This window comes from Falco punctatus, assembly GCF_963210335.1.
Source record: "Falco punctatus genome assembly, chromosome: Z".
NCBI classification, from domain to species: Eukaryota; Metazoa; Chordata; class Aves; order Falconiformes; family Falconidae; genus Falco; species Falco punctatus.
Genome location: NC_137586.1, coordinates 47,855,033 through 48,431,748, shown reverse-complemented (window position 1 = coordinate 48,431,748; position 576,716 = coordinate 47,855,033). Strand labels below are relative to the sequence as shown.

At 41.5% G+C, this 576,716-nt stretch overlaps 8 protein-coding genes across 39 annotated transcripts; 2 read left to right on the top strand and 6 right to left on the bottom strand.

Moving 5' to 3' along the window:
- Positions 1-116,804: 116,804 nt before the first annotated feature.
- Positions 116,805-118,633, bottom strand: GADD45G (growth arrest and DNA damage inducible gamma). The gene is made up of 4 exons (XM_080373074.1): positions 118,350-118,633; positions 118,137-118,238; positions 117,845-118,058; positions 116,805-117,480 (listed from the first exon to the last, which is right to left on the bottom strand). The coding sequence occupies exons 1-4, from the start codon at positions 118,400-118,402 to the stop codon at positions 117,370-117,372; spliced, it is 480 nt and encodes a 159-aa protein (XP_080229200.1). The 5' UTR covers positions 118,403-118,633; the 3' UTR covers positions 116,805-117,369.
- A 31,350-nt stretch (positions 118,634-149,983) lies between these two features.
- SEMA4D (semaphorin 4D) lies at positions 149,984-262,269 on the top strand. 7 transcript variants are annotated; one of them, XM_080373034.1, is made up of 19 exons: positions 189,638-195,916; positions 217,724-217,788; positions 224,115-224,511; positions 226,219-226,364; positions 227,580-227,642; positions 230,070-230,168; positions 231,377-231,470; positions 232,411-232,524; positions 233,403-233,554; positions 235,271-235,446; positions 235,558-235,714; positions 236,514-236,736; positions 237,166-237,281; positions 241,535-241,707; positions 241,914-241,957; positions 243,105-243,431; positions 245,918-246,124; positions 257,256-257,465; positions 258,899-262,269. In XM_080373034.1, the coding sequence occupies exons 3-19, from the start codon at positions 224,415-224,417 to the stop codon at positions 259,315-259,317; spliced, it is 2,817 nt and encodes a 938-aa protein (XP_080229160.1). In that variant the 5' UTR covers positions 189,638-195,916; positions 217,724-217,788; positions 224,115-224,414; the 3' UTR covers positions 259,318-262,269. The 7 variants fall into 7 exon arrangements, with proteins under 7 accessions (XP_080229159.1, XP_080229154.1, XP_080229157.1 ...); XM_080373033.1 differs by lacking the exons at positions 189,638-195,916; positions 245,918-246,124; positions 257,256-257,465; positions 258,899-262,269 and adding an exon at positions 149,984-163,071 and having other exon boundaries at positions 224,115-224,225; positions 224,361-224,511; positions 243,105-245,566; XM_080373028.1 differs by lacking the exons at positions 189,638-195,916; positions 245,918-246,124; positions 257,256-257,465; positions 258,899-262,269 and adding an exon at positions 149,984-163,071 and having other exon boundaries at positions 243,105-245,566.
- SECISBP2 (SECIS binding protein 2) lies at positions 262,168-290,180 on the bottom strand. Of its 19 annotated transcripts, none has more exons than XM_080373023.1 (18): positions 290,042-290,178; positions 288,052-288,197; positions 286,015-286,276; positions 283,957-284,086; positions 283,325-283,548; positions 282,153-282,240; positions 278,558-278,706; positions 277,840-277,998; positions 274,904-274,999; positions 273,035-273,154; positions 271,739-271,871; positions 269,340-269,509; positions 267,673-267,811; positions 267,086-267,212; positions 265,124-265,344; positions 264,227-264,381; positions 263,590-263,791; positions 262,168-262,780 (listed from the first exon to the last, which is right to left on the bottom strand). In XM_080373023.1, the coding sequence occupies exons 1-18, from the start codon at positions 290,081-290,083 to the stop codon at positions 262,674-262,676; spliced, it is 2,670 nt and encodes an 889-aa protein (XP_080229149.1). In that variant the 5' UTR covers positions 290,084-290,178; the 3' UTR covers positions 262,168-262,673. The 19 variants fall into 19 exon arrangements, with proteins under 19 accessions (XP_080229149.1, XP_080229150.1, XP_080229151.1 ...); XM_080373024.1 differs by having other exon boundaries at positions 267,086-267,215; positions 267,730-267,811; XM_080373025.1 differs by having other exon boundaries at positions 267,730-267,811.
- Positions 290,181-290,268: 88 nt separating this feature from the next.
- On the top strand, positions 290,269-402,453 carry SHC3 (SHC adaptor protein 3). 5 transcript variants are annotated; one of them, XM_080373039.1, is made up of 14 exons: positions 290,269-290,361; positions 334,524-334,611; positions 335,508-335,669; positions 356,330-356,400; positions 368,296-368,359; positions 371,699-371,818; positions 375,554-375,607; positions 379,855-379,906; positions 383,994-384,120; positions 385,238-385,391; positions 386,364-386,457; positions 387,376-387,570; positions 389,774-390,069; positions 394,956-402,453. In XM_080373039.1, exons 3-14 carry the CDS (start codon positions 335,520-335,522, stop codon positions 395,082-395,084), a joined length of 1,506 nt encoding a protein of 501 aa, XP_080229165.1. In that variant the 5' UTR covers positions 290,269-290,361; positions 334,524-334,611; positions 335,508-335,519; the 3' UTR covers positions 395,085-402,453. The 5 variants fall into 5 exon arrangements, with proteins under 5 accessions (XP_080229165.1, XP_080229164.1, XP_080229162.1 ...); XM_080373038.1 differs by lacking the exon at positions 290,269-290,361 and adding an exon at positions 293,884-297,674; XM_080373036.1 differs by lacking the exon at positions 290,269-290,361 and adding an exon at positions 293,884-297,801.
- On the bottom strand, positions 291,026-293,796 carry CKS2 (CDC28 protein kinase regulatory subunit 2). The gene is made up of 3 exons (XM_080373050.1): positions 293,634-293,796; positions 292,486-292,613; positions 291,026-291,349 (listed from the first exon to the last, which is right to left on the bottom strand). The coding sequence occupies exons 1-3, from the start codon at positions 293,690-293,692 to the stop codon at positions 291,297-291,299; spliced, it is 240 nt and encodes a 79-aa protein (XP_080229176.1). The 5' UTR covers positions 293,693-293,796; the 3' UTR covers positions 291,026-291,296.
- Positions 297,788-304,924, bottom strand: LOC308056799 (peroxiredoxin-4-like; the record flags this gene model as incomplete). Its single annotated transcript, XM_080372639.1, is given in 3 exon segments — positions 297,788-304,254; positions 304,257-304,313; positions 304,874-304,924. Coding segments are annotated over 3 exon segments (564 nt in total). The 3' UTR covers positions 297,788-303,798.
- An 89-nt stretch (positions 402,454-402,542) lies between the features above and the next one.
- Positions 402,543-419,048, bottom strand: S1PR3 (sphingosine-1-phosphate receptor 3). 3 transcript variants are annotated; one of them, XM_080373041.1, is made up of 3 exons: positions 412,722-419,048; positions 405,735-407,039; positions 402,543-404,696 (listed from the first exon to the last, which is right to left on the bottom strand). In XM_080373041.1, exons 2-3 carry the CDS (start codon positions 406,870-406,872, stop codon positions 404,311-404,313), a joined length of 1,524 nt encoding a protein of 507 aa, XP_080229167.1. In that variant the 5' UTR covers positions 406,873-407,039; positions 412,722-419,048; the 3' UTR covers positions 402,543-404,310. The 3 variants fall into 3 exon arrangements, with proteins under 3 accessions (XP_080229167.1, XP_080229166.1, XP_080229168.1); XM_080373040.1 differs by lacking the exon at positions 412,722-419,048 and adding an exon at positions 412,337-412,656; XM_080373042.1 differs by lacking the exon at positions 412,722-419,048 and adding an exon at positions 412,096-412,325.
- Positions 419,049-555,791: 136,743 nt separating this feature from the next.
- NXNL2 (nucleoredoxin like 2) lies at positions 555,792-568,417 on the bottom strand. 2 transcript variants are annotated; one of them, XR_013924836.1, is made up of 3 exons: positions 567,590-568,017; positions 560,110-560,365; positions 555,792-560,005 (listed from the first exon to the last, which is right to left on the bottom strand). XR_013924836.1 is itself a non-coding variant. In XM_080371839.1 (2 exons), exons 1-2 carry the CDS (start codon positions 567,889-567,891, stop codon positions 560,197-560,199), a joined length of 471 nt encoding a protein of 156 aa, XP_080227965.1. In that variant the 5' UTR covers positions 567,892-568,417; the 3' UTR covers positions 555,793-560,196. The 2 variants fall into 2 exon arrangements, 1 of the variants encoding a protein (XP_080227965.1); XM_080371839.1 differs by having other exon boundaries at positions 555,793-560,365; positions 567,590-568,417.
- Positions 568,418-576,716: the final 8,299 nt, after the last annotated feature.

Sequence of the window (576,716 nt, the reverse complement as noted above, 5' to 3'; positions counted from 1 at the left end):
GCACCTGGTCTTGGGTGTGAAGTGGAAAGAGCATTTAGGATAGATAGGTATCCACACATCTTTTAGGGCTGTAGATACAGCAGAGGAGATTTTGCCAGAGGAAGGTGAATAAGGACACGCAAACAGGCACACACACATTTGTTATGTTGAGAGGGGAAAACAACATACGTGTTCCTAATCGTGGGTTTACCACTATTTAATGCAAGCTCACAAACAATGGTAATTCCCCTATTGTTACTTCAAAGGCTGGCCTAAAAATAGGCTGCCTGACCTGAATATAGCATGAGGAAGTCCTGTGACTCCCTGCACAAAGTCAGTGCCAGCAGCTGTATGTACCAGTCTGACACTGAAATGTCTGGCCCTGAAACAGAGCTTCGTGGGAAAGCTTCTGCATATTGTATACAACCCAACTCTTCAAATTTAGTTATGCAACTTACTATTTCCATGTATATAACGTATTTGAGAAGATCCACAAACCCAAGTAACTGAAAATGTCGAGCTACAAAGTACCCTTTCAAAGAAAGGTACGCAACCCTAGCACTCCTGGGGCTACACATCACAAACCACCCAGCACAACACTAATTTAGCCTTTGGCAAGCTTCAGATTCCCTTCCCCAGCTGGATAAGTGTACCCCAAAACAGAACTTGCCAGGAAGAACACTGAAATTAGCTTTCATCAGTATTTATATAAAGTACCTGGGTGACTGATACTGCACACTTCAAGTAACGGTATCTCACGTGATATCTTCTTCAGTAATCGCTCAGGTTAATTTCTATGTCCTGTCTTTCACTTGACCTCCAGAATGAGCAAGTCACACAGCTTCTGCTACCTTTTTTTTCTACTGGAACAAGCATCCATCCATAACAGTGCTAAGGTAGGGATATGAAGAAGAAAACATCACAGAACAGTGCGTTTCTGCTGCAAGAAAATAGCATGGCTTCTAACACAACCAGTTTCGTTCTGTACAAAAAAAACCACAAAGCTGGAAGCACTCATTATTAGGCTACCTGGAGAAAGCCAGTGAGCAAGCAAGAATGAAAGACAGCTGGGAACTCAAGGTGGTAGAAAGCGCACCAGGTAAGACAGAATACTTAGACACTTAAAGAGTGTTTTCACCAACAGAAATGTCACAAGTATTGTAATTAACTCATTCTTGAGCTTTTAGATGCCCAGTCTTAAGAACTGTCCCTGGGACAAATACAGGCACTGAAGTTCTGTAAGCAGGTCTCCTGATGTTTTTTGGTAAGACATGGGAAGGCAGCATTAGTCCCAGTGATACTAATCTCTCAATGCTACAGGGCAAAGCAGCTCCCTGCTTCAGGCTGGCTGTGACTACACAATTGCCCAGTCGCTCCAATGTCATCACCTCCCCACATCTTACAGCTTTGTCATCACAAAGTCTAGGTCTTTGTTCTCTGCCAACCAACACATCTGCACTAAAGAAAACTTAAAAAAAAAAAAGCAAACAAAACCAAACCCAATAACAAAACCCAAACAAAAATAAAAACAGAAAAGCAGTATTTCTACTATAATATACTGCCATTCAGAAACATGCATTTCCTTTTTAACTTTCAGCATATGCCAGCATAATTACACCAGGCTGCATCAGCTGTATAACTTGACATGAAATTGCATAAGACAAAATGCCTCATGCAGTTTGCTGCATCATCCAGGAAATCTGAAAACAAAAAAATTTAAGAGGCTGTACCGTTGGGTTTTTTTGCATTGTGTTAAAGCTACTTTTCAGATCTTTAGTCAGAAAATCAAATAACTCTCAAGCAGACCTTTTAATTCTATGCATCATCATCACTAAATCTGTCACTGCCTCTTCACGTGGTCCATTCCAGCGAAACAGCTACCTTCTGTAACAAGTAGCATTTTTCACCAGTCATGATTTGAACCGCACTCTGGGGCTGATTCTGTCACTCTTATTCACAGTGAGTAATATTGCTGACTCAAGGGGCAAGATACCTGAATCTGACTATAAAATTACATTATTATATTCAATGAGTGGATTGCAACAGTAGAGTAGTAATATGTGTTACTGGCTGTGCCACATCCACATCTATCCCAAATGCTCTTTCCACTTTACATCCAGGACCATGTAAAGCCATGGAATGGACAAGCCAGCCTCCCAGCTTCTCTTAGAACCCAGGAGCTCATGCCCTTCCTATTATTTAAGGCAGGGTCAGGATTTCATTTTATATTGCTGCTGTGAAAAATAATTAATTTCATGCTAAACATTTTGCCAGAACCCAACAAAGTGTATTTCCCAAACCAGCAGGAAAAGGATGCAGGCACATTTTCACATGAAAAACTGTTTTCCAGATCCACAGCTGTTTTCCAGATCCACAGCTATTTTTTTTTTCCTTGAGAACTAGATATACAAAACAATTTCCAGAACTAAAATGATCATGACCATCTTTGGATTCATTGATTATTTTCCTTCTCTAAATCTAACAAGTTCCAGCAAGACAATATAAATGATTAACATTTCATCATGTTTTCTATTCAACAGCAGCAGAGAAATTTCCATTCTTTTTCACATAGCAAAGACCATAGCAGGCACACCCAGCCCAGGCTGACTTCTTTTTCCAAGGAGAATGCAATTCTTTTGCACATAGATTTGGTTTTCCATTTCCCAGAGGGAATGGCCATACCAGTTTGTCTTCAAGACAGGTTATTCTGCTTATGGTAAAAAAACCCCATGCCTGCCAATATGGTGACAAAGAAGCTGACATGTAGCCTGTGTGAACTGGTTTAGAGCCTTCCATTCAGGTCCAGCAGAAAACTACCTATCTCAAAAAGTTTGCTCACTTTTCAGCAGCAGTGGCAACAGTGCCCAAGGCAATATGGATGGAGGTTATTCTTCTGGGAACAAACTTTTTGAAATACTTCAGAAGGTTCTGTGGGGCAAGTGCCTGCCTATATTCTATCTAATGAGAAAAAAAGCAAGAAATATGGCTTTTCTGGATCACAGTTCACTATCTTCTGTTTTGTGCTAGCACCTGTGCTGGGTGACTTTCTCAAGCTGCAGTCACTCCTTTGAGCAACATTTGAACCATGACTTCTTTTTTTAAATTTGGAGTTCAGGTTTCCTCATCAGTCTTTCCCTCCTCCAAGGTCAAGCCAGTCCTTCCATTCTGGCCATGTCCTTTTGGTGGACATCACTTATCAGAGTATGTGGAGCTCTGCTTATTCGTGTATCTGATGCTTTCAGGAGTCTTGATTTCTTTGACTTGTCTTCCTTTCTGGTATCTCCACTTCAGGTGAATGCATGGCCATTGCTAACTCAGGGTTCAAGTTTCTCTGCAGGCATATCTCTGCTTCCCAGCCCTAAGCTAGCAACTGCTAACCTTCACTAGGCTACAGAATGTCAAGATATTAAAACATACATGAAAGCCAGAGATAGCAAGCTGTTGTCTAAGCAGGGGAACAATGAAAGCCTGCTTTCCAGTGGGTTTTGTTATGACACTGGGGTCTAAAGGGTCTAACTGGTGACAGGTCAGACTCAAGCTTTTCCCATGGCTGCAGTGTCCCTGTCCTTGCTGCCATCCGCCATTGCCTGCTAAAGGTTAAGCTCAGTGCTGCTGCTTTTCTCTCAGTAAAAGTAATAATACGATCTTCTCTCCTTTGACCACTGCCTACTTTCACCAAAAATTTGTACTTTCTAATGTCTTCAGTAGCACTGCCAGTCTTTCACGTTAGCTGACTTACATACAGGTACCCAAGTGATTAGTGGGGGATGGATGACACACGCAGGTTGCAACCACAAAAGCCTCATTTCCTTAAGAGAACAGGATAAAAAGCACCAGAGACACTCATGGTAGAATCACATGGAATGGGTACAAAAGAATAAGCCCACTTCACCAGTGTCATAAAATGGTAATAATAATGTTATGCGGCTCCTGCCAAGATCATATGCAAAGTGTGCCTTCCCTCCCAGAACAAGGACAAGGTTCACCAGTGGAAGATAAGTTCATTCTTCAGTGAATTCTTCTATCAGGTTCATTCTACAGTGCCCCTCTTCACTGAACAATTAAATTCATAAACGGGTTTATGCAGCCATTTATAAAACCTCAGCACAGACACAAGTTCAGTGAACGTGTTCTTAAAATGAAATTATCATTGTGAAGGCTAAGAAAACATTTTTATTTTTACACATCAGAAGCAGCATTTTCAGACAATTAAAAAATATGCATTTTGTCTGTGAAATAATGCGAGTTTGGTGACATATTCAGGCACTTCAGCTCTCCAGGCACTTCAGAACAGCACTCTACTTACTGAGTATGCAATTGTGTGGAAACCATTTTTCAAGCACAAAATTTCATACTGTGCTCTCCTCATAGCTTGTTTTATCAATTTGTTGCCTTTTTTCTAGTTAAAATTCAAGCTCTTTCAGTCTATGAGAATTGTTTTGCTCAGTGTCCACACATTGCTTAACACAAAAAGGCTCAAGTTGCAGCAATCTGTATGGCACAAGCGTGCAAGTAGCAATTGATTATAATGAGAAATAATAACTGTAGTAGCACTGGCATTGCATAGGAAAACAACACAGCTGAAAGTTCAAACTATTCATCTCATCATCGGATAGGAGGACAGGTCAGCTACAGTGGCTGGTCCTACATCTTGTCCTTTGCAAGTCATTAACAACTTGCATGACACACTCCTACTTAGTGTTTGTCAGAGTTGCCAAACACATGAGCATGGGAGAAATCGCGAGCTCTCTCAAGGACAGAATCAGAGCTCAAAATTATTCCAAGAAAAACAGGGGAGATCATTTGAAATCAACATGAATTCAACAAAGACAACTGCAAAAGTGTACAATTAAAGAAGGAAAATTGAATGCACAAGTTTGAAGGAGGGAGTATCTGCCTGGTCAGCGGTACACTGACAAAGAATCTGGAGTTACAAGAGGTTTGAACCTAAACATGTGAAGCTGGTCATCAACACACGTGTGTCCACTGTGAGAACTCCCAGGACAAAAAATAGGCTTAAGTTAGAGCAAGGAAGAGGAGAAAAAGAGCCTTTTAATCTGCAAGTGTAGTGAAACACAGTGACAAAGACAGCTTCAGTGAAGTGTTTTCCTTGAGCTGGTTAGCCATCTGTCAGGTTAGATGTCAATCTAGGTGACCCCCAGAGGTTTTTTTTTCTAGCCCTGTGCTTTTATGGTTCAACAGATTTCCTCCAGCTAGGGAAATTTACTGCTGCCTGAGCTGCAATGTGGAGGGCACACACTGGCAAAACCATTGTTTTATATTCCCTGTTCTGCAGGTGTGCCTGAGACAGAGTGAGGAGACCACAGAAGAGATCCCTATGGCTTATCTCTATACTTGGCATGATGCCTACTTCCACTTTCCCCTGTCTGGAAACCAAACTCTTCCCAGTTGTTACAGGGTGAGCCTTCTTATGGAGGAAACACTGAAGTGCCAGTCTAAGCACCAGTCTATGCTGAAGTCTTTCATTTTATCCTGTCACACACCGACCAATTGTTTTCCTTCCCCTACTGAAAACTAGCACTTCTCAGAGCAGAATACTTTTGCCAGAAATAAGCGTCATAGTCTAGCTGTAGTGTAGGTCTACATGGCGCAGTCCCAGGCAGTTACTGGTGCATCCCAGTCTTCTACCAGAGAGTTGGACACTGATTTTGCTTTCAGAGAAGGTTTGTAAGAGAGCCCTTGGCAGCACTGCCTGGACACAGGAAGGTCCCCAGGTACCTCCCAGAGATGCACACCACAGTGATCAGAGACAGAGCTGCCTCTTTCCACCACCTGCTACTCGTCATGGGATGTGCACTCTCTCTGCCTTGTAAGAACTTCCACAGCTTAAGAAGTGACTGCAGTGCTTCACAGGGAGGAGAAATGATGTATCCCTGAAGCACCCCTGTGCCACCAAGAATAAAAGTGCTATCTGCATCTAAGTCACAGCCACACAACACAGCCACTCACAGCTGTGAACGACTTCACCTGTACCCTTTTATGCAGCCTCCTTTCATTGTTCAAGGTCCAAGTAAAGGAGTCATAACATTTTTTGCAAATAACACACTCTTATCTGTTTCAGAAATTCTCAGATAAATCCAGAGGGACGTGATTATTAATAAAGCAAACACTGGAAATCCTCCTGCACATCCCTCCTCTGAGTAATACAGTGTGGTTACACAGCACAGCATCATGCTGGACAGACAAGGTTTGAGCTTACTCATTTGAATCCCAGTATCCTACAGAAGAAGGAGAAAAAAAAATGTAAAGTGAAATTAGCTCCAACAAGTAGAAGCTACAAAACAAGATAGTTCATTATTTATGGAAAAGTCATGACTGTTACTTTACACAACATTGGTGTGACAGAGGACAACATTTCCTGGAATTATCTTCTCTGCAGACTCCTCTGAAAATGTATCACTGTTCATGATGGCTGGAATAAAGAAACTAAAAATAGATCATTGGGCGTAATGGACCATTTGCAAATCTAAAGGTGTGCACATGTTCGTAGCATTCAATAAGATGCAGGATAATACAGACGAGAGAATTTGGGTCAGATAATGATCTCTGCAAGAATACGGAAAACAAGCATTTCTTCTCATTGCCTCTGTGAAGTGGAGGGAGCTTTGCTTTCTGTTGTCTGTACCATCCATCGCCTAGGAAACGTGGCTCCCTAAGACCCTCAGGGGCCGCAAAGGCCATGAAGCAGTGCTGTGGCTTTCAAAAGGCCGAAGTAAAATCTTCATATAGCTATATGTAGGCACAACTCAGTGTTCTGGCTCCATCCTTCTGCCTGCTAGCCATATGACTATCCTGGGAATCATTTTCTTTGCATCTTCTTCTGCATCAAAACTGGGTTGTTTATGAAAAGATCCACAGCCTTTTCTGTGAGCACCTTCACAAAAGACAGAACAGTTTAACGTGATGAACACCAAAACATTTAGCATGAGCCTTTCCCAAGAATCTCATCTCCTGAAACTGCCAAGAAAAGCTGGGGGGAAAAAGCCCAACCATTTTTTTTTTCTGAACCATAAAAATACTTGCATAATCCCACCACGTGAACCCAGCAGTACGACTGGTAATGCAGAGAACCCAGCACTCCCCTAAAAGTCCCAAATGTAAACTCTGGCTGTGCCACAGATGGGCCATGCAACTGTGGGTGCCTCATCTTCCTTATCTGTGAGATGAAGTGCTCACAGCTTTTTAATGTGAGGGTTAGATAAAACTTTGCTCATGATGATGCCTGTAATTTGCTAATTGTCACTGTCAATTCCTGGTTTGTTATTCTTATTATAGAAAATCTTCCTAATAATTTAAGTAACCAAATTTGTTAAGGAATTAATTAATTTTCTTCATTCAAGAAGGCAAAGAGGTCTCTGATCAACTGTATTAGTAGATGACTTTGCCCTATTAATTTTGAATTATTTCAAAAGTAATAGATATTACAGTAAAACAAAGCTGGGTATTTTACATGGCCACCATCATATACAAATTTATGAGGAGATTCTTAGAAAACCCTGGTTTCTTTCTGCAATGGACTATTTATTTTATTTTCCTCTTTTCACTAGATGGTTTCAGGCTTATTACATGGCAGTCATAACACGTAAGAAAGCAACAGCCATACCAGCTAAGGCAGGAAAGGGTCATTACCCTCAGAATGGGCAGAATGTCAGGACAGAAGAGGAAGCAGTTTCCCCATGTAGTTCTTTTTACACATTTAAGGTGAAATAGCAGAAAGCAAATTAAAATTTTGTCAACTTCAGTTTACTCCTTTGCCTTGAAAATGACCAGGAGAAACCAAATAAAAACTTTTAAGCCATCTTCATCCCCATCCCACCATTATCTTTCTAGAAAAACAGAAAAAAAATTAAATCAGTCTTGATGTAATTTGAATGATACAATCCAGATTACTAGGTTTACCTTGTAGATCTAACTGAGGCTCTATGACCATGAAAGCCGCGTAGTTCAGTTAACTGTAATTCAGAAACTTGAACCTGGTTATCCTCACAATACTTGAAGGAGGTAATGGCAATGTTATGTTATTACTCCTGCTTAACACATGAGAAATAAACCTCATAAAACTAAGGGGCCTACTTACTGCAACCCTTAACTTTGTAAGGCTGAACTGCAAACCAGAAGCCATAAAGCCAGTTAATTCGGCACTGACTAAGCTAGTAAATCCTACTGGAAAGCAAAATGCTGTGTCTAGGGCTCAGCACAGGACCAAGAGCGCTGCTTGTTTCTGGCTGTCTTGGGGGATGCAGAGGCTGGGGAAGAGGAAGGGTGACCTCACACTTCGAGAACAGCCACCTAGACATCTGTGGTTTTGCAAACCTCTTGCACTAGATGAAGTCAGCAGAGAATACGTAGTTTGTGGAACGCTGCAAGACTTGGGCATGATCAAGGGTGCCAAGTTACTCATCTATGCCAAGATTTTGTTCCACTTACACCTGTCAGAGGAAATTCAAGCAGCTACAGAGTTTGGCAGCAGCTGAGCAGGGTCTGGCAGAGATTTTGGAGGCATCCAAAAGATGTAGCCATCTTTTTGTGAATCGGGGCAGCAGAGAGTTGTCCAAGGTTATCTAGAGTATCTGTGAGAGAGACGGGGTATGACAACAGACCTCTGAAGCTCCAGGTCAGTGCCTACTCATGCAGTATCCACACTTTTACAAGTCTATCTGTAATTTCTTCCACCCCCCTGAACTGCTTTTTCCCAAACCTCTAATTTGTGTATTGTATGTTCCTGGCACACAGAAACTTCTTTTATATTCATAAACTTGCTATTACCTAATAAGTTTGCCACCACACAGTGCCTTGTAGTTACAACACTTATTAAGGAAGAAAAGAAAGTCATGGTTTGGGAGGTGAATTTTCCTATAGTTTTTGTTCGTGCCTTGGTCCTTGGCATAAGAAACTGTATAGCTGATCCTCAGATGGTCTAAGTCCACTTTCAGGTTCATGGCCAGCTTTAAATCAAAAAACCTCCTTCTCTTGGCCAGATATAAATTGCCTACTGTGGCCTTTGTAACTGGTTTACAGATGTGCGTGCAGACTTGCACCACGCTTCCACATCTCACCAAAATATATCCAAGTATTGTACAAACCCACTGACTTGACACAACTCCCATCATAACAAAAAATGTGGTTTTCTTTAAAAAAGTTGCAGATAATGCATAACCACCAACTTCTTGCACCTGAGCAAATAGTCTTAGTTCTTAAATTCAGTGTTATACTTTTCGTTGATTACACTGGAGTAAGCTATTACAGCACTTTGATTTTCTGCCACGTAACAGTAAAACTGGCTCAACACCAAGTAGAACCACCAGTGAAAATAAAATATCTTAATCAATGTGTCAATATGTTTTAACTTTTTTTTAATGTTTCTTCTGAGTCAGAGTTGGAGAGAACACTTTTGAAAGCTTTACCTAGAACTTTTACAGCATAGCAGATAGGCAGGAGGGTTCAGAGAGGGACAGAGAGGGTAAGCAAGCATGCTTGAGCATGGGGGTATCAAAGAACGTATGTAGACAAGAGAACAAAGAAGTTGGAAAACTCTAAAGGGTAAGTTCAAGGAGACGTAACAGGACAAGCTGCATAGATAATAGAATTGGATTTGTAAGGACAAATATAAATCATGAAGAGCAAATAGATAATGGGAACACTTTGCCTTAGACTTCCAAGCCACCTTGAAATTAATGTTTCTATGAAACTTACAGTCCTACCGTGTTTGTTTTCAGTAGATCTAAGAGGTTTCTAGGAAAGTCAAGTAAAAATGACAGTAATAAATACCGAGTATAGATGTAGAGAACCCCATTTTAGATTTCTGAACATGAAGGCAGTCTAGGAGCATTTCTGAAAGCACAGCATGGTGTGACAACCATCTCATCTGGTGCTGCTGATGCATCATCTCTTGAATTTCCAAGAAGTTAGCAATATTTTCTGGAAACTGTAATTAGACAGAGAAGGAGGAAAGAGGCTCAAAAGAGCAATCTAACTGAACACTAGAATCCTCTGTTATCCATTCATCACTACAGGTAACATGTTCTGACTTCTCTCTGAACTTCTTAATGTGACCTGGGCACTTTAGCACACAAACCTATGCTGTATTCAGTTTGGACATCTTCTAAAAAACCTGTTGGAAGCTGCATTATATTTTAATAGTGTGAAGTCCTTACCTTCTGGGAAAGGCAGGTAACCAAGTGATTGCTTTTCCTTTCTGAAGTGATGGCACAGGAGCATTTTCAAAGAAAACAGAATCCACAGGTGTTCCAGGCAGTGCTTTTACCATCCCCAGCACCATGTGTGAGGCGTTCATAAGGACAGAAACAGGGAGCCCACTTCTCCCTCACCGCACACACACACAGACACACACAGACACGCACACACACGCATCACACGCATGCACAGCTGGAACCACACAGGCTGCGCAGAGTCATACTGTTTTGAGAAGAATCCCCATTCACTTTTTGATGAGCCTCCAGGCTGTATTCAGACAGGACCTTTCTTCCTACCTTTTGCAAAATACTCAGGAGTACAATTGTTTTCTTTAGTGATACCAGTAGTTAAGAACATTTGCAGACCCTTTTCTCTTTCCACTAAAAACTGGGTAAAAAATTGCATTAACATTTTGGAACACGTAATTCAGTATTTTTTAAAAGTATTAGATAAATCTTTTCTCTGGTTTCTCTTCCACCCCCTAATAAAGTTCCAGTAAATGAACTGGGATGATCCCCTTGTGGTAAATGGAAGTGTTCCAGGCCAGGCTGGATGGACTTTTGAGCAACCTGGTCCAGTGGAAGGTGTCCCTGCCCATGGCAGGGAGGGCTGAAACTAGATGATCCTTAAGGTCCCTTCCAACCCCAACCATTCTATGAGTTTGTAATTCTAAATAACATCATATTAGAGCTACAATCTCACCACAGGAGTTCTACTTGCTCAAAAATCAAAGATGTCAGTGTGAAACTAATAGCCCAGCATTTGAACTATCATTTTTCTTACAATTAGAGAGAATCGCATTTTGCATTACGGAGGGCATTTGCATGTCTCTCTGATGAGCTCCACACACCAAACAACCCATGTGCTACTGCTGCATCTGTTAATTTGGCTGCCAAAATGAACATTCATGTATACACTCATGACATACACAGCTCTGAAGAGAGGTTGTTGTGGTAGGTTGTAACCTATAGATTCCCAGCCACCCAGTTTCTGAGCCAAGCCTGTGCGTGCAGACTGCAATACATGACAGGTGAGTAAACTTTCAACTACATTTCTCATGAGTGTGTAGAAGTGGTAGAAAGCATCAGATTAATAAACCTGTTAATAACAAAATGTCTTGTAAGATAGCTTTATTTATAAATACTGTTGTGATATAAAAATGCTTTGGAAAAGTCCAAGAATATTTTTTTTCTAAACTGAAGAAAAATGCTGGTGTCACTAGACCTGGAAGCAATGAAAGCCATTCATTTTCTTCTGAGTTCACAGAACCAGCTTGGCTGTAGGTGTATGTGAAATACAAAGTGATTTTAAGGCCTCGGCTAATCACCGCTCATAAGAAACCAGCAGGCTGGAAACTCAGGCAAGGATGCTAGTGTCTTAAGGAGAGAGAGGGACAACGGCGTGATGTAGAAACACAGGCACTTCAACATTAGGTTAAAGTCATCACCAGGGCAGGATGGAAAAACACAAAGTGCAGCTGCTTTTACTGCACCTGGTAAAGAGATTAAAGGAAAGAACCCTTTACTTTCCAGTGCTGCATGCAGCACTGGCTGTTTTTAAAAAAATCTGCAATTGAATGCTGTAGGTAATGTCGAAGTTACATGCTTCCTGTACCAATATTAAATATGACATAAAGGATGCATTGAAGGCTATAAGGAAGGCAGTGGATGGACACATCAAGTATTTTTAAACTCATCACTCAATGTAGTTTGAATATACTAACATAAGAACTTTTTTTTTTTAAATGCAGACAAAGAAATACATATGATCCCTAAACATCCATAAGTTTAACTGTCATTGGCTTCATTTGTTCACTGAACTTGTCAGAGCACTATAAGTGAGTTAAATACACATTTCAGGTGCATCATTTTCCTGTAAAACAGCATGTGTCAGAGATGTTGAAACTCAGAAAATGGGCAGTCACCTGCTACTGTGGAGATGCATAAGGCATGTTTGCACGCCTTTTCCTGCGTTGTGTAGGGAAAACTGCACAACGTCATTTGTTCTGGAGTTCATGTGTTTGCAAGTTAGCTTAACTCCTGAATTCAATCTTATCCTAGCTACAGTATGACATTATTTCTGTTCATCCTGTGCTAATACAATGCATCCCTCCTGAAATGTCTCTATTTCTTCTTGGTAATGAAGTATAAGGCATTGAAGAGCTTCTTGCTGCAAAGATGCACTTATATTGAAATATTCTTTCCATGGAAATCCAATTATACTGCTTTCAACAGAAAGCCTAGTATGACATTTGGTTAGAGAAATGAGCCTTTTTAACTCACTGAGTCTCACAGAATTTCAACTGAAAAATATATTGCCAGGTAATGATTAATTTTCCCTTTCCATTATTTATTTAATTCTAAATCTCAGGCTGCAAAAGAGAAGCTGAAAAACAGTAAAATGGCAGGAGATGATCAAATCAATGAAGGAATGATTGAAAAACAACTTGATTGTACCATCTGAAAGCTCCTTACTTAAGTGTAGAGGAAAGAAAACATGCCAGGGAAAATATCAAATCATTGTTAAAATACCCCAAAAAAAGGAGATCTTACTGACTTGTGCAAAAGGAGAGAAATCCCACTGATGGCTACCACTGGGCAGTTTTCTCAGCATGGCACCAAGCAGCAGGAAAGATGCCAGAGGTTCACCAAATGGGAAACCCAGCATCAAGGCGGCACTCCTGATGCCCACTGCAGATTTGGGGAAGGCCACGGCCCCACTGCAGACAGCACGCGGACACCAGCACCCGCAGATATCAGCACCAGCCATCACCCTTCCCTGCCACCAAGTCCTGGTTGCAATTACCATCTGCATGCAGACTGGGAGGTGGGAAGCAAAGCTCCCTGGAGGGTCAGTAGCCCCACATAACAGAGCCAGAGCTGCATTCTTCTCTCACTGCTGTTTAGTGTTATTTCTAATAACAGATAATTAAACCAATTAAAAAATGGTATAGCCAGCAATACCTATATTTGATCAACAAGACCTATACTTTGCCAGTAACGTGCTGCTACTCAGCACTATCATAGAAATGCGTAAAGATATTAACAAAGCAAAAATAGCAAGCAAAGCAGACTATAAAATTAATTAGGACAAGAAAAACAGAGGTGAAGCCCTTGACGTCCAGCTGCAATACCACTGGGGCAGGCAAAAATCACAGGAAGGTGTGAGCCAATGCAGAAGGAAATGACATTAAGTATTAGACAAGTTTCCACCACATTCACCAAACGTAATGACAAGCAGAAATCAAAGCAAGTACAGCACCAGAATAAGAGTGAGAATTTTCTTTCCAAACACATCTCCGAGATACAATTGCAGGAGCTGGAGGTCTGCCAATGTGTTGGAAAGGAAACCAGGTGTCTCATAAAACAGCCACCTCCAAAGCCCTGGGCAGTGGCCAGAAAGCCTCTGTTACTAGTAAGGAGAGAAAGAAAGCTTGCCCATGCACACCAGAGTCTGAAAAAAAGGTTGTGTTTAGACTGTGCATGTGTGATAAATACCCAGGTACTGCTGTGGGCATATACCTAGCCAGCAGAGACCATCCTGCACTAGGAAACAAGAGGAGGTGGGAGCAGTTCCTTTCCCCTATTCTTATTTGTCTTTGTGCTCTAAGGGGGTACTTTAAAACTCAAGAAGCCATAGACCTTGTTGTTGGTTTAAGGACTCAGTCATCATCTCTTGGAGTGCAAAGCTTGCTACTCCTAAGGAGCATTAACACTTTTTAAAAAAAAAAAGAAAACTATTGTTAATGATAGCCTGTATTACAGGCAAAGGCCCTGGGATAGAAGGCAATAGATCTATTTAGTTTTCCTTTACCCTTTTCACCAAGTTTAGGGTACGTTATTTGTACAAAAGTTGAACAGGTCTAATACCAAAAAAAGAAATCAAACCCAGTATAAGGCAACCAAAAGCAGGATAATTTCTGTAAACTCCAATGCAGGAAGCTGTCCTGAAGCAAGGTAGGTCCCGTATTTGTCCTGGGAAATGTAAACAGTAAAATGCTCCAGTCACTCCACACTGTGAAACAGAAAGAAAATTGGGGGGGGAGGGGAAGGGAGGATAGCAGCTAAGTAATCATCTGTATATGGAAGGAGTCTTGCACAAGTTTGGCTTATCAAATACCATTTCCAGCAGCAGCCAAAACAGCCAGAGTAGTTATGAAACTGCTAAATTACTGGGTTTTACCCAGTGGAAAAAAAAACGTGTCTTTGAAGTTGTTACAGGAAAACAACAAGAAACAGTGTGCATTTAAATAGGTGCACTAGCACATCCTCCTCTTAGTTCCTTTGTTTAACTGACAGAGTAATTTTTCACTACAAAAACTCAGTGCCTTAGAGCTACTTCAAACACTCTTTTCCTTTCCCAGCAGGATGCTGCAATACCTAAATCATGAAAGGTCTGCGTAGGTCCAGCAAAACTGACACGGCACATAGCGATGTGGCTGCACACTTAACGTTCTGGCTTAAGAATTCTGTATCTTCAGATACACTTCAGAACAGGCTGGATGAGAGCAAGGATCACTCGTCACCCGTTTTGTGGAGAAATGAGGGAAAAGTGAGGTAAAAGAGACCTACACAGGAATCTATGGGGAAGCCAGTTAGGAAGGTTTTAGTTTCCCACAGAAGGGAGTGTGTTCTAAAGGTCTGGAGGTGACATTGTGTTTTTAAATGCAAAGAGGATTTGCATTAAGTACAAAAGAAAACAAATGCACCTGCAGATGGACGAAACAGCTACTGGATCTGTGGCTTTCTAGAGGAAAGGACAAAAACAGTTCATCCAAAAAAGCCTGAGACCTCCTACCAATTCATAAAACAAGAGAAAGTTTTCAGAGATTAGCTTTTACACAAAACTGTAATGGTGAAAGGACTGCATATCAGCTGAAATGCCTCAGTGGAGCTCCCTGGCTTGCTGGAGGACGGTGTGTTTTCATGCATGTTAGCTGAAGAGAGGCCAGGACCCAGGGCTCTGTACAAGGTTGGATTCATTTCCACCTCTGAAACTTTAGATTTTGGAGATACCTCAAAACAACTTCTTCCACAGCTATAGCTCTTTGATCTTATTTTTTGTTAGCTCATATATTACAGATCGTTTTCCTCTAACTACGTGTGTTTTCTCACTTCCTAGAAGAACTTTTGGCCTGAGAGGTGATTTGGATGAATGAGCTGTTTAAAAATCCTGCTGTCTGCCCAAGAGAGAAGCTTCCAAGCAGCATACAGGCAGATTTAGGTAGACTGTTCTGGAGCTGTGCAAAATTATGCATCTCAGTTAGTGTAGACGTTACCTTTAGGTTACCTGGATGCATTTATTAAATGAGGACAAAAAGTCCCTCAGACGACACTTTCGTTGATCGCTTGCACGCTGACTTTCGATTCACCAAGCCAATCCTCCTTATGGTCTCTGCACAACGGTCTCCGCATCCCAGTGCAAAGCATTCAGCAAAGCCATCAGCCTTTTCCAGTTCCATTAGCTCCTAAGAAAAGGCTTAATAAAATTAACATTGGAGCCTCTGGCTTTCTCAGCGCTCTTACAAAAGGTATTAGAGCCAAAAGAGATCGAGATGAGAGGCAATTACACACGTTGCTCTCACAAACCCGTACAAAGGGATCATAACGCAAGCTTTTCTGCACTTGTTTCACTGCTGCCTGCCAGCCCTGCAGGCATGCTCCCACTGCTCCACTCCAGCACACCGCACCGCCAGAAATGCCGTCTCTCCAGCAGGACAAGAACACCTCTATAACACCGCGTACACTTCAATGAAAAAAAGGTAAACCTTTGTCATGGGTGGCACAGTATTTCAAAGTATACATAGCCACAAGGGTGTTGGGAGAGCTCGGCCATCTGCACGATGAATTGAAGCAATCCCAGAGACAGCAAGACCCCTTGCCCAGGCTGCCCATGGGTGAGTTTTTCTGGGTGGGAAGGGCTCAGGAGATTGCTTCAGGTAAGAAAATACCCTTAGACATTCAGAGAAGAGACAGCAGAGTTTTTATATATTGCAGATTCATCTTTTGGTTGCAGTCATAAGTTAATGTCATGTATTGCATCCCGCAGAAAGTAACGCAGGGTCAGATGGGTGAAAATTGCTGTGCCCCCTGTGCTCCCAGGGTGCTCCCAGGGCTAAAGCCATGGGCAGGGGTACATGAGGAATAAGCATCTTCCCACAGCAATGTTCTTCACTGGAACTCAGGCAGCACCTACAAAGGTTAAAGTTGCTTCCCTATCCAGTCACTTCAACAAGAAAAAAATCTGAAGCCCTGCATTTCTACCATATTTCACTGTCTTTTCAGACAGCTGTTATGTAAACTAATAGGACTCTGACTACCATACAGTAGTCACTGATGTACAGCAAAGATTGGCAGTATAGAAAAGGTCTAATACACAACCCCTTCTCTTAAATTCCAGTTGAAATAAGAATCAGAGCCAGCAATATCACAATCTAGTATAAAGAGTTTAGAGAAAAAACGGGTTTAAAGATAAGCTGCTCAGACACAGGAAGTGATGAAAATAATTCCCGTGTGTTATGTGTCCATCTGTCTTAGGAGGGAAGTTTCAGAGTGTGTATATCAGCAGACTCTTCTCTTTCTTTTCTTCATTTGTTGTACTTCACACCTCTGTATTGACTCTTTCAATGCACCATCGGCCTTTTCTGAATCTCTCTATCTTAACAATAGGACATTTATAGTAGTAAATACTTTAGAATTTTTTATTATTATTTATATTATATTAAGTACTTATTCTAAAATCTCTGCTTTCATTAAGAGAACTGTTCTCTTTGAAGTAAATGGCAAAATTATAGAACAAGTAGAATCATGCCCAAATCAATCATCCAATGCTAATTTCTGGTTTTATATGTTAATAATGGGAAGTTTTTGTACACCTCAAATTAAAAAGCAATAACCTCATTATCTAAGTTTAGCTCAATTTAACCGTGAAACTGCTAAAAATAAAACACCATCTCTTTTTGTGTTAGGTCCTTTTCAGCAATGTCTATCAAAAATTAATGCAATTACTTCTTCCCCCTCTCCCTCCATTCAGTATAACTTGGTGTCATTATTTCAGCCTACACAAATAATATTTATAAACAGTGTCTAAGGTACAACTTTGGTAACCGCTCAGGCAGCTCCTGCTTTGCTAAAATTGATATCCCGCTGTGGTCTGCTTTTCATTTCTGTGAGCCATCAGGAGCGTGGCCAAGGATTTTAGCTCTGGGCTGCAGACTGCCAGAGCTCACCCCAGCACACAGAAGCCTGACCCCAGCAGTGCGGCGCCCGGGATGCTGTGCTTTCAGGAGGGGTGCTCTACCCAGGTGCACAGCGTGGGCTCACCTGCAGGCTGTGAACTGTGACCTGCATAGCCAGAGCATGCAAGAAACGGCATCACCAAGGCAGACCTGGGTGGGCTAAATACCTCCTCAGATCTTGCCACTCGTTCTCCTCCAACAAGGCAGGCCTGTTTCCTCTCATTTTGCACAATTCCTTTGTTAGCTTTCCAGCGTCTTTGGGAAAGAGGAAGTGCAGGCTGGGAGTATTTCTTCAACTACACAGTTCATGGTTTCATTCAGGCCAATTAAGTTTGGATTTCTTAAATGCCCAACATGCTCAGCTCCAAGGCTCTTAACTCAGACCTGTCTGCAGATGAAGAGGTCACAAAGAAGCATCAGGCAAAAATATCATGGCCATAATGCAGGGTACCTTTTAGGGAGGTATGCAGGAGCAAAGCTCCTGTTTAGATGTTTTCTAGCAGACAGCCAGAGTATTTTTATCTCCTTCCTCTCTTATAAGGTAATAAAACATTATAACTTCTCCAGACATTGTGTGGGCAATTACCTTCAAACAATACTTTTGAAATAGAGTGGGAAGGGGAAGCCTTAGAAAAGATGTAAATCCCAACTCATGTTTTATTAAGGAAAGAGAAATACTGCTCATATCGGAGTGCTGAGCCACCTGAACTACCACCAGCTACCAAAGATCACGTTTTCCCTAACTGGGTCACAGCATACTTGGCAATACAGTCACTTGCAAAGCCTAAAGATGCTGCAAATTATTACCTGCTTGCGCTGCTTGACAGGAATAGATAATTCTCCTTTGCACAACATACCACTTACAATCTTAATAGAAATCACCCCTCTGAAAAGCCTAATATGTTCAGTTTGCTCTTATTTCTTCCAGTCACTGACCCAGCTTTGGAGTAGAACAGCACTTCTTTGAACTCAAGTGAGTTTTGGAACCAGGACTGTGAGTCCTTCTGAAGACACCAACAGAGACTGCAAGACAGCATCTGAGAAGGGTTGTGCTTGCGACAGAGTGGGAGGCAGCATCTCACCTGGCACGCCCAGTTCCAACACCAGCCCACCCAGCAGCCACATCTCACCTGCTGTGGTGGCCGCCCCACAGGCTCACCTCAAGGAGAGCAATCCTGCTTTCCAAAGCTTGCAGAGCTCAACCTTCCCACCCCCAGAAAACACCAGCACAGGCAAGGGCTGTGCTGGAAAGGAGTGTCAGATCCGGCAGTCACGACTGTTGCACCAGGAATGTCTTTGGGAAAAGAGTGCTGGAGGTGCTAAACATCAGCTAAGGGAGACCCATATTTTAACAGCACACACACACTGACCACAAAACCCTTCTGAGAGCAGGAGTAGCTCTTCACTGTGTGGCAGACCTTCATTTCATGCAAAGCAGTGGCTCGCCACTGGTTTGAGACATGGTTCACCACTTACACAAGGTGAGGGTCTGGCCTCACCCATCTGCAGCATTCCCCCGGTGCCGCCCCCAATGTCAGTCACAACAGGAGCTTTTATATGGGGCATATGCACAAGGGATTGAAATTGAAAACAAGAAGCAAGTGTTCCTCTGGAAAAAAAAATCATGGTTACCAGAACACAGCGATTGTTTCCTAGTTTTCTGAGCAATTTGACAAATCACTCTACACCATTTTTCATCAAAGGTATTTACTAATTGTCCACACATTTTCAAATTGGTAACCTTATCCATTACCCATATGCCAAGCATCAGACTGTGGCAGCTGGTTGGAAAACAATTTAATCTGTTTCAGACAACTTAAAATCCATGGCTTACAATTGTATAAAGGTACAGCCAGGCAAAATGTCACCAAAATGTTAACATCAAGGCAAATGGGTTGTCAGATGCCATCAATAACTCCTCAAGTTTCCAGGACACACTCCAAGGAAATCCCTTGTTTGTGTGATGTCATTCCATACCAGAGCATATTGGCACCAGGGCACCTCACGTGAAATGTGAGCCCCCTCCAAAGCATCTCCTGGAAAAACCTGTGCTTCTTTTCAAGCTGATGTGAATATTGTACAGCATATGTGGTGGTTAATGGATTGATCATAAGAAGTCAATGCAGTCAGGCAGCAAACAGCTAGAGACCACCCAAAGACAGAGGGAGGACAGCTGCTTTTGCAGGAGGCCCAGACTGAAGGGCTGAATTACCACCATAACACTTGTTTTTCGTGCTGCTAAAGTAATTACTCCATTTCAAAGTCAGTGCCCAGGGTGGCACTGGCTTTACTTTATCTGTTTTCTCTAACCTATATATGCAACACTTGCCCTGCTAGAGATGAGCCCATTCCAGCTTCTCCTTTGGGTGGCAGCTATTAGCAAGAGCTTCAGAAGGATGTACAAGAATTCCCACAGCCTGTAGTCTGATAGCAGCTTGCTTGTAGAAAAACCCATTCTTCATTACCAAGCATCTAGAATTTGGTTTATTACAGGATTTATTTTTTGACAGCTCTGCTAAAATTGTTATTGTCCATCTTATTGTCTAACTCCCCACACACACTTTGTACTCTTCACACTCAAACTTTCCAGTGCACCCAAAACTAAACAGTGAATTATTTTATTTTTTCCTTCATCTTTGAATCTCCAGACTCCCCCTTTCGGTTCCCTTTACCTAGTGGAAATCTAAAATGTTGCACTGTGTAACTCTCTTGTTCCCTTTTACAGAATTTCATGCTCTATGTGATATTAAAGTCATGAACAACTGAATTTTCCAGTAGCACTACTACATGCCAATAGCATGAAGATCTTGAAAGCTCAATAAGTGCTCTGACCAGGAACACAGGCAGAAGTTAAAATCTTGAAAAGTTCACTAATCAATGGTGTGGAAAATACACCAAAATAGGGCAATTAAAAATTATCATATATGTTTATTCACAAAACATATTTTGTTTTGAAGTTTCTCACTTTTCATTTATATCTTAAGTGTCAAAATATGTAATTTATAAAGTGTAAAAACCATATGCTTTAAAAAGTTCTTAGCTTTAAAAAAAAACTAAAATAAACATTTTAAACACACAGATCATTGGAACAAGCCTGTCCTTGAAAGCAATTTCATTTTCCTAAAAGAGTCCTCTCTAGTGAAAAAAGTCAGCATTTGTCTTTTTCAAGTTTACAAGATTTGGCTCTCCCTCCACTAGCTTGGCAGGATATTAATGTCTTCAAAAATACCTAGTCTTTTCATATTTACAAATGTTATCTATCATTTTATCTAGAGTTTTTGGGCTTTCCAAACCACTATGGCTTAACCTTGCCCAGGTGAATGATTTCTATGAATATTCTGCTGAAACTTGCATCCTACATCCCTGCCTTGCGATTTTTCTCCAGTTGCTATGGCTGAAATTTAGGTTGGAAACTCTTTGCAGGATCTGAGCTTCCCTGTCCGGCCCCAGCCCAGCCTCAGTGAGGGAGCTGCACAACTCCCCATGGCCACCACCTCCTCATGCACCCACCGCTGTTAATGGGGATATGACTCACCTCTTCAACAGCCTTGATAAATGTGTATCTGGTGGTGTGTGTAAAGTGTTGAGGTTTCCCCTCAGCAGTATAAAATAGCAAAATATTGTTCTTATAGCAAATAACAAAGATAAAACATTTCAGGTTATTCTTTGAACCTTATTGTTATACTCCACTGAATAACTTCCAAAATAATTGTGGAGTTGTGATTTTCTATTCATCTGAAGATTTCACACTTTCTTTTTTCTCCTTTAAAAATCTCTTTCAGGGCACATGTTTGCTATTGCTCCTTTCAGCCTGCAGCTAGCCTATTCTTTCCATAGCTTGAAGTCCTTCAAGTTCTCAATTCTCTTCCTGGACTTCCCCAAACTCCTACAAGAACTATGATGCCAACTAACATTAAGAAGAAAACAGGACATTAACCGTGGTAGACTGGAGTTCCCACCATGCCATCTGTTCTTTCAAGTCCCACAGCTCTCAGCCGGGAATCAGCTTTTGAGTGGATTGAGCACCGATGATTCATGAGACACTTTGGGTTTCCCAGCCCTGACAGCCCAGCTGCTGGGAAGGGTATGTGTGAACTTGGAGATGTTTAGGGAGGATGACTCGGAGCTGCAGGAGGGCCAGACCTGAGGCTGATGCTCAGCCCTGCCAGTCCCCACACAGAAGACATTGCACAGCATGATTCAGCACAGTCCTGCTCTCCTTCAGTGTGTGCTGCTGTTACATCTCCAGGCTCATGTGATCCTGATGCAATTCCAATTATATCACCCACATCATGTAACAGCTCAGCAAAATGACCTAAGATAATGGTAAACAGAGCTCAAGAAAAAAGCAGTTTTCCAGTTTTAGTCACCCATAAGGAACTTTTGAGGTTAACTTAGAGCTTACCAGGACAACTCCCTTGTGCAAGCCAGGTTATGCAATTGCTTTGTGATAGTAAGGGTATGCAACTATTGACCTCCACTCTTACTTACACGTTCTTTGCATTGTATTCTTTGTTTTTGAGTTTAAACTTATCTGAGGGGAGGCTGGGGAGATAAAAGAGGTTTAGGGTTAACCCCGCTGCTGCAGCCCTCACACTGCGGTGGGACTGTCTCCCTCCACGGTCTGTTCAGAACTGAACTTCAATGTTATGACCTGGAAAGTGAAGCAGATTGGGTTAGGTCTCTCCTTAGATCATGAAAAGTCCTTGCAGTATAGATTAATTTCAATAATTTGCATATTCTTGTCTGCATATTCCTTTTTTTTTTTTTTTTCGTTTTTGGTTGTAAGCCACAAGCCTATACCATAAATGAACCTCTTTTCATCACTGGGCTTTGGACCATGCTTGATAACAAGTTAAGATCAGGAAGTGCAAAGTTGCTGCATGTTTTAAAGTCACCTCAAAAACAAAACATCTTGGCGTCCTAGATCAATTATTGCTCATTTTACTCACAAGAGCAAGGTCATACATTTCAAAGCAATTAATTGTACCAATAAGATTTACAGGCTTTGACAAGAGTTTGTTTAATGAATGAGAACTTAGACAAAACTCTCCCTCGGTTTGCTGCATCTCATGCTGCAATCACACCTAAGATAAATTATCTCGCTTAGCTAATATACATCTCTTATTACTATGCCTGAGATGAAAACAGAAGCTTTACACATGCACTAGGCCACACCTACCCCAAGCACCCCTATGACTGCATGACTGCAACAGCTTGTAAACAAAACCATAACCATCTTCAAGACATTAAATGTGTTCATTGAGTTGACAGGAAATGTATCTTCAGAACAACTTCACTTGACAGTAGCCTTCATGGGGCTAATTAGCTATCCTTTCCACTAGATGTAACAATTCCCTTGCAGATTTTCCAATTAAATCTGCAGCTCTTTGGAAGAGTATTAGCAGAGCAAAGATTTCCTCAAAGCAAGCCTACTGGAAGCTTGCCAGTGACCTTATCCTAGCTGTCAGCCGAACCAAGGACTATGTAACACATCATGCAATCCAGGCAAAATCACCCTCGCGGCTGCTCACAAAGAAGGAGAAGCCCTGATAAGGGTAAAAGTCAGGAAGAAAACACCTGCAGTTCCTTACTGGTTAATAGATCCTTTTTTATCTTTTTTCCTAAGAGCAGACAGAGATGCAGGAAAAGTGTCAGACTTGGAACAGACAGGAACTTGCTGGTTTTACACACAGAAGCTAGCTGAGATTTAAATTCAGCATAAATAAATGTGGCCCTGCCCACTCTGTTCTCCTGGCCAGAGCCGGAGGTGGGGGGAGCTATCGCAGGTGTAGCACATCTTGGAAAACTGACTGAGTCAGTCTCAACATTTTGTCCACTAATAAAGAAAAAAGAAATAAATATATCCAGCTGTCTCAGCCTAGTGCAAGTGTTCATGAGTAACAGCCAAAACCATACAACTCAGATAGGATAAGCAACCAGGCTAGTTTCAGAAGTAATTCTCTGATAGTCTATGAAAGATTGACCCCTGCTTTTATCTAGGGCTTTTAATCACTAGACCTGCAAACTCCACAGTGTTTTGATGACCTAGGGAAAAAGCAGCCTAACTTTTCAGAACATCTTAGCCAACATTTGGCACCTTTTCTATGTCTGCTTTTTGCTGAAACTTAGGAATAATGTAGCAACGTAAGTATTAAATGCTCTCTCTGTACATACAGTGAAATTTCTAGTTTATCTTGAACATAGTAATGAGAAAATTTACTATTCATACCTCTGAGCACACATTATGGTATACATATTTTCTTATCCATGTCTTTCTATAGGTATACATAAAGCAGTAGACTGTTCTTGCTGTACCATGTAGTCAATAGGGAACCTCAAGCAAACGACCAATTGCAGAGTGCAAATTGTCATAGTTGTGTGGTGTACATGTAGTCCTCAAACAGGGAAAGAGGACCATTAAGTAGATAAACAAAAGATTTCTGAACAAGCGTCTATCTCTTTCACTTTTCTTAGGAGTCATAGCGTAGGACAATTCTTAGCATAGGAAAAAGGACCATGAGGCATGTCAAAACAAGTTGACAGTGATGGAGGCTATCCATAATGCAGAAAGTGTGTATATTGATCTGTGAATCCACAGCTGTCATCTCCAGTATAGATTTTTGGTTCATTTGTTTTAATTCTATTCCAGGGGATCCTTCTGAACATCTCTCTTCTTCCAGGGGTAAAGGTATTTGTAACATTCTTAAATACACTGAGTGATGGCTCATCCCTCTCAGGATGTTAGTACACTCAGCTAATTGTCTCATGCTGGTAGTAAGACTTCTCTAGTAGTAAAGCTTATTTAGTACTTGCTACTTTCAAGTACCTACTGCCATGGTAGCTCATTTTCTAGCAAAAGTAGGCCTGAAGAACAGATTAATTCCTTCTTTTCTGAAGCTACCTTCTACACACTTGAGGGTCATTATCAGATTTCATTTCAGTCTTCTTTTCCCACTCAATATGACTTTCCAGTTCTTTGAATTTGATCTCACAGGTGATATTTTCTAGACTTTTGATCCTTCTCATTGGTTTACTTCGGATTTTATATAGATACTTACCTATTTCTGAGAGTCCAGTGTCCAAATCAGGACATGGCACCTGTTCACCTCTTCAACACTGGTTGAAACAGCTGTCATGCATCTTGCAGATGTCAGATCTGGTCAGATATCTCTTGTGTCATGTTTATCTTTTACACAACAGAATAACATTGCGGCCTCACCTTCAGTGTGTGATCTGCTATAATTTCTAGGACCCATTCCCACAGAATTACTATTAACTTTGTTTTTTTCCATCCTAGATTTATTCCACCTGACTACTTCCACATCTTCTCTGACCCTGGTGCCCTTACTGAATTGCATCTTATTTTTCAAATCTGTACCCAGTGTGCCATGATCTTCTCAAGCTCTAATCCTGTGATTTAGTGCAACTCTGGCTCTTCTCAGTGGAGTGCTACGTGAACATATCCAGTATGCTCTCTACTCCACTTTACAAGTAATTCAGAGAAATATTGAATAGACCGTAAAGTAGGACAGGCTGCGGCAAAATCACATCCTCCTGGCTCAACACAAAGCAGCTAATTAGTATGTCTTGAACCTGGCTTTTCATCATCTGAGCACTCACTTTGGAGTAGTTTTGGCAGATTCTAACCCCTCAGCTTGTCTATCTGGATGTCAGCTGGGTGTCAAGCAGCCCTACCAAGATCAAGAGCCGACAGCTGTGCACAAGGCCTGTCACCCTGTCAGGGCAGGACATTAGGCAGATTTGGCATCATTTGTCCTGAGCAAATTCATTTTGGCTGCTACTTATCCCCATATTTATCTTAGTGTTTTCAAACAGTTTGAGTGTTTGTTCCAGTATTTTTCTGGGAATTGGAATTATAATCCAAGCCAATAATTCCAGTCTCCTCCTCTTTCTCTGCTTTAAACCTATGTGCCATCATTACCTGTTACAGTTCCGTGCCTTCCTGCAGTGAATACAGACATTCCCAAAGGTGATGTCTCTGCACTGGCCTCAGTCATTTCTCCAAGTTCAGGTCAGATCCAGACAAACTGGAAATCTCTGCCTCAGCTAAATATTCTCTATTTCAGTCTGTCCTCGACTCTTACTTCTCTACTGCTGAGTCAGCTGGCCTTTCTCGTAAAGAGTGACTGCTAACAAGCATCAAAGAGCTTTCTCAGCACCATCTAACTTTTCCTTCCCATCCAGCCAGAGATAACAGCTTCTCTCACTTTGCCTCTGACTAGCGCTGCCTTTACAGAAGGCTGCTCAGTACTCTCTCTTATCTCAGTCCATGTCTTGACCATCTTTAATTCATGCCTACCTTTTCATGCTTTTTGCTCATATCCATTCTTACTATCCTGAACAAGTTTGCATCTCTTATATATCCCCTTTTATTATAAAGATTTAGATGATCTGCTTGCTACTTTCTAACCTCCCACTCAGGCATATAGGTTGAACCCACGCCTTCAACATACTTCCCTTACAGGACTACCAGCTCTCCTGAATATTTCCTTTTTCCCCTTTAAACACATTTCCTATGGGAACTTTTCTGTATATATTCCATGTTCACTATTGTCTGGTTTTCTAAAAGTCTGTTGATTTTGCCGCCTTCTTCTGCCTCTCCCATAAGTTAGTCTTATGCTGATCATTCTCACCCAAAATGCTGCCATGTTCATGTCCTCCAATAGTTCCTCTCTCTTGATTGTAATCACATCTAAAAAAGCCATCCCTTTGGGTGCTTTTTCTGTCTTTCACATCAAGAAGTCCTCAGACACAGAATGTAGTTAATGGTGCTATAATCTATACCCCACTATATTTCAGTGAATTGGTTCTTATCCCTTCCACATCAGCGCCCACTCACCCCACAATGCACACCACACAAAAGGCATTTCAGCATCTCACCATGCAAAAATTTTCCCATTAACTTCAGGATATTTCCAAACACATATTAGTCTGAAATAGTCAAATTAGCCTCACTACATTTCTGTTCTTTATACTTACCTACTGACCCAAATTTGGCTGTTTTTTAGGCCAACATTGAGACAAATAGCTTTGCCTTCAAAAGCATTGAGCTGTGAGTATCAACAACATGAGCAGAGATTGGAGAGTTATTTGCACACCTGTACCCTTTGGCATGGCCATGACTGTTACTCACTAAAAGCTGCAAAAATGAGGTGTCTATGAGACTACAGTTCTCAAAGTTACTTTTTCCATGTACTTGTGGGATACACTAGTGAACCAGAGTGTAAAAATCAAGCTAAGTGACACGATCACAAGTCTGTGCATCTCACAGGAGTGCTTAAGCCTGTGTACATGTATTTCCTCTCCTTCTGATGTGGTTAGGGGCTTTAAAGCTGTGCCTTCTGACTGACTGTCTCGTTAAAGCATTAATCAATTGGAAACAGACCTGATGCTGCAAAGTGAGTTCTCATTTGCAAACCTCAGTCTACTTGAAATGCATCGTGCTTTCTTAGGAGAGTGCTGGATAAACAGACTTCATACACAGCCTGAAAACAGCTCTAGTGCACTTCTGAAAACAAGGAGATTGAGATCTCCTCCCTCCCTGCAAATGGGGAATTGAAAGTTGCAGCATCAGAAACAGCAAATTCATGTGCTGTGGTAAGACTTTAAGGAATATATTCATAGGGTGTCATGGTTTAACCAGAAAGTCCTTGACTTAAGGTAAGCACTACTTACCAACAACTAAAACATCAGTGTGTTATCAACATTATTCTCATACTAAATGCAAAACACAGCACTGTACCTACTAAGAAAATATCTCAGAAAGAAAATAACTCTACCCTGGCCAAAACTGGGGCATATGGTAATTTTTCTTCAACATAAAAAGTGGTGAGGTTTTGGCTAACAATAAGCAAACATCAAATTATTCCAGTTTGCATATTTTCATTCTTCAAAAAAACCACTAGCCTGCCATTTCTATTTTTTGTTAGTACTGGTCTGCACATGTGCTAAAATTTACCATCTACCTCAAACATCACGGTGGATCTCATGAGAAAAATAAGTCTAGTTGCCAAGAGTGGGTGATATTTGTGAGATTATTTTAAACTCAAAAACAAGTAAATTGCTTTTTTTTTGTCACCTTCAGATTTACAAGAGGACCTATTTATAATGAATCACTCACGCACCACAGGTTGGGTTTTGCTAGATAGCTTTCATGTTCTTTTGCTATTTATATTTAGCTGTCATGCATTTATTTCCAGAATAATCTTAAACAAACGTCACTTGGTTTGTAGCCATCCCCCTTTGGACTATAGAAAAACTGACAGGCTAAGCAAAATATCAAGGCTTTACAATATTTCAGTTGTCTAAATAGCTGCCCCTTTTCTCTGAATACTGAAGCAATGGCTGGCCAGTACCCCCTCAGAAGGGTAGAAAATTAAAAGTGCCAGGTACAATAGCTGGCCATTCCCAGCAGGGGGATAGTCCAGCATCCCTGGCAACTGAATGGAAACTGCATGTCCAGGCCTCAGAAACTCCACCAGTGAGCTGAAGCATTCCACAGAATTCTGAGGTGCCTCAGAAATGGAGCGAAAGAGGCAGCTTCTCCATGGAAGGCACCGGCCAGGCTGGCCATGGCGTACAGGTAACACTTGGCAGGCTTGTCCTTAGCACTACCATCTGGCATCATGCAGCAGCAAGGGAATTTAGACAATTAATGAATGAAAACTTCCTTTAAAGGTTCCTGTAGCACTTTTTTCTTCTCCAGCAAAAGTAAGTTTATTAACTCCAGTGACCTGGCCAGAGGCCAGTTTCAAAACTACCCTGTCATCTGACTACTGTTCTCCCTGCAGAGTCAACCACATGCAGAAAACTTCTTCATTTCATGCTCTAGACCCTGACCCTGGAAAGATATCTGCCTGAGCAGATGCTGGTGTTGCACTGGGAACTAATGAGGTACACAGAGCGTGGCACAGATGTGAGGACCCACAAGGGATAGTTTTCTTTCAGAGGTAAAGTACGCAGCTGCTGCATGAGGCACCTATGTCGTGTTCCCTTAAGTATTCACGGTGGTCATCTTTTGTCCTCAAAAGGACTGCATTTCATTGCTGGATAAGTTGATTCCTTTGCAATAATTCTGATAAACATCCCTGCAAATCAGGGGCATCACCTTTCTCTTTGGCAATGGCAGTACTAAAAGCACTCTGCTGTGCTTACACTGACTACACATTCTTCAAGACAAAAGATTTTACATGCAAAAATTGATGTATTCACTTCTTTTACTACAACAACTTTAACTCCTGCACATTAGGATTCATGTGAGTTTAGAGAGCTGTACCAAGAGCAATGTTTGATCTCAGGGCTCTCCCCTGTCCCACTGCAGCACCAGGTACAGCGCACCCCCAGGGACCGGGGCAGGCATCCCAAAGCTTGCAGCAGAATGATCCAGGAGCCAGTACAGGGAGTACTGGTTTAGAGGCATGTATCTAGGATGTTCCTGGGGGGGGGTTCTGATCATTAACCATCAGATTAAGGGACTCACCAGTGAAATCAATGTCATGGAACACAGGTGTCTTATAGGCAAAAGGGAATGCGTACACAGGCATTTTTTTACAAATGCTGTAAGCTAATAAAATGTTCCTACTACTCAGACTTAGGCTTCACAGTGAAACACCCAAGCTTTTGAGAGAAAATCCAGTATTATTCTTTTTCCCCAAGTTGAGACTCCACAAGAAAGAAAGATTTTAACAGCTGCAGATTTCACACTTGTCAAAGGCACAAGCTCTGCTCTTACAGATGGATTGCACAGAAATATGCCTGTTGTTAAAAGACAGAAAATTGAAGGAGCATTTAATCATGCAAAAACTCTGACAAGCTTCTTAGCCTAAGGCTAATACCTTGAGTCCATGTCCTGTAATAATTCCTGGACTCATACACTGGCTTACAGCCAAGGGCATTAGTATAGAGGGGCCAACTCTCAGGTTTAATAATAGGAAACATGTTAATATTCTCACTTGATGTAGAGCACTTACAGTAGCAATGCAAGCACATAGTCATAACTAACTTCAATTACTACATAAATAATCCTTTTGCAGCTCTATCTGAAATAGTATTTTGAAAGATTTCTTTTCATTTTCAGTGCTAAACCATCAGATATTTTTCATGTTTACAAAATAAATCAGCTCTAGAAATCTTCTTAAGATGAACGTGTATTGGCAGCAACTTCCAACTACAAAGATCAGTCACCTAGATGTGATCAAAGATTTTTGTATAATTTTGTAAAAGCCGCCCTTCCCAAATTGGTAGATTGGTTAAATGTTTGAACACTTTCAAAAATGTTCAGACATCATGAGCAGGAGTAAATATAACTTTGTCTCCTCCTTGCAACTCATACATTATCTTTTATTCTCAGAGGTTGTTTTGGAAATTTAGTACGTAATTGCAAGAACAATGAAATCCCTGTTGAAAAGAAAAGAAAAAAAAAACCCAACAACCAAAACTGGAAAGAAACCTTCTGCATGGGTTAAGCAAGTACTCACAAATATCAAAAATAACAAAAAGGAAATAATTAGCCCTCACTTGTTTTTATCTAAAAACTAAAAATACCACTGCTTCCGTTTGCAAAGAGTTAAGAAATATTTGTGTGACCCTAAATTATCTGCAGTTACTAATGTGAAGCAGGCAGCCGCATATACCACATCATATAATCTCATGCAAGTGCCTGTCTCTTCTTACAAACATAATAAAAGTGAGTGTACACCTGCAGAATCAGAGCCTTCGGGTTCAGTTCATACCCCTCTGCACAGTACATCAGCAGTGCTTTTAGGCATGGCATTAGGAAAAGAAACCCTATACCCTAAATTTCATGACCTAGAGTGAAATCAATCACAAGTATGTAGTCAGAGCTTTGATTTCAAATCAGTACATACACGCACTTCGAACACAACCCCTGTTTCCTACAGCAGGTGTCAGCTAGTAGCTTGTGTTGCCTTTACATTTCAGAGGGGCCTTTTCTATCACCTGTTTGGCAGTAGTCCCTGCAGATATCAGCGTGACAGGTTAGTTTGGGGTTTGCCTTCCCTAGACGCACAGGCAGCCAGGGACGGTGTCTGTCAGGTCAGAGATTTCCCCAAGCAGCCCTTTCTTTCCTTGAGCCCTACCCAGATATTTTTTTCAGCACCCTGTGGTGCTTTGGATCAGAAATAAAAGCTCTCTGGGTTTCTTTCCCCCAAGCCATAAATTCCTGACCAGCCTTTTATGCGAGGCTTCTGGGGCAACTTCTGACCAGACAGGAAGGCAGGATGGGGCTCAGCAGGCAGCTGCTGGCCCCTGCCAGTCATGTCACGCTCGTCTCCGCTTCCTGCCACTTCAAACGGGACCATCGTGTGTCTGAAAAGCCACATCAAACCTGTCAGGTGGGCTCCCCCCGCCACTCGCTTTGATAACGTCCTCCAAATGCTTTCTGGCTCTGTATCCCCAATGAACACTCCTTTTCACCAGTGTCCAAAACAGTTTTGACTTCACCTTTGGAGTCTAAATATTCCTGCTACTTCCTCCCTCTGCTCCTGCTGCCCCCTTTTTTTAAGGTTCAAAAGGTCAAGGCCAGAAGGACATTAAGGTAACAGTAGTTTCCTGTGCTCCTCAGGGAGTGAGACCTAAGGGTCCGAGTGCTCGCATGGAAATCAGTGCATGCACCAGGCCTGGGAACCTCAGTGGGAACGACTCCAAGCTTGTTGCTAACGGGCTGGTCTATGACCTCTCGCTTTCCTCACTTCACATAACTGACTATTAGAGGAAAAGGCTGGGCATGAAGAGACTGGAGAAAGGTGCCAGATGATTTCAAAGCAATTGCAACAGCCTGAGTGCTTAATTCAGGTGCTTTCCTGGAGTTACACAACTGCTCGTAGCAATCTGACACTCTGCATCCTGCAGGAAGCCAGAAAGCTTCATTCGGGAGGCCAGACAGGAATGGCAGCATGCCCAGATGGCCATGTTTATAGAAGCTCTGGAGAGCTGTTGACGTAGTGCACAGGACTCCAAAAGCTGCCCTGCTGATCACCCTGCCTCCTTTATGGAGGAAACTGTGCTCAGTAGAACAGCCTCATAAAAATGGAGATGGGTGCCTGCATTCCATATGCAGAACATGATTGCAACTGCCTTTTCCCATGCCTATCTTGTAATTTGCTGGGGTACCCATGCAGCTAACAAGTCGAGAGTCTCATCTTCATCCAGGGCCATTCAATTCCACCACCCCATCAGGTCTGTATTGCCCATGACTTGGCACAACTAAAATCAACAAGCACTGTCACCATGGCTCAAGGAACGTTTGAAGTTACTCAGCCACCAAACCATTGCTGTTCCCACCATGCCATGAGCAGGGAAACAGCTGGCAGCACCTGAGCTGGTACAACAGCGTATAGGGCTGGAAGAGAACATGACACTCACCACTGTTCTCGTCCAGGCTCGGCAAAGCTCTGTATCCACCTCACCCATACCCATGTTTCTGGCTGATGTGAACCGCTCCCATCTTGCTAGAGTAAATGGTCTAAGATGAGGTATCACTCATCATACAGGTGATACCCAGTGAAATACTTTCAGAAATACCTGCTGTCACTTTGGCAACAGAGTCCAAGCGCATCAGAAGGAAGAAATGCATTTTCATCTTCATCAAAATTATTAAAATCAAGTGCTCATTTAGGTACCTGCATAGACAAGTGTAATCTAGCCTTGATAGTTCATTACAGACAAATCCTACAGGCAGCAAACACTCCTTAAAGGAAAATCAGGGCAAGGGCTGAAAGTAGCAGGATGTGACCCCTAGAAGCTATTATTTTTATGTTTCCTAATGCTTCTTTAAAAGCCTCAGGAGTCTGATGCTGATCCCACATTTCAGCGAGAGCACTGCATATGTGCATCCCATTTCATACAGGAGAAAGGCACTAAACAAGCATGAAGTGGCAGGTGAAACATACCTAATTCATTTGAACAAAAGTAATGCATTCTGTAATGTAACAAGAGTAGAAGAGCCCCAACACACCTTGCAAATCCCCAGGCCGGAGGAGAGTACCCCACTGGCTCCTGCACAGCCCCCAGGCTTTGCAATGGGGCATATGTGCTGGCCATTGCAGACAGGGCTGCCCTCCTGCCACAGATGCCCTGGCAGGATGAAAATGTTAATTTTGGATGTGTGCTAAGGAGATCATTTCCCAGTTGCATCTCTGCAACATGGCTCAGCGTTTACTTGCACAGTAGCTGATAAAGCAGAAATGCATCCCTTTTGTAACAATGGGGCCATTGATAGTGGTTGCACCAAAGGGCAATGCTATGGATATTCCTGGCCCTTCTGACAGGTGGCTAAGAAGCAATGCCATCAGCATGGTAGAATATTAGCAGCATTTGAAACTGGAACAAATGGTTTGATTTGCAAAGGGTAATCACTTCTTACTTCTTTGTGTTCTTCACTGAAATTAAAGATTTTGATCCTTTGGAAAGCCAAGCACACTGCTGGAAATTATATGGTCATTATAATTCTATACCCAAGCCTTACACACCAACTTACTCCTGCTGTTAACAAATTGTTTTGCCACAAGGTAAGAGAGAACAGGTATGGTAGAGGATGGGTCATAAACTTCTTCCGCAGAGCTTATGTCCCTGCCTTCTCATAACCTTGAAATGAGAAGTTTGGCAGGTTAAATCAGCTGAACCTATCCACTTACCCCACAATAAAGGGGTGAAATACTTCATACACTGTATGTATTGTATATGAAGGCATGAGAGATGACATTGGCTAACGCTAGTAAATTATGTAATACAATGCAACTAATAGAGAAAAGTATCCCTTTCTCTCTGTTATACCGATAGCGTTCTGTTTATCTCCTCCTTCAAAAGTGTAATGAATCCCCACCCTGCAGTGCTGATCACCCTTACTTATATAAAAACAATGTACTTTTGTACTGTTTTTCATGTTCATAATTAGCACCAAGTTCCATAGGGCAGGATGGCCTCTTATGTCAGGAGTTTCTTAGCTGTAAATTGATAACAACAGCCCCATTTCCAGCTACTAGAAGACAAATTCAAACTAAAGAAGGACTGATTTTCGGCTCTTTCCATCTGTGTACTCCCTCAGGAATGAAGGGAACAGAGATTTGTGTATGATAGAGTGACAGAAAGGTCTGGAGGAAGGTAAAGGTTGCCACAAGCATGCACACTGAATGCAACAAAACATGCTGCACCAGCACTTCAGCTAGGACATGTAATTGAAGCGTTATCTATGGTATTTGCTGAAGAACACAGGACCTCTATGGTGTGGCAGTGAGGCTTATTTTTATTGACGCTACCCTGCTGATGTACATTTAACAGTTATCCATCTTTATGTATATATTATATATATATAATCTTAATATATCTTTTATATATATATGTTATATATATGTAACAGAATCAATCTTAAATGGATACAGATCTGCATTCTGTAGTTATGTTCTCCCTGTACACACACACATGAATAAGCTGCTGTTTTACATTGCGTCACTGGCCCAGCACTTTCTAATGCGTTTTCATCCTGGCAATCCCATCCATGGGCTCTACTACCCCAACCAGGTATGTCATGTACTGGGAGGAAATTTAACTGTGAGTCTTACACTACATTTACCAAGTTTGCATTCTGTCAGCTTTTCTTTTGCCATAATTAAAAGGTAAGATGAAAAGTGTTGGTAAGGAGTGATGCAGAATGTAGAAGAAAAACCCACCTAAAATTTCACAGAGAAAGTTTCTCATCTCTGCTTCAAAGGAAACCATTCATTTGACATTTATTGTTCATGCACAGTACCTGGGTATGTTTGATAACTGGGCAAGGTACCTGGCAGATTTTTAAATTATAATCCCTTTAAAATTAATAATGGTTTGTTTATCCTCATGAAGTTTCTCATAATTTTGCTTATTCACTAACTTAACAGCAGGAAACACTGATGCCAGCTGTTTTCTCCCATTGTTCCTCCCAAGATGACAGTGTTGGATTTTGTGACATTCAGGTTTGATAGAACTGGTCTGAGGAGAACAAGTGATTTTAGAGGTAATTATGGGTTGTAAGGACTTTCATAACTCTATTCCTACCACCAAGACACAAGCATTCTGCAAAGGAGTCTCATTCGCTTCTGCTGACCCCAGAAAGGTACATCACTTTTTAAACTGCTAAGAAACACACATAGCATATTTGCATTATCATAGAAGGAAAAAAAAAGAGAAAAAAAGGTCAAAATTTTCTCAGCTGGGGGGGTAGAGTGGTATATTCATCTGTATTTGCAAGTATTTCATTATTATGAAGTATTTTGTTGGTTTTGAAAGTATTCTATTGTTGCAAATAGTTTTAAAAGTGTCAAAATTAACTTCACCTGTGGCAATTCCACATTAATTATGTGTTTGCCTTAACAAGGCCTGTAAACATGTGCATGTGGAGTGAGTTTGCATTTGGGAATAAAAAAATACAGCACAGACATCATTGAAGTTCAAGTGCATACACCGTAAATTGTTCATTTCTCATGGCTCTGTGTACACAAGTACATGTGAACTCACTTTCAGACTCAAGAAAGCACCTTGCACACTCTGGGTGGTTTACTGTTGCAGACACATAGTCACCTAATACTTTTTTAGATTTTGGGGGGTGTCTGAGATGGCTGAATAGAGCTGACAGATGGTGCAAGACCTCTATGCCCTTCTGCTGAAGCAACTGTGGGGCCCCCAGGCAAGGCTTATTAGCACCTCAGATAGCACAGAATGCCTGCATGAAGGGAATGAAATCCCAACACACACCCTCCACTCCAGCCCACCACCCCCCTACCCGTGCCCACCCATCAAACTCCAGTTCACTTGCAACTGGGCTTCTCCTTTTTGACTTCTAATGCTCTGGGAGCATTGAGCCAGAGCTGAAGGACAGAGTACTGGCACTCCACATTGTGGCCCATGGGCTTGGAAAGTAGCTATTTCTGAGCTGCAGAGTGTTTTGATCACACTGTGTTTACAGGGAAGTTAGTCCAGGAAGCCTAAATTGTGTAAACAAGCCTTTCTAATGAGCCCTCTCTCTCTTCCAGAGCAAAACCTCTAGGAAAGCCCTTAACCTTAATATTGCCTGTTACACAAATCAGAGTAAAACTCAAATCCATTACATTTGTCCACAAATTTGTCCATGAACATTTCCTATTAAACTCTGAAGATAAGCACTCTTAAACCCCTGAGAATGACCAAAGAATCAGGGAACCTGCTCCCTCTGAAACCTCCGGACTGACAGCTAGCAAGATAATACACCCCTCCTCTCTGTACAGCAACACAACGGACAAGACTATAAAATGCCATTTGTTGCATGCAGGTATCAAGGAATAAAAGGAAAGGGGAACTTTATGTAATCATATGTATTTATGTAATCATAAAGAAAGATGCAAGACATAATTGCTTAAATCGGTTAGGAAAGCTGATGCAGTTCAAGAGCCACCTTTTTTCTTCTCCAGGTGTGTCTGTATTGTATGGCATGGAAGTGTATTTAGCACTCTTTAAGAGAGTCTGTGAACCGTATGTCATATTGTAGAGATGGTTGAATGTCTCCCATTGAAAATTTTAACTGCCAATAAATTACTGAGTGTTTCCAGAGAAACCCTGTTACTACTGTTATTGTTTTAGGATTTAGGGACTAGATTCCCTAAAACTGGACCAGAATATCACTGTATCACAGACTTAAAAATAGACATCTGTTCATCTGTGTATTTTTTATTTTTATCCATTATCCATAATGAACATCTATGATCAGATCCAGCCTGTTGGGGAGCTGACATCTGCATGAACAGAGCCATAGTCCAGCCTGATGCACCCTGAATTCCCAGCAGCCTTTAGCACAATATACAGAGCAAGCAACAGCAGGCACTGAGGTTCCCATTTCAGTGCTACAGGCAGCTAGCCTTCTATGATTCCCATAAACACCTTTGTACAGTTCATAGGGGTGAACCTTGCCACCATAAATAATCAGTAATACCATGTACAGTAAGTTTAGTGAAACAACCTCTGACCCAGCAGGACTGTATACTGCATTAAGGCCAGTGTACTTGCATAAACATGTTAGTCAGCCTTAGGAAGAGTTAAAATAGACAAACCAAGTTTACAAACCTTAAGGCAAAATTAAAATGGCTCAGCAGTGAAGTCCGATCTGCTGTGATACCAGTTTCTGACTTTCCCCTCAGCAGGGCTTTTGGTGAAATTAGGGTTCTGATGGCATATAACACCAACAGCAGATCTCCACCTTGGAGGACCAAACAAAATGTACATTCATGGTTCAACCACACCATGCAACACTGAACATGTGCCATGTCACGAGGAGAAGGTAACCGTCAACCATTGCTGCTCCCTGGAGCACTCTGTCTCCGGGAAGAGTTACCCCCATTTTGCCCTTAGGTGTCTGAACATTTCTAGCTTTGCCCAGGCCAGGCACACTGAACTCCTTAGAGCATAAATGAGCCACATGCACGTCAGTTAACTCATCAGTTAACAGGGCTGGAAAGGCTTCTAGTAAGTCTGTAAAGTAACAGGACGGGAGTGTGGTGTTCAGCACAGCATGGCACACTAGTCCATGAACTGCAAAACATGTTTTATCTTACTATCACTTGTCTCATGCATGTACACATGCAGAAGGACACAGAAGAAAGGAAAACAGGCAGGTATTTGTTAGGTATCATTATAACAAACCCATCTTCATAATTCCCCTTCTCAGATTTTCAGCTATTAGATTTCCCACTGCCAGGTTCTGACTGCCACTCCAACTGCAATTCCATGCAAATCTTGCATCAGTGTTTGGCAGGGTCTATCTTTGTTGGTGTGCTCTGCTGTGGTTAATCACTGCATCTGAAATTCAGTTCTTACCCTTCTGTCTCCCGTAGGGAGGTGTTACAGAAAACCATCTTTTATGTACACAGTTCTCATCAGAAATCTGATGAAATGCTAGCAGAGAAAATGTTGCTGTCTGATTGAGTCATTTGAATTGGATGTAATAGTTATTTATTCACATGTTTTATTAAAACAAATAAGTCATTAAATCCATGACAGTGCTATAGGAGCTAAAATAAAAGATGACTAACACTGCTTCTTAGATTCAGAACATCTTTGTGTGAGGGCACAATGGATTCAGCTGTGCTATATTATCAGGAGTTGGCAAAGGGGCATGTGAAAATTTTACTCTTCTGCTCCTCCAGGACCTCACTACTTATTTGATGGGGAACTCACCCGAAGAGGAGGCAACCCGTATTTCCAGTGCCACCTTCGCTCAAATTCACAGCCAAAGGATTGAGGGACTTGAACAGATCATATCTAGCTGATACACATACCTGACCACATCCACTCTGGAGCCATACTGGCTTTCTAGCGCAGGTGAGAGAGCAGTAGCACTGCTTCATTGTAACCCTACCTATAGCTGAACCTACAGCCTGGGGTGCTCTGGCGAAAAATAAGATCTAATATCCTTTCCTGGAAGCCCTTTTCAGTTAGAAAGATAGAACCTAGACTATCATTTCCTATGGCTCAATCATATTTCATCAGGAGTATACCTTTAAGAAATAAGTATCTTGTTTAATAGTACTTGTTTCCCCAAAAAATTTTGCTCAGAAACAGAAAATAGGTACAGCTCAGCTAGCTGTTTTGAAAGTACTTTGACATCATCACAAAGCAGTAATGTGCAGAGTCTTGGCAAAAGCCAAGTCTCTAATTTGCTCTTTGTTTTCTTAAGTCTCAAAGAGCCTTTTAATCATATGAAGCTTCCCAATTAATGCTAATCAAACCCAAAAGAATACAGAAGGGACACTATCATAAAATAACTTCTTTTTTTCCCCAGCAACATTTTAATCTTTCTCACAGTGATGTTTCATGTACAGTATCTCATTTCTGTGGTGCTTTCTAGAGGCAGAAAACATACAGGATATTGTAACATATTAAATGGTCAGTAAGATGTTTCCTGTTATACCTTCCTAAACACTGAACTCATGTGCCAAAGCACAGCAGCTGAGTAGAACAGCAGCCATAACACATGTAATGCTTCCCACAAACAATGTGACAAGTGAAAAATACCTTCCATGACCTCACTGTCTCACAGAAGTTTGAAATTAATATGCCAGAACACAGATTCAATGAATGACACCCCAGTCTCCCCCAGTCTAATGCCAGCTACATTAAGTCCTTAATCTATGGATGGGGAGAGAAGCCACGTCTCAGACCATGCCACAGGTGAGACTCAGGTACCTGACAAAATGAGCAGCGCTCCTGGAGACACGCTGGTCCAGCACTGCGGACTGGGGAGGCACCACAGTCACTTTTGGGATGCTGGGTTCGACACAGACAGCAGCACCCATACACAGGCTGGACTCTTCCACCAGCCACATCTTGTGGACATGGTTTTGTTGCAGTTGCATTAGTGTAAGCAGGGAACCATTCTACCAGATGCTGCATATTTAGCGTCACTCACCCTTCTCCTTTTCTTACATTAATATTACCTGGGGGGATAGAGGAGATCTCGCAGTGGGAGAGACTTGTGCTAACTGCACTGATACATTACACCAGGCTAAGGTGATTTTGCTACTGTTGCCATAGGAAGGTTAGAAAATCAGTGGTTTTGAGCGTATTTTAGCCCCTCCAGTTTGCAGCATAGTATGTGAGTCTAAGCTGTTGATACAGGGGGGTTGTGCAGTTGCATTACCCTAGAAGCTTGCAACAGCCACACACCCTACCTGACACCACTGCAGAGGAGGTGGTGAACACTACTGGAAGGATGTGGTGAGCAGCTAGGAGCAGTGATGCTTTAAACGATCTTGGCTAGACCTACTCAGGCTTCTCTGCCTCAGATACTGTTGAGACACCTCAGAACTAGTCCACTGCATATAAAGGTGCAATTTGAGGCCACCTGATTTGAAAACTTGTATGTAAAATAAAAATTTTGTTTAAGTAGCCTTGATTAATTTAACAGTTACACAGCCGCAGCAAAGAAAATATGTTTGCAAATGTCTATTCAAAACCGTTAACTACAGTCAGTCAGAGGCAGGCAAGATCAATCTGTTATGTAAATAGACTAAATAGCTTGTGATCTCATTAGCGAGAATCAAGAAATATATGGCATTAAATATAGTGCATAATATTTCCCCAATTAAGCAGCTGAGCTGCATATCAGGATGTCAGTTAAGGTGATCCATCTTCTCTATGCATGTGCTCACATATTCATCAGACTCCATGCTGGAAACTACATTTGATATCCCAGATGAAATAAATAGATAAGTCATAGTGGAAAGGTGGAATGTAAAGTAAATTCCAGCTGTACCATGGATTTTGAGAAATTTGGTGAAAATTCTTTTAGAGGACTGATGAATTTTTGCCTTTCTTTTCGTGGCTTTTTGCCATCCTCCTATCTTCAGGTTTGCGCTGGTTTAAAAAACTCTCTCTGCCAGGCAGCTCCCATAACTATGTCACTACTAAATCATCCTGCCACATGAACTCCTGGGGCTGCTATTTAGTGACTCACTGTAGTATTATGCCTCAAAGTAAATTAGCTTCCTGCTCTCAAACCTGCTAAGGATTTTTGGAAAGTGAATCAGAAGACATTCTCCATTAATTAAGCTTCACAATATTTATTTCCCTCATAGGAAAATTTTTATTGTCATTCTAATGGGTGAAATAAATGTAGAGTATCAAAGATCAGTATCAGTCATTTGTATGGCAGCAAGTAGCAACTGCTGAAATAGAATCCAAAAACCTACTTCTTGACTGTTTGTTGTCATTATTTTTAAAGGCCTATGCAACAATCTCGCAGCACCTCTGAAAAGCCTTTGTGCCACACAACACTGCAAAGATTGTCCTTAGCCCTGCAGGCTTCTGCTAAACCTTCATGGGTATTAGATATCCAATTCTGCATGATTTCAGTGAAAGCTGCGAGCTTCAAGAGGACATAGATTTTTAAAGGTCTTTAAAGATTTGACCCTCCTGAAGTAACTAAAAGAGAGACAGAGACATCTGGAGTAAAAGAAAGTAAATATTGCAATTATGTTTTCAAATAAAGAAGTCATACACCGACACTAAAGATTGGATGTTCAAAAGTGGTCAGCAGTGATTTAAACATCCAACAATATGATGTCAGAAGTACCATTTTATTTCAACAGTCCTTGAATTAGGTTAGTATGGGGAATTTTCAAAATTGTCAGTTATATTCGTGTGAAATAGTTTGTGACAGAAATATGTACTGAACCTAGAGCTCAGAGGAGTGGAAAGATCAGTAGACTGGTAAAGGCCTTTCACAAAGGTTCATCATGGTATTTTTTCATCTGGTCGTTTTCAGTTTCGCTTTTTAATTTCTCAACTTAAAGTGTACTAACTCCAGTGGTTAAAGGAAAAGGATCATTAAACAGCTTATGCTATAATTACAGATTTTCTTGGAACCCTTGGAATTTCCTGGGACTCTTGAAAGTTTGCAATCAGTTTTTGGTTTTGTTTCCATCAGGCAGTTTTTCTTGTTTGACCAATATATTCCCCTTTTACTTGAAACAAACTTTCATGGTGTTGAATGACTCCACAACACTGTACATTTTAAACGGAAATATTTTTTTGAAGGGATGCACTTTGCAGATCTTCGCATGAAAAAGCCTCAAGTGTGAATCACAAGTGATCAATGGATAAGAGAGGTGCTGTCAGTCATCACAGTGGGCTGAACAGAGAATGCAGAGTTATTAGCATCTGACTTTTTTGGCCTTTTATTAATAAGTTCTGCAATTCTCCTTGTGTTGGAGACACAGTAAAGTCCATTAACCATATTCCACTACAGATACCTTGGGGTTTTATCAAGTTGGAAACCATTTTTTACATAAATAAAGCTTCTGCAGGAAAATTTATGACTGCTATTCAGCTTCTTCATGTCTTGTGTTACTGACAGAAAAACAGTGTATCCATTGCAGCTGTTGTGTGTCTTCTATAAGCAATGGCTTATTCAATGAGAATGTCATTGCAATATTAATGTTTGTGGCTCTGCAGGGATAGTTTGTTTCATTATGTAATTTACTTCACATGCAGCATCTGTTTTAAACATGGCTAGAATTTGCCACTGTTATGTAATTGTACATGATTTAATTCCGATGCACTGGCACCACCAACCAGCAGTGGAGATGATGCTTTCATTTCCAAAGATGCTTTTGTTGCATCATAGTAGCTTATGGTATTCCTTCATCTCTTTCATCATTCAAGTTAAAATTCTTAGTGTTATTCACCCTCACGTTTTTCTGTATCATCACTAATAGTATGCCAGAAAACAAAACAAACTTGCTACAGTGTCCTCCCTTGGACTTCTGGACCTAATTTTCCTCCAGTTAGATAAAATGTAGAATCTCTTAAAACCTATCAATAAAAGACATCCAGGAGTTAAAGACTCCAGAAACCAAAAAAGTCAAATGGGGGGATGGGGGGGGGGGGGGGGGGGGGGGGGGAAGTGTACTTTCATCACAGATAGATTCATCTCACTTTGAAAATCCAGCATAATAATGAACTGGTCTTCAAACATTGTGTGAATCAGCAATATCACCAAAAAACACTGGAACTGTATTTTGAAAATGCATCCATGATAAGATTTGGAAGGTAAGAGGAGAGTGGATACAAAATTAACCTCACCTCTGGAATGAAAGGCCCTGAAGAAATGTGAAGCACTCACTAAAGACTGGGGTATTAGGTCAGCTGTTGGCACCTTTCCCGTAGCTAAACACCACCACCACCACCACCCCCTTTCTGACCAGCTACATTCCCACCTCACTCCATAGCACAGCCCTAACCTTTTTGTGGGTGAGCTGCACTCCATCTGTACAATGACATAGCTGACCACAGAAGAACAACCTTGCCTTTGAGAACAGCTTACAGCCCTCCCTTCCTGCAAAGTCTGACACTGTCATTGTGCCAAAGCAGCAAATGATGGCTCACCACCCTGCTCTACACCAGGCTCATCATGAGCCACATCTCTACTGTCATTGGGGGCCATACTGGGCAGAGCACTCAAGTCTGCAGGCTGAAGAGTATAGAATGACTTAAATCAGCTGCTCTTGGCTTGGACCTTCTAGGGCACTTCTGCCTACCCAGGCCTCCCTGGGATCTTGTGTAGAGCCTGTAATCTCAAGAACAGTTTTTCTGTAGCTCTCTGTTCAAAATGTTCAAAATAATGAGCAATTACATCACAGTCCAGTAGGACACTTTTTACACCATGAATGCTGGGACTTTCCATAAGTCCGTACTTTCCACCTGGAGGGATTGCACAGCAAACTGTCCCACCAGAAAAAATTAAGAGCAGAACCAGAAACTTTGAATCAAACAAAGAGCAAGTCAAACTGATATTGCAGACACCTGGGACCAGCCAAGTCGATTCCTTGGCACAAAAACACAGGCTTAGCTACCAAAGTCTCCACAGAAAAGCAGTGTGGTTGGTAGCATATGGGCATGAGCCAGTCTGCACTATTCAACCCAAGGGACAGAAGGAACTCTCTAATGCAAAGAACAATAGCACTCACACAGCCAGACAGGTCATTCTTTCTTCCTATGGCATCACATCTCACTTAATATGGCACTCAGAGCTTCATAGAATCTTTTGTTATCAACTAATATAAAACCACACATTTGTATGTATGCATGTTCCTATACAGTAGCCTAAAATTACTCCACCTGAATGCCGAAGGGTGTGATACGCACTGACATCAGGAACCTGCAGAGGGAGTGTACCTTCATCTCAAGTGTGGATACATCTGGGGGTACATACCACGGATGAAGGGATAGCTGCACCACTTATCCTAACAAAGCATTTACACAGTGATTCAAGGAGCCTTTTATAGAGCCATGAGCATTCACCGTTCAACTCTATGGCACTGAACATTCAAAAGTTTACATTGAGAAGTTTCCTGGAAGTTTATAACCTCTGTCCTTTAGACATCTAATTTAGACACCTATGTTAGCAGCTAAAACTCCCTAGAGAGGCAATGGGCAATGGAGAAGAACTGCCTCTTAACCTGACATAGCAGAAGTAGCAGTACTAAGTCAGGTCAGAATTTTACGTGGCAGAATATGCTCTTCCCACTTATTTTATTTATAATGACCACAAGTACCACTGAAGATGAACATCCCAGATCCCAGCACAGACCCTCATGGAGCTCTGTTGCTGTTCTGCTCCAACGTGAAAGATGAGCATACACGCACACACACTTTCTACCTTTCAGCTTATTATTTATCTGTGCTTTCCCTTTATTGTTTATCTAGTGTACGTAAAAAACTTTGGTGGAGGAATCTTGACAAAAACATTCCAGAAATCCAGGTAGTCCATATCAAATGGTCTCTCATAACTAACATGTTCTGGCAAACCACTTCAAAGAACAAATAGGTTAGTGAGGTAGGACTTCCCCTTACACAAGCTACTATTACTTCTTTCCAAATGCATCAGATTTATCTGTGTGTTCACTATTTTCCATATTTTCGTACTATTTCTACCGGTTTTCCCACTATGGACAATATTCTCATGTGCTCATAGCTCCCCAGGACTTCAGCTGGAATGCATTTTGAAGTCTGATGTCACACTTACCAGCTATCAAAGCAGTGTAAAGCAAGGAGTTACACACCAGTGTTAATCATTCAGACATTTCACCCCTGAATTCCTCTAAACCTCTTAAATTAATACCATCTGTTTCTAGCACTGTGTTACTGTTCATTTACAGCTTTAAAATTTTTTAATCCAGTCCAATTTTGGGCCAGTCATGTGATGAGCCCCTCAAAAGAAAATCTCCAAGGTGGGAAACTCCCTGGCTCCTTCTACTCTGAAAAGACTTTATTTACTTGTCCTACAACAATGTTTTCTTACCTAAGTGATCCTTTGATATCTGTATCACCTATTTCCCCTGCAAACTCTCTGGCAGGCTTCCTGTTCTTGATGGATTTGGAGAAAGATTTATTACTTTCGTTAGCTGTTCCTCAAACTCTTTTTTGGACTTAAGTTATATTTATATATTTAATCTGACAGGCTTTATGATTCTTTTCATTTTCTTCATTTGGATAGCACTTCAGCCTTTTGAAGGATTACCTTTAACATGGGGTAATTTTTCCCTTCCTGCTCTACAAAACCTGGCTTCCTTTTGCCCTCAATCCTTTCTGAGTAGGTGGTAACCTTGGCTCTGTGGATTCAATCTGGGTCTGCAGGAAGCCTCCCTGCAGCCTGAAAAAAATTGAATTTAAAAAGCTCAGATGCTTTGAAAGCCCCACTAACATATGGATTTAACCTAACTTCTAACTTCCAGTGCCTAAAGTTTGGTGGCACCGAATTTCCCTTAAAGCATAAGGAAGAACTAACCAAATCCTTTAAGAGGAAGGCTATAACAAACTGTGACAGGATTCACAATTGAAAGACTTGGATGATCTGAACCACATGTATGACTTAATTAGTGAATGAATCAGTATTACTGTGGTATGGTGCACCTGTAAGATTGAACACTTTAGGACCAGATCTCAAAAATGCTAGGCACACCTCGATCAACTTTACTGTCTTGTTCTGAAGGCACAAAGCAGACAAGGTCCCTTTTCCTCCACTACAGTTTTTCTCTTATGTGGACAAGCCAAGGATCCAGCAACTTAAATGCACTTCTTGAAAGACTAAGATTTGATTCCCTGTGATTAAAGGTAGTGAGTTAGCCCCTGGAGTGAAGTATTACAATATTTTAGCTAGGACTGCATTATGCTTCAGACTTTCAACAGCAGATTCATTCAAGAACAGAGCCAGTCATAACCTTTGAATTTTTTGTCTTTGAAGATGCTGATCAATGGAACTTTTTTTTCTAACAAAGAGCTCTGAGATTTTATTAACCCAGATCATTGAAATGTTTACTATCCTACTAGCTACAGAGAAGGGAAATTCCTCCTAGCTGTATATCTGCAAATATACAGCACCCCCAGGGCAGCTCCCAAAAGACCAGGCCTCCTTTTATTTTTCAAAACAAAGTACCTTTTTCTTCCAGTGATCTATGAAACCAAGAAATCCTACTTTCTTGTTTGTCCTTGGACACTGAATTAAGAATGGCAAGCCAAGTTTCATGACCATGGCAAAATACCAACTAACATCTCAGGCTGCTACAGACTACGAAGCAAAGGGCTGCAACAAGAATCTTGCCAGAAAACATGTTTTCAGCTAATTTGTAAGAAAGACAAGTGCTTCTTCATCTCTTTGACACTCTTCTAATACTTGAAAGAGCAGCATGCACTTCTTGATGTGGCTGCTTTCTTTTATAGGCATCTCTTGTTTTTTCCTGGAGGCATGTTAATCTGACAGAGCAACAAGCTGCCAGTGGTCATCTGCCATCACCGAGCACAGCTAATGTAATCCCGGAGCAAGGTGCCCATACTCCAGTTCTTCTGAATGGCACCTGGGGAAATGATGAGGGGCACAAGGAGAAGTGCTATATTTTAGCATAGTTCAGCAGAAAAAAAACTACATGGCTGAGCCCAGTGTTTGCAAAACCAGGGGATTCACTGCTTGGAGTCATCCAGGCTCTGCAGATGTCACCCACGCTTAATGCAGCATGTACCACTGCAACATCTTCCACTGTTTCAGTTGAAGTTACTGGCTCACGGTCCTGCAAATGCCTGTGGTGATGGGACCAGAGCAAACCTCATCTCCTAATAGACAAAAGTCACAAAAGTGTAACAGTTCTGGGCAAGCTGCGGATGTCCACAGACCTAATCTGCTCCAACTGCACTCCGAGTGGTACTTGGTAGGTAAGGAAAAGTTGACTTTAGATAAAACTTCAGAGGAAGATAGGCTAGGAAGACCAGCCAAGCAGGACATGATACTTGCACAGATCAGCATGTGCAGAAATCCCCTAAACTCGCTTCCCCTGCTCCTTTATATGGGAGGCACCAAAGCAGTGTCACTCTGAAACCTGGGCCCCTTCTGAGTGCTGGGGTGGGGGACAGAGGTCCTGGGAAAGCCAAGGACTGTACCAACAACTTTGTTACATTATCTATCTTGCCTTGGAGACCGTAGCTCAGAGGAGGTCAATTTAATGGGCCTCAGGGATGAGGCTCCAGCGAAGGCACCCAAGGACTCGGGAGAGCTGAGGTGTAACAGGCGCCTTGTTGCTCTCATACTCCTCAGCTTTGTAACTTCTGAAAGGGGGAAAGTACCAGGGACACAGGTTGCAGGGATGACTCTTCTACCTGGAACCATCATTTCACAAATGAAACCTATTCACTCCATTTAAAAAATGTAAAAGATCTCCGAATTACCTGAAGCCAACCACTTCAAAGAAACAGGGAATGTACAAACCCATGTAACCCATATAGTGTTAAAGAAAGAACATAGAGAAATCCTTACCAGTCTGCAGACACTATTTTTAAGAAATGTTTGCAAGGAATAACTCAGCTCCTAACAGCACACAGCAACTTATGTTTTAGGAGTGGGAATGACATCCTAGCTCGATCAACGTTTGTGTGCTTTTGCCACGACTCTTCCTTTGAAAAAACAAAAACAAAACAAAACAAAAAAAACCCACAAACAACGTACATAAATAATTTTGTGTGCCAAGAAGCATACTTAAGTGTTAAGGAAAGTCAGATAAATCTCCACAGTGCACAAAAATGCAAGTGCACATAAGCAGACACTGAGCAGCACAGTAAACAAATCAACATGGCACCACAGCAGTTTCTGTGGAGCTTTAAAAGGTTTTGCATACTTGCTCCAGCTTTCTTCCCAAAATATGCACATTTACTGTAGGACAATTAACTAAATAAAACCCAGAATCTGCAGCCCACTTGAGCCCTATGCCCAAATGAACTTATTCAGACTGCAATTTTAAGGTCAGTTTAACATCACGACAACACTTTCCAGAGCTTAAGTAGTTTCATTTTATTTACTTTAAGGAAAATAAGGGGAAAATGAAACAGTATTTTCAACAGGTAGCATAGCCTGGAATTTCCACATTTAAAACAATCTGCCAATGATGCACCTGAGTTAACTTCCTCTTGTCTTTGATGTTCTTTATTTCTCACACAAGCCTCTTCTTAGTTACAAGTTAGAAAAGATTCTAGAGTCTCTTTTATCATAGACCAGAAAAAGAAAGTTAAAAGCAGAGCATTATGTTTTCTACACCACCTGCAAGCTCATGAAAAAGCCTCAGACTTAAAAGAAAAAACTTACGGAGATGCCTAACCAAAACAGGCTGAGTATCTAGTGAAAAAAACCACAAGAAAAATTCCCCTCTTATGTGGGAGGATTATTCAGAAGGGCTAAATACTACTAGAGTTTTGTGGGTTTTATTACAAATATCAAAGAGGAGCTTGCTACATAAAAATAAAAAATGAAGGTGACTCAATGAGCAGCAAAAGTTTGCAGGATGTTATTCATTTGTGAAGCTTGATCACATTTTGGATTTTTAACTAGTATTTTACTACGCATGCAAACATTTCACAAGAAAAAAATAGCAGAATAACTTCATATCAGAAGCATCTTTGACATCAAAGGTCTTCCAGCGCATGTATTAATTTGCCCAAAAAGTACACCCCACACACACTTTATTCAAAACCTTAAATTGCAGTGGATAAGTTCTAATCACAGATGTATCCACAAATTATGTGCCCCGTCAAAAATGTTTTTGCTTGACCCACTTGAAAAGACTGCATTTCAAAAACAGAAGCAGTATTCCCAGAAATAATGCAACTGACCCTTGCAGTCAAAGCTGTTGCATGTTTTCTCAGATCCTGGATAAACACAGCAAATTGGAAAGTGCAACCCAGCTTGCTAAGCACTGTTTTACCTGTTCAGGCATGTAACAGAATCAATAGGTAGAGCAAGGAGAATGCAGCGTTTCATCCTGCAATATTGTTAAACAAAAGCACATCTGAAATAAAGGTTACTCTGTACACAGGGCATGAAAGCAGTCTATTATATTGGCAACGCTTGGATAACCTGTGTGGACACCACTAAGCTTTCATGCTGTCTGATGCACCCCGCTCCCCTAAAAACAATGCCATTTTCTCTGGATTGAAAGTTCAGCCTTCTATAGGTTTTGGATCAGTCCCACAACAAAGGAAATTAGTTCTGTATTTCCCACTGGTGCTAACACCAACGCCACTCTTCTGACATTGACCAAGACACGAGCCATTGTTCAGGCAGGCATTCAGCTTCTTGCAATGCCACATCAATTAGATCTGCCACTTGCATCCTCCAAGATCCAGCTATCCAGCTGGTTCTCTTTTGTCTCATATAAGCAGCAAGCTCCTTCTTTGATATTTGCAGTAACCCCCTCCTCATCTTTGTAAACTTGCCAGCTCTCGGAGCGATTTTCCTGGCTGAGAGGGATATAGATGTATTGTGGTGTTTTTTCAACACACATTGCCCAATAGATTGGCTTTAAGCAAGGCACTCCTCCCCTCCCCTCTGAATGCGGGAACTCTGTGTACAGAGCAGTCCCTGAAATTAACACTTAGATGCAATTAAACTGACTACCAAGGGGCAACCTTGGGAAATTCTTAGCTTACTTCATATGCTTTCTGGACAGTTTGATTCTGATCTTGTCTGGTTTTTGACACCTCAGGAATAACTTTTACTTATTTATCTGTTTAGAAGTGTCATATCAGAAGATTGTCACACAAAAGATGATAATAAATAAGGGGAGGGGGAAATTACAAGGAGGTAAAGAGAAAAAAAAATCAAGGAAGTAAAAAAAAGCTAAGTGGAAACTACAAGGCTTTTTTTTTTTTTTCTTCCTAAAAGATGCTCTAAGATGTGAAGTTCCCATACAGTTTTATGAACAAAAATGTCATCTAATTTTGTCACCCTTGAGACAATTTGTCTGATTGCATTACTACATATTTGTGCAACATCAGTGAAAAGTTAGCTGCAGTGGGGTAGCTAATTCGGTTCTCAGCAAAGGACAGGAGAATTTTAGGAAATCCAGCTGCAAAACAGCATCACCTGCTGAAGACTCACAGACTGCAAGGTGGCAAAATTACACTGGCTTCTTCTGTTGCCTGCCACCAGTCTTGGAGCAAGCTGCAGCTTCAACAGAGTGAAGCTGTTGCTACTGCAAGTGTGCTGGGTCCTGTCCTTCTTGCGGAATATTTTGTGCAAAGTCTACAGCTGCTGTCTCACATACCTGGGATAAAAACTCCGACAGCCCCAAAAATACAAACCCCAGCATTTGCATTCCTGCTCCCAGGGAGGATGCTAGGGTGCCAGGGTGAGCCAAGGGATGCTGCCTCTGGCAGGTTCTCCCTTCCTAAGGGCAGACCCTAATCCTTGAAGTATTTGCTATGACCCAAGGCCACCTGTACTTAGGGCCGACTGTAGTCCCAGCTCCTTTCCACCACCCAACCACTTCTAGGGGAGCAAAAGGGATGTTGTAGCATACTGCCTTTAAACAATGTTGGCAATGAGAAAGCTTCTTATATGTATTTACTCTACCAGTCAAGGCCAGCACATAACACAGCTCTAAGAGCTGGTTTTCTTCATCTTAACCCCAAAACCATGTAATGGTGTGTGGGTGGAAGGGGAGGGCAATGTTCAGTGCCCTGGTTGCTTGCAGTGTTATACATCACTTTGTATTTGGTCTGCCAAATTTAAGACATAGCAGGGCTGGAAGATGGCACACAGACCCCAACCCAGCAGCTGAACAAACTTTGCAGCCGTAAATTATGAAAACACACAAAGAGAAAGGTCAGGAGGAAGTGCTTCCTCATCATGGCCAAGTGACAGATTCTCACTCCCAATGTGAGTGCTGCCCATATGAGCTGCACTGGCTGGGCTGTTAAAGAGAAGCAGCTGGAGAGAGAGGATGTGGTTACTGTTCAAGGGAACTTAGAATTCAAACAAGACCTTTTTCCCCTTTTTTTCATTTCTTTTCTTTTTTTTTTTTCTTTTTTTTTTTTAATGTTTCCTTCAAAGTCTTTTCCAATCCATAAAATTTGTCCTCTCAGTGAGCCCTGTGCACTGCCATCTCTCCTGGCGCAGGAACTACTACCTCCTAAACTTACCTTTTTGTCTTCCGTTTTTCTCCCAGCTGATGCCTTTTTTCCCATTTCCTGTATTTGCCACATAAGCTGTTTGGGGTTTTATTATCACAGCACCTGAACAGAGGTTTTCAGAGCCTTGTCATGCTTTCTCACTTAAACACTCCTGGGGTGGTTGCAAACAGCTTGAAATCTGCATGCTGACAGAAAATGAGATGGCATGAAGGGAATTTGCGTGAATAACCTTGTGCACTGGGGAGAGAGCAGAAAAGATGGGAAAATATTACCAAGAAAATGCCACAAGAGAATTCTGAAAAGTCATTAGTAGCTTATTACCGTTTCATCCAAAAAGCTTTTAGTGAGCTATGAATAAATACCCTCTGATATAGCAGTCTAATATAGTTATCCAATATTTCAAAAGCCTTCAAACAGTTTTACTTAGAATGTACCTGTCAACAAGCAAATCGTCATGTTTTCTAAAAAAAAAAAATACAGCCCCAAAAAACATATTGTTTTCCAGTTATTTAGTAACAAGACACCCTCAGTGATCTTTCTGCTTGCATTTGTCCTTGACTATATTATTTTGATGGCTTGTGAAGGTGTATCGTACTGTATCTGGATTCCCAGAACAGGCCGACAGGTTAACTCTCTATCTGCGCTAGATGAACTCAAAGGTTCAGTACAATAAAGACTAAATGGTAAGTGGGTACATCCTGAGTCAGTGTTTGATGATTTGTTTGTTAGTGCTTCGGCAGCACGTAAGCTAAACGATGAAGTGATGCCCACATTGAGAAGGCCACTGCTCAATAGGAGATGATCAGGTCTATGAAAATGAAGCAAGGGGAAATCAAAAACACCACTGTTGACTGCAGTCCCTATCATAGAGTCATAGAATGGTTTGTATTGGAAGGGATCATTAAAAGTTGTCTAGTCCAAGCCCCCTGCAACGAGCAGGACCATCTTCAACTACATCAGGTTGCTCAGAGCCCCATCAAGCCCGACCTTGAACGTTGCAAGGGATGGGGCATCTACCACCTCTCTGGGCAACCTGTTCCAGTGTTTCACTACCCTCACTGTAAAATATTCCTTCTTTATACTACCCTCACTGTAAAATATTCCTTCCTTATACCTGGTCTGAATCTACCCTTTCTTAGCTTAAAACCATTACCCCTTGCCATGTCACAAAAAGCCCTATGAAAAAAGCCTGTCCCCGTCTTTCTTATGAGCCTCCTTTCACAGAACCACAGAACAGTCAGGGTCGGAAGGGACCTCTGGAGGTCATCTAGTGCAACCCCCTGCTAAAGCAGATTCACCTAGGGCAGGCTGCACAGGATCACATCCAGACAGGTTTTGAATATCTCCAGAGGAGACTCCACAGCTTCCCTGGGCAGCCTGTTCCAGTGCTCTGCCACCCTCAAAGCAAAGAAGTTCTTCCTCATATTCAGATGGGATCGCCTGTGTTGCAGTGTGTGGCTGTCGCTCCCTGTGCTGTTGCTGGGCACTGCTGAAAAAAGCCTGGCCCCATCCACTTGACACTCATCCTTAAGATACCCGTGACATCTGCAAGACAACTGTCAAAGACCAATATTTCATTTTGGGGCTGGCGATAACACACAGGAAAGAAGAATTCTGTCCTCTAAAATTGTCAGAAGAATGAAAAAGAGAAAACAAAGGGAGAAAAAAAAGACACAAATAATAGGTTAGGTCCAATATATCCCTTTATGAAGAATCAGACTGTAATAAACCAGTGAGCTAGAAGATACCCTCTTTCAGTCTATATGGGAGAAGATCATCCACACTCCCTTCCTAAGAAGGAATCTCTTCACATGCTGTTATTTCTAGCAGAGTTCTTTTGCAATGTTCTCTAACTTGCAGAAGATTGAGTATTTCTATAAGTAGGAAAATGCAGATAACTGTGACAAACCAGAAAAAACAATCACCCATTGTGAAAAGTCTAGTAAATTGTTCTAACAGGTGTGGGATTTTTTAATAAATCAAGTTATGTCAAAATTTACTGATGCTTTAACCCATTTCTAAGCACACTGAAACACTATCACAAACAGTAACTAACCAATTAATTATGATGAAGGCATTCTTCTATGAAGAATATGCTCCTGGAACAAAGTATCACACAAAACCAAGAATTTACACTTATGTTGAAGTTTACATGAGATAAAAAAATCATGATGTGTTAAATATACATCTCTATAGTAAGATTTATGCATGGGGAATGAACAGCTGACAACTGCAAGAGTTTTGCAACTCAAACTATTACTTGTGTTTACAAGCTTTATAAATGTAAATTCAACTCCGGATATTTGTTTTTCCTGTCATTTAGGTACATAGCTATGATACTGCCCAAAGCAATTTGACTTAAATAGCTTAACCTCCAAAGAGTTAGACTGGCACAAATGTGCATCCCACAGAAAACCCCTTCATTTTTTGCAGGTATTTTGTTTGTTTGTTTTGGGTATGAAGCCTGTTTACTTTTCAGGTTGTAGTGGAATACCCAAAGCAGTCTTCCACTCCTTTTTTCACAGCCTTTCAAACAAAATGCAAATATTGCAAATTGAATACTAACCATGAGGCATAGCATTCCTTGCTGCATTACTTTACTTTACTCTTGATGTCACTCCTTTCATTATTACACCAGTTATACACTCTATAATGAAAAGGACACAAATAAAAACCATCAAAACCAAAGGAATGTACCATTTAGTTTTTCAGCACTTTCATGTATTCATCCCTGTACAATGAACTTCTGCAAGGCAGATGGTTTTCACCAGCGCTCACATTTCATTGAGAAACTGATGGGAATATGATGCCTGCCTAGATCCTCCCTCCTCTGCTAAGCACGAGAAAACCCAGAAGAAAGCCATTTCACCCATGAGAAACAACGTGTCCAGAAGAGGACAAAGGAAGATGGTCTGTAGCAACCTTAATTAAAGCATATAGACTGACTATGACTGCATTGTGTAATGCACACATCAGACACTACTCTCAACATCAATCAGCAGTGGAAGGCCACAAGGAGGGAAGACAGTCAGTCCATCCTCAGCCAGGGGGCCAGGTAGCACATTCATGGGAAATGCTAATGATGCAATTAATACTCTCTGACATTCCCATTCCCCCTGCTGGATGTCCGTCATGGCAATAGTCCACTTTAATGCAATTATCCTGCCTGCCTTATTCCTGTGCCTGTGCACTGCCACTGTGCTCTGACAGCCCAGCATGGTGAGCCCGGCAGCAAGGTCCCCGCCACACCACTGCACTGCACGTAGGGCCCATGGGGCTGCCACTCCGTGGGGCAGCTCCTGTATTTGCCAAAGGTCAGCTGTGCCCCACCAGGCCTGGTGGCAATGGCTGTGCTGACAAACACTCTCCTACTCCCAGCTGCTGTTTATGTGCAAAGTTTATTTTGCATTTTATGTGGAAGTGATGCTGCTTTCCCCTTATCTCACTGACTAGAGAGCTGTGGTGTATGCATTCCTGCTAAGGAATATGCTATGGGAGGAGGCATCAGACCTCCTGCCCAACTCTGCCAGCTTACCTAGCTACCCCCTCTGTCAGGAAAGGGCAAAAGAAAGTAACCGCAGCTACTCGAGTACATCAAGCATGTGAAGGACCCTTCTTTGGCCTGAGGTAGCTTGGACACATAGTATTAAACCTCCCTTCTTTCCAGAAGATGGCTGGACGCAGACTGCCTGCTGGATGTGAGCTCTGGCACATGCTAACTTCCAATTAAGCACCTGGCAATTGCCTAGGAGAGCACTGGCTGGCAGAGGCTGAAACTGCAAGTGGGACTGGTTTAACAATTTAAGAGTATAGGTAGTCAGGTTCCAGCACCTGAGAACATCCCTTACACTACATAGCTTACAAATATAGATGCAGCCAGTGTGCATAGCTATGCACTGCCGTCACCCCCATGTGAGCATGGTTTGGAAGCCAGGGAAAGGACTTGCTAGAGCACTGGGTGACACTGCAAGGCACAGGGCATCACAGCTGAATCATGGGCTTCAAGGCTGATTCATTGCTGACCTTAATTACAGACATTTTATTTTAACCTGCCTCCCCTGAAGGCTAAAAACTACTTTTTCTTCCCCTAATATAGGAACAAGGAGGACAATATGACCATATGTCTCCTTCTATTCTGCTTGGGTGGGAAGTAGCAACAAACTAGTTTTTACTTCAGTGACACCAGGACATATCCTAGCCTATGGTGTTCAAGAGCATGCAGGTATTTCTGGAAGAGACCTGAAATATAATACACAATAGTATATACCCAGTACAGGTAGCTTCATGAATCAGTGTAAAAAGAACTAAAACTGAAAATGTGATCATTATATGATTTATTATGTACCATAAAGAACACTAGAAACCATACAGTAACAGTGCCAAGAGCCATAAGCATCAAAACATCAGTTATCCCCAAAAAAGCAGGAAAGAAACTAAAACCATGAAACTTTTAATATTAAAAGAGAAAGATTAGGGAGTTTTGAGGCTATAATAATAATAATAATAGTAGTAGTAGTAGTAGTGGTATTGGTATTATTGTTATCATTGTTATTGTTACTATTTCTGAAGCATCCGTTCTCCTTCCCTTCCCCCATATGAAGATCTTACAGCCACAAAAATGTACTAGGAAGCCCCCTACCATCTTCAGAAGGCTGCATGCATGAGGAGAAGAGTCATCCCCTGCCCTGTTTGAAATGCCCCAGCAAGAAGCACAGTCTCCCTCAACTCCTTCTGCAGGCAAGGGTGGAGAAGGTCCCTCAGAGCCCAAGCTGGGTCACAGCTATCTTCCTCCAAAGCAGCAGAGCTTCCAGGGAATGAAGCCTATTAAACACTGACAGGTCAGAACAGAAATGGTCCACAGGAAGAGATCTTTTTTCACTCTGTTCCCGTAGAGAGTGAGACTGAACCAGCCTCCGATAAGAGAAAATATCATCTGTTGAACTCCATGTCAGGGTTCAGAAAACAGAGGCAGCAGGAAGCTACTTGGAATTGGTATTTCAAAAAAAAAAGGACAAGAGCACATACTGTCTTGCACCACTACAACCACACATTTCGTACGGTAAGGTTCGTTAGCATGTTTGTTACATCTGCCTAGTGGGCAGCAGGATTCAGCTGATGGCTAAAAAGCAAATGGATCACGTTTCAGGTGTTAGAAAAAAACTTTGAGCTCTAACCTCCCCAGGGCAAAAGCCCCTTCTTAAACACAGATAGCTGTTTTACAGGGAAGGAAAACAAATGTCTACATGTACCTTCAAGGAGAAGAAGCAGGCAGAGAATCTCAAATGCAATGTTAAGTCCAAGGGGAAAATTCTAGACAATCCTCAAGTATTCAGCTAGCTGCAATGCATGACAGAAAACCTCTGTCTATCATTTTCACCTTTAAGGAAAGTCCCCTTACAATGCGCTTGCATCATATTAGACTTCCTGTCCCTGATACAGCAGCAATGGACTGGGCATCTGGCCCCTCACATATTTTTGGGAAAGACTACAATTTTCGTATTTAGGGCAGATTTCAGACGTACTTTTCTATGCTTATGTTAGAACATAACAGATTACAGAATCATAGAATTGTAGATTAGTTTGGCTTGGAAGGGATCTTTAAAAGCCATCTGGTCCAACCCCCCTGCAACAAACAGGAACACCTTCAACTACATCAGGTTGCTCAGAACCCCATCAAGCCTGACTATGAACATTGCCAGGGATGGGGCATCTACCACCTCTCTGGGCAACCTGTATCCAATGTTTCACCCCCCCTACTGTAAAATATTTCTTCCTTATATCTACTCTGAAGCTACCCTCTCTTAGTTTAAAACTGTTACCCCTTGTCCTACCACTGCACGTCCTTGCTACTAAAACATTTGTCCCTATCTTTCTTATAAGCCCCCTTTGAGTACTGAAAGGCCACATAAGGTCTCCCCAGAGATTTCTCTTCTCCAGGCTGAACAAGCCCAACTGTCTCAGCCTTTTCTCAGGACACCACCTAAAAGAGGTCTTCTGATCATCCCTCTGATCATTTCTGTCATGCTCCTATGGACCTGCTCCAACAGGTCCGTGTCTTTCTAGTACTTTATTGTTACTCTGATAATTTCTCAGAGTGCACTATGACTTCATTTCACCTAAGTGCTGCAACATGCAACACGTTCCTTGTGCTCTCCCAGCCTTCATCTCCCTAGCACCAGGGCAGGGTTGTCTTTAGCTGTGTCCTCTGGGAATCTGTTTTTGAGGGCTTAGTGGTCCGTAAGTACTGGCCAATTTTGAAAAGCCACCTTTTAAAAGAACAGGAGCAGGTGGTGCCATCATGTGCAAGTCAAGCAAGGGGCAGAAGACCAGCTTGGCTCAACAAGGAACTCTTCTTGGAAGAAAAGTAATGGAGAGAGGTCCCATGATGACATCAGCCAGCTCATTCAGTACCCAGGGATGAAGTCCATCAGGCTTATGTGCATCCAGCTGGAGCAGCAAGTCCCAAGTTCAGGGTTGGCTGGGTGTTTTCCAGCACAGGCCTCCGAGTGTCCCAGTGCCCAACATCAGTGTTAATGACAGAGGCAAAGGCAGCATTAAACATCTCTGCTTTGTCCTCTTTTCGTTCTATTTTTCCCTATTTGTGAGGTGACTAACTTAATCAAATAACAGATCAATGTAATCTCTGATCTTCCTTTTGCAGTTAACCTATTTTAAAAAGCCCTCTTGTCCTTCACAATGCTGGCCAGCTTGAGCCCTACTCAAGCTCTGGCCACATGGATTTTCTGCCTACAAGGTGAACAGCTTGGCTGAAATCCTCCCATGTCACCTGTCCTTTCTTCCAATGTCCATACACTTTCCTTTTCCACCTAAGTTCTTGAAGAAGATCCTTGTTCAGCCAACCTGGCCTAAGACAACTCCAGGTGCTGCACTCTGATGTCACCTGGTGATGGACTGTGATGTCCCTGAGCAATGGATTGTGACCTGGCATCCCTGGCAGCTTATAAGCAGGTGCCAGGTGTCACCCAGCTGGTTCTTGCCCAGACTCCAGCTGAGCAGTCTGCGAGGTTGGGAGGGCAGAGCAAGACCTTGGTGCTGGTGTCGTGCTCAGGGAGCTGTTCCGTGCAGCTCTCGGTGCCCGACCCAGAGCCGTCGGAGGGTTTCCCCCGGCCCTGCCAGGTTCAGGCAGCCGGGGCACCCAGGAGGGGCGCTCGCAGCAGCAGAGGTGAGCTGGCGGGGGACACCTTGCCCTGGGGAGCGGGGAGGCTTTCCTTCTGGGGAGGCCTGGGCATGTCTTCCACCCCTCCTCGGGCCAGCCAGTGACCGTGGCCTCTCTTCCCTTTCTAGCATGACACCCGCTGCTGCAGCGCCAGTGAGAGGGAGCTGCTCACCATCCCCGGCTCCCCCCAGCCCACCGCAGCACGTGGAGAGCATGGCCGCGGAGCTGGAGGAGCGCTGTCCCATCTGCCTGGACAGCTGCAAGGAACCCAGCTTCGTGATGACATGCCTCCACCGCTTCTGCTACCCGTGCATCCTGCGGTGGGCTCAGAGCAAGCCTGAGTGCCCCCTCTGCAAGAGGAGGGTCCATTCCATCGTGCACTCGGTGCGGGCGGACGATGACTTCAGGGAGCATGTCATCACACCATCAGTGACAACATCAATCATCGACTACCAGGTGGGAAGAGATTCCGGACACCCAGCCACCCATGACTTCCATCACCCTCAAGCGCCCCAACCACAGGCTGCAGAAGGGGTGCCCAGGTGTCCTGTGGGTGGCCTCCAGCCCGAGGAATGGGTCATCCTTTTCTGCGAGTACCCAGCCTTCCTCACAACCCTGCTGCACTGGGTCTGACCAAGGTTGAGGCAGATTTTTAGGAACAGGATGCAGGCAGCCATGGTGAAGGACACCATCATGACCATCCTGACCAACCACGGGATGGATGAAGACCTGCTGGTCCAAGTGCTGAGGGTCTCCCTCCAAAACCACACGATGACATTTATGCAACAGCTTATCCATGCTGCTGTGCAACGGTGCAGCTGGGAGGCCTGCTATCTGCTCAACCAGCAGGAGGGTCTCCCAGCCCTGGCCCAGCCCTCTCCAGAAGCCCTGCGAGATTCAGCACAAACGAGCTCCCCAGCAACTAATCCAATGCCCTTGGTAGGGGTCCCAGCAGCCATACCTCTGTCCCCATTGCCATTGCCACCAGAGCACGAAGGAGGAGCCAGGGGAGGCTGTGCCCAGGCCACCCACCTCCAGCCAGGGCAGTGAACACTCCCCTGGGGGGCCACGGCGACCCCCAAAGAGGAGGGCTGGCAGCTCCAAGGCCTCACCAGCCAACAAGAGGGCAGCACCACATCAGTGACTCTGGAAGGATGGCCAAAGCAGGACCATGCCATCAGCTGGAGCACCTGTTGGCCCTCAAGGGCTCCCAGCCCCCAGATCCATCTATCCAAATAAAACAAATACAATCTCCCCAGACCTTCTCTTCTCCGGGCTGAACAACCCCAACTCTCTCAGCCTTTCTTCATAGGAGAGGTGTTCCATCCGTCTGCTCATTTTCCTGGCCCTCCTCTGCAGCCACTCCAACAGGTCCATGTCTTTCCTGTGCTGAGAGCTCCAGAGCTGGGCACAGTACTCCAGGTGGGGTCTGACCGGACCAGAGTAGAGGGACAGACTCGCCTCCCTTTACCTGCTGGCCACACTTCTTTTGATGCAGCCCAGGATACGATTGACTTTCTGGACTGCGTATGCACATTGCCAGCTCATGTCCAGATTTTCATCCACCAGTACGCCCAAATCCATCTCAGCAGAGCTGCTGCCAATCCCTTCACCTCCCAGCCTGTACTGATACCAGGGGTTTCCACAGTCCAGGTGCAGGACCTCATAAGGTTCACACGGGCCCACTTCTCAAGCTTGTCCAGGTCCCTCTAGATGGCATCCCATCCCTCAGGTGTGTGAACTCCACCACTCAGCTTGGTGTCATCTGCAGACTTGCTGAGGGTGCACTTGATCCTGCTGTCTAGGTCACTGATTAAGATATTAAACAGTACTGGTACCAGTATGGACTCCTGAGAGACACCATTTGTCGTGGTCTCTATCTGGACATTGAGCCATTGACTACTACACTCTGGATGTGACCATCCAACCAATTCCTCATCCACCGAACAATCCACCCATAAAATCCGTATGTCTCCAATTTAGACAGAAGGATGTTTTGGGGGATTATGTCAAAAGCCTTACAGAAGTCCTTACAAATAGATGACATCTGCAGCTCTTCCCTTGTCCACTGATGTAGTCACACCATCACAGCAGGCCACTAGGTTAGTCAGGCAAGACTTGCCCTCGGTGGGGCCACATTGGCTGTGTCAAATCACCTCCCTGTCCTCCACATGTCTTGACATAGCTTCTAGGAGAATCTGTTCTGTGATCTTACCAGGCACAGAGGTGAGGCATCCCCACCTAAATTCTTCTTTCTTCCATGACATGATCTCGCCATTAAGGATTCCCTAAGACCATTGCATCACCAGTACTGCGGTAAATACACAGCACAGCAGTACTTCCTAGCCCAGATTTATGTACACTGCACAGAAATTTTTTTTTTTTTTTCTGAAATATAAAACTTGATACAGCAGATGGGACAAATGACTACAGTTGTCATTTAACCACTTAAGTATAATTAATTGCCTTTATCTGACAGCTGTATCCAGTAATACTAGCAGAAATCTGACAGCTGCCAGAGCCAGGGTCTGACTGACTTCATGGGGATGTGAGCTGATCCACTGTTTCACACAGATAACAGGTGAGGGAAACAATGGCCAGGTCTACACTGTGCACCAAAACTTTTGCCAGTGCCATTGTGTCAATAAGGGGACTGATCTGTCGTGGCAACGATATAATAGGAGAAGACCTGGTTTGTTACAGTTAGATGCTGCCAGAAAACTGCTTGTCCACTGTAGGTTTTCTTCCCCATTTAAGCTATACAAATAATGTACCTTTAAACATATACTCACTAAAGGCAATCTGCAAATATAGGTATCAAGGCAAATCTTACCAACATAGATGACAACCAAACAAGCCACACTTTCAGCGACTCTACAAATTTCAGTCCAGGTACTTTTCAATAAATGTAAGTCAACATCTCTCCTGTGATTTTCACACAACTGCAGTTTATACCACTGAGAAATTAGTTTACAGATCAAAAGGCAAAAGGTAGAATAGTCAAAGAGGACTGCTACGTTCCAAGTGAAACACCATGCTTAAGTATGCGTTTATTCCCAGAAAAGGTTTGCTCTAATCTCCTGATAGAGCTGCGAAAGTAGGTATCTTTGGAGTTACAGGCGCAAGGCATTTTCTGCCAAGATTTAAAACTTGCTTCTTTGTGTTGTGGGAAGAACATCATTCTTCTTTTCTCTTTTGATTTAAAAGAAATTTCAGTCAGAACAGAATTGGTCATGTTAGCAAAGAAACTCAGCGCCTGTCAAAATGGGCCTGAGACACAGTGTGTCACTGGGATGTACTCAGCCCAGATGGCAGCCCTGCTGCTGGAAAAGTGACGTTGTCCCTCATGCAGACATGCTACCTCTGCTTGGCCACCCTCACCCAGAGAGGTGGTTTGCAGAGGCCACATTCACACAGAGCCAGATCTGACACTGGCATTGTCACCTTGGGCGAGTCACTTCACCACAACAGTTTCTTCTGCTGCAGTATTGCTGCCTGCCAGGATGAAAGGATTTACAAATCATGGTTTATAAAACCAAAACTTCAAGACAGTTAAGGGAAATCAATTAAAATTGAGACAAACCCCTAGAAAAGCAGCCAGAAAAGAAACAATCATAGAAAACAACACTCTTCAAGTTGTGTCAAAGCAGCAGGTCTAGCTTCTCAGTCCAAGGACTTGGTACCACTGCTCTGCTCTGGCTTTTCCCACTGCATAGGAAGCACAAAAGGACAGAATGGGCACCTGAAGCTCTGGGAATGGCATGAACTGTGCACCACTTCCCAAGGGCAGGGCAGGCAGGATGGGATGCCAAACTGCCTGCTGAGCAGGACAGCAGCCTGGCAAGCACCCGGAGGGGGAGGACCCACAGGTGGTGTGTGCTCCCAGTGGTGTGTGCTCCCAGCACTCTGGTCCTCTTGCTCTTAAGTGGGCACAGTACCCACCCACACCGAAGGGCATCACCTCAGCATGCTCCCCTGCAGACTCTTAAAACCTTGTTGCTGAGTAGCCTAAACCATCTGCATGGTTTATGTCAATCAAATGTCACCATGATCAGGGAGAGAGAAAGTGTGTTAAAATACAGAATGGGAAGGTATTTGAAAATACTCTCAGCCCAATGTAACAGCAGTATTTTAACTGATAAGAGAAGCACTATCAAGATATTTTTTAAATGCAAATATCCATAACTCATTTACACGCAAAATATGCATCCACAAACCCTAGTCTAAAGATAGGCAGGATATACCATCAAGCATTTAAACATTTCATGTGCAAGTGTAAATGTATTAATGAATGCCAAAGGCACTACATGTCCTGAAAGATCATTTTCATAGTATATAGGGTTTGTGCCAGTTACGTTTTGAAAATGTTATTAGAGTAACCACTACACCCTAGTGGGAGAGCCAACCAAAGTATTACTTGAACTTCATTCTACCAGGGATTATAAGTGACTTTGCTCCCCAGAATCATAGTTATGTAAATTTTTCCAGATTTGAATTTCTCAAAACAGAAGAAAATGCATAGGTGGGAATCTGAAGAACAAACGTTACCTTGCTGATTTACACAGTGCAGCAGGTTATATTGAAAAGAAACTTATCTGAGAAAAACAAAGGCAGATACTCACTAATTATGCAAAGTCAAACATGTGCATAATAAAGAAAGTTTAAAAATAACATGATCTCTGAATTTTACTTGGGAGTTTAGTCTTGTTTTGCTCATTTGTACAAAAAAATCTGCTTTTTCTGCCCTTCAGACCAGATCTCTGGGTCTCTACCATTTTTATTTGGATATGCAAGTGAAAGTACTGTTTGATTTGTTTAGCTGATGAACACCTCTGCCTAGCTATTCCACCATGATAAGATTGTTTGTTTGGTATGTCCTGAGTGATTCTGTAACCTTTAGTCCAGTGTTTGTGCCTGGAATAGCAAAAACTACAAGAAAACAATAGAATAGATAAGTTGTTTACTTTAACATGTGTTTACTTTAACAAGTGTTCGTCTTAAATTTTGGGGGTTGCTTGAAAACAATTTAGCTGGCCTCAAATTCACATGTCAAACAGAAAATATCAATCTATACTAAATCCTTCAGAGTCTGCAGAAATTTTGTATAGAAAATTATGCCTGGTTTGGATTTTCTGTCTCTGTGTCCCAAACATTTCTGAAGGTTTTGTTTCTGTATCTGAGCTCAGATACTTCTCCAGCTTTGAACAGGACTGTGGCATGTCCCTGAGTTTTACAGAGCAAGTCTGGTGAACAGCAGTGTTAGTAAGAAAAAAACATAAAATCTGTTCCCAGTGAGTCATATTCAGAAACTGTGCAATATCCCACACTAGTTTTTAAAACTACCTGTTAGCAAAGCAAAACCTGTACCGCAAGACTGCCAGTCTGAAACTATAGACCCATGTGGTCCTGCTCTCTGGGTACGGTAGATCTATGCAAGAAGGCATCTTCTGGAAACCTTGCATCTTCTCTCCCCATCCACAGCATTCACAGCCAGTAAAGCACTACTCTGAATGCCTGTGTCCTGCCCCACTGGTTTATTCACACAAACCACTAAATCCATGGCAAAGAGTGCCTTCCTAACAGCTGCAGGCACACAAGCCAGAGGAATTGATTTTTACAGAACAGAGAAATCCGAGGAAGTTTACACAGCCCTAATATAGCCACAGCTATTTTCAGCTTGGGGGGAGGGGGCGGAATCCCGTGGCCAAATGCATTTCACGAGTCAGTGATTGACAGAAAACATAATTTTCTACCTCATCTGCATAAACTGTGCCCAGCATGGAAATAGCTGCAGAGTACAGCACAGTTCATCACAGTAGTACTACTGAGTTAACACCAGCCCCCAGACCAGGCAAGTAACCCTGGAAAGATTTAACGTGCTTCTTCCCCTTTACATTCAGTCAATGCTAATAAAAATAGCACAACTCTCCTTTTCAGAGGGGGACTCTCCCAAGCCCACAGCAGGAGAAAAGAGAAGCAGGCAGACACTACCGAGATGAGCACGGTGTGAGAAGTGCCCCAGCAAGATCCCACTGTGCTCAGCAAAACGGTAAAACCAGCGTATCACCAAATACGCTTATCTCAAGTTCTCTACTCTTCTGCTGTCATCTCTCACCAGGTTTCCAGCAACGCCACTCCCTGCTCTTCCCCAGCCATCAGATCAGAGGTTTCGTCACTGTGTGTATTTCCTTTTGTGTGGGAAACCCGTGCTTACGCAAGGGCAAAGTTTACAGGTGGGGAGACTTAAGTCCTTCTTCCTTAGAAGAGTTACCCTAGAGAGAGCTCCCACTTCAGATACAGGCGATGTGCTTCATTCCCTCCTGGTAAAATTCAGCTCCAGCACTGCTTTTACCCTCAGTCTCTCTGTCAGTAGCACTTGTCCATTACTTGGCAGGAACAAGAAGTATAGAGAGAGCAACTTGGTTGAGGAGAAAATGCCAAGCAACCTCTTCAGTTAGCACTGAATGAACAAAGTCCACTTGAACGAAGCAAACTGTGCTGATTCACTCCAGCTGAAGGTCAGCTTCTCTCTGTGTTTGTGCTACAAGAAATCCTGAGGCGCCTATAGCTATTTTTTCAGGCAGATCACAAAGGCTGGTTACAGAAGAAGTTGGAAGTCTGACTGGCTGGTGAAAGAACTGAGAAAAGTCTCAGCAGCAAAGCTTAATCAAGGAAGGCACAGAAGAAAAGTGATTTTCAGGGTTGAGCAAGCAGGGACCTCAGCAAAGGAAGAAGAAGAAATTGCTCGGCGCTGTGTCTGCTAGGGGGTACATACACTAGCTGCTGAAGTGAATCTCACCCAGGTCTCCTGTGGCAAGAGGCTGACAAAATCTGCAAAATGCTGTTGCTGTAGCAGCTGCTGCTGGAAGACCTTTCCAGCAGCCAAGTCCTGGGACAAGCACACTCACACCGATCGCACCACAAAGGGACAGGCTGTCATCTGCAGCCTTTCTCTGCTGTCACCTGTCCTTGCAGCGGGTTCAGATGCCTCTGGCCCCTACCCCAGAACAATCTCCCAGACAAACCTTTACAACCTCTTTTAACAGCAAAGCAAAGGAAAAGAACATATGGATCCCCTTCATCACAGGCTTTAATGAGGAGGTGGGGTACAGTGTTGTTTCATTGATGGTAGTTCTTTGGCTCTCGTTCTTGGACACAAAATCAAACATAGCACATCTCAAGCACACCTAGAAGAGGAACTAAGCACATTTGCTTCCGCAAGGTATTTCTCTTCTGCTGCTTAGATTCGCTCACTAGCAGGTAAACTATTCCCAGACAGACCAATTGGGCAGAGGGAACAGGCATGACCAAGCTACCTGTTGGCAGGAGTTATATGATGTACTTACTGTATGGTGCACCTCTTATTTTCTCATTAGTGTTACTTATAATTTCTAACAAGTACATCAAGTTAAGAGCTGACATTTTCCTCTACCCTTACAGGAGACATTATTTTTAAATTGTTCCCTTCCTTCTATCCTTTAATGATTGGAAAGCTTTGCCCTTCACATAAGGGTTTGTAATACTTCTCTCTAGTGACATCTCAGTTAAAGCTGCCACACTCTTGGTCTCTGAAAATATTATACTTTTTAACTGAAGATGTCACCAGGTTTTCTCACAGCATGGCTGGTAGGCATAAATTAACAGGAACCCACAACAAACAATCACAGGTACTTCTTTTCTGCAGAATGTGAAAGAAGCAATTAATATATTAAGCAAGGCACCATGTCCCAAGCCCTGTAGATCTTATCCAAGGTCAAACACTTCCACCCTTATACACCACAAGCTGGTTTTGCAAGCAGGCAGGGACTGTTTTGCAACAAGCAAGCAACAAAAAAAAATCTGTCTGGTGGAGATACTTCATTGAAAGCTCTTCTTATTTGCAGACACTCTTGACAGTGTACTGCTGCTTTTCACATCAGCTTCTCCACTACCTACCCCGCTAACTGGGGGTCATGGCAAAGCATCCCAGCACCTGAGCACCCCAAGGATGACAGATCTACCACCAAAAAAACTCCTAGGGAGTCCCTGTAACCTTCAACTGCAGCCAGGAAGGCTGCACCAGGGACACACACACGCTTTGCACACAAGCATGCTTCTGGCATTCCGGGGAGCCAGGTCCCCTCCCTGAAAAAAAAAAAAAAATCAGATATTTTGGGCTTAATATGTATTAAAATTAAGCTATTCAGCAGTATATTGCATGCTCTTTAAATTAGCTCAGACGAAGAAAAATCACAAGGGATCTTCTATCTGGTGATTTCTGGTGATTGTTGAGCATCACTTCCCTATAGCTTGAAATACAAGTAGAAATGGGCTACAGATAAATAAGAAAGACCAACCTGTACACTTTCAACCCCAATAGAAAAACTTAATGCAAAGGAAGTGGAAACTCCCAGGGAACCAGCAAGTGCTTGAACACAGCGGTGCTTCTACTGCTCATACTCGCTCTGGAGCAACACAGGTGATCCAACAGAAAAGAGCAGACACTTGCTCAAAGATAAAATGGCATTTAAAGAAAACTGAGATTTTTACAGGGATGCTAGGTGGCTAACAAATATCATCCCCATGCTTCTCTACAGCTGTGTGAAATGTCAAGCACAGAAAAATGGTATTTATATAACTATATGTGAGAGACTCACATGCATGAATGATAGGGGATGTCAGAATTTCAGCTGGGCATTGAGAAGAGCAGGAAAGTGGGACTAAAATATTGCTCCCGCACTACTCCAGAAGCAGACACTGATAACAGGCAGAGAGATCCCCTTGAGGTCTGCCAGCAAAAAATACCACCTCTGACCCAGCACCACAACACTGTGGGGGGGAAACTATCCCCCAGTCTGCACTTAGAAGTGGGACCACGAGCCCTATATTGATAGAACAGCAGTTTAACTCTGGAACACAAATTAATTAGGTCTTCATTTGTACCATTATGCAGCAGGTCACATTTCAGCAAGTCTCTGGGCATTTAACTATCACAGTCAAAATCTGAATTCAAAGGTGCAGTGTAAGCATAAAGCCAAGCAGATTTTCTTTATAAACTAACACCTCATTGACAATCAACGATTATAATCTAACGATTGTATTAGAACCGTGATTGCATGTTTACTTGAAATCAGTTATGTAATGATTTGGGGTATCTGGGACATACTTGTGAATAAGTCTAGAATAGAGTCATGGAACAGCTTCCCAGACACCCCTAGCAATTTCTTCACATCATGTTATCAAGGCATTTGAACAAAGCAGCTCAAGGCCAATCATGGCACAGCCCACCTCAGATGGCGAGTAGGACAGGTACTGCCCTATAAAACAAGTGAGGAGTTGCATGGAAAAATGTCAGTGGAGAAGACAATAAAACTTTAATGCAGCAAGCCACTTCAAGCCTGACCTAGATCAAGGATTTTTGCAGGGGTTTTAGTAACAGTATACACTTGCAACACAGATCCTCACACTGCAAGCGGTTTAAAAAAAAAATATTGGGTTAATACCTCTGCCATTTAATTCACTGTTATGGATTTTGGAATATTTTTGCATAAGGCAGGTTGCTTATGATGCATTTGTTGATCAAAAAAACAAAGGCACACATGAATTTTGCTTCCATGTATCTTCACATTCCTAAGGCCTGCAGTAAGCTATTTCACTGGAAAAACAGTGGTGATGTTTTTTTTAATAGACAATTTATTTTACTCTGGAAGCTAATCTCTCACCTAAATAAAGCTGCTTCCCCAGCCTCTGGATTGTGTAGACAGGTGTAAGGGAAGAAGAAAGTGCAAATCAATGCTGCAGTTATGGCCAGGTCTGTAAACAACCTGTAACTACAGCTTGAGAAATGTGCGCTCCTACGGTTCATGTTAAGTGAACTCTTATCTCAAACCATTAGCAGGTGTTCAAAGAAAGGAAATGAAAGCCCTATAATTCATATTTTTCAATTTTCTCTGAAATGCAGAATTTAAAACCTCATACAAGAATACACCTTGCATGACACCAAGGATACACTGGTAGCTTTTGAGATCCCTTCAAATTGACATATAGATTATTTATTACAAATTCAATCTCAGTACTACCACACAGCACCTTTCTTTTTTTATGGGTGATGACTGGAATTTCCACAGAATAATGAAGTCCATGAATCTACACTGAATATAGAATCATATCATAGAATGGGTTGGGTTGGGTGGGACCTTAAAGATCACCTAGTTCCAAACCCCCGCCACGGGCAGCGACACCTTCCACCAGACCAGGTTGCTCAAAGCCCCATCCAACCTGCCCTTGAACACTTCCAGGGATGGGGCATCCACAGTTTCTCTGGGCCACCTGTTCCAGTGCCTCAGCATTTTCATAGTGAAGTATTTCTTCCTTACATGTAATCTAAATCTACCCTGCTACTCTACAACTGTATGCTGCTACTCTACTAGTGCAGGGAAAAAAATGTCCTTTTAAAGAAATATGAATTAACTTCTAATCATCATTCAGCTGGACTCCTAGGAATTCTTATTGAATTTGCTCTGAGTTATAGTTAAGCCTCCCATGTAAATACATTTTAAGGTAAGCTTGAATCTTGAACAAAGCAGCTTGAAATGACCTTTAGCACATCTGGAATATTTTGCATCACTGAACTAAGTGCCCTTTAATACTGAAGACAATACTCCAGTGTTTATCCAGACAAGATAAAAGCCTAGTCTTCAGCTGGAACCCATAGTTTCTTCTTATTAAAATAATTACATAAGAAATAATGTCTTAAAATCAGTTCTTTGACATTTCCTAGTACTGAACATTCAGTTCACTCTTAAATGTTTCATCAGCAATTGTTTGCATAACAGTAGAGTTTATTTGTGTTATTCTAAGTCTATAGCGATCGTAAAAACTTTACTACAGTCAAGCATACCTATGTATGCAGCATTTGCTTATTTTTACAGCTTTATTATATGGAAACAAGGAAGACGAAGACAGTAACTTTGAAAAAGACAGGAACCTGTTGATGGAAAATAGTATTTTACCCAAGTATTCTGGAGAAAATTACAGTGCTTTTTAGAATTTAATCACAAGGACCTTTATTCATTATTAAATCACTAGTGTTCCCAGCTATAATTAATAGTACCACAGGGTAAACCTAGATGATGATTGCCTGTCTGCTGGAGGTCTGACTCAAACTAGCATTTTGCTTAAAAAACGTTCTTGATGTACTAACATTTTGGGACACAAAGCAGAGGAGGCAGCCTGTCTTATTAATGTCCTCCTCAGCTTATACCATTGCTGGTGAATTGGTAAAATAAGGATGTGATCAAACTGGGGCCATTCCTTGCCAACCACGCTCTCTTTCTTGAGGCTAATTTATGATTAATGTACCAGCTAACAGAGAGCTGTGCCCAACACGCAAGTCACTCCACTGCCTTGGAGCATGACAGCTGGCAAAGCAATCTGTACACTGGAGATTAAACAAGTTTGTCCTCATCTGCTTTAAAAAAAAAGGTACTACTGCATTAACTCATGAACAGCCATAAACCGTACAGAGAACTTTACAAAGTTTCTGCTGCCAGTGAAGCTGCTTTCAGCAACTCTGAACATAGCCCCTGTGTACAACCTTACCCTAGTTTTATTTTCACAGGAATTTGCAGAGCCTGAGGCTTGTGTGGAGGATGCCTTGAGATTATCAAACAGCCTTGCTGGTGCAAGGCAGATGTCACTCTGAAGGATGAACTGGAGACTATACCACCCCACCATTCAAATGAATTGCTTCATAGAATTATTAAAAAAAAAAGAGAGAGAGAGAAAAAGAAAGGGGGAAAAAAACCCAAAAATACCTGTACTCTCATACAGAGGCCAGGGCTGAGGCTGGGAGGGGCTGGGGCTCCCTGCCTGGCCATGGTCCTGGCCATGGTCCTGGCCCTGGCCTCTCCCTCCCCAGCACACCACATCTACACAGCAATTCAACCTCCTCATGCCACGGACACACGTATGGGGCGCTTTGGGATGGACAGACAGATGGCCAGGGATTTCCCCCCTCCACTCGGCCCCAGGTGCGCAGCCACCGTCCAGGAGGGGAAAGTCCCCTGGGCACCGATTCCACAGCAGTGGGGCAGCCCAGGAGGGGAAATGCCAAGGTCATGGCAAATGCTGTCTGTGGGTTTAGGAAAGCTTTGCTGTCAACTATCATCACCGCGGTGATGACTCATTAACCTGCCTCACCCTTCCTTTCCAGACTTCTCTCTAATGTCTTCCCTGAGGGGTCTGGCCACTGCTCTAACCTGAAAAGGTAAATGCAAGAACCTCTCCATCACTCTGCTGCTAAGCCTGTCATCCAGACCTTCCTTCTTTCCCATCTCCAACATGGGCCCCTCTGGCCACTCTGATGTCCGCATCCCTATGCTTCCCTCTATGGAATAAGACAGGTGCTGTAGTCATTTTCTTTATGCAGCACCTAACAGCATGACACCCTTCAATCTTACGCAACTCCTTTTATCCACCCATGGTCTCCACCTTTCTACTGTAAAAGCTCAAAGCTTGTGTTTTTTCCTGGAGGCTGGTGGATAGCTTTCCCTTTTCCATCTCCCACTGTGTTCCCCCTTGTGGGGACAGTACTGCCCACCACCCTCACACTGGTTTTGAGTTTGCTGCAGAAATGGGAAGGCTCAGGAGTAGTGAATGGAGCAATGAGAAGAGGGAAAATTCTACATTTCCAAATTAGACATGGAAAAGTCTCCTAGTTTGTGCAGGCCTATAGCTGCCCCACTGGTACTCCATGCATTCGCTTTTTGACCAACATCCCCACCTCCACCCTTGTCCTGTTAAAGTAAACCCACCATCTCTCACTACTCATTACTCTTGCAGTCCCTCTCCTCAAATCTCTCTTCAGTTTACTAGTCAGTTAACCACGGCTAAATGCAAAGTGTTTGGCAAAAGTTTCATTACACATGGTCTGCTTTAAAATCCAGACCAGTCTTGTGGTTCTTCTTAACTCACAGCTCTGAGCATCTTTCCAGAAGCAAATGCAACCCAGACCAAACCACCGCTTTTTGGGTCCTGCTGCTCTCACTCGTGGCACCTGCAAAAAGGAGGCACAAGGCAGATGTGCTCCTCACTGTCTGTAGCCCCTGTCCAGGGGCTCAGCCCTTGGACAGCAGAAGCTCCTTGTCATGCCCAGTTTTCCCTGCAACTGGTGCTCCTCTTCAGGGCACCAGCAGGGTGGCTAAAAACTCCTCTCTTTTCTGCCTGGGGCAGGATTCAGATCCATCTGTCAGTAAATCTGAGCGCAACCAAGATTCCACCCAATACCCTGATGGCAGGCAGTGCACCGCTGCAGGGGTGACTCACCTGCATTGACAACACAAAGAGCTTCAGCCACAGGACTTTGGTCCAAGCATGAACCTTCACCTAGTTTTGATCCTGTCTCCCAAAGGTGACTAAGAGAAACTCTGCACTAACAGATCTTCCCCCACCCACCCTGGAAAACAGCACCCGTACTAAAAGCATTAATGCTAATTTAGAAATCATAGCAGAACCTGGTGAGAATTGGCATTACTCATATTTTAAAAGGGCTACAACTGAATTAAAAAGCAGCAGATCTTGCAATTGTAGAAAATAACTGGGAACAGAAATATCAACATGCTGATCCCCAGCAATGGGACGGGTTTGCACCCACTGCCCAGTGAGAACCCAAGCTGCAGTTTCTGATGGGCACAAATTAATGTGATGTTGTTTGTGTTCTGAGTAACACAGAAAGTGCTGCAGTGTTGGAAGCTGCTGTTCAAGGCCCACAGCTTTGACCATTCCCACTGCATTAGGCAGAGCACAGCATGCTACAGAAGCAGCTAATGCAACCTGCCACAGAAAGTGCCACCCAGCAAACTGCAAACCTACCACTGCAAGACCTGAGGCTCTGCAGAGCTGCCTTGCTCAACCAGACAGAGCTATCACCAAGCAGGACATTCAAGTTCATGGAAAAGTACGTGAAGCAACTGAAGGAGGAACATGTTGAGCTGCTGAAGGAAATGTCAGTACACCTCTGGAGAAAAGAGGGAATTCCTAGATATGTACAGTCATTCATTCGTAACAAAGATTGCTAACATTGAAGTGAAGTTGGCTAAGTGATTTGTAATGGTAATTAATCATAAACCATTGCTCACGTTGTTTTACAGCATAATGTATTTATGTGGTTGTATTCAGATAATGTTGCTGTTTCTGTGCCTGACATTCCCGAAGCACTTTACCAAGTGTACACATGCAATCTTCCTTCCCACCTCCACTGTTTTTCCAGAGTTTCTGTTCTTCCCCTCCTCCAGGGTATGTACAGCCATCATGACAGCACCTCTGGGGATGCACACCCCATCCTCACAACAGCCAGCGTTAGCCTTCCTTCCTCCTGTGCTGTAGCTGGGACAGCTACCACAGCCCTGGGCAGCAAGGCAGCTTCCCCAGCAGGTGCTCCAACCTCCTTAACTGTAATTGTCACTGGGCTAAACACATTTCTGCAGAGCGGAGGTATAAGCCAGCACACGCTGTAGGCATTTCTAAGAGCTCTGCTGAATCGGAGCCAGGGAGGCAGCATGGAGCGTAAGGTCCAGCAGCAGTGAAGCAGGACTCTTGCGAGCATCAGGGGAGTGCTATAAGTACAATGCCCTCTTCCCTCCTTCCTCACTAAGTACACATACGGTCTACCTGCACGCATACGTACACATTAAGAAGAAAAAAGCTAACATTTAGAGTCCAGCTGCACCAGGGTGACATGTGAGAATAGGGAAGGGACAAAACTGCTTGTTGACTTATAAAACGTGAAGTGCAGTTGCTGTGCCTGGTCACTGGGCACACTGCAATTGACAGGGTGATCAGTGGTGGGCCCGGACAGCCCAGGCTGTGTCTTCACTTCTGCGCTTTACCTGTCTTCTCTTTTCCCGTTCTTCACTTACCCGTCAATTCATGCAGTAATGTACACTCTCTCCCAGTTGTGCTTAAGGTTCTGCAAGACAAGAGGCAAAACCAACATTGCAGAGGGGTTAGGACAATGCAGACAAAATTTCTTGCTTCTGACAAAAGCAGCAAAAATAGACATTTCATTCCAAGCATTGCACAGGTTGGGAGAGCTCTGTGCTCACTTCTTCTTTTTTTTTTTTTTTTTTTTTTTTTAATACCCTGTTTTCTAGAGAAATTAGAGCAAGCTTGCAGGAAGAAAATCCTTAATTTTGATGCTTACAAAGACATTGTCAATATTTCCCTCTAAAAAGTGTTGAAATTGACCCAGGACAGGAAGTGAAGGAGGAGATCAGGGCATGCACGTGTGCATGTACTTATTAGGACACGCACTCACAGAAAAGAAAGTTAGAAAATCCTGGGCAAGCCCCCAGCCTGGCAGCACCCAGGCAGGGGTTTGTCCCTTCCTATGGGAAGTCCCTTGAGCCCATGCCAAGCACTGAGGCTCACCCAGGGCTGCATTTAATTCAGGATAGAAATCACGATTTTCCAGCAGCAGTGTGTGGAGCTAAATCAGTCACCAGCCACAGCACACAGTTTGCCCGTGGCCTCACGTTGTTCAGATTTACAAGAGAAAGGATCCAGACGCATTGTAGAGGATGCATGCCACACCAGCTCCCTTTCTCCAGAATAAGGGAGCAATGAAAACCAGTTTAGTGTTCCCCAGTATGTTTGGTACACATTTTAGAGCTGTGGATTACAGTTTTCTTTATCACAACAGTAAAATGTTTTTTTCCTACCTCCTCTTAAACTCCCTTATTCAAAACCCTAGCGGTGGAGCACAGTGGTGTGGCTCACATAGATCTTTTTTATTTATGTAAATGTCACGGTAAATTTTGGACACATTAATTTCCTCAAGGTTCTGGTAAATACACCTGAGGGAAAACATGTTATCTGAGTCAGAATTAAAATTCTATCACCAAAGACTATTAATTTTTCAAATAATTTTCACTGAGCCACCACATTAGCTTGCTGTAACACGGTAAGCCCAGTGTACAATACTGCTATCACTAAATACAATAGGGACAGGAGGTTAGAAAAATATATATATTCTTACAAGAAATCAAAACACAGATCAGTTCAGGCTGAAATGAAATACAAACTCACAGCTCAAAATGGATGCATATGGACCATCACATGTATTAGTGCTGGTTTTTAAGATGAGGTATTGCATTTTTCAATATTAAGATTCAATATTACAGATTAACTGTAACCATCTTTTATTAAACAATAAGCATCTTATGTACAAGGATTGCCATGCATAAGACTTTTTGCAGGGTGGTGTTCTCCCACGCATCCTTCTATCTGCTTTTGTGTTTCTATAGCTCCCCTTAAATGCTTTTGCTTTCTCTTTCTCCAGGGTCAGCCTTGTGGGTTGATCATTTCCCGTTACTGCCTGGGAGCTCCTCTTCACACTGACAAAATTAAGGTGTCTTTCAGTTCATCATGCTGTCAGGGGCATCCCCAAAGTGTCTTTTAAGTTCACACTGTGAGCCATGCTACCTATCAGAGACATTCCCGGTCAGTGGCTCAGCCTAAGTATTTGGTGGGAGGTCTGAGACTAGGTTAACTGCCAAGAAACCTATTTTCTTACTCCAGTGGTGTTTCTTCCAGCTCAAAAGCATGGTTTTCCTCCCATTTAGAGTGTCTCTAGAGCTCAGAAATCATTCATGCCTGCAACTACTCAAAGCAGTTACCTCTCCTCATTGAAAATGTGAGGAATTTCAAGACAGTATTCGCACACTTCCAGTTCTTCGACGAAAGCGTGTCACAAATGTCACCTGGCAAATAGCTGCCAACACAAAGCCAGAGCCCACAAGCAACATGTGTTTGCTATATTTGGGAACAAAGAAATAAGGCAATCCAGTGCCTGCTTTTTTTCCTGTACTGAAAGGCAGAATTCCCAGAGATTATTCTCACATTGCCATAAGACATATAAACCTATGCTATATGATCCAGAAGTAGAAAACTTAGTTCTTTAGACCTTGGTATTGAACACAGGCTTTTTTTTTTTTTTTTTTTTCCATGATGATATAGTAACTGTAAGTTTTTTGTGGGGAAGCTTGCACACAGCTTAATGCATGCTTCAGCCAAAATGATTTACCACTTCCATGTCCATTAGATGCACATATGTTATAACCAGCATTTGGTTTTTAGTTCACTGTGTTTTCCCTCCGAGGGTTGGGTTTTTTTCCTTATCCATGATTGAACAGAGGTGGGTAGTTCTGCTTGTGGCAAGTTCAAGCAGATATTACACATATAATGACGCTTATCATAGTTACAACAGTTAGTTAGCTGGTTTCCACTGAAACTGAGTCACCAGAGTTCCTCTGGAGTCACTGACAAAGTATTATACTGACAGTGGGTGTTCAAAGCACAGGATACCATACTGCAGAGTCAGAAGGGCTTGACTAAGTTTTTAGTTTACAAGCATGCACTGCAACAGCCTGGCAGCGGGCAGGCAGGTGGCTGCATGGCTGGGGCTGTCCTGTGCCAGCCCACGCGCTGTGCCCTCCGCTGCCGTGGGGGTACCAGGCTCTAGTAGGCAGCATCGTGCCCTCAGGGCTGGTTTGCCTTGGCCGCAGACCAAACTCTGGCTTCCAGACATTTAAAGAAAGAAGCTACCAGTGTTAAAATGCACAGTAATATTTGATGTCAAGTAAGATACATCTTCTCGGCACCTAGTAGACTTAGCATGGGGGTAATGTGCTCATCTGCTCCCAAGGTCCCCACTCACCATCTGTTCCCTCCCTGTGGAAGAATGGGGGAGTAGGGAGGGAACCGTACTCTTTCCTGTTGCCTACACTGGGCAATGTAGCACCAGGCTAGATTTGCTGCCAGGTTGGGACTTCCTATTTTGCACAGATTGTTTTGAACATTTGCTGCTCTTTTGTCATGAGGACAACTGCTGCTGTACAACACGCCATCCCAAACATATACAAATCCATCTGGAGAACTGAATAATTTTCACTGTCAATAACACACAAGTTGCAACTTACGTTCCTACCATGGTCTTCCTTTCTGACTTTCCATGTTACCCTCAAGCTGGAAAGAATAAAAGCAGCATGCAAAGATCTTGGTAGATCAGAACTACCCACACAGTACCAAAGGAAGTCCACATAATGATGCACACTGTCACATTATGTGATATCTATTAAGACACAAAAGTCAGGGAAGACCACCCATTAAGTAATTTTCACTGCCTTGGCAGCCACCATTGAAGGTTGCAGTGTTTATAGCTCTAGCCCTAATGAACAATCAGCCCAGGGCTGCAAACATTTGAATAATGTGAATCAATGGGACTCCCCTGAAAGTTCTGTACATGTGTGTGCAATTATTTTCCCACAGCTCTTCAGAGACTGGAGCTAAAATGATGTAGGTGAGGAGCAATACCCTTTGGGCTGTGCTTGCCCAAATCAGCAAGGCAAACAAGTGCATTGCTGCTCAGCAGCATGAACTGTGTCTCCCAGAAGACCAGCCCTGAAGGCCGAGCAGATTGAGCCAGCTGATATTCACCTGCTCCCCAAATGAGACAGCAAGAGGCAGAGAGAAAACAAATGGGACTCCATCGCTGCTGAACTGATGTTATCTGCAGGCAGCTGTGCCTTTTGTGCAAGAAGCACACAGTGCCACAATTTGCAAATGTCACTGATGAATTGCTGCTGTCTCTGCAGTGCATTGTAAAGAACTGTCTGCTCTTAATTACCAGGACTTTGGCTTTTTGTAGCAGTAATGCAGTAATGTCATCTAGTAATGAGTAAACCCAGACCACAGGAAAATGAACTTTACATTAAACAAAGCTTTCCCTACCTTTTTGACATAATAGCATATGGAGGAAAAACTGTATAATTATTGCAGTTTTCACCTCAGACTCCTTAAATCTGAAGCTGTTATGCATGGAGTGTACGAGTATCATCAGACATGGGAAAATAAAAGTCAAGTATTCAGCATACTAGAACAGAGGTCCTGTTGCAGATCATTATAGGATAATGGTCAGCCCTGGGAACAAAGCAAAGTCTAGGCACTAAGACTTGTATTTCAAGGAGTGTTGGGTAGTTCAACAGACTTCTGAAGATGAGCCACAAAACCTAGCTGCACAATATGTATATTAGTTCTAGTCCCCAGCTTGAAAACTCTCCTCCTGGACACTGTTCTTCTTCTAAAAGGAACACTTAATAGTCACTCATTCTAAAACATTAATGAATTAGTCTCCATTTTTCACTTCTCACCTTCTTTCCCTGCTGAATACAGGATACCGGTACTGAGGGTGTAACTTGCTCTGCAGCACAGCAATCCCCTTCGTTCCCATTTAAAAAAGAAATCGGTCCAAAGGTTTTGGCTTTGGGTTTGCATTTCATGCCCCTCCACATTGTACAAAGGGAACAGTCTCAAGTTGTGCAATATGAATGATAGCGTGTCATAAAACCCAGTAAGTGAGCAGTGAAAAGATACTGCTTGTGAACTAGTATCACCATTTTCTTTTAGAAACAATTGTATTACCACTCTTACCCTCTAAATGGCAAGAGAGAGATCTCAGAGATGCCAGGAATGGTTGTTATTCTCCATGTTATTCTCAGCTAATTCTTCACTTAAGTGGTTGGGGAGTTTTTTGCTGTGACCAAATAGAGCTGATGTGGCTGGGACCCAAGGAGCCAGACAGGAATCCTTCTTCAGATCAGAACAAGCCCCCAGGTGAACTACATTTTTTGACATTCACCACCAGAACATATGTTTTCACAGGTCATCATATCCTCAGTCCCTTGCCCTTTCTGCAGCTTGCAGTGTTTATGTAGGTCTTTTTGCTCTGCCTAATGTTTTGCAGAAGACCGACGGCACCTTCAAGCTTTGGAGAAGTTGGCTGTCCATACTTTGAACTGGCTAGCACACAAATGTTGTGTAAACACCGGGGAGAGCACAGTACAGCCTCAGGCCTTGCTGGCTAGACAGGGTACTGAGACAACTAGTAAGCTCAGTATTTTCCTAGGTTGACATCATGAAGATTAACCTCCTAATTTCTTGAACTATTGCAACTTATTTAACTACTTTTTTGTTTACTTTTTGTTTGAATCCATAGGTTATGCTCCCTTTTTCCCTATGAACAATCTGACATACTTGTGACTTTTGCAAACTATCAAGGATTAATTTGACATCTTTGTTACATGCCCAAGAGTGATTCAAGTTTTACTGCACAGTGACTATGGCCCAGACTATTATTTAACACCTGGTTTACATTGGATTGTTTCTACTGCCGTCACAAGTGTCTCCCCAGCTGTAATTTTTCTGGCCAAAGAGAAGCCTATACTATATAATTATCAAAGGACATTCTTGCATCTCTAGTTCAAACAAGATCAAAATGTCTAGATCAAAACAAGATCAAAACAAGGTCAAAAAATCCTTACATTAACAGTGTTCCCTCGTGCATGATTTTTTCATCCTTAGCACATTCTGTCTCTGCTCTATATTACATTTTTCAGACATGATGCCATGTTGTGTTATCATCCAAACCTCTGTCCTTGTTTTCTGAGGAAGAAGAACATAATGCTTAGGCAGAATATGGTTTCTCTGATATTTTAGCACACATCCAACTTTTTACCTTTGGACAAGTTCAAAATCATTAGAAAAAATGGCATAATCCTAGTGAAAACACATGTACATGTTTTTCTTGAGTTAACCAATGTTGACTTTTTTCACAGAAAACTGGAAAAAAATCTAAAATGCAACTACAGTAGCTTGAATATGTGCTGTAAATAAAACTAATGTTTCTATTTAAGAAAAAAAAAGGTGCCACTAAACCCATAAAACAAAATAAAAAGACATTTTTATCTTTAATCATAGGTTTTTTTCGATGTGAGATACAGAATTCTTACCCCTATGACAGTAATTTCTATGCATTCCAGGCAGGGCTGGAATCCTGTTCTAAATGGTAACTACAAAAAAGTGTGCGTTGGAGGTGTCACACTACATTGCACTGATGATAAGCCAATATCCACTACTACGCGAAGCATTTTATATCAGTGTGATCTAACCAACTCAAACCAGTCTGCATCTTGCTCCGTGTCCTCCTCCCCAAAGAGGGCAGAAAATGACGGCTGGGGCAGGTGGGCTGTCCAGGGAGCCAAACCTTCCTCCGTGCATGGCACAACCCCGAGCCAAGGAGCTGCCCCTGTCAGCATCCAGGCCGTGGACACAGGCCATGAACTGGGATTCTGCCCCAGTTCAGCCACTTTTTCATACTCAAAGTGCTACAGTCTTCAAATAAATTGCCTCAGCTACCTGAAGCTGTGTCAATGACTAGAGGCCATCGTCACCACTTCTACACTGTCTTCTTTCCTACTGCTTTTGTCAATTTGAAAAGTTATCTTAAGGGTACAAAGCACTTAAAAGTTCCCTGCCATTTTTGTCTTTTGCTGTTTGGCCTACATTCTTCAAATTCCCCTCTATCGCATGCAATATAACTTACTTCAGTTACTTCCTTCTTTGACCATAACACAATCCACCACAACGTCAACCACATAACAGTTTTGCCACTGAACTGTGCAAACCCTGCTGACTCTGTTGCAGAAAGCTTTGGTGTCACTGCAGAGATTGACCTTAAAAGAAGATCTGCACCACAGTCCCCAAAAATTCAGTGAACATATACTCACAAATTTCAGAGCAGCATTCAAGTGCACTGTCCTGCCCAAAAGCAGCACGAGGTAGGAGGGTGACAGTAAACCTCATTGTATGGGTAACCGCCAGTTTTTACTGACAAGCTGGGACCTTCTGGAAAAGGGCTACACTCATATTTGTTTATAATTTATTAATGTTAATATCTAACACAGAGTATCTATACCTTGACCTTGGGAAGTAATAGGGGTGATGCTCCAAGATGCCTTTCCTACGTGAACTCACCTCTACTCCTTGTGTGAATTCCCTCCCACCCCCACCCCCACCCCCCCAAGACAGAAGCATTAATAAAATCTTTGAGTAGCCCTCTCTGGTGAGGATTTTTACAAGCAGTATCTGGGGCAGTGATTTCACAGGGAGGCAGATCACTGGCATGCTTAGCACAGCTCTGCTGACTTCTGATGTGAGCAGTCTTGTCATTTCTCAGGCAGGTGTGACTCATCATGATTTCAAACAAACCGCTCCAACTGTACCAACTAACTAGATTCCAGCTCGAGGCCAGCAGCCTGGTAACACTCCACAGCTGATATATACATACACACATACATACACAGATGCTTTCTTCTGTGTTGCTTATTGTGGAGAATAGCTGTGGCATAAACTTTTAATAGCAGCACCGGGACTTGCTTCCCCCTCTGATCTGCGGCACACTTCTCTCCTGTTCTCTGATGTACTTTGACTAATCATTTCTTAGTCCTCTAGGTGCAGACCTTTAAACACACTAGGAGCTCTCAGTCCCCCTTTTCAATCCAAAGCGATTCATTTTTGGTGAAGTGTGGCCTCCCTATTCTTCTGCCAGCCGTTGTGTTTGTGAAAGGACCGTCTCAAATTTCTTGTGCGGGAGCAGCTGTTGCTGGACTGAGGTGGCCTTTTCAGAGCCCTGCTGCAGCCGCTTTTCACTTCTCATCCTCCTCTCCTTCCTCCCTCCTTTTGTCTCCCCCAAAGCAAAAGCCCCTCTGACCCTTCGCCTGCCTCCAGCCTACCGCCTTTGTTGGCTGCGGCAGACAAGTTCCACCCTAAATCAAGCATTGTCTCCAGCTCCAGAAGCCAGCACGTGCCCACATCCCCCTAATCTTTTAATTTCCCCCCAGGAAAAGGCAGCTGTTAGCGATACACGCAATGCACAGCTGTCAGCTGGGGCCTGCCGCCTGCCCGCACCAAACAATGAGGAAGGCAGTGCCGGGGCTGAGGAGAAGTAATATCTACATATATGTGCCTTTGGCAACAGTTGGCAGCACGTGCTCTGAAATGTGGCATTGTCAGAAATCCCACCCCTGCCTTCCCCCACCACGGCTCCGCACACGTATGAGCTTGAACTCTGGCTGATTTCAGAACAAAACGCCTGGCTCCAAAGGGCAGGACTCCCTGGCTGGCTGCATTATACCTTCGCTGCTGAAACAATCCCCTGCAAAATTAGAGGGTATGAAAGGGACAGGCCTCCAGTAGTCCGGCGCGTGGATCATGCATTCTCCTCTTTTACACACCAGTCATTTGGAAGTTTTGTCCTGGAGGGAGAGCAGTGTAAATGATCTGGAGTGTGAGAAAAGGCCTATACATCACGATTTTACCTTTTTCCCTCGGTGGTGAGGGGGGCCAGCATTTTAAAGCAGGGCAGGGATGGACGTGAGTACGTGCAGATTGGCTGATGATCTCCCTACATTAATGTGCAAAGGACAGAAACCATTTCACATCAAAATGAAGAAAAAGGTGGTTATTTAGGACTAGAAAAATGCAAGGTGTAATTGCATCTGTGCAAACACATGCACATTTGCATGCAAAATTTCTACCCACAACAATGGCAAGTGTGCACACATATCGTAAATTGCACAACATTGCAGTCTTTTGCCAGTGCACAGTTGCTGCAAGCAAACTCTAAAAGATAGTAGCCACAGACCCTGTTAGCTCGCCTCTTCTCATGGCGTATGCAACTTTATAAAATTTGTACCTTTCTGCTCCACATTAGTGCCCTAGAAACAAAGGAGTTTCTTAAGGAAATGCACTTCACAAACTCACATCTTGGAGCGAGGATCTGTAAAAACCTCAAACATTTAAAACTGTTTCCATTCCTTTTCCCATGTAGATTGTTTTAAAGTATGCATTTACTCCTCTCACCAGCCTTCTGTCTAATCATTAAATGCAAATTGGATTGATTTCTGCACGCAGTGGTTCCCGAAGACTAAGCATTTAAAAAGTGACAGTCTTGCCTGTTGCTTTTGCAGAGGTCTGTTGCATAGTTTCCTCTCTAAGCAATGGAACAAACAAGCCTCCTCCCCAGACCTTTCATTACCATACCCTTTTTGCAGTTAAGTGGACAATTCTGGGTTCACTTCACTCTCACTCATTTTACGTGATAAGGAACAACTTCTGTGTTATCAGTGTACGCTCCCTAGCTTGCTCTGTACACGTGTTTTTACTTGCTTTATCTCACCTGGCCTGTAATTTAAAGGACTTAAAAGATACACTACTCTAAGTGGACCATATGGCATACGGTACACCTGCCCCGTGCTTAACACCTGCTGAGTGCACTGTGGGTGTCAGGCTGCTTGATGCAGGCCTCCTGGCCAGAGGACAAAAACATTTCCATGCATTTGCATGCTGGACAGAAGCCACGTGCCTCAGCTGTGAGTGGATCTGACACAGCAGCCTGTCAGTGCTTTCAAGATTAGCAAATCTGCAGAAAGCAATGGATTTAACCACCAAAGGAGATGCCACATCGCAGAGACCTACACACTTACAGATGTCACAGAGATCCTAATAACCCTGCACTGATGAACCACAATCTTCAACAAATGGTAGCTTGCTTTGAGTGGGGAACACCAGCATTAATCGTTCAGATGTAGTCAGTTTTCCTAAATTATCCAGGGAATTCACAAAGGGGTGTGTTTTGCTATTAGTTAGGCAAATACAAATGCCATCCTGACCTACCCCCACGCAGAGCCACCAAGGCACAGGCAGAAAACAGCATGCAGTCAAAAGCAGGCATCTCAAACTAAAAACAGTAGGCATCAAGTAGAAAGAAAATGGATAAAACTAACAGTCATAAGGGTTTAGCAAGCATGTGCCTCCAGAGTGTCCTGCAAGACCTGCCCTTTCATTGCTGGTTCTGCTGGCCTGTGACTCAGTTTCCCCACATGCAAATTGACCAGGAAGCCTGTGTTTTATCGTGCAAAGTTCTGTGAGATTTATGGAGCAGGAATAGCATGCAGAAGCATAAAGAAATGCTATCATTAGGGGATTTGTTATTCCTACTGGCAGCAGCAGCACCCTTTGCCAAAGCAGTCCAAGTATCCAGCAAAGGCAAGAGAGAGCACCCATGTGGGAACTGTGGCCTGTAACACTGGGAAGCTGGACAGAGACAAGAAGTGGGACAGCCAAAAGGATTTGTCTCTCCCACACTGCTTAAGGAGGAAAATTTATCATGCATGTGATCTGCAAAGGGCCGCCTGGGACAGACAGGACAGACAGGCCTGGTGGTGTCCCAAGCAGTGACTGGCAGGCTGCAGAGGAGCTCAGCTTTGCACCAAGGACAGAATTGGACTTTGTTCAGGGTGAGCACTAGCTGCAGTGGCAATGCCACCACCATGGGAGGGGACATCACAGGGTTTCTCTTCTCCAGGCATTCTCCAACACAGACTTTGAAATTGCCCGCTGTAGAAGATTTCCATTTTCTGATGTTCTGCCTGTCAATCGTTTGCCTTGATTAACCTATCTGAAATAAATTTGGCAGTGGTGTTTCTGCCCTCATGTTGGAATGTTACCAAGAAGACCACAGAGCTATTCTCTTCTTTCATTTGTAGCTGTCTCCTCAGTTACTGGAAAGAAAAAGTCTCTGGCTGGAAGGAGGCTGTCAAGCTGGCACTGCTTTTATCTTCACTGCTAGAAGATTGCTTAGGCCTGGGGACACCCGTGACCCTGTTACAAGGACAAGTTTTTCCAGGCATATCTACCAAACCTACCAAGCGCACCAGGGCAAAAGTGCAGCCCTACCAGACAGGCTGCTCTTTGTAGCACCACTAAGGCTTTGTGCTCAAGGGTTTTTCTTTAGTCCACGGAACAGACCCCCTTCCTACAGCTTTTAGCCAGCCTGTCAGGCTGGGGGTAAAGCATCTCCAACTGCAAAGCCATGGGCATGCCTCGGTGCATGGGGCTGGGACGCAGGTGGGCTGGTGGGGCTGGGACACGGGTGGGCTGGTGGGGCTGGGACACGGGTGGGCTCCCCAGCCCGGTGCAGGGGCAGCTCCTGCAGGGCCCAGCTGGGAGGTCGTTCTCCCGCCTGGCTCCTCCGTATGGTAATCTGTGGCGAATGGAGCTCTCAGCGAGTGCTCCAGGCCCCAGCCTAGCCTCAAACTACCCCGGCCCCATCTGTCACCCTATCTGGGGCATCTTTGCCGCATGATTGGCACAGGGCTTGAAAAGGCAGCAGAAGACGGGCCATGTGGCAACCCTGCCGACGGGGAGGGGGCGGCGGGGGAGCGGGATGAAATATTGTGACAGGGCACTTCAAGCCCCAGCTAATCACAGCTGCTGAGGGCTGAAGAGTGCTATACATCCCCTCGTATCAGGCAGCGCATTCCTGGCAACATTATTAATTCAGAGGAGTCCCTTTAATTTGAAGCAGAGATTAAGACTTTCCCCGGTTGGCCTCACTGCGGCTATAAAGGCAACAGGCAGGGCTATTGTAAGGCCATTAGGGAAGAACAATAGGACGCTGAAAGGGGGATGCGGTGAATAGGGGACGAGAGCTGGCTTGTGCCAGAGGCCGGCTCGGCTCATTACGGGAGCGGCAGATGGAGCGTGGCTGGGTTGCCGGGCAGAGTCGGGGCTGGCAGCTGGCGGCGGCTCCCCCGCACCCGCACCGCTTCTGCACCGCGCCCCGGCGCACCCGCACCGCAGCCTGCCCTCCGCCCGGGAGACAACAGGTGGATGGAGACTGCCTGCCCCACCAGCAAAGGCAGAAACAGAAGGGCTTCCCTCTTCCCCTCTCCCGCCTCGTCCTCCTCGCGGCACCTCCTCAGGCACTGCTGAGCTCTGCCCAGCAGAGATGCCGAGGGTGTCAGGATGGTGTGGGAAGCTCGCTCACCTTCCCTGTTCGTGGTCACACCAGTCTGCGCAGGCATCACATCTTCTCAACGGGGACAAATGGCTGCAGAGGCCTGGTGGCTCTGCAGGAGGTGGTGTTTTGGAGTCATATCATTAGACACGGTTAGGCATCTAACTGATTCACCTAACTCCTCACTGGATTTCTAGAAGTGCTTGGCTTTACCGGCTTCAATGGAAATCCCCCTATCTTATGCTAACCAAGGTTTTTCTTTTCCTTTATATGCTTGAACTCATGTCATGCCTGAGAGGAGTAGCTACGGCACAGGCAAAAGTCCAGCCTTGCAGTGTACCAACTGCTGTGACATATGCCCTGACAAACCGACCTCCATGGCTCCACCACCCGTCACCCTCAGCTCCCTCCCCTGCTGGGGAGCAGGAGGACAAGCATGGATGAGGGTTCTGCCTAAGAAACAGCCTTGGAAAGCATCACAGAGCAGTATTTTTTTTCTCAACTGAGTTGGTGAAAAAGTCATTTTCTCTTTCCAGTTTTGCCATTACTTCAACTCCTGGAACTCATGAAGCAATGGTTCTGGCTGCTGGCTGGGGCACTGACAGCTGACAGCAGAGGTACTCACTGTTCCCTCTCCCCAGATGTGGCACAGGGGCAGCTGGATGCAGAAACCTGTTTGAATCTGACAGTCATTCCCCTGACACTCTGGGGAAGGTCAGCCAGAAGATGTTGCTGAACATCCCAACAGAAGTCATTATTTTTTTAAGCAGGTGTTGTTTTATGGTTGAATTTGTCAAAGTTGTTTACAATACTTTTGTGCAGTTCTAAGTTGTTGCCTCGTTAGAAGAGAAACTCCCACGACCTGAAGTGAGCTTGTGGCTGAGCAACTTGGCATGGTCCCAGGTGAGTGCAGGACACTTGGCCTTTAACAAGCTGACGTCTCCTTGCTTTTATGGTCTGTGTTCGCTTCCAGCTCGTGGCCATGCATGTAATTGCTGATCAAACAGCAAGTGCAATTTCTTCCATGGAAAAATAATTTTAGGAAACTATGGAGAGTAATTTTAGTTACAGAGGTGAAAACAAGGAGAAGAAGCCAGCACCCTGTGATCAGGTCACTTTGTGCAGACCATCATCAGGCACTCATCGGACCATTCATTCTCTACAAAATGCTCTTTGGGACCAGCAGGAGCTGCAACCCAGCACGCAGAAAAATGTCTCCATATTCAAAGCCACACTGTTTAAGCCTCCTTTAAACATCTTTTCTTTCTTTGCATCGTAGTGCTTGCACCATATTTTCTTTCCTCTTACATGAGTTATTTATTCATACCCTGTTTAAAATTATGACAATATATGACCTTAAGTTTATTCAGAGTGCAACTCTACTTTCCATGCAAAGAATGCATTGGAAGTGATTATGGAAATAAATCAGATTCCTTTTATATTTGCCCCTGCTAAGCTATTGTTTTTATGTTAATTTCTTGTGGGTCCAATAAGGATCATTCCAGTCCTCCAGCACTGAGTGGTCACTCCCAGGTTGCTGCAGCTGCACAACTGGTAGCGAGCTGAGCTGTTGGAGTGTGGCACAAGATGTCTAGTGGCAAAAACAATGAGGGTAAGGACTGATGTCTGCTTACATTAGTTTTGCCATTGAAGATAACACAGCTGAAGGAGGCTCACTGACACAGTAAGTCATGATCACCGTCTGGAGCCTGAACTCAGACACCAGCCATGAAGCACATCTCTGAGTCAAATACATTTGTACAGATACAGAGATGGTCAGCTCTAACCTTCCACTTGCAAACACAAATTATTCTTACCTATAGAAGCGGATAATGGAGAGACTTAATGCTCAAATATAAGCTTCTGAGAGCTGAGAGATCTGATCATGTATGAAGTTGGTGACAGCCATGGTATCTCTTCCAAGGAAAGACAAAACTTCCTTTCTAGTTATCTAGGCAGAAGCAGCCAATCATTCAGCTCATCCTCCAGTACCACAGCAACTTAGAAAGTGTAAGTACCTGTGCAAAAAAGCAGATTTAATTCCCGAATCAGGTGCAGTGTGGGAAAGTATAGCAAAGCTTTCATACCCGGATCAGCAAAAGGCACTCACCTGTCCTAGCCATTTTGAAACATGCTGTTTACCAATTGCAAAGGCTGTCAAAATTAAGATGGGAAAAAAAATGTAAAAGCAGGAAGAAGTCTTGCTCTACAGCTAGCTGACATTCATGAAACACAAATTTTGTTCAAGGAAGGATCTAGCCGTCAAAGGGAGTTAAACCTGGTTCAGAAAGCCAGCTAATCTAACAAGTAGAGAAACAGAAACTATCACAGTCTTTTCACAGGAGACTTTTTGACTGCATGTTTGCAACAATTCACTTGGTTAGTTTCAAGCACTTTTGAGATGGGTCCCTGAAGGTTTTTCCATCTTTCTGTTGGGAAATCAGGATGTTTATTGCTATAACTTGGGGATTCAAATCATCATTGCCAGGACCCGCAGGCTCCTTAAACTGGCCATTTAGTAACAGCCTTGTACCCACATTCCCCCATCTTATCATCACATGTCAACATTAATTCCCTGAATCACACGATTGGAAGGCCCGAAGGGCAAACATTCCGATTGCCAGTGGAAACTCAGGAGGCATGGGGGATAGTGAAAAAATAACCGTCTGGTTCTGACACTGTGTTCCCAGCACGGGGCTCACTGTCCTCCGCTGCGGGTGAGTTCATGACTCTGATGACAGTAGCTTTGCTCTCTGACCCCACAGCAGATTCCCAAATGCCAGCAAACACAAGAGGCAGGGCAAAGTCAAAGCACACACAGGTGGTGTCAATACACAGCCTCTCTCCAAGGAGGAGATGTGGGCCATAGGGTTATGCTGCAATTTCACTGAGCGAGTTTTAACCTGTGAGCTCTGACAGAGATGCTGGCTGCCAGGGGTGCAATACTATGGCTGTACAGATATACTGTGCCTTACCTCTATGGAGAGCCAAGGGCAAAAATACTAATGATGTAGGAGAGGAACTACACCTCAGAACTCTGCAATTTCCCTTTAAAAACATGGAATAAGGTCAAGGGCTGCATGCACATGTGTTTGTGCACAGATCACAGAGCACACCTTAAAAACCCAAAGAAGTGTTTGAGGTCATAATGTTGCCTCACCCTGAAAAGCTTCTGTCAAGCTTTTATGATCTGATTCACAGAAAGAAAGTTCTACAGAGAACTGCCCACCAAAGTAGCCATGGTTCTATGTGTTAATTAACTGTTCCTACAGATAAATCCCTGTTTGCAGCCTTCATTTCTGCCTTTCAATTATTTGCACTTGTAACTCTGGAAGCAGTGGCTGCAAATGAAGGCATACCTTTCACACATGCTCTTGTTCATGGGACTCAGTGTTCATTTTTGAAAATATAGTCCTAGGTCACTGCACTGAAGGAGTTCAGCCACTGCACACAGCTTTAAATTTTTTTTTTTTTCAAAAAGGTTACCTTGACCCACTGTGGTGGCTAATAAGGCAGCAAGATCAACATAGGCATCAATCCTGTAGTGCTTTTCCATGAGGCTCTCCACAGGGGAAATAAGGCCTACTTCATTTCTATCTGTGGTAATTAGACCATAAAGCCAGAAATACAACCTTACTATGCAAAACATAATTTGGGTCAGTTGTTGCCATGTTCTTGATTTTCAGTCGATTTAAGTGAGATAAAAGGAAAAGGCGCATATATATTCTGACCCTGTTTTCTAAATGACAAATCATCCTCTTACCATCTTCTTGGAGCAAAAGTCACATGTACCCTCAACCCATTTCCAGGATGAGTAATTACCCATTTCATTAAGTTCCTATAAAATTACAGAGTTTGCAGAAATCAAGCCATTTTCTAAAGGATATGTACTCAAGCAGGACAATCTGTGGATCTGAACTGGAAGTACCATGCTTTTATTCCTCCATAGTTGAGAACAGAATCTGGCCCACAATCCTAGTGCAATTTGCATGTAGCAGTACATTTTCAGAAAGGTTTCCGCATGTGCATTTGAAAAGAATCACTGTACACACACTTGTGCCTTTTTACAGCATATGCAAATACCTGTAGGTGATCTTCAAATAATCTCACATCTGTAAATACACATGTGTGTGCAGCCATAAAGACAGCTTATGCACCTACACACTAGTGAACATCACAGTACAGTTAACAAAGATTCTTGCAAAACACATTTTGTGCAGGGGAAAATTTTATGCTGGTAAGTCCCTGAGAAGTCAGCTGACTACCAGCTGATGCAGATTTGTTAAAGAACACTGGCTAAACTAAATGTCAGTTATAATGCCTTCTTTTTTTTCTATTATTGTATATTTGGCAAATTCAAGGACTATGTCAGTATACTGAAACGCAAGAGATCTTTGTCTGCACAAAGCTCCATGAAAACAGTTCTGTTTTCCTCCCTGCTGCTGTTCCCAACTGCTTTCCCTCAGCAGAAGTGAGCCAGGAGGACAAGCGGCAGTTCAACGCAGGTTAAATGGATCTTCACAATGAGCAAAATGGCAGCTTTATGGTTAATACTGCAGAAATGCAACAGGCTGCTGCTGTAGCCATTGAGGGATTAACTGCCAAATTCCCATTTACAAACAGCTCCCCAGCACATGGTAATCATGCAACTTACCCAGTGGGTTCAGCTTCTACCATACAACGCCAGGGTGCTAAACTGAGAAGGCTATGGAAAACAAATACTCAGAGACAATCCTTTGTATGCTGGATCCTGGCTCTTGCAATGCGTTTTGTGCCTGATAAGTCAGCACTGGCAACAATGGTTGGGAAGTGAATAATGATGGCCCTACTGCCACAGCACCCCAAGCTGCACAGTTTCCGTGGCCGGTGCCTTCTGTGATTGAAGAGGGTTGTTTTGCAGAAAGCATGTTACAAAACAAGCACCAGCTTTCTTAGGTGCCTGCAGAAAGGGAAACCAAGATTTATTTTCTTCCTCTCATGATCATCAGCAGGCACTGTTTTCACAGGCATCTTGAGTAAAAGAACAAACAACAGCGCAAATTGTGCAATTTTCACAGTATTCCTCTGTCGTTCCCCTCAGCTGCCCGAAACCCCTTTTGCTCTAAAGGGAAAGCAACAACACAGGACAGTATGTACATAAACAGGGCTGTGCAGTGTTAGATGAGCAAAAGCCGAGCTGAATTTCATAACTAGTTGCCATCGTAGTCATTAGCTAGTGTGGGAGGTGGGAAGCTGTTTTCTCACTGCAAGCATTGTTGCTGTTGAGAGTTTATTTATAAGCACTTTGTACCAAGCAATAAGAAGTTGCTCTTGGAAAGGACTGCTACTGTCCTCTAAATATCAGGATACTGTCCTAATTTAGCTTCCCTAACCCTGGCCCCAGTCCCTGCCACCAACACACCACCCTCCTCCCTTGGCCACAGCATTTTGCCTGGAGCAGGTTTTGGCCTTGACCCAGAGACTATTTAAGACTTCACCAAAGTAAGAGAGTAAAAGCGAATGGTGTAACTTCTACATGCCAGGAGGTAAACTCAGCTCCAAACCTTTTCCAAATTAGTGGAGACTAATGTATAAATGTGATTTCTCGGGGCCTGTCACAAATGCTGAATGCACTCAATATGATTAAGTGATAAACAACAATGTTGTAGCATTTGCGTTTGGTCTGCTGTAGCAATAACATGATGTCCTGCCAGCAGCAGCACAGAATGCAATGCTGGGAGAGCAGAAAGCTAGTGGGAGAGAGAAAAAAAATGCAAGCCTTGTCCTTTACGCTTTGCTGATGGGGAAAAATAAATAAAAAGCATAACCTTTCACAAAGGGCTGACTCTGGAACCATTCTGAAGGGCTGGGCCACGCACCAGGCAGTAAGGCAAGAAGAGAAAGCACAAGAGGTGTCTTTCTCAAGTGCTTCACAGAAAATAGCCCCCCAGCAAAACAGGCACTGGTGCCTCATCTTTTCCTTTCTAATCCTGCCACACAGATCTGATATCATAATCCTTTCCCTTCTTTTCTGTCATAATCCCTTTCCCACTCTCCAACCTACAATAAAAGTACATTGGCCAAAAGGAAGGGAAACTAGATTTGGCCTAAAGAGCCCACTAGAATTATGATCAGGCTCTGATTTCCAAGAAGATGTAGCATCCTTCCCCTCTGTAAAGTCTGCTTTGTCAGTGGAAGCAAGCATGACAAGTCAGTGCTGAGTCTGGGCTTTTCTATTTTTAAACAATTGCACCTGAGCGACCAACTGGTTTGTGACTAACTCCCTGCACCCAGAGTTCAAAGGCAAGTGAAAAAAGTCACTACATGGCTTATGTGAGGTTGTGCGACTATAGGAAAAGGAGGGTGGAGAGGGAGAGGAGGTGTGCAGTGCATGGTAGCAGAGGAGCAGGACCACTGGGCTGCAGTTGTGCAAAGCGCTTCTCAGCAGCACTCCCCCAGGCAGCCTCACAGGGCACGCAAGGATCTTGGAGGGGAGAGATGCCAGCATCAGTTCCACACTTCCCTGCAGGCCAACAGTACAATGACTGAATCAGTAATTTTTTACGCTGTGGCAGCAGGAAAGATTCTCCCTGGGGTCACACCAAAGCAGCGGTGCTGTTTCTCAGCACTGCTATCAAGGCATTGGGAAATTTGCCCTGTGAATCTGCATAGCCGTGCATTCACTGCATTTAAGTAAACATTGTTCTTTTCTTGGATTACCTCCGCTCACTGAAACCACATCCACTTTTTCTGCTGGCTGCTTATACTGTAAACTAATCCAGGGATGTTTAAAAAAAGCCTTTGAGGCCCTTTATTCAGTAGCCCCACTACTTACTTTCTCCTTCCCCGTTCCTATATGAATAGATGATAATGTCATGTACAGAACTCACAGAGAACTTCCATTTTCCTTTTTGTCTTTCTTCTGTGGCCCTCTTTAGCTCATGGCATGTCTTCTTATGTTTCCTAACGTGTATGTCACTGTAGCATTCAGCTACCTCCCCCTACCAAAATGCCTATAATAGCTCTCCCTCTCTTTTCTACCAGCAACTCCATTTATTCGTCACTCTAGCAGTACTGGCGTAGCATGTACTTCTCTTTGTGTGCAGTGAAACCACTTAACTATGCATATGCTATCACCTCTCCTGCTTGCAGGGTGGTTGGGAATGGACAGTCAAGGCTTGCCGTGGTGACAAGGGTGTACAGGAACAGTCATGCTTTCGTACAACCTGGCAGCCAGATGCTCTGTTGCCAAACTGTGTGGGTTGCCATTCATGCTCATTCGAAGTGAATCAAACATCAGGGACACCTTCACCTTTTGATACATTCCCAGATTTGCACACCATAAGTGGTCATGCAAGCTGAGAGACATCCAGCACTCAGAGGTGGCAGCCAAGTGGGAACAGTCAGTGAGATTATGGCACTAGAAGTGCCATAAAGTTTGTGCTCTTCTGTGTGAGGAAATATCACTGATTTTGCCACCCAAGAGCATTTTCATGACCCATAAGAAGATGCATGTTTAAGTGGCAAATGTCCTTGTGTCTGTTCAGGTGGGCATGGCTAAGTGAGTCTTTCTTGGCCCAGAGAGTAGGTGAACTGGCTTGCTTTTCTGTCACTTAAAAACAAGCCTTAAGTGTACAAAGTGTAAGTTACAATGATGATCTGTTCCCCAGTGACAACTAAAAATGCCTTAAGAGAAATGGAATTTTTTTATTTTTTTCACTGGACTTTTTCTGGCAGCAAAAGTCAGCACATTGCTATTTACCAGACTTATTGAAGGAGAAGTCGCACACAAAACAAATGCTACACTGCTCCCATAAAGAGTCAGGTAACAGCCGTGGAGACCGCAGCAATGGTTGCATGAAGGAAAGATCAGCCTTTGTCCCAAGCCTTGAGAAAGGGAGCTTGTTAATGCTTTTTCACAGGTAGCTGTGGAGTTCATGTATGGACAAGACGGGTACAGCTTCTGTGTAGCCAGGTATGCAGCAAAAAGCACGTCAGCAATCTTTGCACTAAGTCATTTGTAAAGGCAGATCTCTGGGGTAATACACTGCAAGTAGGTGACAGGGTGTACATCAGTATTTTGCCCTTAGTCTAATTAATGAGGTTATACATACAGGTCAAAGGAAGAATTGCATCTGCAAAGAACTGAATATGAAGTAGGGGTCAACACAAATAAGCCAGCAGTGTGCCTTGTTACTTACACTGCAAGTATCGTGACTCAGTCTACACCAGGAAAAGGCGCACCAGACTCCAGCACCTTGACATTCTCCTTGCCCCAGCTGTTTCTTGGTTCCTGTGCAGTAATGGGATTGCAGAAGAATCACTACCTTCCACAGTGGTTGAAAAATCCCTTTTCAAAGGCCCTTTGCTTTCTCCTCCAAGTACTTTTACATGCTTTCACATTGCTGAAAGCTTGCCAGGGTCAGTTCATTAAAGGCACCAAATCAAAGGAGTTCAGTGCTCCTCCTGTGACACTGTGCAAGACAACCAGAAATCCTGAAAATGAAATCCAGGAAGCAGGTGTTGTTTCCACATATAACACTGCTTCCCTCAAATGTGTACAGAAATTTTTCAGCTTCAACTTCTACCAGGTTTTGCCTTTCCATGATTTCTAGGAAGCATCAGCAGCTGCCTCAACACACAGTAAAATGAACTTAAGGGCAACATGGTCCTTGCACTGCCATCGCCTCTTCAGGGCTGACAGACTCCTGCAGAAACAGAACTTCTGTCCTCATCCCAGACAGACCTATCACATCTCACATACACACCACCTTCTGTCAGGTAGGCATTTAACTAAAACCCTAATGAAACTACATGTCATCCACAAAATTATGGTACCTATGCAGGCAGCAGACTGCATGGTAGCTACAGGCTCCACAGAGTAAAAGTATGGGTAAGGAAAGAAGAAATGTATAGTTATCACTCATGTCAAAAAAAAGGGATATATTCTGTGTCTGTTGTGTTTGTTTAAAAAATAAACATTATGTAAAGCATATGATACTTGTAATCGAACTACAGGCATAAACATTCCTTATTCACATAAGTGGACATCACTTGGGTCCAGACAACTTGGAGCATTTAAAATAAGTGACAAAGAAAAGCTTTGTGATCAATGACACCATGAATCTCTGGTGATATTAGATATTAAAATAGTTGCAAAGGTGCCTTCTTTAGAACTCACAACTATTTCGGTTAACCTTTACCGCTCTCCACTTTGGAATATAAATCACAAAAGCAACAATATAGTATCAGGAGGAAGGAAGAGAAACAAAGCTAATAAATTTTTACCCAGTCTGAATAACCAAAAGATTGCCAGAGACATGCAGCTGAAACCTCTCCACTTCAGACTTGTACAAGCATCGTCACTACAGAAAAAATGACAGCTACCGCTGGACTCTGTTTACATTGGTTCACAAAAGTGTGTTTATAGCAGAGCACTGGTTCCATGTATTTGGGTATCCTTCTCAGTGAAATACATTTTGACAAATCTCCTTGTAAGCAGTGAAATTTATCAAATGGGTTGTGCACTGTTCTGTGAGTATCTCAGACTAAATCAGCCTGAGTTCCATCTATGTTAGGTAAAGGCTGTACAATAATTGAAGGCGTTGCCTGGTGCTGGTAATTGAGATGTGGGAGGAAAGAAGGATCTATTAGTTTCGACCAAAGTCTGATATGAGGAAATGAGTGAATGCTGTTGTACATTATCTCACTGGCCTGCAAAGAGCTTGTTTTGCCTGGAGCTAAGTATAACAAAAAATTTAAAATATCTTAGTCAGTGACTAAAATGAAGTAAATGTCCAGTCTTACCCCATGGATGACTGCCTCAACATAGCTACCAACCTCTAAACTGAACAGAGAAAGTTACGCAACTTGTGACAGGTGTTCAACTAAAAGCTGAATCACACTGCAGAAGCATGTTCCTCTTTTGCCAAGCAGCTAAAGAAGCCTAGAGTAGCTCAGATAAGGCACTGTCTCAAGGCGGAGGACGTCAGGGTCTGGCGGCACACTATGTGGCAAACAGACTTGCAGCAAGGCCAGACTGCAAAATGTTTAACAATTCAGCCCTTGTTTTGGCACCAAAGAGATCAGAAAATCTGAATGGGGCTGCTGATAAGAAAAGTGAAGCTGGTAATACCAGTTTGTGGCAGAACCCGGGAAGCGACTCCCAGCAGTACCTGTATCACCCACTAGAGCAAGAGAGTGAATTCCCTCTTCTTTGCACCGTGTTTCTCTAGACCATGCCAGCAGACTAATTTGGCTGAAAGGGGCATTTTCAGAATGTGTAAATTTTTGAGGTGCATATTAGCAAAACATGCATTCAGAGTCTGTAAAGCCAAACATTTGCAGTGGAAACCAAGCGGTAAATTATGCCAGCTCTCTTGATAGCAAGTAGTGGCAGCATTATCCCAATCAAAACCAGACAACACTACCTAAACTCCAAAAGAGATGAGCATAGTAAGTACCACTCTTTATGAAATGCAGAATCTGACACAACTCTCGCCTCAAGCAGTTTACAAAGAAAGGCTTTGACCTGTCAAATGAGTGAGCACACCTTTAACCACTCTCACTTTGAGCAAGGGGAGCTGGTGGGGTTTGTGAACATGCTGGATGTAGACACGTACTGTAAAAAAGATGGGGGCTTAAAGTCCTCATCCTACAAATACTTCCCTGTGCGTGAAGACATGGTGAAACCAGTGACACTTCTCATACTGCCAGAGCTGAAGAGCTGAACAAAAAATACACTTTTGCTGCATGCCAATGAGGGATAAAGTGCTGTGTAGGTTAACTGCGTGTAGCTGCTGATGGACTTTTGGCTGTGCTGACTGAGCTCACTTAATGAAAATTCGAGTATCTTAACACGTTTCTGGACTTCATGAACTGACTTGTTGATCTGCATTTTCTGCCAGCAAGTCACTGTAATAATGTCAGTCTTTCACTACACTGTCTTTCTAAATCCTTTTAATAATCATTGGATCAAATGGATAACCAAAAGTGTAGTGTGTAGAGACAGTTGATTTCTAATCAGCGCTACACTGTGGTCCTGAAACACTTGTGTACCTTAGTGACTAAGGCTTTGAATGTGTAGCAAACAGAGCATGCATGTAAGAGCTGTATGCAAAAGAAACTGGGGTTTGACAGAAGAGACTGAGACAGCCTCCTGAAGAAAACCCATAATACACTGAATAGACTATACACTGGGGACATGGGACATCCAAGTCCATGCTGCTTTTGTGAATAATTTCTAGATGTTCATTTATGTGCTCTTATTAGAAATTCCCCAAGTGGGGATGATACGTATGTTTTGGGTCAGAATTCGTTTTTTGCTTGACCTAGAAGAGACATGTCTTGGGGTTTCATTTCTGCAAGAAAAGTAAAATGCAATTTCATTTTCAGTCAAATTTCTCTGGCAGTTTGCTAACCAAATGAACAAATCATTTATTCAAACACACCTTCTACTAGAAAACTATTGGTTTCCATCAGACAGAAAATAAGTGCTAAAAATAACTGCTTGAGGAAGTTTACTGACTATCTACTTAGATGCCATTATGTTCCCATAAAATATGTGATTCATTTCTTGTTTATGCTCCTGTGGAATATGTGAAATTGGGATGCTTACTGTTCCCACCAGCACTAAGTCTCAAGTCCAGAAAGTAAACTGTTAAGCTTCTGCAAAATAAAAGTCTGTGGAGCCACATATGTACCATATTGATCTATGAAGTGCCTCACCTAGTCATTGTGCTCATTCTTCACACTATAACGAAAATAAGGCCCATTGTCTCCACCCCTTTATTTTTTCCCCTTTGTTGTCCTCACTTTTATCTACACCTGAATTCTAAAGATCACTTTCACCTCCTCTGGGCCAAGCTGACCTTCTGCAAATGGGCCAACCGATAGGGACCGATCAGCACACTGCTGGAGTGGTTTCCACTCCCTGCTACACCCATAAACAAAACGCAGGAGAGGAAGCCTGGCCAATTAACCTGCTACTAGCTGCAGTGGTAGGCCAGGGTCCTGTCCCTGGGACTTGTTTCTGTGGGTCACTCAAACGGATGCTGAAGACTCCCAGTCCATGTTCCCTTCAGCAGGGGCAGGATGCCTTGAAGAGGAGGTGACTGCAGGTATGACTCAGTGCTTGCTAGAGTCACTGGGAGCTTTTCCAAGTTGACTTTAATGAGGATTATGCTTGAAGACACTTGCCCAGACAGTATATCCCTAGTAAGCCACCATGAGTGAATCCAGATAGGTACATAGGCTCCAAAACTAGCTGGTGGGCCAGTTTCCATCAACACTGAAGGGTAAAACCCATGGACCGCTGGCACACACCACCAGGCTCTCCCCAGCACCTGACTGGACCTCCTCAAGGCAAGGGTCTCACAGGGGGGTTTCATCCATGCCACCTGCAACTGCTGCTGTGCTGAGGATGACGGGGCTGTGTGCTCCGTGCAGGCACACATGAGGGTGTAGCAGCCAGGCAGGTGGGTAGCAAGGCCAGACTTCACCGCCTCCTCCAGCGGTATGCCCCAGTCCCTCTGCTGGAGTGATGAAGAACTCTAAAGAGGTCAGTTGCATCATGCTCTTTGGGTTACAAGTAAAGGTACTAATTAGTGCTTGGGCTATGGATAAGACACCGAATTAAGCAGAAGGCACACTTACAATGGAGCTACTCCCACTGCAAGCAGGCTGTAAAGAGAAGAAATAGGGTGTCTGTTGGTGAAGTTCTTGGTGGACATCCAGCTGGCCTCATCCTCAAGCTACTTTAGTAGCACCATGCCAACCCTTTGCACAAAGCAGAAGCCCTGCCCTTGCACGTGCTGAAAAGGGCAGCACTGAGCATTCATGTGGGATACTGAGAGGCTTCCTAAACTACCAGTAGGACCAGGGCAGCATGAGGACCTGAAGGAGGAGCAAGTGGCTCTGAACCTTTCCTGGCATCCCCTTGCACACAGCTGCGGTGCCTTGACAGCCTCAGGCTGGCCCAGCAGTGGCTCAGGGATGGAGATGGCACAGGGGGGCTGCCCCAACACCAGCTGCCACACAGGGAACTGGGACCTTCTGCAAATAGAGCTCTGTCCCCATTGCACTGGGCCCTTACTCGCCTTGTACTGTGTCCTCACTTAACATAAACCCTTTACAGCCACTTTCCAAAATTTGCTGTAAAGATATTGTTGTGGTTAGACTCAATGATCTTAAAGGTGCTTTCCAACCTAATAATTCTATGATTCCATTCCAAGCAAGTAGACTTGGAGCTCTTTAAGAAGTGTGCAAAGCCAGGCTGGCAAAGCCTGAGAGTCCTGGGGTGGTTGGCACCGGCCAGGTACCCTGGGCAGGACTCAGTGCAAGGGTCGGTAGAGGGCCGATGGTGTGGGGCACCCAGCCCTCTTGATGGGGCTGACATTGGCCCCACATCACTGATCCCAGCTTGGCTCCGTGCCTCCCACAGCCTCTGAGCCAGCAAGCACACCTGTGTGCCCATGTCCTGGGGCCAGCCCGTTCACAGCACTGGCAGCTGCTGCAGGCTACATCCAAGAACTGTTTGCACTGGTGTCCTACTGAACAACATTTCACAGCCTTGAGTCTGGCTGCAGTGCACACACAGTGACGCATTCCTCTGAATACATGTCAAAGCGGGCAGTGGATTTGGGACTTTTGCTTAAAAAAAATAATAATATTACTATCTGTCTGCAAAGATGATCTCAGTGAAATCTATGCACCAAATGTATCTGTCCTGGAAATATCAGGTTACGTTCTGGGTTCTGGTGAGTGCTTTTTGAAATGTTTTTGAAATACAAGCTATGGGAGGTGTTCACAATGAAGGCCAAGGAAACCACAAAGCAAGATACAACTGATAGGAGATACAGTTACCTTCACAAAAGCAAATTTGTCAAGGAGAGGAGGAAAGATTGTGTCCTGACACTTCAAGCAGAAAATGGTTGGAAAATATTTACTACACATCTCTGTCCCAAACACCCTCCGGACACCGATGAGTGCTAACCTCTATGGGCTTTACTGTTGAGACATTCGGCCATCACGTCTCAGACACACATTTGAAGGGAAAGTTCCTCAGGAAAAGCAGCCAGGGCTGAAATAACATCAAGGAGGAGAAACTGGCAGCCCTCCATAAAGCTTGCTTCAGCTTACCACTTGTTCCAAGACGCCAGCCTGGTGATGGATTGCGGGAATGCTGAGGACACATGGTCCAAATGGAGCTGCCACTGACTCCCTGGCCAAAGGGATGGCAAAAATAACTAGGCTACCCTAGTCCAGCTTTGCTCTAATATGTATTTATGCTCCAGCTTTGAGGATGGGAGTTAGCTAAATAATTGTAGACCTTGTTTACAAACTGTTCTGTTTATGTGACTGCCAGGATCTAGACCTTTTATTCCTGAAAATAAAGAAACCACTCCACTCCCACTGTGGTGTCTGCTGCTGAGGTGCATGCCTGCCTGTGCAAGAGGCTGCACCACTGCTGCTGCTGTGTGGGAGAGGGGGGCCTCGGCAGGGCTGGCTTTGGGGAAGCTCCCTGGGGCGATGGAGCCCGCGTGCTGGGGAGAAGTCAGCCTGCATGTGGAAACATGCTCCTCCTTGTCCTGCAGAAAATCCCAGCAGGAAGCAGGAAGAAGGAGGGAACCTCCTCCAGGGCATTGCTTTCCACATCCCACACTTTTTCACCTCTGACCCAAAGATGGGTCAGTGCTGACACACCAGCGAGACATAAAAGTCAGTGCAACATTACGCCCGAAATCCTTCCTTTGGCCCCTCCTGCATGCTTACAACTTGCAGAGGATCAGCTTTATGTCTGTGCATCACTTTAATGACAAATAAACAATTGTTTTGAAGAATTTGAGCAGAATGCAAATCATGAATAGACTTCTACTGGCCACCTAAACTGAGTAAATGTCACTTTTAAGACACAACCCTCTATTTTGTTATAAGCCTTACAGCCTCAGCATTACAATTTTACTCGTGTTCCTACATAGGCTCAAGCTGTATAAAGTAGAATGCAGAGACCAAAGAAATCTGTTTTCTGACACTCTTGCCAGCCAGGATTTTCTTATGTGCCTGCCAGCATGCAAGTGCTGTCACGTCATACTTCTGTATGTGGCATTCCCGCTCTTAGGATCATAAGCATGGAGAGAAAAAAAAATCCTAAACAGCGATGAGGAACTGGAAATCAAATCTGCAGAGTTTTCAGCATGACGTGCTGCTCTAGAAACCTGAAAGACTTTTTGGTAACAAGGAAATGGGGGCATATTTGGAAATATGGGAGCGATGGATCATGAGGATATAGCTTGAACTCCTATAGCTTAGGCTAAACCAAACAGCAGACAAGCAGCAGCAGTAAGCAAAATGCAGTAACCTGTCATGGAAGAAAAAATTAAATCTGTGATTTTGCTTTTATTCTCCTGTACAGATATGTTCTTCACTGAGCTGGGCAGATTGCATTTTACTGTCACTAAAGCATGTTGTAAGTTTATCAGTTTGCCCTGTTCATGAATTGGACTTACTTTCTTGCACCATCTTTGTAATTCAGAAGTATTTGTTAAAGGGTTCATTTTACTAAGTCGTGGCTTTTCATTGGCTCACAGATTAGTTACATCAGCTATTTATTATAGCAAACAGTTGCCTCAAACATGTGGGCTGTTGTTCCACGACTACATGATTGTTAATTTTTAAGGAAGAGGAACACAGCCATAGACAATAACGCAGCACCTGACAGAGAAATCATGGACTCAGGGAGAGTGCTGCAAGACATGTATCCATCTGGCTGACATTTGAGAACTACAGGTATTTTTGTGAAATATATCAAAATACTTATGGATAAATAATACGTCTGTGAGTTTATTCACAAAAATATTTATAAATCACTTTCAGTGATTTGGCCAGTTCTGTTACAGATGGGTATGTCTTGCTGCTGAAAAACTGAATAATCTGAGCTCATTTGTCACCAGTTGCCTATAAGTGCAGGTCAGTACAGTTGAGACTAATGTTGTAACCAGCCAAAGAAAAACTGCTGTAATGGACCAGTGTGGTTCAAGAAGGCAACGTGTGCTTTCCCACAGAAGGCAATAGAGAGAGAAGCTTTTTGAGCACATCTTGGGAACACCCAGTCTACAGCATGAAACATGAATATCACTGCACTGTCCTGGACTAACAGCATCCATGAAAATTTAGAAGTGTGTAGGAGTAAGGCATGCTTTCTTCATTATGCAAGAGGGGAAAGAGAAAGAAAGATGGAGTCAGGGGACTGCCAAAGCTCTGTGTCTGGATTTGCAGGGGCTCTGCCAAATCAAGTAGGTCCTGGAACCGGGTGAGTGCTGGCAGAGGCCAGCATCAGGGACAGCAGTGAGGCAGGGAGGAGAAAGCCCTGACCAAAACAGTGTCTAGTGAATACGGGTTTCATGTAAGGCCAAGATGTCTTTAATCACACAGGAATGCTGAGGGCACAAACGGCTTCTCCCAGCTTTTGCACACACAGCCCCACGCAGTGACTGCAGGAGGAGGCAGGACAGCGGTGGAGTGGTCCCCGCACACCTGCAGACCAGGCACTGCAGGCTCCTTACCAGAAACACGATGCGATCACCCAGTAGGTGAGAGTGGTCTGTGCCAGGAGAAGCATGTCCTTCACAGGTACACATCTGAAATAATTTTTCAAATGCTTGATGGCCAGCTACTCCTATCAGCAGGCTCACGTTAACATACTTAGGTACACTGAGCGCTGATTTGTATTTCTCTGGCCTTAAATCTGTTCTTACAAGCCAGCTGGGAACTAAGATGTGAAAGAGTGAAATAACTCATGGCAGCCCCAGGAGATCAGTAAAGGAGGATGTGATCTAACAACGTTTTTCTCCTCCATCCCTTCTAAGTGGCAATCAGGCAGCTTAGTCTTCTTTGAAGACCAAGGCCCAGAAATAAGCATGGTCTGAGACCACCTGCAGTATAGGAAGGAATCACAGGGTAATTTAGGTTTGAAAAGACGTCTAGAAGCTATCCAGTCCACCCTGTTTTCAAAACAGGGCTAACTAACTCCAAAGTGAGACCTGGACTGTTTTCTGTCAAGTTTTGAGTATCTTCAGGGATGGGGACACCCAGCCTACCCCGGTGTTTGATCCCCTCAGGGAAAAAATGTTTTTCTTTATATCTTGTTCCTATTTCACTTGCTAAAATGTGCGACAGTTTACTTCTCATCCTCTTGCTGTGCAGCAGACTTTGGCTTCCATCTTTACTACAGACACCCATTCGGGACTTGACGGCAGCAATAGATCAAGTGCTCCAGCCCACTCAGTGCCTGGACTTGCTCCAAATTATTGGTGTCTTTCATACAGCAGATGCAGGACTCCAGCTGCAGCCTCACAACGGCTGAGGAGAGAAAAAAAATCATGTCCCTTGACACAGACCAGGGCACATTTGGCTGGCTGGCTGGCACACTCAACATGCTAGCCACCAGGACCCTCGCTGCCTTTTCTGCACAGACACAGCTTTGGCCAGGCAGCCCCCAGCCCATACTGTTGCTTGGGGGTATCCCACCCAAAATGACAGATTTTACACTTATTGCCATCAGAGGGTGCCTGTTAGCTCCATCTTGTCGAGGGGACCCTGAGTGGAAGTGCTGCCCTCCTACATAAAGATCGCTCCTCAACAGTCCATCTCCAAATTCAGTCAGAATGCTCTCATCCCAGCATCCCACGCATTGTCAAGACTGAGACAAATGGCCAGATCCTTGGATAGTGGAAAAAAGACCAGCTACACTTAGCCCATTGGCTTTGTATGCATGTGTGTATATGTATATATATCAATATGTAGTGAGTGTGGACCAGCCCGTCTTTTGAAAGCAAAGGAGAGGGGAATTTTTGAGTAATAAAGTTACATTTCTCACTTACAAGAAAAGATTTATGGAGTCTTTTCCTAAACGTGGGGTGGGGGGTTTCCAAGTGAACATTTTACAATCCATTTCTGGTAAGCTCACAATGCTTTCAACTTTTATTGTTAGTGGTTTTATTATTTATGCATTTTTCAATAGTAAACAATTCCTAGAAAATACTTGTTGTCAGCTTTATAAATTGGCTTCATACTCTCTGAGGATTTTTGCTACACACAGAATTAAAATCTTCCTTTAAAAGTTCTCACTAGTAAAATGTAAATTAATTGTTCATCACTCTTTTATCCTTCAAGGCACAGCATCCCAAGACCAGAAGTGGTTTTCTGTTGGCTGATTTCCTTCAGTTTTACACAGTTAGTTTTGTCTATTCTCATTTTTTAGCAATTAGTTTCTCTTTAGCTATGCCCTCATGATTTCTATTTATTTTTACAATAAAATTTTAAAGAAATCTTGTAGATACTGTAGGCCTGCAACATTAGGGACAGGCATTCTGGATCTAAACTTGGCTTTCTTTCTAAGGTGAAGTGAACTCATAAACAAAATTAATTTCTGACTACAGAAAATAGCTTTCCCCACACACACAAACTAGTTTAAAACTTTAAGATGCCTTGCACCTCAGCATGTGAAAAGACAGAATATGAAAAAGTTATTTTTCACTTTTCTCCTTCCTTAAGGAGAATTAAATATTGAATCAGGCCCATCCTTATAACAACTGCAGGCCCACCACTCTTTTTTAAGGCAAAAAACTTACATCTTTTTCACAGAGTGTAGTTACTGAAGAGTATCAAGCTGCAAGAGTGCTTTTTCCCTGAAATGCTGTCTCCAGTTTAGCTGGTACAAGGCTTCAAACCCAGGGATGAAAAAATTACAGTGACCTCCAGACCCTGACCTACAGGCAGTGTCCACTAAACAGCCAGTTTTGTAAGAAAGGTCACCTTGCCTTTGGCTTCAGCTTAGCCTAAAGAGAATAAGGCCAGTGGGTTTGGCCCACAGAACTCCATTTCTGCAGAAAAGTTTGTGGTGACCCAGGCATTAGCCAGGAATGTTCAGGAAGCCAAAATCAACATGGACACAGAAGCTGTCTTCAGTGCCCACGCTTTAGGCAAGCCAGACACAAGTGTCGTTCACTACAGTTCTCTTCCAAGGCACTACAGAAAGATACCATATCCAGTCTTTCACAGGAAAAAATAATAATTACAGGTATATCCTTAGGAGCATGCAATGGTGGAATTAAAATAATCTACATTTTAGTAAGACTTGCCAGGATATTTTCCCCTTGCTAAAAAGGGTCCCTCCTGTAAAAACTTTGGAAAACAAAGTCCTTTCTATGTAGATAAAATATCCTTCTGTACACAGCTAATAAGTAACACAAGGGCCAGATTCTGGGTAGGGCACAAATAATAATAATAATAAACTCCTTGAGCCTTTCCAGTATGCCCCAATTTAAAGAGATCTAAACAAAGGAGCATCACCTCACAGCCAAGGGGCTGTCAGGCTCCACTGGCCGTCCTTGGCATCCATCATAGCTTGTGCTCATCCTCAGACCTCAGACCTCATGCTGCATGCAGCACATGTGGCAGGTCTGCACGAGATTCTTCTTTTGTGAAGAGTAAACAGTCCCTACGTTTATAGGTAAATAGCTTCCCAAACTCAGTGCTTGTTTTATCTTGCAAGGTCACATCTATTCAAGAGCTTGCAAACTCTTTGAAGAAAACTGTGAGCTGGAATCGCATACACAATGGTTAGGTTTCATTTTTTGTCTCTTCCCTGATTCATTTTTAATTTTGGCTGCATTACTGCCATGCCAGCAAAACACGCCTTTGTCTTTTTCAGCCTGCATGACTATGCATGTGGGTGAGTGTGCATAGTTGGAGCAACATCCACAGGCTTACAAGACAGATACACTTGTTGGCTAATCATCCTTGCTGAGGAGAGAGAGAGAGGACAGTGGCTGAGGTAACTGTGCAGGAATGCAGAGTACCCACCGGTGCCATGCTGAGTTTCAGTTCCCCACGCATGCTCAAAAAAACCCTGTAAGATAGCACAGTGCAATCCTTATTAAGGTAGAGAGGACAGACCACCCATCTTGGGAGAGCAGTATACTTTTTCCTACAAAAAGATGCATACGGGTCCAGCTGTAGAATCAGAAACCTACTTCCCTATCTCCTCTTTCACACATTATGTAGGAAAACCAGCAGGTGCCAATGAAAGTGTGTTTTCATGTTCTGCTTTGTTTTTTGAAGGGGGCTGCACACACTGCATCCATAAGGGAATCTAATATTTCAACATTAAGACCTAGGTGTTGCCTCTAATTAAAAGTACAGAGCAAAAGTAAACACTGAAACAGTTTCCAGGAGAAGCAGAAGCTAAGTAAAGCTGAACACAACTAAACCGTAAAGTAATATATAAATACATTTTTTTATATATATAAAACCCATGAATAAAGTAATAAGGACATATCTTCGCTATACCAGGCCCCCACCTTTGAAAAGGGTATCTAGCTAAGCATAGGCACTGGGTGTTTCAGATCCTTCTGCAAAATGGACTGCACTGGCATGATGCTTATAAAGTGGTCTGGAGGTCACCATTCTCACTATCACACAAATAGCAGCAAAAGCCAAGGATGGGATAAATCTCGCAGGACTTCGAGGCATGTGTGCAGCCTCCCAAGGGAGACAGTTGCAAGATGCCAGATTTAGCTCTTATCTCAACCCATTGAATTGGACAAGGCTATCACCATGGTAGTTTGGCCCAGTGTTTACAGCTTCCTATTAATGTTAAGCACAGCATCACTCCTTTTTCTGCAGCAGCAGCACACTCTATTAATTATGTAAGTGTGGCAGTTTGCAAAACTGTTTTCAGTGGCTGGTCTTTCTGAGTTTTCGTTCTGGAACAATATCCTGCTATGATAAATACATCCATAAACAGAGGCCCCATGATTCCTTCAGCTTCTGCAGAAATATTTATTATTTCTGCAGTGTTATTACATGTCCCTTATAATAAGCAGCACCATATGCAGAGGAAACGTTCTTTAATCTGTGCTGGATTTTCTGCTCCTCTCAGGGGGATGCAAAAGTCAGTGGTTCTAATGTCCAGACCTGTTCTGCTTATGCCTGGAAAAAAATAATGGTCAAGCAATTAAATCTTCCTGGAGAAGGGGCATGAATGTTTCCATTTGGGAGAATTTGCAACAACAAAAGACTGACACTCCTCACAGAAAGGGCCAAATTAGAGTTAACTGGTGTGCAGTTTTATCCACATTTTTTCAAGATACACAGCAATGACTAATATGACTTGTGTTCATGTACATGTAAAGTGATAGGGCCCAAAATAACACTGCCTTTGTTGTACGATTTGGGTGGGATGAAGTAACCCTTCAGGTTTACTCAGCTTTATTTGATGTAATTTTGTCAGCCATTGGCTTCTCACCTTGGGTTTCCTGAATACTATGGGCTCCCTGCTTACTTACCAACACCTAGGGTGTATAAAATAACACTGTTTTAGCAAAACTCCTAAAGATGAAAGCATTTCTTGAGAAGTAATACAGATGGCACCTTTGTTGCAGGTAACCCTTAATTTTGGTTTCAGACAATGGCTGCCTTCCTGCATCTTTGCCCAGATCCACAGGTTCAACTCAGAATTCAGGAGACAAGTTGTGGTCTTTGCCTTTAAAGTCTCCCCTGACTTCTGTCCTATCACTATCAGAGGTCCTAATGCTCACCTGGATACACCCATGCTGAGACAGTTCACTGGGCAAAGTGGGCTGAGAGCCAGCCCTGTTGGCCACCTCATCACAGTGACTTTTAGGTAGCGCAAACCCTGAATACTTGGGGGTTCTTAAGCCCATATAAGTTAGAACAAGCCTCCAGCCAATGAAACTGGATGGCACCAGAAAGTTCTTGGACTGGCACCTGGACCTCAAGAACTGACTCTCTTATTTTTGTTCAATTTCCAAATTGCAAGGAATTTATACCTCTTCTTTGAACACACTCACATCCAGGTCATGGTATGCAGCTTTTCACAGAAATTTGTCCCTGCCCAATCATACAAGAAAACCTTTCTGACCCACCAGTAGAACTTCACTTCCAGAGTCTCTGAAGAGTTACTGGTTAAAATTTCTACTTTCATCAAAGATGTTCCTCCAAATAAATTTTATTTGTCCCTCTCCCTGTATTTTAAGTTACAATAAACTGTGCCTACATTAATCAGGTACCACTGAACCTTATTACTCATCTTTAGCAGTGATGAGGCTGTTACAGTTGCCTTTTTTTACTTCAGTGGCAATAACAGGCATTAGATAATTGTCAAAGTACTACTATCAAATGCATACATTGAACTGCAGTCATTTGTCCTTAGTAAGCAGTACAGCCTTCCCCGAGTTCTAAAACACCACTTAATCAGAATAAAAGTCCTTCCTTCCAGCCAAATTTAACAGGGAAGGCTTGTGGTCCCCTCATGGAAAAGCCATACTTACAGGCATGGTCACTGGACCCTTGCAACAATACATCTCTCTGTAAAAGGAAGCAGAGTATGTAGCTTCCCCTTCCACTTTTCTAATGAGGAGAGGATCTATGGGAGCAGGCTGCAGGGAAGTGAACAACCCCCTTCCCAAACATCTTTACACACTCCACCTCTAAACTTGTGTGAACTCTCTTTTTCTGTATTTAGGGGGGTACAGTCCTTCTTCAGTGACCTTTTTGATATGCTTTTGACTTCCCTGTGCACTTACCATGTACCTGTTGCCGGCACCTGAATTTCAAGGATTCAGATTCTAAGCAGAGTATGTTGAAAATATATATTGGTGCCACAGTGCTAGGAACAGAAAGTCCCACAACTGCAAGTTTCTTAACATTATCACATAGAGGAAGGATCCCTATGTGTTTGTCCTTTTCTCGTACCCTTCTCTAGACACCTGCTCTTGGCTACAGACAGAAAAAAGTATAAGGCTGGATGGACATTTGTTCTGAACCTGTATGGTTATGTATTTTGCTGAACTTTGTCCAAAAATCAAGCTACATTGCTCACTGTTCACATATGTGAATGCTGTAAAACATATTTTTGAATGGCTATGTATTGCTACATTATCTGCTAGGGAGAAAACACTGATAACATCTAAATGAAACCACAAAACTCAGTAGTGACAAAGATGTCTTATATTATCTAATCCATCCTGCCACTGTATATCCTGTGACTTTTTTGTGGGTTTTGCCATTTACTTTTAAAAATTGTTGCAATGCAGCACAGCAGAGTCTAGCATTGATATATCTAATTGGTATCTTACAAAAAGAATGAATACAAAGAACTGTTAAAAAATAAACACATGCCAAACAGCTAGAAGGAATTGGAAGGACAACGAAACTTTCAGGAATAGGTCACATTTCAGAAACAACATTTATCTTTTTTCTCTTTTTTGTGTGTGTGATTTTTTTGTTTGTTTGTTTAGTAACAGCTTAGGCACCAATAACAGCATCAATGAAGGGCTTCAGAAAATAAAATCCTGTGTTCTGCAACATTACCTGTGTTTTCTAAATATGTGGAGACCATCTCTGCTGCTTGGAAGCAGAAAGCTGGTAGAGACACTGCAGAAAGGAGAAGGGCTGGCATTTGCACACGTTTAACAGGGATGATTATTACAGGCAATTAGGCTACATAATTGCCCTAGGAGAGGAAATCATCTGCTGCTAAGAAACAAAGAAATCTTAGATTCTAGTAGCAGCCCCTACCAGCTGATACGCTGTTGCTCTGAAAGCCTTTACGTAAGTGTACTTGGTGACTTCAGTTGTGGGATATGTTCGGTTTTCATATCAGTGAACAGTGTGCCTGTGGCAGATTAGAATATTACTGCAAAAGCTGAATCAGGAGGCTGCTGTCTTCTGCACTTACCAGAAAAGGAAATCTTGCCTCCAGCTTGTGGAAAAGACTGCAGGTCCTTAAGTTTTCTTAAGTCTTCTAATACTCCCTGTATCTCCAGGAAGTTGTGGGGAACCTGTCCACGTTATGCTTTCAGCCGGTAAGCGGTTGGCTCAGCGTAGGTAAGTCAGCTGGGCAATGGGGAGCTCTGTGAGGCTGGGGCAGAGAGGAAGCCCCTTACTCTGGGGCAGGAGGGTCGCGCAACTTGGCCACCTTGGGATCCCAGGGGCCAGAACCACCCCTGCAGCCACTGCACCTTCGGCATCTCAGAAAGCGACGGCCGGTGACGTGTTTGCTACCTTGTCCTGCCTTTACTTCAGCTCCTGTGAAAGAGGCACTGGCAGACACCCAGAGAGGGTAACCAAACTTTATAGAGAGGCCTCCAGAAAGCCGGAGAGCCCGGGGCAGCCCACTCCTGCACGGGGAAGCGGCACAGGTATGTCTGCAGCTGCAGGCTCTGCAGAGGCAGCAACGCAGGATGGGGGCCTGAGTGGGAGAAATGCAGGTTTGGGAGGTGGGGAACCAGTTCTTGCGAAATGTCCTTCACCAGCCAAGGCTTGAACAGTAACGTCAGCACTTCTGGGAGCAGAGCATCCTCCAGCATCTTCTTTGCAGGGTCCTCCTGGATCTGGCCTGCACAGGTTTATTACCATAATTAACACTGCAATTTGCTTTAAAGGACACACCACAGTAAGTTATTAGTAATTCAGGTCAAAGTTCAGCAAGGCCAGCCAAATGTTTACCTCACAAACAAAGCATCGTATTCGTCTTCAGTTCCATGCAGATCGCCACCTGCAATTCAGGTGATGCAGCAGGGCTGTTACAACATTCACGAGCTCTAGAGCATGGTTTCCTCTCGATGTTTATCTTATGGTGCATGCTGCCTGATGCTGCTTCTACAGCTGAAGCATTTAGAAATCCTTTCTCCAAAGAAGACTCTCTAGAGTCTGTAATAAGTTGTGAGACACACAGCAGGCTTGGCATCAGTCAAGGCACTGAACTGCTCTGACCTACCTGATCCCCAATTTTTACAGACATTGTAGGGCTTAGTCCTTTTCAAGAGCTCTGGTCCTGTGGCCAGCTGGTTCAAAAATTCGGTGTGGAGCTCCACAAGGGGTTCAGTGCCGCAACTGTAGGTATTGGAAACCTCGTCCTGCCACCAGACTCCAGTGAGCATTTCCACACCTGACACCTTCCACTCAGCTGTATCTCTGCAGGTGTCCTTCCTCAAAAGGCAGTTTCTGCTGCTTCCACACTCAAGCTATGTAGAGCACCATTTAGCTCCTCTGGCCAACCGGCTACAGAGCAGCATGTATTTCTTATTGGGTAGACATGGAGTAATTATGATGTCAAAAATATATTATGCCATTGCTTTGAAAAGCACCGTGCTGTGTTGCCTTTAGCTGCTCTGCAAGACAAGCTCTTGCACAACCCACTCCCTTCTTGCCTGAATAAATTCAGTGCTACCTCATCAGCTCCTGCAGCTCAGATGCCAAGTCATGAGCCTTTGACAGCAGTGAATTGACAATTATTGAGAAGCGTAGCATGAGACAAATATTTCTTTGAAAACACACCCCAGACACCATGGGAGAAGTAGGGGTAGAGGAGGTACAACAGTTGAGAAACGCTTTGCATCGTTTTCCTAGTGTTGCTTTGTTTTTTTACTAAGTGACCTGCCCCATGGGAAGTGTGTCACAGCCAGATCTTCACAGCATAGTAACAAGTTTGTTTGTTGTTGTTTTTTCTGTTAAAAAAGGCAAGCTTCAAAAAGTGGCAAGCCAGGGAATTCCATTCTGTAGCACTGTTTCAGTGGTAAATTATCTTCTGACAAAAGATGGAGCAGAACACACAGAGACAAAATACAACCCTATTTATGTAGTGTCAGATTTGAATCATTCTGTATCTCCTTCCTGTGTGTATACATAAATATGCAGTGATGCTTAAGGGTGCAACACTCTTTTGTATACACACCATGAGGATGCATGTACTCTGTTCAGGTAAATCATTGTGTCTCTTCTGGAAATATGTCTGAATCATTTTGCAAGTACAACTACCATGATTCATTGCTAGCATGGTTTATCTATTTATTTAATTTAGCTGTCCAGCTCCTCTAGTGCTTCTCGGGACTTTGCTTTAAATTATTGGGAATTGTTTTACATATTACCCATATCTTGAATTGAAGAAAACCTTATGAAATTCAAAAGGTACCTTAGCATAGGGATAAAAACTTGATATTCTTCCCAAGTAAACAATATTTTCACATGTATTGTAGGCCATACAGGATGGTCATGCACCTGAAACTGTTTTAGATATTATCAAAGCAAACAAACTGCATTTTTTGAAATTCATTTAAATCAAGAAACCAGATTCTGGATTGGAAAATGCCTCTTTCCAGAAAGCCACGCAGTCTACCTTTGCTTTAAATTAGACTTGCTAGCCTGGTGGTTAGAGAAACCTGGAACAATTTTTGTCATCATGTTTAAGAGGCAGAAAGCATGCTTCTATTACCCATGGCCTTGAAGCACAACCAAGCACCTGTTTTTAAACTTGTTTGACGCAGTTCGACTCAGCGCAGCAGCAACCTTTGCAAGGCTGAGCCTGGCATCACTGGGGATAAGCAGTTCCCACCCCAGACAGGACAGGCTGTGCGCAGCCCATCTACCATTCCTCTGCAGCACTCTGGGAAGGGTACTGTCCAAATAACACAGTCATTTAGTACAAACCATGCAGTGCTTGTTATTGGTTTCTTCTTCAGCAGTTTATTTGAAGAACTTTATAGCACTACAGAAACAGAGCAGTATGTAAGACAGAGAACATCTGTATTAGTGAAAGATACAACTGATACTTCAGAAAAAGTGAAGTTCTGCTTTGAACTGTATCCAACTAGATGGCACTTCATTCCTTACATTGAATAAACATGCCTTCAACAGCATGAAACCACCTATAATCACAGTATGTGTTTTTCTGATGCATTAACTCTTACATGCAGATAAACAGCCTACAGTAAGCAGTTGGCTTCCAACATAGCCAAACTTAAAGCACAGAAGCATTGTAAAACAGCAATAAACATTGGCACTGGTGTAAGATTCCATAGTCTCCCATTCAGAAGCTATCATCTCCTACCATGCAAGAAGATACATCACCTTGCACATATCTGTATTAAAACAATGGTTTGTGACACTGTAACAATTTAGTCCAGTGATTCAAACCTCAATGTAATATTTTCTCTTGGGGTACACTCCTATTCATCCTTATGTCATCTGGCAGTCATCTGCAAGTATTGTGTACCATTGTACCTATGAAGAAGGTCCAGCCACATAATGAGTGGCAACTGAAGAGGACAGGTTCCATGTTGGGGACAGCCCCTGCTTCGGCCGGCACAAGGCTCACACGGTGCCCCAGCTGTCCTATGGGGTGGAACAGCAGTGGGGCAGGATCACCATGCATGGCCCATGGGGCCACCTGCTCCTCAAGCACAAAGGCAATGGGCCAGGCAAATCTGTCCTGACGCTGCCAGTTGGGCAGTGCTGGTCTATTAAAAAAAAAAAAAAACACACACATCTTTGGCAACCACTTCTAGAAACAGTCTCATTCATCATTCTTGCCTCAGAAACAATTAAGTTCAGCAAGCTGCTGCCAAAGCAGATTTTTAACCCTGTTAATTCAAGAGCATACAATTGTTTACAACAAATTGGTATGTGTATTCCACTAAAATCTCTTCTTTTGTGAAAAGCAGGCCAACATATTTCTCTTCTTTTATTGCCAAGACTTGCCTATTTATTCTTGATCAGCAAATAATTGTGCTGTATGTACCTCAAGTGTGGTCCCGTGAACTGAATGCCCAATAGCAGCCAGAAAGCATTAGCCAGTCCTTTAGAGTATGTCTTCTGGCTTGGTTTCTTCCAAGTGAAATCCTGTTTGCATGCTCCAGCTCTGTTCTGCCATGTGAATGAAAGCAGGTTAACAGGTGAAGATGCACCGATTCATTTCAGCCACCCAACTGACCCAAGCTAAAACACTTACGCAGCTGTGCCCTGCAGTGCACATTCTTAAGCAGAAGAGTAAAGCCTCAAGTCTGCTACTTAAAGTTATGGCTGTATAGCTAAATAAGCTGATTTGTTGAAGAGCTTTGACTCTGGGCTCCCAGCTGAGCATACACGTATCTGAATGTACCTAGTAGGTATCTAATTGAGGTACCCTGTTTCTGGAAGACAGGTTTGAAACTTAGGGCCTTAGTTACTTGCTCAGGCACTTAAATAGAAATTACTAAGCACCATTGCTTCCTACTGGCTTCGGTAGGATGCAACAGCTAGGCTGCTGTAGCTGCCCCAAAATGGGAAGTGGAAAGCACACCTTAGATTCACTGCTCTGAAAATTCTTAGCTTCATGGTGTGGTGGACAGTAAAATTTGTATCTGATATCAAAATTCATCTCGGGTGTTCTTTGTTAAATTTTATCACTGTTCTGCAATGGATTATAACATGTTGGAGTTTCTACAGGGAGTACCAGGAGCTCTCCTCAAAAAAAGAGTGGCTTTTTTCTCATCAGTTGTAGCACATAGGAAATATTAAACCAATCAGTAAGCCTCTCGTTATATCTCTCTGGCTATCTCTCCAGTCAGGAGGGGGAAAAAAAAGTTGCACAAAGTGGTTTTTAATCAGCAGTGTGCACTCATACCAGCTTTTCACAGTAAATTCAGCTCCACAGAGAGCATTAGACACACATAAGAAAATAATTCTGTGTTCTTTCCACACATAAAAATCAGAAAATAAGCATGGCAAAATAGTCATATGCCAGTGCAGTGGGAGATTGGAGGAGATTTTACAGGCACTACAACTGTTAATGTCTGCAATCTGATTATACCAATACATTCAAATTAATACTTCACATACACTCCAACATTCTGAATGCTGTGTATAATGGTATCTTACTGTGGGACAGTGAAGAATACTGGGAGTATTCACTCACTGAGTATGAAATAATTACATGTGAAGCATTAACTCAGCTTTTCTAATATCCTACCATGGCGAGTTCAGACTTTACAAAGCAAGCAAATTATACCTGCCATGATGAAGCAGATAAGGAATGAGCAGGAAGGAGAGGCAGTTTTCATGAAAACCTGTAGGAAGAATGGCTCTGGCGAGGCATATGTCCTGTCTGTACAGCTCCACCCCTCCACCAAACTCCTTTTTTCTGTCACTGCTGCTTTACAATGAATGAGGTCCTGTGGATGCATAGTCGTGAGCACAGCTGACCACAATGTGTGTCCCTACAAGGAATACAATAGTCACACATCCTTCTCCTCGCACCTCTCTTGCTCACACATGTGATGACATTTGCTCCCACTAGTAATATACTGTCTGTATACTTCCATGGTTTAACCTGGGCACATGCTGCTCTTTCCTCCTGATGACAGAGGATCTGAGAGCTGGAGTTAATAGACTTGCTGACATGAGCCAGGTCTCCCTTATGTGTCAGCCAGTGGTGCTATGACATGCTTCTGCCACTATCGTTTTTGCAAACATTACCTCCTTGCAGAAAATACGTTCATTTGAACAGCTTCCACCTGCAGCTAAAACCCCACCAGTCTGCAGACCTCTAAGGCTGCAGAGGACATGTCAGCATTCCCTCCCTAAGCATCCACTGCTATAAATGTTGTTTGAGCAGGTCACCAAGTATACGCACAGGTTTTTTGCAAACATTATTCTGTGCAGCAGTTTGCCTGCCTCTTTCTAACACACTTTTTATTCTCTTCCTTTTAGTATATCCTACTCAACAGCAAAGAGAAAGCATTGTTTACAACTGTATCCTGTGTGCCAGTATGCATACATATATCCTGATATGATGATAAAGCAGTTAACTCAATATAGCATACACTAAAAGAATCAGGCATCTAAAAAGAAGCTCATCATCTATAACCACAAAAGAAAGAAAAGAAAAGTGATGCACAGGAGTGCAACAGGAAGAAAACAGCATTAAGAAAAGGAAACAGCATAGGAGGGGAAATTCCTGTCAGTCAGCACTATTAGATGGTGAAATAGATGCTCAGGCAGAAAAGCATAAACCCATTGCTCAAAAAAATTTTAAATGAAACTTTATACATCGCTGCATTACAAAAATGTACTTATAAGGATAGACAGCACAACACAAACGTCTATGATCGTGATATTTAAATATACAGTTTTGATCAAATAGTGGCACACAAGTGAAGGGCCTGATGGAAAGCAGACTTTCAGAAGCAGAGCCAGAACAACTGCGCTGTGACTCCGCTCCACATCCTGCACCTCCTGCTGTGTCACTAGGTTGTCCCATGTCCTGGAGAACCACCTTTATTACTGACAACTATTAGCCTCAGTCTCGCCCCCAGTGCCCCTGATGTGGCCCACCATGGCACAAAGCAAGCCATCCTGTGAAGACCATGCAACACAGCTGGGGTGCAGGCACCTTGGCGGAGCTCCCAGGAGTCCTTGCAAACTTTTTGCAAAGTCCACACTTTGCAAAGTCCTCCCTGCAAACCCGTAGTGCTCCTGCGCTGGACACTTATTTCCTGGGAAGGTGAGGTATACAGGACACTGCTCCCTGACACAAGAGGTTATTGTCCCGACCCTCCAGATCCCTCAGATACCTGAAAAAGCACCCTGGACATCTGGTGAGCCAACCAATATCTCCTGACCAGCTATCCCCACCACAGCCTGTAATACCCAAGTCTACTGTCTATCTTTAACACTGTATAGTTGCTCCTTGCAGAGTTATATATCTGAGCCTGTAAAGATCAAGTCTACTTGTATCAGTAGATACCAACTGCTGAATTTTTGCTACATTGAGTAGTGTTGATCATTACAGATATTTGGAGCAGCACGACTTGCAAGTTACAGCTGCCTTTGATTGCAATGCCGTATTAATAACATTTGCAGGCTAACTCAGTGTAATACTATTTGCATTACAGGGTATCTGCATTGAGCCAGAAGGGATTTCAGGAGAATTGTATGGGTCACTAAAATAAGAAATTGTGTACCTCTCATGAGGCACAGCTTACAGCTAGCTTCACAAGACTGCTGGGGAGGCAAAGGTCAGCCACCCGTCTTTCTAAGGGACTAGAGGCAACATCCTCACAAGGGTATTTTAGCGTCACCTCACTAATTTCAGTGTTTGCTGCATAATATATTTCTTCCATAAGAGCTGGAAAGTTTAACTTCCTACCAGCTACAACTATCCATACCTACTGCCTCAGCCAGCAAATCGGTTGCGCTCCTTCGATCTTCTCAGGCTTTTGTTTAAACCACTCAAGGCTGTAAAGTGCTTCTTACACTTTACATAAAAGTTGATTTCAGGACAGTTCAATCTGCTCTTGGCTCTGAGAACTGATTAGGCCCCGAGCAAAGAACAGAAATATGTTCCTCAACTGTAAAACCATTGTAAATGATGAAACTTGCATTTACTAAGGGAAAAATATAAAAAACTCAAGAATCCAGACTTGCTATTTTCTAGGTACCGAGGCAATTGCCTTAGGCAGTTTCTGTTATCGCAGCTGCCAAAGCTGTTTGGTCTCTTAGCTCTTCCGCGTGACTTTTCTCAAAAGTCCTGAAGCAGACACCAGTTGATGAGCGCAGGTTAAGAAAAACAGGCTGTGCAGAACATCCTGTATCTTAAGTGCAAGAACAAATACTTGCAGAGGTCTTAGGCCCCTGTAGTTTTAACTTTGGCCTAAACTCTGGTTGCATTCCCATCCTACAGCTTCTCACAAAACAGTAACAAAGGCCAAGCAGTGCTAGATACCTCCTGTACAAGGGAGCATATTCCAGGAACGCTGGAGCTGAATTTGAACTTCCCTTATCAAGAACAATGAAACCAAGAGCAAGCAGTTTCCCCAAAACCACAACTGTTTAAGATACCCCATGTCAAAATTACTTTTCAGCAAGTGCTACTATCAATCACTGCAAGACAGCCTAGGGGAAATGTAATTGTGATAACTGAGTATTTTTAGTGTCTATAGAGGAAGTGAGTAGTTTGACTTTCTTGGTCTCTGGAGAAGGGATCACTGCTATGCCATTTTAGCGTTATAGATTGTGCATAGCAATGAAAGTGGTATTTTCCCTTTTAACATAGGGCCAAATCATTAACTTTCCATGACAGAACCTCTAAAAAAAAGCCACACCATCCTTAAATTGTTTCAGACTTAATTTGGTGTTGTCATGCAATTAGGTTTTGCAAAATTGGCTTCTGGAGTGACAGCTTCTATTGTTATAGCATATGGCAATCTGAGAGCAGCTTGTGGCAGATGTGGTTTATTCACTATTAGCTAGTTTTAGATTTAAAGATGTCATTCTAATCAAAGAAAATGTTAGATGTGTTTGACATCTAAGGAGTTTTGCAGCCCCCCCATCACACTTAAGCTGCTTCTGGCAAGTGGGAACACTGCAGCCCTGAATGAGTTCAAGTTATATTTAAGAACTAATGATGCAATTTACTGGAGGTCTGTACTCTACAAATCCATGTTTCTAGCATGTATTGTGTTCCTTCAGTAGACTACAAAGACCACCTATTACAATAAGTGAGCTCATTAAGCACACAGCTCCTTAGTCTTGCAAGCTGTTGCAATAAGCAGCTGTTGCAAAGCTCTGCATTCAGCTGGCCCAGGAAAGTATTTGAGCAATAGCTCCATTACTGTGGAGTATACCTTCGACTGCAGCACACAAGCAAAACATTAGTGGTAATTTCAGTGACATGCTTCCCCACCCAGTAAGTAAGACACTCCCAGAGCTTAATTGTCAAAAATTTATTATGAAAGCATCAACAGCAACAAATATTTCAATAAAAACTATTGCATTATTAAACCAGTTCTGCAGAGTGACCCAGGAGGCCTGTTTAAGTCTGTCTGCTTTAAAGTCTCTGTATTTGCCTAGTAGCCAGTCCCTGGAAGTCCATCAAGTATTGAAGCTTTCTTCTCTGTGCTTTGTAGACAGCACAAACAGTTCCTAGTTACAGTACTCTGTCCAGTCCCTCTGGAAAGTTTTGGCCCACTTCCCTCAACCATCTCTCTGCCTTCTGAAACAGCTCCACCTGACCAAGAAACTTGCAATACTTCTTACAGTTCCATGGTATGTCAGCCTCTCCACTGTTGCACAGCCTGGGGCTCACTGGTGAGGCAAGCTGTTCTCCTCTTTCTCCTCCAGAAAAGCCCACTGTATGCCAGTCTGGGTGACTTTAATCCAGTCTCTTGACCAGGTTAATCCATGGAATCAGCAGCCTGTTGCACACTTCAGTGAACCCACGCCACGTTGAGAATGCAACAAAGGTTTCAGCCTCCCCAGTGCACCAGGTCACCATCACTCAGGCAGGGTAATAGTTGGTACCCAGTCATTGACATTTCGGCACTCCTCACAAAACAAGTTCAGCTTTTCAAGGGCAGGGTCCTTCCAGCCATCTTCATCTGGGTTCTGCGAGAAAGGAAAAAAAAGTTGCACACCGTGAGTGCTGCCCACCAGCTGAGGTCATCACAAGACATACAGAAGCATCAGCTTAGGACACAAGGCATTTTCAGATTGTTTCTGTCCTGACACTGACAACGCAGGAAGCAGAGACGTTACCCTTGTAGGCAACAGAGGAAACTCAATTACGAGAAACGTAGCCTACTAGTCCTCCTCCCCCTCTTCAGCTGCCTCGCTGCACGGTGTGTACCAAGCCCCCTTCCCCCGCCCAGGAAAGGCTCTGCCTCACAGCGGGAGACGGGGCCACCCCCGCAGGCCCCGGCCGGCAGCGCAGGCACAGCCCCGGCGGGCAGCGCCCCGCACGGGCACCCACCGTGATGAGGATACAGTGCAGGTCCCGCGGCTCGCCGGGCTCCTCGCTGGGCCCCACGATGGCAGCCAGCTTGGCCACGTCGTTCACTCGCACGATGTCAATGTCGTTCTCGCAGCAGAAGGCCTGGATCAGGGTGAAGTGGATCTGCAGGGCAATGTCCCCCTCGTCCTCCTCGTCTGCGGCCAGCACGCAGAAGGCGACGTTGTCAGGGTCCCTGCAAGAGGGATGCAGCGCGTTGAGCCCCGCGGCAGGCGCCTGGCACCCCCCGGCCCCCGCGCCCCACCGTACTTACACGTTCATCAGCTTAGCCGACTCGTAGACCCCGGCGGTGAGGCAGCCGCGGCGCTGCGCCGACACCAGCAGCTCGTGGAGGGCCTTGCCGGCGCCCTGCATCCTGCGCGCCGGGGGAAGGCGACAATCAGCGGGACGCCGCAACCGGCCCCAACGCCGCCCCGCTCCCCTCGCCCCGCCGGCCCCAGCCCACCTGCGCCCGTCCAGCACGTACCAGTCGTGGCCCGCAGGCACTGGTTCCTGTCCGTGGACTTCCTCCAGAGTCATAGCAGCGGGTCCCCACAGCGCGGCGGCGGCCGGCAGCGGCCAAGTGTCAGCTCCGCGCGGCTCGGCAGCGCCACAGCACTCCGGAGCACTCTCTCGCCGCCCGCCCTACTTATAGTCCGTGCGCCCGCCGCGCCGGCAGCTGGCGGCGCCTCCTGGGCTCCCATTGGCCGGCAGGGGAGAGAGCGGGGACCTTATTATGCTAATCGGCGCGCGCCGGGGAGGAAGCGGGGGGGGGAGGGGGGAGGAGCGGACGGCTCGTGCCGGGAGGCCACGTGGGAAGGGAGCGGGATGGGGGCGGGGCGGAGCGGAGGCACACGGGGCCGGGGGCCGGGTCGGGCTGCGCCGCGCCGCGCCGCCTGCGGGCGTAGCACCCGCTGGGCTGTGGCCAGCTGCCGGCGCGCACCGTCCCCGTGCGTTCAGCCGCTGGAGAGTACCGGGGCGATTTCTGTCCGAGACCGGAACCGAAAATCCACGTAGTGCAGAGAGGAATTTAAAACACAGATTTGTATCGACATGCTTTCGGCAAACGCAGATTCCAAGTCCTGCTCCCAGGGAGGGACAGCCCGTGGCTGGGGAGCAACGCTGTTCCGGGGCCGCGGCGGCAGCAGCACGCTGAGCGGCAGTGCGGGCCCGCCGTGCCCCGGGCGGTGGGTCGGGGGGCGATAACCCGCCCCCGCGCAGCGCTCGGAGGCAGCAGCCGCGCGGTGTCTGTTGCGAGCTCCCCTGCGGGCCCGAGGCGCCGTGCGGGCGGGGGGCTGGGGCCGGGCCGCCCGGGGGGAGGCACCGCCCGGGGGGGCACCGGGCAGCCCTGCGGGGCTGTCATCGAGAAGACAGGGCCGGGGTCTTCACGGCAATGCGTAGCGGGGAGACAAGAGGCAACGGGCACGAGCTGCACTCAGAAGCTCAGGTGGAGTCAAGGAAACCCTCTTCCCCTGAGGACGGTCAAGCCTGCCGTCTTGCAGGACGTCAAGGCAGGCCGCCTGCCCAGGGAGGCTGTCGGGCTCCATCCTTGCAGGTCTGCAAGGCCCTGTGGGGCAAAACCCTGAGAGACCTGGTCTGAGATCCCTAGTGACCCTGGTGCAAGCAGGAGGCCTCCTGAGGTCCCTTCTGGGCAGTATTGATCCTATCATTTAAAAAAAAAACCACCAAAATTTCCAGCAAATAGGGACTTTTTTTCGGTTGAGCTTTGTTAAAAGTAGATCTAATTTGGATAGTAACATGAGCTTCTCGTTAATTTTAAATATTCTGTAAAATTAATTCAGTGTGAAATGTGTATGATTGCTGAACTCAGATCTGAACCTCTTTGTCAGCAAAGCAAGCAATAGTAAAACAATTTTTTTGGTTTTGAATGACTACGGTCCAAGCATTAAAGGACAAATCTCTTTCCAAGTCCTTTCAATCTGACATCTCCTCTTAGACTGTCAGTACTTATCCACCAGGTAATTGCTTCAGTGGAACACCAACTCATTTCATAGAGGTTGTGGAGAGCCATCTTGAGGTAAACCTATGTCTGCTGCAAACCTGTGCTGGACCAAGTCCAGCAGGTTGCACAGAGAGAGCTCCGTAACCTGTCACTCTCACTGCCTTCTCGCCTCTGGTCACATCAACCCCTTTCAAATGTGTGCAAACCCAAACCCTAGGGATGTCCTTTCCAGCACTTTGCTGGAAGTCCTAGGTCAAGCACAGCTCCTGTCTGACTCTGCGTATAGTATATGCTATCTGCTCAGTAGTTTCAGCTTCTTTGAGCAGCATCCTTTCAGAAGTGCCCCTCAAACTGAGACACTTCAATGGTTTATATTTTTCTGTTTCCAAATGTTTCTAGTTAGCATCCCAGGCACCTCTACCAGCAACAGCATTGGACCCCACAGTGATCCCTTAGTGAGCTTCCATTTTAAACCGTGACAGCAGCAGGGTCTGCCAGGTACATCCGACCTCTCTGAGAACATTTCTTGGGTGGTATCTAGAGAGCTGTCAGGACTGGGGAGAAAAGTCTTTGCTGTAACCATCAATTCTAATGATCTTTTTCACCCTACAAACGTGCAAACACATTTTTGACTAGTGAACCTGCACCAGCAACCTGGCACACTGAATTTGCATGAGTAGGGCATAAATTCTTAGTTTGTTTTCTTTAAAAAATATGTGAGGTATTTTCAGAAATTTGCCTCCTGGTCCATATTCGTAAAATCACAATTGTCTCCACTTGTTGATAGCATGTACTATTCATTCTCAAAAGGTAAAAATCCTTCATATATCAGCTTCATTTTTCCCCCCTACTTACATAAATGGGGAATAATGCAAAAGGATAGCTTGAGTGGCAAATGGAAGCTTTAGGTGTTCTCACGATATTGGGTTAGACACACTAAATGGTACATGTCTTAGAAGTATCAAAGGAAGAGGTATCAAAGAATATATTTCTGATATACTACAGTTTCAGTGCATGATGAAATAGGTGGAAAATCCAGGACTGACTCAGAGCTTTAAAAGATGCTGATGTTAACTATGACTTTGATGAGATTCCAATTAGAGTGGAAATAAAAGTCACCTAAAATGGATTGAAATTAGTAGGCCAAACTAACTCATAATGCATAACAGTGTATATGTAGTTGTATAACATATATAAGTACCTAAACATGTATGAAACCATATTAACCCATTAAACCCTTCACATGCAAGCTTCTGGTTTTGGCTTAATGATGCAGCACCATGGAGTTAGGGCTTCTCGTCATCACACTTTCCAGTTTGCCCCATTATTCCTGGATCTCCTAGCACTAATGGTGCTGAAGGCCATGAAGCATTATCAGAAACCTGATCCACCTTATTTCGAACCACGGTATCAACACCAGGCCTCCACCGCACAAGTGGAGGTGCAGGAAGGAGAGCTATGCCTGCCCCAGCTCCTGTCCTCATTTTGAAGACATCAGCTCTGCAGATGTGACACCTTAGATGTCTAATAAGCAAACAGCTTTAGTGGAGGTCAGGCTCCACTGCTTGTTTTCTTGGTCTTTTTCTCCTGTGTTTTTAAAGCATCCATGAAAGAAAGAAGAAAAGAAAAGAAAAGAAAAGAAAAAAAAAGAAAAAAAAAAAAAAGAAAAGAAAAGAAAAGAAAAAAGAAAAGATAAAAGAAAGAAAAGAAAAGAAAAGAAAAGAAAAGAAAAGAAAAGAAAAGAAAAGAAAAGAAAAGAAAAGAAAAGAAAAGAAAAGAAAAGAAAAGAAAAGAAAAGAAAAGGAAAAAGAAAAGGGGGGAGAGAAAAAAAGGGGGGAAAATAGGGGAAAAGAAAAAAGAAGAAAAAAAAAAAACAGACAACCTTTTTGTTTTTCAGTGTTCTTGGCCATAAACACCAGAGTAAAGGTGCTGAATGAGCCATCTGAAAATGAAGTTACACCTTCGATCGCCACAGGACACCTGAGCACATTTAGGCATACTGAAGTGTCCCCAGTATGCTTGTGAGAATCAAAATTCAATTATGCAAATGCAGCTCGGTATAATCTATGCATTTGATGGAAAACTGGTAGGCACCAGGCCTCTGGTAGATCAGCAACTGTGTACGTATAAACCTTCCTGTAAATCAAGGCAGGGGGATATCAGTGGCAGCAGTACTCGGGCACGACTACGTGGATTTTGCCATTCTGTTTGACAGCAGTGGCATAACGCCAGTGCCCCTTACCGTGCTGCCCATAGCACGACAATGTTCGCCGGCAGAACTGTGTTCTGGTTTTTGTCCTGGCAGCTTTAGCACACGACCAAACGCGCCGAAGCCAAGCTGATGCTGCGTTCGCGGTCAAGCTGTGACCTCTGGTGGACAGCTGGAATATTACTGCTGCAAAAAAATAACTCACAGCCCGCCGGAGACGCGTATCTACATTCAAATCCTGTTTTCATATCCGTAATGCTTTTAGTGAAAATTTAGCGGGGCGGGGGGGGGGGTGGGTGGGGTGGGTGGGGAAGTAAATGTTGTTGTTTCCTACACGAAGAAAACCCCTAAAACTGCCCTCTAATCTTATAAAAAGTCAGATGCAGAGTAACAGGGAAATAACAGTATATTCAATCACAACGAAGGCAGGTAACCTACCAGAACGTAACAGGTAACACTGCAGACAGATTACACCCCCTGTGTAGCTAGTAACAAACGTGGTTTTGTCATTTTGTGAGGAAAAGAATAGCGTATTTCCAACTGAAGAGCAGCAGGCACAGACATCACCTTTGGCCTAAGTGAGAGGAGACTCAAACCTTCCACATCCGAACAGGCATGCAAGCAGTGGTAACAACCAGCCCCACCATGGGGCTCTTCCATTGCCCCAACATGTCTGGTGCTTTCCTAGTTTGTGCTGCATGCCTGGACTTCACATCAGAAAGACCCTTTTTACCAAGACATACCATCCCTTTCGGTTTAGGTGGAGTACTCCCAACCTCAAGTCTTTCCAAATCCATCAGAGACTCTCCTCTTTCCATTGCAGTCCTCCATCCAGTCCTCCACCTTTGCAGCCCTATTGTCTTCACTCAGCAAACTTCTTTCTCCAGATATGGCATCTCACAAAATAAAAACCAAATAAAAAACATGTCTACAAAACCTAGAAGTTTTAGGAAGCGGGGCTCTGTTCCCAGCTTCCTCTACAAATCCTCTGGCTAAGATCAAGCTGGTTTTGTGTTTCCATCAGACCAACAGGTCACCTACTCAATCTTTGATGTCTTTCTTCCTGCTGAACCTGACACAGATGCTGCTCATCCCCATGCCTAGTAAACCTGACAGCACCCTCTATCCATACACTTTAATCTGTGGCACATTTGCCAGAGAAATGCCACCCGCCAAGACCAAACACCCACAGTCTATAGGCAGCACAGAGATTTAACTCACTGAGAAAGTAGTGAAGTAAGACTTTTTGTAACATCTTCTTTTTCTAAAAAAATAAAACTGCATATTACAAGTCTCAGTTGAAAATGATGCTGTGGGAATAGAAGCAGTACTTTTCTGGATAAAGTGGTTTACTGTTTTGTTAAAAAAAATCAAGTATTCCCACAAATGTAGCTGAAGTGCTATAGGATTGACAACACTTAACTCGCTGCATAGACCTGATTATTACAGAATGTTGTGCAGATGAGCACAGAGCCCTCAGTTCTGTCATCTTTTCAGGTTTTGCACTAAAAAGTGGAAGAGCACATCTTGCATTAATTTTGGTGGTTTGAGTTTTTGCACAGACAATGGCACCCTGCATCAAGTAGCCAAAAGAGTTTGTAAGTGTTGCTGAACTCACACCACTAGCACATTTTCCCTCCTGCAGGTGCTATTATTAAAACAAAGCAAGAAACTAGAAATGTTGATCTTATAATAGAGAAGCTTCTTTCTAATGACAGATGAATGTTTCTCTCCTGTTCTAAGAAAAGAAAGAATTTCTTAAGAATCATAGAATCATAGAATAATTTGGGTTGGAAGGCACCTTTAATCTAGGGATCAAGTCCAAGCCCCCTGCAACGAGCAGGACCATCTTCAACTACATCAGGTTGCTCAAAGCCTCATCCAGCCTGACCTTGAACATTGCCAGGGATGGGGCATCTACCACCTGTCTGGGCAACCTGTTCCAGTGTTTCACCACCCTCACTGTAAAAGATTTCTTCCCTATATCTAATCTGAATCTACCCTCTCTTATTTTAGAAACCGTTACCCCTTGTCCTACTGCTGCAGGTCATTCCTATTAAAATGTTTATCCCCATCTTTCTCATGAGCCCCCTTTATACTGAAAGGCTGCAAAAAGATCTCCCCGGACCTTCTCTGCTCCAGGCTGAACAACCCCAACTCTCTCAGCCTTTTTCATAGAAGAGATGTTCCACCCTTCTGATAATTTTTGTGGCCCTCCTCTGCACCCACTCCAACATCTTTCCTGTGCTGAGAGCTCCAGAGCTGAACACAGTAATCCAGGTGGGGTCCCACCAGAGTGGAGTAAAGGGGCAGAATCACCTCTCTCGACCTGCTGGCCAGCTTCTTTTTATGCAGCCCAGGATACGATTGACCTTCTGGACTGCGTGTACACACTGCCAGCTCATGTCCAGATTTTCATCCACCGGGAGCCCCTAGTCTGTCTTAGCAGTCAATCCCTTCACCTCCCAACCTGTATTAATACCAGGGGTTGCCCTGAACCAGGTGCAGGACCTTGCACTTGGCCTTTTTGAACCTCAGGAGATTCACATGGGCCCACTTCTGGAGCTTGTTCAGGTCCCACAAAACTTTAGAGATTTTACAGAGATGGTTATTTTTAGTCAACACTTTCCTTTGTATAGGTGGGAAGCTGAAAGAGATAATTTTGAAAACAATAGAGTTTTCCATAGAGGAAGAGCCAAGTACAGTGGAGGCCAAGGGAAGGGGACAAATACTGCACCCAGCAACACATACTGGAGCAAAGCTGTATATGCTGCCTTGCTTTGCTTCAACAGATGGTAGCCCCTAACTGATGACATAAATGGATATTGCTGTCTACAACACCTTGTAATCTGGTATCAGCTAAAAGCATCAGCCAGCCAATGCAACTGAGTGTTTGGGATCAGGACACAACAGACCATTTTTGAAACTGGTTGTTTGAAAAGGCTCCTTTATCCCCTGCTCACCTCAAAACACAGTGCTATCTTCCCCAGCAGGTTTGCTTTCATTGACACACTTGGACAGAAGTATTCAGCAAGTTCAAGCACTTTTTCCTCTTCATGAATGATTTCTTTACATAGCTGCTTAGATTCCTGTACTGCATTTATCTAGCTGTGTGGGACCTCAATTAAAGATAGTCACATATAATGTTTTCAACATAGCGTTGCATATTTGTGTTTCGTATTTTAAACAAGACATACATCTCCTGCCCATCTCTGTCCAAGCAGTGGACAATATGTCCAAGCATCACCAAGCAGTGACTAATAGTGTCATAAGCAGGAGAAGATGTTTGTTCCAAGCTTATCTTCAATATGACAGTACCACACAAATTTATGCTCCTGAGAGACCCAGTCTGGTGTGCATCACCCAAAAAAAGGGTAAAAATATCAATAAACCTACATTGCCCATTCTGTATTTAGACTGTGGTGAGCTGCAAGTGTGCAAGGAATATATGTCTGGGATGGCCAGCACCTCCCGCCTCTCCAGCCCCATGCCAAGATCTGCATAACTCACATCCTACTGGGAGCTGAGGAAGGCAGTCCAAAGCAGCTTACTGGGGGGTAGCCAATAAACATGTCAGGGAACCGTCGGCTACAACCCAGCTCAGAAACGCTGGGAGGCATGATGATTTTTCTGTTGTTGTTCTTGTTTGGGGTTCTTTTTGTTTGTTTGCTTGAAGTAAGAATTGCTGAAAGCTGGGTTTTATTGGCAATGTTTGCTTTCTTTTGGACCAGAATTTTATCAGGGCAAATTTTTCAGGATCATCTCCTGGGACTTCTGTGTGTCTGTAGGTCCAGCAACTAAAACCTTACTGTGCATTCACAGCAGTCCTGACTGGATGCTGAGTGACTGGAAATCCTAGACACATTCACAGCCCATATGCACCACAGCTGCATAACACCCAGCTCAGAAAATCCTGTTTTCAGGCCAAACTGGACAGATTGTGTGTGCATGATCAGCTGAAGTCTGTGTGCCAGGAAGACGCAGGAAATGTCAGATTTGCTATCCTTGAGCACACACATTTGTCCAGGAATGCCTGGAGACCTTACTCTAGAAGTATGACTTCAAACAGACACTCAAGGTTAGAAAATTACATAAGTGATACTAAAATTATATTTGCTGATAATTCAAACCAGAAGAACAGGAGCAAATCCAAGCATCAAAAATGTCATTTTCTGACTGTCTATCTACTCAACACTGCAGCCCTCTAGCTGCTGCCAATAATAGTCTCAAGTGAGGGTTGGTTACAAATAAAACTGGGAATTTCTTGTGATGTAGCTGGTTTTCATCCCACTTGCCTTAGTCCCTTCACATATTTTTTTCTGTCACATCTGTTTAATGTGATGCAGAGGGGTCCCTTTCCTCCAGCAAAATAAAACTACTGAAAAACAGTCTTGTTTTGCTAGCTCTTCAGTCCAACCAGATGACATTAAAGACTGCTTTGAATGGTGACTTTGCCTTTCCCAGTGTTGATGGTTCCATATGATGCCAGAGAATTTTTCAACAGCTGAACATGTTATTTTTATTTTGTTGTGTACTGAACTATCTTAAAGATGCCAAAAAAAGCTAAAAATCAGTTGTTTAAGATCACTGAAAAGCTGTCTGTGTGTTATAATGAAAGAACCAAGTCTTTCCTTAGCCCAGATGCTGCCAGAATTATTAATTTCACTGGGTAATTTTGTGGCATTGTAAATGTAATTCACAAAGATGTGTTGCCCTGTGTCAGGTGCCTCTTGTATCTAGCATAAGACTGTCTAATGGAACTTCTATTGCAGAGGTGTGCCTGGCTGAGCAAAATAATTTGATCTTCAATTAGTTCTTTGGTGTCTTCTATCATAGGTGTAATGGAACAGACAACCTGAGAATGAAAGCTCAGATGGTCAATTTTAGACCTTAACTGTGTAACTCTGTGGTTTTGTATGGCATTTTCCTCCATTTAAAAAAAAAATACCTATGAGGCTGACTTATACCTAAAAAGGTTAGAAATAAGATGTGATGGGGACAAGGTTACTTTATCTTGACCTTTTTCTATAAAACAAACTAAAAGGTAAGAATAGCAAATATCTTTACCGACCTCAGTTTGCACATGCCAATTTTCCCTCATCACAAGCAATACCAACTCAGAACATGTGTATCATCCCATCTTTGTGACAGTAAAAAAAAATAGCTTAAAGCTAGAAAATGGACACATTTTCTCTTTCCTTTTCACCCACTCAAGACAAACAGGAGATACTTTCTTTAGATATAAAGTACATTAATTATGCTCTACGTAATGATATCCAGAAGTTCAGTTCTCTTTGAATTCTTGTTAATCAAATGCTCCAAACATAAGTGAGAAGTGAACTGTGAATAGCCACCATAAAGTGAAATCTAGTTGCGCTCTTTGATGAATAAGATTACAAAAAGCAAGTGTTGACAGTTGATAAATGTGCAGGAAAATAAATTAAAAATTAGATGCAGTTTTGCATTGTATAGGAGAAGGCCAGGTGAGAACTATTGATTATGAAATTAGTGCAGTAGAACTATTACTTCTGGATATCACATTTTACTAGGGAAGAGTTTTAGTCAGTTCATCTTGGAGTTCACTGAGATAATTTCATTAAAATATGTATGTGCCAACTGGCTAGGTTGTCTTTGTTGCTTTTTTCTTTTTAGCCTTCTTGTGTTCCTATCTGTAATTCCTTGTCATTTTCCCACGTAGCCCTAGACTTCAATCACTGAGTATGGGATTTTGGGCCAAACACATAAGTCACAGGTTTCCCTCTACACATTAGGTGTTCATCTGGTGAGGGAAGGGGAGGCCAGGCAGACAGATGGGTGTATATATAAGAAGGGGGCTGGCAGGTAACCTTCCCTTGAAGCATGCGTTGTGATCAGGTACTATCTGGGCCATGGGCATGACACTGTTTTCAGAAAATGTGGATGCCCAAAATCTCTGTGATTCCAGTCAGTTTGCGTATGACTCCAGATACGACAGAAGGGCAGCGCAGTAACACCGGTACATGCTCTTATTGATGATTAAAATTTCAGTATGCACACCAACAACATAAGCTCCATCAGCAATGATTTATGCCTGGCCCCTGCCACCTGCTCTGAGGATCACATATGTTGCTTGTAATAAAGCCTTAAGTGAAAGATGCAGTGGTCCTCCATATGGGGACCAGAATGTGTTCCTCCCTGGTCCCAGCTACCTCCCCTAAGCAGTAGGCAACAGCGTCCCTGAGCAGGACTCTCTCAAGCCCAGCCTATATTGGGGTTTGGTGGGGGATGGGGCTGCCTATTGCCTGCTTGTACTGTCTGAACAGAGAGGGTGTCAAGTATTGCCCATGCCAGTGTAGCGTGTACTTTGAACTGAAGAGAGCTTCTGGCAGCTCTGGGAATGGAGACTGGGACATATGAGACAATTGAGCAAAGCCTTTTCTGCCCAGCTGCATGAATGGTGGCAGCAGCAACAGCTGACCACCAGCCCTGGTTTCACCTAGGCAGAATAGCTACCTTTGGTGCTGGGTCCAGTTTTAAAGGTAGAGGCGGTGCACCCTGGACTCTCAGAGCTTAGTTATAGGAGGCAGATTTGGCTGAGCTGTGGAGAAGCAGCACTGAAAGTCTGAAGTTGCTGTAGACATTCACACAGGCAAGAGTTCAGTTTTGGGAATGTCTCCAGTGAAAGCAGAAGCACGCACGTGAAGAGGCTGGAGAAGTAAGAACTTTGCCGTTCATCTTGTGCCCACTCAGTCCCTATCCTTATGAGTCATTCTGTAGTTGTGTACCCGAAGCTGTGCACAACTTCTTTAACTGGGAAGGCAAAGGTTCTTCAAAGATGAGTTCATTGAACCATAACTTCTCACCTCATGACTCCGTGTTTGATAATTCAGTTTAGGTCAGAGTATCTCATTTCCCAGTATGCAGCTCTGCCTCTGTAGTTTGTCTATTATTGATAAGAGAGGCCATTAGGAAGCTGTTTTGGCTTGTGCCTCCAAAATTTCTGAGAAAAAGATGAGGATACTAAAGTGAGCTTTCATGTGTTATCTTGCACAGTGACTTCATCCTCTGTACTTAGGCATGAGGAATGAATAAAATCACCAGCAGACACACACTGATCTAGCCTTTTGTTTAGTAGTATTTGGTAACCTGCTGAACAGATGAGTCTTAAAAAGAAGAAACAAAGATGTACCTGCTGCTACAAGAAATGCCAGAAACCAGAAACCAAAAAATCCACGTTATCATTTAGAGTGGCATTCTCATACTAGTCACTTAAGGCAAAACAGTTTACGTAATGGTTTACATTTGTTATAGCATACAAGAGCTTAAAATTTGGGTACTAATATTGAGTCCTTCCCATACTCTGCAAAGGCTTTGTGTGAAACAGACCACTAGTGGTTACACTGGGCGTTTCTTCAAACCCTACTGCCCCACAGACTCCCACATCCCACACTTTGGGAAATTCCTCTGTTCAGAATCCTGGCTGTATACTTCAAAATCTAAGAATGACATAAGATTTTTAGAATTATAATTCTGCTTGGCTCCAGTTTGTTTGGATACAATAGGAAGAAAATTTTAATATCTCTTATCAGTTATTCAACTTGGGTCTGTTTCTGTTTGGTGTTTTGGATACACAGATTTGGAGATGTGGCCCACTCAAGGCTGATTAAGGAAGTCTGGGGAAATTGGTACCAACATTTATATAAAAATAAGACTGAATTTGCAACAGAGATCTACTTACACTGCACATTGCTGTGCAATGAGCAGTCATCATCCAGAACACAAAAGCAACTGTAAAACATCTCCCCTGAAAAAGACAATTAAAGAAGGGGAGAAGAAATTGTACACGTAGCCTGGTGTATGCCAGCAAGGATTAGAGAGAGTGCTAGCCAAGTAATCTTCTATTGCAGTTCGAAACGGGGAATTGGCTGTAGAATTTGGTTGTCTCTGTTCCTCAAAGGAAGACTTGACAATCTGAGCATCAGGGTGTCTGACTCCATCCAAGATGATATATAAACCTGGGCAAAATGGTAAACCTCTATGTGCCTGCAATAGTTCCACATGTGCAAAACAGGATTAGCAGACTGGCTGAATTTCACCATGTTTTCTGTCATTATAAATCTCTCCAGTTCCTGGATTCATTCTGGTGAAAGGAAGTTTTTCGGTTTTTTAATTAAAGCTTTATGCCTCTCACAGCTTGAGAGAAAAGCTGGAAGTGAATGAACCATAGAGACTGACACTAAAATTAAAAAAAAAAAAAAAAAAAAAAAAAAAGGATCTGCTCATTTAAAAAAAAAAATCATTAAACCAAACTTCATAACTTTTCTTGTGGGCCTAACTCAGGATTTATTTATTGTTTTTATCACTTGAGGTTGAAAGAGTTTGCAGTAATGTTGCCTTTCTGAAACTTTTTCTTGGCCTTGTCTAGTTAATTTGTCATATCCTTGGATAGGGACAGTCACTTACAATATAACCACCGTTTCTCTTGTACTGTGATGCCCTGCTGTTACCTGATGCCTTCAGGTGTGACTATAATGTGAATGATAATAATACAGAAATTTAAACCAAGGCAGTCAATTAAAAGGATTTTTTCCCCCCACTAACAAGGTTATAATGTGATGGTGGCTACCAAGTTCAGGGTGAATCTCAGCCTTAATTTTCTAAATGCAGTTCCCCAACTTCTACATAAAAAGAAGCAGTCAGTCCATGAAATTAAGTTTTCTTCTGAAAAAAATCTTTTTAAAAGTCTTAAAAAAACGTAAATATGCCCTCACACTCTGTCTACTTATTCTCACTATAATCCCACATTAAAGTTATCCATTTTTCAAGTAGATTTGAGGGTTTGGCTTTGGTTTTGGTTTTCTTGCAATGGGCCTTGAAAATCAAGGCAAGTTATATCTTCTTTCTTTTTCATATATTATCAATCAGAAGAAGAAATCAGGCTTCTTGGTTGCTCTTCTGCAACGCTGTTGTTAACACCAAAATCTCAAGGCAACCTCTAAAACCTCTCGAGTTAACTCCAGTTCGGATCACTAGTACCACCAGCAGCAGTGACTGTTCCTTGGATCTTTTTTGCAGAATCACAGAATCACTGTGTGGCTGAGGTTGGAAAGACCTCTGGAGGTCATCTGGCCCAACCCCCTGCTCAAGCAGGCTGCCCAGGACCATGTCTAGATAGCTTTTGAATATCTCTCAAGGATGGAGACTTCAGCAGCTCTCTGGGTAACCCATGCCAATACCCTGGAACCCTCACAGTAAAAAAGTGTTTCCTGATGTTCGGCAGGAACCTTCCCATACTCCGGTTTGTGCCACTGCTTCTCTTTCTGTCACTGGGCACCAATGGAAAGAGCCTAGCTCTATCCTCTTTGTGCCCTGTATTCAGGTTTTTGTATACATTGATAAGGCCCTCCTGAGCCTTCTCTTCTCCAGTCTGAACAGTCCCAGCTTGCTATGTGCCGCCTGGTAAAAATCGCTGACCGTGTCAGGCTTTGTGCAGCAGTGCGCAATGCTGAACGTCAGAGCCCAACAGCTATGTACTGCTTCAGCTGCATGCCATCAGCTTCGGCTTTAAATGATTATGTTATCAGCTTCTCTACTTGCATTGGGTTTGCATGGCAAGCTTTTGGTAGCAGAAGGCTACAGGGGTGGCTTCTGTAGGAAGCTGCTAGGAGCTTCGCCCATGTCTGACAGAGCCAGTGCCAGCCAGCTCCAAGATGGACCCACCGCTGGCCAAGGCCAAGCCCACCAGTCATGGTGGTAGTGCCTCTGGGACAACGTATTGAAGAAGGAGGGAAAAAAAAAAAACATGCAATAGAAACTTCAGCCAAAGAGAGGAGTGCGAATAAGTGAGAGTAACAATGCTGCAGACACCAACATCCTTGAAGAAGGATGGGGAGGAGGTGCTTCATGTACCAGAGCAGAGACTACCCTGCAGCCCCTGGTAAAGACCATGGTGAGGCAGGCTGTCCCCCTCAGCCCATGGAGGTCTGTGGTGGGGCACATAGCTACCTGTAGCCCATGCAGGACCCAACACTGGAGCAGGTGGATGTGCCTGAAGGAGGTTGCGACATCGTGGGAAGCCCACACTGGAGCAGGCTCCTGTCAGGACCTGTGGATCCATGGAGAGAGCCCAGGCTGGAGCAGGTTTGCTGGCAGGACGTGTGACCCCACGGGGGCCCACACTGCAGCACTCTGTTCCTGAAGGGCTGCACCCCATGGGAGGCACCCACGCTGGAGCAGTTCATGAAGAACTGCCTCCCATGGGAAGGACTCACACTGGAGAAGTTCATGGAAGACTGTTTCCCATGGGAAGGACCCCACACTGGGGTAGGGGAAGAATGTGACGAGTCCTCTCCTTGAGGAGGAAGGAGCAGCAGAGACAACGTGTGATGAACTGATCACAACCCCCATTCCCCATCACCCTGTGCCGCTTGAGGGGAGGAGGCAGAGAAATCAGGAGCAAAGTTAAACCCAGGAAGAAGAGATGGGTGGGAGGAAGGTGGTTTATGATTTGATTTGGGTTTATTAGTTATTATTCTACTCTGATTTGATTGGTAATAAATTAAGATAATTTCCCCAAGCAGAGTCTGTTTGCCCATAACAGTAACTGCTGAGTGATCTCCCTACCCTCATCCTGATCACAGGCTTTTTGCTCTATTTTCTCTCCCCTGTCCTGCCAAGGAAAGGAGTGACAGAGAGGCTTTGGAGGCCACCTGGTATCCAGCCAGGGTCAACCCACCACACTATTTTTTTATATGTTTCATTAGTGAGCAAAGTTTTGGTGACTAACAATATAAAAACACACGTAAAAGATAGGTTTGTTAGAACAGAGCCCACGTCTGTCATTGTCAGCACCGGCAGTTGTCAGCATTGCAAAGGAAGGATGCTGAATATTGTCACTGGCTGGGCAGGACCTCCCGCACACACCGAAAACCACTGCTCTCACCCTCAGCAGCCAGCCAACTGGTCAGAAAAGCTGACGATGACTCTAACGAAAGACAGGATTTAGGGTTTTCATCAATCAATAAAGATATCATGCCCAGGGAGAGGGTCGCCTGGGGCCACGGGCTGGTGCTCTCCCACCCCGACGGGTCCAGCCGGGTGTCACGGGAGCGTGTCCTTCCTCCTCCTGTGCTCACAGGGCAGGGCTAGGATCTGTCTGGTTTTACTTTTACGCTGTGCCTCGCTGTCGCCAGTGGTGCCCCCCCCTCCACGCGGGGCTCGTGGCGGGTGGGCGATGAAGAGCACGAGTCAGTCCTGCCCCGGCAGTGGCGGCTCCGGCCGCCCCGCGTCACCTGCGGGTCACTAACTTCGCGGCAGTGACACGGCGCCGCTCACAAGGTGTCACCCGCGCGTCACGCTCCTGCAGATTTGCTGAGCACAGGCTGCTTAAGTGACTTCTGGAAACGTGAAAATTCTCCCATTGGGTTTTCTCGCACAGGCATCCGCCCTACAGTCAAACAGGGCTGAAGAAGGTGTGCTTCTTCACTGGGCACCGCTGCATCGAGCACGCCTAAGTTTCCATTGTCATCACTTTCTGAAATTAAACGTGAATTACATAGCTTTCTCTTTTATTCTTATTAATGTAGTGTCTGCATACAAAGTGCTCAAAATAAGAGTAGGTTTTGCATACCTGAGCCTAGTACAATGCTTCACAGAACCAGGAGGAAATAGGCAATAATATTCCCTGTTTCACCTATAAAACCCCTGACCTTCAAAAACTGAAGCCTGTGCTGAGGATACCTCTGACAACCACCAATAGAACATACTACTTTTGAAAGCTGAAAGCAGCCATGACTTCGGAAGCACAAAACTGACCATGACCTGGAATGAAAGAACAAACAACTGCTATGGCAGCAAATCAGGCATCAGACATCAGCCTGGTGATACCGTCTCCTGCTGTCACAATTTAGAATTAAATGTGGTTAGTATTCCAGTACCTGAAGCCCTGCATATATCACAACGAGATTATAACCATAATTAAGGTTATGGTTACTTTTGGGGATACTACCCCTTCAATCATTTCTGTTATTGGGCTAGGTTATACGTGGCAGTAATTTGAAAGTACTGTTGCAACAGGACTGTTTGCAAATGCATCAGCTTCAGTGTGGATTAAGCTCTTGTAGACTCAGGAGCTAAATGTTTGTTCCATCACACAGGTTTGGAGTGTGTTTAGCACTGTCCTGACAATTTTATGACACATTCATAACAGACACAGGTTAATAGCAGCCCATCTGCAGTCAGACAGTCTCATATCCCTGCAATTAGATGTTATCATTGCATTTGTGCTTGTAAAATGTCTGAAGAATCCTATGATTTCATTCATTTGCAAACCCACAAGTCTGTTTAAAATTATGCTAGAGTAACAGCTGTATAAATACTTGTGATTCTACACAACAGATGATGATGGTGATAATAATAATAGTAACAATTAATAAAGCTGAAGGTTTTACACATTGCTTTTTTCCCCAGCATCAAAATCTCAAAAAATGTCTCCAACACTTGAAATGAAAGCAGAAAAAACAAGTTTCACATTGTATGACTTGTGCACCCTCTCCCCTGCAGCACACACACTCCCTGGGGTCTCTCACTCTTCCTTCCGCCTCTGCTCGCACCAGTTCCCCCGGCACACACAGAGGCACCAGCCTCTTCCAGGGGTCACCGCGCTCTTATTGGAGTCACTCTGCTCCCTAGAGAACCACCACGATACTCTTCCCCCTAATTCCTTGGTAAACTCATCACCGGCATGTCCCTACTCCTGCCTACACAGCTGGCTGACACACTGTAAACACTTAATTTGTGAGACACAGGCCTTACATCAGCATTCAGGAAATTGAGAATGAAGTCTGTGGCTTGACTGGAAAACAACTAACCAACCAACAAAAAAACAAACCAAAACAAAACAAAACAACAACAACAAAAAACACCTCCCCACCAAAAGCCAAGGGGAAGAAAACCATCTGATGTGAATAATGTGAAGACTTGTTTTGCTCTCCTGTTCAGTGCTCTCAGACAGCAAAACAGATACAAAACATTTTACGTTCCCTTTTTGCAGAATTGAGGCCACCCTTTGACAGCATAGCCCTGTCTGCACTACAGAACATGGCCTGGCTCCTGTCGTTTATTTGATGCACCTTATATCCAAGAGTCCACACACAGCTGTTCTGGCTGTGTGCAGGTTCTGTGGAACATCTCTGGCATACGGCTTATGACCAAAAAATCATGCTGTTAATGTGCTAACACATCTCAAAATTTCACACCATTATTTCACAAAGAAACCTCTAGGAGGCTGTGAGAAATTGCTGTTAATTCTTCATATTGTTTGCTGCCACACCAGAAGCTGTAATGCTTTTAGACTACATTTCTAATGCGAAAGGATCAAAACCTTGCAATAATTTGGGGGATTTACAAGGATGGTTGTGACATGGAAGGCCCCTTGCATTGCTGAGCTGCAAGAGGGAGTTGCTTTGCCTCCATTCAGACTGCCACAGTCCTAGACAGTGCTGGCCGTCAGGGAGACATTGGGGCAGAAGACAGGGGCTGGCTGTGCCCTACTCTGCATCCCTGTGTCACAGGAGCCCCGCAAGCCTGCACTGCAGAGTCCTCTGCTGACAAAGAGCAAGAGCAAATTCTTTAGTTATCCATCAAACTTAAAATCTGCAGCTGGACAATATGAAATGATGCATACAGACTGGCTTTGCTTGTTGGAAGAGCATGCGGCCATTAGCTGGGAACATATGAGATGTTAAGTTTATTTTAGGCAACCTGAGGCTGGAAGTCTGGTCCCTCACGTCACATAACAAGGAGCAGTGCTCACAGTCTCTTGGATGTAACAGCCTTCATGGAACATTTCAACTCATCTTCTTATAATGAATTCAGATAATTTTGTTAAACTAGAATTGCAGACAGCCCAAGGACAAACACTAAACCTGAAAATAATTTGCAAGAGTCTGACAACCATTTTGTAGCTGCTTGGGCCAGCTCAAGGCAAGGACAAAGTGTACATGACAAAGAAAGAAAGTTAGCTTCTGTGAAAGACACATGTAACCAAAGTGCCTGGAAATGAACTCAACTCTATCCCTTGAAATGAGTGTTCATCTTTCTATAATATTGCAAAAGGCAAATAAAAAGTAAGCCACTGGCAGTCTCAGCCATACTTTGAGGCACAACAGGCAGGATTGTTCAGCTTTGATTTTTAATTTGCTGTTGCTCTTGAATCTACAGGAGGAATGGCATCATGGGAATAAACAAATTACCCTCCCAACCCAATTTAAAACAGTTTTGGCTGATTCACATGGTCTAGAGATTAATATTTAACATATACTAGCAGCGGTGTGGTTCTAAAAATGCACAAGATACACGCTTATGTATGGAGCAGTGGGAGGCAGGACCCAATCGCACTACTTTTCTGCTTAATGCATAAGACCAGAGAGGCCTGTATATACAAATGTAATGCCTTATATCTTCGAGGAACTTATATGGTACCCTAAGTAGAGCAAGGTGCAGGGAGCCTGTGTGCAATAAGGCTTACTCACAGCCCCTGTTCTTTTAGAAACAGCAGCATTCTGCGAGATTCAGCCTCCCGGGTGGCCTATATTCTTTTTTCCAGATCTGCCAGTTGATTGCTTTGAAATACACATTTCACTAATAGAGAAACAGCCTAGCTCAGCATATTAAACTGACCTGTTCCCAGCACAGCTTAGCATTACACCAAGTGGCCAAGTCAGCCCCACATTTGACTTGTGGCAATTTCAGTTTTCTTTTCAGAAAAAGACCCTGTTGAAGGGCATCATGCATACAGCAGATCCTTCTGAGATTTGGCTACAAAATACTCTCAATTTTGGGACAACAGTTCCCTGAGTACAGTTGCTTTTGCAGTGCCTGGTTTCCCACTTCTGAATTCATTCAGTAGGGGGCTGCAGTAATTTTGAATAATGCCAGTTACTACTGGGTTTTAATCAGCATGTGGTGGAGGCTAAGACCCTTCTGCCAGCTGCATCCTGTATCAGACGCTCCATTCCCCCCATGATGGATGTCAGGTTTGGAAGCATTTAGTGCCCCACTCATTCCATTTACTCTTTTAAAAGATTGGCTTTTTTCCAACCCTTTTAAATTTCTTCACTGATCCATTTTTTATTTCTCATTGTGTCAACACTAATGGTTCAGAGAGCTCTTTGGCCAATTCCTGGAAGTTATCCAATCCTGCAGACTTTTAAATGTTTAAGTTTAATATCTGCTATTTAATATCCTCCCTAGTCACTAATGGAATAGAAGGTAATCATCACCATATTCTTACAGCTTTTACACATCCATCAAAGACTAAAACATCTTTTCCACAGAGAAACTGTTTCAGATCCCTTGTCTCCGTTGGTGGCCCTCCCCATCACAGCCAAATGCCCAAGGCTGCATGAAGGTGGGGCTGAGGCCATGTCAAACTGTTACCTTGAATTCCCACAGGAGAGAAGCCCTTAAGCTCTAAACTGAGTTATTTCACTTTTTCTTGTACTTTATCCTTCATCCCCTTATTTTGCCACAAGCCCTCCTTGTTATCTGAGGAGGGATGCACACTTCCCTCCATGCAGCTGCAAGGGAATTAGCCCTGCTCTTGCCATTACCACCAGGGAGCAAGCCAATGCCCTTGTAGACTCTCACCCCTGACTGGGATTTTCCCATTTACCTTGCCATCTCGCCCAGGAGCCCACTGATAGATCCAGGATGCATTGCACTAAGCACTGGATTAGGAGGGGAGTGTGGTCCCTGCCCCAAAGGAGAACAGCAGACCCCAGCTGTGTCTGATCAAGCAGCCTCATCGATGTGGCCCCTGCAGTCAAAAGCAACCCTGAGCATCATCTCATCTTGCTGCACATACCTCAGTCAGGCTTGTCAAAAGTGGTCTGAGGACAGAGAGGGGCACCAGAGGACTGTCAGAAAGCAGCAGGTCAAAATCACATGGCACGCAGGGTAGTGATCTCCATAAACCCACAGCCTGAAGCTGCATTTGATGCTTCCTCCTTCTTTGCATATCCGCAGTCTCTAGTTTCCCCAAAACACCATTTTTTAAAAAAAGAAGAACTTGGATCAGACATGGGCTGAAACTAGCCATGCCCTCAAATGCACCCTGGTTTCTGTCACCAAGATGTTGACACACTTTGAAAAACAGTGTTAGAAACAAGGAGGTTTGTACTTGGAGCTGATTCCCCAAAGCTACAAAGATTCTGATTCTCCCAAGCTATAAAGAAATATCATTGTTCTCAGGCAATATGAAACAATTACCTCTAACTTTGGAAGTGGTTTTTATCAGTAGATCTAAACGGCCTTTACAAAGAAGGTAAGCATTATCATTATTCCTATTTTACAGAGGGCAAGAGGTCACTCATTTGGCCAGCAATGGAGATAGTCATCTGATTTCCAGTCATGTTCTGGCCACTAACCTACCTACAGCAACAACACCTACGTACAGAAACTTGTTTCATGGTTCACGGTTCATGACCACATGAATGGGAAACCAACAGAGGAAATTTTTTTTTTTTTTAAATGCAGTCCATTTTTGTCTTTCATTCTGAGCAAAGATCTATGAGATCTGTGGTTTTGCACTCAAACAATCTAACAGAGAAGATTTAAACAACTGTCAAAAATCTCTATGGAGATCTATGGATTTTCCAGTAGTGCCTGACTATCCATTTAATTTAGCTTGCTTGTGAAAGAGATGCTGTTAGTTATACTAACTTCAGGCCCACTGACACACATTTTCAAAGCTCTTTGCTGCAGAAAAATCCTAAGGCTGGGTGTGATAAGAGAATGGGAACATATTGCTAACACACAGTATGAGTAGCTGATGGTGGTAAAATGCATTAACTTCCACAGAGCAGCTTGAAGATTGCACATTGTCCTTACGGTACGACAGCTGGTTAGGAAATGGTGCTTGCTGCTGACAATCCTGATGACGAGATGTCCATCAGCACCACTATTCTTGATCTCACAAAGCAGATGGAGCACTCTAGCTCAGTGTGCAATGTATCCCTCCAATTCCTGAGAATGGTAGTAGTGATCATAACCAACCCTTCAGATGTGAAAATGTCATTGCCTTGAGCAGAAACTGGTCTCCCCATTCCTAAAACAAGGATTAAGGGAACTCTACACTGAGGTCAGACTTTGCTAGAAAACACCCTAAATGAAGGAACCGGGGAAACAAGTTTCCTGCAGATGCCTGAGACATTTAAGCTGGACACAGAATCACAAGTACTTACAGCAAGGAACATGTAGCTTTGAGGGTAAATTTTCTATTTCACGCTTTGACATGACATACAATTGAAAACAATGTCCTTGATATCAGTTCATGCTTCAGTGGTGTAACTAGAAGCAAACTTAGTGGACTATTAAGAATTATACATAAAAATTTATAAACACTTTTTGGTTGAAACTGTCTGAACCAGCCACATTCTTTCCCCTGTGGCACAGATGCACAGTCCTGGACTCCAGCAGAGCTGTACCGCAGGAAATACACCTAATCTGTGTGCTTTGCAATTACCTAATCCTATGCAAACTGGAAAACTGGCACCTACAGAAAAGTGAGAGCTTTCCCAAGTACATTTCAATTCAGGTTTGTTTAGCAAACAGCTGCAACTGTAGGAATAATTTCATGTTATATTTAATAATTTACATAACAAATGAATTCATGCTCTACAAACCATAAAATTGCAAAGATGAGGCTGTGGGCTAGATTCAGGAAAGACATGAACAGAACTTAAGTGCTGCAATGATTTTTAAAGACTTGATCCTTGGAAAAGGATCAATAGGTTTACGTTATCTCCTGCAGCTGCTAATACAGTGTGCTGGAAGGTTCTTGGTGCCTCAGACGGGCAATGCAGAACACCAACATCATGGAGCCACAAAAAGCAAGCACTGAGCACCAAAAACATGTGAAAAGTCGTCCCGCTTCAGAAGCTAAATCTGGGACAGGAGGGCCAGAATCCACCATCGCGAAAACCAGTTCAACCTAGTGTTTCTTGGTGCAATACTGAGATTATTCACAGTACAAAAAGCAATGCAGGAGTTAAGTCTAGGAATAAAACCCAGGAGACTGAAAACCTGAGCTCTAGGCCTTGATCCAGAGGATGTTTCCGTGTATGATGTAAGAGATATTAAGCACAAGACCAGGATATGGAGCTGCCTGGTTCTCTCACTGGTAAGCTGCTGTTATAGCCCCTCTTGAATGCCCTCCCTCTCATTCTTGTTCTGATTTAGATGCTCATGTCAAAGGACTTTTGGTACAGAAAATCACTTTTTCATCACAGTCAGAGTTAGTTCATTGCATGACCCAAAACTGGGGCAAAGCGAGGAGGAAAACCACTGGCTGTAGAGAAGCTACAGCCCTATGGCTGACCCAGACACCCCTGGGGGAGGAACTGCAGCCTGCTCTTGACTCTGAAGTCGAAGACTGTTCTTCAGGAGTATGCAATTGCTTCTGTGCAGACAGCAAGGATGCCTCAGAAAGCCAGATAGTTCTGTCTGCTGACACATCCCATGAAACATCAGGGATGTCAGCTGAATGCAGAACTGCAGTAGGAGAAGCTAATTTCACAGAAGCAAAGCATTCAGTAATTACAAATAATACAGGATTAGCTAGCTACATGTGTTTGCTTCAGAACATGATAAGAACATGGTCTGGAGGCAAGGAGGAGCGGAGAAATCAAATTTCACAAACAGACCTTGCATTTTGCAAAGCAGCTAGCAGCCCAGTCATGAGACTCACCATATTTAATAGGTAAAATGAAAGAGACCTGTTTAGTGAGACTTTGTACAGCAGCTCTCTCAAATAATTATGTAGAGCTCCCAGCAGCCAGAAAGATGTGTTTTAACTTGTATTTTGGCCTCACACAGTACATTAGTGTACTTTTGTCTTGACAAGCTCTCTTGCTTTACTATCTTGGAGCCAAACCAATCTGTGGTGGAAGCAGGTTCAATTCCAGATCAGCCATTGCAGTGATGGATTTGGCATCCAGCACTCAAAATTGTTCTTTTCTCAGGCCCGTTCTTGCACAGCCCTGAGCGCTGACTTCTCAGTGATTGTAATGCAAGCTGAAAATCCTCAACCTTTTTTAGGATTGGACTTGAAATAATTAAGATGATCTTGAAACCACCAACCTGACCTGACGAGTAGGTTTCCTCCTCCTGATTTCAGGCTTGGATATTAACTTTTTGCGGATGATCATATATTGACTATGTTTGTAAGGCTTTCCACAATCCCGGGTTTACAAAGAAACCAGTTATGCTTTTGGAGGACATAATTAAAGGTTGTCACAGCTGTTATAAAACTAAAAAGCTTTGCATTCTAGACATAAATTAAATAAGTATATAATAAAATGTTTTATTATAGGAAAGGTTATAGAAAAGGTTTTGTTATAGGAAAGGATTCCTGTAATCATGTAATACCAGGTGCTGTCAATTTCTGACAATGCTTGCATCCATTCACTAGTCTAAAATATTTGAAATGTGTGGAGATGCTTATAGAATAAGATGTTCCTGTAAGAGTCATGTCAAGCTGTCTTTACCAATGCATTTGCTGACCTCATTTCTGCCAACTGCATGGAAATGAAGGTACAATAATGTACCTGTAATAGAAACCAATATGCTTACTATACGCTAAGCACATTTTGAGCTCATGTGGCTAAGTGGTTTCCTGAGAGGAGATGTGACACATCACACCAAGTCAAGAAACAAGCAGGTATACTGCTAAGCACTTAGCTTTGGTGGAAAGACAATTTAATGGACAGTAATAAGAATACTGAATGTATACTTTTTTGCACTGTGTGCCTTTGATAATTTTCATACAATTGTTCAGTGATGAGAACATAACTGAATAGTTAGCTGAACAATGCTTTTCTCTCTACTTATCCAACAGTCTAGAAGTTATTGGAGGTAAATAGTACACTAACACAAGCCGAATTGACATAAATGGGACACCACTATAGGTGCCAACAGTAGCAGTGGGGTGGAAAAAGTGGCTGGGGTTCTTTTTTTATCCAGGTTAGGGTTCTGGATAAATTAAAGTGAGAGTTGCTGCAAGTTAATATATCACCACAAACAACAACCAAAAAAGCCAAACTTCAAAATAGACAGGAAAGAGGATCACTTTGCATTACTCTCACGGTACTAAAAGCTTGGAAGGCTGCCATAAAAGAAGCAGTGGGGAATTTCTGGGGAGTGTACAGCTGGCACAACAACTCTGTGCTACCTGCCTCTCTGGACTTTCTTCTGCTAGGAGGCACATTCGAGGGAGAGATGAGAGGAGGTGTTTCCACATCCTCAGCCCCATTGCATTACATTACTTCTGTGAGAAATGGGTATTTTGAAGCACTGAAATGAAGCATTGAAAGGAAGTGTCTGCATGCGACATTTTGAGGCATCCCTCCAGGTTATTCATAAACCAGAGAGCTCTGTGCAAACTGGAATCCACTGCGCTGGGAAGACCTCCAGGTGGTGAGCACTGAAGCAGCTCTGCAGACTTCCCTGCAGTTATGGCTCAGACCTGCACCAGCACTGCGTGGTTGGAGCTCACCTCAGTGCAGCAGCTAATTCCCACTGCTCACTTGCCTTATCATTCACACACTTAAGTGTCAAGAGTGGACCAGAATGAGCAGGGCATTGCTGTACCCTGCAGATGAAAGGCTGTTGGCCCCAGAGGTGTAAAAAAAATGTAGCTAAGCGTGTCCAGACACCCGAGGCACCAGTGAGGGGAGAGGCAATCCTGGTGAAAGCACCAGGACCTGAATAGCAGTACAGGAAGGAAGACAACCCATACATGCAGTGCCAGCATCACAGGCTGCTAATGGACCGCTCTCCCAGGCCCCTGCAGCCAAACCAACTGTAAGGTGTGAGCCAGATCATCAAGCTCCAACCCACCACTGCAGCGCTGCCGTTCAGCCTCACCACATCATGCCCTGCAAGAGCAAGCATGCCATGTTAACTGCTGGTCATGGAAAGCCACCACAGACCATAAATCAGCACAACGCCAGGGAATAAACTGCTGCCCCACCACCCGCTTTGCCCCACAGCGGCAAGGGCCAGGTCCAGCCAGTGGCAGTGACTACCCCGTGTCAACTTCAGCACAGCCACCGTCACCCCTGTGGGACTGCCAGGACAGAGCAAGCTGGGAAAACTGCAATGGAAAAGCTGTCTGAATGCTGTGTGAGCCCTATGCCCTTGGCCTAAGCTCCCTGCAGGGCAAAAAGCAGGTTTTCTGTGAAGTTTAACCAAGCTGTAGGAACCATGGAGGTCTTTCAAAGTCACCATGATGATCCATTACTTAAACATGGATGTTGACATGTGGGACAAACATCACATGTGAACAAAATCACACCCTTTCCCTGGCAGCTGAATAACCAAATATGTACCGTGCTCATGTATAAATATGTATGTCGCTGCATGCCTAATAAATATGTTGAAAACAAGTTGGAACATACGAGATCTTAAAATTTTTTTTCTGCATTATAAGCCTTTAATGAGTGATAATTCAGCACTGAAATAAAGTAAAAGCTTACGTTTTTACTTTGTCAGCTACAAAATGAGGACACAGAATGGGTACAGCCAGCAGGTAGACTCCCAGCTCTGAATCCCACTACTTGCTGGCAGACCATGTTATTAATCAATGCTGTCAGCACAGATAACCACAGGAGGGACAGCATGAGGTAGGGCTGCTCTTCTTATGCAACTCAGTCTCCTCTGGGATGCTCCACAGCCAGGACTATGCTCCCTTCAGAAAATCCACCACTCGTGACAGAGTAGTGGGGGAGTGTGATGATAGATACTCACTACTGTAATTAGCAGCTTCAAGAAAAGTAGATCTGTATCAGGACTAGCTAAAGTAGAGAGACATATTTCAACCTGACACCCCTTTGGCTGTGCCAGCTGCCTTTGAAGTCATTAGAAACACTGGGGACCAGCTGGGGCTCCTGGTCTGGCCCCTTTGATCTCGCAGCTCTGTTACACAACAAGCCAGTGCGTGATTGCTGTCTCCAGAAATTACCAACGTCTTCTGCAGCCACTTGCACGATGGCGTATGGAGTAGCCTCCCCTGCACCCTGCTCGCTTCAGCAGCTCCTGCGAGCCCAGTAGGGCTGGGGGTGTCTCAGCAGTGAGGATGTGGCTTGGCACTGTCCTCATGAAAACTGAGACAAACTTGTCCTTCAAGGAGCAAAATCCGCTTTTAGGGTAGCAATGTCTACCACCCTCTTGGATGCTTTCTGGGAGATGATCTGGCTGGCAGCCACCACTGGTGCTTTCCAAGATACTTTTATGCACCTGGTCTTCACACTCATCTTCACAGACTGTCCTTTGCCATCAGCCTTTTTTTTAGCAGTGTTTCTGTTTTCTAAGGCCATTTTCCACCTCGGGGGTCTTGACAGCTTAGCTGGAGCTGAGCCAAAGCTCTGCCTTAAATCAGGCACGGCAGCAGGATGAGGGAGAGCAGGAGGCAGTGGCCGCAGTTTGCAATGGCTTCAGGAAGGAAGGCCAATGAGACCTGCTGGGGAGGAACACCCTAAGTGGGCACCAAGCAAAAAGTCTGCACGTCCTCCCGCTGATGCCCTGAGCCCACTCTGGGCCCCTGCAGGCTCTCCTCCCGGATGCCTGTGCCTGCCCCCTCTCCCCAGGCTGGTTCCTCATCTGCAGCAGGATGGGTCCCACCCAGCAGGCATCACTGTCAAGTGATTGTCTGAGGCCGTGGCCCCTTTTACAGTGATTATGCAGCACTGCAGTTAAGGCTGCTGAGCTTTTCACCTCTTTTGTCACTCCTTTTTTACGAATCACGGTACCATCACGCTTTTACATATTGCACAACCAGGGACCTGACCAAGGGGCTTGCTTCCAGCATCAGGGAAAATAGAATGATAAATCAATATTCTAAAGGTTAAAACAGTCCTCAAAGGCCAGACACTCAGCAGCTAGAAATCAATGCTGCTGTATTCACTACAGGAAAGCTTAAGTCGGGTTAGGATCTGGCCCGAAAACAATTCAAATCATAGAATCTCAGCAATGAGATGGAAAAGAATGATTAGATCATCTCCTCTGTCCCTTGGGGCAGGGCCATCAGGCTATACTGAGTGCTTTGTGCTGTGGTCAGTAAAGCTGTGGCTGGTTCAGGCTTTGCTAAGGCTTTCCACTTCTGTTTTCCTAGTGCTTCTGTTCTTTGACAAATGTATTTCGAGTGAATAATTTATGCTTGGGATATTTAAAGAACAGAAACCTAAATCCTCTATTCAGTGATTCCAAGTAGAGCTAGCCTAGAAGGAAGCAGCTGCAATGCCTCATTTTCCATTGCCTCCTCTCTGCTGATCTGCTCAGAACCTTCACCCCAAACCAGGGGGAGCGTCTTCTCCAGGGGAAGCAATTATTAAAAGAGTAGCCAAAGTCATTCATAGATGACTGTGTTAAAAAATAGTTTGTTTAACATGTTAGGGATCCAGGTGTGCTACAATACGTTTTGGTTCCTTGCATGTTTTATGACGAGGATGAAAGACATGCCGCATCCTCAAAAAAAGATCAGAACAGTTCCAGGTAAGTTCACATTATCTATTCCTGCAGCTCCAGCCTTGCCTCTCTTTTGAGCATGGACTCCAAATTATGCTGTCTGATGCCATCTGGTGAATCCACAGGGGAGGAGTAAACAATACCAGAATGATTTCCCTGTGTACCAAAGGAACTTGGCTTGCATTCACATTCCCTTGGAAGTAAATCATTATTATTCTGATTGCTAACTCAGATTCCACTAAGAGCAGCAGGCAAGGAAGGGAAGTGATAAAGGGACCTCCTTTTCCAGCATGGATGCAAAAGAGATCACAGAGACAAGGTGCAATAATAAAAGTGATGTGATAGTAGCTGCTCTTTTGATGAGACAGTGAATCACAAGCCTTGATTTAAGCAAAAAGGTCTGCATTTACTTTGCAGATAAGGAAAGGGAGAAAAGTGTGGGTGAAAAATCTACTGATTTTTAATAAGGTTAGGCAGTCTGAGGTACATTTTGTTCTCATTTAAATGATCGCATAGTAAAGAAAATGTATAACAGATAAACTTGAAAAATAGCTGCAATAGATGTAGAAATTTATAAAATTATGGAAGGAGGTGTTCATTTAACACATAGCATATATTCAAATTATTTCTTTTCATAATTACAGCTCTGTGAACATATATTTTTCAATCTACCAGGGGAGAGAGAGAGAGAGATTGGGCCCTGCAGAGACCTAATAGTGCATAGACAGGCATGTCCATAGGTGTCCCGTCATGTAACTGAGCAGCTGCAGAAAACAGAGCACAGGTACTGCGCCACAGTCAAGCAAGATGTAATGGAGTCATAAGGGTGGACAGAAATGAGTTAGTTATACCATATACATTTTCAGGTGAAGTCACATCACATCAAACCACATCGCTCTGTGGTTTAAGCCATTAGTGCAGTGCTCAGGGGTGAGGGTCTTTTCCAGCATCTGCTGCAGACTTCCTGAGCAGTGGCTTGTGCACCTTGTTTCCTGTCCATATTAATTGCATCTCCCTGACAGACCCATTAATGCTGGCAAGTCTGAGAGCAGTAGCTCCAGCATGTCCCACACTTGACTAGCTGCATCTCCACAGCAAGGCCAGCGCATCCCAGGCAGCCCAGAAATGTGAAGGGTGCAGAAGGCCTCTGCACACGTAACACATTCTGTGTAGAATACCGCCCAACAGTTGCACACCACCAGCCTTGTTCTCAGTGTGTGCAAGGGCACTTCTTCAGGAAGGCTGCCCAAAGCAGCAGATGACAGATTGCTGCTTAGCACAGTGGTCTGTCGCCAGAAGGAGAAGGGTTGTCAAGCATGTCCTACTTAGGAGATGAAAAATGCACTGTCATATAGACATGGACTGTATGAGTCATTATGACAGATGTCGATGGAAACAAAAATAATGTTTCTTAAATTTAGTCCTGTATCATGGGGACAATGTGGAGAAAAAAACCTAAAAAGGTCACAATATCCTTCTAGGGACCATGCAAGCATCTATGGGACTGCTCTGGGGAGGAAGGACAACTGGCATCATCCTGGAAAGCAAACTCCAGGCAGATGTGGGGACAGTATTTCCTCAGCGTACAAAAAGAAAGCACTCAGAGTGTGGGACTTTTTCGGCTAACTCAGTGGATTACAGTAACATGGATGGGACAAAAAGAGCATCTGGAGCCAGGAATGAAGAATATTGCTTAGAGGACAGCACCAAAAAATGTGGATGTGCTAAATCACCCAGGCAGAAGATACCAGAGAAAGAAAAAGTACTCCAATCTTCTCTCCTGCGTCTCAGGCGGTGGCAGCAAGGGAATCAGTGGACACAGGCCAGGTGTCTGAGCTCTCACCTCGGAGGGGGATGGAGGATAGGGGCCAGCATCAGGCTCCCTCCCCTCTGCCACCCTACGGGTAGCTGCTGCAGGCAGGGATTTGACAACCTGTCCAGACAGGTCCTGCAAAGAAGGGTAGTTTTTCTGTTTCTCTCTGGGCTCTTGTTTGTTTTTAAACATCAGCAGTGTTTCCCAGTGATTATACTCATGTTTGCACTCATTAGCAGCAGCTAATACAGTATCTTTGCCATGATACTGGCGGATTCATAAATCATCGGTAGGGCAGAAGCTTCCTTAGCCGCAGGGCGTTTGGTTTGTGCAATTCGGTTTAGGAAATCTCCCTGGATTTTCCCGGGCTTTGTATTGTATACATTTAGTTTTATTGATGGTTAGGCTCAGCACTTCAAACCCCTCTTCGCCTTTGATATGTTTTCGTGGCTCTTGCTCCATGGGACTCAAAGGCCAGCTGGGAAACAAAAGGAACCTCTGAGATCAAAAAGTTGTCAGCTAACATACCAACTAATGTGTTCCTCAGCCCTGCTATACTTTCTTTCAGAAAAAAAACTATTTCTGAATATTTTTAAGGAGAATTAAGTGGTTAAGGATGTGACCTTTATCTGCTTCTCCCCCACACGTGTTGATGGCCTTATTTTATATATAATGGCTTCTCCACCAGAACACGTTAACTAGGTGTGATTAACTTTAGGCTCTGGACATCACCACGACTTGCTGACATCTTCTTAAGCATGACCATCGTCGGTTATACTTGTGGGCCCACATCTGATTATCTGTTAGGTCGTATTTTACATTTTCATTTTAGTTAAAACATTTAATTGGCATTGAATCGATACGTTTTCCGTTGCGACGCTCCCCCACGCCCCCTCCCCAGTGTGACATTGATGCAGCTGGGAAGGATGCTTGGCTGATTCTTCCCGAAGGAGAACAGAGTCCGCGCTTCCGCCAAGGCTGTATCGGAGCATCCTGTCTGGCTACACGACAAAGGCAGGCAGCGGGCTAATGTGTAAAATAAATCACAGGCGGGCGCGGCTCACATATAGAAACGGCTTCTCCCCCCCGCTGCCGCCCCCCGCATCTCCCCTGCCCGCCCGCCGCATCCCCGCGGGGCCGGGGGCTCCGGGGGCGTGCGGGGGGTGGGTGGGGGGTGCGGGTAAGACGACGGCAGGGAAAAGAGGGGAGCTCTCCCCGAGTGCAGGCAAGGCGATGTCCCCTCCTCCACTGCAGCGCGCTCTGGGAGGTCGGGCTGTACCTGAAAATCTGGGTAAATCGGTGCTTAATTCCAAAGGAAAGTATTTGGTGTAGAATATGCACAACCATTAACCTAAAGTGCCAGGGCAAACTGCCTTTTTACATGCAAGCAGGCAGGTAACGCACAGCTCCAGGTGCCTCCCAGTGCCCTCCTGAAGTGGGGGAGGATGCCAGTGTCATCAGCCTTTCCTCTCCTATTCCTTTTTATAGCTGAAAGTTAAGCTCTGATGCTTGCACAAACCATAGACGCAGAAGATTTTTTGTCATCGGATCCCCCATGGCACTGTTGTCTAGCCTAAAAACTTCATTAAAATTCGGACCTTGAGTTGTACCTGATTGCTCCAGCAGCAGTCAGCAGGAGGTCAAACAGGAGCCGGGTGGGTGGTAATCCCTGTCACTACCAGGTAACACATCTGTGTCTCCAGGCTGCCTTCTTGGAAAGCGGCCAAGACCACAAGCACTGAAATTCAGAAAATGGCAAATGTAGCAAAGGATATTTTGAAGGGAAATAAAGCAGAAGCGCCAGCATTCCAACAACGCAGAAGCTCCCAAAAGCAATTCTGAAGAGCTCTCTGGGCAATCCACAGGCTGGATGTGCCACAAATCCCCTTTGTCCCTGCAGCTTTATCTCTTGCAGAAATTAAGTTCTCAGAGAAAAAAAAGAAAGCCTTCCTACCCTTCTCCACAGACCACACAAACCTCTGCATGGCAGCCAGACCAACAACAGCACAACGTAGTGCACGTGTCTTGGAGATGTTTCTTTCTCACTTTGGTTAAAAAGGACACGTGTTTCACGAATGAAAGGGCACCTCACCAGGCTGACAGAGCATCTCTGTGAAAATTCAGAGCTTCTACCTTGAACCGTTGTTCCAAAAAGAAAATCCCCAAACCCAAAATGTTATACTTTTTAAATGGTAGGAAAAGCTACTTTTTGCAACATCCTTTCTTCATGAAAATGGCAAAGCCAAGAGCAGTATTTTCTGCATGCTGCAGTGCCTCCTTCTTTCACAGTCTAAGCTTCATGTAAAAACCATTTTCCTCCTCTGTAACCGACACTAGATTTATGAGGTACATGACAAATCAAAAATACAATTATTTATTAATGAATAATCATATTAATTCATAAGGAACAGAGTTATGGACCTTCTCTGCAAGGGTTAAAGCGCTTTTTGGCTGTTTACCACTTTCTAGCAATTTGTGTAGTTAACCCAGTGGGGACAGAGCAGTCAGGCTGAGAGTTGCTTTGCATTTGCAGTGCACGTTTAGGATGGAAGCCTGACATTGTAAATGAAAGATGTAGTAATGTAAGTAAGTAAGTAAGTAATGTAGTAAGTAAATGAAGATGGAGTAATGCAAAATGCTTATTTTAAGTAAGAACTTTATTCCTTCTGAGCAAAAAAGATCAAGAGTGTTTATAAATAAACTAGAAGAGCAAATATTTTAGACTCCACCGTAACAGGCTAGCAATAAACAGAGAATTCTGTAATGTTAATTCTGGTTCAAGCAGTAATGGTACATATATGCATGCTGAGGACAATTAAATTATACTGAAATACTTTCTGTGAGAACAAGTAATTCTTAACGTTTTATGGTGCTGCATAAATAGTAAGTAATATAATAATGTAACTGCTTTCTACAAAACTTGATCACACATAATTTCCACCATTTTATCATCGTGCTGGTTCACATCAATAAGTTCCCAAAGGACCAGCATGATTATCAGCAGACATTGATTTCTGAACTCAGTCTGCATCTTCCTACTATAACATTTCACTTGAGAAATGAATACATTTCTGAAAATTGGCAGTAGGGTGACGGACCAGTTTCCTGGGAAGGGAACACTATAAGGCATTTGCTGCTGTCAGAGTCAATTCCATTTACAAGGCTGTAGTGCATGGGAAACTTTTCTGCATTACTAATGAATAACAACTTCTGAAAGATGGGAAATGAGTTTGATAAGAAGCCACCCAAGCCCTTGCAGAGCAGGATAAAGGCACCCAGGAATGCATAAACAGGACAGCTCAGTCGGCAGGGTGAAGCAGAAGGGCTGTCGGAGGAACAGTCTCACAGGAGCAGTCTTTGACTTTCCAGCAAGCTCCTCAGGGGGCATCTTTCCTGGACCCTGAGTGCCACAACGTCAGCAGGGCACTTATTTCACACCCATCTTCACCTTCTGGCCTTCGCTGCGTGGCCCTGCTTGCATCCCTACAGCAGCAGTAGGTCTGGCAAGAGCCAAGAAGGTACTGAAAGCTTCAGACCTCCCTAATTAACTCCTTAGTCATCACAGCCCTTGATCTTTCTAGTATGGCCTGTCTTCCTTGTACTAATCCATTAAATCAAGGGAAGTGCTGACAAAAGTATAATTACTTGGGCTGTTGTTTCATGATATGGAGTGTTTGTGGCAATACTGCCTGAAGGTGTTCCTGTTCCTCTCGCCTGCCCACCACTTGCTCCTTCTTCAGAAGACCACTCCAGCAGCCTTTCTCTAAGCTGCCTGAGAAAACGCCTCAGCTTTAAAAAACCCTAAAGCCTGCACAAAACCCCCAGAAACCATACCTAGGAGAGAGCGGGGTGCATGGAAGACACATGGGAATGAACAGCCAGTTTCAGGGGAGAGACCCAGGAGCAGAGTTGCCTCAAGTTTGGATCATCACCAAACACTCCGTAGCCTTACACACACGAATGTTTAGGGAGGTTTCTCATCTGGAAGAATACAAAATCTGTATTTTGTGTGCCAGGAGATAGCCAGCATGGCTAGCAATAAAAAAGCCACCAAATGTGACAATATTTCTATTGGGGAACACAAGTTTGCGTCTGGGTTCAGCTAGTGACAAAGTGCCTATGATAGCTTCATGACTGAAGAGTTACCAGTGCTCCTTTTTTTTCATTCTGCACTCTCAAGTCTGACTGGTATTTTTTTCTGTGAGGTTAGAGCCAAACTTATTGTTCTTTCTCTATAATACCATTCAAGCATTGGCTATTGGCTTTGTGACATATACATTGTTTAATGAAAAAGGAAAAAAAGGGGTTTTATTTCTACAAAGACTAGCAGGAGGCAATAGCTGCTATTACCAAGCTTCAAGAACAGTTGCTTTCTGGAAAATTATTCTCCAAATGGACACTGAGGGCACTGACCACACTGAACTGAACTGTGACCTCTAATTTCATTACTTCAGGCTAAGCTGCCTAAGCTTATTGCTGCCTTCAGCAACAGAGCCCATTGGCTTGCAGCACTGCAGTTCTGCAATGGAGGGATATGAAATGCTGTGAGGGTTGTTACAAGTTTCTCAAGTGCTGTGAAAAAGTGTCCAATTGGTTATTAGCTGATCACCCCGCAGATTAAACAGATTACATGCTACCGAGATCCTGAAAATATGCCGGTTAGCACTTAGGGCAGCACTGCTATTAGACTAGCTCTTGCAGAATTACCATGCATATGAGAAATCTTGTTTGATTCCCACATGTGTTTGGTTTTCAGACTTACAGGCTCCATGGCAGGGAGGGGGAAAACCAACAATCAAACAATCATTTCTTTGAGCTCTGTGCTGCATTATTTTACTGTATGCAGTCCTTTTTTGTTTATGAAGCTATATACATCAGTACAGCATTTCTTGTCCTCTCTGGTGCTTTGAAAGTAAGAGAGTAAGATCAACAGCAATCTTGCACGGTGGGTATGTATATCTGTCTGTACACATTTATATGTGACTTTCATGTCTGTGAATTGTGCTGGACAGACAATCATGAAAACTTGACAGCCTTTCTTTCAAAGCAGTACTGTGAGAAGCAATTACATGCACTTTGAATACCAGCTGGACAAGCTTCCCACACCACAAAACACAGTATTTCATTTTGAACCAGGAGGAGAGTTGCATCCTGCCATCTTTACTCTGTCTTCAAACAAGATTACCTGTACTGTGCTCCAGGAAAAAAAAAACATGCTGCTTAATGTTTGCACTAGCTGCAGGAAGCCCCAGTGAAATTTGTTGACCTCTATGATACAAAGGGTGAGACTGAATGATCAATCATCCTTAATCCCTAAAATCTATGAACAGAAAAGAGGGAAGTGAGCAGCCCACTGCGATATGAGCTGTTCTGTTATCTATAGCACAAGCCCTAATACATAAGGCTCTGTGCTTCCTAAACTGCCTCATAAAATCCTTCATTTGTAATGGCTGTCAGTACTGGGTGTAACTAAACCAGCATGGAGAGTGGTTTAACAACATGTATAAACAAGACCAAGCAATGCAAATCACAGTTCCTGCAGCTCCTTTTGAGCTGTTCTTAGAACAGGGAGGAGTAATATACAATAAGGGGTGAAAAATCATGTTGGTTTTCCCCTTCTCTAGCTTTTACTTCTCATTAATCAATTCATACTGTGAATTAGTTCTGGTTGGTGGGTACATTTAGGTGTTTAGTGTGTCTGAGAGCATGTCCTACCTCCATTCAGATAATGAAACAAGCACAGGAAACATGCCAATTGACTGTGTATCCATATTACATTCGGTCGTTTGAGAAATCTGGCCCCATAAAGGTAAAATGGATGTCTGAGGACAGGAGGAAGGTGGAAGTGTTGAGGCCCAAACATTGCACAAATGCTGTTGGAGGACAGGAGATGTAGATAGGCTGTTTTGGCTCTCTATACATTGGTGACAGCAATGTATTTAGGTTTTTTAAGTCAACAAATATACCTGAGCTCAATCAGATTCAAATTATCATTAATTAGCACTCCAAAACTACATTAAAGTCTTCATGCGCTACTTTCTGTAAGTCCATCACCAGGGCTGACCGCAGAACACTGGAAAAGCTACTTGCGTGATTTCTTAATCTGACTTCCTTGGTCCAAAACTTTGAAAGGAGTGTTAATTATGTGTACAAAAACCCTATTCTGATTTCTCGGGATCTTTATATATGTTTTTAAATTGCTATTTGTCTTCTTCCCTAAGTAGATTTCTAGCTAGCCTCTAGACGACCAATTCCTGCTGAAGTCCCTGCTGCAGTCCCTGCTGCACCTGTTTGTCTCAAAGCATCTGGAAACCGGCTAAGAATTAACAGTAAAGTCCAAAAAATGACAGAGGAGGAACTGGCAAAATGCAGGAAAACAGTATGAGACTTTTCAATAATGGCATTGCCTTGTGTCATTTACTTCTGTGTGAAACCTCAGTGAAGAAAGCTGTCCTTGCAGGGATTTTTGCAAATCTTGCTGAGAAGGGAGGGGTCACACAGGAGGAACAGGTTGTCCTTCACATCTGTAATTTTTGCCAGAGATGAAGCAATGTGCCCTGAGACTTTGTTCCTCGATATCAGGTCAGGATTTTGCTCAGCTTGCACTGGTGTAGAGCTGAGCTGGCAGCACACCGCTGATGCCCTGGGATGTGGTGCCCTGACACCCTGGGAGAAGGGGAGAGGGGTGATGACACTGAGGGGCAGGGTGGTCTGCCTTGTACCTGCATGGCAGGAGCAGGCTGTCTTGCAACACCCCTGATCAAATTCATTTGATGCTCAGAGTGCTGGGAGCAGATGAGAACATCTGCAGAAATTGGTGGCCAGGCTAATGTGTGAAGACAATGAAAAGGAAGGTCTTTCCTTTCCGAGAGATCAGCAAATGCCGTTACAAGACCCAGAAATGGGCGCTGTATAATGTTGCTATTTGCCTTTTCCATTTCACTGGAAACAAAATAATGGGGCAGACTCAACAAGGGCAGAAGAAAATACAATTATGCCCCCCCAACTAGGACATGCTATTAATAGGCTTAAAATCCCTTGGAACATTGGTTATCCTATTTTTTTAATGTGTTATATAATAATCAGATCACGTGAAACTTTAACAGTACACGGTACAAGTGCGTATTATGCCCCCAGTCCATTGCATTGAGGTTGGAGATAATGTGGCTTCTCATCTTGGTCTATCATATCACCAGGACTCTTTTCCTGAGCTCTCACCACTGCACAAATGGGCAATCCAAGCCTACTTTTTGGATCTGTATTTGGTCTTTGGAAGATCTACCACTTCACGTTCACTATTCTTGAAAAAAATATCAGGCAACGTAACATGTCTGGATTTGAGCTTGGCTTATTTTTTCCTTTGCTTCACTCAGAGAATTGTGAGTGGCGCTTTTGATGCTGTTTGCTTTTTCATCATTTCATGCTGTCTAATAATTTCATACTAGTAGACTTCCTTGGCAGTTATGCATAAAATGATTTCCAAGTGACTAACTTGCAGACAAACAAATGAGTTTGGGCTCTGGACCAGGTAAGGGAGTGCCAGCCCGGGAGCCCAGCGCTGCACACATCTTGCTCCAAAACAATGAGATTTCATGCGGAGAGAAGGCAGGAGGATCTGTATGAAGTGTGACAGTGACTGGAAGGGACTGATATGATACTGATCCCTAAAACCCATTCAGGTTGTCTTTGATTGAGCTATTTGTTCAGCTGCAAGGTCAAAGGAAAAGTGGGCATGGAAAGCAATAAATACTATTTTCTTATCCTTTGTTGTAGAGTCATGTACTTTTTTCCAATAAAGGAGCGTACACAATATACATGGACTGAACACACAATGCAAGCAGACTACCAGTGACTCTAAAAAGTATTGCTTTAAAATGCCTGCCCCTGGGCATATCACGCAACAAATCCTGAAGGTGGAAACTCCAGGCCTGCCCTAACAGTGAAGACAGATGTAATAAGTAGAAAAAACAGGCCTTGAAAGCAACCTCAAAACCCTAGGAAGTATGGGAGTGAGTTTTCTTTATTGCTCTTAATTACAGAACATTCCTTATCTTTCTTTTTATCTCAGTGCAAAAATGTATTTTAAATGTGAGAAACATACAACAGGTCCAGCTGAGTCATTATGTTTCGCTAACGTTTTTTCTGATCCTTTTTCCTCTGCCTTTCTTTTTTCTTTTTCTTGGCTATTTCCTAGTAAAGATGCTTGCTTTCTACTAGACTTTCCTTTCTCTACCGACTTTCATTCCTAAAGCCAAAACAAACAACAGTGATTATCAGTTGATAATGTCCTTCATGATTCCTTTGTTGACATTTTCCTTAGCCTTTTTCTTATCTCTGTTATCCTAAAATAATTAGAAATGTAAAGCATTAATCAAATAAAAAGAAAGAGTAAATATTATGTCACCCTACCTCCTGGGTTAGTCCTGAGGTAGCTATAGCTAAGGGCACCTGATAGAATTCAAGAGTCAGGGTGCCTCAGCAACGAGGTTTAAGGCAGCGGTTCTGCTTTTGCCCAGCAAAGGAGCCCAAAGGTGCAGTGCAGCTCTCCCATGCTCGTTCCCACCTCTTCCTTTATGCCTGCAACAGCGCTACAGTAATGGGACTGGTCCATCTGGAAACTAAACTACCTCTTCATCCGAGGAGGTTTTCAACCAGATCAGCTCCTTGTTCTGAGCGGCTGTAAAGTCTCCCAGATATTAGTGCCAGCGTGCGAGACGAGTTGGGGGAAACAGCTGCAGAGGGAAAAAGAGAACCAGCTGTTTGGGTAACACACCACTTTAGTGTCATACAAAAGGGACAGAGAATGTTAAACAAAAAACATAGCTAATAGATTTTACCTAACGGTTTTGCCACCTTCAACACAAGTATATTATTTGCCAGGGCCCAGCTGATGGATAGCAACGTGCTAAGTGACCATACCCTGCATCTCCTAATGTCATTTGCCACACAGTTGCGTCACACTGTCATGAAATCATGAGATTTAAATATGAATGGTGAACGGACTTTTATTATTTGCTGTCTATCACATTGCATTACCTAGAAACCTGCAAAGAATTTTGGACACCTCCTTTCTTGCCCTAGAACAGTATCCTTGATTTTAAAGCATTACCAATTCAAAAGAAAAAAATCAATAAATACATTTTTCCCAGACAAATGGTTAATCAAATTGCTTCATCTGTAATTAGGATTTTTTTTTGAGTGTTAATTAACAAAAAAAAAAAAAAAGCAGCTTTGAAATAAGAAGTCCTTCAGGATAAAAACTTTTGGCTAATGTCTGGATAATTTTAAGCACAAAGTAAGTATTCAATCACAATAACTGAAACTGTGTTCTTGTTTTGATGTTAACCAATGGAGAATTTCCAAGATGATGTAAAAAAAATCCCAACTTGCTCTACAATAAAACTTTTGCTTCCAAGACTTTTTTTTTTTTCTTTCTTTGTGTGCTCTGGCAGTTCTGCAGCAACATGAATAAAGAACTTCTAAGAGGGGGTGATGTTTCAGACAGCTAAAAAATGTCTTTTCCAGATAGCAAGACTGCTCATCACACACAAAATACAGTAACTGTAAGTCTTTGCATCTGTCTTTCCAGGGGTACAGAGAGATACCAATGTGAATTTTGATATTGTGTACTTCTAGTCACTTAGGTTCTTATGCAAGGTGTAGAAAAGCTATAACAGGCTCCCTATTTCTGCAAGCTTAAAGTGCTCCTTTCTGTCTTTGTAAGCCTCTTGTCAAAGACTACCCTTGGTCCCTTCAACCATATCTCTTATTTACCTTTTTGTTATTCTCTGGAACACAGCGCTGTGTTCCCAAGGGAGTTTTGTTAGTTGCAAATTGCTCATATCAGCTTAGAAAATCCCTTACCTTCCTGTACTGTGTGTCCTTTTATTTGATTTATAATAGTGAGGCAATTGGATCCTTTGCTTTTGTTCTCCATATGAAATAACAGAAACCTAATAGAAGCAACTGATGGGAAGGAAAACCTTACTGTAGGGTGGGAAAGAAATGTCCCTGTAACATCATACTGGGGAATCATGACCTGATTTAGTTTCAGCAGAGGGGTGGTTATTAGGGCAACGTAGTTCAAACAGCAAGTTACATCAGGTTTTCGCATTCTTTTGGAGTGAGAAGGACAACGGATGCCAGCACAGAAAAAAAAACTCACTGAAAAAAAAGAAGAGGGCACACAAGGAGAGAACAGGAGTCTGCTTTCACCTTTTATTCATGGCATATTTCCACGGCTGAGTTCCTATTTTGTGGGTTAGTTGTTGTCTGAGTGTTGATAGGAATTAACGGGCTTGTGCATTAGTAGAGGCAGATGACCAGCACAAGAACAGCAGCAACTATGAGATATATTTTTTACATTTAATATTCTTTTCTTATCAAGGTCCAAACTTGGAGTCTACAGATTTTAGCTGGATAATTCAGCTGAAGTTACAGGCATTGGCCTGAGTCAAAGAATCTCCCCAGTCTTGTGATCCTCTTTGAGTAAACTGGCATGTGTGGAAAGAAACTGAATCCTGAATGATAAAAAGGCAAACTCCTCACTCACTACATAAAGCAGACAGGTCTGTGGCTATTAACTTTTACAATCAAGTTTGTCACCACACAAATCCTTTATAATTCCATTTCTTAATTTGTATTGGTGAAGTGTGATACAAAGTTATTAGTCTATAAAATCAGTTGTGGAAAATATGAAAAGGTCATTAAGATACTGTAATAGTGCAGGCAATAAAAATGTAGGGTTCATATAGGAAGACTGCAAGCTCAGTATAAAGTTTATAAATGTTTCAATCCATTACTGACAAACCCTACATTTGTTTTTCCTGACTTAACAACAAAACACCTTTGTTACCTCTCTGGCTTCATATTCCATGACTGGTACGGTTACCCCACATCGATATTTGATATTGACTTGTGTGCAAAACATATAATCAGAAATAATTTCTGTGATTGGTGATGACTCCATTTAAAAATTTTCATTTACTTTGATCTTTTTGAAATGCAATTGCATTTTCAAAAGCGATGAAAAACAATATACTGAGTTTTAGTTTATTCATTATTCTTCATGTACTACATTATTAATGTTGCTTCATTGACCTTGTCCCTTGAGGCAGGCACTGCTGACACCTTTTTTATTATGTTTCTCATTAATAAACATGGTCTGCCTCCTCTACTAGCCCCTGAACTTCTTCCACTACATAGAGTAGATAAAGTGTCTTTTATCATTCATTTATCATTCATTAATTGACTGTTGATCCTACATCCTTCCATGCCAGCTTCCTATGAAAAGACAAATTGAGTAGGTTTTGTACCCATGCATGTAAATTAGCATGTTAAGTAAGAATTATAGGCTCCAAGTTTGGACACCAGTAAGTGAAAAACTATTAGCATAGAATATTTCTTTGAGTTTTGCTATTTTGTCTAGAAGCAAAGCATGTCAGTAATGTAATTTGCTAGTGAGTTCTCATTGTAAAATATGAATGCTTACACAGAGGGGATGCTATCCTTCCCTAAGTTCACCTTGTCCCTCATCCTTTCAGCAAATTTTTTAACAGGCTTTGCAGTGAGGTTTAATGGAGACTGGACTGCAGATTAGCTCTTTTGTCCACTGGTTAGACACAAAGTTACAGTGTAGCTCCACTAAATCTGTTATTCCAGATTAGAAAATGAAAAAAAAAAAAAAAAAGAAAAGAAGAGAAAAGGAAAATATTTTCTGTGGCCTTTATGGGGTTCTTGGCCACTGGGGCTGTCAAAGGAGGAGAATGGACCTTCCTCTCCCATGTCATCCAGCCGTGCACTTCCTCTGCCCTACATCATCTAAATGCAGATGTCCGCGCAGCACCTACTTAGCTCCCTCTCCTTCTATCCTAGACATACAAACAGATGTATGATAAATACAGGGACAATTTTAAAGTCTTGGAGTATATCCTCTACATAATTGCTGTGTTTATCTATAATGATGTAGGAAGTGTTCAGACAAAAAAAAAAAACAATGAACAACCCACAGGATTAGGATAACGCCCCTTTGCTATTATAATTTTGTTCCACTGCCTCTGTAATTGCAAAAGTGAAGGCAATGCGATTTCTCTGCCTGATGGGAGATACACAGAAGTAAAAGGTCAAGGTTTTATCTGTCTGTGGTTCTGCCACTGACTTACTGTGTAAACTTGTACAAATCACATTAAGATATTGTGTATCATGTTCCTAGCTAGGATAGAGTTAATGGTTATTTTCCCACTCTGCAAATAATTTTAGGTCTGTGTCAATTTTAGTAGTTTAATAATGTTAATTAACATGAATTTACTGGACAGTGCTTTTAAATGCCTTTTGACTTCTTATTTTTCTGTATTAAGGTTTCCAAAACTGGTTTTATTGTCATGACTGTAAAGTTACCATTAAAATCCGTATTTTTACCATGCTGTTTTCCCCAAGTCACTAGCTGAAAAGGTTTGTTTTTTTTTTCATGAATGCATGTTGTTTGCCTGTAGCACTGATTGATATCAATGACAAATGAACTGAAAAGTCATGGCATCATAGCAATATAGTAATAAAAAAGTATAGCTTGAAACTTTGACTTTGTTTAGAATTGCTCATGTACTCACATTCACTCAAATCAACTACTCATTCTTTGATCCTCTCATCCATTCATTCTCTCACATACTCTGCTACCGACCTATTCATTCCATTATATATTGGCCTGCAAACCTCCGGGCACGTTCACTTACTAAATACCTACCACCTGTTCACTCACTCACTCACTCTTGAACTGACTGATCTGCCCTCAGCCTCAGACCTGTCCAGCTTTGGTCCTCCTCTCATTCCCTACTCTCCTCTGGTATCTTCTGCCCTGCAGCTTATTTCTTCCCGAGTTTAATTAAGGACTAAAGGTTTAAGAGCACTATCAGCTGTTATACCTTTCTTTAGGTTTCTCTTGCTTAATTGTTTTTTTTTTTTTATTATTTTTTTTTTTCCTGATATAGATTTGGTACAGCTTGCCTAGACTTAAAATGCTCATGTGTGTATTCATCCCTCAACATGATGTCTAAACCAAGTATGACTGAGGCAGTCTTTACACATTATTACTTTGTAGCAAGTCAAAGATTATACTTTATTATGCTTATAATGGAGGTTTTTAAAAAGCATATTTCATGTATATCTTTGGACTACCCATTATGGAGTTGCTATGGACATGTATTAATAGTTGTTCATTATATGATCTCATTGCCTCAGCATGTAGTATTTGAAAGATAATAATCATTATTAGCAAAACAAATTCAGATATAATTACTGCAAGGACCGTGTCTTTTGCCCTACATCACTAGTTCACTAATGTTACAGAACTTTGGAAAACCTGCCAGATTTGTATCCACCATGCCTCGGAGGCCATTTCTTTTTAAATCCTGTGAAAGACATTACTTATAATGGGAACCGATAGGCATTTTCAGTGGTACAATTTACGCTGCTAGCTGTATGTTCCCAACACTGTTATTATTAGGACATTTGCTTTTTCTCAAAAAATCCCTGTTGGTAACATATTTTACTTGAAAGAAGATCCTGAATGTGACTGAGAATCTTGTATTTGACAAGGTCCAAATATCAGTTCCTTGTTTTACCTCTGACCTTTCAGTCTGCAATACTCCACAGGTTTTACTGAGGACAGAGACTGAAAACTACGCTGTAGAAACAAATAATAAGGTCACAAAATCTAACCCAGATAGAATCAGTAGAAGTAATGGCAATTTTGTCTTGGTGCTAGGTTTTGCACTGGTTCCTTTGTGCCACTCTGGGTTTTTGGAAGCCTGTGCAGACCACGGCCTTCCTGGTGAAACCTGACAAAACCCCTGTGATTTTCCTACTTCTATGCTGAGAACTGCCCTAGCCTAGAATTCTTAAAATAAAAAGGAGATTTTAAAAGTGCCTTTGTTTCTTCCCTGGGAATATAATTTCACAGCTGTATGCCTCAGGAGATGCTTAAAGTCTTGTCTGCGCTAGAAAGGTTTTGCTGGTCTATTAATACCAGTTGCCATTCTCAGAGGAGATGCAGCTTATTCTTCTGCTGGTATAAATGACAGTAATTCTCCAAATAAAATACAATAAGGATTTTTTTATATGCTACTGTATTTGCACTAGGGATACTCTGGCATGGGTTCAGTGCTTGATCCTTTTTCACGCTCCTGGTAGACCCATGTAAATTATCTAAGTGGTTCTCGTCCTTCCCAGCAGACCCTGGGTCCTCAGCTCCTCATGCCCCTGCTGCTGTTGCCTCCCCGAGCTGGCTGTGACTCAGTGTCTCATCCCTAATGTTTCGGTGATATGTGGCCCTATTTCACGTTACTGGTATGATGGACACTAGTGGCCCAAGTTAAATCACCATTTGGAAAATGTAACGAGGGGACAGGGACTTCCCGGTGTTTTGCACCCGGCAAGGAACTGTTTGTTCACTGGCGCTGCTAATACCTTCCTTAAAACTCTACAGCTTCAATACCCTGAAATATCAAGGTGGCCAGGTCTCGCCTTGCATGTAAACTGTCTTCATCTGATATCATCGTGACTTGTAGGCCTTCAAGGGGCTCTATTTCCTCAGCATATTTTTGACAGTATTTCTCAGCTATAGCTAATGAGTTACGGATACTAGAAATTGGCTGTCATGTTATTGTAGCAACACATACATATTGTTTAACACTGGAATTAGGTCAGCCAGTGAAGCAAATGCCAGCATATGATAAACTGAGTATTTTGTTCAGTCTTGCTTAAATGATTCCAGTTAACTGAGCTACAGCAATCCAATGACATCGGATGTCACCTGTTCCACAGCAATATAAAAGCCCCAGTCACCCATGTGTTGGTTCATGTCATTCACCAGAACAGTCGCAGCAGGCGTGCACGGACAGGACGGTAATCGATAACTCATCAGTGACTCTGCAGAAGCATCCCGGGTGAGATCCCAGCAGTCACTGACCCATTTCCTCTTTTACGCCAGTGCTCCTCTCCTTCTCCCAAGCGGCTCCCTACGGGGCCCGCACTCGCCGGTGCCGCCGGTGCAGCCCCCCGCCGCGGCGCGGGAGGCGGTGCCGGGTCAGGGCTGCCCCGCGGGCCCACCCGCCCGGGCCGCGCCGTGTGACAGGTGGCACCGGGTGCGAGGTGGCGCGGCGGCAGCGGCACGGCCCGGCTGAACCGCGGGGGCATCGCAGCTGCTCTGGGTAGAGGCGCCTCGATACCTGTGCGGGCCACGCAGCCCTGGATGGCCGCGGGGGGCTGTTGCCTGTGCCGTGAGCGGGGGCGTCATCGAGCGGGCGCCATCAAACTGTTGCTCTCTGGCCCCTCCGGCCGGGGCCTGCAGAGATGCTGCCGTTAACGGGGGATGCGCCGGCGTAGGGGGGAGGGAAACGAAACAACGCCCCCCCAAACCCGGCCTGTATTGAAAAAAGGGCGGAGCCGCCCCCCGGCCGAGCCCCGCCGGTGCGGAGGCAGCCGCCCGGGGCCCTCCCGCGGCGAGCCAGGGCCGGGTCCGCCCCCCAGCACCGCGGCCCTGCGCGCCCGCCTCCGCCGCCATACTGCGGGGCAACCCAAACTAGTTACACACCGGCACCAACTCCTCCTCCCGCCGCCGCCCTGCCCCCGCCGCCGCGGGGAGGAGGGGGCTGCACCGCGCAGCCGGCAGCGGGGAAGGCGCCGAGGCAGGCGGGGCCGGGCAGCGCAGCGCCGGCGGACCCCCGCAGGTAGGAGCGCCCGGCGTGGCGGGCTGCGCCGCCCGCGGCCGGGGGAGGAGACGGGAGCGGCGGCGGCGGCGGCGCGGGGAGGAGGCGGCTTCGGCGGCAGAGCGGTGGCCGCCGAGGCGAGCGTCTGGCCGTGCCCGCCGCGCCTCCTCCCGCCGAGGTGGGTGCGGGGGCTGCCGGGGCGGCGGGCGGGCTCCCCGGCGGGTGGGCGGCGGGGCTGGGGGCTGCGCCGCGGGGGGCGGTGCCGGCGCACACCTGCGAAGCGGGGCATCCTGCCCGGTGGGGCCGAGCCCGGGGGCGGGCTCGGGGAGGGGGCGCGGCGGGACCCGGCGCGGGCACGGGCAGCCCTCGGCGGCGGCGCGGCCGGAGCGGGGCGGAGGAGGAGCCTCTCGCGGCGAATGGGCGAGGGCTGCCGGGTTTATAAACGTGCGTGTCCCCCGCCGCCACCGAGCCCCCTGACTCCGGCGGCAGTGCCGCCCGCCCGACCCTAGCCGTGGCTGTCCCAGGTGCGTCCCCGGCGCGGCGGGTCCCAGCGGGGCTAGCGGGGGCGGGGGGCGTCTCCTGGGGGCGGTGAGCGCGGCGGGCAGGCGTTCTCGCCCCGCCGGCGGGCGGGCCCGGTCGCTGGCGGGCGCCAGGCCAGGTTACCGCTAACGTGTGCGGTCGGGAGCCGCCGTCCCGGGCTCGACGCGTAGCGGGACGCCGTGGCGGGTGCTCGGTGCTGGGAGACCGGCAGCGTGTGTTCGAAGAGCTGCATTGTGTTTTAGTTGTCAGGAGAGTTTAAATCGGGTCTGCACAGAGGTGCCGAGTGTGCGAGGGACGGGCACAGTGACCTGGGAGTTTCCTGTCTGTCCCTGTTCGCCCCCGGCTGATAACGAGGGGATGCCGTTACCGCTCCGTGGGGATGCGGGCTGTTCGGCGGCGTTCTCTGCGTGTGCGAAATCACGCAGCATCGGTGTTGGAGGGAGGAGGAGTGAGTGGATGAATGCAGCGATTGTAACTTTATTGTTGCAGCTCGTTTCTATTATGTGACTGCCATTAGCAGGGAGGGGAACAGGAGCTTGTTCTTGTCGTGCTGTGGGAGGGAATCTGATGGATGGATCTGCAGGTTGAAGGGCTTTTTCATGCCTGCTCTTGGGTTTCATGCTGAAACGTTTTCCTGCCTTCTTTTTAGCTCCTGGCAGTGTGATCACGTACCTCTTGCAAGGAGATAGTTCAGCTGAGAAATGTGAAACATCACCTTTTAAGTCTGTGACACCTAGGCATTTCTAGTAGGCTCTGGAAATCAATATAGTAGCACAGGCTTTTTAATTAATAAGAAAAGAAAATTCGAGCAGGAATTGGTGTAAGCTGTTGACTTCTTTATGGCCATTGGGCTCAGAAATAGCTACTGACCTCATGCTCCCTTTTGGATACCTATACAGAGGTTTTGTTTGAGAACTGTTTAATGACTTCTTTTATTAGAAAGTGTGCGAGCTTAGGCAGTGACACAAATGCACCTAAAGGAAACTGTGTGGCTGTGGGGATGGTGTATGCAGGGGCTGTGCAGGAGTGGGGTATTATTTACAGACTCCTTTAGAAAAGGGCAGTGTAAGAGAATTGAGTAGCTGGGGGTGGGGTGGGAGCAAAACACGTGTATTCAGTCTTCTCTGCTGTGCAGAGAAGCTGTGGATACAGTGTGCTGTCTGGGATGGGCACTTAAAATTCCTTCAGGTGGCAGAGGTAAGATGTAGGCAGCTCTTCACTGAAAGCAAATGAGTGGCAAGGGAATAGGTTTCTATGTCTGTTCGTCAAGGAAAAAAACCAGAAAGCTTTGTAAATGTGGAGCTGGATTGACAGATGAAGTCTGTCTCTACTGGGATTTCTTGGTTTAGGGAAGAAATAATTCACACACACCGCCACCCCCTCGAAGCAATTACTCTTTGTACTTTGTGATGGTCGGGGGTTGCAACAATCTGCTGACAAAAGCAGCTTGCATTCATACCTACCAAAACAGGTCTATAGCTGTTGTCTTCACCCACCCCTTACCCCCCCCCGCCCCACCTCTTCCTTTAAGAAACAAAACCTGTGGTAGCTGGTGAGGAGGACAGCAGCTTCTCCCACAGTGAGTGAAGCACTTGATGTGAGTGGATTTATTTAAAAACTGTAAGACTCTCTCATAGATTTGTATGGATACTATCAGTACATTTGTGCCTGGAGACTTTTGTTTAATGTGCTGTGTTACCCTCCCTCTGCTGCTGTTATACTTTGGTACCCTCTCCTTCCCCAGTATAAATAGCTATTACATTAAACACTTGATAACCTTTTGTTAACCTGCTCGCATGGGTACAGCTGTGCCCTGCCAAAAGTGTGAGGCTTTATACGACTTAGAGGTCCTGCAAGAAGGAGAGATGGTCTGGATGCCCTGCTGCTGCCCTTGTGGGTCTGTCTCCCACAAGAGTGACCCGCCTTGTGCAACTTCTTACTGGGGAGGAGCTGGAGACCTCTCAAGAGGATCTTTGAACTGCCCATGGCCACTTGGCTGGAGTTGGAGTCTGCACTGTGCTTGCTCTGCTGCATGCTCTCCCCCAGCCATCTTAGGAGGTGCATGTTGAATGAACACTTTGATGTTAAAATGCGTCACTTTAGATGTTTTCATGCAGTGAAATGAGTGGGGGTCTCTTTCAGTCATACCAAAATTTATTCTTGATCTGGGCTGCTAGTGTTAGATCTAATATTTGCATGTGCCAGCTAGTTTGCAAAAGGCATTGGATAAGTTGGTAGATGGTTGTGCCTCACTGATTCTAAGGATGGCTTTCCACAGCGGGACTCCTATTTAAATTGGTGGCAATAACTGTGTTAAATATGCTCCAAGATTTTATGTTATCTCTGAACTCCTCAGATCTGGCTTTTTTTAATTTTATTTTGATTTTCTCCAGGAAAATTGGAATCTCAAGCCACAATTGTTGCAATAGGACTTTTGCAGATAAGAAAATAAAGTATTTCCCACAAATGTTCAGGGATGTGACTGTTTATCCAGTTTTTTGCTGTGCAATAGTAACTTGAAATGAGTAGTGACAGAGAAGGAAGGGTGTAGTTGCCAAGGCTGACTAACATTTCTTGTAAGCCTTCGGTGCTTCCAGGTATTGGATCTGGTAAATATTTATGTTCTATGATTTAAATGAGTTGCAAAGTAGTTTCTGAAGGTATGTGACCATGAATGGACACTGATCTACTATGCTTCCCACTAAACTGATGTTTAATTACTTGTAGACGTGACTGAGGGTTTTTCACAGTGTTTTACTTTACAAAGAATGCACAGAATGGTAATATATTCCAGGTGGCATGTGACAATAAGGATGGAGATTTAAAGGTGACAACAAAAAGAAGCAGAGCAGGTCACGGACTTTCCCTGAGTTGTCCTTTAAAGGTTCCTTTTTTTTATACCTGTATATAAAATACCGCAGTGGAAATTTTAAAATGAGCATTCAGATTCTCATTATTGCGGTAATACTAAACAGTTTTGAGGTGTTCTTTGTTTTGTCTAATACTCAGCTGCTGTATGCCATGTTTAGTTAGCTGAAGAAAGCGTGCCCAGTTGTGAGGTTGTATAATAAAGGAGCTGGGGCAGTGCTTTTGGCTGTTTTATTTGTTTTTGTTTCCCTGAAGCTTTCCCCCTCCTCCCATCTTACTGGTCATTTCTCTGATGATAAAGCAGTATTTTATAAGGCCGCCTTCATCTGGCTTTGCATGGTTCTGTGCTTGAGTGTCTTGGTAGGTAGGTGGAAGTGTATGGAAAAGAAAGAGGAAGGTCCCACTTATTTTACTGGGGTTTGAGTTTTGGGAAGGTGAAGTGGCTGCAGAGTTGCTTTTCAGTAACCAGTTGGCAACTGGTTGTGTGCCAAGAGGAGCCTGTGAATGCCAAAAGAATGCTGCTGCAGCTGCTGTTCAGAGTTAATTTACCTGTGCATTGATGTAGCCATACAGGCTGAGTGGAAGCTGTTTTAATTGTTTTCCTTCTGATATGAGCGTTTTGGCTTTGTTTCTTGGATGAGTTAATGAAAGGAAAGAAATTACTTTTCCTATTCCCACAACTATTCCATTTACAAAGCACCTAGTATTTCAGGCTAATGTGTGCCATCATCTTGGATGGGGACGTAATAGGTCTTGCTGTCCAGAACTGGATTAACAAGGTCTTGCATTTTATTGCATTCTGTCCAAAAAAGCTTTTATGTTTTCTCTTTTATCTACCTTTAAAGTTTCAGGAATGCAAAGAGCTGCTCAGCTTTCCAGAGGTGCCTCTGCTGCCTGCCTTTGCTGCAGGGGAGGCTAATGCCTGTTAACAAGGGTGTTGTGTTCCACTTCAACTAACTGGGGTGTCCAGGAGCTGCTCTGTCTCCTCCTGCTCACACTAAGCTGTGCTGCAGGAAGCTTCTGGGTATGTGAGCACGTTTCTGAAAATGGCATGAGTAAATAAGGAAACACTTATGTTGGTAGTGTTGGTGCTTTTTTTTTTTGTTATGATGGAGTGAAGAAGAAAAAAAAAGGCTCTTTTGAATGAGGAGGCATGCATGTTTGTAATACTGTGAGTCTGAGATTTTTTGACTAGTGTTTTAAAGCACCAAACAGCAGCCTTTACTCAAGAATATGTTCTTACGCTGCTGGAGGGGGAAACAAAACAGATGGCAAATCAATAGAAGCTTGGAGTATAGATGTGAGCAGATAAGGAACTTTTCTAAGGACAATAAAGTTAATTGAAGCCCCTGTATCAAGTTTAGAACAAGTTTGATGGTAATGTAGAAATAATACCCATTTTCCTGTCTTTCCTTCCTTTTCCATCTCTTTCTTTTTCTCTCTGTTCATGTACAGCAGGGAACTCATAATCCAGCAGGCATTTTCTGCATTAATCCTCTTAAAAAAAATAGTATTAGCCTATATATGAGGCAGGCCAAAGAGGATTGAACACTGTGCTGCAAAATTAGTACCTGTTGGCCTCATTGCAAGGACAGGCAGGTTCCTTCTTTCTGAAGAGTGGTTTTGGTGCTGTGCTGTGGCATGGGCTTGAGAGGAAAACAAGCGGTCATGCGTTGTGAAGAGCTTGATTTGTGTGTGTCCCCGTGCAGGGTTGTGCATGCTGAGCAGATGTGTAGGTGCTAGGGCACTGATACGGAAGTGACTAGGAGATGTATGGAATTAGCAGGCTGGGAAATCCTGATGTCCTTAGTGCATCTGATTACTCAGCTGAGCTGGGAGACAGAAGAGGATATGCAAAGCAGGGGAAAGTTTATGGAGGCAGGCCTTTCTGCTGGGAAAGCAGGCAGGAGAGTAGGAACTTCTGCAAACTTTGTTAGTCCTTTGCCACTATGCAACAGAGAGACCAGTCTGGAAGCAGAAGCAGGTCTGATGGGACTGCAGCAAGGTCAGACAGAGTGGGCAGGCTGGTGTCCCCGTGTTTGAATATGGCCTGCTAGGTCCAGACAGCTTTGCATGCATTGCAAATGGCAGGGAGGGGAGGGGGAAGAAGGTGGGGGGGGAAAAATGCATGAAACGTGATTATAGCTCTTGCTTTGTTCAAGAGTAGTTTTCAAGGGCAGGCTTTAACTGTGTTTCTGCTGTTCTTCGTCCTCCCAATATAAAGCAGGAATTCTTGCCCCAAATGATTGGGTTTTATATGCATGTGCTCAGTTGTGCTTGTTTTTTGTTGTTTTTTTTAATAAACAAATGATGCTCTATGAACTTTGTCATTGTATATACAAAGAGATGCAGAGAAAAGTGGATGCTTTTTTTTTTTGGAAGAATGTCTTTGTTCTCATTTTCTCTGAAAGATAATGTATTATCATGGCTTGTTACTGGAAAAACAGTGCAGGGTGTAGGGAAGAAACCTAGAGAGGTGAAAGTTCTTGGATTTATGTTTGAGGTCTCTCTGTGTAAACTTGATGTGTTCTGGGGAGACCGGAAAGATACAGACTTTTTTTTTTAAACAAAACGTGCCATGAATTTGTCTTAAATCAGGTCGTTGAGGTTGTGCTTGGCTTTGCTTAGGTTTGTTACTCGCAAGTTTGAAATGCCTCAGAAGGAGCTAGCTGTCTCTTGCATTGTTGAGCATAATACAGGCTGGTCAAAGTTGGTGTGAGGACACACTAGATTTGGTAATTTATCTTTGTAAAATGCATTATTGTACCTTCCTGATTTGTAAGTGTCCTTTGTGACAGTAGGAAAGAATAAACTCTCTGTGCTTTGTGTTTGGGACTATCACATGCAGGTGAGTAACACTGGTTTGTTGGCCAGAGTTACAGTAACTTGTAAGAAGGTATATTGCTATGCTATTTCACGGTTAACCTTCTCTGTGCTTTTACCTCATCCAGCAGTGTTTGCATTTATTCAGAAGACTTTTATTAAATCACATTTAAGAAATAAAATCCCAGGTATTAATTCAAACAGAACACGTGCATCTTCAGTGAAACCAGATGAGATTCCTGTCACTCACCTGAGGATGTAAGGAAGACAGTGTTTGTGGAAAGAGGCTATACTGTTCATTGGACCAACTGATATAATTGGGAAGGTCATGGCAATATAGACAGGCTTTTGGACAAACGCTCTTTTCCCAACCTAATCTAATAAAATACTTATCCTTTTCTGTATGCCCCATGTTGGATATTCTTGGTAGGTTCTGTAGTTCTTGCCAGACATTGGAGTGTGGGCCATGAGATACTTCTGTGTGCAAATCTGTACTTAATTTGAGTATGGTAAGAACTGTTTGCAAAGCATTTAGAAACGGAGGAGTGTTCTGCACACAGAAGCTAATAACCAGGGCCCTGACCTTGTTAGCAGGTTTGTGTGGGTGGAGCACAGCTGAGACGGAGGATATGCCTGCTGAGGTTTACCCATAGGACAGGGGCTTTACACAAGCATACTGTCCTGACCTCTCTTAAAAAAAAAAAAAAAAAAAAAAAAAAAAACAACAAGCAAAAAAATTTCAGTATTAACAGGGAAGTAATGTTTTAATTTATCATTTTGTATATAGAGTCTGCTGGAGCAATGCTGTACTCAAAGCTTTTTTTCTCTCCCCCATCTCTGTTGTTTCTCTTAGCAAAAAGTGTGTAAAATAGCCAGAGGCAAGAAATTATGGTTCCTGTTTCTAGTCAGCAATTGCATAATTACTAAGGATTTGCTAGACATGCATATGTATACCCACACAGATCCCCTTCTGTATTTGGCTGTAGACGTACCCTGCCTGAAGGGTCCATTAGTCTGTTGGAACTGTAGGTGTAAGGAAAATAACTTTAATGAAACTAATATTCCCACCCCCTGCAAGAAAGAACCCAAAACAACCAAAAAAAACCTGCAAAGCCACTAAAAAGTACCTGTCTTTTGCTAAGGGGTAAGAATTAATTTTTTTTTTCCTGTTAAAATCTAGTCTTGGATGAGAGAATGGCTTTTTTCTTGAAATTACTGGGATTGTTAAAAATCTGTAGTTACATGTTTAGATGCTTGGCCCTATTGAAATACAGTTGAATATGACTACATTTCTATTGTGTCAGTGAAACTGATAAACTGCCTTGAAAGGTCATCTTGATTATCTGCTAGGTAAGTGAGACATATGATGGCATTTTCATTTCACTTCATTTGCACAGGAATCGGTTCTGAGGGATTCTGTGATAAACCTGTAAAACAGACCTTTTTGTAGGCTTAACAGTCTTCCTCCCTGTGCAATTCTGTTTCCCTGAAGTATTAAAAAACCCCAACCAAACCACAAAATGACCCGTATTTACACATTCACCGCATATTAATTGTTTAAAATACTTGACTAGCTATCTTCAGTGAGGGTGGATACTACTGAAATTGTTTTGTCTTCAAATATACAAATAAGTGAAGTGATTGTTAAGTCTGTCTTGAATCTCTTCTTAGATGTGTCTAAGAGATTTATTATTCCAATGACAGAGGATGTGTGAAGAGTCTTTTATACAAAAACATATGGCTGTGTAAATTAAATGTATGTATTTGTATTTGCTGGTAGAATTCTAAGATGCTGATAGGGAGACATTCTCAAAAGGTTGAATTTGCCTATTTGGAACTGGTTTTGGTGGGTTATTTTGTTGTTTGCATTTTGTGTGTGTGTGGTGTGCGTGTTTTTTTGAAGGGGATCTGCTTGCATCTGGCCTGAAACAGGCCTCCTATGTGCATAAATTTGATTGGCATCAAATGGTACATGCTGACATTCAGAAATTCCACTGAGGTTTTTAAGAACTTCTTTTTTCTGCTTTGGTACTTACAGCCACCAGGGAAAAAGTAGCCATTATTCAGAACCTCTCTTCTGTTCTCTAATTTAATTGTTGGCTTTTATGAGAGTTCAGTTCCTGTTGCTGCATGTCTGCCTCTGTTTTTCTTCATAACCTTCTGGAATAGGGCTCAGATTTATTATGTCAGTTGCTTTGGAAAAAAGAAATTTCTCAACAGACTATTAAATGATGCTTTTGATCAGGTGAAACATCTTGATGGCCTTTGCACTCGCTGGTTTCTGCTTAGTGTTTGCTGAGGAGGCTGTACACATTGAAGATCAATTTGACGCAGTATGAAGGATGGTGCTGAAATAGGTCTGGAGCGTATCCAGGGGAAGGGGCGACTGCAGCAGAGAATCGTTTGAGCAGGAGTAGTTAATGTTTGTGGAAGGTGAATGGAGTCGGCTGTGCTAATTTCTTATGCAGTAAATGGGCTTTGGGAGTCAAAGGTGTTAACGTGACCCTGTCATTACATGGTGCTCCATGGTGAAGGGAGCTTTGAGGTTCCCACAGAGAGATCTGGGCCTGCATATTTCCATGGCAACTGCCATCACTTACACATTTATAACCTTTGATTAAGGATACAAAAAGGAGGAGAAAACCTTTTAAATGTTACAAATATAAAGCTTTAACTAGGTCTTTCATTATAACAATATACCTTATTTACGTTCCTTGGAGCGTGGAGGTTTTATAAGGAATGCAGCTGTCCTTTCCCCATTTGGTAGACTTAGAGATGACATTTTGGGGCAAATGCAATGTTCTAGAGATGGCTATCTGACTTTGATCATAGCTGTGCTGACATCACTCCACCAATCTTGTTGCAATTTATTTACATTAGTATATCTTGTACCAAAATTATACTTGAAGTCTATTATGCAAGGAGATTTTCGTCTCTGAGAAGAGACGAGACCCCTAATTCTCTGTTGAATAAAACTTACATGAGATACACCCAAAATTATAGCCTCTTAAGCAGTATAGTGGCTAATAAACAAAAGCCTTATGCTAGTGGGGAGAGCAAGCTGTTTCTGCAGAAAGTGAGGCTTGCTGTTGGCTTGCAAAGGCTGTGTGGAAGGGCATGTTTATGCTTGGTGCATCTTCCCATCTCTCCCTTTTCTACCCCGCCTGTGTGTTCTCGGAAGTATATTACTCCATGCTATGGTGGCCAGGCAGCAGTGCTGTGAAAGTAGTGTTCTCTGTTTAGGTCAGGTTTTCTCATGTCTGAGGCTCAGGTGTGGCATGGTGCAATTCCTGGGAATTTCTTACTGCTGAAAAGCAATGGGATTTTGGAAGAAAATTAACTGATTTTTCCAGGGGTTTTAATTCTGCCTTTTTTTTTTCTTGCCATCTGCCACTGTTTTTGAATCCTTCTTGTGGAGATGGAAAAATACTGAATTTACTAGTGGGTTTTGTGTTAATGCTACCAAAAGATGAACTGTACTGTCAGGACTAATGCAGTGGGAGCTTTGAAGAGGAATGAAATAAAGCTGTATTCTATTCCATGCCTTCAGTTCAGGCAGCTGAAACCTGGTTTTGCTTTGGACTAATCAGTATTAACTGCAGGTAAGGGCGGAAGTGGCTGGCCATGACTGACTCTGTGAGAGAACATGACAAAGGTAAAGGGGCTGCTTTACTGGGGCTGCCTGTTGAATTTCTCCAGCATTTCACCATCACTTTTCTTTCAGAAGGAAGAGATGTATAGATAACTGCTAAGCCTAATGGCTTGTGATTGGTAGTTTGAACGGACAGGCCTGGCTATGGTTGCCAAAACGGGGTATTTTACTGCTGCAGGTGTATTGTTCCATCTGAGTTTCTAAGGCTGAGCACACTCTATGGTTATTAGTGGCCTTACGTGCTGCTTCTGCTGGGACCATGAAGGGCCCTTCATACTGCTCTTGTACAAACCCTTAACATTCCTCCAGAAAGTTTTAGTACTAAAAGACCTAGTTGGTTACTGTGGAAAGTTCATAACAATGATGTAAGTATGTCTGGAAAGTTCATAATACTGGGATATTTATAAGGATGTCCTCCATTCTAAAAGAAAAGAAAAAGCAAACTTGGAGGAAAAATTAAAAGGCATTGTGAAATACCTTTTTTTTTTTTCATCCAGGCTAGCTGTGGGTATTGATGCTGTTACTAATCCATGCGATTTTGGGTTAGGAATGGTTTTCAGTAGCTGTTGTAATATGAGCAAGTACTTCTGGCTACCCTGTGAAATAAGAGAAATAACTTGCTTGGGACCTAAATACGCTTTTGAAAAGCAGCAGCACAGAGAGGTCATCCTGATGTTGGGACTGTACGTCAGATGGACTCCTTAGCATAGTTACAGCATTTCCCACTGTTTTCATGAATTGTCAAGGTGGGGTTTGCCTCCTCCTCCCACCCCCAATGAGATGTTTTTTTTGGCAACTTTTGTTTTTAACCAGAGTTGAACAACTGCGTTTTAAGGCTGAAGCAGCTATTGCATCAAATTGCCTTACCACCTGTATGCAAGACATCATGGAAGTGTATCCAGTTACATCTATGAAGAGGGTGGTCATTTGTGTTCTGATGGGTGAGCACTCTCAGTAAAGTGCCACAATCACAAACCCCTTTTCTAAGGTGGTTTTGTTCTAGTGGTTATTCAGCAGAGAGGAAAAGCTGTGAGGTCTTCATCAGCTTCTGTGATGGGGCTTGAGAGTGCTCCCATACCTGTTGTGCAGTGCAGAGAGTGGATTGGGTCAGTGCTTGAGGAAAGAAAACCTTAATTACTACCTTACTTCTGTATCACTTGCATCTAAAATTTTAACTGCTATTTTAGGGTCTTCAAAACTTGTTTAGGAGCTTTGTGAGGCTTTATGTCCAGTGTCATCACTGAGAGAATAACAATGAGCAGGCTCCAGATAAATAGTAGTGTTTGAAAGTTCCTAAAGGACTGATAGAGATGTGTAGAGGTGAGGAACTGAGTTGTCAGAAATTAAGGATCTTGAAAGCACATATTGAAGTTTGAAAATGCGTACATAAAATGTGGGACAGACCCTGATGATCTGAACTCATGCTTCCAGTTGGAAAGGTGCTGCAGCAGCTCTGAACTTGAGCATTCAGACCATGATGCTGGGGAGTCTTGGTGATCAGTTCATTCAGGTCCCGAAGTGTCTGCCTGGATAACGCTTAGCTGGAATAGATATGTACATAGGAGATAATATTGTAGCCTTTGTTCTGAATGTGTACTTTTATATGTTGGCTTCTGAAAAATGTTTTCATGGTTCTACTAAAAAGAGCAGCATAGATTTTAATCTAGTACTTTCATTACAGCTAGTAGCACCGTGAAAATGGTTGTTTAGATGTCCATGTAGGGTTGCGATTGCCACAGTTACTTCAGAAGTTCTTCAGATGTGATCAGATAACTTCAGTAGGCTATTTTGAGACACTTCCTGCAGTATTGAAAATCTGTTGTGGTTATGTGGGTTCAATATGTTCAAGCCTTGAGTTTTAAGACTTTAGCACTTTAAAATTATAAATGTGCTTTTAATATTGAGATGCTATATTTAGTTATCCAGGCAAGATGGTAGTACTGTTTTCTTTATGCATTGCCACTTGTGAGTGTGCCTTCCATTCACAGACAGAGGAACCTTTGGTTAGGGTTAAAATTAATGAAATGTTGACAGTAAAGCCATAAACATTTTATAGGCTGTACTGTCTAATGTTGGCATTTGTTAAGATTCTTGTGGGAAGCAAGAAAAAACAAAGTTACACTGACAATAATGATGCCTATTGATTTCAGCATTCAAAGAGGAAAAATACAGAGTTTTGAGCCACTGTTCATTTCAGCAAGTCATTTTTTGAAAATGTACTGATGGAACTATTTGTGCTGTTGTGAGCCAGAACAACGTCAGGTGGGTACTGCCTGTACTGGAACAAGCAACTTTTATTGTTCCCTGAATCATCCTGAGTATAGGAATGTGAAGGCAAAAAGTGTAACAAAACTGGATGATTATTTCTTTTCGCTCAAAGAGAAAAGCTGTAGCTAAATACAGTTTTAATTCTTGACATTCCATTGCCTTTACTTCAAAGCAGTTGATAAAAAACGTAGTTGATACTTTCAAAAATATCAAACTGCTTAGCAAACTTACGTGAGTAGAGCAGAGTTGCTGTTTTAGTTAATTTTTAGTGACCTGTATATGTAGGCTCTGTGAACTAGGTTATATGTGTAGCATTTCTAACACCTAGGACAAAGAAGAATTGTACATGGAGTTTGCTTTTTGGTTGCCTGAAATTCCTAACGCTGTCATGTACAAGTGTACATACACATGGCCGTCTGTTCTCCTTGCAAATGATTTGCTACAGAGAGCCACACTGGCACAGATTTTCCAGACTCATCATGCTGAACCAACAATGGGACATGTGCCAAAGGGTTAAGTGCATAGAATAAGAGGCAGGGCATGCGATATCCAGCACAGCAGCAGCAGGGTAATGATTGACCTTACAAATCACAACAGAGCCCCAGAAGAGCTTGTGCAACAATCCTTAAAAACCTAGTATTTATTTATGTTACTACTTTCAGTACTTGGGTTTGTGGCAGAGGCAGGGAGTGGGAGGGTGAAAGCTGTTAGCTTTCATAAAATGAACAGCAAAATGCAAACTTCAGCAGCGACTCTGTCTCGTTAGCCCGGCTTTCAGCCATAGAAATAAAATACTCGTGCTTGTTTTGGGAGCAGGCTTTGTGGCCGGCGGAAATTGGGAGTTCACTGGAACAGCAGAGAGTTCGGTGCTGTGGCATGCTTCTGGACTTTGGCTGTAACCCCCTACTCAGCTTTTGTGGCAGGAGGACAGAGCAGTCTGGTCCAGAGCCTGAGGTCAGCTAATGAGGCTTTGACATCTCATGAGGTGTGTGGAACAGCCTAGCTCTGAAGGTGGTAAAGGGGAGGAAACTTTGATAGCAGTGAAGTTCAGCAGTGAAGCTTTATGCTTCTTGTTGTGGCCATCTGCAGAGTTGAAAACATGTAAGCTTTAGTGTGTGTTGTGTAATGGCTGTCTTTGTATGCAGGGGTCATGTAGACACACATCATCCAGGAATACATGGATTAATCAAGGAAGTGTTCTAGTGTGAACAGGAAACTGTTAAAAACGTGCGCTTTTCTGTAGCGCTTCCCCTTCCCCGTCTTGGCTCTGCTTACTGGAATAACGCAGTTTACTTGCTTCTTGACTTGGATGTTTTAAGCATGCAGCAAACCTTACTTGTAGTCAGGCTTTCTGTATCTACTTATATTGGTGCCGTGTTTCCTCCACTGCTTAAGTTTCTTAACATGCCTATGATTGCTTTAAGCATATAAAGCACTTCTTACTTGTGTCTCCCATTTCTCCATTTTCAAAAGTCCTTGCTTAGTTTTAATACCTAAGTGCACTTGTTTTTCAAAATTTGTTTGAAGAGCTTTAAAGATTTCTGTGTGACTGATGTGGGATGGACCAAAGGCAGTTTAGTCTTCCATAGCTGATGAAAATGTGAGCTTTTTAAAACCTTCAGGACACGGAGAAGAAAGCAAGCTGAGATCTAATGGAATCTTTGAGGTGTTATGGAGGAGATTATGAAACTGCTGAAACTTTCATCCCAACAATGAAATGCTGTCTAATATAACCAAATTAGGTATTTCCTTTTGCGTGGAGAGGAGAGACTTGAGGGTTGAGAAAGGAGAGTGCTTGGCACTTTCTCAGTTAATGATTTCCATTTCCTGCAAAAATCTGAAGATGCTAGACTCAAGTGGTGGCATTTGAAGGCCCCAAGCGGAGCTTTGGTGGGCTAGAGTTTACGGTATATAAGTACCTGTGGAAGACACAGTCCCTTCCTTGAGAAGTTTGAAACAAGTAGAAAGTGAACCTCATGGAAGGAGGAGAAGCAGAATTTGGAAGAGCAGGTTGGAGGTAACTTGTGTGGTCCTTCTGCATCCAGTCACTGAGCTGTGCCTTTGGCTGTTGTATCTGAAAATGGTTTCCCGTGAGTCTTGCTGCAAATGTGGATCCCAGATGCACGGGCTGGCAGCCGTTCACTGAATGAGCTGCAAAAGGAAATGAGCATGGGGCAGGGAGTATGAGTGTCAGCACAGGTCTTAGCTGTGTAGCTCAGTGTCAGACTTCAAAAGCGGGTAACTAGCAAGGGGGCAGAGCTGGGAATGATGGAGAACTGGATAAAAGAAACAATGAGGGGATTTAAGTCTCCTCACAGAAAAGATAATTTTGGTGGCTCTTTGAGGATGGTGAGGATCATGTCTAGATTTTCTTTTTCAAGTAACCATATGGGGAAGGGAAGCTGACTTGTTTTGAAAAGCACACCTGTGCAACTTCTAGGTGCTGGTGTTTCATTCCAGGGTTGAACTGCAGCACGTGTTAGTGATCATATAAAAGCTAAAATTTGTAATATCCCAACTCATACATTTCTATCTTGGTATACTCCTTGTGTGTCTATTAGCAAAGCCTACAAGCATGTTTTTTCTCTCCATCTCTCCAATTTGCTGAGAAATAGATAACTTTTTTTTGAAGGTATTTTTGCAAAGAGGCAAATTCATCCCATTTTTGTAAATTTAGTGTAATTATACTGGTGTCCTTCCTCTGCCAGGGCACAGGAGCTTGCAGATATACTGCTGCTTGTTACCATGTTCACGCATTGATAAAAATTTAAACATAACACTATTGATTATTGCTTGCATATATGTATCTGGGTATACCACACGTGTTGTGAGTTCACTTCTACAAATGGTTTTTTTCCCTGAGGTTTGTATGCAGGCCGCATTGATTGATCCTTGGCGTTAGCTGTGTCGATAAGCTTAAGCTCTGATCGGCAGCTGGTATAACACCGTGGAGTAGATTTTTGGATGGCAGCCTTACTGGACTGTGGTTCCTCTCATTAGGGTAGAGCACCACATTTAAAGTCATTTTAGTTTTTGATGTTGCAGTAGTGCCTTGTGGAGACAGTGCGATTCCTCCAGGGAGAAGGTGGAAATGCCTCACATCACTCAGCTGTCCTTCGGTTGATTAAGGAGTGACACTATCTGAGATGTCTCTTGGAGGCAGGCAATTATTTTCAGCTGGAGAGATGTGAACCAAGAACTGAAGCCTTAGGGGAGGAAAGGGTGAGTAGGGTTGGAGAGAGAAGAGATGCTTGCAAAAACATGTAGCATTTATTTTGCTGCTTCTCAGTATTTGCCTCTTTTTGGAAAGCTTTCACCACTTGCGTACTGAAGCATTTTGTGCTTGTGGCTGACTGCACAGAGCTAAATGTTCTCTGTTTTGTATTCTTATTTTTACACTCGCTTAAATAGAGAACAACTTAACACTGATTTGCATTCTGCTGTATAGGTAGTTAGACCAGCATAATGCTTTTTATTCTTGCTACTTTTCAGATACTATTGAGTTTTGTGTTTTGGTTTTGTTTATAAATATTGATCCGAAATCTAGTTTTAAGCAGCAAAAGGATTTATATCCATGCTGCTGCCATGCAGTCATTATTTTTGTGGCAGACTCATTACTTGATGAAAAAATTCAGGCCACTGCCAACTGCTCAAGGCAACCTTTTGCTGTGGTCTTTGTGAAGCTGCAGAAACAGCTGTGCACCTTGGGTTGCAGATAAGAAATTAACTTTTTCAGATATTTTGTAAGGCAGCATAAATTGAAAGTTCATTTAAAAATTCTTTATCAAGTAAATTAGTTGTCACAGTAGGGAATAATCTGGTAGTAGAGAAAGTAATTGTCTTGATTTGTAAAAGTCTGTAATTTAAGTGCCAAATGAAAGAGGTTTATATAGTGTTATCACTGTTGACTGACCGATTTCATTACATCACAACTAACAGTGAAACTGTTTGAATTACTTAGCAGATTGAGACTTCTTAAACTGACTGTGAGTCAAATTGCCTATGTGGAGATTAACTGTAAATGATCTTACGTTTATGTGTACGTTGCAGAGGGTTTGCTTTCTTCTTAATTTCTGTAATAGCCTTGGTCCAGTTTGAGAGCACTTGGGCACAAACACATGTGTACATGTAGACCCTGTGAACAGCAAGGCCAGATTCTGATTCGATCGACTGCATAACTGTCTTTTTTTTGTCGGTACATTGTATATAGATACTTCATGTTTTTTATTGCCATACAGCTTAAATGTAAAGTAGTAACACCCCCTCCCCCTTTGATGCTTGTATTGTGTAAATTGTAGCTGAACAGGCAGCTGCTTTGTTTACACTGTGAGTGTGCAAAACTCTAGTTTGAATCTTGAAAGATATTTTGAAGACATCAGACTTTAAAGTAATCTGTATTAGTGTACACAGAATAATCTGTGTTTATATAAGTAACTGGCAGTTGAGTATTTTTTTTCAAAGGAACAGCCATACTCCAGGGTGGAGGGTGGGGTGCAACAGGGAGAGATCTCAGTTGTCATTGTGCTTTAAAATGTATTACTGGGTTTTCTGGTTATTGGTTTTAAATTATGCTGATGCTTTCGACTTAGGGTATTGTTACATAACATTTTTTCTGGTTTTGCACTTTGGAAATTGAACTATACCTTGATGATCAGTGTCACAGAAGCTTGCTTGCAGAACTCGCTCCACACATACCCAAAATCAGTATGGTGTTGTTTGCAAATACATGCAAAACAAAAGGCAAACAAAGAATATAATCTACTTTTTTAGGAGACATCAGAATAATCTTTTATGCTTCCAAAAGTTGTCTTTTCCTTAATAACCAGAATCTATTAAATAGTGAAAGGATGCTGTTAAATTTTATTGACATTGATGCTTTGTCAATTAAGAAACAGAAAACAAGGAGGGCAATCTGTAAGCATTTTGAGAGGCTGAGAATTTAAGTAGAAACTTGCCTTATGTTCAACTAATAAATTGTTTTTGTTTGTTTTGTTTTTAAATCTGTTGGAATGTTTCATTACTTTGATCAAGGTCTAAGTAAACCTGTTAATTCTTAGAGGGTTTTTTTTTTGTTGAATATGGTCAGGAAAGAAAGATCAAAATTGTCACACTAAAACTAGTGGATTGAGAGAAATGAACCTTTGTCACTTTGCCATGTTTTGTAGTGGCTAGGCATGTAGTATCGTCTGTGGCTTGATGTCTTGAAATTTTTCCTGTTCAACTATGAAAAATTGTGTGAATTATATCTGGGAAGATGAGCAGGCAGCAGACAAAATAAGAACAGATGATGTAGAGTGTGGAATGGCAAAGGTTTTTACAGTAAGTGAGACCATGGCACAGACAAAGAATCAGATGCGCCTCTTGAGGAAGGCCACTTTTGTTGAGAAGGGTGTATTTTTTCTGAAAAATGTGGTGACTGAGTAGACGGTAGCCACAGATCAGGATGCAGAGCACAGGACAGGTGCAGGCAGGAGGGCAGCATTTGGCCTGGAGGTGGTAGGTAGATCCTTTAGAAAGTTTGCTGCAGCAGGCTTTTCTTGGTTGTGGTTCGGCTTTCAGGGCAGCTGAGAGATGAGGTTTGTTTTTGTGGATGCAGGTGGCTTTTCTCTGTGCTCGGAGCAATTCAAAGGGGAGGTTTCATCTCGTGGTGGGACATGTGTATGATACAGACCTGCTTTCCCCCTGAATGGCCGAAAACTGACATGTGGTGCAATTCTGGGGAATGGTAAGCTGATACTTCTGGTCTGGCATGGCTGTCTTTGGTGTCTTGCTTTGTGGTTGGTGCTGCTCTCCCTGTTTTCTGTCTGGGTATTTAGCTGTGTCTGCTTTTCCCTTTTTTCTTTCTTTCTCTCTCCCCCCCCCTTTTTTTTTTTTAAAGCTAATCAGATGCCATGTGACTGGTCTTGCATAACTCACTTTTTCTGGCGCCTGGTTTATTAATGCACTTCCGTATGGACTGTTCTGCCTTTGCTGTTGTACCTGTCCCTTACCTTATAATTAGTTTTTCCCTCAGCTTTGCAGGCGCTAGAAGCCAGGGGCAGAGGTTCCAGTGCTGCAGCGTGGCTCAGCCAGGCCTCTGCTGAGCGGGTGGCAGCGGTGACTGGGGCTCCTGCCCATGGCCTCTTCTCCTAGCCTGCTGGTCCCCTGAACGGTGTCACCCAAACAGGCTCCTACGGAGGCTTCACGAAGGACCCACTGGGCCACCCAGGGTGTCCAGGGGTAAGCCACCATGAGCAGTAGCAAGAAGCAGCAAATGTTCCTTGTGTTCAAGTCATGTTCCCTTTCACTGCTTCTCTTGTTTTACCCAAAGCACATTTTGCTGGGACTTTTTTTGTTTTTAAAAAAACACCACAAACCCTTGTATTGGCAAAGTATTTTTCATGATGCAAATTTTACTTGTATACTGAGACTTGCCGCTTTTTAGTGGTGGAGTTATGTTGTAAATGTAAGCTGAGGAAGTGTAGTTGCAGATTGAGAGTGGACAGTGTTCAGATTATTTACCTTTTCACTATTCTGTCAAGAGATAAATGGTTAAAACAACGAATAGAGGTTTCCAGTTTCCGTATTTGTATCAGTTGATTGTGTGGTTTTGTTATTGATGAAAGGTGGCCAACAAAGTAGTTGGCATCTGCTGTGAGAGAGGTTGAATGGGAGAGGGAGATAGCAAAGATCAGTTTTATGACTTTGTTTTGTAAACCAGCTATTTAACATAGTGCAGTAAAACTTCACAATTTCAGCAATTCAGAATGATCCTGGCAGTTTTACCTTGTTTTATCGTATGAACAAAGTAGCTGTTCCTCTGATTGTTGCTGGTTGCTGTTTGCCTTCATCAGTGTAAAATAAGGTCCCCAAGAACTGCTGTGAAGCTAACGATCTCTTTTGAAAGAACCACAAATTTTTTGGCGTTAGTCCTGTCAGCGCTTCAGCAGCGTGAACAAGGACCAGATGGGGGGTGTGTAGCACAGCACGCCAGGGCAGGAGCAGTGCTGTACGCTGACTTTTGCAGTTAAAAAATGGCTTGTAAAAAAACCAATGCTGACAAAGTCACCCCATTAGCCTCCATTAGCACTAGCTGCCAGAGATGCAAACAGTCAAGAGGCTTGGGGAGGGCTGCAGTGGCTGTAGTGCCACTTTTTGTTTGGTCTCTGGGAAAGCTGTGGTGTAACAAACCCACAAAACAAAGCTGTTTTTAAGGGTTTTATGGGACTTCGGATAATAGCGTCATGATGGTGAAATTAAGTTATGTGGACAAGATGAATCTGCAGTTTGAATCTTACCACTGGGAGGAAAATTTTCCAAAAGCTCTATAAAGTAAGGTGCTTAAATTTGCCTGAAAGACCACAGTAAAATGAACGCATAACCTGACTTTCATGCTGGTTACATTTTCTCCTTTTATATTAAAGGTTGCTTTAAACTTTCAAGGCATCAGTCAATTAAAGTCTGGACCTTTCTAAAACTTGAGTTTTTTTCTTTCTTTAAAATATAAGTAATTATATTAATTTATTAATATATATCATAGTACCTAACATAATATATACTTATATATATAAGTAATTATAGTAATTACATTATTAATCATGTAAATATACTTTTTTTTGGAAGTCTAGTGGAGGACAGGATCCTGAAGGGCCCTATGTGCTTGAAGTTCAGATGTTATTCTGAGGATGTGTGAGGAACTTTAAGAAGAAATAACAAGTTATACCTGTTTCTTTGATTTGAGAAGCTACTAGTTACAAGCTCGGGAATCTTACAGCTCTTATTACAGGACTTGCGTTCTTACTTTGGGTTTGTGGGTGAGAGAAGCAGATGAAATATTTTGGGAAGTAGTCAAGAGCGGAGACAGGAGGCTGGTGGAACTCAGTGCCAACTGATCAGGTTTTGTCACTGTTTCTAGGTAATGGTGATTAACTATTTCCTGAAGGGACCACTTGCATCTTCAGAGGCTTGAGGCTTGTAGGGCTTCTGGGGAATATGTTTAAATGCACCTTAAGAATAGCACTTCCACACCAGGCAGTAGACCACTGGTACTGCTCTGCTTGAGAATTTGCAGTCTTGTGGAGGGAAGGACTGCTGAGGGAAGAAGAATCCTTATGTGTCCTGGCACATGCTGTTGGCTTCAGTCGGGCAGGTGATTTCCAGAATGATGGGTTCTGCTAGTATATTTTCAGTAACCCTTCAGCCCATGTGTCTTCATCTGGGTAGTAACAGTAGAAGCACAAATGCTTTGGTTGAATGATAATTTAGGCAGAGATGTGTGATACCAAGAGGGGTGAGAGAGTTCCTCCAAACCACATTGCTACCATAGACAAAACACAACCTACTGCTGCTGCTCTCCTTTTGCCAGGCCATTCCAGATGGCTTCAGATCCTGTGTCAAGTTTTAAGAGAAAGTTTTCTGAGGTCTGGCATGCATGCAGAACAGAGGCTGAAATTTACTTTCCCATTAATTTGATTCTACAGTCTGTCTTTCCTGGCCTATGATGAGATTATTTTCCACATTGCATTTCTTATGAAGGCTCTTAATTATCATGTGCAGTTTGGGGAGTTACCTTCAGCTGATGTTCTGCCCGTGTACTTACCTTGTAATTTATACTGCATTGTAATTGCTGTTTATGAATTACACCTGTGCTATGCTACAGTTTATCTAGAAATTGAGAAGTAAATGGTGTAACACAATGTAAGCACAATATATGAATAAATGTGAACTGGGACATTTCCTTTGCATTAGCATGAGATGTCTCTTGGTTAAATATGCAAAAATATGCAGAGAGAACACTTGTAATTATGACATGCAAGGTTGAAGGCGTTAATATGGAGAACTTGTATTGGAATGATTCATGCTAAGTAAGAGCAGACTTAGAGGAGTGTGGCTTTATGAAGGAGACTTTTTAACATCTCTGTGGGATTTTTCAAAGCTGTGTATACAGCCAAAGAGAAATTTGGTTTATTCAAAATAATTTTCAGGTGGGTTACTGAGTAGAGCTTTGTTTTGTAATGACTAAACATTATTTCCAAAGCATGTATGTACTGGTGCTTGGGTGTAGCATCCTACTTGGTAATGGATTGGGCAGATTCATAATGAGAAAAATCTGTGCTGTAATAATGAATCTCTTTTCTTTGTTTTTCTTCTTTCTGTGGAAAAATAGACATATGTATTCAAAACAGTCAGAAGACTGATGGGTGCCTTGATCTTTTGTTGTCTCTGAGGTATATGCTGGAAGTCTTACTGAGAGCTGCATGGGATCATGAAGTTTTCCCTTTCTAAGGGAGTAGCACCTGGAGCAGCAAGCAGTTGATGAGCGCTGCAGCTCATTGATTCTGGAGCTTGTGGCTGCAACGGCATGGTAGAAATATTAAGCAAAAATGTAAATATTAGGAGGAGTCTTGTTGAAGACAGGCAGACATCTTGGGAAAAGGGTTGTCTTGTATCACTCCACAATGAAGGAAGCTAGTATCCTGCTTGTCCCTTCTGTGGCCCCTCTCTTGCCTGAGACTTCAGGGTGGTGAGCTTCAGCTTGTCTGAGGTGAAGAGATGATCTGATGAAAAAAGTTATCTAGTACTTCCCTGAAGAAAAGCAAATTAAAAGTGTTAGCTTAGCCACTGAGTAACATGGACCTCTGAAATGACTTGGTGAGATCTGTACCAAGCCCTGGAGTTTGTCCACTACTGTCGTTTTCCCCACCCTCATTTTGTTTCTAGTGACTGCAAATCCCTCATGTCATCTTATTTCCAATGGTTAATTATTCTGCATTGAGAGTCTGCACATTTTATTGTTGATCTTAAGTTTCTGGCTGCTGCATCTTTTCAGTACTTTATTAAATGAAAGGCCATGCTATTCAATATCACCTTCTCTTATAAACATAAGCTCTTAAGTTGCTTGCATGTTGCTTAGACTGTAATAAGTGATTTTTTTTTTCCTTAAGCAGTTTACTGTTGAAACTCTTGTTCAGAGAGGTGTGTAATGTTTATAGTGTTAAATTTCCAGAATATATTGTTGCAAAGCTGGAAGTCTTCAAATATTGTAAATGAGATTATAGGAAAGAATAAATGATTGAGCAAAATCAGTAATAAATTTGTGTTGTTTTTTCTGTTGACTTATTAAATATTTTAAATACAATGCTAAGTAGTTCAGGACCTAAAAGCACAGTCCTAGAACAATCAACCTGATTATTTGGTTTTAAGTAAATAATTACTTTTGTTGCTTTTACCTTTTAGTGAGAGGGTTGGACCCAATAACAGGGATCCTGTTGAGTGGACTAGGTAAATAACCTTGGCTGTTTACACTGTATCTAATATTAATGTCAAAAAAAACTCTGGGGATGATTTTGTTTTTACTTGGTGTGAATAGAGAGCATTAGTAATTGCATGCTATATTGAACATGAAAACAGTGTTTAAAAACAGGTGGAGTAGGAATTTCTGAACCAGCAAATGCAGCAAGACTTGAATTAAGCTGCTTGTTCAATTAATTGTAGGTTGGTAAGTGTATACTGACTTGTGAGCTGGAGCTGCGTGATCTACTGCCTTTCCTCCCTGTAGAAATAAAAGCAGCGTGTCCCTTCAGCGAACTTGGGCCATGTCTGCTTTAAGTCATTCTTTTGCTGGCAAGGGCGAGGGGAGTGTTTCAAAGGAAAAACAAGCCCCAAGGACAACAGCAGTTGACCTGTGATGGGCAGCAGATGCTGGAGGCAGCACGCTGCATTTAACAGCATATGTGGTGTTTGGAGTCAGGATTTGTGTCCCCAGAGAGGTGAGGTGGGGCAAAAGCTGCTTGGTGCACTGCCTGTAGGTATGCTTCAGCAGTGAAGTAGACCCAGCAGCTGAAGTCCTAATTCTTGAGCAATAACCTTTTATCCAGATTTCTATAATACCTATTTAGTATAGGGAACAGTTGTTCTGCTCCTGATCGCATTTTTTTGTTTAATTGTTCTTGTCTTGAAATTAACTCCATCCCAACCGAAACCAGGACAGTTTCTGAACCTAGGACCAACCTTGTTCAGTTCTTGAAAAGCTTTGCAGAGAATTATGTGTAAAACCAATTTAGGAGGAGGAACCCATTGCGCTAAGGGTTGTGTGGAACTGTTCATGCGGATGATGCTGACTTTCAATGAAAACATGCAGTCCTCTATTTATACCCTTAACTTCATGATGCTGACTCGTTTATGTGGTGATTCTCATGAGATGTACATATGCAGTCTCAAGTGTCCCCCTTCATAGTAGCTTTTTGTGACACACAGCCTGGTTTTCAGTGCAGTTTTCCTTGATATTTACTTGAGTAGGGTTTTCTGTTGAAAAGGGCATTTTAGCTATCTTATCAGTAAGGTTTACGAAAGGACTGTAATTGCACACACTGAAGTGCTCACCCCTCCCCATTTGCACACACTTTGCCCATGAAACGTGTTAATCCCCTCCCCCCCCATCGGAGAAGCCCAATACATTTCCTTTTGCATTAGTTAGGCCTTCTGGGAAATACATGCAGAAATAAAAGGCTTTTCTATAGCCCTTTCTCCCTCAGGAATGCGTAGAAACCAGCTCCTTGGATCCAGTCCACAAACTTGAAACTTCATTTTAAGGAAAAAAATCCCCCTAATCCTGTGCACATTTACTGAGAGAGTCCCAATTATAAATTGAGGTGGAGATACAGGATCTCATAAGATTTCATCGTACTTTGCCATCTGTATGGTGTGCTGAGGTTTGTCTCTAAAGCAGATATTTGAAACTGTTAGCTTTGTGACCTTTGTCCTTCATCTTTATTAGCAGTGTGTACCCAGACAGTCTACATAGAAGAGGCTTATTTTGTTTACAGAGATTACCCAAGTATGGTGTTGGCTTCTCAACTACTAGTATTAGGTACTCGGACACTTTACCTTAAGTATAGCAAGAAGTGTGCCCTTTGCTTTGGGATAACTGACTGTGCATACTAGTTACATGTGTGAAAACCCATGAGACAAGTTACTGCAGGTTTTTATAGCGGTATCGCTGTATTGATATCAGTGCTGTACCACAGGCAGAAAGGCTAGGTTGAGCCTGGTGTAGTCTCTACCCCTCTATGCATTGGGACATAATAGGAACGCCTGCACCTTGGGGTGGGCTGACCATTATAAAGGAGCCTGACCTTTGAGCTACTTGTGCATCTCAGTGGCCTTTGGGGCACATAGGTAATGCACCTTCCTAAGAAAGACCTTGTGAGGAGCTAACCTGTGGTTAGCCATGGTGACACAGTAGTGCTACCAGGATGGAGAGGATATACAGTGGCATGATGGCTTGGGCACATGGCCTGTCCATGTTGTTGCGCATGTGCTGGTGTCTGTGCTCTCCTCCTCCTGCCTGAAACAAATGGCACTGTGGGTTGAGGCATGTGAAGCATGAACATAAGCCCTTATTGGCAGGACAGTGTGGTTGTTCCCAATGTATGCCTGCCTGTGGGTTCATCTTTACCCTAAACAAAAACAAAGTTGACTTTTTCTCCACCATGATTATATGTATTGTTTGAATGTAGCTTGAAAATTGCACAATAAAACTGTTTTATTGTGAATACATATGCAAATATTCAATGTAGCCACTTCCTTGTTAGACTAACTTGAGAGCAGCAATGGTTGTGTTTTACGTGGTTCAGGTGGTCATCGCATTCATGGAGGCTTGTGCTTCTCCATATTGGTGCACCACTGCCATTGCAAGTGTCAGAAAAGCCAACCTAAACTTCTTTTGCCAGTTTTCACTCCCTCACCACGTTCCCATGCAGCCTTTTCAGAGGTGGTGGTGCAGCTGCTTGGAGGGCTGGTGCTCTGCCACATCGGTGCTGTTTGCTGATGGTGCAGCCCCACCAGCCACAAAGCGGTGCTGCTGCCGGGGAGGAGCTGCTTCAGCTGGTTTTGCCAGCAAGAGCAGTGTCGGTGAAACCATGGCGTGATCCATGCTGTGGAGAGCTGGAGCATGAAAATGGGCATCAACAAATTAGGAGTGAATCTGACTCGACTGAAGTGACAGTTTCTTTCAGCTCATAAAAATATTTCATAAATACTGGCTTGCTTTCAGTTGTTACCTAGTGCAGAATTGTAGGTCATGTTCCTTGGCAGCCACCAAAGGAGAAAATTAATTTAATTCCACGCCTCTCTGTGAAGCAAGAGATTATGATCTCTGTGATGACAGGTTGTCGGGTTATGTGTCCTTCCCCCCCCCCCCCCCCCCCCCCAAGTTTTAGTATGGAATCGCAGAGGACGGGGTGTAGGAGACATGTTGCATAATCTCCTCCTCCTCGTGATGCCGATGTCTTTGCCTCATGGCCTGGTGATCTCTGCTCCTTGACTTCCGTTATAACTCAGTTTAATAACAGCATCTGGCACCCTGATGTCTCCTGCTGACAGTTTCTTAGAGTGGGCTGCATATTTTGTTCTCTGTCTGGTTTTAATTTCAGGTTAGCAGTTGATCTTGTTTGTTCAGGCACAGATTTTTGCCTTCTTGTTTGCTCTCAGTAGGTGGCATTTTGTTCTGCAGGCTGTCTTGGCTTAAAAATGGACCTTCATTGCAGAAGAGGGTTCTCCCTAAGGTGAGCAAGGGTGGTATAATCTGGTCTGTAGGCTTTTGGGTACACTTTCCAGCACTGACCAGCTCACTGTGATGAATTGCTTTGCTACCAACGAACTGGGGGGCATTTTCTGTGTGTTATTGTCAGTGGGTGGTACTTTTTCATTGCTCATATTCTGCTGCTTAAGTAGTTTCCCCAAGATTTAATATGCTGCTTCCAACCTGTATTTTATAATTATGTTGAGCAAGTTGCTGTTTTAATAGGGAATAGTCATTCAGTAATGACTCTGCAGGCAGCAGGTGGTGGTTTGCTACAAAACTATCTTGCTTTAGCTTGCCCTTGTGTGACAGTTGCCGTGAAGTTTGTTGGCCCAGTTGACTTAACGCCAGACTATTTATTAGGTAAGATGTCTGATAGCAGAAATTTTTGTTTTAATTTGAAACCTGTTAACTTTCTGTGGATTGATGGTTAGTCTTATTTGGGAGTGTTGTTTGCTTTTGAATGGAAAAATTCTAAGAAAAATGTGTTGGAAACCACAGCTGTTTCATGATGTGTGTGTGTCTTAATTTACTTTTGACTTGAGGTTTTTATTTTCAGTTGTACAGAAACTTTCGTATCAAACCTTGCATCATAGGGACAGAATGGTGTGCAGCTTTTTCAGTCATCTTGCTGAAGGAAGGGATGCTGTAGGCATGATGAGTCTGGAGTCTATTTGTTGAAGAATGCCTGGAGAACAAAATGTACTTAATCAAGCTGAGTATGTTTACCTAGCACTTTAAACTCCTAATTTGCCAGGTTTGTATTCTTCAGACTGGTTTTAATTCAAATAATATGCTTGTCTGTGAAATACAGGGTTTGGTAATGGGGAATGTACATCCCCCTGTTACAAGGGATACAGTGTTGTTTTGTGTTTGTGAGTTGGAAGAGTGTGTAGCTCACCTGGGTTTCTTCAAAGCTAAAACCGTGTAACAGTTTTGGGGGGATGTTAGATTTGTGTTGGCTTGCTTACTTTAAATTCTAGTTAAGAGGAAAAGTATGTGTCAGTCAGGGCCTGGGCAAGAGTTTGGATGTATAAAGTGTGAACTAGTAAAAGCTATCTTTGTGTGCCGTAGGAAGTGGGGTTTGACCCTTAATGTGAACCAAACAGGTCAGTTAATGTATTCAGCCTAGAGAAGGTGTCTTTTAAGGGCAGTTGAATGGTTTAATTTTGAACAAAGCCCTCTTTAAAAATAAAGCTGTCTGTGCCTCAGATTATTCATGGTAGATGATAGCTGTAGGCCTGCTTCCTTCTTCTGCGAGGTGTTGTAGTGTCTCTCATGTAGGGACCCCGGCTGTTGCTGCAGTGTTGGCCAGTAGCTGGTGGCTTTGCTGTGGCCGGAGCCCTCTGGGGCGGTCGGAGGCTGACTGGGGATGTTGATGTGGTGAGGATCCGATGGGGCATTGACCCAAACTCTTCACTGAACAGAAGTGCAGCAGGGTATCCATTAAGGAAGGAATAATGACTGCTGTGATGGCAGGCTCTCCAAGTTTGTGTATCTGAGGTTTTTTCTTAAGAACATGGATTTAATTTTCTTTCTAAATTAGATATGGAGGTGTTTACCCTTCCTGTGTTTGAACGGTGACTCTTCTTTTTAATCTTGATGCTATTTTTTTGCTCCTCCGTGTGTAACTACCTGGAGTCTGATGTGGCAGTGTCACCCCAGGTGGCAGTGAGGCTGCGGTGGGGAGGAGCAGCCACCGGCCCTTCCCTGCTGGCAGGTGGTGTGACGGAGAGCTGTGTCCCTGCGGCGCCGTCTCCCTGAACGCCAGCCTTTGTGAAGGGCTGCTGGAGCTGAACAGGGTCGGGGTGGACCTGCTCTGGCTGACGGGTGGGAAGCATGTTGTTCTTCCCCCTTGGTTAATGTTTGAGAGGTGCGGTGCTGCCACGGCTCCTTCCAGCACCGCCACAGAAATGGCCTCCATTTCTAGTAACTTATGCCGGGTATTTTCCATTGCGAGCGCTGGCCAGAGGAGTGTCCTGGCCCACCACATCCCCACGCGCCCGTCTGCTCCCTCCGTGCGCCCGCCGGGGGAGCAGGCCCGACTGTCTGGGAAGCGTGAACTCCGTCCTCTGCCTTCCCTCTGGTTTTGGGGGGGAACGGAGGTGTTTGGTTGTGTGGCGCACCGCTCAGTTGGCAGCCTGTGAGCATACCGATCCAGGCTGGCCTTAGACCCAGCACCGGGGAGGGAGAACCAGCCAACCCCCCTGGCACAGGGCTGGCTGCCGCCGGCCCCGGGGAGGGGCAGCATGGCCATGGCGGCAGCTTCAGTGGCCTGTCCCCCCGGCTCATGGTGGTGAGGAGCCGCGAATAGCCTGTTTGTGTCTGTAGAAATCAGATTCATCAAAAATGGTATCAAAAGCAGGTTAATGAGTAGGATGCCTTCTTGGAGGATTCCTGTTTGGTGTTGTGAGAGTTGGGTGCTGCTGCTTTTGGGTAACGGTGCCACCGTTCAGAGTTTCTTCGGTGTAATCTGGGGGAGGGTTCTTTGGATAAACTGATGTCTTTTTTCAGAATTTGAACTCATGCCATCTGGGCCATCAGGTTTCTGCGATCTGCTGGGCTCACTTACAGTGCAGTATTGTATAGAATTTTATTTCTGCTCTTCCCATTTCAGTGTTGCTGAGTGCTCCCCTGAAATCCTTTGGGTTCTGTAGCCTATTTTTAAGTAGGTGTTTTCACCTGTGTTACTGAGGAGCAGACATGGTGGCCACTACTTTAAATCCCTGTGGCCTCTGCTTTCCTGGTGCACTGGAGAACCAAACAGAGATGACATCAGTTGCTCTTTCAATAAGTCAAATTATAAACACAAGATGCCCCCCCAAAGCAGAAAGCCACTGGTGGAAAACACAACCTCTCTTTCTCTTCCCTCGTTGTCTCCACTCTGTTTTCCTCCCTCCAGTGAACAAAGTGCTGGTGTTTGGGAGGGCAGGGGCTGGACGCAGCGGTGGCCGGGCTGGCTGTGGGACTGGGTGAGGCGAGGCTGTGTCGGGGGCATGTGCTCTGTCAGGCAGCGTGGCATAGGGGAACTTCAGCCCCTCCGGCATTGTGCCCGGGCAGCCCTCCCCTCACCTTCCTGCCTCTTTGTACCTGCCCTGAAATTTTAATTCACTCTTGTCTGTGTGATGTTTTGAAGCTCAGCTGAGAGGAAGGCGTTGGGATTCTTGCTGCCTGAAGGAGGTAAGCGCAGGTGGTAATTCGAGCGCTTTCTGCAGAGTGATGAAGGCAGCAGGTTTGCTGGCTTGTAATGGGTGAAAGGGGAAGAAAGTAATGAGTCAGAAGGTTTAATTTTGTTTTTCATAACCCCATTTGCTTCCTTTCCTCTTGGAAACTTATATGTATGTTTTAGGTGATGGGATCAAGAGATTGAAGGTTTTTTTTTTTCTCTTTTAGCAATATGAGAACTGGACTCAGGTTAAAGAGAAGTGTTTGTATGGACAAAGCTGCGTCACAAGAAAAATCTTTTATAACTGTCTCAGTGGCTTATCCTGTGTCCTTACTTAGGCAAAAAGATTTCTGTCTCTTGAATCAACTTTTTTTACCCACATGAGGTGGCGTACGTAGGGAAAAAAAGAATGTAGAAGTGCTCTAAAGCTTATTTTTTTTCTTCCTCGCTCTAGGAAGTTGCATCGCTGAAGTTGGGTTGCTTAAAGATCTTCGTGTACCAAAGTAATAGTTGGTTTTAAAAACAGAAAAAAAAACCACAACAGAAAAAAAACAAACCCAAGAGATGGCCTTACTTATGTTCTTTGTGTCGTAAAACAAGAGTATCTGTGTCTTGCAGATTCTGGAGAGTAAATGCTTCTGCCTTTCAGTAACTCTAGGGGTCCCTAGATTGACTTGACATCAGAGGAACCTGGTGCTGACAGCCTGAGGAGGCTGCTGGTCTGAATCACAACTTCTGGCTCTGAACCTGGTTCCTTTGGGAAGATGAGGTTTTGGACAGCCATTGTCTGAATGTCTCAAACAGATTTAAAAAATGACTGCCAAAGGCATGTTTGAAAGTTCAGGATTTTTTGTAGTTTCTTAGCCATTGTGAACTGGCTCCGTATCTTTTTTTAATCTGTGGCACTTGTAATGCATATCAGTTTAGCTAAGCTCACAAAAAACCTTGGTTTACTCTCCTTCCATGGCCTTATTCGCCTGTGGACAAGTACAAGGTGTTATGTGAGTCTTGGAGGGTTGGTAAACGCTAGAAAATACGCTTACAGTGGGACAGATTCAATGAGCACTACCTGTGTAACTTGCCAGAGAAAAGATAATGGGCATAATTCGATAAATACAAACTATGGGGGAGGAAAGACTTAGTTGACTCCTCAGGGTGATGTATGTAGGACTGTGATATTTGGAAGCTGAAGGCAGGCATTTCATACCAGTAATAAAGCACACATATAACAGAAAATTGCTGATGGATTCTACCTCTGCAAGAGGCTGCGTGTTGGGGACTGTCTCCTTTTCTAACAGCATATTCTCACTTCAGCTGACTTGTGGAGGGGCTTATCAGCCTGTGTTACCCTGGAGGGAAATCTGATTGTCAGTGACAGCTTCTGACTTTGTAGCTGCATGTTTTTTCCAGATGTATTTTCCTTCCTCTAAACGCTTAATGTGTATTAATTATTCCTTATGGTTTTGTTTTATTGCTTACAGGTTTCTCCCTCTCTTAATTCATAGCAGTTGTTACCTAGCTCTGTGTTTCAGCTTCATACATCATTTAGTCTGTACCCTAATTTAGAAGGAGAGACATTTTAAAGTAAGAGAAATGCTGGTACTTGGGAGGATTACAGCTCACATCTACTTTAATATTTCTTTTGGCTTATTTTGCAGATAGCATTAAGGCATGCCTTCGTAAACTGATGGTCGTAAAAATAAATTAATTTTAAGCTATTGTTTAAAGTCTTCCTTTGTCATTTTTGTGAGATTACCACTTACAGGCACTTGACATCAGCCAACCCAGATACATACTGCTAATTGAAAAGCTTTTTCTCCCTACATGAATTCCTAAATCATGTGGGCTCATTACATAACCTGACACAAACAGTCTGTGATAGAATAAATCACTACCATTAGAGGCCTTTTACTTGTCTTACTGTTATTTCTTTTTGTTCAGGAGTTTCTTTGTTTGTTCATTTCTCTGAAGCTTTGGCTATTCTTTCATCTGTTTTCTCTGCTCAGGTAAATTGGGATGAAAGTTTTTATTTTGTTCTTTTGAGTTGGTCCTCACTTTATGCCAGCTGTGATTGCTGTTTGTAGTTGGTGCAGCTGATAAACTGTCACAGTTTATAAACAATGTTGATTTAAATATGAATTGATCTGTGTTTTTAAATGTGTTACACAAGTTCATGGAACATCACTGCAGGTTCAAAATCCTGTTTGTTTCTTTATGCAAAGAACCTTCTTCTGGTGTTATGCAACTTATTATATCTATTTTTTATTGAAGAATAACTCTGTCATATGATAAATCTTTTGTAAGAAGTGGATATCTCGTTTTTTTGAGATTTGTCTCCTGTTCAAATGTCAAAGTGTTGTATTTTGCTCATGTTGGAAAACTTGCAAAAGAGCACTAAATGTTTCAGCTTGAGAGGTGGGAAGGAGAGTAAACTGTCCTTGCCTGGGAGGCATTTTATGCTGTCCTTTCTAGCTAATGATAGTGGCTAAGTGATATGATGTTGAACTTAAAAAACTGATGGTGCTTATGAAAGGGTGCTGTTCAGTGAAGAATTGTGATAGAGAGTTTTTAGGGGTTTTGGGGGGTGTGGTGTTTTTGTTTTTTAGTAGGAGTTTTCACCTCTTCTTTCAGGGGAAGGTTTTTTTTTTGCTGTTTTTGTTGTTGAGAAGCAATGCTACCTACAGAAGTTCAAGTCCTTGTTGACTGTACAACAGTGATCTTTTGTTCTGCAGCTGAATATGTAAAAGAAGGTCTAACAATGGTTTTGTTATGTGATGGCTCCCGAATGCCTGTTGCCTGATGGGCAAAGAAGCATCAACTTTAATTAACGGACAGTCTGTTAGTACAGTTTGTTTGTTTGAATTATGCTAGCAGGCCCATTGCTTTGTGATACAGTAACCTACAGGAATATTTAGTCCTTTACCTTGGAAACCTTTCAGACTGCTGTGTGAATTGCAACATCAGAAATCCACTGGTAGGCAGAGAAGTTAGGCTCATGCCAGTAGCTGTAAATGATGATTTATTTGCTCTGAAGCTCTACCTTAGCATCTAGCTCTTCTGACAGAGAAGTAAATGGGTACCATCCACCGTTAGGCTGGGTTTTAATCACAGACCTCCTGATTCTACTTCCCAAGATGATAGTACCCACCTAAATTGATGTAGTAACTGTAATGCTTTCTCTTTGGGGCCCTGATTGTGAACATTTATAGTGAGATGAGACTTTAAAACGAAGTATCACATATCCATTAATTTTAGGGCAGGGGGTGGGGTGGGGAGGCATAGCATGAGAAGCAAAGGTTAAAGAAATGCCTGTGTGTGAAGGTCTTAGTTGTATGTTAACTTTTTCTTTGTCAGGTCTAAGCTTTCATGACTATAGCTTTGGCAGAAAGGAACATTTTTTGTTTGTTGCAGCTATTGTGGCTTTACCATGTGTCTTGGTCAATCTGTCACTGTTCATTGATCTGGAAAGGGCAGCCATTAATTACTTATTTTACTATGTGTTTCTCTAGCAGTTTTGGATTTAGGATATTCTGATGATAATACCATTCTAATTTTGATAGTGAGATGAAAGTATTTGATTAAATATTAGTTTATTTCAGATTATTTATTTAAAATTGTTTATTCAAAGAAATCTTCAAAGATTTTTGTTCCTGCACTCTTTGCTTGCTGCCTGAAGTTGCATCAGGCTGAGGGCTGTGAAGCTTGTGTAACTATAACGCACATAGTTTGCCTGTTTGCTGTACCAATTGCCTTGGTTTTGTAAATGATCCTTTAAGGTACATTCTCAATCTTCAGCATGTGGCAGGTAAACTTTAAAATGAGCAAGCAGACCTTGTTCATACTTCTTGTGATACCCAATTAGTGAAATCAACTTGTGGTAGAAATGGTACTTGCTGAACTTGTAGTTCAGGGGTTTATCTACTCTGTCTTGCAGCACTCAGATGGCTTTTGGCATTCTGAAGTCAGTGAAGCTGGAAGGCAAATAAAAGTAAATGGGCTTCAGCACAGGTGACTTGTCCCTCTCTCTTCCTCCTTAGTGGTCCTTTTGGCATCCTGCTGCTGTGCGTTTTGTAGTATTACGTCCCAGCAATAGGCTGCTAGCTTTCATCAACATGGGAACTTAGGATAGTGTGAGAGATGCTGTTCAGTGATCTTGTAATCTTCTGTGAGCTGCTCACATTGAGGCTGGAGGTGGGAACGGAGTGACAGAGTTTGGGCATCCCCCATGTGCTGCTACACAGACTTTGGGGACAGCTGAAACCCACACTGTCTGCTTAAGAGTCTGAAACAAGGTCTGGGATGGGAAGAGAGCAAAGGCGGCATGATCAGTGTTAAGTCCTGCTGTTCTGAACTCCAGACCTTCTGCTTTTTAGTACGTCTGTGTTAGAGGCTTTGACCTGTTGTCAATACTGTTGTAGATCAGAAGCGTTTAGCTGTGTGTGGCCACTGTGTTTCAGTGATGCTCAGGTAGGTGGTTGTTTTTGAAGTGTACTCCTACCCATGTGACACAGAAGCACAGCTTGGGCATTTACACTGGTGTTTGTTCAGTCCTCTGACATCAACACAAGCTTTCAGAGCCTGCCTGGTCCGGCCTTTCTGTATGCTTCTCACCTTCACTGGAGCTCAAACACAAGTTTACACAGAGTTCGTTGGTGTTTGGCAGTGCTTTCTCACTTGGTTAGCAAGAGCGCCTTAGGAACCGATTAACCTTGTGTGTGCCGTGAGCCAAAGAGGCATGCTTTAGAGTTCATGTCAAGTCTCTGGTGCAAGTGCCAGAAAGAAGATTATATGCAGGAAACTCAAAAGATACCTTCATGCAAGTACAAATTAAGGAGACAGGTGGATCAGTGGAAACCCCAGCTTGTGAGGAACACATTAAAGATGCTTTGTTCTATGGCAGCAACTAGTCTGGTAGCTTTCAATCTATTTTCTCTGGTTGGCAGAGTTTCAGTCAAAACCTTAACGCTTTCCAAAACTGCAGTTCTGCAAAGTGAAAGAGATGGAGAATATTTTTCTTGGAAATCTGCAGTTAAATGAGTTCTTGCTTGTTTCCCTGCACTAGTGTTAAAACTTGTCTGTCTGTGCAGTGAGCTAGATTCAGAAACTGATCTGTCTGAAAAGTGACATGTCACAACCTCCATTTCTCCCTGTGAAAGCTAATGGCTTAGTTTTTCAGCTGGATGAGTTTCTGTAAACTTTCAATTTAGTATTTCATTTATCTGTAAGAACAAGGGGAAAGAAAACCTCTGCATGTATAGCTTACTGCATCTCTCACACTAACATATGTGTTTTCTGCTGTTAAAGTGTCATTCCAGGTGTTACCACCCTGGTGGTTGTATATAGTCTCCTGTGAATTTTTCTGCTTGTGTGCCTGGTCCTGTTCTTCTGATCCCTTTGATGATGACATTCTGCTGTCCCTGGCTGTGAAGGTGGAGATTGTGTCTGCTGCTGGCAAGTCTCAGTATCTCCATTAAGGCTCTGCTAATATTTATTCAAATTCTCTTCTCTCTCCTGCCCAATACACTTCGAACAAGTGAGCTTTGGGGCTTTTCCAACTGAGCAAACTTCAAGCAGTTGGTAGTTTACAATCTCTTTAATCCTTGATAAATTAACACTGATCAGACAGCAGACAACAAGAGGAGAAGAAATTTGCATATGCAGATACCATTCTAGCCTTAGCCTGGAAAATATGTTTTTGCTTAACTTGTTTTTATATATTTCCCAGAATGATATTCTCAGAACATGTCAGGTTTGAGAAGTGCTAAAACAGGTAGCAGTATGGGTGCCTGCCTTAACCTTTCTAGCTGGGATATCTGGTTAAAAAGGAGGTGTGTTTGGAGCAGCACTGTTCCTCTTTTTGCTGTGTTGGTAAAGCCAGCTTTCTTCCCAGGTAACTTAGGCTGGTACAGTATGCAGTGGGGGATGATGCTGGGAATTCCCCTTGCATGTGAGAAGAGGAAAAGGAGTTTGAAGGTGCTGTTTGAGCAGTAATTGGCTATGTAGCCATTGGCTACCAAGCACAGACTCCTGCGGCACCTTTACTGGGAAGAGCTTTTGCTTCATTTTAGCACAGCAATGAGATGGTTTTGGCTGCCTGTTTTCTGGCCTGAAACCAGCAGTGTTTAGAGTCAGTTTCATGGAAATGGAGGGCACAGCATACTGGATTCATTTGCAGTGCTGGTGTCCACATGATTTGCTGCAAGGCCCATGCTGCCATCGGTCGGCCAGATGTACATTACCACATAGAGGATGAGGCTGAAGTGGGTGGGTTAGTAAAGCTTTTGCTGTCACGGCACAATTTCTCAGGCCAGTGCAGAGGAAGAGGGTGTGTGGTTGTGTGGTTTGAATCTGTGAGTGTAGCTAACACTGTATTTATACCATATCCCTCTGAATTACAGGGTAGTTTTGCTTCTTAGAATGTGAGATGCTGTGTGTCTTCAACACTTGTGGCACCCTGTGGGTGCTTTCTGCTTTCATTTTCATGAACCTCATGTTTCAGTCAGTTAACGTGCAGAACAAGGAAATGGCACTGTTTGTACTGGAAGAACAGGCTTCTCATAGAGGTTGAGTTTGGGGCTTATAAAGTACCTTTGGTAGCTTTTGGCCTGGTTTGGGAACTGGCTCAGTCAGCCACATTACTACTACTTCAGATGAGTTAGCTGTGCCTGTGACAGTGGCAACACACTTGCTTTTGGAGAATCCCAGCACTGGAAAAAATATGTCTTAGTCACTGCCATACCATTTCCACTTCTGCTTCTCCCTGCTATGAAATCCAAAAGTGACAGCCTTGCTTTTATTGCTTTATGAATGTGAAAAGGCCAAATTTGGAAGGCACAATTTTTTTAATGAATACAAGTCAAGGACTGTTTTTTGTTACGGAGAAATCTAGGAGAAAACCTGTAAATTGAGATAATTTTTCAGTTTTCTTTATGCTACAAGAGGCTTGATTTTGTGAAGAAGCTACTTGACAATATATTCTGAAGTTTGATTGCAGAACTGGGGTTTTGTCACCCAGTGCTGCAAGATCAGCATTCAAGTTTTGGTGTGGAATTTTGCTGAATTTCTTCATAGCAGCTTTAATCCGATTTTGGCCTGTCCTGTGCTACTTGCATAAAACTCCTGGGCACCAGATGATTACTGAAATATTCAACGTGCAGTCTTAGTATGTTAGATGTGACTCCCACTAAGAAACTATGCATTTTAGAAACTGCCATACAAGACACTTCGAAGAGGGAGGGTTTCTTCTCCCTTGCTTGTCCCCTGCCTCCCACAAAGTCTTTCTGTGGAAGCAATGAAACCCAAGACATGCATGATGTGTGTTCAGGCTCTTGCGCTTGGTTGGTGTCTGTAGGCTTTGCACCTCTACAAATAGTTATGTGTTTTTTCTTATGCTGCTTATTTTTTTGGTGATGGTGTTTTGTTTGTAACTGAACACAATGATTAATTGTGTTGGAAAGTGATCAAGAAGGTCCAAGGAAAATTCAAGGCTCCATTGTGCTTGGTATTGTGATGAATGTGTTTTCTGTTCCTAGATGGCTTGCAGCACTATTAATTTCAGTTGTCTTGGAAACACAGTGAAACAGGTTTTTACCTTTTTGAACTTGCACTGTGAGCAAAGGGTGTATTTTTCAGCTGGAAAAGCACACTTACACTTCTTTATACTGCCAGGTGCAGCAGAAGTTAATCCTGTGCTGTAGCATATCTTCTTGAAAAATGATGGCTTAAGTCTGCTGCCAGAAGGGTGCTAACAGACAGGAAACTGGAGAAATGTACCTCTAAGTATGGAAGTGTTAAGTCAATATATGTTACATCTCTCTACTCTGTGTAAAAGGAGTAACTTCATGTTGGAGGCCTAACTGTGCTCAGGATTAATTCTTTCCTGGTTGTGCCTCTTTCAGTACTCGTATCCTATACATCCCTGAAGGATAGGCAACATCCTGATGCCTGAAACCAGTTGCCACAGGTTTGTCTCAGTTAAGTGGTATGACAGCTCTTTCCTATAGTCTGTACAGCAGTTGTCTTAAATCTCTATCTCCTGGTTGGTATTTTACAGCTAGGTTGGATTGAATTTTTGGAAACTGAATGAGCAGAAGGTCTTCACTTCATGGTTAGGCTTATGTGAAGCTGTAGGACTGAGGTATTTTAAAATTGTGGATCAGTTAGCTTCCTTGATTTGACATTAGTTTAATTTACCATATATTGTGTTCAAATACTTTGAATCTTGCAATTTTTTTTTTTAATTTTATATGTGCATTGCAATTTACTTTTTTTAAAATACAAATATTGCCAAAAATTTTTTCAATAATATGATATCTACAGATGCTGAAGTATTTTAATGTACATGTGAGCAAAGTGTTTTCAATAATGTTCCTTTCTGCTTCTTGCTTTGCTTTTTGTGAAGGTTGTACCCTTGGGATGCTAGCCAGGATTTGAACTGTAAAAGGGAGCATAAAGAATGCAGGGTGTTTTAGAAAAGTCTCAAACATGAGCAGATGGCTTCGTTAAATTCTCTTCAGGAGCAAGGAGAGCAGTTGCTGCTTTTGGAAGAGAGCTGGCTAGAGAAACTGCTTTAACATTGCCATTCCAAGTGCATGGCAGGTAGCAAGAATGTTTGTACAGCAATTTTATGTAAAGCAATTGGTCCGTTTATCTTCAAAGATAGGTGCAGGACAGTGGTGCCTCTGTTCTGTAAACTGATAGCTAAAAATTAGAACAAAATGCTCAGTATTTCATTGTTAAACTTCCTGCACTTTTTAAATGTTGAGCAGGGGAAGAGTCTGCTAGTTGCTTTGCTTGTTGCTCCTCAGCCTGGAACATTTTATATAGTTCTGTTCTTTGCCACTAAATCTTGTAGCGTGTTTTGCTTTTTTGCTCCCTTTTCTGGAAGACGCTGAAGAAAACTAAATTTATAACTAAATGTAGTTACAAATGACTTGTGAAGGAGAGTAGTGTACAAAAGGTAGTTTTCTTCCTGTAGAATATAAAGACTTCTGGCAGGAGTGTATCAAGAGTGTGGTTGCTCAGGGTTTCAATGTTCTTGTGCAGATCAAAGTTGAGCATGGACAGTGTAAGCAGATTTTTGCTTTGCTTGGACCTGAGCTGTGGTTAGGTATTTTATGCTTGGTTTCCTCCCTATACTTCCGCCTTTGAAGTTAAAAAACAAACTTAAGAGGTTTGGGTCAAGGCAAATACTCTCAAGTTATGATATCTTTTTTTGAGGCTGAGTAGCTTGCTAAAAGCAGAAGAATGTCTGTTGGGCTTTAAAAATGGGGGTGGATTTAAGGAGGGAGAATTTGAAGCTGGCTTCTGTTCTTGCAGATGAGAAGCCAGAGAGGTGGGAAAACGTTGTACCTGTTAAGTCCTCTCACAGTTGTTTCCTTTATCCTGTTTTTTTAAAATTAAATTTGGAGGCAATAGACCTGTTAGCAGGGATGACAGTGCCCTGCTGTAATGATAGATTTTTTTGGTATTGATTATCACATACTCATTCTTTTGCCTGTGTAATGCCTCTTTATTGCAAATTAGATACTAGCCTGTCTTAGTAGCAGAGGTGGACTGGTGGGTCTGCTGCTGGTTGAGGCTTGTCTGTTGGTATATGGTAATTCTGGGAAAGGCTTGGACTCTAAGCTGTTAGGCTGGTTTCAGCTCTATAATCTGTTAAAATGCCTCCCACAGGTAATCTGTGACACTGACACTGAAGTGCATTTGTTGTTGGAGATTATGGATTGAGAAAAACATCCTTATGTGGCTGTGCATCAGCTTGTTTCACCGTATTGAACAAAATACTTCTGTGTAATAGTTGTGCAGAAAGTTTGTACATGTATATTTATATAATAGAGCAAGTCCATGTTTTTTCTCAAAGTTGCTTTTTAAGAGTAAATTTGTAATGTACACGTGTTGCAGAAACTGTCTGAATCAGACATATTAACAACTATTGCTGCAGGAAAATTAGTGCTTAATTAGAATCAATACATTCCACAATGAGAGAAGAAAATGACTTTGTATTTGGAAGGATGAATTACTGGCTTGTTATTGGCCTTGTTCCAAGGTTTTCCTGGCCTTATTCTCACCCTGAATTCTTCTGTTAAGTTTTGTCCCTGTTATACTTGCTTTTAAAATACTTTGTTTTGTGGGTGTTCTCCAGAACTATGTGATAGTAAGAAGAGCTGGATGGTACTATTATTTTGATAGAATTATGTGAGCAGATCCGCTGTGAATACAATTCTGGCCCTAGTTAGCTTGTAACTGTCACCATCTGAAAGACAAACTTTTCAGACTTACCCTGGTACACCTTTATCAAACTTCGGGGTCTGTATCAAGGCTGTAAGTGGAGCACTTCCCTCCAGCCCACAATGTATCAGGTATTTTCCCAGATACTTAGGGTTGGCACCATTTTTCATATCCCATTTCTTTGCTCCATCTATAATTGTTGCCAGCAGGTGCAGCGTTAGGGTTGAGGGGACCCTGCATAGAGTCAAGGGGGACCGTCATGGGCACGTCTTTTACAGCTGAGATTTTATGCCATTTTCACCTTTCTTTTGAACAAGAACCTAACATAGTATAACTAATGTTGTGGTACATCACTAAGTTTTAGCAATACATGCTACCAAAAATAGTCTGGTTAAACTCTAGGCCTTGCATGTCCTTTGAACAGGAACTTGGTCATGTATATGTGTCTGTCAGTCTCTTTTTGATGTTTTGCAAATATCTTGCGACAAAGACTGCTAAGCCATTTGGACATCTTGCCTTAATCACATCTAGCCAGTTTATGTGAGCAAATGTTTCTACCCATTCTCATAGTGAAATGTTAACTGGAAAACCTGGGACACTCTGCTACATAGTTAATCATAACCACATTAAGCCATTCATCTAAATTCACTCAGCTTATTCTGACTGGCTTTTTCCAGTGAAGGTGGAAATGATTGCCACTTTGTAGTCTAGGTTTTTTTGATTTTTAGACCTGTGGAAATACTCTACTGTTGAGCTTGTTCAGCTTGAGCTTTTGCCAGCTGTAGGACCTTCATAAGCAGAAGAAAAAGACTGTTTGCAAGCTTACTGTAGATGCGGCACCTGTTGTGTCTGGTCAGCCCCTAGGTTTGGACCAAACAATACATAGCAAAATAATAATTTTTCTTTTCTTGGTGATGCTGATGTTTTGCTGTGCTGGTGGGGTAAATTATCAGATTCCTTGAAACTGAAGGCGTAATAGTGGCCTGTATGTTAAAATACCTACCAAGACTGGAGTATAAATAATCCTTAGTTGGAGTTAGGAAAGCTCAGGAAACAAGGCAGACTAACGTACACCAAAGGAAGATGGTCTGGCATTCTCATATTCACTCCTGCAGCTCAGAGCCGGTTGTCAGTGCTGGAGCTGTCAACTGTTCTGAGCTGCTGCAGGAAGCAGCCAAGCAGCAGGGCAGGTAAGGAAGGCTAGTCCTCCAAGGATGCAGCCTTAAGTCACAGCTTCTGGTTGTGCTTAATTCAGTAACTCTATTTTGCCGGTTCTTTGTCCTGTTCCTTCTTTCACCGACCTGCTGCGCTGTTGCTGTTTTCCTTGAATGAGATATTAATGCTGATGGGACTGTAGGGTGGTGTCCTGGTTAAAAATGTGTTCTTTTTCTTGTTCTCTTGAAACAACTTTCAACTTGAAATAGCTTGCTGAATTATTTTTTCTAATTTTTTACTTTTACTTTTTATCCCCACCATACCCTGTGGCCATCACTGTGTGGTGCATTACTTGCTCAAGCAAGCCGTGCTTATTCTGCTCCTGTATTTCAGTGTCGTCTTTAGCGCTGAATGCAAATCCTGCTAATCAGCAAGGAGTTGTTTACTGTCCAGATAAAAAAACTGTCTCAGTTTTACACTAGCTTCCTCAAGTCCTGGTTGATGGGCAGTTTCCACTGTGTAGGTTGAGAATCTGAATCCAGGCCTGCGCTCCCTGTCCAGAATGCTGTTAAACCCTGGCCTGACTGTAGTCTTGTCTGCAGAAGTTGAGTAATACTTTCCAGCCTGTAGACTTGCCTTACCCTCCCTCTGCTGGTGATCAGCCTTCTGCAGTCTCGTGGATATAATTGTCATAGCCAGGCTTTTCTAAAAGTGACGTGTCACCCTTAGTAATCCAATAGAGTTTAATCTTCTGGACTATGAACAATTGACATTATTGAAATGGAGTTTGACAAATGGGGTTCTTTGAGCATTTTTATTTGCTATTTTCTACCTAAATTTGGCAAACCAACAGCAGAAATAAATCTATGCTCTTCTGTAGTACTTTACAGCTCCGAAGACCTCTTTGTTCAAGAAACAAGATTTGTGTTTTTGTCATGTCTTCCAGCTTGCTGCAGTAACACATTGAAGTGCGCTTCATCTGCTTTAGTAGATCACTTTAAGTCCTTGTAATCTTATTTGTCTCAATTTCACAACTACTCAGGGCAAGGAGTGGAGGACTACAGGATTCTTATTTTATGAGCCTTTCACCTGAGAAGCATCATTCAGCTCTAGATTTTTTCTAGTGCCTTTGTGTCACTCAGGCAGGGTGGCAATCTAAATGATCGTGTGTTTATTTCTTGAAATTGTGTGCCTTTGCCCGCTGATGACAGCAGGTGTCGCAGAGTAGTCTGTGCACTTTGCTGTCTAAGAGGAAACAGTGCATCTTGTTACTTGTTGGTCTTAAAATTTATCATCCATCCAGGAGTCAAAATGATGAAACAGGACCCTGTGTAGCAGTGGGAGAGAACTGCCTACTTGGCTTTTGGCAGTGTGGGAGGCAGCAGAGGGGCTGGCATGGGGCCCTTCCACCTGCATCTCTCACTTACCAGAAGCGTGAGGAGATAGGTTTATTTAGGGCACAGGGCAAGCCTGAGGATGACATTTTAGCCACAGCTCCTTGGGAAGCAGATATCCTCTGTTTAGCCTCTCCTCGTAATGTGTTACACTGATGAGAAGGTAGATGTTACCCACTCCTCCGAGGTGGTGGCAGAATTTGATTGTTGCTGCTGCTGTGATGTTTTTTGATGCAGTGCAGTGTTAGTCTGCATGCAAGCTGCTAAAGACCAGATGGGGTGATAACTGTGAGAACAGGCACTTTTTCAAAACTGCCTGTCTTCATATGCGTAAGCCTTAAGACTCTAATGTCTCTGCTGATGCTTTATTCTAACCTTGCTTGTAAATGCTGCAAGTATGGTGACACAGCCCCGTGGGAGGAGGTGTGTGTTGTTTGGTGCAGTTGGAAGAGCCCCGTGGTGACAAAGGAGGAGCTGTTGGAAGGAGACGGCTCTGGGAGGGTGTGGAGGAGGTTGGTGAGCGCCTGGGAGATCCTCATAGAGGAGGATGGTGAGTGGTGGGAGATCCTCACACGCTGTGCTACTGACTTCTTAGCCTGTTAAAGAGCCAGAAAAATATTGTTTGTTTAATCTTGTTTCTCCCCCTGAAAACTTAAGTGACTCAGATATAGGAGACAACTATTTGGTGAGTGACATAAGTGTTAAGATTTTTAATCTGAAAGTGGTGCAAACTGTGTGGTGCAGACTTTCACTGAAAGGTGCAGATTGTAATTTTTACAGGTGACACAAAAATCCCTATTGTAGTGCTGTGGCTCTCAGTGGGCAGTCCTCTTCCCTTCTTTCTGTTGGAGATGCTGAAGACTTTCCAAGTCTTCCTGGTAAGTAAAATTTGTCATGTTGGAACTGTTGTTCCTGTATTCCACCAAGAAGAACCTTTCCTTGAGTCAGTTGTAATGCTTCACATCCTGAGCTTGTCTTTCATGAGGAGCCTTTGTGCACCACAGGAGCTGGTGGGTGTCTCCATTTTTCCAGGCATGGTCTCTTTCTCCTGGTTTTGCAGTTATTATGTCTTTTGGAGGTGAAGCAGTTGATCCCAGGCTTTTGCACTCTTTCTCAGGCATGGAACTGACAACTGCACTGGCACATGTCAGGGAAGGTTAGACTTGACATGTGTGTGTAAGAACCGGAAATATACCAAAGCACTGAACAGAAGATAAATACCATTGAGAAATTTTGGGCCTGGGATGGAAAGACCCATCACCTTTGGAATAGTCTGAGAGATTGTTAGTCAGCAACTCATCTTGGCCAGGATCTTGACCAGATTGTGTTTAGGACATGCTTTCTCAGGAGGCATCCTGTGAAACCTCACTCACATCAGACAGGAGGGACTACAGTAGGAAATTACTGCAAAAAATATCTTGTAACAGGGAGAATGAAGCAACCTGGTTTCATACCCTGAGAAGCAGCAGGAGATTGGAGATATTGGAGATCTTTGATTCCCAGTACATCAGGAGTGGTGTGGTGAACCCAGGTGAATATCAACAAGATGCAGCATCTCACATATGTTACAGCTGTGATACAAATACACTCCATTTTTTAGCTTTCTGGTAGCTTGTCATTGTCTTGCAGAAAGTTAATTTTGAGCAGTACTTCCGCTAGTTAGTTAGTTTGAATTCCTTGTTTCTTGGTAACAAAAAGATAAGTAAACAAAGTTGTTGGTTTTTTTTTTTCCTGCTGAAGAGTGATGTCAGTTCATATAATCAGAGACAACCCACAGCATGATGATGTTTTGCTAGAAGTCTTGAGGGAGTGGTCAACTGTAGTGAAATTGTATAACTGTTGACTATTGCTTAAATATTGGATGTGCCACGAGTCCTTCAAAGCATGTTGGAACTTAAAAAATTGTAACCTATACAGATATTTTTAAAATGCCATGGCTCAAAAGAGCTAATGGTAAAATGTGCAATACCAGTGATGTTAGAAAGACAGAGAAGCCGTTGGGACATAGGCACTTGGATAGCTGTATTTGTTTCTGTGGGATGAATGTTAGTTTTGGACTTTCTCAAGGGGGAGTCATGGAAGTTTTGGGGTTAATAAGAAACAGCTTGTGCTGTGCCTTGAGGTGTGCTGATCTTGCTGGTGGACTTCCCAGACCACTGCATGCAAACTGTAGTGCAGTTTCTTGTGTTGTCATTCAACAGCAAATGTCTTAAAGACAGCAAGTATTTTTGTCAAGCAGAAATACATCTGCAGCCTTTTGCTATTTAAGATCTGCTGTAGTAAGTGAGGGCTGTCAGCAAACAGTCTGACAGGAGGCAGGTTTCTTAGCAACAAAAATAATGAGAACTGTCATTTGGTCTTAAATTGTAGAAGTGCAGTAGCAAAACAGCTAATAAATGGTTGTAAATCTGCAGTGCTGATATTCAGCTTGTAATCTATGTACTCTTGGGTACCATGGAAGACTTCTGAGAGATCTGCAAAAGCTACTTAAGAAAAAACAAGCTGATTGTTAGTAGAGTTAAATTCTTAATGCAAGTCTGCACACCCTGTAGCAAACTTTGAAGATTAGTGTTTTTCAATTTCTAATAAAAAGTTTTCTAGACTTAAGCCTAAATAAAATTTCGCTGGAAAGACGACTGTATGTGAAAAGTTCCTGTGTTCATAAAAAGTACCATTACCTAGCTAAGCTCACATTTTAATACTGGGACATTGTTTTGCTTTGCTGTTATATACTCCTGCAGTAGTTTAAAGCTAGTATTCCAATTAGAGAAAATTGGGGAAAGCATCAAAGGTGGGTGAGAAGGCAACTAATGCTTACTAAGAATCATTGTTTTGCTTACGGTATTAAATCTACCCTTATTAAAAGAAAAACCCTAAAGCAAAACAGCAAACATTTAGCAAATGAGCTGCATAAGAATTGAAACTTAAATTTAGGGAATTAATATATCTACAGAGAACTTTGAACCTAAAAGTTTTAATCAGTTTGAATTAATATGGAATGATTTTTTTTTCCCCCCAATAGAAATGGGCCATTTGTTTTACTAGCTGTGTGTGGACTTTGGTTTGTTTCTTGCGATATTAAGCATATTTTAGGAGAGAAGGGTATTTTGCAAAGCAGAATGACACTCAGAGTATAGACAGTCACGGTGTCTTCTTGAGTCTTACGTCTGTCTATTCCAAGTCATACAGCAGGGAAGAGGATATAGCTGTCTCAAGGAAGCTGTCATTTTTCTTTGTATGTCTTCTGTTGATGTGACACCTGCAAGTGCTGACCTCAGAAGGTTATAAAGGAATACAGGGAAGTGGCTAACAGCTTGAGCACCTATACAGAGCCTGGTTCACAAGTAACTTAATTGCCATCAAATTCTCTGGTGTGTGTATCTCAGCTGGGATTATTTTTTGGATATGGCTGAGCTTAACCTAATTTTTCCACTGTGACATTTGAAACATGAAAGCTGAAAGTGGTCTGGGGTGGGGATCTGTGGTTTGAGATAAGATGGGGATGGCTGTTGCTGCATTTTGTCAGCTTTGCTGAGGAGGGCTTTGTGTTTCACTGAGCTGTAAACCTTGAAGGAGGCAAATCTTGTCTCTAATACTTTCATACAATTTTACATTTCTGCTTTTCTATAATACTGAAAAACTCAGATTTAGTGTTCAAGGGCTGGAACCTTGCATTAATTACCTGTTTTGTCAAGAAACTTAGCAGAACCTCTGTAGTGTGCAGCTCTCACATCTGCCGTTCCTTTTTATAATGTCCTTCATGATAGTGCAAACAAGATTCTTAATCATAAAGTGTAATAAGTAAAGACTGTCTGCTACATTTTATTTGGCATAAGAAAAAGCTCATTTAAGGCTTGGTAGGAGTTAAAATCCCAGTAATGCTCATGAGAATGTTCTGCAAGCAAAGCTTCAGTTAATCCTGTTCCTGACATGCTCACGCATAATTTGATGTGAAATCTGAAGCACTTACACTGAAAGATCTGCACCTGTGTTTTTGAACAGACAGAAAGCAGTACTATGGGCACAAACCGATACCCAGTTACTAGCTAAAGGTCAAAATGACCTTTGCATTGTTTGTATCAATGCAAGGGTTGTATTGAGGCAGGAGCAGGTATGATTGATGCTCTACAACCACAGAGAGTGGATGTAGCAACTTGATAAATCCCTGAATTTGTGTAACTTCTACCACAGTCAGAGTTGTTTTTTTCAGACTCCAGAATTAGTCATCACTAAGTTGTTACTAATCAAATTCTGCCACAAAACACCTATGTTTCAACAAGTCCTGTTCTGCACAAACTGCTTTGTAATTGCTGGTATGTGTAAGTTCATTGTGTATCTTGCAGAAGTGTACAGACTTCCTGGCTGTATGTAGTTAGTTTAAAAAATAGCAAAGGTTAGTGGGGTTAGTGAGTGACAGATCTAATGATGACTGGTAAAATCCATGCCTGTGCTGTCTGTGAAATGCACTGTCAGCTTTTTTTCAAAAGTATGGCTGTGTTACTTTTCAGCATTTAAAAAATGCCAGAGTGGCTGAAGAGGTTTAAACATGGGGGGGGGTGGGGGGGGGGGGAGCGGGGGAGGTGTGGTGGTGCAGGAAACAGGGAACTAATTTCTGAGCTAGCATAACCTTAAACACAGCAAAACTCCAAACCATTTACAGTGTTTGCCACTGAAGCTGTTTGCATTAGGTGCTTCTGTTATGGTGAAATGATGATTACTTGAATTTTAAGGTTATTTTACTGCATTTCTATGGTCCTTGCCAAGAAAACATGAGTTGCACTCTCCTATTGAAAATTAATCTCCTGTCAGTCTCTGTTATTTAAAATGGCTTTTGCAGTGTGGTGTGAATTATGGATTTTGACCATAAATGTGGTATATCCTGATTTGCATGGGGTTGTCTGGGACATGGCAGTTGTCCCACACAGTACATGCTCTTTGCCAGTCTTTCAGAGGCAGTGGAGTATCTTGAATATGCAAGTAAATGTGAGGGCTGTGGCCAGACTTCAGCTAGCAAGAAGGAACTGTAGTCTGCTACTCAGCACTGGCAGAATAAAGTAAATTGTTTTCTAATGATGATGCAGCAGGAAAAGAGTGACACTTACCATCAGGGAAGTAGCCCTGCCCTAGGTGGTTCTGACTTTTGTCTTCTGAAGATCCCTTCCAGCAAGCAGTCCTGGGCAGGTGCTGCACAGCATCAGAGGGGAGAGCTGCATTGTGTCCACCACAGACCTGATCCCAGACAACCCTCAGTCTTTCAGGGTTTTCTTTTTCAGGCCAGGATCCCTGAACTCTTTCTTGCTTTTATTTATTTTGGCCCTGAGGTGAGGCTGGGAGGACTCAAAGTGTAGCAGTTACTGCGATACCCAGTCTGTTCCTGCACGCCCACCCCCCACCCTGCCCCTGGAAGGCTCAGGTTTAATACCTCCAGTGGTGTTGCACATAAGTTTCATCCAGCACAAACTAGCACTGCAACTGAAAAAGGAACTGTGGATGGTTTAAACTTACCCTGACTCTTCCCTTCCCCAAAGTAGATTTTAACCCGTGGAAGCTGGTGAGGTGACTTCCCCAGCTGGTTGCACAGCAGTACAAGTTTGGGCTGGGAGGTGGGGATGGATGCAGACCAGGGCACACTGAAGTGGCCAGAGGTAGTAGGTAGTCCGGGCAACTTAAGTAAGCAGACTGCACACCTTGTAACTGTAAGGGGGAAGAACAGTTATCTAGCTTGTTTTCTCAATCCCTGTTTTGGGAATCTAGGGGATGGGTTTTACACCATTCACCCTGGCACATTACTGTGTGTCTGGTGTGTGTCTTAAAGCTAAGATGGTCGTGTAAATTCTTACCAGTGCACAGCTGCTGTCTAGGACTAATAAAGCCTAAATATGCTGTAACTAAATAAGGATAGAAGAGTGGGTTACCACATACTACAAGTAGAATACTGCAGGTGAAAGAGAACAGCAGTGACCTGGTGACAGGCCAGGTGAGAGAGCTGAGCGTGTCCCACTCTCCTTGTGTCAGTGCAGGGAGAGCTGCAGTGCTGCTTGGTGCTATTTATGCTGTATCTGAAAATAAAACTTGACACTTACTGACCAAGGGTCAGATATAAAAGAAAGGGAATGGAAGGTAAAAATAAGATGTTTCTACAATTTTTACATTAATATGGGGGTGAGCAGCTCTGAGGGAAATTACCAGATTTAGCGGGTTTTGTTGTTGTTAATCTTTAACCAGTATCAGGTTCTTAATGAAAGTAATTTTGGAAACTTGACTGGTTGTAGTTTGAGAAGGTTCCCTGTGCAACTTCAGCCCCGTAACTGATGGAGAAGGAGTCAATATTCTGTGTAACTCAAACACCCCTGTCTCTCATACGGAAACTTGAGCACTGGAACTTGCTGCAGAAGCAGCAGCTTATAAAGACACCACCTCCTGCGTGGAGGCACTGGCTTCAGCTCAGTACTTATAAAAGAGAAGTGACAGCACTTGATGGTGACTCTTCCAGGTATTTTGCCATACAAATAAAATATGTATTTTTCTTAAGTAAGAAAAAAGACCTGGCATTTTGAAAGCGGGCTTTACCGCATCACCTTCAACATATGTATGTGCCTGTTGTAGGAAAAGTTGCACAGCTTTTACCATTTAGCCAGCTTGATTTGTGTCAAATGCAAAGCTGGTTTTGTGTTGTGGGCAGCAGAAGCAACTCCATGGAGTGACAGGTGAACTGCTGGGAGCAGTGAAGCTGGCATCTCCTTGCTGCATCCAAAACTGAAAATTATTATTGCAGATCCATTTGCCAGTTAGCTGGTTGTAGTTCTTTGTCCCAAATGAAACTGAGAATGTGATACAGGAGGATTCAGGAATGTATGAATTTCCTGTAGTCCGTTCTGGTTGTTTTGCTGTTGAGTGGGCATGTTTTTAACATGATACGAGGTATCACCCTAACCAGTCTAATGACATTCTCGTTACGTTATGACTTTGTGCAATTGGACATGAGACAGGAAGATAGTTTTAAAGGTGTGTGTGTGATAAGCAAGTAGTAATGCATGATCAGTAAGATAAAGTTTTTCAGAAGCAGAACAAATTTCATCTGTGTTCGTAAGTCAGAGATGTCCTTACATAACTTGTAAAGCTTGAGGAAATCCCTTTTTATAGCTTTCTGGGGGTTTTTTTGGACATGAACAGTTCTGTTTTGTTTTTACAGAAAAATGAGTAAATTCCACCTGTGAATTTTAATGGTTTTTTAGTAGTAAAACACTGCTGCAAGGTTCAACTTCTGAATTTCATATAGCCAGACAGTGAAGTTTTGGGGTTTTTTTTATTTCTCCACTGTTTTGAATAGCTAGGTTCAAATCCCCTACTTCAGCAACCTCATGCCTTTCCCTCAGGGAGGCTGTGCTGTGACTTACACAACCAGGGAGCTGACTCTCTGGCTCCTTGAACTGAAGTCACCTGTTTTCTCAGCACAGAAGTGTAAACTTAGGATGGACAGTAACCTCTACCAAGGCTTCTCTCTGTCGTAAGTTGCAAAATGTTTTGCTCTGCAGGTTGAAGTGCTGTTTTTTATTCTTGTGTGCCGAGGTGAAAATTATTAATCCTTTTTCTCCTCCTCCACCTGATGCTAATTGTTTTTTGTGGGGGGTGGGGAGAGAAATAAAGGTAGGCAGTGATTCTGATGCACTTTTAAGGTTTGTTTAACAGCTGTCTTTGCATTTTGCCTTCTCGCTATAGGTGCCCCTGAGCAGTGCATGTTGCTCACAGGGTGTTAGGGGTATGTACAACTTCAGTTGGGTGTTTTCAGTGGGCAGACTGGCTGAAGATGTTTTGGTACTGAAAACCTCTGCTGAGTGGAAAAGGTGGCTTTTGTATTTGCCTCCTGTGAGAGTCAAGAAATTTCAGGATCTGGCATCTGTCAGTAACTGGCATAATTTGAAAAACCTGAATTTTTTACTAAATAACAGAGCTTTTATATGCAATTATGATGATAAAATACACTGTTCTTTATGCTCACTTCCATGTCTTCTCATTGTTTGTGTTTGTCGGAAGAGGCTATGTTTTTCTCAAGGCAGGAACGAAAAATGTCAAGACAGCGTTGAAAAATGCTAAATATGGAACACTGAAGTAATACCTGGGTGTTTCATAACCGCAGTGTTCAGGTGACTCTTGAATATATTCAGACTGTCACCTGTAAACAGTGGTAAGTGCTGTTAATGTGAAGAATCAGTGAAAGTCAAAAAAGGAAATGCTGGAGCAACATATAGTTGAAAAGTGGCAAAAGATGTGACCTAAACTCTTAAGAAGTTAATACAGCATGCTGATGTTAGCTTTAGCTTTTCTGTTTTGCTATGTTGTCATAGTGAATATGGAAATACTTGACATTCACTCACTTCTCTTTTTTTAATACTGGAAGATGTTTCCATGTAATTGGCAGGTGACAGTCTTTTTGGTAAAACAGTCTGCATCAAAGCCTGTAGTACAGACTTCCTGGTTGTTGTGGGTTTTTTGTTCTTTTTTTTTTAACTCTTGATTTTCTTGTAGTATGCTTCATTCATTCTGTTGAAGAGGACTAACAAAAAAGGCTGAATTAAAACTTCGTTTTCTGTTACTTTTCATTGAATACTTCGAGTAAGATTTGGAGGTTCATCTGCTGTTTCTTCTTGTTCAGATTTTAGCACCAGCAAATCATTTTCTGGATTGCTCCTTTTCTGACAGAAGGATACTTTGTAGGATAATAAGGGATAATACATGTATGGTGAGAGGAGAGTTAATTGTTTCCTTCCCGCTGATCTTGTTCAAGTAAAAATGTGTTGAATGTGGGGATGCTCCCCATGACCTCAGCTCTTCAAAACCTGTGTTGTTTATTGACCAAAATATTCTAATGCAGCTTCTGAAGTTCAATCAGAAGCCAAAGTGCTGCCATTTGCTCTTTCCTTTGTGCAGTTGTGCATCCTCCTTTCGTTTCATATCTTTAGTGCTCTGTGGCTCTTGGTCTCACACAGCTGTAGTGCTGGTGCCCTTTTTATTAGAATTTGATTCAGAACCACTACTATGGTTTTGATGGAAATTAATGATCTGTGTTGAAACTTGTATCATATTGTAGCTGTTGGGAAGTTAGAATTGCAAAATACATTCAAATAGTTTTCTGAAAAAGGGTAGGGGTGCATAGACACTATCAATGCTCCCATCTGGTGTTACAGAAATTGTTGCTTAATTACAGTTTCTCTTAACATCTTTAAAAATGGATGAACTCCACTCTCGGCAGTAGTTGGCCCGACATCGTTATTCATATTTTGTCATTGGGACACAGGAGGGATTCATAACAATCCTAGGGTCTCTGTCTCCACAGTAGTCTCTGTGGTGTTCTTGGCTTTTTTGAGAGTGCTTGTGAGATCTGAGGAGTCAGGGTGACAGGGGAATTGAAAGCTGAAGATCCCAATTGAATTTGGGCTAAATTAGAATGTCTGGTCGAGACATAAGAGGGCTTTTCAGCTTTGTTTTCCCAAAATTTGGTTTAGCATGGGGCTCTGCTGCAGGTTAAAGCTCATACACATATACTTAGGCCTAAGGCAAAACATACCCTTCCTTTAACATAATGTTTAGAAAAGTTGGGCAATGCTGGTAGGCCAGTAAGTGGTTCTGTAAAATAAAACCGTTTTTATGAAAAGTGAAGCTCCACAAGTGGGAAAAGGAAAAACATAAGTCAAATACCCTGTTATTAAAATAAAGTGCTGATAATATACACCGTTCTTTTATTTTGTAATTTACCCTGTCTTTTTGTTTAATTACTTTGTCTTAAAACTCTAAAACCACACATAACATTGACGGGAACGTTTTTAGTGTGCTGTCTGCGGGTAGGTAGCATGCACAGCCTTAGTTATTCATGGATGCATGTCTGTTCTACCTCTGGCTTTCGTATTAGCATTAAAATAACTTTTCTAAGAAAGCTAATACACATGGGCTGTGGCTTACTTGAGAGGTGGGGAGCAAATACACCTCTGGTTGCAGTCATGAAGGTGTTGCTCTGGAAATTGCATTTCAATAAGTCAGTGAATAGTGTTCGTAACAGTAAAAACATTCCCAAACTTAAAATTTGCCTCCATGGTCTCCCAAGGAGTTACTTAAGTAATTAAAATTTGCTTATAAGGTAGTTTTCTTCTGTATTTCCTTTCTCCTTCTCATTTAGAATCCCTAGGACCTTGTTACAGCAGGTGTATGCTTGAATAGAGGAGTAAAGAAATGCATCTGATCTGGATGGTAATTGATATGCAAAAGGAAGTAGTAAAAGTTATGTTGGTTTTTTTGTTGTGTGTTTTTTAATTTTTTTTTAAATATAAGTGGGCTGTGACAGCCAGCAGTACCTTGTAATAGATTAATGTGCTTTGGAATTTGACAGGTTAGAAGAAAGTCCTCAAATAAAATATATGCAAACACACATATATGAGGTATTGTTGCTCTCTTATGAAAAACTTCCTTACGGTGACTATCATGTTACTCTAAATAATATATTCCAGGCTGTCTTTCATGTATAATCCAGTAGGTGTTTTCTTTAATCTTTGAGGACTTAGTCACAGTTGTCAAAATAATGAGCTTTTCGTGGTATAATTTCTTCTTGTTCCTGTACCTTCCTCCAAGCTTAAGTAATTGTTACCAGAAGAAACAGGGATTTTTTTTGCCGTAAGTTTATGCTGAGATAGTGTTTTCACTATTAAAATCTGGCAGTATATAAGGTTTTAGGGACCTCCTGCAGTGCCTGCTTTAAGGGATCACCTGTGAGGCTTGGGTCAAACAAGAATACCCAAAAGGTGCCTGCAAACCTGCAGTGCTTACATGGATTTCAAACTCAAGTCCTGGTTGGATTAAAGGGTTGGATTGTGTCATAGTTTTTGGCAAGGTGTGAGCAGTTATTCATGTGCGTAGCGTGACTACAGGTGGTGTCCTGACAGGCAGCCAGCAGCTGCATGATCAAAGGAGAAGAATCAGCCCCTACTTGCAAATGACACTCAGCCCTGTGTCTGTGGGCTTCTCTGCCAGAAACACCAGTGGTTGGGGGCCCCTTCCCAAGGTGCAAACTGAGGAGGGATGCACTGCCTTGGGAGGGGAATTCTTGAGCTGAGGTGCTGCAACTTCAAAGTCCTTGCAGCTCTTCTGCCTCTCCTCACCTCTGTGGAGATCTGAGAGCTGGCCTGGGCTCCAGCCACCTGCCCATCTGGCTCTTGGATCCCCAGTGACTTCAGACCCTAGCTCAGAAACCTGGAGCTGGTGAGGTCTGCAGGTCAGCTGATATGCTGCAAGGGTTTTAATGAGCAGTTTGACACCTACTGTAGCTGTATATTTAGATTAGAGTGCTTTGTTATAATGAAAGTGCTCATACAAGCCACAGGCTGCTAGAAGTCCTTTCTCAGCAGAGGCAAAAGAATTTTCTTTTCCCCTTAAGGTACCTACAGCTAAAATGGATGATGATACTTTTTTTTTTTTGCTTTGCAAGTAATAAGCTGTAAGGAAGCATGCTGGGATCTGAAAATTCTGGTTAAGAATAGTGACTGTGACGGTTGATGGCCTCTTGGTACCAAGCAGCAATTTTGGTAAATTTTAACTCTCCACTGAAACGTTGAGTAGCTACATCCATAGAGAAGATCTTGTGTAAGCTGGTTTATGGAGCACTTCATAACTGGTCAGATGATTCACAGCAGACTTTCTCCAGCAGAATGAAAGGTAGATGGTAGTTTTTACAGTAAAAATAGGTGAGTTATATGCTGCTAGTGCTTGTGAAACACATCCAGTGGGTAATAGCATAGATAGGCAAAGGATTTCCATGGGGTATCTTGTTGAAAAAACATTGTGGGGAGAGTCAGGATACATTCCCCTCTCTATAAAACAAAAGATCCAAACCATTTTGGAAAGATCTTTATGTAAACAAAAGTGGGGTTGATATGCTTGTTTGATACCTGGTGCTGTTCTGGCAGCCATAAAATATGCACTGTTGAAGGGCAGGGCAGACACTATGCCTTTGAAAAGACCCTATGTAGGCTTTTCATTTGCTTAGAGACCTGTAAAATTGAGCTGTTGCTTGTAATTTTGTCTGGCTTGTTTCTTTTGAGGCCTTCTGTCTTGTGAGCCTTTTGTTATAATCCTCTGGATCAAGAGCGAAGCCCTCAGATGTGCCGTGGGGATTCTTTTTTAAGTGTACGTTTTTCCTGTTTGGATCAGTGTGAACCCTCTTACTGTTAACTTCAGTGAAATCCAGATCAAACCCTTGCATTTTAAAACACTATCCCTTCAGTTAGCCCACACCCTTCTAAAAGTAGTTGGGTGAACAGTAGGAAGTACATATGCTAAATACAAGCTGATGTAATAGTATTACAAGTCTGCATATGTAGTATAAGTGTGTTACCTACAACAGTATTGGGATAAATGCATCATGCGCCCTATTGTGATTGCTTTGGAGTAGCCCACTGTTCTTCAATTACACCAAAATAAATATGAACGTGTGAGGTTTTGTCATAAATATCCAGATACACTTGTTCAAGGCTTGTGCATAATACAGTCTTTCAGTAACAAAGGAGAGAGTTGGAACTGCTTTATATGGATTTAGTAAATGTACCTGTTTGTGGGGCTGGCTGGTATCTAGCCTTTCTGAACTTTCTTTGTAGGTCCTGTACCGGCTAATAGAGGTCCTGACACTTGCCAGGATCAGTAACTTGCTGCTGCAATACAAATGCTGAATAATTTTGTACTGAGTAGTTACTGCCCATCTTGGGATTGGGGAAGCAAATTGAGTTTGAAAAGGGCTGGTGTGTATGGTTTTTGTCAGGACTGCTTAATAGTTCTTTGTGTTAAGTGTAGTGTCAGGATCTTGGCTCATTGGATGCAAATATATTGGTTCTGGTTTCTGTCACAGTCTGCCCTGCTAATCTGCAAAATAAAAGCCAAACTTTTAGGGGGAGGATTTATTATAATTCCCATATCAAAACTTGCCCTTCAGGTTTGTGTGGTAATGATGTCAAACCTTGTTTCTTATCTCTTTGCAGAAAGGACGTGTTTCTGACAGCTCCATAGCTCCAGGGGTGTGCAGGGAGGCTCCAAGGTGTGACAGGTGGGTACAGTGAAACTAGGGGTACCCCCTTGCAGCACGGGGGTTGTGATGGATTTGCGGTGGCTGTTAGAGGTGTCCTTGTTCATAAACCAAATAAACACTGCAATAACACTTAGACACTTAATTCATACAGTAAAACATAAATAAGGATTTATTGATAAGCTGTATTTATTGCTTTGTTTTGCTTCAAGGCCAGATTACTCCTCAAGAAACTTATTAGAAAAGGGACTTTTTCCATTTGAGGACATATTGTATGTTTACCTGTGCTTTAGTTACCACTGAAAGGTCCTGTTTTACACAGTTTATGTATGTAAGAGGGTGCTGGGCTTGCTTTCAGAGGCATTTTGGATCTTTCAAAGGGTTGCTGGACGCCTAGGATAGTTTTTTTTCTTTCTTTTAAAAGCATGCATGCCTGTAATTTAGACATGCAGATACTGAGTGCCATTAGTTGCCAGTAGAAATCTTCAGATAACTTTGACTGATTCAGTCCTATAAGACCAAGAAGAAATGAGGAAGAAGCTGAGCAGTATTTTTTATTGTGAGACTATATTTACGTGGTAGGGGAAGATGAACTTGGAATTTCAGGGATGATTTCTTGATCCTTGGAACAGTTTTCACTGCAGTATTGACACTGTCAAAACCCAGGTTCAATATCTGGGAGAACCCCATGAGGCAGAAAAGGGTGTTAAAATATATCTATCCCCCAGGCAGCTCTTGTTCTGGATTTGGCATAGCTCAGCATCCAGGTTAGCAGGAGATGCTGGCACTGCAGCTGTGGTTGGGTCCCACTGATCATCTATGTGGTTGCATTAACAATTTTCTGTGCAGCCAGGCTGGGGACCCATGACAATGCCTACAACCTCTGATAGCACAGAGGTCGACTTGTTCAAGGATGGAGTTAGTTTTCTTTTTCTTAAAGAAAGGCAACACAAGCAGAAACGAACCTGTTTGTTCTTTCCTGTTGCTCTTCGGAATTGAAGGCTAACATGATATTTCTAACAATCCACCCATAATAACCTGATAAATAGGAATTTTGACTCCTATTTGTAATCTTGTAATTTTTGCACTTTTTTTTTGGTTTTTCTTGGCATAATAACACATTGTCTTGTAATCTTTGCCTCCCCCGTCTCCAAAGGATCTCTCGAAGAGTTCCACTGAGTATAAATATTCTGTGCTTTAAGCTCAAGCATAAGTTTCCCAAGTGTACTCCTACTTGACGGCATGTTTATCATGTAGAATCTGGGAAATATTAAATTTTTGTCTTCACTGAGGGTTTCAGCCTGAAACTGGGAATCTGAATTTCCTTAGAATTTTTATCCTCTTTTAAGCACTACTGCACCTCTTCCAGCAAGCTTTGTGGTGGAGGTAGAGACCACATCAAATTATCTTAAAAAGCTTCATCTAATTTGTAAGCACCTAGCAACTACGAAGTATTCTGGTTGCAGTTTGAAAAGTAAATAGTCCAATGCTTTACATGTATGTTAGCCATAAAGGGCTACTGGCCTGCTAGTTTGAGGTTTTAACTTAGCTCAGCAGAAGATGAGTCCTTATATATTGTATAACAAGGAAAATCATGTTTTTCATGAGACAGTGTAAAAATGACACTGTGCTTGAGGTTTTGAAAGGGTGAGAACTAAAGCAAAGGATATATCCAGCCTGTCCTTACTGGTTTAAAATAAACTATGTAAATAAAACTCAGCTGTCAAAGGTAAACTGTACACTTCTTACTGTGTAATTTTGATTACGTAAAATGCAAGTGTTGCTAACTTTTTCTTCTATTAGTGCAAACAAAACTCTGGGGCAAATTGAAAAAATCGGGTTTAAGCAAAATCTCACAGTGGGAGTTCTGTGGTTTGTTTTTTCATGTATGAAGTCTTAAAGTCTTTATCAAATAGGCATCAGTAAACATTGAATCAGGTCTGTATTGTGTTAAAGCTTTCAAAAGCCTTTGAAAAAAGTTATTTTTGGGTGAACTTGCAATTTGTGCCCTCTGACAGATGAATCCTTTAAAGACAACCACCTCCCTCTTCCTGCTGGAGGAAGCAATTAGCTCAGGTTTGCCTGTCCGTATTGAGCTTCATATTCCTCATCATAGTAACTTAAAAGTTTTACAAATGAATAATTATTTCAGTGGGTTTTTTTAGTGGCCTCACTGGGATGGGCTCACATCAGCTGTGGTTGTGTAGTTAGTTGTACAGTGCTTGTGTTGGGAAGGAGTTGGTGGGGGCAGCACGGATGGAAGCATAAGCCAGAGTAGGTGGGGGATTGCAAGAAAAGATAACCCCGTGGAGGAGAATAAAATGCAATACAAATGGAGGAAAACAAAGTGAACACTTGATGTGCCTGGAGTGTCATGAAAGGAGTGACACGTTTAGGCCATGACAGCCAGTGCCTGTTTGGCTTTCTCCAGGGAGAGGCTGGGTACTCTGTGATGGTAATGGTCATTTCTCGGGTATTGCAAGGGTCCTAGCTATAACTATGTAAGACTGCTGCGGGTGTATCAGAAAGTTCTCATACAGTTTTAACCTTCATAGAGAAGATAAAGATAGATCCATTTAGCAATTTGTGTAATACTGAGCAGAATTCAGAAGTTGCACAATGCAGCTAAGTATTTATTATTAGAAGAAAAGATTTCAGAATGAGGATTGCAAAATGGGACATTTCCTAACTTCGAAATTCCACAATTTAGATAGCTTGTGCATCTTGTATGTGCACTACTTCCACACTTGAGTCCAGCTTTATTATGCTGACTGGGGAAGTAGACACTGACCTCTGGGTTTCTGTTGCTGTGTTTAACTGCTTACCAAGATATTAATTTGGTACTGATAAGGATTGCAGAACTGAAACTATGAAAGATGCAGTTCCATGTTCACAAATACGTCTTCATGCTTACTTTGCCTCTGTGTCCTGGAGGATAGAAAAGATGGCAGTCTTCTTCCCATTGTTGCTTTTTCAGCGTCTCCTATTGCAGGGGTAATGTTTTGCATTTTTCTAGAAGGTGGGCTGAAGTAGTGTTTCTTGATGCCCACTGACAGAGGCAACGTAAGAACAAGATGCTTTTTGATCTTGGCAACAGTCAGGTTGCCATTGCAACTCTCTGCTTTCATAGTTTGTGCTAGTATTCCCTATTAGAACTTGGGCAGCCTGAAATTTTTATTTCTAACAGTTCTGATTTTCAGTCCTTTAAGAGAGCAGAAATATGTCTTTTTCTGTTTCTTTGCCTGTGCACTAAAATTATGCGTGTCAACGGGGATGTTCACAGCTCTGAACTTCCAGCTGCGCTCTGCCAAACTGACAGGAGCTCTGTTGATTGTTTCTTCTTCTGTAGTTGCCCTGGTTTTAGTCACCATAAATACAAGTATTATGGAAGACTCATGGAAGTAGTATATGTATTATTTTGCTCCAGTTTGTCATTATACATTGATTTAAAAAGATCAGCAGCAGAGTGCCTAAATTGCTAGTTTAAATTTACCTTGAAAAATTCGCAGCAGTTTTACAGAAAACAGAACCCGGAGTTCACATTAATTAGAGTTTAATTATGTAACTAAGCATTTCAAGCTTCTTTCAGCTTTACTTCTTAAGTGTTCTTGTTTTCAAGAAAATTATGGCTCAGTTTTAGGAGTAAAACCTAAAGCACTAGGAGACCTACATTTTCAGGAATGCACAGCACTCAAATTTAATCAAAGCCAGTGAACACTGATGGAACTGAGCTAATTTGGAAATTAGGCCATTGTCTGGGCCTTCCCCCCACTCCCCTCCTTCCTTCTACCCCTTGTGTTACATAAAAACAGGTTCATGTTAGATTATGGATGACTTCCCAGTGGATGTCAGTGAAGGAGGTATTCCAGAAAATTTTCAGAACAGGAAAGGGAGGGTGGAAGAGTAATTAAATTGAAGGCTAAATTAAAGGACAAAGTCCTGAGTGCATTTTCATCTCTATTTAAAGTAATAGGAATGAGAACAAAATGGATCTTGCCTGATTTGGCACTTAATGTTCACTGTAGTCTAATGTTCACTCCCTTTTTTTAATGTGCAGAATTTGACCTTAGATTGACAAATAATGTCCCACAAGGAAAACTTCTTAATATGGAAAGGGGCCTGTTTTGTGAACCTACACAGTGGGAATGAAATGATGTCTGCTTAGTGTGGCCAGAGCAATTCTCTGGCCACACAGCAAAGTAGGCACTAGCTAACCCAACCAGACCTTTTGCCTTCTTCAAAAGTTAATGTAATTTGTTTCAGATTTTGTTTTCATTGTGCATTTTCTGAGGTAGGTGAGCTAGGCTAGGAGTGTAACCGTGGTTGGAGGGAGACTCCCAATTTTCCCTTGAGTGCATAGATTTGCTAATCCTATTTTGAAATGTAGATAATTTACAGGGCTTCAGAAGTGTTGTCTGTAGACATCTCTACTGTATTATATTGTACACAAATGACTGCTTGTCATTGGGACTGTTCTGAATAATGATGTTCTGGCTGTCTTTTTTTTTAAAAAAATCTACACAATTATGTGGAGTCTTTTCAGTAACAAAAGATTGCATGAAAAAAACTAGCAGTGTAGTAGAAATAATGGCTCAGAGATCTTTCTTCAAACTGCTGCTTTTTTCCCCTTATATTTCTGTTAAAATTGCTAAACTGCCTTGAACTTAATCATTGAACTACTGTTCACTCTCTAAATACCTCTAAAGCTGTTTGCCTCAGAATATGGTTGTGTGATACTTTGCAACTCTGACGAGTGGGCCACTTGTTAAGACTGGAGAGCAAAATGTGAATTGCTTATCTATGATAATAAACAGGAAGGGGTGCAAGACAAACAAGCCCAGTAAGCTTAACTGAAAATATGATGCCTTAAAAAGCGAAGTTATTTGTATGGCTCAATTACAAGCAGGTGAATCTGATCCAAAGTACTTACTACAACTGAAAGAAAAAACCCCAAACAAACAAACAAAAAAATTTAAAATTACAGTTTCAACTTCAGCAAGTTGTGGGTTTGTGTGGGTTTTTTTGTAGTAGACAAAAGACTTGTAGGAATAAAATATGTTTTGATTTTTTTTTTTAACCTTGCCTGTGATCCTTTAGTTAAGGAGGTGTAAAAGTGTCTGATGTATTTGTGAGTCTTCCACTCAGCCACACTACTTCTGTGTAGCAGATGGCTGCCCTTCTCAGAGTTGCCCTGTCTTTGCCTGCTTAAACTCAGGGCCTCGTCCTCCCAAAGAGGCTATCAGTAGCACACTTGTCCTTAGGCGTTCTTGCTGCAGCTTCACCTTAGTTTTTCTCTTCTCTGCAAGTGCTGCCCCTTTCCTCTTGAATAAGACTAAGGATTTTGTAGCCCTCCCTTGCCATCATGCTGGATGACCTCTAGGTATTGCAGTTATCTTGGATTGTGGCATGTCTCTTGGTAGTGTCACACTATTGTCTCAGGCCATGGCATGAAGGACAGTGTGCTTTTCTCACCATCCCACACCCCCTGAGTGTAAAGCCCTTAATGTTTATCCATATGCAGTAATCTAGTCATTGATGAATGCATTCTGTTCTCCTAGCAAAGACTTAAACAAGTCTTGATGTAGGAGTGGTTGTAAAAAGATGGGACCAGTGGAGACTTGTGGAACATGGTGTAGAAAGCAGTGGATGGTTTTGTTGATTGCCGAGGACAAGCCTTCCTGGTGCTTTCTGGGCCTGAGAGTAATGGGTGGCTCAGAGACAGTGACTTTCATGTGACTGTCTAGCAGTTCTAGTATTTAAGAATTTTCTTCCTTTTCTTTTTGTATGTACTGCATTAGCTCTTTGTTTCTGTAGCTTTATTTCTTTCTACCCCCACTCACCTTGAATGCATTAGTAGTATGAGAAGACTTTGCTAAAAATGACACTTTTTGTTCGTAAGATTCCAAAGATGGGAGGAGGTGTGGCAGGTTTGTGTAACTGATGCTTACAGTTAATGCTGCACTTGTCATGTCCCTTGCTCTCTGAACTGAGTCATGATGTTTGTTATCTTTGTTTATCATTTATCATGGAGGTGGAATTTTATTTGACCCAAAAAATAAGAAAATACATAACTAAAATCTAGTGCATTAAACATAAGTGACAGTTCAAAATATTTATACTTGGCAGCCTAGATTAAAAATATTGCTTTCATTTATTGCCTATTTGCCATGTAATGTGTATATTATTTTTAAGAATCGTATTTTTACTAGTTAATGTACCCTTTATCCAAATTAAGCTATTCAGACATCTGTAGAAGTGTTGCAAGATGAGTGCATACAATGTGCTATTTTTGGCAGTACTCAGTTTGCTTTCTTTTCTACTTCTTGCTCCCCCCCCTCTCTCTACAGCATCATTTATTTCTGCAACGGAACAGAAGAATGCGTTCAGCTGCGCTTCTCAGCAGCTCTGCAGCCTGTGGACAGTGTGGGCAGTTTTCTGTACGCAGCATCCGGGAAAATGTGCGTTCCCTTGAAGTGATCTGCTAAAAAGCACGTACTTGTACAGTTGTTGTAGCCTGCCTTGTTGCACTGCTTTTACGGTCTGAAATGCCTGGTCTTTAATACTGCCTGGGATTTGCATTTCTTCTCCTGAAGAAACACTCCCTGCCACAGTTATTCAAGGAGCCCTGAAGAGCAAGGACACTGAGGATGATGGCTCTCTGTGCTTTGTATGCAGTTTGGGGTCTGGTAGTGGAAGTGGCCATAGCATTTGGCCCAGTACCGAGGATCACTTGGGAGCACAGAGGTAAGCAGAGAAACTTTAGTGTAATACTGCATGTTAACGCAACCTCAGGGTTTCTGTGGGATCTGAAACTCATGGAGGCTCTGTGTTCTTCAAGCCTGCATGCTGCGAGTTTGATCAGGTGTTGCTGGCTTTGCTTAGCTTATGAAGTGCTTAGGACAGGGATATTTTGTGTTTGGGTCCTCCTTTACCAGTGGTTAGTTAGTAAAATTGCTTAATAAGGTGTGCTGTAACAAAACTAAACCAAACAAGTATTTGGGCAGTATGAAAAAGCAGCCTTAAATAAGGATATTAAATACTGAGTAGTCATACTGCAGGAAAAGACAGATGGAGATTAAGCGGTAAGATGATTTATGAGGTACTATAGCAAGTGTTTTTCCTGTTTATTGGTATAGCAATTAGTGAGATGCTGAAGTAACTTTTCAGAAAGAATGGTCTAGACATGGTTTGGTAGTTCCTGCTTGGACTCCTTGATTCTCTTCTATAATAAAATTTTATAAGTTGTTGTTTAATGGCATTATGGTAATACACTCTTGATCCACATCCAAATTACTCAAAATAAATGGGATTTATTTTCATTCCTGCTATTTCTTCCTGTCTCTATCTGCTAAAGATTGTTGCATTTAAATATGGGAATCCTGCTTTGATTAGGAGGGGGAATGTAGTTCAGCAGAGGAAAGAACAGAGAGGGTTGTATGAACCAGTTCATCCATTTGGGGAAAACTTTTCTGCCAAGTAAAAGATCTTAAAATGACATGGTTGAGAATCTAGTTTAATGTTTCTGGAGTACTATAGTTGAAAATGTGCAATTTTTAATGTTAGAATTGGGAGCAATAGTGCATTGTTTTCTGCCTGTATCTTAAAAAAAAAAAAAACAAACACCCAACTAATCTTGTGGTAGTCTCTTGCACAAAATACGGTCTCCCAAGCTTTCAGTCATTTTTCCATTATGGTTGTACATGCAGAAAAAATACTTCTGTACATCAGTCATTTTGTGTCATCTTTCTCCAAGCCATCCTATTCCAGTCTGCATGCTTCCTCATTCCACTGCCTTTTCCCTTGTCTCCCTCTTTCTCTCATCTTTTTCCTTTTCGTCTTGATTTTCCCTCATGTTACTTGTTTTTATCATGTAAATTTCATCTCTGGTCTCCACTTCAAAATCAGCTTATTGACCCTCTGTAAATGGTTTCTTTTTAGCTTCTTTGTCATCTTTCTGCTGTGATAATATGCTGAAGTGTTGTCTTTTTAAGGTACAGGGTTTTGGTGAGATTTTTTTGGGTGGTTGCAAGGGAAGTGGTGTTTGATGTGACTTTCTCTACAGTAGGTGGGTATGTGGAAGGGAAAAGGTGAGGAAGGACCTGACAGTGGATGTGGGAAGTGGAAGGTTAGAAAAAAACAGAATTAACAGGCAGGAAAAAAATGAAGGAAGATGTGAGTTATAGGGATCACTACAAGAGGAAGTGTTAAGGCATTTGAAATTGAACAAGAAATCGGGGACCAGTGATTTTGCTGTTCATTATGGAAGCTGCTGTTTCTGCTGAACCAAGATTCTGAGGGATCTCTTCTTTATTACATGGGTTGTCCCACCTAACCTTTGTTGTTGTCAAGATACCCAACGGCTGTTAAACAGCTTAGAAAAATGACCCATAAACTTGACCCTAAGTATTCATGTTTTCTTCTTGAGGTACTATTTTTCTTTCATTTCAACAGAGGTTCAGCTAATACATTTTCATGAATCGGAAGTGTCAAACTATTCAACCCTGCTGTTAAGTGAAGACAAAGATGTTCTATATGTAGGAGCCAGAGAAGTGATTTTTGCATTAAACGCAGTGAATATTGCTGAAAAGCAGCACGAGGTATGCATTTCAATACACTATCCTCTATGTAAAAATCGTACTCTAAATTTGACTGAATTTCCTGGTATTAGTAGCACTGCATTTTAGGTGGTAGGTACCTAAAAGAGAGAATACTCAGTGGACTGTGCCTGAAAGATGGTTATTTCTGGAAGATGCTATAGTGTAAAACATGCCATCGGATGAGAGGAAGAAAAGAGAAGTTAGATATAAATAAGTGGTTGGAGGTCTCCTTAGGTATTTCCCTGGGGACAGGACCATGGACTGGAGAGACTTTGGGTATCATCTGTAATGGTGTTTCTTACAAATATTTATTATAGAGTGGGCCATGTCCTATTGATCTGAATCAGAAGGTAATCTAATCCAAAAACCAGAAGCAAAATTGGAGCTTGCTCAGGAGTGGCAGGCTGCAGATGTACTTCATGTGAAATAAAGGCCCTGTCCTTTCAGTTTCAGCTTCTGTTTTGTGTCTCTAGGTGTGTCTGGACAGCAGGCAGTGGTTGCAGACAGGTCTGATCCAGTTTGCTTAAGAGAGATACTCTGGATGTGCTTGACACTGGCCTCTGAGTAGAATAGCCCACACAGAAGTCTGCTAACGCTGTATTGCTTCAGTCCTTCTCAGGCTCCTGCTTCTCATCCCATCAGCAGCACAGGCAGATGCTTCAGAGACATGGCATGGAGTCTCACCTGGGATGTTTTGGAAAATGCTTATGTCATTTTTAGTCTGAACAAAATACTTCTGAGTGGTGGTGGGCAATTTCACCAGCATATAAAATTTGTTCTATGAGTGCATGTAACTGTCAATATTGGACTTCTCCATATAGTATAAATTGATCCAATAAGTTTTCTTTGATTTCCCCCTCCCCAAAATGTTTTTCATTCAGCTGTGAAGGAAATGGAGAAGTACTTAAAACCATTACAGTTGTACTTACCTTATGCATATGGTAATAGAACTTCATTAGGAATTTGAGGGGAAACATCACGATGAACCCAAAGCACAATAGCAGTGGTTTAGTCCTGCTTAAGGCACATGGATTCAGAAGTGTCACCTCCTCAGAAAAGAAGGCTTTGAACCTTTGGAAACTACTTGCAAAATGGCCTTGCATTTGCTGCAGATAATCTTAGGATTGCCTTTTTTGTGTGTTATTGCAAGATTTTCAGACCTTGCATTGAATTAAAGTCCTTTGAATGGGCCTTTTTGTTTATATTTTCACTTAGTTACACTGGAAGGTCACAGAAGATAAAAGGACTAAATGTGCAGTCAAGGGCAAATCAGAACAGGTATGTACTTTTATTGAACCTTGAGAAGGATGTTATATATCTCACTTAAGAGGAATGATATTAAAAGAAGAAAGGCTTCAACTGTTTGAAATTTAAAATCTTCAAATAACCACCTAAATTCTTTAATTAACTTGAGCTTTAGGAACTGCAGCATGCTTAGTTTAGTCTTTTTTTTATTATTTTTAAAATCTTATGTTAATTATTTCTTGCTGGTGAATATTATTTGAATGTTTGAAAATCCGAACACATCCTGATGTGTGCTTAATGTTACAAGTTTTTCCATTAAAACGATAAACCAGTATTACTTTCATTGAGGTAATTGATAGCAACTGTTGTGTTTTGTTATTGCAGTAATTCCTTCCCAGCATTTGATTCTGCAAAATGACTGATAATTTTGTTTGCTTTGTTTTAGGTCATGGGATTTATTTATTAGGCCAGTGCTGTTCCACCAGTGTATTTTTCACTAACTACATATATCCTTATTATGGTACTCAGCGAGTGTGACCCTTGCTGGTGTGACTGTTCGGACAGCTCCCTGCCACCTGCGTGGCCTGGTTTCCTGCCAGCTCAGCAGTGCAGGCAGCTCAGCCCTTGGGATCCCTCGGTATTTCTGGGGGCCACAGACTGCTTGTGACTGCCAGCAGCCAGGCTGGCTTGCTCATTTTGCCTTTCTGTGGAGATGGTTTGCTTGAGGTGGTTGGCTGTATGTGGATGCTGCTTTTCCTCCTGTGTAATGCCACATAGTGATAGAGTAAAGTGAGAGTTCGCAGGGCAAGGCTGATGGTCAGGCTTTTAGCACAGGTCTGGAAATGGAAGTCTGCAAGCCTTGCAAATACTAAAAGCAGTCCTAGTCTACACTTGCTGGGATTTCGCATCAGCACCTGTGATCTTGCAGTCTCTTTGCATCACACTTGTAAAATCCCAGGTGCTGCATCCAGGGCTGATAGGCATCTTGCATTCATGGGGCTTCTGGGGTCAGAGTGGGCACTCTGTTGGCTTGGCTTACTGCCTTTTCTTTGACTGGCAATATCAATGTGTTATCCTAACACAAGGTGTGACGAGTAGTTAAGGGACATTTCCTCCTTGTCTGCCTCTTCAGGGTGCACACAGAGTGTTCTTTCTGTTCTCCAGGTTCAGTTGGGGTTACAAGTAATAATTCTCAGATACAGCCATGATGAATATGAGAGATGTGATTTGTCTCACTTGTGTACAGTTGCACATATCTCCACCAGTCCACGGCAGAGATTACTGGTGTTAGAGCGGATGTTAGGTGCTTTGCCAGACCTCCAGACTTCTTTTTCTTTGTTTTTCCTGTCCCCTGTTTAGCAAGTCACACCTACTGCCAGCCATGTTTTTTCCTCTCTGTTCTCATGACCTTTTTCTAGTCACATTTATGTTATAGCCACGGTGTTTTGCATAGTGCAACAGTTTCAAGGTATATGTCTATATATATTATTCAAAGGTCAAGGTATTAAGCCACTACTACTATTTCTTATAGCTAAATGGGCAGTCCTTTCCCCCACCCATCACCACTATGCTGTTTAATGGCAGCAAAAAGCACTTACACAGCCGTTCAGGGACCTTATCTGGCAGAAAACTGGTTTTGCTCTTTTTTCCACCCAGTTTTGTCATACCGAACCCACCATACAGTCACAGAAATACCTGGTTTGGCTCATAAGAAGGAAGAGTGAGAACAGTGCTTATACTTCAGTTTATGGAACCATCTGGTTCCATACCAGATAGCAGTGGTGGTATCTGGCTGTGCACCAGCAAGTGTTAAGGGGTGGTGTTTATACTGGTTTTTTCCTTTCTCCCTAAGTGGATGTTTAGAGTTGTTTTTCTTCGTTATTATGAAACTTTATGGTATCCTTTATTAAAGACTTTGCTCAAACTCCTTGTTCTATTTTAGAGCCAAAGAAATTACGAAGCTTCCTTGGATGAAAGAGGACTTGATATCAAGAGCTAAAAAAAAGGACAGATAAAAGTGATAAAGCTTTGTAGCTAATTTAATGGCATTAGAGATTTCTCTCTCAAGAAATAACTTGACTATCAGTGTTTCATCTAGGCTTACAAGGGTTGACAAAGTCTAAAACTTACTCCATGTTTAACTGGTTGTTCCTATGGCTTGTGCTTCCATGGAACAACTTGAGATGCACCATACTGAGCATATGTGGCTCAGCACTTGGTTGTGCTACCCTGATGGGTATACGGAGGCAGCTGTGTGCTACTGGCTGTAGGAAACCAGATGCTGCAGGACTAGAGCTTCTGGAGATTAAGATGGATGGTGTCCCAGTGGTGCTTGTATCATCCAGCCTTGGTGGTGTGGTGTGGCATAGGTAGCAGGAAACAGAGGAGCTGACAGCACAACTTTATTTATATTGAAATGTTCAAGCTGTGGCTTATCTTTTTTTTTATCTTCTGTTACAGACAGAGTGTCGTAATTATGTGCGCGTCTTGCAACAGCTGAATGATACTTTTCTCTATGTGTGTGGAACGAATGCATTTCAGCCAACATGTGATTACCTGGTAAGAATGTACATATGTTTGGACCCAACAATGGTAACTTTAAAAGTAGCTCATTTAAACAATGAGTTAATTTCCATTCCCAAAGACTGTTGCAATTTCAGTGCAGGTTGTAACATTTGAAGCATTTATTACACCATCCCACAGTAATGATAGAGTATGGGAATAAACTACTGTTCCTTTTTCAAAGCACTTACTGAATTATTGATTCATCTTGTTTAACGGTGGATTTACTTTTTCTTAGCTTTTATAATTCTTTGTGTATTGTGTGTTAGCATAAAAACAATTTCTAAAACTGAAATGACATTCTTGGTGACTTCCTTCCATTACCAAATCTACCCGAAATGTCTCGCATTCCTGTCTTTGCTCCTGGCTATGCCACAGCTGCATAGTGTTGAGTGCTTCAGAGTGAAGTCTTGGTGCAAAATCAAAACTCTTTTCTTTTGCTGTAGACTCTTGTATCATTCTCCTTACTGCAGCTCTTTAACAGTTCTGAAATTGAGAAATCTTGTAATTATTTGGGGTTTTCTGTCTTTCTTACCTGCAAGTCTGCTGCCATCACCTCTGGAGCATTGCCAGAAGTTGTTGCCCTTAGCCTCCAATGTCTTTGTTATACAGTATAACTGATCACTTCCCCAATACTATGGCTACAGTTATCAGTTGTCTTTCTGATAATCATTCTCTCAGTTTTTCAGGGATTTATAAAATAGCAACCAAAGGACACTGTTGCTTTTTAAAATTTAGTTGGATATGCTCCATCTCACGAAGTTAACATAATCTTAAAAATTGCTAAATCAGAAAGCCTTCTTGATTTCTAAAACTCTCAGATTTTGTGCAGGCTAATTCAGTAATTGCCATCTCTTTCCATGTATCGGTTAATTTCTCTGCTTTTCCTGTTCTCTGGCTTTTTTTTGGGTGTTCTTTCTTCAGGTCTATCTGGATTTCACTTCTTGTCTTCTGTTCTGTTCTGCTCCTGCCCTCACAAATCATAGGATCACTCACATGTCCTTTCTGTCTGCTGGACCTGATAAGATTTTCTGAAAGTTCATATGCCTTTTATAATCTTAGAAAAAATGCCTTTGATGCTGGAATGTGATGATACAGTCCATGATTTAGTGTTAATTTTTTGGTTACCTTTGCATGAGTCAAGTGGCTGAAAGAAAAGTGTTAACAGTTGGTTTTTTTGTGGTTTTCAACTTGATTTTTTGCAGAATTTAATTTCATTTGAACTTGGAGGTAAAAATGAAGATGGTAAGGGCAGATGTCCATTTGATCCTGCTCAAAGCTACACGTCTGTTATGGTTGGTAAGTTCAGACTTTGCATATATCTCATTATTATGTATAAAAATGTTTGATTTTTTCCATTGTCATTCTCCAGTCTCTTGATATAAAAATGGTAGATGGTATCCATATTTTTTATATCTTTACTGTGTATTTGGAGTGACAATGTTAAGTATTTTAATATCTACCTTAGTGTGTTTCTTAAAAGAACTTACAAGTCTAGGTTGTTTTGGGAGCAACTTTTAAAATAATAAATTTTAAACTGTATGTTCAGGTGTTAAACATATTTAGACCAAGTAGTCCAAATGTACTTCAGCTGCCTTTGTACTATAAATGACTGTCACTTCAGTAAATTTAACAAGCAGAATTTTTTCACTGTCTGAAGACATGTCCATGAAACAAAATAGGGAAATGACATATACATGCAGTGTATTACTGCATGGTTAGACACCATTGAATCTTGATTTGGTGAAAACAGAGGTCATGGCTGGACCCTGGTGTCAAAAGATCATAAAAGAGAAGTTCAAAGTAACATGAAACAGGAATGAGAAAGAAAAGAACACACTCCTTGCATTGTTGCCCAAATTATTAAAGTTGAGTTTTAATAATAGTGGTATAGAGAGTAAAGTAATTAAAAAACTAACGTGTTATATCTTAAATAAATTTGCATGTCTGTACATAAACTGTAGGTTTACAAGCTAAGTGTAAAAGTACCACAAAAACGATGCTGACTTGCCAGTTGCTTGTGTGAAAGCAATACTAAACCCAAGTGTAGAAGTGTTAGTCTTGAGAATGGTCAGCAGAAATGTAAACACAGAAGACATGTCTGGGGCAATCTAGAGGAAATCCTTGTTTATCTTTTCTTGTGGGAAGTTTGAGCTTACATAGGCTCCTGAAATATTTATGTACCCTTTTTGGTATCTAGTGCATAAGCAAGCCTAAAATATTTGTTTTTCTGTTAAAGATGGAGAGCTTTATTCCGGGACTTCTTACAATTTCTTGGGAAGTGAACCTATCATTTCACGGCACTCCACTCAGAGCCCTCTGAGAACAGAGTATGCAATACCTTGGCTCAATGGTAAGTGAGTATGAGAAATGGCCCAAACAAATTGGTTTTCCTCCTTCAATGGCACACTTACAGAGAGTTTTAAGTGTCTTACCTGGGGCAATTGTCTAACACCACCAAGAGAATGGATTTTGTTATTCTGGCATATGCTGAGCTGTGAGGGTCTGCCATCTAGAAATCTTTGAAATTTCAGGATTTTTATCATCGTTGACAAGGAAATATCTTCAAGACCAGTTTATTTTTTATCTATTGTTCATCCTTGCAATAATGCAGCATAGTTATGATATAGTGAGGAAAAGAATGTTTTTGGTCTTTTAATGGTTTTCAAATTGAGTTGGTCATGGTTCCTGATGATTTCAGCTCCTGAATTTCGAAATTCACCTTTTGTGAATGCTTAGAGGCCTTTTGCCAAAGAGGAGCAAGATCATGAAGCTAACATATTCCAAAAGATGCTTTATATCCAAAGAGTACAGAATACGGGGTACAGAGTTGAGTTTTGTAATGACGTCTTGTAATGATACCGTCACTTTTAGTGTTTCAGCTAATAGCTGAAATAGAGGAGAGGCAGGCAAGGGAGGATACCTCATCAGGCCTGTGAGTGACCATGCTTGAGTATGGACTAAGGAACATTGAAGTAACGAGATACTTGAGAGATCTCTGTGGTCTGATATCTTACTGTTTTCTTACAGGGTTTGTGGTTTTGGTGTCTCTATTTTTTTTTAGTAATGCTATTCATATTATGTACAGCAAACTGCATAGGCAGCTCAGTGACATGAGAGCAGGTAAATGCGGTGTGAGGCTTGGGTGAAAGAGGACTTCAAGAGGGTCTTTGAAGTAATCATGTTAGTAGTCACACATATAATATAAAATTCTTCTCTTTGCATCTGTAGAGCCCAATTTTGTTTTTGCTGATGTGATAAGAGCAGACCAAAACAGCACAGATGGAGAAGATGACAAGATATATTTCTTTTTCACTGAGGTATCTGTGGAATATGAATTTGTTGGAAAACTGATGATTCCAAGGATAGCTAGAGTGTGCAAGGTGGGACACAGTTCAATTTACTTTTAATCATTTGACTAGAACGTTGTGTATGTTAAAAAGTATTTATCGTTGTGAACTTATTGCCAGTTAAAGGGAAGTGGTTGAACCTAGGGAATCATAGGTTCAATTAAATTTCGATCAATTCTTCAGAACTGAGAAAGCCTAATTGTTGCTTTGGGAACAAATACTTGATTTAATTTTGCACAATGGTGAAATTTTAATACATCCAAGGGTTCTGCCCACCCCAGGGGAAAAAAAAAAAACAATCACCACAAAAGCCAGCAACAGTAAAGAGTCTTCTGGCTTTTTTTTTTTTTTTTTTAAACCACACTGAAGTTGAAGTACAGCTCCCTGGGAAGAACTGACTTTGATTGGAGCTGAGCGTATAGGATGTTTGTCGAGTTGCTTTCAAGTAGCTGTATACAAACAAAACTGTAGCTGTGCTCACAGCAGAATAGCTCTTGACTGTGGTGTGTAGCAAATGGGACTTCCATGAAGTGGTTAGCCTGATCTTGTCACACTTGTTGTGCTTAAGTCTCAATGTCTTAAGCTGATTCAAGTATATACTGAGGAGTGTTGGTTAAAAATCTTGCTGATGAAAGAGGTTTATTCCACTAGAAAACATTGATTTAATAACAAAATTTTTTTTCAGTGGAATGTATCAATTTCCTCAGGACCTTTTTTTTTTCCTAACAGGAAATTTATCTAGCTGTTTCGTTCGGAGGTTGAAATGTTTTATTTTGACTTTACTTTTTATATTTAAACATGGAAGTCAAAACATCAATAACAAGTTAGTGCCCTTGAGATTTCCATTAAACAAGCAGCTGGAGGCAGGTTTACATGAGGCTTATTGTTATGGCTGCCTGCCCACTAACAGCTTGTGCGTGCTTGAAGAGGGGAGTATTGTGGAATGAGAGCTTTATTGCTGTTGTTTGTTTGAAATAGGAATCAATGGCAAGTTGCAAATCTATAAGCATTTATATTTAATATATTTCATATTTTTGCTGTTTTCTTAATATTTTGCATAACAGCATTGGATAATGATAGGAAATATTAATAATGTTCAAATATGCCCTGCTTTTTGAAGAGAAGTAACAGAGCTACAGCTTGAGTATTAACTGTTTTGAAGTGTTTCTAGTCAATATATCTTTACGTCTTTAAGCTTTGGTACTGCAAATCCTTAATAAAGGTGGTAACTGCTTGCAGGATTAAACCATTGCTGCATTTCTTCTAATGAAACTATTTATGTCAGGCAAGTTTAAGTTCATATTGCAACATTAGAATTTAAATCACAGTTCAGGTGTCACTGAACAAATGCAACGTTACTTATTTCTCTTAAGCGACTGTATAATACTTACATGCTTATCTTAGTTGTTCTAATAATCAGGTTTTTTTCTAACGGTACATTGCTCATCTCAAATTTTTCAAGTGTTGCAGAAGTACAGTTATTTTGTAAGTCTCATATCTTATCTTCCCTTTGTGTTGATAAAAAACAATTCTGCGCTATTTTTTTGAATCAACTATTTTTCCTTTGGCCTCCTTACTTTTTTGTTTGTGAACATGTTAATGTTTATTTCATGTTACTATAGATGAAATGTGAAATGTTAGAAAATAACAGGGCTTGTAAATTCATGCTGTATTAGTAGTGGTTCTTAAATGCAAAAGTGCTGCTAACTTTCCTTACAAACACCTTTTTATTTTTTTTAATATCAAAAGAGGGACCAAGGAGGATTAAGGACCTTGCAGAAAAAATGGACTTCCTTTCTCAAGGCCAGATTGATTTGTACTATCCCTGATAAGAACTTAATTTTCAATATTATCAATGATGTTTTTATTCTCAAGTCTCCAACTTTGAAGGAGCCAGTGATATATGGAGTCTTCTCTCCGCAACTGTAAGTGTGGTGTAGCCTTTTCCTGGATAAGTGCTTTTAATCTCAATTAGTTACTGTAAGTAAAAATTGCCTTTATGATTTTTATTTCTTTTCTTCTTCCTCAACTTCTAGGAATAATGTGGGTCTGTCAGCAGTGTGTGCATACAATCTGTCTACTGTAGAAAATGTTTTCTTGAAAGGAAAATATATGCAGAGTGCTACAGTAGAACAGTCTCATACAAAGTGGGTACGATACAATGGGGAAATTCCTAATCCTCGACCTGGTGCGGTAAGTTTCTGTAATCTTGGATCTGATGACTAGTCCTTTTTTAGTGCTCAGGAGTAAAGAAAATACTAGGTAACCTGCTAAAGATTAATTTTAGTTTGTCCTGATCTGGATACTTCTTGTTGTAAAGACTTCATAGAAAAACACTGAAGTGACTTATTCTGAACTGAGTATTTGGGAATGAAGGTGGGGGGTTTTAATGTATAATGGAGTTATTTGCTGGTTTTTTGTTACTTTTTCAGTTATTTGCTCGGGTTTGTTTCATTATGTTGTTCCTAATTTTTTTAGTGTGAAGTAGTTGTCAGTATATGTTAGGCAACATCAAATACTTTTTAGTTTAGATGAACAGAAGTATAGCGATCATTGCATTGTGTCAGTAGGTTCAGCAGCTTTATCCAGTGCAGTGCATTGCTCTGCAAACAAAATGTTCATAGTGCTGGGTGTCTCTCACATGTTTCTTTCTCATGTTCCCTGCAGTCATCTTGTTGCTCCTGCTTAATGAGGTGAAAGTTAAAAGTAAAAAAGCATGAAAGTCCAGAAAGAATGTTATCCTAAAATGCACTTTGGGCCCAAATAAGAATGTAGTCTGATGCTCAGGGATTAGTGTATCACAGAAGCCAAAGTGCTACAAGACCCAAGGACTTCCCTAGGTAGAATGAGCGTAATGTAAAGGTGTGTTTACTGGCCAAAAGAAAGCAGAGAAGAAAATGCGTATAGCTGCTGTTAATTGTCTGTATTTTGTGCAAGTAAACGATATAATTTGATTGGGTTTTTTTTTGGTTTGTTTCTCCTCCTCTGTTAGTGTATAAACAATGAAGCCAGAGCATCAAACTACATGAGTTCTCTGAATTTACCAGACAAGACATTGCAGTTTGTTAAAGATCATCCTCTAATGGATGACTCAGTGACCCCAGTGGGAGACAGACCTCGCCTAGTAAAACGAGATGTGAAGTATACTCAGATTGTAGTAGACAGAGTCAGAGCTCTCAACAGCACCATATATGATGTTATGTTCATCGGTACAGGTGAGCTCTGCAAAACATTTTTTTAATGATGTACTGGTTCTTTATGTTGAAGTGTGTTCTAAGAGAAACTCTTGAGACTTCTGTATTTACAGTGCCTTTGTACCAACTGGTGTTTCATTGAAAGGTAAAGGTTCATGGTGAGTAAGTGGAGAATCTTAACTGATTTGAAAAAGTATTGCAGGAAAGGAACTGCAGAACTGCAACGAGTGCAGCAGAACCAACATAGAAAGACCACTTGGGGATTATCCTTTGTCCAAAAATGTTATTTCTTGCTCAGAGCTCTTTTGTGCCAATGGCAACCATTACACTTGCCATCATGAGTTGTGTGAACAGCAGGCAGGTTGAGACAACTTTAAACAATTAAGCAATTTTTCCCTCTGCCTTTTTAATTTAAGAAGCTTACTTAAATATGTTGCTTTGTTGTTTCAGATCAAGGAGCACTGCACAAAGCTATCAGCTATGAAAATGGAATGCATATTATTGAAGAAACACAGCTTTTTCCAAACTTTGAGCCAGTCCAAACTCTCTTGCTTTCATCCAGAAGAGTAAGTGCTATAAGCATCACAGCATTCATCTCATTTTGCTCTTCCACAAAACATTTTAGTACCAGCTTGTAAGATTGACACGATGAAAGAAGACTGTCACTGTGCACAGAGCCAGAGGCTGCATCTGTAATTCATCGCACTACAGCAATGTCACGTATTGCCTGCTGCATTTCAGTGTGTTTGATAGGTAGCAGGCTTCTGAAGGTGTGTAGGTAGGGGGACACAGGTGTGCAGGTCTCCACGTGGACGCCATGTGCAGAAGCTGAAAGCTGTATTTTAAGGTACCAGTTTTCAGGTTAGGAGTAATGTAGAAATCCTGACACCTTGTGGCCATTGCAAACAAGGAAAAACCGTCAGGGGTTTAGCAGAGGGGTGGTGTCCCTTTCTCAGGAGCTAGACCTAAGAAGAGAGAACAGTCTTGTTTTGCAGACACACACATAAATGTGTAACTAATTGGTTTCTGTTGTCCCAAACCTTTCAGGCTTCTGCATGCTAGGTGTATCAGGAGAACAGTGGTGTTGGTGTGGCTCGGGGTGAGGACCTCTGGTGAGGTTCTGTCTGGCTGGCAGGGTACCAGCTGCATCTTTAGCTGGGAACACAAACCTTGCCGCAGGCTGCAAACCCAGCGGTCATTCTGCACTACTAATCAATTGCTTGGTTTAACCCTGGAGTGGTTTTGTGACAGTGGGAGGATAGCCACTGTGTGTACTTTGTACATGAATTATGCTTCTGGCCCTAGATATTCAGACCTGCAGATCTGTGAATGTCTATGAAATTATTACCCTAAGCAGTGGCTTGTAAATCAGACCCTTCAAACTGGTGAAATTTTTGGTTTTTTAAAGGAAAGAATGGCTCTTTTGAAGTATCTGATAGTAATACTGGCATTCAGTAGCTACCTAGTGATAGATAAATGCTTTGCAACTAGGGATTTAGAAGTACTGCCAAGATATCTTAGAAACAGCTTTTATTTTTGTGGGATTTTTAATAAATCTTTGCATGCCAACATGATTAACTCATGGTAGAAGGGTGCAAGAGAGCTTTATGCCATAATTCTTTCAAGGTCAACGTGCACACTTGTCCTTTCATGCTTATAATAGAGAGAAGTCTGGAGGACAGAGTATACTTTTGATAGATAAATGAAAATCAGTGATTAAAAACTTACATGCTTATAGATTTCGGTAAAGATGTTTATTTTTATATGGTGCATCACACTGGCAATTTAATATATATGTGTATATATTAAAAAAAGTTTGCTGATTTCCTCTGCTTCTATTTGCAAGGAAAGCTTCAAATGCCTTGCTTTGACAGGAGGTTTCAGCGTTTACCCTGTGATAAAAGACAATGATAGATAACTCTTCTAATAAATATGCTAATGCTCATTGTTCTAATTGTGGGTAAATTCTGGGATCATTCATACACTGGCTTAACTATGATTCCCTCATTGTTTGGGAGTGGAAGGGAAGTGATAGGCGTTACAGCCTGACACCAAAGACAGATGATCTACAGTTTCAGTACACCCTTGGTAGCCAAGGCTAGTGTAGAAATGATGGCACTGAATTTATTCACTTTGGATCCAGGTGCCATATTCTCAATTCCTCAAGAATATCCTGAAAGGGGGCTGTGTGAGACATGGCATAGGGGCTGCATAGGAAATGTGCTGTCTTTCCACACAGAAACTTCTCTCAAAGCTTAGGATTGACACCCCCCCCGCAAAAAAAAAAAAAACAAACAAAAAAACCCAAAACACAAACAAAAAAAAAACCAACAAAAAAACCCCAAAAAACAAACAAAAACAACCAAAAAAAAAACCCCAAAAAACCCCACTGCATCCTGCATGGCACTGTGGAGTGTATCAGTGTGTAGCTTCAAGGTAAAACTTCCATGTTTTTAGAACAACTTCTGGCACATAAAGCTAACACCCAAAACTGAAGCAGTGCTGCCTAGCACATTTCCATAAAAGCAGTGGTCCTTTTCAGTGATGAGGAGTTGGGAGGTCAGGTCAGGTGCCAGTCCTGAAAGCTGTGTAATCATGGTACCACCCAAGCAGGGATTACTTCTGCACCCCAGCATCAAAACACAAGTTTCTGCCTCCTTGGGTGTCACAGTCAGTTCACGGAAGTCCTTTGTAGAGGTGATACTGATACATGTAGTGGCATCCCATAGTAATTGATTAACCACAAGAAGATAAAATTGTTACCCTGATGATGGGCTTGAGATCCCTCTGGAGTCAGAGTTCTTTCTGAACACATTACAGCAGTAGTCTCCAGACCCTTCCGATATACCTTCACCTTGTTCAGAGGGTAGTGGGCAGTCAGATGAGCCTACAGTAGATCCTCGTAACTCCTGCTTGACTGAAAGATTTGATTGGATTTTTTAAAATGGTTTACTCGGCTCACTGCGTGTTCTCTGAACTCATGGATGTACCAGCTGTGAGTCATGCTGAGACACTACAGCCCATGTGCAGTGCTGCTCTGTTGGTTGGGTGCTAGCTAGCAGAGCAGTAGCAAGATGAGCAGCGCTTGGTGCAGTGGGGGAGCTTTCAGGCAAAGTGGAAAGCATTTCCTAGAAAGTCAGGAGTCTCCAACACTCCAGACTTTCTTCTGTGGGCACTGCAGCATAGTCCAACACTAACCTAAGTTAAATTTTAGAATCAGAGACTGTACTTGAATATATGTCTCTGAGGACTGATTCTCTTTGAAAGTCTATCTTCCAGCAGTGCCAGCAGATTCTGGTTTGATCCAGTTTTTTTCTTTCATCTTCCAGCATCAAGAGTTTCCTTGAAAGCTGTCTGCATGCTTCATATATGAGATGGATCCAAACTGATTTGTGCTCAGTCTTGTAGCTTCCTCTAGGGACTGTTGTTAGTCAGACTGCATCACTCATTAGCTTAATTGTAAGATAGACTTCCCCATGATCGTTGAATTAAAGACTAACTTGTTCAGAGTTCTTGTGGCAAAACCTCCTTACATGCTTAGTGAAAGAGTGATAGTGAGCCCCCAAACCGAAATTCAGCCCTACAGTGCCTTGTTAGTTGTTTTCTTGAGGCAGTTTCTGATGTCAAGACCAAAAATCTGCACCGTGAACATGAGATTTTTGAACAATGTTCCTCTACTAGAAATCTTCCTTGCATGTCTGCCCATTACTTTGTGACCATATTCATCCTGCTGGAGTCGAGCAGTCTTACTGCAGACATGACCCCCGAGTGCATTTCTACATACTGAGATCTGTACAGCTGCAGTACAGGAGAAGCCACTCTTGTGCTTGGATCCAGCTCATTTGCCATGACAACATAGTAGAGTGCCGATAAATCCACTCGGTATTCTGCTCAGGATGAAGCCAGCCCACTGCCAAGGTGGGTTGTGCTGTTTGGCTTTGTATGCACAGCCTCTCAAAAGGACTAGAGGTTAGGTCACTGCTAGCTTTGGGTTGTAATGCAGACCCCTTTCTTGAGGCTTTGCATAATATGTAAGTTTTGAGTGTACCTTCATCCGTTGGTTTCCCTGAGCTTTGAAACAGATGAGTGAAATAATGCAGCTGCCCACCTTTTATGAGAAGGCCGTTTGAGATGAGTGTGGTCTTTTCCTGCTGTGCTCAGTGAGACATGTTCGGGTTCCCCAGCAGCGGTGGGTGAAATAGCCATTCTGTTGATATCCCGCTTTTCCTAGGTGTCAGGCCAGTGCTGTTTCCTGTGAATACTCTCTGGTGTTCCTCTTTGAGTAGCAAGTAGGCAGCTGCATTCGACTCTTCCAAGACTGATGCTGATGTGGCTGCAGAGACCTGACTGGTAGAAGAGCTGAAGGCCGTAGGACTGCTTTGGGTTAACAGGAGCAGGTCCCACATACAGCAAGCCTTGCCTGTTCAGGCTTGTGTGCACCTGCTGCAGCCTTGTCATCAGCACAAGCTTGCCTTGCCTTACAGGATTGTCCGTGCATTGGTATTTGTGGAAAAACTGTGTGATAAAACCGTAGTTAAACTTGGTAACTTCCCGATTTCACAAACTGTATCTGTTTCAGGTTTTTGTTATTTTGTCTTTTTGCACTTCATCACTAAATATTTTCAAGATAAGTTTTCCTTTCTAGAAGTATAAGCTAATAAAAATGTGTACTCCCCTCATGCCTCAGTTACAGCTGTACGTATGTTAGGTTCAACTCTACTTTTAGTAATTCTTAAATTGTTTCATGAATTAGATTATTCAGCTTTGAGAAAGTGATTGGCTGTGAGTTTTTTTGTTGTGCCTTGTTTCTGTTTTCTAGGGCCGAAGATACCTCTATGCTGGTTCAAATTCTGGTGTGGTTCAGTCTCCAGTGGCATTCTGTGACAAGTATACCACTTGTGTTGACTGTGTTTTAGCAAGGGATCCTTACTGTGCTTGGAAACCCCTTGAAGCTTCCTGCATTGATATTTTTAAAGAAAGTGAAGTTGAAAGGTAATCCTAGTCTTTGATTACCTTACATTTACACTCAATATTGCCAATAACTGGCAATTTTTAACTGAATATTTTAAAATAGAGACTTCTTCCTATCCACCTACGTTTGCTTGTGCTGTTCTGTCAAGACGGATCTTAGTACGAAAGGATGGGCAGGCTGTAGGAGACAAGATTTGAAGTTGTAATACTTGGGCTTCCCTTTACAGGAGCTGGATTCAGAACATTGGTGGAGATGCATCTTCTTGTTCTGGTGAGTTAGTCTTTGAAGAGCTCTTTCACGTGTCTGGGTGGAGAGGTGAAAGACTTGTGTTCAGTTCAGCTTGTGTTTTTGATTATCTGGCCACTTCTTTATTTTAACAGGTATGAGATTCTGCTTCTGAATAGTTGAGCATCTCTACAGCCTGCGTGTTATCTTAAAATGTCTGTGTTTGTATACATTTCAGTGTGCAGCGCACACACCCCTGAAATGAATGGGGGTACCTCAACAGTGACTTGTAAATGAAAGCAGCATTTACCATAAGTACTTCTAGTGCAGTACTTCTAGTATCATTTCTCTGTGTGATACAGCATTTGACATTCTACTGTGAGCCTTGTGCTTGGTTATTGCTGCTGGATCAAATGAAATGATCATGAAAAAAAGCTGGTTTTATGGTAAGAGAGAAGGGCAACTCAGAATGTGGTACAGAGCCACTGAAGTACCCTCCATAGTGCTCTAAGGCACATAACCACAGGTCCTTGCTTTATAGCATGGGATGCTGCCACCAGATCAAGGAGATCTTAAAGAAGAGTAGTGTTACAGGACTAAGCTGCAGTAAACAAAGCTCTTGAGAGTTTGATTTACTCCAGTTTTATTTCTAATTCAAGCGAAACATGGACCACTATGAGGGTGTTACTTGTTAGTTTTTTCATTAATTTATGGTGTTGCATTGTGGGTGTGCCGTAAGTGCTGATACTTTTTTAGAAGACTTTGTTTCACTTGAGTAACAGCAGTTTGTTCGGTTTCTTCTTCCATGTTTTGTAGTTGCAGATTTACTTAAAATGTACCAATTGCATACAAAGTGATACAAAGTTCAGCATCTTGCCTCAAACGTTGACTGACTGGTTTCAGATGCATGCTCAGTTGTGGATCAGCAAGGTCTCATCTTTTCTGGAAGTGGAGGATGTGTTAGAGTTTGAGGTGTCCTACCTCTTAGTCTGTCTTAATGTCTTGCATGCAGCTGTAGCTTGGTATTTCACTGAGATCCTTGCATGCTGTCATCTTGGACTTGTGAGTTAATCTGAATGCTGTGATCTTTAAGTTTCTGTTATAAGACTATAGCACAGTCTTGTGAAACTGTATGGATTAAAGCTAATGGAAATGATTGCTGATGCTCTGCACCTTTATTTTGGTGTTCCAGATAAAGTAAGAGAGAATTCCCTACAGCATACATTCAAGCATGGGAGCACAGCAGAACTCAAGTGTTCTCAAAAGTCCAATCTGGCACAGGTAGTTTGGAAGTTCAAAGACGATGTGCTGAGAGTGGAAAGTCCCAAGTACCGTCTGCTGGAAAAGGCACTGCTCATCTTCAATTTATCAGAAGGAGACAGTGGTGTTTACCAGTGTTTGTCAGAAGAAAAAGTGAAGAATAAGAAATTCTCCCAAGTGCTAGCTAAGCATGTTTTGGAACTGAAAAAGATCCAGCATACCACAGCAGGCCCCACCACAGCAGCTGCACCAACAGAAGGTAATAGCCGTGTGCCAAAAGTGTCAGCTGTATCAACTGAGGGGTCTACTGCTCACACCTCGACCACTCTTATGGTACCAATCACGACAGCAAGGATAGTAACAAAGCCCATTGGCCCTGTCCTAACAAGTGCAGCCTCCAAGACAGAGCACTTCAATTCCATTCCTGACACGGTCCCAGAAAAGACGATGTTCCTCAAGTCAAACGATAACTTCCTGTTGATGTTCCTCTTCCTCTTCTTTTTTATTCTGTTCTTGTGCCTGCTCTCTTACAACTGTTACAAAGGGTACTTGCCAGGGCAGTGCTTGAAATTTCGTTCTGTCATGCTGCTTGGTAAGAAGAAAACTAAGTCAGATTTTTCTGATTGCGAGCAAAGTGTCAAGGAGACGCTGGTGGAGCAAGGCAGTGTCAGCCATCAGAGCGGGGAGCAGCTGAAGCCGGCACACGACACTGGCTACGAGACTGAGCCCGACTATGGGAACAGCCAGCTGCAGCCTGGGGATTCACAGGTGTCCCGAGAGGCCAAGGACAAGCCCTTCGATGTCAAGTGTGAGCTCAAGTATGCCGACTCAGATGCAGAGGGGGACTGAAGGACCCAATCGTTCATTTCAGTGGTGGAAATCAGCTGCAGTCCTGTGACTATTTGAGCGCAGAGAGCGGGTGTGACAGCTGAGCCATAGTGGGGATTACATGCCTGAGCTGTACAGCAAGCCAATTTGTGTTCGGATCTCGCCAGATTAGAGAAGCGGTGTACTTGTCTGCAGACCATAGCATCTTGTGTTGTACTGTCCCTTTTGTTTGTTTTTGCTAAATGGCCAGTTTCAGATGACCATTTGTTCCCAATTTTCCCCCCACCAAGCGCTTCACTCTAGTGAACAGTTACGTGCTTGTTCTTCAGCCCTGTTCTTCCATAGGATACAAGTAACTTTCTAACTCAACTGGCTTTAAAAAGTACTTCAGTCTACACATATTTTTAGCTGCCATTAAAAAAAGACCTAGTTTCATTTTAATTCCAAATTGGAAATTAAGTTTAGTTTTATCAGATTGGTAAATTATAGACTTTTGTCCAGATTGGGACATTTTTTTTCTTTGCTTCTTGTGATTATTTTTAGTTTTATGCTTTCTGTTTTGGCACACTAGGTCTCTTTTAGTTAATTGAAGTTATTTTTAACTGCTCTTTAAGTATCTTAAACATTAAGGTATAATGGGGATATAGCATTGGCTTGATTTGTGTAAGACTCAGGGATAATCTTGTTTAAAGGCTTTTTTTCTTTGCTGCTTTCTAGAAATTTAGGTACGACAAATATCAGTACAAAACATGAAGTGGCGGAGGAGGAAGGAAATAATAGATTTAGGAATACTTTTCCTCGCTCCCCCCGTTTCCTTCCTGTCTCCCCCCTTCTGCCTCCCACTCCCACCCTTAACCAGCAAGCTGGACGTAGTCACATTCTATTTTCTATACAAAACTGGATCTTTTGTTAAAGTGAAACAGTACAGGCAAGCAGCTGTCAGTTAGCAGTGACACAGAGAGAAGTTTTTTGCACTGTGGAAGTGAAACAGGAGTTGAGAAGAATTAACTACAATAATTCAGCTAGTGACGTGCTGGAATGGACTGTTAAGATACAGCCTGATGAGAAAACATTGCCGATTTTTTTTTTTTTTTTTTCAGATTCAGAAATAACTCAGCTTCTTTTTGACAAATCTTTGCAGCGTCACCCTTTCTGGATGACACCTTGCAATCTCCTGTGCAACTGGAGACTGAAACTGGAGCTGCTCAATCAATCATTTGAACTGTTTATGTGAATCATGCCTGCAAACGTGACAGCATGCATTTCTCAGCCTGGTTCACAGCAGCACTGTTTGTCTGTAAAAGCATTTTGTGCGGTACAGTCCTGAAGAATTGTTCCTCTCACTGCATCTTTCTGTAAATACTGCTAGAAGTAGAATACATTTGAACAGTAAATAGCAGTATGCCTGGGCTGCTTTTCTGTGTTGAACTTTCATGCGAACATAATTTAGACCATCTTAGTGTAAACAGTTTATATTTTATAAGATTCAGTTTGGTTTTATTTTTCTATTTTTAATTATGTACATATAACAGAATAAATATTAAAATAAATTGTATTATATCTTGACTTTTATGAAACTTGAGACAATGACACTGCTTTCTGTATTTCAGGTACCTAGTGCTCCTTTTGGTTTCTTTTAAGGGGGAAAAATGAAAACTTTTGCTATCTGCAGCTGATTTTCTTAGCTTTAGTTGAGTGGGCTATAACCCAGGGGAGTGGGATTGGAAGGATGGAATAAGAAACGTGGGTGAAGGAGGAAAGCACTCTTCTCTAGGGTCCTAGGGACACTTCCTATTAATACCCTCCTAAAATTCATTTGTCTTTTTGCATTATTTATTCAGTGTGTGATGTATTTCTTACAACTTTTTTCCTTAGTACCCTTTCTTTTTTTCTTTTCTGTCCTCTTCTGTCACACAGCCTCATCTCCTATACCTTTCCCTCCTACTGGTACCTCCTTTTTGTCCTGTGTGGGAAGTGATTCACCTCCTTCACCCACCAGTACCCAGCCTGATGTTTGGTCTAGCACAGACCCTGTAAAGGTCATGTTGTTGCCACCTTTCCTAAGTGACCAGGCACAGCATGTTAGTGTCCGGGGACCCTTTCACCTCTTCTGTCAAGCCACAGGTAAGTTGGAGGACACCTGTATAAACAAGCATTTTCTGCATTAGAGGTTTAGATATGTCCCCATGTCTTCCTTTTTTGCTGTCTTAAAAAAAAGGAGAGAGAGACAAAGAGAAAGACTATTTTAGGATGTATTGTCAGCATGCTGTTACCAAGAATCTGGCACTGTGAATACTGTACTGTAAAATGCAGGCTCTGATTTAGCAGCCTACTTTAGCGTATTAATAGTCAATTGATTTTAATAGACTCACTTGCATGCTGAAGGAGTTCACTGAGTCGTGGTTGCATAAGGCTGTTTAAATATTTTCACTGCCAGTATGTATGCCACTTAAAAAATACACTTCTGTTGGATTTTAATTTAGTGTCTGTTCTGGACCAGGCCAGTTACTCCCTTTTAGCCCTAACTTATTAAAGTACTTGCAGTAATGACAAATTATGAAGAATATATTATCTGATGTGTACAGGAAAAGGACAAAGCTATTTTTTCTATACAATTCCAGCATTTGTCAGCTTTTGTTCAGATAGTAGTTTCCTGTTTAAGATGAGTGAGATTTAATGGATCTAAACAGGTCTTCAGATGTAACCTTTTTCCTTAAAAGAACAGATTACAGATACGGATTACTAAGTAGTATTGTTTCATATTGGTCTGTCTCTAGTAAGTGTGTATTAGTGTTACATACACTCAGATCAAAATGCATTAATCTTTATATTACAGTAGGTCTAAAAAGAACAGAATTGTAGAATCATGTAGTTTAGAAAAGACCTTTCAGCCGTAATTTGTTCACTGTTGCTATACACAATTCAGAAACTTTCTGTTGTTCACCATGAAAAAAATTGTAATAATAGCATAAATAGCACAAAGGATTTAAACAGCCTGATAATAGTGCTACAGATCTGGAATTTATTTTAAAATTACTTTTTTCATCTGCAATATCTGATTTAACATGGCACTCGTGCTGGTTTTTAAAAGTAATTGAAATTGCCTTGGCATTGAGACTTAAAAGATGGAGCGGAGTCCTAAGGTTCGACTGTGGAATTCAATCCTGAGGTTGTGGGGATGAATAGTGGAAGCTGTAACAAGAATCAGACATCCAAGAGATGCAGTGATGGCTCAGGCACAGGCAAAATGAGTGAGCTGTGGAGGCATTTCTGACTTCTCTCAGAAAGCAGTGAAGGACTGGACTTAGTGTTAATGGGTGGGGGATTTACTGCCTTTATGAGATGACATTTGGCTGATACATCCGTCACACTCTTCTCTTACCCAGAATTACAACTTCATTCCATTGATCTTTTTAGAAAACCTGACAAATGCAAACCAGCCTACCAAACTGATGCAGGTCTTCTGTATCTTTCTGGGATCTGCATGGGAGGATATATGACTCTTTTGTGGGGGAGGTGGGGATGGGGCTAAGCAAATGCTTTTACTAGGAGGGAATTTGTTCACATTCCTCAAATATCTGTTGATATTTATACAAACGTACCTGTAATGGAATCTTATTTCCCTCAGCGATGAATATAAGGTAAAACGTGTTTGCAAGGGGCAGAAGGGTTAAATGGGACTGACAAGAGTTAAATGCCATACCTGGTCTTCTTTGTAAAGGTTAAGGTATCAGCAAATGTGTGATGCAAATAAATAGACTGCCACATCATTCAGGCAAAAACCTGGAGCTCATTTTTAATTAAGTTTCTAATGTTATTTTTATGAGAATTACTGAATGTCTTCCTTGTTTTTTAAAAATTGTAAATGTCCGTTTCAAGCTGTCTGGAAACTCAGCAGGAGTAGGTGAGTTCTGTTACTCATTTCTTAGTCATCCCACATGTTTTGACCTGAAAGCTCACCCAAGGATAATACTTTACAACCTTGTAGCAGGCTCATTGCAACAACCTTAAAGTGGGTACAGCACCAACAGCCACTTTTGTCACCTATTGTGTGATGGTGTTTTTTTTTTAAAATGAGCTTTTCAAGAATGGAGTACTCCTGCCCTTCGTGAAAAGGACAGAATAAATCCTTCACAAACTGCCTCCCAGTTCCTCTCTACTCCCCTGAACTGTGTCACATCTTCACATTTTTTCAAAGATGTGTCTGCTAGATACACACTCGAGCAAATGCTAGGTTTCCTGTAGAATTTGTCTAATAGAACTTTTCTCTCCCATTACAGACTTTAAATCCTTTAAAGACATTTGAGGCAGGCTTCAAATAAGTTGAACAAAATACTGCACCATTTGGTGCAGGGGAGAGGTGGTGAGTTAGTGATGTATGCACCTGCTTTATTATTTCTCTGGTCTGGTCTGTTGCATTGGATATAATGGAAAAACCTTTTCTAGCAGTTCTCGTTCTGCTTAAAAATGTTTTACTGCTACCTGCTCCACCACCTAGACTAGTTTATTCTTGATCTTAACTTTACAGATGAGTGACATACTAGAATGTCCCGAGTGTGCTGAGCAACGATTTAAATCCATTTATAATCAGGAACAGTGTAAAACATTATGCTTTATTTGTGTTTCTGGCCTGCAGTCAGACTCCCTGTGTCCATGGTGTCAGTAAGTCTTAACGTCCTCCCTTAGTCTGTCTGAAGCTGGAGCTTTTCCATAATGGTTTCTTAATTTTCAGTCTCATTAAATTAATCCTGGAAGTGAACATGATAGTTCTGCAAACTCAGAAATCCTTTTCAAAAGACTTATTTCATGGGGATATGAAGATGGGTGTTAATGCCCATGTACAATGCCTGTTCCCTGTGGTTATGCTATTCTGAAGACGGTGCCAGAAGGCTTCCCACATGGAAAAGATCCACAGCTTGCAAGAGTCAGAATTGGACACGATTCACTACAGTTTTTCTCTCTGGCGAAGCTTGAAGTTGCACTGAAAGACATGCAGAAGGGTGGGGAAAACATGATGCACCGCTCTTCACTAGTCACTGCAGCACACAGAGTAAAGTCTGGACAGAGCGTCTGCAGAGTTATGTCTGAACCAGACATTGCCCGAGGCTGTGCCCAGATGTTGAGGGTTGGCTGTACTGGTGTCACCAAGTACTGGTGCAGCACGGGTCTCGGGAGCGGGGCTCAAAAGTCCCCATACCCCAAGGGTGTGCCCAGTTCGACCCTGGGAAGAGGAGCTTGTCTGTTGGAGACTGATTTACCCAGGGAAATGAGGAAGGTTTTTCGCTGGGACTGGCTTCCTAAGTCATTCTTGGGTGAGATTTTTCAGATTAATTGCATCCCCAGTGATGCCCTGTGGTGGTCTGGTTGGCTAACCTGGTTCCATGCCTTCAGAGCTCAGCTGGAGCGGCACAGGTGTGTGCAGCAGACGGAGCATGCCTGCGCCCGAAGGGGCAGTGCATTAGGCAGTGCATTACAGCATGTCAATCTATTAAAATGGAGTTTACTTCAGTTGTTACTTTGTTGTACTCTTACCAGAACAGAAATATCACATAGCAATTTTCCATGGACACACACAACTGGTTCTGTAACCAGCTGCAGTTTTCCAGCTCTTTTTTTTTTTTTTCTTTTTGTGAACTGTTGTACAAAATAGCCCCCAGAACACCTCTTCCTGCCTTTGTTACTGAGGGTTTCTTAATAATTATGCCAGTGGACAGATACATAATTTGGTTTTGGAACCCAAAAATAGTTTAAAGTGGTAGCCTAGAAATGAAAAGTCTCCATCTCCCAGGACAATTCCATCCACTGCACAAATATTTTAGAACTTTCTAAATTTTTTTTATTTTTATGCAGTATTTACATGGTGATGCTTTGTTGAAGCAGTACCCTTGACTTTAATCTGTGTGGTTGCATAGTAATGTAAGTGGTTGTTTTATCTTCATCCTCATGGGAATGCTAAGTTTGTACCTTGTTAAACATTTATATATCCCACTTTACGAATTAGCTTCTCCACAGACCTTTGGTGTTTCACCATATGCTGTCTGCCTACTGTAGCATCTTTGGCTACAGTAATCTGATAGTAGCTGTTAATTTGCAATTTTGCAGTTTTGTATCACTTCTTTCAGTGACTTCTGCACTGACTGAATATTCATCACTTAAAGGCATCTTGGTACAACAAAACCATTCCTTTATACAGATCTCTGACATGACACCTGCCTTTCATTATTTGAGATGCACATAGAAGATAAATTGAAAAATTGTTTCTTTAATATAGTAGGTTATAAAATCACATAAATACTGCAGACCCATTTTGCATAAAAATCAGAGACATAAAAGTATCCTCATAATTTAATGGCCATATCTTAGGGCTACAGTTATCTTACTAGAACATTGGCACTTCTTTTTCAGACATCAGGGCCTGCTGCGGCACCCTTACATGTAACTCGGTATGCAAACCCAGCAGCATTAAACACCTTTAAGTGTTGGTGTTATTCTGGCTATGATGGCTTCCTCCATGGTGACTTCTGTAAGACAACTGAAGATTAATTTCTGTAAGGACTGTGACATGGATGATGCATTCTTGAATTCTGGCATCAACAGCACATTTTGAAAAATTTGTGTAGAACTTCCTTCTGCTGTGCACTTCTATATGTAAAGGCTATAGTCAAGCTAAGAAATAGGTGGAAAGGTGTGCAGAAAATAATACTTTGGGTTTTAGACTATGTTATGTTCTTGTAAGGACTAGAATAAGCTCAGTATAAACATAACTTAAGCATAAGGCACATCAAGTTAAAAAAAAGGTGAGAATTAGGAAAAGTTGAGACTGAGTGTCTTACTAATTCTTCCTCAAAAGATTTTATATTCTTTTTTTCTGCTGAACAGAGCCTTACCTTGCAGTGTGCAGCTGACCGCATTCATACAGGTTTTTCCTGTGCAGCGAATGAGAGATGCAGTTGGGAAAACTTTACCTGTGTGACTTTTGATAATCAATAAATGCTTAAAATGTAAGAGACACCAAAATATTTTTCTCCCCATTAAGAAATCAGCCCAGTTAGGACTAGTAATTGTAGCCTGCAAGTAATTATTACTGTTGTAACATGCTTAAAACATTTCAAACTGCGTGCATGTTGTGGTGTATCCCATATATACCAGTAGGTAAGTGTTCTTGTACGCTCATTGGTAAATTTTACCACCTACATCATATGTCAGCAGAGGGCTTAGGTAAATTAAGCCCATTGCATCGTTTTAAAAGTTTTTGATTGGTATCTGAATGGTTTGAATAAGCTATCCTTTTGAGAAAATTTGTCAAAAAGTCTCCCCTGAGCCCCAGGGAAAGAGCCAGTTACCCCTGTGAAGGAGGAGCGCCTCTGTAAAGCTGCAGCTTTGCTGCTTAGTTGTAGTTCAGCTCTTCAGCTTCTGGAATCGGGTGTTGCTCAGGCCGTTTCCAGAGATCAGCTGATGTCACCACAAAACAGGAAGTATTCACCATTTGAACTTATGCGATTATGGGGGGGACTAGAAGGGTACAAGGAAAAGAGGTATTACAGAATCCATGGCAGCTTTTATAGTATGACTAGGTGCGTATAAAAGGAGTTTTCCTTCACGCTGGGGTCTTTGAGATCCCAAAGTAACTTCTTACTTTCAGCATGTGTCATCTTTCAGGAGAGGGATTTCACTTGGGTGGGTATTTGCTTCCATGTATCATTTGCTTAGGTTTTACTTGACCTCCCAGCTTAGCCTACCTTCTTTTGCAATTCAGCATTAATATTTAAACTTTTTCTCTTTGCAGATACGCAACTCTGAATCAGTAATGTCTCAGCCTGGAGTCATACACTGGTACTAACTCCTAAACGTTGGCTATGATTAAGAAGCTGTATTTCCCACTCCTGCCTACAGATATGTGATGGTTTTGGAGTGGTGTCTGAGTCTCTGGAGCATAATCACAACTTTATGCTCTTTTTCCCCAGAAATTCTTGTTGTTGCTAACCCCACCAGCCCAGTTTTCAAAGTGACTACATGTGCACTTTGTTTTTCTTGTCTTTCCCGTGAGAGCTACAACCTGTAAACTTCTAATAATTAATCCCTCAGTGTGATGGCTGATTAGCTGGGTAATGATTTGGAACACAGTTGTCACTTTTTCTAATTTCAGCAGAAACTGCTTACCAGAGCTGCTTCAACGTGTTTGTTGTGTGTGTTGTCCCCTCAGTGGAGATGACGATCTCATTTCTGTCTCTTCCAGTCATCTTCCTGCTAGACTGGCCTAACAAGTGAAGGAGCAAAAAGCAGTACCTTGCGCTCTCCGGAGAGCAGGAGTGATTTCTGGACAGCATGCTAAAATATGCTCTCCAGTTTTCTTGATTTTATTTTAAAACTTCATGTAGTAGCCTCGTTAGCTGGTAGGAGTAAGCAAACTCAAACTGGAAGCACTTTTTTTTTTGTTTTTCTGCCAGTCCTTAGTTCTAGCTTGCTAGTACTTAATTTAATTATTCTTAATGGGTTGCAATTGCAAAATCTTTTTTTGGACTTGCTCAGAGACTAGCTAAATAAATTCTGTTCATGCTGGGAAATGTGGACAGTTATGAATTGCATTTCCACCTCATAGGCAAGTCAGCCATTTTCCCAATCTGCTTTTAAATTCCATTCTGTGAAGGCAATGCTGTGCCCTACGTCAGCCTGCATAGGCTGTGCATCACCTCGCTGCCAGTGGGCTAAGATACTTCCAGCTTTCGCATGGTTCACAGACCCGTAATTTAACAAAGGCATCAGGTTTTTGGAGGAGTATGTTATGCGTTCTTCAGTATGAATTACTTGGTGTTTGAAGTAACTTTCTTTGTTGGCATTTCAGAAAGGTCTGATTTTCTTGGTCTGCCCCTACTTTAAAGCAAAACCAAACCAACCACCAATAAACAAAACCAAAAAACCTACATTATCCGAGGGCTACCTACTTTGTACACTATTTTCAGAAAACTGCAAAGATGTTTACCTCAATTTAAAGATTCTTTCTTTCCCCACTTTTCCAATCTGTTTCCCTCCTGATTGCTTCATTTACTACTTATTTTCCTAGCTTGTCAGCAACAGTGATTTAGACTTCTACAACTCAAACAGTGTCCAGCCTTAAATTTAACTTTCATTCAAGTACAGGGTTGTGCTGGTGGTAGTTTCCCATATTAAAGATTGACTGACCTTCTTCTATGCTAATTTTGGTCTCTGACTTAAAATATAATCTTTCTGCACCCAGATTACAGTCTTTAAAAATTAATCCCTGCCCCCTGGATGACAGCTTCCAATATGATCTTGGTTTTCTGAAATTTGGGATGTTTAGTTCAGTAGCATTCAGTACAAGCCAAAGCTGCAAGCTGGATAGCACGCGTTAAAACCAGATGCCACTTTTTTAATTTAATTTTTTTTTTTTTTTAATCTGCTGCATGTTCTGAGCTGTGGAGAGAGTTTCGGTGTATATTGGAGAATACAGGGGAGTTTTTCCCAGACCTAAACTTCCCGTCACTGTGGATAAGCCTCTGGTAGCAGTTCTATGTCAAGGTTACAGGAATTCGTAAATAAGACTTTTTGTCACCATGCTAGAGTACCCGTCAGTTATCTTCAGTGGATTTCAAATGCGCTGTCAGCTTTACCCAGCTCACCTCCGTCTTGAAGTGTTTCTCTAAGTAATTCATAAGAAAGCTGTGTTTTAATGTTACCCTTCAAAAACTGTAAAAAATGAGGAAAAACCAATTAATAATGGGGTAGCACTTCTGCATAGTTCACTATATGGCTTCATTCGGTGGTTTGTGAACCCTCTACACAGCTCTGCAAGCTGCAGCATTTGGCAAAAGGAACTAGCTTGGCCTGTTCCTGCCATCCTCCCCCACCCCAGCCTTTGTCAGTGAGCTCTACTTAATCCGTAATGTCTTGCTTTTTATCTCCAAGCTTTCTTGAAAGCTGCATCTCTATCAGGATTTGATGTGTATATGGCAAATGCTTAATTTGGTACAGTTCACCCAGGCGCATTAGCATGCTGCTCTGAATAGGTGGCTGCATACTCCAGTTCTTTAAGTCTGGTTTTATTTATTTATTTTAACCTAAAACAGAATTTGTAGCAGTGATTCAGGGATTACAATTAGACTGTGGTAGAAGTTTACAAGCAGCTGCAGTGCTTTACGTTTTTAATGCTATCTACAGCTGCTGAAACTTTACCTTGTGGAAAATCTTGAGGCAAAACCACCTGGGTATTAAATGAATGGTTTGTGCAAGTCTGCCTGACTTGACATAGGTCAGAAAATCCATTTTGCTAGCAGAAACTACCTGGATGGTACCTGGGCTGTTACTCCCTGGGCAGTACCATTTTGCTCAAAGTGCTGAAAGCAGAGAAAATGACACCTATATGAAAAAGCAGCAAATACTTCCTCAGACACTGGAAATTATGAAGGGCTTATACACAGAAAAGGGGTAGGGCAGACAGTGCAGCAAGGTGGTTTTTTTAATTTTTGTTTGCCAATTCTTAACCCTTCCCCTTCTAAAAGTGTTACGGTGGTGAAATTGAAGCAAAGTTTTCAAAGTTAACTGTCTGAAATACCTTTCATGTTGCTAAAACATAGCTACTTATATACCTAGACTGATGTGCTGTTGAGTTCTCTGCTCGAGTATTCATTTAATGACTTTTTTTAAAATTTTTTCACGCATTCTTAAAACGGATGGCAAAGTAAGTAGATCAAATGCCTTAGAACTTAATTTTAAAAGTTTGCACTAGGCATGTAATTAATTTGTATTACAGTAACAACAGCAAGTGCAGAGTATATGTTCATAGTAGTTCACTTTATCATCAAAAAATATTTTCTAACCGTTACATCTGAGTCTGAAATTGTCACCCTAGAGCTGTAGAAATCTTGCATTTGATAACTGTGATTCAGTTTTTGCAGATGAAACTGTTTCACAGTGTGTTTTTATTATTGCTCAATACTGAAAAGGAAAGCGAAGTACAAAATAATAGCACAGTGCCTGGAAACTGGGGATAAACTGCAGTGAAACGTGAAGACCAGTAAAAACCCTGACTGGTGCTTGACCCTAGGTTTTGCTGTGGGCTGACTTGTATGAGTGGGGATGAGTGTCTCTCTGTGGGGATTTCCAGTGCTTCTGACCGCACAGAAAACAAAGGTAAGGTAACGGCCCAGTTGCAACTTCTTGAAGGGCTGACGTGAAACAACACAGCTTGCAAAATTTCGCATGTAAGGAAATGCTTGGATTTTAGTCTTTTGGTGAAACCTGTGTCTAAACTGAGCTTTTGGCAGATTTCCAGAGTGATTGTGATCTTTACCACCAGAAAATAAACCAGGTTCTCTGATGTGAACAGTAACATTTGAAGTAAGTTTAGGGAAGCCTCCTGCACTGAACATGCCACTTCCTCCCATGGCCCTAAAATGGATGGCATTTTTCAAGCTTAGGGTTTTAGTTAATGGCCCTATTCCCATGTGTTAAGGCTTGAACTACTGCAAATAAAACTCAAGGACCTGGCTTTTAACTTTACAATGCTGGAGCAGTAACTCTTCTATGCTTGGAGAAGTTCCTCCTGAGGCTTGTGCCGCAGCACTCCCTCTTACTGATCTCCACTGCAGTCAAGTTGGTCATAACGTCGGCCTGACCTCTGCGAACAGCATCTCTTAATTTCATTTATGTATTGATGCTGTGTGAGATTTGAGGCATCTGTTACAAATTATAATCAAGTGTTTTTGAAGATAGGTTTCTACTTCTTCAAAGCCTTTTCTTTTTAAGATTTCTATCTTTCTGCTGTGCTTGTTTACTTAACTGTTCCTCCCACTTGTCCAAATTCCAAATTCAGCATTATCTTACTGAAATAATTTATTCCTGGTTCCAGACTTCCCATGATTTTAGCAACATATAAACTATCTGCTGTTAATTGTAGAGTAAGTACGATCATCAAACTTTGAGTGTGTGCACTAGGCTGTTTTCAGTTCAGCATATGCTTGCCCTCTTGACTTTGTCAGAGCTGTTGTCAGTCCTTAAGAGAGATTGTGCCACTTCCCTACCTCCCTCTTTCCCTTAGAAATAAACCCTACCAGGCTTTAACTAGATCACATTCTCTATCATTCACCCTTACTACTAATTTCTGTCTCCATATTTGTAGTGTATTAGTTTCATTTCCAAATGAACTTAACATATGCTGAGGAAGTGCACAGATCTAAAGACTATCTTCTTGTTTTTGTCTGCCTGCATAATTAGCTAAAATGTAGTTGATTTTCAGTACACTAGCTTAGAATCAGATCTTTTCCTAAAGAAAAATGCCACACGGATTTGCAATCAAAAACGCTCATAGTAAAAACTGACTTCTGTAGTAGGTAACCTGTTCTCTCAAGAAATACTTACAAAAATAATTTGTTTTCTTTTTACCCCAAATTTCCCTTTATGTATTCTCTTCCTAAGGTTAGTCTGGATCCTAAGCCCCAAGGGAGAAACAGGCATGCTTTAAACATCAGAATTACTGCAAAGTTCTTAGCTTGGCCCACATGTCTTTTAAATGAAAAGGCTCTGATACTGCCAAATACGCTTCAGCCAACCTTGCTAATTTTCTGGGAACAGCTGTTCTGGTCTTTGGGCTACTGTCAATCTCTGATTTATTCAAATTCTGTCCTCACAGGGTAAGACGAATAATGGCAATGAGACTGGCTAAGAGATTAGATTGCTCTTTGTTGTTGATCCAAGCTTCTCCCAAGTTCTGTCTTGCCTAATTGCCTGCTGTGACTAATGATTCTGTGCTTTTTCCAATTCTGCTTCTTTCACTATTAGTTCCAGCATCTTTGACACACAGAGTTCTTGAACTTTTTCCCTCCTGGCCTTTATTTCAGATTTTGCAAGGCATGTCTCAGATGGGTTCAGCTTCATACCAGAAGCTAGCTTGCTCAGCAGCAGGCAGTGTGGCCTAGCTCTACAGGAAATCACATGGGGAGAGTGCTGGTGTTCAGCATCAGCTGTGTCATGTTTGTGGGGTAAATTCCCCCTTGTGAGAATAAAGACAGAATTCCTTTACATGTATAAACTAGTTTACAACTTTGGCTTGAACCTCAATTACCAGTGCTAGGTCCTCTTTCACCCCAGGTTTCTGGAATTTCAGCTGAAGAAACCTAAGAAACATTACAATCAACCACTTAGGCTTTTGAGCCTAATCTTGAGGTCTTAGGCTTTTGTTTTCTTGTCAAAGACTCATTTTGTATTTTCTTAGAAAATAAGCTGACTGATGTATCTACAGGTCCGGGTGGCTCCTACTTTGTCTGGAAGAAGAATGGACAGAAGATGAAGGCATGCATCACTGAGCAATCTCATATGCTGTTTGCTGGCAGAGTGCATATTCTGAGTTGGGTGAAAGATTCAGTATCAGAAGATACAGAATATAAATGTTCATTAATCTCAAAAGCTGGGAACACAACATCGGAAGTGCTCATCACAGTGGAAGATAAAGGTAGGCTGGTTTTGAATGTATGCTGTGTCTGGCCTGACTCTGACAATCAGTACAGCTCTGTGGTTTTCACCCGTAAAACATGTGCATATCTGAAGAATGGTAACTCTTGCTTATTGAATGGGTATCCACTTCAGTTGTTTATGGAAAGGTAAAAGGTTTTAGAGCCACAAAAATTCCTTTCTCCATCTCCTCCCAAAAGGACTAATCTTCAAATCAGCAGTTATGGTCTTAGAAATGAAAGCAAAACTGCTAAACTAATGGAGACACGTTGGAAGTCAGAAGAGTACTAAAGATGTAAAAACAGGTACTCTGCCAGAACTCTGCAGGGTAATGTAGAAAAATTCTTCAATGCCAAGGAAGTGTGATGGTAAAGAGAAACACTCACCACCCAGGATTTTTTTAAATCAGATGATTTGCAGACCACCTGTAGTTGGGCAGGAACAGTTCCCACCCTAACTGGGCAGGAGGTCAGTTAGCCAGTTTCAGCAGCTGTGCAAGATCTTCAGGTAGCCCCAGCTGACCAATGCATTGTGAGCATCATCTGCAACTAGCTTTTGAGAATTTATCCTGGCCTGGAGAAGGTCTTAATAGTCTTTAACAAGACAGCAGTAAAAAGAAAGATGATAACAGTATGCATTTTCTTGGCAGGGTGAAGGAAATATTAATTAGCTGGTTAGTAACAAACATGAATTTGTCAGGAACAGCTCAACCCTTCTCCTGTCAGTGTCAGAGAAAATCAGTAGTAGTTACACAAGTTGTCTTGCCATAGCCAGTTACTTTGAATTCTGTCTCAGATGCAGAATGAAGAGCATCTCAATGAACCTACTGTAAATGTGTAAGAGGAAGCATTCACTACTCCAAGAGCATTACACACTGTTGCTAGTGTCCTGAAGATAGAGAAAATATTACAGTGGTGGATGTTACCACCAGTGTTACATTCTGCCAGTTTTTCATGCAGACAGAACTAGAATTCTATGAAGATGTATAGCCCCTTCTTAAGTTCTCAATGGAATGAGGAACCATTAACTATGTAACATTACAGAGAAATGGGGAAATTACAAATGGGACATAGTCAGTTGTATCTCATCATTCTTCTCCCCAGACTTGGTATGATCTAACTGGAGCATTCCTGTACTTCATAGGCGGGTTGAACTCTTAACTTGTAAGTTGTACTTTCTAGATCTTGAATCACAGGTAAAGGCGCTGCATCTGTTTATCTGGAGGCTATAAAGTCTGCTGCAGAGGGGAAGAAACATGACCATTTGAATAGAACTTATTTCCAAGTAACATGAGAGGACGTAGAGCAAAATGAAGGACAAGACGGTGGCTTTAGTTCCTTCTAACCCAATGCTACACAGGAAGTACTGTAACTGAACAGATAACCAATTTACTTCATTATGTAGTTCTGTAATCACCCCTTGTACAATTCTCAGGTAGTGCTGGTCAGGATGGATGGACCAAAGAATTTGATACCTGGAGAAATGCCATTAATGAACATGACAAGATGATGCAAAACTGGAGGGAAACGTGGGTAAGAATTTTTGGAAAAATATTATGTCCTACAGTGCTATTCTACTGGATGTACTACAGTCCCAGTTTTACAAATAGCCTACGAGGCTTCTGCAACCAGATATATTTATATAACGAAGTGATTAGCGCTCCTGTCCCATCATCATTCTTGACCCTCTCTGCTGTAAAATCTGCTCAATCTATGACATGTATTACGGTTATGTCATCTCGCTCCTTCATCCTGCCCAACACAGTAAGTCTGTGTATACTGAATGTATACTTAATTTCATCACGTCCAACCGGACTGCAGAGCCTACTGTCCACCAAAGCTGGCCTTCCTTAAATAAACCCCAGTCCCTACTTTTAACATTTTTCTACTAAGAGTTAGAACAAAGATTACTTTGAATAAGTTTTGGATACAACACATGTTTTTTGCATATGGAACATTAGTATAGGCAACCTTTAAACTCCATTTTAATTTTTAAAGCAGTATTAACACATCATTCTGAACTGTCTTCTTCTTCAGGAGAGCTGCAACAAGATAAACGGCCTCTAACGGACAAAGGAATGAACAGGCTAGGAGAAACATATGCAAGTTAAACTGTACCCAGTACTCTTAATATCACAGCATTCAAAGGGGTATTTGTGAGTGCTAGTGCTGGCAATAAAATCAATATTCAGGAGAATCACCTGAAGCCTCAGGTAGAAGAGGATATTCTTACTGCACCAAAGAACAACTAAGTAACATGCTACAAGAAAGGTGACCCATCCCATACTGTAAACTGTCTCTGGTTTCCTGATGCCAGTTATTTCAGCTTAATGAAAACACAAAAGCTGTCTCAATAAGATTTGTGCTGCTCAAACAATACGGTATGACGTATGGCTTCTGTTTCAAGTTCATTAAGCAAGCCAGTTAATTTTGGGCTTGAGGATCTTGACATAAGATTTAGAGATTAATAATAAGATGTGGATCATGTTTATTTAAAGGCACTTGAACTTCTCTATTTATTTTCTTTTAATATGTTTACCCTTACACTCTGTTCCCAGTGTTTTGAAAAGCATTCCTTTCTGGTGTCAGCAAGTTCATTTGTTCAAACACATTTCCTTTGGCGATAGAGTTTCTGTATCAAATAAAGAACTTCTGACTGATGCTTGAAATATAGATTACAAAGCACCCAAGTTAAAGCAGACTCTAGTTTTTGAAAATTATTAATCTATGTTTTGAGATAACTGTGGTAGCTTTAAAAGAATTGTGTTGAATGAAGTGTAAGACTATTCCTAGCGAACTGCAGATTGAAAATGTGAGGACCTACTCAATCCACAGTAAAATTGTTTTACTGCAGTGCTGTTCAGAGTTTTGTCCTGCTGCATCTAATAAACAAAAGTCTGAGGCATAATTCAAGTTTTCTGTTTTGCCTTCTGAATGGTTTTCAACAATCAGGAAGCAAGTAAGAAGCCACCTAAGATTACACCTTGGGTCCATGGGGACAACTGAAAGCGGAAAGATTTGTACTTATCCTAGGTTATCCCTTAACTGGTAAGATTTAAATTAATTTGTTTCCCACATTGAAGAAAGCATTCTCCTCACTCTACAACCTTCCTGAATGACTTCCCCCCCGTCCCCCCATCCCCCCCCCCAATACCAGACTACCTTGTGGTCACACATGCAGGGTGAAAATTCTTGTACACAAATAATTTTCTCCATTTTTCACATTGGCAATCATAAAATATTGCATTACGGTCAGAGTTTTAGATAAGAATAGCCTGAGTTTTGCCTTATATCTGCAGCAAAGTACTCCAAGTACTAAAAAAAAGACTGGCAGATTTTTGTTGAGCTCAACTTTGTGAAAGAACATCTGTGTAACAGAATTGGTGAACACAACTGTGACCCCTTATAGTAAACTACTTTGCTACATGCTAAGAACAAGAAATAACTCCCTAAGATTCTGAACAATCTGCAATGTTTCTAAAGGAACTTTTCATGCTCTTCTACAGTAATACAAAATAGAAAATATGGTAAAAAAAAAAAGCAGTTAATATGGTCTTCACTGACTGGTTGCCATTCCATGCAGTGACTAGGTTCAGAGAGTTTTGGATGTGTAGCAAAGTAGTGCAGACACAAGCAATAAATCACAACTTACCTCTGGATCAAGGATTACTGGGCTATCGAAAACCATATTTCATCACTGGGATCTGTCACCCTCAATTTCCATTTAAGATTAGAAGAAACTAATACAAAAGGATCACATAACTAGTGACCAACTGTGCATTTCATCTTAAGGCTGGCTTTCCTTAGCAATGTTCTTCCTCAAAACTGACATTTCAAGTATTATTAAATGCCCACCAGAAGAGTTTAAGTCACAACCATACTTTATAGTATCAATATATTGTTAACAGATTTTATACAATTTACATTCTACAAAATTGTTTGAAGTTTAGAATTATTTAAAGTTTTTATATCATGTGTAACTTCACAAGGCAGCTACTTTCCAAAATATTGCACTATAAACGTTCAATATGGTGAAGCACTTACAGGCACACTTCAGAGATGCTGGCAGCAGCACATGGCATCTATATCACCTTTCAGAACAGCTGACATTAGTTACATGTGCATACTCCAATGACTTTCTTTGCATTTGTCCTCTTGGGTCTGCAACTTGTAAACAATGGTATTTATATAGGACATTCCCACTAAGGTGCTCCACCACCATTATGTGCACATTTTGTTTTTAAAATTTTATTTCCTGTAAGGTAAAAATTTTCTCTACCTTAAAAACAAACTGAGATTGATCAAAACCTCTTTCATTTATATATATACTGACACAACCCCAAACTGAAGGAATGAAGAGCCTGTCAGCATGGAAAAGGTACAGACAGGATAGCAGGCTGGTGCATTTGCTGTCCTTCGTACCCTCTACCTTCAAAGCAGGACCTACAATAAACTAGTCTCAGTAGCAGCAGAAACATCATCCCTGTACACTTAATCAATGTTAGAAATCCCATAAACAGAGCATTTTCACTTCAGGAATTTCAGATGTTTGTAGTCCATGCTCTCTGCTTTACACCTGCTGTATGATCCCAGAAGAACAGAATACTACACAGAAGAGCTAACTGGGAACTATGTCATCACGGCCTTCCTTAATTAGTTTCAATCAAGCTGCCTGCCCAAAAGAAAGTGACACTGATGCCAGCCTGCCCATCTGAGCAGGTTTATTCAGAAGAAAAAAAACAAAACCAAACCCACAATCAAAAACCATGTGAAGTTCTTTAAAAAAGAGTTTGAAAAAAAAAATAACCAAGCCCCAATCTTTTGGCTCATGGTATCTTTTTGCAAATAGAACCATCTTTCTAGCAAGTTCTTTTGGTATACTGTATCACTAACAAATCAACGCTAGTCCATAAAACCACTGAAGTTTGTGGGGTTTTTTGACCACTAAACAAAGTCAGTTCAAATGGTTCATGGCTAAGACAATTTGTTGTTCTCATCTGCTATAGTACATCCAAATACATAGAAAGTAAAAGCATTAGCCCGTGCCTCCTGTGCTCCAGTGTGCATTTTGCTTAAAGTGATTCAGAGCAGTTTACTTGGCTGAGTTCAGATACTTCTTAAATTTAAAACCTTAAATTTACTTTACTATCCTATTCCTAAAGATCTGGAAAAAAGAAATAATGAAATGCCCAATCAGATTGGATCTGGATTTACTGATGCTCTTCTGAATTCACTATCACGTCAGTAGTTGCACTCTCTTCCAGTTCCAGTGCATATGGGTTATACTCTTCTTCAAGTTTTCTCTTCCAGATTTTAACTAGGGAATATTGGAATAAAATAAAAACAAACAAACAAAAAAACAAAAACAAAATAACAAAGAGGTTACTGTATAATACTTGAGGAAAACTTCAAGTGAAAAGTCACACTGATTCTCTCCTTCCTCCTCAAAGTGCTGAGGTAAATTAGCAAATGGGCTTGTTAGCATGTATACCACACGACATCAGATGACACAAGAAAGAATACTTTGGAGTGATGTAATCCATTAAGGTCCTTGCACCCAGCCCCCTACTCAAGCAAGAGTAACTCTGAAGGTGGATCCAACTTTAAAAAAGGCTTGGAACTTCTCAAAACTTTCAAAGCACTTTTAAGTTGCCTAGTATCTTGATTACTGTTATTGGCTGGTAACTATATGAGCAGAGCTGGAGAAAAGTATTTTAAGAAGTGGGAGGCCTTTATAAAACATGAACACTTATGGACAGAAAGCTGCATCTCCAACAGGCTTCAATACGAAACTGAAGTCCACCACAGAGTTACAGAGTATGCACTTGTAGAAAAACACTTCATAATTTTTTAACAAACATAAATAATAAGGAGCCTCTGTTAAACCTCCTCTGACAAAGCAATGAGTACTGCTTGCCATCGGTGGATTTCAGAGAAGAATTTTCTCTAAGACTTTCTCAGCAAGAGTTGACCTCAGGTTTATAAAATTTGGAGAGGGGGTACACCACAGAAAAGCAGAATTTCCCCCTCTACTAACCACGTAAGTGTCAGGTGTCATTTGTTCCACTGCAAATTGTAGAACTCAAAGAGCCCTTTGAATGAAGAAACAAGTCGGTAAATACTCACTATAATTAGGTACATCCTCATCAGAGTCCTTGAAAGATGTTTTACCCATTTCTGATAAACTATTTTTTTCATATTCTGTGGCTGAGATGCTGGGTTGGGTTTCTTTTAGTCCTCCTTCAGCTTCTTTCTCTAAAGCTGCTATCATATCTTTGTAGGCTTTCCTGGCCTCTGTTGTCAATTGTACCATTCTATGAAAATGGTCCTGTGGAAATAAACAATATTTGTAGAGCTTAAATCATATAGTAACTTCTCACATTTCTATGACAAACTGTAATGAATATTCCTTATTAGAAACATACGTTCACATATAAAAGCTAAGCAGCTAAGTACCACATAAAGACATGAAAAACAAGCCATTTATAAGCATTTACAAAAACACCAATCCTCTAGAAAAAAAACAACGGACTGGAAAGAGATCTAGATGAAGAGGATGTCAGGAAGAGATGGCCAAACTACTTGTTTTGAACAGTGTTAAGTGGCTATAGTTCCAAAACAAAAAGAATTTTTCATGTAAGCCACTGACCTGGGATAAAGAGCCTAAGTGTACAAAAGCAAAACAAACAAAACCTTAGAGTATTTCTTCTCCCGTTACAGGTAAAAAATAAACAAAACCACGAACCTACACATTTCAGCTTACCTGAGCCCCATCATAGCTAAAAATCCCCACCACACTCACAGGCACTGCTTTGTTCACACAGCGGCCTAGAGCCTTGCGATTAAGGGCAAAAACAAATGGGATATTCTGTTCACAGGCACAGTCGATAATGTTGTGTAGAGTCTCATCCAACCCACCTAGAACAGACAGTAGAATTAGCAAAGAATGACACTATTCAACCTGAATGTAACTACTGGACAGTACTGACAAAAGACAGCAAAAATACCCCAAGATTATGGATGCATTTTGAAATTACGAGAGCCTCTAGGAAAAAATACATGGATCTCAGTAACAGCATCAGATCTCAATTTCTAAATGACAGTTTGTCTTCTTGTTTTTCTCAGTTCTTAATTAGCAGTATCCTTGGACTGCTACTGTTCTGCATTTTGTTGTATGTATAGTATAGTCTAATCTGGTATTAAAAAAATGCCCAGCTGCTAAGAAATTATTTGAAAGTTAATAGAAAGTAATGATAATAATTGCAACAAACGCTAACCAAACGGTCACTGACAACTTACAGCCAATCGGTGGCCTAAAAGAGACTGACAGCAGGACCTCTTGTGGTGGCACAGCAGGCATCGGCAACCTCTGCCTTCCCAGCTGTGCCAGTGCAACCTGCTGTGCAACTGCACTGCACATCAATACCTAAATGGATCCTGGTGTCAGGTAACCTCCCCCACCCCAGACAGCTTGACTCAGCTCACCCTTCAGCTGCACAGCAGCCAACAGCCTGAAGAAAACAGGCATCTTTGTATGACTGGATTTCAAAGGCTATTCAAATAAGTTCCTCCAATAATAACTCCTGCCAGCATATCGAGTCTGCTTTTTTGCATTTCTTTTATTTAACGAACATTATTATTTTTTTTTAAACTTATTTACCCTTTGACTGAATCTTTTCGCAGTTAGGAGAGATGATGACACACTTCAGTTTTTTCAGCTTCAGATGTTTCAGAACTTCTCTAAGACCCATAACAAGCCTGCGTTTTATCTTGGCCTTTACTGGGTCTTTCTGATACAAGCGATCTTGGAAACGAACCAGTTCTTTTAAGAGATCTGTCACACAACTGTCAACTTCTTTACTAAGTACCTGGCTGCAGTAACTGGAAGAAAGAATCAATTAAATGTTAAACCCCCTAAAATTAAAACTGTAACATAAATACATAATATGTAAAATATAAATAGTTTACCTTCTATTCTATGTCCTTATAATTTTTTCTGTTTCCACGCCAAACACACTTGATATATACATAAAAACAAAAACTTACTTTTTTCAGTGGCTGAGAACTTACAGAAGATTTTTTTACTTGTGGTGTCTGGCTCCCCTACCAAACTTTACTAAAAATACATACACACATGTACACTAAACCTATACCAATAAACATATACATACACATTTTTATAGTGAAGCATTTTTCTGAAAGCATTAATTCTGACCTCATTAAATCCAAGTACAGCAACCAAAGTATAACATTCTTACTTATTTCTATAAATACAAGGCTACTTATAACAAAGATGGAAACCTGGATCAAATTCCTCCTCCTCCTCAGGTTCGTATTTTTTGTCTGTCATCCTATTTCACTTATCAGACTACAGCCTTATGGTGTTCATAAAGACAAACCCAGATGTACTTCACCCTTCTAGTATTCCCTGGGAAAGATCAGGGTTCCAAATTATTTTCTTCTGCCCATCTTTTACACAAAAAATCATTCGGTAAAGATGACTCTACAGAGAAAACTAAAGATATCTCAATTGTGCAGTCAACAGAAAGATGTCAAGTGGCAAATATGATATGGTAAGACCTATCCTGGATCTTAAAAGATACAATTATCTCAAAATGTTAAGGTACAAGAGTTTATTTACTATTTTGATTCCGTTTCACTAAGTCTCAAAAACAAGTCTACTAAAACACTGAAGATTTGTGTTGTGAAAACTAGGAAACTGAAAAATTTGTGTAAAAACAAAATATTCTAAGCTTTGCTGAATGCTCTACACCCTGTATGTAATAGGTAGGACCGACTTTCCCTGTACAAGTTCAACCCAAACTGTGTTTTCAGTAAAACAGTGTGGCAAAGACACCAATTACTTGATTTTTAAAGCAACTAAAAGTTAAATTAGAGCTAACACACGGCATCAGGGAGATAAAGAACAGCTGTATCAATATCAGCTATTACTATAACCTGAACTGCAAAAAGGCCAGCGGTGCCTTTATGGGAGGAAAACTACAAGTTAAAACACTGCTTACCTAAAGCAACTGTTATAATCTGTCACTGGATCTGTGATCTCTTCACATATAGTAATGATTATTTCTTCTTCTACAGGGAAACACGTATACATGCTTGTTTAAAAAACCTAAAAGTATTTCTACATAGTAACCCATAAATCTTCCCTTTATTTCTTTGCTTAGCTACAACATGAAAATGTCATCTAGCTAGTCATAGTCTTTACATTTTTGCCATTTGGTTTGGCAGCAGAAAACCAAAGTACAGGCTAAAAATAAGTAAGATGGACTACTCTGGTAGTAAGCTGGCACTCCCATTTATTTAAAATAAGATACTTTAACAGCAGTTCCTTTTCCTTCCTTAGCCTCTAATGAATTTCTGATCTTTTTTTCTTTCAAGAAACATGTGTTTTGAAGTGAGAATTACAACAATGTATAGACTATTTCTCTGGACATAATTTCTTTGTGTGTCAGCTTCCAAAAAAACAGGGAAAAAAGGTATTTAGAACCTTCAGACAAACCTCCAAGTAGTGTTCCACAGAATGCAACTGAAGTATCTTGTTTGAAAAATGCCGTATCAGTCACACTGTGGAAAACCAGACATCAATACAACCAATACTTACTCTCTAAAATTCCTACTATGGATTTTTGGAAGACGGGAAGTTAGCTGCTTTGAAGTCATAGAACCTTCTGTGGAATCCTTGATCCCGGTGCTCTCCAGAAGCACTTCAGCAACTTGCGTTACAGGAACTGCTATCAATGTAAATGAAGATACTTCAATGAAAAGACAGAACAAAAAGCACCATGACAAGACTAACTTGTTGAGTACCTCTTGAACAGTCATTACTTCAGTACTCTATCAGTCTGCGGTAGCAGGGGAACAGGTCATATGTTTGTTTCTCTCTTAGTTTTTATTATTATACCTCTTTTTAAACAGACTGCCAGAGAGATGCAAACACTTTCATTACAACACATAATCCAACAGGCATAGAAGTGTGGAACAGTAATCAGAATCCCAATTACTCAAGTACATTGGCTGTCAGCTTTGGCACACTTCAAACTCTACATAAGCCCAAGATGAATTCTGGCAAATTCTGAAGTTATAGTTTTTATTTGGCAGTATTTGCTACACATTTTTGAAAGTACTAAGCATGCTTCCTCTCAAATCTCTTATCTACATATGGTATTATAGCCTTCTCCTGAAAGATACCTGCTTGACTATCCTGTAGAAGCGTTTTATCCTCAGCAACATTTTCTGCAGACTTACAAATATTATCTCCATCTTTCGGTACTGCTGTCTGTTCTAACAGGTGCTGCTGTTTTCGTTGCTCTCTTTCTTTCAGAATAATCTAAAATAAAAAAGAACATATAAAACTCAAATAAATTAAATGTTACCGATAACAAAGCACCTTCTCTTACCAAGTGGTTACATATAGACCATTCATAAAGAAGTTTGACACTATCATCCAAATTTTACAACATTTGAGGTTTTTTTTTTTAATTTGCACATAAAAAGAAGGAAAGATATTCCCTAAATTTACATAGAAAAGGACTACTTCTTTGACTACCAGGGTTTCAGTGGAGAAAATAATTACTAGGGATCAACAAGTGCATAACTAAATTTAAAGTAATGAATTGCTTGAATACAGAGAAGTAGGTGAAAAAGTTTCCCTCTTTATCCTTCAGACTGCCAATTGGCCGGGGGCGGCGGGGGGAGCGGGGAAGTGTAGCGAGAGCACATGTGGTGCATGCACAGTTACTCTTTCCTTTTACTCCCTGGTTACAAATACTGTGTCAGTCTATCAGACTGCTGTCTCTGAATTTGCTGTTTGAAGCAAAAGAATAAATTACCAAGGATAACTGAGCTGTATGGTAGATGGAAGGAAGGAGAGCAGGACATGTGCTGGATCCAAACATGCTACTGCAGGTAAAAGCAATCATCATTTTCCTGAAACATACTTCTTTCTCTGCTTTCATAGCTGCTAAGAAGCAGTCATTGTATATGTGACTGCTACCTCAGCGCATCTACCCCAAATTCTTAATTAATTATATCACAGAATCTAATTGCAAAAGTAAATTTCTCCATTTGCATTTGTGAAAGACGAACAAAGAACAAAAATAAGCTCCATACCATACTCGGAACATAGATATTTCACAGACAAAGCAATTTTCATCTTCTCAAACTTACTTTGGAAAATAGATGGCATGAAGACAGTAGAGCCAGAAGACACAGTAATGAGAATCATCCCCCAGGTTTTGTTATATGTTGTTTATATTGTACAGTTCTCAAATTCAACTAAGCAGCACAGAATGACCCTAAACTACCTTCACTAGCTCCATAAGAATTGTTCCAGACCATGAAGTGGCATCTCAAAATCCTTCGTATAGAAGACATGACAGGAAGCAACATGAATGGGCAAAGAAGAAAGATACAAGAAAAACTGCCAGGTGGATCTAACACTAATTGCTGCAGAATTAGCTGAAGTTCTGGTTGGAAGAGCACAGAAACATTAAATACTACTTCTGTTTGACCCATTCTCCCCAGCCCTGCAAATAAGCATATCTTGTCCAAACCAAGTAAACTTCTTTGGATATTCCCTGTATCAATGATGCATGGACACTTTTGTAGTGGTACTTCTTCAGCTATCAAGTGATTTAACTGAGAAAATACATTTTGGGAGAAATTCTATATAATAGTAAGACTCCCCTATTCCCCTCCACCCTCCTCTCCCCTTTTTTAAACCAAGGAAAGCTACAATTCAATTTAGACAAGCGGACACTGAGATGCAGATCTCCACATCAGAAGTTTAACAGACTCAGTATAGTACTGAGGTTACACTAGCCTCTATCCTACTATTTAAGGAAAAATATGAGCACCTTTTTAAGAGGTGTTGGTCTCTTTGCTTTAGGGACTTCTCTCTGTTTCCCTTTCTTTACCAATGGAGCGCTGGAATCCAAAGGGTTATGAGGCATCTTTCCCTGGTTTAAACGGTGACTTTTTGTGGCTGTAGCAGGTTCTTTAGAAAGCAATGGTATGGCACCACCAACTGAGATTAACAAAAAAAAACCAAAAAAAAAAAAAAAAAAAAAAAAGAGAAAAAGTCTGCATCAACTATAACAAGTACCCAAACAAGAATCCAACACAAGTTTAATGACTGGATTAGGACTACTGTACACATACTAAATTTCTGTTGTGTTTCTATTAAAAATATTTATAGGCAATCCTATGTCATTAAACAATGTTTTTAAATTAAGATACTCCTCCCAAAAGACTGATATGTCCTCTACTGTTATTATACAACTAGAATCACAAGCTCTGTCCCTGAATTCTCAAAATTTTGGCAAAACAGTGCACTCCAAGCTATCTTCAACACCACCATGGCTTAGTAAACCTTCGGGAATCTCCATGTTTCATGGTAGTGGCACTTCCTCCTCCATAGATACTGTACTGCGTTAAGATAAATACTGAGTTGCAGTATTACAGATTTTAGACTTAATTGCTGTAAATAATCTGAAGCACTTACTCCTACCAATTGTTAAAGCTTAATGAAGTTGAAGTTAATTTTCAGATGGGCAATGAGTAATGCAAAGCTACAGCTAAGTCTCAGCAGACTCTCAACTATCTAATTTACTTGCATTTTTCAGCGGGTTTAGAGCACAGAAGATTTAAACAACTGGCCAAGTCACTGAAGCTGGACCTTCCAAGCCATGACCTCACACCCTAAAAACTACTCTCCTTTTTCAAGTCGAAATCAGTAGGAATTGCTGTATCCTGAGAGCACTTTGTCAAACTTCAGTTACCTGCAATATAAACCAGGTTACATTAGCAAGCCAATGAAGAGGATGATGCAAGTATCAGTGGAATGAGCTTCAACCTTTGTGCAGCCCCTCCTCTCTAAAAAACACCCAAAGCTTCTGACAGCTTGTCTTAAGCCATCTTCATTTACTGTGCTGTTCCATCCATACATTATTTACAAAATGAAGTGGAATAAGGTAACTTTTGTCTGCAGCCATACTGCTTGCCCTCCTTGCTCACTCTGCTCCTCTGGTTGCAGAGGTCAGCACAATGCCACTTCACAAACTAAAGTTACATTTTGGTACACACCAATTTATTGGGTGTGTTGAATGTTAAAAAAAGCTATAAAGCTGAGTTAACATTTGCCTTTTATTTCCAGGTTACAAACATGACACATAATATTTCTTCTGCTGCAGATTCAGACACAGGCAATTTAGTATTGGAGAATAGGTATTGTGACCCATACCTTTTGCGCTCTACCCTCTACTCACCATTCCATGCACTATATAATTTTGTAGGAACAAAACTGGTTATTAGCACCTCTGCAGCACCGATTTTAACTGACTCATATGAAGAAAAGAGCTCAATTGCAGAAAAAGAATTTTAAAAAGCATCTTAAAGTTCTCTCAGTTAATGAAGGGGGGGGGGAAATTCATCAACGCTCGGTATTTTGAGCTTTTTATTTAAAACTTCAGCTATCATACATTGTGAGATTAATTCTCTCATGATTACCTCTCTTTCTGAAATAATTTTTTTAAAACTTGTTACTGAAATAAGGAGAGAAATTTTATCATTACAAAATTCTAGCAAACATCATGCTTCCTTTTGCAAAATATTCTGAATATAGCCAAGGCTAAATTTTGACCTACAATGAAAAAGACACCAAGCTATTTGTTTCTGCTTCCTAGTTATGCATCCACAAGGTCTGAAAGATTCTCTCCATCACCCTAGCATTTTGTTAACAGCAGTTACTTCACAATCATCAGATATGGCAGAACTCATCCTTTGGCTTGGGCTGATTAACCCTGTGTTGGCAACGCAACTTTTTCACTGAAGTTACAGCTCTAGGATTTCTAGCATCAGAACACCGTAAGAAAACCTTTGTTACTGTGAAGCCCCTTCCTGCAGGTTCAGATCACAACAGCAACACACATATTTAAGACAAAGCAAAAACTTCAACAAACATTAGTATTCTCATCAAAGCTAAAGTTCAATCACCTCTAATATTTACAAATGGTATTCTTTTAGAAATCATTGTCCTGAAGATTTTTCTTTCCCCAAGTCTTCCCAAGCAATTTAGACTACCATATTTTTTTACAGTTTCTTTTTAAGAACCTTCATTTGCTCTCATATGTTGTGACCTGTGCTTCTGCCTGCATGTTCACAAATCATTAGAAATCAAAAATCAGGCTATATTTAGTGTTTGAATATCTAAAAACAGTTCAAGTTGAAAGAAAGGCAATTTCATTGTAACCAATACCTGAAAACACCACAGGTTTAGAAGACTGCTTTGACTTCTCTGTTTGTTGCTTCTGCTCCAAGACTGCCAGCATGCCACCCAAATCCAGTTGCACAGGAATCTGACTCTTCTTACCACTGCTCCTGGATGTTTCCTGAACAAGTTCAGTACCAATCAGTAATGGTTTCCATTTCAGAATGTAAAGACCGTTATTTTGTCTGGTGTATTTGTAATACACTCTTAACGCCTTCATCCATTGTAATTTTGATTTTTTACTTGATTCAATGAAAGCATTTTGATCAACTTCAATGTGAAAAGTAAAAAAAATCACAAACCATTCAAAAAACATTTGAATAGCTACCGGAATAAAGCATAAAAGTATAAAGTCTTTAATAAAGGAGGTGCTACATGTCAAACTCCCACTTTGGTCAGACTGCCACCTACCTCTGAAAAACAGAAAAGGCTTACCAAAATTGAAAGTTTTGTTAAAAGCAGTGAATCTTCCAGGATATGTGATTGTAATATACATCATTATCTTCAATGCCTTATTAACAAGAGAGGTCATCACCTTTAAGTACCACCTCCTTATAAGCAGTAACCTGTCTGCTTTGAACAGTAGGCAAAAGCAGTGTCCCAACACTTAGTACCACATTTAAGGATTCAGAATATACAAAAATTACAAATAAATAATCTAGCAAAGACTATGAAAGGGCAAACTTAGCAGAACATGCTAAGGAAGTGACTCTAAGATTCTGTACTTCTAGAAGTCTTATCCTGGAGGATCAATTCACTATAGCTTTTGTTACAATAGGGTTAAGGAATGTCACCTCCTTCTGAGCCTAGGATCTCATCTTGCATCAGAGCTATACTAGAACCTACTCAGCACAGAACTACTTACTGACTTCACTGCTGCTTTGTATTTTTCCTCCTTGCCCCAAGCTAAGTGGATCTCCTTGCCTCCTTGTCTTAATCTGGCAGAACCACTTTTAAGATGTTCCCAACTCCTTAGGACAATCAGGTTGGACTGGATTTATGCCATGATCAAGTAATACAGGTGGAAGAAAAATTCCTGGTATCTGAAGCTTGCAGACATTAATGAAAAGCTAGAATTTTTCCCTAAACACTGTATCATAAACTGGAGGCTAGCCAATTATTACAGTGCTTTTAATCAAGAGGATCTTGTCACTTATCTCAAATTATGAGCAACAAAGTACAAATACAATCACAGATGAGCTTGGACTTAGTCTTATATTTAAATATACTAATTTCCTTTGTCATTTTGAGTTGCAAACTTGCTTTCAACATGAATTGATTTACCTGTGTTTTCTTTCTTTCTAATATAGAAGATGAACCTTGCTTCCCTGACAGTCCATCCACCTTGGGAGTTCCATCCAGCACGGGAGACAAACCATACCAAGGCTCATCAGGGACATGAAACTTTGAAGTTTAGAGACAAAGGTTGACAAGGAGGAAAAGAAAATTAAAGACACATGGGAAAGGGTAAAGATGATTTTGATTTCAAATGGAACATAGACAGTGGGATTGAGTACAACCGTCAACAAGTTTGTGAGTGACACCAAGCTGAGTAGTAAAGTTGAAATGCTTCAGAGAAGGGACGCCACCCAGGGTGACCTTGACAGACTTGAGGAGTGGGCCTGTGTTAACATTACCAAGTTGAACAAGGTGAAGTGCAAGGTTCTGGACCTGGGTCAGGGCAATCCCCAATATCAGTACAGGCTGGGGGATCAGTGCATCGAGAGCAAGCCTGCAGAGAAAGACTTCGGGGTGCTGATGGATGAAAAACTGGATGTGAGCCAGCCATGTGTGCCTACAGTCCAAAAAACCAGTTCCCTCCTGGGCTATGTAAAAAGAAGTGCAGCCAGTAGATCAGGGAGGTGATTCTCCCCCTCAACTCCATTCTCATGAGACCCCACCTGGAGTACTGAATCCAGCTCTGGGGTTCCCAACGAGAGAAAGACATGGACCTGTCTGAGGGGGTCCATAGGACAGCCATGAAAATTGTCAAGGGGGCTGGAACACCTCTCCAATGAAGAAAGGTTGAGAGTTGGGGCTGTTCAGCCTGGAGAAGAGAAGGCTCTGAGAAGACCTTATTGTGGCCTTCCAAAAGTATGAAAGGCTGCTATACTACTTTAATCAGACCAATCATTTCCTTCCTTTTTTTCTCATCTGGAAGGAAAAAACAGCAGGGCAGCTTCATTATCAAATTTGTTACAGAGGAGTATAAGCAACTTAATGATCACGTAAGCTTTGAGAGATTATATCCCACTTCACATTTACAAAAAAGGTTTCTTTCATTTGAGGTGCAATTCTGCATAGCAATTTCTTTGTAACAAATGTGGTCTGAATGATTACTGTGCCTTTTCCTGTTCATTCTTCCTGTCAATGCAATTTACTGCCTCAAAGAAAACAAGGTTGTTTGTTTTTTTTTAAACCACTAATATTCACAGTGAAACAAAACCAAGGACAAAAATTTCTAGCAGCAAAACCAGTTTCAAATCAACAGAAGCTTAGAACTTCACCTTTATTATTTATTTGCTTTGCAAGAGCAATCATATTTCCAATCCTTGTGATTTATTTAATATGGGAATGAACCCCAAACATAAATCTCCAAATTAATCCTTAGGATTTATTTCACTCATGTAAAAAAAAATCCAAAACCAAAAAACCCCCTCATATTTATAACTGATGTTAGATTCAATTTCTTACCCTCACACAGTTTGAGAACAAAGCATTACACTGTTCAGATGCCCTTGAAATTTGATTATATGAACAAACAGCAAAGGCAGAAAGTGAAAGAGTCTCACTATTATTTTTATGAAATGCAAAATCAAACTAGAACACTACCTGTAGGAAAATAAACTACATAGACACAATCAATCTCAACTAACCTCCGAGTATAAACAACAGAGGTGTCTATGTCGGAAGGTGTAGCCCAGCAGTTCAGAGACCAAAAAGGTATCACCTTTGGAATGGTATGAATCTACTCAATACAGTGAGCAGCTCTTCACAGTCCACATAGTGTCTAAGGGGACTGCCAAGAGCAAAGCCTCGTATCATAAGCACCTACATCTAATCACAAGAATTCCACCTTTAGTCCCACTTAAAACTTTCAGTCTTTTCCTCCTTATTTTCTTAACATTCAGATAATGTTGTAAGATTACTTACTTCAGACTGCTTTCTGACAAGAGTAGACGACTTCTGAGATCCTAGCCTGTTTCTCCTATCAGAAGCAGCTGCCAAATCAGGAAACTCCTCAGCATCCTAAAAAAATAAATCAGAAGATGATTTCATAAGAACTATTAAGTCCATGTTCTCAAAATTGATTTTTCTACATTCAATTTTCTCCCTGTTTCACTGTACAAAAATTCAGAAGCCAAGTGCAGTGTCACCAACTATAATGAGCACTACAATGGTTAAGTCATTTATGCAGCAGCTAATTCAGGGCTGAAAGAGCTTACAAGGGAAACGCTTCCAACTGCAGCTTGCTATTGCTGTAAGCTAATAGAAATAATTAGAGGTAAATATCTCCTAAAGGATTATTTTTCAGATCATTTAATAGCCTTACAAACAAATTCCCTCTTCTTCCAGTAGTCTCCACCTGTGCAATTCTTCCTTAAACATGTGAGTGGTGAAGAACAAAAAGGGCAGGCAAAAGGGTAGTAACTCTTGACTACAGTATGGAAATAAACAGATAAATCACTCAAGCGATTATGCAGGCTTAGACGGGAGAGTAAGTTTTATTAGTAAAGGATACATTATCCGGACTCCAGATTAACTAAGTGCAGACAGGCTGGAGCTTGCTCCACACTGGTCACTTTATAGCCACTATCTCAACCATAATGATACTCATCCACCAGCTTGGTTTTCATTCAATTGCTTCTCCTCCCACTTTCCGAGACACATTTTTAGCTGTGATACAATACTACTGAACATACTAACACTCTGCAGCCCAGAAGATTTAATTTAGTAAGTTCAAGCTCGGAAGCTCTAGCATAAGGACAGACACACCTCATTACTATTTTTGAAGAAGCATGGAAGTATGCCAAAAGATGACTGCAAGAAAGGGAAAAATGTTTGATAAACACATTCTTCCTGCTTAGGGACATCTTGAACAAGAGGTAGTACCTTCACATTTAAACAGCCCTCACTAAAATTAAATTTTTATTTGGGTCTGTCCAATCACATACTGAATTAAAATTAACTTCTGGCATTTGCAACATCCTGTAGTAAAAAGAGTAATTAAAATCTAGCACTCGGTGTAAAATTACACCTCCATATATTTACTCTTAATTCACTAATTAGGACATCAAATAATTTCCTTTTTATTTCCTTATCAGTTCTGATTCCCACTTAACCATCTATCTTACAGACTGAGAAGTCAGTTTATTCAGTCTTGCCTCCCACAGAAGTTGCTTCATACCTTTTCATTATTTTTGGAGCCTTTGGTCTATCTTTTTTAGTTCAAGTATGTGTATTTTTTTAAGGAGTGGCAGAAACACAAAAAACCAAAATCCACACCATCTTTAGACTGGACATGTCCTGGATTTATGTAATATCATAACCCATTTCCTTTTCTGTTTTCTTAGTAATTCCCACCACTGTTTGCACATTTGACTAGTACTACCAGGACTGACAGGATTTACAATAGCAGCTTCATTTTTTTCCCCCTCAGGGAAAATAACTAGCTCAGGGCCTACCACTGTGTATGGTAAAACAGGATTACTCTTCTCCAAATGCATCCATTTATGCTCATTAACAGTGTATATAAATGAATGACTTTTATAAAACTAGCAAGCAAACCAATATACTGCTCTGGATAGCACCTATCTGCACATAGCAGAACTTTCTCAAACCTCCTGGGTGCCAGAAGTTCCACATGTATGATCCTTTCATGCCTTTTGCTTTCAAGAGCTTCATACAAGCATCTCACCCATTTTTCAAACCGATGAGCACACAAGAATTCCCAGCAAACCGCAAGGGTCTGCAAGCTATTCCTCCCTGCCACAACAGATGCTGCATCTACAGCATGAATTTCAGTGCAATGCGTATGTCCTGTTCCATGACTCCATACCATTTTATCCCCATTTTTGTCTTCAATAGCCTAATTACCTTCCTACTATTCTCCATGACTCCTGCCATTCTCTTTTCATTTAGATGGTAAGTCATTCACAGGTCAGACGTTGTATGGTAGCACACAGTAAAAATTGATATGTTCTCATTAGAGAGAGAACACGCAGATCTTTGATTCTACCCACAACTCCCTAACACAGACATCCATAACCAGTCATTTCTTCATTTCTTGTGCTGTTCCAGGATAACAAACGACAAATGAAAAGAAAGTGTAGCCACAGTTCTGCTCCATGTTCCATGTTAAAATGTACAGAACAGAAGCCAGCCAGGAATGCTTCTTTATGCTGTCATTTCACAGACGGATCATTATGTACACTAGAGCAAACGTATAAATAAACACATGTACACGGTGCTGCCCAATACTGGGCTTTCAGTGAAGCAGTGTTAAACCACAGACCATACAACAATTCTCTAATGTGGAGCGTCTAAAGCCCTCACAATATCGATACAAAAAGTTTCAAAATACTACTCTGCTTACTTATTACAGCTATGTGAATTTAGAAAAACACCTGGAACTAGCAATCAGCAAGCAGTGACAACTGTGTTACACAGAAATTGCTCCCAGATGCAAGATGGGTAGAATTGTAATACTAGTACCATATTCTTTAAAACTGTGGCACGCTATGGTACCCAGCGCTTGTGCTCTTTGCTTTCTGCAACAGTTACTACAGAGTATTTTCCATTTAGGAAATTTGACTTATTTTTGTTACCTGTTAAAATCCAGACTCTCTGACTCATCATTCCATATTTGCTCCTAAGCCTCTTTGCACTCCTCTGTGCTCACTGAATATGTAAGTCAAAAAGCATAACTGTTCCCTACCGGTAATTTCTGACAAACATGTCAACTGAAACGGACCTGAACCAACACCCCCTAAAAATGGGATATGAACTTAAATTGGTACAAAGCTGTGTTAACATTCAGTGTTTCAATATACTCATAACATGTATCAACAAAAACCTCTTCACTGTACCTCAATCCTTGGTGGTTCCTGTATAGTAGTAGATTCATTTTGAGGTTTCTCTACATCAGTAGGTGACTTTGTTTTTTTCTTCTTCTTCTTCTTCTTTTTCTTCTTTTCTGACCCTTCTTCAGGCTCAGTTTCACTAGCATCATTTTTTGTTTCTGACTGCTGAAAAAATCATAAGGCGTGACCATCAGAAATTGATTTATTCCAATACTACCTACCAAAATAAATGCAAGTGATGACAACTGCACAACTAAAAGGTATCTTAATCAGTCCAGGCTAGGACATTAAATGGACAAGCAAAATTCAAGCTCTCTTTAGAAATTCAGAGCTACTGCAAAAATTCTTCATTTGAAGCCCATTTCACAGTTATCAGAATGTATTGGAACTATTGAGATCTCAGTAGGAAACATCCTCTCAAATAAGGCAAGAGTTCCACGTTTCACGTCTCATTCTGAGGATCAGAAAACTGAAAAAAGTCCAGCCTAAAAGTTGGAAGTTTGTGTTGCTGGAGTGGCACTGTCTTTTTGACACCTTGTTATTCTTTTCCACTACAAGAGAAGAAAAAGTCTAATAAGGACAAAGTAACTTTATACTACTTCTTAAACACTACATTAGAAGTGGACACTGTACAGCGCCTAGGAAAAATACGGCAGTAACTCATACCAAGACACACAATCACACAGTGACATAAATTAGTTTAGAACAGACAATTCTCAAGTACCTTTGCTTCACTATCCTGCTTTGCTTTGCCTCTGGAAAGACCTTCAGATGCTGGTGATGACACAATTTTCTTTGGGGGCTGTGAAAGTACCATGGCCCAAGACACAGGTGGCTGAGCAGAGCCATCTACAGGTGTTTCAGGCAATGCTGCTGAGACAGAAAGTGATATACAAAGATGTCTCAAAAAATATTTTTCTTATATTCAAAAGAAAAAGGATCAGTAATTAATAAATCAAGGATTAGAAAATACAGCAAAGCCATATTCCTTCTGAGGAAGGACTGAAATAAGACACTGGGTCACACATTTCATTTCTCCAGAAAGCTTTCTAGAATTGTAACTACTTATGTTATCCAGCACTATCTACATATATTTAGCCCAATTAAATTATAATTGAAATCTATACTGTGGCATAATAGCTACGTACAATAATTCCATGCTAATTTTCTAAGCTATCTTTATTTAAAATAATGCATTTCTGCTACATTTACATACAAAATTCCTTCAATATTTATCCGACTCAGTCACACAGCTTTCATGTAAAGGTCCCACCAGTATTTTCTACTTTCTAAAACCCTCCCAGTTTTACAGACATATGCATCAGCTGAAAGACTTCCTTAGTATACAAGAATTTTACCTACTACGACTCAGAGGTATCAATGTTTTGAAAGAACTCACAATTTATTTTGTAAATATTCCTAACACACAACAAATACCGAACAAAATCTCAATTTTTCTTTAGGAATGAGAAGAAGTTTCACTGAACAATTAAACAGCATATTGGGTTTACAACAGCAAGGCTTTGGTGGCGGAGGGAGGCTGCAGGGGTGGCTTCTGTGAGAAGGTGGCCACTGCAGCCCCAGCCGGCTCCAAAGCAGACCCACCGCCAGGCACAGCTGAGCCAGTCAGCGACACTGGTGGCATCTGTGTGATAACATATTTAAGAAAGGGTAAAAAACACTGCGCAGGAGTTTTGAGACAGAGGGATAAGAAATGTGAGAGAAACAGCCCTGCAGACACCAAAGCCAGTGAAGGAGGAGGGGGAGGAGGTACTCCAGACGCTGGAGCAGAGGCTCCCCTGCAGCCCCTGGAGAAGACCATGGTGGAGCAGGCTGTTCCTGCAGCCCTGCAGAGGAGCAGAGAGGAGCTGCAACAAACTGACTGCAACCCCCATCACCCTGTGCTGCTCTGGTCAGGGAAGAGGTAGAACAGCTGGGAACGAAAATGTGAAAATGAGCTCTGGAAGAGGAGTGGAGTAGGGGGGAAAGAGTTTTCAGGGTTTTTTTGTTTCTCACAATCCTACCCTATTTTTAATTGGCAACAAATTAATCTTCACCAAGGCACATCTGCTTTGCCCGTGATGGGTGACTAGTAAGCAAGCTCTCTGTCCTTATCTTGACCCATAAGCTTTTTTACCTTATTTTTTCCTCCTGTCCTGCTGAAGAGGGAGAGTAAGAGAACAGCTGGGTGGGAGTCTGGTGCCAGGCAAAGCCAACGCAGCACAAACAGCTACTTAACTCTGGGTGACAGGAATTCAGGATAGTGTGTAAGGAAAAAACATTATCAGATCATAGAATGGTTTGGGTTGGAAGGGACTTCAAAGATCATCCAGTTCCAACCCCCCTGCCATGGTCAGGGACACCAGGCGGCTCAAAGCCCCATCCAGCCTGATCTTGAACACTTCCAGGAATGGGGCATCCACAGCTTCTGTGGGCAAGATGACTTTAAGTTTTCTGGAATACCTTTATCTTTACAGGGCCCTTCAGGGCACTTCAGCAGATTAACCTGTCCTTTCTGAATCTTTACTGATGTCACTGGAAAATAATGACCGAACTGTCCAGACTGGTGTGTGTCTATGTATACAAAGAAATCCAGTGAGGAGCACTTGGACAATTCAATGCGTAATGCATGCAATGCCCCCGTGACAGAGTCCTGCTGAACAGAACCTTCTTAAACACAATTCCAGATTCAAGTATTTCAATTAAATTTAAATACACAAAATACTTGAAACTAGCCACTTGATAGCTTCTGGAAATAACAAAAAGGAAATTTCTGCATCCCCACAGCCACACAACATGTGAGTAAAACAAAAATATGGGATATTTCAGCATTGCAGTTCTCCACAGCTATCCTCCTTTGCTTAATGTTAAAATTATGTAAGCCACAGAATAATGTATAGGTACACACTAGACTCCAGACCACCAGCTAACTAAAACAAATCTGCTTATCAAGACTGTATATTTACCTCTCAATTATTCTTGAAAAAATCTGCAAATTACTCAAAAGACTTCCAATAATCAATACACATTACTTTCCTTTTAAAAACATGGGAGGCAACTACAGCAACACATGCCATTGAGCATCAATGACACAACACAGAAGGGCTCAGTATGGGATCCAGTTCTGTTTAATATCTTTACAATGATATGGATGAGGGGATCGAATGCACCCTCAGTAAGTCTGCAAGGCACACCAAGCTGGGAGGGAGTGTTGATCTGCTTGAGGGCAGGAAGGCTCTGCAGAGGGAGCTGGACAGGCTGGATCAATGGGCCGAGGCCAGTTGTATGAGGTTCAACAAAATGTGCCGGGTCCTGCACTTGGGTCACAACAACCCCATGCAACACTACAGGCTTGGGTAAGAGTGGCTGGAAAGTGCCTGGTGGAAAAAGGACCTGGGGGTGCTGGTTGACAGCCAGCTGAACATGAGCCAGCACTGTGCCCAGGTGGCCAAGAAGACCAACAGCATCCTGGCTTGTATCCAAAACAGCGTGGCCAGCAGGGCTAGGGAAGTGAACGTCTTCCTGTACTTGGCACTGGTGAGGCTGCACCTGGAATCCAGTTTGGGCCCCTCACTACAAGAAAGACATTGAGATGCTGGAGTGTGTCCAGAAAAGGGCAACAAAGCTGGTGAAGGGTCTAGAGAACAAGTTTTATGAGGAGTGGCTGAAGGAACAACTGGGGTTGCTTAGCCTGGAGAAAAGGAGGCTCAGGGGAGACCTTACCACTCTCTACAACAACCTGACAGGAAGTTGCAGCAAGGTAGGCATCAGTCTCTTTTCCAAAAAAAACAAGTGATGGGGCAAGAGGAAACAGCCTCAAGTTGCACCAGGGGAGGTTTATATTGTATATTAGGAAAAATTTCTTCACTGAAAGGTCTGTCAAGCACTGGAACAGGCTTCCCAAGGAAGTGGTTAAGTCACCACCCCAGAGGTATTTAAAAGATACCTTTATATATACATATATATAAACGTATAGATGTGGCACTTAGGGACACCGTTTAGTGGCAGACATGGCAGTGCTAGGTTAATAGTGGTTGGACTCTTACAATCTTAAAGGTCTTTTCCAACCTAAATGATTCTATGATTCTACAATCCCACTTTTGATCAGCTGATTAAATTTATGAGCATGAATGAGCTCATTGCAAGAAAAACTCATACAGCTTTAATGTTTTTGGTTTTTTTCCTTTTGTAATGTGCTTGCTGTTTAATTCATTTTTTACTTTACACATCAAAAACTCCTCAGAACACTCTAGTTTGCCAAATTGATGAAATGCAAGCTGTTAAAATACAGGCAAATATTCTGTGACAGAAGCACTTACCTCTACCATCAAATGAAGAGTGAATTAAGTTGGCTAGTGTTTCATCTGAAGTTTTTGATGAAGCTTTGATTTCCACAGAAGTATCTTCCTGTAAAATACAGTCAGGTATCATAAAACTAGGATTAAATCACTGACATAAACTGAGCTAAACATAAAAACCCCCATGAATTAAAAAATCCTCAACCTGCGCACAGATAAAGGCGCAAGGAATTTTGCAGTCCAACATTTTTTGTTGTTTTTCTTAGTGGAACCATCGTTTCAACCCTATAGCATTACAAAATACAAGCAGATACCTCTTCACTGCTGTACAAGCAAGATGATGCCTTCTTACATTTTAAAAAAGCATTTGAATAATGATTCCAAGAAGTAACAAGAAAAAAGTGTTGATGTTTTTAATGCACTTGGAACAAAGTCCATCATCAAACTCAAACTAGCAATTGAAAAGAAAACTCAAGTGACAGCAGAGAGGTCTTTTTTCCAGCATAGGCAGTTTTCCACTTAAAGGCACTGGAAATACTGTGCTGTTTGGATCCTTCAAACTTATTCATCCTTAATCACTAATGAAAACTCTGATTCAATATATGCGACATACCGCTGAATGTGTCAGTATTGTATATATTAACAGATAGGGAAGAAGGAAATCAAGAAGAAGAAGTTAAATGCTTACATCTTAATATTTTTAACTCGTTCTGGAATTCAGTTCCTTATTTTTATCCTTTAGCATAAAGTACAGTATTCCAGACTTTTCCCCTTTTTTAAATCTGTTAAAAGTATTGGGTAAGTGACTGCTTACCTATTACTTCCAGGTGAGAGAAAAAACAAGAAGTTGTTAAGAAACCGCCAGAGCATACGTGCTCTGTGTAAGCAAGCTAGAAGTCTAGACCATGGCAGTACCAACCTAAATTCTAACAATACTTGGCTTTCCCTGTATCTACTGGCAGCACAGACAAGGAAAGAATACTGAGAAAGGGTAAAAGAGGAGACAGCAAGCATTGACAACACCATCTACAAAAAGAACTGTAAAACCTCTAGCTCTGAAAATCCATGCTTGCAAGGTACTTAAATAGGTCTTAAACTACAATACTGAATGCAAAGTACTTGCATTGAGAAACATTTCAACTTTAGACTGTTTACTTGTTTTTGAGTTCTGCAACATGAAAGCATCAGCTAACCTCTGTGTTCAACAAAAGAGACACCTGTGGTTGACTAAGGCATATAATATTACTTTCTGCTGAACATACTGCTCCACTTTTATGCTGCCCATTCAGTATGTCACTGCGTCCCAGACTCTGTGACTTGTGGAAATCCAGAACGGTAGCTTCAAACACAGGTGCAGGAAGAGACTCTGCTTTTGGACTTTGAGTTGACTTCTCGTTTGTAGTTTTATTGAACCTGTCTGAATAAAGCATGTGAATAATTAATGTTGCTTGTGATCATTTCCAGGTATGTTTTATAGTACACTAATTGACATCACTACAGTAATTGTCACAAGAATTACTGCTACACATAACTCTCATTAAAAAAAGCAACCTAGCAATTATAAACGAAGTGTATACACAACACCGACTCAGCAAGCAACTGTAAATTCAGATGCTTGCTTAGGAATTTTTTTGTATCAGTTTACAAGAATTTGTTCAATCTGCAAAAAGGCGTAGTTCCCCATCCCATGCCAAAAAGTCACACAGGAAAGAAATCCTGTTCCTCAATTATTCTAGATTTAGAAACATGGTCAGAAATTGAAGGCTACAGCAGAGTTGGCCATTTTACATCTATTCCATGTATTTCTAACCAAACACATTTGTACCTGGCTTCATGGAATCTCTGCTGCATGTGGAGGTCTGGAATGAAGTCCTGTTCACAATTCTGGCAGAAGCGTCATCTCCATCATGCCTTTTCTTGTCTAATTTTTTCTCACTCTCTTTTGATCTCCTCTGCTGCAAGAATTTGTGACGTATTTAGTTGATTTTACTTGAACGTTGTAAAGGCATCAAGTTTGCCTTGAGTTACTGTTAAATAACTCTGCATCTGGAGCGCGGCCACCAAGTTAGTGAAACATAAACACTTTACCATAACCATGAATAACCAAACAAAGCGGAACAGCCAGTTAGAAACCTGTTACTTGATTTTATCTACCTTGTTAGCTGTGCCATTTTTAATGTATACTATAGCTCATGCAAAAGGGACTACTCCATACATTCCTAGACAACTGTACTTTTAAGATCGCATCAATCACAGCATTTCCAATAGTTTAAAGTTGTTTGATCTAAAATCACCCAGTCTGATTTTCTAAAGCTGAGTTTCTTCTAGAACAGGGCTAAAATCTTAAAAGCATTCAATCCTTTGACTAAACAACATACTATGGGCAAAGCCAGGCAAGACTGATGTCACAACATCCAAAACACTTGGAGCCTACAGAAAGTAATTAGAAAAGATACACCTATATGATTCCAGTAAAGGAAACATTCATCTATACTGTAAAATCCAGAAATCCCTGTAATCCTCACAAGAAACATAGTATGGCAGAACTGAGCTCAGGAATCAGTATGGCAGGCAAGGAACAAGCACTAAGCCTGCATCTATGCAAGTATCAACCTACGTAAGTAGCTTAACTTTTTCTGATTACAGGATGCTGGCTAAATTCAGAGCACATCTGGCAGCAACATTGTTTTCTTGGGTGGCAGGACAAGGCAATTCCTGACCTTCAAAGCTAAATTGCTGAAGCTACAGGAAATGTGATCACATTGATGCAAAGCTGCAAAGATCAAGCCTTCATCTCCAAGCTCACAAAAAAATAAATGAGAGAAACAACGATAGAACGACTGTGAAACATTCCACAGCTCAGCCCAAGCCCCTACAAAAATCACAGAACTCCTCCTGGAAGCCAAACTTCAGTTTCTTCATATGACATCACCTGTGTGATGCTGAGCTAATCACGTCCCCAGACAGTTTCAGTGTTTAATTTTTCTCTATGTCTAGTAATGCATACTTGGGGCCTGATCTTACAGCTTCCTCTACACAGGCCTGACCACAGTGAAGTCGCCAGGTCCCTGCCTAGGAAGTACAGTCCACCAGGATGTGACTGGAGAACAGATTACTTGAACCTGTAGGAAACAACAGCAGCCTTACAGATTCAAGAGACACAATGTCAACCAGGGAGGGAAATGGGTTAATAATAAATTTGATTTTTTTTTTCCCCCCTGATTTTTACATCTTGAGGAGTTTGTCTATCTTTTTGTTTGAAAGTATTATCCAAGTTTCAGGAAATTTATGTCCAAAAAAGCACACACAAAAAATGACAAATGTTTACTGAACATCTGTTTTACTTTTGACTGAATGACAATGTTTCTAACATGAACTTTTTCTTCCCTCTCAATACCAACACAAATTCCTATTCTCTTGTGGACTGTCTTCTTACCTGTAGCACATCTTGGAAATTCTTCAATGACAGATGTGGTCTCATCACTTATCAGCCACACAACTGATGACAGCTACCAGGTCTCTCAACTCAGGTTCATGGAAGCTGCCACTGGGCTCAAAAAAAGACCTTCCCCACCTTCCCCCAAGCCCAAATAGGAAAGCATTGCTCACAAATGGTCTTTCCCGCTCCCTCCAACCCTCACTGTTCTTTGAGAAGAAAGAATAAAATTCCCCTCATGTTCCAAAAATACTAACTGAAAAACTGTCATCTGAACTGTAGAAATCCATGGACTTTTTTGAACTCTGAAGTTGGGCATATTACTATCATCCTCTTTAAACGCCATCCATTATCATGACAATAACAGAGCGTGATTATTCACTTCAAAAAATGAACCAAACATTTAGAAATAATTATTTAATTTTTAAAAAGCATGTATTTGCTCACCTTTGAAACAGTCTTACTTTCTCGTCTGATCGGATATGTTTGCTCAGCAGATTCACTGACTATTCCTGAACCATTATTTTGTGTTGAGTTGTTAGAATGATATTGTGAGCCAGCTACTGGATATACATTTGCAACAACATCAGATGAGTAAGAGCAGCTGGAGTATTCACGGAAGGCAGGATCTCCCAAAACACTACGTGATGCACATTGAGAAAGAGATGAAAAGTCATCCTGGGGCAAATCTTCAGCATATACATGTTGCCTAGATAAACATACCAGTCTTTGGCTGAAGAATTTGTTTAACAAGAAAGCTGTATTTCAGAAGAAAACTGTTCCCTGTTACTTCAGTTAAGTATACACCCACTGCTGTAGACAGCTTTAAAAATAATTAATTTTGTTTGGGGAAAGCATGTAGTTTAGCAAATATTTTAAAACCCAGATGTTATCTGTTCCCAAGTTCCAAAGCTAGTCTGCTTTGCAGTTACAGCTCTCATTTCTGTTTAAGGTTTGTCAGTGTTCTTCATATTTCTTTTCTGTAGGCTTTTTCTTGTGAAACAAACCAAAAGCACAGTATAACTACAGGACATGCATTACATAATTGACTACAAAAATACAAACATTACAACCCATCTTAAAATGCCATAATAACAAAGCAGGAGTGTAGCATCTTATGGGGTATAACACATGTATGAAATACAATAGAAAATTAAGATAATAATTAACTGACCTGCATTTAACCATCATGGTTTACAAAAACACAACATGCCTGGGGCGTGCCTTTTTCCTTCAAATGTATACTCAAAGTTTGCTTCCAGTCTCCCCCTACACTTTGTACAGAAACTACACACTGATATTCAAATTTGATAGGGGAGAAAGTAAATTTCCCAGTTTAAGGAAGTTGCATTTAGTATTTAAAACTGTTTGCCATGAAGTGGCCAACCTCTGAATCTTGGGTAGGTAATGAAAAACAGAGAAACTTTTCCATCACAACAAGACACTTCAGATAACACATTTCTTATTGTCTGTTGCAATTCTGATAGACTATACAAAAGAACTCTTAGAATCATAAGTCTACACAGAGAAGAAAAGTAACAAATTAGAGTAAAAAAAAATAACTATGCCTCAGTCCCAAGAAGGCAAAATATGAATCAGAATATTGCTGCTGTCTGCTGGGTTTTTTTTTAAAGTTAATGCTGTGTTTTTTCTAATGCATAGATCAGGCTGTACTCACCTCAATGTTCAATTGCTATTAAAAATCAAAATACTAAGATTTCCTGTAGGATGAAGTGAAGGCCTACAATGAGTTTGTTCACTACGGCTCTCCAACTGAACTTGTCAGGACACAGCAATAACTTCACAGTAGTTGTAAAATTAATCTAATACTTAAGAGTGTCTGAGAAGCCACTAGAGAACTACGTTACATCACAAGATTCTTACAAGACTCTCAATTATTGCAGTCCTATGTAAGTTTTTTTCTGGCTTGCTCTGGGGTTAACAATACTTTCTTCTGTAAGTCTACCGTGAATGTCTTTTCTTTCAGGCCTTATTAGAATAAAACTTCTATAAACCTGTAGCATTCTTACTAAAACTGCCTTTCTGGGGATGCATGGGTTGTGGAGAGGGGATTCAGGAGTTGTCCCACATATCAATTTAATATTTTACAGTATAAGAAACCTTCTTAGAGGATCTTCCTCTTCCTTTTATATATTTATGCCAGCCTTGTTTTAATACACAACCATTCTTTCACCCAAGGACTGTATTCATCTCCTTCCAAAGCACGGAGACAGATCCATCATTACAGACCAAGAAATCCTCCTTAATGCTCTGTAACAATACAAACCCTCAAGAGTGCTAGACAAGGTACCAGACCTAGGCCCAAAGAACAAAAATGCAAAAACCTAAACCATGAAGACAATGCACAAACACTTCTATGGCTAGAATATTAATGCATCAGAGTTTTGACTTTGTAAGAGTATTCAGTGTCTGAAACTGGAAGGCTGAAAACCCCAAGAAACAAGATTCAGAAAATAGACATACTTATCCAAAGATGGTTCCTGAACAAATGGGTAGCATGTAGTTAAGTACCTAGGAAAAACACATGCCTCTGATGGTTCTGACCATGCCACAGTTACCGCCGCATGCTTTGGGACAAATGGTTTGACCTCTGCTGACAACTTGATGCCCTAAGAAACAAAATGTTTTTTGGCTACATGCATTTGGAGATTAATGTTATAAGTGAAAAATACTCATCCTTGTGAGCTTAACTGTCTTTATAGGAAAGTGTCAGTTTGCTCTCTTCTAACAACATGCAAAGCAATAAAGCTCACCAAAAGGAAACAGAGGAAGAGGGAAAAACAAACCCAAGGATTCTAAGAGAAATGCGACTGTTCTGGAACGTTATTTCCTTTAATACCCACATTTATAAGTAAATACAAAGGTCAGCTATGGAAAGGGCAGAGGCCTGCTTAACACAAGATGCAGTAAACACTAATATATGAATTCTTAATTTAGAGTTGAATGGCATAAGCTAAAACTCATAAATATACTAGCACTACTGTAAAATAAAACTCTGGAAGTATGTAACAATAATGGCTTTGTGTACATTTGTATTTTATGGCACTCGTCTGAAATGAATACTTAATCATATAGCCTTCTCATTACTGGCACAACACAAATCTACTGAAGACAAATTTTCCATTTGTTCTGAATTACCATCAGCTTGAACTGGATATGTATATATGGAAGGATACTGAAATGACATTCAAAGTATTTACTGCCATTACCATGTTATACAGCTTTAGTCACCCAAATACATGCCAGAAGTAATTTCTATAGGTGATTGTGTATTTTGCGGTAACTGACGCAATTAATGAAAACTGGGATTTTTTCACTTGTCAAAGCCGATTTCAATAACTGAATAACACACAAAGCCTTTAGAAATTTAGAAATTTGAACAGCAATTTCAGTGCTTGACAATATGAGCTGGATTCCCTGCATCCTCTAGTACAGGGGTCCTCAAACTTTTTAACCAGGGGGCCGGCGCGGATGCAGTGGCAGGCAGCCATCTGCGGCTGCTTGGTTCCCCCCCAACCCCTGGCGGGGGGGGGCGGGGGGGTCTGTAAGTACCGGGGGCCGGACTGAGGACCCTGGGGGGCCGTACCCGGCCCGCCGGCCGTAGTTTGAGGACCCCTGATCTAGTGGCTCAGCAGTCCCTTGTATCATAAACGTTTAAAGGGCTCCAATAGCCTAGAGTAAATTACAAATAACTAACTCTTCCCCTTCTGAATTTACCCAGCAGATCCGAAATATACAGTGAACGTACACTGTAACTGCGACAAATAAACCGAGAAATTGGCACAGTGAATCACACCATATGAAAAGCATGAGCTTGGGAGGTAACTAAAGCATTATTCAACAATCATTGTGATCACCACGACGTGTGTCACTGAAAGCGACTGTGACTGCAGGCTAATCGCCAACTTTAGAGACCCCGAGCCTGGCCAGTAAGTCCTCGTGCAACGCAACGGCGTTGTTCCTGGCTGGGATCTGTGCACCCTTACTCAAAGCGAGCGGGACGCCTACCTGCCCTCGCAGCAGGAGCTCTGAGCGAGAAGCGGGTTTCATACCTAAGCTCGCCGAGGTAACGCGTGGGGCTCCCGCAGCCAAGCGGCGGGGAGCGGCTGGCTGCGCACCCGCCTCAGCCGTCCCTCCGCCCGCCCCCGCCCCGAGCCAAAGGCCGACCCGAGGCGCCGTGCAAGCCACCCGCCTCTGCCGCGGCGGGGGCCCGCGGGCCGGCCGAGCGCTCGGTGCGGCGGCGCCGACCCTGCGCCGACTTACCGCGGCCTCTGCCAGCCCGGCCGCCAGGCGAGAGGGAGACAGCTCGCCGCGGGCCCCGGGGACGAGGCAGGCCGCCCATCTCTCCCACAACGGGCGCAAGCGGAGGCTCCACAACCCCGGTTACGCGGCAGGCCGGGAAAGGCTGGGGAGGGCGCAGGGGAGTGGGAGGAGCCGCCGCCGCCGCCCTTACCTCGCCGCCTCGGCCCGCGCCCGGCCGTCTCTCCGCCGCCATGGCGTGGGCGGGCCGTGGCCCCCGCCCCGCCGCCCCCAGCGCGGCCGCTTCGCCGCCAGCCCGGGCCAGGCCCAGAGGCGCGCCGCGATGACGTCACCGCCGGGGGTGCCACCGCCCCGCCCCCCCCGGGCCAGGCAGCCGCGGAGCCGCCCGCCGGCGGGGCCCGGGGCCACGCTGAGCACAGCGGGCGTTCGAGGCTGAGTCCGGCGAGCTGCAGTTGCGAGCGGGGGGCACCGGCGAGGAGCAGCCCCGTCCCGGCAGGGCGGCTGAGGCAACAGGTACAGACAGGCCCTGGGGCCTGACCTTCCCTGCTGTGAGGTGCAGCCGATCTTCGTTCCCCCCCAAGAGAAGGGCAGAGGGGCACAAAGGTGTTGCGCTCACAGGCAACAGATCAGCATACAGATTTTTCAGGATCACTGGACAGCACCCAGGAATCCGGTGCTAAAGCCCAGGAAGGAAAAAGCATGGTTTCAGCGCAAGTCAGTAAGATTGTTACCGACGGCTTTTCTAATTAAGGTGCCTGCCTGGCACTTGGAGATCCCCACTCAAAGGGGTAAGACACCCCCAAACACCAACAGGCTAGTAATTTAAGCATGCCAGAAGCTAGTCTGAGTATTACCTTACCACAACCAGCTTCCTTTCCAGAGTGCTTGCTGTCCCCCATTCAGATAAGGGTTAGGAACTTTGGCATGTAGGGCAAAATAATTCTTCCAGGGAAACAAAATAGGTTCACTGAGTTAATTCCCGCCCCCCCCCCCCCCCCCGAAGTACATACTGTTAAAAGTTGAACTATTTGTTTTGTCAGGTGAATTAGAACTCTAGGCACTGAGTTTTCATTAGAAGAAACTTTATTTCTTTGTGCCTATTACTGAACAGGTGAGTCACCAATTTGAACATGCAGAAAAGTGCAAATGGTACTGAACAGTTAACAGGTCACATTAGTCAGAACATGCACTGCTTTAATAGAAGAAAATTCAATGAAGACTTAAGTAAGCACTAATGTTAACAGTGAGGGAAGAGTTTCAACAGTCTTCGAACACCATAGCAGCCTACTTTGAATTGCATTTGACTGAGCTTTGTTGCTGTGAATAATACAGCTCATGTACAGATATGGATGTATGATTTGTACATTTCAAAATATTTACTGAATACTACCAAGATATATACACTCATATACAGTTCCAGAAGATCTAGAAGATTGATAACCAGGTGTTCATTTCTGCTCATTCTTTGGAAGAGGTCTTCTGAAGAGAAGAATATGCGGTTCTGTGGAAATAAAATGGAACAATGGGTCAGTCTGTCCCCTAAATCCTGATTACAGGAGTTTCTTCCGTTTAAAAAATCTTGAACAGAAGTTAAAGATTGCTGTCAAGTAATAAACAGGTTAACTCCACAAATATGGCCCCATGTGTAATATTAACAGACCAACTTTGCAGTAACCTTACAACAGTCAAAGAGGTACTTTTTGAAAGTTTTATACCAAATGTTGGCAGTACCAAACTTAAAATACTTACAGGAGGAAAATACTGGGGAAAATACAGTACTTTTAGTTAGTTTTGGTACTAACTGCCCCTCTACATTAGTCTATTTGATGAGCTTTGTTACTGAAAGTACTCATGCTGTCCTTGTTAGGTACATAGTGTCAAGCATCAACAAAAGCCACTTGTTAGCTAACAATACAGCCAGCTTACTTTATTATTGATCTGACTTGTCAACTCCTCCAAAAGTATCAAAGTTAACAGTGGTAAGTTATACTGATTTCTTCACAAGCTTGGAATTCCATGCTGCTGCAATTCATCTCTCACCACTAACTTTTAGTCAGGCTTGTCAATTCTAAGTTACATTGAATGGCTGTTTTCAGTACATCCAAGTTGGTAGGAGTTTGAGGGCTGCACGCTCCATCAATTGAAAGACTGGTTTTAAGTGCTGCTTTTATGTAGGCTGCATAACTACAGTTCAAAATATACTGTAAACTTTGCAGAGCATTAATACAGAACCTCATCTACAAAAGCATCTAGTAAGTTTCTGTACAAAAAGCAGGTATGTCAGCTTTATGATTTAAAAATACACTGCTATGTAAAGTTTGGTTCAGTCACCGAGACACTAACATTATTCAAGAGCTTACATGAAGTCTATTTCTATAGGCAGAGGTAGGAAGTGTTTCTGTTTTGTTCACTGATACACATGGTGTCTGAGAGGTGATGGTTTAAAAGAAAGGCTGCTTTTTTGCCTGCGTTAACAAATGGCTAAAGTAACAAGGGGAAAGAGAGTAATGTAAACATTCAGTAGTGAATTCCATCTGGATTCCACAGGAGCAAATTATGCACTAAACATTTCAGTTGAGCATCAGGCAGTTGATATTTTAGACTCTTGTTCACCTAATACTGTTCAGATGTACTTACCTGGCTCGTGGATCATGTAGTGAACCCAACCAAAACTTTGCTGAATACCAAGTTGTCTCCACTCTTCTTCAGACATCAGATGGGATTTTGGCACTTGTTTTGAAAGTTCTCTTGGCAGCATCACATGTCTATAGAGGTTTAATTATTAAACACACATTACATGCATAGACCTACACTGAAAGACAGTAAGCACATTCAGTTATGAATACCCACGTTCACTATAAAGCAGCCTAGGGTGCTGACTGATACCACTACTTTGATTATGAAGCATCTGTCCCAGAATCCAGTTCTAAAACCACTTTGTCTACTAAAGATCACATCTGTAATGCAACATATATTGAAACAGCCTACTTCCTAAAAGAAATTACATTGCTTGTTTGGAAAGACAGGGCACTAACACCACTTCAGAGCCTGGTCTGTCAGCTGAGGAGAAACATACAGCCTGCTCTCCATATTCGCAAGTTACTTTATCACTTAATAGAAAGTGGAGCATTCAGTCTTGGTTTCGCGATCGTAAGAAGGACACTTTGATCTCTAAACAGAGGAAATGATGGCATCTAAGCGAGCGGGGCAGCGGGGCCCCAGACAGCTTAGGCGGCACAACGCTCCCCCTCCCGAGGCCGCACCCCGCCGGCCCGCGCAGCTAGCGCCACCAGCGAGGCTGATGGGCTGGCACTCCCCACGCGTCCCCTGGCAGTCGCCACCCGGGTCTCGGTCAGCAGGGGCCGAGCGCTCCCCGCCGGCAGACCCTGCCCAAGCCCAGCTCTGCCACGGCCGCTCCGCCTCCACCGGAGCGGGGAGCCTTCAGCGCCCTCCGCCTGGCTGGGTCTTGCGTTGCTCGCTCGCCGAACAACCACTCTAGAGGGGCCAGCCGAGACCAGCATTCCAAAGCACCCCCACGCCCAGATTGTCGGAAGCTACGTGAAGAAGCGAGGCACGGCTCTTCCCCGCAGGCTCTACGCCCCTCTGCACCCCCAGAGGCCAGAGCAAAGCTCGCTGCCGCCGCCGGCGGAACTTACTCCCTGAGGGCATCGCACAAACCCCGGCAGAGGTGCCGGCCCAAGCCGCCCCCCTCCGACAGGGCCACCAAGGAGCCCCCTTCTCATGCCTTCTTGCCGGCCCTCCCGCGCTCACGCACAGCCTCATACCGGTACTCGTACTGCTCGTCAAAGTACTTGTCGGAGTAGTAGATCTGCTTGTTCGCCATAACTAGAGGCAGCGAAGGCAGCAGCAGCAGCCTGCTCAACCCTCTTCACAGACAACCCCACAAACTGAGCACTCGCTTCCGCGCCCCGCTCCGTTTGAATCTAAGAGCTTAACTGTGATTGGTGTTGCCGGGCCAGCCAATAGCGTACCGCGCCGCCACGCCCGCCGAACCGCCGCGTGACTCGAACGCTTGCTGTTCCACCAATCCCTGGAACGCGCCGGCGGGGTATTACGTAAGGGAGTGACGGTTGGGAGGTAGGCGGGTGGGGGCGCGCGCGCAGCGGCGGCGCGGGGCGCGTGAGGCGCAGGGCCGCGGTGATTGGCTGACCGCCGCCGGGGCCGGGCGGTTCCAGCAGTTTCCAGACTGTACGCGAAGGGGCGGGGGCGGGTGAGGGGGTTGTGGCTGTGAGGCGGCCGTGCAGGGTCCGTATCGTACCTGTGTCGTACCCTTGTCGCGATCGGCTTGGCGCAGCCCTGGCGGCGCGAACGGCTGCAGTCCGGGCTGTCAAGGGAATTGCTGGTGTCGGGCAGCGGACGAGAGCCTCTTCCAGCCTCTCCGTAAAGCCTCCCGTTTAAATTAAATGTGTGCTGTTCCCTGGTGCCACTTCTGTATGGCATACCCTGGGTGCGGGTGCGTTTTGTGAACGCATGGTGTGCTGGACTATGGGTACTTCACAAACATGGCTGCTCCCTTAGACTTGCAAGGCCGCAGCATCTGTAGTGTAGTACTTTATGTGCTGTTTTGCTGAGTGCAGACAGAAAATGAACAGGGTGCAGGGGTGTTGACAGCTGTGTGGGGTGTGCAGACGGGATTTACAAACATTCTTGCCCAGCAAAACAGTAAATAAACTGCAGTGTTAAAACACAAGTAGCAGCTTGCAAGGATGTGATAAAGAGTCACTGCAGGTCCTTGGGGTATGGATCTGCTAGCATGAATTTTTTTCAGTAAATAAATACTGAATTCTGTGCTTACCTAAACTCCAGCAGTATTTCTTGAGTGTAGTCCTGTGAGATTGACATATACTTCATAGAAATGTTGACAGGTGATGTGGTCATTGTTTTTCCCTTCACATACTGTGCCTCCCTGTTACCGAAATCTCGGAACGAAGAACTTACCAACACCAATGTGATGCAGGCAAGCAGACACTTCTTTATTAACAGCTGGGTGCGAGAGTGAGTCCTCTCACGATCAACACACACCAAGCTTCAAAATCATACACCATATATAGAACTTTTTACTACATATTCATTAAATATTCATGCATAATCATAATACTTACTGAAAATCATTAACATACCCTCCTCCCAAATCCGATTCTGCACAGTAAAGGTTAAAAAAGTCTAGAAATGGGTCTGGGGTACGATTTGGGTAGGTGGTATATGAGTCATTGGTCGCGATCTTCCCCTGCCGGAATTACCTGTTACTAAAGTTCACGGTTTCTTGGCAGGTAACTGTAAGTTGTTCCAGTCGACTCTCCCCAGTTCCCATTAATTCTACATTCTGACATTTCAATGCATTCTCCCAGTCTACCTGTAAATACTGTATCCAATTATCTTAAATTATCTTGAATCTTAAGTCTGTTGTCTAATTATTCCTACTAGGTGATCCTGACCTATTCTTCTGGCCTTGGTGCAGGGCTGTATAGAGGATTTCATAGCAGCTTTTGTTGTGCAACTACTAGTTTCATTAAAATATATTTCTTATTCCTCTATATTTCTATTAAAATGATTTTATAAAATCAAATGAAGTTAATTAATTCCAACTTATTAGCAGATCTGTAACATCCCTACCTGTGGTATGCTGCTGTCTCCTCTCTTTGTTGGGCCTCTGTAGTAAAAGAGGACCAGTTTAATTAGCTTTTGTAGTACGAATAGAAATAATGGGTATTTTCTGTGATCGTGTAGTGCATCTGTCCAAGAACTTCTGATGGGGAAAACAAAAAATTGAACTCTTGAGCGGCACAAGGGCTGACACACATGTGGTAGGGATCACTGGTTTTAGCAGCATCATTTTTACTGGTACCACAGCCTGATAAATGCTAAAGTTTAAAACAGTCTCATGCCTTATAGCCATTAAAAGGCATGCTTTTTCTCTGTGTCTTAGGGCATGTTGACCCAGGTCATTTATGGGCAAAATGAAGTCATTATTTTTTGTGCTGATGTAGTTAATTGTGTGAAATTCCTTTCATTAAAGATCCTCAGCAGGAACATAAATTCCAGTATGACTGTATGAGCCACCTGCAAGTTTTCTAAGGTGCTGGTTGGATTATTCAAAACAGAATATAAGTTGGTATTTTTCAGCTTGGTTCCAGCCAGCACAACTTAATTTTTTTAATACTTAAGGCAGGCAGAGAGTACACAGTAATTTCTGTTATGAATGGTGTTGTGTAATAATGGAAAAGAACATCAGACCACCGAAGGGGTTCAGCTGGGCAGAAGATGTTTCATCTGTGTGCTTTCTTTATAACCCTTCAGCTTACCTGATACACATAGAACATGAGAGAAAATTGACCTTTATGGAAGCCTACGTATAAGCCTCCTTTAAGTTCACCCAGAAATGAAAGCCTAGAGTTTCTTTAAAGCAACTGTTCCTTCTATTGCAAATACTCATACCAAGTCATAATTTTGAAGAGGATTAAAAGGATTCTTAGGCAGATACACATCTGGTTTTGTTCTAGATCCCTCAAATTATTCTGAAAATCCTTGTTCCTGAGGACTGAACAGCTCTATATTTCAGGGAACTGGAAGAGCTAACAAAACTAACATACTGGCTTTATTAATCCAGGGTTAGGAGATCTTATTTAGTACCAAAGTGACATTTTAGCTTCTTTCATCAATTTTTTTCCCTGACAAGACTTAAAAACGTTGGTGAATGGTAAATGATGCCACAGTACCAGGAATTTGTTAAGTTCCACTATAAATTTGGTATCTCTTTCCTAAAATAAAAACTTTAATGTTAGGGATATAATTTGTAAAATTACTGAAATAAAGTAATAAGCTTGCTAAATGGTTAAGCTTGTTGAATGATTAAGCTTGATAATAATTTCCAGGCACATGAATGACAAGAAAAGCATCAGGAGAAGCCAGGATGGATTCACCAAGGCAAAGTCATACTTGACCAACTTGCTAAACTTCTGTGATGAGATGGCCTGACAGAGCCAGAGGGAAGGCAGTGGTTACTGTCTACCTAGACTTCACTACAGCTTTTAACACTATCTCCCCTAATATTTTCATAGAGAAACTATTGATGTATGGGCTGAATGTGCAGGCAGTGAGGTGCAGATCACATGAACCTGGAAGGAGTGGCTGATACACCAGAGGGTTGTGCCACCAGGTTGATGGGCTGCAGAAGAGGGCTGAGAGGAACCTCTTGAAGGTGAACAGGGGAAATGAGAAGTCCTGCACCTGGGGAGGCACAACACCAGGCACCAGTACATGCTGGGAGCCACCCAGCTGGAGATCAGTTTTGCAGAAAAGGACCTGGGAGTCCTTCTGGACACCAAGTTGAGCATGAGCTAACAATGTGCCTTTGCAGCAAAGAAGGCTAATACTATCTTGGGGTGCGTTAGGATGAATGTTGCCAGCAGCTTGAGGGAGGTTGTGGATAACTGGCTAGCTGAAAAGGGTCACATAGACATAGTCCAGCTGGCTGGACAAAAATGCACATCGCTCTCAGCTTATCTGAAGTAAAGCAAAATACACTGTCCTTGGCTGTTCTTGTTACACAATAACAGCAAGATCGCGGTGGGAAAAGAATGTTGCAGGGGGAACAGATAACTACAGAAGAGAAACAAGGGGCGGGCTTGGTATTTAGGCAACTAACCACAATAATGAGCTTAACTTTTGTAATATGTATGAGCTAATTATAAGAAGACATAAAAGGTGACTGTAAGGGACAATAAACGAAGTCTGCTGATCACTCATATTGAGTGACTGTGTCTTCCCTCCGTCGCAACCGGAGGTGACCCCTCCATTCAGCACAGGTGAGGCCACTGCTGGAGTACTGTGCCCTGTTCTGGGTTTCCTAGGACAAGGCAGAGATGGAGCTACTGGAGAGTCCAATGAAAGGCCAGAAAGAGGATGAAAGGACTGGAGTATCTCTCGTGTGAGGTGAGACAGAGAGCTGTGACTGTTCAGCTTAGAGGAGGCTTAGGGGGTACCTTATCAATGTGTATAGAAACCTGAAGGCAGGGTGCAAAGAAGAAAAACCCAGGCTTTTACCAGTGGTGTCCAGTAACAGGACCAGAGGCAATGGGCACAAACTGAAATCCTTTTTTTACTGTTAGGGTGGTGGGACACTGGCAGAGGTTGCCCAGGGAGCTGCTAAAGTCTCCATCTTTGGAGATCTTCCAAAGCCACTTAGAAATAGACCTGGGCAACAGGGCCTAGGTGGCCCTGCTTGAGCAGGAATGTCAGACCAGATGATTTCCAGAGGTCCCTTCTAACCTCAGCCATGATGTGTGATAGTCTGTGAAAAGGGGCTCTTTCAGCATTTTCTTCAGAATATTGTTATACACAAAGACTGTGACTGTCACACTGGAAAGTAGGGAATAAACTGCTCTGTATCCAGTGTGCAAAGAACAAAAATTCGTAAACTTTGTCAAGGCAGCTTTCTGCTAGACTTTAGGAAACATTTCTTACCAGTACCTAATATAATAATCCAGAACATTTTAGAAAACAATACACCTTGCAGGCATGTTTTAGGTCCAACTGATCCTGTCTCTGATCAGTGATTTCTTTGAGGCCTGTTTCTGTGGTTGTCAGTTATGCCTTCCCATTGTAACTTTTGCCAGTATTGACATGTAGAACAAAAATAATGCTTTTTTCCAGTGCTCTAGAATGACTTTTTAATGTTAATTGTAATACATTTTCATATTCAAAGTTAGTTTCTGGAATTAGGTTTATTAGGTGGTGGTGGATCCAGATCTGGACTCTGAAGCTTCTGAACCAGGTCAGAAGGGAATGAAACCATAAATACTTGTATTTGTTAAAGATAAAAGCTGCTAACTAGCTCTTAAAGTACACTTGTGCCTCAACATATTGAAGGCACATACTGAAGCATATATCAAAGAAGCTTGCCATAGTACAGACTGAAAAGAGTTCTACATAACTTCAAGGGTTATAGGTCTGTTCTGAGAAGTGTGAGCTGCTCAGCTGGAAAGGATGCTTCTGCTCAAAGCCCTGTCCAGTTAGCTCTTGATGCTGAAACACAAGGTGAAATAGCAGAATCGTAAAGAGAATATTATTGAGCTGCTCTCTCTGTCTTCTGTAGCTGTTATGCAGGCACGAGTAATTTTGAGCAGCAATAATCTGCGTTCTGTGTGAGAACAGCATGACTATAGCCAGCATAGAGCCTCTTCAGGACTAAAGATGGGCTATGAATTTTTTTTATTATTATTTCATTTAACTAGATAGGAGCAGATTTAAATCCTCTGTGTAACCTGTTCCTTGTGACCAAGGCCATCCACAGAGTTATGTGGGCTATAATTAATAAAAATCTGTTATGATGAAGGGCCCCTGTGCACCTTTCTATTGTATATACAGAATTCAGGATGTAAGTTATGGTGGATAAAAATATTTTCCATGCTTTTTGAAAGAAGGAAAAGATGCCAAGTTCCCCATCTGTGGTGCATAGCAATTTCTGATTATAAATCTCTACAGCTTTTTCTGTTCAGTTCTATGAGGTATTTGAAAAATTTAAGTTACTTTTGCTGTGGTTCGGTTTTAAACATGGCCTTCTAAAACACTGATGTTGGATACTTGAATGTATTTTCCTGAGTAGAACAGCATGTTCACATTCAAGGATCCTTTTGTACTGTCTTCATGAGTCAGAATCATATACACAGTTAATAATTTGGGAATAATTTGAGTGTGAATCACATTTGTAATATATATTGATGAACTGTTATTTGTGCTTTTATCTTTTCCTATGGAAGCAAGGCTTAAACAGTTGTACTCCCCATTGGTTTTTATCCTCAATTAGCTTTTGAACCTATTGGTTGGTTTGGTCAAACTTAATATAAGTGTTGATAAATAAATTATTGGAGGTTTCATGATAATAGGTGTCCAGATAAAGTAGAAGCACTCTAATGGGGGGTGACATTACAGTTAAACTCACCTTACTAGGCAAAGAACCTACATGTGAAAAAAGACTTCATATAAATGCCTCAGTGATAAATACCTTTCAGCCTTTGGTGCACGTGCCTTCTGAGACAGTAAAGCCAATCATTCACAAACTATGAGTCAGTAGAAAATCAGTCTCACTTAGTTCTGATATTCAGTAAACTAACTTTTTATTTGACTGCAATTTTATTTTCTGGCTTTATATGGTATTTGCCTAGTATTTCACAACGCCAGTAATCCTCAAAGCACTGATCCTACAGACTTATTCAGGCCACTCATATGTGTTATATTAACAATATTTGTCTTTGCAGACTTGATATTCAAAATTATTTACCTCATTTTAGATACTTAAATTTGGATTTCTTGCCTTACTTAATTTGAAAAACATTTTTATAAGCATAGAGTTGTTCATGTGCTAATTAACTTCCCCTTAATTAATGAAAGTTGAATATTTTTGGTTTGGTTTTTGGTTCTCACAAAAACGTGAACCAGGCCTTGGAGACACCAAAGAATAATACTGTGTTTTGATGGTTTAGCTGTCTGTAAATAAGCTAGAGTTGAAAATAATCTAGCTGAATTACTGAGGATTTCCATCTGAGAGAGGATAAATTGACTTGAGAAATAGAGCCAGTTATGATACACGTGCCTCCCAGTATCTGTGCTTGTTCAAGAACTGCATTTTAAAGGCATTCCTGAATAAATTACTCCCAAGTCATAGAAGAGGCCAGCTTGCAAGGTGGGTGTAGAGATACAGAACGTCTGCAATCCATCCAGATCCTTGCAGAGCTTGGAAACTAGTGTCGATCTGTGTCATTTCATTGAGGTTTAACTCTCTCTGTCTTTCTATGGATTTTCTTCTGAAAGGAATGATCAGAACCTCATCTAAAGACTACAACTTGGATCTGAAAAGGAGCCACACTCAAGTGTTCCCATGTTAAAATCAATAATGCTGAATTTAGCAGATCATGATTTCCATAGCAACCAATGCTAATATAACAAGTTCAGGACAGTAGCGTATAGTGACTGGAGAATCAAGCACAAAAAGATGCTGTCAAATGAGGCACAGTCCTGCTCAGATTTTTCCTGTAGGCTGTGCAACATGGCAGTACCTCAAGGTGGACGAATGGCAAAAAAATCTGTAGTGGAATCTCAGAGTTCTTCAGTTACTGAATTTTTTTGACACAGTGGTTAAATAATTTGAGTAAAAATTTTGTTTAAACTTAAAACAAATGTCAGTGCTAGACCTGAGAAAAGGTCCTTATAGCCAAATGTAGCTCTGCAGATTTCTATAATGGATGCCTTCCATAATGGAGTAGTTTAAAAGTCAGAGAAGTATGTCCCCATATTTTTCTAGACTCTATGGGGTTGCTAATGAGGGATTTTTTTTTGCAAATAACAAGCCCAAGTGGATTTTTGTTTCAGTATTTTTCCAGTCATTTTTGGGCCAAACATTCTGTCTCCACAGTATCTTTTTGCAAGGAGTTCCATGGATGAACAAGTTCCTTTATGAGAACAAGACTCTTTTGTTCACGTTAAATCGGCCACAGCTGGGTTTTGTGTTGGAAGAGCCTGTGAATGCTTTATTAATTAGCCCAGATGTTTGTGGTTTCCAGAGGTAGGGTTTATATGCTATAGGATTAGAGGCTAGGATTTTAAATATGAGCCCGAAGCACAGACTTCTTTTTTTCTTCTGTTGCAGCACAAACAAGTTAGCAAGCTGCAACACCAGTCAGGTTCTACTGTCCATGCTGTTTCTCCTTCCTCCAGAGGCCAGGCCACACTGCTCCTCCTCCATCAGACCACCTCTCCCACACTCCTCAGGGCTATTTAGCCACTTTGCAGGAGTGAGCTACAGCTGCACATCATCCATGTCAATCAACCCACTGCCTCTGAGGCAAGGCCACAGCTGCATGTTATCAGTGTTAATCAACCCACTGCCTTCATTCCTCTACAATTCCCCCTTTTTGTTTTTAACCAAAAAGGCCATGTCTATCATCCATTGTAGGGCCCTTGGCAGGATATGTGGAAAGGCTGTTCAGGTTGAGTGAAGAAGGCACAAAACTGTGTCGGATTCAGGCCTCACATCACGGTCACCCAGATGTTGTGACTCCCCTCTCAAGGGGTCTGTGGAACAGCCGGCATCTGATGTTCTCTTGTCAGTTCTAGATCTAAAACAGGCTTAACACCTAGCAGGAAGCCACCGTGGACCTGCATCTGTGGAGACACAAGCGTACCCTTGTCCCCAGGTAATTATATCCCATGGGCCTGTCCACTTTCGCGTTTGTAGGTCTCACATTAGGACCTTTGCTCAAATAGGAGGATCTCCTACCTGCAAAGACAAGATATGTGAGATAATCACAGTACACTCTTCCCCGGCCGGCACAGTCAAATAATTCAATGTATACGCAGCTTTCCATAGATGAGCATGCGGAGTCTCAGAACCCATTCCCCCTATTTGGTTTTCAGGAAGTAGCTTTAAAGTATGATGAACACTTTTCACAATGGCTTGGCCAGTCAGGGAATGCAGGATGCCAGTAACGTGTTCCACCCACCAAGAGGCAAGGAACTTGGCCACGCGTGCAGATGAATATGCTGGTCCATCATCTGTCTTGAGACGTTTTGGAACCCCCAGAGCAGCCCAAGCCTGTTGAAGATATGAAATGGCGCCCAGAGCCTTCTCCCCAGTACGGGCCGATGCCCACACAACTTTTGATGGAGACATGAACATACTGTAAATGACCAAAAGAAGGCACATGTGCTGTGTCAGTTTGCCACAGAACCAAGGATTAACCCCTCACAGAAATGTCAGTCCAGGACCCAATCGCTGACACCCTGGACAAGCAGCAATGATGGATTTTGCATCCGCAGAAGATATTTTAAATTGATGGACCAATTCCTGAGCCCCCAATGAAAAAACTGATGAGACATGAGGGTCTGTCATATCAGATCCAACACTGCAAGAGTTCAAGCAGGAGCTGCAAGAGCATCAGCCTGGGCATTTCCTTCACAGACGAATCGTGGCAATCCAATGTGACTGCGGAAGTGCAGAATGTAATATCTACATTGGCTCACTATTACCCATAAAGTTTTTAATAAGAAAACAGTTGTTCTGAATGTACCTCCTTAAGCAGCACATGGTCAATGTGTCACGCAACATCTGTAACATAAGCAGAGTCTGTAACAACGTTTACAGCACATCGAGAAAACATTTTAAAGGCAACAATGACAGCACTAAGTTCAACCAATTGTGGTGATCCCTGTGTCAAGTGTATCAATTCCTGCCATTGTTTCCCATCATACCAAGTGACCACTGCCTTTCCTGATTTCCCAGAACCATCCATAAAGACTGCAGGGCCTTGCACTGGGCTATCTGCCTCCAGCGGCTTTTGAAGTATTTGTAAGTCTGAATAATTGTAACAATTTATGACTGGGAAGATGATAGGATATTTGTCCCTTAAATCCTTCCAGAGCTACCTGAAATGGTAAATTGTTTGCCAAACACCAGCTTATGTCTTGTAAAGAGCACACAAGTAATGGCAGTCTAACTTTCACAGTAGCACTCTATACTCTTGACGTGAAGCATGCTCATGTCACTTGTCATAGATCCTCAATGAATGACACAGAAGGATGGCCTGCTTCTCAATTATTTTAGTATGCCAAAAAGTACTGAAATATTTGTGCTGATTCTTCATGGCCTCATATTTTGTACAGATTTATGCTTGTGACAGATGGTGTATGTAATGCCTTACTTCTGACTAAGGGACACTTTATGCCCTGCATTCTCATGGATGCGAAGCAAAATGTGAATTAGCATTCTAGAAACAACTTATGGATGTACCGGGACCACAAAATCTTGTAGCAGGGCAATAAAACCACTTTATTCGTTGCATGAGGCTAGTCCCTAATGCTATTGAGTACCTTTCTTCCAAAAAACTACAAATACAGCTTTCAGTCTAAATAAAATAATCTTTAACATGAAAGTATTTAAGACGGCACCTTCTCCACATTTGTCTTGTATGCTTGTACTAAACTAAGCGTTTTATCCACTGATCTCCCAACAGGAAGGTCATCCATTGTTACCTGCTGAAGGATTCTCTTATTGTCAACAAAGAAAAGGCCTCTAAGTGTATGCCCTTGATCTTCCAGATATACTCTGTAATCCTTTGAAATGTGGTGTATCAAATCCAAAAGAAGTGGAATCCTTATAAGTCCGAGTCCTTCTTGTTTTTGAGACGTATTAATCAAGTCAAGAGGATAGAAGAGGATGACAAGATGTTTTCCTTCATAGTCTATTAACTTCAGCTCTTTAAACTCTCCGTTAATGTCTGCTGTTCTTTCCCAGTAAGGTGCTGTCTTGGAGATTTTGGCCTGGCTGAAGTGAAGCAAGTGGTTGGAGATAGGGACGCGAGCCACATCGCCAGGGTAGACCTGCCCCACCCCCCAGTGTAGTAATGGCATTGCTTGTCTTCCCACTGCCGCGCTGTGCGCAGTTCCTTTGCCTCGTCTGCCAGCACTCATTCCATTGGCCCCGCAATCCCATGGGATGATAGTTAGCGATGGCAACATATAAACTTATTGGAGTTTCTAAGTCTACATGGTGTACCCTTTTCTGTTGCAGGCCATCAGCCAGCTTCTCTAGGGCTAAGGTGGCTTCTTTGGTTAGTGATTGGGGAGACATTAAATCAGTGTCACCCTTCAACAGATCGAAGAGTGGTTTCAATTGGTCTGTTTTAAGGCCCAAGTATGGCCTTACCCAGTTTATGGTCCCTAGTAATTTTTGCAAGTCATTTAGGGTTCTGACTTTTACTGGGAGCTGGATAGACTGTGGCTCAAGCGTTTCATCTAGGTCTTTAACTCCCAGTATTTCCACGGGGCTTGTTGTTGAATCTTTTCTGGTGCTATACACAGCCCAAAGGTGGCCAACAACTGCTGCAAGACAGGATACACTTGTTGAAGTTCAGCCTTATTTGCAGCTGATACAGGAATATCATTCATATAATGATAGCAATACACTTGTGGAAACTGTTCCTGTACAGGTGACAATGCCTTTGCTACATACCATTGGCATGTAGGAGGACTGTTTTTCATACCCTGCAGCAACACCGTCCATTGGTATCGCTTACAAGGAGTCATATTGTTTCTGCTAGGTATGGAAAAAGCAGATTTACATTTATCAGCTTCATGTAAAGGAATAGTGAAAAAACAATCTTTTAAATCAATTACCAAAATGTCCCAGTTTTGTGTGATCATGGTTGGGGAAGGCATGCCCGATTGCAGGGCTCCCATTCCCTCCATCACATCATTTACTTTCCTTAAATCTTGTAACAGGTGCCATTTGCCTGATTTCTTTTTTTATTGCAAACACAGGTGTATTCCAAAGACTACGGGAAGGTTCCAGGTGACCTTATGCTAGTTGTTCTTCTACTAATTGCTGGAGGGCTACACATTTTCCCTCAGGAAGGGGCCACTGTTCCACCCAAACAGGGGTATCTGTCATCCAAGCCAAAGGCAGAGTAGGTCTTTGTACGCCCTCCATCACAGTGGCCCGTATTAAAAATATTTCTGGGTACCAATGATGACTCCCCATTGTCCCAAAACATCCTGTCCCCACAGATTCAGAGGGACATCAAGCATGCAGGGACAGATTGTTGCTGTCTGGCCCTCAGTGTTTCGAACTTGCACCAAATACCAACTTTGGACACTGTGTCACACCACCCACTCCCACCAATATGGAACCTGCCAAACAGACAGGCCAAGAGCAAGGCCAGATGTGCACAGATATAATAGTTACATCTGCTCCCGTGTCAGTCATTCCAGTCACCTGTATGTATTGCAGAAGGGGTCCCTTTGGCAAAGGTGATTTTACAGGTTAGAGTTGGTCAAGTATTTTGTATGCTCCGGGTCCAGAAAATTTGTGGTGTTCCTGTTGAACTAAACCTTTATTTGCCCTGGACTTTGTCATGGGCATAATTAACTTGCATCCAGAAAGGAATTAATTGTGCAGTCAGGCTACCTTCAGGAATTGACTTGGGGGAGGGGGTCCACACCATTGCTTGAATCTGACCCATATAATCTGTATCAATGACTCCTGGTAAAGCAAACCAACCTTGTAAAGTTACACTAGAAAGTCCAAGCAACAGCGCACTCAATTTATTGCTGATGGGTCCCATGGCATTCAGTGGGACCTTATGTATTTATCATCCTCTATTGTGATGGCGGTTGCTGTGGTAACATCCAATCCAGCACTCCATGAAGTCTGGGCTGACAGTTGGCTGCATAAGCCTGGAGTTGTTCTGGAGGATTCATCTGTATCATCATGTGGTTCCTCCCTGCATTCCTCCCCCCATTTCCCTGCTTTCTGTTGCCACCTGCAAGTAACTGTCCTTGAGTGTTAAATTTAGGTCTACAGTATTTTGCAAAATGCCCTGGTTTTTTGTCCAAAATGCAAAAAGCCATCAGCCCTTCCCAGCCTCGATATCTTTGGACAATCCTTCTTTAGGTGACCTTCTTGCCCACATATGTAACAGCAGCAGACGACCCTGACTGCACCAGAAAAGGTCTTTGCCAGGTGCTCCATTTGGAAAGCAGTGGTTCTAACCTTCCCACATACATCCATTAATTCTATTAAAGCGGGATTATGATTCGCCATGCCTGCAGTCACCTTTCTGCAATCCTCATTTGCATTGTCCTTAGCTAATTGGAGTAACAATGGTTCCTTAGCTGCCCCGTTCTGTATTTGCTTGTCTAAGGTGTCTCTCAACCTATCCAGGAATGACACATACCCCTCATTTGGACCTTATTTTACTGTGGTCCATGATTGTTGTGGAGCGCCATGATCTGGGACCTGCAATAAAGCTTGGAGAGCTAAACTTTTTCCCTGCCGCAGAACTAAAGGATGTAAACAAGCTTGTAACTGTGGAGAATTAACCAGAGCCTCCCCCATAAATTGTGGAATCCCTGCCCCAAAACATGGGTCATCCTGGGGGTATTCTAAATTCAGCAATGATTGTTCATTCACCAGGCACCTCCAATTTGACTCAAACATTAACATTCGCATAGGGGTCAATATAATTTGCGCAACCATACAGCAATCATGAGCAGTAAGCTCTGCTATGAAAAGACTACGTAAGAATGATTGAGCATAGGGTGAGCCTATTCCATACTGTATACAGGTTGATCTTAAGTCTTACCAGCCCCCAGTTGAAAGGTTCCCAGTCAGTGGGAGCACTACCATCCCTATGAAGCACTGGGCATGCTAACACCCCACCCCCCATGGTGGTTGTGGCATTGATATCCCCTTCCACAAGTGCTCAAAAAGTAATTTTCCAGCATTTTGCCGTGTCTGAACACTAGAGACATTTTTCAGCATAACTAGCACATCATTTACTTTGCACCATCCTAGCAAAGTTATTATTACCTTCTTGTTATATTTTATGCTTCTTTTTTCAAATATATCTAAGCATTTTTTTAACATAGAATTTTCTTCTTCTGTACCCATATCAATTAGTCCCCAACTACATCAGGCACCAAAACTTGCCATTTCAGTTAAGATGGACAACAAATATTACAGTATACCCATATTGATTAGTTGTCAACAGCTCACCTCTCACAGTGTTATGGGTCACAGGCTCTCCCACTTGCCTCAGCTATGTTGGGCACCGGTTGTTGTAGCCTGAGTCCAACTCAGTCAGCCTCACACAGGGCACCAATTGTCACAGCACAAGCAACCTGCAACAAGGCTTTTACCATCAGTCATGTTCTATTGCCCATACTGCCTCTCCTTCCTCCAGAAGCCAGACCACACTACTACTCCTCCTCCATTCAGCCTCCTCTTCCCACACTCCTCAGGGCTATTTAGCCACTTTGCAGGAGTGAGCTACAGCTGCACATCATCCATGTCAATCAACCCACTGCCTCTGAGGCAAGGCCACAGCTGCATGTTATCAGTGTTAATCAACCCACTGCCTTCATTCCTGTACATTTCTCTCTTCCCCTTAGGTAAATATTCCTGATTGTATTTCTGTGAAGTTACTCAGATGTTGAAGATGAATCACTTGTAAATTTTGTACATACACAGGAAGGAAAGCAAATGTATGTGAGCTGCAAATACATGTGTTTACAACTATTTTAGACCCCTTCAATAGGTTCCTGCAGAATCTTGTTTATTTAAAGTAGTAGAAGATGACTGAATTCAAATGAAATTGAATGGGATCTGAGTAAACCACATATATACAAATAGCTTTGCCTATGATTGTTGTAACAATATGAAGTTTAAAATAGCCATGAGAGGGCTCATTGATTTATTGTTAAATGGCAAGCTGGTCTTTGAAAGCAGTATTTGCAGTTCTTGGCTAAGGTGGTATTAATTGGTGCACTAACCATTTGAAGAGGACTGGATGCAGAATTTTTGCACAGAATGGGCAGAAAGCACTTACATTTTCATCTCAAAGAATAACACTTTTGTGATTAATACCTGTGTCATGGTATGGGAACATTTACAAAGGTTTGGAAGGTAGGAGGATCTAAATGTCATAGAATAACATACAGGACAAGTTCACATTCCCTTACCATAAAAATCTAAAAAGTTGTCCTGTCAGCCAGCAGGGTTTCCTCATTTCGAGAAGCCACCCACACATCTGACAGATTTTCCCTTCCCTCCTGTGTTCTGCGGGTGACACCGAAGCCTCAGCAATGAGTCAGGCCCAGGGTTGTCTTTTTGAACTACTTGGTAGAGCTGGGATCAAATGCAACATATTTAATTGGTGTCAGTTTCTCCTGGCATTTTGCATCAAGGCTTTCTTTTATGGCAGTTAAACAGAATTTAGTTTTCAAGAACTTTTGGAACAATAAATTCTACTTATATATTCTAATCTTCTTGTATTTTCCTCAGGTTTTTTCCTTTGTCCTTGTTTTTTCTATAATCTCTTTTTGATATGTAGATTACCATCCTATCCTGGATACAATAAATGCAGCCAAACAGTTTATATTCAGTATTGCCATCTTGCTTGAGTACACAGCACTATTGACCACTCTTCTGTGGGATAAACATGCTGAAGAAAATACACTGCTCCTGTAGTGATTTTTCCTATCCTGTATGGGGTTTTATCATTTTCTCTGTTCCTGTGAGGATGTATTGTCCCAGAACATCACTAAGTCTGTTATCTTACTTCATGGAAAGTCACTTGATTTGTTGTTCTCCAGTGGTCATTTTCATTTCTGCTTATTTCCAAATATTTCTTTTGCACTGAATAGTGTTTGAATTCTTTCCCATGATTCTGAATCGTGCATTTTGCAAGCTAATTATGTCTTTTTTTTATCCCTGCTTACATGTTTTGACTTTCAGTGTTCCCAGTGACTCCATTCTTTCTTTATTTGAGATACTAGAGCTGTCATCTGCTGTAGGGGATACAACGAACTTTGAATTTGTCTTGGCAGGTAACTCTCCTCCATCATTCAAAATTAAGCATACATTTTTTTAGTTTCTTAGTGCTTAACCCACATCTTTCTAACAATCAGCTTTCTAGTCATTCATCTAAAGAAAAATATCCACCAGTGAAACTCTCCCATTATACGTTACCATGCAGTATCTATATAGGAAATAATCTAACAGTTATAACATAGATGGGAAGAAGATTCTACCTGGGAATAAATTTTGTCAAAGTCCATTCTTCCTACTGCTTAGACTAAAAATGTGCATCAAACTCACTTCTGCGTTGCATTTTCCCCACTCTTGTTCGTGGGGCCATGCTGCAAATTTTATACAAAAATAACTTTCAGATGAGTTCACTTCTAAAAGTGGTGTATGGTGGTGTCCTACTTTTGGCTGGGATGGAGTTAACTTTCTTCTTAGTAGCTAGTACAGTGCTGTGTTTTGGCTCTGATGTGAGAACAATCAGTATGGTTGATAACCATAGTGATGTTTTCAGTTGTTGCTCGGTAATGTTTATACTAAGCCAAGGACTTTTCAGTTTCTTGGGCCCTGCCAGCCAGAGGGCTGGAGGGGCACAAGAGACTGGGAAGGGACACGGCCAGGTCAGCTGACCTGAACCACCCAAAGAGGTATTCCATACTGTGGGACATCATGCTTGGTGTATAAACTTAGAGGGTTAGCTGGGAGGGATCGTTGCTCGGGGACTGGCTGAGCATTGGTCAGTGGGTGCTGAGCAGTTGTACTGAGCATCACTTGTTTTTTTCCTTTTCCCTTCCTTTGGATTTTACTCTTCCCCCCCACCTTTCCATCCTAATTGTTGTTATTATTATTATTGTTATTATTGTTGTTCTTATCTCTTTATTCTGTTTAAATTATTAAGTTGTTCTTATCTCAACGTTGAAGATTTACATTCCTTTCCAATTCTCCCCTCCACCCCTCTGGGCAGGGGGGAGTGAGCAAGCAGCTGTGTGGTGCTTGGTTGCTGGCTGGGGTTAAACCATGGCAGCTGGAAATATGTGCAGTTTGAAACCTTGTCCTTTTTTCCAGCTCTGTCCTTTAATGAAAGGGATTGCCTCTGCCTTGAACTATTCCAGTTAGAAGAACATAGGAAAACGTGCCTTTTTTTCAGTTATCTAAAGAATATCCTTGACTGAAGTCTTGCTTGGCCATGCTTGAATCTTACATCATTACATACATGTATATACAGACTGACCTTTAAGAAAAACAAGTTTAGCAAATTCATAGAAGAAAAACACAGGCAAACTGATTCAGCTGGCTTTACAGGTATTAAAACTTAATGCCTTTTCTTGTTTTTTAGCAGCACGTCAGCAGTGTTGTCATGGGTACTGAGCCAGGTCCTGTTTTGTGAGCTTGCAGATGTGCTAAAAATGGGATGTTCCCTTCCCACCAGTTAACCATTCTTAGGGACTTCATTGAGTGTCCACTGAAATCAATTAAAAGTCTTATGTCATCTCAGCAGATTTTGGACTAGGATGTAAGCAAACAGGAGAATGCCAACAAATGTTGTTTCATAATAGTTGTCAGGTACTTTTTAAATCTGATTCCACTGTTCAAAATTAGATACATGTTTTGAGGTTTTTCTTTTGCTTGAACACACCAAATTTGAAAGCTTCTGCTGGTTTAATCTGGTAGTGTAGCTCCTGCATGCTGCTCTTCCTCCCATGGTAACCTGTCATCACTGCAAGAGAGGCACGCAGGCTCAAACCTTTACGTCTTGAGGCTACCGTTTTGGATTTTTTTTTTTTTTTAATTGAATTTTGGTGCATAGTCTTTGCATCAGAGGTTCAAAATGTGAACTGCAGCAGATTTGGAAATCATTCTTTTATATTGTTGTATCTTCTGATACTTTCAGCTCAAAGTGGGCTGGGAGCTTGCTTCCCCTCTGGGTGGAGTTGGCTGGGGGGACCAGAGCCAGCACCGAGCCAGTGCAGCCTAGGGCAGCCCCTTCCCACTGGTGACAAAGGTGGGAAGAGGCTCCCAGGCAGCAGCATGGGGAGACTGTGGAGGGCCAACCTCAGCCCGCAGGAGCTGCTTGTATCTGGGGCTGGATCCAGTCCCTGCTGTGTCACAGGCATGCCTCTGCCTGGCCAGGGATCCCCGGACTTGCTGGCTGTGCTGTCACACCGGGCTCCCAGCACCCCTTTGCTTAGGAAGGTTTTGGTCCCTGCATTTCCCCGACACTAAGATTTTTCAGCTGTACCTTAAAACTGTCGTGTCTGTACTACCTCCTTTTTTTGTCTTTTACTGTAAATTTAAACTCTGCCAATACTATATGCCAGCTTACAGAGGAAACTGGCAAGGTTTCAGTTTCCCCTCTTCCCCAGACCCTTTTTCCAACTCTCTCTCCTGTCCGTGATGCTGGAATCACCTGCCTTTGCAGTGCAGCACTGTCGCTCCTGACTCAGAGGTCCTACTCATCCTACCTTCCGTACAGCACAGAGCCAGAGTCTGTGTGACTCTCCCCATCCGCAGCCTCAGGGCAGAGGTTGTAGGAAGCACCATATCTCAAAATCCTGCTGGTAGCTGAGACTTTAGGAATTGTTTCTTAATTTTGGGGGGTGAAATTCCAATGCTGATTTTTATCTTAGATGAAAGAGTAAAGGCTATGAAAAACACTAGCTTGAATCTTTGTCAAGACAGAAAAATATTGTTAATTTATCTCTTTATGTGAGTTCTGCAGCAGGGTGTTTGGTAGCACTGCGGTGCAAGCATTTGGCAAGGGGAGAAGTGGGCATGTGTAAACTTGATTCACATTTTTAACTGAATCTGTACTGTGGCACTGTACATACATCTATGCCCGTGGATTGTGCCTGCCAGAACGCATCCTGGGCTCTTCATCCCTGTACTGCACAGACCAAGGACTGGCCAAAATGTGCCACAACTTTATTTCCTGTGGAAACTATGGTGGGTGGTGGAAATGGCTTGCAGCCATGTCTTTCCTGAACTGCAGTCTGCAAGACACAGTTGCCATACTCATGCAAACCTGATCAGAACTTTCCCTTTCAGCCTCCTCGGCTTAGATAACTTGCCTTACAAATCTGTATATTAAGGCCATTGCTAGGTCTTTGGTATAGGTAAGTTTCCAACAGAGTATAACTTTAGTATCAAATCCTGCAGCTGTCTTTAGATAGAACTGGGAAAAATATTGTCACTGCTGTTGGTTTGCAACTGCAGTATGGTAAGGATATAAATCTGGAATAGTAACAGCCATAAAATGCATAAAACTTTGAGAATGTGCTTGGGTTTTAGATTTACAAATCTGTTTTGGGAAGGTGCCAGAAACAAAACTGGGAATAATGAGGGTGTGTTTCAGGAAACCAGGTATATTAACTGTTGATTGAGATTGAATTACAGTTTTTTGGTTCAGCATTACAAAAACTGCTTACAAAAATTGCTATGCTTTGGGTAGATGGTGTTATACTCGGAGTTTGGGTCTTGACAGATCGAAAACATTTCATTTCATGTTAGAAGAAGTGGACTTCAAAGACTATATTTTCAGATCTGCCATTTTGTGTGCATGCATAATGACAATACAAATCTGAAACGAGTCCACATCCTCAGTCAGATGACACTGGTCTGTTCTTACTGTTATATATTACTATTGTATATGGGGTGAGTTTGCAACAGAAAGAATACTAAATAGTAAAGCATAAATTCAGACTTGTTATCTAGCCTGAAAGCAGGAGATGGAGTTCTTCCTCCACGGGCTCCAGCTGGCAGAAATATGCAAGTACAGTATGGATCTAGACATGAGTTTTTTCTTGTGAGATGAAAGCTTGCATATGGGGTAAATGCTCTGGCTTGATCCTGTTCTGTTTTCTCCTGCTTGATATCAGCTACTAATCTCTGCTGCTGCAAAGGGGCCCTCAGTGAAGATAGGTCTATTTTGATTTTTGAGGGCACAAGAGCAGTCTAAACATAGCTGGTCATCTTGGTCTCTTTGGTGACAGAGATGGACTTTCATAAAGACAAAATTAGTATGTGCTCTGAATTTTCATGTAAAAGAATCTTCTAGTGACTGGAGAGGAAGCCTAGGCAGATTAACCTGTTGTCCCTTTTCATAGTTAATCCTTATGCGTGTCACTGGTCTTTTAATTACATTAATCATTGACATCAGTAGTTGGATGCTGAGTAGTGAAGTTTAGACTTCAAAATTGCCAGTTCACACTTTGAGAGCACTTAAAAGTGTATTTTAAATAGCAAAATAGGTGACATCTGTGAAATACCAGATTGCCTTTCATTAGGGACAGACATTTTTTCCACTGTCTGTGTATTATTTTTTTTAATGTAAAATAGATAAAAATAACCAATCTATGGAGTCTCCTAAAATAGTATCTCTGGAGTGTTTTTCTGACATTATTGTGCATTTTTGTATGTCTTAGTTATGCCTGAGGAGTCTGAAAACTTTCTTAAAGCACAGCAAGCGTTACCATGGTACCTTGTAACATTTTTCCAATCAGCAGATGGAGCCACAAGGGGAAAAAAAGATTTCAGTAAAGAATTTTGGAATTGAATAATGCTAAAATAAACTTGTTATAAAAATGCTCCATATGACTGATGATAAGTTAAAGCAAACAGTCCTGTAGTGTATCATCTGTTAGTTAAACATGGTCTCATTTGTCTGATCCATACATAACCAAAATCAATTACTGTAAGTTAGTAGCAACTAATTATCTTGAAGCTGTATCCCCTTTTTTAAGCCCTGACCCTAATATCTGAAAGACTAGAAAAAAATGAACCTTCAGGATATTTAATACTGTACTTTCTCAAAAGGTCACATCAGAATAGAGCCATCGGACTGGATGTGGGAATTGGGAATGTGGTGATGTAAGATTTTCATAGAGTTGGTTTGTCAATTCAATGCAGTCAGCTCCTTTCTGGAGATGAGGTGGAGTGTGAGAGGGAAAAGATCTTCATGAAGAATAGTAAGTGGTAGCAAGGCTCCTCACCTATCCATTGAAGACTGATAGAGATGCTTAAACAAACCCACAGTTACCCAAAATTTCCAAAGCATATACTTATGTGCTCATGACTGCCAAAATACATCACTTGCCTGGTTTCACAGTGCCTTACTAAGTGTGGGTTTTGTGATTTTTCCAGGAGATGAGCTAGGTAGTGAGGCTTTAAATATGTTAAAATATGTTGCTTTTTTAATACAGTCAATCATATGATTGAGCTTTTATAACTACAACATGCTTGTTGAAGACACACTTCTTTGTTAGTATGAAATGCTCTGTATGCTCCATTTATCCCTGTCACGAGATAAAGATGTGTTTTGCTCCAACTGTTGTTCAAGATGAATTATTTTTTTAGAAGAGAGTATATAGATTGCAGTATGGATTGTAAAATCGAGTAACCAAGTGCTTAACTTACTGGCCCTTCAGAGAACAAGAAGAGATCCAGTAAGATCAAATTATTTTTGTCCTTTTGTTCGCTTCACTTTTATGGTGACCAAAATAAAGACATGAGGGAAAAGTCTGAAGCTCAGTCTAAAATCAGCAGTTCTTTAGCATGTATTTTGTCTCCATCAGAATTCCTCCTGCTGCATGAAGCAGATTAAAAGGAAGAAGCTGGGTATTCTGTGACACTACAAATGTAACTGCATAAATGCACCTCAGATTTTAACTTGGAAAAACAATAGCTTGAACCTTTCTTTCCTTGGTGATCTGTCTTAAATTAAGGTGCTGTTGCACTGGCTATTAATACTGTATCTCTTCTGTGAGTGAACAGAGAATTTCAGTATTCAGGGTGATATCTTTGGAAGCATTAAAAGCATACACAGGCACTTTAAAATAGCAGAATGTAATTATAGCTGTGAGTTTGACAGTAATTCCTACAAAATTACAATATTTTTCACTGCACAGAAGGCAAAACTAAACAAAATGGATGTTGTTAGCATCTGGTAAGCATGATCACAGTTTTTTTGAGATGCTTGTATGTCATATTTATGGCACTCTGAGTGAGATCTACAGCTGTGACTGATTGTGCCTTACCATTCAATTGTTGCATCTCAGTCTGCCCCATTTCTAATTGGGTGTTGAGAAGGATGCCCCTTTCTGCAGCTCCAAAATATGAGGGGGGAGGAGGTCAAGTTCCCTTCAGTCATTTAACCAGGAGTGCTCCAGTGAAATTGTATGTGCAAGCACATGCTCAAGACCTGTTATTTGGTAAAGCAACTGTCTAGTATTCTTCCAGTGCAAATAATTGGCAGGGACAGAATATGTTCCTTGCATTAATTCTCCACCTCTGCTTAAGATTAGGAAAAATGCAGCTTTAGTTTGTGTTCATACAGGTACTCTGGGCACCTTCATGCTCCTCTTACACCCTGTGCTAAGTATTGACTGCTGGCTTTGCTGCATGAATCACATATTAGCACATGTGTTCTGTGGTGTTGAAAGAAGATTCATGATTTGAGTTGGCATAGGTGTGGGTTATTTGCATAAATTCCTTGTGTTCTTCTAGTTCACCATGAATTCCTATCAGTGGTGCACTAAGGAGTATGTACACATTGTAAGGGTGAATAAGAGTATGTTCATTTCTCTGTCTGTAGGCCTGAATGTGTATTTACTCACTACTTTCCATACTTCATAAGTATCCTTTCAGAATGGTTTAGCTCTGTGTGAAGCCCCCTGCTCTATGGGATTTTCTTCGACTGCAAAATTTCTGTTGGTTTTTTTCATGTTTTCATGCAGTGTCTTATGTTGCTATGGCCCATAACATACGTCACTGAAATATGAGTTGTGAAGATGATGATAATTAGAAGGAAGATAAGGGTAGCAGGGTCCCAGTTTGGTTTTAAAGGAATCTAGAGATTCTGATTTGCAGAGTTTAAAACAAGCCTTCTGAAGCAAACTAGAAAGATTTCTGTAATTTTGCACTATTTGCTCGTTGTTGTTAATTAATGGGCTTCACTGGACTTAACTGGCTCCTCAAGAATATTTTACATGAGAGAAGCATGTATTTGCTTGCATCTGACCTTTGTCTTAGATATTCTACAAAGAAAATCCTATCTAAGTTAATAGTGAGCAGTAAAAGATTTAATGGGAGAACTGATATATCATTCCATTTTGTACTTGCATGAAATATGTTTTTATTCATTAATTTATCCATTTATATATTACTTCACCTCTAAAAGTTTTGTTATCTTCTTACAATGCAAGTAACAAAATATAGTACCTCTTCTGAAATATTTATAATGTAGTATCTGTATACATCTGCAATAAATTCCAACAGTTGTTGTGGGGCCCTGACTGGTAAAAAGATCTCCTTCAATATTTTACTGCAGAGTTGCTTTCAGATTCTAATAGAATGTAATAAAGAAGGAGAAGTTGAATGACTTCCCCACCCACCCTCCCCACCCCCAAATAAAAGCTAGTATAAGCACGGATAACAAATACTTTAATATACAAAGTAAATACCTGGTATCTTTTGTGTATGAAGTTCCTAGAATGCAGAAACCAGCAACGAGGAAGGCTCTGGAGGCAGATTTTCTGGGCAGCTATGATGGCATGTAGACCTGAAGCTGTAGGAATATGGGTTTTGTCCCAGGAGATAAGCTTTTTATTTTTGAAACAAATTGTTTTACTAAGTATGTATTGTAACTTAACATTACATCTAAAGATGTTTAAAAGTCATTTTTTGAGTTTGGTGGGGTTTTTTTCACATTTGCTCTGTTCTATTTTTGCAGTTGCACTCCATGTTTTTGCCTTTATGTAGTCAACTATATTTGGCTCAGAAAATGTATCACTACATTATATACACTGACTAGATAGCTTCCTGTATTCATATTTTTAAATTGTAGATGGTTGAAGTGGAAAAGGCAATAATTGCCCTTATTTTTTCTGTTACCATTTCGAAGTCTTGCTGTATCATCCTATAAAATTGTTTGTAACTGTCAACAAGTTCTTTTTCAGAGATTTTGCTTTTTGGAGTGAAACTGATAAATGATACTTTCCCAGGCTTCTGCTAAATAGCATGTGGGACAGAGCAGAGGTTTCGACTGTGAGAACAGGAATTCCTTGAGCACCTTTCAAAGTATTTGGGAATGATGAGTATTTTTAAATTTTGTTAAGCCATTAGGTGGACAAGCTGCTCACCCACCTGTAGTTATCAGAAAAACCCAACTCTAAACTATGCTAGTCTCCTAGAGAATAGATTATTACTTAATTGCCACCTGAGGAAACAGGAGGAGAAAGGAGGAAGCATTATGTCTTTAAAAAGGTACCAAATACAGAAGGAATGATTATTAAAAGGCCACCAAGTTGCTTTTCACAGAAACAGCTAATGAGAAGATTGAATTAGGGGAGAGAAGCATACAGCTCATTTAATGATTACATGGAATTTGTTTTTTACAAGTGCTGTTCAAACATTTGGAACTGCTAATATGCAGATAGCTTCAGTCTGAATTACTGAGCAGGCATTCACTAAAATTCACTAAATATAATTCAGCTGCAGTAAAATCTAATCAGCCCTCGACCACTGACCATCCCTCTCCATAGCCTGTAGAGAGATTTTAGGATGACTAGTTTTCTAACTTAAGCACCTCCACTAAGTACCTAAAATTAGGTGGGTTGAAAATGGACCTAAGGGACATGCCACGCAATGACAAAACTAGGTTTGAATCTGGAAACTGCCACCTGTAATCCTGGTATTAACTTGTCAGAAACGTGCTATATATGGGTGGGATAAAAACAGTTGTGCTGTTTATGGTCACGTTGTATTTCTACTTAGATGCACTAACTGTACTTAAGATGGCTTTCTGTGGCCATTTTGAACACACTGAATTCTCATTGACATATCTGAACTTTCCAAGTAAACATTCATAGATCTCATTCATCACCTTTATTTGCGATGTCTGAAAGACTTCTTTGTGTTGATCAGCCACTTAGTATCTAGGAGTTAATTTTTCACAAATGGCAATTATGAATTATAAAAGCGATGTAATCTTGGCCAGCTTTTTAAAATTGAAAATCTTTATCTTCCTTTTTTCTTTCATCTGTGACACTAACATTGGGAGAATATCCCATTTTCCATAAAATATGTGGTCAAAAGCCTGGCTTCCAGCAGTGTCAGCTGTGCCCTTTTCCTAAGTCAGTGACCTCTTTCAGGCTAAGCTCTGAAATGAACGTATCACAGCTGTGACTAGCATTTTATGACCTGGCCATGATAAATGGAGAATTAGTCTTGTGTTTCTCTTCCATTCCAGTTAATCATTTTGCAATTTTGAAACAGTAGAGGGAAGTGAATATTATATTCTTTACTCACTTTAGGAAAAGTGATTTCTGCTGAATAATACCACAGTGTTGGTAACATCACACAAATATGACCATACCTAGGGGCTTGGTAATCTTGGTTCCCAACTTTAATAGTGTTTAATTATATAATTCCTTCAAAATGTAAGGCAAATATTTTACAACACTGGTAACTATTAGTATTACATCATTGGGACGCAGGACAATTACACGTTCTTTTGATTAATTGTATCTCATGTTGTCCTATTACAGCAATGTATCTCTGTATTAAGGATACAGTGAAGAAGGTGACCAATGAAGAGCACAAAGGACAAACTTCACCATTTTCAATTTGCTATTTCAAATTCTCTGCAGTGCTGTCCTTAGCTTTAATGCAGGTGGAGGAGTGACCTGTTACCCAAACTTTCGTGCTGGTTCATAATTCTATATCTGATAGCGGTGCTTTTGAGAGCTCATTATCATCTATGAGAGCCTTTTCACACTCTCCAAATACAGCAGTAGGATATTTACTTTGTTGTGTTTTGTGATTTTTTCCAGTAAATTGCTTAATGCTTTATTGCAGTTTGCAGGCAGGGAACTGTTCGTTTTAAGCAGCAAATGTTAACTAGGAATGTACTGTTGTGGTTTTGGTTTTTTGTTTGTTTTGGCTAACAGTCTTTGAGAATATTTTTAACTCTATATTAAACATAATTGCCCTGTCTATGGCAAAAAACCCCTCTTTTCTTTGGGCACTTAAGTGTTTTTAAGTCTACCAATTATTTCTAAATTAAAATTGTCCTATTACAACCATTAATGTATTTCCAAATTTCTGCAGAGTCTCTTGCTATATTATTCTTCAGATATGTTTCTTGTCTTTTTGGTTTTTTTCTTCTTCTCCCTTCTGCTTTTGTCTTTTTCTTGACAGCCTGTATATGATTTTTCTCTTTCCCTACTCTTCTTAATCTGTGAAGGACCATCATTCTTTTTCTCATGTGCGTCCATTTTTTTCTGCAGATATAGCATTTCGTTACCCTTCCAAGAAAGGATATTTAAATAGCAAGGTTTTTAATTTTTAAATCTCTCTTGGTTCTTTTTCAGTTTCTGTTTTGGTTTGTGATAAGAAAGTAAGTAATTTCCTTCATTCCCATGTGCTTTAAACCTGTGGACAGTGTTTTTGGATGACTTCTGTCTTTCATGTCAAAATAAAATGAGTTTTTATTCTGATAACATTTCAAACACCCAAATTTGTCATTAGGGAATTCTTCAGCTTTCAAACCTTCCTACAGGATCATTATTTTTCATGATAAATGAGAGTTAAAATCTTCATCAGTTGTGCCTATGCTTGGATATAAGATACAAAGCTGTAACATCTGCTACTTAGAATGATGTAACTGATCTGGTATTTAAAAATTCCAGAGTGAGTAGGTAGTTGTGGGAGATGGTATGAACACTTTTAGCAGGTGCCTTGCTTTCCGGTAACAATAGACCTTAATATGGGATCATAGATAAGTGACTTTTTAGTATTTATTGGTTGATGTTTTCACTAGAGTCTTGTTTGAGTTTCACATTTTTATGTGGTATACAAATATTCAAGCAAGTAAACACTATTAACAGAGTAGTTAATAGGCATATGAAGTATTGAGCCAAAGCCAGAATTTGCAGTGAGTAAACATGGGGCAGAATTAGGAATGTGAAGGCGAAGGAATCTATTTTGGAGCAGGGAGTTGTTCTTGTGCTTTGAAAATACTCAGGAACACACAGCAGGTTTTTTTGAGCTTCACAGCTAAGATTGCTTTGCTGTAGATTTTACAGCTTTCATTGTTCTCTTTATTGAAATAATTTGTTTCCAAAGTTTTATACCACAGATGCTACAATGCATTGCATTTGTTTTTCTTTGCCAATTAATGAGTACTTGTTTTGTCATTTGTTACAAGTTTGTTTTTTTCATCTGGAAGTGATCTCATTTAGAACACGTGGGAGATCTAAGCTGAAGAGAAAGTGAAAAAGTCATTTCACTTTAAGGATCATATTTGCTATTTTTATTGCAACCAAAGAAAAAAAAAAAATCTACAAGAGACAGTATTTTTGTGTCATTCCAGCATTAGTCATAAGAGCTATAGCATGAACTGAAGTCTGCATATACACCTAAAACGTAGCATTTTGCTCTTGTGTGCTGATGCCGTTAAGAGTCCTCTCCTCGCCGCCTCAAATGCAGTTCAGTTCAGCACTGGATGCTGCAGTCTTTGATTGTGGTGCAGGTCACGTAGCAGTGAATGAACAAGATTGCATGAATAATGTGCTTTTTATTCAGCGATTGGATAAAAACAAATGCCCTCAACACCTACGTACATCCAATCTCCACCACTTCCTGTGTGCTTATTCTTCCTGAAGCTTTAATTATTTATCCTTGGAGAGAATTTGACAGTTACAAGTAGTCACGACTCAGCAGGTTAACCCTGCAAACACCAGAACCAATCTCCAAATCAAGTACACTCGAATGTCTCATGGAATCAAATGTTGATTTTGAAGTGATATGACTCCCAATTAACAGAAAAAAATTGTCACACCTAAATACTTCATATTTTTAAATCTAATACTGTTTTTAATGAAATGAAAATTGGCCTAATATTCTTGCTACTTTCAAGAAGTAGTCTTTGAAGAGTGTGATATGCTCTAAATACTGACATTGGCATTCAGCAATGAAAATGTGTTTTCAGGAGAGAATGGTCAAGTAATGGGGAAAGCATCATTAGTTAACAAGCCAAAATAGCGGCAGAGTTTCTCATAATGCATAGTGATGAGAAAAAGAATTGCATTACATAAGGTGTCTGCTGATTTTGTTGCTTGGTCTTGATCAAATGTGTTCAGATTGTGGCAAGACTGTATGCATAATAGAAGTCTGTATATCAATATACTTTAAGAGAAAAAGAGCCTTAGAAATAAACTGCTTCTTTATATGTAGAGAAAGGGAGGTAGAGCATGTATGCATGTGTATATATGTATATGAATATGTATACATTTTGTCTACTTGATCTGAGTGTATGAAGATAATCAAAGAAACAATAAAATTATTTTAATGTGAACATTTTGTTTACTAAAACTATGTGTTATGTGGTTGCATTTTAGATGCCAGTGCTAGGAAGGCCAATATTAGACTACATTACCGTTTCCCGTGCCCTCCGCTCCCCCTGGAAATAGTACCCTGCACAGACTCAGTGGTTTTTTTTTCATACTTATTTTGGGGAGGGCTTCCACACTTTCATATCAAAATTAGCAGTAACAGCAGAGTATCGTTACTCCTGGGGTCCAAAATAAGGATCCAGAATAGCACAGACAAATTCGTGTATGTTTTTACCTGTAGATTGTACCCTTGCTCTGCTGAATAATGTTACTGTGTTATCTGACTGGACTGCATGAATCACAGGAGGTGAGGGCAGAGCTGTCTCTATCATTAGGCTGCATGATGTAGGAGTATGCTCAGCACTGGATGATTGATTTAAGCCTTGAGAGTTACCTAGAAAATCTACACCTGACACAGACCTTATTTATCTCCCCATGCTAAGAACAGACTTGAAAGTGTAATGTGAGGTGGTTTTGGTTTGTGCTTTTGCACAATTGGGTGACTGAGTACAGTAGCAATTTACCCAGAGTTGCGACAGCCTCTCTGAATTTTTAAGAAACAGTACGTTTTTTTCTTGAAAGTAACATAGTGATCCCGTGAACAATTAATTCACAGAAGACATCTTCCCTGTGTTATGTGAAAATTTATATATTGACAGTGGTTCCTTTTTACCTTTTGTTCTAGGAATTGTTAACTGTAAATATTAGGGTTAAGCTTATTTCAAGCCTGTTGGTAAACCACAGATTGCGTAGTGTCATATTTAGTGCTGTTGAAATGAATGTGCAACCGTACAGCTAGACCAGTGGTTGAAGTTTGCCAAAATACTGAGGAATCCTGAGTTTTGTATTCTAATCAGTGATAGTAATCATGATTGTGGTGAGACAGATGAACTGAAGTGGTTCTAATTGCTTTGGTATATGGAACTTGGCAACCTGAGATTTTAAATTACTGAGTGTTAGCATGAGAGATATTGAGATAGCCATAAGAAAAACAAGTATACCAAAGTCAATGATGTGCAAAGGTACTATCGAGTGATTATTTTAAGAATTTACAACAGGTCTACACAAAGATATGGGTGAAAGGTAGGTTGCCATATTTTGGGAGATAGGTTAAGGGCATATGAACAGTCTCAGGATTTTGGGGAAAGGGAAATGTGGTCTGAAGCTCCAAACTTAGGTTAGGAAGTCTTTCTTCCTCCTAAATGTAAACACTGTTCTATCACGTAATACTTTTTGCTGTTATGTGGAGAGAAAAGTGTCTTTTTGCTCCAATACAGTGACAGCAAAACAACTCCTGCGAACCATGTTGACTATATTGCCGATGTCTTTGGCACTGTCTGTGAAGTTTTGCAATGCTGGTAATACATCTGATAATACATAAAACATGTTTATTAAAATAATTAGATTTTAAGAAATACGTGCTAACAGTACGGTCCCTTCCTTTCTGGAGGCATGGGTAGAATTTCACTTTTTCTCTGCCTGCTTACTCCATGAAAAATGTGTCATTACTTAACATCTTTGAAACCTTCCCTTCTCTGTAGCTTCTGGCTGAATTTGGTCAGTGGTTTCATTAACTGTTAATTGACCAATGATACACAGATACTTACAGAGTTACTGAGCAGCTACAGAGGTAACCAAGGAATGGAGACTAGGCTGAAGGGTCATAAACTTGATAGTCACTGTGTATATGTAAATGACACTTCAGTGGTAGTTTCCTAGCAAATAATTTTAATCTACTTTGGCCAAAGTTCTGTTCAAAACAAATTAATTATGGTTTAGAGAAAAATTAGCTTTCTCCAAAAGGCACTTAACGGCCCTTAAAGAATACTTTCATACTGGTGAAGTTCAACAAATCTCTGGTGATGGCAAATGAATATGCTGCTGGTTCAACTACTGTTTATTTATTAATAAGATTCTGGGCATCCGCTGTACAGAAAAGTTTCAGATTTTATTCCCTTGAAGTAAAAATTAATCTATAAAAGTGAAAATTTGTTGTGGGGAATAGAAAAATGCCTCTTTATTTTTGACTGTTACTATCTATGTTATGAAGAATTTACCTCTTCTTTTAGTCATCCTTTTGATCTGATTGCTGATTCATAGCTTCAGGATAATTTTGTGGACATAATTAAGAATTACAGAAAGATGAGCTGTATGATCCTCCCTACACTGCTCACGCATCATGCTTTTGTTCACTGTGTATCACCTCTCCTGGTATTACATATCCATCCTTTCTCTGAAGTGATGGAAACGTGAATTTCTGCTGCAAAGGACCCCCTCAAAGCTGAGGAAGATGGTGACATATTACAGTCTTGCTTTCTTTCAGGAGCACAAGAAGCTAAAGTAGCAATTGAAATTGAGTTGCTGGTCTGTGCAGTATGCTTCTGAACACGAGACAGGCAGGCAGGACATTGCTACCCTCTTAAAGAGGATTAAACTGTGGTCTTACTTTCTGATGGCCCACACTCATTTCTTGCTGCCATAACATAGCCTTGCAGGAATTTAGATACAAGTGTTTCATTTTCCGGATTCCCTCTTTGAGGTGTGATTTGCAGCCACCCGTACATAATAATGCTCCAGAGACAGATAATGTGCTCTGTAGAAGGGACAAGCTCCTTCCAGCTTCTTTTGCATCTTGGACAGCAGAGGGCAGGTGTTGGTTCTGTGTGACTGAAAGTTTATTGTGTGGAATGCTCCGTGTGTGCATATGATGAAAGTGTCTGTGTGCTGGAAGGAATTACAAAGATGTAGTATAAAGCATTTAAACACAATTTATGCTTTTTTTGTGAATATATGAAGTTTTTTCTAGCATAATATTATTTAGCTTTTTATTTAAAAACTTTTGTTTTGACCAAACATGTTAAAACAAAATTAAAACGGTATTGGCAAGGTAAGAAAGAGTGTCAGTCCAGGAACATTGGCTGTTGTCATGGTGGTCTGTGAACATTCACATTGTTATTTGAGTCAGTGCACAGAGGAAAGATGTGTATATTTATTTCTGATAGAAAATTTTGTGCACTAGACATGGCATTCCTAATGTTTGCATCTGAACAACAGATTTCTGCCAGTTTAGGTATGCCGGGCAGGCATGTGTTGGTCAGGTGCTGTGCAAAAGCAGGCTTTTAGTATTTACATGGTATTATGTGAAAAATCTTGTTTCTATTGGAGTAGTTTCTTGTGCTTGGGTAGACTAGCAACTTTAATGGGACAAAGCACCACTGTGGCATTGTTTGGTAGTCCTAGAGAGGTAAAGTGCTAAATATTAGTTTAAAGGTAATTGCAGTTCATGGTAGTTGTAATAACAGTTAGAGAAGAGGCTTAACCAGCTGCTTCAGTACATATAATAATTTCATAACAGTATAGATCCTTACTCTTTCCTCTCCTATTTGAAGTGGATAATAACAGCAGACAATCAACATTTATACAATGCTAACATGTTGACTGTAGTGGTAGTGTTCAGTTAGTCTTGCAGGTGTGCCGTCGCTTGTTGAATGACCTGGAGATAACAGCACTGTTAGTTGCCAGCAGGTAGTAAGGCTGGTTGTTTTCAGTGCATCAGCAGGATTTTTCCTTCTGCTATACTTACTGCTGTAGCAGGCCTTCTCAGGCTGTGTGGAGGCTTCAGCATACTTTTCCTCTTTCTTCCTTCTGGAACAGGGAGCTGGGGTCATTGTCTCTGCCAGTGGCATTTCTCCTCCACCTCTTTGTACTGGCATCAGTGCTTCATCGAAGCCCAGTTCTCAGTAAGCACCATGATATGGTGAGCGCCATCAGGCTACAGACTCTCATAGCTGACCATTTCCTCCCATTCTGGGATAGCTCCTCTGACCTTGATACCCATCAAATAGCTGTGTTTGGCCAGTAGGCTTCAGTTTCTGCTTGTCTGTTCAATCTCTGGCCAAGTTTTTGGCTCCATCCTCTCTCCTGTACGTCCTTACTACATGTCTTTGTTGTTACCTGAAATCTTGTCCTTGCTCACGTGCCCAAAGTCCTTTGGAGAACTGCTGACCTTCATAATATCAGCGGCTTCCATACTTTCTCAACCTTAATTGTACTGAAGCTTCTCAGGGGCTTGTCTTGCTTGAGCAGAAACCCCCAGATTTTATGAGGGTACCTAGAGAAAGTCACTATATACTTCTGTTTTGGCAAAGAAATGCACAAGTTGCTGTGGATGACTATAGAACAGCACACACATCTTCTCCATTCTGCTGCCACTCTAAACTTTTTTTAATCTTTGAGTCCTCTTTAGAGTGAAGGATTCTTGCCACTCCTCTGGTCTGCTTCAGTGCATGGAGTTTCAGAAGGAGTTTCTCAGTCTTCTCATCTGCAGCTGTTTTACTTCTTGCCTTTCCTCACATTACTAGCAATGGAATTTGTAAACTTCTGTCCATTAAGTGATCATGTAAACAGCTATTTAAACAGCTATTTAAATTCTGCCACCCACCTCTGCTTCATTACCAGATCTTTCACAGGTTGGCTATCCTGTTTGCCTATCTAGGTGGTCCGGCTCAAATGTAAGAAAGGCAAGCAACCTAAGGATACATCCTTAATACACACATGCACGTCTGCATACCTGCGCACACGCACATATACACGTGTCTGTGGATGCCTCTTCCTCGTGACTATTCCCAGAAAGAAGTTAACCATCACTTCAGGTCAGATAACAAGCAGCATTAACGTAAACAGGTACAGTGACTCACACCAGCAATTTGTACAAATAATGCAAAAGTACCCCACATCCTGGATTTGCCAGGATGAGGGCTGATGTGAATAACCCTCCACTGGCACTGTTATCCACTGCGGCACAATTGCCAGAATTCTTTCAGTACAAGCCTGATCAGTAATGGCTTTGCTATAAATAGAGCACGGCATGTAACTCTTTGCTTGCCAAGAAAATCTGTGTGGTTTGGTGGCACAAGTTAGTGGGTTGTGTTTCAGGGTGAAGAGTATGCCAGTGGGTATTAGGTGTTTGTCCTGGCCTATGCAATTAATGAATTTCCTCTCCCTTTTCATAGCCCTTGACTTTTTATTCCTACGCTCGCACTGCCTTCCGTTCAATTTGTTTAGTGAATCAGCGTCCAGAACTGATCTGGTTGAAAAAACCAACAATTTTTTCTGTGTTATTCTTTAGCCAGATGCCACAGCATACATTTTATGGCAACACAGCAAAGGTGATGCAGTCCGTGACAGGAGGGCAAGAGCAGGCTGAACAGCTCTGCTACTGCCACAAAATCTTTACACATACTGCCAGAATTTTGGTCTGATGTGCAACATAAGACAAAGGTGGCCATTTATACCCTCTGTTGTTTTTTGGCTCTTTTCATTTTGATCATACCCCTTTAATTAGGGGAGGGGGAACATATGGATTTGGGAAAGTTGATGTTTTTAATGGACTGCTCTCTGCTCAGGCAACGTACTATTAGCCCTGCCAGATGCCAAAAGCTACAAAAAAGAGCACTGTGCATTTCTTCTTTTCCATTGCTGTTCTTGCCAGTATTTAGCTACTCTAATAATGGGTACTGGATTATAAATCTTCTCGTGGTGGTAAATTTATATACATACTGTATATGTAATAAATTATTTTTGCTTGCATTTAAAAAGGGAAAATATTAATGAACCAATTTAAATTTTCATAGAAGTGAACATGGTTTTTGAATGGCAGCCAATGAAATATCATGTTTTAATTATCTATACCTCATACACATTTTAATCAGTTTACCTAGAAATCTTGTACAAAAGTTCAGAAACAATTGTAATTCCCAGACTTGCATTTAGACTGTGAAACCTGCGATAAAATTCCACTCCTATTAAAGTCAATAGGAAACTCATCAAGTCAGAACTTCATATACAGCTTTATTTAAAGCAACTTTGCAAACTGTTCCTAGGGACAATAAGATATAAACAGAATAAAAAGAAAGTACTCACACACACACACAAAATTAACAAAAAAATCACCAGAACAAAAATAGGCACCTTATTACAAAGTAGAAAAGAGAACAACTGAATTATTAAATGCATCTCATGAATGAGAACCAAAAAGATGCTGGATTAACAAACAAGTAAATGACTAGCTTCCCATCAAAAGAAGACAGCAAAAAGAGTTCTTGCATAATTTGTCAGTGAACTAGTTTGCTATTTTACTCCAATTGTTTTGATTCTTTAAAACAAAAACACTTGGAGACACTTGGACATTAATGCCTATATACCCAGAAGAACTGGGTATATACATTCCCATCAGTATGAGTGCATTGCAGGACCAGAGGGAAGGTTATGGGCCTCTCATTACATTATTCACGGTACAGTACAGTTTGTCAGCCATGTGATAGTTTGTGGACACAGAAGAAAACATGTCTGGGAGGTATTGCTTTGGGAAGCGGGGTCCCTGTCTAGGGTGATGCTCCAGCTGGAGTGTGGCTCCTGGTGCAGAGGGCTGGCAGTAGCTTGGGGCAGGGAGGAGTGCCTGCATAGGACTGTGGCAGATCTAGGCAGCCACACAGACATGGCTGAGCTTTAGATTGTGCTTGGGATATACAGCCTGCTTACACTGCTGCTACTTCTCTTTCTCACCTCGGGCTGGCTTAGAGAAAGCAAGAATTAACTGTAAAAATTTAGGGTTTTGCAAGAGCAGGTCCCATGTTACAAAGTTGATTTAGTACTGGTTTGCAGATTTAATGCGCTCCCCTGTCTGATCCTGCCTTACAAAAGCTTAGTGTCATGTTCAGATTTGGATATTATCTCAGATCCATCTTTACTCTGAACTTTTATAGTGTGTTGACTTTTAACAATAGGCCCCCAGGAACCACTAATGGAGCACAAGGAGTTACAAGTTTCATTTTCTTCCAACTATTTCATGTTATATTTCACAGAGTGAAAGTGTCTTAAGACAGAATTGTTTCAGTATTTTCAACTAACAGAAAAAACGTCCCTCTTGTTTAAGGTCAGCTTCTGGCTCAAAACCTAAGCATCCACACAGAAATTTGTAGGCGTATTTCAGATCTTGATTTATATTCCACTGATGTAAATTAAGTTAGAAGTTGATCATTAATGATTAATGATCACTGGTTTTGAACAGTAATACTTCCAGCAATATGGTTTCCCAGAGAAATAACTTGCAAAGCCGGAGATAATGCTCCCATTTACTGGTGCAACCCACCCTTAGCAATAAGGTTGCCACGGGAACAGCAAAACACTGATTGGGTGAGAGAGAAGGGGCGAGAATGAAAGGGAGATGGGGGCATTTTACAGCAGGTTTTTGTCAAAATAAATCAACTAGAATCTGTTAAGGGTCGGGGGGAGTGGGGGAGTGGGGGGGTGGGGGGGAGGGCAGGGCATGCTTGTGTGCTAGTGGAGAACCATACCCTCTGTCTACAGGCCTTGTGGTTTTTTTATGGTGGCTGGGGTCTTTTTTGCATAGGACAGTAAACTGAGGTCTGATGCAAACACCCAGTATGGAGAGAAAAAAAAAAAAAAGTGATGTCAGCCCTATGGTTTTTTCCTGCAAAATATTTTGAAGTAGAGGTATATAGCCATAGCTCCTTTTAATGACACTGATGGAAACCTCAGTGTCTTTCAATATTTCTGTCAGTTATGCAGTGAGTCTCTCTTGAAATCACAGGAGCATGTAACTGAGCTCTGTGTGCAGAAGTATCAGAGACACAGAGGTAGACAGAGTATGATGTATTAAGTATGTACAAACAGAATAGATAAATTATTTAGAAATATTTTTTTATTGAAATAGCTACACACCTTCATAAGGAGGTTAGATCATAATGCTTTTTAGCTTGTCTTGATGTTATCTTGCTTGTCTGTAACTACATCGTCTGAGGTATCGCATAAATAAAGCTGGATTAAGCTGATTAATGCATGGATAAAAGATTGCTGGTATATATCTAGCTCGTGCGAAGAAAGCTGGTATTTTCCCTTGTCAATTAATTAAGAGAAGAAGTGTCCCCACAGGATATTAGAAGCCTTTGTACTATTGAAAAGCTATTATTATTATTATTATTATTATTATTATAGGAATTGACCATTTGTGATATTAAAGATCCTACAAGAGAATTTACTAAAGCAGAGCATTAACACTTATGTCCATCATATTACAATGTGAGGTAGCATCCTATTTCCTGATGGTTTACTGCATTATAGTGACATTAATTGTTTAGGGCTTATTGTAAACAGGAGTGTCAACTACGATGGCCCTATTGTTGCTCTGAAATGCAAGTCTGTTCCCAGTGTGCAGTAAGCCAATCTTCTGCACTGAGGCGAGATACTGTTTTATTACAGAGTTGCGCAAGTCTGGATGCTAGCAAACAAAGCTAGCATACTGCAGTACAAAGCTACAAACGTTATATAAAAAATCTTATCACACTTTCCCTACCCAGAGGGCAGATCCGTATAGAAGATTTGCTATACAATTGCATATGCATTACCTAACTTATTTCACTACTACACACGCTCTCTGTGGAAGGGTCTTTTAGTGAGCCTAGGTCTTTCCCTTGGGGGGTGTGATTTTAGTAGCATAATGAAGGTAGCTCACTTCTAGGACACGGCTAAAGACGGTAAGAGCTGACTAACCAGAGTTTAGTATGAACAAGATAGTCTAAGTACATATGGCTTGCATCTTGAACATAGGATGTTCTTTGTTTTGTCTTTCCCAAGGCTGACTCCCTTGATTAGAAGTCCCTTCATTCATCATTCTTGACAACTCTAGAGGGTCAGCTTGACCCAGACTCTGTGTACATATTTGTTTAACAGATAGTTAACCACTAAATCAGATTTCAGCACTAAATCAGAGTTCAAGAATTTGGGAGTTTAGACAATGCTGTGGCTACTTTTTGTGTGCTAAAATTAAAACTGATACCAACATCTGTATTTAAGTTTGTCTGACATATTCACTGTTTCTTATAAATTAGCTAACCCAAATTCAGTTTGAATTTTTTTCCCCAAAGTCATTGTCTTTTAATGATTTTAAAATATATTTATTTATATAATAATTATATATAATTATATATTATATATAATAATAATAAAATAATTCAAATATAATATTTATATTTAAAATTAAAATATGCTCATTTTAAAATCATAGAATGGTTTGGGCTGGAAGAGACCTTAAAGGTCATCTAGTTCCAACCCCCCTGCCATGAGCAGGGACACCTTCCACCAGACCAGGTTACTTAAAGCCCCATCCAGCCTGGTCTTGAACGCTTCCAGGGATGGGGCATCCACAGCTTCTCTGGGCAACCTCTTCCTGTGTCTCACCACCCTCATAGTGAAGAATTCCCTCCTAATATCTGATCTAAGTTTATCCTCTTTTAGCTTAAAACTACTCCCCCTTGTCCTATCATGACGTGCCCATGTAAAAAGTCCCACTCCAGCTTTCCTGTAGGCCCCCTTTAGGTACTGGAAGGCTCCTATAAGGTCTCCTCAGAGCCTTCTCTTCTCCAGGCTGAACAATGCCTCTCTCAGCCTGTCTTTTTTTTTTTTTAAGTTCTCTTTAGTCCACAAGGAATTTTACTACCACTGGGCAGAACCTGTGGAAATGCAAATAGCCTTTCAGCTGAATTTTGACAGTTTGTAGCACTTGTTTGTATAGAGTACATATTTAACTACAGTGTGTTACTGGAACTAGATATTTTTACTGCTCCTGATTATATAGTTAATACTTCTCTAAACATAGGTCACTAAAAGTCATCTTTTTTGCATGTGGGAGAGTTTCCTATTACAGGCCATGGAATGCAGCAGTTGCATTGCCATCATTTCCTCTTGATGGTGGTCACACCATCTCACCTGATTTAGGTTGTGTATTGAGAATGTCTCCTACCTTTGCATCTGCAGCAATTTAAATCCTTTTAAACTGAATCCTGACAATGGAAACAAAAGTGTCATTTCTCCCCTTTCCTCCCTCTAATCTTGCCCCTCCCCAGTATCTTTTTTTTCCTCCTACCCTTTGCTGTTAATAGAACTTACTTGGTTCTGAAATACATGCTGCAAAGGTAAAGATACAGAAGGAGACACAGGTGGCACCAAGGATAAGCCCCTGAGAGCTGCTTGGAGGGAGAAAAGGAGAAACAGTCACATGAGACACAGACTGTGTCAGGGTCAGAGGAGGATCCATGATAAAACAGAACTGAAAAAACAACGGAGCAAAAATCTGAAAAAGAGTGAATGGCTAGTGACGCCAAAATTACCAGTAGTTCGTAAGAAAAACTGTGCTTAGAGGAGGTGTACAACCCCTCACTGTGCGTGTATTGCTAGGATTATGCATTATTTTGCATTTATCAACATTGGATTTCCACCTGCCATTTTATTAGAGGCAACAACGAACTCATTGTTTGGCGGACGTTTGTTACTTATGGTGGCAGTGTCTGGCTCATATCCCTGTGGAAAGAAAAGCAAAAGGCTAATTTTCAAGTTGGATCCACTTTACTAGCTGACCTAGCATAGGTGCAGATAGAGAGATTAGAGAGATACGGCGGTTTGAATGTCAGTAGTGCTATAATAATAGTAGTTACAAGCTTGTTTAAGGTTGGCATCATATAGTCAGTGTGTGAGCTACAGGCATGTTAGAGGTGCCAGAGACACTAAAATGCTCTGGGAATAGCTAGAATCCTAATTTTAAGTCCAGTTTCTGCCTATTACAAAGTCCCCTAATTTCTTTCATTATTTCCTGGAGCTGGCTTTGAACCTGCTGCCTGTAGGGCAAAATCATCTACTTTTTCTAGTCCCAAGAACTATAAAAGGCAAGGTTTTAAAATGTTCAGTTCTCCCAGTTTAGGGCCAGATTCTTAAAGACCAGTTCCCAGTCAAACACTGAAATGAGCACCAGGTTTCAAGCGGTGGGTAATTCAGTGGCTGCTACTCCTTTTCAGTGTCTGATGTCAGATTTCCAGGAGACCTCAACATCCATTGGATATCTTGGTAGGGTTTCTGTGTCCAGTAAAGCCGTGTCAGAAATTAGTCCTTTTGCAGTGCTCTGGGAAGCTTTTATCTTGTAGCTTTCCATCTGCCTCTCTTTCAGATGATCATATTGCTTTTAAATATCTACTCTGCTAATAGAGTAAATAAGTTATGCTTTTTTTTTTTTTCAAGCAGTGCTTTGTGGGGTTTTGTTTCTTTGGTGGTTTTGGAGGTTTTTTGGCTTTTTTTTTTTTGTGGTTGGTCTCTTTGTTTTTTGGGTTTTTTTGTATCGGGGGTCTCTGGAGTCAAACCTGTAAAATCTGTGAATCTGCTGGTGCACAGAGAGAGCAATTGAACATCAAACAAAATGTGCACATTCATGTTCCCATCCTGGATGTAAATGAACCGGCTGAATGAACACGTCAGGGAGATACCCAGACCTGACTCCCCGGTTTTCCTCACCTGCCGCCCCTGAGGACGCCCCATGCATTTCTCCAGCGACACCTGCTCTTCCACAGGGGCTTTGCAACCCGCCCCCTTCTGCTCAGACGCGGGCTTCATTTTCTGGTGCTGCTGCAAAAAAGGTGCCGCCTGTGCTCGAAATGGGATCTTCCACTATTTAGCAAGGCTTTGCTGAATGAGTCATCAAAGCTGGCTGGTATTGGCTGGGCTGGTGAGCACCCAAGGGATTGCCTGGCAGAGGCTGCGAGGCCTCGCTTCATTCACAGAAATGTGGGGATGCTAGCCAGCCCTTTCATTCACACACACAGAATCTCATTCACATTTTGCAGTTTCGCTAGCCGCTTCTAATGAAGAGAGCCGTTTGGGAACAATAGGGTTTTCTGGGCAGTAGAGACACATAAAAATAGGCTATCGTGTGTATATTTGCTGTTGCTATGCTAGGAGGATGAAGAGAGGAATGAATGCTCTGTGGATGCTATAGCAAGTTCGCAGTGTGGTGATGAAAGGCTATTCTGCAGATCACTAGAAACCTGCTTTTACACTGACTAGGATATTGCCATTACTCATCACTGCTGGGATAAGAGGTGCTGACTTAATTTAATGTGTCACGAATATACTAATTAAATACCTGTATTTGAGCTGGTTGTTTCGCTGTATTTGCACTTTGTATACTGCAGCCTTTAGTCATGGGAGAGGGAAGGAATTCCATCGGATTTTTCCTTTAAATTGTGCTGCAGTTAGTGATTTGTTTAGAAAAATAACTGCACTATACAACTTCTCTGGTCTGATTTTGTTTATAATGCAGTATATTGTCCTACATCCAAAAGATGTTTTGCAAGGAAGATCAATTTCTAGAAAAGAGCCATATGGCTTGTGATGGGCATTGTGTATCACAATGCTGTACACATTTTGTATTTAAAAAAAAATGTAGGAGAAATGAAATATCTGTTTTCTGCATGTTTTGCTACTTCTCGGATCAAGTGTTTGTGGCTTACATTTATGTTTAGTAAGATCTGGTGCATTTTTTTTTATTTTTCACTGCAGGATGTCAGTTTGCTGCTGCCTGGACTTTTGAATATTCTTTTAGGTTTTTTTTCAGGTTTTCAGTATTAAATAAAACATTCCAGTGAATTGAGGGTATTATTCTTGTTTTTCTTCAGAGTGAGTATCAGTGGTGAAAGAAAAAACATCTGTTAAGCCTGTTGTTGGGCATCAGAAAAATACTTTTCTTTACACATAGGTACTTAATGTAATTCCTGCATTAAAATAGAAGGTTGTTGTAGAGTAACAGGGGAGAAGGATTTCTCTGTATATCAAAAATTGAATGTAACAGTTTCTGTGAGAGACAGCATTGACACAAAGGCACTAGTAAAGTCTGTTAGGCTGCTTCTGTGGAAGAAAATGTGTATATTCCTTAGTTCTGTCATCTGTTCTGAAAACCTTTAAGGTGCCTGTGTTTTGCTGGAGGGGGTGTGGGGGGGTGGGCAGGGGGAGGTGTATATATGTGTAATTATCCAGGTATTTGCTATCTAATTGTGACTTCTTTATAGATTCCCAAATATGTGAGGTGGAAGAACATTTAAACAGAAGAATGAAGTGTGGTGGTGTTTCATAAAGGCTGTTAATTCAGTTTTAAAGGTAATTGCCTTTGGTACCAAAAGGGTGGGGGGAGGGGATGGGGTGGGGAGGAGGAATTAAAGGTTGGAAGGAAATACCTGTTTGAGAAGATAGGAAAAGGAAATTTGAGAATTGATTGGTGCTAGCATGCTCTAAGTGGGTGGATGGTTTTTTTTTTCTTTTTCTTTTTTTTTTTTTTTTTTTTGCTACAGGAAGTGATTTGCAGTGTTCACTGAGCCTTTTGTTGAAAAGGGTCCTTCTCATTTGTGTGAGTCATGCTTTTGCTGTGAGCGAGTTGGCAGCTCTAAGCAGGACTGGGATCTCTGTCACAGAAAACTGTTACTTCACCCAACCTTAACGGGGAACCATCAGAAATTTCTTTAAAATATATTTTTTCTTGTTCTTCCTTATACTCTTTTTTACCCCAAAATCTTGTTATCCGTCTGTGTTGTTATGAATCGCCTGCTATGTTAGCACAGACATCTCCTGTGTTGGCATCAGATTTGCCAGAACATATGCAGGAAACCAGATAGAAGGGCATGCTTCAACGTACCAAGTATAACCGCTTCAGGAATGATTCAGTGACATCAGTTGATGATCTTATTCACAATTTGTCCATGAACAGCAAGGTCTCAGCAGTTGCTACGACTTCAACAGCATCTTCGTACCTGGTCTCACCAGAGGTTCCCCGCAAGGACCAAGAAGATGGACCCACCACCCTATGTAACCTCATCCATAAAGTGTCCCACTTGAAACTCTCTAACACAGGCAGCCTTTTGGGTATCAAAAACCTCTCCTCTGCAGTAAAGGAACTTGCTGTCTCCAGGTTGCAGGGAAGCTCGAGTGCTTCTAGCTCAGCAGCAGGGGCTTCAGACAACACATGTAACCTTGTCTCTGCCACTTCGTGTTCTCAGCAGGACGTGAGCAAGATGAGTATGGGGAAAAAAACACGGTCAGATGAAACGCACCCGGGAGGTGAAGACTGGAATCAAAGTAGCAGCTTTGTCAATAAACCCTCTCAAGGATGGCTGCACTCGAGTGAGAAGATCCTGGGACCTGGTGTGACGTACATTGTGAAGGTTGGTCTGATTTATTCCATTCTCTGTTTTTATCAATGAAAAATTTTCTGCTGGTTTTGGTGACAGACTAGACAGGCTGAAAGGATCTCTATTTGTATATTCTTTTTTTTTGTGCATAGTGCATGGTATATAAATGCAGGAGGGCAGGGCTGGCAAGCTTGGTTACTTTGTTAAATTAGAGCAAACCTGCAGATAGGTTCTTTGTCAGGTAATGTTGTACACTGTGTAAAAATACTGTTCCTAAGATAAAAGCTGGGTTTAGCTGAATTTAGGTTTTCATTGTAATCTGGCATACTGTATATATCTTGGATAGGTTTCAGTATGTCTGGTGCAATACATAAGAGGAAAGAAAGTCTCCTTGATATGTGAAGAACTGTTAATCTTGCATGATATTTCAGTTTGAAAATACCTCTAAGGACATGTGTGTTTTTAAAGCAAAATTGTATTTGAAATCTTAAAGCAGTAAGGCACAGAGCGCAATTCTTACTGTGTTCCACAAATAGAAATACTGTTGTGGGTAGAACAGGAAAATGCAGCTTGTTTTACATAACGAGAATTCAGCCACCTCAAATGTTATTGCTCTTTTCAGTTCATTGATAGAGCATGTCAAGAGAAGAATATCCTAAGTTTACAGGGTAATATTTCCATATGCTTTGAAAGTATTTTGAAATAATCTGTTAAATTAGAGCCTTTGAGAGAAGAGTATGTGCAGTGTTTTTGTAGTTGGGTAAGGTTCTGGTTACACCTTCCAGCACAGTGTGCAGAAAATGTAAAAATAACATTATTGTCCAGAATTTGTTCTTCAATCACAGTGTTTTATTTGCTGAGTGATTTTTGTACCTTAAGTGTTAAACTGTTTTGTAGGAGACTATTAATAAGATTACAAGTCTATTTTTAATCTTGATTTATTTTGGGTATAAAAGTCGCAGTATGACTTTATATCAGGATGTTTTAAAACTGAGTGACAGCCTTGTTCCTTAACTCTTGCTAGTTTTTTTCAAGTCTCATCAAAAGGACAGTGCATATTTAACAGCTGGAGCACTAGGAAGCAGTTTTCATTTCTTTCTTGTAGTGGTGATGGTACATTTTGCAAGTGATGGTAGACTGAGTAAGTTGGCTAATTCAGAGCACTATTGAAATTGTACTTTTTTTACTAATCTGAAATTTACTGGAACTACAAAAAAAGTCAGTGCTACCTTTCAGAACATAAACTGCTGATCTGTTACTGTTTGAGAAGTGTCTCAATAAAAAAACCCCCACTGATGCTATGTATAGTGGTGCTGAGACCCTGTTGTTCTTCTGCACAGAAATATTCTGGTTAATGAAGGTCATTTACCATTTCCCCATTAGCTCAGGGAACTCAAATATTTTATTTTTTAGTTTGCATATGATGCTGCAAGTAGGCAGATAATGACTGTGAGAATTCACTGCTGCTGTTTGTTTTACCTGAAGCTATCATTATGAAGCAGAACAAACACTGTATTCATTTTCTTAATTTTTTCAGTGGTTGACCTTCTGTATGCCAGAGGAAGCTGATATCCTTGAATTGAAAAGAGAATTAAAATTATATACAAGTGGACTTAGAGTTAAAGTTAATAATTAACCCATATCTAACACAGATAGTAGAACAAGTATTGTAATCAGTGCAGCTGGTGTCAAATACATGAAAGTATATGTATACACATTGTTTATTAGAATTTTCAAAATAAATCGTAAGCAGCAAACAACTTGTATTTTAGGTGTTTGTTAATGTCATTAAAATGTATGGAATCTAGATTATTGCTTGTATTAGAAAAATAGTGTTATACCTTTACCTTCACGCTCTCTGTCATGTGGAGTCACAGAACATGGCACTAAATGTAAAAACAAAGATTAAAAATAAATATAAAAATCAGTGGTTAATGAATGAATGAAAATAAAGTGGTCCTGGTTAGTTCATAATTTGTCTGTTCATTAAGTGTCTCAGAATTTTCCTCAGCAACTGCAGCATTCACATAGATAAGAATAGAAGTGCAGTTCCCACATCATTAAACATTGTTGGTTCCCAGGGCTTTTATGCGTTCAGACCATCAAATCAATACACAGATAATGTACACTGAAGGGAAACATTCCTTGGATACCTCATGGCTATATGGACTATCTGGGGGACTCGTACCATGTTTAATTAGTACCATATGCCTTGCAGAAAATTCCATATGCCATTAGTTAAATGAGACAAAAATTAATTTGTTGTTAACCAGCAAATCTTTTATCATTTTGTGTGTAGATGTGCACTGGGTTACTATTTTCTCATTAATACACATCTAAAACATGAAAATTATCTATGGGATAGGGTAAATTGTAACTACTGAGCAGTTTGATAATTCACATTGCAATATTCTGAAGTAAGAGACACAAAGTTCGTATGTGCAATGTATGACAAATCTGCTACTTTATTGCTGTCCCCACATTTTCACATATTACCCATTTTTTACATGGGCAGTTAATTCTAATGCTTACAAATGGGTGTAGGACTATGGTAAATAGGAACTGTGTTCTCATCTTCATGGTCTGCTGCAATGGAATTGTTTTCAGCCATAAAAGTACTGCCACGTTCTGTATTTTTTTTCTCCCTGTGGATTTCATATTGTGTTTTTATACATTATTTTAATGGGAAAATTTTCACAAAAACAAACCCGTATTTTTGTAACAAGTAAGACAATTACTGTAGTCATATTAGGGGACACAAAGTGGTGAGGTAACTGTTATTTTACTTAACACTAATGCGAACAGTTTAACAAATTATGGATTAATGAAAAAAAATGAAAGAGTTTGCTGTGATGAAAGTCATTGAAGAGCTCAGTGTTTTTCCCCAGAGTGGGACTGATGACTATATGGACTGATTATAAATGTTCATTTTGTCAGAAAAACAAATACCTATAATAAAGAAGTGTAAAATGTGTAACGTAACAGCAGTTAAGTGGTTTAATGAAATCTGCTTCTTTCCAATGATAAATGTCTACTGATGAGTTAATTAGGTAATGCCATAGATGTTTTGGGTTTTGTTACATTTAATTAAGAGCACAATCAACAGTCAAGAGGCAAATGCATGTCTGTCTTTAGGTAACTCATGCAGGGCTTTGTAACAAGTGTTGATGAGCTGTCTTTGTATCTGTTAAAAAACAGTTATAAAGATAGTATCTGAAAGAAAGGAAGGGGAAAGAATTTCATCTAAAAGAAGCAGGGCGAGTAATATTTCAGTGAAAAGCATATTTTTAATGTTACAGCAAAGTACCTAAAGAGTTTAATCATAACTACAATTATTTCTTTAACATTTTAACACTTTAATGTCTTGGGAGGGGATAGCAACAATTTATATCTGATGAGGAAAATAAACATCTTTTGTGAAGCTGTTCAAGCACATTACCAAGTAAAGGCTTCAGCTAGGCAAACATTTCTGCATGACACTGTTTACGGGAACATTCTAGTCGAAATAGCCGAGGCTACTCCTATATGCTGGAAGTTAAGTATGTGCTTAAGGAAGAACTGGATTGCTGTGTTGCATGCTCTTATTGCATGCTTTTATTCTGTACTATAGTATTCCTTTCAGCATATATGCAGGGCAGCTGTGATATTAGCAGATCTCTGCAAGCAGACATAGAATTTACAAAATTACTTTTCTCTTTAGTGACTAACCCAGAGAGTGAAGCACAGCCTTAATCACAGCTCACATAGTAGAAGATACAACATACGCTTCCCCTAGAAGACTTCAGGGCTCTTTGGAGGAATGTTTCTATTTTTTTCTTTCTGTTCTAACTGGAATTGATTTGCTGCTTGTTTAAAGTAGGAGCAAAATACCAATGCTTTGGGGTTTCTGGTGGTACTCTTTGCCTACCTGTATGAAAGGTATCCAGTGTATCCAGTAAGAAAAGAGGAAGAGGGTTTATTGCTTCCTTCTTACCCCTTTAAGTAGACATAAATTAAAATTTATAATCTACCTTTTTTTTTTTTGAAAAAAATTAATGTAATATTAATGTTACAGCATGGCTTTTTAGTTTCTCTTTTTGGATGATGTCAAATTTATCTTCCTTGGTTACAGAAAAATTTGTGCAAGGTTTTTTTGTTTGGTGGTTTTTTTAAAATCAGATTTAAAATTCTGCTTCTATCAGTTAAGTTGCAGTAGTGTTAATGGTTATTCACTGATAGTTTGACATGGCCTGAGTAAAAACATACTCAGTATGATTTCATGCATGTGATTCTAATAATAAGGAACACAGTCCCAGAGCATCCTGGTTGTAATGAGGTTTACATCTTTAAGGAGTGGGTTCTGTGTTGCAGCCGTATGGTGATAATAGGTCTGAATACTAACCCTTTAGTTCAGTCTGCTGTCCTTAACCCAGGTACCCAGGGTTAGCCAGAGCGAAAAGACTTACAAAACTGGCTTAGCACCCTGGATTTTAACGCTGCATGCATGCAGGTTAGGGGAGAAAGAAGTAAGTGACAAAGACAGCATTGGTTTTAGCAATTAATCCCTCCTAGTATGCCATATTCCTTTGCAATCAGTTAGTATCCTTCGTATTTTCTTCCACTGTTATTTGAGCTATGAAAGGATTATGTTGATGCCTGTTGAACTGTTGAAAATCTGTTTTGAACTCCATGAATCTGAAACGCTGTGGGTCCGTTCTACAGCCCACTGATACAAAAAGAGCATTTCTCACAGAAATTAAATCAGATCCTATGAGCAGAAATCATACAGTAGAGTCTTTAATTATAATATTAGTCCAATTTTATGAATCAACTACTATTACTGTACATTTGCACACCTTTAATATAAAGCAAAGCACATAATGATTTTGGTGCTGAAGGATTCAACTCTCAACATGAATGTCTGCTCTGCAGTACATTTGTAGTGTTTGCAGAATGCCTTGGAAGCTTTGGCATCATTCCACAACTAGGGTTATTTCATGAGTGACACAGTTTGGGCACTGGTAATGTTATTTTGACTAGTTGAAGTCAGAACTGTATTTGTTTAAAGCAAAAATTATACCGTCCTACTAGATATTTAAATTTTTAAGGTTTAAAATCCACAGATAAGTTTAACTGGTTGGTTTAGGAGGTAAAGCTGCATTCAGCCAGAATTCCTTCTCTGTTTTTTCTTGGAAATGGGATTGTTGGTTTCTTGTCTTCAAATAATGGTCACAGTAAGAATGCTGTGTGCCCAATGTAAATATCTGCTGCTACAAACATAAAGAAAACATGGAGGTACTGAGTTCCTCAGGGAAAACTCATGTCTGCCTTTGCTGCTGGGTAAGGCACTTTTTTGTCCCAGTGATGGGACACTCCTTTGTCCACTAACCATGCAACCCATTGAGGAACCTTGCCTCCACTAACACACTAGCTATACTTGTGCTGCAGCCTGGCTTCATTTTGTAGAAGAAAGTTGAAGTGCACAACGTATCAACATTAAATTTCTTGTTGCTTGCAATGGGAATAAAATGCAGATCTGCCCTGCGATAGTACCAGAGACAGCCAGCCTTCCCAGCTACTCACACTCCCTCAGGGTGATTTAGTCCCCTAAGCAATGAAACAAATTCCATAGTCACAGAGGAAGAAGGGACTCTACAGTTCTACGAAGTCATGCGATATTCATATTTCATTTGATTCTATATATTTATGATGAAATGTGCTGCAGCTCTACCTTTGGCTGCTCCAGGCAGGTCTGAGACCTGTCCTTCTGAGTTGTGATGGGAATAATGATGGGGCTTGGTGCCACCACATTTCCAGTCATCACTTATTTTAGAGTGGGATTGGGTGCAATTCAATATGGGTAATCTGGAGTGTTTGCTTAGTAAGTGATAAATATTTCCCTAGATTTTTCAAATAAGCTTTCATGGGGCCAGGAGAGATTTCAGTCTCAGAAGGCGGACTCGGACAATCCAAGTCACAGCTAGAAGTTTAAAGACTAAAAAAAGCCCTTTGAAATCAGGCAGGAATGGCAAGCAAAAAGATGAAAGGTGAAAATAAATAGGGTGTAGGGAGATGCAAAGAAAATAATACGAGGTGATCAGAAGAAGCTGTCTAGGCCTTATTTCCGCAGCACCATCACGTTATATCTGCTGATACAGGGATTTTTGTCTTTCTTGTTATCTCAGAACAAATCTTGAAATTAAAGACAGGAATTGAAGAATACCTTAAATAATAAGGACAAGACTGAAAGAAGGATATTTTATCTGAAGATACTGTCTTAACTTGCTCAACACCATTTCCATCTGGACATGTTGTACTAACATGCCTTAATTCACATTTTTGGCTCTTAATAGCATAACAATCGTACAAGGGGGTGCATGTCTCTGGACAATAGCACCCTGACTGACGTTTGACACTGCGTGCCTCTGATGAAGTAGTTATCAGAAACAGAATTGCCCTCTTTTCTTATAGACAAGCTACTTTAGTTAACCACAGGACATTTTAAGAGTACCCGTAACTTCCCAAGGAATTAGAATGTTTAAGAAACACTGCTTTTGCCACCAAATGTAGGGGCCATCTTTTGTCGCCACATGTTGAGTGCAGATGCTACAGTGTCATTCATTTTTATGTGTGGTTTTTTTTTTTTTTCCAAAAGTCTGAGCAGGAATGAAGAGAAAAGGTTAGATGGATAAACTGTGCGGAGTCTTCTGAAAGGAAGTAAACAAGTGTGAATCTGCACTGCAAGCACCATAATAAACTGTAAAAACATATCAGCCAAGTGTTTTCAATCTACCAAAAGCCTTTTCTTGGGTCAGAGACAGAAACTGTGAAGGCAGTCCCTAGTATGGTCCTGTTCCTGGATGACTGTTACCCTCAACAACACTCAGGCATGACAAAAACCTTCAGAGTTAATGAGCTTTACATGGGCCTGGTATGAAATCAAGCTGCACTGGCAGATGCATTGAACCTGTTTCTCTTAGTGCACTTCAGCAGCATTAAGAAGGCAATGAAGTCTACTGTAGGATTAATAATAGTAATAATATTAATAATACCTAGCTCCTGTGGGACTGTTTGTTGTTACTAGATACTCATACACTACAAAGTGATGTTTGTTTACAAGCTCTGATACAAAGTACTGTTTAATGAGAAGTATCAATCCTCTGATTTTACTGAAGAGGAAATGAAGATGTAGAGGATTTAAGTAATTTTCTTGAGGGTGTCCAGGAAATTATTGACAGAGGTGATAGTTAAACAACACTGAAGTGCAGTGCTCTTCCACCAGACCCAACTGCTCTGTAAAGCTGCTGAGTGAAGGTCTGCTGCTTTAAAAGGTCTCTAGCTGGGTAGGCAGCATAGGCAGGTCAGAAAGTATATTTTCAGTTTGCAAACTGAGCACATTCATGACAGAAATTAGAGTAGGAATTTTGAAGGGACAGAAAGACAGCTTTTGCCCAGATCAGCAGATGCTACCTTTGAATCATGGTCTTCTGTGATGCACTTTATACCAGTTGCCAAAGAAGGTCACTCAGCACACAGTGTGTGCCACTGGGGACTCACAAAAGAAAGATTACCTATAAAATCCATACCTAAAAATGTTTTGTAAAAACAATAAATTGTTTATAAGCTCAAAGTTTGTATGATGTATGGATGTTTTGCAGGATCTGAATTGTGAAGAATACCCTGGATACAGTGAGATACAGAATAGGTTTTGTTCATGTTAGAGATTTAGTCTGGTATATGTTGTGAGCTTGAAGTGAGCAGTATTTATGGAAGTATTTGTAGATTACTGTTGCGAGTTGCTATTTGGGTTGCTCAGTGATAGGCAGAAAGAGTAGTAAGTTATGTGAGAGGCACCTGAAGAAGTAGAATTGATGCACAGCCTGCAGAGTTAGGTGCAGTAGACTTTTCAAGTTGAAACAAGATTGAGACTACTTAAAATAGTTAATTATGTAGTGTAGATGACCCCTGGATTTGAGACTGTTATGCATCCATTTATTTGTTACAGCAATAGCTACATGAATAGTTGCAGCCTGCACATCAAGCAGGCCCATTCTGGAAGAGGAAACGTAAAATGCTGATTGTTGAAGGTGTATCTTTGTGTCATGTTGAAACTTTTCTAAATAATTTTATAGTCATGAAATGAGGTGAGAGCGCTAACAGAAACATTATATAAAACCTATCTTGGGAAATATTAATGTCTGCCAAGGAGCTCAAAGAGCAGGGCTTCTCGGCAGGAGGGCACAAGCTAGGAACTGTAGGTCCCATCCCACGCTGACACTGACCTTGCAGCTTTTGGGTAGGGGTGGCAGGAGGGGTCCCAGGCATGGCTGGTTGGGGCCATTAGGGCCTGATGGTGCCCCCAGTCCCCCAGGAGCTGCTCTGCTGGGGTTCTTTGTGCACTTTATGCTGCAAGAAGTCCTTCTAGAGGTTTTTTCATCATTTAAATCCAGCCTGGGATGTCCCTCACCTTATTGCTCTGTTCTGCACATTGGAGGTCACCTTATGGGCACTCTTACTGTGAACACCAGTAACTATAGATAAAGCATAAGAAAGTTAAGGATTGATAAAGATTCAGGAAAAAAATGTGATTTAATTGCCAGACTCTTGTGATGAAGACCAGATGCATGTGTAGTGTTCATGACTCCCTCTTCCTTGTATGTTTTAGATTTTCAGTTTTAACAGTGGCAGGGTCCTTTCTAAATCATACTTCCACACGTACAATTTTAAAATCATAGTCCTGTAGCATTTCAGATACTTAGCATAGGTTTGTGTTGAGCATAGTAGAAATGGACCGGTCAGGTCTTCCATCTTCTGAGTCTTGCTTTAATAATACTCCTCATCAAGCAGTTCTAGTTAATGGCAGAAGTAGTAGAAATTCTTTAATAAATAGATATATTTACAGTGTCCATATTATGGTTTCAAATGTTTAATTATGATTTTCAACTATTGAAGCATAATATTTTGGCTGCATAAGATTTTGCATGTTTATGTTAAAGGAATTCTGATGTAGAACATAAGCTGCTTGAACTAATCTGCATGGTGCTTTAAAGGGAAATATATCTTAGTGTATATTCAAGGTAGCAAGAAAAACAGTCTGGAAAATGTTCACTGAATTACAGTATGCCACTGTGGAAATGAAACAATCTGTGGTACTGCAGTGCATACTCTAAGTGGTTTAAGCTGATTAATATTACACTGCAATAACTGCATTCACCTAGTGTTATATATTTTCAAAATTAAACCTGAAAAGTATAGATCTAAGTTTTTTTCAAAATGTAGCCCTTGTTAAAGAAAACTTTTGGCACATACAGAAAATTGAGGCATAATGCAGAATGTGATTACATTTAGAATAATAGAATAAATCATTGTCCAGTGTGTGCACTTTTGATCTAGCATTTCTGAGTTTCTGTGTGCAAAAACACACATCTGTAAAATAAGAACGTAAGAAATACTGTACTTGTAAAATTACTGATATGGGATTTTTGTGGCATCTTACTGAAGTCGAGTCCATTTGGCATCTGTACTGCATGAATATTTTTGAGTGTGATGTTGGCAATCTTATTCATTCACATATGAGTAAGAAATAAGGAAAAGCTATTTTCTTTGGAGATGTGTTGTTTTCAATCCCATTTGAGATGGAGATTAGAAAATTGTCAGAAGCAAAATTTTCTTCTCGGTGGTATCTATCCCCTTACTAGCAAGAATAAGACTTTAGAGTTGACTTAAGTAATTGCTTTTCAAGGTAAGATAAAATATATTCTTCCTCTAGCTGAATCCTTTTCCTTTTTTTTTTTTTTTTTTTCCTAAGGTGTTCTGAATCGTTACTGTATGATTTGACTGTGAGATGCTGCCAGAATGCTTTCACAGAGGACAAATGTAAAACTGCTATTAATATGTAGTGAGAATTGTAGATGTGTCCCAAATAGAATGGTTTCTTCTTTTCTTGCAGAGGTTTATGGGATAGACTTTTTGTTTTCCTGCTGGTAAGATGCCCCATATTCTCATGTTGTGTGGAGATTTATACAGCTACTCCTGTCTGCAACTCTTATACAGGAAAAGAATAAAAAATACAGTGTATTATACTAAAGTCAAGTGAAAATACATTCTAACAACAAAAGGAAACTATAATCTGAAATACAGTGAAAATATTGCACATTGTTGCACAGCTTTTCTTCAGATATCTCCTTTCCCCAGCAAGTGATAATATTTAGTTGTGTAAAATCTTCATCATACTTCAGAAATGTGTTAACAGACATGGAAGGTATTGTTTAGTATTGTTCTACCTTCTGTCCTAATATTGGTGGCGCACGAGTATGTTCTCTTTTGCAAATGCTGCGCTTTCTCTGTGCCTCATTGTTAATTAGATTTGGAGGCATTCAACAGGTGTTCATCTTCTCCAAGGTATCTTTGTTTATAGGAATCCCTAGCTGCTGAAGAAGGTCTTTACAGGTTTTGTGATCTCCGTGGGAGAAAAAGGAATAACCTATTCCTAGCTTTTCCTGAGTGTTGAAAAATCCTGATCTCTTTTTGTATATATTCATATTTGTCAGTTTATTAAAAGATATATACAGGTACCTGCCAAAACTAATATTTTTATAAACATTTATATATTGCATTTCAGAAATAATAAAAAATTAGCAATTTTTAGACTTAAGGACTCTTGATAAGCATTTTTAATAACAGCAACACTGTACATTTGTGCATACTTGAAGTCAATATATAGGGTTTCAAGATCTGTGTATAATTAAAAAATACATGCATTTACAGAATACAGAGAAAATAAAAGTAGGTGCATATAATTATTTTTTTTTGTCATGTTAAGGCAGACTGATTCTTTTTTATCGTTTAAGCAACTCAGTGCAACAAAGGCATGTGAAATAGAACAATATAGTTGCCTTCCTTTGTTTAGAAGCTGTTTTTTCTGCTAGCAGTGGGTTAGACTTAGGATGAATTTATTTAGATGAAAAAGTTTCACAGCCTTTCAGTATTAATTAGTCAATGATGGGCACTTTGTTTTATAGTTGATTCCAGCATCCCTCTGGAAGTCAGTCTTGCTTTACTTATGACTTTACATATGAAAATCTTCAGCAAATTTACTGGAAAAGGATTTACATGATTAAAGTTAGATGTCTAGCAAATATGCAGTGACTCACAGTCATGCAGTGAAAATTTTAAAACGTGACCTTTCTTTTTATTATTTTGTACTCTGGATGCTAAACAAACACTCTTTCTGTTTGGTGCAGTGAATCAAAATATATCAAGGCATAGGTATACAAAGAAAGTCTTATTTCCCTGCAGTCTCTTATGAAAATGTTTTATAACTCTACTATGATAATTAAATCAAGAGCTTATGAAGGTTACCTCTTTTACCAAAACAGTTTAATAGCATAGTTTTAGCACCATTCCTGTTATTGAAAATCCGAGCATTCAGTTCAAAGAATAAAATAGAGAAGCAATACACAGTAAACATTATAAGTTGCCAAAATAGCCTTGAATAATATTAAAAATAATGTGTTAATTAACAAATGAAAGTGTATAAATCACAGAAGTACTTTCTGGGAGGTACTGATCTCATGCAGAAATCACATGAGTTTGCCTCCTTTATTATTAGTTATGCACACCTGACCCTTGTGTTCAAATAGGATAAGGCAGCTTGTTGAAAGAGTAGGCTAACATTCACCAGTTAAGAATTGTTGAAGTCCACATGTGTAGGGATATCTGAAATATTTTTATACTTCAGAAGCCCAGAAGAAATGGGAAAGAGCTAGATGCTGGCCAAAGTTGGAGGAGTTCCTGGGAGAACTCTGTTCTCCTCTCACTCATTTTTGAAGAAGCAAACCACCTATTTCCAAGACAAATGCAATTGACATCATATCCATCATCATTTGTACTAGTTCAGAAACTTTGTTGGTTTACTTGTCTTATGGAGCAATTTGTGATGATAAATTTACAGCTGGAGGGTCAAGGCTTATTTGTAGTTGAACCCTGAAGAAGACTTGTTTTTAGATTTTCCGTTCCATTTCCATTCAATCAATCATTACTTAGCATTTTCTGTCTGGATTAGAACATGCATTCCTTAATGAGAAAAAACCCTTTAGGGGAAATATTGATTCACTGTAAAGCTCTATACATGATTACTTACTGGTATAAAAATTACCAACTGCAAAAGTATGAAAGCACAGAAGAGTGCCTTTCTGTTTTTCATGGCAGCATATGTTTATGATAGATTTTTGGTGTTAGATTCAGACAATGTCTAAATATAGGTCTTTTCCTCATTCAGAACAAGGCTGCCAGTGTGTTTTTTATGCAGGATTGCTGCTACCCTGAGCCGGTGTGGTGTTGTGCAGATACTGGGGAAGCATGGGAAGGCAGTAGAGAGTGGGTCCCTCAGCTTAAGCTGGTAGAGCACAGTCATCAGGTCACCCTTGGGGATCTGCATCTTCAGTAGTCCTGAAGATGTGTCTGGCCCCAAGGGGAAAGAAGGGCAGGAGACTATGGCATGGCTGGGAGAATAACACTCATGTTATGCAGGATCTCAATATAGTGTTTCTTTTTAGCTAAGCAGAACATTTAAAGGCAAATATTTATATCCCAAACTACCAGAGAAGCTGAAATCTCTAGCAGCTGACTTAAAGCTCTGTGACTACTGCTCATACAAATTTATTTCTCTCTGAATATCCAGTCTTGCTTCTGCCCACAGCTTTTTCTAATATTGTAACTCACCCTACTTTAGAAATGTCACAGAACTAATCTTCCATTCCATCCTTCTGCTTAAAATATCTAAGTAAACTGACATAAATCTGAAGGGTTGTGTGCATGCAAGGCCTTCCCACCATGCTGCTATCAATGGTAGCCAGTATTTGCCAAAGGCTGCCTCTTATGCCAGATGAGTGCTTTGTGTTATCAGCAACACCTGCAGTGAAAGCGTGTCCTGCAGACTTCTGTGGTGCTGGAGTTTGGGTGGGATTTTTGCTGTGGTGATAGCATGACAATGTACAGCTGTTCTCCACCTACCAGGAAAAGGTTTGCCTGAGGTTTGGCATTCTTAGCATTGGGCAGCTGTTAAGGTTAGCAAAAAACCAAAATATAAACACAAAAGAAAAAGCTTTATTGCACATTAAAGTGCAGGTCTTCAGAAAACGCTGACTTTTTGGTAATACAAAGAATTATCTCCCTATATTGGTACCTTTTGTTCTACTAGTTGTGCTCCACTGGGCTAGCTGACCGTTGAGTCCAGAAAGATTTACCAAGCTCCCACCGGGATCTATGTCTCAGTCAGGTAGCTGAGCCACATCATTAGGTGATGTAATGACTAGCATCGTATGTTTGAAGTCCCTTTATATATACTCATTTTCAGTATGAATGCAGTACCTCTTTATTTAAAAGATTTCAAGTGTAAATTCAGCCTTAGGAGCTTCCCACAGTCTTCAGGCCTCATAACTGCTAATGACATCAGCTCATATCCTACTTCATCAGCTGTACTGATAGTATATGCACAACAGCTTCAGTCTTGCTGTGCAGAGATGTCTTCAGAGTATCCCTCCTTCTAAAGCAATCTTTTTATTCAATGTGAGTTCAAAACATAGGCTGTCTCCGTATTTAGCCCAATTAACTGAACCATTTAGCTGTTTTGAAAAGGTTTTAAAGTCTTTCTGTTAACTGGTGAGCGGATTTATGCTTTTCAACCTGCTGTATAAGAACATCATATTTTGTGTCATTACTGTTGGAAACAAAATTTTGCACAAACTTATGTTAGTGATGTAAATACTGGTCAGTATTAGCTGTTGTTAAAAACTAAGCATTATTAGCAAGTGATTGTAACTGCTTAAGAGGATAGCCCCTGAAGAAGCTTGCTGGGTTTGTTAGTAACATACAGTGCATCCCTACTGTTATTTAAGATGCTATCCTTATTTCCTTTCCTTCTTTCCTTTTCATTTTGCCTTGCTAATGGGAAAATCTAGGTGAAGAAGAGCTCAGGAATGTCAGTTTTCTATGTCTAGGCCATTTCTTATGGTCAGGATGAGAAGACACTGTTTCAGATTGATAAAGGAATTATTTACTTTAAAAATAAAATGAGGGGGGGGAAAAGTAACAAGAAAGAATTTGAAAAACAAAGGATGTTAGTTAATCCTTACAAACAGTTAACAAAACATGGCCTTGGGAGAATGAATAGACACCATAAATACGTCAAGCTAATAAATAACAAGAAAAGCTCAAGGAGAACCAAATGGTTAATGAGACCAAAATTTCTGGCACTAGATGTGAACTGTCCTAATTAGCATACTAGAAGATCCACCTTCTAGCAAAGAAAGCCTGCTACTGAGAAAGCCCCCTCTCCACAGAACTTGGTGAAGATGAGGCCCTTAAGAACCAGTGAGAATTAAGTATGACTAAACATAATTGTTTACAAATGTTCAAAGTGAATAAAATGTTTTACCATGTGTTAAGAGGTGTGCTAGCTTTGTGCATTTACCACCCAGCACCCATCTCTGGGCAGACACGCAACAAAAAAATTGCTCTGCTCTGGCTCTTGCACGCTGGGTGGAGAACCCGGGCTGGAGGTAACGCGATGAAAAAGGGGATTCTCACAACTGGATGAGAATCTGGATGCAGAGCCATACCTCCAGACCTTCTCTACCTCCCACACAGATCTGATGAGCTAGCCTGGTACAGGGCTCTGCACACAATGTCGAATTCAAAGGCTGCAAAACCGGTGTGGAAGCTTTATGTCCTCCTTGTGTAGACTGACTGAGTAAGTGTAGAAGATCTGACGGCAAAAATCCCAAGCAGTTACCTTTCCTCCTGAAGATGTGGAAGGAAAGGTCCTGCTGCCACATGCCAATACAGCCTTCCATGGAAGTGCTTTACCATAGAGTAAGGCATTTTGGTATGGGTAGCTGAAAGGATAATTATGTATTTCAAATTCTAGGTATAACCCTGTACCCAGTTTATCTTAAAAATAGCAAGGACTATATTGTTACTGTATTTATTCAGACAGGTTTTTGTCAATGACTTATTACTGCCTCTGTTAGCAGGTGGATACTATGAAACACCCAGCAGCCACCAATCAGAGGGCTATTTTATGTATTGGCAAGGATTTTGTATTGCCAGATGTGCCTGAAGTATTTCAGAAAAACGTATTTTTCTCACTTTTTCTCTCAACATAGAAGTTTAGTGTTTTCATGAATTTGTAATGCTTGTAAGGTTCCACTGTCTTCACAAAATTAATAAAATTACTGCTGCAGGATTCTATGTGGTTTAGTCAAATACATATGACTATGCTATGATCTCCTTATGAAGAAGCAAATGTATGTTATGATAAGCTGTCTTTTCTCTTTTTGTGATCTTTACCTGCTGATTAGCAGAGTTAGGTAGTTTGTGGTGCATGTCTCAGTCAAATTAGTAAGGTATTCATGGTAATAAATATTCATTTAATGCACAATTTAAAAAAATAAGGAAATATTGTGGCACTTATTATTATTTTTCTTTTACTTACTTTATTAAAGGGAACACCTGATTGCAGTTCCTTGTTCTTTTGGGATTTTATTCACTTCAGTTGTTTAAAGAGTGGGTATTCTAAATTCAGTTAAGCTGGGAAAATCATCTAATACGATAGCAAAAGGATTCAGGTTTACTGTTTCATATTAATTTGCTTAAGAGAAAAACGCATTATGTAAGATACTTGCCATTATTAATCCTGCAGTCTCTGGCTATGACTTGGGTTTCTTTTGTGGTTTTTTTTCTTCTCATTTTCATGGACCGATAAGGATGTTAAAAATCTTGACTGGCTCTACAATTATATGTGGGCAAACTTACTATCTTGAAATCAAGTCCTGGGCTGTTACTATTTTCGTATTATGCTCTGCTTGTTAGGGTGTATCTGGGCTTGAATCTTAATATGATTTAGGGTAGATGGCAAACTTGAAAGTAAGTTGTAAGTATTGTGTAACATCATGGAATTCTCAGTGCTCATTTCATAAGCCTCTTTGGCTTTTAATGATATCTGAAATTAGAAAGAATTGTCATCTTGATGCATAAATAGATGCATGTAGCAATAGAAGCAATACAATCTGAATCAGAAATAAAAGCTCTTATTTTTAAATAAGGGAGTCCTCTACTGGAATTAAGTAGCACTAGTTCATATTAACTACTCATTTACTTTCATGGCATGCTTTAGTTCTGGACTAGCTCTTTGGCTAGCAAGAATAAAATGCAAAACAAAAAATCCCCACAAAACCAACCAACCAAACAGGTACACACACACACCCCTCACACCTCCCCCGCAAAAAACCAAAAGGGATCATGACAGTTTAGGCATGTGACTGTAGATACACATGAGGAACAGATGTGGCAAGTAAAAAGATGCTCACTTTTGCACTTGCCAAGTAACAGCACAGCCTAAGCCTGTGGGTGAGAAACTTGCAGTGAATTAATTGACCATCTTATTACAGGGTATTTTGTAATATGTTTTAGAGATTTCTGTTTTCAAAAATTAGTTGTACATACACCACCCAGAACCCCTGGAATCCAAATCTATTTTTGAGCCCCTGCAGTATTATCAGCAGCTATGCAACGTTAGTGCAGATTTTAGGTTTAGGTACATCAGTATTTGAAAGCACTGGCTAATTTTTGGCTAACAACACAAGTGCATGTCTGTTTGCTGATGTAACCATGTTATCTCTTACATAACTAGCACGAGGCTGTCATTTTGCAAGCACAATCTGCGGTTGTCAGATTTGATGATGGTCATCTGTTACACAGATTAAAACCAGTCTGAGAAAAACTTACTGAGAATACTCATGCAGTTTTCGTGAGCTAATTATGCTCCAGTAGTTCAGACTCAGAGATTAGGAGTCCTTGTTTTGTTTGAGAGCAGGTAATGGGCAGATCCTCATGCTACCCATGTTCAGGGCAGATACTTGTCTGCTATCAGACATGCATACCCATTTCAAGTGTTAAAGTGTTCAAGCATTCATGCATTTGTCACTCCTAGGTTGGACATTTGCAGTTCTGTATGGAGCTACATCTTGCTACTTTTTTATAAAAATATTTATTGCTGTTGTTACTACTAGCTTCTGAGTCAAACAATGGAGTATTTCTTCAAGTAACGTGGTGTTTTGAAGAGCTTGTTAGAAAATGCTGAACAGGGTTGTGCATGTCTGTGGAGCAAAAGTGACAGTGACTGCCCTCATTTGCCTTTTCACTCTAAGCACATGAATGCACTCAGCACTCGTGTGTTGAATTGTCTGTTTCTGACAGATGTTGTGGGAACTCAATACCCTTTCTTACACAGGGTATAGTAAAGGATTTTAGTTGTTAAACAAGAATTTTCTGACCGAGACATAGAGAAGACAGAGGTACTTCAGGGAATATGGAAAAAATCTTCACCTATGGGAGAAACCAGAAACCTGGGATATATGGCCTTCGCTTACATTTACCTGAAAAAACTGTAACTAATGAGGATGTTGGAACCTCATGAAATGAGAGAGGTATGGTCCCAGGAGTATGTGGCACTCTGCTTTTAGATTTATATCAGCTTCCTGCAAGGTGCTGTTTAGCATGCAAAGTACTAGTTATGAAACTAAAACCTCTGAATGGGAAGGTTTTCATTCATATGAAAGACTTCTTCCTCGGGGCGTAGTACCATTCAAGGAAGGTATACAAGCTGGAAACTCATTCAAATATCAGAAAGTAGACAGAAGGCAGAACGTTATCTGAGAGAACTTGGAACTGGTAGTCCCAGATCTTCCTACTTCAAGGTGGGCTGCACTTCGGTATATGGGCAATGAGAGGGAGGATACTAGAGGATGCAAGCATAAATATCACAGCATACAGGAGCTGATTGGTTAGAATGTACATTAAGTGCTGGGTGAAAGGAACTTTTTTAGAAATAGACTGTTTTATAACTTTATTTTAAATGTTTTATGGAATGCCTAAAGCAAAAAATACCATTTCTGTTTAATCAGGATATTTATTTGTTGAAATAAATGAATAATTTATTTACTTGCTATCTTGGTTGTATGTCTCCTTTCTGTGGATCCTTGTCAGGATGTACTTCAAATGGATATTTTTAGAGAGCAATGTTGGTCTTGGGGAATAATTGAAGCATAGCAGTAGGTGAGTTATATGTCCCTGTAGTTGGCCTTTGGACCTTTTGAATGTCAGTTTTTATAGTAATTTCGTTACTTGAAAACATGCCGTGGTGATTAAGTGTTCACATCTTCTATCCCAGAAAATCAGTTGCCATCTTTGCCTTGATCAGTCAGGAATACTGCAAGCCTTACTATGTTGTGTTCAGCTGTCTCTTGTGCTACACATAAAACAAGTACAGGGTATTTTTTCCATCTGACCTTCCTTCAGTCTGGTTTTGTCTCTACTTTTGTTAGTGCAGATCAGGTAGTATGACTCAAAGGAGTCTAAATGCACGCCTTCTAAGTATGTTTATGGGTATTTGTCTAATTATTTGTGTTTATTTTAACAGTGACTTGTGTGCACATGTGTTTGTGTATTTATTTGCACGCCTGCATGTACTTGTCAAACTACCTTCCAGGGTTTGCTTCTAAAATGTTAGACCTGGTTCTCAAACTTGTACAATTACTTCACTTTAAAAGTCGTGTGGCAAATTTGGGTAAGTGAAGGAACAAGTGCAATCCAAGAGTGTTTTAGTATTGATCAGTCTAAATAAACACATTGATGAAATGATGAAAAACAAGTATTTCAGTATAAAAAAGTCACAGGGATACCTTTGAATAGTTACACGGTTTACAACATATTTAATTATAAATGTATCTCATATGAAATAAATATCTGGGAAAATTTATCTGGAAAAGCATCCTAGATCTAAAAGAAAATTACATAAGAACAGTACAGGAAAGTGTATTGCATTGCTCTATATTGGCATGAGTTAACTGACTTCAGTTGATTATCTCAATTGATATTTAACAAACTTAATTCCAAGCAAATCTAATCACCCTCTGAGATACTTAAAAATAGAGTTAATGGATTAAATTCCTGCATAAAAATGTTGTTCTGGATGCTTTAAGTACTCAGGCAGAAGTATATGGAAAAAAAGGAAACTTCTTGTAATAAGATACAATGTTTACCTAATTTTGCACTTACAGAGGAGTGATGATAATATAAACAGCTTGAGAGTATGACCCTTAGCTTGAAAGCTCCATGTGCCAGGATCTCAATAAACAAGACATTTTACAGGAGGATTTTACAAGCTTTTCAGAAAATGTAAAAGATTGCAGGAGATTTCTAAAAAATTCTAGGAAGTGGATCTCGAAACAACCCTTCCCAGAAACTGTGGGCTATTATAATCCAACTTTGAGCAATTAAATGAATAAGAGTCACTTGATATTCTAGTCTATTTTATTCAGTGTGGTAATGACTTCATAACACTTGATACCAATAAATTACATAATAATGGACATGTGAAAACAAATTAGATACTCCCTTGGCTTGTAAACAATTTGTGACATACACGTTTCTATAGAAGAAGCATTGCTGAAATTGTAGATTGTATAGTTACTGATGTAGTAATTCTTTATTTAAAACACCATTTTTTCAGTATAAATAAAATTCCCAAACAGACACAAAGTGGTGGCCTCACTTGATTTTTTGCACCGTGTCGTACCCAAATAGATTGCATTATGCTGCAAATAGGTATAAAAACTGATACGAAACTGATATAAACTAGAATAACATTATCAGGCTCATTATGTAAAGACTCATCCTTGTTTCCCCGACTTCCAAGAGTCAGGTGTATGGCTGAATACCTAACCTACATGCAAAGATACTGCCATGGGACTGCCAGTCATGAGTTGCTTTGTACAAAGCCACTATCCAAATACCTAACAGGAGCTGTAGCTGCATGTAGACTTTAGCACCTGCAAATTACGCCCACTTTTGGAAGCAAGTCTAGAAGATTCCCCTAAGTTCTTCTCACTCTTGTGATAGATACTGTTACATATTAACATGTTTCCAAACGGTACTCCCTCTTTTTTATAGAGATGCAGGGCAGAAGTCTGGGCCAAAAATTTTGGTCTTTTCCTAACATTAGCTAACCTTTGTGTCATTCCTCTCTTGAATGACCCTGTTGAAGCCATTTCCCTTCATGGATTATTAGTATATTTTGTAAGCATTTTCCTATATCTTTATGCTAGCATTTTTAATGAAAATATTAGATCCCAGCGATCCCTGAGCTGGTTATTAAGGAATCCTTTTTGGATTGCCAGTGCCTTTTTCAGCTTTCCCTACCATAATTTACCTTTTTTTTTTAGTGAGGCTTAGTTCTCTCCCTCTTAAAGAAGATTTTCCTACTAACCAGTGCTAGATGAATTCACTTTACCACAATTCCTTTTTCATTAACATTAGTTTTTACTTTGACTGGCTTTGTATCTAAAATGGAACAATTAAGACAGAGGAAAATTAAAAAACACATTAACACATTATGAACTACATATATTACAGTGATTAGGTTAAATATAAAAAGATATATTGAACCAGGCTTGAGACTTAAATGAAATAAAATGTTTATGGAACAAATCTGTGACATACAAGTACATAATCATAAAAACCTACCTGACACAAAGGATTAATCAAAAGTAAAAATAAGATTTGTACAATGCCTTTTAATGATTAGCTGCATTTTCTCCCAGAACTCAAAAATAATTATAACATGTTTTCCAACTGTTTCTTTTTCCTTACAGTACTTGGGGTGTATAGAAGTCTTACGCTCAATGCGGTCTCTTGACTTCAATACTAGAACGCAGATTGCAAGGTAAGACATTGTACAAGTCTGTTTTTTAAAGTAACTGCTGAACTGTGTCCCCAAAGTGGGAAAGCCAGGAAGATGGCAAAACACGTAGTAAATAATACTTGGATACTGTGAGTCCACTTTTTAGTTTTGCTTTTACAGGTAAATCTCTCACCTGGTATTACTGTAGCTCCAACAGGGCTTAAAAGATACTTTCTTCATGGTCTTTTTATGTGCAAGGAACTGCTTTAGAAAATTTTTGTTTTTTTGGGTTTTTTTATACCAAATAAAGCACTTATCAGGGTACAACTTTTGTGACATTTAAGCCAGTGAGAATTGGAATATACTTAACATCTACAATGTATTTGTCAAAATTAGCCTAGAGAGCTGGTTTTGAGCTGCATGTTAATAGTTTTTTATAGTAATTTCTTATGCAAGGATGTGAGATTACAAACTGGTTGTACAAAGTATTTAAAAAAATATAACACCACGATACCAGAGACAAATGAAAGACTGTTGTCTTTTCCAGACTGTATGTAAGAAACAATGAGCTTGTATTAGGTTCTTATTACAATTATTTTAAACCTGTCATGATATTTTTGTAAGAGTGGTACTTAAAGTACAGCACTGTCTTAAGAACTGTATATGAATAATTTCTTTTTCTAGGAGAGTATTTTCTGAGAACTGCGGGAATTGGTGTTTTGCAGGCATTTGCTGAGCTCATTGATTTCAGAGGACTGTAGCACTGATGTCTTGTAGCAACTGGAAACCATGTTTTCAAATTCTGGCATTAAAAAAATGAAGTAATCCTTTGCAAAGGAACACATATGAAGTGGTGTGACTGGATACAGTGCTTGAATTTCACACCTTTGAGGCATCTTACAGTTGCTCATAGTCTATCATAAGCCATTTTTCATACCATAGACAGCTAACTATTTCTTTTATTAAATGAGCAAAATTACTTATTTTTAGGCTTGGATGCTGATCGTGCAGTCTATATGCATTGACTCTGAGTTACACTTGCATACAGCAGCTTTGAATTGGACCCCGTAAGTCTTCACAAAATGTTAATCATTAATTTGTCAACATACTGCATTAATGAGGGGTGTAAAAGCACAAGAACAGGTTAATCACAGAATTCTGGTTTTCAGGCAATGTAGACTGTGTGGACATTTGATAATTTTACTACCGTACTTTTTTAAAATCATCATATACATTTCTGTGGTATTGGCAGCAGTGACCTTTTATAATGGTTTCATGTCTAAGCAGACTTTCAGTTCCAGTGCAGGTGGCATATTTGTTTACCACTTGGAAGTAAAATGACCTTGGCTTATGAAACAGTTCTGATAGTTATTGTTTTTGAATTCTGTACCTGAAGGTGAACTGAATTTGGCTTTATTTTTCTGAACAGTCTTCTTCACTGTATCTCTTAGTTGGAATAGCGTTGTGCTTTTCTTATTATCTAGCTTAAAGGCACAACTCTACCATTAATACTTGAGCAGATTTGCTGAGCTAGAGCAATATGGTCTGCAGAAAAGAAGTGTCTTTGTCTTATAGTTCTTTCAATACAAAAATAATTCTTGGCTTTTATGGTGAAACGGACTTGGAATTATATTTTCTTCTGTTGAAGTTACAGCATATTGGACTACATGGTGGGCATTTTCTTGTCTTATCTTCCTCTGACCACATCTAGAGCACAGGTTATTTTTTCCAAGCAGGAAGCCATATCTTCCTGTTTTTCTTGTTATTTTTGGATTTGCAATTTTCTGTTTATCATAAAACAATGAAGACTCGTTGTTCTGATCAGGTAGTTCCTGATCTAAAACTCTTTTGAAAGTAGGAGTTTTAGGTGACTTTTGAATCTGTCTAGCATCTTCATCTGCATTTCATTAATTCATCTGGCTCTAGAAATCCCCATGCAATGTCTTAAGTACCCACACGCTTTGTCATGTAGCATTTGGCATACAAGCCTATTCTATATTAAGAAAATATTATTAAGGAATTATTAAAATTCACATTTGCTGATTAACTTGCTCATGTGCATTGAACATAGCATAGGCCTCAAGATATGTACTGAATTAATAAGGCTGATATACTGATACAGTACTGTACAGACACCAGTTCCCTCTTAAGAAGTCTTTCTAAGACCTTGCAAAACTAGTCATAGAAGAAAGTGATCTGTCTTGGGCCAATATGACTTCTGGTACTATGCATTATTTACTGAGTATGATTAAAAAACAGTTACAAAAGATAAGCCAAGTTACCTATTTAGTTTGGAAGTCTGTATGCATCTCTTCTTAATAAGCATGCATGGTGCTTGACACATACAAAGCACTTACTCCCTTTCTAGCAGTGCACCACATCCCTGTCCCTGCCTGCTTTCTTCTTGCCCTTGCTTTTCCTCCATAACTCTCCAAGTTATGCAGAGCTCTAACATAGGACGGCAGACATTAGGAATCCTACAGTTGCCTTTTTTCTGTCTTCTGGTTATTGCATATGTCACTTTATCTGTCAGGTAGCTAGGAGGAGCAAAACCTGAAAGTAAGATAAGCAGCACAAATTCCTAGAAGAAAAAAACCTCCTGTGGCTTAGTCATGAGAGGCTGAGGTGTGTAGTCTCTGGCCCTGCTGCAGGCTTTGGGTATTATTTTGGAAAAACCATTAGGCCCAGTCACAGACAACTCTGTGATTAAATGAATTAGTGCTTGTAAAGAGCACTTAAATTACTGGGTGAACATTTAGAAATTACTTAAAAATTGGGCTAAGATTTCCAGTTATCTAGTCAATTACACACCCATTTTAAATAACAAATTAAAGGGAAAAGGTTGTCCAGATATCCTGAATGGCTTTGAAAATCACAGCTGTTGTAAGTAACACATTAGGAAAGCTTATACATCAGTGTGTATCAGTGTGTATGCATGGACCAGTCTCAGAAATGAACTGTGACTTCAAGTCCAGGAACTGGATTGAAGCCCCAGTGTAAACAGTTTGGTCAACAGTCTTTCCTTCCTTGTCACATTCATGTGAAAAATCAGCCTGTGCAGTTAAATGCTGTTGTACCTGGCCTATAACATGTTTTTATTTTGCTTTTTCACTTTTTGTAAATTAAAATTTTAAAACTTACAGCAATGCATTTATCTTCGTGTGGCAGCAGTGAGCAAGCACTTTCACTTGCCATACTGTTCATCAGATCTTAGCAGCCTTGGTGATGCCTGAAAGAGGTATTGTTGTCCTGATTTTGGATCTGATTTGAGGAAAAATGAACAGCTGTGTACAATTTATAATAGGTCTTCCCCTTCATCATTACACAGTTGAAGTCTCAAGATTCTTTCACTACAGGAGAAATAGAACTACAGTAGTATTAATCAGTTGTATTATATTTGTTCTGTAATTAATGTAATATGTGATTTCTTGAGCAAATAAATGGATGTGCAAGTCAAGGGTCAGCAGTTATGCATAATGATAAATGAAAGCCAGCTGAATCCACATGTTGCATCATGAATTATCCAGAGATAATTCTTGTAACACATGTGAAGGAGATGACTTTCTTGGGCAGCAAGATGAACAGAAGCATTTCGTTTTCAACATAGTGGAGAAACAGGAGGACTAGCAGGCGAAACTACTAACTGCAGATGTCAAGTGGTCCTAAACTCACCCGAAAGCTACCATCACCGTCACAGAAAGGAACTACTCTTAAGCCTGTGTGGCCAGGCCCTTTGCGCCCTCAGGCTGTTTATTAAAAAAATTAAAAATCAGGTAAAATTCTTTTGTAACGTGTGCGGTGTTTGCAGTTCATGTAATATGTTTGTATGTTTCTTGTTAAATCTGTTATGATGTAATGAATCTTCACTATTGTGTTGTGTGCATGACTCTAGCTATGTACTGAATTAGAGTAGCGTTGCATGCGCTGTCTGGACTATAAGGCTGCATGTTCATCGGCATTTAATTGAATGAAACCAGTTTACTGCATGCAGCTTCAAAAAGTTATGCTTCCTTGAGCTGAATAAAACATTAAATTGCATTGTTAACAGCAAGTAGACCAGAGGACTGAAATACTTGGTATCAGCAGTGGACCCAAATCCAAACTCTGATCTCAGTCCTCTCCGTGAACTCTCTTGGGCTGAACACTGTGAAAGAGGATCCTCTCCGAATTTGAGACCTGAACTTTATTAATCATGAAAAACAAATCCATTTATGCCAATATCCCAAGCTTTTGGAGGGGAGGTGACAGAAACCCAGATATTAGAGCTGGGTTTGAGTCCCGTGCTAAACAGCATGAGTGAAGCTCTGTTGATGTAGTGTTTCTTTCAACTGTGTCTGTATTCTTTGCAGAAATTCACTGTCAGCAAGCATCACTGAAAAATGGGTGGAAGACACTGAAAAGGAAGAATGTTTCCCCTGTGATTTTTGAAGGTGGATAGGTAACGTGTTATCTACAGTGAATTCTGTATTCAGTCTCCTCCTTAACGTGTTCTCTTGCTTGGAAGGCGAGTGTGGTTTGCCCTTGCCTTCTGCTACATGGACTCTGGATGTGGGGTAGTGCTTAGGGGATGGCAGAACACACATACCTGCACCAAAATCTGGATACACATCTGTGTGCAGGAAGGGATGTGAATGATAACGCTGCTTCCTTGTGCACACTACTTTAGGGCCAAAGCTCTGGGAAACACGGGGTGCTGACTACTGCCCAGTTCACCAGGAAGCAGGATTCCCAAAAGTGGATGGAGACATCCTTATAATTCATACAGCACACCTCTAAGTGGGGCAATGACAGCTACAGTGTCCGATACTGTCAGAAAATAATACATATTTGCTATTTTGGCATGGGGTTTTAGCATTTTAGAAATGGGTTAGAATAAATAGGATTTTGCATGCTTAACGTTGAAGTCTTTCAATGTACTGTTAGCCGGGGAAATGTTAGCTACTGTTTGGATTAATTTGACTAATATATGGTAAGGCAAAGCCTCAATGAGAGTAATTAATTAAACTGCCCCATTCCACTTGCCTTTGTGAGAATGCAGAGAGCTTCTCAGGGGATGGGGAACCCAAATGGTCAGAGAAACAGGTACACATACAGCTGTACCCTGGGTTTTCAAAAAGCTGGTGACTCCACATGGTTCTGCAGGAGCAGAAGGACTGAGGCAGAGTGGTCTTAACATGTTTTAAATGCAATTTGCAATACAGAGTTAACCACTACCTAACACCTTGGAAATGGACGCACTCTCAAGTTCTTTTGCTAATAGCACCTAGCAGCTTGTTTACACAAAGAAATGAAGGCATAAGGAATTTGAGTGTTTTTTGTATGACAGGTCCTTTTTGCTAATATATGGCTTGTATATTTATAAAATATCATATATCTTATGGGGTTATTCAAAATGTCAGTCTTAGAACTTAATCCTCTAATAAAAAAGAGATTTTGTAAGATATCTATCTCCAAAATCCTGCTTTGGACCTGGGGCCAAAGAGGGGGTTAGAGAAAAATATTCATTAGACTAAATTTTTGCATTTTACTTTTGTAAGGTTTCCTATGCTTTGCTTTGAAATACTTGTGGTGCACTACACTTTGAGAGGGAAGATACTATAGTAAATGACCTGAGGCTGGACGCAGTTTGGAGGTTATTATGATCCTGATTTAGCAACAAAAGACAATTTTAATTTCTATCTCTCCATCTGCCTGACTACTACTAGGATAAACAGCTAGAGACCAGGCTGAGTGGAATAAAGCCTGAAGGTCACAAAAGACGTTCAAGGATTGAGCTACCTAACAGATCTAAACCTTCAAGTACCTTTTTCTTTAGTTTTTTGGTGTCATTGACCTTATTCTTGACAGGTGGAGGATTGTGCAAAGGCAGGCTTTTGTAGGTGTGCATGCAAAATCAAGGTTTTGTATACCATCACTTCATGTTCATAAAAAATGCAACCAGTATTTTAAGAGGTTTCCTCTTTGAAAAGTACCCCAAATTTTGGACCAAGATTGTCAGAGTCTAAATAATGATTAAATGCAGATATGTATGACTGTGTTCTCAGCAGTGGAGGAGCAGCTGTATGCCTCTTTGGCTTCGCCTGTTGGTGGCATGCATTTCCCATCGCTGTAAGATAAAGATGGATATGTTTGCTCCAGTTTTGCTAAACACAAATCTGACTGTGTGTGCATGCAGAGTGAAGAGATATATCTAAATAACTTGTGCTACTGGATAAACAGTTTCACTCTCCATTTCTAAAAATAAGAGCATTGTTCAGAACTACTGTATTAGAAGAAGTCATCAGATTCGAGGTAGACTTCCCTGTTACTGATGAATGAAACAGAGTTTTTGAAACTTACTTGCATGTTGAAAAAGAAGGTACGGATTGTACTGAAATTCCCTCAAATATTCCTTAAAAGTTACATCATCTGTAAATAGTGAGAACAGAGCTGTCATTGAGCATACCAATGGATAAAAAGTTTCTTGGGCAGTAAAAGCAAGGGAGTCCTCTCAAGTGCATTGACTCCTGTTAGCAGATTGATGTAAGTCTCACAGTGAAGATGCAGGAGCATAAGAATAGCAACCATTGGATAGATTGCATACTACATCCCTAATACCATGTGGTACTTTATGTCTAACAGTTGCCAAAGACAACCCTTTTACTGTATGAAGTTTATTCAATAAACCAAAAATGAAGTCGGCCAGCTTCCTTTCATTTTCTACTTGTAGATTTTCTACATGTGAAAAAACTCCGTTTCAAGAAACAAAATGAGGAGCTGAGGGAAGAAAAGGAGGAGTCGTCATCTCCTTACTCTACGATTGACAACAGCTTGCGTGCCACATCTGCTGATGTTGCCTTATTCTGCAAACCTTTTCTTCCAGGCTTTCCATCACTTGTGCGGTCAGGACAGGCTTCGCTTTGGTCAGGCTGGTGTGACAAATGTCATCACTTGGTCTCTGTGGCACTGTCTTGGGGGCTTCCCCACAGGGGTGCTGCCTACATGGTACTCTGAATTTGTGGCAGTAGGTGCATCCATGCCACACAGTTAGCCTACCCTTCCTATCCATACTTTCTGTTCTGTTTTCCTTAGCTACTTCTCCATCCTTACATCTTCCAAATATGGTCAATTTGCCAGTTGGCATTTACAGTTGTGTAAGAAGTAATATAGTGGTTTAGTCTTCAGAGCTTGTGAATATCCCCTGTGCTTTGGACAGCACACACTCATTTTGCCTGTTTTGCAAATGAACAAATAATACTTCCGTTATTAAATGGATTTCTAAAAATTATTTTTGGTCTCTGTTTTTTTCTTTTTCAGAAGCAAGTTATTTTTTCATTTAGTATAGACTTTATTTCTCCTCAGGAAATACTGGTACAACCAACACGGTAATGATTTATAAATTATTTTTTAAAATGACAGGATTATAATACTGTTAAGAAATACCTGGGAGCCTTCTGTACAATTCTTCTAGGCTTGTCATGCTTTTCTTTAAAAAGTCCGTCTTTTGATGTCTGTTTTTTTAACCTGTGAAGCCCTACACTTTGAGGTGGCAAAGATAAACTTAGTAACTATAGGATGGTAGAAGATACTAGCAAGAGGATATTAGTAGGTTTTATGTCTTGTCATACAAAACACTGCAGACTAAAAACTAATCAGTTTCTTGTCTCAGAAGAGATGGCTGTACTTTTTAAAAATATGTTGAGAAAATCTATGCAATTGGTATGTGCCTGTCATTTCCCCGAAATATGAGTTCCAGAATTCTGCTTTTTAATCAATTAAATCATATTAATTAAAAGTAGCAACCATAAAACCTAGCATTATAGCCAAAACCCCCTTTGAAACCACAAGAAGGGGAGGGTACATGTGATGGTGTTTCATAAAGGAATAGATCAGAGCTTCCTGAGTAGGCTACTTTATATAACAGTCAGGGTAAAATATGACTAAAGCTATGAAAAATATCAGGGCATTAGCCTTTTTAATGGAAAAAATGGCAATGTAAAATGTCTTTTTTTCTGTCCCTGAGAGAAGTAATTTTACAGCAGGTCAGCCTCAGAAAATGCATATTGGTAATTTTTCATGGGATACATTTGCATGCTGAAATCATATTCAAAATACATAACATGTTTTGTGCCAACAAAATGACTCCACAGTATGACCATCTGCAAAGCAGAAAATACTCTCGGACAGATTTGGAACTCAGCATGTGGTCCCTACCGCAGACAGTGCAGTAACTAATTTTACAAGGGATGAAGATAACTCTACACTGGTATTTATCTGAGCCTAGCTAATGAAACAGCATGTGGCTTAGAAAGGTGTAATATGTGTCTATTCCAATAAGAAAGTTATTCGACAAGGAAGCAAATATAGTCACATCCAGCTTTTCCAAATTCTGTGCAACCGTTTAGCCATGCAAGTATGTCCGGAACTTCTGCTCTTGCCTTCCTTAGACAAGCATTTGCACACACCAGACAGGTAACAGCACTCTTAACCTGGCAGCAATATCTTATTTCTGGGCTTGATTTCTGGCTCAGGTGTTTGTGCTCTAGAGGCATCTCCAAATTTGATTTACTGCAAAAAAAGCGCTTTTATCTGCCCTGTGCTGCCTGGCAATGCAAGCTAGAAAGAAGTCTTTAGGATGTCTTTTCCACATCACCAGGTTGTCTGTGTAAAGACACTGCCTCCCAAAATTATCTAGAATATTCTGAACAGAGAGATCCAGGAACCTTCTAGAAAAAGTGCGTATCAGTGTGGTGGGGGGTATTCAGCTGTCCTTTTTCTTGTTTTCATCAGACTTCTTTAAGACTCCTTAACTCCCAGATGGGGAGAGTGCTGTGCCTTTTGTTGCTGGTACACAAAGAGTTGCTGCCAGGCTGCTCCAACCTTGCCTAGGCAGAATTGCTATATGAATATCTTTTCTGAAGTTCCCGACATTTTCATCAAAAGCATTGTTAACTTAAACCCCACAGCTGCTTGAATACATTCAGTGTTCGCAGTGTGTCAAAACCAGAAGCTAAAAGAATTGTCAAAGTCAAGGTCGGATGCCCTGACTCATCTGACCTGTGTCTCGCCAAGCTGTCACCTTCCTCAGGTCCTTCCCCCCCACTTCCAGTCTTCCTGCAGACATTGGGATCACAGAGTTTGGCAAAACCAAGGTAGTTTACTAAAAGGAAGACAGGCAGTTGGAAAATCTATAGTGGTTTGTCCCTGACTGAGAGGATGTCTATTCTACCCTTCCAGCCGCTCAGTGCTTGCCCTGGCAGGGTGTACGAACACCTGCCAGCCCCAGCCCTGGGCATCAGCCCTTCCCGCCCCTGCGCTTCCCCTCCTGTGCTCAAAGTGGCGGTTTTCATCAGCAAGGTCCTTGAGTCAGACGGGTCTGCTGAGTAACACACTTTCCATTTATCAGGAGCTGGCAGGCAGGAGAGGTAGCAGCAAACCCGCTACAAATCCCAGCCCTGCACCAGAAAAATAGGAAGCTTGTAAATGTTTTTTGTCAGGTCTTGTGGCCTGAAAATTCCGGTTTTTTCCTACCTGCTCAATGTTGCTGCTAGAGAGAGAAGACAGTGGAGGTAAACAGGAAGAGAAAGGAAGTTACAGGCAGATTTATCCCTCAAGTACAGTTTGTATCTCTGAAACACAAATCCTTTTTGTGAGAGCAAAACCTGTGAGGGGTCTTGGTGCACTAATCAGACAGCTGGAGGAGGCAAAGAGGATTAAGTGCTGGTGACACCTGTGTGCCAGCAACTTGCAGCCAAAATGCTCGAGAAGCTCAGACACACCTGGGGAAGCAAGAGGCATGGGTCTGAAAGATACCAGTGGGCTGGGACTGCCACAGGCCTGGAATTCCCACTCCATTGCCTCCAAAGGATTTGGTTCAGTGCAAAAAAATGATGGGAAACCGCAAGTACTAGCTCAGTAGCAAGGCTGAGGGGATGGCTCTCTATAGCATAATGTCTGTTTGCTTTTCCTGAGTCAAAGAAAAGCGTTTTTGGTGGAGAAGAATAATATTTCTTTTTCCTTATTACATTTTCATGAAAAAGTAACCTATGTCACAGTATCACAACAATCACTGTGTGTGGTGCTTGAGGTGCTGTATTTCTGGGATGCATCAGGGCTGCTCTTTTAAACCAAACAATTTTTACTTGTTCTGTAAGACAAGTGAGTAGCTACTTTAACTAAAATACTTGTTTCGAGTTAAAGAAGCATTGTGGTAAATACAGGAGTGAAATAAAAATGCTGAACTGTGAAATGGAGCGCTGTTGTAGCTGTGATGGTCTGAGAGCATATGCAGGCCAGGGCTTGCAGTGAGAGGCAGTTTTATTAGTTGAGCAGATGTAGTTTGAGGGGAAAAAAGGAAAAAGACAAGCTGTGGAACAAACAAGCTCTCCTCTAGACCTGAAGAAAGGATTGTGTGTCTGAAAGCTTTTCTGATGACGGCTTGCTATTATATATATATATATATATATATATATATATATATGAAAAACTGCTATAAATAAAAAAAATATTCAGAATGACAGGACTTTAAACCTGCTGCATAGCCTGTTCCACCCCCAAAAATAATAAGTTCATATGATTCCTTCAGGTGATTTGAACTTTGGAGTGTGCCCTAGGTAAAAGCAGACAAGGCCTAACTATATAGTGATTACTGATTGCCACTGGATAAATCTGTGGCATTCGTTGAGCCAATATATGTTGTATGCTGATATCTATATGACATTTCTCTCCTGACTTACTTGTTGAACCTGTGCATTCACCTAATGCATAGTTGAAATACCATCCTGCACATGGCACAAAATTAAAATAATCCTTGTTTTTATCAATGTGATGTTTCAAGGTTTAGATTATTTTGACTGCTCTTTGTAGCTTGTAGTTCATTTTCTCCCATTCTGTATTCTTTCCCCTGTAAAATACATCTTATTTGCATGGGTTTATGTCTAATTATAATGTGCTGTTAATCTCAATCTGTATTTAAAACAGCTAAACAAGGTTTGGAATCACCTTTACTTGTCCCTGTGCAACCCTTCTGCCCTTCTGTCCTACAGTATCAATGGGACAGATCTGCTACAGCTTTGTAGCTAATGGTCTCAGGAAGGTCCCTGTGTGCATGGGAGAAAATTCTGAATACACACCAGATTGGCTATTCAGATAAGTTGTTAAATACTGAAAAGATCTTTAAGACTTGTTTGTAGCAGTAGATGATTTCAAGAGTTTTTGCAGTATACAGTTACTGTCCTATGAGACAATATGAAGTCAAATCAATTTTCAACATGCATTTCTCTCATTCAACCTGACTGTGATTGGAAGAATGAAAAAATATTAGAAAGATAAAGCAAAATGTTAATGGCATTAATTTTGCTTACAATATAAAAGTAGAGCCACAAAGAAATTATTCAGATTGTATTGAACAAATTAAAATCTTGTACATTGCGTGTTTTGTATACAACATGCATATTACCAGGAATATTTTAGGATTCTGATTTTATCTAAAGCCAGGTGGTTTTGCTTTGACTGGAAAAGTGCATATTATAGTAGTAAGAAAGATGATAGGTTTTTTACATTACAAGAAAGGTTTGAAAAAAAAGGTGTAAAGCAATTTGATTAAAGATATGTTTTATGATCAGATTCCTCATGGCTTAATAAGGTGCAAAGACAAATATTTTAATTTATGATGAGAAAAGGTTTTTTTAATAGTGTGACAGAACATTTTATCCTTTGTAGTTCTGAAGGTACTCTTCCTACACTACATGGAATATTTACTGTCTTCTGCTTCACACTGAAATAATCTAAATTTGAATGACACCTGTTTTTAGCCCTGAGAAGAGCTAACTGACCCACTACCTAACCTCACTTGTGAACAGAAATATGGTCTGAAGCTCTTTTCTCCCAGTGCATTTCAAGTAAAATGAAGAAACCCACACATCTGGTTGCCATAAAGCCTTTTTTTTGTCTCTTCAGGGAAGCAATCAGTCGTGTTTGTGAAGCTGTGCCTGGTGCCAAAGGAACCTCCAAGAAACGAAAGGTATTTTCTTTTATTGTAGTGCAGTTGACTGTGTTTTCTTAGTTACAACACAGAGGAGACCAGACACAGCAGGCAGGTGACTTTAAAGTAGCTTTGAGAATTGCAGGTCATTAGTAATTTAAAGTATTGGCTGTTTTCACCCACTGTATGTTGCCTCTTGCCCTTTTCATCAGTATCTGCTTTTACAGGCATCTACGAGTACGAGTACATCTAGGAAAAAGATTGTGGCTTGCCTTTATGCTCCTACTGTAGAAACCCCCTCCTTTTTCTTGTCTTTCCTTTGTAGATTGCAAGTGGAAAACTTAAACAAAAAGGGATGCCTTTTCATAAAATGCATGACTAAATTGTTGAAATAGGTGCTGGAAGCTATTGCAGAGGCCAAAACTATACATAGTTTTGAAAATTATTAGATCTGTTCTTGGACCATAGCTCTACTAGTGACAATTAATGAGTTTGGAAATCACTGATCTCTGGAAATTGAGAGAACATACCAGGTGATCCTCTGTTCCCTATGCTCTTTCCATAAGCACCTGTGGCTGATCCTCAGTGGCCAGCACTGATGGCAGGTCCAATGGGCATTAGCCTTGTTACCAAAAATTGTACCCAGGAAAGCTCTCCAAGCCCAGTGGCAGTTTAGAAAGCCGACACTGGTTTATTGCAGCACTGGGTGCACGGGGGATCTTTCCTCCTAACACGCACACCAAGTTACTCCAGGGTACACATCACATACAGCAGAGAACTTGCACATTCACAGTACGTCACACATTCGTTTTCATTCAGGCACAGGACTGGTTACAAGTCCCTCACTTCTGACGCAAATCAGTGGCAGCCTCAGGTAGCGCTGCTGAAGGGTTTTGCCAACCAGCCGTGCTCCCCGAGCGGGCTCTGCCCTCTCTCAGCGGGGTAGGGATATCTGTTGAGTTGGAGGTCATGATCTCCCATGACCACGATTTCCTTTCTCCTACTGTCAACCAATTTTCTGTCATTTGAAACACCTTATCAGCTTGTCTCCTCTTGTGGCCAGAAGTTTCTCAGTTGGAGGCTTCTTTCTGCATAATTTACATAACATAATGGTGTCTTATCATTATCTGTTCTTTATTTCCCAAGATTGACTCCTTTGGTTAAAAGTCCTTTCATTCATCAGTTTGACGACTTGAGATGGTGGGTACTTGGGAGGATGAGTCATTTAACGACTTGAGAGGGAGGGTCAGCTTGACCTAAACTTTGTGCACATACTTGTTACATTAAATCAGAGTTCAGTAATTCGGCAGTTTAGGCAACAGCCTGACCCAGTTATTACCATGCTTTTATCCTTATTTGTGTGGTAGGAGTTAGGATCTGCAGGCAACAAGTGGGGTAAGCCTCAGCCTAGCTCCTGCACCACCTACTCTACCAGGGGTCTGCTGGCAAAGCCAGGATTTAATGCTGACTCTAAGGGAAGGAGCATAGAAAGCAATTAATTACAGCCTTTGTGTGTGTTGTTGGGTCCAGGAGGAGAATGGGCAGGTGAAGGAAAAGGTCCGCCTGCTTTTCCAGCTGCTCCACCATCTAGACAGAATTGCAGCAGAAAGGGATGGGATGAAATGCAACTTGTCTGCAATGGAGAATCTTCCCCTGGTAAAATAAGGTGTATGTGACAACATATGTCACAGTGTAATTCGAAATTGTCTGAGAAACTAAGGTTGTGGTTTCACCACCACCACCACCACTACCACATTTATCTCATTGGCATTTCTATGTTCTCTGTCTTTTTTTTTTTTTTTTTAAACCTGAAAGTAAAAAGGAAAATAACTTTTTCCTTGGAAAGCAAAATGACAGAAAGTATCATGGAAAGGTAGGATAAACAGAGTCCCAAGTGCCTAGTGAGATAACTTGCTGTGTTACTGATTTTAGAAGCAATGTTGCTTATCAGTTATTGAAAAGGAATAGAAGTTTTAAAGTAAGTGTACTGACTGAGAAGAAAATTTGCCCAGCAACAATAATTCAGATAAGTGTAAAAGACAGATATATTTTGCCAGTCTGCACTTGGAGCATGTTTTTGCCACTGGTGGCTTACGAGTTTTGCTTAGGTGACATGTACTTCTCACCTTTACCCACACTGTGGGCAGGTGATTTCTAGGCATGAGCTAGGATTCATGAAGGTTTAAGGAAGGAAGAGAAACGAATATTCAAAAGGGCTTATTTTAAAGAGAAGTTAATGAAGTACTAGCTCTATAACATGACAAAGTGAAAATGGTGCAGCACAAATATTACATACGAGCAGTATGTAGGTAGTGTATTTTTAATCAATTAAACAGAAGGATAAGAAGCTAAAACTTAATATATGATAGTTTTAAGGAGTAAAGAAACACAAGTGTGTGCATCCTACTAGGGAGAAAACTTCCCAAGCTTGCAGGCAGCTTGAGGCAAATGCAAATACAGTGGCAGAAGAACATGGCCTCCGTTCACAGCTTTGCTTTCTATCCTAAAGACCAGCATAAATATCCACCAATCAAGCACAAAAAGTGGAAGGACTTGGTCTGTTCTGGCTGGGGAATGTGATTTTTTACAGGTTATCTGAATGAGGCTGCTGTCATGCAGCTGTATGTTTCCTCATAGCTGTTAAAGGTGAGAGGTTTTGCTCAGATTTTGCTTTAGCAGCATAACTTGTATTGCTACAAAACCTCCAGAGATCTAGTGAATGAAAGGCCTAAAAAAGTTGTCATATTATTACATCCCCGTTATTACATTCCAACACTTTGTACTTATGCTCTGAGTTAGGAATAATCTTTAGCTGTGTGTTGTACCCCAGCATACAGAAGTTTTAGCCTATGTCTGGGGTTTTTCTTCCCATTAAGAAGTCTACAAGCATAACAACAATGACACTGTATCTCTTTTTGTGAGCATTCCTTCAGTATCACTGGAGTCCCACTTTCCATGTGGAAAGGGGGTAGAGCAGTCAGTAGATGCCAACTACAGCTTTATTTTCAGGAGCTGAAATGGGGTTTATAGAATAAGAACATGCCATTTTAAGATACTGACTTAAAGCATTCATCTTAAGTCTGCTTACTTGGTCCCTTGGTGAAGATGAGACTTCGCTATCTCACAAAACCCCTATTTTGTTAGGTCAAGAGTGTATGAATACCTGCCTAGCTATTATCACTATTATTACTATTATTAGCAGTAGTAGTAGTAGTATAAATGAAAAATTATTTCCAGAGGAAAACAGCTGTTGCGATGAAGTGTTCTTTGAAAAGTCAGTGACATTAGAAACCTTTAAGATGCAATTAACCCTGCATACAATGAAGGTCATCCCAAATAAACAGAGAACAAAAATGTGCTTTTTCATCCCCCTCACAGCCACCAAGCAAAGTTCTTTCTAGCATCTTGGGAAAGAGCAATCTTCAGTTTGCAGGAATGAGCATAATGCTGAATATCTCCACCACCAGCTTAAACCTAATGACTCCTGATACAAAACAGGTGAGTGTAACTGCCGTATTAATTTGTGAGGCTTTTGATGAACAGCCTACTGCACCATTATTTGCTTCTGGCCAAATACTCAGTTGCTCAAAGTTATTATTCCTCAATAATGTCTATAAAATGAATGAAAACAGCATATAAAGCATAGTAGGAGTCATAGTTTGTTCCAGTATTCAACACCGCTTTGATGAATTATTTTCTTCTTGCTCTGTTTCTGGTAGATCGGTTTTGCTCTTAAAAGACCCACGACATGAAATGGCATTTTCTGGTCGTGGGAGTTCTTGTTGGGTACAATTACAAACTTTCAGAATGTTAAAAGGGATGCATTTGGAGTAAGTGGCTAAAGGACTGAATGCATGTTCCCAATTTTGTTGTCGTTCTTCCAATTTAGAGCCTTAATGAGCAATCTATTCCTAAGACGCTGGTAAAAATACAGCCGCAGGGATTCTGCAGTGCAGTGAAATTCTAGTCTTTTAGAGAGACAAGGCAGCCTGTTTCAAGCAGCCTATTTCTTCTTCATTGTGCTGAAGGTACAGACAGACTGTGGGGAATCACTGCAGTGGATTGTGAATGATGTATGAGATGAGAAAAATCCTTGCTCAGGGTATATATAAAGAGAAAGCGGACAGGCATGCGTAGTCACTGCTGTTCTATTTGCTGTGAGCCACATACTGCGTTAGGGCACACAACTTTCTGCCTAGATACAGCCAGAGAGAAAATAAAAAGAAATTCCTGCTGTCCTTGGAGCCTCAGGATTAAAAAATAAGAAAGAATACATACTTTGTCTATTAAAAAAATGTTGTTTATTTTAAGTTTTCATTGATTTATCTTAGTTTTTATCCTTATTAAGAAAAAAAACATAATCTTCTGCAGGGAGCACTGAAACTGAGGAAGCAGCATTATGGCTAGTTGCAGTGGTTTGGAGCCTTATTGTGGAATATACACAGCAGTGCTTTTCATAGGGATAGTTGACACCAGTCAGAAGCACAGGAACTTGGTGTTAATTAGATCTACTAAAAAAGTGCCAGACCCTGAAAGTCGCCTTGTCTTCAGCTGAAGTCAGGGTAGAGATGGAGTTAAACTGATTTATCCCAGGGAGGAATCATTCCCCAGATGCTTTGCCTTTTCTATGATTTGAAAAAACTGTTTATCTTTCTCTCACATAATTATTTTTGAGATAGACTTGGTCGGGGTGCTGCAGGACTGGGAAACATCTGGTTTCTCAGAGATCCCAGTCTGGCTGTGGTCTCCCTTAAGGGTTTCTTGTTTGTGCCAAGTATTTGATTTGAAAATAAGCACTGCCCAGCAGATTTGTCCTTTGAGGCCCCACCCAGGAAGATGGCTATGAACTTCTGTAATAGCCTATTTTTCCCAGAGTAGCTGGAAGGGAAGAAAAGATAGGACAATGTTGTTAGCCCTTGGGATAGGAGTAAAGCAAGTGCATGTATCCCCTGCACAACAGTTTTGTGAACATATGTCCTGGTTTTGGCTGGGATAGAATTAATTTTCTTCTCAGTAGCTGGTGCAGTGCTGTGTTTTGGCTATGGTGTGAGAACAATGTTGATGGCATGTGGATGTTTTGTGTTATTGCTGGGGGGTGTTTGTACTAGGTCAAAGACTTCTGAGTTTTTCTCGACCTGGCAGCAGGAGGGCTGGAGGGGCATGGGAAGCTGGGAGGGGGCTCAGCCAGGACAGCTAACCCGAACTAACCAAAGGGATATTCCATACCATGGAACATCATGTCAGTATATGAACTGGGTGGGGGGGTTGTTCCAGGGCTGTTGATCATTGCCTGGGGACTGGCTGGGCACTGGCCAGCGGGTGGTGAGCAGTTGCATTGTGCATCACTTGTTTTCTTTTCTCCCTTCCCTTTGGATTTCATTTCTCCCTCCTTCTCCTTCCTTTTTATTATAACTGTTACTATTACTAGTGTTGTTCTTTTGTTTTTCTTTTATCTCAGTTATTAAACTGTTCTTATCTCAACACTCAAGTTTTACGTTCCTTTCCGATTCTCCTCCCCAACCCCTGGGTGAAGGGGGAGTGAGTGAGCGGCTGTATGGGGATTAATTACTGGCTGGGCTTAAGCCACAAGAACATGTCAAGCAGGGATGAGTGGAAGATGATTTTCTTTTGTCGTTTATAATGCAGATTTGGGTAGACTGAAATGTTTCTAAACTATGTGCCAATACTTGTGAATCATTTCATATTAGGCAATGCAAAGCGTTGGTAATTTGCTTTGCCTTGTTGAGGGTGGGGGGAATACCCCAACCTCAAGTAAATAAACTGTTTAGCTGTGGAAGTTTTTTTTAAAAAAAAAAGTCTGACATCAGCTGATGGTTTCAAGCACTTTTCTGTTTTCTTAGAATTTGGAAAAGTAAGTTTTCAGGCAATCTGAAGTAATTTTTGTGTTTTATGATGCCTATCTGAAAGATTGCATTATTTGCACAATTCAAGATAGTGACAAACATTAAATGTGTAACAAATCTTCACTAGTACATCTCTATTGTTAGGATCACTTCTTTAAGGGAAAAGAGAAAGAAATCCTCACTGATGAGTAAGAGAATGATGGTTTACCACTGAACGCTAAAAATTAATCACATCTTCAGAGGCTGCTGTGGGACAAGCGGGAGTACCGAAAATGAAGATCTCTTGATATGAAAGAAGCACTACGAATAGTAGTCAGCTCTCTCTGAGTTAGCAAAGCAGCTAGATGCAGATAAACTCATGTCAGGCTTTTTTCTTTCCAAGGAAGAGAGTTGCTAGTTCAGGTCTTTAAGATGCAAGATGGGGAAAACAGCCCAGAGAACATCTTTTTATCCTCATTTTTTTCCAAAACGTTTTTCTAAAGTATGTGATAGTCTCTTCAAAGTGGTCCATTAAGATCCAAATTACTATTATCACATGCTCTGAGGCACTAAATAAGGCGCCTATCCTATACCAGACAAATTCCTTGGCATGGTTGCTGTGACTCAAATGATCAAGTGAAATTTTCTTTCAAATGACCTTTTCTTTCTTGGTTGTTTCATGATTTCATTATTAAAAGATTTCAGAAGTTAAACCTCAGAATAGCAAAGGAGCAGAGCAGTTCTCCTTGTATTAGTTTCATGACAATTTGTCTCTTCCTAAAGAAATATCATATTAGTTCAAATTGTACATAAGTAAATTGAATTTCAGATGCCCTGGAGTATGCCTGAGAGTTTGTCCGTAATGCTACATTGCAGCTAGATTCAAAATTGTTTTCGTATTGCAAAGAAGTTGGTGTTTGAAACATAAAATGACACAGTAGGTATTGGAAGCAGTGTTAGGATCCTTAGCTGGTGAGCAAATTGGCATGATTTCATTGATTTCACTGGAGTGGCATCAGCAGAAAACTATTTTGATGAATAGGACCCTTTGCTCCATTCATCACTATTTGCAATAAAGAAAGTGAGCTTTAGCAGATTAAAATTTCTCCAAAGATACTATGTGACAGATCTATATGATTTACTGGAGTTCTGAGCACATTTAGCAGTTTTGCCACGCTGCTGTTTTAAAGAACACCAGCACAGATACATTCATCCTTAAGTTTCTTTATATTATCATGCCACTCTTTGCACTCCTTGTAGGTGAAATGCAGAGGTCATTTTGATCTTGGTTTTGGATTTTCACCCCTATGCAAAAAAAAAAAAAAAAAATCAAAGGGGTAAACTGTAAGAAAGCTTACTGACTCACATTTATCCTTTCTGACCCATACAGATCATAGCAAATCACCATATGCAGTCTATTTCCTTTGCGTCTGGAGGTGATCCGGTAAGCATTTCTTTAAAGCTTTCCCCCACGTAGATATTGCTTTATGAGGACTATGTGACAAAATTTATTGCGTTGCTCATTGAAAGAAAAATATAGCCACAATAGCTCCTGTTTCTTGTTTCATAAAATGATTGTTGCCATCAAACTCTTTTTGAGGAAAACGACTGACAAGCAGTCATAGATCCTTCTCTTTGACTGAAACAAAAAGTATCAAAGGGCTGTAAGCATTCATATAATAACTGATAAGCAGGGCTCTGTTTTTCAGAGTAATGTAGTATAGTCATATGGGTGTTGTGTGAATTTTTGTCTTGACTGGCTTTTTTTCTGTACTTTTTACAGTAACAGACTATGTTGCAGTTATATTTATAGCAACGCATGCATTTATTTTTTTCTTCTTGCCTTTAAGTACGCATTGAGGAGACTGTACTAAATACTGCCTTCAGGTATATTCACTACACTGATGCAGCTTGAAGACAGGCTTTCAGGAAAAGCCCAGATCTTCCTAGTTTTGCAAAGCTTTCAGATACACCTACACATTTGGTTCATTTAGATCAAACACGGACTCCTGCTTGTTGCATTTTCTCCTGTTTTTATAAGCAGTCCATCCAAAGGCATATTAAATATGCTTTAAAAGTATTTGTCACCCAGGAAGGAATGAGAGAATTATAAAACAGGAACATTGCTCACCTCTTACCTTAGAGGTCTGAAAGCTTTTAAACCTAGATTACTTGAATGAGCCTGCCTTTTCCTCCATCATGGAATCTGTCAGTCATGTACTACAGGTAAGGCAATTTCCAGCCTGCTTTGTGGGTTAATTCTCTCAGTTCAGCTCTGTTAAGTTGAAGTTCTTTGGCACTTTCTCTGTTCATTTCACTATCCTCAGAAAACATAAGGGCAAACTTCAGTCTTAGTATAGCTCTGCTGAGCTCAGTTTACTTTCAGAAAGGAAAAGAACACATCATAACAATTTGGGGCACAAAAGATGGATCAACAGCAGCTTTGAAATACAACAGATTGCAGTGGATACTGTAAATGAACAGTTCCTGAAGTGGGCAGAGGATTGATTAGCACAGTTCCCTGCCTCCATAAGAAGATTGTTCGCTCCCCATCTGCCATCCCAAATGCTAAGTCCTGGAAACACCATTGCACACTGCCCACTGATAGATGAATTATCAGGAAAGAGGAGAGGAGCAGCAGTGGAGATTGAATTTGGAGTAAACAAGCTCTTCCAAATGTTTTAGAGATAAAAATCATGCTACTGAGTCAGTGGGCTACCAGAGAAATGAAATTGCATGGTGTAAGGAAGCCTACACAAGACAGTGAAACTGTAAAGTTGCATTCCCAATTAGACCACTACATGGTGATCTCATTCTGGGGTGAAGAGGGTAAGTGAGTATCTAATGACACTGTACAGGCTTGTCTCAGTGGGCTAGTACCTTGCACAACTTCAAATCAAAAGCTTGTTTATAAAGCAGGTGGTTCCTTTGTCCCACGTGCACATGGAAGAAGACAAAATGCAAGGATGTGATTTAAGTCACAGCTTTATTAACCTATCTGAAGGTCGTCCAGACGTAATTTTCATCAGCCCTTAATGACTTCCACTTGGTGGAGGACTGCCACCACCAAACACAGTTGGGCTCAGCCAATAAGCTCATCTCCTCACATGAGATTTAAAATGGATGGAGGAAGGCCATCCTGAACTAGGAACCCAGATCTGTGCCCATGTTTGTTCAGGGAATACTTCTCTTATTTTGAATTTTGAAGTTTCGTTTATTTAGAAGCAAGACTGCCCCGACTTCTCACCCTGTCCAGTTTTCTGCTCTGGATATCTGCCACACATTCACACCAGCAATTAGCTTTGCAACTTTCCTCCCACTCCCTAAGCATCAATTACCTTCATCATTCAAAATATATCCACTGGAGAAGCATTCCAATGTCTTGGAGAACAGCTTGAATACCACATATATATATATATTTTTTTTTTTTTTTTCAATATTCCCCTTTGCAATGAGTCAGACAGTTTCTGGCTGTGCCAGCACATGGAAGCTTAAAAATCTCTCCACCAAATCCTTTTACACACCAATTTGGACTAATTTTTAGTTCACTTCCAAGACTGTGGAATCTGGATCTGCTTTAGCTCTTTTCAGCACCTCCTTATGATACACTAAATTTTCATCCATAGTCATTTCAGGTGACTGTTTCCAGGCTGATACACAAGACATCTGTTTCTGGAGATGCCTGCTGAAATTTCAGACAGGCAGATCTTGTAAGGCCTAATCAGGCAGGTCTCTCAGAGGTCCCTGAAGGCAGTAGTTTTTCAGTTTCAGCCCTGCCTCCAGATTTTAGCACCACAATTCAATTTCTTTGAGGTGAAAATTGTAGCATATTTGTACTTGTCTTCAGTCTTTGACTGTCAGGGACCACTTTGCTGCATCAGCCCAGGCCTGTATAACCTTTTGATGGGAGTCTTCTAATTTAACCACTGTGAAATGTGCCCATCTTAGGTCCTTAATATTTTGTTATAGTCAGCTTGAATCTGAGAGCTTTAGATGAAATAAAGAGTAGGTGGTTCCAGTCTCTCACACCCACGCTAGCTATGAGATAGGTCTATGATTTACTCAGGCATAAATGTATCCATTAGCTATGTCTGTATTAGTAAATAAAATGATCTGTGTCCTGTTTTCTGGCCCTGAAACTAAATAGCACAGTGCAATTTGCATGCACACATTCATTATCTTCCCTTCCAGCCGTCTCTTGGGATTGATGCCCAGCATGTGCTGGTCCCTCAGAGAATTTCAGACCATGGCCTGGAAAACCAGTACAACCAGGCAAGTGAGAGTAGCGATAATTAAACAGTATGGACAACTGTGGGACAGCTCTCAGGCCTTTACCTTGACTCTGTTTTATTTGCTACTATTAGACATAGCCACTTTTATCGTCCCCTTATGTGTTGATGTGCCTCATTACTTCCACTCAAATCATTGCCCAGACACTATGTCACTGGGTGCATAAGAAATTACTGGACAAAATGCTAGGGCTATTCTTCTCTGCTGTGCTTTTTTAACAGACCAACCTCATTACTCCTGTGTCTGAGTGCCTTCCAACAGTGCATTAAGCGATATGGCTACACATCTGTCACCAGAACCATGAATGTGCTTCATCATTTCTCTTGGCCTCTGCTTGGGAAGGAAATTGTATAGGCATGCAGCACAGTGATTTATCTTGGGTGGGTGGTGGTGGTGTGGGCTTGCACTAGAGAAAGCTAAGCTGAAAAAGTCTGTCTTTTAACTGAGGATTGATGTTTGTTATGACATTAGATCTTGACATAATTGTCAGTGGTCTTGGATCAGTCACCTGAAAAAGCTTCGGATAAATCTATGCATCCAAGTGTAGTGTATCCTATATATACCCCAGGTTTAGCTATACCTGACTAGCCAGGCATGTCAGGAAATACCAGGTCTAACCAGGACTTCTTGATTGCATCGAAGATATATGGCATTTTCCAGATGTGCCAGGATGCCTCACATTTCTCAGATGCACTGGCCTTTCTGTTTCATCTGCACAATGATAAAAGTCTGCGCTGCTTGTGCACAGGAGTGTGAGGGTGGCAGCAGAGCAAGCAAAAGATCCCCAAAGAAGATGTCAGCCTGCTTTTGCCAGAAAATCCACCTGGCATGTGGCAATGGGGATGGCTGGGAGCCGCCCATGGTCTGGGGGAGAGCATCCTGGGATACTGCTTGTCACAGCCAAGCTGTGGCTGACCTCACAGCCAAGCTGTCACAGCCAACCTCTGTGCCATATGGCATTGTAGTCAGTAAACACACCTGCTTGTCACACACGAATAAACGCTGTTGCTCCGTTACTCCCACTCTTCCTGCCACAGAACTAGTTCATTATTCATGTTCTGAACCAAATTGTCTGGGTAGTTTGAAGACTTGTAATTCTACTCCCTCCTAAATGAGGCCTGATCCAAATCCTACTGAATTTATTTAATTGATTTTCAAAGCCTTGGGAGAGATTTTTAAGTTCTGCTGGAATAGATCACAGTCTGGAGAAAGCACAGTGGTGGGATCAGTACCAAAACCCATAAATATTGTTATGGGGTTTAAGTAGTATACAACTGTAAAGCAAAACATGTCATTTGAGACTGTACCCAGAGGAACATACACACTCTGGACTATGACCTTTTGCCATGATCAATGCAAAGATTTTTTGCATTCATTGTAGATACCTTTATTTTTTGACAGGATACAACTGACTATGTTGCATATGTAGCTAAGGATCCTGTTAATCGGAGAGGTAAGTTAGAAATAATCTGTTTGCCATCTTTTTTCCTTTGAAAAACATGAATTATTCGTGGTATAATTCAGTCAACTTTTTTTTACCCCAGAAAAGAATAAATGCAGCCCAGTAAAAAGATTGCCTTTGATAGAGTCATGGGAAGATTGTTTAGCAGTAAGAAACAGCAACATGCAAGTTGGTTCTCCAGCTTGGAACAGGTCTTGCCTGCAGTTCATCTCCAAATATCACTTTGATTCTCTTAATCTCTTAAATCAAATGTTTGCCTTATTTGGTTGTGTGAGCTTCTAGGCAACAGCTTTTACCTACATCCAATCACTATGCAAGAACTAATCAGTCCTCTGATTAAGTCCTCCGATGAGGTGGCTGAATCTGTTCAGTCTTCTCAGTACATGCCTAATTCTTCCTAGCAAAATCAGATTCTTTTACCAAATAGTGAGCTTTTAAGCCAGCTTGCTAGAGGCTGCAATCCTATTTCTCAATGAAGTTTTATTCAAGGTTTTATTGAGTGATCAGTCAAGAACAGGGAACCTGTTCCAAGACTAGCATCCAGTTCAGATTCTCTAAAAAAAAAAGTAAATTATAAAAATTGTGCGTTACAGTCTGGAATAATAGGTACAGAAAATATTCCTGCTTGTAATGCAGAAAGCTTCACTAGGTCTTAATGCTAGATACAAAGTATTGTATAATGTACCTGAGAATCTATTTATTATTCATAGATTCATAAAGAAAAAAAGACTAGCTCCAAAAAAAGATTCAAGCACTTCCAACAGGATTTCTGCAGAATTCAGACATTTTAATGTCAAAATGCCAACCCTGCAAACCATGAGCTGTCACCTTACCATGGGCACAACTAATTCAATAGCTTTCATATTTCGTCATCTTTAATGATTTTAGATATCTCAACAATCTGTTTTGTCCATGTGCAGAGATGTCCAGACTTGAGAGCATTAGCTTATAAATAATATCTGCACTAAATGTACTAATGTGCTGAATATTCTTGAAACACTTAGAAAACTTAAGGGAGGTGGGAGGTAGGGTGATAGCCCAGTTCTTTGCCATGCCTGTTACGTTCCCCCATTAGAAAGTCTCTGGCATCAGACTCTAGGCTGTGTGGTGCAGAGCTGCTCTCCCTTCTGCTAATCTGGAGACTGATTCAGTTGTTTGGAGAGATCTCAGTGGCAATGTAATGGACCAGCATTGCAGACCAGGTGTTGGCACCACAGGGTTTGGAGGAGCTCTGTGCTGTTTTCTGTTCCTGTGAGAGGGGGTTTAATATAAAAACTGTTTCATGGATTATGTTCCTTATAGCTAAGTTGAATGTGTTTAGGCTTCACTTCCTTGTTGAGCTAGTTTATCGTAGATCAAAGAATCATGTAAGCATCTGGTATTGTCTTCCAGTGGCGTTTTTAGTCCAAGTAATTTCCCAGTTTTCTGTAGAAAAAGTTTGAGAGTGGACTCTGTAGGTCTCCAGCTGCAGTGCATGTCCTCCATCCTTCAGATTATTTCTGTTCCTCCTTCTTTCATTTTTCTGCATTGTTTAAAAGATGTAGATGATCCCTGTTATTGTTTGGAGTAATCTGGCATTAATGTCAACAATCTAAAAGAGAGGCTGCACCTTCCTATCCTTACTTGCTTTTGTCATCATAATTAGCTGGTTTCTCATAAGCCTTTTTTTGCTGCAGTGAAGCACTGTTATCTTACATAAAATTATTTCACACTGTGATCTTTAAGCTTTTTGCATTACAGCTTTCTGTGGGAGCCTTACTCATTCGTGTGTGTAGATCCGTGGTTAGCAGATCAGTGACTTTGTCTGTGATCAGTATTAAACGACGTGTTTTTAAAAGGTCTAGTTTGATCTGGATTGCCATCTTTCACCATCACCGGCCATTCTGTCGGTCTTTGTGCTACCTGCAAATTACTTTAGAAGCAAGTTTGAATTTACTTCTGTGTGTAGTGAAAATGTTACTGTTACTGACACTAGCAGCAATGCTATAGTATATCTTTCACTGGCATATTAGACTCATTTCTTCCCAAGGATGGAAGAGCTCTCTTCATGCTTTATATTCTGGATCTAGCAAGCTAAAGGCTGTCTGTCTTCCAGTGTAACATTTACAAGAAATGATCTCTGTGCGAGCCAAATCTTCTCATCCTTTTAGAAGAATCACATCTCCTACCTGCTGAAAGTCCATTCACGTATCCAAGGAAACAGGTTACTCATTATGTCACCTACTGAAACTACTTAATGACTCATACTTCATTTCAGCTCCAGACACGTTTAGCAATGAGCGGTGTAGCCTCTCTAAATCCCCACTCTGGTTATAGAGTGCAAAAATTACAGGTTTGTGTAGCTTAATCATTTTGGTCCACATTCATGGAGGTAAGTCTACATCTTACCTGGGGGCAGATAGTTCAGTGCTGCCAGCAGTGGTGCAGAGAGGCTAAACAGCAAAAATCCTGCTGCTAACCGGGGATGTCTGCCTCTGCCTTTGAACACGTGGAGGTCCCGGTTTTGGCTGCTGAATCCACTCTCAACGTGCAGCTAAGGACACTTCCCCTGAATCAGGTATTGCCTCATCATGGTGGTCAGCACAGCAGATGCTGTAAGGGGATAAGAGAGCATCACTGGATCTGTTTAGCAGGGCAGCACTGTGACTGGTGCCATCTCATGCTGTGTGAGGTACTACTGCTGCTGAGGGACAGACAGCTTGGTACCCTGGTCATTCCATACCTGCATAACTGCGGGTTTCTTGGCCATTTATTGTGGCCTCTTCAGAACTCTGTACAGCAGATGGGACTCTGAGAAGTCACTGCTAAACCTCCTTAGTCTCCCTATATTGCTGTAACTAAAGTTATGTCACACAAATGTCGTGACCAACCCTTATTTGTAGGACATTAACATCCAAAGCACTTGATTGCACTAAGCTGGACACCGGGCATTTATTAAAGTGCAGGTTTTCAGCTGAAGAATTTATATTCAGGTTATTAAGGCAGTCAGGAGTGATAGACATCAGTAACTTTGAAGAAGGTCCCACTGTACGGCATTTTCCAAGCAGGGCTTGGAGAAGAACCAGAGTTTAAAATCCAGTCCAGGCTCTAACCAGTAAACCATGTGCTTATGCAGCACTGAATATGGAAAATGAGTTTGCCTGGGCTTTTCGGAATATCATCGAGGAGGTGTTCATTCAGATCTTTAGCTTCTAGCTCTTAACACCCATCTACATTCCTGAAGTGTTAGGTGAAGTTTTCATGAGTTCACCTGTTTATGTTGTTACAGAAGTCCATATCTCTGAGCCACTCTGATTTAAAATGTGGCAGATTTGGTGGCTCAGACAGCTGATGAAGGTTTCTCAGTCTCCCATAGGAAGAGAGCTTGTGTTGCCAGCCTTCCTCCTTACTGCCTCTGTCACAGGGGGTTCAGGGAGCTGGCACATTGCGGAGTGCTGGAGTTAACTGGGGTCCTGGCTCTGTGTTCCCCGTCGATCCCACAGTTTTCTGGGAGTGTCTCCATACAGACAAGAAGGAAAAGATACCAGCCTTGGTATTACTATAATCAGATCAGGGCTGGGGATCTAGGAAATATCTCATAATATTACTGCTCCTCCCTTGGCCTGCATTTGGGAAACTCTGGAAACTCAAAGGAAGAGAACACCTTGCAAACTTGGGGTGATTAGACATCAAACTGAAGTGGTAATTAAATTCAGGAAAGCAAAGAATTTTTTTTTGTTGTTACTACCTACCAATATTTTTAGAATTTCAATTTAAAGCTCAGAATTATCATATAATTTATTGCATTCAGGTAACAATAAGTGAAGTCTTATGCAATTTCCTGTCTTTATGATATACTCTTGTTAAAATTGTGGAACTGATTTGTGATCTAGCCTACTGCAATTAAACACCAGAGCAATTTAAATAAAAAAAGACCCCATTGCCTGAAATTCACTGTGCCAGAATTGGGTTTTATTGAAATGAGCATGCCATGGGATAGGGCACCTATGCCTGATGTGTGTTTTGTCGTACATCAGTGTATTCCACCGTAATATAAACAATGATTTGCATATGCATTTTTCAAATATTTTTCTTTTAGCTTGTCATATACTGGAATGCTGTGATGGCCTGGCCCAGGATGTCATCAGCACCATAGGCCAAGCGTTTGAGCTTCGCTTTAAGCAATACTTGCGATGCCCCTCTAAGATGCCTACTTTCCATGACAGGTGAGTGTGATTGCAGAAAACTGCTAAAGGATCTTCTTTAGCTTTGTATTTACTTAATAAAATTCGCTGTGGACAAAATTGCTGGAGACAGGCAGGATTTAAATACTCTACAAGATTTCTACTGAATTAGCAAAGCAGTGTTTGCCTAATGAATATGAAAGGTGCACAGTCATTTTAAAAGAACAGTCTAAATATGGATTTCACAGTGAACTTATTGAAATGGTCATGCATTTTCTGTTGTAGTTAGTAGGCAGAATTGGTTGGCCAAGAATGGATGTTATTTGTGGCTTTTCCTCATTGTTACTGTCACAGCAGCTGTCAGTTTAGATGAAATAAGCTAGAGTTGCTGGGCTTCCAAAATGACTAGTGATATTTCACTGTTTCTGATATTAGCCAGGGTAAAGTTTTTAGGAATGTGATGTATTGTGCAGAGGCTTTGACTGCGTTGTTCTCTGGAGGATATCTGTCTGCTGGTGTATGTTTAAAAGGCTGGGGTATAGCATTCTGTTTTCTTTGGTGAGCTGTGTTTTTGACATGGATTGCTATATGCTTGCTAACATTAGTATAAATCCCAGTGAGCTGGTACCCTGTGTAATCCCATATCAAAGTAAAATGAGTCTATGGTGAATATAAAATGCAACTATATTAATCTGGAAGCATTCTGTACTCACTTTAGACTTGTGTAAATGACTGTTAAACACAGACTGAAACAACAGAGCCGATCTCCTGACTTTGTGAAGTTCTTCCAGATTTATATTGCTGATAGAGCAGCCATAATTAAAGACAAACTTTTAGAGCTTAGTCAATTGATTAAGTAATAATATTGCAAATGCTACTGTAAGGTTAAATAAAATTGTTAGTTTATAATGGTCTCTAAAACTAAGTAAAAACACCATTTACTCACTGTCAAGAATTTAATCCATTGCAAAGGAAGTTCAGATTAGTTTGTCTAAACAGAGAAGGTCTGCCACTTGATCCACCGTTGCTTCCTGATTTATAACGGTAGCTGAATTGTCAAAATAATATGCAATAGTGATCACCTGACAGGTAGTCTTAACATGCTGCAAGTATCTGTAGGTGCTTTGCAAGTGAGGGGCAAGCACTCACTTTCTTACAGGGTGAAGAGTTTTGATGAGCCATGGATGGAGGAAGATAACGAGGCAACAGAACATCCCTATTACAACAACATCCCGAATAAAATGCCCCCCCCTGGTGGCTTCATTGATGCCAGGCTCAAAGCAAGGCTTCCTACTGCTGCAGATACGGCTCAGGTCAGTGCAATTGCATCTCTGCCCTCCGGCTGATGGATCCGAAATGTTAAAATAATGTGTATCTTCAGATGAATACATTGGAATCATTTATAGATCACGGCCCTTCATGTATACCCAGTTTCCTTTTGAATGGTCATTGAAGATCTAGGGGGCAACAAATTAGGCAAGTTCAGAACAGATCAAAGGAGGTGAGTTCCTCATGGTGTTAAAAGATGACACAGGTTCAAGGGAGAGAAATCCGCTGAGGGTTACTACGTTTGTAGAAACCATGTCAGCTTCGGAGAGTGTCAAATAGTCACACTAACTGGGAAAGGTTTAATGCAGAATTGTTTAAACAGTCTAATGCAGTCATCACTAACAGTTTATTAAGTTAATAACTCAGCAGCAATCAGTATTTAGCCAGGTTGCTAGGTAGGTTTTCCACCTCACATTGAACTGAGGTCAGCTTGGATATTTCTACCAGCATTGCTGTCAAAAATTTGTAGGATTTTTGTAGCCTTTTCAGATCCAGCACAACTGTGGTTGAATCCAGAGGGGCCTTGTCTATAGACAACATCCTCCCTTCAGTACCCAAGTCTGTCCCTTGGTACCAATGTGAATCTTTCAGCTTGTGCATTTGAGTGTGCTGCGGGTGTCTTCTGGTCCCAGGTGTGTTTCTGTGGAACATTTTTCCAAGGTGTGGTTTGTCAGGGCTTGCTATGTGAAGACAAATGTACTGGAGGAGATGATGCATCATTTGGGATTGCGGGGGTTAGTAAAAGCAGGAAGCAGGGAAGTTTATATGAAGGTCAGTGGTAATATCTTACTCCTACACAAATGCATTTGTGAGAGATATACTCCGACACCATGATGCATTGGAAATGAAGAGTGGGAGTACACAGAATACAGCCAAGGAAATTGTCAGAGCCACTCATAATATATCTGAGCATTTTAAAAGTAACTGAAAATTTCTTTTACGTGTGTCCATTCTAGTCTGCAGGAGTGGGAGGAGAGCAAACTTATTACCAGAGTCGCCACTTAGGAGACAAATTCAGTGAAGATTGGCATCATGGGCTTGTTAAACAAGGTGAGTTTTGCTAGTTTTCACTGTAACACTGCAGGAGGTCTTGGGTGGGCAAAGCATGAGAAAGTCTGATGCCTCAAAGTCTTAAGACAAAGAACTGCACTTCTTTTATGGATTCCTTTTGTCCAAATTTTTGTGTTGATATCAGTGAAAAGCATTTGGTAATTACCTCTGGATAAATTAATTAATGCCCACCTTCATAAAATCTTATCCTTTGCAGAGAAGTTCATCAATAGAGTTGCCCCAAACCTTCAGTGCTGTAGCTTGTTATGTCTTAAAACCCCATGGTATTTATAGACAGGCTGCATGGTATGTTCCGAAAATCTGACCCACTAGGGTATGCAAGACAGAGTTTCCAAAGGAAGAGCCTAAAGTCAGAAGCTTTTTTTTAAAATGTGGAGCAATGCATGTGTTTGCCTATGATCTCTGTTCCATGAATAAAAAATAATGCATGATGTTCTTTTTGTTGTTGTCTATGAATTTTAAACAAGTCACATCAAAACATATGTGTGAATTTTCACCCCTCCATTTATGACAGTTTTACTGTGTTTCTGAGGACACTTTCTTTTCAAATGCCAGAATATGTTATCTGTTGTTAACGTACACAGATTTGAGGATTTTATCCCATTTCGTCTTCTCATGACTCCCCAGCTGAGTATCATTTTCGAAACTGACAGTCTTTATTTATGAAAATTTTGTTTCCTCCTGAATAATACCCTCCCGCCCCCCAACCCTCATTGAAACACAGTTCTGAATCCATTCATCAACATGTTTTTCCACTAGACCCTGCAGTTACTGACTTTACATCTCCCATTCCAAAGGATTTTAAACCTGTGGTGGTAGGTTGCAATGTTATTTGATCATTATGACAACACTGTTCTGCCAAATACAAAAAAGAAGAAGAAGTCTTGAATTTTCTAGGATCTCTGGATATTTGTAGTATGCCAGAAGGGAAATCACAAGTAACCCCAACAGCAGAGATGCCAACATATGTAAACACCCAGCATATAAATATAGAAGCTCTATTGGCGCTTCAGGCAGATGCTGAAAGTACCTTCACTGGAACAGCAGATGATACCAAAGAGAGCAGCCCAGGAAAGGATCTGTTTGACATGAGTAAGTTCCCTTCCTATTCACTCCCTTTCTAACAAGTAACCCAATATGTTTATGCATTAGTTCTGTATAAAAATAATTGTAGAATTCCCCAACTTTTAGTATTCTTGGTGGAATCATGATGAATTTTAGAATTCAAGGTAGTTTCATATTGGACCAAGTTAAAATAAGGGTAGTCAAAGATCTGAAGCTCGTTTGTATTATAGCTGAGTTAAGGTGAATTTGCAGTCTAAGTTATAAGTGTCACAGGCAGCTATGTCAGAAGGAAAATAAATCAGGAGGTTTGTCATGCAGGAAAGTGAAAGAGTGAATGGCTGGAGAATTAGCTCCAGCCTGTTATTAGTAAGTCAATGCATACTACAAAAATTTTCTTCATCAAAGAAGCTGGGAGGGAAATTAAAAGGTTGAGTTATCCCTTGTTCTGGATAGGCCTATTATCCTATCTAGCTGTATATTCCAGCTTTGAAGTCAGTTTTTCCAAAACTAGATTTATAGCTGTAGCTGTAAAACAATGGTTTAAGCATCAGTCATAATTTGATGTTGGTGCTACCAATATACTTTGTTTTCAGCCTTAAAGAGACACCTAGCAGGAAATATAGGGAAAGCAGTTTGATGAACAAAAAGTTTCTTTATTTTTCTGCTCTACCTACCTCCAGTCAACTGCTGACATATGATTAATTTAGTTCATATAATTAAAAAGCAGGGAGACAAAGGAGTTGGTGCCTATATGTTGTTTGTAAAATGTCATATCTACATTTCTGTTATCTCAGTATACATAGAACTGTCTTACTGGCATGTTTTTGCTGAGATACAGCTCTATGTCCACAGTTTAGGGAGATTTTGGATTGAAAGAAAGGGAGAGGGAAGAGAGTTGAGAGAGTATGTATCTGTGAATATGGATCTGAAATAAGTCTGCTGTCTGAAATCAGGGATGTTAACCTTGATTTCTAACATGCAATGCCCTTAAAACCTGTACCTTACTTCTATTTTAGACACATTTTTTTCCTAAAAATAAGGAAAATTGATTTCTCATCTTCCAGCCTTCATTAATCTTTATTAATCATTGGATCATTGGTAAAAAAATAGTATTAGAAAACATGTTAATCACCCTTAAGTTAGTGGTTTGTCAAGCTAAATGTGTTTGGCTTAGTGCAGACTGTAATGTAGCGAAGACATATATAAGCTGGTTTTAAGAATTAGCAGAGGTATCAGTAAGCTGTGACAGCACAGTATTTACCCTATATCTCTGAGCTAAATTAACCTCTCTGTGGCCACATGCAAACATGTCTGTACACTCCTCACACATGAGCTGTCTAGAGGTGGTGTATTGCTTCTCAATATTGATCTGCAGACGTTCTTTCTTAAGTCTAGTCGGCACAGGACATTATCTCTTTTTAATATCCACTAGTTGGCCAGATTAAGGTCTTGCAGAGAAAAATAGCTTCCGATAGGTTAGTATACCATATAATGAAGCATATATGGACTATTTACTATTTCTGTAAGACTTTTGGGATCTGTAATGACACATCTTTCCTTTCCACCCTACAGAAAGTAACATTGAGTTCAGGATTTAGCTAAAGTTTAAAAGATGCTTCCTTGAGGCTGATTTCAGCTAGGTAAATTACGTTAAAGGTGTGTTAGCCTGTGTCTATGCTGCAAAGTCCTCTTCCTAGGTGGAGGCTAGAGGGAGGCTGAGTGGTAAGGGCGGCTGATCCTTTCTAGACGTACCCTCAGGCTGGATACTCAGTAATGGATAATTTTTAAGTGAATGTGTTGTTTGAAGAGAGGCCAGATATGAGTATAATGACATTGGATACCCATATTATGCCATTTGCTTGAAATTAAACTCTCTGACATAGCTGGCAAGACAAAAGGAGACTTCTGCCCAATACCAGGGCATATAAATGCAACTTGAAAATAGCCATTACTGAAATAAAACCAGCACCTTTCAAAACCTGCCACGGTTTGCTCTGATTTTTATCAGCATCCTTCTGTGCATAACATACATTTTTAACATATTACACTTCTTGGCTTTAATATAATCCATAAATCAGTAGGCTCAGCAGTACATCTTCCCTCAGGTTTTCATAAAGGTAAAGGGAAGGGACTATAACACAAATCCAGTTAAAAATGACTGGAATATCACCATTTTGTAACATGATTTACCTTTGAATGATCTTGCCTTTGTTTCTATTTCAATAACCAGAACCATTTGAAGATACCCTCAAGAACCAAACATCTGAGGCTGCATTGAGGAAATCCACCACAACGGGATGCACCAGTCCTCTTTTATCCAGACCAGCTGACTGGGCTGTAGCTGAAGAGCTGAGTACAGAGCCATGGTATCAAGGAGAGATGAGCAGGAAAGAAGCAGAACAGCTATTAAAGAAATGTGGTGACTTCCTTGTGAGGAAGAGTACCACAAATCCTGGCTCCTATGTGCTAACAGGCATGCACAACGGACAAGCCAAGCATCTTCTTTTGGTGGACCCAGAAGGAACTGTAAGCACTGACTCCTCACTAATACAGGAGGTTTCTGACTCTACACGATAGGTTATTCACAACTGATCATAAGTACACCCTCATATCTTTAATATGTCCGCACATCTCTAATTGTCTCCCTGAAGTCCAGCAGAAGACCCACTGCATGATTTCTGCACATTGTAGGGAAGCTTAGGGACCTGATTCCCCAGCAAGGTCAAGCTTTAGCCACTGCGATACAGCCTTAGTCAAAAAATGCAGCTAAGCCACTTCTTTAGCCTTCCTGCTGAGAAGCTGCTGGTGGCTGTGCAAGTTTGTCCAGCCTGCATGCTGTCTGTTTCCACATGACATCTTTGTCAACCAGGATACAGTCATGGCCCTCCATGTTTTCTTGTATGTAAGCCCAGGAGAGAACTGGGGTAAACATACTCCCTTAGCTGACAAAGGGTCACTTCCAGCAGCAGGATGGAGAGGGCAAGGGAGCTCCATTCTTCTGCAGCTGTCCTGTCCTGCTTCTGGGGAGACTTAGTCTCATCTGAGAGAATGAAAACATTGCCATACGTATTATTCTTGGCTCCTGGTAGCTAAGAGTGGGCAACTCCTTTTCTTCTGTAAAGGTCAACTTTAGATGACAAGCCCCAAAGTAAATGAGAAGGTCCTGTAAAGGAGTTGGCCTGTTGGCATCTGCTTCAGCTGAGAGACCTGTGGCAGATTTATGCCAGTCCTGCAGGGTCTGTGGTGAGGAATACCCATGGTACTTCTTGTAATTACATTTGCCACATGAGGCCAGTCAAAGAAGTTTTATGCTTTTTAGGTGCCAACTGCCTTGTCCTGGGTTTGACTGGGACATCAGCCTGGGGAACTGGCCCTATGCCTCTTGGGGGGCAGCCTCCTTCACTAAACTTTTGCCAGCAGTTTTGTGACTCCTGCATCAGGGCCTCCTAATTCTCCGTTCAACGTAAACCCACAAATAGCTGTTACAGGCTAGTGCAAGGAAAATGCTGCTATGTCACAGGATGGTCAGCGTTGGAAGGGACCTCTGGAGGTCATCTAGTCCAAACGTCTGCTAAGGCAGGTTCACCTAGAGCTGGTTGCACAGAATTGTGTCCAGGTACGTTTTGAATGTCTCCAGAGAAGGAGACTCCACAGCCTCTCTGGGCAGCCTGTGCCAGCGCTCTGCCACCCTCAAAGTATCTTACATTCCTCATAACACAGGTGGAACTGCCTGTGTTGCAGTTTGTGCCCATTGCCCCTTGTCCTGTCGCTGGGCACTGCTGAAAAGAGCCTGGCCCTGTCCTCTTGGCACTCGCCCTTTAGATATTTGTAGACATTGGTCAGATCCGCTGTCAGTATTCTGTTCCCTAGACTACACAGGCCAAGCTCTCTCAGCCTTTCCTCATCAGGGAGGTGCTCCAGTCCCCTCATCATCTTTGTAACCCTCCAATGGACCCTCTCCAGCAGTTCCCCATCTGGAACTGGGGATCCCAGCACTGGACACAGCACTCCAGATGCAGCCTTACCAGGGCAGAGTAGAGGGGCAGGATCACCTCCCTCAACCTGCTGGCCACACTATTCCTAAAATGCACCCCAGGACCCCACTGTCCTTGCCCACAGGGTCACACTGCTGGCTCATGGGCAACTTCTTGTCCACCAGAATTCCCAGGTCCTTTTCCACAGAACTGCTTTCCTGACTGGCCTGCAGTTCCCTGGGATGTCCTTCTTGCCCTGTTTGAAGACTGGAGTCACACTGGCTTTCCTCCAGTCCTCAGGAACCTCTCCTCCATGACCTTGCAGAGATGATGGAGCGTGGCTTGGAAATAACATTTGCCAGCTCCCTCAAGTGCTTGGGAGTGTTTCCCGTTGGGGCCCGTGGATTTGTGGGTGTCACGTTTGCCTAAATGATCTCTAACCCAATCCTCCTTGACCAAGGGGAAGTCTTCCCTTCTCCAGACTTCCCCTCTTGCCACCAGGGTCTGGGAAACCCAAGGGCTGGCCTTGGCAGTAAAGGCTGGACGAAAGCAGACATTCAATAACACCACTCTCTCTGTGTCCTTTGTCACCAGGGCACCCACCTCATTCAGCATGGGCCCACATTTTCCCCAGACATCCTTTTCCTGCTTGCAAGTACTTGATGTACTTGAATGAAGCCCTTCCTGTTGTCCTTGACATCCCTGGCCAGACTGAATTCCAAACAGACCTTAGCCTTCCTTCTCACCTGCCTGTATGTTCTGACAGTGTTCCCATATTCCTCCCAAGTGGCCTGTCCCTTTTTCCACACCCTGTAAACTTCCTTTCTCTGTTTGAGTTTTGCCAGAAGCTCCTTGCTCATCCATGCACATCTCCTGCCCCTTTTGCTTGATTTCTTGCTCACAGGGATGCACCTGTCTTGAGCTTGCAGGAAGCGATGGTTGAATATTAGCCAGCTCTCCTGGATCCTCTACCTTCCAGAGCTCTAACCTATGGGATACCTCCAAGTAGGTCCTCAAAGAGGCCCAAGTTAGCTTTCCTCAAGTCCCAGGGTTGCAATCCTACTTATTGCCATGCTTCCTCCATGCAGGAATGTGAACTCCCACCACGTCATGGTTGCTGCAGCCAAGGCTGCCCTCAGCCTTCAGAGCCCCAACATCCCAGACCTTTCTTTGTGAGCCCAGGGTCCAGAAGTACACTTTGCCTTATTGGCTCCTCCACCACCTTTTGTCAAAAAGTTATCATCAATGCTCTTCAGGAACCTCCTGGACCACGTGAGCCTGGCTGTGTTGTCTTTCCAGCAGATGCGTGGGTCATTGAAGTCCCCCATGAGAACCGGGGCCTGTGATTGTGAGGCTACCTGCAGTTGTCTGTAGCAGGTCTTATTGCCTTCCTCTTCCTCCTCGGGTGGCCTATGGCAAACACCCACAAGAGCGTTCCCCGTGTTGGCCTGCTCCTTAATCTTTACCCACAAACTGTCATCTTGTTCTGCATGCACCCCTTGGGAGAGCTTGATACATTTGAGTTGTTCCCTCACACAAAGAGCAACTCCACCACCTCTCCTTGCTGGCGTGTCTTTCCTAAGAAGTACACAGCCACCCATGACAGCATTCCAGTCATGCCAGCTATCCCACCATGTCCCTGTAATTGCAATGAGGTTTAGGTTAGCTCTGTGGTCTGTATGATTTGTGGGATCCTGACACAGCTCCTGAGCAGCCCTATTTGCGACTTGTCAGAATGGTGAATCGTCAATAAAATGCCAGTTTGTGGCTAGCTGCAGCGGTGTGCCAGCAGCTTGCATTTTTTCCATGTGGCCTCTGTGTGATTATTTGTAAAAAAACAATCCACACAAAGGCTGCCTGAAAATTTATTTCACACACAAATTACTCAGTGAAGTGTTAGAGCTCTTAAGGGTGTGTTTTTAGAGCAGAGTTAACTGTCCAGTTGCTTCTGCTCTCATCCAGCTGACAAAACAAAAAAGGTCCCTAGTTCAGGTTAAGGGATGCTTAAAGTAGGGGACTGCAGGATTTTTGTTAGATTCAGAATTAGGGCATGAACTCTGGTGGTTGCAGAGCATACTGCTTATGATGAGAAAAATCTCAGCTGAGTTGAATGGACTAAAAATGTGTTAATCTGAATATAGATAAAGAAAGTTACTGCTCTTTTAAAGATACTTTTTAATTTTGAAAATATATCTTTGAATAATTGTGGAAAGCAATATTTCCAAGCAGTGCATTTCAGCAAGCAGAGAGCAGAGCTGGTTTTCTTCAGTGATGGAGCTACACGTGGAATGAACACATAGCATCCTTTGCTGTTTTTTTGTTTTTGTTGTTCTTAGGGTTTTTTCACCCTGTGACATCCTGTACTAAGTTTCTAGCAGTTTTGCCAGAACTTGGTAAAAAGACTGAAAAATTGCAAACAAGGTGCCCACCACATCATAAGCTGACTTTGGAAAGTTTTAACAAAAGTTGTTCTCTCTTTCTGAGAAAAGTTCAAGGAAAATAGATGAAACACCTCACTTCAGAGCAGTGTTCACAAACCTTTGCCTGAAGCAGTGTAGAGCCATCCCAATACAAAGCTTTACTGCAGCATGACATTTGCTGGAGAGGACCTCTGCTCTGCCTATGGAAGCTGTAGGCCTAATTAATTTTAAACAAAGGAAGGCAATGTTTTGTGAAGATGTGGTTAAATAATTAATGATTGCTTTGTAATATAGATTAGCGTTTGGCCTGTCCTGATAATTTTGACTATTTGCCTTGCAATATCAATTTCCTTTTATCATGGGTGTAATAATTTAATAATTTACTTAGTAGGATGCTAGCGCACAGGGCTGGTAAGTGGGCTAGAAAAATGATGTTCCCTGCCCTGAAGTTTTCAAAGGCACAGGGAGGGGTGTACCATGCAGCATGGGGCAAACCCAAGCCAAGCACACATGGTAGCTGGATCGCTTTCAGGGAAGGGAATTTTCCAGCACCTGAAGAAGGTTTTTGTTACAGAAAGCACACAGCGCTGTTGAGGCTCACAGAGAAGACTTCTGTTCTGGCAGCTCTGGGGGGACAGCTCTTTCTAATGAAAAAGGTGAAAATGCCTTTAAAAAGCAGGTATTCTCTTGGAGAAAAAAATTTAATCTAAAAATCTGACTTAAAGTGAAACAAAATCTTGTACAGGAAGTTTTCAAGCAGGCCTATTCAGAAAGACTAATAGTAGTAGACTGGCCCATAGGTAGCATGCAAAATACCTGTTCAGTGGGAGTAGAGGGAGTAAGAGACAAAACAGAAGCAAAACTCCAGAAATGCCAAATTTCCACTGATATTGATGGGCGAGGAGTCAGTCTAAAACATGGTTAATTGTGTCATTTTATTCTTAGAGAATTTTAGTATGAAGTTAAGGGGAAAAGTATTTTGCTTTTTAATTTATCTTCTTGCATCCTTTTTTTGAAGGTTCGTACAAAAGATCGTGTCTTTGACAGCATAAGTCATCTCATCAATCATCATCTTGAGAATAATTTGCCTATAGTTTCTTCTGGGAGTGAACTCTGCCTGCAGCAGCCTGCTGAAAGAAAACACTGACTACCGATGACTTCTAGTTTTTTGTAATTTGCAAGCTATAACTGGTAGAAATTGCAGATCTGAAAAAACATGTTCATTAACAAAAAATGCATATTCACATATATTTCAGAAGTATGTTTTCTGTAGGTTCTATAGGCTTCTTAAAAGCCCCATTTCACATGGTACACTTGAAAATTCTCAATGCTTTATGCCGACATGAAGTCCCAGCAGAAGGCTTTCTTAAAAAGTAATTTCAATAAAATTGTTCAGATTCTCTAATGTGAATATTGATAGTGTATATATACACACTATATATAAAAATACAGTATCTATTTATATTTTTCAAGTCAGTCTGTTGATGGTATGGAACTATCTTCTGTGCCATGTGTTTTTACCAGAAGAAAAATGCCAATTGTGATTGTTCAGATAAAAATAGAATTCAGCAGTCTCAATTGCTGGAGAAAATTAATATTGGGAATCTTATTTCTCATTTTACCTAAGAAGCACAACTATGGGGATTACAGGTGGATTATGCTAGTTGATCATGGAAGGAGTTTGAATTCAGCAACTAGTATTCCAACTCAAAAATTTAGCATAAAATGATTTTTTAAAGTGTTATTCAGTGTCACTGATATCAAAAGCATTTTATCTTTCTGATCTTGAATTCTTATATGATGATATAACTCAAAATGTTTGTATCTTGCTTTAACAATGATTTGGTGTGATCTCGCTGTGTATTGAGATAGATGCATATGATTTTTCTAATGATAATATAACAATGTTCTGTAACTTTAGTTTATTAATTTGTGTGGTAAGACTATTTATAAGTAGTTCTCTGCTTATGGTTAAGATCTAGGTGTCCTTGACTACTGGTCTCCAATGAGTTGTTACATACTGATTAGGCGAGTTCAAATAACTTGTGTTTAATAGGCTTAATGCAAGATGTACGTGGGTGTTCAAAGACATATCTGAAAAATCTTCTTATAAACAATGAAAACTTATCATGACTCAGTGGTCAGTTCTGCAAATGATGCCATTTGCATTTACCTACCAAAGCATAACTTCCCTTTGGCTTTCAGCCAGCGATAGATACTTCTGTATCAAATTGAAAAATGCACTACACTAAAGATGCGTTTCTGGCAGAAATGTCCTTGGCTTTTGGTACTGGGAAATGTTTTGAGGAAGGTTTGTACTATTCAAGCACTAGAAGAAGTTATTTTCCTATTATATGAAGCTTTTTGAGACCCAAATTCAGGCAAAGTTTGTGCCAGAGTAAGATTCAGCCTTCAGCGTTCCAAGGTCTTCTCTACCACCAGTATCTCAAATCAGATCTTCAGACTTGATTCACAAAGTCCAAGACTCAGCAGAATAAGTCTATTTAAGGACCTGCCTACCCTAAGTAATCAATACTTAAATCTAATTAAAATTAGATTTTGCTTTAAGAATTTGCTGGGCTTAAAAATTTCTCAGACTACAGCCAAGCTGACAGAAGAACTCACTTAGAATACATTCAGGTAGGTTCATGATATGAAAATTTGAAATATTTTTTCTTGTACCTTCTGCTTTGAAACATGGTGAAATTACAACTTGGGAAGCTTGGATTTGGTTGATCTCAAGAATGAAAATTATGGAGGCACCTAAGACTAATTCTATGATCTGTGCAATAAAAATACACTTGATTCTGTAATCAAGACATTCAGAAGCCAAACAAAGACAGTAATGAACCAAATTCTTGTGACTGCTTTTATTGCAGGTAGTTATTAGTTGATATTTCTAGGTCTGGGTAGGAGTTGTGAGCAAAGGAAAGTCATGAAATGCTGCATTACAACCCAAATTAGTATGGCACTGAGGTTAGTGGAATTTTTAAAATTTGGGTTTTCCTTTTACCAGGTTGGAATTTGCAAGGGGATGTGAGGACATCTTATACCCTAAAGCAGTATCCATCAGATTGTCTTTATTTAAGGTCATCCGTATCTCACCATATTCCAGTTTTAAGTTGCCACCTTTTTTGTTATGTATAACACTTGACATTCCATGCTCCCACCTCCCTATAGCTGTGTCCTTGAATGTGTGGTACCACTACCTATAAAAGAAAGCCTCTTGTACTTTGCATGCTGTATATCACTTCAGTGATATATGCCTGGAAAAATGTAACAAGAGATGGGTGTATTAATGAAGGCACTAAACATACACTAAAATAAGCATCTAAAATATTTTGCCATTGTCTTAGCTGTAGCTTTAGTAACTTAGCAGCTGCTTACCTGCATGGTTTGGTAATTAAAGCAGGTGGCAAGGAGATACAAAATGAAAGAGCCTGACAGAACAATTAAATTCCAGAGATGACATTACACAGACTCCTCCTCTGGGAAAGTGTGGCTATTTTAAGCTGCTGTTTCAGCACAGTCAATTTGCCCTGCTAAGTATATCTGATGACACAAAGGTTACATGTAGCTTGATCACATGCAGTTTGGTCCTAGGTAGTGGTAGCATCTTTGGGCTGCAACAGTGCCCTGCTGCCACAATGGGCCAGCAGATCCTGTCTGGCCAGGTGGGATGATCCAGAGGCTTTTCTAAGTCACTGGGAAACAAATGATCTCAAAGCTGCCCAGGAAAGAAGGGCACATGGGCCAATCAATGCTCCTTTTGCAGATCCTGCCATCACTTGTTGTCACTGTCACTTCGTTAGATTTGGCTTTCCCTTATATGAAAATGGTATAAAAACTGTATTGTCATTTGGATAGTAGTTCCAAACGTGCTGTCATTAGAATCAAAGACGATTTTACACTGGTCTCAACAAGAGGTAATGGAGCCTGCTGAGAGAGGCAGGGATCATTTCTGTGAGAAGCCAACAATGCCAGCAATTTGAGATGTAGAAGTTATGAGATGGGCTCAAATGCTGTGTCATTCTGAAAACCAGACAGCTGACAGCATCATAATTTGAACCTTTTAATGTTTGCCTTTGGTTTTGAGTCCCCTCACCTTTTTTTTTTTTTATTGTCTTTTATGTAGTCCCTATCCATTCCCATCACTTATGCAAGGCTAAACACTTGCTGGTGATAATTCCGTACCATGACTTCAAGAACTGGGTTTTTACTGAAACTATTTTACTAGCTCTAGCAGAAATCACTGAGGTTAGACAACATTATGGTACCCTTTGATATTTTCCCAGGTGATAGCTATGAAATCAGAACTGAAACTCTGAATATCCTGCAAGACTGCCTACACTGATTCTGAATCCTGTCTGGGTTGTCAAGTGCTGGAACAGGCTTCCCAGGGAAGTGGTTGAGTCACCCCCCTGGAGGTATTTAAAAGATGTGTAGATGTGGCACTTACAGACTTGGTTTAGTGGTGTACTTGGCAGTGTTGGGTTAATTATTGGACTCTGTGATGTTAAAGGTCTTTTCTAACCATAATGAAGGTTATGATTCTATGGTGCTATGATTATCAAGTTTTGATTCTGGTTCTGTGGGAACTGTGTGAACTATGGGCAATGAAAGTGCATTTGATTCCTTTAAACAAAGAACTTTCAAAAGTGTAAGTAAATGCTTCTGATTCATTTTATTGCAAATCTAGAGTAATTATAATAGAATTTTCCAGTGAGGCTGGCAGTGATAGACTGAACATTGAGGTACAGTCATGTTCCCAAACTTTCAGTTATTTCAGATGCTTCAGAAGCAATGAAAACTCAAAGGCAGAAAATGTACTTTGAAAACTGAATTATCTTTTGACTTCAGTGGGAGTTTGCTCAGAGTGAGGACTCCCAGGTTCTCTTCCCTAATGCAAGAAAAGGATATTCAGGTTGACTGTGCTTTGGTGGAGACCACAGGACAAAATGCAGTTTCCATAGCTTACTGCCTGCCTCGTGCAGACACAATGAGGATAAAAGGTTATACAGTAGCTTACCTACACTTCACAACCTACAGGTTTAGGGTTCATAGTTGGAGACAATGTCAGTTCTGCCAGAAACTTCTCTGCCACATGTGTTCAGTAAAAGCTTGAACAAAGGACGTAGTCCTGGGACCAGGATCTGAGTGCAAAACGTTCACTGTCACCAGAAGAAAATGTTTACTAACAGTCTGGTAAATGTCACCTGCCAGCACTAAATTTTCTGTATCCTGGGTTGATTCTTTTTCTTCTCAGTCAAATAATATGCTCATGTTTCTTATCATTATGGTCCCCAGGCATCATGTTGTGCAGTAAGATGAGGAGACTTTTAAAAAAATTATACTACAGTGGGATTGCTGCTGGCACATCAAGTGCCAGATGCCAGCTACAATGTATTCATAGTAGAATTGATATATATTTAGATATTTGCAAGTAGCAAGTGTTCCATCTGGAAACTAGCAGAGTTTTGCAGCTTCCAGGAAATTTGCAGCTCTGAAGGGGAAATCTGGAACTTGTCGATGTTCTGGCAAAAGGTTACAAATCCTGTTTTCAAGCCTTGTTCTTAGCATCCAACCTCAATCTTAAATAAGTAAACCTATTTGCGTAAATGAAGTCTAAGCTGAAGTAACAGACACACTTCCCTTTTTATCTTCCAAGCATTTTCTGCATAAAATCCAAATTCAGATTTACCTTAGTGTACTGTCAAAATATGTTGATTTGCATGGTCTTTTTTCCCAGGTCTAGGGTTGCACCCCCCACAAATCTACGCTTGCTCAAAACTGTCAGGATATGGGCAAATTCCCACTAAAAGCTCTGTGCTCAGCTGTACTGACTGTACTCACTCATATACAGTGTTGGTAGGCTTTGGTTACATTGGTATTGGATTCAGCTGGAATGAAGGCAGGCCTGTGGAAAAGATAACACGAACATACAATTTGCCTGCAGTTAGCCAGACGCTTGGATAGGGAGTGAAAAGCTGTCTGGGGAGAGAGAGCCCCAGGGATATGAAATACGAAGTGTGGGAACACAAGCCAATAGGCATATAAGCCACTCATGAAAATAGAGATCTGTCACCAAATTATCAGCATGCTAATTGGTTGATAGGGTTAAACCAGAACCTCTGGGGAGTGGAAATGCAAAATACTTGGGCAATGCCTGCTGCTCATCTCTTTTCAAGATACTTATATGCATAAACCCTGACCTGTTCCTCTGCATACTCCAACATAAGCACCTTGTATGGCTTCCACTGAGAAAAAGCAGGGCCTTTTTTTGTCTCACTTAGGGGGATAAGATTTCAGAGCTACGTATTTCTAGCAAAAGCAACATATAAAGACCGAACCTTGTCTGACAACAAGAACAGGCCATGGAAACTAAAGGAAGAAAGAAGCTAAAGCTGGACTCATTCTGCTACCCCACTTTGTGGGAGACAACACAGATCACTCAGAAAAGGAAGGTAGGATCAGGTTTTGAGATTAAGATGCAGATTTACATTTTATGTAGCTATCGTGAAGGTCAAATAACATACATGTCAAAGGATTGCTTTTTCCAGCAGTCCTCCTTTTAATTTTGTGAGGCAAAACCCACCAAACACACCCAGGCACATATTCATTCAAAGTAAGTGAGATTTTTTATTAAGTGAAGAATGCAAAGATTATAATTGTTATATATTTGTGTCCTTTGTGGCTGGATTCATGTGATAACTGCTTCTCAGTGAAGTCCTGCAGAGTTAAACCTTCAAAAGCAGCCCATTTCTTCTTTTGAGGTAAATGTTTTTCTTTGCATTGTGCTGGCAGCAACAACAAAACAAAAAAGTGACTATTTGCTGTAAAAGGGAGTTTGACTGTACAATTGTTATTTGTTTTTACTTTTGTTATTACTTTTAGAAACATTTTTAACTGAGAGTTGCAGGAAAAATAATGTATGTGGAAATATTGTGATCATTTATATTCCCAACCACTTTTGTGAATCTCAAGTTTTTGCCTGTCCGCTGGTTGTGGTGTTCTGGTTATAGAGGCAAATTTTGTCTCTGAGAAAGTCCTTGAGCAACAGCGTTTGGAATATAAGTGTCTTGCAACTGTTTTCTGATTATTCAGTTTGTATATGACTAACCAAAGTAATAAAATAATGAGCACTACTATCAGATTGAAGTGCATGTAAAGTGGGCTTGACTTTGTTGCCTTATGCCCAGGTTTCCTAAAGGCCTAATTTGTGTTTTGCAGGGTGGTTTTTTTTTTTTATTTACCTGAAGGGATACCCATTTTGTAGCAGAATAAATTAAAATCTACAAGGTTTACCTGGATACTGAATACTAATAAGGCAATGAACTACTTATCTCAGTAGAAACAGGGATGAAAAACATCAGGGGACCACATTGCATGAGGAGTTTGACCTCAGTTACACTGACTTTACACCAGAGGAGCTGTGCTTACTTTGACAGAGGCAACACTAATTTCCACGAGTTCATTTTCATCAAATACCATTTCAACAAGGCAAGTAATTGCTCAAACAGGCCCTCTTTCTGGGCCAGATGATGCCCTCACCTGAAAAGGTAGCATTCTTGCTTGGCATGCTGAATAGGGTGCCAAGGGTAGCCAAGGGTAGCCCGCTCCATTTTTTTTCCATGGGGAGTGACTGCCAAGGACAAGGTCCATGCAAGAGCAGCTATTTAGTGTACTGTGGAGAGGAGAAAGGCTCTATGTCAGAAAGCAGCTTAGCTGGACTGATGTTCCCCAAATCCTCTTCCTCTAGTGCCCCCGTGTCTCCTTGAAAAGGCCCTTCCCTCTTACGTGCTTGGGGAACAGGTGAGCTGGGGGATGCCCTGGGAAGTTAGTTGCTCTTGGCTCTGAAGGCAGCATGGGCACCACCCTGGTTCTGCTTGCCTCTGCATGGCGCCTCCAGCACACTTCGGGTGCCAGGAGGCCTCAGGGCTGCTGCAAGCCTCATGGCTCAACAGTGGCCAAGCAGAAGCCCCTGACCACTGCTGCCATGCCTGTCCCCCGTGACTTTTGCCATAAGAAGGGAAGCGTTCCCAGTGTTGGGGCAGCTGTGGGGTCCACAGCTCCCAGCAAAGTCAAGAGGCTGAGCTATGCCCTTGGTTGTGTTGGCAGGTTAGAAGGCATCATGCGGGGCAGACACCAGCGCGTCTCCACTCAGCGGGGAGCCACTCAGCAGCAGCAGGCCGGCTGCTCTCAGGACCCCAGCTTTTTGGCTCCTGGAACCTTACGCACAGGTTTGTTTTCCATCTCCTTGCGACAGCAGTTGTAAATTACAAACCCTGCAGGCAGCGGGACACCCCAATTACAGCTGCTCCTTGTAAAATGCGCCTTTCCAAGGGAGCAGCCATGTGTGGTGTGGCTGGAGCAGACAGCTCTCTGAGCAGGTAAGCCAAGGGACCAAGTCTGCTCCCAGGAAGGCAAAAGCAAAGCCTTCCTCCAGCCCCAGGGACCGCAGAGGCAGAGCCCACCGCCTTTGGATGCAGCGCCTTCCCGCAAGTACTGCTTTCTGACAGGACATCCAGAGTTCAAACGCATGTTTTCCATAGAAGGCCAAAACCGGTTTTGACAATGCTTTTAAAAATGACTGCTACACAACAACTTTGGTTCAAAGGTTTGAGATTTATTTAAAAGTTTTCAAAATGTTTATAGTACCTAATGCGTTGAAAATACTCCGTAAGACTGTTGGCAATAAAAGACTCTTGGAAAGCATCTTGTGAAAGCTTTTTTTTTCTCCTCAGGTGGTTTGATATGCACTTCTTTTGTAACCCAGTGGCAAACTAAATATTCCAATTCACGAAACAAAATAAAAGAAATCTTATGTCTCCTTTGTAGCTTTAGCTCCATGTAAAACCATTTGGGAAAAGGAGACCTAATTCAGTTTCTTATATGCTCAAGTCAGCCTAGATGATAAAAAGCTTGGATTCTGAGATATATTTGAAGGAATTTTCTAGTATTTTAGGGTGAAAGAAGCTATTCTCTTTTTTCCACCTTCAAGGACAGGACATCTTCCTGGTTGTTTATCGTCTGCTGCTGTTAAGCCCTGGCCTTGTCCTGCTTAAAAATTTTGCTCTAAAATCTTCCAGAATCTGTGCTTTACCTAATACGTCCCAGTGGGACGTACCTACTGAAGACTGTATCTGCAAGTTTTTTACTCTTCAGTCATAAGTACTTTGTAAATTTTATTATCAGTGTTATATGTGAAACCATGAATCTTAGGAACCTGCTTCAAGTACAGTAGGGTAGTGAACTAACAAAATATCCCCACATCTCCACAGTAAGAGAAAGAAATAAAAGCAGAGTGAAAGGTTTTTGCACTGACATGCAATCACATGGCCTCCAACAGTGGAGTTGCTTGCATTACTTGTACCTTGCATCAACTCTGACAACAGCTAAGGCTAGAATGCAGATGTTAAAACTCACCTTTATGTGCACGTTCTTGGACTTTGGCTATTCTTTTCACCTAAATAGTGAGAATCATGTAACATCCTTGACATGAGAGTTGGTGTGGGGTCAGTCACAACGTTTACTCAAACCATTGTGTTGCTAAGGCCTTAATGCTCTACAATAGCAAGGAATGCTGCCACGTGCCACCACCTTGTGAACTAACATTTAGACATATACAACTATTTCAGCTGGCAATTTTCAAAGACACAACATCAGGGGAGAACTTCCACACTGAAAATATAGCCAAATAGAACTGTAAGATCTAAAAACCTAAGCAAGCCATGGCAATGCAATGTTACCAGTTCTATTTCTCACAACTCTACAGAGCTGCTGATCCAGCCTGTATCTGCAGTTATATCATGCTTAGCTTAATTTAGCTTTTGCTTCTTCTCTAAGTGCACTGCTTTTCAACATTTTTGGTAGAAATTATTTCATATTTACTACTCCTTTTCACAGTTATTTCATTCAAATACAGTTTTTCTTTGTTACACTTTTCTAACAGCATAAAACATTCACAAGTAGACTGTTAACTTGTAAAAGATAATCACAATGAAAACCTCTACATTTTAAAGGCTTCTGCTACACAGATTACACAACTTACACACTGTACATACTTGGGAAAAGTCTAATGCTGCTGCTTTAAATGATTAAGACCAGCGTAAAGCTAAGGATGAGCTCTTTCAGGTTGTGTATTTAAAAAGCCTCAACTACTTCTGATTGTGCGTAAGGCAAGGTGTGATTTGAGACATTAAACACAAACCTTTGAAAGAGCCCAATAACAAATTAGATGCTTACATTCTTACTGAAAGATGATGGGAACTAGTCTCAGAATTTCCCATCAACCTCCACTGAAACCTCCAGCCATAAAGTACTACTGATGGAAGTACCACGGGCCACTTCCATGGTGACTGGAAATCAGATGTTTATGAAGTCTTAACTGCTCTAAGTCTCATGGAATCCCTTTGACGCTGAACACCATCCTGTACTGAGGCTGGTAAGGCAGTCATGAAACATAAAGTTGTTTTCATACAGGTTTCTCTGGAACAGCCTCTCAAAAGAGTAAGTCTGGGGCTCCAGGTCTTCCAAACTAAATGGGCTTTCATTCCAGATCCAACACAGCAGTCAGGTATAATTGGAGATATGCCCTTCAGCATGATCCTGTTGTACTGCATCTTCCCTCCTGCATCTGCAAAAGTGCCTGGAGACGGTAGGAGTGTAGGGTCCCATTGCCAGAAAATGGGATCTTGTCCCACTGGCTGAACTTCTTCCCAGGAAGAATTTCTAACACCATCCCATGTTGTGGTAATGCCTGGAGAGAAAAGAAGAAACTCCACAGGGATCTGTTGTGGTTCACTGCTTTCTGAAATGATAACGTCTCTGTTTCAGAACTGAAGAATCTCAGCTTAGGTAGTGCATTCACAATGTACACAGATTTACATACTTTTGACATACATTTTTAAATACATTGGAAATAGTATGTAAAAATATATGCATTGAAACAGTACATACACTTGATACATCTGTATTGTTGGGTCACACTTTAACTACTTTAAATAGCGAACATATATAGCCTCTCTCAATGGTTACGTAACTACTGTTCATTTAAAATAAGTTGTGAAATGCCACAGTGACAACTGTCATGTTGTCTTTTACTAAACATGAAAAGTTTGAATAATAGTGGAAAAATAAAAATACTTCATTGATATGACATGTTAAATCTCCTGTCAGTTAAAAGCTACTACTTCATATATATATTCAAATATCCCCACTGAAACACACCTTTTTGTATTTTTTGTCACCTTACACTGTATACTGCAATACAATGTTTAGCATATTGTAAACTTTTACCAAATTACTTTTTAATAAGAAATTGTACAAATATACAACTATTTATACTACATATATATAAGGCCATTAACATAACAGCAAGATACATACAGAAAACTATAATCACCAACATAAGTAATGAGATTTTCTCCCAGTCAGCAATAATCAGGCTCATTTTCTGATTGTCAGCAGAGTTTAGTGAATGCTGAAGCTTCTAGCAGGTTTTATCGATGTCTTGCAAGATCAGGCAGCGCCAAATGCAGCCTCATCGTACAATGCCATCATGGTGCACAATGTCATGAGATGTGCATGGACTCTGTCCTGGCTGTTGGGCAGCATGAAAGGTTTTTTCTGATTCAGGTGCACTACTGAATGAACACCCAAGTTGCTAAGTAAGTCCTCAAAGTTAAGTGGTTAGCATTTTCCCCTGCAACTTAAGTGCAAGAATACTTAAACTACACTTGTAGTTTAAATCTAAAAGCCACAGAAGAGTACTTGTCTCAAGAAGTCCTTTACTTACAGAAGTTTCCGTTGTGAAATGAAGATTCATTTTTCTCAGCAATATACAAGGGAACATGCATTGGTGGGAAATCTTCCTTTGGCTTGTGGGTATTGCTGCTGCTGGATTTACTTCGACTGTGATCTGGTGTGGGCTGAATAGGCAAAGATCTGTCCACACTGGATTTCACCAGGCAGCCACAAACCAGGCGAAAGAAAGCGCGACGCATTTCCTTACTGGCTAGAGTGTAGATGATGGGGTTCATTGCAGAATTGATGACTGCCAGAGCAATAAACCAGTTGGCTTTGTACAAGACAGAGCACTCCTTGACTCTGCAGGCCACATCGATGAGGAACAGGATGAACAGCGGAGACCAACAGGCAATGAAGACACTAACAACGATCACGACAGTCCTAAGGAGAGCCATGGACCGCTCTGAGTTATTGTGGTTAGTGACATTACGGCTGCTGGACTTTACCAGGATGTAGATACGGGCATAAAGGATGACAATGGCAACCAAAATGGCAATGAAGATACTAATGCAGAATGCAACATACTTCTTGGAGTACAGAGGCAAAATTGTCGAGCAATCTGCTAAGTTGTTTATACAGTTCCAGCCGAGGATGGGTAAGGCACCCAAGGAAATCGAAATAAGCCAGCATGTACCAATGAGAAGGAACACTCTGTATTTTTTATTTGCATCATAAGGCCTCATTTTAATCATGGTCAAATGCCGCTCAATAGCTATTGCCAGTAAGCTGAAAGTGGAAGCTCCCAGGGCAACAAACATGCTGCCTTCCCTAACGAACCAGATTGTGGAGGACAAGCTCAGAGTCTTCTTCCCAGACATAAGAATATTTACTTTGTAAACAATGCCAGCTAAAAGATCACAGAGCGCTAGATTGCCAATAAAAAAGTACATGCGGTTGTGAAATTTATTGTTTTTCCATATGGCAATCAACACCATCAAGTTTTCCAGGACTATGAAACTACATAGGATCAGAAATGCAATAGTGGGCAGGTCTATGTTATCCGTTGCCTTTTCCCTTAAAATAAGCTTTCCTGTGTAATTATAATGCAATACGATCAGAGAGTCCATCTCTTCATTTCCTTGAGGGCCGACAAGAGCATCAGGTGACATGGTAACTGCTGCCATCATTTGTTCGCTGATGCTTCTTTAGTACCACGAGAATTTAGTTCCGATAATTTTCCACAAGAGGGAGATCAAGCCACGTTCCTCCAAGCGCTCCTCTGGGCAGGCGGTGTGTATCCACAGCTCCGCACGCCATGCATATTAATTCAGGAGAGTGGCTCGCAAACCAGGCTCTGAAAATAAAATCAACAAATGCAACATAAATCTCACCGTCTTCCCATGTCACCCACGGCCCGCGCGGGTGCTCCAGCTGCCACACACGCCCAGGTGCCCAGAGGGATACTGGTGATGCCAGGGCACCAAGGCCTAGCATCGAGGAGGCTGCAGCTAAGCCGTCAGTCATGCTCTGCACAGATGCAGCCCCGTGCAGAAGTACAACGGCAATGCGGAGCACTGCTCATCGCTGTTCCGTGCTACAAAATTTCTATGCTGAGCAACGCGCAGAGGAGTGGTGAGGATCAGCGTACAGCCCCTGCAAGCCCCAGTGTGCACAGCAGCCAGCTCACTCCTCAGAAAGACCTATGTGCATGCGGTGCTACCAAAAGACCATCCAACCATTGCTGCCTGAGCAGCAGCAGGGCAAACTCACTGCTTTCAACGCTTGTCTGTGTTTCCCGTGCTGGCCTAAGGCAGCAAAGAAAGTTGGCATCAAGTCTTGATGCCAGGGTGCATGTTACCAATGCCTGAAACAACTTCCCACCCTTAATGATACAAAATTACGCTATTTACGATTAAGGAAATGCTCTGAAGGCCAGTCACCATAAAATCAATTCTACTTCCCATTCAAAGTAGCTGGATTTCTGCTACCCTTTTTTAAATAAGCATAGCAAGTCACATCTTTCTAAGTACTGCTTTTCTTTATGGTTCACTTTATTTTTTTTTTCTTTGCATATGTATATAAGGCATATTATATTAATATTGTTGGGCTTTTAAAAAATAAAAAATAGTTATACCAGCTTTAATTGTCCTTCTCAATTTACTTCAGCTCTTCTTTAAGTTATGACTTAGACTAACTGCAATGTTTTCCCACAGATTTCAATAGGTTGCATTTTTGCAGCAGATCCTCCTAAATGTCTTTTTTCCATTGCCATACACAAATATTGGGAGAGATCTGCGCAGCTTTGTAAGACTATCAGAAGACAAAAGAAGCACTTACTGTTTTACAAGAAAGGTTACAGTTTAGTTGCTGCATACTCCAATGAGAATCAGTGCTCTAGCCCCAATGTACTGAGGTTGAACTGATAGCAAATATTTCAGCTCGGTGACCAAACCAGGACGGGAATGAGGAGAGAACTGGTTCCATCTGAACCAAATTTGTAAAGATTTGATTTTCTTCTGGGAAAGGTAGGAAAGTAAAAAGTTGTGCTGGATGGGAAGACACTTTCTATTGCCCCAAAATTAAAGATCTTAGTTTAGAGAACTCTTTTAAGAGCTACAGCTCCTGACCTTACCATTTATTTACTGAAGGGTCACAAGCATTTCCCAAACACATGAAAGACACTTTCAAAGGATGGCTACCAAGGGAATAGGGGATGGAGCTAGATAATCTTTAAGGTCCATTCCAACCAGGTCCATTCTATGATTCTATATACAGGTTTCTTAAGATCACAAAAACATACGAGCCACTGCTGTTCCAGCACTCTGGTTTGGGCACTTGAGAAGCGGGAGGTGTATTTTCAAGTGCCTTCTAGAAGAGAGGAGGAGCAAAGCAGATCCCAGATAATTGTAAAGGGATTTAAAGGATGACCCACACCCAATTTTCCCACCCTCCCTTTTCCTGGGTTCCATCCTTTGGAAAAGAAGTAATCCAACAAAAAGCCCACAGCGAATTGACTTTAATTCTTCGGTACATTCAGGATGTTTAAAAATTATTTGCTGAGAAAATAATTTACTATTTACCCAATTATCGCTGTTATTATAGTTATTGGTATTATTAGTATTTCCCCATTCTAGTTCTTGGGTCCAAACTACCCTGGTGAAGAGACCCGCTGGGAGAGAGGTATCATGCAAGAACCACAGTTGTTGCTTGGTGTCCTTGGTCTTTTTCACTCTGAAGATGACAGCAACCACCGCATTCACTTCCCAGGAGCAGAACTGGACCCTGGAGTTCTTGACCTCTTTTCTGAAGCATGGTAACAGTGAAGCTATTCAACAGAACAACTTCACCTCAGCTAAGGTTCAATCTAATTGTAATTCAGTTACAATCTGCACACTGTTATCACATAAATTATCACAGTCTTTTCATTGTATTGGCTTATAACAAAATGCCACTGTGTCTATATGAATTGCAAATGCTTTCCACTTTAAAATAAACAGTTACATTTGGCTAGAAAAGTATTTGTTAATGATAGCTCTACCAGCAATATTCACCAGGCTGATGGATGCCTGACAAAATCATATTCGTATCATTTAAGAGCATCATGTGCAACAAAATAAATGTTTCTGTAAGTCTTTTCCAAGCAAAATTATCATAGTGGTCTATCAAAGGACAAATACATTTCTCTCTGTGAAGAAAATTATATGCTAGATGTAGGGCTTTATCAGCCACAACTCAGCAGCTGTAAATTGTCATGCCTCTACTAAAGGTAATGATGCTACACCAGTTCCCCTGGCTGAAGGCAGGGACAATGCACTCAATCAGCAGAAATCATACAGGGTCTCTTCCACTGTTTGTAATTATTTCTTCTCTAAAATCATTACACGAAACTTAAAATCACTAAAGGAAATCTTTGCCTCTGACAAGCTAGTGGCAAAGCAATGGAGGCTGTAACATTACTATTCGTCAGGACTCTCAGGGAATGAGTAACATGCACAAGCCACGTGAAAGTTAATATAAATAATAATGCAATAAAATAAAATTTATTATCTTCTGGCAGCAACATTTTCAGGTAATATCTTTCAACCATACTCCTTTTTTGTCTTCTTCCTGCTTGGTAGCAAGTAACTCAAAGCGCATTCATTTTTTAACGGTTGGCAAAATCAAAGTTGGTTGTGTATTGTAATAACAAGACAGTATCATAGACAGGTCCAGGATATCTCTATTGCTGCTTCCTGACAGTTCTAAAATTTACTTCTCCAAACATCTTTGTCCCAGTCACATACAGAGGACTAGCCGTGTGCTGTGAAGTATGTACCTGAGCTCAAAATATTAAAAAAAGGACCTGAAGGACCTGTCTGTGGTATGTTCTATGTTAAACATCGGGTTAGTTAGGTACTTCAACAACCACAGATCCTGATACCACCAGAAATCAGTTTTATTGCCTCTTTTATTCCCTCTAAAGCAAACCAGAGGATCCCTACCATTGCACCACTAGAAAGATAAACCTACCAGCAGTGCAGGGGCAATCTGGCTATGCCTCCTCACAGATGTGATGGCCAGAACAGTATTTGCTAAGTTACTCAAAGGCAGGCAGTGGTACCGTGTCAAGAGCCACAGTCATGTGGAGGACAATTCAGCTGCCTCCTTCAGCTATTTGGCTGACCTCTGTCCTCCCTGTTTCCAGAATGGAGGAGGGGCAGTTGGGGTCAGCAGTGAGCACCACGATTTCCCCCTCCTGGGTAATCTCCCTGCTCACCACCATGCTTTGGGGTTTCCACAGCAGTTAGCGTGGTCTTCTGCAGAGGCCAACGATCCTAGTAGGGTTGAGCACACTCCCAGGCTGGAGCAGGGGCTCTCCACTGTGGCCCACATCCCTACGGTCTACCAGGGTCTGTATGGTCCCTGTGCCACATGTGCCATGAAAAGTACAATGCTGTGCGGCAGGCTACAACCCCTCAATCCGCTCTACGGCAAGTCACACCTCCACGGCTCTTTCCAGCCCCACCACACAGTCATACAGGAAGAGAGTCAGAGCTGCACCTCTCACCAGCTCCCCACAGGTAAACCCCTTGGGTACGGCAGCTGGAGTCAACCTGCAATTTTCCTGTGGGAATGTGTAATTCCCAGTGCCAGGAGGCAGCAGGGAGCTTGCGATAATGGGGATGCCGAAGCCCTTCAGCAACCATGCCCAGTACATCTCCGCTGTCTGCTCCCAGTGGGCACTCTGGTAAGAGTTCCATGGGGAGCTGAGGGCTTTTACTATCTCATCAGTCAATGAGTGCTTCACAGCTAGAAGAACAAGAAATTTCTATTTTCAAAACAGTGAGTCAAACTGCTCTCAGCTTTCACGATCTCCTGAAGCCAAAGCAACAAGTGAGAATAAAGCACAAGTGAGAACGGGACTTGAACTTTCCACTACCTATTTTGCCTACACAAGAACATATGAGGCTATGCATTCAGTACACTCACTGTAACACAGCTGAAATTGTATTTTTCTGTCTCCCAAATGTCCATGAACAGACACGACCAAAAAGACTGGCCACCCCTTCACCACCACCACCACCACCACCACACATTGCAGTTCGCCCTTCTCTTCCACACACTGCTATACCCTTCCACCACCAATGACAATTTTAAAAACAGCAAAGGGAAAAGGCAAGAATGTGTATCTAAAGCTGAACTTTTGTGTATTTTATTTATTTGTTAAGCCTTTCCAGGTGAAAAGTAAACACGTAATTTATCAGGCACACCCTGGTAGTGTTAAATTTAAGAACAGAAAACGCTTTTGAGAACAGCAGCACATTTCAATACACGCTTCCACTCTGAAATTAAGCCGTGCTAGACGCAAACGAAGTTTAGACAACAAACATCTGCTGCAGAACAATGTCTTGGACAACTCAAAAAAACTGTAAAAATATTTTCTTTGAAGTGAATGTGCTGGCAGCTTACAGCCTCAGAAAAGCCTTTAATAAATGGCTATTTTTCTTGGCTTCCGGATTTTAAACATAATTTTGTATTTTGTAATTCCAAGTAGCGCACATGCTTATCTCGCACAGGAGCTCCCGGCCGGTTTAACTCTCGCACGTTAAAGGCAGGCACGCACGTTCCCTCCTTCCCCCGCCCCAGCTCGGGGCGCTCCCGACCTAAGAACCCCGCTCCAAACCCCAGAATTCCGCTCGCCGACCCGCACGACAGCAGCGACCTGAACCTCTGGCGGTGACAGACACTTGTCGAAGCTACCCAACGACACCCCCGACGTGTCGGCGGCGCGACAGTCCCACACGGGAGGCACGACTCAGCTCTGAGTCTCGAGATTTTTCCGCCGCCCGCCGCCGCTCCGTGCCCGCCACCGCGCTCCACGGGACACCCCGAAGGGACCGCCTGGAAGCGGCCACCCCTCCGGCACCCACCCTCGGTTTTACCCCGTCCAGCAGCGGGATCTCCTGCTCCTCGGGGCCTTCCCCCTCCCGTGCCACCGCACGCCCGGCGGAGCGGGCCCGCTCCCCCAGCCCACCGCCCGCCGAAAGGAGACGCGACGGCCCCGACGGGCGGGCAGCGGCGCGGCCAGGCACCGGCCTCGGGCAGCCCGCCGCCCGGCAGCGCGGAGAGCGGGCGAGGGGCAGGCAGGTCTGTCCCCGAGAGGCGAAGTACCTGCTGCGTCGCCGCCGCCTCCCCTCGGCGCTCTGCGGCCGCCGCATCGACCTCGCCAGCTGTAGGGCGCTGCGCGGCGCCGCTCGGCCCCCGGGGCTGCGCTGGGCCGGGCCGGGCCGGGCGGGGCTGGGGTGCCCCGGTCCTGCCCCGCCGCCGCCGCTGCCCGCCGCCCCGCCCGGTCCCCCCGCCCGCCCCCCGGCGCTGCCCTGCCCCCACCCCGCCCCGCGCCGTCCCCGCGGCTCCTGCCTTCGGCGCGTGGCTCCGGCGGCGCCCGCCTCCCCGTGCCGGCTGCGCCCCCCGCGCCGGGCAGCCCCGCTGCACCCCGCCCCCTCCCCCGCCACCCACCCGTGCCCCGCTGCACCCCGCCCCCTCCCCCGCCACCCACCCGTGCCCCGCGGCCGCGGGTGCAGCCTCCGGCAGCGGGTGAAGGGCCGGGCGCTGCGGGCGACCGGGGTGAAACGCGAGGCGGCAGAGCCCGCTGCCGGGTATTTGTAAGGTCCGTGAAAGCGCGAGGGGGAGGGAGGAACCTCTGGGTACTCCTCACTCAGCTCGAGCTGTTTGCATGCTTGAGCGAAGTTTGGTGTTTCTGCGTCTGCTCGCCTGTTGTGTCGTGCCGTAACAATGCGAGCCTCAGAGAGCTGGGGATGGGTGGCCCGGGGTGAAGCATTCACTAACTCGGAGCAAAACTACGCCTGGTTTGACCCAGAGCTGCCAGGCTCTTGGTAAGGCAGCTCTTGACAAAGTCATTGAACAAGAGCGACTCAAGGGCAGCGATCGGCATGCAGATTGCCTCGGTGATGAGAGCAGCACTTTGGAAAAGAAGTTGAAACCTGGATCCTGCAACCATCTAATTTAAACGTACATGTGAGAGGCCTGTGGGTACAGCAGAGCTTTCTGTCAGAAGCAGATATGATGAGCTGGCAAACAGGAACACTACAACAACCTTGCTAAGCACAGGCAGGCGTGTAGGGTTGCTTTGTTGTCTCACTGTGATCACTGTTTTTCTTGGGAGCCTCCTGTCTGGAGCTGAGCATCATCACTGGCTGGGATGCATGCCACAGGCTTGGGTCGCTGGCACTGCTACTCCATAGGGAAGAAAAAAGTCCTGGAAGACAGCAGAACTAGGCTTTTCATAGCCAGACGTTTAAGCTGATGTAGCAGAACAGTGTGTTTCTGTGACTGCTTTTTATCTGCTGAAGATGAGTTATAAAAGTCTTCTGGTTTAGGACTGTCATAAGAAATACGGACTACAAAGGACAAAATGCTGCTAAAATTGCTTCAGAGCTGATGGACCCAGTGGGTATGGCCCCACTTAGCTATGGGCAGGGCTATACTTATGCACATATTTACATGTGTAAAAGCTGCTGTCTTCTGTGGGGGGGGAGTGGAAACCTCCTTCCATGCCACATAAAAGCACACACAACTTTTTGGCAAAGGGCAGTCGGGACCTGTGAATTGGTGCTCTCCCATTGCGTAGAAAAGCCTTGTCCAAGAGCTTCCCTGCAAACCACCTCAGGAAGCTCTGTAGTCCTCGTGGCACATACTTCCCACATACCATCAAGGCCCAGTTGTTGCAGAGCAGATGTTTCAGTAAGCACCCCCTGGCATGGCTCTGTGGTCTGCTATTAGTTTTTTCCCCACATTTCGTTGTTTTTCCTTTACTACCCTTTGGCTGCTTGGAGAGGGGAGCCAGAAGAAACAGTCATTCTGATCAGACTGTCATAGGTGAGGGGACAAAATGCTGAAAGTCTTTTTGGCAGTGGCGGCAGGTGATAAGCTGTGCCCTGCTGCCTGTGATGGTTTTGATTTGCCTTCCTTAGGTGGGTTTGCTATGACTCCGTGGGAGCAGCTCACAGCAAAGCCCCACTGCAGTACAAGGAAATTACTTTCCTCTGCGGAGAAGTATGCATGGGAAGCGGTGTATCGGTGATGCAGACCAGATATTAATCTCTGACTGAGGCTGCTGATGGTGGTGTCTGACATGGTGGTGTTCAAAAGCCCTTCTGCTGCAAAGCACCTTGAGCAATGCAGCCCCACCAGTGAGCACATTGATCTCATGCCCCAGCTCTCCTGTCCGTCATGGAAAACAGACCTCAGCCATGGTTGTGCTGGAGGGATGTCTGGCTCATCAGCAGGCAGCAGTTTCTTGCGACTGCCTCTTGGTCCCCGTGGTTGCAGTGGCTGCTGATACCATCAGAGGAGGCAGGTGGCAGGACACTGCAGTGCAAGCTGGAGAAGCCACCCAGGAGTAAAGTGTGGTAGAGGCCCTGTGCAGAGGCTGCTGGAGGTTTGCCTGGGGTGGCATCTCAGGCCAAAGCAGCTGTTGGCAAAAACTTTTGGGGAGCTCAGCCTGTTTGGCAATAGCTGATACAACCCTCTGGTTCATTTCCAAACATGCAACAGCCTGAGACACACATACCGTATTCAGCTTTCCACAAAGCTCTCAATGTTGTTGTAGTACTACTAAAAGAAATTACGATTTGGGGGGTAAAATGATTAATAACCAAGTAAAAGTTAGAAAGTAAAGGCTAGGAACAAAGATCAATATTCATAGCAACAAGAGGTTAACAGCTCAGTTTCTCGGGGATAAGGAGTCTGTTCTGCCCTGGAAATTCCTGAGTGAGTGGGCAAACAGGATGAATAATGGGAAAGCGGTATTTGCTGATGTCATTGGGGGTACTTGACAGTGAAACTAAAACCGAGAACAAGATGTTGCCAAGACCTGCAGGTCCTGAGTGACCTGCTGATAAAATGAAACATAGGAAAAACAACTCTAATGATACATGCACAAATTTATGTGGAATGTTACTGCTCAGAAGAGAGGTCTTTGTGGATAGTTCTTCAAAAATATTCAGCATTCATTAACTGTAAAAGGGAAACTGAATGCTAGGAATGATTAAGAATGAAATGAAGAACAACAAAATGGAAAACATTGTTAAGCCCTTCTGTGAGCTTTACAGCTTGAGTACCACTAGTGCCTCTGGTTGCTTCATCTCCTCATGAATGTGGTAAAATACAAAAAGGCACAAAAGGCAATGGAGTAGTTATAAAAGTCATCCCTGAAGGGAAAATGCAAGTTGGCTAGGTCTGATCAGTGGTCTTAGGAAAGGGAAAAACATGACAAACCACGAAAGAATAGTTTAAAACAAAAGGACACAAATTCCCAACAATGTAGATTTGCAGGGTTGCTGCAGGAGTGAAAGGGAGAAAGTGGTTAAATGAACCACACAGAGTAAAGGCCGGTCAATGGGTGTTAAATACAATGAGAAGGGTGCAAAGGCTGGGGGACATAAGCAGGGGCTGTAGGTGTCCTGCATGCTTCTAGCTCCGAAGTTAGCATGGGCCAAATCCTGCCTGGGCTCTTTTCTCCTGTGTTGCAAAAAGGCATGGTCTTGACTAAAAGGACAAGCCATGGCACATGTAACAGCGTGACTATTGCCCACTTCTGCAGGTACTGAAAAAAGGAGAGGTTTCTGCAGGGGGCTTACGCTGGATATGGCAGAGGAAGAGACAGCAGAGCGACTCAAGAGAGAGGTGGCTCAGCAAACGCAATGGGCTCAGAAAATGGCCTTGCGAAGTTGTCTGGATGGTCCTGGGCCTCACACCATGCTGCAACAGCCCATGGCTTTGACTGATTTTCTGTTGTGGGTATTACATGGAGAATAACTGATTAAAAAAAGTTTTTCTACTGTGTGTGGTATTTTGTCCAATGAATGCAGTGAAAGGTGGGTGCCATTGATATAAATGGGTTTTCAGCATGTGCTTAAAAGTTAAAAAAGTGGTTAAAGTTATCTCTATTTAAAGATAGATAAAATATATAAATATCAAATAAAAGCTGAAGTTACCCTCAGATGAAAGATATTGTGGTTTCTGTACAGACAAAACAGATCATGTTTCAAGATTAATATTATCTTTCTCATGTAGTAGTTGCAATTAAGTCCTTGAAAAATCTTTTTCTGTTAAATGTTTAGGGCATGACAGAATTTTGGTAATTTCTGTCTATCAAGATTAAAAAATCATTCATGGAATGTTTTATTAAGGCCTTAGTTATAACTTCTTCATACCGACATTCATCCAATGCTTTACAGGTCTGTTGTTCCTGGAGTTCCTGAAGGAATACTCTATCATTTAGAAAATCAGTCATTTATTTTTGACTGTCTTGGTATGTAAACAAAACACCAGCAGAGCAATGTTGTAGTTACTATTCAAAACAGTATATTTATCTGATTGTACTTTAGCATATTTTAGCTCTTTATTTTCTACTGCTGCTGAGCAATCTTTTTTCATTTTAACAAGATTTATACGTTATTATATCTAGGGATGAAGTGCTGCAACATATTTTTATTTTTAACACCGTTTATATTCTTATTTCTGTGCCTCTAGCTCAATTTTAAGCCAATATTGAATGCAATATTGTTTAATTTAGGCATGATTAAAAGAGAGAAAGATTAATAAATATTTTGATTTAATATTAAAAAAATACCCACCAAAAACTAAAACAAAGAAAAAAATTCTTTGGAACGCTGTTGAAACATAATCTGCAGTGATCAAAATACATTTTTTGACTACATTAAAGAAGTTATCTGTCGATCACTGTTAAGTATAAGCAGATAACATTTTGGAAACTTCAAAAATTATGACATTTTTTCACATCTTCATGTACTTATAAGTCGTGGCTATGTATTCGTTCAATTCTATTGTCTTTCTCTATTTGTTTTAAAGATGTATGTTCTCCGTTCTTTAGCAGCAGTAAAGCTGGCAAACTAACTCTGTAAATCCAGCACAGGAATGATTGAGGCCAGGATCTTGCCTGTCCTGTTACCTCAACATTTCTAACATTTTATCCATGTTATTTCAGTCACAGCATCTCATAATGTGTTTGAATTTATATATTAAAATCTGGTATATTTGGAAAATAATATTCCGATTCAAAGTACGTTTAAATATTGCTATTGCTTTAATACGATGTTTTGGAGTTTGTCTTAGTAATGATCCATAAACACAGCAACTAAACGCATACGCCTCTTACATTCACACCTACATTCTGCTCCCTCAGATCATTATTTGGGATGATTAAAGTGGAGAGAATTTGACTTTTTACAAGCCAAATACAAGCTCATATGAAGGCTGTATCTTTGGACATCTTTTTTTCTGTAACTGTAATGGCATTTTTGGAAGTACAGTCTTGTACAGATCATGTATAAATACAATATATGCCCATAGGACATGTTTCAGCTGCATGTTGTGTATTAACTACAGGGATCATGTGCTTAGCTAAGCTGAACTCTGTCTGCTGCTTCTGCAAGTGACACCTTCCTCTAGGCATAACAAGGCAGATGCTCAGAGCATGGCCAGATATGTGTTGTCGGTATTACGTTAAGACAGTCTCAGCTTAATGTACAGTGCTGTGCAGATTTCCTATGTTAAAAGATAGTTGTTACCACAGCACTTCCAGCCAGACATGATGTAAAAAGTGAAATGCAGAGAAAGAAGAAGGGGAAATGAGCTCAGTAAAACAGCTTCTTGGGTTTCCCCATCTGCATCCTGCTGCTCAACACTCCAGAGATAAAGACTATACTCTACAACACTGTCTGAAGGATTGTCCCTCCTTTCTTTTCTGCACATTACTCCCACCTTTCCCTGGTAGCAGTGGTCCCCTGTTGTGCACTGCGCCTCAGAGCACCAAGGGGAGACCCTCGGGGTGACTGAGCTGCTCTCATGAATATCACCACTGCAGCATCACCCACCACCCACAGCTCCTGCAGAGCTCCTGCTCCCCAGGCTGCACCCATGGGACCCTGGCCCAGCCACAGATATTTCTGCACCTCCCAAAAGGTGGGCAGAGCACAGCTGAGGCATGGTGCCCACTGCCAAATCTGTGGGCACAGTAGCATGCACACCATCCCTGAAGGAGTGCTATGCCTCTCTAATGCAGTATTATGTGATGGGAATGTAAACGTGCCCTTTGGAGCAGACTGCCACATTTTATCTGTCTTTTAATATGTGTGTATGGTTACAGAGGGATATATTTTTCTGTGGAAACCAGTAGAGGTGGCTGAAAGAATGAAAAAACTCAACTCTCAGCAAAGATGGTAAAAAGTAGGGTTTATTTTGAAGAGAAAAAGAACTAAAACTGAAGTGACCTGATTGAACTCCTCCTAAACTAGCCAAGGACTATTGTATGATTAAAAATTAAAATAAATTTCATTTTTTTGTGTGGATTGTGCAGTACCAGATTTTAATTAATAGGGAATGTAAGCAAGCAGAGGCTAAGCAGGTGCTATCCAATGAAGATGGAGATGCATACATGGGTGGTTTCATTGCTAGGCAAGGGTCTTGGTTCAAGTAGCAGTCACATTTGCAAATGAAAATGGCACATCCACAGAATACAGAATTAACATGTTCAAACTTTTTGGATAGCTTCAGTATTCAGAACAGTAGAGTAACAAAGGGCCATTTTGAAGCAGCAGGAGATGGGGTTTACTTATTATTTTTGCAAGGATTTTAGCCAGTGGAAAAGAAGTTTTTTCCATTTGAGATGTGGTCAAGAACTGAGCCAAAGCAGCAAACCTGAATCTCTGGATTTCAGACTGAAAGCTTTCCAAAATGCTAACAAAGTGTCAGCCAAGACCCTGATACTGGTGGTAAAAAGTCTTCAGGGCAAGTGGGGCAGTTTTAATTTCAATTGGATTCCCGCACAATTCAGTGCATTTGAAGCTAGTTCCCCGGCTGCCATCTGCCATCATGTACCACGGCAGGCTTTGTTCACTGAGGCATCTCTGCTTTGCATCAGGAAAGGATGCAACTGTTTAGATTAGAAGTCTTGAAGGCCTGGGGCAAGCAAAAAAAAAAAAAAACAGAAAAAAAATGAATTCTGCAGTGGTTGGGTTCTTGGGACATCTTGCTGAAAATGTAGTACCTCTTTGGGGACAGCAAAGAAGCACAAAGCAAGAACGTTTTCCCCTGAGTTCATATTGATATAATGATAATAATTTTGCAATGCTGGAAGAATGGACTTTTCAATGTGATGTTTTATATGCAGTATGTAACTGTCCAGGGCACTGACTTTCTAACCCTGCTGAATTAAGCTGAACCTATTGCTGCCTACAGTTGCCTTACCAACCATTTTGCTGGAAGTAGTTACCTCCTCCATAAAGACAGTCTACAGCTTTGCCTGTTGCTTTAAGTGACCATGCCTGTGCTGTGGAGTGCCATGTGTTAGCATGAGTTTTGCATCAACCCTGCTGTCTCTTTTGCAAGGGGCTACAAGAGCTGTTCAAGCAGGCATGGTCAAGCTGTGATGATAAAATCTTTAATGCCTGGGAGCCTGGAGAGAGGATGCCCTGCTGGGGACCAACCCATGCAGCCAGGCCCTCACCCACAGGTCTGAGCAGGGCTGGTCACAGGGCCATGGCCATCCTGGGCATGGCCAGGGGACAGCAGAGAATGGGGCTGGAGATAAGCCACTGCAGTGATTAGTGCCTCTATGTCCCTGATATTAAACCACCTCTGCTGAGCCTGTGAAGGGTCATGAGTCAGAGCTCTGTGGTATGCCATGCTTTAAAACAACCTGGTTGTGTCCCATGTCAAGTTTATTCAGTTAACGAGTGACCTTTCTGCTCATTCAGTTCCCTTTAATTTTAGTCTCCAAATTCTTCCAAAGCTTATTCTGGAAAATGCAATCCAAGTTTTGTTCTGAGGCTCAGCAGCAGCATGCAGGGACTGTGTGGCCAGTTACATAGATCCCGGCTACCACCAGCTGGGACAAGTCATTGCTGATGAGGCATGTCAAGAGCTAAGAAGGAAGCTTGTAGCAGTACATCCGGAATTCAGCTGTGGAAACCTAACACCTCTTCCCTTAACAGCACAAATGGATAGACACCTTGGCTAGACCTAAGCTCTCCAGGTAGCAATGAGTTGGAAAGAAAGAGGCTGTTAAGGTTCTCCACATCTGCAGAACATTGTAGCATACCTGCAAGTGTGGGCAGCCTGGATGAAGGGTACCTACACCCCCACTGTTTGGGAAGATCAGAACCTCCTAGGAAACATGAGCTCCCTCATAAGCTAGTTTCCCTGTTCCACAGTGGCCACGGAACATGGCCGTAGGGGGAGAGCACTTCAGACAGAGGTCAGTATCGGTGTTAGTAGCATGCTAGGCTAAAATCTGTACCTAGGCTAAAATCTGTACCCAGACTTACATCTAAACAGGCTGAGTGTAAGGCCAGTCTAGGCATTGAAATGCTAGCTGTCTTTGCCATGAGCAATTTATATGTGGAGAATGGTTATAAGTAAGGGAAAGAGGACTGGAAGAGGGAAGGAGAAGAAATAACATATTTTAAAAGAGATAATGCACCTGGTTTTAAAAGCCATTGAGAAATTCTGATTCCTACCAGGGCTAATAGAAGTTGAGAGGGCTCAGAAATGTTAGAAAGTCAGTCATATGTATTGACTTTTTATTAATGACTCAACATGAGGATTTGGAAAAGTATAAAACAAGCACTGTTAAGAAAAGAACCCTTGACCCCTCACAGCAGCCTCTTAATGATCTCATGTCCTGCTGCCTTCGACATCTGTTTCCCCTTATACAGGAGATGAATTCCTCCCATACCACATAGCATTCTTAAGAAGTAGTATTACTTGCTGAAACAAGAAGTTCCCCAGAAGCACTATGTGCCCTTTCTGTGAATTAGACTTTAAGAGCTTCTTAGGAGCTAATGGGTGGCATGTTTTTTGCTGTTTCGTGGAACATGATGGTTGAAGTGTCACATTAAGGATCTGCATAAACATTGCCCAGATTACAATACAGCCTGCAGGCCAGACTGAGGATCACTTGTTCCATGTGGATGGAGTGGGATTGCTGATGGAAAAAGACCTGAAGGTGAGTGAGGCTGCCCAGTCTCTTCACACATATCCACATGATGCAACACCCGCCCATAAAGTAGTGGTAAGTTGTTTTAAAGTTTTGAATGTGTTTTTCATTGTTCCTCTTGGGTCCATCTGTGCAGTGTGAGGCAGTACTGTGGGGTAACAGCCACACTGGCTGGATTGGAAACTGGCAGCCTTATTGCTACTCTGGCATGGGACACGCATAGGTAACAAACTCTGCTTAAGCCATTCATATTCTTAGTGACATTCTACCACCTTTTCTGTCTTGTCTATCACATTCTTAGGGTCGTGACTCAGGGTCAGGTCCTTACTGCATACTACACACTTAAAGTGTTGTTTGTTTTTTTTTTTTTTTAATATGAAGCCATTTTCTGGGTCTGCTATATCAGTTTACCCATACTTGCAATCACCACATGCCATAAATGTTTTCTGTCCTTTTTGCCAGGAGGACCTTAGTAAATTTACTGCCTGGGCTCTGTGAGCAGAGATCTTTGTCACTAACCTGTGGTTAGATATGTTGGCCACCTCATTTTATTTCACGTATGACTTACTAATTAATGCAAATAGGATGAAATATTTGCCTTTTTTTTAGGCAACAGAAAGATTACCGTTTATATTAATGGTCCTTCTATTATTCCTGTTTCTTAAGGCTCCTCTCTACCCACAGCTTCTCCTTTCTGTTCTCTCTTACACTTCAGCTTCTCATATGCCTTACCTTTCTCAGTAACTCAGGTCCTTCAGACACTGAATCTTCTTTTCCTATGTCATTTCCTATATTAATTATTCCTATATTTCTACATATTCCCATAACTCTACTTTCTTCTCCTGGACTTGAAACGTCTGACAGGGATCTGCTTTTGCTGGTATTCAAACTTTCCACACCTTCTGCCTACTTCTTTAATTTCTTTTAGCTGTTCATTGCTAGTGTTTTAAAAAGTCTTCCAAGAATCACTGGGACAGCAATATCTCAAGCATCAGTGTTACCAAAAGTTAACAGCTTGTCAGTTTTAGTGCTACAGCTCATAAACTCCCAGGTGTCTGCTGGAGAGGGAACGGCTTACCTAAGTGTGGTGGTATCTATCAAATCTTGTCTCCTGGGTCTCTGGCAGTGCTGAAGGTAAATGGATGCAGAACTAGATGTAGCTCATGGGCCAGCTGATGTGTGAGGTGGTGGATACATATCACCTGAGGATAACCTTTACTCATAATAATTTCTCTCACCTCTAGAGGAAAGCAGCAATGTATGTCTCTAGGGCATGTTATTTTCTGGGATGCATTTGGAATAGTGTTATTTATGCCTCACCCATTGGCAAGCCTGAGAATAAAAGGCATAATCAAAGCCTTATTTAGCTTAAATACAGAGCTCTGTGGTTCTGGAACAGCAAATCCTTCATTTGCATCTCTGCTGATGGTCATGTATAGAGTGTGGACACAGAATCGTTAAAACTGGCATCCTTCCCCTCTTTACTGGGTAGCTGTATGCACCGGGGAGGGTTGTGACAAGGGGAGGGAAACACCCTCACTGGCATCAGGACCATCACTGCTATTACGCTGTAAGTTGCTGCAATACATTAGTGTAAAAGATGCAAGTATATGTCTCAGCATCCATGACTCTCTGCTCCACACAATTTCAGATCTTCATCTAGATTAGAACCCCCTCCACCCACCACGCTGGCATAGGAAAGGGAATGAGCCCCAAGGTGGGGACCCCTTGCACATTTACACTGCAATCCCAAGCAGCTGAAAGCCTCAGGAGCTCAGGCTAGCTGTCAGGGAGGTTCAGAAAGCAGAATCCATAGCTCAGCATGAGATTCAGTTTAAAATCTGTCATATTTCTCTGTGTTGTCTTCAATGTTCTTTCAGCTTTTCCTGAAGTTGTGTAAAGGCTTGTGAATCTTGCTGATACTGGCATGTCTTCCAGAGGAAAGTCTTTTAAAGAAAATGACCTAAGTTATAAGTAGGAGAGCATTTTACATGATGTGATAAAGGGAGAGTAAACTGTTCAAATCTCATTCTGAGAGTTGTTTGATGTTTGTGGTATTTATTTTTTGGGAAGTCCAGAGAAACTTTTACAAGCATCTGTCATTATTCTATTTAATTTAAAAAAATCAGTTGCTGCATTTATTTTTTTACTACTATTTCACTTTTCTGTGTATCATTATATTATTCATTTCAATGGCTAATGGATAAGCCACCATTGCAAAAATATGGAGGGGCTTGATGTTACAGTACTCCCAAGAGCTGTGGGACCTAGATCAGCACAAAGTAGTAGTCAAAGACCAGTGTGTTTAGGAGTGGATGTCTTCACATGAAGAGGGCATTGAGGTTGTGCACATATCAAAAATGTGCAGCTATTAGCTTATCAGGGGATATGCATTGTGATATTTTGTCAAACAGCAATATAGTCTTTCAGAGTACAAATGCACCTGCACCAGATGTAAGGAGATAAAGCAGTAAAATCTGTAATTGTAATCTGTTCTCATGTAAAGGACCTCACCACTGTTAATTCCGATGGAAACTGTTATATGCACATGTGTACTCACACTGGGTGTAGGGGACAGTAGCCATGAGGCCAGCCCTTGTGTACAGATATAGTTGTGTCTATACCAGTTACCCTTTCTCTGTAAATGCTGGTTTATATTCATTCTTTTTCCTATGGGTCATTGCCTCATGCTGCCTCCAGACACAGTTGTCCTTGTTCTGGAAGACAAAGGAATAACACATATTAGTGGCTGTGGTGGAAAATAAATTACAGCATTCCTTCTTATCTGCAGACTTTGGAGATTTGTTTAAGAAATTAGTCCTGTCAATTTTGCACATTTAAATCAATGTGAAATTTTCACTTAGTTTCCTCACTTACTTTGGAAACAGAAAATGAAGCATTCTTATTCTCAGCTATTAATTTGATTATAGTCCAGAAATGATGGGCCATGCATACCTGCTCTGAAATGATTTACAGTGCATCAAAACTTCACCCTGAAGACACAGGTGATAGACATTTTCCTGTCTACTGGGGTCCACACTCTCTGGCTTCAGCTCCTAACTCTTTGAAGCCTTTTTTTATTTATGCATTTTTAATTTATGCCTTTTTAATTTATGCATTAAAAACTGAAATCTTGCCAGTGGCATCATCCTGCTTACCCTGTGAATCATGAGTTTTGAAGGGCAGGACAAGATACAGGAAAGACTGAAATAAAGATCTGATACTCTTTGTGACACCTTCCTTCAACACATAGCAGATTTCCAAGGACTCTGGGCAAGGAGAAATACTGTTGAAAGAGTGTTTCCTCTTAAGAAACCTCACCTGTAATGTATGCATGCAACAATTTATAGGTGAGCTTTCGAAACAAAATCTGTGTTATTTTGACTGCTGTTTGATGATTTCAAAATCTGCTTTGTGGCCATATTTTCACAAGTGTTGATTTTGTAGTCGAACTGAAAATAGCCACATTGTTGAATTTCTGTGTGTGCATCTCACACCTTCTGCATTCTTCTCTTATATTACATTCCCTGTAGTTAGTCAGTGCATTGTCTTCAGAAGAGTCTTAAGGCACCAATTGTTTTCGTGTCACTTAAGAGCAGTTTCTTAAGATCTCCATAAACAGAAGTTTTTAATGTGATTTTTTTTTTTTTTTAAGTTCCAGGCAGAGCTTCAACTGTATCTCTGCAGAAATTTGTTCATTTGAACGGGTTTACACGAATTTTTCCAGCTATTTAAAGAGAAGAGAAGAAAAAGCATAGTACTTGTTATGGAGTTGAACCTGACAGACCTTGTGCCTCTTGCTCTCAGAAGTTCAGCATATTCCTGCAGTCCCTAAGAGGTGTGCATATGACAAGAAGGTGGACTATAGTAACAGGTATCAGAAGTGTATGAGGTGAGGCAGCTACCTGCCCCTGTAAGCTGGGAAGAGTCTCATGACTTTATTTTGGAGGATTTCTGTCATCTGTATTTGCTGTCTTGTACTAACTAATGGTCATGCTGACAGTGCTTGATGTTTTTACAGGCTTTTTCTTTTGTGAGTTTTCTGTTGAACCTTGGTTCTGGTCCTATCAGTTAATGTCCTGTGATGTATGGCCAGCTTAAAATAGTGTGGCTTAAAATAGTTTGTTTGATATGAATTCTTCCTGTTACAAGAGTGGAGAATTAGGCATGATTCCCTAGCACAGAAGAAGAAATGACACAGTGTCTTAAAAGTTGCTGTTGAATGTGGCGTGATTCCAGGTATAACCATGTGGCCACTGGTTAGACATAACAGAGCTGAGAAACAGTGAAGAGGTCCTCACTCAGAAAATGAGGACCAGGGTATCTGGGTAGACTGGATCCATTTTAGAGAGGGGGAAGGGAAGTGATGACCCACTCAGCTGTATATTTATAGCTCTCATGAATGATCACAGGATGCAAGGGGAAGCATATCTCAAGAGATCACCCACAAAAAGAGTGAATTAATAACAGAACTACTATAAATATGCACGGGTTGGATAACTTGGGTGAGAGTGGCTGCTTTAATGGATGGACTGTGACAGAACTGCAGGAGAGAGATGTATGCATGAGTGCATGTGTGGCAAAGCAACAGAAATTTTCAGGAGCTTATTGTCTCTCTCTTAGAGACAAAGCCAAGAAAGAGTTATTAGTAGGAAAGGTCTCATGAAGGGTGTTCGTTCTTTCCACCCTTTTCTGTAGCATACACTATTAACTCTTGTGTTCTGCTCTTCAAGTTCTCTGTTGCTCATCCTTTCCACTGTCTGTGGAGTGAGTATCTTCTTCATCACAGTCATTCATCAGTCTCTTCACGTCTTTCATTAAGAAGGCCATGCAAAGGGAAATGGATCCTTTCAGGATCCTTCAGGACCAATGTGATGAGTGACATGGAAGAGGAGGTTGGAACCAAAGGCACAATTCTCTCAAGTTGCTCCCGGAGTGGCTGCACTTTCTGAAGAAATGCTTCTGTGCTTGTCTGAAAGGAAGTGGCATCTGGGACAGGATGAAACCAAAAACTTGACACAGTGAGCAGGAGCTGGTCACTTTCTGGATGTCAAAGGCTGCTTTATTGATGATGCAGAGCTGCTCCCAGTGCTGCCCCAGTGGACACCTTTACAGGAGCCCAGCTTGGTCTGAAGAAAAGTGTAATCATCATATGGAAATTTACCATCTCTGGTTAGAATTAATCAGTTGCCATCTGGTTTGGTGTGAGCAGTCAATATTGTGGTCCTGTGGGACTAGGTGTACGCACTGCTATTGTCATGTATAATAAGACTAACATTTCATCCTGGGCCTTAACAGATTTTCACAGTGGGAATTGCTGAGTAATATCAGAACCATTGATAAAAAAGTGGCTATTCTTTGCTGAGAACCATTTGTTTATGTGCAGAAAAAGTTATTACCGCTCCCTGTTTAGAAGTCTGTTTGATTGCTGTGGAAGTTTTTATGTAGGGCATCCTAAAAGGTCTGTGATATCAGGAACTTTAAATGGTCTGAACTGATTTTTGTGATTACAAGTGGAAGATTTGTGCTTAGAAACAGCTATGGCATTGAGATTCTTCCATGCATTCTGGGGCAGTGGATTTATATTTCATTTCTGCAGCTTAGGAATCTTTTTGCTGGGTGTTTGAGTGGGAGAAAGGAGTTGGTAATTCCCATCTGAGCAGCTGCAGGAAGAAATGCACATTTGAAAGACGGACACATGTCACTGCTAGGATTCTGTGCTGTTCAGAAATATCTGCCTGCTAGAAGTGCTGCTTGCTATAGTTCACAACACACATTTTTTTACAGAGAACACCTCAGACTGACCAGGCAACAAAGTGTAAATCAGGGTCAGCTCTAAAGTTTGTTTAAATTACTGCTTGTCTACAGTGAATCAAGGGTAGTTACTGTTTAATTGTTAATCTGAGGGCAAAATTAGCTGAGAATATTTTACAAACTGGTGTTTTATTCACTCAAAGTATTTTGTAAATTGTGTTGAACAGTTGAAAGGTGCCAAGGTGTTTCTAGTTGTGGAATATTTTATTTTCTCTTTGTGATTTCCTATATGACCATTAGGTCCCTATTGTGTCTAAAATAAAAGCACAGGCAGTTCAACTGAGCCGTTTTAGTTTTATTTACAAAAAATGACTAACATATTAGCATGCAAGTTGGTTGAGGTGGTATGACAGAAGGTTTCATTATGATGTGATGAAAAAAATTTATATACCTTAGCTCTCATAATGCAGCTTTTGAACAAAATACATCAGACCACCACCATCAAGGATGAACATCTAATGTGTTTTTGACAGTTACAAGAAATGCTGTAAAAATAACTAGGATTAAGCATAGCACAGTTGCTGGCCTGCTGCAGTGCCTGTGCACACTGCCTCAGGAAAGGGAAGATTTTTGCTTCTTGTGTCCAGTGCACCCCACTGGGATTGTGGAGAGGAAGTGTTAAAGGATAACCCTGACTTTTTGGGGTGGAATAACACAGTGGCAACATAGCTGGGGCACCTTACCTGGCCACCCTGGGAGAACACAGCCAGGACTGGCTCTGAAGGGGCTGCCAGCCCAGCCCTCCGCACCTCCTTCACAGGGAGAGCCAGAGGCGCCTTCAGACGCAGTCCAACAGGTATCAAATCTGACAGCATAACCCCGTGTAAAGGGTGTGATAGGCAAAGAGCAATCAGCCGAGCAAACATGTGTTAAGGCTTGCTTTCAAGGTCTCTTCATTGTACTAATCTCCCTTCTGGGTACAGCTAGCACTCACCAAAGGCAGCTGGGAAGCCTCTGTGGGTGTGCAGTAATACCACTTTGCTCATTGCTGTGATCCTTGGCACAGGAAGAAATCTCATCTGAAGAAGAAGAAATACTAACTTTTTGTTATCAGGAGTTGTTTGATCATGATTTTTAAACAGCTTAAAGCATAAAAAGAGGTAGCAATCAGCAGCCATGGGGCTGCAAGATGAAGGTACAACGGGTTTGCTAAAGTTTCTCTGACATACAAGTTTTCATGTTGTGAAATACCCTGGTTATTTTTTTCTGAGAGATAGATTTTGCTCTTGCAATAAGTATGTGGAGTATGATTACTCTGGACTCAGGCATTATAAAGGTAATGTGAAGTGCCAACTGATAATAAATTTCAGGCAGAACACAACTATGAGTCTCTTGATTCCTGGGAACGTGCCTGAAATAAATATTTAAAGGATTTGATTTCAGAATGAACCACAGATGTTACAGGCTCACTCTTTATGCTAGAGCTGGCTCTGGACGCAGGCAGGTTGGAGTAACTCTCAAAATGCCTTCAAGTGACAGAGAACTGTGGAAGGAGTAGGGAAAAGGCGTACAAATCCCCAATTTACATAAATAATGGCTGGAGTGTGCTTAGTGGTCCAGCAAGCAAATATTTAACAGGAAACCCCAATGGCTTCTTCCACGGTGTCCTGGCAAGAAGAATTTCCTTTCATATTTTTGTAAGCTGACCTGGCTCACACATAAGTGAAGCCCCCAGGAGGCTTCCTTCCTTCTCTTTTGGGATTTCCACCAGGACAATTTGCAATTAATGTGATTTAAGGCAGCTACGCATGTGACTGCAGCCTCCCAGTCCTGGAAGCATAGTGGCAATGTGGTGCCTGGACCCTGTTATCTCAGGGACATTTTTGCAGTAGTGCTGTGCAGTTCCCAAATCACTCCTCTCATCTAATGTGTCCAGACCCTGCTGCCAGGACACTTGTGTCATTTCTGTTAGTGCGGCGCTGAGTTTCAACTAACCAACCCTGGGCAGAAGTCCCCATTGGCAGGTGGTGGGTTTTTCAACATTTGCTTTTTTCCTTTATTTTCTCTTTTCAGGATTAAAGTCTATGTTTTCATGAAGTGCCTGTGAACTTTTGAATTAATGTCAGGCTGAAGAGACACCCATGAGGACAAGGGCACTGGGTTTAGGGTCAGAGTTAAGGCAGCCCACGGTAGCGATGCCCTCTGAAATGAACCCTGCTGCTACCTCTTCTCCTATAGTCTTTCACCCAACATGCAAACACTGGGCACTGGAGTTGCTCTCTAAATAAGTTATGTCAATTGCTTCAGCATAAAATATTCATTACAATCCATGTCCGACACACTGTTCTCCTGTCCTGTGTATGACTGTTTTTTCCACTGGCCTTTGAGATTCAGAAATGTGAAATTGTCTGCAGTTGGCATTTTGTTTGTTGCTCCTGAAAGCGAAATGGTCAAACAAAATGTTTCAAATAGAAGCTGTGTCCTGGACATCACCATGGAGTAAATACATATGTAATACACTCTCTGGTTTTGACACACTGCCCTTGAATACATAGACGCTGGAAAGCATTCACATGCTATTTTATTTTAATGTACATAATATATTATAAATAGATAAATAAATGGAGAGCAATATGCCAAATGTTGGAGAGCAATACGCCAAATGTAAGAAATTACAACCATCTTTTAATGGCTATAAGTTTAAAACTGGGGAAGTTGGAATTAAAGCAAGCACTTAAGTGAAACAGGACCTTGTGTCTTACAATTCACCAAATATCCAAATGGTAATGGGAATGGTCTTCAAAGATCCACTACACAGTGACGCTAGCACAGATATGCTCCTAACAGGTATGTCTATTAGGTGCCTGAAGCTAGGTGGGATGACTCTGGGCTTTAGGACATACTCATATACAAGACAGTGCTGCAAATACTGACTCTAACATCAGTCTAAGTTGGAATATCTACACCAGATGGATGTTATCTTGTTCTGAAAAACCGCATCTCTTCTGCTAAGCTAATCAGGCTTGTCATACAATATAAATAAACCACTTGCGCCTACATGGTGTTGCTTCTTTTGAGACTTCGAAAGTTCTAAGACATAAATGTCTTGGGGAAAAAAAAAAAAAGACACAAGAGTGAAATTAGTAGCACGGGGTATCTATTATCCTTCCACTTATTTTGTAGAAAGTACAAGAAGGTTGTATTTTATGAACCTGTACTGGATAGGTAGTAAAAGAGCAGTTGTCTTGTTGCATAACAACTGCCTATGATCACTTGACATGGAAGTAATGTATCCTTTGATGGAGCTGAGATATAGCTCATGTTAGCAATGTCTTGCAAAAGCAAAAAGTTTTAGAAGCATTCTACCATGTCTAGTCTAGTTCCGTCTGCAGTATTTTGGCTAACTGGTTAGGCACAGTATCCCTCCACTTCCAATTCTCCTCGAGCAACCTTGTGTTAGTTTCTTTACATGCTTATGGGGAATAACACAGATGGGTGCATCCTAGTGATCGGATTTTGATTGCTGATTTTGGAAGGAATCTGATGTTGTACTTCTGGCCATGCTTGCACAGAAATGCCCAGAATGCCTGACTGGAGAAATAAGGCTCATCTTTCGTCATGCTCCAGTCTGCTGAGAACAAAACTGAAATAAAGACTTTGGTTACTTACAGTACATCTACAGTCATTTGGACAAATTCTCCTCTCAAGATTCATTGACCTCATGCCATTTGCAAACATACATCAGGGCTGTAAATGTTTGTCTGGTATAAAAAGAGGTCCTAGGTTTTCAGTCTTGTAGAGAAATAAACATGGATCTGTAAACTATGTCTGCGTCCTTCTGCAGACTCTTAGTGGCTACCAAATATATAAATGTAAAACAAATACTTCACTACATGTAATTCTTAGCACTGTTGTGGCAGGAAAACCACTGGTACCTCACTGCTGAAGTTGTCCTCCACTACTGTAGGCACTTAGCTGAGGTGGTTGGTTTGGGAGGGCAGCCATTTGGTTGGAGGGACACAGATGCACATACAAGTGCATGTGCACACACACTTCCTAAAAGCTGGTCAACAAGCCTCCCTGTAGAGCTTCTCTCTATACCAGCCACAATGGGATGATCTCAGACGACTATACATCTATCTTAGGTACCTCACAAGCTGTCCAAAAATTAGCTGGATTGTAATGCCACTTCTTTGTTCCTTTGGTCTAAAAAATGCAAAATGTCTTTCTCCAAATTATACAATAGGCAAAGTATAATTTAGGTGAGATAATGGCTTCCTGTCCTGCTCCTCACTAATAACCACTTCATCTGGCAGTAGACCAGAAGATTTTTAAAAATAGGCTGGTTGCAAATCAAATAGGGTTGGAGGGACACAACTACCCTCCTGAGATTTACGAACATCCAGTGGTCTGCACCTCTGTCCTTGTGGCATATGGCCTCATTCGGTTTTCAAAGACAAATGATGTTAAAATGGTGTCAAGCTGGAGAGTATATACATATATAATTTCAGTTAAAATATATTATGGGAATTTCTATTAAGTTTAATAGAAATCCAAACAACCTTAATCTTTTCTTGTATGTATGCTTAATAGCGTACATGCAATAATGCTTTATTACTGATTTTAATGGCTTTTCCTTCTTTTACATGCAGTGTGAGTCACACTGGAAGAGAGAAAAGACTGCAAGGTTGCTCCAAAATCTTCTGAAATAAGTATAGGGCATATCTCTCAGTCATTAATAACTAGTTTTTTCCTTGAGTGATTCAACATCTCTTGAACGACTGTGGCTACTTAAACCACTGCTCTGGAACTGGTCCCTTTGGAGTGATCTTCCTTCATTGATAGATTTTTTTTCTCTGGAGAGGACAACAGAATGGATGGATGCCAGCGTTATTTACAAGCAGTCTAATCTCCCTAACAACTCTCCCAAACCATTCATCTGGTTCAGAATATGAAGGATACTCCATTATTCAATGAAAAGGTTAAGCCTGTGGTAAATATGCATAGTCAGTAATGAAATGTACTTCCCCTGGGTATTTTTTTAAAGGATGCAGACTGACAGATGTTTACCACATCCTTTCTGGATATGTTTTCTGAGGTTTTAGCTTGCAACACTGCTTATGGTTATTTTCAAAATGCAGTTCTTTGGCTTCATTGCTTTACTGGAGTTGTAACTGGGTGACAGTGAAGTATGTCAGCTGTGAAAATCCGTGTGCATCCAAGCCAAGCCAATACTTCCCATAACATTTCTATGTAAGTGTTGAGTACCCTGCTGCATGAGAAGGGTCAGGGAACAGCTCACCTAACTGTGCTGGCCTCGGGTTTTCATCCATCCTTACATTCGCCCATCTCTTTGCTTTCATTTATCACAGTTTTACTGCTGGGTATTTTGCACATAGCCATCAATATACATTATGATACATATATAGGAGCTTGTAACTGTACTGCTGTTGACATATTTGGTTCTGGGGCATGGGTGAGAGCTGTTTTATGTCTTCAGTAATGGCTGCAGGTTTGTTCTGTTAATGAAAACTTTTTTTTTTTTAAACAGTGGGACTCTATTGATAAATGGCTTGGCTAAAGATAGCCCCTGCCTTTAACCAAAACTATTTCCAGCAACATCTTACCTTCAGTGTCAATATATTTGATGAATAAATGCAAACACATCATATTATGTGAGCAGAGAGGCCACACACAGGATTGAGCTTCACTTACAGCATCTATGGCATTAAGGTCTTTGCTAGGAAAGAGTGCAATGTCCCATTGCCCTCGTAGCTCAGAGCAGGAGATACACAGCATCTAGCTCAGAGTGTTGAAGTGCTGCTCTGTGCTCTCAGCTGAGATCTAACAGTGATCTGCAAATCTTGTTCCCTTTGCTATGCTTGTGGAGCATATGGGGGCCTGTGGAAGCAGCGCAGTTTCAAGTGTGTGCATCTAGAGGCCACATGTCCATGGACTTTTTTCCAGGCTGTGGGGCTGGATTGAACAGCTCCTGCTTGCTGCCCCCTCCTTGCTGGTCTTTTCCTGCTCCCTCCCTCCACAGCATGGCCCAGCAGCCACTCCAGCGCATGTGTTTGGGTGGCTGGGGGATTAACCTTGCTGTGGAATTCATTTAGGTAAAAAAGAACGTGGCAAAAAAAGGACTTATTTTTAATGCAATTATTTTCCTGAGACAGTGCCCTGAGAGCCGAGTTGTGGTTTGTTCCTGTTTATCCCGTGAATCGGAAGCCCATTTTTTGGGCAGGAGATGGCTTTGGCCAGCTGTGCCCAAAGTATTTGAATAAACCTTATGGATTAAGAGAGGTGAGGGGTTTCTAGCCAGAAGCAAAAGGTTAAAATTAACAGCTTGACTAATTATGTTTGTACAGATCATTCAGGGGTAGGAAGGACAGATCTGAAGAGGAATGCAACATCAGGGAAATTTGCGTAACACTTGAATGTTCCCTGTATCTGATTTGTCTCTTTAAAGGCACAGAGAACAAGGGTGTGCATAAAAAAATCACTAAATTCAGGCAAATGCCTTGAAAGGCAGAAAGCTGAAGTCTTCTGCAGCTGATCTGAAGTATAGGTAAATATAATTATGTTTTTATTTATTTTTACTGAACTTTAAGGCTTTTGTAAGTGTCATCTGTATTTTGATTGTGTAAGTATATTTATTATTTTTTACTGCATCTGAGGTTCATGTTAATGCTGGTTTCTAAGTGATAAATACCCTTATTGATCCATCCCCATGTTTTAAAACTGGACTGGGGGCCCACTTGCCTGCTTTGCGGTGCTCCTGTAAGTTTTTTAGGCATGAAACACTCCCCCACTGAGCTGCACAGGAGTTGGCAAGGACGAGATCTGTGTGCTACCAGTGTCTTTGGGTGACTAATGGTAGCCAGAAGCACCCTGACCTACAGCAGGACACCGGGAAAAGTGGCCAAAGCCCAAGGGCTTCCACAGCTCTGCAAATTAGACCCTGGTGTCCCTGTCTACTCCTGAGCTCTCACGGACTGGGAGAAAGTCTGCAGTATAGTGTCTGATTGCCTGTGTACACAGGGGCAAGGAGGGTCTGGAGTTAGTGACAATGGGTATGAGATCCCTTAGTCTTCCCAGAAACCCATTACAAAGAAGAAAAGAAAAATAAAGGAGAAGTTTATAACTAATTCAAGCTAATCCTTAGTCCGTGGGTAAAGTGGGGTGGTTTAAGGAGACTTTTTAGAGTGCCTTCATTTAAGTAACACCTCATTTGTTGCCTTCACATTTGCAAATATTTGCTCTGCAGGCTGGTCACCAAGTTCTTTGATTTCATCTGTTGCACACTAACAAACTGAAAGACTTTTAATACTCATTAAGTTCTCATACAAAAGCAAACAGTTCAATCAGGCAATCATGTCAAAATGTTGATGATTTTTCTTATTTCCTGTGGAATCTTTCAGTGGGAAAATGCCTTTCTCACAGCATTTCAAGGATGTTAACTCTCTTTGTTGTGGAGGGAAGAACTTATTATATGTGGTTGGTTTTTTATTCTCCTATTGTATTTTTATCATTACTTCATGTTTATGTTGCAGTAATGCCCAAAGACTCCAAGCAACATAGGGATGCCATTGCACTAAGAAAAAAAGGGCCCAGCTTTTGGCCTGAAAGGCTGGTGAACCAGTTTTTGTTTGCTTTTTCCATCTTACAGAAAAACACCTCTTTGAGAGCTCTCAGCTTCAGTGTTGCTGACAAATGCAAGCAGTCTGGACAGCTTGTAGGCAAAGACCTGCTAGTTTCAATGAACTACGTTACACATTGCTCCTCAGCTGTGGTATAGTCCAGCAAGACCTAAAATACATGTATAGCTAGACTTTCCTGTAGCTTTACAGTTAATATAAATCCCTAGATATTGTAATCAGTATGTAATGAGCACATACCTAGGAGGGGAGATAAACTGAGAGAGGTATTTAAATGCATCTTACTGGCTTTTTTTTTTCCATTGAAAACTGTGCAACATGAAATGGGACTCCATTTTACTACGAGGCTGAGGTCAAAGGAATTACACTGTTGTAAAAGAGCAGGATATGGTTCACAGGCTAGAGGAGACATCTATGGAAATACAGGGAATACTGCATAAGAAAAAGGGCCGAAGTCAGAGAGGTTATGTGTCTGGAATTTACCATGACCTTGCTCTCTTTTTAATGGGTGCCACACCATGCCATGCCATTTATGTTGTCTCGTTTCTTGGGGGAGCATACAGATGGACATTTACACAAAAGAGGTGCTGCTGCATGAGAGGTTAAAACAGATTTGCAGCCACAGTAATGGAAAGCACCATTGTAATGCATCAAATAAAGATGAGAGGAAATTGCTCTCTGAGCAGACCCTGCCCAAAACAAGAAGTTGGTCGCTTCCTTTTGCTCACAGCACATTGGAAAGCAGCAGAACTCCCTTAAATAGATATTATATGCGGGCACTGGAACACTTACTTAAATCAGCAAGAAAAGAGGGGCAAAAAAAAAAAAAAAGCAAATCTGTTCTCTGCTGTGGGGAAAGTTTCTTGAAGTACTGGAGCACTGCATCAGGACATATCACAAAATAAACAAAAGGAGGACAACATGCTATCCAAGCAGTACTCAGCTAGAAACTCTGTTCACAGTTCACAGGCACTAGCTGCATCTTCACAGATAAAATAGCCCTGTGTCATAGCTTGACTGCCAGGTTTCCAAGGGCCAGGATCAAATCTGAAGGATCACTAATAAAAGACTAGTTTAACCTCTCACCCAGACATATAGGAAAATTAAACTAAACTACTTGCTGCCTAGTTAATTATCTTCCCCATTTACAAAGAAGAATCAAGTGCCTTGCCAAGCAGCGTTTTACCAAAAATTATGAGGCCAAAGCAGCAGGAAGATAAAAGATTGAGTACAGCAGCACTGGATTATTCCTCACCCAAGGTACAGCGGTAGCTGTTCCTAGTCCTGCTCTCCTCTCCGGTTCTTGCTGAGGCATTGGCCTGGCTGTGTCCAGAGGTGCAGCCCCTGCACCCCAGACAGTGCTGGTGCCCAGGACATGAGGCTCTGGCCCATGCTGTGCCCCACACTCTGTCCCACATGCCACCAGTATCTCTGCCCTGCAGCCCTGCTCAGGTGCTTTAGCAGCATTTTTTTTCTGGTCCAACTATTTCAACTCTTCCACAGACCTCCCCATAGCACTGTGTCTCTTTCTCTTTTCAGCCCTCCCTCTGAAGACTCCTAAGTGAATTTTCTTTTTGTTTGTTTTTTTCTTTCAGGTTTTAGCCTGTGGGCCTCAAGGCAAGGAGCTTTTCCCTGGAGAAGGGAACTGCTCACATGGAGTGCATCTGGTGTGGCCCAGGTTTCTGACTATGCCTACTGTAAACTTCCCACCGCTCCATGATGCAGCTCCCTGCTTTTTCTTTGCTGGAATTGCTTCCTGACCTCATCTCAGCAGCTTCTGTAAAATAGCTATGCCAAAATATGCCTGGCTATCGGTTCTTTTCAGCCATGTCCCTCTCCCTCTGTCAGATGTGTCTGGAAAGGTCCTTTCCTCCAGGGAAAGAGATGGTGGGGAGAAGAGGGGATGAGAAGGCACGTTCTTTTCTCTTTTAGCCCCACATAAGCTTTTTTTCCCTGAAGATTTACAGAGTCTGAAATGTTCAAAAAGTTCGAAAAATAATTAAACATTCCTTCTTCTTTTCAATATTCAACTTGTGAATATCATGTTGTTTCAGAACAGAAAGTCACATGAGCCAGGATTCACAGGTGAAGACAAGGAGACCTCAGACAAAGCATCTGTGCACAGCCTGAAGTAGCAGACGCTTCCATCCAGTTGCTTTGCCTCAGATTAAATCTATACAAAACAAACTTTACAAACATGCATGCAACCACAGCCTTACTACTAGTTTGGTTACAAATGTCTTCTATTCCTGGGAGTATTAGCAGAGGAAGTTTCCCTGGGATCAACAGCTGAGGTAGCCAGGACTGCGAAGTAAGTACAGGGAAAGCATAGGTGGTGGTGGTGGTGGTGGGAAATACAGCAACACATCCCGGCTTTTAAAAGAAAACAGAAAACTAGGACCACCGGGTTTGCTCCTCCTCACAGGGCCTGGGAGAGTTGGACTTTGTTTAAATACAAAAACATGGGAAATTCAGAATGGGACTGGTTTGGCTGGAGTGGCTAAACCTGAAGCCCCATTACACTGAACCACAAATGGCTGGGATGCCAGTTATTTTATGGCTGCCCCAGGCAAATCAGCTGCTGTATCTCATTTCACTGTAGTGGTGCCACAACAGTTCAAAGGTTGTCCAAGTTTTCCTTGTATTCAGATTTCATCAGTGGAGCAGCAGTTTGGTGAATGTATGGATATTTATTTAAGTCTCAGCTTTCTCACCCATGGCGTAGCTACAGTTCTGACAAAAACCAAGCAGCTGGAGCCATGAGTTAAAAGCATGTCGTTTATTTATGTCACTTAAGCTATCAGGAGATTTGGGACAGGGAGGTTAAAAAGTCCAGGCTGGCGTTTCCCTAAAAAACCAGGAACACAGGAACATCCAGCCCTATTTTGAGATAAAGGGGTAAAGGCTGTCTGGAGGAGAAAGGTTGTTTTAAAGTTGTTGACATATTAGAAGTCGCTGTGCTACAGGGAGATAACTGTAACATAGAGACTTCTCCATGGATATTTACCCTGACACCAAGTCAAGGGGGCTGTTCCTGTCATAGTCTCCATCAGGGGCGAGCTTGGGGGCTTTTCAGTTACCAGCCTTTGCAATTGTACTGATGGTCCCAGTGTAAATGGTTATTTGTTGTTGTAAGTCTTGGCCCTGTCAGTCAGGGTATTATATGGTCTTTCCAGATCTGGCTTTTAAAAACTCACAGTTTTAAACCATATGGTTACTTGGTATCCAATTAAAGTGCATGTGAAATATGAAGGAATGGCAGGAAAATAAAAACAGCACAACATTCATTATGCTTTTCAAAACCCACAAATTTTAAAGCTAATCTCTGGGTTATTCTGGGCATGACTCATGATTTCTGTATGTCTGGGGTTAGCTATAGCACATCCTGATTTACTGCTTTCTCTGAATCTGTGTATCTGCACTAGGCCACATCTAGGCCAGCTGGCTAACATCATGGTGGGAACAGCACCCACGACTATATCATTTTGTGGGCATGTGCTGTGCTCCTCACTGCGCTTCCTGAACTCTATATACTCTACATTTCACATGGGTGTCCAGAGCAGCTCACAGGGGTCAAAATAAAAATCAGAAAGAAGGATATTTCCCACCAATGCACCCTCTTCAAATGAGCACCTGGGACAGAGTGAATTTGAGTATCCCTAGCTGTATCTGTGTGACTCGGGAGCCGTTTGTTCAAAACTGCTGTGGGTGCAGCGAGACCCTCATTTCCTCACCTGATGGTATTTACCCCCTGGTCAACAGCTTCCCCCGGGGAAGAGCTGTGTCTGTCTGTTTGGTGGCTCCCTCTTTCCCTCCACGCTAGCTCGAGTGGCAGGTAAGCTTGGCCCACCTCTGGGCAGCCAGTATTTCTGTAAAAATGCAGTCCCTCCTCCCAGGGAAGCTGCACCAGGAGGGTGGCTGGAGACAGGAATCAAGCACTAGTCGCATCCTGCCCACACGATGTGATGCTAGCCTGCTCTCATTTAAAGTGTAAAAGCACTTCAGTTTTCCCTAGGTAAAAAAGTTGCTGCTTAAACATTAGCTATGGTCCCTTGGAAGCTGTTTCTGCCAAGAAAAATTTCCTTCATAAACATTAACATCTGCTGGTCCCAGGATTCAAGTCCATCCTTAGAGCAGATACTGCCCACAGTCCCTGAGGAGAGCAGCAAGCATCCCGCAGTGTCTGGGTGCAAGGAGCACGCCACGCTGCCCCCCGTGGCTCCGCAGCCGCGGTCTTGCATTGATATGTCTGATGTTTTTGGTCACCCAGGATGAAGTGAGCCAAAAATAAAGTTTCACGCTGTGTCCCATGCTTCACGCAGCGGCCTGCCTTGCTGCTGCTCATACTGGCTGTGAGCATGAGCTGCAGGCATGCCCTGGGGCTGTGTATCAGTGTAATAAACAGGACAGCTAGCTGACCTTTGGGTGACACCAGAATCATGTTCAGAAGCTGCAGCAGGGCAAAATGTCTGTTCACTTTAAGACTGTAGAAGAAAATGGCATTGGACTGCAAAATTCATTTTTCCAGAAGGAACCAAGCTATAATATATGTGTGTCAATAAGGTATTGAAAGGCTAGGCTCAGCTCTCACTAAATACTGATCAAGTACCTTAACAGACAGTTGTATGCTTGAGGGGCTCCTTAGAAAGTATTCCTAAAATAAGAGTGTAATTTCACCTGACAGGCAGTGGAGAGAGGCAGAGACCTCTGTAGACTTTTACTGTGTGTTGAGACCAAGAGGAGACGTGAAGACCTGACACCCCCTTGGAATGTAGTCTGGACAACAAGAGAGTGGGTCCTCTGGTACCTACAGCAGCAGGCCCTGTTGTTTTGTAGGGGTACAACCAACAAAAACGTTGGTGGCAGAGCCCCAACCTCTTCAGCACCCACTATTTTCTGCTTTGAGCAGGTTCTCAGTCTAATATAGCTACTGACAAGATAAGTTTCAGCTATCTTCTACAGGGCTATTGGCTTTCTATTCTGCAGAAAATTAAAAATCAAAGGCTAGCATAATAGACCTTACTTTCCATGGGATTTGAGAAAAGGTGCTGGGGAATTTCTCAATGGAAGAATCTGATCTGAGTTGACTGTCCTCACTGTCACTACTGGTGCTGCTTGAACTGCTTACAAAGCTGAACTCCGAATGACAGTTTTGTAGTGGAAATCATCTCTGGCCTGATAGCTTGTGAATTATGGCAGTACTCTGGGCACTGTGAGGTGCAGCAAGGGGGTGCTGCGGCAGACACAGCCACCCTCTGTCCTCGGCTGTGTCCTGCTGTGAGTTATGATGGCTGCTGCAACCTTGGTTTGTGAATCCTACAGCGGTGAGTTGTGACTGGGGACAGTGTCAACCAAGAAGGTCACAAGAAAATATCTCTGCAGGCTTGGCTAGAAATTCAGCTTCAGCAAGTCTCATGGTTTACTGACAAGTGCTCTCTTGCTAGTCTTTAGGGCTTCCCACAAGCACTGCTCTTTGCTCTCTCCTCTAGAAGAGCTAATTCGGTTTTGCTATTAATACCCCACATAAAGCCCTTCTGAAAGCTTGATACACCCTCTGTTCTACAGCAACCAAAGGACAGTACCAGCAGTGAAGGGAAGCTTTTTCATAGAGCTTACACAGACAGAAAATCCATGTAAGTTCTGGTCTACTAGCCTTGTGTACTTTAGGAAGTTTCTTCACAGTCTTCCAGTAAGTTTTATTTTATGTTGTCGAAGACTCTGTAAACTCATCTGCCTCCTATGCTTGTGTTAGCGAACACTCAGGGTTCTTCAGCCTCCAGGACTATTAGGATACCTCAGGATTTATAGAGCAATTAATGGCCTTGATGAAATATGTGATGAAATATTGAGTTTTACTGAAACACAATAAAACCTTTATTCATAAGAGAATAACCAAGTATTATATAACTGACCAAATGCAGTTGGGCCAATGCCATTTTTCTGTCCTTCATGAAGAGTTATTCTCACCCTTTCAGACCCTGAGTGCAGCTTGTGATCTGTTTTTTTTCTCTGATTTATTGTTCCTTATGACTCCTGGGGAGGAATGTTTTTGCTTTGGAGGGACATATTTGTTTATTGGGAAGCTCAGTTCTCCCCAAAAGACACGTAGGAGAAGAGATCAGCCACCTGGCATCAGTGGAAACATGAAGAACAAGAGTAAGATATGTCTTGGGACTTGTGAGAGCTGGAGAGAGCCAGCTGTGGACAGAGGGACTGTGTGAACTTGAACCATGTTCTTTGTTGTTGTTGATGTTGTTTTTAAGGGAATGTGGGCTAAGGTTTGGATATACAGCAGAAAATACACATTTATCTGAAGTAGAAGAGTCTCAAGAATGACAGAGTAGGTTAAATTTATTTGGAAGTGCTAGGTTTCTTTTTATGTACTGCATTTCAGAGAGCTGTAGCAGAGAACAGAATATATAATTCCAGCCAAAACAAACGGTGAATAGGAGGTTGTTCACTAATTCAGATGGTCTGGGCAGAAGAGATTTGACAAGGCATTTTGAAGGAGAGAATGATAGAATTGAGAAAGGCACGAAGTTTCAAAGATAGAGAAAAAATTTTCAAAACTTCTGGAAAACACGATTTTGGCACTAAATAAAGGCTTGATAAAGGACATTTGGATCAGATTTCTCTTAAGGAGGCAGGAAGCCATCAGCTGGAAAGCTGTTCCTGGATGTTGGGTCCCTATGTGCCCTGGAAAGCATGAATTTGTTTATTCTTGTAAATAGAGGGTGGGGTGGGGGGGTTGTGTCCAAAAATCCCATGTGCTTTCACCAATTTTTCTTTCTAACTCAAATTTAAGTTCCAAACCTCCAAATACTGAGCTAGTCAGGAAAGTCAAAAGAAGTAACACTAATGTTTCACAGTAGTTGTATGGCAGCTAAGAGGCGGGGAAAGGGTATTGAATGTTTAACAGTAGGGTGGGAAAGGATGTACAGGGAACTGATGCCTTTGAAACTTCCTTTCCCCCTCTCCACATGGTGTATGTTTGTATGCAGATGCCGTGTGCCAGTCTGGGGCACAGATCCTGCCTCTGGCCGTGGCCCAAACCAAGGGCTGCCAGCTGCGCTGTGACAAGGTAATACTAACCAACATAGACGTGCCATGCAATGAGGGCATTTTGGCTGAGGGGTACTGACAGAAGAGGTTGTGACTGGCTACACCAGTTTGCTGCTTCTCCTGGTTCTCCTGGTTAATTTGAAAAGAAGCTACCTGAAGCCTTACAGCTCAGCTTGCACCATTTCTGAAAGCAGGGTTTATCTGTGCTTCCCTGGCTGGTTGCCAGATATGGTTTGCTTCAATCTATGCCAACTCAGATAATTTTAGCCTTGGGTCAGGCAAGTCAATTCACTGTGTTCAAACAGTAGGATTAAGTACTGTTCTCCAGACCTTAGTATCTCCTTGTTAGCCCTTATCTAAGCCTTGTGTGCAGTCTACAGAAACAGAAACATCAACAGTCTAACACTTTAAGGGAGACCTTGGTTTCAATAATTCCAGTTTAAGTTCAGGCTCAATTTGACATCTGGTACCATTTCTTGATGACAGCTTTTCTCCCATTCAGGGAAGAAAAATGATGTAAAAAATCTCTATTTCTATGTAAAGAAAAATACATTAACTTGGCCCCTCCTGATAAACTTTTTTTATTGTTCCAAAAACTCTTTTCTACTTCTTTTGTTTCCACATACCCCTAAATCATTCTGTTTTCACTTGCTATTTTCATTACTCAGTTTAACCTTTCTCTGTTGTGCAGCCTCATCTGAAAGCTTTTGTTGTGCAAGACCAGTGTGATATAGGTAGGAAATTCCTGTGCAGGTGCCATTAACAGATGTTTTTAAATGTTGTTCAGCTGATGCATGATATATTGCATTTAGTTTTCATGACAACTAAAAAGGGAGAAAACACCATAAGGCAGAACAGTGCTAGATGCACTAACTGACAGTGGAGGTAAGATGGTAGACACTGTGTGTATGCCATGTATAAACTCTTTGATATTGCTGCTTCTTAATGCTTGCATCTGTATATTAGTCTCTGTAGGAGAGGTGGGTAGAGGCTGAATGGCTACAATCTCATGACTTTGAAACAACTGCAACCTATTTTCAGAAAGGCATGGCAAAAATTTTTCAACTTTATGGAAGCCCGTGTTGTATTTTTAATTTCCTGAAAACAATCACAAGATTTTTTACAACAGGGTGACAGGTACTAACATTTTCTACTTAAACTGGTATCATTTTAAAAGAAACCAAACAAAACTGAGTGACCCACTTCTTAAAGGGGTTGAATAAAATGTTTTCTGCCACAAAATCTCTGTGAGCTTTTCACATGCTGGAAGCCAATCTTTGTGAACATTTCTCATTCACAGACCTGTGACTGAGAGTTTAATGCAGAAAACTACTTGGTCCTGTGGTACAAACTAATAAAAACACAGTAAGGATTTGGTGAAGGAAAATTAATGGTTTTAGCAACAGAGGGCTTGACTTTCCAGTTCCCTTCACTTCGTGTCCAGATTACTGGAAAAATTATGCAAACCGTTATTCTTCTTTCGTTGTTGTATGCAAACTCAGCACTGGTGACTTAGCGACACAGTGATCCGGAATAATACCAGAAGAGTATGGAGGTATTTGCTGGTTTGTAAACAAGGCTGGTAGTTTATTCTTCACGTGGTGTCTAGACAGTAGCAATTAGTAGTAATTAGTAAGTGCATCTGCTGTCTGCTGAGTCCATGGCAGCTCACGTGCTATGGCAGTAAGGGATCAAAGAGTTACTTAAACATCAATACTCCATAAAATGGAGTCCTGCCTTGGATTCCCATAAGTTGTGTGCCTGCTTTGCTCCGATGTTCTAGTTTAGAGTTTCGAGGCACTCATTCCCCTGCCCAGGAGGAGCCCAGAAAATAAAAGTGGTGGATTAATAGTAGTAAACAATTTAATGTCAAAAGAAGTCTTTAGCTGGGTTCTTGGCATGTAAATAAAATGCCACGTGTAGTTAAGACCGAATTCAGTAGGTCGGAGCTTCACAACGCATACTCCAAGGCACAAGTTCATGCCTCTGTTAGGTACTTGCAATCTGCTGTTACCGGGCTTGACCTGGTAGTAGCAGCCTTTGTCAGGCTGTCTTGCCACCATGTAGGTGTTGATACTGAATGAATTCACTTTAGGATAGAATAAGCCTTGTAGTTAAAGTATAATGAATATAAGAAATATATTCTAATGAAATTAATAGTTGCACAACAAAAGCTGCTATGAAATCCTCTGTACAACCCTGTACCAAGGCTAAGAACTTATATTTACTCAAAAATGTAGGTATAGTCATTAGGTCATGTAACCATAGTCTGAAAGAAATAATTAATGAAATAACTGATCAGAGAAGGAGTCTGTTTCTCTTTCTTTAACTTTCTCTAACAAGGGGCCTGCTTATAAGTTATCTAGAGGGAGCAATTAGAAGAAACAAACGGAAGAAACAGATGGTTGACAAGGACATAAATTAGCTCAGACTGATAAGAACACTGCAAACTGGCAAGATCATCACATACCAGACAAAAGGTGAAAAGTACACCGTGAGGAAGACCTATGACCTTCCTCCCAAAGACCACTGCCCAAGTCCCGAAGACCCCTGCCCACAATTCTTGGAGGAATATGCGCAAGCGCAAAGGACTGAGAAGCTAATTAGCATACGAAGTGAGAGTAGGCGGGATTAGGTAATGAATATGTATATGCATTAATTGAATATTCATTGTTTTGTTGTATAAATATAAGATAATTAGTTACTTTAAACATGCACGTTAGGCGGAAGGATCCCCCGTGCATACAGCGCTGCCAATAAAGGATACTTAGTCACTAAGAAATTTTGACTTCGTTCTTTAAATCAGTGTTAACTGCGACCCTGCCTTGTCTCAGGGCAGAAGGGAGGTGGGAATCAGTGGCAACGTGCTTGGTGTCAGAAAAGTGCAATTAAACAGGACTTTCAACTACTGCTATTGTAGCTTCCCTGCTACCTGAGAAAAAGCCCCATGTGTGAATCTTTGAGTGGAAATTGTGGAAAATGCTGGTTTCTGCTGTTCATGAAAAAAGAAAGGAAGAAGGTAAAAAAGAAACTTTTGGCTGAGTTGTGTTTTTTAACCCCCCAGTTTGCTTTTAAATGTCTGTATAAATGTCTACACACCTTCACAGACGTTGCTGCTAGTGGCTCACATACTTCCAATAGCTTGTAATACTTCACTACTTGTAATATAGCTGCTGCCAACCATACCAGGTAGTTGTAAAATTAAACCAGTCTTAGTCACAAAGCCTGACAGCTGTGTGACTTATAGGTGTGTGACATTACAGTGGTGGAAGAGGGTGGCTCTTGGCCACCTCCCTAAACTCTTCTAAGCTCTTGGTTTATAAACCTGGGATTTTCCTTCATGCTGACACCCATCTCTCTTTCTCATCTTTAACACCTGAATATTATCAGCTCTAGTAAGTACCATTCCTGTCATGTATGACAGCCAGAAGGCCTGAACATGTTTTAAACCATGCTATTTTATATGTAGTAGTCATGGTCATTCACAAAGAGCCAAGACCTCTTTATGAACAGAAAACATCCTATACACTAGGCTACAGAATGATTTTGTTCTCTCTCTCTCTCTCTTTCTCAGACTTTGTTAATAAATCTTATACGAGGAAGAAAAGAGTGTGGTGTCCCAGAATTGCCCCAAGGCTGGTGCCTCGGACATGCTGCAGGACAAGGAGCTGTAGCTGTCACATTGCAGGTTTTGTCTCCTGGTGTTCCCACCGCATTACAGCTGCTTGGTAAACAGTGTTTGGTGGGATTTTAGCAAAAACTTCAGCTAGCTGTATCTCACCTCTGACAAATTACTGGTGGCCCAAGAAATTTTTCAAGGGTTTGAAAACATGACTGTTCTTAAACTAAGGACAGAGTGCATCTCCTTTCAGGAAACTTATCTTATTGGCAGATGGCTCTGTGGAAAACCCAGAGAACTGTGGTGCTAAATATAAGACTACATTTTAAAAGCAGACAGAGGAATATGGAAAAGAGAAAACCGGGTGAGATTTTCTAAACAATAAAGATCTGGATTATTGCTAATGTTTTGGTCAGTTGCTCTATTCAGCCTTGGGGAGTATGGTTTCTGAAGCCACTGCAGTCCGTAACGCAAATCCATGTTTTAACATCACAGTTAAAGGGCCTCAATTGCATCGAATTTGTAACAAATATCAGATCCAAATTGTGATACACATTTGGGGATTCCCAAATTGTCCAGAATGGATTTGCTGTGCTTCAAATAAACAACAAGCCAAATCTGTAAGTGTTTTGTTGCTCTTATAGGGTGAAAGAGTCCAGAGAGCCAACCCACAGTAGATGGATGCATTCCATGAAAAAAAAAAAAAAAAAAGTCTTTCCATTGTATACAAACTACAGCTTCCTAGCTGATTTAATGTCTAGTCTAATTCAGGGTGCAGAGCAGTAATCCAGTCTCAAACTGAGACATGGGTCATGTGAAACGGTCACCGTCTCCCAGTCTGACATAGATTAAAACCCACTCATCCTGATGTCTGTTGCTATATGAATATCTAAGAGCATTTTTGCATCCAAAAGTATCACCAGATTGTGAAATCTCCCGAAGGATAAATAAACATATTTCCTCAGTCAAAGAGGCAGAGACAGTCTTCACAAGGAAGTTCTCTGCTTCCTCCTTTTCCATTGCTTTGTATACCCAGCGATCTGAAGCAGAAAAGTTACTCCATGGAGAACCTGTGCTTTGACTTACATTTACTTGATGAATGTGATAAAAGCTCTTGTTTTTAACACTGTCAAGGATGTATGACATGAACTTACAATACAAAATGGGACAAGTTAATTTCACCCTAGCCTTGGAGGTTCAGACGCAAACTACAGTGATGTAATCTTTTGGAAATATCAAACATTTAAAGGAGGAAATTGCAGTTAGTCCACTATATAAATCTTCAATTTCCCATTTAAAGAAGAAAATACTGTTGAGAACTACTTGATCTAAACTAATGATTGCAATTTTTATTACCAGCTACCCCTTGGAAAATTTCTATAAAACCCATAAGTAAATTCTGTGCAAATTTAATTGCTCAAGGGGTAAACATAAACTTGTCTAAAGTGGAAGGGCATTCTTCAATATTTTCACATGTAATTGGTTAGCTCTGGAGATGCAAACATCCACAGAATGGAAAACACATGGAGTGAGAACATTATTTTGGGATGTGTGAAATGTGCTGTATAGTTGGTTTAATATTCGTAGCTCTCTTTGTGGCTAATGAGTGATGCTGACTCTCTCAATATCTCGTGAAATTTAGTCGTCTTAGAGGGTTTATCTCCAAGTGCAGTTTTGGCAGATTCTCCATTTCCCTACTATCGTATTCTGCTACAATCCTTTTTTTCCCAAGATGTTATCTATTCAAAAGCATCTAACTCCTGTGGGACTGGCATACCTGTAACTGGCACCTTTTCTAAGCAGCTAAAAACATGGCTTACTGCATGAAGAAAGATACTTAATTCCACTTCTGCTTTGTTTCCTCTGTGTTACTCTAAGTAACTCACTAGTAACTCTGACTTCCTCTAGTTTATTCTAAGTAGTGCAGATGCAGTTCTTTGCTTCTCCTCTCTGGTCCCTTTGGAGACAGCTGGAGCTGTGCACATGATGTGTTGTCACAGACCTTCAGTAGCTGAATATACCCTGCCTTTGTCTCAGTCAATAAACTGAGAGAATAAACAATACAACTTTGGCTGTTGACAAGATTTACTTTGCGCCACACTCATCCATAAAGGTATTCTTGGGGCCCTCATTGGGTAAATGCTGATGATATTCTTCATTCTGTGTACTTGTGTTCTACCATTTCCTTCCAAATAAAATTGACCCCACATACTTATCACCTGGCATGCCTTAGTCTGATACCTTCCTTTCCCCAGCACCATTACTATCTATTTTCCCACACCAAATACTAGCACCCTGCATGCTTTAAAACCATAACAGGATGCAAAATAAGTGGCTGGTCCAAATGACTGGTCTGTGGCTTCCCGCTGTGCAAAGACTAACAGTGAGGTTGAGGCTCGCAGCCCATCGTGTGCAGGTGCAGCTTGGAAGGGGTATTCCCTTCCCACAGTGGGCATTGTGTAGCCAGAGTCCCCTCACATCCTGAGTGATTTACCTGGCTGTAATTGGTGCCAGCTGCTTTTGCAAGCATTTTTGTCGCCTTATAAAATTCTCTGACTATTAATGAGAAAATGTTTTCTCTGTGCTATTTTCATTATTGAGCTTTGAGGTGATTATTTCTTGGACTCAGGGGGTTCCGTATCTTGTCATTCCATAAAAAAGCAGTAACTGTTTTTTACGGCCTATAAAAGTTAACATTTCAATGTGTAGACACATCGTTGTTTGTAGTCTTGTAAATTGTGTTTCCCACGTGCATCACTTTGTTGCTGGAAGGCAGAAAAAGGAGACAAGATGTATAGCAGCATTAATTTCTTAATAAGGACCTACTTAGTGGGCTGTAAAATATGCATGTAGTGAAGGCTGTTCTTTGATTTATACCAGCGCCCAGCTCTGTTCATATTGCTCCAGAAACAGTAAGGAGAATGACCTTCAGTTCTTTTTGTTTGGAAAGCTGGAGCAAAATGACCTATGCACATACACATCCCAAGTCCGTCCTTTCCCCCAAATTTGATACACAGAGCAGAAAAATAACCCCACATGGTCTGAGGCTAGCTTGAGGGGTTTTATCTGATGCCAATTCGTAGTTCATATGAGGCAGTCCTAGGAAATTTCAGAAAAGATTTCTAGGAATCTAGAACTGCTACAGTTCAGATTGCTGAAAGAAAATCCATTCTTTAACTGATGTCAGGGATGGTCACTGAGTGTAAGGAGGCTGTAAACTGTTACAGCTGCACAGTCCTCACCCTAGGGCTTCTTTTTTTGCCTGATCTCTGATCATGCAGTTTGATTGTTACACAGAGAAGCTGGAAAAGCCTGGGACTCAGTCTTCATAGATTCAGGATTTATAGCTTCATTTATAAAAGGAAAGGAAATATGAGTCAAAATTTAATATTACTCTGCAGAAAAGGAGGGGAAAAAATAAACGTTCCTACCCCTTCATGGAAGCCCTGTATTTTATGCTTTATTGCTTTCCCAGTCACTTACCCATCTCAGCACCTCCTCTATCTCAAGGTGGTGTATGAGAAATAGGGTAAGGGTAGGGCAGAAATAGGGTAATACGTAACAGGCTGCCATTGCTGCACACTCTTACATGCAACGTCTCATCACATTACTACCCCTGTTTGATCTGTTGATTGGGAAGGTGCAGCACAGAAGTCTGTTTTGAACTGGAGACATTGCCTGGCTTTAGCCCTTAAGAAATTGACATTGAAGTTACCCACACAGCAAATGAAGTCACTTAACTCCCTACTCTGATTTTTTATCAGGTTCACCACTATGTGCATGGGAAATGGTGCATCTTGACTGGCTCCCTGTCCACTTTAGCTTCTTCTAATGTATTTCAGCTTGTTACAGTTGTTTTGTAGGTTTTCAGTGTTTTCTGCTACTTTTTCAGGTCTTTGCCTCCAGTTTGACAAATTTTCAGGGATTAGCATCTCCTGTTTCCATGGAAAGTCTTCCATAGCTTTAACAAAAATATCTCATTTGAAGATGGAGAGCTTTATTTAGTGGTTAAAGAAGAGGGTGGAATTTCCCAGGTTTTCAGTTCAGTTGTGCTTGGAATGAAAGAAATTCACCTTGGTGCAATACTAGTGTGTCATTCTATTTACTCCAAAATTGCTCTGATTCTGTGTTGCCATACACATTTTTCTATTTCTCTTGCTGCAAAAGCATTACAGTAATGTTTATCTAATTATTACTTGCATGAATCTCAATTCATGAACATTTGTGAATTATCTCCAAAATTCTCTGGATGTCAAAGGTGGTAGAAGCATCACATTTTGAAAGTTTAACTTTTAAACAAAGTTACTCAAATGACTCTTTAGGAAATTGAAATAAGAGTGAGGCTATCGAAGCAGAACTCTGTTGGAAATGTTTTTTAATAAAGCCTATGCTTTTCCTTTTATGCAGAGTTCCTGTGAAAATCCTGATAATGAATGCCGCTTTGCAAAAAACGAAACCCCACCAAACCCCCATATATGAACACAATATTAATCAACAGGAATAAGTTAATAAACAGGAAAGTGTTTAAAAATCCAAGGTCAACACAAGGGAAGGCAAATGCAAAGTTTAACCCAGGACTTTAGTGATGAGTATGAGTGCATCTTAGCACAAAGTGCTGCTCATGTTTCCTTTGTGACCTTTTCTAGTTATCGTCATGACTGCATTAGCTGCCACTTTACTGAAGTGTTTGTACTCCATATATAAACATTGCAGTTTTCATTTGGCATTCATTTCTATGAATCAGGACCAAAGCTTTATGCCTCTCTATAACTCTTTTGTAAGTTCTGATGCCCACCAAATACACTTAATATTTCCATAATTTCTATAACTCTATCTGATGTATACCTTTATGCACACAGATAGCATCTTGTGCTCACTAAGAGTTTCTCTGAAAGCATATGGTCCTTTGTGATTTTGAAATGGCTAAAAGCGGAATGACTTTGCATCTGAGAAATTAAAATATGTCCTTAATGCTTCTAAGCAGAATTCTGGACAGGTGAAATGTGCTGTGTATGACTGATGGCTTTTTCATCTATCTTCTCAGTCTCCCTTGTGGGTGCCTTATCCAACTGGGATGCTGCTGAGCAAACTGGCTTTCATCCACCAAACCACTTAAGCTCACACTCATCTTGGGACATGGGAACTTATCCACTGAGATCTCTGAATAACAGGGGAGCACTGCTCTTTTGAGCAATCAGTCCAGAAGCTCTCATGAGGAGAACATGGAAGCATTTCTAGAAAAACAGTTACAAGTAATATCACATCTTGTTAATCCAGCTGTTCAGTACTGAAGAACATAGTAACTTTTGAAGCTGGCAGGAGTTTAGGGAGCTGCTCCAGAGCTATCTAACCACCCCAGTTAGGAACTGAGAGGAATTAAATGTTTGTTACTGAGTGGAAGTTGTTGGTGTCAGTGTGAATGGTCAGAAATCTAACACAAATCCACAGCTTCAGAAGGGCACACCACAGCTCATTGGGCTAGCTGGATTGGGTGCTGCCTTCAAGAAAAATCCCCACCAACCATGGTGGTTTTGAATGTCTCCAGAAGAGACTCCACATCCTCTCTGGGCAGCCTGTTCCAGCACTCTACCACCCCCAAAGCAAACCAGTTATTCCTCACATTCAGGTGGAACTGCCTGTGTTGCAGTTTGTGCCCATTGCCCCTTGTCCTGTCGCTGGGCACTGCTGAAAAGAGCCTGGCCCTGTCCTCTTGGCACTCGCCCTTTAGATATTTGTAGACATTGGTCAGATCCCCTCTCACTCTGCTCTTCTCCAGGCTACACAGGCCCAGCTCTCTCAGACTGTCCTCATCAGGGAGGTGCTCCAATTCCCTCATCACCTTCACAGCCCTCTGCTGGACCCTCTCCAGTAGCTCCCTGCTTCTCTTGAACTGGGGAGCCCAGCACTGGACACAGCACTCCAGATGTGGCCTCACCAGGGCAGAGTAGAGGGGCAGGATCACCTCCCTCAACCTGCTGGCCACACTATTCCTAAAATGCACCCCAGGACCCCACTGTCCTTGCCCACAGGGTCACACTGCTGGCTCATGGGCAACTTGTTGACCACCAGAAATCCCAGGTCCTTTTCTACAGAGCTGCCTTTCAGCAGGTCAGCCCCAGCCTGTGGTGGGGTTGTTTCTCCCCAGGTGCAGGACCCTACACCTGCCTTTGTTGAACTTCCTCATATTCCTCAGGTTCCTCTCCACCCAGCTCTCTAAGCCTGTCCAGATCTCACTGAATGGCAGCACGGCCGTTCCTCTCAGTTTTGTATCATCAGCAAACATGCTGAGGGTACACTCTGTCCCTTCATCCAGGTCACTGAAGAACAGAACTAGACCCAGTGCTGACCCCTGTGGAACACCACAGCTACAGGCCTCCAGCTGGACTGTGCTGCTGGTCACAGCCCTCTGAGCTCTGCCATCCAGCCAGCTCTGAATCCACCTCACTGTCCGCTCATCCAACCCACACGGCCTGAGCTTACCTAGGAGTATGTTGTGGGGCACAGTGTCAAAAGCCTTGCCGAGGTCAAGATAGACATCATACACCATTCTCCCCTCGCCTACCCAGCCAGTCATTCCATCATAGAAGGCCATCAAGTTAGTTAGCCATTTCCCCTCAGTGAATCCATGCTGGGTGTTCCTGATGACCTGCTTTTCCTGCACATGCTTTGAGATAATCTCCAGGATAAGCTGTTCCATCACCTTTCCAGGGATGGAGGTGAGGCTGATAGCCTTCAGTTCCCTGGGATGTCCTTCTTGCCCTGTTTGAAGACTGGAGTCACACTGGCTTTCCTCCAGTCCTCAGGAACCTCTCCTCCATGACCTTGCAGAGATGATGGAGCGTGGCTTGGAAATAACATTTGCCAGCTCCCTCAAGTGCTTGGGAGTGTTTCCCGTTGGGGCCCGTGGATTTGTGGGTGTCACGTTTGCCTAAATGATCTCTAACCCAATCCTCCTTGACCAAGGGGAAGTCTTCCCTTCTCCAGACTTCCCCTCTTGCCACCAGGGTCTGGGAAACCCAAGGGCTGGCCTTGGCAGTAAAGGCTGGACGAAAGCAGACATTCAATAACACCACTCTCTCTGTGTCCTTTGTCACCAGGGCACCCACCTCATTCAGCATGGGCCCACATTTTCCCCAGACATCCTTTTCCTGCTTGCAAGTACTTGATGTACTTGAATGAAGCCCTTCCTGTTGTCCTTGACATCCCTGGCCAGACTGAATTCCAAACAGACCTTAGCCTTCCTTCTCACCTGCCTGTATGTTCTGACAGTGTTCCCATATTCCTCCCAAGTGGCCTGTCCCTTTTTCCACACCCTGTAAACTTCCTTTCTCTGTTTGAGTTTTGCCAGAAGCTCCTTGCTCATCCATGCACATCTCCTGCCCCTTTTGCTTGATTTCTTGCTCACAGGGATGCACCTGTCTTGAGCTTGCAGGAAGCGATGGTTGAATATTAGCCAGCTCTCCTGGATCCTCTACCTTCCAGAGCTCTAACCTATGGGATACCTCCAAGTAGGTCCTCAAAGAGGCCCAAGTTAGCTTTCCTCAAGTCCCAGGGTTGCAATCCTACTTATTGCCATGCTTCCTCCATGCAGGAATGTGAACTCCCACCACGTCATGGTTGCTGCAGCCAAGGCTGCCCTCAGCCTTCAGAGCCCCAACATCCCAGACCTTTCTTTGTGAGCCCAGGGTCCAGAAGTACACTTTGCCTTATTGGCTCCTCCACCACCTTTTGTCAAAAAGTTATCATCAATGCTCTTCAGGAACCTCCTGGACCACGTGAGCCTGGCTGTGTTGTCTTTCCAGCAGATGTGTGGGTCATTGAAGTCCCCCATGACAACCAGGGCCTGTGATTGTGAGGCTACCTGCAGTTGTCTGTAGCAGGTCTTATTGCCTTCCTCTTCCTCCTCGGGTGGCCTATAGCAAACACCCACAAGAGCGTTCCCCGTGTTGGCCTGCTCCTTAATCTTTACCCACAAACTGTCATCTTGTTCTGCATGCACCCCTTGGGAGAGCTTGATACATTTGAGTTGTTCCCTCACACAAAGAGCAACTCCACCACCTCTCCTTGCTGGCGTGTCTTTCCTAAGAAGTACACAGCCACCCATGACAGCATTCCAGTCATGCCAGCTATCCCACCATGTCCCTGTAATTGCAATGAGATCATGGCCCAGTGACCACAACAGATTTTTAATTCTTCCTGCTCATTCCCCACGCTGTGTGTATTGGTGTGTGTGCATTTCAGAGAGGTAATGCAGCACACAGGTTTCCTGGGAGGTGTGTGAGAGGATAACCACTCATGCCTCTGTCTTGTTCTTAAAGCGTCTATATTGACAAACATCATTTCTCAAAATCAGTTTGGGAAGCAACTTCACCTAGTCTTAGCCATGTAAATATCAGTCTCTGAAGAACGGGCTGCTAATGAGGGGGAAGAAGGAGAGGAAGCAACCTCTTAATCCAGGTTTCCTGCACTCAGGTCAGAGCCCACCTTGACTTGCAGGGACTTAGACTGAAGGTCTGTGCTTGGCCATATCTTGGAAGGCTGAGGCTGAAAACAATTCAGTTTTTACCAGGAGCTCTGAAAAACTGAAAAAAAAGTAAAGGTGTTCCTTGAAATTAGGTTTGGAAAACAGCTTTAATATGTAGAGAGAAACTGCTCTAAATGGAAAGCTTGTAAATGGGAGGACTTTCTCTGCAGATGGCTCGGAGTATTCAACCTGTAATATCACAGCAAGCCAGATAAGGAGAATTTACCATATTGATTACTGAATACATGGTAACACTCTCTTGTGAATCATTATAGCTATGTCCAGGAACTTTACCCAGCTGTTTTGAAACAGCTTGTTATAAAGGGGGACTTTTTTTCTTTTAATGCTTTGTGAGAGAAATACACTTTGTGTCAGTGTAGTCTGAAACTTGTAGATGCTAACCTTCTAGTAGATCTGTTAGATTACTTCTGGTCCAGGCCCACAAGGTCCTCTTGGGAGTATCACTCACCGTCTATATTCCGATATGAACCAATCCATTTCAAAATGATTCATTGATGTTCCTCCCATACCCTTGAGATCATTTTCTACCCCAGTCTAATAGATCTTACTGTCAGTAACTTTTTGGTGGTTTTGCAGCTCAGTATTCTGTTGTCTTTTCCATCATATTCCTGTTAATAACTCTATGACTGCAGGAAAAATGGGATCTCAGTTGATAAGCTTAGTTGGAGTCCCAGCACAGAAGCAGAATGAATCATACCTACACTGACCCCAAGTAACACTTCTCTGATCACCACTTAAAAATACTCAATGGTGTTTTTTTAAAGGGCCAAAAGGTAGGTTGGAAACACCCCCATCCTGCTGCAGGCTGTGTGGTGGGGTCAAGAACTGGGACGAGAGGTCCTGACATCTCCCTTGCCATGGTGCTGGGAATGGTTTTGTTCTCAGGGCTGCAGTTTGACAGGAAGAGATGGGGAAAATCTGGTGTCCTGACAAAACTTCAGGAAAAAAATAACATCCTTATATTTTGTCAGTGTGCCAAGATGGCCCCTGTGCTCTGGGACTATCAAACCAGGCTGGACATCTGGGATGGGGATTCATCTGATAAAATGAGGATGACTACACCAGAGTTAGTCACTCCAGGCTTCCTTCAGAGCCGATGGGGAGAAAAGTGTACTTACAGGCCATGATTCATCTTATTCTAAAACAGTTGTTAAAAAACCACACGAATTACGCCCCAGATATGCCTAGGTTTCTCTGCTGAACTAGTTAGCTCATTCCCATGTTCTACCATCCTGACACCAGAAAAAAAATTATGACAACTACTATAAATCTCTACTGTAACAATTAAAGCTTACTTCTTGCATTCCCCTGTGGTGACAAGAGAGCAGCAGGTCCCCAGACAACAAACCTTTAAGTATCAGACAGCTGTTATGATGTCCCTATGTCTTCTAGATAAAATAATTTTTTTCTTCTGTTCAGCGTTTCCTCAGGAATGTTTCTTAATTTCTTGTTGCTCCCACTGTTTTGTCTGGACTTTGTCCAGCTAGGTTTTAACGTTTAATATATTCCATACTGCTTTACTAGCTCAAGCTAAATAATATCTCTTATTGTTCACACCTCAGCCTCTACTTCGGTTATCTCCCTTTAGTCTCATACTGTAAACATTGAAACATTATAAATATTGAGTCTCAAAATATATTTTGAGATACACAAATGTCTGGTCTTTCCTCATGAAACTATACTCACAAAAAACTTCAAAAATTAAGCCAAAATGAAAACCTCAATTATTCCTTCCTGTGCTTGACACTTGTACAGTTGCAGTACTGACACCACCAGTGCAGCAAAGAGGAGGCAAAATAATAAGATTAGCAGCAGTGGCTTTGACTCCAAATGCCTTTCAGGATATTGGCTGCACTTGGGTTTGAATTTACATCCCACCAGGAGGCAGATTTACATTTCAACTATTAGATCTCTGTGAGAAACTTCTCCTACTCCCTGTGAGTCTGTGATTTTTCTGGCTGGTAGTTAATGAATACACACAGATTTAATACGAGTGGTAACGAAGACACAGGGAGCCATAGGATAGTGAGAAGCAGGAAGCAGTTCCACACAATTTCCTTGAATGAAAATGTATGTGGGTGTTCATAGTTCTCAGCTGGAGCAGAAAACTTTGGAGCTCAGTAAAAATAAATGTTGCTGGATTATCCCTCCTAACAAAACACTTCTGAGAACAAACACTAGCAGAAAAGCCCTCCAAAAAATCCAAGCAGGGGTCAAGGTTACACTGCTCTTCTGTTCTGCGTAGCCATGGTGTTGATTTCAATGGGACCAAGGCTGTGAAGGACCTTTAGAGATATCATTGGAGAGGTGACTTGTGCACAGGTCATTACTTGCTCACCTTGCTTACATCCTGTGTGGAGCTGCAAAGGGGTGAAAAACATTTATTTATTTCCATAAAACTATACTGGATCGCAAGTAGTTCTTTATTTTCAATTGAGGCCATATTTCTTTGAAGTGAACATGGGTAGTTTCATGTGGTCTGATCTTAATGTTTTCTCATAGGTGCTGTTTGCCAGTCCAAACCAGCCTTGTTTTTAACTGCCACTGCACTGAATAAGCTCACCCTGGGGACCAATGCAGCGTACGGCACCAAAATGCAGTACAAGAAAAAACAGTGAGCTTCTTTTTATTTTTGTGTCTGTGGCCCATACCACATCACATGTGATATAAGAAATATTAACCAGCAAGAACTTGTGTGGGCAAGGCTGAAACATCAAAAGAGGCTGTCGAACGGTGCCCAGACCTTCCTGGGCTTGTCTCAGCTCCCGCTATTTAATGTAAATTAGGTCATTTCATGTATGGAGATAGCAGAGTGATCCTACTTCATATCTCAGTCTTCCTTCAGGGAGTCAAAACCAGCCAAATACTTTGAGAGACCTGGTACCCTGAAGGCAACCACTAACTACCAAGGTGCAGCACTTTCAAGATAGTCACTCACATGTGCAGGCCTGTGGGCTAAATCATCTTTTCTGTCTTAGTAAGGAACAGAGCGCAGCCAGCAAAAGGGAATGAGGAGATGTTTGATCCCTGAGAAACAAGCATTTTCCTGCTGACTGGGGAAAGAGAAAGGACAGCTAGAAAACAAGAGAAGAACCCAAGCCAAAAAAAGAAAATAGAACCAAATTAAACAGAAACACAGCCACAAAGCCCTGCTCCTTTCTCCCCTTCCCAGAAACAGCAGCAAAGAAACAAAATGAACTGGAAGCACAGGCAAACAGAAAAGATGCTTTGCTCTACATTTCTCCTTGCTAGCAGTGTGGTGCTCAAAGAGCACTGCCTGGTCTTTACACGTCTTTTCTTACCATATTTTGTTACATTCTCTGCTCAGCCTGTTTTTTGTTTATCCTTCTCAAGACCCAAGCCATATCTTCTCTTTTCAGGTTTTTGATTCCCATTCTTTTTTCTTTCCTAAATCCTTGCTTTACTCCTCAGTGTTCTCTGACATCTGTTCACATGGCTGACACTTACATGGGAGGCAGGTTTTCCTATGATGCCCAAGCAGACATCTTCAGGATGTCAGATGGAATCAAAATAGTTAAATGATAACAGAAAAGTTTGAAGATTATTTATAATTTTATGGCCTTTAGTCACGTCTCCATATGTTTCATCTGTTGTTCAATAGACTTTAAATGCTGCTTGAGCAGTGAGATAGGTTTGTGGGTTGTATTTGTACTCTTACCAAAGGGCCATGTGTTTTTTATCTGTACCTTAAAATTCATAGATGCACTTAGTCAACAACAAATCATGTTGGACCATCATGTTGGACCATCTACTATTTAAAAGTTCCACAACTTCTTACAATGAGTTTTTTATCAGATTTATCATGTTATTTGGGAAAAAAATAATTCATCTGCCTAGAAAGACAGCTTCTTCAAAAAAATTTCCTGAAGATTTCCTTAAATGCTAATTTAAAGCCAAGTGTCGTATGGTTGCCATCATAATGGCTGTCAATGAATGCTGAGTGATAGAGCAATGGTGAGATGAGCTCCTAAAGTGTACATGAAAGAGACCAACTTCCCAGGGCTTTTTTCCACCTAGTAATGATCCACTATTGAATTTGTGTTTGCAACAAATTCACAAATGAATTAAAAAATCTTGGATCTAGGCATCTATTGTGAAGTGCACTATGCAAGCATAATTTCTGAGCAAAAATTTATAAAGATGCATAGATGTACAACATCATGTTGATAAATGCGCAAACAAGTGCATAATTTAACCAGTCTTTCTAGCAGTTGCTGTCAACAGTCAAGTAAACTTCTGGCCAGTCTGCAATAACTTGCACTTTAAAAATACAATTTGCTGATGACTGTCATGAAGTTTTCAGGAAGACATCACCTGTTTCCATGAGTTTTACCAGAATTAAGCAACAGAATTGATTCTGACACATTTTTAACCCCAGCATCCCTTTTTAAAAGTCTGTCCTTGCAATGTTTAAACTGTCCTTGTTTCTAGCTGAATCTTCTCTCTGATTTGTCTTAAGAACTGGAAATATTCCTTCTGTAAAAGAGGTGACATAAGTCCCTTTTTTTACCATTTTCCTAAAGAAATATGATTGTTTGAAGAGAGGCTTCAGGAAAGGTAGGTAAAGGGAGGGGAACCGCCCACTTCTCTGGCAGCATAATTTCCCATGTTGCATGCATGCTTGCTGTTGCCTTTCTGTAAGTGTGCTGAAGGTATGCCTCAATTGCAGGAAGAGTGTCTGAAAAAACATTTCATGTCTTTTTCTGCTTGTAATTCTTCTGCTTTTTTCATGTTTAAACCTTTAGAAAAAGGTAATTCTTGTTCCCGATTTGTTCTTTGTGCATCTATGCAAGAAGCAGGAATAAAGCCAACAGTTAGACCTGGTTACTTACATGCATGTAGGTCCTCAATCTGCGTAGCTCTGGGCAGCTGGCATCCTTGCTGTACTTCATGCACAGCTTCTAATCACAGCCTAGCCTTAAAAGAAGACAACTGATTGCATTAACCAAAATGAAATGTTTTGAGAAGCCTAGTTGGCTGCCTTTTTTTTTTTTTAATACAAAATATGTAATTGAAATTCAGACATGGTGTTTAATCTGACCTTGGAAAAGTGACAGCTTTTGTTTGGAGCAAGCATCACCCTGTATTTTTTTCTGAGAAAGTAGAGATTTACAAATTTTGAAAACAAGACAGAAGCTCGAGTGCCTGGAGACTGTCTGTGAGGTATTTGGCAGATGTAAAAATAGTTCCTGTAGTTTCCCAGGGTTATGGAGAGAAAGCTCCAACAAGTCAAAAAGCCAAGCACAAGCAGTGAAACAGCACAGCCCCCAGAGAGAGGGATCCTGGGCTGAAGAACTGGCACAACAAAATCTGAAGCACTGAGAACTGGTTGGTACAATTGCTGTAGTGTTATGAGAAAAACACTTGGGGTTTTGTGTGTGAGAAGAACTGCAAGACCATGGTTACTAAGTCCCCTGACCGGAAAGAGGCACAATTCAGAGCACTCAAGCAACGGAGTCTGATTTTCCCTACAGTAGAGCTTATCTCCCTCCATTACTAGAAAGTCTGTAGGGGCTTCTAAAGTTCACTGATGATGAAAGATGTTTGGTGCAACATCTCCCTATCTAACTAAGTTAGTAGCTTTAGAAGGGTGACCATACTAGCTGAGATGGTTTGCACTGAAGGATGGGTACAGAACAGCAGCCTTAGCACCACCGAAGCTGCTGTTCACCAGACTCCCTTCACAGAGCCAGGGGGGTAAAGAGATGGCCAAGGCACCAAGGACATCTCTGCATTGCAAACCACTGTCAACAAATACTGAGGCACAATGTCAGGGGAGACTTCTCCCTATAGCTCATCAGCCAGAGAACTGACTCCACAGTCTTTTAGCATATTTTTGGGTACACAGAGGAGTTTCGTCATTCTAAATGGCTATCTCTGCCTGATGTTCACAGCACATTTTGGGTTTTTGTAGAAGACCACGTTCACATCACAAGTCCCACATATCACCTGCTAGGTGGACTTTCACATTTTATGAAGTCTAAGGGAAAGCAATAATTTGCAATACACCTTTTGTATTTTCAAAAACAGTAGGCAGCTGAATAGGGAACTACTAAATAGTTTGGGAACTCTACAATAAAGGAGATGGAGATAGTAATCTGCCATATTATAGGACTAACCTGCCTATTTTTTTAAATTTAAATTTTTTCTAAATAAACCATATTGCTGGGACTCAAAGACTTAGATGCAAGATGACATCCCTTCTTGCTCAACAGTCTTTTAACTCCAGGTCAGCTGTTGCTCCTATTGTTCTTGCACTTCTGGGATGTTTGCTACTTTCATGGAGGACTGAATCAGACACTTTTGTGGATTTTTGCAAAATTTGCAGCTGAGGCTCATTAGTACATCTCTGATATTAAGCAGAATTAAAAAGACATTATAACCTGGCAGAAGTAATATTTGACAGCCAAAATTAGAAAATTGCACTTTCAACAGTAATTAATGACATAGATTCTGTAATGCTATTACTAAAATATGTTAGATTCAAACATATAAATAGAATATAAAATTTAAAAACTGCTGCTAATTAGCTATCAGAATCCCTGCATTAATATACATTTATACTACATAATAAATCTAAACATAAGTTTATACTGGTCCTAGAAGTCCAAGAAATAACCTTATTCTTGGAAGACTTTTCAATCATTGGAAACAAATTTTTAAATGTTTAGAACAGTGCTAGCTTACTTATTAATTGGGAATAGTATGTATCCTTCTTGAAATCTGACAACTGGACTAGATTTTCTGTGATGTGTGTATTGCCTATGCATCTTATTGAAAATTTTTGAACAGATAACTTTCAGGTGTTACATTATCAGCATAAGTCCAAGATTCTGAAAGTCACAGTACAACCATGGGCCTGAGTTTCAGTCTTCTGTTTCATGAAATGGTGATTATTTTGATTTAAGCTGGCTTGTGATAAGTTGTATTTCAGATGAGATATAGTTATTTTGCATTTGAAGATAAAGAGACTGAGTGTCCTACTTTCTAACAAAAAAATCTACCTTTTTTCAACCATCAGGTGTCGGTTCTCAAATGGACTGGAAGCATCTTTCCTGAATAGTTTGGAAATGTTTAATATCCTGCAATTTAAATTCACTTCTACAGCTTTGTTCATTTACTATCGCACCATTGTGACTTTATTAACCAAAAATCAACATTTAATTCATTTTGTACTTCATTCTGCTTCCTTATTCAGTCTTCTGGAGGAATGAGCTTGAAGTGAAATTCTGTTTTCTGCAAAGTTATCCTTACAGATGCCAGAGTCTGAAGCATTCTGAAGTGCTTTGAATTTAGAAAGGGAGGAAGGGACTTGGTAGAGAAGGGCTACATGGAAAGGTTGGCAGCATAAATGTTTGGGAGAAGAGATAAGCACCAAGAATGGGTGATGGAGTTGATATAGTGGCTTAAAACAGAGTTAGAGAAAGCATCTGGGAGTTTGGAGAACATCAGAGAAGATCACTGCAGAAAGAGCTGGGGTAGAAAGCAGTCAGGTCATGGATGCTTTGGACAAATTTCAGCTAAACCAAGCTCAAGAAAGGCTCCACACTTTAACATCAGCCTCTTACAGTGACTCTGCTTGGTAAGAGCTTCTCAGGTCTCTAAGGCCTTGCAAGTATTCCAGGGATATTTGAGCACAAAAATACATTTCCAGCCTAAACAACTCCAGCCTACCTACTGCTGGTTGGTACTGTGCATGGAGGTTATGAAGGCTGTCTACATCTCATTACCCTATCTTTCCAGAAACTAACTGTAACAAAGGCCATTAAGGCCAATTAAAGACCAATGGTGGAACAGAGATCAACATAACAGAAGTACAGTATGTAAACTCCTGCGGATTCAATGAGACAATACTTCACTTTTTAGTCAAGGTAGCACTGTAAGTACTGCAAGATATATACCGTGTGAGAAATAACAATTTTCCCAGCAGGCAACAGACTGCAGTGCTCACCATTTTGATGAAGAGAAGAATCTCCTAAGAGGCAGAGGGCTTTTTGTCCTTTAGTAACCACACAGCTCATTTCTAAGTTGGTGGGAACCGGAACTTACAGCTTCTTGTATGGTGTGAGCTGGAAGCTAATATGTCAAGGCTTAGGTACCAGCTGATATGCATGACTTGTGATTTAGGAATGAACGTTTTACTAACACCTTATGAAAGACTCAAAAAAGTGGCAATATTTAGAACATTAATATTAAAGTGTGGAGGATAGCTTTCAGAAGCAGACAAAACTAAACGAATGTACTTCACTGTCACCATAATTATGTGAGAAGGAATACTTTCTTGTTTAGAAGAACTTCTTCCCATGAATGCAGGACATGCTGAGAAATGAAAGCATGAATTCTTTGGTAATAGAGCTCAGCAAATGCTGCTGCCCCTTTTTAACTATTCCCTGGTAAGCAATGGCACATATGCAGCCCTGACTGTTTCATGTTTGCAAATCAGCACAGAGAATTTCAGTGTACAATATAAATCACCTGCTTCTCCTGTGAACTAGCTTGCAAATCTTGAAAGTAAACAGGAGTTTCCATATGCTTTCCAGCTGCTGCATGTGTATCAGTGAAATCAAGGCCTGAGTTGAAGCCATCAGAATGGCTCATCTTGATTTCCACAGGCTTTGAGTGGTTCTGTTGGAGACCATGGATCCACAATAGAAGAGGACAGGGACCTACCAACCGCATAAATTTATCATCTAAAAACCTCACACCAAGGTGTTCATGGTTCTTTTAGTCCAACAAGTACAGTAGTTTTTTATTGCTTTATATTTTTCATGCCAGATCAATTTTAAAAATCCAGTAATATAATTTGATTTGCTTTTTCTGTGGTAATAAGATAGTCATGTATGAGCTGAAACTTCTGACACTCCTCCATGTTGACAGAAGTGCTCCACTCCATTGATAAAAGTTTTTCCATTGATACCGGCAAACTTCAAGAGTTTTCAGCCACAGTGAGTATGTTGAAAAAATCCATTTCTACCAAACACTCTAAAGCTGCCAGCAAACAAAACTTGCAGAACAAAGGAGGCAGGAAGATGTGTGGCATTTTTGTGGACTTTATAATATGATCTGTTCAAGTGGATGGGTTGGGGAGTGCTGGGATCTTCTGACACAGTTTTCACTCTCAGCACATGTCTTCTCTTGGCTCTTCTGATTTCTGCTGTAAACTAACTATAAAGTATCCCTACTTATATGTTCTAGACTGTCCTTCAACACTTTTTTACCACTAACATTTCCCTCTTCCTTTGAATTATTAGTTGCTTATATCATTAACTAGTGAGTGTCAATCTGTGACTCACCAGTATTCCCTTTTGCCCTGATTCATATCCCTTGAGATCATCCCTCTGTTCTGGTCTCTCTGTCTGTCATGTCTTCTTCGATACCTAGCTATCACATTGTGTTTAGCACAGACTGGATAAAACTCCTGATGTTTTTCTGAGGTTTTGCTTCCTCTCACTCATTCTGACAGTTAATATTGACATAATGTTCGTATTGCTGGACCTGTATTTGGTTTCCCTGATCATTCATATCTAAACTGCTATTGTCCATATTTAATTTTTAATCTGAGTTTGCCTTTTAGACAGCACACCTGGAAGCCCCAACTAGAGTCCTGTCATACCCTGCTCTGTCATCTCTTAACTTCTAATTTGGTTCCTCTATATGTGTAGCAATGTGATGCAAACATTACCTTTTTTGTCCACACCTTCCTTTAATTCAGAGGCTGATATGTGGAGAGAGATAAGGCAATGAGGAGTTAGGTGCTGAAGTTCGGTGTTTTGCCTCTCTCAAAAGAGGAAAAGAGAGAAAGGGCAGGGGAAGCATCTGTGTGAACAGCTCCCAATATTTCCCTTAGAGCTTGTCAGTGATGGCTCACAGGGCAAATTACTGTTCTTGGCTGTAGGAGCTTCACCTGCTACCTGTTTCTTTCTTGTCAGTTGCTTGTATACTGAGGTGGTCTCACATCTGCTTGTGTCCAGTGGTCTCATGCCCACTCATGCCTGTTGCAGCACCTACCAAGCTTGTTTGTAGAAGATTGGAAGAGCAGAAAACCAGGGTCACCTAGGAGAGAAACAGCTCAGAGTGGAGACAGAAGGATTTAATTAAAACTGGGACTGACTAATTAGGCTATATTTGAACAGGCCCCAGTTGTTCACACAGACTGACAGTTTCTGGAATTACAGCCTTTCAGGGGAATGCTCCATGAAACAGTGCTAGAAGGTTTTGTGGTTCACTGCTTGCACCTCCCTGTCCCAAGAGGGCAGAAGAGATTTCACAAGCATAAACTCAGGCAATGTAGGGAGGCCTGTGTCATGATACTGTCAGCAGTCCTGGCCAGAAACTAACCAGAGATAGGCAACACAAAAAAAGCAGGGCTTTGTGAAGTAAGTACAGTGCTGATCACATGTTACATTACTCTGAAACTGAAAAATTACTGCTCCAGAAAGTATAACTTGTGGAAGGTTTAATCACCACTTAAAATTCCTTTATGGAAATGCAGTCTGTTTGCAGAGTGCTGGAGAATAGAGAATATACAGTTCATTGTTTCACAGATTTCAACACACTGACATTAATGAGCTAAATGAATTTCTCCAAGACCTGAATGTGGCCTTTAGGAGCACCTCCAGACATTATCCTAATTGCTCATGCAAAACAAGTACTTACTGATAACGTGCAAGCTGTTCTGTACATAAAGGAAACAGTTCAATTCTGAAGCATCACTGATGAAAGAACAACAAAATAGTGCTGGTATTTTGATTTTAATAAAACATCTCTGGATTTACACATCAGACTGAATTAGATCTTATTATTAAGAAACAAGCAAAATGAATGCCATTTATGCCATTATTGTTTATGTTTTTATTTTCTTTTGCTCTTAAGTCTGTCCTGGAAACCTCTCTGAAAACTGTATCTGATTTTAATGTGTCTCTTTCCCGCTATCATGTTAGGATTCGAAAACTAAGCGAGCTAGTAGACAACAGTTTAACTTTGGTTTAGTAAGTTTCATCAAATTAATCAGTTTAAGTAAAACATACATGATTATAGGTATACACAAATGAAATGAATGAAGTTATATAGGGAGGCTGCATGTATTCCACAGCACATTCAGCATCAGTTTGCAGAATTTAAGAACAAAGACGATGAGTGTTAAAAGCACCAGAAATTACTTTTGAGGTACCTTACCTCCATATGAAAATAGCAGGTAACTAACTGCAATCATCTGGAAACTGAAGGATGTGCTGCCTGTCTGCAATACATTCAATAGCCAAGATATAATGAGTAGATTCTAGTGGGGCCAACTAAGTGATGCTTTTTTGTGAACTGTCACTGTTAAACTGTATATTGCAGCGTTACATCCACTAATGGGAATCACAGGTGAGGAGTACTGCCATGAAAAAGCTCCAGATCAAAGCTCATTGTAACACCCCTTAGTAAGTTTATATCAGGCTTGCTTCTTGTGGAGGGGAAATCCAATAAATCTGTACTAAATTTCAGAAACAACTGATGTATCTAAGGTAACACAAAATATTTTCAAAGGCAGTGATTTGTTGTTGTAAGGGAAAGTTCTTAACAATTGCAGCATTCATAGTATGTCTATAAATAGAAACATGTATATTTTTGTTCACTTCCCTCTGACAGGGCCCATTGAGAATAGCAGTTGCTCATATGGTCCCGGGGCTCCCTTGTGTCTTATTCTATTGCCTTTCCTGTCTTGCTAATATGAGGCTGTGGAGGTCACCCTATCATCCCTCTCCCTTCTCATTTCAGGCACCATTATAACTTAAAAAATAGACTAAGCGCGTTCAGATTTTTCAAAAGTAGCCCCTCATTTTGGATGCTTCAATGCTTGGATGATTTTTTGTAGGTATCTGTGATACTTTGAGAATCTTTATGACCAAATTACACCTCATACTGGAAAATCTGGCTGCAGCACTTGAAAGCCCACCTACTGCCTCTATACCACCCTGTGTACTTGAAAGGCTGTGATTAGGCAATGGCTGCATGTTGTTCTTTTGCTGCTTTGCTGTGGGGAACAGACGACGTGCAACCCATTTGCCTGTTGCCAAGTTTAGCTCGCTCTATAACATTTAAGATACTTGTGGAGATGTGAGATAAGAAAGCAGCCTTTTGTATTTAAACAAATCCCACATTGATCTCCTATCTAAAGGTAAAGCACAGCATGGTAAGATTTCAGTCCCCTTCCAACTCTTCTGTGACACATTCAAGTTATATGGAGCCAATTAGACACTCTGCATGGCAAATGTTGTATTCTAGCCAATAGAGCTGTGCTGCTCAGAGAAGTCTGTGTTAATGGCTTTTGCAGAAGTTGGAACACACTATGGGAATGTTATCCTAGTCAATGAGGGGTTCACGCCTTCCTCAAAAAATATTAATGGAAATAGTTGTCCGGAGATTTCCCAAAAGATTTGAAGACTTCTCCCCTCCTCTAATAAAACAGTTGTTGAAAAACTGCAGACCTTGCAGTGTTCAGAATCGAGCAAATACTCAGCAGATCCTGCTTCTGTCCCAAAGTGAGAGGCTCGTGGCTTTTTTTTGGCAGCCCCCTGCTTGTGTTGGTGGAGTTCACACAGCCTTTCTGAAAGGTGAAGTGGGCGCCAGAGGAAGCATGCGTCATGGGGGATGACGCACTCCAGCCCTGCAAGAGCGCTGACCTTGCCCTGCTGCTCAACACTTCCCGCTGGCCAACACACGCAGCACTGCTGTGCTGGCTCTCTGAAGAAATGCTCATTTGTTCTGCAGGAAGAAGCAAGCTACTTTCATAGTCAGTCAAAATTAAAGCAGAGCTTCTGGTGAAAGAATGAAAATGCACCAGCCTGAAGGTGTACCCTAAGCACTCATTTCACGCCTCCCCTCAGTGTAGAAGGCTCTGCTAGACCTCAGTAAAGCTTAATGCAGGTATGGGGTGTATAGATAAGGAACAGCTAGTAATGGAGGTATTCATGGTCAGGAAACTGGTGGGAGGGCAGATACAGCTCAGAGAGGGTCCCCATCACCCATGTACCAGTCAGTCCAGCCATCTCAGTTTTGCTGCGCTCCCCACAAAGAGTTTTAATCTGATTCCTCACAGTGGTGATGCCAATCCAAATGATTACAGCACACCAGCAGATACCCAGCACCTTTCCATATTTCCTGTAATCATGAGTGAGCATTTCTACAAGACCTTGTGCTGTGTCATGTATGGCACACCACATGAGCTCAACATATCTGCATGGTGTGGGATAGTCACACACAGCAATAAACTGGTGAACAACCCCAGTCTTCAGTGGCCTAAATAAGTGTCTGGTTTGTCACATCACAGCATGGCCATCTGTGGTATTTTTTTCCCCCAAATTGTATTCTAACAGCTATTATTCTTCTTGCATTTCTGTATCATCAGTGTGAAAATACACATTGTAGTGTTTGCTCTGCTTGAAATGATCTAGCATTGCTTTGGAGGAATATCTTGCTCATTTAATCCAATGAAGGCTTCAAGTACTGCTACTGGTCATAAAATCCAGCACAGAAGAAATGAAAGCCTTGCTTTACAGCCCTGAAGTCAATGGCTAGTGCATTGTATAATGCTCCTCACGCCAACTCACATATGCACAAGGACACAGGCATGCTGGGAGTAAATTCCTGTGGTGGTATTTCTGACCTATATCTGGGCTTGAAGAGCTCCATGTGTAAAGGTTGCTTCTGAAAAACACACCTAATCTTTCTTTTAAGATAAAAAAAGAATGGCAGCAAAACACTGACTGATCTTGCATCAGGAAAAAAAAAATTAAAGCAGCAATAGTCATGGCATTTCCCAGCATTGTGATATTCTTGCTGACAGTTCTCCTGCAATGGCAACATCTCCACATGGCTGTATAAAAAAGCCTGAAGCTTTTATTTCATATTTTGAAATAAAATTTCCTGCTTCATCATATTAGTAAATTGCTTTTTTAAACAGGAATATATTACATAAAGCCTAAACTCTTTTAAAGTATTTCCAGAGACAAAGAGGCAGAGCAAACTTGTACTGAAAGAAGAAAATTAAATGAGCAACTCAAGTGATCTGGCCTTTTTCCTCCAGCGCTGCACCAGCCACTGAGACAGTACAAGTACACACTATAATTCCCAGTTTAAGTACAGAGGACGAATTCAGAACAGTATCATTTACAAGAGGAAATGGCCAGCCATATAGTGCAATCTGGTATACATTGTCTCTAAAGCTGCTTACAAATCATACATTTCCAAATAGTTATGTGCTGTCTGCTAGTGGCTCATGTGGTCTGGATTAAAACAAAATTGCCTGCATCTGCATTTCATCAGATTTTTTTTTTAATCATCTAACGTGCAGGGACTAAAAAAAAATAAATTGCTGAACTTTTCAGACTGCTATGGGAGAAATACAGACTGTATGTATAAATACAGTATGATGTAGTTTTGTTTTACTGATATGGTCCTCCAGACCCAGTTTGCATTAGAGAGAAAAACAATAAGAATAAATTTTCTTTCAGGTTGGCCTATAAAGCTTGGTTGCAATAAAGAACAATATCAAAAGAATGTGGAAATAGAGCAAGCTTGAGCTTTTCCTCCATCATGCTTGTTATGCTTCTTATTGATTCCAAAACCATACAGAGATTCACCGTACCATTAGAAAGAGTCACTTTTTTTACGTTACTTTCTGCTTTCTTCCATAGCAGAGGAAGACTTTGAATTCACCAGAACACTTCTGCTGACCTTGCATTGTGAAGCAAGCACCATGGCCAGTAAAAACTTCCAACTTTTGTCTGTGATGTTTTCAGCCTAAAGCACACTTGTAACCTTGTAACTGGGCAGGTACAGGTGGGGGACAGCAGTAAGGGAACCGTGGCTATCGCTGCCCAAGGAAGTGATGCTCCATGTCCTCCCATGTGCACAGGGAGGAAGGGAAGTGCCAGCCACTGTGCAGCCTCCTGTTGAGATCTTATTCTCAGTGATGCTGCTACTACATTTTTGGGTTGTGTTTGCACAAATCACTGTTTTCTTAAGCTCCTGACAACCAGCTATGAAAAAAACACAGTAAGTGGCATATCTGTATACAACGTCATGAAAAGAAACATGGTTTTATGTTATTGCAGCCATTTGCATAGGAACAAGTATGGCAACAGCAGAGCCAGCCTGTAAAACTAGGTCAGCACAGGACCCAGGGTGCTCTGCCAAAGGTCATAGTCTGAACAAATGTCAGGTAGGGCACGGCAGTATCTTCCTTCCATAACCCTGATTTTAATCTCATTTTGCTTGGTTTTTTTTCAACCAGTTTCTTAGCTGTGGTCATAAAGTGATGATGGTTTATGACTGAGAAAGTGTTGAGTCAGAAAGAAATACTTTTCACTTACCTTGGACCAAGGTCAGAGAATCCATATGTATGACACTAAACATACAGTACATGTTAAGGTATAATATACAGTAAAATGTACCCACGTTGATATGTTATCCCCTGGTCCCTTGTTCATGCTCCTGTGGGTGAGGAGTAGCACAGCACAGCTATGCATAGCAGTCAGGAATTCACTTCTCAGGAAACACCTCATGCCTTTTCTTTTACACTTTCTTACATGGAACAGGAATTCCTTTCATGTCCTTGTCCCTTTACCAAGATGCTATTCAACTAGGACATATGGCACTCTGCTGCCTGTACACCCTGGGGAACTTTGAAATGTTACCTTTTAATGTGTTTTTTCTAGCAGAAACCCAGGCTGATTACATACAAGTTGGTGCCACATGTGAGAAGTACTAATTAGTGACTATTGATTCATTAATATTACTAGTGCCGTTGAATGTAGCATTATGACGTTACCCTTGCCTCTTCTTATGTGCTGATTTAATTAAGGTGTTTGTTTGTTTTACTGTTATTACTTCCTGTACCAGGAAACCAAACACACTCTAAAGATGTTAACAATGGATTCAAAGTCACTCCTATGTAGCTTGAGGGAATAATTTTAAAAGTCCATTAAAGGAATAGGGGTAGTTTCGCACAGATTTATTTCCCTAGAAGGAAGCAACTTGATTGCCTAGCTTTATCTGCAGCATATGCTGATACTTGTTTACACTGGCTGTTTGCCTAAACAGCTCAATTTCCTATATTTCTGACACAAAAATAAACCTAATGATACTCTATAGTGTGCCCCACTGCAGCCGAAGGAACATCTCAATTACTGAGCTCAGCTGGAGAAATTCCACCAAAATCAGATTCTCTTTGAACCTTTGGAGTGCAGTTACAGAGCCGCAGTCATGCAGGAAATCCCCTTGCCTGCAGATCACACAGAAAGCACAGCACCTGGCAGTGCTGTAGTTGGAGCAGTTTCTGAAGAATGTGCCATTTTGCATACCCTTGCCTAAGGAAGCCGTTGTCCCAGCTCTGTGGGCTGGGGTTGCCAGCAATTGTGCCTGTGGATGAGTGATTGCCGGAGAGTTTAGGGCAGAGTTTAAGATGGTGTGCCCTCCAGTTCCAGTACAGCCACTCACAGAGCAAGCAGACAGATTAGAAAACCGGAAGCCAGGGGGTTTCCCTTGCCCTGCCTTTCGCTGGGGTCTTTTGTAAGGTGGTGGCCATGGGAGATTGTTGCAAACTGTACTTTGTCTCCCTGAGGCCACCTGCATGGAGGTCACACTCAGCAGGTGTAGGCAAAGAGCAGGGGACAGGCTTTTCTAGCTCTGCCAGGGTGGGCATTGGCATACAAAAGGCATTAGGACAAACGTGTCAATACTCTGCTCCCTGTCAAGAAAATTACTGTGGGAGATGATACAGCCCACTGACACGGGGGGTGCCTCTGAGCCTCACACCACTGAGATGACAGGCTATGCGCCCATGTCAGGACTTTTGGCTGGTGTTGGTGGCTGGTCCAAGAACCCCATGTGTCATGCCTCGATGTGCTGCTGAGGTTTATTTTCACAAGGGTGTGCAGATCAGATGTGAGGGGTAGAACATTGCCCATAAATGAAATGCAGCCTGCAGACAAGATCCTAACGAGGCACAGCTGGCTGCTGGTCTGAAGGGCTGGTATGTGTACCAATTACATCATGATGAAGCATCCTTGCTGACATGTCACCACACTGCTTTCAGTACACAGAGCACAACTAGCCAAGTCTATATATAGGAAAAAAATCAGTCTGCTAACTCCCTAAATCATCAGAATAAAATAAATTGCCGAAGCACAAATCACTGCCACAATACACAGAGACGTGCCTGCGCTCCAACCATATGATCAGCTAATGAACTGGGGCAGCTGGGACCAAGCAGACCCAAGAAACCATTGCTGGGGAAAAGGATACAGGGCAATAATTGTCTCTAGCATGTGCTAAGGCAGTGACCCACAGAAAAAGGTCCCCAGTGATCCTGCCTTTGGCAGCTGTGGCTATGTACCAGTCTTCCAGCCAAACCGAATCTTCCATCCCATCACAACTTGTGGCTTCCAAAGGGATGGTCTTGCTGCTCCTTTTTTTTTTTTTTTTCTTTCCCCACAAACTCATACAGGGCCTGAACTTCAGTATCTGCTGAGAGCTAAGAAAAGGTAGTGGTCCAGAAATTCTACCACTACAAAACTGGAACAGTGCCAGTTATACAGGAGCACCACCTACTGTCTACTAAATATCTATTAATACATCTGTGTTTAAGCACCTCTCATGCCCTCACACAAAAACTATCTCTGACCACCTCCCTCTGATCTGAACTTTCTATCTGCCATCTGAATCTTGTCTTTGGTACAATGTACGGCCATCTTCTGAGAGCAGGCATGTGCATGCATGTGTGTGTTTGTGACAGAGGACTTGGAGAAAGCAAGGTAGACAAGAGCCTGTGTGTGCATGATCTGCAGGGTACAAAGCTGGACAGGATTGAAGTAAGGCAGCTCTGGCATCAGACACACTAGGTGAGGCCCCACATATACAAAGATGGTGGCACTCATCTCTCACCTAGCCAGACCAATGTAAAAGCAAAAATTTTCCATACATCTGTGAGAAAATCCAGCATTATATCTCCTCCCCATCCTGCAGGGCAACAGGGATGCAAGATGTGGAGCAAAAGAAAAGCTTCTGGACTAGAATTTCAGACTTTCCACAAGTTCAGGCAAACATTGTTACATCAATTACACTACTTGCTTCCATTAAACCTGTTGCATTAATTACAGCAGTACTTTCAAGACTTTTGGCAATGACAGTGGTAGGAATTTAAGAATATGAAGCAAAATTTTGATGTAAAGTCTCAGGACCTCTGGTCCTAAATGTGGGCCTGTAATGATTATCTTTCACCTCCTGATTACTGGGAAGTTGGGATACAATAATATGAAAGTATGGTGAGAGAAGAAAAAGGAAAACAAAGGAGATTGTGGCTAACAGAGGTAGAAAACAACAGTTAAATCCAGAATAAAAGGATTTTTTTTAAAAAGTGAACAAATGAAACAGTGAATATGCCATACAGAGGAAAGTGTTGAGAAAAGTCGACAGATGCAAGAGACGTGGAAGGCTGATTAGAGAGAAAAACTGAAGGAGAAGATAAAGTAGCAGGGAGAAAAAATAAACAATGAATGTAGAAATTATTAAAAGAACAAATCAAAGAGAAGAACTTTAGTTGTATGACATATCAAGTGGACAGCAAGTTTTTAAGAATAAAGTATTCTGCTACTCTATTAGGTCAGAAATGTATGCATAAATGTGAAAATTCAGCTAGGATCACACATGAAATGTTTACTGTCTTAATCACATGTTTCACTGTCTATTTTAGCCACCTTCAATTAAAAAAAAGAAATTTGTTCTTGGACCTTCCTGAAGATTTGTTTTTAACCAAAGTTGTACCTATGCATGTGAAGCTGTAAATTGTTGTGTGGTATTACAGTGTGACCTCTCCAGTAGATCTCTGAAACATTTTTCAAAAAAATCTACCATCAGTAGAAATGTTACTGTTCAGGCCTGTAAGCATGAGTCAAGCAAAAGGAACAGTTCCTTTCCAACAGTTTTTAAAAGATGGAAGTTGCTGACCTGCCTCCTTGACCTGAAGAGCAGCTCTGTGCACACTGTGGGACAGTGACTGCTCTGTTTCCTATTTAAAATATTTAAGCTGCTTTTGCAATTTTGATTTACTTATGTGAAATAGTTGGTCACTATTGAAATAACGGAGGTGATCATTGCCTTTCATGGATTTCGCCCTTGGAGTGGATTCAGAGAACAAGATGAGACAAATGCACTGTAGAAGTGAGCTGAATCAAACAGCCAGTCTCCAAGATTTTCCAAACAAATAAAAGTATTACAATTCTATTGGAAAACAAGGCAATCTGCTGCTCCTCCAGTTTTCCCCACCCCATATTTCTAAAGACCTTGCTCTCAAATGCCATCGATAGCCTGTTGTAACCTATGCCTTTGGATGCTGGACCAGAAACTTCACAGGGATTTGTAGGGCTGTCTCTGGATGTGCTGATGGAAGACAGGGACTAAAGAGGGAAAGGGTGCTGGAGGAAGCCAAGGGTTAGGATAGAAAGGCTGAGCTCTTTCCGTCAGGTGAAGGCAGATGAGTAATGCAGCAATTTGGCATTACTTCAGCATGGCTCAGAATCCCCCACTGGGAAACCCCCTGAGTTCAGAGCTATGTGGTACTTGACACAGTTTTTTTCTAAATGTGTTTTACCATCCTGTAAATGTAATCTGTTTCATTTTGAAACTTTACTAAGTAATCTTATAAGAAAATGCAATGTTTTTCCTATACTTGGAAACTTGCTTTCTGTTCCATTAAAGAGTGCCATTTTTAAAGCTCTGACCATGTCTCCGATTCTCTCTTACTCTTTCTTGAAAATACCGAAAATGTGCCTCTTCAGAGAGTCCTTTTGTGTGCAAAGTGGCATCAGAAAATAATCTTACCAAAGGATGTAGGGTTTAGACAAGATCTGTTTGGGGGCTTAACTGATTGACAGCAGCAACAGCAAAAAAACCTGCAGACTTTTTTTTTGCCAATGAAAGGTTATCTGAAGGTTACTGGTTTTAGAGAAAAGCACGTCACTCTCTTCTTCAGCCACCCTTGCACTCCGCTTCAGCACATACAGTCATAGATAGATGTTGGCTTCTTCAGATAACACATCTATGATCATGCAAATCAGAGATATCAGTGACACTTTATTTATTAATAATTCTGTTATTCAAGGCAAACCACATGCTCTGGGCCAACAAATGTCATAAAACAATAAGCCTTGGATAAAAAAAAAGTTTTGGGATGATGGAGTGCATGAACCAGATCATCTCTCCCAGTGTATCACACATCTGAATGTGATTAATCATGTATCTGCTGGACATCATTCCATAGGCTTATTGCTCACAATGACACAAAAATAATTTGGAAATGCTGTAATTTCCCCAATTAATAAGCTAGGATATTTAATTTAAAAATTGAGATAACCAAAGGCTTGACTAGCCACAAATTTTCCTGTTTGTACTTCTGAGAACTGATTTTGACTTTTAGTCCAATCATATGGTATGAGCATTACAATGTGAAACTATGATTAAGGTAAACTGGTGCCAGCAGCATTTTCCTCAGCTTGGCCTTGTTGTGCTTAGGGTTATGATATTTCAAAAGTAGTGGTTGAATCTTGCAAGATCATGCTCTTGGGAGCACTTAAAATGATAACTATGGAATATAATTATGTGACAAGGACTGGATTTCTATGTGCCATAACAATTTTTTTTTTCTGCAATATGTAGTAGTTTTATTACTTTCTATTGCATGGTTCTGGTGTTCACATTCCCACCTTCCAGGTGGATAAGATTAGGTACATTCTACAGAATGAAGTACTGGTACTTGCAGGGTGAAGTAGTCAGTGTGAAGATGGAAGATCAAGGTCTTTGTTAAAGAACTAGAGACTAAGCTACTGAAATACCAAAGTACACACCATACATTTAGCGTAGCTGTGATTGCTCAGGATGTGCACTTGAGCAGGGACTTGACCTGGTGGGCAGACCTGGATTGCCATGAGGTGATCAAATATCCCCTCAGAGGTGGCTGTGGGCAAGCATTTGTGGGGAAAAGCCTTACTACAAAAACATGTGGCTATTTTCTCATCTCTCCCCAAGGGTTTTGTGGGTGGAGGGGTGGGAAGAGTTGGCATTGGTGTTCCTTTCGCTGTGCTCTCCCCACAGCAGCCGGTGGGAACTGCAGAGGCAGATGAGTGTGTGGAGCTGAGGGGTGGTTAGGCAGATGATCTGTCTCACAGACTTACAATGCAAGAAGAAGGCTGGGGACAGCCAGTTTGCTCCCACAGAGAGACTACTTCTACTAGGCTAAAGATCAGTGCAAGCTTCACCTCAAAAATTCTTAGTGAGTTTGGGTTTGTCTTAACATGTTCATCTCCTTCCCGTTGTTCTCATGGACATCTGACAGCAGTTTGCCTCTGTTTTCATGACATAGGTCACAGTACGTGTCATGGAGAGACAAGTATAGGACATAGTATAAAAATAGTCTTTCAGTTACTTTTTGGGAAGATTAAGTTTGTTGTGTGAGTTTCTCAGCTCTCATAGGAAATTGCTGAGGGTTTGGGGTTTTGTAGGTTTTTTCTTTTGTTTTTACAAGCACATCTGCTTAGTATCTTAATTTCTAAATAAATTAAATGAAGCACAGAGTTAACCCATGTGAGACCATAAATATGTAGGTCCTTAGGAACTGAATTTTGAATTGCTTCATCTGTTCAGCACTACAACAATGACTATTTCCATACATCTCTTTGTATAGGACCTGAAAACCCAGGAATGCAGAACTGAAATCAGCATGAGCTGTGGCTTTAAACCTCTCTGTCAACTGTACTTCAAAACTGTTAGCTTTATAGAGACATCTTCAGCAGCTGAAGGGAATAGAAATAGTCAGGAAATTGGAATTACCATAGGAGAAGATGCAAGTATTGATTTCTTGGGACACACACACACACTAGTGATACAGATACACAAACTCCAGGCATGAATTTGCAGAGAGCACTGATACTATTGCTGCAGTTTGGAAGAGGACGCTTATGTGTCTGCACTGCAGCCATGCAAACCTAAGGATGCTCTTGGCTGTGCACCTAGTTGCTGTGTCGGGTGCTTCCTGACCCTGGGGGGTGGGGGGGTGACAGCCACCCAGCTCCAGGCTAACATCCCACAGAGAGGCCACAGCATACTCCATTCCCTCCCTGCCCACAGCACCTGGGGCTGAGGGAAGCACAGCTGCCTGTGGCCTCTCTGGTAGGCAGCTGTGACTTAGCCAGTGATTTTTAATCAAATATATAGGCCAAAAATGCATTAAACGACCTAATAAATGAACTGTTCTTAAATCTGAGGTTTGGTTTATTTTTTAATGCGTTGGTAATATCTTTTCCAGGTGGGTTTCTCAGGTACTTCTGTATTAGCAGAAGTTGCTGGTGAGCATATCAGACTTCAGACTCTAGCTGATATAAGCCAAGGCACCTTCACTGACGCTGTGAAGCTTGCGTGACAATATACAGTAATGGAAAATTTGGGCCAAGTAATGCAGAGGAAATGGCTGACAGTGCACTAAAATGCGTGCACCTTTCAAAGAGTCACTGGTTTAATTTATTTTCTACTTGTTGCCTAGAGTCCCTGTTAATTCCTACCTGCCTAATAAAGTGCTAAGAGAATTTGTTTCACCACTTTTGCCACGTTGCCAGTTTTCACAGGGAATAACTACCACTGGTAAGCAGCAAACGTAACCCTTGATATTTTGCTAGGACTCAAATCTGTGACGTACTTCATCGAACTCCAACACCAGACTTCACAACTTAAAACTTCACAACAATTCCAGTATCAGCTCTATGGAATAAAATAGCTGATACCTCGGAGCTGACTGTGTAAAGAACCTCTTTCTCCCTAAAACAGTAACAGGTTGAACAAAATCCTCACTAAGTGTCACTGAAGATGAAAATTCTGCGTGCCAGTTTACGAAACTTGGTTTTGGACCCATTACAGATACTGTAAGGTACCATCCCCATTGTAGGGAGTAATGAGAACAAAGCTTCTTAAAAAAAAGAGAAAGAAAATAAAATATCTCAGCTTATGTGCAGATGTGGAAAAACCCCAAGAGGCCTATTACTCAATCCTCATGTCCAAGATCTGAATACACCACAAAATGTGATGGGAACAACTTCCTGTTACTTTGTTCATTTCTGTATATACACATGTAGAATTAAGAAAGATTGATTTTAAAATTTTATAGCAGCCCTTTAAAAGCACAGCTATACTGTAATAACACTATGTTGCTGTTATTCATGTGACAGGCTGTTCTCCAGGCAGGAAATTCCGACACAGGAGTTCTTACTTTGATTCCTCTGTGTACTACTGCTACTTGTGTACATGATGGTTCTGATTTTTATCTTAGAGGTTTTGGTGACATTCAACAAACAAAACAAAGGACGTGCACTTATCCATTTGCTTTACACTCTGATTTGTAAAGTCCCCAGAATTCTGGAGGAGTCCCTCAGGACTTACTAGAAATGAGAAACATTTTGCTTTTCCAGATGGTCTTGTAAAGCCTATTCTTCATTGATGATTAACGGTCTATAGTTTCAACCACAAAAAGAAATGTCTCTTAGTTCATAATCTCTTGTTAAACCCTAATGATTCTTCTCTATACAGAAAACATTAGGTACCACACAGGGGTACAAACCCCTTGCACTCACTGTGGATTTTGATGTGGGAACACATGTCTTAACGAGCATTGGGCTGGAGTTTTGGGCCAGGAGCTGCCTCTGAGACAGTGCTCGAGCCCCTGCAGTGGGTGCACCAGCAGCTGCTGGGTCCCCATTCACCCTGTGGCCAGGGCTATGTGTACGCTCTGGCCCTGTAATCTAGAGAAATACTGACCTGCTTTCTCCATCCACTGGCATCCCCCTTAGATTCAGTTTTCTTTTATCTTTCACTTCTTCCTACCTCCACTGTCCTGCTATAACAGGTCATTTTTCTGCAGTCATCCAAGCTCTTCACCCTCTGAGTTTTGGGCGAATGGCTATGAATGGCAGCCTGGCCCTCACACTGGTTTGCTTTGCTCTAAAAGAAGAAATATGAGAAAGTATCTCTGCAGATGTTCTCACTACAGCTGGGAGACATCAGGCCATATTCTTTGAAATCATTGTCTAGCCTGGCTGGATCTGTCACCTTTGGCTTTTTATATACACACATTTTTTTTAAAGACACTTGTCTTTAGGAAATTGTCCAGACCCCTGTCCAACAGCTGGTACTTTGCAGCAGCAGCCAGCAAAGGCCTCAAGACTCCTAAATAATTTTCAAATATTTCCATGCAGGACTGTCGCTTTGTTTGAACTGTTCAGCTGATTCAGCACAGAGCCATGGAAAGGCTGATTAATGGTTTGCTTATTTTACAGACTAACAGTCCACAAAATGGTCCACTAATATTTCTCTGATGAACATAGCCTTATTTCTGTGTTGCAGTAGGTTTACTGAGAAACTAAACTTCTACTTTTCTGGACTATTTGTGATTATAGTAAGAACTATGTGATACAGAGTGCCGATTATCATATTTAAACCTAGCATGTAGCCCTGTTTACTTACCATAGGTCATAAAGTATGACTGAAAAAATCCCCTGAATTTCATTTTAAAACGAAAATAATTTTGTAATGAAATTCACGAAAAAAAAAGACATTCTTTCATTTGAGAATGAAAAAAACACAAGATAAAACATGAGGGAAAGAAAAAAGCAATATATGGGCTGATTGTACAAGCTGTTATTACAGTTTGTACAGCAAAGTGGTACTTTTCTAAATAAATAATTTTGTTCACGTCTTTTAATTCAGAAGTATTAAATAGCTCTGTTTCTTCTTTCCAGATTTTTTAAATTGTTGTCTTATATTAGCTCTTTTGATGTACAAGTGCAGACTGACCTGTACTACAGAAGAAGATGGGTTTAAAGTTCATTCCAAGGAATGGGATAAAGACATTTTAAAAATAGAGAGGGTTTGTTTGTTTGCTTTTTAATCTCTTACAGTGCTGAAAATCAGAGGTATTATTCATGATAATAATAGAACATTTCAGACAAAATCACACTTTCTTAAAGGCACATGCTTTAATTTGCTCAGTTTTGTCTGAAGGCTTTATATTGCCAATTATCTCCTACATATAATGTTTCAGGAGTCACCTTACTTAAATATAACAATGGAGGAAAAAACCTTCACTTCCATTTATCCCCTTCTGCTTAATAAATTGCATTTGATAGCTCTGTATGTTCTCTTTTGGCGTGCTGACTTCATCTAATCTTGAAAATTATATACTAGTCCAAGTGTTTTCAGGGTTTGAAGAGAAATGTGTGACTTTCTTTTAGTAAATGGAAAGAGAAAAAAAGCTATGCAATTTTAAACCCAAACGGGAAAGCCAGAAGGAGGGAGTGGGTCTCATTATTAACACTTCTGTTCTGTTTGCAGGTTCCCTTATGTTTAAAGAACTTAGAATCTCTTAGAAATTAATAGAAATGAATAAGTTCTATTTAAAATACAGTTATAGCTCAAAAGGGCTGGGAGGCTGGGTTTTTAATATTTTTTTTTTAAGAACATTAACCATTTTGGCTGTAGAGAGCAAAGAGGTGTCCCCTGAGTCACCTTTTCCGCTGACTAAACAACCCCAGTTCTCTCTGCCCCAGCTCCTCATAAGACTTGTTCTCTAGACACTTCACCAGCTTTGTTGCCCTTCTCTGGACATGCTGCAGCATCTCTCAGCGTCCCTCTTGCAGTGAGGGGCCCAAATCTGAACACAGGATTCCAGGTGCAGCCTCACCAGTGCTGAGTACAGGGGGATCATCACTGCCCTGGACCTGCTGGCCACACTGTTTCTGATACAAGCCAGGATGCTGTTGGCCTTCTTGGCCACCTGGGCACACTGCTGGCTCATATTAACCCAGTTATCAACTACACCCCCAGGCCCTTTCCCACCAGACCCTTTCCAGCCGCTCTGCCCCAGCCTGTAGCGCTGTGTGGGGCTGGTGTGACCCAAGGGCAGGACCTGGCACTGAGCCTTGTTGAACCTTATACAGTTGCTCTTGGCCCATCAGTCCAGTCTGTCCAGATCCCTCTGCAGAGCCTCCTGCCCTCAAGCAGATCAACGCTCCTGCCCAACTTGGTGTCATCTGCAGGCCTCATTCAATCCTCTTGTTCAGATCATTGATATGGATATTAAACAGGACTGGCCCAAATACTGGTCCCCGGGGAACACTGCTTGTGACCGGCCACCAGCTGGGTGTGGTGTAACTTCATTCACCACCACTCTGAGCTCAGCTATCCAGCCAGTTTTTTACCCAGCTTAGAGCACACACATCCAAGCCGTGAGCAGCCAGTTTCTCCAGGAGAATGCTGTGGGAAACCATGTCAAAGGCTTTACTAAAGTCTACGTAGACAACAAAAACAGCCTTTCCTTCACCCACTATGTAGGTCACCTTGTCATAGAAGGAAATCATGTTAGTCAGGCAGGACCTGCCTTTCGTAAACCCATGCTGGCTGGGCCCGGTCACCCGGTTGTCCTGTATGCGCTTCATGATGGCACTCAGGATGATCTGCTCCATAACCTTCATTGGCACTGAGGTCAGACTGACAGGCCTGTAGTTCCCCGGATCCTCCTTCTTGGCCCTTCTTGTAGATGGGTGTCACACTTGCTAACCTCCAGTCTTCTGGGACCTCCCCAGTTAGCCAGGACTGCTCATAAATGATTGAAAGTGGCTGGATGAGCACTTCTGCCAGCTCCCTCAGTGCCCCTGGGAAGATACCATCCAGACCATAGACCTGTGTGTGTCTACGTGGTGTAGCAGGCTGCTGACCATTTCCCATTAGATTATGGGGGCTTCATTCTACTCCTTGACCCTGTCTTCCAGCTCAGGGGGCTGAGTACCCAGAGGACAACTGGCATTATTAAAGACTGAGCTGAGACAAAGAAGGCATTAAGTACCTCAGCCTTTTCCTCATCTTTTTTTTTCATGTCACCATGTTTCCCCTTACATTTAATATAAATGAACATTCTCCTTGGCCTTCCTTTTGCTGCTAATGTATTTATAAAAACCTTTTTTATTTTCTTTTGTGGCAGTATACAGATTAAGTTCTAGTTGGGTTTTGACTGTTATAATTTTCTCCCTGCATAACCTCACGACATCCTTGTAATCCCTCTGAGTTGCCTGCCCCTTCTCCCAAAGGTCATAAACTCCCCTTTTTTCCTGAGTTCCACCCAAAGATCTCTGTTCAGCCAGGATGATCTCCTTCCCTGCTGGCTCATCTTTTGGCACATGAGGTCAGCCTGCTCCTGTGCCGGTAAGATTTCCTTGCTGAAGAACATCCAGCTTTCCTGGACTTCTTTGCCCTTCAGGACTGCCTCCAAAGTGACTCTCATCAACCAGTCTCCTAAAAAGGCTGCAGGCTGCCCTCCGGAAGTCCAAAGCTGTAGAGTTATGCTGACCCCCTACTTACTCCTCCAAGAATCAAAACCTACAATTTAGTGATCACTATGCCCATGACAGCCTCCAACAATCACATCACCCATAAGTCCTTCTATGTTCACAAACAGGTCCAGCAGGGTGCCTTCCCTAGCTGGGTCCCTCATCAGCTGGGTCAGGCAGTTGTCTTCCACGCACTTCAGGAACCTCCTGGGCTGGTTTCTCTCTGCTGTGATGTATTTCCAGCAGACATCTGGTAAGTTGAAGTCCCCCACAAGAGCAAGGGCTAACAACTGTAAGACTTCTCCCAGCTTACAGAATATTTTGTGTGCCTCTTCATCCTGGTTAGGTGGTCTGTGGTAGACTCCCACCATGATGTCTACCTTCTGGCCTTCCCCCTGATTCTTACCCATAAACACTCAACACTACTGTTCCACCATTAAGCTCTCGACAATCAAAACACTCCCTAACATACAGGGCTACCCCACCACCTCTCCTTCCTTGCTTATCCCTTTTGAAGAGTTTATAGCTACCAACTGCAACACTACAGTCATGTGAGTCATCTCACCATGTTTCTGTGTCATAGTCTTCCTGCTGCACAACACTTCCAGCTCCTCCTTTTTGTTGCCCATGCTGTGTGGATTGGTATGGATGCACTTCAGTGCCTTCCCACTACTTTTCTGGGGGGAGACACCCTAATTCCTATGTGACCATTCTTAGGTGCTTCTGTGGTTTCTAACACCTCAATAACCCTTGCGTCTTTGCTGCCATGTGGACATCCATCCCCTACCTTAGTCCTTTCAGTTCTTAGTGGCCTAAGAGAGGAAGGGAGATGGCTTTGATTCAGAAAAGCTCATCTAAATCCCACATGTCCTCATTCCCAAATACTGCTTTTAAGTACTTGTTTATCCAGTTAAATATAAAGCCTTTTCCTATGATCCTTCCCCACTGCTTGGGATATACATTTCTGCTCATATAAGCACTTTGATGTGCAGCATATTCAAGTCCATAGTTCCCATTAATTACTCCGGCTATTTTCCTCCATTTAGCAGCCTGATGGTATACACACTACCTGTATAGGTAGTATACAGGTATATATAGGTGTAGATTTACCTGTGTGTACACATAGTTCAGGTGAATAGGGCATTTGCAATCATGAGCTAGTTTTGCTACTGTTTCCTCAGCCTGGGAACTATTACAGTGAAATCTGGATGTGATGGGAGTGTGACACGGGAAGAGTCTGTGCAGCATCACTTGGCAGCTAAAGCACAGAAAACCAAGGTTATACAGGTTAATTACAACTGAAGCATGAACCATAAAATGACGCCACTACCACCACCACCCCAAATCAAAAACTGTCAGGCAGATTGATTTCCAAAAGTTGACAATTTCTAGGAATCCAGCTTCTCTGAAGTGTCATAAAACCAGGAACTGGGGAAAATGGGGACATTCCATCAAATCCTTCTGGAATTGTTAGTCAACCATTCCCAGAGAAACAGATGATTCACTTGCCAGTTGTCATCTGCTATACAACCCCACCACTGCCACAGCCCTCAAGAAATGAGGAAGTTAGTAACAAGTCCTGTGTTCTAAACAGGAAATAATTCTTCAGCTGGGGATGTCTAAAAAAGAAACAAGACTCTGCCTCTCAAATGGCACGTAGCGAAATGACTGTGCTCCTCACTCACCCTTGGAGAAGTTTTATGGCTTGACTCTGCTGACTTACAGCTGTTACCAGATCTATTGGGTCAGGGGCAGGTTATGAAATTAAGGTTATATAGGGAGGTGGAAATGTGACTGTTTGTTTGGGTTTGAACTCTGGAGTGTGAAGAGAATCATCGGGGCACTGACCTTGTTGCATCAGAAATTTTTTTTGCCTTGCTATAGGTCCTGGAAGCAGACTGTATGCCTCTCTGCTCCTGATGCACTGAGGGACAGCAGTCCCACCATATGGGGCAAAAGCAACAACTACTCTTAGGTCAACAAAAAGCAAAACAACTTAGAAAAAACTTCCTCTGCCTTTCCTTCCCTCCAGAAAACTTCATGCTTCCCTGACATACAGATTACAGGAAAACAGAAAAGATGTGTGGATACTGTCAATAGGATAAATGGATTCTAACAGTGAAGGGCAAAGCAGTGGATAAAGACCATCATTTGATTATGTGATGAATAATGTTTCCTCAAACAATAGGGCTCTGCTGTCAATTAGAAAGGTCAGACCTAGAGCAAAGGAGGACAATTACCTTGCCTGTAAATAATGATGGCAAAAATAACCTTGAACTTAAGCTGCCTCACACAAATCCTGTGTGAACCAGCAAGTGTTTTGAGGCAGATTGAGCATCACCCTGTTAAAGTCTGCAGGGATGGGGGTCTTCTCTGCTTGCACTAAGCTCCCTCGGAGGACAAGTGCATCAGTCTTGCTTCAGCTTCATACAATGAGAGTTACATTCCACTTATGTTGTTTAGGGCTGATCCTCTAATAAGGACTTGTCACTCATCCTAGCTCTTAGATGTCATTACTATGTCAAACCTATGTGGCACATTCTGAATCTTTTCCTGGGTGGTAGCTTACAAGTAAAGTCTTAAATGTATGCTTGTGTCTTCCCACAGTTTGATCATATTCAGTAAATTTAAAATGCAGATGATAAAATATTAGCAATAGCCAATTAGTTCAAATGATTTTAGGCATTGGTGAAATGTGGGGTTTTGTTTGTTTGGTTTTTTTAAGCATAATTCTCTCATTCAAAACAAAACAACCAACCCAAGATCTCTTTGTAGAATTGAAAACATACCAGTTTTGAAATGCATCTTGAACCTGTTGGGAAGGTGTTAGAACAAACCACATCAGAGCCAAGCAAATCAAAGTTGTATGTAGGACACAGAGGTTTTTGACAAAGAAGTTGGTTAATAATGAGAACAAAGCACCACACAGTATGATGGATTCTTCATTTCTGGGAGTTCTTTGTCAAAATTGCATTCAACCCTAAAGTTATGCTTTAACTGAATACAAGCTGAAGGAAGGTGTTGATGAAATACCACAGCCTGTGTTAAAAAGATTAACAAAAAAACGGTTCCTTGTGGCCTGGAAATCTGTAGTGGAGTGCAATATTAAAAGATACTAGCTTTATTAAAATGCCCTGTAACTGCCAAGCCTGTTTCAGCTACCTTTTCTGCCAGTGGCACAGGACTGACCTAGCATCTTCTGCAGACTACAACGTTTTATAATACAGATTGTCCCCCAAAACTTGTCAACGGCAATGCTGAATTGCTTTTAATCCTTCTGCTTTCTGTTTTTCCCTTTTATCTTACGGCATTTTGACATGCTGTTAGGCTTCTGTTAAATTAATTGGGGGTTTTGCCATTTCTTTATATTTAAGATTCTTATATCCAAAGTTTTAGCCCAGCCCACCCAAAAAAAGGCTAAGAGCAAAGTTCCAGTCCTAGGTTTTTATTTATTTTTAATTGGTGATATTATGAGTTTATAGGTGTTACTGGTAATGTTTCTTTTCTGGTACTGATGCTCTGTCAGTAGCAATATTTTCTGGCTGTGTTCAGGAGCTTTTAATGTGAATCTGCTTACTCAATCCCTTGCATTACTCGTATGAGAAAATGACCTAGACAATTCCCTAGGTCTAAATCATATGCGTAGAGGGCAGAACTAAGTCCTAAATGAGGAAATATTTCAATGGGGATTCCTTTTCCTTTATTTTCCAATACTGCCTCTTTGTCTGAATCTGAAAAAAAACCCTCTATAAAGTCCTGAGTAAACTCTTAACTGGTCGCTCCTCACAACGCTTGTATCTCATCTTGTGGGAAATAATTTGTGGGTTTGAGTTTGAGCAGAAACTTTCTGATACATGTTTTCAAGCTGAGATTAGAACACACACACAGAAACTGCTTTCTGCTTCATCACTTTAACAACCTGAAACAATCATGCTGTAACTGATTGAAACTTCTGACAAAACACTTCATGCAGGCAGGTAAAACAGATTAGCGACAACTGTTACAGCTGTATGCAACTGCACAGACAGCTGCATCTCTCTGACATTTCGTCTGCCTTTAATTTTAATATCACTTTTTCCAAGCAAGTTTGGAATTGCTTCAGTTTATGTGGCTTGCAGCTGAGCTATGCAAAACTGAAATTCAGCTTCATTACCTGCATTTGGATTTCATTACAGGCATGACCTGGAGCCATTGCTTGTAGATTTCCCTAATTGCATAAATCACTTGAATGAGCTTCTACAATATACATTTCCCAACAGCACCATGAGAACCTCACAGTTTCTCATGAAGTCAGTTGGGAAAAATCACAATAGCTATTGAGGAATGCTAAGGAAGGAGGAAAGAGATACAAGTAGAGGAACTAATGAATGGCTTAATGAAGACATAGCAAGAGGTTCTCATCACATTTTCTTGTAATATCAAAGTGGGCACACTAGTTGCTCTATGAACATAATTGAACAAACTGCAAAATTATAAAAAATAATGTAATTTTCAGAATGCAAATCAAATTTATAAACTTACTTTTGAAAGGAGCGCTGAAACAAAGAGCACAGCAGGATGCAAAGCTCAAATTAGACACTCACAACACATTAGAGAAAAACTAACCGCAGCTGTGAAAGGGATAGAAGCTCTCCTGAGTCAGGGCATAAGCCAGCCTCAAAAACCTGAAACTACAGAGCACCTTAGGACAGTGGCAACTTACATATTAAATCATGGGTTGGTGATTTTCAAGAGCTGCGTTCCAGTTTGTAATTTTAATTTCCAAGTTTGAAGTTCAAAAATTAGTGAGAAATCTCTGTCTGTCCTTTGATACATATGATCAGCTTCCACTTCCTGCCTTCCATCGCTACTGCACATTATCTGCTGGAGGTATGTATAATAGATACTCCAAGAAACAGGACCACTGCTGCTAACCAGGATGGCATCAATTATTTTGCTATAAGGACTGGGATTCATTTGAACAGCTGAATTCCATATAACTGAATGAAATGCATATCCACAAACTGTTTAGCAGCAGTTAATCAGAAGCCCAAATCTACTGAAGGCAAGAGACACATGAAGGAAAATTGTATCTTTTCCAGTGCCAAGGAGGACATCTTCATAACCTGTTCTTATCAAAGGCCACCATCATTTTCAGAGTTGTACCTGAAATGTATGTGGTGTCAGCCTTTTTCAACACAGACAGACAAATGTCTCTGCTCTGAAATTTTTCCTCTCTGGCCCCTTAGTGCAGCAGCTAGCTGCAGAGAGGTTGACATTGACAGGCAGTGGCCTTGTTGCTGTATTTCAGATTTCCTGATCTTTGCAGTGTGTCCCCCTAACGTTCTTCTCCTTGCAAAAGCAGAAATAATATTGATCATGACTGGTCTTGCACTGGCATAACTACCTTCTGCGTTGATCAACTTTGCTGAGAGCAGTTGTTGAATACGAGAGCTGCCAGTGACCTGGTCCACAGGGCTGCCATTGACCACCTATAACTTCACAGCAGAAGCAGGGCTCAGTAACACATGTAGAGCTACAAATACAGAAGCAAACCAGAAGTGTGTTTACTAGAATACTTTAGGGACTGTTAGATGTGAAGAGATTTCCCTTCCCTCAAACAAGTAAATGGAGGGCAATCAATTGTCAATACTTCCAGATTGTGCTTCCTCGAAATCAGAGTTTGTAGATGTTAACTAGTGTGGAGTAACTAGAATGGCTAGTAAATTTGCATTTAGCATACACCCGCTAGTGTAACTATAAGGAAATAGTTACAAAATATTATTATTATGGATGCATGTTAAAATAAGAATGACAGAGCAGCTGTGTCATCAGTATTCACCCAACCATTAACATTCAGAGACCAGTTTTCCTCACCACTAGATCTATGACTGAAATGCAGTTATATTTTAAACAGGTATCTTTACTTAGAAAGCAGCAGATATGTATAAAGGAACAGAGGCAGATTCCATTAGTGATGAAATGTAATATCCATTGTATGTAGGGAAAAAATAAATTTCATCAAGTAGGGCTTTTGATTTCCATATCTATAAACTCCAGATTCCAGATGGGTGTACCTTTCTCCTGAATTCCTTTGAAATTTACTGTAAGACACGAGTAAATAAAAACCACTAGATACACTTCATCAATATTTCATGTAGGTCGTTTTCTATGTTTTCTTCTTAGTCATCTTGTATCTCATTCGTTTGCTAACCATCTTTAAGTCTGGACCTCTACTGTTAGTTCAGTCTTCTGATTTTAGCTCTTTGTCCATGTTTTGCACAGTCACAGTCACACTAAGTGGATATTCAGTAACACCAGGGCTCAAAAAGAAATGTTGACCTTCTTTAGCAACTGAAACAGACAAATTACATCACCTGCTCCCAATTCATCACTACTGGAAGAGCCACAATACATTTTCCAGTAAGGACATCTTTGGCGTGGGTAGTTTAAACTTTCTGTAAATTAAAGAAAGAAGCACCTTAGATACAGGTAGTCAGTGTTGTATGCTTTGTTCCCCTGTCTAGTTTGCTGAATTAAACTGTGTGAGGTTTGCTGGGTCTGGGGTAACTTCCACCTTTTCACCTCCTGGGTGAATTGCAGAGAAGAGAAACACTACCCTGAATCAAAAGTCACCTTGTAATTGTTGTAAATACATCAAAGGACTGAAAAGTAAAGTTGACAGGTAGTCTTGCTTTGGCTGAAGATACAATCCTCTAATTTGAAAAACAAACGAGAAAGCATAGTTAGCTTTAATCCTGCCTAAAAAGGTATAATGATTTTGGTTTTGTGCAAAACCATTTGTGATGGCAGAATGTCTGTATAATATACTAAAATGTGTAATTTCAAAGGTAGCCACAACTTAAATAGAAAATATGCTTACAGAGGCAAGGCTTATATGGAGAGGTAGTACCTTTTTTTAAAATCATCATGATGGGCTAAACCATTGATTGAATAGATCAGTGGACAACTGTATCAAGTATAATAGTTCCTCTTATAAAAACCTATCTCCTCACAGAGATCTAATTTCCCTCATATGGTGAGACCATTGCTGCTGCCACAAGGCTACCAAGAAAATGTTACTCACGTGTGATAAAACTAAAGGCAGTTTGAGGATAAAGCTGAAACAGAATCAAGCGCCTTTGCTGTATCGTAACACAGATGGCATGTGAAAGCAACATTTGTCTGCTTGATTCAAAAAACATTTTGTGCTTATCCAACACATATTTATCCATAATGCATGGAACTGCATTTTAATATGTACATTACAGCCACATTACTCACACTTGAGAGCCCAACAGTTGTTAGGTATTAGCCAAAACTGGCTGATATTTCACTTGCACTCTCACTGGAGCCAGAAAGATAAACACATGGTTACAGGTGCTGAGCAAAAGACACCAAGGGAGAGGGAAAAGATCCTTGACTTTCACTGGTTCAGTTTCAGAGGTGAATGTTAGCTCCTGACCCCAAGTGCAGATTTGACAGCAGAATTAGAAAATAATCTTTTCTGTGGAGGAGATGTGGGGAAGTTGGGTAGCTGTTAAGGTAAATCCACCTTTCAGGTGGTATGGAAAGGCTCTGGGAAACCATGAGGTCTCCTGCTGATGCGCAGTGACAGCAGTGTGCTCGAGGCTGCTTACACTGCTGTTTCGTCTGTCCTGCAGCCCCTTCAAGGGTTGCATATGGGATCATCAGATTTCAGTCTTCACCTTTAAATACAAAAGGGCAGATATGAGCAGCATAAGAACCATTTACACTACTTGCCACAGCAGCTCACCGTTAAAAAGACAATGTTTTCCAAGCCAATGTCACTCTGCATCTATTGCCTGTTTTACATAAGTTTTGTAACATTAGCCTCCTGAATTGACTCTGTCCCTTCAGTTTTCTTATTTTTTCAATTATTGTTGCACAGTTGTCTCTTGAAATGAGACATCCTCTGAAACACACCAGAATGTCATGCTTTATCGGTTTTAAAATCCATGGTGGTTAAAGATGTTACTCTTATACTGTTAGACTACTGAAGTAACTTCAGAAGAAAAAGAGTGAACTTACAACGATATTTTATACACCCAAAACTATTCCAACACTGCAAATTTAAAAAATAATAATCCACTGGTCCTCAACTATTATTCCTACAGTAATTCTCAGACTGGCCATTAAATACACTCTTCTGTGTGTGCTTTTTATGTAAATATTGTTGGTTTTGACATGAATGGGTAGTTTATAATACATCATAGTAATGGATTGCATCTATTTAAGATATTTTAGAAAAACTGTCCTTCTCTTGTTTAATCCTAAACACCAGCAATTTTTCCATCACTGAGAGAGGAACTCTCAGTATGCAAATAAATCAGAAATATATAATGTATTTGGTATACCTCGAAGTGTCTTGGAAATACTAAGGAATAGAATACTTAATTTGATGAATCTCAGCTGAAATTTTCCTAACCTGCAGCAGTTAGTTTAGGGTTTTTTTCACTTACACAGGCTTTATCTTTGGTGTATTTTCAGTCCTGGTTTTCTGTTCCCCTACCAAGTTCTCTATTTCTGTCAGGCTGCAGAAGATACGGCACACCACCCTCCACCTGGTTCTTCTCCTACCACTACTGAACAGCGGAAATTTGAAGGTTTTGCCTCTGGCACTGGGTTACAGAAAAAGTGATGGAGGATATTTGATCCCTCTGTTCCATCTTCCAGAGGCTCAGAGAGTTTGCAGAAGGCACCTACTCCTTCACATAGGAATAAATAAGGCACATTTAGTTACAGTGAGGTAGAACCTCAGGGCACATGGAGGGGATCGTGCAGGGCTGGGGGAACCAGCAGTGGCAACCTGCAGCTGGAACCACAGAGAGGACCAGATCCTGTGGTGATGATCACAGAGAGCTCCATGGGGTCTCCTCCAAACTCCTTGCTTACACTTCTCAGGAGGCAACTAAACCTCAGCAAACCAGGAAAGCATGTGCAGCACTTGTAACACTGTAAGAGGAAATACTTAAACACATTTAAAAGCCCAATTAAACAAATTAATAGAAATAATATTCCGAAGTAAAATTTATGCATGTCTGAAAATTTCCGTGACAGGTTAGCCCAGTTTGAAGACCAAAGATTGAGGTTTTCAGTTTCAAGTTACACATGAGCTTGATAATAAACCTACATCCTTTTTCAAGCTCATATTCTTGTCAGAAACAGCATAAGCTCAGCAGTCAGAAGTAATGGCACATATCGGTGGCAGTCCATAAGACAGGACAGGAGCCACATCTCCACTGATTCTGCTGTGGGTAGCAAATTTTGTCAGAAAATTTCACAGATGTGAAATGGGACAGGGTGATTAGAAGAAGAAGTAGGAGGAACAAACAGAAGCCCCTTTTACTTGGCGACTACTGAGGATGATAACAGACAGGCTGGTAGGCCACTGACACCTGCAACTTCATTGCTCTGGAAGTATTTAACTAGCAGAAAAGGTGGAAGGATTGGGTTCATAGTATCCTGACCAGCAATGTCACTTGCATCTCAATTGTCCAAGATTTTTACTTTTCTTTTTTCTTGTGTTGCCCTTGCCCTTTTGCATTTGCACTTGTGTACTTGTAAACGCTGAAAAACAGTTGCAAAGCCAAGGGCTTGCCTTTGCTGTGGGGTTAAAATCAATTTGTCTTTAGTCTTGTACATTTACAGCACACTGCATACAAGTTATGTATTGAAATCCAGTGGAGAGGTACTGCTTGTCTTTTACCTCCTGAGTATAGGATTCCTTCTTGCTATTTAATAAGAAAGATTTTTTTTACAGTGAGAACAAAAGTTCACTAGAAAAACCTCCTGAGAGACGTGGTGGAGTCCCCATCATTGGAGGCTTTCAAGATGCGACTGGACAGGGTGCTGGGTAGTCTCATCCAGGCTGCCTTTCCCATGAAAGGTTGGACCAGGTGAGCTTTTGAGGTCCCTCCCAACTTGGGCTGTTCTGTGACTCTGTGGTTTTATTATTTCTTTTTACTCAATTCAAGAGACATATTGTGAGCTTAGGACCCTTAGAAACTGCATCTGTTGTAGCAGTTACTTTAAGAATCAGTGGTGTACACTTGCACAGTGTCACTCCTCACTTTCAGAAAAGTCCATGTTTTATACTACATTACTGTTTCTTTCAGACCACTCTGCTTTGGTTGCTTTGTGGTTTTGGTGTTTTTTTTTCTTGTTTAATTGGGTCACCATTTTGCACTGTTCTAAGCATTCTGTGTTACATGCTGAACACAACTAACGAGCCTTCCCTAATATTATTAAAATGCATTTGGTCTAGGTCATAGGCCTTTGTGTAACATGCACATGAGCTTAAAGCCAATGCAGACTTCCTTTTCTAGCATATGCCGTGGGAAGGCCTAGCAATTCCCACTTTATGTCACACACAGCCTCAGTACTCCTTGCAGCATGCCCAGGGGGCTCAATGGATGCAGGCTTTGTGAGGCTGTGTCTGCAAAACACCATATGCTCATCATTCCCCCCTCAGACCAGGAGAGTCAATACTGCAAAATATATTTATTGTTCATTTTTCAGGTGAAGGAAATGGGAACTAGAAAAAGAAAAAGGTCACACTTTTTTTAAAAAAAGACGTAATTTAATTCAGCCAGGCATTTTGTGAAGGAAATGGGAACTAGGAAAAGAAAAAGGTCACACTTTTTTAAAAAAAAGACGTAATTTAATTCAGCCAGGCATTTGCTGAACCTTTGCTGTCTGCAAATTAGGAAAAGCAACACCGGCCTCTGCAAAGCTCAAGAAGAGCTGTTGTACAGGAACAGGTCTCTCATAAATCTGAAAGAAGAAGAAACAGAAATCAGTCAACCTCCAGTTTAGATCCTGGTGCTTGCGGCAGTCACCTCTTTGGCTGGTGACCTGGGGCATCTTTTGAAAAAGGGGAAGGTACGTAAATCCAGTTGAAGCAGACCTAGAAAACAGCTCCTGGGATGCCTGTTTCCTCGTTTGGTACATCATTATGAAAAGTGTGTCAAGACTTCCCACTCCGGGTTCGTTCTTCATCATAGCAACTATTGTGTTCTCAGAGGCTCCTTCAAGTACTGACCCATCTAAAGCTCATTTATTCTGTTCATTAAATGATGAGAAAGCTTCTGTGATGACTAAAATCCCTGCCACTAAAAGGAGCAGCAGCAGTCCTCTTTGCTGACCTCACACCCATAATGAGTTTTCAGTCCTTTGTTTCTCGTATTAAAGATGCTAAGCCTTCTTACTGGGTCCTCGCTTGAGTAACCTTGTTTTGTTGTTTTGTTTGATGTTGAGTTTAATTTACTGTGTCTTTCATTAAGCTGATTCAGCGATTACCTACACTGAGTATTTGAGAAAAAAATGACCTTTGGGTCATTAAAAAAATAGAGAAAAAACCCCTGAGATCTTAACATACTGCCAAAGACTTGCCAAATGACAAAAATTGCAAAGCCTTTTTTTTTTTTTTAATGGGTCCTTTATTTGCCAATTCCACCATCACTCTAGATAGATCTATTTAATACATAACATACTGCTGTATCATTTTGGGTGAAACTATTGTACTTCATGTCCTGTGTTTCTATTCAATTTTGCATAGAGGCTGAAAACCAGATCTCTTGTTTTCTGTCCTATGTGCCTATTTACTCCAGTTTCTTCTTGGCATGTTTAATGCAAAGGCCTGTCCTAAACTGACAGGGACATTTTTATCTAGATACAAAACAAAGTTTTATCTTATCGAAGAAAAGAACTTTAGCAACATCAAGATGTCCAGTATTACAGTTGCATTTCACCAGGAAAAAAAAATAATTCCGCTTTCAAAGATTTATCAGTCATCATCAAAGTTTTTACAGTGCTATATTAAGGACTCCATGGGAGCAAATCTCACAATACTTTTCCAAGCTACTTTGTTGTAGAGGCAGCTGTGGAGGCAAGGATGCACTCCTGCTGCCTCAGTCCACAGCTGGTAAGAGGCAGGGTCTCCAGACCCATGACCTGCATAGCATGTCCAGCAGCACTGCTTAGGAGTCCCACAGGCACTGTGCCACACTTTATCAGCTGCTTTTAAATCCACTGGAGCACTCTCCTTGTTCAGCAATTACTTCCTTTACTTCCTCTGAAACCCTCCAGCTGTTTGCAGTTCTAATACTGTCATACAGCATAGTTCTGTTTCAGTGGATGCCTGGAGGCATGCAGCTCACATCCAATGTATGCACTCGCCTGTGTCTCTTACCTATATATATTTATTTATTAATTTTATATGTATATTTTATAAATATATCTCTGCCTGCATATGCTTCTAGAGATACACCTACACACACACACACCCCACTTCTCCCACACCATAACGGATCTAATCCAACTTTTGTTAATCCCTGCTTTCATTCGGCAGTTTCCCCTTCCCATTACACAATTCGGAGCTATGCTAACATCACCAGGGAAAAACTCTCCAACTTCTGCAAGTGAATGTCACCATTCAGAAAGCTCTGGCTCCATCCCTTTCTCCACTGTCACTGCTTCAGTTCCCGCTAGCCCTGCCTGCATTCTGCCAAAAGCGGGTATTAAACATGCCTGGATATTGGCCCTAGACCTTGTTTTGATATTTTGCTGTTATCATTCTTAAGCTATTTAAGGTATTTTACCTTGAACAAAGAGTTAGATTTAATACTGTGCAGCATACGCATTCCTAGTGGAGTGTGGCTGGATTTTGTTGTGATAACACCCTAAATTAAAATCGACAAGTGCTCAGCTTCAGTACTGCTCAAGTCATCTGTGCTTGCTGTTAATGCCTTAGACATTTCCCAGAACACACAATGGGAGAAGCCTCCAGGAAAAGATAAGTTTAGAAAGATAAAGACAGTTTCTGTAGGCTGTGCTGGTGCTCAGGAATGGCAGTAAGGGAGATGATAAATCAGCAGTCAGCAATTGGATTTCACACATGCATGGCAATTCATTTTTAAAGAATCAGATGAGATGGAGGTAATAGGAGCTGAAATGTAGACATGACACCTGGTTACACCACATGGCCCTGTTTTCTTTGCTTATGGCTTTGTTATCCTTTTACTGTTTAGGTGAATTACCCCTTGCTGGTTTCCCAACTCAGGCTCAGGAATATGTAGATCTTTTCAAGAAAATTTTCCTTAGAAGTAGTTTCATTGTTTGGCAAATAAAAAATTAGAGACCTGCAGCCATTGTATCAGGAACATGCCCTTTTCCATTTTCAGGTAAAACATGGCCAATGTTTGTGCTACTGATTGCAGCACTGTTGTTTGCACATAGAGTGGGGAGCTCTCCAGGCTCCCAAAAGTGCAATCCCGTGCCCCAAGCACCTTCTTGTTTCCTATGACATCCAAATGATTCTGGATCCTTCCCATGGATTTTAAGGGTGCAGGAATCAATATTGTTTCCATTGTCCCTGTCTGTACACCAATATAGAGCTAACTCAGCCACTTAGCATGTTATACAGGGATGAAATTAAGAACTATGGAATTAAAATAAGAGAAGGAAAACACACCTGCCGGGAACGCCTTTGTGGAAGTGAGCCATATTAGCTCACAAAGAGATACTTGGGCATGCATGATCTTGCAATGAGGAGGGAATAAAAAAGCAGTTCAAGTGAAATCTCATGTATTTTAACTTTCAAAATTTATATTCTGATTCCAGACAAAAGCTGTGGGAAAACTGAGTTTGAGAGCATATGTCATCTGTATAAGGCAACATATAATGTAGGACTACCAGAATTATTCCAAAACAAAAATTATGAGCCCATAAATTTGATATAATAACTCTTACATGTAGTGGTACTCTATGGTAACTATCATATGGTTATGATTAAGCTATTCTGGTTCTCCACAATCCTAAATTAGATTAAACAGTTTCAAAGGCAGATTCCTCCCTGCCCCTGCAATAGTGCCTAAGGCAGAATGTTTGAATAATTGTTTGAATAACCTAAAAGTACATTTTCATAATTAAATATTAAAAAACCCACCCAGTTTTACACTCTTTAGTGTAACTAGCTTCATCAGAAACCTTTCAGGAAAGGAGATGGTGTTTTCACTCTTTGCAGGGAAGAATGGAGCTGGCTTGGCCAAGATCAGAAATCAAATTTGTGGTAGAAAAAGCAGCTGAATCCAGCTCAAAAAGTCCCAGACTTAATCATTAGCTTCAAGGTATCTTTACCTCCATGTATTTATGGATTTTTTGGCAACTTAAAGGAAAAAGAAATGCTCAGAGTGAGTGTGTTGATACTCATAGGGTGATCTAACATTTTTCATACATCAAGAATGACACAGTCCTGAAGTAAAATAAAAGCTTAGCTGTTCACATAACAAGCTACAGCCAGAAACTGAATAACATAGACAAAATAAAACCATTTTTTACAGGTATAAAAAAATGTAGTAGACAACGTGGATTCACTGAGGGGAAATCATACCTGACCAATCTAACAGCCTTCTGTTGTGGAATGACTGGCTGGGTAGGCGAGGGGAGAATGGTGGATGATGTCTATCTTGACCTCGGCAAGGCTTTTGACACTGTGCCCCACAACATACTCCTAGGTAAGCTCAGGCCGTGTGGGTTGGATGAGCGGACAGTGAGGTGGATTCAGAGCTGGCTGGATGGCAGAGCTCAGAGGGCTGTGACCAGCAGCACAGTCCAGCTGGAGGCCTGTAGCTGTGGTGTTCCACAGGGGTCAGCACTGGGTCTAGTTCTGTTCTTCAGTGACCTGGATGAAGGGACAGATTGCACCCTCAGCATGTTTGCTGATGATACAAAACTGGGAGGAGCAGCTGATTCACCAGCAGGCTGTGCTGCCATTCAGCAAGACCTGGGCATGCTGGAGAGCTGGGCGGGGAGGGACCTAGTGAAGTTCAACAAAGGCAAGTGTAGGGTCCTGCACCTGGGGAGAAACAACCCCACTCACCACCACAGGCTGGGGCTGACCTGCTAGAAGGCAGCTCTGTAGAAAAGGACCTGGGAGTTCTGGAGGACAGCAAGTTGCCCAGGAGCCAGCATTGGGCCCTTGGGGCCAAGAAGGTCAGTGGGACCCTGGTGTGCATCTGTAGGAGCATGGCCAGCAGGTTGAGGGAGGTGATCCTGCCCATCTGCTCTGTGCTGGTGAGGCCACGCCTGGAGTGCTGTGCCCATTGCTGGGCTCCCCAGTTCAAGAGAGGCCGGGAGCTACTGGAGAGGGTCCAGCAGAGGGCTGTGAAGGTGATGAGGGAATTGGAGCACCTCCCTGATGAGGACAGTCTGAGAGAGCTGGGCCTGTGTAGCCTGGAGAATGTCTTAAGGGCAAGTGTCAAGAGGACAGGGCCAGGCTCTTTTCAGCAGTGCCCAGCGACAGGACAAGGGGCAATGGGCACAAACTGCAACACAGGCAGTTCCACCTGAATGTGAGGAATAATTGGTTTACTTTGAGGGTGGCAGAGCATAGTACAGACTGCCCAGAGAGGTTGTGGAGTCTCCTCTAGAGACGTTCAAAACCTGTCTGGATGTGATGCTGTGCAGCCATCTCTAGGTGAACCTACTTTAGCAGACGTTTGGACTAGATGACCTCCAGAGGTCCCTTCCAACTGTTCTGTCATTCTGTGAAAATGGTGGTTTCTTGGTTTTTTTAGGGGGAGAAAGAAAAAGTTACAATTGCAGGTTTTTTGAGCACTTGGTTTCATAGTGGTTTATAATTCTGTGACTACAGGCACTTCTGAAAGCCCACATGAGATCCATGCCATAAATATCAAGTCACCTAAGTGGCACACGCATGCTGCTGAAGATACATTGGCACCTAGATGCTCCAGACACTGGCATTGTGGAAACATTATGATTGATAGTAACTAATGATAGATTTTGAAGACAAGGGAAAAACCCCACCTACTTTCTCATAAAATAGTCAGGGCATAACTTTACATTTCAGATCAGCTCAGGAATGTTCTAAGCTTCTTTATTGCCAATTATTTTACATAAGGGTAAGGGACATGTCCTTCTACACCTCATAAATTTGACATACTGTAGTTTGAAATCTCATTAGCCTTCTGTGTTGCCAGATGCAGCTTACAAACATTAAGGATCTTATGGACATGTTTTTATACTGTTACTCTCTACCAGTGTTATTTTTGCAAGCATGTGTTTTGTGTTTGTCCTTTCCATGAACTCTCCATTTTTTTAGTAGCTATATTAAACTGTTTTAATCTAAATCTAGATTTTTAACTACTTTGGGGTTCTTGGGATGATTGGTGAATGCTCAGAAAAGTTACATACATAATTCTTTCCTCTGCAAGTATGTGAAATACCATAAATTACACTGAAGTGTCTTGTGGAAGAATGCCCACTATTCTGCTTCAAAATCTTAATTCACTTCTTTATACAGAGGTAACATACGGTCTTTTAAAAGCTATGTAAAGTTAAGGCTCTGGTTTAACTTGTAAATGAAGATTAAACAACATCTTATCCTTAATGTGTGTACACCACCCAAAATGAGATCCTGTAATTCTCTACTAGCACTGCTCCATTAATAGAAACTGCTAGCCCATCTGGTAAATTCAGTGTTGCGCTCTCTCTGCTCTACAGCTTCTGCCTCAGATCAGATTGGCAAAAGTGAAATGCAGTCCCTGTAGGTTTAGATGAGGCCTAAATGAAGACAATTAGTTTTGAATACACAGAATCTAATTTAAAAATTCAAACATATATGCTGTTTTCACTGGTTTGTCTTTCACTGGCATGCATACAATATATTGCTTTTTAATATATTTTTTTAAATAAAATTTAAATTTTGGCTCCCCACTGTTGGTCAATGACCTTTTCTCTCTTGAGCATTTAAGAACTTAATAAATTAAGGAAGGTCATCTACTGTGATCTGCTAACATGAATACTGGATTGAGTTAATATTGAACAGCATGAATGAGAAAAGCTGTGTTTTACAGTAATAGTCTCCATGTTGGAATATAAATCATCCATGGTGAAAAAATCCCATGCCATCTAACTGTCTCAAGGAAAAGTCTGTTTGAACCTTGCCTGATGAAAAACCTTAAAAAATATTGATTTGTACATGACCATTACAACAACCTTTGAATTTAAGTTGTATGTGGAAAGGTGCTGTCCTCTTCCACGTGCTGGAAACCTTTGGTTTGAGCAGTTATGCCTCTAAAAGTGCTGACCTCGTCCTTCACATGCCTGAGTCTCTAGTGGATGCCAGTGAGCTGAGCAGTGGCAAAGAAGCATCTGTGTTCCCTCACAGGGTTTTGAGACTCAGAAAGGACTGCCCTGCTGGTGGCTATCATCAGGTCTTGAGGAATGGTCTGTCCAAGTTGGGCCAAAATGAGAGTTATTGTTTAAAAAAACCTGGTGAATCCAATTTGAAAAGGCAGTACCAAAAATTTTCTATCAGCTTTTACTGTAGAAGCTTTGGAACAGATGTATTTTCTCTTTTCTGCCTAGCAGAGAGAGTTTCTCCATAGATAAACCTTCTTCAGACCACTGATGCTTCCTCTAGCGTATATTTGTCTAGTTCACTGATCTCGCTCCACTGTTTCCAAAAAGGTAAGACCCTATTCTATACTGTGTGGCTTCACAGATATGTGCTGTGGGAGGCAATATAAATTTCCTGAAAAAGTAGGTTTTTTTCAGAACGTTCTGTCTTCTGAAGCTTTAATACAAAACCTTCTTTCTCCTAAATCCATCTTATTTCCATGGGAAGAATCATATATCATGAAAAACGCCGGGCAAATTCCAATCTGTGTACCCCCTGGGGCTAAGACTTTACCATATGCTCTTTCCTTATGCTGCTGATCCTTCTGGTTCTCGGGAAAGAAACACTTTTTCCAAAGACATCTGTGAGCATGTAGGAAACACATTTGTGAAAACAGAGGAGGAGCTTCCACAATAAACTGACTCCTATGGGAAACTCGGTTTTCTTCCTTTTTTGGGTAACAAGCTAGCTTGTAACCAAGTAGTCACTGCCCATACCACTGCCTTCCAGGTAACAGCTATCACTTGCCTCTAACATCGGTTTTGCTTCATTCACTGGCATTAGTCCCCCAAGATTTGTGTCAAAGAGGGCAGCAAGACCTCCTGTCCGTGGAGTAACTGCGTTGGCCTCAGAAGCAGATGAAGCAGCTGGGATTCATATGAATCATTGCACAGATTAAGATTTGGATTATTTCCCTTCTTTTCAGTGTTTCACAGATGAATTGCCTCAATTAGCCATGATCCCTTGCTACGTTATCACTTATTCTCATCATTCCTAAACCTGTCACTGTTGGCAAATCACGCTGGGTATGAAGACACCAGCCAGATCTTGGTAATGGGTTTTGAAGGCAGTGACGGCTAGCAGAAGTGCTGCAATTTTTGGCTCTCTATGGTGCAATAGGCCTGAGAAATAATTAGGACAGACTGAGCAGCCTCCAAGTGCTATGCACCTACATCATCCTTAGCTATTAACCTTTTGCCTTGGCATCTCAGAGGCAAGGAGGATAAAATCACCTGAGACTTACTGTTCAGGGAATCACACTTTTCCCTGTTCACGTCTCCTCTGAACATGATGTTCTTTGCTCATACTTTTTACCTTTGCAGCACAAGGCTGGCTTTTCTCTGCGCAATATGATACGTACTGTGTCTCATTAATCAGCCATCCTCCAGTTCCCTAAAGCTTCATGCTTCCCCTTGAAGGTTTTATTTTCCTGTGCTCCTTCTCTGCCATGGTATTAATACAACCTTGACACAAAGCTTGCCAAGAAAATCACTTTGTCCTACTACAGGGCTTTTATTTTGGTTGGTCAATCTGTTCAATATAACTTAGCTATAAAAATATTCCGATATGTATTGTCGGAAAAAGCCAGGTTGAACTGCAGCTAGGCTAAACATTTATTAGCAAAAATAAAAATTGTATTTTATTTCCTTCCACTAATTTCAATCTTTTGCACTATTACCAAGTCAGTGGATGTAGAGTCAGCTGGAGGGGAAGACCCAAAACAAGGTGTATGAAACCTGCAATATTATAGGCATCGTGAAACCCTGTGTGTGTGTGCAGCCATCTTCTTATTCTTTCAAACAAAGCAAACAGTTTACTATTACTAACCAATTTATGTTTATGCTGCCTTTTTAAAGGGAAAATAATGAATTGCTTGTTCTTTGATAGTAGCAGGATTTACGTTTCTAGTTTCCCCAGATCATGGCTGTTGTAGTCATAGGTTTCATGGGACAAAGAGGCAGCTATTGTAGTTTTTATTCTAAACTGAGTCCAAAACTAAGTGTGTAGCTACTTCTACTCAGCTAGACATGCTTATGCCTGTGGCTAGGTAGTATCTTCTTTTTTAACTAGGCTGATTTGGCACAGGGTTACCTTGTAATTTTCGTATGTAGAGTGACGGCACCGCAAACTCACTCTGGGTGTTAATGTCACTGCAGGGGCTGTTATTGAAGTACCAGAACATTAGCCATGCTTACATTTAAGTAAAACAATTTATGCCATATATATAGTATATATGCCATATATATAACATTTTTTTACTCCAAGCTTTCCTATGTGTCTAAAACATATATATAACAGATATTTCTTTGTTTCACATCAGCCACTGTAGACACAGCTGATACTCTTCAGTGGACATGTTTATTAAAACTTTCAGACAAAATGTCTCCATCACCTGGTAAACCTTTTAATTTGAAATCTGCCTTTTTTCTCTGCAATATGAAGTTTGCCTTTTGTCTCACTCTTTCCCACAGGTTTTTTTGCTACTCTTGCCAATCTTGAACTGTGCTTTACCTGGAGTTTTCACTTTTCCCTGGACTGTGAAGCCCAGACTGCTTTTTTGCACCAAGGAGTTTTATGAGCTAGGGTGGAAATCAAAAGGGAGAAACAGTATCCACTTAACAGTTGTTTACCACATATCCTAAGGGTTCAAAACTGGTGCTTTCAAAGACAAGATTAAAAATCCTTTGGCCTGCTGAAAAATGAGGCATTAGCCACAGCTTTCCGTACTTCTTTCAGTTTCTTTCCTCACCCTGTTTCTGCTGCTGGTTTATTGAAGCAGAAACCACGTGGCCCAAGAGAAATGTCTACTACTGTAAGCATTTTGTGTGACAGTCAACCAGTTTGCAACCCTTCAGTTATGGAGATTATATTAAGTTATGTTCAGAGGACCTTTTTCTGATTTCGCCCCTTAAAAACTGTAGTTTGCACTAAACCAACAGAGCATGCAGCCAAAAGACAGGCATAGGCAAGACCAGTGTAAGACATGCAGCGTCTGGTATGTTGCTATATGCACTTCCTTGGTGCACCAACCCAGCTGGGGCTTTCATCATAGCATACATGAAAAGGCATCCCAAATGTGAAGTAAGAAAGATGTTTAATTCCTCTAATTTCTTCAGGGAAATCCTCTTCTCCCTTCAGGGGTGGAAATGGCCATGTGACCCTCTGAACTGGTTAGACTAGCTGCTAAGTGTGCAAAATAGTGACAAGTTTAATAGATCTCCTCTTGCTATTTCTCTCCTCACTGAGCTCAGTAGAATTTTAATTCCACCCCAGATCAGATAAGGCATGAATAAACTCAGGGAGATACTGGATACAGAAACAACATGCAGGCAAATTTCCCTCTCCTCAAATTCTGAGTGCATAAACCTTAAAGTCAATAACTAAACCAGGAACAACAAACGCATGATTGAAAAGCATCTTTCTTTTTCAGACATCCTATCCTTATTCTGTTAAAAACCACTTCTGTATCTTACAATAATTCACTTTAAAGATTGTATTTTTTTACATCCATGTGTCAAAATCCTCTTGATAACAGTGGGTTTCAGGTAATGCTCTTTTTCCTAAGTAAAATGGCTTTTCCAGCAGCCAAGAACCACTTTCTACACAGAAGAAACAATTTTCACCTCCCAAAATCTATTGAAAATGCATATTTAAAACTAGTAGTAGAAAGCCTGGGTTTGATTTCCACTTAGCAGTGCCTTAATGAACTTCTCTTCTTTTGCCTTTGTTCTTGTCAGATGTGCACTTGAGCACACAAGTGCATTTGGGCACTCTGCTGGAGCCCTGCATGAAACAAAAACAACCTCTACTGTGAAACATACAGTTTGAAGCTTCATTGATGTGTTGAGACAAAAATGCAGAAGAACTTGTCCCTCATTTGGGGTTGGGTCTTGAAAACTGGAATCCCCAAGAGGAAAGCCAACAGTCGGAGAAATACTGAGGGTAGCGCTGCAGCTGTCTGGGAAGAAGAGCTTGTCAGTGCCCTTTATTCAGATATAGAGGCTTTTCCCTGTTCATTGCCTGAATTTAAGCGGGATTTTTTAAAACCCGTTCTTAAAACAAGGTAGGGATTTGAATGTCCCTTTTCAGACATTCTCCCACCACTTCAAATGTGCAGAGCTTGTTCTTTCAAAACATGAAAACATGTTTTGTGTTGTTTTCCTGAGACAAAACATATCTCATGAAAAACACCCTGTCCTTGAAGTTCACAACTTGAGGGGCTTCCAGCTGACTACTGAGGCCTGAGACATTTTCTTCATGCTATCTTTAATGTAAATAATGGGTGGCCAACTACCCTTGCTCATGTAAGTAGTCCCAAGATGGCATCAGTTGCATCTTTTGAAGAATGATTGATCATCAAAGCCATCTCAAAGTTAGTACCCAAACTACCAGCATTTAGGAAAAATCGCTAAATTACACAACCAATGTACCATTGCAAAGTTAGTGTGAGTACAGGCTGATTCCAGTTCGTTCATTAAGTCTTCCCAAGAATATAGAGGGTGATCTGTGAGGAAAAGGACCCATTTGTCTTTCTCACTTTATTTACTTAAGAATTCAAGAAACACATTGCCCTTGATAAGAATTTAATCTAAAGTGGGTTTTTTTTCTGCATATAAATACTTCGCCTTCAATGCAGGTTGCTTTGTAAAATTTTGTTTTGGGTTGTTCTTTGTTTAGAATCTCCACTTTCTGGGCCTTTGTAGGTAGTGTTATGACTCAACATGAACTTGATAATTTTAAAAACAAGAAAAGCACTTTCAGTTTCTCTCAGTTCTTTGTAATTAAAGGAGCAAAAAGCTGAAGCTAGGTAGGGAGCACTTTTCATAACCAGGATACATGCTGCTTTAATGACATAAAAGGATAATGGAAAAAAATCCTTAGTCCTGAGGTACTGTGTGTCAATGAATCAAGGGTTATTTTAGCAGCACCTAAGACTTTGAATCTGCTCTTTATGTAGCATTTTGGGGACCTGTATGAGCTAACCTTGGAACAATAAGTGTTCAGCAATCATAATGTTCATCATTCTGTTGATTCAAAAAAATGTCATATATAACAAGATAAAATGTGTCAATATAGAATCATAGATAAATTTCAGTTGGAAGGGACCTTCAGAGGTTTTAAGTCCAATTCTTTGCTCAAAATAGGGCCAAATTCAATGTTAAATCAGGTTGCTCAGGTCTTTGTCCAGATGGGATTAGCTCCATCCTTGCCCAGCTCCAAGGATGGAAATACCACAATCTCTCTGGGAAAACTGTTACTGTGTTTGACCACTCTTATTGTGAAGAATTTCCAGTAGCAGTTTCCTGTGCTGAAACTTGTGTCTGTTGCCTCTTGAGCTTCTGCTGTGTACCTCCAAAAAGAGCCTAGGTCTATCTTCTTTGTTCCCCCTTTGGGCATTGGAAAACAACAAATAGATTCCTTTTCTGTGGCTCAGCAAACTTATACACATCTAGGGCCAAAATAATTGGTTTATAGAAATGACTTTTTTCAAAAGCAATGTCAAGTTCTATATGTATTATGTCTTAGTGGTTATATCTGTAGCAAAAGGACTTGTTGGGTAGAAAGGCAGTGCTGAAGGTTTCAGCCTACTATTTGATAGTCAGGCACCTTCCTGTTCTGATAGTCAGGCATTTTGCTGGCAACCAAGGACCTTAAAATAACTGACAGTATTTCAGCCTTGAATGAAATACCAACTCACTCCTTCCAAGTAATACTGTCTCTAAAACCTCACTTATATTCCTCAAGTAGAGACACGTAACTAAAAGAACACAGTTGAAGAAGGAACCAGAAAAAGAATGATGTGTCACTTTTCATTATTAGTTTTCTAATGATAAATTCATTCCTCCACAGACCATGAATATTGTCAATCATTATGCCTCATAAAAATGGGAATATATTAGTATTTCACTAAATTTTTAAAGGGAGAATTACATATATTCAGTTTTTCTTGATGTGAAAAAATGTTAGTGAGCTGTCTACAGCAGGTCGGGATCCCAAATGGGAGGGCATACTAAGTCAGAGCTAAGCTGCATGTCTGGAAGGAGCCAGATTGGAACAAAATAATGATGTGAAGCCACTCCTCACTCCCATCTGTCTTAGATCTGAGGCCAAAGGGTTTAGCTCTGAGGTCATGATCTGTCTGAACAAACAACAGGCCATTTAAAACAAATACTGAACATTGAACAACTTCTCATTAAGGTTTAAATTGTAGAGGTTGTTATTATTATATTTAATGCTGTACAAATATACAGTACAATTATGCTAATATTTATGTCACCTGTCTCAGAAACTTTACAAGATACCACCCTAGGGTTGTTCAGAAACAGAATTGTCTTGGATCTGTCCTGTCTAGAAACCTGTATCTTGTTGTCACCATCTGAGCACTTTTAAAATATGTGATGTCCCTCTGGTGGATGGTTTTTCACTGACCTTCACACAGTCTTCCTGTTCCCTGACAAGTAGGAGTAGCACTGGTTCCAGCAGGATGTTCTATACTTCCTCCATTTCTACCACTAGAGAGTAATACAAGCACAAGACAGTCCAGAGTCATCTGGCCTCTATAAAAATACACCTTCTACACCCACTGAATTTTATTTGCATTCTTGTGAACATGAAACAGTGCCCCTGCACCAGAAAATACAGCTCTCTAGTCAAAACAGATGGGGTCCTTCCCCAACTTTCAGAGCAATTGTTTAGGAAACAAACTCTGTTTGACACTGACTCTGAGAGGAAACATGGGTCACTTTGTAACAAGTGGAGCTGTAAATGGCCTGTGCTACATGCAGGGTATTTCTCTTTGCATGTACCAAGGAAAAGAAGGGAAGAATCCTGTGAGTCACATCGAGCAGTTTATTCTCAAGGCAGCTAGAAAGCCTGTAAATTCCTGGCAGAAAAAACATTGCAAATATCCTGCATATTTATTTTAAGATAAACTATAAAAAAAAAGAGATCAGTATCACGAAAATATATGTTGCAAACTAGACCAAGGCATCAAATAAATTGCAGTGTTGGCCTATATCAGAAAGACTTGCCTCAAGGCTCAGTAATTGCTACAGTGTGCTGTGTAAGAAGGATGGCAATGAAACAGGTAGGTCAAATGGGAGAAACAAGCTCCATCCCCTCCAAAGAAATTACACTCTTGCATAAAACCAGGGTACTCTTTCTGGAAGATTTGTATATATTCATGTAGAAAGAAAGAACCAAACATAATTACTTGCAATGCTACCATACATATAATCACAGTTGTGATAATATGTGAAATGAGCCAAAACATTTACTGGGCTGTTTTCTTTAGAAGGACACAGAAAACACCATAATAATAACCCTACCAATCTAGAAAAGGACAACTTCTGTTATGACACATGGACATAGCTTTGAGGAAATTTTGGCTGTCCTACCAAATGTGAGGAGACTTAGATTTTTTTTGTTCTCTGTTCTAGGTTAACGCACAGCTTGAGACCTAAAAGTCATGCTTGTATTATTTTGAAATACGTTATCAGTCTTTGCCTTCTTGCCTTAGCTCTTTCCTCTTCTAGTTCAGTAGGTTTCAAAATCCTTCCAATATACGCACCCCAGAAACATTCCCAGTGGGAAGACGGACCAATTTCCCATACATTGGTAGTTGTAAAGTATTTACAGGTTTGCTTTCCTTTGTCACTTTTCACTGACCCCTTAACAGCAGTCTCCAGTCCCCTATGGTTTTGCAGTCCACAGCCTGAAAGCTGCTGTTCTAGACACTTCCACGTTTGATAATGTGTTTCCCTATCATTGTGTTTTTAAGCAGCTGCTGCTCAGAAGTAGGTCAGCATGTGCCAGCAGCTCATGATCTGGAGAAAAGGGGATGCTCTGGGTCAGGCCTCACTGTGACTGTGGGAGTCCTGATCCATGAGTTGAGTGTGTATTCAATTGCTACTTCAGTTTCTCAGATCACACAGACATACACACGCACAAGGCACAAGCACAGACTCCACTATCTTTTTTAATCATGGGCAAATATCTGCTTCCTATTTACAGATTTACAAGCTAGTTAAGTCATCAGTGTTGAGTGGATTTTTCCAGAGCAAGGAAGAAAGAAAATTTGTGTGGGAACAGCAGGATTCAAGCCCCTCTTCTTTAATGAGGACTGCCAGCCTCATCTGCAGTGACCTTCATGGCAGACCTCCCATGGACTTCAGTCGGGTCAGGGTTTTGCTTTGAAAACTGCATGCTGGAACATGTCACTTTGCTTAAAGAGTGTTTACAACTTGAGGGAAATGGAACTTGTCCATTTAATGTGGAGGGCTTAAAATCCCAAAGCGGTTAATTTTCCAGTGTTAACTTCCTTAGCATAATACACTGCACTGTAACCTCAGACCCAGGGTTTCAGCCATCTGTGACCAAGACCCAGATTTGCAAAGAGTAACAGGGCTCCAACATGACATCAGGTTGTCCATATTACAACATTACAAAGCTCTTGGTTTAGATGTACATTTTCCCCCTGGATGATGGGGAAACGTAGTTCGAGGTTGCCCAATCTTAAGACAAACATGACAGAACAGCAAGCCTGTCTCTACTATTTTTCAAGATGTGGTTACTTTCTGTACCCACAAGGGACTCAATATCCATATCCTTCCAAGACCAGCACTAGCCACATGGTTATGTCAAAGTTTATGGGTTAAGTGGTTTGATTACTGTAAGCGTCTTGCTCAAGCTATTAAGTCATGCAGTCCCACCTGGTGGTTAAAAAACAATGGTTTTATCTTTGTGGGTTTGTTAAAAAGGTGTTATATAGTACAAGTCACTTACTGAAAAAGCAACCAACAGCTATACAGAGAGAAACCTGTAATTTTGATGACAAAATAAGTTTGTTATAACCTAGTTAGATTTCAGCATGGGTAAAAAAGTGTGTAAACACCCATTCAAACTCTATAAAAATTAACTGTTATTGACATGTGTAAAATGTGAGCCTGTCATCCCCCACCAGCATATAAAGATATACCGGTTCATCAGCAACCCAACACTATTTTGATGAATGGATTCTTAACCAAAAGTGATAGTTTCCCACTTTTTGAAAAACACTGGTACTAGGATTGGGTGGGGTTTTTTTTCATTCCTTTGCACTAGCCTCTTTAATGACATGAACACCGTTATCCCATTTCCTACCAAGTTTGCCTGAAACTTTAACATGAGAAATTATTTGCTCCTGCAAAGCAAGCAGCTATGACAAGTAACACAGTACTGTTGTTAGTATGTTGTTCCAGATGCTCAAGTTAATCAAAGAAAAAGAAAAGGTGGGGTTTTTTATTTGCTATTTTGTCAAAACCTGTGCATTCCATTAGCAGTAAGCAGAACATCAAGTGGCAATCACAATGCTATCAGTTCTGTCCCTTTAGTTCTAAAGTTACAGACTTAAAGGCAATAAAAGATCACCTGAACAAAATAAAGACCTTTTTTGGTTTTTTTAATAGAAAGACATCAGTGTTACTAAACATAATTGCAAAGATGAAAAATCTCCTTCTTATATTTTTAGGTATCTTCTATTAAAGATGTTGAGCTTTACTTCTAGACTGAGCTTGCCTAGCTTCAAATCCAAGCTTTAAGCTAGATTTTGCAGTACTGTGGCCTACTAAAAGCTCTGCTAAAGACACGTCTGTTCCTGAAACCTGGGAGCTCCGCTCAGCCACACAGTTACCACATCACTATGTTCCCATCTCACCACAATGAGATCTTCTAGTTTGCTGGGACAGAAGAAACTTAAAAAATGACTAGCTCTTCTGTCACTTCAACACGCTTCCTAAGTACAGGTTTCATATACACTGTGCCTGTGCTGCCTTTGCTTCCGTGCACTTAAAGCCAGTTCTGTTTCCTTGGAAAATCCTAGGGCATGCGTATACACTTTCACACAGAGCTATTGTAGGGAGTCCCAGGGCACTCTGAATTCAGAGTTTCTTCTTTTGCAGCCATACAAGCCCAAACCTGAAGACAGACACATGGTCTATAGCAGTTCATATGCATGGTCACGCCTTATTTTTTAATAGCAGTGTTGCAGAAAACCAGACAAAGAAAATAATGGAACATTATACTTCCCACTTCAGGGTCCTTATCACTCTTAAATTCTCACCGTGCTTTCACTGTGGACCTCTGAAGCACCCAGATATTTTTCCTGTAGTTCAAGCTTCTCCTCTGAATCACTATGAAGCTAAAAATAGTGTATCCTTTGCAAAAAATTTCATTTCTCCTTGGTTGGTCTCACTGTGTAATCTACCCCTTTCAGACCACAACAGCAATTTTCTTCATCTTCACACCTTTCTAATTTTTTGTTGCTTGTAAATCCATTCTCTGACATTTTAGGCACATTGGTTTTGAAAGCTTTTACCACAAGTTGTCTTTTTTTGTTGTTGTTCAGGGCCTCATTGAAATGCCACTTTTTTTCGAATCCTACCTGCCTTAGAGATATTACACAACATTGGTTTCTCTGGGTTTCTACTTCCCATTCTTTCAAGGTATTTCCAACCTGACTGGCAGCTACCTAAGTTCCACATTGTTCCCAAGACTTGATTCTAGTACCAAATATTGGACTCCACAAGCAGCAAGTATTTCTAATTCTGGACCTTCATAGCATCAGAAAGAATCCATAGGGCTTACAAACACAGACTCCTGAAACTGCCACTTCTCTGGATAAATCAAATCACTTCTTAACCCTCTCTTTGATAAGTGGAATGGATTATGATCCTTTCAACAATATTTTAAATCATGGTACTTCTCTCCCCAGCCTTAAGCTATTATCTAGGTTTGTTGTTGACTGTCAATAAGTTAACATTTCATTAGTGATCATATCACAAAATAACTTCATTAATCTAATTTCAGAGAGCTTCTGGATATAGTGAAGAGTAGGATAGGGACAGAACCTGGCAACAGGCTGCTGCTTCCAAAAGGCTGCCATAAGCATATTGTTACTCACATACATTTCCAATTGCATCCCCTCATCAAAATTTTCATCAGAAGCTGTTGCAGTGACACAACATTAGAGAGCTTCTGAGGTGGTTTGGATGTTTTCTGGGACAGTAGGCATTTGAAGTTCCTGGAAAAGAAGCAAAGTTGGGAATCATCTAATAACATTCCCTAACTATCTGATCACTAACAATGTGCTTCATTTGAATGTATATTTTAGGAGGATGAACAAATGTTCTGTTCAGGTTGCTGGAGCTGAAACATCTTACTCAGCAAAGACAAAAAATGTGATTTCATAATGATACTCTAGTTAAAAGATCATGTAATCTGGGACTATTTCTTGTAGAGGTTGCCAGGCATCTCTGAACAAGGCTGTCTTTTTGGAAGCACTCCTTCCTCCTCAGCTGAATGAAAATCAAATGCCCTGTGTACCTCAAAGGACAAATCAAGCTATGACTACCCTACCCTGATCAATCATGAAAACTACTCAACAGTGAAAACTACCTTTACATTTTCTCCATCTCTCATGCATTTCTGTCACATATGCAGCAGTCTGGTTTCCTCCAGCTGCGATTCCTCTCCTGCTTCCACTCTTAGAAATCCTCAAAAAGGGTCCTCAGGATTAAATGTTAGGGAGGATAGGGGCAGGGTATCATTCCAACTATAAGATTATGAAGATTAAAATGTAATGTAATATAAAAAGTCTTTTAGAAATATGCACTTACAGGCATTTAACTATAAGCAGAGCACTTCGTAGCTTTTATTACACTGGACTTCAGCCAGTAAATGAAAATTGCATGAAACGTGCAACTTTCACAATGAGATTTTTCCCTTACTGCATCTAACTACCAGAGACAGCAGTCACCTCCACTGGTGCTCTGCCTTTGGCCCCCTTCTGAGATTTAGGCCATTAAATTGCTTCCACATGACAGGACTTGGAATGCTGAAAATCAATCTAACTTACGATTTTTAGTTTCCTTTAAAGAGTCATATTTCAAAAGTTTGCAGCTGAACCCCTTCCTCTTCTAGCTTCAAACCAGGATCATTTAAAGGTAATTTAACCACTATGAGAAGATTGTAACATAAGCTTTTTCTCTGCATTCATTTATTTCTCAACATGAAAGAATTAAGAGAAGAAAAGCCTTTCAGAAGGTGTCAAGCACCAATATTAAGGCATTAATTATGGAGAGTATCAGGAAGGACAAAGATTGTCTGATTGCTGTTTATTTGCAGAAATCATTTACTAAACAGTTCAACAGCTCATTTTCAAGCTTCGCTTTCCCTGACAGATTACAAGAAGCACTGATCTAGTTTCTAGCAAACTAGTGCTATACTGAATGTTGGATTTGGAGACCATTGGCCAGCTTCTCAAGTAAGGGTAAAGAAAACCACCTTTTTTATTTTTGTTTATTCCAGCCCCCTTTCACCAAAATCTCTTTGCCTAGGAAAAAGATTATATACTATTATTTAACTGCTCTTGATTCATTTGTTCTCAGTGGCCACGAAAGAAGTGTTCGTTTCTTAGCCCATTAATTCTGTGTGATCATTTCACTAAACTGGGCCTTACTGTCCATTTTAAAGGTCTTTTCAGTAAGATTAAAAGCAACGTAATAAATTATGTATAAATATTTGTATATTCTGTTGTTTACTAAACAAAATACAAAGCATTTGCTTTTTTCCCTGGGTCCTTCTTTGCACTATCCAGCCTTATATTTATGGCCTAAGGGTTAATATTATACAAACAATCATTTCTTTCAGAAGAAATGTGATCATTACTAAGCTATTCCATTGGTTAAAGAAGAACCTCTGCTTTCTTTATCCCAGCTGGGTTGAGGTAATTGCCTTTAGGCTACAGGCAGGAGAATGGAAAACAGATGAAGCATGCTGAAGATTAACCACAGAACAAAACTGCCTAAACAAAGAAAAGGCTAGGAGGTGGAGAGAAAGTCTCTCAGCCTAGATGGGCATACTGGAAAAGAAACTGCACATAGCTGCTCACTACTTTCACAAAAACCAAGGAAGAAAGTAATCCACAATTTCTGTAAACCAACATGTGCATGTGCAAGCGAAGTAGGTTTATAGATACTTTCTGATAAGAGAGGAAATGTGACAGCCCATGAATGACACCAGGCGTTAACCCTAATGGTGATATGAGGAAGATTGTTTAAAGGTGAAGCTCTTCTTCATTTTGGTCTGTTTACACTCACATTGGAGACCAGAAGAGTCTATTTAATCATGTTAGAGACTCAAATTAAATCTGCAGAAATCTTTTCAGCCACATTACCTCTATATGTCCCACTACTCAATATGTCCCAAATGCACTAATGACTTTTGTCTCCTGTACATTATTTGGGACTCATCTAATTCAACTAAAGAAATTAAAGTTTTAAAAACTGTAAACACCGGCACTTCTCACTGTGGCTTCCTTTGTAGTCAGATGAGAAAAATAAGGAGTGATTTATATGACTTTTAGCCATTTGTCTTGGAAAGAGATGAACTACCCTCTGGAGACCTTCACTTCTTTCCACTGACTGTAAAAGACTATAGTAATTATTACAGTCTTCAAAGCTTAACCCTGAAGCATCTAATTGAGGAGAGAAGACGTCCTGGTGTATAAGCAGGGAGTTAACTTTCTGCTACAGAATAGTTTTTCCTAGACATTTCCAGGACACTGGCAGTGTCATTGCAATAGTGTGTGGCTGGCTGGAAATCTTAATATTAATAATCAGAGAATGAGTTTTAATCACTATTTTTTTTTGCATGAACAATCCCTAATGCACTGCCAGTTAAGCATCATTTTGCTTGATACCAAGTCAGTCTGAAACCATGGTCAGTATTGGTGATACCTCAGAACAATGTCTAGCACAAAGGGCCCACTGGCAGACCCAGGGAGACATCTCTGAAAATCTGCTTGGTGGGGACAAACCTTTGGAAGGTCTCAAGTGTTTCCTTGTTCTCTAATGAAGGACACTGCCTGCTAGACACATGTAGTCACGTTCTTTAAACTTGGTAATTCTTATAGGTCCAATCCTTCCCCTTCAATCACTAGCCACAGGATAGATGTGTATTTCGAAAATCTTTTCTCACTCCACATTAAAGACCTTGTATTCAATTATTTTTAAAGAAAAATTGTTCCTGGTTTTATATAGCTTCTGGCTGAAAAGTGTGATAGCTCACAGAGCAAAACAGCGTTCTTGGAAATCTAAGGCTGGTTTATTTAGATTACTTCCTTCGCTATTTTCATGCTTAAATAAATATGAATTAGGCTGGCATATGAGTAGATACACTAACACTGTTTCCTCTTTCCTTCCCAAATGAATTCAATCTTAATTCCATTCCTCAACTATAATAGCAATTTCCACAGGCAGACCTTTTGAAGCTAGGCTAGAAGTAGCAATGAGTTTAAGTTTCTAGAGTTTTGTTACTTTTAATTGATAATTAAAATAGGAAAGCTCAGTCACAGTTAAGTTAAGAAGGGAAAACATGAACATAAAAGTAGTCCTCCTGAAGCTCTGTGAAAACCATATGGACTAAATACAACTGTCTTTGGATTAGGCCATCATTAAACATTTGCCTAGATGTGCTATCATAGACCCTTGATTTCTCACTCTATCTGTGCTTCAATGACTTTTGTGATATAGCTGGCCTGGACTCATCTTTCTTGAGGCTTTGTCTTTTGCACAAATGGATGTAGGATTGAGGCTATCTGTTTAACTGGGCTATCATCTGGGTGCCATGTTAGAAGGAATTTTTAGAAGTTTTGCCACAGAAGAGGCACATATCAAAGTTGTAAAATCTAGGGATTTTCAGTGGTCCTTATGATACAGTATTCTGCTGAGACAATGAGTAATCTGAGATGAGCTCTGGTCTATCCACAGTGAATGATAAATCTGCTCATAAAGATGGTATCAGAAGTGTGTACCTGGATTTCCCTCAAGAGTGGTCATCTGGACAATGTTAGACCACTAAATAGCTGATGTGTTAGTGAAATGTTTTTGTATTTCAAAATTAAAAAAAAAAATAATAAAACAAAACCCAAAAAACCCAAACAAACAAACAAAATCTTTTAAAAATACAAAAAAAAAAAAAAAACCTCACATCTTCTATTGAAATGTTTTCCTTGAGCTTGCCTAAAAACATGATTTGGAAGTACCTGTGATCAATGCTTCAAAAGTTGCATTACCTGAATAATCTCTTTCTATACACTGGGTAATTCTGTCAAAGAATCTTAACAGCTTTTTCCTCTTTTCTGGTTGAAGACACATTCCTGAGTTCTTTTCAATAAAGGACTAAGGTAAATCTTCTGAGCAATCAGCTGACTTTTTATTAATGCAGTAGACTGCTTCATGAGTTCTTCAGAGTGCAAAGGCCTCACATGTTTGAGTAATCGAATGCAATCGTAAGTGTTGCCATCTATTAACAATACAGATTTTTATGATTTATAAACATTCATTTCAAGAGTTCAAATGCACAGCCGGTATCAGCAGTATCAGAAAAGTCTGTGGTTTATCTCAGGGGTGGTTTTGTCACTTTGGGATACGAGTGTTCATTTACTTATTTAGTAAGTGTCATAAGTGTTAATATAAAATATTAATATTAAACAGTGAAAATAAAATTTCACCTTCATTTCCAAAGGCATTCTCTACCCATTGACATGCTTTTCCAATCTCACAGTAATCTTCATTAGCTTGTTCTCTTTCAGATCACACTAAACTGTAAATTTATGTCTTGGTAGGGCCAAAAAATCTTAGAAATCTGTGGAATATCATGTAAATGCTAAAGTGAATTTGATTTATAATACCTGAAATGTAAGATCTGGGTGCCTGAAATTCTTCTTTTTTTAAGCTGCTTATGCCAAAATATACAGCTGTCCAAGGATTTGCCTATATCTCACTGGTGTCTACCAGTTTTAGAAGAGCTGTTCTGGGGCCTACTTACTTCTAGTTCTCCACAGTTATGAGGCTTCTCTTTCTCACAACAGTGATGTTTTAAAAAGTAAAATCTGTTTCTGTTATGCATTTTCTTTCCGTGTACCTTTATTACTCTTTGAGATTAACCACCAGAGATGACATGTCTGATTTTGGCTTGAGGAGACATGATATCTATTGCATCACTGTTTTGCCAGGGGCATTCAAAGTGTTCTAGCAGATGAGTGCATCTGTGCTTCTGACTCTTGGATAAGAAGAGGGCTGCTTGAACAGCTACAGCCAGCTCTATTGTGTTCATAGCAAAGTCTGTGAAGTTCATTTCAGTTACATGTCACTTCCAGTTTATGTTGTCTGAAATTTTAACCATGACAGATTGTACTAAGCCCTTTTCAAAATTCTTGCTCAGTCAGAAGCTGATACCCAAACCTGGCTGCACATAATTTTTTTAAGTATGATGACTTTTTCAGTTAGTGTGAAATAGTTCTCATGGGCACATTAAGACATTTTTTGGACATTCAGATATTTTGTTCTACACTGTATATTTGGCATTACTATGTAACTATGTGGAAAAAAGACAATGGATGAGACAAATCTGCCATATGAAGAAGACACAAATGAGAGGTGCTCAGAGCTTTGCTTACAGAAAATAATACTATTCAGTTTCATACCATAGTCAACTCTAATTTCAGCTCAATCACCCTTTCCGAAGGCTAGGAGTACTCACTTTAACAGAGAAGCTAGCCTAACTGTTCTGCAATAACTCCCTCATGTGGGCATTCCATTTCACTCTATTATTTCAACTTTCAAAACAAGAAAGTTGTCTCAAGTATTAGTCTTTCTTTCAAGTATAGTTGCTGCACTTTAAAATTTTTCTGACACACTTACGATGTATGAAAATCTTTATCTTGGTTACTCTCCCTGTGTCAGCAAAATCCAGAGCGTGTTGTCTATGCTAATCTAGAGGCTCGGCACGAACAAACTTTTGATTTCCTGCAGGTTAGAAAGGATGGTTCCAGCTGGATGAGAATGAACTGAATTGTCCTTACTGGTAAAAGAAGGCCAAACAGTAATCTTTTCCTCTAATTTAGTTGATTGAGTCTGACACCTCTGGAAGTTCATGCTGACCAGCCCAGCTTCGCCTCGGTTTGTTTACTGAAGTTAGGCAAAGCCTGCTAACTGTCAGCAGCTCTAAGCATGTCTAATCAGCCTGGTCTTTGAAGTACTGGTTGGAGCTGACAGCTACACCTTCCCAATGCTGTCAGCATTGCTCATACCCACGGAGATGAGCTGGTAGCACAAACTGTTTGGAAAGCACATATGACCTGGAAGCTTGGAGGACAGTAGACCCTCCAAAAGTCTGGTCATTACTGCTATGAAACTTCATATCAAAAGCTTAATGTAGTTAGTTGTTTCTAAGCTGCTCCATCACAGTAATTCTGATTGCTTCCTTGCTTCTTATCTAGAGGTAAAAATGGTCATCTAATTATCTAATGGGCTTTGTAATTTTTGCCTTCATTTTAGCAAAGACTAAAATCTAAATCTCTCAGCTGACAGACTACCAAAGCGTGAAAGACTATGCCATGTTTCTGCTGCTGCTCAGTTGTATCACGCAAGCATCTGAATACAGGCATGAGCACTAAATGTAAGCTGGCACAAAGAGGGGAAGAGATCGAGTTTGCTTTCCTCTGAGCAGGTTGATTGAACAATGGGTAGAGGTAGGCAGAGGGAGCTAATTGAGTAAATTAGAATTTTAATTAGAATTAGAAATGAGAATGGGTAAACACAGCAATTTCTCACCCAGAAATCTCCCCAGTGACAGCTGTTTGACCTATAGGAAACTTGTCCTTTGTCTAGTCAAGAAGAAAATTGTGAAACGGCTGTTCTTGGATGCTTTCTTTTTCCTTAAACTTATTTCACCTGAGAGCTAAGGTACCAAAATACCACAATAAAGGGAGTTTCCATCCTTTTTTCAGATGGACCAGTCCCAGTAAGTTCTGGCACCTCTCTAGGCCATTTTTTTCCATTCTAGACCATATATAAATGTCAATCAGTCATGGCTTTTGTTCAGGGGAAAACAAACCAACCCCCCCCACCCCTTTGGTACTCTAATCTAACAGCTTTTTGGTTTCTCTCACTATCCAAACACAGTCCCCAGATTTCCTCCTGGATGGGTCTATATCAGCTATTAGATATGCACAATTTTTGCATCAACACTTGTATATATGTATGTATGTATATAGTTATCTATCAATATATAATTTACATATTTTTTATGTATAACTTTCTTAAATGTACATCTTATCTTAAGTAAAATTGACCCTTCCTAGGTACTTGTTGAAAGTAACTGAATCTTTTTTTAGAAATTATGAAAATTGTTTCTTTTTAATTCGCAAGGTTTTATTAGTTTAGTAAATCCAAAGTAAGCACTTTCATGGTTTTGAGAGTAACTACTGTAGTGCATTTACATTTATACCAACGCTTGAATTTTCTGGGAAGCTCATGAGAATGTTGCAGCTCCCCTTTCAGGGACTAGGCCCAGTCCCCTGTTTGGGTGTTCAGAGATGTAAAGAAATCTGACTAATGTAACGTAATCTAGGGATAATAAGATGAACAAATCCTTAGTTTCCTAATTAGCAGATGCATACAACAGCTCTCCTTTCATCTGTGCTGGATACGTATGGTCACTGGCTGAAAGGCAAGTGTTGACATTTAGGGCTGATACTTTATGTAAACTTCAGCAGTATTACTGTGTTTCAAGTGCTATCTGAATTACGAAGTAGACCTGAATCCTCACTTCTTAATTGCTGTAATTAAATAAATAACAGCTGATGCATCTTTGTATCATGTGTCCTTCAAGGATATTAAAAGATTTTGTAAAAATTTAGGGAGTACTATAACGTACAAGTGAAATAACAGCTTAAGAATGCAGCATTTGTGAATATGTGGAAGATGGTGGGGGGGTGTATGTTCATACCAGCTGCTTTAGCAGACAAAAAGGTTCAGAGATGAAGCTCCCTAAGTGTCTTGTGCAGTCACTGGAGTGGTGCATGCCCCCATGGCCTGATTCAAAGCACTTAATTTAGACACCTGTACACAGACAGCTGTAAATCCCCCACAGCCTTCAATTTGCATTGTATGAATTGGTCTGCTTCTGTACAAGCAGGAAGATATTCTTAAATAGGTATTAATAGATAATTAGTAGATGTTAAAAATATATTCTACCATTTCTCACATTTGACTAATTTCATTTATTTTTTGATTGCAGTCTGAATTTGTTCCTGTTAACATTAGAAATCATTTGGCCTAGTGAGGCTTTTAATTGCTTTGTATGCATGATCTCAGTAGAAGCACTTGTTTTATGGCCTTATCTTTACTTTTATTGTATCCAGAGTGCTGGACTTTATATTGAGAATTATACTATCTGACATTATTCTTTATATATAGAAAATATAACGAAAATTTTGCTTGTGATACTACTAATTCTAAGAAAATCTCTCGTACAGGAAAAGACTCTCAGATAGGAGTCTGTAGGAGTTCTTCTCACTGCCTGACAAATTCTCTTTAAATTCCCTAGTTTCTCTAGTCCACTCAAATATTAAATTGAATTTGTCCCTTTCATACACAAAAAGATCAGCATCTGCAGATAGAGAAATCAAAGGCAGAGGTCCATGTGCTAAGTAAGAAAGCAAAGATAACCTCTGAGTCTAACTATACATCTGGGTATAGTCAGCATCACACAAGCAAGCAATAAAACTAGTATCATTTGCTAGCTGCCCTTTAGTTCCCTTTTTTGATTACCAAATACCACACACATCTGTATTTATTAGTGTAGCCTTCAGCACAAGTGCAGATTGAGTCCCAGAAACACTCCCTTGGATCCACAGAAAGATGCCTTAATTGCTCCGTTATCTCTTTGTGCTAAAAATACATAGGGAAATGTTTTAGTTACACCATCCAGGAATGTAACAGTATGGTTTGCATGTTACAGAAAGGTTAAATGTTCGGGGAGAGTGACAAGATTAAAGGTTTGGGAAGAGTGACATATTTCTGGCAAACTAGAGAGGGGCATTTTTTACAGCTTCCTTTTCTGTCAGCAGGAGGTCTATGCACACTGTAGAAAAAGACACTGACTTTTTGTTTCCATATTATAGTGATATTAAATTCCTCCCCATTCAGCCTGACTGCCAAAGCCAGTCAAAACCAGACACTAGTGTCATTTTAGTGTCAGTCTTCTCAGTAAGTTTACTTACCCATGCAACACCAGTGATCCATGAGCAACCCAGTAGGAGTCAGGATTTAAACCCAGAGGGTACTACCCCAAACATTTGTTCTGATCTCTTTAGTAACACAGACCGCTAAATTTTACCCAACAATCTGTGAATCAACACTCAGAACTTATTCCCAGAACTTGTTTTCTGTATTACCTAGTTTGATGTTTGACAAGACAGATGCTTTGAATGGTAATATTAATGCCAGCCACCAGTACAGGTATCTGCTTTCACAGCTGAAGCAAACAGCCAGAAATTGTTCAGTAAATACCTAGACAAGTATCTCTGATTTGGTAAAGGAGAGGGTATTGATGCAATGGCAGGACAGTTACAGAGATAAACTTGAAAGTGTCAAGAGGCAAAGTAAATGGGCTAATCATCAAACACGTGAAATGGGACAGAAAGCAGGTGAACACAACCGGGTCATTGCCCTAATTTTAACACCGTTCCATCACAACCATTCTCTACTGAAAAAAAACCCCACATTAATGTTAAAGTGGTGCTTTATCCTTAGGAGAAAAATAAGTGTATCTGAACTTAAATACAATTTTACATATAAAAAAGGATCACAATTTTTTGCATTCACCAGTGTGAGTCTGTTCTGACCTTCTATCTCACTCAACATATGGATGTTTGACTTGCCAATTAAGCATTCAGTTTAAAAAAAATAACTGTTTTAACACTGATCAGTCTGGCTGAGGCTGAGCAATACTTACAGTTTTACTCAGGTACATCTTTGGACATCGTGCCAGATGGCTTTTCATTGTTCACGTCTGCCTGTAGCTACATTCATATCTTCATGAACCTATATTTTATTGAACCATAAAAATTAATCTTGAAATAGATAAGTGATAAGCCTGCAACAAACACAGTTCTTTGGCATTATTTTGCCTGGAGTCATTTACTCCATGGTGGATTTATATCAGTGGATTTCAGTGGGTTTATGTTACTGTAGAGGAACGACTCACAGCTCCTGCTGTTTCAGAGTGCGCTATTTTCCTTTACTATTTTGAAGTCATTCATTGAGATGAGCTACACTGAAGAGAATAACATAGATAAAACTAGCAAGAACAATCTGTTCTAACTCATCTTAATCCCCAGTCACAAACTTCATGACAAAATCTCCTTACTGTCACTACAGGAAAAGATCACTTAAAATACGTTGAAGGGCTGGTATGCCATAAAAGGAACAGTAGTCATTCCAGCTGGTGGGAAGCTTGCTGTGCTACTATGCTCCATACCTGGAAGAGAAAGATTCAATTATTTCCAACATAGATCTAGGAGGTACAGGCGTTAACTCATATGATTTCACATGTGTTTGTCTGCTCTTCTAGTTGCAGCTGGGACAGAGTTAATTTTCTTCTTCATAGCGGGTACAGTCCTGTGGTTTGGATTTGGTGTGAGAGTAATGTGGGTAGCACACTGATTTTGTTGCTAAGTCGTGCTTACTCTAAATCCAGGTCTTTTCAGCTTCCCATGCTCTGCCAGTGAGCAGGTGTGCAACATGCTGGGAGGAGGCAGAGCCAGGACAGCTGACCTGAACTAGCCAAAGGGATATTCCATGTCATAGAACGTCATGCTCAGTACATAAGGTGGGGCGAGCTGTCTGGGAGCCACTGACCACTGCTCGGGGACTGACCGAGCATCAGTCAGTGGGTGGTGAGCAGCTGTACTCTGCATCACTTGTTTTTCTTGGGTTTTGTTCCCCTCCCTCCCTCTCGTCTTCATTTTTATTAGTGTTGTTGTTATATTCTACTTTATTTTGATTATTAAACTGTTCTTATGTCAACCCATGCATTTTACCTTTTTGTGATTCTCCTCCCTGTCCCAGTGGACATGGGGTGGGGTGGCTGAGCGAACAAGTGGCTGTGTCATACTTAGTTGCCGGCTGGGGTTAAAGCACAACATCTGCAAAGTACCAATTGAAATGCCAAACATCAGTTATGTGCACTTCCTTACTTCCAGACAGGTATTTTGTCTGTAGGCAGAGACACTCCAGTGTGGAGAAAACTAGAGAATAAAATAGTTTATTTAACCAGGTTCTGCTAAATAACAACTCCATCAGCTACCAAGTATTTTTCATTGCCCCAGTAAATTTCATTATATTTCTGACACTTCTGCAGGTTTTCATAAAGATCAGTTCCAAATATAGAATTCCTTGTTGTGTTGCCCTAGGTGAGGATCACCAGGCAATCCTGTATTATGCATCAGATTAGTCACCCTATTGCATAGGTGCCTGACAACTACTTTGGAAGGCCTGGACCTGGTCAAGCATCTGATGGCTTTTTTTTTTTTTAATACTTGGGTTTTCATCTTCTAGACATGAAAGTCCAATGCTGCTGGCTCTCTTGACAGTGGATCCAAGCATATAAAGGACACTCCAATTTATATGTCTCCTTGAATGCAATGACATCAACCAAAACCAGTCACAGAAGCTGATACTTTTTCTGTGGTAGTGGATTATCCTCCTAGAGTTGACAAGTCACAGATATCTTATTTTTCTGGAAAGTCTCCCGGAAAATACTCCCAGTGCTGTCCAACACCACTGTTATCAAGTTCTTCCTTCTTTATTTTTCACATTTCTCCCATTCACTACATATAAATCAGAACTGTATTTTGTTATTTCCAATGGATAATTAATCACACTTATACAGTATACATCAACTTCAAACAAAACCTCAGGGCCATTTTGATTCATAGACAGCAGGCTGTCTGTTGCTTGTCAACGAACTCAAGTGTCTCATAAAGCTTGCAGAGTTTATAATGATTTAAAGTTGGTGAATCATATTCTAGGTTAGAAATTATAGCAGAAATTATTCATTACAGTAGTGCTGAAATCAAGCATAACAAAAATATCTGTGCTCCCACTTTCAGATTGTTTTATGGCTCAGTGAATGTAGTGCTTCCTCAATTACTTAAATAAGACCTGATTATATTTTTTGAATATATAAAGAGTTTATTTCTGTTCTTTCCAAGTCCAGTTCCCTGTTGGTTCTTGGTTTAACTGCAAAGAAATAAATCAATTGCCTTGGCATCCTTATAGTCATCTGTTAGGAAGAATTCTGTCATTAAAATTACAATAGCCAACAGTCATCACTTTAATACACTGTTGTGCTAGGACAAAAAGAGTTTCTTACTTAATTTCAGGCTTCAACAGTTGGGTAACAGCCCAGACTTCTCTGGTCAATGGAGAGTGACAAAAGCTTTCCATGACTGCAGAGGAAAAGTTTGACACTTAACTTTTAGACCATTAACGCTCATAAGACAAACGCTACCTGAAATGTGTTTATTTACAGGAGTTCACATTGGTTTATGAAATAGTCTGAAGGTAATTAAAAACCAATTTTAATTGCTTGCAGTTACTTTTGGTTCATAATAACACTCCCTGTCATCTTTCTGAAATAACTGTGGAAAAGAAAATTTTTTTTCACACATTCTTTTTCCTCTAACTACCACATTGGTTTAATAAGACAAATGTTAAACTATTTGTGACATGACTTTACATTTTTCACTGTGATGGTTGTGTTGTGAGGACATTTTGTCTTATGCTAAGAAATGTAGCAGACACCATACATTATACAAACCTTTTTTGCTTCTCCTCTCTGAACATGCCATTAGAGTGCTTGAAACATTTATTTTAATTGCTGGAACCCTCTTGGATTCCCAGAATCTTTGCTCTCAGCTTTCTCTTTTCCTGAAATAGAAGTCTGCATTTTGTTAAAGCATATAAATAGCTGTGAAGAATATGGTATTTTAATGAAATTCAGAGTGTGGTATTTTATGTACTTTCAGAAATCGAGAGCAAGGAACGAAATAACTCACACATATTACAGCTCCTAACAGATACAACGGGCATGTCCAGCATCTGATGATTCACAGATATAGACGTGTAATTTTGTCCACCTCTAGCGAAGTGCAATAACATTATGCCACAATGTCTTTCTTGCTTTTTGGTTGCAGGATTTGTGCTCTTGGCAGCACAATGCTCCAGCATCAACCATGGACTTGGCTAGTGTACTGTCCACTAATTATAGCACTTTGTTTCTTAGGGGTTGAGAAAGATTAATGTAAATCCCTGTGGCTGAGAAGAGTTTGCACTCCAGCCTTCCTGCTGCTGAAATAGAAGCCCTGTCATTATGTGAGTGAGTAAGAGAGAACAGTTGCAAGCTTCATTTAAAGCCCCATTTAAATCTTCCCAAAGTGCCATTCCATATACTGCATTTCATTCCTTCCATACTTCTGACAAATGTGTAATAATATATTAATAATATTGAATCTTGTGACTGTTTTCCTTTTTTAAAAATACATATTTTCATTTCTGGTGGAAAATATTTTAGTTTTTCATAGTCTCCAAAATGTGCACAGGTAACTTAGGTTTTTAAAATCACTATCTACTTGTGAATTTCAAGGCTGCTAATCTTTTATACCTAAATAATTACCCATATTCTTCAGAGACTGTAAATCACAGCCATCATTAAGCTGTGATACTAAGAACATTAGTATCCTATAACATTTATATGATTTCTCTTTTTCTTTGGCATAGAAAATGTCACATAGGTTATCACATGTTCGTTAAATTGGTTTATTTTGTTCTTAAGGACAGATTCTAAAGGCAGAGCAGGACCATGGTGAATAGTTACATGTGAAACAAAAAGACCCAATTGACCAGTTTTTGCAAACAGTTGATACCATATCCTAACGACTTCACATCATAATGACTTGCCCTCTTCAGATGTGCAAGTTCAAGTGCTAATTGAAAAGTTTCAGTCTTTTTTTACTGTTAAAATAGTTGGACAAAATACTCTTTAAGAAATCTCAACCTAAAAAAATAGAAAAGCAATTTTTCTTTGTTGCTTTTACAAATTAATATTTGGTATTCTAATTCTTAAAGCACCCAGCACTTGTCAGGTGCATTTCTGAGTGGTATAGTACAAGAGCTGCATGGTCTACACCAAGCGTGATGGAGTTTAAAGCAACGGGGCCAGTCTGCTACCAGTCCTACATCATGGGTAGCATGAGTTAGAGCCCCTCCCATCACCTACTCCACACTGAGCTATGGTGTTGGTGCCAGCCGCCACGTTGTGGATAGCACCAACATGCATCAGTATAGCCATCATGCTTACCGTGTTAATTTCTGTAATACACGTGATTTTTGACAGAGATGTTTTAGACAAAGGGAACTTGTAGGGAACTCTCAGGGGAATAACTGATTTTTCTAATGACATTCATCTGACTGCATGGAAATGTCTACACTAAAGATGTCTACATCTGTCAAGGTCAGAGGAATATAGGGCTTCATTGGTCATGATTCCTCTCATCTTCAAGCAGACACTAAAGTAGCACTGATAGTCATGCTGTTATCCCCTGACTGGTGTGTCTTCAAAGATGCTTATATAGGAAATGTTTACTATCAGGCGAGACAAAATCTAGCACATCTGCTTCCCCAGATAAATCCCACAGGACTGATCCAGAGTCCACCAGAGTCCATGCAAGGCTGTTTGTTGACCTTTCTGGGTCAGAGACAATTCATTTCTTAATGAAATACATACTGTAATACAGAGTAAGTGTTGGATTTCTTGAGCTCAGCTGCCAGAACTTTCTCAGAATTGCGGCACAGCTATGGGAATACATTAGGGATATAAAAAAATAAAGCATTTTCTCACATTAGTCACTGGATGTACATTTGGGTATTGGCCATTTTCCTTCCAACCCTTGATTTAGTAAAAGAAAACCAACTAAATCAATCCTTTTTTATCTAGTAATGGAAAACACTGTTTCAACATATGGAAACCTTGGAAAAATTCCAGGAAAGGAGAATGTTTGACTGAAGTAAGGCATGTACAGACTAGCTCTCCAAAGTATGGGCTGGGCAGGGATGTGTCACTGACTTCTCAGAAAATGCAGAAGTCAAGAAAATGCATGCAGGTACCAACTAACCAACCAAACAAAATACCCGAAACCAAAAACAAATACAAAAAAGTCTTTTGTTCCAAGGCAGCCTGTATTTTGAATGGTCAAATGTTATTGCCACAAAGCAAGTTGTGGAGGATATCCACACATTCCAACTGTAGGGTGTTGTACCAACTGTGAGAGCTTCCAGACTATTGGAGAAATATGATCAAAGTAGGCCGGTCATGCTTCTAGCTGCTGTTTCAGCATTTAATGACCAAACCATCTCATTCTCGATCTGGAGAAGTACGAGAAGGTTGTTAATACAGAAACAAAGTCATGTTCCATCTTGACACTGCTACATCCTTCTGGGATCCAGAGGTTGTCATTAAAGAAGATCTTTGGTTACCTGCAGAACTGTTTTGTGTTCCAGTCAGTGATGACATTTTGCTCATACTGCTTGTAAGGTATCCCTAAGGTCTTTACAATGAGATACAATGCCTGGTGGGAAAAAAACCCTGTTTATTTTGCTAACTGAAGATCAGATGTGATACAACAGCTATTAACCATTAATAAACCTCTTTATGCAATTTTCCATACCTGATGATAGAACTCATCAATTGAGTTTCAAGATCACTACACCCAATATATAGCAATGAAATTCCATCTATATATGAATAATTATCACTTATTACTGAATGTCAAAGGTCAGATTTTCAGCTGCCTGACTAGGAATTTTTAAGCATGTGCTCCAATTTTAGTTAAAAAATCATGGAAGCTGCACAGAAGTTGTGTTCATCACGAAACATGTTTTTGTTAGATAACGTTGCTGCAGTGCTGGGAGAATATTTATGTCAAACAATATGACAAACATGTCACATATTGGCTACAAATATAGACTAATAAATCATAAGATGTCTTAGCTGTGGGATCAGTAATACTGCAGAATCTTAATGTGAAAAATGAAAATCTCATATACCAAAAAAGTTAATGGTAGAAAAAAGCACCAGAAAATTACTTTCCAGAAATAACCCTTAATTCGTTAGCTTACATGTTTAGCTTCTAAACAAAACAAAATCTAATATTTCAGAGTAGCATCCTTGGTTTGCTTTCTTGTTTTTTGAGATAAACAGGGTCTCCAAAACATGAGACATGAAATGAGCTGAAAATCTTTTAATTTACACCTAAATAATTCAGGTTTCTGGATACAAAGTCAACATTTAAAAAACCCAACAACATCAAAACCCCAGAGAAAATCTGTGAATTTTTGAAAAAATCCTGACTTTTGCATTATCATTATATTCTGGTTTAGTGGAAGGTGTCCCTAACCAGGGCAAAGGGGATGGAACTACATGATCTTTTAAGGTCCTTTCCAACCAAAACTGTTCTATAATTCTATGGTTTTGTGATTCTGTGATTCTATGTTTCTATGATCATAGCCTAAATCAAGCACTTTCAGGTTTTCTACTCATTATGGAGAATTAAGTACTGCAGTCACAATTAGGTAAGTAGTTGTTCATTATTTTTCAGGCTAATTTCTTTTTCTGGACCATAAAACAATGGAGCCATATAAAGCTTCCTTAAATAACCAGTAATGATAGGATTGTACAAATGCCAGTACAGTTTAAACATAACCAGAAGAAACAGCAATAAAAAAAATTTACACTATCAAAGAAACAGTGCAAATTTTTTCTTTTGCAAAAATGACAGTGATGGAATTTTGAAATAGTTTTTACAAGTACTTAAGAACAACACAAGCTGAAAGGAAGTAAACTGCAAATAATAACCGGTATAGCTCCTTTAGGCTGAGGCAGCTGAGTTAAAACTCAGTGTCTTGTGGATTATTCTGGGCAGGGGGAAAAATAAGTGATGAGTATCTCAGACACAGATCTGTTTGCATGCAAGAATGCACAAAATCATATTTACCTCAGCACAGGAGGTGTTAAAAAACCCAGTTTCTCCACTTGCCTCTCTAGACCTCCCTCAGCCATCGAGGAGTCCAAAGGTAAAAATGTCAGCTGTATCGAGACCAATGGCAAAATTCTGGGTTGACTCCTGTGGGACTGGGATTTCACCTGAAGAAAAGAGCCAGAGCAATGTTGATATTAACCTCTTGACAACCTGAGTGGCTCAGAATAATTCCCTTCCTCATTTAAAAGTAAAAAACAGTGAAGCATAGTTTGAAAGCTATGTAACAGATGGCCTATATCTCCCTAATATTTTGATTTATTTAATTATTGTTTAATTATTCTAATAAATATTAAATTTTTTATGAATAATTTATTTTATAGATATTTTTATAATTTAAAAATAAATGCATGGTTATTTAATTAATTTCATAAATATTAAAAATAGTTTAATTACTCATGAAAATATGCCATCAGCACTATTGCTAGTCACAGGAACCAAGGCCATGGTTTAAACAAGTAAGAATCTGGACTGTCTCTACTTCTGTGTACACAGCCTGAGAAAAATCACAAGACCTCACTGTTGTGGGCAATGTGTTCAGCCCTTTCTGAAAAACGTGCCTAACCGGAGCTTGGTGGCTGTCTGACCAGGGTCTGTTCCATCTCTGTGAACAACAGTCTCGGCTGCTTGGGTCAGCAATGTCATCTTCAGGGAATCTGATGGGGAATTTTAGCTTCTTCACTGGACAGAAATCCAATGGGAGATGTGCTGAGCAGCATTTGTTAACTTACCTGTTCAAAGGCAGTTACTTTCTGTGTGGCAGGAAAAGAGAATGCAACTCTATGGTTTAATATTGCTTTGAATAGTGAATTTATATTAAAAATACTGGAGGGGACTAAGCCCCCATATAACACTTCTTGACATCCTGTTTGAATTTCTATAGGTATTATTCTTTGTGAAACTTGAACCTCCTAGAACAGTTAGGGCCTTTCTGGTCTCATACCAGTAATGCCTCCAGCTGAGGCACAGGAAATCCAAATTGCTCTTCAAATTAAATCACGGGAAACCTTAATTCCTTGCTTGTCTCCACCAAAGTTAATGGGAAACAGATGCACACTCCTGTCAAAACACTGAGTTGTATATTTATCTGCTGCTGGCTTATCTTTTGGCATACTAGGTTAAAATGATAATATTAACATTTTTTTTTCCCAATTAGTATTGCATTTGGTTAGTAGGCTTTTGCAAAATACTAAGGAAAATAAATTACCAATTTGTATTGATACTGATACGCCTGATATTTACTGGCAAAGTTAAACCACTAATTTGATAAAAAATGGAATTTGTGTCCTCTGAGAAAAACAGTAGCAAAAGTACCATTCATGGTCCAAATTGATACAGAATGATGAAATATATAATCACCTGATGTAACAAAACATTCAACCTAGACTCAAATGAAATATTTTGTTTTGACTGCAGCTAACAACATTCTGCTGAAATAAATCTCCCACTAACAAAAATCAAAGATCTATCTTTGTTTTTAACATCACCCACCTCCCCTGATATGGAACTATGCAATCCATCCACTGGAGCTATCATGTCAGTTGTGAAGAAAGAGGCTCCTGGGTATCCTTTATCAAAACTCCCAGGACAATGATTTAGGTTCATCAGTTAGAGGAGTATATGCTGCAAGACATGTGAGCAGCTGCCTGTGACAGTGTGAGGAAAAACTACTGCTTTCAAGCTGGTTAAATCCATGTGTACATTGATTATTTTTCTTGTTTGCATTTCTCAGCCTTATGAATGGGTAAGGTTAACATCTTCCTCCTCCCTCTAAATAAAGGCGTAGAAAAAAACTCTATCAATGTAAGTGGCATTTTGTAAGAGTTTCATAGATAACTGTTCTGCTTAGTATATACTAGAGTCAGCAATGATGAGGCACATGCCATGGAAGTAATGCAAAACAGAAAAAAAAAAACCTTCCTTCTTTGTGAACAAAGCTAGAGGGTTTTTTAATTCAATGTGATTCAGAAATATGGACAAAAATTTCTTGTAGTTGAAAACAGAGAGAAATCTGGGTGTCCAGGTAAATACTATGTTTTATAAGTACAGTACATATGGTTCAGGTCTCAACTTCCAAGTGTATATCACTAATGTCCTGAATTCAGTGAGATAGTCCTCACCTGCAAGCACGTAACTGAAAGATTAATCAGGTGTATTCATATCTTCATAAAGGCTAAGTCAGGAACTGTTCATAACACTGAATATCTCAGTGCTCTCCTGAAATTTATTTTTACTGTGACACAAAAATCCAGTGTTTATAATCTGTCATTTTCACAAACCTGACATATTCACCCAGCTGCATCAACTCCCAGTATATTGGTTTGTGTTTCTTCCATTATTCTCCCCTTCTCTCTCCCCTCTCCCCCACACACTGGGAGTTGGCGAGTCTTTAACTTACCTTCATTTACTACTGAAGAAGCCCCTTACCAATCAATCAGCTCTACCTTCCAGCTTTGAAAAGGTCCTCTAGTCCTCATATTTTCCTAAAAATATATGACAGAAGAACAGTGCTGGTCTGGAGCATAAGTACTCGTCCCAGTAGAGCGCAGTATGGTCACACTGGTATTGTCCTATGCTTTATCTGAAGTTACTATGAGTTTATGTCCGTTTAACTTCTTTGCTTTCTTGAAAACTTTGGCTTAATCATCCCTGGGGACTGCATGCTTTGCAGGGTGCTAAGGAGGAAATGGACTACAGGAGCTGTAGCTCGCTTGCAGGGTAGAAGTTTCCTAGTTTTTTTTATTGGCATCTCAATGAGGAAGGAATAAAAACAAAAGGCAAAGCAAGAATGTTTCTGCAGCATTGCCTCCTTCTCCTACTGCCAACTTGCACTGGCCGGTTGTTGGCTCCCTGAGAAGGGATCCTCACCATTCCTGCAGCGACAGGGTTAAATACTGAGCATATTCCTGTGTTGTTGTTTATAATACATATTCTTTCCAGGTGTCTTTCCAGAATACATATTTATAATTTTCCACTGTAATAACCTGGCTTGCTAAATGAAGGTTTTTTGCTTTCAGCTACAAAGTAAGTTTGCACTTACGATAATGAAATAAGTAGAAGCTCCCAAGTTTTATGTCTTTATTGCTCCACTGGTGATGGGCCTAATCCAGCAAGAAAAGCACATGTCGTTTGGAAATGTCATGATGAGGGGGGACTTAGACAACTCTTTAAGCATCGTGTAACCGAGGGTAAGAGCTGCACTGGAAAGGATTGCAGTAGTCATCTCATTAAATGCTTGTACTCAGAGAGAAAGCAGTACATAGCAGCACAGATTGTGTCCCACCGTGAAAAGAACATCAGTTCAAACCATACAGGAAAAGTAGTGAGGCAGAGAGGCAGGCAAAGCTAGCAAAGAAATTGTAAGAAATGCCAGGGATCTTGATTTGGGAAGGAGTGGAAGTGCCAGGGATCTGCAGCATTGGGAAGGGGAGTCAGAAAACTGAAGACAGTCTGTTTGAGGGAAGGGAGAAAGACTGGTGCTGGTTTTGATTTTATTTATATTCACTTTCTGTGCAGGGCACCTGCAAGTGCTTTAGGCTAATGATAGCTGAGGGATTTTTTTTTTTTTTTTTTTTGAGGTGGATATGTCTTGCCAGAGGAATGTTTCTGGTATAACACAAAGTATACCAGGCTTGTGACTTTCCCAGAAATCATTCACAGGATAGCTTAAACTTTATTTAGACAGCTTCTTTCAAGTATTTAAGCATTTCTGGGAGCAAGTTTTTGGTATTTTTGTCACTCCTTTTGCTATGGCTATTGGACATCACATGTATTAATCTTACAGAACTGAGGTGAGACAAGAAAATGCTGTTATCCTCTGAGGCACAGGCAGATGTGGCTTGCATGGCTGCAATGAGTAGCTCTCAAGCAAGCATGTGAATCACTGGCCTATTTTACCCCGGATTTCATGCCCCTTGCTCTTTCCTGTTACTGCATAAAGCTGAGATCTGTGCCAATAGCCGCTGGAAGGGGTAACCTCCTGGTTAATTTACGTCTGCTTAAACAACTGCGCCCTGGGTTAATTTAGCAGCTGTAAATCCCAGCACCTTAAGCCATGTTGCTTCCTGAGCAGTCTTAACCCATCCTTGTAAGAGGCATTTTGCACCTTGTGGCTGGGGGTTAGGTCCTGCTCGCAGATACAGCTGGATGAATCTGCTTTTATCTGAAGCTTATCCAGTCTGCCTTTTCCTCCTTTGACTCAGCCTTAGTTACTCAGGTGGTTGTATATTTTGTACACTGCTGTCTGGTTTATCCTTTTTGCTTTACTCCAGGCTTCATGAAAAGCTAGGGGGGGGGGGGGGGGGGGGGGGTGTTGCTTTCTTTTTAAAGAAAAAAAACCAGCTTTTTTTCCCCCTTTTGTATACACACTGTTGGTCTGATGTAACTCTACCAGGATTTCTTCTTGACTTCTTCTTGATTACATCAAGGTCAAAATAAATCATTTCAAGTAGTGTGTGTGCTACAACAACACACTGAGGCAAGTTTATGTATTTTTCATGCCACAACAATCTTTTAACATCTAGTACAAATGACTCATTGCCATTTCAGCGGGTTATTACCTTCTTGAAGTACTAATAAATTCAGTCTGTCTCCCTCAGTTGCTGCACGGTACTCTATATTTCTGGCTATTTCCCATCATAGTAGAGAATTAAAAGAACAATGCTCGCAGAGGCAGGAGTGCTTTCCCATGCCTGATACCACCCTGCTCCCTCACTGTCCTTTTTCGGTAATGTTTGGGTTACGTTCTGGATATGAAACAAGCTAGCCGACAGAAAAGTGCCTTGATGTTTGCAGTGGTGGAAAATTCCAATCTCCTCATTAGTTTATTTACTGAGTTTCACTGGGGACTAACTGCAGGTTTAAATGCTGTGGTTATTTTTGATTATATTAGTAAGAGACAGTCCTGCTGTTTGGAAGTGATTGATTTTTTTGCAGAAATAAAAAACACATTGGAGCATCAAAATCAAAGGGTACAAAACAGTCATGAATTGGCAACCTGGTTTTCTCAGAAGTGTTTCAAGGAGTGATTTAATGCTGATGTCAGAACTTCTCTCGCCATTCTTGCTGGAGACCAACTTTTGCTGACGCAGACTCACTATGGCAGACACCAAAGAATCTATTTCTCTTAGTTTAGGTGGGTTTTCGACCAGGCCCAAGGGAGAGAGAAAAAATAACAGAGGGAAGAAGGTTACCATTCTGGCTATGCAATGGAAAATAATCTGCCTGAGCAGAGCGGGGGGAAGAACAGAAGAAGAAAATGGGAATTGCTTCCACTATCCCAAGGTGTCCCAGGAGGGGAAGGGAGAGAGGTGGGAGTGTAAGCTGCTGGTCTAGTTTACCTATCGCATTGTTTTCATTTTGCTTACACTGAAATTTTATGGGATTCTCTCTGTTTTCTGCCATTTGGAAAGCTGCTTGGAGTTTTTTTTACTGTCCTGCTTTCTAAACATAAAAGTCCATCCAGGCTGAGATAGGGATGGGGTTATAAGATTGCTCTGTGTGTGCCAAAAATGTAATCAAGATGAAGAGGAAACTCAGGCCAGGCTAACTTACTTGAAGACAGAAGGGTCAACCAGTTAGAACAGTTTTAGTATCTCCCATTGAAGTTCTTTTAAAAGAAAAAAATATTGTTTGTACTTGCTGGTGTTGGGGGAGGGGGGGAAGAGCTATCTTTACCCTTAGGTCTCTCACTGAGCAAGAGAAACTGGGTTCGTGTCCTTACACCTAATGCTTTACAGGAAAAAAGGTTTAGATAGAATGAATATACAAACATTGTCTCTTCCATGTTCCTTGCAGGAACAGTTGACACCCAGGGTGTTTTACAACGTATGTCCATGTCCCTGTTTCTGCCTTCCACCACTCCAGACACAAAGGGGTAACCTCAAACCCCATTCAGGCTGTGATGGCCTCTCTCCTCCTCTCCACAATCACCTGGAGCTGGGAGCTGGGAGAAGCATCCAGCATGGTCCCTGTAGAGGAGAGCAGCCGGATCCCCATGCAGGTCCATGGGAAGAGGTGGCGACCCAGCTGCTCAGCTCTCTGCAGGTGTGGGCAGCTCTAGGCATGCCTGTGAGATGCACAAGCATCTGAGGTACACTGCCTTCTGATACGTAGCTGCCGTAGGACTGCAGGCATCTCGAGTGAGCAGGTGGCAAACAGGGGTGTGATCTGGCTCCAAGTGCTAGATTTGGCCAAGTAGCCCTAGGTGCCAAAGTAAGTGCCTTTGCTGGTTTAACAGCCTTTGACTGGCTAGGCAGCTTCCTAGCTTCATGTGATCTGTGATAAGAGGGTTTGAACTTGCTGCATCCACAGAGTTTGTATGAGCAGAGACCCCACCCTGAACCAGACTTGCTTTTTGCTGTAGCTCTCCTGCTCTGGGCTTCACCACAGGGAACTAGTGAGTAGTTAGTGGGGTCAGATGGGGCTTGGGGTATGAATGCAGTCTTGATCCTTAACTAACAAGAAAGCACAGACATTTTGCCTTCAGTCCTCAAAAGTAATACAGAGCCAAGTAGACTTCCTTTTCCAGCTGTTTAGCTGTCTTGGTTGTTCATATTGGGATCTTAGTGGCAGAGACCAGTTCTTAATACAGATTTCCATGCTTCCTAGCTGAAAGACACTACAATGGAAATAGCAGAGGCAGAAATTAAGGCATTTACTTATTTTTGCAACAAGTTTATCTGGAGCTGGATTATGCCTGGGGGAGCTAGCGTGCACTGAAGTCAATGCCATCCTGCCTTAGCTGCTCTGAAAGCAAGCTGTATTGGTTCACAATGCTTGCACAGGGTGCAACTATTCCTCCCACTCAGAGCAAGGCATGCCCTATATCCTTTATTTTCCTTCCTGAGTGTTGCTTCATTATTATGCTAAATTGCAGAAACAAGGGTGTTTCTTCATCATTCTTAGCTGATTAAGTAGTTTTATTCTTACGTACTCCAACAAGCCCTGTTAGCTAATTCTGATGTAACCACTTGGGTTTAAATTTTCTAATGAGAACGGAGTGTATCTGTTCTATGGAGACAGTAAATCATTTTAGAGGTTCCAGCAGAAGATTAAAAAATCACCTACACTGTTGGCCTGCACCTATCACGCCGCCACAGCTTGCTGTACAATCGGGTTTTGTCCCAGTACTGAACTGTTTGAAGATACATGGTTAAATAAAAACTTGATCATAAAGTTTACATTCCATAAGTGGTTCAGGCAATTTAAAATGAATTTGACTTGACTTTTTAACCTTCTTACCAAGTTATGCAGACTGTTTGTACTGGCAGAAGGATCTAATGTTTGGAGTAAAAAAGGGAAAGAATGGAAGTCAATCATCTTATCTTTGCTGAATCACTGATGCACTGTGTGACCTGTGCAAAGCCCTTAGTCTCCATTGCCTTACTGACATATAATTTTTTTTTAGTAAAAGTACTCTGAGAGCCAAATATACCACTTGAAATATGATTTTCCTGTTAAATTTATGTCTGCTTTCAGAAGAATTATCTAAACATAGAACATATTATACAATGCTAAAAGCAACACAGAGATACTGGAAGAAAGATGATTTCTCTGTTATGAGTCTTCCAAAACATGAACTAAGCTGTTAGTACACAAACTTTATACTTACGGGTGCCAACAATGAAAAGTCTTGAAAGTCATCAGAGCTTGCATGGGTTTGGTCATGACTTCTATTTTTCTTGGAATTCCCTGAATTCTCATGGACTGTGACTATCAGCCAGATGATCTCAAATTAAGCTCTTTTCCTAAGAGTTCAATCATAAAAACTTGAGAGCTTTGACACTTTGAGAGCCCCCTCATCTGGACATTCAACAAAGACATGGCCAGCCCTGTGGCTCTTGCCTTTCTGTCCTTTCTGAGAGCTGTCTGTCTCAAGAATCACAGTATGAAAGGAGATGATTGAATCATGCTCTGTGTGGCAGAGGCAGTGTCAAGGAGATATTAATTACACAGGAATCCCTCAAACCCTTGCAAACAGCAGCTCCCATTTTGTATGCTGTTTCACACCCAGAACATAAGGGAATAATTTACTACATGAATTGCTGTGTTCTTTGCAATAGCCATTCTGTATTCCTTATCCTTAAACAGGGACTGAGATAATATGCATTCAGAATGTAAAGACTGCCACTAAATCTTCTGACCCTGATTTTGCCACAAGCCTATAGCATTTCCATAGGCTGTGGCTCAACATATATGCCACACTCCTTTTAGCCAGAGTAAATTCCTGATAAGTATGGTCCACATCTTGCTGTCTGGCTGTGGAAAAAGAAACGTGCCACAGGTAATATTAGCATATGATAAAAATGCACTGAGAATAAATGAACGGTCGCAGTATCAATCACTACAATTGAAATAATTATTTCATTCTTCCTTATAAAAATAACATCTTACCCACTTATTCTTTATATATTTATATAATAAATATATTTATATAACAAAGAAATAAAATTTATTTATTATAAAGCAATACCATGCAGTGCCCAGCCTGGAGCAAGGAAGAAGTTTCCCTTTGTCTCCTTTCTTCATGTCAGTAGTGCTTGGGCTCCAGTGGAGGTATGGCGACAGGCTGAATTCACACCTTCCAGTAAGGACGCTGCCTTTTCAGTTTTCTCAGGATTTCCAGGGACAGATTGTCTGTGTGCAGCTCCATACCATCTTCCACAGTGCAGAGCAGGCTGCCCTTGCCAGGGAAGGACTGGCTGCAGAAAACTGGAGCAGTGATAGGGGAAAGAGGGGATGACAACCACAGAGAAAAATAGTTGCTCAAACAGACTTCCCAGCGAGGGAAGAGAGCTCTGCACCCTCTGGTCAAGTACAGAGAGAAAAGAAAAAGTGTAATTACAGACTCTGCACTTGATTTGAGCCACAGATTTCTCTCTTAGACGGTAATCTGTACTCTTTCTTACCTTTGTTGGGATTCAGAAAAGAGCAAGAAAATAAAATGGTGTTGAACAAGTCAGGTACTACAAGTGGACCCAGAGTGCTGCTGGTCCAGTGAATAGGTACAAGCCACCTGGGGTCATAAGCATAACTGGGACATCTGTATAACCTTTCATTAGCCAAAGAAACCAGGCTTCTCTCTATTAGTGTCCATTTAGTCCTTCAGCATGAACAAGGCAGATTACCTGACACTGTTCTTTTTGCATTACCTTAGCAGCCTCTAAAGAGCTAACCATCGGTTCATGTACTTAATGCCCGCTGAAATTACATGTCATGGGTCTTTGGAGAATTTGGGGTTTGGCTTTTTTGGGGGGTTGGGGATTGTTTTTCCTGAAAAGGCACTGATGCTAGAATTGTCAAAAAGGTAACTGAATGGCTCTGGGCACCATTGTGGGAGTGGGGGGGACAGAGGGTAAGAAGGGAGTGTGTAGCTGAAGAGGAAAAGAAAATTACCATGTTCAGATTTAGACAAGGCAGGAAATAGAAAGACCATAGGAATACTGAAAGATATAATGGCCATGAGTTCTCTGTTGTGAAATTACTGTGTCCTCACAAGCTTATTCTCTGTGGATTTTACACCTCTTTGCAGATCATCTGTTTGTCTCAAAGATCACATCAACAACAACTAGCTACTGACTGAAGCCTGGGAAGTGACAGGTTTATTATTGTGGCACGAAGAAAAGATGTTCACTAACAATCTCCTTGTTGTGCAAAGGGAAATAACTTCTTTGTTATGCATCTTTTAAATCTAAACCTATATTTACCCATGTGCTGTAACACACTGGTGCAGTATAAAAAATGTCTAATGGTATCCTCATTAATTGAAGGAAAGCGAAGTCCTAGGCCCATCTTCCTCATCTTCTGTGAGGCACGTAGTCCCACAGCTACCTCTTGTGGGGTTCTTGTGATTCCCGGAATCAGCACAGTGGCAACGACCTAAACTGGATGGACATCAGGTCCGATGTGGTTTAACATGCTCTGTCTCCCTGTTGGAAGTACTGAGATGTCTGGTCAACTAAACTTCCCTCTCACAATATAGATAGTTTGGGTAACAGCGATGCAAGCTTCATTACAGCTTCCCAATGGACACTTCAGCCTGCTTGCAAAGTATGGGGAGATCCGTTTACTTATCTCTACTGATTCTGTACGTGTAAGATCTGACAGATGCTGAAATATCATGAGATCCATGTGGAATTTTTTGCATGGGACACAACACAGACCTTTACCAGCAGCTGTTGAAGTTTCGAATCAGCTGCAGAGGGCCAGATCCCTGCCTGGCAGATAAACCATTGAGTTGAGGAAGCACAAGTCCTATTCTTGCTGTGGGCTAGATTCACTGCTGTGGATGGCAGTCAAGGGCACAGCCATCTGCACCTGGTCCTCTGAATCAATGAGAGCAGAAGGAGAGGCAAGGTGTTAGTGTCGCTCCGCCATAAGCAATCACCACCACCACCCACCCTGCCGCAGTTCACATCGCCTGCAGGAACTGAGGAGCAAGAGTAAAGCATAGAGGAATCTCCCTACTTTGCAACAAGGGAATCCCATTTTACCAGTGTTGGAACCACACAAAGTGGGTACAGCTGACCGGGGGATCCTTCCGAGAAAAAAAGGTGCAGCATGCCCAAGCCCCCATGGGGGTGGGTAACATGGCCACATGGCAGTTTCTGCTTGCAGGCCAGAGAGGGTGCTTCCCCTCGTTATCACAGAGACCAATGTTTCTGCCCTCCTACAGCCCCTGGCTAAGAGTCTGATTTCATGCCTCAGAGCTGGGTTTGGGGTTCAGCTCTGCCCCCCACCTCTGCCCAACCCCAGAGGCATTCTTGCCCACTGTGAGGCATTATGAGTCCCAAGAACCAGAGGAAGAGATCACTGCTGCTTTACCAAAGAGCAGGGTAATATTTAACCATTACTCAGCTCAAAAATACAGATTGGGAATGTTGCAGTAACATTTCCTGACTCATAAAGCAGGAAAAAGCTGGTGCTACCCCTAAGAAATGTTGATCTGTGCCACTTGTAGAAAGGCTATGATGGTTACTTCCCAGACTAATCCCCATTTATTTCATGTCGGAGAGAAGGCAATGGGGTACAACTATTATTGTGTGCGTTACAAAAATGGTGACACTGGAGGGTTTTGTAGCTCTCTTGTTTTGATTTTAAACTGTGATGCTATGCCACTTCTATGCCAGAAGCTTCAAAAAAAAGTCTGGGGGAGTGAGAGGAATAAAAGGGGTCAGAATCTGGGAAACAAAAAGGAGGGAAGTCCTCAGAACTCTATCATAAATTGTTACTAATGTTAAAATTAGGGAAAATTGTAGGCCTACTTCTACTGTACCCTTCCTGGGCACAACAGGTCACCTCTAAGACAAATTCCACATTTATTAGTGTCCTCTGATTTCAAAGCATTTTTTCAAGGTGAAAAAAAGTATCATCTGCATTTGATTCATGAGAAACAGCAGCTGGAAGATCTGTTCCAGGTCACACAGCAAGTGAATTTCAGCAACTGGAAAGAAAATAAACCATTATGCTTTTGAGTACCTTCCCCTGATCACTGGCTCATGCAGCTTTTTGTTGAGAGACAGTGATTCTTATTGTCTGTTCAGTCATAAAATAGGCTCTGCATTTCATGGAAGTTGAAAACAGTCTCCCGCCTGCATTGCACTTGAGCCATAGCTTTTAAGCCTGCACCTATTCTTTCCCTGAGAGTGCCACACAGTCTACAGAACATACAGCAGGATGACCTCATTGCTCTCTATAAAAACTCTCTGAGAAAGAAAGATGACACTTTATTGCTATAATAAAGGTCAATACACTGCTTTCTTATATTCACAATATATTTTTAGAAAGCTCACACAGTCCAGATCACAAAATAACAAATCTCCATGAGAATGTTGAGGCTTCATCTTGCAAGCAATTTTCGTTGTTAAGCTACTTTAAGTCACACTAAGTTTTCACAGTCTTAAGTAGCTGCTCATTTTAGTTGTTAAGTGTGACCCATCTCTTCCAAAATCCACAGGCTAGCAATGAAATTAGGATGGATTGACATGTTGTATTCATTGTTACAAGCTCTAAGGAAAGAACTGATCCTTGGTGCACAAAGCACGCAACAAAAAATGATCCCCTCTCCCAAGCATCAATGTCTCTCAAGAATTGTTCTACATCTTGCAGGGGTGGCTTGAGTTCACTCTTGCATGCTAACCCTACTGCATCAATGTCCTCATCAAGAACCCCTGAAGACCAGGGCTCCTTTACCATGGCTGATGCTGTTGGGTGTTCTTTTCTCCAGGACCCTGTCCCAGGAGGCTGATGCCTGCTGTCACCCTTCACTCATCCAGTCCTGATCTCTCTGTAGTGGAATTGCTCTGCCACACTTCACCAGAAGGAGCTTTTACCAGCTAGAGAGCAGAAGAGGAAGAGCCCATGCTCGTGATTCAAGCAAGCCTCCAGAAAACAGTGGAAACTGATAGGGGTCAAACCACCAAAATGAAACATCTGGCAGCAAGTGGCAGAAAATATACCTGTGGTGACCAAATGTCTCCTTGTTACTATCAATAGAACAAGTAATTGTAAACTGCTTTTTAATTTACACTTGTAGGCATTGTCTGTCATGCTGAATCCACTTTTGTCCAGTATCATGCTGTGGCTGACCATTATGAGGAGTACAGCTTCCTCTTCTTCCATCTTGGACACCCAGCAGAAAAGGAATGTTCTGACTTGCACAGTCCCAGCTCCCAGCAAAGTGTAAGAATACTACCATATGTCTTCTGCATCACTTCAGAGGTAACCACTTACCAACTTATCACTGGCAAAGAGCATCACGAAGATATCCTGTAGTGCAGCAACATCCACCTGTAATAAGGAAAGAAAGTGGATACTGGGTAAGACAAAAAGGAAGGAACTGTCAATGGTGCTCTAGGAGCTGGTACAATAATCAGGAGACAGGTAGGACTGGGATTTGGCAGGGAACAGACTTTTCTTTTCCCCGTCATGATAGGAAAATGAGTTTTGATACTATCACAAGGCTTTAATTCTTTAGTATGTAGGTTTTCAAGAATGACACCTGGAAGCCTTTGCAGGGACCATTACACCAGTAACAACCAGCAGCTTATAATTGCAGGCTGAATGACCTGTTCTACAGATCTGTTGTCTTTTTTTATTGCAAATGTGTTAAAGAAATGAAACTTCTATCATGTTGTCTTTCTATGCATACATTTTCTATTTCATACCCTAAAACTGATGTAACTAAAAGAAACAAAATTCAAAGACTTCAGGAACGTGGAACTATAGCGATAGTATTACATTTGCAGACTTTTTGTCAAATGCATTTGCCCTTTTGATGGGACAATATTCTTTCTTTCTTTCTTTTTTTTTTTTTTTGGGTAATATTTCTTTCTCTATCTATGTATATCTATATAGAGCTTTTAAAATCACTATTTTCAAACCAACTATTTCTCAGGTCAGTATTGTGCTCTCTTCAAAGAACAGAACAAAATTCACAATTGAATTCTGCTGAAATCCATGAAAGACAAAATGAAAACATGTCAGCTTATATCAGTTGAGTGCAAATAAAAGTGACTGAGACATTTATCTAGACTTCTTTCCCAGTCACAGAGAGTTTAATGAAAAAAAAAAGTTTATTTCAAACTGCATAGTTTTCAGAAGTGCATTTAGTGTTTATTTCAAAGGTTTCTCTTTCAAAGCATATCCAGCTAGCCTAGAACAATGAATGACAGAGGCTTAAAAAACATCCAGCAGAACCACAGTGTCACTGTTTGGATTACTCAGTGCTCTTATTTAAATAGTTTTACAGTAGTATGACTTGCCAAATCTAGCAGAGAGGCTCTCATAATCGCGTATGTCATGCCTCATAGTTTTGTGCCACTGGCAACACAATGCTGCATTTTTGAACACAGAACCCCCTAGGAGAAAGAAAATCTGTTCTCAACATGTCACAGATCCCAAATCTCTAAGCCAAGGTCCCAAAAACTAGAGCGCGGGCTCTGGGAAAACAACTTTCTTTCATCCCTAAACGTGCATTTTACAGTTAAAGCTTGAAGACTGCAAAGGGCAGTAAGTTAACTCATGTAAGAGACATGATTTATCTTAGTAAGGCAAAGAAAACTTTGAAATGTACTTCTTTTTCTTTCCTATCAAGCTTATTCCATACTCAAGAAATGAAAAGCGGTGAACACAGAACGGTAGCTGCACCACAGGTACCCTGCTGCAGCAGAGCCACAAGCCGGGCAGCGCAGTTCAGATCAGCACAGTTGTCAGATCACCATCTGTTTCCATTTGGCTGCATTCCACAAGTAACAACAAGATGCTGACAGAGTATTCTCTCCCACATTTAGCTTGTTCAATTAGACCAATACTCTGCATTTAACTGCTACTTTTTTAAGGCTGTACCTAGATGAAATATGAAACTGATAAGCAACTGAGAGCTGCACTTCGGTGGCAAAAAAATGACCTTTGCATTTTTTAATAAGCATAAAACTCAAAAACAAAAAACAGAGAAAAGAAAAGCAGAAAAAAACCAGCTTCATAAATATGTTCAGGCTCTTTTACCAAACTGGAGAATGAAACTAACAAAGAATATCTAGATAAAATGAGAGGGGAGCTATATAGCAATTTTAACAGGAACTGTGTAGATATTTGTGGACTACTTCTAATCCTTTTACACCATTCAGGTAGCTGAAGAGGCTCTGGATAGATGTAGTGGATGTTCAGGCAAATGGAAACGCCAACAGAGACCACAGTGTACTGTTCATAGTCAGGCAACAGAGTTCCTTTTCCATCACATGTCTGCAGGTGTAACTGAATGTTTCAGGGAGCATCACCACTGCAGCACATGAATAATCACACCAGCCAAGACTGTACTGAACGAGCATTATCTACAATGGCAGGAGGTGTCAGGGAATGCAAAAAAGGCATCTGCTGGGAACATTTTCAAGTGTTGGAAACACCAGCCATTTGAAGTTTTCTGATCCCTGAATTACCAAATCTCAGAAATATCTCAGAGAAAAGTAAATTGTAGTATTTTCTCTGCTTTAGAGAGCTTTTTTTGGCTACTGAAAAAAATAGAATATGAAAATAAAGAATAATTAGAATGCCGTAAATTAAACACTTTGTTTTCTCCCCCTTGAAGTTACTGTTTTAAAACTTACAGCATGCATGTTCTGAGTAAAGCACAGTATTGTGTGACCTTTTTTGTTTGAAGTACTGAAGACTCACCAGCTGGATGTGTCTCCAATTTCCTTTCCAAAGGGCTTTGTCAAAACAGAAGGCCTGGAGCCAGTAAGCCCAGATACCTAGCCCTGGACATGACACAGACCAACTTGGGTAATTTGTGTAGGCTCAATCCTGAAAGATATTAAGCACCTCCTGTGAGATGCAGAGATGTGGCCCTGGCATGGATTTCTGCTGAGGTGTCTCTTCTGGAATACCATTTATCTTTGCTGCTGCTGTGGCAAGAAAAGAATGATGCAGAGGAGTTGGATGTTGCAATATTGTACTTGCACTGCTGACATGCCAGATGGCAAAACAACTGGTATGCTAGCTTGTCCTTTCTGCATATAAAGGCAAAGAGAAAAAAAACAGCTGTAAAGATTGCACACTTTAAAGAGGCAGGCACATGTCCTGGAGGGGCTAGGCACAACTGACCCACCTTGGGCCCAAATAAGCAAACACAATTTGTTACTGTTTTGTTTTAAGAACTCTTATAGCAGATTAAAGAAACCCAAACTTGGTTTACAGGGCAATTTGCATCAGTGTATACCAATGCAGCACTGACTTGTTGGGACACTGAATAGTAATTCCTGTCTTCTTTTCAACCTTCCCCCTAGCACCCCCCAGCCTCCTATCAGTAACAAATACACATTGGGCTCATGGTCCTTTCATTTGCTTCATAATCGTATTACTTAAGGATAGCAGGCCAGCACTGAAGTCTGAACCTGCTTTCTTTCCTCTTTGGAAAGTAACTGGCAAGATATCAGCAGAGCACACAAGCTCGAGGCTCATGCAATGACACATAACTTTTAGGGTTACATGACCTTTGCCCGTGAATGCCCTTTCTGTTACTGATGTTTCAGTGTCTTTGCCAATAAATGGAGATCCAGTGTTCGATGATTAATAACCGTACTGTTCTGTTTAAACTTCTGTAAGAACAGCTCAGCAAAGAGGGCATGGAGGTGTCAGTAGAGGCGGCAAAGTGCAGGCTTGCTCGTTCTCGGATGCTGAGCGGTGAATGCAGGGATGACACTGCCCTCTCGTGGGCGATCGCTGAAATGGAAAATGGCAAAAGCTCTGGTCCCGCTGCCGGCCCGGGTTAATAATCCTGCAAGTCTCGTTACAGCAAGAGTTTAAACCTCTCGCCGCCTTCATTCCATGTGCTGCCATTCAGAGCTGAGACCTGGTGGCATGCTGCAGCACCGGGACTTAGTCTTGGTTAGAAAACTCAGTGTGCTGGCCGGGACTACACCTCTGAGGCTGTGGCCCAGAAGCATCCCTGTAAAAGCCAGATATTTGAGCCCAGGATTCTCTTTACTGGAGGAACACGGGGACAAGCACTGTTTTTTTGTGTTTTAGCCTAAGAGCTAAGACACAGAGCTTGGCCACTGAGAGTCAAATCTGGCTAGGACTGCTTTGCTTCAAAAATGCCCCTTCCTTTCTGTTTGTCACCACATGTCCAACTGTTTCGCCAATAGACCGCATCAGCACAAAGGACACAGACAGTTAAAGAAGTGAGTTTATCTTCACTTACATTTAAAGCAATATAATAGTAAGTGAAATAATACAGCAAGAATGAAACAAAACAAGGTAATGCACCTAATCACTACTACATATGACAGTGGTTAAGTGGACAGTATGGTGGTTAAGAAAGATACATCACCAGTTGCCCTAATACCTTGCTGTTATCCAGATGCGCAGTCACTGGGGAGACCAATTACAGTGAGGATTTGGAGAGTCTGTCCCAGCAACTGAGAAGTTCTTCGCAGGGGGTCCCCTCGTAGGTGAGGTCTCCCAAGTCGCTCTAAGAGGGTCCAGCTTTTATACTGTTGAATAAACAAGCTCACATAATTTCAAATGTGGAAACATCAGGTTTCACTCTCCTCTCAGATCCCACCGAAGCCTGGCCAGGGCTCAGGGAGGAGCCAAGGGAGTTTCCCTTATCTGCTTTATTTTAACCACCTCTTTCCAAGCAAGGCCAAACATCTGGTTTCATGACCTTGACCACCTGCCTCTAAGCAAGAAAGGATGCACTGTATCTTCACTAATGACTGTATTTTATCTAAGCTACATCTTTGACTAAAGATCATACATATTTCACTAATGATCATGCATATTTCAGTAATGATCAGACACTAAATATATATATATATAAAAATATACATAAATATATATATATATATAATTCGGTTGGCACGTTCCTCTAGAGGTCAACTTTGGCTCAGGGCCTGTTGCTCAGGCCTCAGGACTTCACCAACTTAAGTAGTTCAGATTACATTTCCTAAAAAAAGAATTCATACAGTACAGAGCAGAGGAACGGAGGTGAGGCAGGATTAATTTCAGAAGGCATGTAAACTATTTATAGACTGTGTTGAAAAACTGTGATATAGAGTGGATGATTGGCCTGCCACAATGATTGTGGACATTAAAAATGAGCTGTCGTGAGGGGTTATGTATTATAAAGAGAACTGATTTTGATTTTTGCCTAGATCTTTTCAGAAAACCTGGTTGAAGAAAATAAACTATTCAACTGGTAAACGGGATGGAGGAGAGGGAGCAAGAGCAAGCAGGAGAGGACAGGCTCAGGAGAGGAAGGCTGAGGACAACCTAACTTGGTTTTGCCTTAAGCAAAGCAGTGTTTCCTATTACCAGAAATGTTTCTGAAGTCCACATTGTGGCAATGACAAAAGTCCCATAATCACTAATCTCAGAATATCTTTATGAAGGAGGCACACTGTCTATACGGGTTGGTTAATGTACATACGTAGGCATACACAGGATTGTTACAGCAAGCATGGCTGCTGGGACATTACTCATTAATAAACATTCTCTTCTCAATACCAGAGGAATATCCCCAGCTCTTATCATCCACTGTGAAGGGCAGCTGTTAACAACCACAGCAAAACTACCTACAACTACATCAAACTAGCAATGTACTGGTTTTAAAATTACTCTCTTATCTCCCGTTCTCCCCATACACACACATACACACACACATATATATAACATTATATATATAAATGTTGGTAGGAACTGCAGTGACTAAGTAAAACCTTTATCAAAGTCCTTTTTCAAACTGTCTCAATTTCAGTTTATTTGGGATGGAGGGCAAATACTGAGAGACCAAGCAATATCTTGCTCTTAAAACAAACACTGCTTTGAAGATTCAGCTGACTGTTGGAAAGGTGAGATGGGAGATAAGAGGACTAACAGATCAATGCACACAAAACGAAACCTCATTCAGACAGCTTCCCTTCCAGGATTACACAACAGAGCAGAACGTGAGCACCTTTTAAAAAGGCTGTCTTTATTGTGTTGGACATTACATGTATAATGTTTTTGAAGAGAGAAAAATTGTAGCAACAGTGCACCTCTAGAGGAAGCCAGCTGGGTTAAAGTTACGAGCAAAGAGGACTGTTTCAGGTCCACTTCTATGCAATTGCCTGGGCTTAGCTAAGGGAATGATGTCACGCTGAGGTGAGCAAAGCAATGCATGGGTTTGATGTCACGCTAGCTCTGGGAGGGACAAGCAAGCAGTCCCGCACCCATGTCTGCTGCAGGGCCGGTGGACCTGAGCAGTGCTCCCCTGCAAATCCAGAGCTGGGCTGCAAGCCCTCCAGCAGCTACCAGCATCTCTCCTAGACAGCAGGAGTCCCCAGGGTCTGTCCATGGCACTACAAATAGCCACAAAAATCCCCTCTGTGAGCTTAGTGACTGTTACCTGTCACTGCAGTGGCCTCATGGCTCCTTCCTGCTACATCTGCTCGTGACAGAATGAATTTCCAGTATCAAAAGAGAAGGTAACACCTTCTCTTGGTGAGTGTTTCACCAAGTTTTGGGTGCCTGCTCTGGTCCACAAACCTGAAGATGTCTTGCCTGAGTGGGAAGAGGGTGGAGATGTCCCAGTGTAATGCCACATCTCAGGGACCCTCATGTAACACGCAGTTCACAGCCTCTTCTGCTCCAGTCCCTGCTTGTCTTGACACTGCCGATGTATCCCAAAGCAGAACGATACAGCTGCAAGGCAAAAATTCAATTTTTCCCACTTTGGATCACCCCATTCCTTTCAAATGTCTCCCTAAACTCCTCACCCTGAGCTGCCAATCTTCCCCTGCCTTCTCACAGCAGCCAAAGCTCTCTGTCAGGAGCCAGGTGCATGCTGCTCACCTCCTGCTCTGCTGGCCCAGGACTGCTGCTCCACCTCCCACACAAATCCTGATTTCACAGAAATTAAAAACCACAGGCACAAGCTGCTTTTACCAAAATCTGTCCGAGCAAGATTCTGAGACCAGGAAAGGAGAATGTGTCCTGGGAAAATGGCTGCAGTAGCCATAGCACAAGCATATTTAAGTATATCATTTAGATAACCAGCCAGTATTCCTGTCTCTTTAAAATGGGCTTAGATGTTATGGCAGTGACTGCATCCTTCCCATGCATGTCCTACATTATGTCTGGTGTCACAAGTGTGCTGGAACTTCACCATTCTTCTTGGAGTAAATATTTTTTCATATACTGGGACTATATAATTTTCTAATTTTCCTTGGAGTAAATATTCTTTCACTCTCTCCTATTCTTTTTTTTTTTTTTTTTTTTTTAGGATATACATACATTTGGTGCTGTGGGTAACTGTGTAATTTAGATACCTTGCTACCATGGTGTTTTTCATTCCAACATTTGAAGAGAAAAACACCGATGCATGAAGGCACAAACTCATTTAGCAATTACAGCCACAGCCTTTTGGCTGTATTTTTAGCAGCAAAAGGTGGTGCTTTCCAAATATTTCAGACCAAAAGAGCGTAACTTTTCACACTCCCTTACAATCAAGTTTTCTAATTAAAAACATTTTAAAAGCAGTATGGTATTGTGAATCACCTGTATATTATTTGCCATCCTTGTGCAATGGGTTCACAGCCACAGTTTGGTAACCACTGGCTTAGGAATCAAACCACACCATAATTTGTGTTCAGGTCCCAGCATTGCCACAAATTTCACAGGCAACCTTTCCAGATGCTTTCATTATGCCTATTTTCCCCATCAGTAAAATGAAAACAGATCATATCAGCTGTTTCCCAGAACTGTTGGGATGAGTGGTGTTTTGACAATGGTGAAATCTGGGTGGGTATGGCCAGACAGGCACAATGTGTCATTGTTATATTTTGCCACCAAATAAACCCTTCAGTTTACAGATAGACTTCAGCAGACATCAAGGAAAGTGGATTAGGAAATTAAACAAATTGCCAAGGATTAACCAGAAAAGAATGCTCATCATCTTTCATTAAACTAGGCACTTGAGAAAAAAATTGCTTGTTTTAACAGTCACAGAAAACAAGCAGGTTCATCTACAAGAGAAGAAAATCAGAACAAACAGCCAGCCATGCAGAAGAAAACAGTTCTGCCATTAGCTATTGCCTTGCCTTCCCTGGAGCTGGGTAAAGGTATAATTTGTCACAATGTTTTAAAAACCAGAATGTTTTAGCCACTAAATAATGTTAAGTTTTCTTTTGTTTGGGACAACTTTTAAGCCATTATTTCCCTGGCTAGTTTACAGCTTTGCAGTATCTATATTTGCAGATTTTCTACAAGACAGAATTGAAAAAAAGGATTACTGCATTGTTTCTCATAACAGATCTTTTTCTTAGTGGACAAATCATGTTATTTATCTGGACACTAGGAAATTAACCTTAAAAATCTGCCCTGGAATCTGCTATTTTTCCTGCTTCCATTTGTGAATCTATTTTCCAGTTTCATAGTAAGAACAATGTTCTTCTATTCATTTTTGCAGTTATGAGTCCCAAGAGAAAAAACATTCTGCTTTTCATCATTGCTACTTCTATCATTGCTATCTAGCTATAGGAGGCCAATGGCTTTTGGTGCCTGGCTGAAGTTTTCTACCTAGTGCAAAATAATGCAAGAGTACCGCTGGTCCACATTTGCAATATTCAATGTCAAGAATCATTACTTCTGAGCACGCTGATAAAAATGCTTAGACTTGTACACTTTACACAGAGAGTAATAGTTACTTGGGTACATAATGGGAGCTACTTTACATTGCATTTTCCTCTAAAATTATGGTTAATGTTTATGTAAATTCTGGCCATGTTCTCAACCAGTAACTGGGTGTAAACCATGAAAACAGTGTCTGCAGAGATCAGTGTCACAGCTGTGGTGAGATAGTGCCAGGAGAGAAAGATAAATGTCACTGCTGTGCCAGAAGTCATCCTTGACTTTAAATCCCACTTAAATTCTCTTTTCAGAATTAAATTTAATTTAAATGGGTAATGGACCCTGTTCTAGCATAGGAGAGAATTTCTCTTCAAGAATCTGTCTAGTCTCATATGAACATTTGTGCATTCCAGGGATGACTTATGAATGTCATTTCATTTTTCTCTGGAGACTTTCATCTGCCTGAGATGGTGTGGTGATGAGCTAACCGCCTGTGCACTGTCAGCAGTTCCAGGCATGCCTGTAACTAATAATGTGTTATCTCACGCTCTGAACTAGGAACAAAAGAGGGGAAGGAATAAAAAAGATTAAATGTTAAATTCCTTTTAAATAGAAGTGCTGTTTCATATTTGCTTTTGTTTTGCCCACAGCAACAGATTTCCTGCTATGGCAAACTAGGAGGCCAAGAACCCACTTGAAGTATTTGCAGTGGGGACAGACCATCACCTTGTAGGGCACCAGGTCAGTGAAATTCCTGAAGTATTTATCATCCAGAGACAGAAGTGAAAGGCAGACAAACAATTTTCTTGCAGCAATTTAGCATCAGATTTAGGAGAATCACACAAATCTTAGTGTTGAAGGAAATTTCTGAATTATTACAAAAGTAAAATGAGGCATTATCTTCAGGCAATAATAGAATGTTGGATAGCTTAGTTTTTGTGGGATTTAAGACAAGCTATTTTTGAGGCGATCGCTTGGTACCGGGTGATATAAATCAGAGTTCTGCATATTTGATCAGACATACATTCACAGACTTTAACTTCTGAACTTCATTTGCCTTCTTAACTTTAAGATTGTAACTCACTGATATAACTTTATACATTAGCTTTTAAAAAAGAATCCACTTATTACATGCATTGTAAATTACACCTAATACCAAAAAAAAGTCTGCTAGAAGATTTTCTAGCGTGAAAGTTTAGGATCTCGTGTGCTTCAGTGATAAATATGGATGACAAAAATGGAGAAGCACATGGAAATGTGAAGGTTGTATGCTGCCAACCAGCAGATGACTACTGCTCCAGGCCTAACCCCCAGATTAATTGACCCTGCATAACACCTGGTGAGATCAAAATAGCCTTTCTCATGAGTCCTCAGGAACTGTGAATTTCTTCCTTACATAAAACAATTAAGAATCCGGAGAGGAATGTGAACATCCTACAGCAGCTGAACAGACAGGATATCCCAACGCAGGTGTAGCACAAGGCAGGGAGAAGGGGATGTAACAAATACAGTTTACATTCTTCATCCTCCTTCACCTTGCCTAGTAAAAGACGAAACCTGTTTCTGTTACCCTCAGATAGGGATTCAGGTTTGACTTCTGCTGCTGGATCGTGGCATTACTGTTCCATACAGAAAGCACAGGCAATGGACAGGTAGGACTGGTCCCCCCTCTCTTCCCCACCTGCCACCCTGCTCTTAGTTTGAGCTGCCATTGGGCCTACAGCAACAGATGCCAGCCTGAAGGCAACTGGCCAAGCTAACATCAATTCCAGGCTAATACGTGTTCCCCCTTTCCCCATTCCATCCCAGCCAGGAGCAGCTGCAGCTGGCTGTGTCTCTTGCTAGCTTGCGTAACTCTCAAACACCCACTCCCTTACTATTTTAAGTGGAGGAGACCCTCCCATGTTCCACTTCAGTAATCACCCCGGCTTTATCCAGCATGGTAATTACACCACTCTTCTGAAAGCCACAGGAATACTTCTGGACCCTGCAAAAACATGCTAAGTGCAGTTGGGGTGTAGCAACAAATTATCTGTCAACAAGTACAGTTTGTCAACAAATACAGCTGGGAATACACCATGGCATATCCAGACTGCACTTGATGGCCCCATCAAGTTCTTTCCTTTAAGGTCTAACAGACTGAATACTTCTAGCATATCATTTTATATTGCATATTGTGTTTTGGCATCTGGCCATCAGATAAAAGAGTCCTAGGACAAGACTGAAAATACGTCAAACTAGTAGTCTTCTGCGACGAGCGAGGGGAAGCAAGCAGCCGACTCAATGTGAGTGATAAAGCAAGCTTCGATTTATTACGGCGCGATTATGTCTTATATACAGTTCCAGTTAATTATGCCTACAAGTCATCTGCTAATTGGCTAAGCTCTAAAGGGTTACATTTTCATACGTCCTCCTACTTGCGGTTTCTGCGGATAGCTAGCTACATGTATTTTTTTCTCTCTTGTCTACGCGAATTCCTCAAAGTTATTTACAACATTAGGCACAAGGTCAGTGCTTTTCTCAGCTTCCTTGTTAGCATGCCTCAGCACAGCTGCAAGGCCTGCTTCAGCTAACTTACGCTAACTTTGTTTCACAAAGATCTTTAAGGGAGTCATGGCCGTGATCACACAGCCATTCTGCAACATTTCCCCCTTTTTCTCTTTGCGCAAGCAAAACTTGTGCAGTTACACGCTCGAGTAATTTTCGAATACAAGAGAGAGCACAGCTTAAACATACGAGTGCAATGCTAACAATTATTACTATAAGCAACACACTTTACAACAGCCCTTTTAAACTACCAGAAGACCGCCCTAATAATAGAGCACCATAACTTTGTCCATTAATTATCAGAGGTCCTCGGACACGAGTTGCAATTTTTTGTGTTCGGTTGTCAATTAATGTTGTATCTACTGCTGTTGCCAGGTCCAGGCCGAGGCTCCCTCGGGTGGCGGGTTGTAACACGGTGTCTGTCGATAAGAGTTGGTCATGTCTCCTGGAGGGGGTGTCGTGAAGGTGCCAGTAGTCGCGATTGGGGTCGACGCGCTGCGGCTCCTCGCGCTCGGTTTCTCGTTTCCCGTCTGCCGACAGACGTTGGTGTTGTGGGTTCCTTGCTGACAATTTTGGCACCACACTTGACGTTGTCGACATCGGTCACGGGTATGTCCTGGCTTCCCGCATCGATAGCAGAGGAAGTCTCGGCGCGTGGTGGTCACTGGCTTCGGGGGCGCGGTAGCCCCAGGGGGGCGCAGAGGCGCAAGCGCTGCAAATGCCTGACTTTGGGCTTGCACTAAATCTCTCCCTACTGCTTGGATTGCTTCCACTAGCAAGGCTTGCTGACCTACTGGCACCCGACTCATTCGCTCTAGCATTGTTTCTACAGAAGAATCTAAGGCCAGGGTTACTAAAATGCCTTTGGTGTCACTGTTACTATTCTCCAAAATACATTGGCGCAATAACGGCCCTTTCATAAAGTTAGGTGTATCTGGTGGGCTCACTGTGGAGGCCTGACTCATTCACTGTACTACGTAACTGACTTAATATTTTCCAATCAAAGCCTCCCAGGTTCCCTGTCTTTGGTTAGCGGCATTCATCTGATACGTTACAGGGAAAGCTTGTAGGGGGTTGACTTGATCAGCAATATCAAATATTCCCTAAGCAGCCGCTTCTTGTGCTATTTTTTGCCAATTAATGTGCGTAGAACGCACCAGTTTCTTTACTGTATTTTTTTTTGTTTGTTTTGGTTTTTTAGTTTGTTTGTTTTTGTTTTGTTTTGTTTTTTTTTTAGAATTTTGTATTGACTGCCCACTGCTATTTTCTTCCTCAGCAGCACTTTCGTCAAATGTGTCCCCGCCCTCTGCCCCCCCCGAGGCTACTGTGCCGGGGGGTGGGGGGGGGGGGGGGGGGTGGGGTGGAGGACACGAAGGGTCTATAGGTGGTACAGTGGGCTCTATAGGTGGTACAGAAAGCACTGTTTGTGATAAAGAGGGTATTGGAATGTGATTTTCACATAGCATAATTTTTCCTGCATTAGGATCTGCGCTTGCAAGTCGGCTTGTTACTGCCGCAGCAAGGCACTTTTCTGCTTGATATCTTTTTATACAATTAGTTACTTCACGCCATGATTTCATCAATTCTTTTTGCTGCCTTATCGTCATCTATAACTAAGACCCACAAGCAGTCCCTAAACGCACGCCACTCCTCTACTTCAAACATTTTTTCGGGGTCTGTAAAAAACCCTTTCGCTTTTCCCATAGTAATTAACCTGGCCAGATCTTTTAAAGGGCCTACTCCCCGCTTTTCTAAAAAGCATTGTAAAAGTGCTACCTCTTTTTCCATAGTGCGCTTAAAACAGTCCTTTTCCTTGATTAAGATGCAGCCTTTTCTCTGGGTAGACACTCACGGACGGCAAACCTTTCCTTGATTAGTCTTCGGTTCAAGCACGGATCGAGGTACGATGCCTGCATCAGTCGATCTTCGCTCCCTGGTCGCTGCTACCAGTGCTTCTCCGTCCTCGCTGTCCGGTGAAGAACAAGGATTGGGGGTCCCTGTTCGGGCGCCACTTGCGACGAGCGAGGGGAAGCAAGCAGCCGACTCAATGTGAGTGATAAAGCAAGCTTCGATTTATTACGGCGCGATTATGTCTTATATACAGTTCCAGTTAATTATGCCTACAAGTCATCTGCTAATTGGCTAAGCTCTAAAGGGTTACATTTTCATACGTCCTCCTACTTGCGGTTTCTGCGGATAGCTAGCTACATATATTTTTTTCTCTCTTGTCTACGCGAATTCCTCAACATTAGGCACAAGGTCAGTGTTTTTCTCAGCTTCCTTATCAGCATGCCTCAGCACAGCTGCAAGGCCTGCTTCAGCTAACTTACGCTAACTTTGTTTCACAAAGATCTTTAAGGGAGTCATGGCCGTGATCACACAGCCATTCTGCAACAGTCTTCCTTCAAAGGACAAGTGTGTCAACTCTTTTAAAACAAATCTGGTAAGCAGATTACAAACCATGGCTTGATTTGTGAGCAAGGAGCATTCTGCCTGGGTTCAGAGCGTGGAGTTGAGCCAGTCAGAAATTCCCAGGCTTGAAGTCCAACAGAACATAAATTCCTAAGAAGTAGTCTGAGCTATTAAGCTTTTGTGCAGTGCTACACAAAAAACCTGTTGTGGTGTGACACAGATTCAGGTCAGGCAGAAGAAGGTTATTTCCACAACTATAGGAGAGGAGGCAAAGAAACAGAAGTTCAGCCCTCTATAAACACTTTGACTTAACAAGTCAGTATATGGGTTTGTATACATTTACAGCAGATATAAATAGCTCTGCAAAGGGGCTTGGTAAGGCAGAGCTGCATCTGTATAAAAGGGGACTGTGTTCCAGCAGGTGTACCCACTTCTTCCTTGTAACTCAGAAACTGCAGCCATACAACCTCCACATACCTCTGTGTCCGTCTCCTCCATCTCTCACCCATGAAGCTGCTGTGTCCCTGACCCAGCGTTAAGCATAGTGAGGCCTGCTTCCACATGCCTGCTAGAAAGTTGCTTGGATTTGGACATTTGCTAAGATTCAGACAAAGCTGGTACTTACTCCCTCAACCGGAACAGAAAACCAAAGGTTTCTTCTACATCAAGCAGTTCACTTCTGTCTTTCTTCCTTGCATATGTGGGATAGTTCTGCCTTGCTCTCTGCATGTAATCTCTCTTTCTGCACCACGCACAGTAAAATCCTCCATATACTCTTGTGTGACCTTAAATGTGCAGTTCTTTAAATTTCAAAACAGATACCATTTAGAAAGGAACCATCTATTCTCTTGGAGGAGCGTGACAATGTGTCACCTTCAAATCTAAATTGAGGTACTGTTTATGTGAATACTATACTGGTGATAGGTGTTAATTAACTGTATTGGTAAAAGCAGCACTCTTCATAACCACAGACCAGCTGCAGCACAACCACAGACTAGCTGCAGTGCTGAATATGGAACCAGGGAACAGAGCGTGTATTTCAGTGCTGATAAGCAAGTCAGGAGGGGGATACCAGCGTACAATCAAGATCTCAACTCGTTCTCATTGCCTGTCCTTCAGTATTTGCTCTCTTCACCACACAGGGCTACACATGATAGCAACTTCAGGAAGTTGTAGAAAGAAGATATCTAGTCTTAGATGATGGAATTTTGCTTCAGTGATGCCAACAAGATACAGCTGCACGCCTCCAATGTATACAGACTGTACTGTGTCACAAAATGTGTATGCACTGGCATTGCATCAGCTTACCTGGAGCTCCAGAGCACCCTTCAAACATCTCAGCCTTTGAGATGGCATTCATTGTGTTATGATATATCATACTGGGAGGAGCTAGGAGCAAAGAGCTTGAGTCACAATGAAATAAAGATTAGCAGTCCCAAGGTAACATTTGAGGCTCGGAATATTGTTTTTAATCTCAGAGTAAGACATAAATACAAGCAGTAGGTGGCTGCATAAATGAAATATGACTAAAAATATCCTTTTCTATGTTTAAGCAGGCAGACTATCTGCTAAGGAAATCCTGGGCCTCAGACAGTCCTGCTAGAAACCTGGGTGCATTTTGAAACCAAACTGGAACTACTACCAATGCACAGATTCACACTAAACAGCCCTATTTCAGGACAAAACTCCCCTTACTTCAGTAAAATCATTTCCTTTGAAAACAATTTTGATCCAAGCATAGTAATACTGGTAAATTTTATGTTTGCATGGGAACTGTGCCTTCATGTTATACTAAGAAAAACACTAACCTCTAAAAAATGTTTTCTTTGATGCCCTGTACATGCACCTGGTTTATTAGAATGAGAAGTGTTGGGGAAGTTTAGCTACTGACTATGCAAAATGGCTATTTATCGTTCCAAAGATCTATTTATTTATTAACATCTTACAAATCTAAGTAGGCACATTTACTGGATCAGCATAGTACAAATACTTCCAGGACAGTACCTGTATCTATTCACAACCTGCCTGAAGGGTTTTGTTTATTTATTTATTTGAATTGTCATGGTTCACATCTAAGTTCCTACTCAGACAGTCTGAGAAGACTCCTGTGCAAAATTATTTCAACTTGTATTTGAAGTATTTCTTTGGGACTCTACCACTGTGCTTAAGTTCAGATTTTTGGATAGAAACACACTTTCCGTAACAACTTCTTCAGCTGACAATCACAGCATTTCCTAACACTTGAGTCATTAATTGTATTGAATTTATTCTAGGGAAATTTAAATTAAATTGAGGTGGAAGGCTTAAATATATCTGTTTGGATGTGAACATCTGTATGTTCATCTTCGTGAAAACTGACACTAGAAAATTCAGGGTTGCCCATTTATTAATATTGCCTACACAGGCAACACATAATAGCTAGAGCTGACTCTTACCAGTGTCTGGTCTTAACAAATAATTCAACTGTACAAAAAGCAAAATCACGTTGTGCATAGGGTGGAAATGGTATGAAAAGGAAAATGCTGTCATGTATGTATCAACTGTTAGTTGTTTTCTGAAGAACACCTTCTGGCAGTCCACTTATTCCTTTTACTGCAAAAAGAGCTACTGGTATTTCATTTTGTACGTACTTTCAGTTGAGATGCAAAGCAAGTGATTAAGTTTATAATAAAAATCCATATTCAAGAAATCATTACAGCACTTGAAGAAATTTCCAAGTATCCACTTTAGATCTTTATTCTTCAGCCCAGATCTCAAAATTATACAGTTTAGGTGCGACAAAACTTCATTAAATTCTATTTTTCTATTCCCAGAGAACATAAAGGAGTTTTGATAACCACAGCTCTTTTCTGTGTATTTATCATGGTCTCATCACATTCTGGCATAAGACGCAGTTTTCTTCCCAGAGCTCCCAAAGGGAATCTTATAGGTAACAGTGCATTTTTAAGTGCATTCCGGCTACTCAAGCTTTTAGTGGCTAGATCCAATGACAGACTATTACTATTGCCTTACCGGCTAAATGTAGCACAAATAAGAATGACCTGAAATTCTGTAACTAGATCAATGAACTGCTTTTTACTCCGTAAGACACAGAAAAGATGACAGTATTACTATTTCATCCACAGATGGATAATGAGCAGTTGTTAGAACTTAAATACACAGGGAAGCTTAACTTTTATTTGGTGATCATAAGGAAAGGACTGAAATATACTTTTCATGGATGCATGTGCGATACTAGTTTTAAAGATGTTAGACCAACTGAGCAGTTCTGCCTGGTTTGTGTTCTTCCACAAGCCAATTAGCAGCAGCAGTGGGGCAAGAGGGGTGTTGCCAAATAGCATTCAAATGACAGTAGACAGCCGATGGCAATTTTTTAAAGATAGTTTTGGTTTAGAGCCCTTTTCTGCAAACCACATAAGCACATGTTTAAATTCCAGTGGCCATTGAAGTGACATGAAAGCAAACTTAAGTTGACCCCAAATCCCTTCATTTTAAGTTATTTAATTTTCTCTGGTTTGAGGGTCTCAAAACTGCATAGGGAACTGTCCACAGAGAATGTAATTTTGTATCTATTTTTTAGTAGTGTCAGATGGTGATTTTGATATTTTAACCAATACTATTGACAAGAATGACACTGCAAGAGAAAAATGAGACAGAAATATGAATTATTTTGGTGCAGCACAGATAATTTGCTCATTAGAAGACAAACAAACAGAAATTATACCTCGGAGTAAGCCAAGAGTTTGGCACCTGCAACAGAAAAATATTCCTGCAGTAAAGATTATTCATTAAGCAGACATCTTTGGTGATTAAGACTGAAAGACTTGCAGTAATCCTAACTCAGAAAGAATCAAAAATGATGAATAATTAAAAATTAATCTATTTCTATAATGCCAACAGAGAGAAGGTGCTTAAGGGTTTGTATTTAAGAGACCAACAATGAAAACTATTATCCTTGAAATTTTTGCACCTTAGGCATATAGAACTATTCTACCTTTTAAAACACATAGCATGGATAAGTAATCTTGCCTTTAAAAGTTCTAATAAAAGCATTTTATTTATTTAACAATTTTGGATGGGAATAGAACTATTAAAGTTTGAAAACAGCAGCTCTCCAGGAGGGAGAAGGAATGCCTAGTGGGTAGCAAGGCTCTACATAATGGAGAGTTACAGAAGTAAAAGATTAACAGATGATGTTGGTTACATTTTTGGTGATAATATTTATTTCATGTCTGAATCTGCCACTGTGCTTTGCCTCTTCACAAATTATATGTTCAGTGGTCACAGGAGAGTCTGCAGCATTCATCTACCGGTAGTCATCCTCACAAATCAGAGTATGGATCAATTCACAAAGTATCAACTTACAATCCTTGCCATTTTTCCCTGCAAAATAATTCTCCACAAATTCTAACAAAAAAAAAAAAAAATCAACTCTGTAGGTTCTTAAGCAGTCTTAACATACAGTGCTCCATAAATCATTTACTAATAACAAGTAGTATCTTGTCCAATGGAATAAGGAAGGACACTCCTCTTAATCTTAGATGGTTTTTAATTGATTCCTTTATGAGTGTGCAGCACCTATCAATATCACTATGCTACTGTCTTGTTATATTAAAAAAAAACCAAAACGTTTTTCCTCCTTGTTCAGAAAAAAAGTATTAGTATTCATTAATATTCAAGGTAACTGACTAAAGATGAAGGATAGAAAGTTGCTAATGAATTTAAGATATTTAAGAAAGCTAAAGGGACAATTATGTAAACTCAACTACCAGTATGCTGGCAAGTTTCATTCCCAATGGATATTCATTCACAGTAATAACAAACCTTATGGTTGTCCCACTAAGATCTGCTCCTTTAATTTCACAAGGTGCTGCTGATAAGCAAATACTTTCCACTACCCTGTACTTCATCTATGTCAAACATACACTGTTTTAGCACTAAACAGCAAAACAAAATTTTTGAGCTTCCAAACGCTGTGCAAAACCAACAGCCCTTAACTGAAGTCAAACCATGTATTTTGTATAGCATACATCTTTGCTCCATCATTATGAACTTCCTAGCTGAATTTTAATTTGATTCTGTGTGTCAATTATTCAAAGGACCTTCAAAGGATATTCAAAATACTGAGTTCTTCCACATACATATATATAGACATACAATGGTCCAAGCTATCTTGGCCTAAATGATGCCTGGAATGTGGTAATAGGTCACAGTGGGTGCTTTTCCTATATAATTTATTCCACACTCAGGTAATATTTTTTGCGAAAACTTTTGAAAGCACTTTTATTATTCTTTTCTCATCTTCCATTTCAAATACATTTGCCATTAGCCAGGCCCAGAACAGCAGGCAATGCCTACACATCCCTTGCACAGAAAATTCACTAGGGAGCTTAGTACTCATTGCAAAAAAACTGATCATTTATATGATTAGATGGTGAAGATCAGAAATTCTCTGCATTGTCCCCAGATGTCATTTTAAGACCAGCTATAAGATGCTCTGACTTGCAACTCTGCTGAACACTTCCTAGGTCTAATATTTTTCTTTTTGAAATCAGTTTTTTTGGAGTACTTGCTTTTTGACATACTGTGAGGAGTATGTGACTTCTTTTACACATATTCCCCACTCTGGCCCCCCACACACACTCTGTTCAGGGAAAAAAAATTTCCCCCCTATTACAAAAGAATGACACAGTTGTGTTATTAAATAATAAAATTATCCATACACACTAATTTCAGGCCTTCCTTGCTGAGTTATCTCACGGTCAGGCAAAGGTTCCTCAACAAATGAGATGATTGTGGATGGGGACAGTAAGCCAGTGACTTCAGAAGGGACACAGCAATCAGCAGAAGGCGGCTGAAGTGGAATCCCTTCAAGCACAGGCATGCAAAGAAGTGCCTGCGGAACAGCCATGTTCTGCTGTTTTGGGAAATCAGCATGCTTGGGTGCCTTACTGAAGTGTCTCTACACTAACACACCCAGCACAGGAGACAGGCCCGGGGAGTCAGAAGTCTGTGTGCAATGACAGGGCTGTGACCTCCTGGGGTTCACAAAGACAGTGGGACAGCTCACCCGACTGGAGTACCACAATGGGTGGATACAGGCTCTTCAGCAAGCATGGGCTGTGAAGGCAAGGAGGGGGTTTTGCTATTCACAAGCAAGCAGAACAACTGGAGTGCACGACGCTCTGCCTCAGGGCTGCTCAGGAGCCAGTCAAAAGTCTACAGGCCACAATTAGCAGGCAGAACCACACAAGTACTCCTGTAGCACATACTGTATGATCAACCTTCTGATATCTGTGACCCCTGAGAGGAAAGGAAGCAAGGAAGAATTAATCTCAGAAGAGGACCACTAGAGCAGGAAATACTTAACCAACTTGAACATATGTAAGTCCATGGGGCTTGATGGGTTGCACCCATGAGTGCTGAGGGAGCTGGCTGATGTCATTGTCAGGTTGCGTCCGTTGTGAGAGGTTCCTAAGGCTTGGAAAAAGCAAATGCCACTCCCACCTGGCTGAACAGATGAAGCTCAGAGGGTTGTGATCAGCAGCACACAGCCCAGTTGCAGGCAAGTCACCATCTTCAGGAAAACACTATTAACATTAGAACCGGGAGGAAGCGTCAACATAGCAAGAGAACTGTAAAGTTAACGTGTATCAGTTTTAACTGTATCTTTATTGGGCAAGACTTGTAATACTTGAGTATTCTGGACTTGAAGCATTAGTGATGCGAAGTGCTAGTAACTGGACAAGTAACAATTATGCTGAAGTCTTTAAATTCTAATCAACAAACTCTTGGCTTGCACAGGAAGCGTTTCTTTAGCTCACCAGCTGCATGCATGTTTGGCTGGGCCCCAGTCGTGAAGATTGGCTATCAAATCTAAATGCAACAGCTGATGGAGAATACAAGCACATCAGACTCTACTTTAGATGTAACATGAGCACTCATTGTAGAGAGTTCGTATAATTTTTTGTTTACTTCTACGCACTTGGCAAAAGGAGGAAATGGGAAATGCTTTCTTCTTAGACTTGACATGATGCTAACTTGGGAGATAACAACCTAGTATACGATGCCAAGATTAAGAATTGAGGAGTAAGGAAAACTCAGCAGAACTTAAGTATATCCCACACAAAGTAAAATACAAATGAAGAAAAGTATTTATTCAGTACTGACAAACAAATGTGTCCTATTTAAAAATCATGACATTTTCTGATTAGCTGAAGACAGATAAGGAAGACACATTAGACACATATACTTCATAAAGTTATTTATTAAAGCAAACAGTTTCCTTTTCTTAATAAAATGTGCTAATCACCACAAAAAACTGTCTAAAAAATGTTTGTGCATATATATAATTGTTACTGTACAGATTTTGCAAAGTGTCTGCATAGATTTCACAGTGCTCCATTATTACTGTCTAAAATAGCCTATCCTCCTGAAGTTCTTCAGCATTATCAGGAATGCTTTGGTTCATATTGAATAAGGTACCTAGAACAATACAATAAATAAAACAATTGCATTTTTGACTTCTGGAACAGCTAATCTTCAAACTGAAAACAAGATTTGTTTACAAGCAAAGAAACAAGCCTTACCCTTCCAGTTCTGAACAAGGCAACAACCTTTTCAAAGTTCTACAGGGTTTTCCATGATACCTTGTCTTACTTTCATCTGCCAACTTTTTAGCTAGAAAAATTCTGAAAGATATCTGCACCCTCAAGCCAGTTCCGAAAACAGGATAGCCCTTTGTCTCTGATCTGTTTTCTTCCCTTGTCAGTAATGACTTCTCCAGTTTGTTTCACAATCACCAGTTTAGGAATTGCTGTTATGTTGTATTTCTTCTTCAGATCACTGAGGGGAAAAAAAATGAAAAATAAAACACAGCATTAGGGAGAATTTTAAGAAAACTCCTAGTCTCTCATCAAGGGTACTCTGGTCAGTATACATGTGAGAGCAGAAGCGATGAGTGCTTGGGCTTCCTCAGAGCTTGAGGCAGAGCACTGGCTACTGTAGGGAGATGAACACGGCTGCAGTGGAAGTTTACATGGTGAAACATCACTCAGGTAGTTCAGAGAATGGCAGCACCTTTCTGTAACTACTCGTCACTGCTGCCTGTAGTCTCCACATGAGCAGAGACTGACTCTCAGAGACTATTGAAGGGAAGCGTGAAAAAATCCAGACAGTTCACAAATAACTCTGTCTTAAAACAGCCTACTTAAAAAAACATAATTAAAATACAATTAAAAATTAAAAAGCCACACAGTGATCTTCCATGAATGAAATCAGCATGTATTCAAACAACCGATGAGTAGGTAACCAGCAGGTTCAGTGCGAATGAGAAAGTAAAACTGCAGACACAAATAAGCCAGAAAAAACAGTTTTGAGACTAAGACTTAATCACTAGCACTGTCAACAACTTTTTGGCATGAATTTTATTAATTCGCAACAGAGGTAATTAAAAGACAGTCAGTGAGCTCTGAGCTCACTGAACATCTCAACGGACATCAGATAAAACCAGATTTATTTGTTGAGAGTGCTGCTCAACAGGAGAACCCTCAAGTGTTTCCAGGAAGTACAGAATCAGTTCACTGCCCCAGCTCCAACTCAGAAAGAAATGCAGATAAAGAATGTTAGCACTAAATGTCCAAAGACTAAAGGAAAACATTTGCTGAATACAAATAAGCAGGCAGAGAAATGGGTAGACTGATGGTCACAAAGTCAGAATCACACTGCGGTGTTTCCCCACGCTTTTCAAACTAAGCTAAAGGGTAGGAGAACTACTACCCTACCTCCTACCATAACACATTATTCATAGGTCATCCTCAGCACATCCATTCATTGTACTAGATGTTCCCATTAGAGTGCCATGAATGAAACAATATAGATGCTAGTGAATTTTTAATGTTCATTTTGGAAGGCAGAAGTGAAAGAAAATATCTGCTAGACATCATCCTTACAAATTATATTGCACAATTTTAGTGGTAGGAATACAAGCTATGGTGACACACATGCTGATATCTAACTGGAAAAGTAAGGAACATAAAATCTACACCTAAGATACAAGTTGTGCAGTCTAAAAAAAACCAAATCCCTGAAAAATCGGGTTTGAGGAAGAGGTCACATGTTTCAGAAGGAATATAAGAAACAGGTTAAGAGAACTGCAACAGATCAGCTAAAAATAACAACCTACCCAAAACCAAAGGTAATCTGTTGTACGGCAAATTACCTCCCTGCATTGCCTTATATCAAAGTGAGCAGAAACTAAGCACCTTTAGAAGAATCAGAGGATAGAGACACAACAAGCAACAATGGAACTGCCAACTTCCAAAACATTAATAACATCACTCTAAAAACTTAACACACTAAATGGAAATGTAATGCCTGAGTATCATCACTGCAAGCAAGAACACCTGCTGTGTGAGGTTCAAATGACAAATAATTATGACTAAGTAGAAAAGAAGATTTGTAGATACTGTTAAAAAAATACAAGATATTAATACATAGATATTCTCTATTATTTCCTGGAAAAGTCGATGAGTCTTAAAAATACAGAAAATAAGACTTACATGAAATACTGGCCTAGACAAGGCATTCCTGAATTACATCTTTTCTTCTATATTTTTCCTCAATGTGAAGGATATTTTTAACAGGTGAAGGATATTGCTCTGCCACTACATTGGCTTAGCAACAATGCAGAAAACACTACAGAAGCAGCAATAATATAGCAACAGGTTTACTTTCTCAGTGAATTCTGAAATAAAAGCAAGCAAACAAGAAGTCCCATAGACCTTTCCAAAGTCTGCTAAAATAGGAGAAAAAACGTTTCAAAGCAAGTTCAAATAAAAGACTATCACCTTATACCACTTGTATTGACACACAAGATGGATGGAAGATGCATTTCACTGGTTCAGTGGATAATAAAATAGCTTAAGATGCCTAACACAAGTGTGGTAATCAGAGACAGAACAGTAAGAAACTGAAGGCAATTTGCTATGGAGACTGGAAATGTAACACTTTGCTTTCCTAAGGGAATGCGTATATCTTATCCATTCCAGCATGGCATCTTGTTCAGACAGCTTCTGGGCTGAAGGTTGCTTGCATCAAACCAGACTGAAGCATGCAGATTTTTGTTTGCATTCATGTGCAACTTGTAAAATGAACGGACCTGCAGAAGCCTCAGGAACAGTTCTGCAGACAATGCTTCTTAATCACTATGTATGTGTGTACAGGTGCAAACAAAAAACTTTTAAGATCATTCTGTCATGTAGGGATCTCAAATCCTGTGGCTCACGCACACAAACTATGAAATCATGTATGAAACATCACATGCCACGAAGGCAAACTCAATTTCTCACAGTAAAACACAGAGATGTAACTAATGACATTCTTAAAATACCAGTTGCCTAGCTACTCCCAGGTAAGTCTAACAGTACATACAGTGTCTTACCAACTAGAAAAATCTAAGACCCAAATAGACAAAGCAGAAGAGGAAGCTATGATAAAAGATAGCTAGGGAAGACTGAATGACTAACCTTTCAACAGACACAAGGAATCTTTTAGCCAAATCCTTTGAGGTATCAGACCTTGGCCATGCAGGTCAGAATATGGGAGGGCAACCTTCACTTGCATATGAAATACCAAAAAGATGAAATTAAGATTGAGGCAAACTGGAAGTCATTGCATCTGTTAGGTCTTTCGATTTTCATGAGAAGGCTGGATCAAAGTTTGTGAGAGCACAGATTTTATATTACCAGGTAGGACAGGCATTGGCTAGGATGGAGTTAATTTTCATCATAGCAGCTTGCATGGTGTTGTGGTTTAGGTTTGCTACCAAAACAGTGTTGGTAACACATCGATCTTTTAGCTGTTGCTGACCAATGCTTACCCAGCACAAGGATGTTTTCTGCTTCTCACCCCACACCACCAGAGGAAGCACAAGCAGCTGAGAGGGGGCACAGCTGATCTCAACTGAGGAAAGGAATATTCCGTACCATATCACATCATGCTCTGCAATAAAAGCTGAAGAAAGGAGGAGGAATGGTCCAACCTTTGGAGTCGCGGCATTTGTCCTCCCAAGCAACTGTTGTCCATGACAAAGTTCTGCTGTCCTGGAAATTGCTGAATACCTGGCAGCTGGGTGGGGCTTGGCTGCCTTCCAGGACTAACTCATAACACAGGGATTTTATACAACAGTTTAAAATCTATACATAAGAGCATTTTTGAGACATAGAAAACACAGGGCAAAGTTAATATCATATTGAGAACATAAATGATAATTTTATACACATGGGTATTGTGATACCTGGCAATATTTGAATTTTAACAGCTTTCACTTGAAAGTGATGGACACCCTGCTAATCTGCTTCTAGCAGTATACCCTGTACTGCACAGCTGTACGTCTATTTGCTTTTAGCTGTGAACTTCTGCATTACTGTTAGGCACATAGACAAGCACATCATATGGACAATTTTGAAGTGTCTGTTCAGATTTTGGAACAGCAGCCTAAAAAGACTAAGAACACGCAATAGCTCTTAACTGCTCAGATACCTTCACTCTTCTGCTGCCTTCCTTATTTATGCCCCCCATCCCTGTAGGTGCCAATCCACCCTCACACCTAAAACCTCCTAATATAAAATGTAAGCATACCCCTTTCATTTTCCTTTTTCAGGAATTCTTTGTGATCCTAACTTTCACTGAGGTGTACAGGACATGGACTCAGTAAATCTGCCTATCTGGCAGCCTGCAAGAGCTACTAGCATATGCTGGGCACCACACAAAGAATTTCACAGTATATGCCCTTCACAGCAGGGCTCAGTATAAACACAGGAGTATGTCTTTGTGTATCATAACTGTCCTGGTTTCAGCTGGGATAACAATTAATTTTCTTCTCAGTAGCTGGTGCAGTGCTGTGGTTTGGATTTGGTGTGAGAGCAATGCTGATGGCACATGGATGGTTCTGGTTGTTGCTGGGTCATGTTTATACTGAGTCAAGACTTTTCAGTTTCTCAGGCTCTGCCAGTGAGAGGGCTGGAGGGGCAGGAAAATGAGAGGGGACACAGCCAGGACAGGTGACCCAAGCTAGCCAAAGGGACATTCCATGACACTGAACATCATGCTGGGTATATAAGCTGGGAGAAGGAAGCAGGGGACACCTTCGGCATTATGGCATTTGTATTCCCAAGTAACGTTTACATGTGCTGGAGCCCTGCTTCTCTGGACATGGCTGAACACCAGCCTGCCGATGGGGAGTAGTGAATTTATTCCTTGTTCTGCTTTGCTTGCATGCACAGCTTTTGCTTTACCTAAAACTGTCTTTATCTCAGCCCTCGAGTTTTCTCACTGTTACTCTTCTGATTCTCTCCCCCACATCTCACTGTGGGGGGAGTGAGTAAGCAGCTGCATGGTGCTTAAGTCAATGGCCAGGGTTAAACCACAATCATTAAAAAATCAATTCCCACTTAGTAGCATTTGTTGACAGGTTGTGTCCCACCCCTGCCCATCCCTGTTATTCCTCTCTACTATTCCCTTTCTCCTCCTAGTGCTCACTTCCTACTAGAGTGTCTTCACACACCCCTGCAAGGATCAAAAGCCTGTCTCAGGCGGCAAAAAACCAAACCAAACCAAAAAAAAAATCGTTACAGTCAAGGCATCAGAGCAGTATTTCCTCTTAGTCATGCCACAAACTACATCAAGTTATGGTATAGTCCCGCCTCAGGGAAATAGTCAGGACTGACAGCATAGAACAGTCTTGCAACCCTGCTCAGAATTCATTATTTTGCTTCTCTTCAGGTATGTGCAAGGCTATTTCTTATTAAAACAAAATTCGCCCCCAAGAAACTCAGTGCTACCACGTGTGAAATGTGTTTCCGATTGCAGATTTAAAATTGGCTCTATTGCACCTAGAAGAGACTTCATTTTATGCTGCAATTATGTATCTTAAACACTGAAGGCACCAGCTAGAGTATTTTAACTTCACCAAAGATATTGAAATGCCTTCTTTACACAGTCCACAAAAGAGCAACCAATTTCAATTATTTACAATGGAACTTTAAAAATATTATTGAATAATAAGTGTTAACAAATATGTGAACGTTAACAAATATTAATAATCAAATTATTACTTGTTGTTAGTAGATTTAAAAATTGTATTCTTACTTAGAACTAGTATCTAGCCAGAATTATAGTTTGGTTTAGTGAACACACACCCATCTGCTCTAAGTCTACAATGATTCAGTAGTACCCCTGAAGCCAAACTACCAGTTAATTCAGCTTAAGCACTGTGAACATCTTCACACAGCCCTTTACAGTTACATGCAAGAAGCACAACTTCAAAAACATTGTCATGCAAAAACATGCACTTCATTCTCCAATAAGCCACTTCAAATGCTATGATCTCGCAGCTGTGACCTGACAAGCCACGTTTTTCTACAGGAATCTGAAGGGTGTTATGGACTGCCAGAGAAAAGCCAATTAAACTGTCTCTGTACCTCCATTCCACATGACCTGGGCAAGAACAGAAATAGACCCCTAATCCACAAAGGCTGAAGCTGTAAGCGCATTCCCATGGTCTATGCCGAGCAGCTTGCTGGATGCAGCAACTTCAAGTGCTACATTTCTGTCAGGGAATTTGCCTGAATTCTATTAGGACTAGTAAATACCAAATACAGCTACTGCCTGGGGAGCCTTTGGATAACTATGGAAAACAGCATTGCTATTTCAATCTGTTTTCAAGTCAATGGAAACTTCCATTAAAAAGGTCTAACATTAATTGGTTGCTGACATCCAGGAGTGGGTGAAGGAAGAATGAAAGAGTTCCTGGCTTCACGATGTTAGCTCTTGAGGTTGCCAAAGTGCAATGACAAAACACGATTAGTAAACCTGTTCCGCACTAAGTAGCTAGGGTGTTACGCAGCTCTATCCTGGGTAGCAGACAGGGATGGATCTGAAGTTAAATGAATGCTAGGTATGAGAAACTCTAGAATAGAGTTCTTTGTCAGGAAAATAAATCTTCTTGTGAGTTTACCCAGTCTACATTTAAAAGTCACACTAACCCCTTGACTTTGATGACAACTGTAACAATGTTTTCCACAATCTACTTCTACATTATTTAAACGGGGGGGGTGGGGGGAGGGGTGGGGGTGGGGAGCGGGGGGGGGGAAATCCCTTTACCAGTATTTACAGGTATTTTAAGTGTCCAGTTACAGGCATTTCAGTGGCCCTAAATATCTTACCTGTGTCCCTGTAATCCAAATCTATACTTCCGGGTATGAGCTAAATTGTATTTCTGACAGTTGTCCAAATGAGCCTGCACTCTTGACTAAGGTCATCGAAACTGTTCTTGGTAGTATCCTTCACACTGTTATTTATACATGGTCGCACTCTTTCCTTTTGCTGTTTTGCTGAGCAAGCTCCCTACAGGAATGCCCCTGTAGAAACCTATCAGCACAATAATTTTACACCCCAGTTACCATGTGCATTTGCCACAGCTAAACTCCAGCTGTTACTACATTTCTTTTTCACCTTACCTGCATCTCTCTGAAATTCTTCATAATTTGCTCTGCTGTCCTCTACGTTGTTCAGCTATGAGTTTTACTGCTTCTTCATTTGCCTTTTTTTCCCCCAGAGCATTAATAAGCTAGACAACCCAGAGCAACCTTAATAACAACTATTGCCGAAAAACAATTGCTTGATCCTCATTTGCCATTAGTTGATTTTTGACTCATTTTTCTAATACTCGGAGTCTTTATTAGCACTTCTTCAAAGACCTTTTCAATCCTACATTAAGTCCGGAACACTAGTTTTCCTTCATCGCCTTGTTTACGGGTGTAACAAGCCGGAGCCAGGTTACTTCTGTGAAGAAAGTGCGGCCAGCTCCATGCCAGCCCGGGCACACGGGCAGCCGGTGCTGTCGGGGGCTCCGCGGCCACACGGCGCTGCCGCCCAGCCACCCGTACCCCTGCCCGCCCCGCCCTGCGGCAGGGACCCCGGCGGGGGGCAGGGGACCCCGGAGGGGGGGCGGGGGCAGGGGACCCCGGCCGGGGGCCGTGGGGTGGGTTGGGGGGCGCCGGTACTTACTGCTTGTAGGGGTCGTGATAGGGCAGCGCCAGCCAGTCGCCGTGCATGGCGTGCATGTAGCCCGCCATCTCCTCGGCGCTGTGGTCGGAGGAGATGAAGACGACCTCGAAGGGGGCGGGGGGCTGGGTCTCCTCCAGCAACTCCGTGTAGAAGTCGCAGAGGACGGGGGTGAAGTCGCGGCACGGCGAGCACCAGCCGGCCGAGAAGTACAAGCCCACGACCTTGTTCTGCAGGGCCTCCTCGGGGTCCACGCTGCGGCCGTCCTTGCTGATCAGGAGCCGCCCGCTGAACACATCCACCATGCTGGCGCCGGCCCGGCCCCGCGGGGTGCGGCGGGGCTCGGCGGGGCGCAGGGCGGCACCGGGGGCTGCGAGCCGGGGCGGCCCCGGCACCTCCGGGCTGAGCGCGCCCCCTCCGCCCGCCGCCGCCCTCACACCCGCCCGGCTCCGCCCGCCGCCCACTGACAGCGGCGCTCGCCCACGGCCACGGCCTCCGGACGTGGGTCCCCGCCCCGGTGCCGTCGGGTAACGGACCCAAAGGCCGGCGCGGCGCCCGACCCCCCGCCGGAGCCGGGCGGATTCCCTGGAGGCGCCGGCGGCCGCGGGGGCAGCGGTGCGGGCGGTGCTGGCGGCCGGGACGGTGATCACGGGCCCCCAGCGCCGCCCCGGCCCCGCCGCAGCGCGCCCCGCGGCCGAGCGGAACGTCCGCGGGGGTCCCGCCCTGCGCCCCGGCCCCGCCAGGCGGGGGGCGGCTGCACGCTTGGCCAGCCGCGGCCCCGAGCTCTTCGTTGGTCGGACGTGCAGGACATACACCGCATCTTTGTCTAGCGTAGAAAATCACTGCATCTTGGTCATAAAAGGGGCGGGCTGTTCCCTGTCCATCAGAGGAGGAATTCCCATTTTATTCCAGTGCATTTATTATGTGTTTGGGTTGAAAAATGCTTTTTTTTTTTTTTCCTCCAGCTGATACCAAGTTAGAAACTAATACAAACAGCACTGTATGACAAACATACCATCTCTCTTCTGCTTAAAGCAACCTGCAAAAAGGAAATGAAAGATGATTTGGTAGTGGGAGACTGAAATTATGGTTTGCAGAAAGGGTCATGATAGGATGACAAACACACCCGGTACGTTACCTCATTGTCATTAATTGCACACTACCCAATTAATAAACACTGAAACAAAAAAATCAGTATCCCCCACAACAAATTGTAGTGATTATAGAGGATATGTCAAGTGTCTAATTATGGAGCTACCACAGAAAATATTCCACATTAGAACTGTATGTCCAGATGTGTTCTAGGTTTTAATGGTTTGGTTGGCTCTTTTTTTTTTTTTTTTTTTTTAAGATTAGGATGCCGCCCCTCAAAAATCTGTTAATTTTACTTTTGGAAAAGACAGAGTTGTGACTAGTATATAACATGATTCAAATACTGAACACTAGAATGGAACTAACGTTAATCAAGACGAGTGCTGGGTTAGGTAAATTGCAACTAAGCTCATAGTGAAATAAATCCAGTTTCTACATCTGACCACCCACTGATCATGGGGCATGCATTGTAAGAACTGCAATACTTCAAAAGCTCAAAAGTTCAAATTTGATTTAGAAGTAAAAAAAAATCAAATTTGATTTTGCAGAGGGATAAACTGAGTACAGGTCTTCTCTCACACACATACCTTTCTTTTCAAGATGTTTGCGGAATGTTTTTTTCCTTCCACCCAGTTGACCCAAATTTTTTGGTTATCTACTGCTACTTTGTGTCCTGAGCGAAAGAAACAAGGTATCATTTCAAAAATGTTACCATATGAGAAAAAGCCCCGCAACAGTACCAGAGAGGTAACACAGCAACATTTTCTTCAGTAAGCTTCATCAAAACTGCCTGCCTGGTCATAGAATCAGTTTGATTTGGGCAATGCATTCAACCTGCCCTGTCTCTTACCCCTTTATCATTTTATTATGCAGATTTACTGCTAATTGAAAGACTGCTTGCTTCTTGGCAAAAGCTCACACATCTTTAAAAAAGCAAGGGTTCAGCCGTTATTGTTTTCTAAGAGATTTCTTTATATGCAAATTAATCTTTACAAATCAGGGCTTTTTATTTATATCCTAGTAGATCTAATTTATAATTACTATTCTATTTTACTGAGGAAAATTTGCTTACGTATTTAGAAAGAGGATTTTATTCAAGTGCAGTATTTCTCCATTTTTGTGGGCTGTTCAGCTATGTTGTCTTCAAATTCAAGTATCTGCTTCCAACGTAGAAGTGACATTTTAAACAATGTGATTCTCCCATCTCTCACATTTCCGATCAATCATTTCTCCAAGTTTTGAAAGCTGTTTTGTACTGTTCCCCCTTTCAGACTCCCACCTGATCTCAGAAGTAGAAGACAACAGGAGCTGTGAAATTTTACCTGTTCTTAAAATAGCACAGAAGGGAAGCTCAGCTCACCTGAGCCTTTGATTTTCCTTTCTGTCTGCTTCTGTGGGACCACTTGTGAAACAGGATGAAGTTGGAACCTTTGGAGCATGTAGAGTCACAGGAAAATGGAAAAAAAAATTCATGTAAGTTCAGGCTACCATAGGTTCATCACTGATATTCTTACCAACTTCCCCTTCAGCCAGTGACAGCATATTTTCTCAAATATTATGAGCGAAACAATGACCCAAGGAACTTGCAACCATCCCAGCTCTACAGTTTTAGAAAGCTGGGTAGCCAGATATGGTGCTATTCTATGAGAAAAGAACATGCTGACATTGTCTTCGAGGCCTCTGGGCATGCAGGGGGAAGTTCCCAGCTACCTCAGCTCCACAGGGAGAAAGAGCTGGGGGTTACAAGGTGCACAGGGTTTGAGCTTACAGTTGTCTGTACTAAGCTTGTTGACAAATGTAACCAGCAGAGGGGAGTCCAAGCTGACAGGGAGCATAGCTGTAACTAGTACAGTGCTCAGCTGCTTCCACTGCATGTAACTTGCTGAAAGCCTGTCTGTGCAAAGGAAACCCCACTTTTTTACCTCTGGTAATTCCTGTAGCTGGTAAAAAAGCATGATCTTGTATATGAGAACATAACTGGACTACCTTCTGCAAATTTTTTTAGTTTGGGTATGCTTTCTCCTTCCCTAAGCACACAAACAACCAAAGACAGGATAAAATTTTAAAACATGTGCAGAATACTACAGTCTTTTGTGGCTTGAGCCACACCCTATCTATGCATAAAGCAGGCACAGGCACACATACTAGCTTAAAAAGAGAACTATAAATTGTTGGCTGATGTGCTCCAGATCATGTCCCAATGACAGTGATATTAAAGTTCTTGAAACTATTTAAGGAATGCCTACTAAGCATGAGAAACCAGATATATTCCTTGGGAAGCTTGAGGTGGTCAACTCTGCCAGGACACCACAGATTCACTGAAAATGCCGCGTATCGTGGAAAGTCTTATCTTGCACCTGCCTTGGATTTGACTACAAAGACAGTTCTCCATGACACCAGCATGGACCAATATGAAAAGTTTTGCTTTATGATTTAAGGAGGCTAGAGCCTGTTTCGGTGACAAACGTGTTCTAGGACTATTCTCATTAGAGTTGTTAACGCTATTGTGATTTATTCCATTCCTAAATCTCCACTTGGACTGATAATAATGGAGCTTCTTATACAGAACCTGTGGTCCTTTCTCAAGGGAGTGTATTAGCTCTGAGATGACGCTATCAGAAAGCTCGTGAACAATGCTCATCTAGTGTAAACCCGTGGGAAATTCCAGTGTAAACTAATTGAGAAAAAATTCTCACCCACAAAACACTGCATTTCTGATTTTGCTAGAAAACAAGCATTTTATTATTGAATTTACTATATTATTTTGATAAACCAATATTTATTTCTGTCTTTTAACCTAAAAGCAAGATTTCCAGTTTATTTGTGCTCATGTTGCAAAGATGATCCTACTTCCCTTGTGGTTTTTGCTTCAGTTAACATGGAAATTAATTACATATCAAGGTTTTGAGAAGCAGATGAGAATTTAAAAAGAAATATATTAAGAACTTGCATCAATAAAGTCATGTTTTCAATGAATAGGGCAGCATGCTGGAAAAAAGACATAGATGAGATGAAATGGAAGTGAAAAAGTGTTCAAACTTGCTAACTCCTATGTAATAACACACTCCAGGCAGAGTAATTCCATACACCTCTGGTGGCAGAGCTGTTGTGTCTATGGGCTATATACAAGTTAAACTAGGAGAAGGTTCTGAAAGCCTGTGCAGGTCTTTAATGAACTTCACTCTCCCTTTTGTGCATCTTTTCCGTAGCCAGCACTGTTCCAGGTAGTAAAGTATTTGGTCCAGTAAGCACTTTCAATAAGCAGTCTTTTATAACTTGTGGTATATGCCTGATGCTGGATTTTTAAGTGAAAAGGTATTAAACACAAGGTTTCAATCTGTTTATAATTCTTAAGTTGTCTGTAGAAACAGCGTATCTGTATGACACAAATGAAATTGACAAGTCATATACACATCCAGTGAAGCCATAAGGCAAAAGCTGATTAAATCTACTCAAAGAGTGGTACCTGGATAAGGGCTTGTTGGACTTGTGTTCAACTTAATCATTAGCACAGCACATACTTGATTATACTCTAATGAAAAAAATAGAAGTGACAAACCTAATCAAACTTTGGTTGGGCAAAACTATATGGAATGCAATCCCTGAAGAAGTCAGATCAGAAACTGACCTTGGAGAAACCTGTTGTGTGTGAATATTAGCCAGTCAGAAACTCAGACCCCCAAGGAGATGTCAAGGCAAGGAACACACAGACAAAAGAAACATATCAGTGGATTAAACAGTCAAATATATAGCAATCACTGATAAAACAAGATGAAATATTTATTCTTTAATTCATTTTCAGATTACATATCAATATGTTTTACAGGAAAGAGTTATTAATGAGAAAACAGGTAAAATCGGTTTCCACAGTGTACAGAGTGAAAAATAGTGAAAGAAAGCTGCTTGGTCTCAACCCAATATATTAACCAATGAGCTGTGAAAAAAGACCAGTGCACAAAGAAATACTAAGAAAAAAACCCCATATATATCTTATCATACATAATCTGTCATCTAAAGTAGTTACTGGATATTCATAGCACTCCTTAGAGCTGCCACATTTGGTACACTGTTTCCTCAGCTGGGGTCAGGAGACCCAAACACGTGGGTCATTATTATATAGTCAACAATAATACAAATACTTTGTGAATGTTCCTTCATGGCTGTTCTTGAATCCACTTCCCCTACGTAACCTCCAAACACAGAAGTAATAATGATATCTGGTTTTTAAGTAGGAATATTAACCAAATAAGTAATACATACATTCTTTAAATTACAATTTTATTACTGTTACTCAAACTCTCTAATGCCTAATGACGTACTGCACACATCAAAGGCTAGCTGTAAGGGAATCTTTCCTTCCCTGGATAAGAGAGGTACTGGGACATAGATTATCACTCTTACAACAAAGAGATCCAGCATGAAGTTAGGACTGAATAACAGCTGTAACAGCTACCAGTTCACCTAAACATTTTAGTACAGAAGACACTGTTTAGATAAGGAATACCCCCCTTTTTTCAAGCAACAGATTGTTACAAATAACAGGTAATAATTATTATAGATAACAATTGCTATACCAGCATTTGGAACATACCTCTGGGTCCCAGCTTAATATACATTCTTGGCATAAATAAACAATAGCATATACAGCGAGGAGGAAAGAATGCCATTACAAAGTCTTGCAAATTAGTTGGATTTGAGAGATTGGCAAGAAATATTTTTGTCTTTTAATCAGAAAAATATTCAAACATATTAATAGACTAACTAAGCAAGAAATCTATTACAAAAAGTGCAACAACTGGGGCTACATTCTTCACATTGTTCCCTGGGTTCAAAATTACAGCAGTACTGAACTTCAGGAAAATTGCAAAGAAGTATACAAATTTCTCCTTGCAGCATGAAAAGCCTGACTCAGCCATCATTTGCACCTAACTTTATCCTGGCTGGTGTGTATCAAATTGCCAAATAGTATTAGATTGGCTAAATATCAGTGCTGTAGCATTTCTGACTTCCAAACAGGGAAGCTGTGGATAACTGGCTAGCTGAAAAAGGTCACATAGACATAGTCCAGCTGGCTGGACAAAAATGCACATCGCTCTCAGCTTATCTGAAGTAAAGCAAAATACACTGTCCTTGGCTGTTCTTGTTACACAATAACAGGAAGATCGCGGTGGGAAAAGAATGTTGCAGGTGGGAACAGATAACTACAGAAGAGAAACAAGGGGCGGGCTTGGTATTTAGGCAACTAACCACAATAATGAGCTTAACTTTTGTAATATGTATGAGCTAATTATAAGAAGACATAAAAGGTGACTGTAAGGTACAATAAACGAAGTCTGCTGATCACTCATATTGAGTGACTGTGTCTTCCCTCCATCGCGACAGGAAGCAATTCAGAATTGTCTAATACAGCAGCAGCAGCATGGCAACTAGTAACAACATTTGTGCCTGCAGCAGCAGAAAAAATCTGTAATAAAATTCTGCTCAAGTTTATTTGAGTTCAGACACTCCTTCCTCTTCACTCTTTAGCCTTTTGGCAGTTTAGTGTAATTAACTAGACTTTTTTTCTGATGAGACCTCTGACTAGGTGCATCCCTTCAATGGTCTGAATCCTCCAACATAAGATTCTGCATTTCTGCATCTTATGAGAAATACAAGGCTGTGTGAGACTTCCTGCAGAATCTAGCGTAGTTCTCTAGTGACCACCATCTAGTCCTGTTCCTTCCCAGAGCTTGTGATGGAAGAAGGAGGCCTGATTGTCACAAGCACTCTGTCACAGAGAGAGACTCTAGAGTTTTGGTGGTAGTTTCAGTTGCTTTGTTTAAGTAATTTAATAGGCACATACAAAAGTAAGTGGCCTCCGCTATGTATGAACAGATTCTCTTATGGCAAAACTCCAATAAAAGGCTTCAGTTGTGGGGAGGACAGCCTGCATCTACCTCTGCCATTCTTGTTAGCAGCCTCCATTCTAGCTAGATTGACTTTGAATGATTTAAGTAATCCAAGGATTTCAGGTGATCATTCATAATACTAGTTCCGATGAGTTTAAAAAGTTGTATTTTGAAGAATAAAAGGATTACGTTCTTATTTATAGAAAGGGAGATGACACTAATAAAAAGCTTGTGATGTATAATGGCATCATTTCAGCCTAATAATGTATTCCCCAGCTTCACTTTTAAAAGAGATACTTGAAATGACCTATTGTTTCATTAATTACGTCCATACAGTTTCATCACGTGTAACACCAACACAGATTTTTTTACTCAGCCTTGTTTTGTATTGCCCCATGCCCGTTTCCCACTGTATACCTTTCTCCATTAGAAAATAAACAAACAGGTCCCGGGGGGGAGGGGAGGGGTAAGCCAAGGCGACATAACTGTTAGAGGTCTGAAAGCCATAATACTTTTCTGCAAATAAGCAAGCTGCCGACGCGGCCACACTGCGGCCGCTAGCAGGAGCTCCTAACAGGAGTGCTGCCGGAGCACACCGACCCCGCTGCAGTCGCTGTCTCAAGAGGTTTACAGATAGTCTCCAGAGATATTCTGTCTAGCATGCTCATTTTCATAAAAAAATCTGTGGGTTTACTGTTTGCATAAAGGAAATGTTTCTTTAAAGCTGGGTTTCACTGTCACGTATATTGTACGTGTTCTATCTAACCGCTATAAAATCCCAAAGACCTTCCCCTTGCACAGACATATGTAGAATACATAACATCCTCTAGCCTTTAGTCTCATGCTTTCTAATTTTGAAACCATTAGAAACAGAGAAATAATTAGGAGCTAAGACAGTTAAAACATTGTGTATGTTTTGCACTGAGAAAGAAACATCAGCAGAAAATTGGCATAGGTTGAAAGCTTCACTGCAAAAAGAAAAGGTCTAGGAAAAGACAACCCTGTTCCTTTGGTGGAATGTGGGTCACGAAAACAGTGACTGTACTTTAGAGCTCTGAAATCACATATAACTCGGGAGAATGAAAGATGTCAGACTCAAGTGTCACCTGCTAGTCTTCCTCATGAACTTTGGTTTTCATATAAACATATAATTTTCAATTACATACAAAATTATCCTAGCCAAGGGGAAAAAAAAAATGATCAATCATACACAAGGTTGTTGACTAGAATAAATCCTTAGGCTATTGTGGTGGGTTAACCTTGCCTGGTTGCCAGATGCCCACCCAGCTTCTCTCTCGGTCCCCCTCCTCAAGAGAGCAGGGGGAGAAGGTATGGTGAGAAAGTTCATCAGGTGAAATAAGACAGGGACATTGCTTACCAATTACCTTCACAGTTAAGAAAGACTTGACCCAGGGGAAATCAATTTGCTGCCAATTAAAAATAGAGTAGGATAGTGACAAACAAGGATAAAACTAAAAATACCTTCCTCCCACCCCCTCTGTTCTTCCCAGGCTCAACTTCACTTCTGAACCTCCTACCCCCTCCACCCCTCCCGAGGCAGTGCAGGAAGCTAGGGAACGGGTGTTGAGATCTGTTCATAACACTCCATCGCTGCTGCTTCTTCCTCCTCATGCTTTATCCCTGATGCAGTTCTTCACAAACTGCCTCACTGTGGATCCTTTCCATAGGCTGCAGTCCTTCAGGAACAAACTGCTCCAGTGCAGGTCCCCCCACAGGCTGCAGTTCCTGCCAGAAAACATGCTCCACCAGGGCACCTCTCTGCAGACCACAGCTCCTGCCAGGAGCCTGCTCCGGCACAGGCTTTCCATAGGCTGCAGCTTCCTTCAGGACATGTCCACCTGGTGCAGTGTGGGGTCCTCCAGAGTCTTCAGTGTGGGTATGTGCTCCACCGTGGTCTGTGGTAGGCTGCAGGGGAACAGCCTGCTCCACCATGGTCCTCTCCAGAAGCTGCAGGGGAGCCTCTGCTCCTGTGCCTGGAGCACCTTGTCTCCCTCTTTTTTTTTTTTTTTTTTTCCCCACATCCTTGGTGTTTGCAGGGCTGTTTCTCTCATATTCTTCTCACTCGTCTCCCACAGCTGTTGTGCAGCATTTTGTACCTTTTACCTAATATACTTTCCAGAGGCACTACC

Excerpts from the sequence above, each read along its gene's own strand:
- GADD45G (XM_080373074.1), bottom strand. The coding sequence starts at position 118,402 with ATGACTCTGGAGGAAGTCCACGGACAGGAACCAGTGCCTGCGGGCCAC. Across the intron at positions 118,239-118,349 it reads GTGCCTGCGGGCCACGACTG|GATGCAGGGCGCCGGCAAGG; the intron begins GTACGTGCTGGA and ends CCCGGCGCGCAG. Across the intron at positions 118,059-118,136 it reads TCGGCTAAGCTGATGAACGT|GGACCCTGACAACGTCGCCT; the intron begins GTAAGTACGGTG and ends TCCCTCTTGCAG.
- SEMA4D (XM_080373034.1), top strand. The coding sequence starts at position 224,415 with ATGATGGCTCTCTGTGCTTTGTATGCAGTTTGGGGTCTGGTAGTGGAA. Across the intron at positions 227,643-230,069 it reads TCAAGGGCAAATCAGAACAG|ACAGAGTGTCGTAATTATGT; the intron begins GTATGTACTTTT and ends CTTCTGTTACAG. Across the intron at positions 235,447-235,557 it reads GGAGTCTTCTCTCCGCAACT|GAATAATGTGGGTCTGTCAG; the intron begins GTAAGTGTGGTG and ends CTCAACTTCTAG.
- SECISBP2 (XM_080373009.1), bottom strand. The coding sequence starts at position 290,083 with ATGGCGGCGGAGAGACGGCCGGGCGCGGGCCGAGGCGGCGAG. Across the intron at positions 282,241-283,324 it reads CTCTTTTGTTGAACACAGAG|GAAGATACTTCTGTGGAAAT; the intron begins GTTAGCTGATGC and ends TGTATTTTACAG. Across the intron at positions 262,781-263,589 it reads TGAGGATGTACCTAATTATA|TTAAAATCTGGAAGAGAAAA; the intron begins GTGAGTATTTAC and ends AATATTCCCTAG.
- CKS2 (XM_080373050.1), bottom strand. The coding sequence starts at position 293,692 with ATGGCGAACAAGCAGATCTACTACTCCGACAAGTACTTTGACGAGCAG. Across the intron at positions 292,614-293,633 it reads GACGAGCAGTACGAGTACCG|ACATGTGATGCTGCCAAGAG; the intron begins GTATGAGGCTGT and ends AAACCTCTATAG. Across the intron at positions 291,350-292,485 it reads CTACATGATCCACGAGCCAG|AACCGCATATTCTTCTCTTC; the intron begins GTAAGTACATCT and ends TTATTTCCACAG.
- SHC3 (XM_080373035.1), top strand. The coding sequence starts at position 335,130 with ATGCTTCAACGTACCAAGTATAACCGCTTCAGGAATGATTCAGTGACA. Across the intron at positions 371,819-375,553 it reads TGACTCCTGATACAAAACAG|ATCATAGCAAATCACCATAT; the intron begins GTGAGTGTAACT and ends TGACCCATACAG. Across the intron at positions 386,458-387,375 it reads TCATGGGCTTGTTAAACAAG|GATCTCTGGATATTTGTAGT; the intron begins GTGAGTTTTGCT and ends TGAATTTTCTAG.
- S1PR3 (XM_080373041.1), bottom strand. The coding sequence starts at position 406,872 with ATGATGGCAGCAGTTACCATGTCACCTGATGCTCTTGTCGGCCCTCAA. Across the intron at positions 404,697-405,734 it reads ATTTCACAACGGAAACTTCT|GCATTACCACAACATGGGAT; the intron begins GTAAGTAAAGGA and ends TTTTCTCTCCAG.
- NXNL2 (XM_080371839.1), bottom strand. The coding sequence starts at position 567,891 with ATGGTGGATGTGTTCAGCGGGCGGCTCCTGATCAGCAAGGACGGCCGC. Across the intron at positions 560,366-567,589 it reads TATCACGACCCCTACAAGCA|TGATCTGAAGAAGAAATACA; the intron begins GTAAGTACCGGC and ends TTTTCCCCTCAG.